The 501,146-nt window shown below is 37.0% G+C and overlaps 7 protein-coding genes and 4 long non-coding RNA genes across 18 annotated transcripts in view; 7 read left to right on the top strand and 4 right to left on the bottom strand.

Annotated features, from left to right (window-relative positions):
* Positions 1-91, bottom strand: part of ALDH7A1 (aldehyde dehydrogenase 7 family member A1) — a 22,545-nt gene extending 22,454 nt beyond the window's left edge. Inside the window, exon 1 of the mRNA XM_087923218.1 lies at positions 80-91. Within this exon, the coding sequence (XP_087779344.1) occupies positions 80-91 (12 nt within the window). The remainder of the gene's footprint in view (positions 1-79) is intronic.
* Positions 59-7,767, top strand: LMNB1 (lamin B1). Its single transcript, XM_087926888.1, has 7 exons — positions 59-266; positions 1,146-1,366; positions 3,101-3,326; positions 4,114-4,218; positions 4,548-4,667; positions 4,894-5,010; positions 7,099-7,767. Exons 1-7 carry the CDS (start codon positions 168-170, stop codon positions 7,138-7,140), a joined length of 930 nt encoding a protein of 309 aa, XP_087783014.1. The 5' UTR covers positions 59-167; the 3' UTR covers positions 7,141-7,767.
* A 13,766-nt stretch (positions 7,768-21,533) lies between these two features.
* Positions 21,534-142,343, bottom strand: MARCHF3 (membrane associated ring-CH-type finger 3). Its single transcript, XM_087926891.1, has 5 exons — positions 142,056-142,343; positions 56,609-56,852; positions 51,978-52,182; positions 34,999-35,208; positions 21,534-21,955 (listed from the first exon to the last, which is right to left on the bottom strand). Exons 2-5 carry the CDS (start codon positions 56,794-56,796, stop codon positions 21,797-21,799), a joined length of 762 nt encoding a protein of 253 aa, XP_087783017.1. The 5' UTR covers positions 56,797-56,852; positions 142,056-142,343; the 3' UTR covers positions 21,534-21,796.
* On the top strand, positions 124,471-337,143 carry LOC148127328 (uncharacterized). Its single transcript, XR_015742227.1, has 2 exons — positions 124,471-124,585; positions 335,652-337,143. It is a non-coding gene; the product is annotated as an uncharacterized LOC148127328 (long non-coding RNA).
* On the bottom strand, positions 145,364-170,451 carry C2H5orf63 (chromosome 2 C5orf63 homolog). Its single transcript, XM_026703959.2, has 4 exons — positions 170,199-170,451; positions 160,335-160,452; positions 151,480-151,536; positions 145,364-147,366 (listed from the first exon to the last, which is right to left on the bottom strand). The coding sequence occupies exons 2-4, from the start codon at positions 160,443-160,445 to the stop codon at positions 147,187-147,189; spliced, it is 348 nt and encodes a 115-aa protein (XP_026559744.1). The 5' UTR covers positions 160,446-160,452; positions 170,199-170,451; the 3' UTR covers positions 145,364-147,186.
* Positions 210,805-305,830, top strand: MEGF10 (multiple EGF like domains 10). Of its 4 annotated transcripts, none has more exons than XM_087926887.1 (25): positions 210,805-211,211; positions 232,509-232,640; positions 234,349-234,450; positions 235,494-235,594; positions 240,319-240,411; positions 263,640-263,886; positions 266,403-266,523; positions 266,829-266,965; positions 268,867-269,079; positions 274,695-274,869; positions 275,251-275,371; positions 277,603-277,766; positions 278,366-278,468; positions 286,135-286,281; positions 287,365-287,499; positions 288,446-288,574; positions 292,305-292,433; positions 293,378-293,506; positions 294,723-294,851; positions 296,472-296,708; positions 298,653-298,780; positions 298,939-299,062; positions 299,207-299,251; positions 300,813-301,019; positions 303,590-305,830. In XM_087926887.1, the coding sequence occupies exons 2-25, from the start codon at positions 232,525-232,527 to the stop codon at positions 303,742-303,744; spliced, it is 3,387 nt and encodes a 1,128-aa protein (XP_087783013.1). In that variant the 5' UTR covers positions 210,805-211,211; positions 232,509-232,524; the 3' UTR covers positions 303,745-305,830. The 4 variants fall into 4 exon arrangements, with proteins under 4 accessions (XP_087783013.1, XP_087783011.1, XP_087783012.1 ...); XM_087926885.1 differs by having other exon boundaries at positions 210,956-211,211; positions 296,475-296,708; XM_026703958.2 differs by lacking the exon at positions 210,805-211,211 and adding an exon at positions 229,691-229,818.
* On the top strand, positions 312,461-337,143 carry CTXN3 (cortexin 3). Its single transcript, XM_087926892.1, has 2 exons — positions 312,461-312,558; positions 334,734-337,143. The coding sequence occupies exon 2, from the start codon at positions 334,828-334,830 to the stop codon at positions 335,068-335,070; it is 243 nt and encodes an 80-aa protein (XP_087783018.1). The 5' UTR covers positions 312,461-312,558; positions 334,734-334,827; the 3' UTR covers positions 335,071-337,143.
* Positions 337,144-356,165: 19,022 nt separating this feature from the next.
* Positions 356,166-374,288, top strand: LOC148127327 (uncharacterized). 3 transcript variants are annotated; one of them, XR_015742220.1, is made up of 7 exons: positions 356,166-356,641; positions 358,619-358,735; positions 360,630-360,694; positions 364,410-364,524; positions 368,655-368,732; positions 370,891-371,036; positions 373,545-374,288. XR_015742220.1 is itself a non-coding variant. In XM_087926883.1 (3 exons), exons 1-3 carry the CDS (start codon positions 356,463-356,465, stop codon positions 360,685-360,687), a joined length of 354 nt encoding a protein of 117 aa, XP_087783009.1. In that variant the 5' UTR covers positions 356,166-356,462; the 3' UTR covers positions 360,688-361,075. The 3 variants fall into 3 exon arrangements, 1 of the variants encoding a protein (XP_087783009.1); XR_015742221.1 differs by lacking the exons at positions 356,166-356,641; positions 358,619-358,735; positions 360,630-360,694; positions 364,410-364,524 and adding an exon at positions 364,911-366,645; XM_087926883.1 differs by lacking the exons at positions 364,410-364,524; positions 368,655-368,732; positions 370,891-371,036; positions 373,545-374,288 and having other exon boundaries at positions 360,630-361,075.
* LOC148127326 (uncharacterized) lies at positions 361,134-415,572 on the bottom strand. 2 transcript variants are annotated; one of them, XR_015742225.1, is made up of 3 exons: positions 415,166-415,572; positions 364,884-364,921; positions 361,134-361,690 (listed from the first exon to the last, which is right to left on the bottom strand). It is a non-coding gene; the product is annotated as an uncharacterized LOC148127326 (long non-coding RNA). The 2 variants fall into 2 exon arrangements; XR_015742224.1 differs by lacking the exon at positions 415,166-415,572 and adding an exon at positions 368,633-369,168.
* Positions 375,811-388,109, top strand: LOC113438532 (uncharacterized). 2 transcript variants are annotated; one of them, XR_015742223.1, is made up of 5 exons: positions 375,811-376,257; positions 377,674-377,880; positions 382,550-382,659; positions 385,609-385,776; positions 386,079-388,109. It is a non-coding gene; the product is annotated as an uncharacterized LOC113438532 (long non-coding RNA). The 2 variants fall into 2 exon arrangements; XR_015742222.1 differs by having other exon boundaries at positions 382,521-382,659.
* Positions 415,573-491,806: 76,234 nt separating the features above from the next.
* Positions 491,807-495,879, top strand: LOC148127325 (uncharacterized). Its single transcript, XR_015742226.1, has 2 exons — positions 491,807-492,153; positions 493,385-495,879. It is a non-coding gene; the product is annotated as an uncharacterized LOC148127325 (long non-coding RNA).
* Positions 495,880-501,146: the final 5,267 nt, after the last annotated feature.

The following is a 501,146-nucleotide window of genomic DNA, read 5'->3' as shown; positions in this document are numbered from 1 at the left end:
TTTGTTGTCATCTTGCCAGCTGAGAGGTTTCCTGTATTAAGTAACTTAATTCTGTTACAGAGTTTTTAAGAGTAAGTACTTGTTCCTGCATTTGTTGGCAAAGTAACAGGAATGCTTCCTCTATCTATACTTTTCTATAGCTTGAAAACGCAAGACTCTCCTCTGAAATGTGTAGCTCAGCAGCTAACACCGTAAGAGAAGAACTTACAGAAAGTCGCATGCGCATTGACAGTCTCTCTTCCCAACTGTCTGCTTTACAGAAAGAGGTAAGGAATTTAAGATTCTATAGGTCCTAACTAGATTGGATTTGTATTTCTCTCTGACAATTAAAAACAGAAGATGGTATATCTCAACTGTATTACTTTTCAGGACGAGATTATTTTGCTTTTATTGCAAATACTAATGAGAGTTTCTCAGTCTTCCTTCTGCTTTTAAGAGAAGAAAGAGGGTGACAGAATAGAACTCTGTAAGCAGTCAATCCTCCTTAAACATTTTGGGGTGAATGTTAGACACATTTGAATTGGGGTGTTTTCCATTGAATAAATTGTACTGATTCTTTTGTAGTTAATTTAATTTTAATATATTTTTTATTTAAGGAAAATAATATGAAATTATGCTAGCAAAAAGTTGAATATTTCAAATTACATCCTTTGGTATAAATCACCTTGGTAAAATGTGTACACATTTTAAAATGTAATGCAGCATACAATATATTATATGGCCTTTATAGGAAGAGATACTTAATTTGCTTTAGGGTAAAGAACACTTAATCCTTATATTGTACTGTGTTGTATTTAGTATTTTCCCAATATGCTAATACATGGGGAAATAGCTGAATTCTGAATATTAAAAAAATTGTTCTGCAAATGAAATTGTTTTGTAATCATTCGGTGATATGCATGGCTTATTCTTGCCTCAAACAGGAAATATATATGCTTATTTCCTTTTGTGTTAGATTGCTTAATAATCAGTGGAAATATATTTTTGAAGGCATGGGGGAAGAAATTAATTCCTTCATGCTAATTTTATGTACAAAACATAAAATTATTTCATGTATTTTGGTTTCAGTTTTTAATAGCTTTCCGTATATATATATTCTGAGAAGTTAAGATTGCTGAGTTTTTTGTTTTGTTTGTAATTTTTAGTCTAGAGGATGGCTGGAGAGAATGCAAGAACTGGAGGACATCCTGGCTAAAGAAAGGGATACCTTCCGCAGGACACTCTCTGACAAAGAGAGAGAGATGGCAGAGATAAGAGATCAGATGCAACAGCAGTTGAATGATTATGAACAACTGCTAGATGTAAAATTGGCTTTGGATATGGAAATCAATGCCTATAGGAAGCTGCTGGAGGGTGAAGAAGAAAGGTAATGCAAAGATCATTTAATCTTTCGATTCACGAAATACTATCCACCTCTAAAGGTCAGGAGACATCTTCATGACGAGATATGTTGTATGGTTTTAACAAATGGAGGCCAAAATGGAAAGATCCTCTGCCAAATTTTCTCCTAGGATTTCTATATGATCACTCTTAACATTTGTTGGCTTACCAACGTATGATGTGTAAAACAGCTAAAATCCAACTAAAACTCTTTTGCTGTAAGGAAGTGTATAGTATAAACAACAATACTGAAATAATATTGATCTGGATATTTGTAAATATTCTAATCACTGGGAAAAATTGCTCTTGGTAGGGAATAGTTTTGCTATTGGGGAGCTACAGGTAGTCCTTGACTTAACAACCAAAATGGAGCCCAAAATGTATGTTGCTAAGTGAGTAATTTGGTAAATGAGTTTTGTCCCATTTTACAACTTTTCTTGCCACAGTTGATAAGTGACTCAGTGCAGTTGTTAAATTAATAACTTGGTTAAGTGAAACAGGTTTCCCCATTGAATTTGCTTGCCAGAAGGTTGCAGAAGGAGATCACATGATCCCAGACACAGCACAGGGCATAAATATGAGTCAGTTGTCAAGCATCCAAGTATAAATCACATCCACCATGGGGATGCTGCGGTGGTCATAGGTGTGAAAAATGGTCATAATTCACATTTTTCAAAGCTGTTGTAACTGAATGGTCACTAAATGAACTGTTGCAAGTCAAGGATTACCTGTTTCCATCACTCTGCTGGATATCAAATCCTTTCCACATGAATGCGTGCTTGTGATTGTAATCAGTTCAAAGAGGATTAAAGTGCAACTCGGGGTGCGTACACAATGGAAAGTGTGTTCTGGAAATTTTCCAGAGCCGTTCTAGTCAGGTTGTGGTTTGGCAGAACTGAAAATTAAAAACATTTTAGATAATCTCAGTTTTCATCTAAATGAATTCCAGACGAAACTAATTTGAAAAATTTAACAAGGCTTCAGCAGCGTCTCCCTTCCTCCTAAATGGCCTGCAGGTCCCCAGCCTGCCAATTTTACCTACGTCCTCTTAGTCACCACACCTGCCAATATTCTTGGATTTTTTTCCATGCAACTGCCAAACCACTGTTGCTTTTAATGCTCGTGTATTGGTGGTGTGAAAGTACTAAACAATTCACAGACATGCTTGGGCACAGAAGAACTTGCATAGATGTAAATATTGCCCTTTCCATACTTTTCAGTCTGCTTGTCATGAGCTAGAAGTCTTGAGGTTTAGAAGAAGATTCATGACTCCTTTTTCTTTCCTAGTTCAATTTTAGTTTGCTTTGGTCATGTTTTACATCTCTAACAGAAAATCCATGTATGGCATTTTTTCTCTCTACCACTCCTCATCTAAAATGTATGCTGCTGAATAAAGGACAATTTAATACATTATTCTTTGGCTAGCCTTTGTTTTAAAACCTCTTAAAAACTAGCCTCAGTTCATAATATTGGTTATGCGGGGAGGGGCAGAGACAATAACTGAACTGTACTTGAAAATGTAAGCCCGTATGTTAATTGTTAATTGTTAATATAGATTAATTGACTTATTTCATTCATGAGTTGGGTTCACAAACCTTACACTGAACTTATACCAGCTCATAACATAAGATGGATGGAGCCATGGGTGTGTGTGTGTGTGTGTGTGTGTGTGTGTGTGTGTGTGTGTGTGTAATCTATATTCATGAATTTCTCTCCTCAGGTTGAAACTTACTCCCAGCCCATCTTCTCGTGTAACTGTCTCTCGGGCATCATCAAGCCGTAGTGTTCGTACAACGAGGGGAAAGAGGAAGAGGGTTGATGTAGAAGAATCGGAGGCCAGTAGTAGTGTTAGTATCTCTCACTCAGCTTCTGCCACTGGAAATATCTGTATTGAGGAGATAGATGTAGATGGGAAATTTATCCGCTTGAAGAACACTTCTGATCAGGTAAGTTAATTATGTGCTAAGACATAGTATAATTCAATTGTTTTTTATTATATAGGATATATAAACTCAGCCAGTGAAACGTTGTTTTAAATCTCTTTACTGAAAAGTTTTAGTTCTAGAACCCCAGTGGTGACATATTTTATTAAACAATTCATTCTTCTCCAACCTATGTGTGCCAAATTTTCTAATTCTTAGCAATTACCATGCTGGCTAGGGACTTGGGAGTTGAAGTTTATATAACTTGAGGATGGATAAGGCTGACATAAGGTAGAGACAGGAACTTAATGCCTTTCAGAAACTACAAATGTAGCATTATTACATTGCCCATGCTAAGGGAACTGTTGGAAGATGAAGTTATGGGGTGCCTGGAAGACCAAAAGTCTAAAGCATTCTCTTAACATTTAGCTACATTGCATAGCATTGCATGATTCAACTTTCTATGAGTAAAATGCCAATCCAGAAAAACTATTGCACTTATAGTATGTTGATTGATAAAAGGGATAGGGTATATGCAAAATATATTGTATATAATGTTATTAGTCTGAATGGCATAATGGGTAGAAATACGCACTGTAATGTACTCATGGCTAAGTCAAGAATTTTAGGTTCCAAAATATACTCCAAAATTGGGTTTGATCTATCTGTAGACCAGAGATGTAGACCAAAAGTTAGATTTATCTGCAGATAATTCATTTTTGTGATGTTTTGGTTGAAATTTCAAGGGTTGGCTTATCTGTGTTCATGTATTGTAATTGCCTAATTGATATTTTTCTCTGATTTAATTTAGGATCAACCAATGGGAGGCTGGGAGATGATCAGAAAAATAGGAGATGCTTCTGTTAATTATAAGTATACCTCAAGATACGTGCTGAAGGCAGGCCAGACTGTCACAGTAAGTGAGATCAACTTTGTGGAACTCAAAATGTAGCTTGGTTATAAAATATAAATTTGGACAACAATGAGAGAGTCCAGGTGGAGTGGAATAATAATTAAAATATATGTAAATTAACCCTAATCAATATTATAAGTGCACTCTTTTCCCTAAGAAAATGAAGCCTACTATTGATTAGAGGTCAATGTCTTTAAATTGTTATTTTGCCTAGATTCCTAGCAATTTGTACCCAAAAACATGCAGTTTTGGTATATTTTGTCTTTTATACCGTATATGTAAATAGAGATAGTAATATATTAATTTTGTACAATCTGTTTTATTTTTCTCAGATATGGGCTGCTAATGCTGGAGTAACAGCCAGTCCTCCCTCTGACCTCATCTGGAAGAACCAGAATTCCTGGGGCACTGGCAAAGATGTGAAAGTTATTCTGAAAAACTCTCAGGGAGAGGTAACATAAATACATATGATTCCATTACCTTGATATAATTTATTTTGTTAAAAAAGGATGTGACCGAACAAAGAAGTAAGGCTGCAATTTCCCTTTTAATATATAGTATACTTCTCCAAGTGGGATTTATGTATTCAAGCAGCGGTACATGCTTACATTACATAATAATAAAAAGTCCTGAGATAGTTTGCGTGTTTGATAATAATCCAGCAATGTCTTATTATAGGAAGTTGCTCAGAGAAGCACTGTCTTCAAAACAACTTTACTTGAAGCTGAAGAGGGGGAAGAAGTAGAAGAAGAACCAGTTGAAGCTGTAGAAGAGGAAGATCTATTTCACCAGCAGGTATCCTATAATTTCAAATATCTAAAAAATTGTTATCTTCTGAATAATTAAGGGAGTTTGCAGAAACCAGGATAGGAATACCAGGATAGTTTAACAAACTGACAGAGATCTCTGCAGACTGAGATCCAGACAACTTTTCTGACAGTTGTAGCTATAATGTGATATTAATGTTTGCTAGGGTTGCTGATTTTTGGCTGTTGGTAATCTAGAGGGTAAAGAAGGAACTATTCACTATCCATTTGAAAGATCAGTAGGGGAAGAAAGACCAATCACTCCATCCTCATTAGTAAAGCCACAAGTGAAGAAACATCACTAAATTGATTGATAAGCACATGAAATACAGCAAATAGGACCATGTCTATCCAAATCTACATTAACCATCTTGAGCTCATGAGGTAGTAGAGAATGAACTGGGAAGAGGTGGTACATTTGTGCTTGCTTATGTTCAACATGCTTTTCAGTTATTCAGGTTTTCCTCAGTGTACCTTTAGTCTTCTGTTTAGGTTCCTCATTTGAAATGAGATGTCCCAGTTTTTCTCTAAACTTACTTTAGAGCAGTGTTTCCCAACTCTGGCAAGTTTAAGATGACTGGATTTCAACTTCCAGAATACTCTAGGCAGCATGCTGCCAGGGAAATTCTGAGAGTTCAAGGACATATTTCTTAAAGTTGCTGAGGTTGGGAAACATTGATCTAGATCAGGGATCCCCAACTCCTGGCCATGGCCTATTAGGAACCAGGCTCTGTGAGAGGCAGGCAAGCATGCACCCACAGCTCCACTCGCATGAGAGGCAGATCACCATTCAGATACACCACTCCCACAGTCCGCTTCCCCGACCCAGCCAGGCCGGGCCACTAAGCTGTAAAGATTGGGAATCACTGGTCTAAATCATAGCCTGCTCCACAATTTTAGTGTTTTAAGCACTGTTTACATAGGCCTGGACTTAAGGTACTAAATTATAGTTATTAAAATAGTTTTGAGAGCCATAAGCTAATTCAAAACTGAGCTCCCTTAGATCCAAATCATTATAAACAGCCATGGCACTAAGTGTAATATTTGTCTTGTGACCATCTTGTATTTTTTAGGGGTGTGCACAACATAGAAAATGTGTTTTGTTTTGAATTAAAAATAAATATTTATGACCAAGTGGTTCACAAACCTCTGGAAATAATCATATTTTAATAAACTGGAATATTTCGTTTGTTCCAGGGTTTGACTGAAAAATGTTGGAGGGACCTTAAAGGGCTAGTAGAAAAAAAAACTTATGCACTTCACCTATCTTCACATGAGCCATGAGCTGCATTGCTTCTCAATCTTCTCAGTGTCTTTCCCTATACTTGAATTCAAGTGGAGAATCTACAAGTGGCAAGCATATACTGAGCTGCAGCCAACACCCCCCCCTCCAAATCTCACCAATTTCTCTTCCATCCTCCTCTTAGCCATTGCACATTATGCCCATACATTAAAGAATAGCATGTCCAATCATTTCCCCCTTAACAGTACCTTCCATTTCCTTGTGTTTCCTTGGATATAATAAAGTGGCCCCGCTTGTTTTTCCCAGTCATTCCAACATTGTTATGCCTGGAGCACTCTACATTTCAGGCCCATGTCTGGACAAAATGTGTGCTTCATTCTAGACAAAGACACTCAAAACTGTTCCATCTATGGTGCAACTCCGCATTAAAAAAGTAGTTTCTAGCAACAATGTAGAGTTTAGTTGTAATTTCAGCTTTTGCATATGAAAACTTGCTCAAGATTTCGAAGGAAGTAGTAGTCCATATGTTTTTAATATTGTATATGCAACAGTGTTGTTCAACTATAGAGGAGATATGCCTCTTGCAATAAGAGCTGTCAAACAGAATTTATATTACGACTGCTTCATGCAAATAATTTTAATATACTTGAATTGTTCCATGTTTTGCTCCTATGACAACTTAAAATGCATTGGTAATAAGATTCAGATAATATGCTTATTATTTATACTATTATAATTTGGGAAAATAGACAGATTATTCATTATCTTTAATGTATACCAAACTTTAACAGTTTTATATATCACAGTCTTAACATTTTATAATATTTAAAATAGGGAGACCCACGAGGAGCCAACAGAAGCTGTGCAATCATGTAAACGCCAGTCATCTAGTCCTCAGTTATGTTTATCCCTACCTGCAGAGGAGAACCTTCTTGGAAGCACAACATATTTTTGTATTTCCTTTTGTGAATTTTAAAGCTGTGTCTGGCCTTAATTTCCTTTCTCCCAGAGATGGAGGTTTTTGTATGTCAAATCATATATATAGCTTTTTGAAATGTGAAATATTGACACTGAACTATGTACTGTTTTTTCAAAAAACAACCCTCATTTTTACGGTGGTCCCTTTTTAATATTCTTGTTAAAAAAATACTTGTGTGGGGTTTGGTTGTTAGTCTAGCCATCTACTCTTTATCTTTTTACATTCTTACATGCTTTTTGGAAGGGAGAGGAAACTGCTTTCAACAAATTTTTGTATGGAAAACTTTTGTATTTTAGCAATCAAGCTACACAAATTTTACTCAAAATATTTGTAAAGAATATTGTTGTCTATTAGTTACATCATAAATAGGATGAAGGACTCTATAAAACATTTTGACTAGTTTTACTTAGCAATTTAATCAGGAAATGGGCTTATGTTAATGTGTGAAGTGTGTTTTTAAATTCTAGTGTAACTTGCATACTTTTTCATGTCATATTAACAAAATAAAAACTATCTTAAGAAGGCTTGCATGTAATACTTTGGAAAAAAGTTGAATTTTTAGTAAAAAGAAAATATAGAATCATCAATGTTTGTTAGTGAAGAAATTGTTTGTTTAATACCTGGGTATCTTAAATGAATTGGTGGTTTTAGATTTATAAAGTATTTGTCATTTTACTCATGCAACCCATAAGAAAAAAAAGTTTTCTTTGGCTGGATGGGAGGATTTAATCAGGAGTAGTATTAATGGAAAGTTAAATAGGCTTGCTTACAAGGGAGAGAGTGATGCTTACAATGCAGATCAGTGAAAATGGCACCGCTCTGTCTTTCTCCAAGAGGGTAGAAAGATCATATGACCTTGTATCCTTATATAAGGCAGGCTCGCACAGTAGGTAATGTCCTCTTCTACTGGAAGCCTGTGAATGGTCACCCAAATTCTGACAACCTCTTACGCAGCTCTGTTCCCATATTAAGAATATTTAAAAATTACATCTCGTGTTTAGTATTTTTTTTTAAAAAAAAACCAGAATGTATTAATCTTACAGTTTTGTGATCATCATGCTTCAGGATTGCTACTGTACTATCAGAATTCTTTACATTCTGTACAGGATCTCCTTCCTAGTTGTTGGAAGTATTTCTATTAAATTCTACTAATGGTTATTTTTCTCAGACAGTTCATAAGAAATATGAAAAAATATAAAATATAGGCAGTTGTAGATTGTGGTTTTTCTTGATGAGTAGAAAACAACCCTATGGAGAGGTTTGAATCTTACATCCTTTGGTTGGGTTTTGAAACTGGGAAAATGATAGTGAATTCTCGATTTACTTGACTAGCCAGGGGTGTCAGACTCCTCAAACTCATGGGCCAAATGTGTCACGCACTGGCCATGCCCATTCCTGGTTTAGCAAGTCGCAATACGTCTTGTTGCGAGTTTGGCGCCCGTGCTGTAATGTCTGTGTGTTCGTGTATTTAACGTTCGTGAGAGAAAAAAAAAATCCAAATTAACATTTTTTAAAGAACCAACAAAACTATTATACGCGAAAGAAAGTGAAATCAAGTTGCAGATGCAACTTTTCTTATGCAGTGTTTTTCAGAAGTGGTCTAAGGATTCCTGGACATTCCCTAGGACCACCTCAGGGGTCTGCAAAATCCAAATTGCTACCTTAAGGTTAAAAATAATGCAATATTAAAAGCCCTTCAAAAAGTTGTGAGAAGTAGAAGCCGATGTATCAATTTTAATAATGTATAAAATATTGATAAATCATAACCCATGCAAACAAGCTCTTTGGGGGACTTTTGTAATTTTTAAAAGTGGGAAAGGGGCCTGAGGGAAAAAATGTGGGAAGGGATTCTAGAGATGTTTCTCTGTCAGAATTGAAGAATTACTTGTGTTTACCTCCAGAACTTGAAAAAGGATGTTCAGCTTTATAGCCTTTATTTTTTACAAACAGGACATTAGTATCATCCAGAGATAAAAAAAAAAAAAAAAACAGTTTTAAGCACAATTAAAGAGTTGCAAATGCCAAATATTCTGTTGTGGTTATCACGTTACAATACTATAATCAGCCACAAGATGGAAGTCTTGCTATTAGAGTATTCACTGAAGATTCAGAGGGGGGAGGGGGGAAACCAACATTTGAGTTTGCTCTTGCTTGGGGCTTATCAGTGCTATTTCAAATCCAAGGAAGTAGATAAAGGGCAAATTAGAAGAAATGCTCATTATGTAAGTAGTCACGTACAAGAAACATTTGGAAAGAATGCAAATAGTACATTTACCATTCAAAAAGCTGATCAGAAAACTAGTTTCTGATGTATTTTTAATGAATAAAATATTTAGTGGACATTTTACTTTTAACATTAGCTATTAAGCTGAATAGTTCTGGAAAAGACTAATTTACAATTCCAAAATTTTTCCTACTAAGCTCTGATAGCCTAATAGAATTAAGAATCCATTGCCAACTAGAATCTATGTTGAATTTAGCACACTTGACTTCTGAGGTGAAACATTTTGATTGCACTTCTAATCAAGCAAAATGCGGTGAATTTAGGTCTACAGAGTTTGGAAGAAGCAGAGTATTTTCATTTTATTAAATCCTTGGCTTATACAGAATGTTCAAAATGGGCTGGGAATTTATTGATTGCCTTACTAGCAGCCAGGGTCCTTCAAGGAATTAAGCCAGGAGTTCTCAAATAGTGTGATGCTATGGCCACCTAAAATAATAAGTGGATTATGTGTCAGGCTGTAACAGAATTAAGGATAAGCTGAAATGTAGCTTGTCTGCAGCAGGAACTTGCCAGAAATTTGCTAGGAATTATGTATATACAAAGGCTAAAGCTGGATTGCTGTCACTACTTGTGGGCTCTGAAAGCCTTTCTATGAGCTTCAAACACATGCATCAGTGAGATCGAGTGTAGCCCAAAGTATCTTGGCCAGAATCAATTGCCTTGTCTTGCTTTTTCCTCTCTTCCAAGGTTGGTTGTTTTCTTGACTTCCTCAGATCATTAGTCTGGGTCCTGGTGCTACAAATCCAGACCTTCTCCAGGCCTGGCTTATCAGCAAGAGATGTCTTGTGGGAACAAACAGGAGGAGGAAGCATATGCAACCTTTAGCTGAATGAAAGGCAGGATATAATTTGCAAGCAGAGGAAATACACTGCTCAAAAAAATAAAGGGAACACTTAAACAACACAATGTAACTCCAAGTCAGTCACACTTCTGTGAAATCAAACTGTCCACTTAGGTAGCAACACTGATTGACAATTTCACATGCTGTTGTGCAAATGGAATAGACAACAGGTGGAAAGCATAGGCAGTTAGCAAGACATCCCCAATAAAGGAGTAGTTCTGCAGGTGGTGACCGGAGACCACATCTCAGTTCCTATGCTTTCTGGCTGATGGTTTGGTCACTTTTGAATGTTGGCAGGGCTTTCACTCTAGTGGTAGCATGAGACGGAGTCTACACAAGTGGCTCAGGTAGTGCAGCTCATCCAGGATGGTACATCAATGCGAGCTGTGGCAAGAAGGTTTGCTGTGTGTGTGAGCATAGTGTCCAGAGCATGGAGGCGCTACCAGAAGACAGGCCAATACATCAGAGACATGGAGGAGGCCATAGGAGGGCAACATCCCAGCATCAGGACCGCTACCTCCGCCTTTGTGCAAGGAGTGACAGGAGAAACACTGCCAGAGCACTGCAAAATGACCTCCAGCGGACCACAAATGTGCATATAGCTGCTCAAACGGTCAGAAGCAGACTCCATGAGGGTGGTAGGGCCCAATGTCCACAGGTGGGGGTTGTGCTTACAGCCCAGCACCGTGCAGGACGTTTGGCATTTGCCAGAGAACATCAAGATTGGCAAATTCGCCACTGGTGCTCTGCTCTTCACAGATGAAAGCAGGTTCACACTGAGCACGGGACAGACGTGACAGGGACTGGAGACGCCCTGAAGAACGTTCTGCCTGCAACATCCTCCAGCATGACTGGTTTGGCAGTGGGTCAGTAATGGTGTTGGGTGGCATTTCTTTAGGGGGCCGCATAGCCCTCCATGTGCTCGCCAGAGGTAGCCTGACTGTCATTAGGTACCGAGATGAGATCCTCAGACCTCTTGTGAGATCATATGCTGGTGCGGTTGACCCTGGGTTCCTCCTAATGCAAGACAATGCTGGACCTCATGTGGCTGGAGTGTGTCAGCAGTTCCTGCAAGACAAAGGCATTGATGCTATGGACTGGCCCATCCGTTCCCCAGACCTGAATCCAATTGAGCACATCTGGGACATCATGTCTCGCTCTATCCACCAACGCCACGTTGCACCACAGACTGTCCAGGAGTTGGGGGGATCCTTTAGTCCAGGTGTGGGAGGAGATCCCTCAGGAGACCATCCGCCACCTCATCAGGAGCATGCCTAGGAGAGGTCATACAGGCACGTGGAGGCCACACACACTAGTGAGCCTCATTTTGACTTCTTTTAAGGACATTACATCAAAGTTGGATCAGCCTGTAGTGTTTTTTTCCACTTTAATTTTGAGTGTAACTCCAAATCCAGACCTCCATGGGTTGCTAAATTTGATTTCCATTAATAATTTTTGTGTGATTTTGTTGTCAACACATTCAGCTATGCAATGAACAAAGTATTTAATGAGAATATTTCATTCATTCAGATCTAGGATGACTTATTTTTGTGTTCCCTTTATTTTTTTGAGCAGTGTGCATTGCTTGGACTGCCTGCAGTGGACATGGAGGACCAGCTCCATGACACAGCACAATACCCTTTCCAGGAAGAAGCCCTGGAACAGCTAGCTGCCTTGGGAGAAGTAGAAGCAGAAGGTGGCATTAAGTAATAGAACTTAACCCTGACCAGGTTGTCCGGTAGCACTTGGGATAGATTAAAACTATTGTAGAGGTCATAGCAGCAAGCAAAATGGCTGTGGAAGGAGAGTCCCCAGTTTTTGGATGCTTTGCCTGATCCAATGTCTAACAAAGACTGTGCTTCCAGGCGGAAAGGAGTACAACATGGGGGAGTCATTTCCATAGCCTGAAAATATAAAGTTAAAGATTTGAGAGAGGATGCGATCCATAATGGGGAAAATCCATACAGGACTGGGACTCGAGTTAACAGCTATTCTGATGGGAGTGTTGAATTCAGGATGAAAAAATTAGAAAAGTATACATGACTACAGTATTGCGGATTTGATTTTGCAGCAGTTATGAAAATAAAACGAATACATTGTTCTGGGATAATTAGTTCATTTTTAAAATGCTAATGGATGTAATCATTTGTTTTAAACATTTTGTTTCTCCTCAACAGAATTATGGGGCACAGGTCAGGTCAGTTCATGAACACAGCATAGGTATTCTTACCAAAAATGTCAAGGTGGCACTCATAGTTGTAGGCTGTGAACAAAAGATCATTTGCTCACTCTGATAAACATGAAAGATGCTTTATAAGAGAATCATTTCCTAATATTTGGGCAATCAATCATCCTTGCCAGCAACCTGGATTCTCCTTGTTATATAGTGGAATCTCTAATTGTAGGTAGTCTTATTTAGATAATCTAAAAGATCTAAAACAAGTATTTGACTTTTTATACACAATATCGGAAATTTAGGATTTTAACAATGGAAATTTAGAGGCCTTCAAGAGTTTGAACTACAACTTCTAGCCTCTCTAGTTAATATGACTTGTTTTAATGGTATTTAAGATTACACTTTATGGGTGGACAGTCTCACCCACAAAAGGGAAAGGACAACTTTTGGAGGAAATAGGACTTACTTCTGTTTACATGTACCCTGACAATCTAACACAGAAAAACAATTTGGGGCAATTTGGTAATAAGCTATTCTGAAATGATACTGTAGAAATGTCCTTTTAAAAATTGAGTTATTAAACAGATTCTTCAGATATCACTTCTCAGAACAGCAATGGGTAGGATCAAATATTGTGTTTGATCTGTCTATCTCAGCCTTCGCAGGCCTCAGGACTAGCTGTTTTTGACATTGGATATTATGGAGGCAGAACTGGTGGCATGTTAGGATCTGGAGAGCTCTTAGTTTTTTTTTACTGTCAGCATATCTTTTCAACACAATAAGGAGGGCAAATGCCACTCCTTACTTTTCACTTTCTGTTGCTGATAAAATGCTAGATTTATGGTGTTCTGCATAAAGTTCATCGCTCAGACATTAAGAGATAGGACAATTTGAAGCATCTGAACCTCATACTGGCTTAGAGTATGAATTACTTCTTAATGCAATTTGAAATCGTTTCTAGATTGAAAGGTACACTGAAACAAAGGGACTTATTAGGCTTTTGTTTTTCTCTGATTTTATGAGAGAAAGGTTTAAATGTGGAATCCAGAGCAACAAATGAACACCTGCCAAGGTGAGTATCCAATAATCTGCTTTTTGCTGTACAGACATTAAATATTTGCATGGGTAACTCTTCACATCCTAAGCCTGCTGAAATGGAAGAAAAAATAGGAACTTTGTCGGTGCAGTGTGAAAGAAGCAGAAAAATGCATTAAATGTCTTGGCAGTCATGGATATGTGTGCATTAAAGTTTAAAATGCCAAATAGTTCAGTGAAAGCAGTATCGTGCTTTATTATAAAGAATTGGTATCTGTCCAGATTCAGGCAGGGCACACTTGTGTAAAAATTAATGTCTCAAACCTGTACTGTACTATACAAATTTAGCAGATTTTACATAAATTGTATGAGTCTATCTGGGTGTCATGAGAAGGCACTGCAGTGGTCCCTAGTTCTTTACTTAGGAAATGTCATTCATCTGCCTACTGCTAAAAAGTAAATGAGAAAAAGAGATCTGGCCCAAGGAATGCAAAAATTAGCACAGGGAGAATTTTAAAAAGCATACGGATGTCTTTAGGTTTCATTAGAGTAGTGTACAGGAACTAGGTCCGAATGTCTATCAAAAAGGAACTGAAAAGAAATCTGAATGTACGGTGGTGCTTAACTGCTGAAGATCAAAAATGTCGTATGAATCTCCTTGATTGCCCAGGGTAAAGTTAATAGTCCACTTGTCAATTTTTGCTCATGGTCACAATGCCTTTCAATCAAAGCTGCCAAATCTTCCCAGCCATCTTTAACAAATTCTCCCTTAATTTTTGCATTCACTCCTGCTATCTTTTTATTGGCAACAGGAAAAGCATCTGATCAGTAATCACTCAGCTTCATTCAGTTGCCCAGACTCCACCCCGCAAGGGATTATGGGGTCATTAAAAGATGACGACGACTCCTGCTACCTTTTTCTCAATACTGCGGAGCAATATTCTTCCAATTGTCAAATAGAGATGCAGTCTGCACAAATAGAGCTGCAGCCTAATCAAAGGACACAGCAATATTTCTCCAATTACACCATCCACACTTCCATCTTTCAACGTTCTCATTGTACACATGGCTTCCTTTCATCCATTTCTGTTCAATACTAACAGCTGTATTCGTTTCAGTACCACTATTCAATGTATCACTATCATTCCCATACGATTGTCTTACATGGTCCTTCTAGCATTCTCTTAGTTCAGTTTGAACCCAAATAATTTCACCAGTTTTATTTTTAATTACACTCTGTTGAAAACTTGTTTAGCTTTCTTCATCGATTTTCAAAATAATTATTTCTATCAAACTCATTTGCCTTCCTTTTAAATCTTAACCATTCTTTGCCTTTTTTATACTACATTCTTTATGCTGATTCTTTCCCCTTAAAGATGCTATGAGATATATTTCTCCATTCTTACTCTTTTTCAGTATTTTTTTTCATACCCACTTGTATGATATTTTGTTGCTTTTATTTTCTTATGTATTTCCAATTGTTTTATCTGGGAATATTAATAAACAGCATTTTTTTTTTCAAATCTAAATAACCCCATTTCTGCTTTAATACTCTTAGGCCATAAAGCCTGTTAGCCTTCCTGTTTCTTTTCTCATCAGAGTTAGCTTGGCCTGCATTTTAATAATGAATAGGAAAAGTTTGAAAGAAATACAGTCATTTTCTTTAATTGCTTTTAAGCTGTTTACTTCAGAAAAACACTTTAGAAGTGCAAGAAATGGATTTATCTTGACATTGTGCATCTCCTATTTAAAAATGATTTCTCAAATGATAACAGTAAAAATGATTTCTCAAATGATAACAAAAATGATTTATCAAGTGATAAATGAAAACTACTTTAGTTAAAAGGTGTGATACAATGAAACTCTTTAATATAAACTGCGGAAGAGGAGAGATACATATATTGGAAAGTAGAGCTTTTCTTTCCAAAACTAATAAGAAATACATTCTTTCAAAAAGCTAAACTTAAAGGGTTTTAATGCATTACAAATGATTATTCATACACATTGTAGTAAATATTGCTAAGGGATCTTCTTGAAACTAACTTTGTGTATCTCTAACTCCAATGCTATTTTGATATATAAGTAAATAATTTGCCCTTGTGATGTACTAATCCCTCCCTCTATCATAATGTTGAATCAAACATTGATTGGCATTGAAGTGACATTGAAGTCCAAATAACATTTGGGTGCTCATGAGTAACTACCATTTAACAAATGTTCCAGATGTTGTTTTTTGCTTCATAATTGTGAAGTGTAACCTATTTCTTGCCTAAGACTCATAATAGCACATTGGGAAATGCTTGGAATATGTAGGCTTAATTCTGGAGAGCAAGAATGTGGTATTTCACAGAGAATCAGTTCTCCAGGAAAATGTTTATTGCTATGTTGTTGATTTGAGCTCTAACCCGAGCTACTAATATTCAAAGACATTTCAAAGGCTTATTTGCTTTTTAAAAAGTATCTCTCTTCTTGCGATTCGGAGTTCTTTGGATAACAAATCAAAGCAACTGGGATTTTTTTTTTCACATGAGAAACTAAGGACAATAATGCCACATATATATTTATTTTACATTTTTTCCTCTTAGCTCCATTGATCATCAGAATTTCTTTTTTATATTTTTACTTTAGTATTTGAAGAGTTTTAAGTAGTGCTCAGTCTCAAATGCTACATTGTGCAGCTGTCATCCTGGCAAACCCGTTCTAACATGTCTCAAACAAAACTTATGGGTTGTAGTTGTTAAGAGCAGGACGAAGAATAGGCCTGTATTTTGAGATTGACACATATGCAAACACCACTGCATTCTGAGTTTAAATTTTCAAGACCAGATGAATTACTTCCCAGAGTTAAAGAAACAACATTGTGATGTGGCTGAACCTTCACAGTGTGCATTATATTTGAAAAATCTAAGAGAAATGTTGGTTGACCAGAAAGAAGCAAGCAACCCCTACATTCAAACAGGAGAGGAGGAAAATCCAGTAAACTAACACTGGGGGGAAATATGGAGCAAGTTTTACAGATTGATTTGTATGCATCTTGAAAACAATGGGATAATGATCTGCATGATCTATTCCCTCCTTGTTCCCACCCCTCCCCGAGTCCATGAGCAGAGGGGCAGAGGGCTGTATTTCTGTGGAAGAGCGATTTGGCACCTTGGTTTCAGAACAGAAGGGTGTGAGGAAATCATGGCAAGGGGGCAAGATGCCCTCTTGGCTTCTACAGAAAGGTGAGTAAAGCTGAGATGACTTGCAGATGGAAAACTGCCTGCTTGTAGCTCCAGTATTAATGGTCCAGATTTGCTTTTGCCACATTATCTCTGTGGATCTGGACATTAGCTGGTCCTGCTGGAGAAGAGCTGCAGAAGCCCAATGCTTATGCACCCAGGTCTGTAGGGGAAACCAATGATAAAAACTATGGTAGTAGCACAAGTTAAGTGCCATTCATCCCTTTTGCATGTGCATTCCTTAAAGTGGCACCACATAGTTTTTGTCATTCTGATGAACACTTCAGATCCTACAGTCTAGCCTTCTATGTCAGGGTCCTGAGTTCTGATCTAAAGGATGTTCTCTCTAGAAGAGAAAGGGGCAGAAAGCTGCTGCTGCTTCTCTGCTTGGCTGACTGCCTCTGAAACAAATACCACTTTAGGCAAAGGTACATCCTTCTAAGTTCTAAAGCAGAACATTTCAAACTTGGCATTCTAAAGATCTGTGTACCTCTATTTCCAGCATGCTGGTGTGATGACCCGGAGTGTAAAACAAACGTAACGAAATCCAAAACGTAAATAAATGTCCTTTAATGCCTCCAACTTGGCCCCACTGTTCTAATAATTCTCAGTTGGAGATAAAACTTACTTAAAAATAGTCTTTAAAAGAAAGCAATACAATCCGAACTTAAATGAGCAGATAGACGTGAAATAAAAAACCCAAAACAAACTACAGTGAAGGAAATTCCACAATGGACCAGGATAAGTAATTACCAACTTCAAGGAGATAACAAGGCACAGTCTGTTGGAAGGATGACAACCAAGATAACTTCAGCCCAAAATAAAACATGCTTTGCTTCTGGCAACACTGTGTTGTAACCGTCTTTCTTATATACTATTCTCCCCAGCTGCAACTAATGAGGGGGATCATGACCGCTTCCTCTCTCATAAGCCAAGTTGTTTCCTTCTCCGTTCCTCCCTGTGTGTCCTAGGATGAAGAGGGGATGGCCCTGGTTCTTCCTCTTACTGCCCAATTGGCCTCTGCCCTTCCCCAGCCTCCTCCACAACCTCTGGAGCCACACCTCCACTCCCTGTCCGCTGTTCCTCCTCTCCCTCAGAATCCGACTCTACCAAGGGCATGACAGCTGGTTGGGGAATTCTGGAAGCTGAAGTCCACACATCCTAAAGTTGCCAAGTTTGAAAAACACAGTTCTAAAGCATCCTTCTCCAACTTGGCTCTCCAGGTGTACAGCTAGTCCTCAATGTATGGCCACAATTGAGTCCAAAGTTGTTGTTGCTAAGTGAGAAATTTATTAAGTGAGTTTTCCCCCCATTTTACAACTTTTCTTGCTACATTTGTTAAGTGAATCACCGCAGTTGTTAGTTTAGTAACCCAGATGTTAAATGAATCTGGCTTCCCCGTTGACTTTGCTTGGCAGAAGGTCGCAAAAGGGGATTGCATGAACCTGGGACACTGTAAACGTGACGTGAGTAAGGTGTCATGCATCTGAATGTAGATCATGGGACCATGGGTATGCTGCAATGGTCTTAAGTGTGAAAAATGGTCGTAAGTCACTTTTTTCTGTGCCATTGTAATTTTGAATAGTCACTAACAAACTGTTTTAAGTTCAGGACTACCTGTATTGCAAACTGCATTGGATAGTTTCCCCAAACTTCAATCATCACTGGAACAATGAATAAAATAAAAATGTAAAGATATAATGTTATTTTTGCATCAACTTCCATAGCTCTGTTCAATGAACCCATATTGACTTACAATTTATGGGGGAGACATGAATTGGTCAGGTGGGACATTTTGATCATTTTGAGGAGCTTTGAGTTAAAGGGAGGTTATTCTAACAAGAAAGAAAAAAGTAGGTTTAGCTAAACGTGAGTTCTTTTTACAATTGATTTAATAGCTCTAGTCTAAAGGGTTATGTATTATACAGCAAAATGGAAATTAGAAACTAAATATTTACCTGTAATTTTTTTATAGCAGTTTTCTTTCCTAACCCTAACAATGATTACATCATTTAGCTGAGAGATTCAACTCTTTTCTTGTAATGTAAAAATTATATACTTTGTTTATAAGGCTATATTCTCATCATCAATATACCGAGCACTAACTCCACAATAATTGCTTTGTCTAACTATTATTTTATTTCTGAAACAATTCTTTCTTTTCTCCTTTTCTTGTTCATTCTTTCCTTTTTTTGTTTTACAAAAAATAAATACACATTTTTTAAAGAAATTAATACATGGCAGTCATGTATGCGGCTTAATATTCATGATTTGTATATATTCAAAAATCATTGAAATAGCTTGGATAAAAATCAAAGAGATGAAGAGATTTCTTGAATTAAGGAACTTTCGTTGGTTTTCTTTCTCCTGCACCCCATCCAATACATACCGTTAAGTCTGTTCCAGTGAGACCTCCAAGACTTGCAGTATGTGTTCACTGCTGGGCACTAAAGAGAAGAAATGCTGAAGAAAAAAGATGGACTAGTTGGCTCAGAAAGGCAGCTGGTCAGAGTTCTAAGGTCAATTGGTCAGTTGACATCCCCTCAGATTCTCTCTATTGTTCTCTGTATTGACAACACAATTTAACATCTACTTATATTTATGCCGTTTGTCCTGACCTCCTATGATCTCTATTTGATTGTCACTCACCAAGTTTTCAGTTTCTTGTGCTTTGTGAAGTAGATCTTTCATGCAAAACCACTCCTTTTTGCTCATTTAATTTTACCAAGCTATATGGTCTCTAAAAAATCAGATGCAACTGAACAGATGAAGACAGAGGCTGTTTTTTTGACATTACCAGCAACAGAAAGTTCTTCTTTTTCCATCTTCTTTTTCCATCACCAAGCCCTGCAAAACCATAAAAGTTATGCGTATGTGCCTTGGGTGTGTGGGTGTGCTTATTTTCCAAGGGTGAGGGGTGTGTGGAGTTTTTCATAGTTTGTAATGCATCCTGGTAGATTGCACCTGGTGTTGTGTGATGGCTGCGATCATATCCAGAAGTAGCTGTAGACTGGAATCTGCTTGTGGTGGGACTCAATACTGCTACTTAACAAAGAACAGTTGTTCAATCCATGTTAAGTCTTTGCAATTTGCTTTAATACACATCCTCTTCATTTCCCCCTGCCCCCATAACATAGGAAATAAGAGGCAAATGTTGAAATTTCCTCTACTGAAATATGATTCAGCAGTGTATTTTAATTAGTAAAAATTCTACATGCTAGGAACATTTGTTGATGTAAGGAAAGTCCATTTGATAGCCTAATTCTAAAAATAATGGATCGAAATGATGCTTTTGTCTCATGCTTTGGGAAAGGCAGTCATGCCAAGATGTGCCACCCAAGAAATGAAGAATTTAACATTCAGACTCCAAATTGGAATTGGCTACGATTATAAGGCGGTTGTAAACATTTTTAACAAAGAGGTCTTAGTCTGGTATGCACAAAGAAGTTAAGGCTTAGATGTTTCCATCCAAACTTATCTGTCAAGTTGCAAATCCAGCAAAGCTGTAGTTTTGCTCATTGTAATGCAAGGCAAGTCCAAGTTTCTTAGAACATGTCTAATGAGCCAGTCCTTTATTATCTGTGCAAAAGTCCCCCTTACAAAATAAATTTAGGAATTAAATTTAGAGAACACTGTTGTGATGCAACTTAATTCCTTGCCATTTCAATCAATCATTTCTCCATAATACACTGTTTCTTTTTCCTCTCTGCTTGAGAAAATTGCTTTCTGAAATGTTTTTTTTCAGACATCTTGTTTTGCAGCAGAGATACAGCAGCGCTAGTCTAGTTATGATTGCAAGTCTTCACCATTACAGATTGTTGCAAAACTGGTCCCTGGAAGGTGGAAATTCTGAAGGTAAAAAAACCCAGCTAAGAATATTTCAAATGGCTTCGGGAAGATTTTGGCAGATCCTGTTCATTTCCCCTCTGCAGTTTGGCAGAGGCATTGGGAACTTTCCTCCCCACTTCTCATTGCAAAGGTTAATATTGTGATGAAAATGTGAACAAGCAAACGTTTTTAATCTTGAAATAAATAAATAAATAAATAAATAAATAAATAAATAATATGTATAAAAATATCTGTAACTGGGCAAGAGAACATACTAATAGTAGCAGTCAAGATACTCTTACACATAAAAGGAGATCCACATGTGTATGGGCTGACCTATATTTACTAATACTAAAGAATCCTTGCCAGTCCAGATGTCAAGAGAAAAAAGTGACTCAAAAGCACAAAAATAAAATAAAAACAAACAAAAAAGAAATGTTACCACTATTGAGTCTGGGAGAGTATAGAATAGACCTTCCCAAATTGATTCATTCCAGATGTTATACATTCAGGATGTTAATCTGAGAGTAGCAGTTCCAATATACAGAAGGTATAGAGGTGAGGGCGAGGAAATATACTACATAAATATCAGAGCCCCATTTATTTTGGGATTGTGCTTAATAGGTAATTACAAAGCCTTCAAAAAATTTTCTCAAGACATTAAGCTATAAAACTTTTCATTAGCCTTACACTGAGAATTTTTCTTTCAGCTGTCTCTAGACCTAGTGTATGTGACAAATGGGTTTGGTATGCACGTGCTCTCTCTCTCTCTCTCTCACATACTCTTCATGTCATTATACTTCTTAAAGCAGCCTCCAATTCTCCTTAATTAGTCTAGATATAGGAAGGGAGAATGCAGCATAGAAGATGTCTGGACTTGACTCAGAAATAATACAATTCACATATTTTTCAGTGTTTGCCATCATAGTTTTTAATCACAATTAGAAAAGAGTTGCATCCCTAGTGATGCAGCTATCAACATGTGTTGGAAAATTCCATACAGTATCTGCTAAATTTTAGACATGTTTGGCAGCTTAGCAAATATCATATGATTGCAGCATCCATGATTTAAATTGCAACAGTCATGTCTTTTTATCTACAAAAAGTGTCTTTCCAACTATGATGCTACCCATATGCAGTTCGTGGCCCGTGGAAAAGATTATGACAATTAGACAATGGTCTCTTTTGAGTTCCTTTTGACTGAATGCAGGCCCAGCAAGGATTGCTGGGTAGAAGGGATGCTGACAGACTTTGGGATGAGAAGGATAACTCTTTGATTGGTCCGACGCCATTCATTGTATAATCTACAGTGATACCTAAAGGATACCTGCAGGAAAACAAAGAGAAGAATTTACGGTTAAGATGACCAGAAACAGAAGAAAACTCAAGGGTCTTTTAATACAAATTGCATTATTGTGCCTCAACCTGAATGATTCTCTTTTAACTCCAGTTCTTCTCAACTCAATAGACCACTTTCAGGAAAAAAAAAATCCAGTTTTCAATCTGCTTCTGTAATACTTAATCGAACTTTTCTTGTCTATAGCAACTAATAGAGCTAAAAGATATCTGGTAATAGGCGGGGTGGGCTGCTGGGGATTTGCAAGGGTTTGGGAGAGCCCCTAGCTAAGATTCTGTGCAATTTGGAAAACCCTCAAATCCCACTCCTGGCTGGCTCCACCCACCCCACCGTGCCCCTCCCAGGAGTCCCCACACAGCCTGTTTTGGATTGCAGCTTTAGTGCAGGGCACACGTGGAGGCTCGGGGAGGGCAAAAAACGGGCCTCTTGGAAGTTCAGGAAGGTTGGAAATGGGCCTGTTTCCGGCTTCCAGAGAGCCTCCAGAGCCCGGGAAGGCTATTTTCGCCCTCCCGGAGGCTCGAGGAAAATCTCTGGAGTCCGGGGAGGGCAAAAATGCAGGAGGCCGACTTAGCAACGCCTACGATGGCCACGCCCAGCCAGCAACTGGGTAGAGAACCTTCGCTAAAATTTTTGAAGCCCACCCCTAGTTATAGGTCAGTCCACTTGGGATCACTTTGTAAAAAAATTAAGTGAATTTAAAAACCTTTCTCTGAACTTGTTTAAAAAAAAAGAGAAAATGCTGATAGTTTGGAGTATCATCCCTTTTAAAAATATATCATCTTGCTATGCAACAAAGTAAAGCAACCTTCAGATTGGTGTTTAAATTATGCAGTAATATGTTTGGCAATGCCTTTCTTCAGAAATATCCAAATTTTATTTCAGACAGATCAATAGTGACAACATAGTTAGGAAGTGATATATCTAATAATCCATTTGTAATGAGATTTAAATAATCAGAGTTATTTCAAGCACTTGTAATAGCATTTTTGCAACAGCCACTGGATTTTCAAATTCTTTACCCTGATAGCGGTATGATAGCGGCGACAGAGAGATAGAAGGCAGATGCCATTTCCTGTCAGGTCTCTGTGCCTAGGACAGGAGGAGGGAAGAACTATTTATAAAACTCACTGTGAAGGAACTATTGTGTAACAGTTCCAGGACTGGTGAGACTAAGAACTCCCTTCAAGAGGAGACATTAGGAGCATAGAAAAAATACAGCTTTGCAGAACCTTAGCCACTGTGGAAGAGTCTATTTTCATTCCTCATGTTCACTAGTGGCACAATATCACCACATTCTGATCCCACCTAGTCAGTCAAGGAAGATAAATTGTGGATCTCGTCAGCCAAAGAATTCCAACTGCCAGGGTCCAGGAAAGAGAGCCTTCTCTGCCATTGTCCCTGCCCTGTGGAACACTTATCCTGGAGGTGAGGCAGGGCCGCCCTCTCCTGGCTTTCCAGAAAGGCATGAAAACATGGTTCTGGGGCTTTTCTTGGGGCACCCAGATGAGCATACAAATGTCACGCTAATTGGTGCTCTGAAAGCTCTCCCTGCACTTTTTAATCAATTTTTAACATTCTTTGCCTCTTTTAAATAATTTTACATACTGTTTTTTATGCTTTTGATATTTTATTGTATAGTGCTCGGAGTCCTTCTGTAAGGGAGATGGGCAATTCTTATGTACAACAAATACATCAATAAATAATCTGGGTAAGCCTAATAGGCTATTTACAATGAGTTCTTGCCTTCAGCCAATGCCTAAGCAATGTCAGCTACTGAAACTCAGAAGTTCAATTTTGCATTTTGTAAGGAAAGTCTTCTGTTAACAATTTGCAATGTTGTTAGTGGATAGCAAAATTGTGTAAATCCCACAACCATTTCTAAATCTCTGGAGTTTCCCCAAAAACATTTTGACTAAACATTTGTGTAAATTTATAAAATTAGTTATAAAACTCAAACTCAATGTGAAAGCAGGATCTGGTCTTCATCTTTTTTTTTTAAATCAGAAACTTGGTTCCAGGATCCTTCCTGCCCAGAACAGAGATGAGATTTGTTCATTGATCATGAAAACAATGCTTAGATTCATTTAAAGGGCTAATCAGCAGTCTTTGAGAGAGAGACAGGGTCTTATTTAGGAATGGCAGAAAATAGCTCCTTTGAAATGTATGGATCTCTGTTCTCAAAAGAATTGCTCCACTAAACTCTTACATTATTGAGATACAGCAGTGTTACTCACCCAGATGGCGGGGTTTGATTTAGTATGAAGGCCAATGTGAAGAAATGATAATAACTGCCCTGAGGTATATCTTATGATAGACAATGTGTCAATCAACAACATGTAACACCACAGCACTGTACATCACAATAATCAACACCTTTGGAGTACTGGACTATCTATGGTGAAGTCTCAAAGCCAAATTATGCCATAAGCAAAGATGTAAATATAGTTTAAGTAGGTGAGTGGATTTGGCCAAGCATTATGTATTATGAGATATAACAGGTTGTTAACCTGCTGCAGATTGCATATTTGATACGTTTTAGTTAGAATTAGTTAGAATTCTTTATTGGCCAAGTGTGATTGGACACACAAGGAATTTGTCTTGGTGCAAATGCTTTCAGTGTACATAAAAGAAAAGATACATTTGTCAAGAGTCAAGATACAACACTTAATAATAGTCATGGGGTACAATAAGCAATCAAATCATTTACTTGTGGTAACATAAACTGCAATAAAGCTACTAAGAAACTACAACTATTAGAATCATATTTGAATACCAGCAGCCTGAATCAATATCAAACTAAACGAACTTAAAATCTAATTGTTTTATATAATTATTTTGACAATATGCGTTTGAGCTTTTTCATCCAAGTACATGAAACTGAATAAGATTTATCTGAACTGTGCCAGCCTCCTGTCCTACAGTTGTTATTAGTGGATTGAAAATGGACAACAATAAAATGACTTCATTAAATGAAAGCAAATGTGTTCAAACAGTATGAACAGTCCAGTTTTTTTTTGTCTGGGAAAAATGCTAACAGATACAGTGTAGGGACTACTATACCAATTCAGTATCATACCCTGTACAATTTTGTACAGTCATATGCCACCGTGTTTAAAAAAAAATCATAATTGGGGGTCCTAGCATGAGGTAATGAAGTATAATTCAAGTATATTGCAAAACTGTTAGGTGGCAATTGGCTGACTAGAAACTGGATTGGGATTTAATTTCTCTCTTTCTCCCCCTCTATCCCCCTCTTCTCCCCACTCCTATTACACTGAAGCCCTGTTGTTAGACACTGAAACTTTGAAACGTCTTTTCTGAGAGCACATTTCCTCATTAATATAGTCCATTCCCACTGAAGTCATAACAGGATGAGAAAGGTTCTCTCATCTGGCAACATAAACCTACCATGCCCTGAAACTGTATATTCAATATAGTACAATGATGGGAGCCCATGTTTTGTTTAGGCTTATCATCTCCCCATGTGTGTGTAAAACAATACTCTTGGATTAAAGGCCCTTTTAATGATCAGAGATAATTTAAGTTATACACAATACTAAAGTTTTCAAATTAAGATCCTTATCATTAAATAAACCCTCAGGTGCCTCCCAAACTTCTCAACTTTCCTAGGGAGATTTGAGAAAGCTTTAGGAAGAGGACAGAAAAAGGAAACTCTCAAAGCTAGATGAAAAGGACAGTCATGGGATGTTGGATTCAGATCTCCAGCTGTAATTTAACATGCATGTTTATTTGGGTAGCAATTAAGAGGCAATAGAATATGGTCATGGCATACTTTCCAGAAAATATATGTCCTACTTCCTTCCTTATATGAAATATAATTTGGGATATATAACATTTAAAATCTGTCCTTTTCAATGTATCATAAATTGTTTATATGATAAACAATATATGATACACTTTATATGATTGGCATTTATGATGTACATTTGTTGACTGTAGCATCACATCAAGAGAACAGGAGAACAGCAGCACAACAGTACTGGATAATATAAATAATGAGAAAGATATCCATATAGGCTGCTAATTATTTTAGACAGTTGAATTTTTTCTGCCAATCTTTTTCTGGAAGACTGACTGTGCATATATGAAAATAACAGGAATTTTATTGAAGCTAAAGGAAATTTCCAGTCAAAAACCATTCCAGGCAAAAATTAGTTTGAGCAGTTTCCACTAGTACAAATAAATTGATTTAAATAGACATTTTATTAATTTATTAAATATTTGTTTCCTTTCCACCTAAAAACTTTCTGTATATACCATAGTAGATACCATATTTTTCAGACTATAAGACGCCCCAGACTATAAGATGCACCTTGGTTTAGAGGAGGAAAACAAGGGGGGGGTAATCATTTTTTGCCTCTGCGTTTTTGCCCTCCCTGGCATCCAGAAGCTCTCTGCAATCCAAAAAAAGCGCCCCTTTTTGGCCTCAGAAGGCCTCCACACGTCCCGTTTTCAGCTTCCCCGACACCGGCCTGAGTGCTGGGGAGGGCAAAAACGGGACCTGTAGAGGCTTTGGGAAGCCAAAATGGGCCCATATTCGCTATATATAAGATGCACAGAAATTTCCACCCACTTTTTTTTGGGGGGGGGGGAGGAAGAAGGGAGGGTAATTAATAATGCTCTTAAAACAGTTTCTAAAATATCCTAGATGACTGCCATAATTTCTGCTAAGGAGCAAAGAAAATGGTTTCTAGTGCCCTTCAAAATGTCAGAAGAGAAGGGACGAGGCACACATTTGTAACTAAACTGAGCCATCCTGTATGTTCATCAAAGATTGGAGAAGCCTCGGGGACTCTGTGTTTCCATTACAGGACTCACAGAACAGTATTCCTGACAATGTTATTCTTGTTCCTATGTGATGGCTTTCCAAAAAAGACTGATTTCCCCACCCCAAGAGTTTATGTTGGCTGATTTTAATCTTATTAATGATCTTTGACAACAAACTTGAGCTTTTCTTATATGAGTACTGTTGTGACTTAATAGTAGTATTTCTTTTCTTTGTGAACGTCTTAACACTATTGTCATAATGCCTTTTAACCTGCATGCTTTACTATAATATATTTATGCATGTTTTACTTTCATTTGTCTGCCTGAAGTTGGCAAGATATAAATTTAATAAACAAATACACAAATAATCTGGCAGCCATTACTGAGAAGAGCTGCCTTCTGATCTGCATTCCTTGGGCACAACCTCTCTAGATGTTTAGACTGCAGAAGGATTTATGGGGGGTAATTAGCATTATGCTCAGACCACTAGCAAACGGTGCAATGATCACAGAATAGGGGAGACTCTGCAATAATAAGATTCTCTGGTCAAGAGCCTGGCTGCTGCATTCTCTACTAGTTGCAGCTTACAACTGAAGGCCCTGAAAGGCAGACCCATATTAAGTGTGTTGCAATAACACCAAGATGCATGATCTCTCTTGCTGGATTATAGTGTGTGTGATGTGGACATATGGATACCATATATGTATAGGAATATACTTTGCACATACATATGTTGATAAACTGTAATTACACTTGAACTGTAGTTAGAACATTATTTTGAAACTAAAACCCTTCAAATGAAGTGGTGTTTCTTCAGGTATTGCCTCCAAAGCTCTTGAGTTTGAAAGCAATGGGGTTTTTTCCCCTTAAAATTCCATGCAATCAAATCAGAAGTGTTACTGGGTATTGAAATATGAACCCATAAGATTTTATTGTATTTGGAATAAAATTAAACATAGCGTTTATGGACTTGAATTGGAGAAGCTAAACCTTTTCATTTTAATTCCAAATGACTCTCTTAACTCTCATTTTCCCATATGGAGGAGAAAAAGACCATCCTGATGTTCATAAAAGGTAGGGCAGATAGATTTAACCAAAACCAATTTACCCGTTCAAACAATAAAATGAAAAAGCTGTTGGAAAGATGTTCCCAAAGTGCTGTATCAAAGCACATTAATAGAAAGTTATGTGGAAGGGAAAAGTGTGGGAGAAAAAGGTGCACCAGCAGCAGGGATGACCGCAGCCTGGAGAGGATTGTCAGGAAACAGCCATTCAAAAGTGTTGGGGACTTTCACAAGGAGCGGACTGAGGCTGGAGTCCATGCATCAAGAGCCACCACACACAGATGGATCCTGGACATGGGCTTCAAATGTCATATTCCTCTTGTCAAGCTCTTGAGCAACAAACATCAGAAGCGTCTTACCTGGGCTAAAGAAAAAAAGAACTGGTCTGTTGCTAAGTGGTCCAAAGTCCTCTTTTCTGATGAGAGCAACTTTTGCATCTCATTTCAAAACCAAGGACCCAGAGTTTGGAGGAAGAATGGAGAGGCGCACACTGCAAGATGCTTGAAGTCCAGTGTGAAGTTTCCACAGTCTGTGTGATTTGGGGAACTATGTCATCTACTGGTGTTGGTCCACTGTGCTTCATTAAGTCCAGGGTCAACAAAGCCGTCTACCAGGAGATTTTGGAGCACTTCATGCTTCCTTCCGCAGATGAGCTTTATGGGGATGCTGACTTCATTTTCCAGCAGGACTTGGCACCTGTCCACACTGCCAAAAGCACCAAAACCTGGTGCAATGACCGTGGGATTACTGTGCTTGATTGGCCAGCAAACTCGCCTGACCTGAACCCCATAGAGAATCTATGGGGCATTGCCAAGAGAAAGATGAGAGACATGAGACCGAACAATGCAGAAAAGCTGAAGGCCGCTATTGAAGCATCCTTGTCTTCCATAACACCTCAGCAGTGCCACAGGCTGATAACTTCCATGCCATGCTACATTGAGGCAGTATTTGCTGCAAAAGGGGCCCAAACCAAATACTGAGTACATATGCATGCTTATACTTTTCAGAGGTCCGATATTGTTCTATGTACAATCCTTGTTTTATTGATTGCATGTAATATTCTAATTTTCTGAGATTGTGGATTTGGGGTTTTCATGAGCTGTAAACCATAATCATCTCAATTATGACATATCATGGCTTGAACTATCTTGCTTTGCATGTAATGAGTCTATCTCATATATTAGATTCACCTTTTAAGTTGCATTACTGAAATAAATGAACTTTTGCACGATATTCTAATTTTTTGAGTTTCACCTGTGCTGTTTCATAGCTTCTTTCAATTTTCTCTAAATTCATTCCAAATGCAGGATCCTTTTCAAACAAATCATTTTCCCATATGATTTGAACAGAGTGTCAGAGCAAGATTTAATGTGCTTAAGGTTGTTTGGTATTTCTGGGGCCCTCCTTATAATTGTTCCCCAGTCACCTGATTTTTTTCTGTTTTCTATGAAGAATTAATCATAATCATGGATATAGCCGATGGTTTTTTCCTATATGTGGATGGCCTTCTTCTACAGTAGATTCACAATGACATGCAGATATCTTAGAATTTCTGGATGGGGGATATAACCTCTTTCTTTTCCTCTGCTCTGCAGCTTACTTCCCAAACCTGTATTCCTTGCAATTTGGGTACAGAAAGGCCTTTATGGATGTAAATAATGAAAGCAAATGATCAAGTGTGCAAAAATTCTGAGTCTCAGTTTGCTATGCCACTTATATTGGGCTGCAATTCCAAGAATTCCCAAATAGACAATGTGACCTTACAGCTCTTTTTCCCTAAGCATGGAAAAGCTACTTCCTCTCAAAGTTGGTTCTGTATCACAAAAATAAGATAGTAACTAATATAACTTCTGATCTAGAACTCCAGTGTTAAGTATGCAGATATGACAGCTGTAGCATCATCTGAATCAACTGGCTAAAGTTATTTTTGGTAATATTCTCAGTAACAGTTCATGAAGTAGATCAAAATGGAGATTCTAAATAGATCTGGAAAGCAAAAATCGATATGTCTACTGGGGATAGCAAAAGGTTAACAATTTTTGTTTATAATACTCTGTTGCTACCTGGGGACTGTGTGGATTTTTGTCATCCAAATTTCGTAGACTTATTATAAAGATTTTTCTCAGTGTCAAAAATTCATAGAAGGATATTGTAAGTTTCACATGCCTTTCAAGAGAAAGCAATAGAGTATCAAACATCATTATGATGCTGAATAAAACAAATGTGGCCCATCTAATATGAAATGCTTTAATTTATACAGCTGTGCTGACAATGAATTCCTTTTTCTAACAGGAATATTCATCTTATTCAAAAGTTCTTAAAATAAATGCTAAAATGGATGCAGTATTGATAAAGAAACCACAATAGGATTGAAAAGCAATGAAATGAAAACATAGAGCCAGACCAATCAAATATGTGCCCTATTTTTTTTTTCATTCCAGTTCTCTCAGTTAGAGACAGTACAAAGAATTACTAAGAGCAAAGCTAGAAATTAAAGATGGAACTTATTATTTGGGATTAAACTAACATATTTTCAATTTACTTTCTTTATATACAGCAAATGCCAAATATCAGAAAGGTGGTTTGCTTCCAAAGCTAGCATATATTAATAATAGTTCAGTCAAACAGAAATTGCAGAAAACGAAGGAATTAGGAGAAACAGAGGAAAATAATTAAGAATGAATAAAAAGTGCGGACGGGACGTGACACTTCTACTCAGATGTAAGTTTCTGTAAGCTTAATGAAGCTTAGTCCCAGCTAAGGATATTTAGAATGGCAACCAGAAATAAGGAAAGGAGAAAATAGATGAGCAGAAGTTGGTTTACATCAGGGGTCTCCAACCTTGGCAACGTGAAGATTTGTGGATTTCAATTCCCAGAGTTCCTCAGCCAGCTTTGCTGTTTTCTGGGAGTTGAAGTCCACAAGTCTTAATGTTGCCAAGGTCAGAGACCCCTGGTTTACATTATAACAAGACGAATATCAGGGAAGCAAGAGACAATATTTGACCACCATTCCTCGCTGTTGATGATTATGAAAGTGATTGTTTCAATAAGGACTTCCCATCCTATGTCAAGATAACCACACATTATTTTTTGTAGATTAGTAGCTGCACACTGCTGAAAACAATAATAAAAATAGGATATGTTACAGTGGAGAGATTGGGCAGAACATGTTTCCTTTTCTTATGGAGAGATTTCTGTTTACTATTTTTTAAGACTATTTTAAGTCTGACTTATGTCTAATGAGGTCTATGCAGTAAGGATACCTTCTCCCATGAATCTGTACACTGGCATCTCTTCTTGATAGCTGCTGGACCAGAGCAGACATATCTGGAGGGGAAGCACAAGTGGGTTGCATACTTGGGAGGAAAGGAAAGTCTTTCTGGCATGAGTGCGAGTCATGGCACTAGATGCAGTTCTTTTTCTTTTTTAATCTTTTCTATATGAGTACTCAGCTTGAAAGTGATATTGACTAAAACCTAGATAAAAATGCTTAACCTGTAATGGCATTTCATGATAGAATTTCATGATAGAAATTTTTAAAAAGTGGTTTTATTTTCTTTATGAAAGCATCTGTGGAGTTGATGCATCTCTATAGAAACCACTGCTTCTTTCCTGCAGATGTCTTTCAACTGGGAAGATTGTCTGCATTCTCTTCACACTTCTTTAGCAGTGAAAATCAATCAGCCCATTTTAAGTAATTCAACCATTCTAAAAGGATCACATTCTCAATTGTCCCTCCATATTTGAGACATCTGGATGTCTGGAGGAAGAAAGACAGCTTGTGTTTCAAAATATATTAGTGTACAAGGTTACATGGTAAAAACTGTTTGGGGATATCGAACATATAGCTTTCTCACTCAGGTTTAACTAAAAGCTCCAGACTTGTTATTCTGAAATCTACCGAGCCTTGAAAAATGCTTCTTATTACCAATACAGAAGGAAAAAGACAACTCAGATCTTTCATACTGTAGCTTGTTCAAAACACTATAGATTTTTTAGTCCTAAACAATGTCCACAAAAGCTTATTTAGGAACGATGAGCAATGTCTCAAGTTTCTGTTCTGGAGGTAAAGGCAGATGTCTCACACAATTCACATTAGAATTAGAAACAAGCTTGTATTAGATGAATCTCTCCCTAATGTTGCCCATCCCAAACAACTTAGAGAAAACAAAGCATTGTGGATAAGAGCTTTAGCTTCAAACTGCCCATTATTAGTGCCAAAAGGGAAGGGGAATCTGTTTATTTTTTTACTTGCTGTATAGATATGACGTTGATGATGTCTGCAAATATTTTGCTGCCTATTTTCCAAGCACTGACTTATTTCACCAGGATTTCCACCACCACTCTTTACTCATTGTAATTGGCTAAAGTCTCTTCATATTAGGCCATTCCAAATACTGGCTTGGATCTAAGGCCATCTGTCTACTGATTGGAAGAGCTTTTAATCTAAATAACACATGTTATACCACAGACCATTTCTGTGGTAGAAAGGAAAGAGATACTCTTTGTTAACTATATCCTCATTTTGATGTCTTTATCATTTTTAACATGTTGTGGAACACTGGAAAGATAGAGGAAGGGAGAGAATGTTACAAAATAATTCTCCTATTTCCATGCCAAGAACATTCTACAAGAAACTACTGAAATGCAAACCATTCTAGATCCAACCTAAAAGAACCAAATTTCGTGTGCGTGCTATTGATTTATATATTGATATATATTATATATTTATATTTATAATTTATATAATATATATATTTATATATTGTGCATGCTATTGATTTATATATCACAGACGAACACAATACAGAAGTTGTAGCTGATGATGGCAGATGAGATTCTGTCGAAACGTTGCTACAACTTTAAAAGCACAACTACAAAGACGTGGGAAAATACCCGAACAAAGCTGAATACCATATATGTAAGTACCCACAAAAACTTAAGAAAACACACACACACACACACACACACACACACACATATATATATATGGATCTTTGGTTGTTCGGGTTTTCTCCCGCGTAAGATTCGAAGTATCTAGGCAACGTTTCGATGAAGTCTCATTCATCATCTTCAGGCTTCTGTCTTCGGCTCTTGCTTCTCCGAGTGATGTGAGATTGCAGCTGCTTCTTCCTTTTAACTGCTAGTGGGGTGGGACTTGATTGGGTGGGGGCTTGGCTGTGTTCTGATTGGGTGGGGTGTGTTCTCATTGGTAGGGGTTTGGCTGTGTTCTGATTGGTTGGGGGTTGGCCGTGTTCTGATTGGTTGGAGGCGTGTTCTGTTCAGGTGGGGGCTTGGTTGTGCTCAGGTTAGTCTTAGTTGCTGGGGGATTTGAGTTGGTGAGCTGTGATCTTGCTGTTTGGCTTCGAACACGCCTCCAACCAATCAGAACACAGCCAAACCCCCTACCAATGAGAACACACCCCCACCCAATCAGAACACAGCCAAGCCCCCACCCAATCAAGTCACACCCCCACTAGCAGTTAAAAGGAAGAAGCAGCTGCAATCTCACATCACTCGGAGAAGCAAGAGCCGAACACAGAAGCCTGAAGATGATGAATGAGACTTCATCGAAACGTTGCCTAGATACTTCGAATCTTACGCGGGAGAAAACCCGAACAACCAAAGATCCACATACAAATACCATGAGAACCTCAGAATATATATATATATATATATATATATATATATATATATATATATATATATATATATAGAGAGAGAGAGAGAGAGAGAGAGAGAGAGAGAGAGAGAGATAGATAGATAGATAGATAGATAGATAGATAGATAGATAGATAGATAGATAGATCGATCTTTGGTTATTCGGGTTTTCTCCCACGTAAGATTGGAAGTATCTAGGCAACGTTTCAATGAAGTCTCATTCATCACCACACAAGATGCCACCACCACACTTCCACGTAGAAAACAGACTCACACCCACACAGAAGATGAGACACAACCACGGACCAGAAGCCGCACTGCAGCTGCATCACTATCCACTTCAAACCCCTCCGAGCCATACATGAAGCAAACCGACACCCACCATGAAGATGCGGCACGACCACGAACTCGAAGCCAAACAGCAAGATCACAGCTCACCAACTCAAATCCCCCAGCAACTAAGACTAACCTGAGCACAACCAAGCCCCCACCTGAACAGAACACGCCTCCAACCAATCAGAACACGGCCAACCCCCCAACCAATCAGAACACAGCCAAACCCCCTACCAATGAGAACACACCCCCACCCAATCAGAACACAGCCAAACCCCCACCCAATCAAGTCCCACCCCCACTAGCAGTTAAAAGGAAGAAGCAGCTGCAATCTCACATCACTCTGAGAAGCACAGAGCCGGAGACAGAAGCCTGAAGATGATGAATGAGACTTCATCGAAACGTTGCCTAGATACTTCGAATCTTACGCGGGAGAAAACCTGAACAACCAAAGATCCACATACAAATACCCGCGAGAACCTCAGAAAACAAATATATATAGATATATATATATATGGCATTCAGCTTTGTTCGAGTATTTTCCCATGTCATTGTAGTTGTGCTTTTAAAGTAAGTACCCGCAAAAACTTAACACACACACACACACACACACACACACACACACACATATATATATATATATAAAAATTGGGGTGAGGTCGGGGCAAGTGATTGGAGCTAAATGTTTACTGGCCAGATACCCTTCCTGAAGCCTATGTGAAGTTCACAGCAGACAATTACTCGTGTACAGAGAGAAAAATATTTGCTGCTATCTAGGATCCAGTGGTGGGATTCATTTTTTTTTTACTAGTGGTTCTATGGGTGTGGCTTGGTGGGCGTGGCAGGGGAAAATCTCCAGTCAGGGTAGTATTTGCTGGTTCTCTGAACTATTCAAAATTTCCACTACCAGTTCTCCAGAACTGGTCAGAACCTGCTGAATGCCACCTCGGATAGAACTCACAGCCTCCTGATTGTGCAGTGAGAGCTCCACCTCTAGGCCACCATGCCACTCATGATTTCAAGCTATATTATGAAGCTGTTATTCAAATAAAGAAGTTTGATCATTTCTCATATAACAATAACTGTCTCCAGATGGTCCCAGAATAACGTTATAAGATTTATCATACTCTAATGTAAATAGAAATCAAAACAAAAGACTACTTACTAGTGTCCAAAAGAGGTAAATTGTGAAGAGTGCGACAGTGAGTGCAATGAGCCCAACAGCTTCTAGCCTACTACTAAAGTGCAGATGATCCACTGCTCCGCGCAAACACAACCAGCCGGAGATAGTAGCCAATGGAGTTATAAACAAGAAGCACACCATGTCCCCAAACAAAGTCCGTTTCTCATGTTGGGGGCCAGGATTTTTTAGCCACTGCAAAAAGAATCAATGCATAGTCAGTTTCAACAAAAGGTATTCATTCAACAACAACAACAACAACAAAAAACATTTTCTATCTCATTTATACAATGTTATGTTTTAATAAACCAGAGGACTCCAATCTTGGCAACTTTAAGCTATGCTGGCTGGAGAATTCTGGGAGTTGAAGTCCACAAGTTTTAAACTTACCAAGTTTGGGGACCCCTGTAATAAACAGTAAGGTCACAAAAAAGTCAGAAATTTATTAAGCAGAGCTGCTTCTGTTTTTCAGCCAGTATAAGGTAGGATTCCACTTTGATCTTCTATTTATATTACAACAAAGTGTGCACATTTGCTCTTTCATATTTGGCATATAATACTTTCTAAAACTAAAATTATTTTAATATTGCTAAATAAATAATAGTATGCAGAGTGTTTAAGTATCCCAAGGTTAATCAATAAGTGCTTATTGATAGTTCTTCCAGTAAATATAATAAGTTGTAGGTCGTAAGATGTGGCTATATTTATATAATTATGAGTACGCATGGATTTAGATTCAAGAAAGAACAATCCAGATTTTGATAATTACATTTTGATAAACCCATGAGGAAAGAGAGAAGAAAAAAACATGTTTGTAAAAAAAATACTACTAAAATGTCTATTTGTTTAAAGCAAAATATAGTTATTGAAAAGCTACAGTGATAAAGCTTGATTTCATTGTGTAGGACATGATAACAATTTTTAAATCATGTTTGTATAGGCTACTTCTACTATCAAACACAAAAATCTGTTCTTTTATTTTTATAAAGAATCCTATATATGTTTAATCACAGATACATTTTATTGCTTTCAATTGGGTCTTATTCTCAGGTATATATGCATAAGATCTTATATTCTTTGATTCAGATTCATATTTGTATGACTACAGAAGAACTCCTACTGAGTAACTGCAAATTATTTATTAATTCTTGTAATTAATTCTAATAATATACTTCATTACTATCCTCTTCCACTCATGGTGCTGGCAACTCATGCAGATCTCAAATTCAAGAGGTTATCACTTTTGTGAACAAAAAACCCCCCAAAGTAGAAATAAATTAAAAAAGTAGAAAGAATTAAATTAGTGTGACATGGGTATGAATTTAGTGATTTTAAACTTGTTTACAAGCTATTTGAATCAGCATCCAATTATATAAACTGCTCAAAATAAAGGAGAACAAACAATGCTAAAAAAAATTCTGAAAAGTTTGGTGGATTAGCATAAAATGAAGGTATGTGTCTTAAAATATGCAAGAATAAAGTGAAGCAAAATAGTCTAACTTCATATGGCTCATATAAACTGATGGAGATTGAGTTGACATTGACTAAGAAAGCAATCACAAAGGATAAGTGAACAGCTCAATAAAAATATCAGTACAATGTAGAACTGTCTTGAAAAAGTTAAACCCAAGCTGAGATCAATAGAAAAAGAATCATAAGATTAAATTTCCAATATTGTAATGCCTTTTAAAAATGTGATGATGATGATGTTACATTTCAAATACTATGCACAATTCTGATCATCACACTTCGACTATAGGGAAAGTGGAAAAAATAATGAAAAGTCCCACACAGCTGTGGAAAGACTCCCGTATAAGCAAAGCGAATGGTTTGTGGCTCTATTTACAATAAAAAGGGATACAATAGAGATATATAAAATTATACTTGGGGTAATAAAATGCTGGATTAAATCAACCTAGATGACTCCAATCTCAGAGATGTATTTGTTGTGCTCATCTGAGAACTACTGAATGAAGAGTTGAAGTAGTCAGTCTCATATTTGACAATTTCTTGAAAATTAGGTAGTGACTGTTCTGAATTCACTAGTAGCTATTGTTTGCAAGCATATTATCTATTTCTTTTTGTACAGACATAAATAGAACTATATAACTTAAATAACTACAAATTCTCTGTATAGGTGGACATGGGAAAGGTTATGCATTGAAAAACTATGTATGGGAAAATGAACAGCGAAACACGTATTGAAAGGCAATGTTATCTTGAGATGGTATCAGGAAATAGGAATGTTCTTGCAGTGTTTCGGACCTTGATTCACTCTTTTGCAAAGTATGCCCACTAGGAAATGTTGTAGTCACTAAATAATGGTCAGCATGCATCTGGTGCATGAATTGTTTTAAGAGTTACTTCCCCAACGCTTCTAGGATTTTAAAAATAAATCAACTTTATAGAGTTTAAAAGAGCAAACACAATGACTACCCTTGAAAATATTATTGAACTTCACTTTGTACTATTATTTCAAGGTTAGTTAAAGAATTTAGCAAGGCAGTTGGGAAGTAGATATTTTAAAAGTAGAAACAAGAATATTATATTACAGACAAATAAAACTCTCACACAGATTTCAAGGCACTGTATAAAATGATTCCAGACTCTGTTTTAAGGATTTATCTTATTTCCTTAAAAAAATACTGCTGAGGATAGTAACTGGAGAGGGCTGCTGCAGCAATCCCAAGTACAACCAAGACACTTCAACACATGATTGACTTACAACTTACACCTTGTAATGAGAAACCAGAAGACAACCAAGAGGAAATAGTAATGCCCAGAAGAAAATAGGGAAGAATGCCAAAGGTGACATTCAGAGATTAGTGTAAGAGAAAATATTTGACATGCAGACATTCATTGATCACTGTATGAACTGTAGGTACAATGAAGTTTAATTCACTGGGAAGTCTACACTGTACTGAGTCAATCCCATTGAAAGACCTTTTATTCTCTGATCTCTTGCTTCCAAATCTCCTTTATTCAATCTATAAACCACACTTCTATGTACAAAAGATTGGGGTGAAAAGAACTGCATTTTGACTAATCAAAAGACCTACATTTTGACTATTATTTTCCCAGTTTGGATTGAAAGGCCACATGGTGTACCCTGAAATGAACCTCTAAAACTATAAGAATTGCGCTGCAGAAACCCATGAGTCAAGAGTTTTCTGTTTTTCTTTCCTCCCATCTCGTGGTCCTCTGGATTTTTGCAAGCCAGATTGGGTAGTCCTAGTCTCTCTGTTGCCACCAGACCAATTTCTCTTCAACTATAAAGTGTGCATCAAGTGTAATAATATATTATTAGGTATCATGCAGTGAGAAGATTATTTTTTCCCATGATCCCTGTTGATTTGACATACTTTGAGGTACCTCCACTTCCTGTAATGATGTATATTTTGTACATCAATAGAGTCCACTTCCCTGGTCCCCATCACTTGTCCTGCAATGACAATAGAAAACTCAAAATCCTAACACTATTTCCACTTCACAAATTTAGTCATTTTTCTAGGTATACAGCAGGGGTGTCCAACTCGTGGACTGCGGGCTGGATGTGTCATGTGCTGGCCATGGCCACCCCTGTTTTAGTCAAGGGGGAAAAAGTTGTGATACATCACGTGATAATAACATGTTGTTGTTAAGTTTGACACCCCTGATATAGAGGCTCAAGTTGCTCAAGTTCTGGCCTATTTAAGCATCATCTTCACTGAATCATTAGGTTCCAATTTCCAGGCTGGCCTCAAAACATTTTATGCCTTGAAAAAATAAGTCTGTATTTTCCTTCCAATTAGAATAAATGCAATGTTATATATCCATTATCCCGATGTGGCATGTTACTGTATTTTTCCTGCAAATTTCTATTTGACTTCTAGTTCAAAATGTATTCTCAATTGATTTTTGGAAAAGAAAAGTGTAGAACTGGCATTTGTAGGGATGGACACCTATAGAAATAATTAAAGATACACAGAAAATGTTAGAAAGCTTGGTGACCTGCTTAGCCTGAAATATCACATAAATGGATGCTGTTTTTTTCTTCCTTCTGAATACCTGCTTAAGAGGAAATGGTCTTCAGAAGGGAGAAAATTAGTGGAGCAGGCAAGGTAGGAACGAGTAGTTGCCAATCTTCATAACAAATTTTCAATAATGTTTCATCCATTCAACCAGTCAGCAGTTTGGGATAATATTTGTGTTTCTGCCATGCAATCATTCTACATTGGGGTAATCAATTGCACATTCCATATAGTTTATTTAGCAACTGTATTTCTGAATTGCATTTTGGAGCATAAACTCATTTAACTTGACTTCGTAGATACCTATGATCCAATATAATACAGCAAGCCCTTCTTTATTTACTGAGTGTCTGTCTATATACCCGGACTTCAATTTCTGCCATATGGTATGAAAGAAGATGTATAAAAGATGTAAATTAATTTATCTTCAAGTGTTTTAATTTTGGTATAGCCGATAGCAATAGCAATAGCACTTAGACATATATACTGCTTCACGGTGCTTTATAGCCCTCTCTAAGTGGTTTAGAGAGTCAGCATACTGCTCCCAACAATCTGGGTCTTCATTTTACTGGCCTCAGAAGGATAGAAGGCTGAATCAACCTTGAACCGATGAGAATTGAACTGCCAAACTTCTGGCAATCGACCGTCAGCAATACTGCATTCTAACCACTGCACCACCATAGCTCTAATATTAATACTATACATACATACACACATGCTGGTTTGGGCATGTTGTGAAGATGGCTGATGGTCGGATTCTGAAAGACCTCCTGTATGGAGAATTAGTGCAGGGAAAGCGCCCTAGAGGGAGACCACAGCTGTGATATAAGGATATCTGCAAGAGGGATCTAAAGGCCTTGGGAATAGACATCAACAGCTAGGAAACCTTGACCTCTGATCATTCAGCTTGGAGGCTAAAGACCCAGCATGGCCTTCTTCAATTCGAAGAGATACTTGTTCGGCGGGCTGAGGCAAAAAGGCCATCCTGGAACCAGCAAAATCTGGGGGCTGGTCAGGAGACAGACTGTATCTGTCCTCAGTGTGGAAGGGATTACCACTCTCGAATTGGCCTTTTTAGCCACACTAGATGCTGTTTTAGGACCTCTCTTCAGAGCACGATACCATAGTCTCTTGAGATTGAAGGATGCCAATTCACATACGCACACACACACTACATCACACTGTTAGCCTTCATTGAGTGAGCAGTTAGTTCATCATCAACCCATTATATGAAACTTTTCATCAGGGGTGTCAAACTTGCAGCCCACAGGTTGAATGTGTTACGCACTGGCTATGCCCACTCCATTTTAGTGAAGGGGGAAAATTGCAATATGTCATGTGACAACAATGTGACGACACAAGTTTTGACACCCGTGCTCTATGCATACCTGAACCAACCTGAAATTCAAAATGCAATTTTCAACACTTAATTTAATTCTCTAGGGATGTCAAGTTCATTAGCTATTAAACAGAAATGAGTGCAGTTTAAACCAAGAACCGGAATATTTCAGTTTAACCCACTACATTTTCCAATTCCTACTGTGTTGACTTAGAAATAAATTCCACTGATTTTAATGAGCTGTGCTTCAAGCTACAGATATTTTGGATTTACACATCTCAATCCCAAGTGTTTATTCTGAAATACTGCTATTGTATTCAATGTCTTAACTTCTTGTCTTGGTGTAAATAATGTCTTCAGTGTTACTGAATAGTTATTTCTCAGAGAACCAGAGGTGGTATTCAGCAGGTTCTGACCAGTTCTGGAGAACTGGTAGTGGAAATTTTGAGTAGTTTGGAGAACCGGCAAATACCACCTTTGACTGGCCCCATTCCCATCTATTCTCTGCCTCCTGAGTCCCAGCTGATCAACTGAGTCTTCTTCCGTTGCCCTGCACAGGAGAACAGAGCTGGAAAGCAGGTTAGGGAATGGGATTTTGCAGTAACCTCTCCCCAAGAGTGGGGAGGGAATGGGGATTTTGCAGTATCCTTCTCCCAGGAGTGGGGTCGGAATGGAGATGTTATAGTATCCTTCCCCTGCCACGCCCACCAAGCCACGCTCACAGAACCGGTAGTAAACTTTTTTGAATCCCACCACTGCAGAGACCATACACAAATTCTTTCTTTAAAATTTAATTTAAAGTAAAGCCATTAAAAAAAAAAGAGCCCCAAGATTCATCAACCAGAACTCTCAGGCAAAAGAAATATAATGAAAGAAAAAAAAAAGAAATAAAGGCAAGCATGTTTATTTCTTCCGCCCCCAGAACTAAATGAAAGAGACAATTCATTCACACAAAAATCTATTCTTGCTTACCCGTCTTTCTTATTTTAAAAGTATTATTTACAAGGTGTAATCATTTTTTGCAGCTGTTGCTAAATAATTGAAAGTCAGATTATTTTGTCAATCTACAATAAAACCTCCACAGACAATTATAAAATACAGATTTTTACACATCCGTAATCTTAGTATATAAGCAAGATTGAAGTGAAATATATCACTAGGCAACTTGAAGCATTGGCACTAAACAAAAATATACAAGAGTTCATGGGAAGTTTCTAGTAATTTTAATGCAGCCAATTAGTCCCAGCCAATTAGGTTGCTGTATGGAGAAAGGATTATCAGTAATAGTAACAGAAACCCACACTGCTACATTTTTATGTACAAATAGCTGGTATTAAGAAAAATCCATATTACAGAATCAAGCTATAATCTTTTATTGACTTATTCTATCACACTTAGGAAGACACTGAACAAAAAGGGGTTGTTGTTTTTTTTTTGCAATTATAGAATATGACTGAGGCTTAGTGGAATGGCTGTCAAGAAATATAGAACACAGAAGATAAAGATTTAGGATTACAGAACATAACATCAGACTAAATGGATAAATATACAGATAGGCCTCAATTTATAACCCAGTGGTGGGATTCTAATATTTTTACCACCCGTTTGGTGGGCGTGGCTTGGTGGGCGTGCTTTGCACGCATGCACACACTTTGCATGTGCGCATGCCAAACACTCATTTAGCTCAGGCGCAGAAGCATTCTAACTCACCTCCTGCAAGCCTGCATGATCCCGGTCGCTTCAATAGCTGCCACGCAGCACTCTTCCATGCCACGCAAAGCAGCTGCATTTCAAATTCAGAGGATAAAGGTGAGTGTGGGAGCCCGGGCGGGCGGGTGGGCCCAACAGCAGAGCGGCGGAGAGAACTGGTTCGGTCTCCACTGGTCATTGCTGCTACCGGCTCTGCAGAACCGGGCCAAACCGATAGAATACCACCACTGTTACAACCCATTCATTTAGTGACCTTTTGAAGTTACATCATCACTGAAAAAACGGGATTTGTGATCAGTTTTAATACTTATAACTGTAGCAACATCCTCATAGTCACATGAACAAAAGCCAGGCATTTGGCACTGAGTTCATACTTATGAAAGTTACAGCATCCCAGGGTCATGTGATCATCATCTGTGACCTTCCCAGCCAGCTTCCAGCAAGCAAAGTCAATGGGGGAAGCTGTATTCACTTAATTACCACTTGATTAACTTAACAACTGCAGTGGTTCATTTAACAGTCCTAGCAAAAAGGTCAGAAAATTGGACATGACTCACTTAACTATCTTGCTTAACAACAGAAATCCTGGACTTACTTGTGGTATATTCATATACAGTATAGGATAAGGTACTCAGGATATTAATATTTTGCGACAAGATCCCTGAATTCATAGAACTCATGTGAGTTTTAGGTAATTGTCAACTCTGAAGCTGGCCTAACTGAGGCCATCTTGGATGCTTCAGTGTTGCCACAATGGTGATGAGGAATAGGGAGTGAGGAATAGAGATAGCTGGGGTTTTGTAGCCAAAACAAAATACACTGCTCAAAAAAATAAAGGGAACACAAAAATAAGACATTCTAGATCTGAATGAAATATTCTTATTAAATACATTGTTCATTACATAGTTGAATGTGCTGACAACAAAATCACACAAAAATTGTCAATGGAAATCAAATTTAGCAACCCATGGAGGTCTGGATTTGGAATTACACTCAAAATTAAAGTGGAAAAAAACACTACAGGCTGATCCAACTTTGATGTAATATCTTTAAAACAAGTCAAAATGAGGCTCAGTAGTGTGTGTGGCCTCCACATGCCTGTATGGCCTCCCTACAACTCCTGGGCATGCTTCTGATGAGGTGGCGGATGGTTCCTGAGGGATCTCCTCCCACACCTGGACTAAAGCATCCCCCAACTCCTGGACAGTCTGTGGTGCAACATGGCATTCATGGATGGAGCGAGACATGATGTCCCAGATGTGCTCAATTGGATTCAGGTCTGGGGAACGGGCAGGCCAGTCCATAGCATCAATGTCTTCATCTTGCAGGAATTGCTGACACACTCCAGCCACATGAGGTCTAGCATTGTCTTGCATTAGGAGGAACCCAGGGCCAGCAGCACCAGCATATGGTCTCACAAGGGGTCTGAGGATCTCATCTCGGTACCTAATGGCAGTCAGGCTACCTCTGGCAAGTACATGGAGGGCTGTGCTGCCCCCTAAAGAAATGCCACCCAACACCATTATCAATCCACTGCCAAACTGGCATCTCCAGACCCTGTCACGCCTGTCACATGTGCTCAGTGTGAACCTGCTTTCATCTGTGAAGAGCACAGGGCGCCAGTGGTGAATTTGCCAATCTTGGTGTTCTCTGGCAAATGCCAAATGTCCTGCATGGTGTTGGGCTGTAAGCACAACCCCTACCTGTGGACGTCGGGCCCTCATACCACCCTCATGGAGTCTGTTTTTGACTGTTTGAGCAGCCACATGCACATTTGTGGCCTGCTGAAGGTCATTTTGTAGGGCTCTGGCAGTGCTTCTCCTGTCCCTCCTTGCACAAAGGTGGAGGTAGCGGTCCTGATGCTGGGTTGTTGCCCTCCTATGGCCTCCTCCATGTCTCCTCATGTACTGGCCTGTCTCCTGGTAGTGCCTCCATGCTCTGGACATTACGCTGATAGACACAGCAAACCTTCTTGCCACAGCTCGCATTGATGTGCCATCCTGGATGAGCTACACTACCTAAGCCACTTGTGTGGGTTGTAGACTCCATCTCATGCTACCACTAGAGTGAAAGCCCTGCCAGCATTCAAAAGTGACCAAACCATCAGCCAGAAAGCATAGGAACTGAGATGTGACCTCCGGTCACCACCTGCAGAACCACTCCTTTATTGGGGATGTCTTGCTAACTGCCTATGCTTTCCACCTGTTGTCTATTCCATTTGCACAACAGCATGTGAAATTGATTGTCAATCAGTGTTGCTATCTAAGTGGACAGTTTGATTTCACAGAAGTGTGATTGACTTGGAGTTACATTGTGTTGTTTAAGTGTTCCCTTTTTTTGAGCAGTGTAGTTTCCCCTGAGAAGCAAGGACATTCCCACAGGTGGCTGAAAAGAGGAGAAGTGAAGTTTCCAAGCCACCGGACAGCACGTTGATTGGACTATGTGACTGATTGTTTGGGAAAGGGGGAAAAAACTTTACTTTTAATTAGGTGAAAACCATGTGAACCTTTAGAGTCGGTTTTCACCACTTTGTGTCAATATGATATGTCCAATAAACCTGTTCTTTGAGGAACCTGCTTGCCTCGGAGTTCTGTTTGCTATGATTGTATTACTTGGAACCCTGGCATTAACTTTGTCAGAGAAGTTATCTGCAAGTTTTCAATTGTCTCTTTCTAGGACCGTTAGGTCTACAGACTTGTTAGTATACTGACTGCTAAGTTTCAGCATATTTCACTAACGATGTCTATAGCAAATGTGCAGCTTTCATGCAGACTCAGCAATAGCTACTTGGACTCTTTCTCTCATCTGTTTCTGATAATGCACGGAGTTCACAATTCAAAAGGATTACTTCTAAGCATGTGAAACAGGATACATTTTAATAGTATTGATGTATTTATCTGTTGACATGAGCATAAAATTTTGTTTTGCAATGTTGTACTGATGGCTGTTGATTATCTCTACTGATTCAGCCTTTTGATTTTACGGCTGAAAACCTTACTGGAAATGTTTAATGTTAGCAAGATTTTTTGGGGGAAAAACACACCCCACACTAAAGAGTCATCACATAGTGATGAAGAATACCTTCCATGCTACCGTTTGTGATAGCCAACAACAGTAGTCCATTCAACATTGTGCCATCACTTAGCAACATTATTAATAATAACTAATAAAGCCTTAGAATAGATCTTTCAGAGGAGTTTTCTATCTATTGGTCAATGCATACACTTAGCTGTCATTGAGCTGGATTTAGAGGTGGTAATGCTTGGAATTGGTCCCTTGAATCAAGAAGACCTAATCATGTTAAATTACATTTGACTGACTTCAATGAATATAATTTTGGATCCAGTACATTTGCACTGGACATTTTCATTTTACATATATGCTCTATCTCTAATAGATGTATTTTTAAAAGGATAATTTCTGTGTTCATAAAACATAGCATGCCAGAATAAATCACTTGTTAAATTAATGCGATGGCCTGGCTCACACAACACGCTAATGCAATGGCTGGGGTCCCACAATTTTTAGAATCCCAATGATCCAATCCTCCGTCAGTTTCATCTAGCATACTGTGAAAACCCAGCCACAACTTTCAGGCAGTTTGATTTGTAATGTTTATTTTGTTGTAATACCTCTCAGTGCTCTCGTTTCTTTTCTCTGGAATAAGTTTTTTAAATAAAATAATAAATCTTTCAGCCTAGGCTTCAACTACCTCAGGAGAGTATAATGAAGTTATTCCCTCTTTGGTTGCAACAGGCTCAATTGCCAATTCTAGTCCATTTTAGCTCTCAAAGCCAGTGGGCCATTTCATTTTGTTCATTACATGCCTAAAATGCTTTTCCTTCAGCCTTGACAGTGATCTCTTGGTGAACTGTGTAGAAGAGTGTCAAGCCTCCGGTTGCAGTAACAGGAGACTAACCACTAGCCTCGGTGAATGGCAGTAGGTTAAGGTGCACAAAACTAATCTCAAAGGAAGCAGGGAAAACAGTTCAAAGCTCATTGTGGGAAAACAGTCCAGTGATGTTCATATTTCAGTATAACCAACCACAGAAAATGTTCATATAGCAGGAAGGAGCTTCTTAATACTGCTGAAACTAGTAAAAGAATAATAAAGCCTTTCTGATACATTGTAAGAAGCTTGGTCAAAAAACAACGTAAGCCTTAGTTTTACATGAATATCGCCGTACTTCAAAGGATTATTCTATTGCATTGTTTAAAACATTATGCGGGTTTGTGATAGCATTCTCGTTTGTTTTAATATATTACATACCATTTAATGCTCCAGTAATACTGGAAGAAATTGTGCCTCCCCATTTCCTGCTAGGTTAGAACTCCTAGCATCTTTTTGTCATGCTAGTGACATCCTTTACTGGATCCCCATGGTCATATGATTTACATTCGGATGCTTGGCAACTTGCAGTGTCCTGGGGTCCAATGATCCCTTTTTGTGATCTCCTGACAAGCAAAGTCAATGGGGAAACTAGATTCACTTAATAAACATGTTACTAATGTAAGAACTGCATTGACTCACATAACCACTGTGGTAAAAAAAAAAAAGTCATAAAATGAGGCAAAACTCACTTAACAAATTTCTCACTTAGCATCCTAAATTCTGGGCTCAATTGTGGTTATACGTCAAAGACTACCTTTAAACAATTATGAAATAATGATCTAACATTTTTTTTTGAACTATTACCATCTTGGAGATGGTACAGGATAATAAAAACAAGGACCAATAGGCTGAAAAACAGCTTCTATCCCAAGGCAATAATTCTATTGAATTCTACTGTGTAGTGCAATATTAATGCAATATTGGGTTTTCAATTCAGTTGCATACAATGTGAAGGATGTGTGTTTGTGTTATAATGTATGCTGAAGATGGCATTTAATTTCATTGTACAAGATGCAATGACAATAAAATAAGCTAAACGCAAGAGGGCCATGGGCCGGTCATTCACTGTTTCCAGGTCGGTCCCACGGGCCAGATCTAAGCACCCCACAGGCCGAATCCAGCCCATGGGCCTTGAATTTGACACCCCTGTTCTAATCAATAAGAGTAGGGGTCATTTGGATATTGGGGAGGAGGATCTTATTCCAGAGATCAGGTGCTTTTATAGAGAAGTTATGCTTCTAGGGTCCTGAAAGAAAGCAGAGTTTCTGTTTAACTGAAAAAACCCAGAGCTGAATTAGCTAGGTAGATACTATATTTAGTTCAGGGGTCATTGGGATTATTTGGTTTGTGAATTTGCTGCAGATGGCTAATTTCTGCATCTTTTTCAGTTAAAAATAAGGCATGTTGTATATGTGTGTGTGTGTGTATGTGTATGTGTGTGTGTACGTGTATACATATATATATACATATACATACACACACACACACACGAAATCTGCTGCTGTTATTGGAATTAAAATAAAATCAGATAGTTTCTCAATATGACTTTACATTTTCATAACTAACATTATGAGGACAGAATGTACATTCTGCTTTTTGCTTAAAAGTTCCGCACCCTGATGAAAAGATATTCCTTTTATAATGCTCATGAATTCTTATCTATAGTATTATAGTCTTTTAATAAGAAAAAGAAATGAAAAAACTCTAATCTTTCCCAGTAGAACTAGAAAAAAAATGCATTTTGTTATCATAAGGAGACCAAAATATCATACCAAGTGTTACATTGGAATTCACATTTTCCTACATCCGATTTTACACAATTATATAATAAGCTGCTGAACTCATAACTTTATATTTGGATTATTAAAAAGCAAATAAAATCCTAGGCTAGGCTTTAAAATAATGAAGAACCTTTAATAACTGCCCGGTAGGTAAAAAGCCATGTTTTATGTTTGCTTCGACAAATGACACCGGTGTATTCTGTGATAAGATAAAACCCAGGGAAGAAGCAGCCATAAATTAAAGTCTGGCATCCCACCTGTTCTGCAAAGTGAATGAATAATGAAACCAACGCATGGTCAACATTGACAATGCCTCTAATCCATATTCTCTGCAAAAGGAAATTGTTATCGGAGAGAAACGATAGTGAAGTCAGAGGATCAGAAGGTAAATAGATTACAAAGATCCTCTTCTCTGAAAATGAAAGCTATGTTGGACAGAAATGACTACAGTCCCCATTTTTATCAATGGCTTATACTTACCACCATCTGAAATTTATCCTGATAGAATTATGCTGAGAATTATGCTACATAAGCAGCCAGCCATGCTGTTTCGGTTTCTACCCTATTAAGAATATGTCCAGTTTGAGGAAAAACTGTAGAACAATCCAGGGCCTTTTGGTTTCTATTCATTTTTATGAACCATAAGTTGGTATTTTATGGAGAGCTGCTGTATATACTTTTTACTTATATCCATGTCTTACTTTGTCGCCTGCCTCCATAGGAAATTTCCTGAGTTAGCCTATTCTGGAACATATCAGCAAATCTTTATTTTTGCAGATATTAAACTACTTCAAATTAATTCTCAAGTAAGCCTTTATTTTTTTTAAAAAAAAGTACAAATAGCATTGAGTATGTCGCTGAATTTGCTTGTTAACTCATTTTCACTTTTGCCTTATTTAAGCATATAAATTAAGCAATTTTAACAGGCTCCTTTTTTGCCTCTTGAGTTGAAAGAAAATTTCCTCTGTGATCACACAATACCTTTCCAGCTCTGGAAGCATTCACTTTCCATTTGAGCTCACCCAGTTACTATTAAGACTCAAGAAATGTCACATTCCATTTGTGCAGGAGAACATTTTCATGGACAGCCAATCAGAAGGTGAAGCTGAAATAAATTAAGCTGTACATCTACTCTCACTGCAACCTTGTGCAATTTATTTCTTGATAGGGTTTTCATGAAAAATCATATGCACTGATAATTAGAAATCTTTGTTTTTAACTTCTGATTTTAAAGGATTCCTTACAGTAAGGAAGCCTTGATGCATTTGCCACAGTTGTAATTCCAATGTAGCTGCTCACTTAATATTGAGAGTTCATACCATAATATAGACTTGGTTAAACACAGCTATAGCTACAGCTGAACAAACAGGTCTATGTGAAAAAGGAATAACTGCAGGCAATAAGATTATACCCAGCTTCACTATCCCTCATTTGCTACTGCTTTCATCAGTTACACTAGCCCTGCCCACTCCCATTGCAAGGACCATGGCAAACAAACTATTTGTGAGGGGAAAAAAATCCAGGGTTTTTTGTTCTAGAAATATTGATGCCATTGGCGCATTTTCTGCTATAGTGAGTTTGTTTGTTTGTTCTGCTGCCTGTCTCACTCTGAAAAATGCCTCTGGGTGGCTTACAATTAAATGACAAGCCATTAGCAAAATCCAGCAAACATCCAAAAGGGGATAGCCAACTTCCAACTGTGAATAACCAATTGTCTATGACAATTCACCATGGCCAACTCACCACGGCCCACTCACTGCAAGACAACTCGTGGGACAAGAGTTATACTAATATCAAAGAAATGGTGAAATAGAATCATTAAAGAAATGATGCAAAAGGAGGGACAGAATAAAACGTGAATGAAAAAAAGTTAAAATATTTTTTTATTTATTTTAAGTAATTAATTTGTTAAATTGTCCCACTGTGAGTTGGCCATAGCAAGTTGTCCCATGGCGAGTTGGCCATAGCGGGTTGTCTCATTTTGAATGACCATTCCTGGTTACCTGTAACAAGCTACAATACCTGTAACAAGCTACAGTAATGCTTAAATGATGCATGCGTATAATTTAAAAATGCCATTACTTGTCAAAAATGTCAGACAGCAGTATGTAAGTTGCAGCATTTTTCTGATTTACATCATCAGGCTTATGCTGTCATTTCCTTGCTTCTCTTTCCCCTCTGAATGCCTATGATTTCTAAAAAAATCTGGTATGTCATCAAGCTTTTTAAAAAATCTATCAAGTCCCGTTTTTGTGAGGAGCTTAGTGCATTATACTGTATTTATCTACTCACGAAATGGTGAAAACAGACAGACCTTCCTCTCATAATTCTTAAGCTACTGGGGGAACAAAGAGCTACCATTTTGAACATAGAAGGAGAGAATAATAAAGAACTACCTAATGTAAATGAATTTGTCTCCAGAGCCATATGGATTATATCCTGGGGTAGTTAAATAATTGGCAGAATTGATTGTAGAACTGTTCTTGGTAATCTTTGAAAACTTCATGTCTACACTGAGCAAAGTCCTTGAACAGATTATCAAGCAAACCTGTTTGTGAGAGCTTGAATTGGCATGCTACAATTAAACAGGAATCAATACAGTTTATCAAAATCGGTGTCTGACGAATATTACCCCCTTCAGTAGAGTTTCTAATTTAATAGTTCACAGGAAGGCCACAGACATAGTATATGTAGACCTCAATAGAACCTTCATCAGCTACTCATCAATGAGTAAAACATGAAGATGATATTAGTTAGATGAATTCATAATTACCTGAATGATTGAACCTAAGGAATTATCATTCATAGCATCCGTTTAGATGGTAAATATTGAGTTACATATCAGTTAGAAATATAAAAGTTCTGCATATGGTAACAAAAATGTAGGGCAGAATATAGGATGGATAGACACGCCTGGCTGGAGTACATGTGAAAGTGATCTGGGTATCCTGGTCAACCACAAATTAAATGTGAGAGAGCAGTGTAATTTAACTTCTAAAAAAGGCAAATGCTATATTAGGATATAATAACAGAAGCAAAGAGTCCAGCAGATAACTATTCCACAGGATGTAACTGTTCAACTCTGCCCTGGTCAGAATTTACTTGAAATGCTGCATGTGGATCTGGGCACCAGAGTCTAAAAAAATGGACAAAATGGAACAAGTTTGGAAGGGAATCACGACAGCAAAGAATCACGAAGAGCAGTTTAAAAAAATCTAGGTATGTTTATAACAGCAATTTTCAAACATCTGAAGGGCTGTCACATTGGAGTGAACATCCTTTTTTGCCCCAAATCAGTTAAAATATAAAGAAGGAAATCCAGGTCAGACATCAGGGGGACCCTTCTGAATGAATGATCTATCAGCCAGAGAACAGGCTGCCATATGGGGCAGTGAGTTTTCCTTCACTAAGCCCTGAAACAGATGGTGGATGTCAGAGATGATCTGATGGCCTGTGCTGAGTGAAAAGTTGACCTGGAGACTTCTAAAGTCCTTTCAGTTCTATGATTCTGAACAGTGGAATAATATTGGTTGAAGCAAAATAAAATACAAAGTTCTATGTTGTCAGCTTCACAACTAATTTTTATAACTTGTAGGAAAATAATGTATTATTCACAATTCTCACAATCCACTGCTTCATGTTGATTTTTAAGTGACCTGTAATATACTGTCTTTTAAATTGAAAACAAAAAGCTTTTAGTGCAGCAGTCAAGTGAGTATATTGTCATTTTATATACAGCCCAATTTATTTAAATCACTTATTTAAATTACTGCAGCTAGAATGAACAAACAGAATAAAACAACTGATGTATTTGTAATACACACTAATATTTCTCTTGATATGGTATAACCATTTCTTTTCAAAATGCCTACACTAAATCAAACAATATTACATGTATCCTAAATATTTTCTGCTATAGTTAAATAAAGGTACATAAAACCCACAGCATCAATTCTACTTTAATTACTTATGGGCTTAGCTAAAAACTGAAAGGATTCATAACTGAATTTTATTTGTATTTTTACCTAACTCAATTTTTTATTTGTTCAACTACTCTGAGTCACTTACAGTGAGGTGGGCAATGTGTAAATTTGATTAATAATAAATAAATATCTTCTTGCTGTCCTTCTGTTCCTCCTCTTTGACCCTAAACTTTTGAGATTACAGATTTTCCTTTGCTTGCGGTACACTATAAAAACATCCATAATTAAAAGCTTCTCTCAATTACTGACCTCGACCAATGGCCTTGGTTTGCGCTCTACTGTAAACTTGAAGTGGCAAAGTTCACAGTAATTGGTATTTGAAGATGAGAGCCAGTGTTCCAGGCAGCTGCGATGAATAGTCCCCAAGGTTCCAGTACATTCACAAGGAGAAAGCAGGTCTTCTTGACTGCTGCCCTCGTGGCAAATCCTGCACATTGGTCGGTCATTGAAAGGACTGCAAAAAAGGAGGATTAAGTTGGTGCAGGAGTCATAAATTGAAGGAACATCATGGTTGTTTGATTATTTCAAGATTGATTGTACTGTATACAGTTGAACCCAAGAACCTAAGTCATTGCTGTGCATAATCTCTTTCCAACTACCTACAATGTAATCTTACCATAGTAGAAGAATTAACAAGGCAGCCCCATTCTTTAAGAACATTCAGTCTAGTCATATAAAGAAGCAATCCTTAAATTGTATTAATGTGACCTGTGCAACATTCATTACTGCTTCCAAATAAGTCACCGTGTATGCAGTATATTGTGGAGTGAGTGAGAGAAAGGGGGGGAGAGAGGAGGGGGAGGAAGTGAGGGGTGGGGAGAGAGATGTTCCTTGATTCTCTAATACATCTGTGCCAATATCTTCTTTCCAATGACAATAACAGTACCTTGGAATCTAGCCAAAATTGCTACAACTGAGAAAGTCTCAGTTTTCTATAAAAAGTTCTACTTTGTCCCAGTTCCCCATCCCCAATTCTGAGTTTTCAGTATTGTCTACATTTTTTCTCTTTTGTAGCCTCTTTACAATTCCCGTCTGCCATTTCCTTTGGACTATATAACAGGACCAAATCATGGTTTGTAACTTTAGTTTGCATTCAGAGCTTAAACCAGAGTTTCTTGAATGAAATGTTACGGGAAACTGCTTTAAGGAATTCCAGAAGTATTATATTAAGATACAAAGGAGAAATGAAGGTGAAGAGTAAGACTATGGAAACACTCTGTTTCAAACTTTATTATGGCACATTACTCCCAGAAATCCAACATAATAAAGGAAACTTGACATATAAAACATTCAACAATCTACTTTATTAAACAAAAATTGTTAACATTTGGAATGAACCAACTTCGGACATAGTGGTTTGTAGAGTTGTAGTTGCAGGAATGTTCCAATCTCGGATGGCAAACCTCAGATAAAGAATGTTTCCAAGCAAATACAACTCAGGTAAACAAAGTCACTAATCTAAAGGAGGATTAGAGAGAGGAAGTAAACATATGTTAGACTTTAACTAGAGATAATTAATTGTATGGATTACTGTGCTAAACAGAAATGAAAGTTAAGCAGTAACCAAAGTTAACCAGTGATGGAGGATAACTAAAAATGTGTATAAATGCAAGACTAGACTCCAATAAAGATCATCATGATTCAGTTGTTCATGATCAAACAACTCGACTGCCTCGTCATTACAACAGTGGTTGTGTATCATACTGCTATTAATTACACAGCCCACTCAGAAATATAAGAAAATCAAAACTGTCTATATCTCTTAGGGAATCTCTTAGGGATGCAATTGCTTAAATTGAAATGATCACTTTCTACAAGAGACAATCCTACGTAAAGTTGTCTTGAAAATAAAGCATTTTTCTTCAATATTGCAACTCCTATTGCAGACTTTCACACAGCTTTTTCTTGGAAACCAACTTGATTTTAAAGCATAACAGTTAATTGATTAGCTGTAGCTATTCATTCTCATACTTATTTTTCACAATATCTTTTTTTCCCTCCCTAGTGTATATCTAAAGCATATTTATATGCATGCTCAAGATTTGTTTGCTTGAACGGATGAAGTATTTTCAATCTATTTTTTTTTATTACTTCACCCATTGTGATTGGTTTTATTTAAGAAAAATCTATTAGCATTACCAGAAATATCTAAAACAAACATTACAAGTAAAATCTACCGTAATTCTGACTCACTTCAAATAGTATTAAATATCCTCTCTGATGTACATGCAGCTTTACTGCTTTTTCAGGTTATCATGTGCAGAGTGTCCATGTGCATGCTCTAGGCAGAAGTCCTATGGATGTTAGGTTTAATTTGCTGCTCCACATAGTCAGCCTACTTTCTCCTCATGTTAGTTTCACACCATACTCATCACAATGTGCTGGCTCAACTACCGTACGTCCTCCCTCTTTTTCCAGTTAGGACATCTCTTTTTCCACATGGCATCATTCCCTTTGAGAATTGGAGCAATTTGTTTGCTGAGACAAGAGTATTCTCTCTAGAACTTGGTGATAATGAAGAGAGAACTAGATAGGCGGCGCAGAGCTGCCAACTAGAAGCAAAAAGCTGACACCAAATATTTGGTGCAGGTGCCCTTCACACCCAATGGTGAGAAATGAGCAGCACAAAATCTGCTACTATGTAACGACAGGTGAGATTTTAAGTCTTGAAGCTGCTATAAATAGCAGACTTTCTTGCAAGATTCTGTAACGGCCAATTGTCTCATTATTTCAGTTTTGTTTGTAAAAGTGACTCTTACAAAAACCTTTCTTCCGTAGCTAGCTGAGCAAGGAATGCTGAGTAAGTTTCTTCAGAGGGATGTACTACTGTCTCTTGCGTGAAGGTCTGACATTTCCTGCGTTTAAAGGAAACAGTGTTCTGCCCTTATTTTTGGAGGACCCCGAAGTATACTTTGTGGAAAGCCACCTACAGTTACCACTCCTAGGATTCTTCAGTGTTTTTATATATAATGTGATAGGCTATTTTTCCAGTAAGCCTCTCCAAAAAAAATAATAATGCACATACAATGCACATACAACATTAACTTACACAGAATAAATCTAAGGCTCATTATCATCTTCTTCCAATTTTTCTTCAGGAAAAGAAACTTAGGACCTTATTCCTTAGCCTATTTATTTAAGTTTAAAAATCTTTCTTCCAAGTTAAATTGTTAAAATTGATCTGAATAAACATCAGTAATTTGTAAGCGAGGACTGTCCTGTTGTGTTCCATTTGCTTTTCTTATAAAATAACTGAAGCATAAGATATTTGATTTGACTCTCCCTATAGCAAGGCAATCAAACTGGGATATTTCTGTTTCAACCTATTTATTCTTTCCTCAAACGTGATCGTAGGTACATCTCAATGACTGGTTTATTCATAATCTCAACATTATTCAAATTAATATTTACAATTTGATACTGCCTATATTAATATTTCCATTTTTAGGCAGTATAATACAGAATTGCTTTCCCTAATATATGAATCCAGGCATAGCATTATCCAAAATATCAGGAGACCAAGTTGGGAACTGCTGGTATTCTTGTTGGGACTTGAAGGTTAATATCCCTCTGAACTATGTTTCAAAGTGTCCTTCCTTTAAATCCCTCAGTGCTAATGTATCTCACAGAGCCGTCTGGCAGGACTGAACAAAATTCTATGTGTGCTCTTAACAAAAAGGAGAAACCAACACAAAAACATATGCACAAATTTTAGAAATTTACTGTTAGAAAAGATGTTCATTCTAAGACAGATCTATCATGGTGATCTGAATTGAAACTTTAGCTTTTTATATTAGTAACTTAAACTTTCTGCAGGAACTTCCAATAATCTGTTTTGTAAAGAAAAAGCACGTCAAAATGTTATGTGTATTTTGTTAACATAGTTCACATCATATGTATGTACACACCTGTGCTGAGTTAGGAAAAGGAATACCTTTTTCTAACAATCCAATATGGTTTGTTGCAATTCTGGTTGAATTGGCTAATGGTGTAACAGGCAATGTACATGCCATGGTGCATTTAACAATTTTGTTCGTGAGTGAATATCTATGTATTAAAGTTAACTTAAAGAATATTAATGACTTAAAATTATTAAGGAAGAATAACTATTCCAATTTAGAATCTTTCATATGTACTGTATTACAATGCCCATCAGTCCCAGCCAGCATGCATACACCCATTGGTTAACAGCAATAGGACTTCTAGCTGTCAGACCTATTCCTGAAGCACATTTGAGAAAAAGCATGTAGCCAGTGATTATTGGGTCAAAGAGTTAAGAGGCTTCCTGACTGTAGAAATATAAGGCAGACATAAAAGTGTGGAAAAAAAGAAGCTCCATACACTCCGATGTCGGATGAGAGACGACCTAAAGAATCTCCTTCTGTCAATCATTCATACAGAGGCACACAGTTTGCAATGAGCAGCATGCACAAGTCAGCAGGATGTCACTTCTAAAGTTTTCTTTTCCAAATCAGAAGGATTTATTGCATCTTATTCACTTTACAACCTGCCTCTCCCAGCTATTTCCCTACCTTTTCCTGCACCGAATGAGAACGAGCAAGTTTACGCATTAGATATATTCACAAAGTTAGCTTACAAAATTCATTCTGAATTCAAAAGAGGGACACTCTAAGAGTGCAAGTTGTGTGTGGAGTCTGCTCAGAGTTACGGAAACAGGAGCGTGCAAAACAGCAGCCTCTCATCTAAACAGGATAAAAACAGACAGTGCTTAGCCTGGCCTTAAAAATAAAGTCTCAAATAGGACTACAAGGGCTCAGATCTTGCAGTCACATCCCCTCTGTTCTTTGCCCTTACTCCTCCAGCACCGCTAAACGGGCATCCAGACACGTCTTGAGTTTGAAATGACTGACTGACCGTACCTCTGCGTGGCAAGAGTCCGTACTACAGTTGATAGCAGCTGTCCGTCCTTGGCCGAAACTTGCATGACATACTGCGGCTGTCCATTCACAAGACTGCTACAGTCCTCCACAGTCTTTACCACAGGAGTGGCTGGGCTGGTGCAGTCTGGTAAGACTTCGGGCAGGTGACTGCAGCGGCTGGTTGTCATGGTAACAGACAGCAATTACTCTGCTAATGGCTTCCACATTCATACAGGATTTCCATCTAGGAAAAAAGATTAGAAAACCATTTATTGAAGAGCAGGCTGCAAAGACTGAATATAGACCACCTGCATCTTTATTCATTAATATTCACAGAACTTAAAACAGCATCATTTCTTGTTATACCTTTTTTTGTGGTAAAACATAAAAGGGGAAAAGCAAAGACTGATAACAATGCAGAGAGCACCGCGATGTACAACGCTGTCTTATTGATTCTCTAGGAAAATGAGAGATTTTCTCTCTCTAGGAAAAAAATAGACCCATGTTCCTACTACTGGCGGGGGATGGGCAGCTTTGAAATGTGGGCTTGAGAAATTGCATCTCTATGAAGCAAGCGTGTTTGTTTCTTTATGTTTCTCCACAATCATCAGTGTCTTGATAAGAAATGGGAAGTCTCTTCATTGCTTCCCCTTCCTCTCCTCCACCTGTCTATCACCACAAAATACTTCTTGCTTATTGCACAGAGCAAAACAGATTTTCCTTTTGATCCCATCAATTAGATCCAAGCCTCTCCGCAAAAAGTTATGCCTTTCATGAGAAAGAGGACAAGAAACTTACAATCTCTCTCAGGGAATCATCCATTATTGCTAAGTGCATTACATCATCAAGCATGGAGCAAAACACTCAAATTAACGTTTAATGAGAAAAGGGCAGTTGAGCACCTCAAAATAGGAATAATATATGTTAGTTAAAAGGAGAGAGGGAGAAAACCAATAGTCCATGGGATTAGCTTTTATACATAAACGTGTTCCCGTTCATGACATGTAAATAACATGTAAATATGAGAACTAATTTATCAAGAAAATTCTATTCTCACTCTCAGTCAAGGTATTAGTGAGGGTGTTGCAGTTTCTTGAGATCTTAAGAATTGTGCTTATTACTATTTGCCAAATAGTGAAAGAGAAAACCCAGAGGTATTGTTATTTTTTATTATTCAATAATTTCATTTGTTTTAAAAATGGTACATGTCAGAGTCTGCCACAACTGGAAGTCAGCATAAAATGGAACAGTTTTTGGAATCCTCTTTCACAGATCAATGCAATATCTTACTGTAATATTTCCCAAAATATAAAAAAGAAAGTTGAATGAGGTGGGGGGAGTGTCACAAAAAGAGTCTTTTATTTTATGAAACTTTGGTAGAAGTATGACCTATGATCAAATATATATGCAGACTAACAATTCATCACTGTTCTGTACATAGTATATTCCAGTGCCTTTCATTACAGTGAATGCACACCTGATTTTTTAAGGAAAGATTACCTCACTCTGTTTGAAATAAAGTTTATTGGGCCTGACAGAGCACCAAAAAAGGAATTTTGGATTTGCTCACCCCTTTCCTTCTCTCAATTCTATGAAATTTGAACTGATCACATCTTGGTCATTTCACTTTATTAGCTTGATGTAATTGGCTGAATTATCAAATATAAATGCTCAAGGGGACTGGCGCACAACCAATGTACATTTAAAGCCATGATATAGCACCTTAAAAATTAATTACATTGGTTGTTTTTAATCTGTGTAACCTCAACGCATGGAAAGATTGAGGTCAACCTTGGATTAGCTTCATTTGATCACTGGGGTCACAGTCATATTATTGGGCACCCTAACTCTTGAAGAAACATTAGTGGAGGCAAGAAAATTATTCAGAATGTCTATATAACATGAATGATGGCTCAGGTGTTTTGCATGTTTACAAAATATTAAGGAATACATGTTTGAGGAAAAACTACCCTTATTTTAGTGGCTGTTTTAGCTTTGAAGAAAGTGGATATTCTCCAGGGAACCTGAATGCTACCAAGGAATTACTACTATGTGGTAGTGCCAATGCTCTGAGGACAAGGAAGAAAAAGAGTAGCCTCCTGATCCAGATTTCCAATAAAACAGAACAAATAACACATTCTGGTACCATCAATACTAAAGGGAATTCAGAAGAGTGCAGACTTAACAGAATGGTCTCATCTCCTACAGCATATGGACATGGATTATGAGCTACATTTTAGTTTTGAAATACATGCTGAGACTGTTCAGTGAGCGTATGCAGCAGCACAGTAGCTGCCTCATTAAACTTAAATAGCCTAGACAGTGCTGTGCTTACAGATCCATGCTATAGAATTCTACATTTTCTTCCTTGATGCTTCACTGACCTCATTATGTACAGCAGCAAGATTATAATTCTGCAGAAAGTGACCATCCGTAGTTTTACAAAGGTTTCCGTCAATCAGTGAGGAGTGTTTCTTAACTACCAAATGACGCAGCTAAGAGCAAAACATTAAATGCACCCAACTCTCTTACAATGGCTGCTAATTAAAAATAATAAAAGTTCTGAGCAGCCTGCCCAGCATGCTACATTTAAACATATTTGTTACATATTAAAAAATAGTTTTAAAAATTTAAAACTGTCATTTGTCCTATTATGGATGTAGAAGATTTGAGCGGCTAGAAAAGAGCACAGGGGAAGAGATTGGCTGCTGAAAAAATTTCATGGATGACATGACCTTTCAAACCAGATCAACGACAGAACTCTGACTGGGTTAACAATCCTTCTTTCCCTTCTTCTTTCCTATCCTGGGTCAACCAAGCGAGAATTGTAAAATGAACACCAATCTCAAACATTTTTTTTATAAAAAAGTCAGCGATGACAAATTCTATGATGTAATTCTCTGAAACCAAAAGAACTGCTTAGATTGTTTCTCACTATTGTCTCTAAACGCGATGCCTCATGCAGTATACATCTGACAACACTATAAATGATAAACTACACATGTTGAATTCTGAGGTAAATATCAAAAATTGTTCTGAGAAGACCTATGGACATCAACCTATGCCAAAAAATACCCCCCCCCCCCAAATCTTGCCACTTAATTAATTTCTATTGTCACATTTGTTGTAACTGTTTTAAAATTAAACATATGGAAATTGCTTATTGGGATCAAATACAGAATCAAATATGTGCTTTAATTCAGAATTCCCGAAACAAATAATTGGAAGTACAGTTAGTCCTCAAGTTACGAATGTAATGGAGCCTGCCAATTATATTCTTAACTCAAGGATTTGTAGGAATGAATCATGTAACTTGACTGAAATCACTCCCTGATTTCACCCACACATTCGCTAATCAAATATGTGGGTCATTAAGTACACATGATGGGGAAGGCCATTGTGTGGGGGTGGGGGCTAGTGATGGAACAGGGCATCTATTGTAAACTACAGAATACAGAATAACAGAGTTGGAAAGAAGCTCTTCTAGTCCAACCCCCTCCTCAGGCAGGAAATCTTATACTAGTTCAAGGTTGACTCAGCCTTCCATCCTTCCGAGATTGGTAAAATGAGGACCCAAATTGTTGGGAACAATATGCTGACTCTGTAAGCCACTTAGAGGGGGCTGTAAAGCACTGTGAAGTGGTATATAAATGCTATTGCTATTTCAAACAAATGGTTGTCCAATCTCTTAAAAACTTCTAGTGTTGGAGCACTCACAACTTCTGAAAGCAAGTTGTTCCACTAATTAATTGTCAGGAAATTTCTCCTTGGTTCTAGATTGCTTCTCTCCTTGATTAGTTTCCATTCAGGGGTGAAATTCATTTTTTCCCCTATTGGCTCTGTGGGCATGGTTTGGTGGTCATGTTACTGGGTGGGTGGGCGTGGCCAAGTCGACATCACTTGGCCTCTCATGTCTCCTGTCATTTCTCTCTCTCTCATCTCTGTCTCCCTTTCTCTCTCTCTCTCTCTCTCTGACACTTTTTTTTGGGGGGGGGGAAGCAAAGGTTTTGTGATAAGCGGCAAGCACCGCTTGACTAAGAGGGGAGGGGTGAGGAGGGTCTCTGGCAGGAGGAGGAGAATTGGTGCCTCCCCCATCTCTCCCCTGCTCCCTCCTCACTTGGTGGTCGCGGGGCTTGGTACCTTCTCCCTCACCCGAGCTCCTGGCAGTTGAGTCAGCCGGGCTGAGGGCCCAAGCAGTCCCAATGGGTTGGCTCTCTCTGTTTGCCATGGAAACCACCAGCCGGGCTCCCCTTGCAGGCCACAAAGTGCTTGCCACCCCTCTGGCACCCATCAAGCCTCCTCCTTCCCTCTGGGCATGCGAGCGCTTCCGTCAAAGAGAAGCACAGTGGGGAGGAGGTTGGGCAGATGGCAGCGTGTCAGTGAGTGCTTTGCAGCTCCTGAGGTGGGCACGGGAGATTGCACGCTCCCCTCAGATTGCACGCTCCCCTCAGACCAGGGAACTCCTGGGAAGGGCTGCGATGCCACAATCTCCCTGCGCTACTCTCCCTCCCCACACGCATCAGTCCACCCACCTGTAGCACCCATTGCCAACACGGGTGTGACTGGATGGGCATGGGTGGGGCCAGCCAGGGTGATTGTTTAGTTCAGCGAACCAAACCCAATCCTCCCTACCACTTCGTGCAAGGTGGTGCAAGGTGTTTAAATTTCACCCGTTTCCATACCTTGCCTCTTGTCCTGCCTTCAGGTTCTTTGGAGAATAGATTTACTTCCTCTTCTTTGTGGCAGCCCTTTAAATATTGGGAACACTGCTATCATGTCACCCCTAGTCCTTTTCATTAAATGATAGACGTATCCAATCCCAGCAACTTTATATGTTTTAGTCTCCAGTCCCCTAATCATCTTTGTGCTCTTCTCTACATTCTTTCAGGAGTCTTAACATCTTTTTTATATTGTAGTAACCAAAGCTGGATGCAGTGGTATTAACATTTCACGTGATCTTGATTCTGTCCCTGTTAATGCAGCTTTTTTGGCAGCTGTAGCACACTGCTGGCTCATATTTAACTAATTGTCCACTAGGACTCCAAGATCCCTTTCATAGTTACTGCTGTTGCACTAGATACCACATATACTATACATGTGTATTTGATTTTTCTTGCCTAAATGTAGAATCTTACTTTTCCCCCCATTGAATTTTGTTTTGTTAGATAGTGCTCAATGTTCATGTCTGTCAAGATCATTCTGTATCTTAAGCCTATCTTCTGAAGTGTTGGCTATTCCTGCCAGCTTGGTGTCATTTGCAAATTTGATGAGTTCCCCATCTATCCCTTCATCCAAATCATTGATGAAGATGTTGAAGAGTACTAGGTGTAAGACAGAATTTTGGGGTACCCCACGGCATACTTTCTTCCACATAGATATAGTCCTTGATTTACAACCATTTGTTTAGTGAACATTCAAAGTTACAACATACTGAAAAATATAACTTATGACTGATTCTCACACATTATTATTGATCAACATTTATATTATTCCAATAAAGAGCCATTTTTTAAAAGCAGAAACTGAATACATATCATGAATCCAAAATTGTAGTCCTGGGATCTCCATATTTTCCAACCTAAAAGAGTATTTTATTGTATTATTCACACCATGTAAAATCCATGGTTCTTCTTAAACTGGTAAATTCCAAATTTTGGATTATAGTTCAAAATTAGATTCATATTTTAAAACAATACTAATCTTTGCAACAACATATTAGTAATGTTTGGATGTTAAACCAAAAGAGTGTAATTGTGAGACAAATGCATATTATATGAGTGCTCGCTTGTGTGTTTTATAATTTCAGTTTAATGGGATTGATTCTTCTAATCCTTTAAAAATATTTTGAGGTATCCTAAAAACGTGATTTTTGTTGTTAACCAAAGATGTTCTTTAAATCATTAATATGTAATTTGTTAATAGGGAGTAATCCAATTCTTTATTACAACTTCTTGCAATATTTAATTAATAATTAACATCTCTAACTTATAAAAACAAAAATACCATGGCTTTAAAATAATCCCAAATGCATATAATAATACAGTAATTCAGGAATTTTAGATGATGTTGGGACAAACTACACCAAATTATGAAATCCTCTATTTGGTTTGGTTCTGTTTTAGAATGCTATATAAATGACTAACTACTGTATAATGTTCTCTTTTGAACAAAAAAAAAGTTAATATAATTTCTACACAAAATATGAATTTTCAGATATCCTGCAAGTATAGATATTTTACTTTGTATAATTCACATGTATAACCACAACAAAGGACAGGCAGCAATGTACAACAGATAATATATATTCAGCTCAGTCTCCTTTCAGAGATCTAAATTCATAGTACTTCCAAACCAGATTTCAAGACTCTCACCATTACCTGAGAGCAGAGATTGACAGAATACTAATAGATCTTTGAGTGATCTGCTATTGATAAGCAAGGTTGCCTAACACCAGTAACAACTAAAAAAAAGTTTTTTTTCACCCTTACCTTAAAACCCAGATATTTATTTTTATGAAAACTATTAAAATTGAATGTGGAACCTTCAGAAGATTTAAATCTTTGTAATAAACACTGCTTTTATTGCATCATAACAAGTTGCAACTGAACAGTAATACTTAGAAGTCTAGATGTATCCCGCAGAGTTTGCTTTTTTCAACTAGTGAGTGAACCGAGAGCACAAATGGGAGTTTATCAAGGGACTTGGGAGAAAAGAGAGAACATGAGCCAAGGAGGGGGAGAGACTGCTACTTTTCTGACTGCTAATAGTTTCCTGTGTGACTACCCATTGAATCTATTCTTCCTACGTTCAGGTAGTTAAAGGCATATATAAGGTGAGGAAGGGAGCTTCTAGTGAGTAAAGGAGTTCAGTTGAGAGGCATTCCCTTATTTTTTTTCTCTTGTTCACCATTTTCTTTTATTCCAGGCTAACGTTCATCCAAAACTGAAAGACAGTTTTTACATCTAGGAGCTCGTAACTAAATCAGACAACAAGGTTTGGGTGGAAGCCAGGCTAGAAGGGTGCAGAGGACAGTTCTGATCAACATGGGTGCCAAGCAGAGATGGTATTCAGCAGGTTCTGACCATTTCTGGAGAACTGGTAGCGGAAATTTTAAATAGTTTGGAGAACCAGCAAATACCATCTCTGACTGGCCCCACCCCCATCTATTTTCTGCCTCCTAGGTCCCAGTTGATCAGCTGGGTCTTCTTTTGTTGCCCTGCACAGAAGAACGGAGCTGGAAAGCAGGTTAGTGGGGTCGGGAGGGAATGGGGATTTTGCAGTATCCTTCCCCTGCCATGCCCACTAAGCCGCACCCACAGAACCGGTAGTAAAAAAAATTGAATCCCATCACTGATGCCAAGGCAGTGACCTTCAAATGTGTACAAAATTTATCTTTCTGTCCCAAATGTAAGGAAGGAACATTAACAATCTTCAATGTGCTGATGATATAACTGTCCCCTCAGAAACCAAAGAAGGCCTCCAACATTTGGTCAAAAGGAATAAAAATAGTGAGCAATTTGGCCTCTTCCTGAATGTCAAAAAGGCCAAACTCACAACCACTGCAAGGAATGGACATGTCAAAATAATAATTGATGGTAAAGAGATTGAACGTGTACAGAAATTCACTTTCCTAGGACTGATCAAAGCAGTGAATGCAGTCCAGAAATAAAATGTTGAATTGCACTGGGTCACACAGCATTGATAAACATGAATCTTGTATGGAAAAAGCAAGCCTGCAGTTAAATGCAGATTAGATTGCACTGTCATGTTGCCTATCCACCTATGTGAAAGTTGTACCATGAAAAAACTAGGCAGGAGAAACATTGACTTGTTTTGAGCCGTGGTGTTGGAGAAGAATCTTGTGTATTTCTAAGACAACGAAGATGACAAATAAGCAGGTACTGGATCACAGAAAACCAGACATATCTTTGGAAGGCCAACCACAACCTTCTGCCTTACTTATTTGGCCATATCAAACTTACTAGAAAAGCAGTTATGCTTGGATTGGCCAACAGTAAAAAAGAAACGAGGCCTCCTAAAGACTTGGTGCTAGATACCATCAAAGCTGACACAAGCCAGAGCATAAAACAACCCAAAGAAGATATACAAGACTGGAAAATGTGGAGAAAGAATTGCCATAGAATTGCCAAAAATCAAATTGAACAGATTGCTGCATCATCATCATCATTATCATTATCATCATCATCATCATCATCTTCATCATCATCATGTTTCTGGGCCACTTCTAGGATCTTTTTCTTGAAAAATGGAATTGAAGTCGCTAGATAGCTAAGAACTTGATATGACATCCAAATGCTGCACTGGGTATTTTCTAAGTCTCTCTAGATGTCCCATAACAATGAACATCTTATCCTTGATTGCGAGCTATTTCAATCTTAAATAAATTTTTGTATGTATGAATAAAAGTTTTTAGAAAGTATTTTTATTCTCTTCTAAGTCTTCAGCATTTTTAGATACAAATTGTTGAAGTTGCTTACTGACAAATACTGAAATGTCTTGATAGGAAAAGCATTTACAGCATTCCTGCCTCTGGTTTGCTGCTTTATATAAATGTCAAATGACTATGACATTATTCCTAACTCTTTAAAAAAAAAAATTATTTGGGTTTTCACAAAACATAATACAAATAAAATATCTTTTTTTGAGAATAGCATGATCCCGGGTTGTCACTTTTCCATACAGACACAAACTCAATTTCATATTCATCTTTGTATTCTATTCCATATCTTATTACTATTTTAGCATTTTCTCAGTGATTTTTCCCTTCCCTTAGTTTTCTCAACCTTGTTTTTAATTATCTCATTCCTTTCTAAGTTCAATTACATATCTTTTTTTAAGTTTCAATATTTTTCTAATCATTATGTTTATACTTTTGTCTGTCCTGTTTCAATTTCATATTTTCTTTTCTCATTAAACAAGTTTTCCCCTGTAGTTACTTGATTGGAGTATGACACCTTTGTATCTTTTAATTTTTGTGCATTCAGATCTTATTTAAACTTCAATTTATGCCTTTATTATAACATTCAATATCTAATTTCTATTTTATAACACATAACTTTTGCCAATCGAATTCTACTTGGTACATTCTTAATATACACAGTAAGTTCTTAGAGATAAAATATATATATAACACTAATACATAAAATACTCATTCTATTCCAATTCGGCTCAACCATTAATGTTAGTTACAATCTTCCATTAATATTAATTAACATATTTAACATTTCTTTTCTATTAAATATCATACATCCTTAGGAACACTTGTAATATTTCCATTTTTTTTCATATTTCTTTCATATTTCTCTTCACTTAAATTTTTATAAATCATTAACAATTAAAATGTTCCCATCCTTTCCTAATTTCATTCTCTCATTCTATTTCATTTATTTATTAACAAACATTCCGTTACATTAAAATAAGTATTTTATCTATCACTTTAACCATACTTGTTTCATATTTTCTAAATTCATTTCTATTTCTAATATAACAATGCTATCTTATGTACCCTTGCAGAATCCCTCTTTCAATTAATTTTTCATCCACTATCTCTGTCTTCTAAATAGGCTTATACCTTTAATTCTTGTACGTTTTCTCTGTTTCTCTATATCCTGTTTCTATCCTTTATAACTTATTTTCCTTTTCTTCTTCCCCTTCTTCTTCTCCCTCCCCTTTTTGACCCCTTATCTCTCTAATTCTAATTCTCTCTTCTGTAATCCTCTCTTCTGTTGCTTCCTAATATTGTAACTACTTTTCAAATTGTTCTTTTGGTTGTTCTTTCAAATCTTAATTTTTTTCACTCTTTTGCCCCTTTCCTTTTTTTCCCCACATAGAATTACTTGATCATTTTCTTTGTCCCGCCCTTCTTGTTCTTCAAGCATTTCTTGTTGTTTCTCATAGTTCAAGATCTCCATTTCTAAAAATTGAAATACGAAGCCAAAAAAACCTCTTCCTTCTTGTGCATCTTCTTTCTGTTTTTAAAGTTCCATTTTTAGTTCTTCCATGAGTGATGCCATTTTAAACACTTTTACACAACCACCCAATTAATTTTAGTCATTTAAACCCAATAACCAAAAGTTCAAAAATCACCAAGTGATCCAAATAGTCCAAAGCTGTTTCTTCTTGTTTCTTTTTTTACACTTTCTCTTCCTGGGGTTCTATTATCCTGTTACAAAGTTTCAGTTAGAATGTATTTTTTAGGAATCTTGTTAAGGTTTCACTGTTAATTCCTTTTATTTCCAGGTAGTCTCCTCCATTTTTCTAGATCCCACCCTTTTGTTTTTTCCTTTTCCCTTCTTTCCTTCTTTTAAAAGTTTTTAAATATCCAAGAAATCTTTATTATGCCTTTGACATTTTAATTTCAGCTTAAATGCCTATTAATGTCAAAGTGATTTTTTTTTCAATTTCTTACTTAAGTCTCTTAGCTGTCAGTATGGGGAAGAAAAGAAAAAAAACCCAAATCTTTCCCCTTCTCTCTCTCCTTTGCTGCTTCAGAAATCTTCTTTGGGAACAATGTTTTTATAGTTCAAATACCAGGGTACCTTATGTTGTTGCTTTTTCAGTTCAGCCTGGTCAAGTCAAAGCTTTCTCTTATCTTCCTCCTGCACATTCTTTTCCAGTCGGGTTCTTCTTTGAGGTGGCCATTTCTGACCACCACTGCAACTGCCTTCGGGAAAGGGATTAATGGCCAGCTGGGGAGGAGAGATGCAACTCTCCTCGACCCTGCTGGTGGTCTCTGGTCCCTGCTGATGGGGTGGCTTAGCCCCGAATCCAGCCAGCTCAGGGTGCTCCAGTGGCAAGCACGGATCAAAACCGTGCATGATCATGGATTTCGGTCCATCGCCGAAGAAGCCCAAACCGGAAGTCCCATTATTCTTAACTCTTAAAAAACATATTTGTCATCCCGTATTTCTATTGCTTCCAAAATATGGTAACAGAATCTGGAGAAGGTAGGTATGGGAAAGGATATTTTCCCTTTCCTAAGGATATAATCATTCAAATTATGTAGAGAATTTGATCTTCATGAAGCAGTACATTATTTCCCTAAGGGAGCATCAAGGTGCTGGTTAAGCATTTCCCTTTTGCATTTCTATTACTGATTTAAGTGACAGGTGGGAAAAGTGCAGAGAGTCAGAATATTCCTTAGTCCCTACTGACTACTCATGAGTGGAAGCTGAATGACAATAGCATTGCATCACATATTTCAGTTTCTCCATGGAGCTCTAAATATAAATCAGTTAATGAATAAACTCTCAAGTGAGACAATAAACAGTGCTGCACATACAAATATTGTGGTAGAAACCAGTGGAAAAATATTGGGCTAGTCTGGAAGGATTGGAAACAGGATTTGATCATCAGCTGTTCGAAAACCAGAAGCCACTCTTCTTTCCTTGCAAGGTCTGGGAAGAGACTTATACTTTTTGTAATTTGTGGCATAAATCAAATATGCTGTTTCATAAAGCCATAAATAATTTCTAGGATTTTATGTTGGAACACTGGACATAAGGAATAAAATCATGTGCTTTAATTTCTTCATAAGTCCCAATTCAAACTACAGTAGATAAAATTTAATCTTATCAAATATCCTATTCTGGCAAAAAAGAAACAAACATGCATCATAATATTGTTTATTTTTATTTTGTGACTGAGGAAAAGAAAAGGCAAATAAGTCTGCAGATCTTTAAATCTGAAGGTACTACAAAATTCATCTCATAAAAGACATTTATATATTGCAATTCATCAATATTTATTTCCAGGGACTGTTCAATATAAACTTATATTTTTTAAAAAAAACAATATGAACAATTATAATTAATAGATTACAATTAATTAAAATATTAATTATAATATATTGGCTTTAATTGATCATGTTTTTGAATATAATTTTACATTGCAAATATTATAAATTACAATGTTTTATTATATAATACAGAACATATTGCATATACTCATATGTACAGACTATAAAAGACTCGTCTCCAATATTTGAAATAAAATATAATATAAAGTGCCCAAGTGAACAGGAAAAAATATCAGTCCACTATACATATATATATATATATAAAAAAAGCATGTGCATTTATTTGTGATGCTAAAAATGAAAAAAGTAGTCTTTTGCTGTCTTTGTCTGGTTTCTTTGGGAGGTAGCATTATACTAGAAGGCATAATAATGATAGGTGGACATTGACTATTGCTACTGTTGCATATACACTATAAAGTTGAAGAACTACAAAAGAGCACTGGAAGAATATCTGAAGGATAGCAAAGAAGATGCCCTGAAGTTAAAAGCAAAAAGGCTTAGTGGAGACCAAATCTGTATACAAAGCCAGAATTGAGAAGATAGTTGTTTTATATAGCTTGAGTAATGAAATGTCTGCAAGAAAACCACCAAGCTCAGAGAGCACCAAGTAGAGGTGGTATTCAGCAGGTTTTGACTAGTTCTGGAGAACCGGTAGCGGAAATTTTTAGTAGTTTGAAGAACCAGCAAATATCACCTCTGACTGGAGATTTTACAGTATCCTTCCCAGGGGTGGGATTCAAATTTTTTAACAACCGGTTCTGTGGGCGTGGCTTAGGTGGTGGGCATGGCTTGGTGGTCATGTGACTGGGTGGACATGGTTTGGTGGTCATGTTATTGGCTGGGCGTGGCCAATTAAATATCACTCACATCAAGGCACGCATCTCCTCGCCTGGCCTCTCATAACTGTGGGGATGCTGCAACAGTCGTAAGTGTGAAAAATGGTCATAAGTCACTTTTTTCAGTGCCATTGTAACTTTGAATGGTCATTCCACACAAGCAAAGTACCAGCAAAGGAGGGGAAAAAAACTCCAGAGAAGTTCCAGAGACAGGAAGTCTAGTCCTGCCAAGAATGTAACAAGGGTTAACAGAGAAGCAGTTTCTGTAAGCAACACCAGAATGTTTCCTTCCTGCCTTCCTTACAGGATTAGGCCAGTAATTTCTTCTAACAACCAGTTCTCCGAACTGCTTAGAATGTTAACAACCGGTTCTAGTGAATAGGTGCGAACTGGTAGAACCCCACCCCTGATCCTTTCCCTACCATGCCCACCAAGCCATGCCCACAGAACTGGTAGGAAAAATTTTTGAATCCCATCACTGGCACCAAGGACTTCACATTTCAACCTGGAGATGTTCCTCTTTACTAAGACAGCAAAGAAGCAAAAGAGACAGACAACCACATAGTTAGCTGCTGAAAGAAGATCTCATAGACCAATGATGGCTAACCTTTTCCACGTCGCATGCCAAAAGTGCGTGTGCGTGTGCATGTTTGTGCTTGAGCACCTGCATTCATGATGCAATGCATGTGTGACTCCCCGTCCCCTGTGTATGTGCACATCATGCACATGTGCGCACGCCGCATGTCTCAGTGCATGCATGCGCATCTCCCATGTGCACATCTCCCCCCATGCATGCACGGCAGATACCCAACAATCAGCTGGCTGGCGGGGGTGTGCGCGCATGTGCAGTGGGACACTTCTGGGCGACCTCTTGCATGCCAGCACAAGTGCTCTGCATGTCACTTCCAGCATGTGTGCCATAGGTTCGCCATCAAGGGCATAGACTGTCTAAAAACACTGTTTGATAAAATAGCAAAACTACTAGAATATGGGCTACTCAATGAAGCTGGCACAATAGCATAGCTAACAGCCGCAGCAAAGACAGAAAACCATGGCAATGTTATAAATGAATCTGAAGTGGTGTAGGGTTTCCTGCCTAAGCAGGGGGTTGGACTAGAAGACCTCCAAGGTCCCTTCCAACTCTGTTATTCTATTCTATTCTAAATAGAGCTTGATTTTTTTCAAGATACAATTGAACTTCATTTTAAATATGTGAAACAGTATTATCATCAACAAATTATACTTTCAGTCACTACATGGTGAATGTAATGTGGAGAGCAAGAAGGAATGAAATAAAATTTAATAGCATGAGTATCAGCAGTTTCCTTTAAAAGCTGCCCTCTGACAGCAATTACTGGTATACAGATATACATAGAACCATTTTATCACAAACCATATAATTCTTAATTCACATAGCTAATCCAAAGAAGATACCATTGATAGTATGAAAGACAGAAAAGTCCAAAATAATAGACAGGACTTCATTGTTACTGTAGCTTTTTTTTAGGATCAGAGCAACTGAACATCGACTGAAATGATTACTAGCTAAAACTATGAAGATTGATAGGAGGATGTATTATTTTTAAGGTTCCTGTCTATGTAATCTTTATATTCCATGTAGTGTAATCCTTGTTTGGAAGAATGCAAATGACTAATGATTCTTCAAATGGCATTTCAGCTATCTTGACTGGCTAAGCTTTTATAACAGCTTGACCAGAAATTTCTAAAGGACTTACACTTTCATGCTGAAATAAATTACAATCTGTATAACCCATTAGGGAACACTTGCACTGCATTCCAATTCACCTCTGCACAATGAGAATCTCTTTGGCTGACCTACAATTATGTAATTAATTTTCCTTGGACAATTGCCAGTTAAAACTAAGCCCATTGCATCCAATGTATAGTTTTATACTGCATTATTTTGTTTTGTTTTTAAAAGCTTATTGGTTTTTTTCCCCTTCCAAATATTGTAATTTATTCTGAGCATCAGGCAAAGAATCTCAAAATATACACATTAAAATTAAATAATATTAGTTCAATAAAATATTCTTTTTTCATCGTTCTGTTCCATTGATCCATTTTAGGTCAGTATTGTGAATATCTAATTTTGTCTTAGTTTTATTCAGTGCATGCACATTTTAAATATATGCAAATACAATATGCAGATTTAGAATTGTTCTCTTTGACATCATATTAGCCAAATGAAAGATTGTTCCCGAATACTTGCAAAATATTTTTACTCAGCTTTAGAAATCCAAGGCAGGAATCCAATTTATAAAATTATCCATACTTAAACATTGTCCTATTGGCATAGTTTATGTCAATAAAATTCAATACCTATTCAGAACAGAGTAATAGAATAGCAGAGTTGGAAGAGAGGTCATCTAGTCCAAACCCCTGCTCAAGCAGGAGATTCTATATCATTTCAGATGGGATGTCAAACTCGCAATGGTGTCACGTGATGTATCATGACTTTTTCCCCCTTCGCTAAACCAGGCGTGGACATGGCCAACACATGATTGATCTGGCCTGCAGGCCACAAGTTTGACAGCCCTGATTTCAGACAAGAAGAAAGGGCTAGTTTCAGAAGAGTTTTAACAGTTTGGCAAAGAATAAAACTGTGACTCAAGGAAGATTGACGTATTCTACAAATGACTTCAAACAAGCATACTTAGTAAGTTGCCGTGAAACATACAGAGATGTCAAACTGCAGCCTTGCCAGACTGGAGATGAATTTAAGCAAGAACTCATTTGCATTTACAACAGGAACCCAAGTTGAAACATTCATTGCTCTTTTGACTACTTTGCATAAACTGAGCTCATTTCTCCAGTGCATCAAATGCTATTATGTCAATGAATTCAATTATCCAACTGGATATTTCTCATTTCAACCAAGTTTGTGAGGTAGTCTTCAGAAAACCCCAAGCACTTTTGAATCACAGGACACAAAGTGCTTTTGGAAAATAAGATGTGGGAGTTAAAGTTGAATAAATATTGAAGTAGTAACTTGTACAAGTTACCCATTTGTGCTTTTTCAGCACCTATTTTATAAAAAAAATGCATAATGCTTCAGTAGTGTTCAACACTTTCAAGCACTCTGAAACCTACAGCAACTTCCTATTTCATGTTATTCCCAAGTCTCCAACTAAGCTCTAAGTTTTTAGAATATGAAAAATGATTAATACATCCAATATTTTGTGCACCTGCAATATGTGTATTAGGTTACAGCAGCCTAATCAAAGAACCGCCAAGAACATTCCCACCAACACTGACAGGACAAACCACTAGTTTATAAAAATAATAGCAAACTCCATTCCCTTCTAGCACTGATGATGTTACCTAGTTTGGTAATGAAACGTCTGCAAGAAAAACACCAAGCTCAGAGAGCACCAAGGATCCTACAGTTCAACCCTGGAGCTACAAATATTCTATTTTATCAATATGTATATTAGTTGCTCAAATGTATATTATTACAAAGTCATTAATGATGGAATTACTACTATGCAACACTAGTCTCTATTTAGGAATCAATGTCTTTTTGAAAAATTATTACATAAATCTTCATACAGCTGTCAGTTTTTCCTAGGCAGCTCCACTATTAGCTCAGAGAGCACCAAACAGCCCTATCCTAAACCTTGTTGCATTGTGACATACAACTGCTTCAGTATAGTGAATTAACATTCACTATCCACAAGTCAAGCACAGCTTCCAAAACAAACATTAGTTTCTGGAATGCACAAAGACAAAATAAAGACCATAATTTTAGAGCAGTATGACCCATGACAAACCAGTCATTTGTACCCCAGGGTGCCTTTATATCTTAGCTTTAACAGATTTCTGCAGTTACTGTGGATTTTGGTTGCTTGAAATATCTATAAAATGTTCTTTTAGAAACCTGCATTAATTATTCCAGAATGCATTTTTGTATCACTGTTTGTCTCTCTTTAAAAAAAAAAAACCAAAGAAGTCACCTGGAGATTTACTCCTTTGGCAGTGATTGATAGGAATTAATATTACTATTCAGCAACCAGGAATCTGTTAAACCAGTGGAAACATTTGTAATTTAGGTTGTATATAATGGGCAATCTCATTATATCATGGTGGACTGCTAGAAGTGAAACTAGTAATTTAATTAGCTTTCCCAGAATGACTACTACCGTACCATACCAGTTATGAGGAGTAGGAGTGCCTTTTTTCCAGGGAAATGGCAAACAAGGCAACCCTTATCCACCATTTATTTAAATCATGCATGTGAAAGTCAGAAACACAGGAAAGTAAATTGCAGTCTCCTGAGTCAAGCTTGGCTCCTGGTAACTTCACAGGCATGCCCATGAACTTTTCTTTACAACAATACAGATCAGTGGGTTGCCATCAATTTCTCCTCAGATGTTTTTTAAACTTCCCAGTGTACTCTACAGGTCTTGTATTACTAGAGGTCTGCCACACAATTACCAACTAGGCCTGGCCCTAATTAGCATGGGAGTGCAGTCAAAGTCAGCTAAATCCTGCTACTTGCTGAAGTTCATTTGTTGTATATGTGTGTGTGTGTGTGTGTGTGTGTGTGTGTGTGTGTATAGACACACACACATACACACACTATAGGTTGTACACTAGTGAAATCACTAGAGACTTTTTTTTAAAGAATTGGGATATTTTTTCCTATTATGATGTATTTTCCCCACTCCATTCAAAACAGAAGTAAAAAGAACATACCAATTATTAGTATTATTAAGTTTCATATTGATGCTACATGTTCTCGGCTGTATCAATATGCTATCAATAGTACACTGAATCTACAGTATCTCTGAAAATGTTCAAGAGTCAGTCCTTAAGTATTCTATTAAAAAAGCAACAGTAATGCTTCCATTTCCAGCACTGCTTGGCATCTGATTTGCAATCTGAGTAGATATTACAATAATGTTTTACAATATATAGCTTTGCTGGATTTCACCAATATAAAGAAGCAATTCAGCCTAGTCGTTTTGCTTTGTTACCCCATGCTCTGATTTTTGAAGGGAAAAACATTTTAAGCTCAACTAGGTCTAAAAGGAACTGCACAAAGCTTCATGTCCCTTAAAAAAAACCCTTTATACAAAACTTGCCTCTACGGTACAACTAGAAAAAAAATCCCAGACTCCTAGAATGAAAAATTCATGAGTTTTAGATAAAGAGGTAAGCTTGTAATACTGTTTATCTATTTACATGCTATGTACATTAAAAGTTTCAGTACCACCTTCATGACTCACCATACTCTTCAACATATCTTAATTTCATTTTAAAGCTATCTTCTATGATAAACAGAGCATATGCTTTCTTCTGGAAAAGCAGTTATCTTTTATTCAATTGTAAAAAGAAATAGTTACGCAAATACCAATATATGTTATTAGCATAGTTTGCATAAGTATGATTTACTGAATAAACCAGTTAATTAGGATCCCATCTACTGAACCATAAATCATGTGTAGCGAAACTCAATATAGTTTGACTCACACAATGTGCCAAACCTAAATGAAAAATACCTCTGCATTATGACACAGCACAATGTGGGTATCCAGCCTATGTGTCGAGCTGCAACCGACCTACTCTGTAACTTTTAGGTTATTTGGCAGGGGAACTTTATTCTTGCCTATTTATTACAATAGGAAGTGGTAAGGTTTGGATAAACAGTTCTGGTTCCTTTGTATTTCACAGCAAGTCAATTCCACCTTGAAGTAAGTGGCTATCTCTTAACCTCAGCAGCTTCCACTGAATCATGAATCTTGGCAAGCCTCTGTTTTTGCTGGAGAAGCTGCAAAGCAATATAACAGCTGAGTAGCTGAACCTGAGAAAGGAATTGGAGTACATGTTCCTATTTCTTCAGTAAGCCAAAAACAAAAAACAAAAACCCCTTAAGAAGCTTTATTGAGTCTGTGACCTACTGTGTCCATACGCAGATGAAATATCCCTCATTTTCAGAGCATTTTGAAAAAAAGGTAGGCTTAATTTGATCCTACGTCACATTGATTTACCATAGCCATTTTTTTCTCTCAAACCTGACTTCAGTTTGACTTTCACATTTCCAGGCTAGAATTAAAGACTTGTCTGGCTGTTACATATTAGTATGGTTACAAAAGCCAAATGAGAAGGTGACAAGGGATTCACTGTGCAGCTCTTGGACTCTGGAGGAAACGGTCTTGCACCTGGGCATTTGGCCAATTTTACCACTTCGTCAGAGCCCTGCATGATAAGTTACATCTCTACATTGCTGAAATCAATCACAAGGGCCTTTTCTGCTTCCCTAAATACTACACAGAAACAGCTAATATGTTTGTCTTGTCTAGCCATGCATTGTTCACATCTTCCTCCCAAATCTCTATTCAAATATAATTTTTGATCCAATTAAATCTTGATTTTCATGTACATGCACTGCTAGCCTTCCAAAAATTACTTTTCAACAATAATTATGCAGCATATAGGAGAACCCAAGTACATTGTTCAAAGAGCCATTACTTTAAATCTACATAAAAGAAAACTTCTATTTCTGTGCATACTGAGATGTCAATTGCTTGTAAGATTAATAAAAGCTACAGTAAGTGCCATAAAGACTTTACAGAGTTGGGTGTATACATAAAAGGTTTTGCTTAACAATAAAGGTTGTTTGGTCATTAGGGACAGATCTTTATCTCATACTCCTATATTTCTTATTGTTGTGAGAATAAAAGATTGGGATATTATGTGCAGAAGATAGACCGGTAGGTGTTCTCACATTAGATGTGCAAAGAAATGTCTTCAGGTATTAGAACTGAGGTTGCTATTTTTTAGCTTGTGTAGATAATCTAACATTATAGTTTCTGAGAGGCTTCTTTTGGAAAATGGTAAAGACCAGCAACAAATAGATTGGTTTATCTTCCCTGTTGAGGGTGGATGTTTTAACTTGCTCACCCCCATCCAAGCTTTAATCATAAAAAAGAACAAAGTTACTTGTGTTCTATTTTACCACTTATTAAGCCTATGCTGCCTTATACTTTATTGCTGCTAACATCTTTGTCTATGCCCATGTACATCTTATTTCTAAGCAGTCTTTATTGCTTAAACTTCTATCAAAATCTCTAGCCACCATTTAACCACCCGCAAGTTGGTTTCTGTTGCTGTCACCCACTACACTAAATTGCTGAAGCATTGGCTTCGCAATTTTTCAGCTTGTGCCTTTTTTTTGGGGGGGGGGGGGAGATGGAGGAGACTTTACCAAAAGTGCTAGCTTACTTTAGCTTCTCAGTGCTGCTACTGGCCTCTGCTTCTCCTTTCAGCTTCTCTGCTATTAAACTGGTGAAATCCAAGCCTGCTCCTCTTTTACAATCAATTGCCTGTTGAGCTGATACAGCTGTTCTGCTCACTCAGCTGCAAATTCCTCCTTTTTTGCTTTCCCACACAACGCAACTCTTCCACCAAAGTCACCAGCACACTCCAGTACTCTCAGCTGTTTCTTTTTTCTTTTACCATTGTAAACCAGGTGTGTTGCTCTTTAGACTGCCTGAAAGTCCAAGAGGAGAAAACATGGGAAGGAAATCCTCATGCTGGGCACTAAAGGCTTTTTTTCTTAGTCCCACAGGTGACTAAGAAAATTTGCTGTGTTTGCTGATGATACCAAACTATTCAAGGAGGTAAAATTAAGAAGAATTATTAAGATTTCCAATGGGACCTTTTCAAATTGTGAGAACAGGCTTAAATAGCAAAAACAGTTCTAAAAACAAAAACTAGTATAATGCACATTGGCAGAAAAAATTCAAATCTCACCATTAATGGGATTTGAGCTGGCAGTGACTGTCCAGCAAAGGGGATGTGGATTCACTGTGGACACCTTTAAGGAACTGTTAACACAGTACATAGCAGCTGTGTTATGCACAAATAACCTCAATGCCTGAAGTCATTAAGAAAGGAATTGAAATGGAACTGGTGATTGTAATAATGTCCATATACAAATCTAAGGTAATACAACAGAGTACAATACAACTGGGAATACTGTATGAAGTTCTGATCCCCAGACCTTAAATCATTGTTTCTCAACCTTGCCACCTTTAAGATGCTTGAATTTCAACTTGCAGAATGCCTCGGCAAGCTTGAGTTGAAATCCAAACATCTTAAAGGTGCCAAACTTAAGAAACACCGATTTAAGTATGACACAGCTGAAAAGTTCAAAGAAGTTCATTGAAAGTGATCAGGGGAATGGAACAGCTCCCCTTCAGCAATTGGGGCTCATTAACTGAGAACAAAGGGAGATAATGAGAGATCTGCAGAAGTACATAAAATCATGCATAGTACAGATAATTTTTAAAGGTTTTTTTTTGCCTTTTCAGTTCTTTGTTTGAGGTTGCCTTTGCAAAGCAAAGAAGAAATAATCCACTGCGTCCTTCCTGCCTGAGGACTGAGTCAAAAGATGGGAACAGCCAACCACAGGGGCAGAGCTAAACTAATCAGCTTTGATAGACTCAGTCCAATCAGCTAAAACAATGAGCAACCCATTCCTGACCTATCGCAGCCTTACAAGGGAGAATGGCTTTTCTCTTACATATGTGTTGGAACTCAGGTCATCCTTTGACATTGAAATATTTTGGATTAATTTGTCTTTTTTATATAGCACAAAGATACAACTGAGGAATCTGTGCTAATATAATAAAAGCCAATTCAAATGGTTTTAGATGATACTGGATAAGTTCATGGAGCCTCAGGCTATCAATAACTATGATTGATGTCTGTTTACTATCTCCTGAATGGCAACATGTCTTACAATGCCAGCTGAAAAGTGACATTGGCAAAGACTGTCATCCTCTAGTCCAGACTTGTAAACTTCCAAAATAAACCCAGTTGCCTATTCTGTGACAGAGATTGCTGCACTAAATGAACCTGAGTTCTGCTTCTACTCTAACTACTGAGCAAGAGAAAAGAAATTTAATAATTAAAAATACACAATGCATATTTCTGTCTATATGTTTTACACACACAAATCTCTGTGTAATAAATTTCATTTTAATTTTGTTTCCTTTTTTCCCTTTATTCATAATCTCTATTTTTTATTTTTATTACACGTATTCTTTGACTTATGACCACAATTGAGCTCAACATTTCAGATGCTAAAGGAGATAGTTGTTAAGTGAATTTTGCCCCATTTTAGGACCTTACTTGCCACAGTTGTTAAGTGAATCACCGCAGTTAAGTGAATCTGGATTTCCTATTGTCTTTGCTTGTTGGAAGGTCACAAGAGATGATCACATTATCCCAATATACTGCAACCTTCATAATATGAGTCAGTTGCTTAGCATCTAAATTTTAATCACGTCATGGGGACGCTGCAACAGGTGTGAAAAACGATTATGTTACTTTTTTCAGCACTGTTATAACTGCAAATGGTCATTAAATCAACTGTTATAAGACGAGCCTGTACTGAGCGTTTTTAAGAGCATACACTTTTCTTACATATATTGCTGTATAGTCTGGACTTCTTGTCCACACAGCGCAAAGACAATAAAATGAACTTAATGTAAGTACATATTTCAGAGTCTTAAACTAAAATTCTTCAGTCCAAGAAAAAAAAGTATACATAGACTAGCAAAAATAATGTTCCTAGACACCACATTCATAAAATTTATGAGACTTAGAAAGCATTTTGCGTACTAGGTCCTTCTTTTTAGAATACCTTATTTCAATATGGGATATGGGAACGGAAACAGCTAGCATCTTTGCCTTTATTTCGATAATGCCCCATTGCTTTTCCCTACTTTCTTTTGCTATTCAGTAAAACGTGCTAAAAACCAATCATTTGATATCTATTCATTAGGGTATTAACAAGAAAACATTTTCTGTTCTATTTTTCCTACCATTGAAATTATACAAAGTTCATTGCTGTCATCGTGTTTAGAATTCATTGAAATGGGTAAAGTTAATTATTTGATAATATTTGCTAATTGCAGCTCACTTAAAAAAAATGAAAAAGAAATGGGTAAAAATCCTGTGCAGTACTTCTCCTAGTAGCATTGCTTCTATCTCCAGATTAGGAAGGAGGGGCGATTCCCCCCGCTTTGCCTCCAATGTTGTCTCCAGATTTGGAGGGTTTCTCAATTTTCACTAGGCAAAGGAAAATAAGGTTTTATCCAACCTTAAAAACACTGTACAATTTATGAGCAATCATAAGTCTTCATTTGACTTGGAGATTATTATTAAATCAAATCTTTATCTGAAGGACTACCCAGTTGAAGAGTTCTTTAAGTAGCTCATCTATACGCTATGATTGTAAACTGGCATTCATTTCTAATCTTCATCCCAAAAGCTTGGGTTCCCATAATTGGTTTGGACAGAATCCATAATCTGAATTTTATTAACCCTCCCCTCTTTCCTTCCTCTGCCTTCTTTTTTTGGCAAAGTATGAATAAGACTTTTATTAGACTGTTATTTTCTTTGTGGTAATTGATAAGATGCAAGCACAGCCCTAGACTGATTAGTGCGGTTGGGCAAATTGCTATTAAGGCTCTTTCATGTTCATAAGCCATTAAAATGAGCATTTCCTCTTTGGAGCTTCAACTCATTTTATTTATTTCTTTTCTGTTGAATTGGGGCTATGGGATTAGCAACAATTAATGTAAGTATTTTCTCCTTGAACAATTTAAATTATCTCAAATCCATTTTCTCCTCTTGTTGCTTCTTCTAAATTTATTATAATTAACACAATATTTATTCCCTCCCCTTTTATAAAGAAACTATTTATATTATAAATTTATAATAAATGCTACACTGCATTGCTTCATAATTCCTGAATCCAGCCACTGAACTCTCCACTTCTGCTATGTATAATCATCCATGACTTTGAAAAACCTCAATTATTTTTACTATGATGCTCTATAAATAGGGTCACATAATAGAGATTAATAAGGATATTATTTCTTCTTATAGTAGTGGGCTCAGCTCCTCCCCAATTAAAAAATAAAATGTGACTTCAGCTGTGTTGGAAGAAAAAAAAACCATGCACAAATGGAAATGGAAAGCATGTCAGTATTCAAACCAAAACTATTACCAATAGAACTAGAATAAATGCAACAAAATAATTAGCCTTGATGCAACTACTAAACAGCAACTACATTACAAAGGTATGCTTTTGCTACTTCCTTGTCTAGAGACACAATGCAACTACCACGAGCAATTAATATACTAGTGCTTTTGCATAAAAAAGCCTACATCCATCAACTGTCAAAGTTGAAAGAGGGCATTTCCTTCCATGGCTTAATGATTTGGGTGAGGAAAAGTACATGGCCAACTTTCCAAATGCTCCTGACTTGAAGTATATACTATTTTGATAATATAATTTTCTTGAAATGTTTAATGCGCTATACCCAGAAACTTAAAATAGTCACAAATACAACAAAAGTTGAACTCAATACACAATTGCCCTGACACATACAGCATAATGTGGTGTTAGAAATTCTGTTTTATAGCATAGAAATTGTAGCAGAGGTTTACTATATAGCCATACAGATTGGTAGCAGAGGATGGTTACACAGCCATACAGATCAAAGAGAGTATACAGTGGACTGTCACCACGAGCTTTGCTGCTTGAAGGTTTCAACTGTCACAGGAAACTCTCCTCAGAACAAAAACAATCATAGATTATAACCATAGATGCAAACTAAATACTGCCATCTACTGGCTGAATAATTCTGTAGTTGGTGTAATACAAAATGCATTCTAACCCAGGGGTGTCAAATTCAATCCCATTGCAGGCCGTATCAGGATTTTGTTTGGCCTTGGGGGGCTGGGGTGAGGGTGCCCTGGTTGTCGTGACTGACTGGATGGGTGTGGCCGGGGTGGACTGCTGGTCCCTTGCCATCTCTGGATCTATCGCAGGACAACACTGGACCTATTGCAGGCTGCATTCAGCCCACAGGCTGTGTATTTGACATGTCTGTTCTAACATATTCCAACATATAGCAATATTCTGAGTTAAAATATAAATCTGAAAGAAACTGGACAAATACCTGAACTTTTTTTATTTTTGAAAAATGAAGGATCAGTAGAGCTACATATACACATAATCTCAACACACATCTTTCTAACATTCTTGGAACTGTCAGTGACTACGGTATCAGCCAGAAATTAGAAAGTTGGCCCAGCTGCTAATCATCCATTTTGCAAGGAGACTTTTCAATAAGAGTGGGCAACTTGTGACCACCGACTACACACAGCTCCAACAATATGCAGCACATAAGTCTGTTACTCTTGGAGTTCTTTCTGGCCAAGACTGCTAAGAAAACACAGCAATTTCCTTTCACTTTGAATAGAAAACACATGTAAATATACTGTATCCCTAAATCAGACTGTCTTGACAGTACATCACAATCTCTCAGTTTATCCATCCACAATATACTGTAATACAAGTCTCCTTTGCTATTTTTGTAAAGATAACAACACTTCTTAGTGGAAAGTCCTTTGAAAAGCTGAGACTGATACACTTTTATTCTTCTCTCTATGCCAAACAGGAAAGAGAAAAAACAATGGCAACTGTTGATATCAATTGTCTTTATTTTGCTATGCAAGAAGAGAGAACTACAGAGAACTTACCCTTTTCATTTTTATGGAATGCCCTCCAGACTGAAATGTGTGAATTGAAATCTTTCATACATATTGTTTGTTGCTAGCCAACACTGTTCTGTTTCCCTGTGGCACTTGGAAAACCAAATGCCTACTATGTCATGGAGTTGGAACAGTGCTACTGCTGTGCCAGTTTTCAGCTTACTCAGATTTGCAAAGCATCTGTTGTGACCAAAGTTTCAATGAGAGAAATGCAGAGCATGTTTGCAATTATGTGTGTCTGCATGTTCCTACTGTCATGAAAAAGACAGCCAATGGGCATAAATACTTCTGTCAATCACAGTTACTATTACAGCACTGGGGACAAAGGAAATCCGAATATTCATTCCCACAGCAGTTAATGGACATTAACAACTTTACTCCCGTCGTAAATGGCTTAGGAATTTCAATGGAAAACTATAGAATTCTATTCAGTGGCTTAAATGTAAGTTATTAATTTACATCATAAAAGCAAACTACATGTTATAAAAGATTGTATTACATTCTTTTCTACTATTGCTATGTGGTATTTTTACAGCACATGTCAAAGAATTTCATATACACAATCGCAGTAATCCTGTAGTGATGGGGAATTAGCAGTTTGCCTAAGGCCACCCAGAGAGAATCTAACTTTCTACTGTTAAAAGAAAAAGTAATCGGTCAGCAACTAGTGAATGAGATATTACACATTGATTTATCCTCCCAAGATTGTCAAACGTTTGTGGTGTTGTAAAAGAGCCAGATGCCCCAAACTAACTTGTAATAATTCACCCATCTCTTTGTTCAGAGACTCTTTGGTTTCTGCTTTCCTTAGTTATAGGTAGTGGAAAGCATGAAGACATGTAAGAGAAATATGAGATACTAAAGGACTCTGGAGTTTTAATCCAGCACAGATAGAAAACTGATATTGATACGGACTAAGTCACATAGAATACACGTTTCTTCCTCTTCCCATAGAATAACAGACATACACTTTTAAAAGATTTATCTTCAGACTTAAGGCAGCTAGTTGAATAGCTGGTGTAATAGGATGCTGTAATGTTCTGCTGCACTGTGCACTGAAACACTTGTATTTTAATACTGTCAAACTTCCACATGTTAAGTGGAAGGCATATGATTAGAACTGATTTTCATATTCAGAGCTGGTAGATTCCTTGACCAATGCCCATTGGACAATCAAACAGCTTTTCATGGACATGCATTACTTTTATGACTACAATATTTTTCTCTACAGAGTATTTTAAGTAGTTTTCAGTCATTTAAATTCTCTTGCAATTTATATGAAATCCATCACTTTTCCTTGGAAGTCAAACAGTGTGATCTGACAGTATGTACACCTTCATTACGCTGAGCTAACATACAAGAATCTATCTATTCATTTCAACAACTGAAATATATAATATGTAGCATAATATATATAGTGCAAATATAACAAAAGCATATTTGTGGAGAATGACAGGCAAACTACATCTATTAAGACCAGTTGCATACATGATTTATACACAATCCTATCTTAGAGAAAATGGAACATAGCAGTAAATGTATGTGTTTTCTAATCCACAGTAACGTCATAGGCTGAAATAATTTGTGAATATATACTACAGTGACATTTATTTTTTATTATTGTATTGGTACTGCTATAAATATCAGGCTTAGACTAAACTGAAAATTCCATCTCTGTTCAGTTTCCTAAGGTCAAGAAGGTGAGTGAATGGCTCTATTGTCATAATTCCACAAGAGCCATAAATCACAACAATATTCTGAATGAGGCATAATTTTTTCCAGGTCCACTTCTTGTGACCAAGCTAGTGGCCTTTCTTTGTTGCCTTTGTACTCTGGCTTCCAGTGGCCATAACATTTTCCGCTAACCTTCATACTGACCTTGAAAACAAAGTGTCAACAACATGACTGAAATATAGCAGTAGATGTATTTGTAAATCTAACCAATTGGCCTTTTTTGTTTTTTAAATGGAATAGATTGCAGGACTATTTCTGTCAAACTTTAGAAGAAGTGCTTCTGCATGTGCAATTTATAACAAGAGAGGTATCCCTTAATATTATGTCTATCTCAGCTTCATTTTGTCTTCTTTCAGAAAAGGAAGAAGGTAGAGCTATAACTTTCTTACCAATAGCCAATTACTTCATATTCTCTCTCCCTCTCCCTCTCCCTCCCTCTCTCCCTCCCCCCCCCCTCTCAAAAAAAGGATTCGGAAATAAACATTTCTTGGCTGGTTTCTAGACCGGGATGGCAGAGATGCAAGAATAAAAATGGACCTGGCATCTGTGCATGTGTGCCAGTTCTCTCCAAATTCATTAATGAGTTACCATTGGAATTATTTCAAAAGATCAATTATGTCATACGTAAAAACTTATTTGGGGGGATTATACAAATTATTTTCTATGAAGTTTGCAGGAAACTTAATGAAACAAAATGCTGCAGACATCAGATCATTTAAAATCTTCTTAGAAGATTAGGGATGAAAATGGACCTACATTAGAAACTAAAAATTAAAACTACAGCATAAGAATTCTAATCCTAACACTCTTTTCTTGTTCAAAGGTTGGTCCTGACAGCCCCAGTCAGGGTATAAGTTGCTGACTGAAAAACTTTACAAGCATTTACTACTCTGCTTTTTAATCCCCCACATTTATCTGACAATAGGTTTTTTTTTTAAATATCAGAAACAAATATAGACTCATGAATCAACATAACACATTTTTTGAGATTAGACCAACATATCAAATGTGACCTGATCTCGATAGTTGTCTTTTTATAGTTATAGTCCCTGGAAACATTCAAGTGGATTATTACAAGGCCCCTGAAAACTTTACCTTATCCAAAATAAGATCAGCAACATTTTTATCTTGGCACTATAGGACTGTATCCATCCTTCTACATTAGTTTCTGTTTTGTTTCAGGACCAAACTTAAAGCACAGGTTTAAACCTTTTAAACATTATTGCAATATTAACGCAATATCAGGGGTTTTCAATTCAATGTATAGAATGTGAAGGATACGTATTTGTGTTTATTTTCATAGTCATAATGTACACTGAAGATGGTATTTAATTTTGTTGTACGAGGTGCAATGATGATAAAGTAAACTAAACTAATTAATACTCTCATAGATATATCTGAAACATCCCTGGAAACATTTTTGCCAACTGCACTTTGGGAAAGCACCAAAAACAAATGAACATGTCTTCATCTAAGCCACAAAACTGACATAAATGTCTCCTGGGGCATGGCTCTATCAGAAAGGCCCTGTTTCTTTCACCACATTCTACATTTCTGAAAACAAGGAGATGATAAAGGGTTTCTATGGAAGGTTAAAATACTTAAACAATGGAATGTAGGTAGATCTGTATGTGGCATAATACACTTGTGGCTTAAATGATAGCAAAATTCCCCTTTCTAAGCTATAGAATAACAAGAACAATCTATTGAGTCCTTCTGGATATGTTCTAATTTCAGAAATTTGTCAAAGGATATGAAGCAGGCTAGATTGGGGCAAAAAGAGAAACCTTAGAAATAGTTTCACTCAAGCAATATACATAGGTATAGGAAGTATACCTCTGAGCAATAAAAAAGTATATACAAACAAAACAAAGGTAAAATCAGTATAAGGGACCTTAATGAGCATAAGTATAAGGGACCTTAATGAGCCATGGTGGCACAGTGGCGAGAGTGCAGTACTGCAGGCTAGTTCTGCTGACTGCTGGCTGCCTGCAATTTGGCAATTCAAATCTCACCAGGCTCAAGGTTGACTCAGTCTTCCATCCTTCCGAGGTGAGTAAAATGGGGACCCAGATTATTGGAGGCAATATGTTGACTCTGTAAACTTCTTAGAGAGGGATGTAAAGCATTGTGAAGCAGTATTAAGTGCTATTGCTAATGCTAGAATTTAAAACGGAAGAAAATGTGTTAATGAGACATCTATAAGTTCTTCTAAGTGAAGCTTCAGGCATTTATCAGTAAGACAAGAATTCAGTCAAAATTAATAGAACCAAGCTTGCTGGGACAAGAATTACTTAATTAGAAATTGGAACAAAGAGTTTAAAAAAAATAACATCACTTCTGGACATACTTATTGAAGCAATGCCAAATGGTTAATTCAAGGAAGGAACATAGCCAGATAAGCCACTACTTCTGGAAAAGTCCTACTTATAATGTAAAGAGGCAATCAGACAACAGTAGAAAAATACTTTTTAAAAAAACAGTCTCATAAGGAAAAAGTTCTTAGATTGAATGCTGTGTCATTTTCGAAAAAGTTAGCAATGATTTTTATTAAAAACCATTTAGTGATTAAAACTGTGTTACCACTTACACGTCCACAATTAATCTAAGGCCTTTTTATTTGCTAGCTAGAGTTTCTCTATCAAAATAAATGCTTCAATGGTTGGAACTTTACAGCAGGATTGTCAAACTCAAGGCCCATGGGGTGCTTAGATCTGGCCTAAAAACAGCTAAAAAGGACCTTATTGGTATTTCATGGCAGACTGCCAGAAAATATCAGCACTGTATTTGAAAAAAAGAAAAGAAAAGACAGAAATTAAAAGCAAACACCATTTTTATTTTTGATTAAAAAAAAGCAACAGTTATGTCCATGAAGTCACCAGGAAGCTTGATTTAAAGGAATGTTCAGATCAATACTTTTTCATTAAACAAACATTTTTATAAAATTGTTTTTTTAACTTATTTTTTATCTTTACCAAATGCAGTATTGCAGCAACAACTGAGAAATTACAAGATTAAGATAACAGTTGCTTTTCCTTGGTGGTGAAGTGTATGAAATTAAATGGTAATGTCATATTGTCTCTTTTTTGTGTCTTAGTAATCAGACATTCAGTTTAGCAACCTGTAAATTATTATAAAACACGAAACACTACAATGGCTAAAAATCTTTAAATCTCTCACTTAGCACAAATATCTGACTTTTACAATGTTCCAGGAACTGATGAAAACTATGTAGAATGTTCATCTACTCAATCAATCTTGGATGATTCACAAGAAATTACCAAAAAAATGATCTTGTCCTCATTATATTTCTAATTCTGGTATTTTTTCCCCATCCATTTGCAATGAATCCCCATAAAGACATCAGCAGCATTTCCTCGTGTCCAAGTACTAAACTGCCACAAGCCAGACTACAAAACATGGAAACAACTGTAAAACAATTCCAATCAATGTCAGTTGAGTCAGAAACACACCTTAATGTTTTAAGGAAGACCATTTCATGCTCATCCAAATCTGAGTACCTTAGTAAATCCATGATAGTGGTCCTTTTATTCTGAGCTATTATGGGTTATCTTTAAGGTTATATTTTTTATCCTTCACCCTGTATTCGGAAAAGTTAAACGTTATTCTGTAAAAGTAAAAACTAAAAAGGAAATGCTCTTAAGGAAGTAGTTTTTTTCCCAGAATTTGTTTTAGAGCAGAGCTGGCTGGCCCGCGGACTGGATGTATCATACATTGGCCATACCCACGTCTGGTTTAGCGAAGGGGAAAAAAGTCCTGATACGTCATGTGATGCTGTTGTGACATGAGTTTGACACCTGTTTTAGAGGAAAGATGGGGCAATCAGAGATTACAAAAACCAGTGGAATCCTTTGAGAAAAGTGTCCCAGGATTCTTTTGGAGCTCTAAACCACCAAGTGTTGGTTGCTTTCCAGAAATGTCAGTATACTCCCTAATGAGTTGGATATGAGGAGGGAGAAAAGCTACTCAAAGGAAGGGGTGAAGAAGCTGAGAAATTTTACAGAGGACAAACACAGAGTCTTCCTAATAACCTTGGAGATGCATGGAAATGTGTACAGTAATTTTCTTAAAGAATTAACCAGTGATATTTCTGTGTGCTCATCTGAGAACTGATGAATAAAGGAAAGCGGACAAATTCTGTATTGGCTTAAGGTCATGAAGTATACCATGTCCACAATCTTCATGAAAGCCATAACTTTTTTTCAGAAACAAATAAAAATCAAATTAGATAAATAGATATTGATGTATCAGACACAAGCAACTAGATCCATGTGTAAAAGGTTGAAGTTGATTAATTTATTGTATTCTATCTATAAGACAAGATTCTCCCCAGAATGCTTACCTTTTCTTGGGAACGAACAGATAAAGTTTCATGGAACTTGCGAGGAGGGCTTTTACTCCTAGGTTTCTTGTGGTTGCATAATGACTCTAGGCTAATTCCCTGTTTGATCGCTCCTCCTTGCTTGGCTGGCAGTTTCCCAACATAATGGCTGTCTGACATATAATTGGCTTGGCCAAATGGTTTGAATAACTGTACATTTCATGATGAAAAATAAAATCCTTCACTTCAACAACATCACTTTTCTTCTTTTGAGAATTGGCAATGTTACAATGTCAGAGAAAAGAGGTGTATTTTATTTAATAAGAATATATCACTGCAAACTTATGCTGAGGAAAATGAGGCTTGACTCCAAATAAATGTGAATAGGACTGATTTGTACTATTGTTGAACCAGACAATGACTATTGCTCCAATGAACAGACAAATTTCAGCTGAAGCCCAGTATGGAGGTATCTTTAGTTTAAAAAGCTAAATATGCAATTCATACGCAGGAACATTGGGAACAAAGAAATATTTCTCTATCTATGGTCTTTTATCAAAAAGTAAAACTATCACAACTTTTTTCCCTCTTGATTTCAAATAACTAGAAGTTGACTGTAGAATAGTTTCTACAAGCCTATTCAATACTATATTGTGAGTCCAGTTCCTTTTCTTTATATTTTATATATTTACAGAAAGTGTGTTATGTGAATCTTATGAAGTTCTGCTTTTGAACAGCGAGGATCTATAATGTTATTCTGGAAAATAAAGTTTCATGACATACATTATTTTATGAAACTTATTTGTAATGTACAGTGCAGCTGCAAAAAGATCAAATAACCAATTGGACCATTGGACGGGTTGTTCTCTCTCTGAAATTAACCAACCAATTAACCAATTTTTGTGTGCTTCTATCTTCTCCAATAATGTTAGATTTTCTTTAGATACTACTTCTATGACACAACAAAGTTAAAAATGTCCCTCCTTTAACTGATGAACTTTCCTTCATTCATCAGTGCCCAGAATCACAGAAATATTCCTGATTAATTCCTTTAGGAAAGTTACTGTACACGTTTCCATGACCATTTTTTGTTTATTGATTGGTAATTCATCCAGAAAATGCCATATTGAACTTTTAATTATAATATGAATCTTAGAAGATTCTTGCAGAAGTATGAAATTGGAACATTGAAAAATCAAAATAAACATACTTACAATGAATTATTTACACAATTTTGAACAGGGAATTCTGAAAATTATAATCCCAATTTATAAGAGGGAGGGAATATCACCAAGAAAACTATATAGTATGACAATGCTACTCAGCTTTATGAGAGGGGTAAAATGCAAACATTAAAATGTTAATTTATGTTTATAAAATGTTTACAGAAGCAAATGAAATAACATAGGATTTATTCCAAAAAGAGTAATTGATATACGAAGGCAATATCAGCTATTAAGAATTTTGATAAAGTGAATAGTATACACTTTCAGTGTATTAATTTTCCTGTGATACCTATTGAACTCAAAGTGTGTTCCATCTTTATAATCCTGATTTTTAAAACATAATCATGATAAGCCTTACTGATTTTAATATAGATTTAGCTTCCAATTCAATCCTGAATGCATGAAGCAGGTAATTTCATTCATAATCTACAAATGTCTTGAGTTTCAGCTCCTTTCAACACCAGATAGCATAATTAAAGCATATCCTTTATGGTGAGTTATGGAAATTCACGGTATTTTCATGTGGGTGTTTATTCAAACTCTGCATTAGACCATCCCAATGATAACAGCATCAGGCTGCTTTACATTGAGATTTTATCTAGAGAAAAGTATTACGAAGTTCCTGCTTGGGTCCATGGCATGGTTTTAGCTCCCTAGTACAACTTTCAATTCTCTAATTCTCAACCTTATAGGTTGGTTATGACCACAGTCTGCCCAGATTATGTGCATTTTTCCCAAGAGGAAGAAAAATATGGTTGCAGTATTCAAAAACTGACAGAACAGAATCCACATATAGAATGGATTATTTAATTAATAAATCCCATTAGTGTTATTTAAATAGAGGAAATGAAATACTTTTAAACAGATTTCCTCGATCGGGGGTGTTAAAATCAAGGCCGTAGGCCGGATCTGGCCTGTGGGGTGCTTAGATCTGGCCTGCAGGGCCACTCTGGAAACACTGAAGGAACAGACCTCAGTGCTTCTGCCAGCAAAACCAGAGCTTGTGGGGGCCATGCACAGCCTTCCCAAGCTCCGTTTTAGCTGGCAGGGGTTTTTAGGAGGTCATCGCAGCTGAAAATGAAACTCACAAGCTTGTTTTTGCTGGCAGAATGCTCCGGCTACCACAGACAACCCCGGCACAAGTGACGTCAATCTGGCCATGCCCACTAGCCACACACCCCACCCCCGAGGTCAACACATCCTGAATCAGCCCCCAATGAAATTGAGTTTGATAGTCTTGTCCTAGATCTTCCAATCTAAAGCAACCCCAAAATTTTGGAGCAGTTCAGTTTTTTGTTTTTTTTAAAATATTGTTTAGGCCTTGGATAAAAACCACTATCTTCTCCAAGATAGACGATTCATATTTTTTGAACTAACTTAATAGATTTATCATATTCAAAATTTTAAAGCACTGGCAACAAATATACTTAAATCAGTATATGTGTTTACAGTATATGTTGGAATAGCCTACATTTTAGAAGATAGGCTCCAGATCCAGAAGGATCTTGACAGATTTGAACACTGGGTCCTACTCAACAAAATGCAATTCAACGATGAGAAAAGAAAGCTTTTATATTTAGGCACAGCTATTTTACATTTAGGCACAGGTCACACCTGACTCAATAGCAGTAACTGTGAGTGAGATCTAGGAATCCTAGTGGGCAACCACTTAAATATTAGCCAGCAATGTGCTGTAGCTGCCCAAAAAGCCAATGCAGTCCTAGGCTGCATCAGGAGAGTGATAGTATCAAGATCACATGAAATGTTTATATTGCTTTATATTGCTTTGGTATAAGATCACACTAGGAATACTGTGTCCAGTATTTGTCACCCAAAAAGATGTTGAGACACTAGAAAGAGTGGAGAGAAGAGCAACAAAAATGATTAGGGCGCTGGAGGATAAAACACATGATGAACAGTTGTAGGAATTAGATATTCTCTAGCCTAACAAAGAGAAGGACTAGCGGCGATATGATAGCAGTCTTGTAATATTTGAGGGGTTATCACAGAAAAGAGGGGCTCAATGTATTCTCCAAGCATCTGAGGGCAGGACAAGAAATAATGGATGGACATTTATCAAAGAGAGATCCAACCCAGAACTAAGGAGAAATTTCCTGCCAGAGAGACTAATTAATCAGTGGAACAGCTTGCCTTCAGAAGTTGTAGGTGCTCCATCACTGGTGTTTGTAAGAAGACATTGGACAGTCTTTTATTCTGTTCTATCTGTACATTATAAAATTATCAAATTACTTCAAGCATACAAATGATATCCTTTTCCTTCACTATTTTACTGTGTATTTATCTATCTATCTATAATTTTACAAGTATATTTGATCAACTATGTTCATTAACAATGAGAAACAATTGCTTATGGTTAGAACACATAAGTGCTTCCTTGCAATATAATTGGCATATTTCTGTACCGAGCAAAGAGTTTGTAACTATCCATTTATCCTTAAATATTTAATAGGTTATTCCAAATGTACAGAGTATAGTGCTAACAAATGTCAAGGCACTGTTGAGATAAGCTTTGTTGTAGATGGAATGCAAGCAAATGTTAAAGGTTTACAAATGGAGGACAATAGTGTCAGGATTTACATAACATTCACAAATGAGAACAATTGTTTAAGAAATGGCTAATCTAAAACCATTCATAAATTTTCTAAATTAATTGCCTTTGCCATGCTCAGCTGCCTTTCTGTGTCCTTTGGCAAGGAACTGGTGGTATTCAAGGCTACTAGATACAAGATCATGTTAATTCATATGGCTAACAGGCTGTTCTTCTAAAGCTAAATCACACTTGTCACACTAATAAATTCCCCAAATCAATATTAACATTTTTCTATATTTCAATATTTACTTATTCATATATTTTCCTCTCAAAAGAGCCTTGACAAAGATTTTTCTTCAAATATACTAAGACACATTTGTTAAAATATATCACCAACTGAGCACTTGGTAATATTAATTCTCCTCTAAACTTAAAAAAGACTTCATTGACCTTTTCATCAGTATAACTGCATTGGAATTTAGCACAAAAGTTCTACACAGTGTACAAGGACTTCAATGAGCATAGAAACTGAAGATATTGCAGATATCTTATACATATTTGTATGTATATACTTATTACACAAATTATGAGGCATTGTATATCATAAATATTATATATACCTGCTTATTTCAATAACTACGGGGCAAAAAAGTGAGGACCCTCTAGCTTGTATGAATACAATTAGTTGTAAAGCTGCCAAACTTTGCTCAGACACACATTCCTTCATATGCTGATAAAGAAAAGGAGGTATCATTACAGTCATAAATCTAGGGGCAATCAAATTACTGTAATAAAATGATGAGTTAAATCAATAATTACTCATGTCAGAAAAGAAACTTGCTCTTCTTGCCACTCTAGCACATACCGTGTTTCTCACAAAATAAGGCCAGGCCTTTTTTTTTTTTGACCCCAAAATGGCTAGGCCGTCTTTTCGGGGGTGATTTAAGTCCCCCCCCTTGCATCCTCGGACAGCCGGGCAGCGACGGCTTGGATGTTGACCTCAGTGTTGGTGGGGCACTTCATATTGGGAAATCTTCCACCACTGTTACTTTCCCTTCTCCCCGTGCTGCCGTGGCGTTTAGAGCAATGCCGTGGCATTTGGCGCAGCCATGCGCGGCCAGCCAGGGCTCCTCCCTTCAACTGGAGCCCGTCAGAGACACTTGGCTTCAGGCGCTTCTGTCGCCGCCTTCCCTTCGCCTTCGAAGGCAAAGCAAATTCTTTTAAAAACAATGCCCTACTACCAGTATGACAAAGACTCCCCTGCATGAGAGGGCAGCCCAACCCCACATGGAGAGGTGAATCTCCCGGGGCCGCAGTGCAGAATCAGCCCACCCTGGGAGAAGCGCCCAGCCACCATCCCTGCCTGGCGCTGGGCAGAGCGCGAAGAGCTTCGCTTGGGGCAACCAGCACAGCTGACAGGTGGGCCCTCCTGCTCAGCGGCAGAGCTCTCACCAAGGCAGCGAGTGCCTCCCCACCGGACCCTCCACTCATCCCGCCAGGGCCGCACCAGAGCCATGTGGGCTGGGCAGAGCCGGGAAAGCGAGCCGTGGGTGTGCGCCTGCCTGCCAACCAAAAGAGTTGGGCCAACTTGAGCTTGGCTTCCTTCCCAAGTCCCTCCAGCCCAAACCCAAAGGGGCCACCGGGAGAGGCTGCCTGAGGCAGTGATAGCGCCCACCTATCTGTGGACAGGGAGGCAAGGTGATGGACTGTGCCACATCCTCCTCCAATGCCCATGCCGCTGCAGTGTTTGGAGCTGCTGGCACGTTTGGAGATGCGTGGGGACGGGGACGGGCTGGGCGAAGGATGGAAAGGGTGGGCGGCTTTGTGCTCTCTCCGATGGACCCACCAGCCAGGGAAGCAGTGCTGCTGTCACCTCACCTCCCTGTCTGTGGACGGGTGGGCGCTATCATTGCCTCGGGCAGCTTCTCCTGGTGGCCCCTTCGGGTTCAGGCTGGAGGGACTTGGGAAGGAAGCCAAGCTCAGGTCAGCCCAGCTCTTTTGGTTGGCAGGTGGGCGCGCACCTGCAGCTCGCTTTCCCAGCTCTGCCCAGCCTGCCCAGCTCCGGCGCGGCCCTGGCAGGATGAGTGGAGGGTCCGGGGGGAAGCGCTTGCTGCCTTGGCAAGAGCTCTGCTGCCAGGCAGGAGGGCCCGCCTGTCAGCTGTGCTGGGCGCCCCAGACGAAGCTCTTCGTGCCCTGCCTGGCAGCAGGCAGGGATGGCGGCTGGGCACTTATCCCGGGTTGGGTGGATCCTGCGCTGTGGCCCCGGGAGATTCACCTCCCCACATGGGGTTGGGCTGCTCTCTTGGGCAGGGGAGTCTTTGTCGTACCGGAAGTAGGGCATCATTTTTAAAAGAATTGGCTTTGCCTTCGAAGGTGAAGGGAAGGCGGCAACAGGAGCGCCTGAAGCCGAATATCTCCTCCAGGCTCCAGTTGCAGAGAGGAGCCCTGGATGGCCGCACGTGGCTGTGTCAAATGCCATGGCATTGCTTTAAACACCGCGGCAGCATGGGGAGAAGGGAAAGCAACGGTGGTGGAAGTTTTTCCGATACGAAGTGCCCCACCAACGCCGAGGTCAACGCAGGCAGCACCATATCTGGGTATGCAACAAAAGTACTTCCTAACAGCCAGCCCCCCACCACCATTCCGCCCCATTTCGCATGTTTAATATAGGCCTTAATTTGGGGGGAGGGGCTTAATTTGATTTTATGCCTATAAAGCATGCTAAGACTTCCTATTGGGGGAGGCCATATTGTTGAAGAAACATGTTAAAAGAAATTGACAGACGTAAGGACCAATCAAGGAATGAATAGGAAGCAACTACTTAAAGTGATAAAAACAGCTTCAAAAAAACAAAAGACCCAGAGAGAAAAATTAAAAGTGACAGATGTGGAAATTCAACAGGCAGCCTGTACAAGGCAGACAGGAGCTGTGTGTCATTGCAAATATTCATCTTTAAATACAGGCCTATATTTTAAATTAGAAAAAGTTCCACAACTCAAATATGAGAAAAAAGTGAATATAGAGGAATCCAATAGGGGGTTTATAGTTCTAAAAAGCATGAAAACCAACTCTAATTATGGTGTGAATGGAAGTTCTGAAGAGAATCCACCTTACTGTAGTCTAAAATTGGAACAACCCCCAGGGGTGAGGAGTTATCTAAAAAATAACCTATTTTTAGTACTGAATAAAGGGAGAGGTAATTACATTTTTAAAAAGAGCTAACACCAGCAAATTTTTATTCTGAATGTCTGCTTGGATAAATATTCCTTTTTACTCTATTCTTCCTTCCCTCAATGTTGCCAACTGATAGATTGTGTTCCATAATTTTTGATTCCTGATGACTACATAGATTTTTTCCATGATGATCTAGGTCTTCCAATATTGCACTCAATACTACTGTAACAGATTTAACAGATAATCAGAGTTGGAAGGGACCTTGTAGGTCATCTAGTCCAACCCCCTGCCCACGGGAGACCCTACACCATTTCTGATAAATGGCAGCCCAATCTGTAAATGAGTCCATCTGCCTTGCTGTTAGCCATCCTCTTCTTCTCTTTCTTCCCAGCATTAGAGAGTAGTAGGTCTTTGCATAATGTGACCAACGTATGATAATTTGAGCCTGGCTGTTTGGGTCTTGAATGCAAACTCTGGGTTAATTTGTCTGATGATCCATCAATTTGTTTTCTTGGCTGTCCACGGTACTGTATTTTCTGGAGTCTTCTCCAAAAGCAAAGTTCAAAGGTGTCAATACTCTTCCTAGCCTGCTTCTTCAAAGCTGAATTTCTGCTTCCATAGAGTCAAGTCTCCAATTGCTACTTCTTAAAACATTCCAAACCTACCCCATATGACTTTTAACAATCAGTTGTCTTGATCATGGAATTTTAATAAGAGGATCAGTTGCTGCCCCAACAGTTTATTCACATATAAACCAACAGTTTATTCACATATAAACCAACAGTTTATTCACATATAAACCAACAGTTTATTCACATATTTTTAAACTTACGTGACAAATACCTTCCTTTTTGGTATCATACAATAGGGTCCTCCCACCAATTATCTAATAAACTGACAGGCCTGAACAAATTTCAGTTTTTATTTGCAGGGTCCAATCTTCTCTCGAGACTAGAGAGAAGTTCCCCCAAGGATGGGTTCCAGCACCAATCCAAAAGCTCAGAAGACAAAATATCTGGTCCCTGTGACTGACCCAGATTGGATCCTGCAACCTTATCCTGGGATGACGTATATTTGCCTTAATCTGTCAGCTTTTATTTCCCCAAATAAGTCTCCTGCTTGAGCAAGGGCTAAACTAGAAGATTCTCAAGCTTCCTTCCAGGTCTATTCTATTCTGATTATCCATTTTATTGTATAAGGCACTTCTTGGAACTGCAGTCGAAATTGGAAGCAGAATTTAGCTTGTAGTTATAAAGTGTGATGTAACTTGAACATACTGTTTAGCGATAATGGTAGTCCTGGTTCCTGTCATAACCCCTTATTAAACTCTATCTGCAAGACTGTAATATAGCTACTTTTTCTGTTTCAGGGCTAGATTTCTTACAGATGGAAGGGAATATCCAAAGCATTTTCCTTTCCATTTTGCCAGAGCTGGGCTAAAAAAAGAAGCATTCAGTAGAAGAAGTTTTTTAGCCAGACAGATTAGATTATATCAAGTATAGTCTTGAGTATATTTTACTGTGTGAGTGTTGGAAGAAGATTCTGCTAATGAGGATTTCAGTTATACTCTCCCATCTCATAATAATGTTTTACATAGATTAAAAAAAAGGTTTACTTTTTTGGATGAATTAGAATCATGCTGACATACTGCAATCATTTTTTTTCAATAAACAAGACACTAAGGAGTACAAACAATGAAATGGTTTGGTTGATGCTGAAACAATGCTTCCTTCCTTTCAAATTCATCACCACCAGATACCAGAAAACAAGCTGACATATAGGAAGTTAGCATTTATTACAGCAATAGTTCTTCATTCTGAAAACAGTAAAAAGGAACTTCCAATGTTTTTGAAAAATCACCCCCTTAAGTCAAAACAGGTTGTACGTATAATGCAATTGAGCTATCTCTATGTGGTATTCCTAAGACAGTCACTTTGGCAATTTGGGTTTAAGTTCATTACTTAACCACGATCAAGAAAAGAGCCATTGACGCTGTTGTTTATAATATAAACGCATTTTCATTCTCTTGGTACTGCTAATGAAACATTAAAAAAAAAACAGTTATTGTACCTGTATGTTAAGATATAAAATTTGCCTTGCCTATATAAATGCTTTGAAAACATTGAGTGTTTCTCTCTTTTCACGTTCCAAAGGTATTTCAGAAACCAATTAGGTGCTCAACGCTCTTTAAATTAGAGCTCTTTAAACCTCTAATACCCAAGTTATTTAACCAGGCAATCAACCTATCCATTTTCATTTTGACAGTCTATAGATTGGAACTGTGTTTGGAAGCATAACAGCAAATGAATTCTAAACAGTTGGGATTATTCACTACCCTTTTTTCTCATCAAGCTCAAAAATAAGTTTTTCAAGGTTTCTTTTTCTACCTCAGAAGGAAGCATTGAAAAATAGGGGGACGGGGTTGGGTGGGAGAGAACAGAAGTTGAGGCAAAAAATCCAGGAACACAACCATTATCCTTGGGCTGAATGTTTTAAATCAGTACATTATTAAATTATTAAATTTTGTTAAATGGAATATTTATAGTATGTACTACATTGACCCTTTTAAAATTAATCCATTATTTATAAAGGAACAGCAGGCCTCCAGTCCATCTTGTACTTTAGGCGTAGGTGCATACAACATGTAAACTGATTTTCAAGGAATACATGCAATAATACAAGCCAGACAGCTAAGAGGGTCATCCAGTCCATCTTACTGGTCACAATGCTTGATTGCTACCAGCAATGCTATAAAAATATCCTTGGAAATCCAATTAAATTTTCTATTGAGTAAATCTTGTAAAACAGGATGGTAGAAGCACAGCAGGAAAAATCAGCATACAGACTGGTCAATAGACTGCTGGACTAGAAGTCAAGGGATTCAGATTCAAATTCTCAATCAGTCATGAAATCCATTGGGCCCTTGGATCTACCATTTTCCTTTATTCTACATAACTTATAAGGATGTAATCAGGGCAGATCAGAAAATAGAGGACCCGGTGAACAGCTATTTTGAAAGTGATTTGAATTATCCCAACCATTTTGTTGACTGAGACAAAGGACACAGTGGCACCCAATCCAATTTTATGTATAAATGCTGACCAGATTGGAAGGAGGTTTTCTTCATGGTTAGGAAGAGGGCTGCAGGATGGGGGGTAGTAGTGTTCTTTTGTGCACGGTTAGTACAGGCTATCTAACATCTTCCTGTTTCTCCTTGCCTATAGCCCTGTCACTCTAGAAAAGGCAGCATTCACTCTATTTAATGGTCAAACTGTTCCTGGATGTTGCAATACAAGTCAGAAAGTTCCATATTGAAACACAAAGCGGAGAATTCAACAGCGCAAAATATTATTTGTCTACAGTACAGAAGGCAGTACAATCCTAAGACAATCCTCAGGATGTCAAAGAAAAGATGTAAATGGTATAGAATATTTGGAAGGCTTTGGAGAGAAACTGAAAAAAACTAGAATTGTCATGAGTTCAGGTAAAGTTTTGACAAAATCTTAGTGAAGGGATTTACCTCTAAAGGGCAGATTAAGTGAAGGCTTTGGGAGGATTTTTCAAAGTTGGCTGCAAAATCCATTTCCTTTCCTGTAAAAATAACTGTTGGTACTACTAGTACTATTGGGAAGATTACAAATATAACTAACAGGCTGATAAACCCATTCATCCTGCTTTCAAAATTTGCCTTCACATTCATTAAAGAATTAAAAATGTGTTTTTGGAAACCAACATATTTGGCTTTTTCCTAAAGTACAGTGAATAAGCAACTTCAGGACATCAGTAACAGATAACATGCTTTTTTATCTGGTTATTATTTTCTGCAATTGGTAAGTGCTGAACCTTTGCAATGAATGGTTGCAGCATTGCAATTATTGGGATCTGGGAGCTCAAATCTCATCTATATACTATTAAAACTTTTGTTCTCATGACCTTTAACTGGGAAAAATGGTGAATCATAGGACAACCATTTTTGAATCTCAAATGACCTAACTAACAGAATGTGTCTAAAATTCAGAGCACATGACTTCCAAGAGAATGAAAATGGAGAAATTATGGCTGCTTCAGTACTACTGGTGCCTGCTAAGCTGCTAGGCTGTTACTGCAGTCTTCATTTTCAATTTTCCATGACAATTTCCCAGCCACTCTTGAAATCCCTTGCTCCTTCTCTCATTTACCTGTCTGCTGGGAAGGGAGAAAGGAACTTTTGCAGAATCTTCCACTCATACCAACTGTGTACTGTCCTGAACTGTGCCACCTCCTGGGTCTTCTCTGACCTGTACTGCCCCCAGCATGTCTCCCTCGCCTTGACCCATGCATCACCTCTTGTGCATCCCATGTACCCTCCCTGACCCTGGCATGCCTTCCCTGATCTGCATGGCACCTCTTTGAAATCTTTAGAAATTGTAACAGGGCATTGTCAGAGTTGACTATTGCACAGTACTGCTTTTTATTTCTTGACTCTTGCAAATATGATGCTAGAGGTATTTTTTTTATCTCACCATTATTATTTTTGTAAGTAACTTCAGGCAGCAAACATTCACAATACTCCTTTTGCATCCTATTTTCCCTACAAAAACTATCCCTGTGAAGTGGGTTGGCTTGGAAGAGAGTGATTGGTCTAAAGTCACCCAGCCAGCTTTCATGCCTAACATGGGAGTAGAACTCACAGTCTCCCACTTTCTGGACTGGTGCCTTAACCACTAGCCCAAATTGACTCTTTTTCATGTTAATAGCACACAAATAGTTTTCTAAAATGGAAAATTTAAGGCACATAATTGTAGATATTTTCATAACTGAATCTTCCATTTTCTGTGTTGTCAGAGTGATACATTAATTTTTCACGCAGCAAATTTTTTGTATTATATTTACGACAAAATTGCAATCATAATATTTTCATCAAGGTAGGCAAAGAAATTAATTCTGACATTTCTAAGAAAGATAATATGATGCTGATGTGGAGAAGTCATGCATAAAAAAAATCATACTTCTGTAGAAACTTTGTTAGCTTTCTGTTGAACAGAAACATGAGACTGAAGGAGGGAGAAGAAAGATATTCTGGGTTCTTATTGCATGCTGGAGAAGGCAACATTCAGAAAAATCAAAATGATGAAATAGAATTATTTGTTCCTCATGTCTCTTTTGAGTGGCCACAGTTCCCCATACATGCTTTGCTCTCATCATGCATAAAGTAGGAAGACAAACCATGGAGATGCTGCAGAACCATGTATCTGCAGAAACTGACATTCCAATACAATTGCATAATGCTTTAAGCCATTCTAAAAAATGAGATATCAACCACAAATGGTGTCATCAAAAGTGTTCTTTGTTAAATGAAAAACATCCATATCAGTGGTGGGAGTCAAAAAATTTAATACCAGTTCTGTGGGCATGGCTTGGTGGGTGTGGCTTGGTGAGCATGACAGGGGAAGGATACTGTAAAATTTCCATTCCCACCCCACTCCTGGAGGAAGAATACTGCAAAATCCCATTCCCTAATCTGCTTTCCAGCTCTGTTCTCCTGTGTAGGGCAGCTGGGACTCAGGAGGCAGAGAATATATGGGGGCAGGGCCAGTCAGAGGTAATATTTGCTGGTTCTCTGAACTGCTCAAAATTTCCACTACCAGTTCTCCAGAACTGGTCAGAACCTGTTGAATACCACCTCTGATCCATATTTGTCTTGCTTGCTCTTTCTTCTTTAAAAAATGAAGTTGTCAAATGTTAAAACCAAAACAATAGCAATCCACCTATGATCACTGGGTTTCTCTGTAGAGAGAAGAAAATATCATTGAAAGTATGACCCAATGCATCAGCAGTTGTCTAGTACAGGGGTATCAAACTCAAGGCTCGCAGGCTGGATCTGACCCGTGGGGTACTTATATTTGACCCATGAGGCTGCCCTGGAAACAGCGAAGGACCAGCCTGCGGTGCCTCTACCAGCAAAAATGGAGCCTGGGAGGGTCCTCCTGAGCTCAGTTTTTGCTGGCAGAGTGCTGGAGGAGGCCATTGCAGTTGAAAATGGAACCCGGGAGGGCTGTGCTCTGTTTTCACTGGCTGTGCTGAGTTTTCACTGATAGAGGGCTGCAGGAGGATGCCCCCAACCCCATCCGGGCCACCACAGGTGCCCCTGACACAAGTGACATCAAACTAGGCATGCACACCTTGGCCACATCCCCCCTAGGCAGGGGTGGGATTCTACCAGTTCTCACCTATTCGCTAGAACCGGTTGTTAACATTCTAAGCAGTTCAGAGAACCGGTTGTTAGAAGAAATTACTGCCCTAATGCTGTAAGGAAGGCAGGAAGGAAACATTCTGGTGTTGCTTACAGAAACTGCCTCTCCGTTAACCCTTATTACATTCTTGGCAGGACTAGACTTCCTGTCTCTGGAACTTCTCTGGAGGTTTTTTTTCCTCTTTTGCTGGTACTTTGCTTGTGTTGAGTGAACATTCAAAGTTACAATGGCACTGAAAAAAATGACATGACAATTTTTCACACTTACAACTGTTGCAGCATCCCCAAAGTCATGAGAGGCCAGGCGAGGAGATGCGTGCCTTGATGTGAGTGATATTGAGTTGGCCACGCCCAGCCAATAACATGACCACCAAGCCATGCCCACCAACTGAGCCACGCCCACAGAACTGATTGTTAAATTTTTTTAATCCCACCCTTGCCCCTAGGTGAAACACAACCCTGATGCGGCCCTCAATGAAATCAAGTTTGACATCCCTGGTCTAGTATATTCTAACTAGCTGAACTTAAAGGTAACATTTAAAAAAAGTCTTATTTTTCCTGCAAACTTGGTTTTTTTAATTAAACATTCATTGTGTATTCCCAAATGGAACATTAAGTAATAACTTTAGAGACAGAGAATGGGGATGAATTTCTGGTTTTAAATGTTGATTTTAAAAAAAAATATTACCTAAACATAGATGAACTTATGCTTTAATCTGATCTAAAAATATACAGTTGTTTATGATAAGCTTGGTGCTATTAAGAGTCTAATGCTTTCTTCCACTACTTAATTTTTCAGATCTACTTTGAATGCAAAGCCTAATCTTGCATTGGCTATTAGCAAAACCATTTTTCTTCCAGCTGTTAAGGGTTAGATGTGCAACATCCATTAAAGAAACGGCTTGATAATATGGCTGGCCAAGAAAAGAAAAACATCATTACAGCCTCAGAAAATTAATGTAACCTTCACAAAAGAAGTACCACCACCCATTACTACCAAACACTGATTAAGTATCAGTATGATCAGCAAAACCAAATTGCTCATTGCTAATATAGAAGAAAGTCATTTCTTGCTTTGATGGGGCAAGGAGAAGAAAAGAAGAAAAGGGAAGGAGCAGAAACTTTACAGTAGTAAAACTGACAGCAGGGGTGTCAAACTGGCGGCTTGCGGGCCAGATGCATCACATGCTGGCCACGCCCATCCTAGCTCTGTGAAGAAGAAGAAATGTCTGATACATCATGTGACAGCAACGTGATGTGGTGAGTTTGACACCTGTGACATAAGGCATAATAGTGCAAGGCTATTATCTGTCAATGGAATCAAATTCCCACCAAGCATGTTTTCTTCAGCTTTCAACTTTCTCCATCAGCCACAGCCATCTAAAAAAGTGATGGCTTCTTTTTTGTTATTCTTATCTGTTTTCATATCATTTTCTTAAGTAATAGAGGGGAATTCCAGTTTGCAACAAGGAAACTGGCATTATATTTAAAAGCTTCATAATGCGTAAAAATCAAAAGAATTTCATCAACTTCCTTCCGATTCTACTTGTAGGGCATCTTTATCATCATCTGCATGACTTTCTATATTGAGAAGTTATTGCTTTTTTGAGAAAAAGAGAAATAAGCAAAAAGGAAAGTAACAGGATAAATTGAGATGTTCTTTCATCCTAATTGCCTTAATAGATTCTTATCATTGGATCCAAATTAATTAAATGTGTTTATTTGCTTAGGAAATTTGTTTTAAGTTTTGTCAGCAACTGAACTGATTATCATGGATACGGTCTATGCAAGTCTCCCTTCCAAAACAAGCAATTTTTAAACATGCTGCTTGCAAATCATGTTAGCAATAGAGGTACTATTTGTTGCAGCGTCTTTTCCATGTCTCCCTTCAAATTAAAAGTTCTGCCCTGAATTCAAGCTGTGCTTCCTCCAGACTTTATTAGTCATAAGAAGCTCAAGCTGGCCAAATTCCTCCTTGCCACCCTTGGTTATGTTTTTCTTTTCCTGCTGACATACAACATTTCACACTCCCACAATCTGCAGCACAAAGAGTCAGGCACATTATTTACTATGAGATGTTACTTTATAAAGCTCAAGTCTGAAAAACAACAGCACCCTCAAAGCAGTTGGATGTATTAGACAGAGCAAAGTAACAATGGGAAGATTACTCCAGCTCCACCTAATACAATAACAGCTTTAGATGAAACATGGAGGCTGTTTAGCAAAAATCCCAGAGCATTTTAGGAAGCAGGAATACCATGTTTAAACCATCAAGAAGAACTACAGGCTAGCTGAATTAAATTAGAAGTTGATTTAATTCCTTAAAGTGAGGCCATAGCGTGGCTATTTTTACAATGTCTGCCTACATTTAATTGGGGGAAATCACAAGATTTGGAGAAAGTCTAATTTCCAAGCATGCATTTTGGCGTTGCTAGGATAGGGCAAGGTGACCTACTCATTTGTGATTTCTTCCAAATTCTATTTTATGTAACAAAATGCGTTTACAACATGGAAACAGATGTGCTGCTGATTCTTCTAAGAAAGCCCTGAAAAAAAAATATGGTAACCTATTATAATCCAGCTGTATTTATAATTGTGCTTCTACAGGTCATGAAAAAAAAATCATTTTTCATTCCATAAAGAAGCAAAGTTCAAATATAAATCCAATAATAACCCTGAAAATCTGCAGAGTTAAAATATTCTAAGGACGTTATTTTGATAAAGAAAACCCTTGAGTCTATCTATTGTATTAAAAAAAAAACGTTCTCAGTATCTTATCAATATGTTAATCAATATGTTAATATGTATGCTGGCTGATATTAATATAGAAACCTATCTAAGAATTTGCAACAATATTGGACTGACATCCATATTAATAATTTATTCTTCTTCACAGGCATTTAGCCATTTATTAAAAGCAATATTATTCTCAAATAAACTTTTTGAAATCTGAAACATGTGAATATTCCTTGGGATAATTATTCTAAAAGAATTCAAGCAATATGAAAAGCTTCAATCTTTATATATCTCTCAAGAAACCTTCCATCCTGTTTGAAGTATATGAGATTGATTCTAATTAAGAAAATATCTGCTTTTATTTAGTGAACCATGCTTCCCTATGACACAAGTTAATTCACATAATGCATAAATGAAGGATCTCCAATTATGAAATGTCTTCATTGCCCCAAATATTTTCAAAGTTCTTTGGAACTCAAACAAGGAGGGGATGACCCAGGTATTGAAGTGGCCCTGGTCTTATGGGGCCCATTGTCTTACAGAAGCACAGCTATAATTGAAAAGGCCTGGTTATGGTGAAGGGACCCTTAGCAAATCGCTTCCAGTTCTTACGGGAGAGAGGTAGAATTAATCCATTAATCCTGCTAGGTAAGAATCTAGGCCTTGAACCATGTAGAGAAGGCCTGTCAAACTGGCAACTTGCACATGTCCCGCACAGGCCACACCCACCCTAACTCCGCAAAGGCAAAAAACATCACAATATGTCATGATCTGGCCCACGCCACAATTTAGTTTGACACCCGTGATTTAGAACTTTAAATGGAATGAGTGACATTTTGTATTTGTACCCTATAGCAAACTGGCAGCCAGTGCAGGTTACAAAGCAGTGGTGTCATATGCCCGTTGTTATTCTGGCTCCCAAGTATTGCATCAGCTGAAGCTTCCAAATATTCTTAAGGACAGCCCATATAGAATACATTGTACTAATCCAGTTACAAGATTACAAGGCTATGACTGATCATGAATGACTGATTGGTACATCAGAAGTAATTGTGCAAAGCTCCTCATGATCATGGTCTTCACCTGCTGTTCAAGGAATTCAGACAGATACCCAGATTGCAAGCATTGTAAACTCCACCTGGAAAATGATGACCTCATCCAGATGTACTACCTTCACATGCAATTGGCCTTTGAATCTACAGTTACTACCATACTTTGTCTAAACATTTTTTTCCTATTTATTCTTAACAACCTCTAGGTATTAGGTTAAGATCATCCTATCCTCATCCCATGCCAACAGATGACCTCACCCAGTAGTTTCATGTAACTGTTAAACAGCAGAGGTGAAGGGGGTCAGAGCTGTGACACTCCATAGCAGAAGGCCCTAGGGTCTTTAATTCTCCTTTCCCATCATCACCAACTGGAGCAGCCACTGATGAAAGAGGAGAGCCACTACATAACAATGTTCCTCATTCACAAGTCTTATAACTGGTCCAGAAGACTATTATGGTAGATGCTATCAAAGGCCATTGAAAGAATCAGTAAGACTAGGAAGTCTATACTACCTCTATCCTGGTCCCGACAATGGTTATCTAACAAATGATCATAGCAATTTTCATATAATATTTAGGCCCTCTTCCTGACTGATCAGGATTTGTATAATAAATTCCATCCATGATTGTTAACTACCTTCTAAAAAAATCTTCCATAAAAACTGTCAGACGGTCCTTGCCTAATTGCTACACATAAGAATTTACTCAACAAATACTTAACACAACCTTGACATTAGATAAGGGTCAGTGGAATTCAAGTGAGTCCATTTGGCTAGGCTGATTCCTCTTTAGACTCCTCCCCCAGGTTCTGCCACTCCTTCTCCTACAAAATCCAAGAGAGATTGTGGGGAGGCTGGGAAGGGAATGGAAAAAGACTAAGTTTTACAAGTCTTTGTCCTTGTTCCAGGGCTCCAGTTGCAGCAGTCCAGGTCATTGAGATTTCTTCCATTTGAGCTCAGATTTTTCGTTTTAAAAGATCTCCTGCCAAGACAATGCACTACAAGAATAGGTTTCAGCACAAGCTTTCTGCGCTGACAAGACGAACTACCACTGGCTCATTGCCAATCAGATGATCTTCCTCATGCAGTCCTCAGTTTGTTCTTTTCAACCTCAATGCATCCATCTGCTTTTGGGGAGGTATTTCTCACGCATCTTCCACTTTGTTCCAAACCAACCCACTCCACTCAATACAATAATCTTCTAATTATTACTGTCTGGAAAAATATCTTTCTACTTCTCAGTTATGTCATCAATACAATTTTATTCCCTCCACATATGCACCAGCCCTTTAAGGTAATCTAGACCAAGAAACCAAAGTTATGTGAATGCTAACACTATTTTTTATTATAAGAGTAAAGATAAAGGTTTCCCCTGACCAGTTGTGTTAGACTTTAGGGGGCAGTGCTCATCTCTGCTTCCTAGCCAAGGGAACCAGCATTGTCCAGCATTTTTTCTATGGTCATATGGCTGGCATGACTATAGGTCAAGGTGCACAAAACATTGCTACCTTCCCACCAAAGTGGTACCTACTTATTTACTTGCATTTGCATGCTTTGGAATTGCTAGGTTGACAGGACTTGGAGCAGGAATGGGAGCTCACCCTGTCACATGATACTTGGGTTTTGAACTGCCAACCTTTCAATTGGCATATCCAGCACCTTCATTACTAGCCACCGCATCCCTAGCAAATCTTGGAAGAGTAAATGCACTTTTTCCTTTCCTGCCTTTTACATTCAAGAGAATTAGAGAGGGTCATGGCTAAGATATTTTTTAAATTACATTCCAGCTTTGGACTCAGATTTCTCTTATCATTGTCTTGGCTGTAGCTCTTTTTCCTGTTCCTCAAGATTATTCTCACAGCCCCTTATAATATGTTTAAAAACAATCTGGGGTCAAATGTTGTTTTATATCCATAAACTCTGATAAAAAAAACCACAGGTAATTATTGATAATGTATAAAGCATTATTAGCATACAATAATAATTCCTACTCCACGCTGCCATCTTTATACCCCAACATTTTATCAACTGTTATAAAGTACATTAAGAGCTCAAAAATCAAATGATAGGAATATAAAGAAGTCATAATATGTTCTTCAAAGCATATTAATGGATAAAAATAGCTCATTTGTAATAATACTCATTATTATATTTATAATAATCACATTTATAATTAATATTATAAAATAATTCCCAAAGAATGGTTGGAATACATTTTGATCCAATTTATAAACATAAGAGAAAAATCCATATTTAGCTAAGACATCAATTAGAAATTTAAACTGAACCATATTTAGAGTCTTCTCTGTATCCAAATAAACTGTTGTCAAGTCAATTTAGCAGCTGCATCACAAAGTGTTAGTATGCAAACATGCAGCCTTGCAAGTTTGCAAGTTTTTCATTAGGAAAAAATGATTTGATATTGCTTGAATCTTATGGCTGAGGGAAAGAGACAGGCCCAAAGTCACCCATCTGGCTTTGCCCCTAAAGCAAGAACAGAATTCAAGATCTCCCAATTTTTAGCCTGATATCTTAACCACTACATCAAACTGACTTTTACATTGTTGGCTTCAAAATCCTGAGTTTCAATATATACAGAGATTAATATTTTGCCTTACTGTATTATTATATCTTGATTCTTTCCCTTTGAAACTGAAGTCAGACCTAAGACAGCCTCTTAAGAGATTATGGTTCTTTCTTTTCCTAGGGAATACAGTAAATCAAAATTGGTTAGCAGCTCCATCAACTTTCTCAATGACCCTAAACTTGAATGATATTTAACTAGAAGATAAAGAAGATTTATTCAGTTTCTATCAGGTTTCTGGTAGCAGCTTTGACTGGAAGTTGTTAATTCCAAGAAGAAATATCTCAAAATTCTGATTAGTAAGGGGATTAAACCAAACCCTAGTTCTCTACTTTGACAGTCTAAGTTAGTAAGATATAGGGTGGTGTTTTTTTTTCTTATTCCCTTTTCTGTGTAAAGGGGAAGAGGCTTTTCTCTTTTGGTGTTTTGGAAACAGTTACTAGACTGTTACTAGACCCATCCATTTTGCTCAGAGGAAATTCAATAGATAAATAATAGGTAATGTTTGTTCAACATGGATGATCCAGTTAACTGCCCCACTCAGTTATCAGGCTGTCCTCTTCAGAAAGCAAAATGATTTGTCTAGATTTCTTAGAACAGTGTGAGTGTGTATGGATGGTGGTGGTTGGATTTTAATATGATTTTAAAACAATGATGAATGGTATTCATCTCATGTACAAGTTTAGATTGGATATTTTGTATCATAGATAATACCTCCTTCCTAAATTTTAAAGGAAGCAAATTAATAAAGAATTAACTTGCTTAATTAAAGATATCCATTTTCTCTCTTGCCTTTAATGTCTCGCCTGCAATCTTGCTGCTGGCCCAGCATGCTTGGTAGTGACTTATATGAAGTACATCTAGCTGCATGACCCAAATGTCATGCTCTGAAGTGCATACTTGTGCACAGAATAAGTTTCTGTTAAGATGGTATTTTGCCTAATCCACTGTGACTGCCCAAAATCTGATACGTCTCGTTAATGATAAATTGTCTTAGCTCTGTAGACTTTGAATTGTAAAATTAATCTAAAATAACCATTGGTATGCAAAAGAGCAGAAAAGCAAATAATTCACAAAATATCTCATTTTTCCATATAAAAGGTACAAGTAGAAAGCAAGTAAAATATCTTCAGCAGGCATTTAAAAAAAAATCAAAACATCTGTTTTACCTAGAGGAAATTCAATAGATAAATAATTGGCAATGTTTATTCAACATGGGTGATCCAGTTAACTACCCACTCATTTAATAGGTACATAAAGGAGGCTTCTCATCCTGTAGCTCAAATGAAAATCCAGTGTATTCATCAGCCGTATGTTCTGTTCTTGCCTTATTTTCTCATGAACAATCAAGATTTCTAATCTTTGTTAAGCACAGATCTATAAGACAGCCGCTAAGAGAGTGATCCAAATTAAGGTAAATGCCATATTCAAGATTAACTTGCGACAAACCTGCATCGGGCATGGTTGAAGGACCATTTTGAGAGAATCTTGAAAGTTCAACCATTTGGAGAGAAGATGGGAAAATGGCGACTGTTCGATAAACTCTAATTGCAGGACCAGAACTTTAGAAGTTCTGGCCATCTGAAGCTTTTCTGCAGTGATTCTACCGTATCTTTCTTGGAAATAAAAGAAATAATGAAGGGAACATCTTAGGGTCATAATTTAAGTGGATCATCTTATTTGTCTTAATGTCAGAGCATCAGGAGAAAACTGGGATTCTAACAACAGTAGAGTTATTTCAGTATAGTTCTACTAATTCTGGCTTGGTGTCATAAGAGTATCAGGGAGATGGGGGAAATGATAATCACACTGGAAAGAAATATTAGTGTCCTAGTGGATAAGAAAAGATAGGATGAAAGGCTGTAATCTAGCTGTAGCAGAGAATAAGGATCGGCTGTTGGTTGGCCTGATTCCTTTCAGGCTGCAATAAAACCAGAGAAGTCAAGGTGACAATTAAGGTGGGGTATCACTAGATCTGGACATGTTCTGTATACCCTTGGTAAAACAGTGACACCTACTGGGCTATAGAAAGTGTGAGTTTTCTGGCATGGCACCTGCCCTATGGAATAGCATTCCCTACCAATTCTGGACAACCTCAACTCTATTGGGTTTTTTTGGAAGGTTGTGAAAACCTGGCTCTTTCCCTGGGTCAGAGGCTGGGATGTTAGCAATGGAAGCATGTGATTGATGACTATGGATAGTATATTGGACTTCAACTTGCTTTGTTTTTGTTTGCTTTTAATGCAACGTTTCACCATCCAAAGCTTTTTTATATAGATAAGTGGCTATATAAATTGGGAAGGTGCGTGGATGAGCATTGCAGGCACTGTCTGGCAGGTCCAGACATTGCAGGTCCTTTCTGTTGGGTTACATTCAGAAGGTGCCAATGCTTCTTGTTGGGATACATTTACAAGATGGTGCTGAGGGACATCTGTTCAATCTTATATATTTGGCTGATAGAATCCCATAGAGTTCTACCTTGTCCTTGTATGTTGATACCAACCAGTTCTATCATTCCTTATAATCTAATTCTGAAGTGGCAATTAGGACTACTGAATGTTCCTAATCTCAATAACATGTTGAATAAAAGAGAACACACTGAAATTAATTCCAAACAAGATAGAGATGCTGTTGATAGCAACCAATTGGACTTAGCCGTTGAGGTGAAACTCGTTTTATATGAATTTTTACTATCCACAAAGAGCTTTCAGTTCGATGGTGCCCTTTGCCCATAGTCACAGGTGGAGCCTGTGGAAAGGAATGTGTTTGTATAATGGCTATGATACCAGTTGTGACCTTCTTGAACTGGTCAGATTTTGACATAGATATAGATATATCTGCCTTGGAGACAATCAGTCTTGACTACTATAATATGCTTTATATGGAACATTTTTGAAAATTGTCCAGAAACTGCAAACTACAGACTGTTAGCTAATTAAAAGTATGGGGATCACATGATGCCTGCATGGAAATATCTGCAGAGGCTTCCAAATGCCCATCAAACATAATTTAAGTGTTGTTTATATGAAAAATTATAAAGTGTTTAGAATCTGATTATCTGAGAGATTGCCTGGTTGATTTTACAAATAGTTGTCATTTAGTGACCACAATTGGGACCAGCAATTCAGTCATTAAGTGAAGCAGTCATTACGTGAAAGTGAAACTATGCTTATCATAACTCAGCTTTTTTTTGCTTCACAGATTTGCAAAGGTCATAAATTTGAGGACTTTTTCATCACTATAACAATTGTGAATGGCTGCTAAATAAATTACTTGTTAAACTAGGATTAGTGTAATTGGAATTATTTTATTATTGTGATTTATCTTTTGCTCTATTACTGTGTGTCTTGAGTGCTTATTTAAGTCAAAATGTAAGGAACAGATAATTAAATCACAAAGGATTTAACTGTAGGGCCTGAATTTAAAAAATAAGATTTACTCTTGTATATGAAAAAGCACAGTCATAAGGCCAGTTGCCCTAAAGGTGACTTAAGGTGTACATTGGTCATAAAGTCTCACTTTGCTAATTTGATCTGAAAGCAATATTACATAATTATTTTTGGAAAATGAAACAAAGAATCTAAAACTCAGTTTGTAGGTATTGCTGAATGTGACAACATGCATAGTACAACTTATCCTATTAACCCAGTTTAGAATGGGTTTTCTGATGTATGTTTCAATCAAGTTAGATCATGAATATTCTATCTTGATTTTCTTCCTATGCTGATACAATTATTCAGTCTGTTTCTTTATTTTGCCAAGCCAAATAAGCCAATGTGCACCAATAAGTTGCTTTCTTCCAAATCTGGAACTTCTAGTCATTTCAAAAGTAGGATGTATTTTTGTTTGTAGGACCTCAAGCCAATCAAAAATGATCCAGGTTTTCTTTCCTTTGTTCCTAGTTATATAGTTTGTGGCCTCTGGGGTTCGACAATTTGACATACTATTATCATAGAAATGTTTCAGAGTTTGAGTTAATTTTGTGCAGCCTATCTGGCAACTGTCACTTCATTTTCTCAAACTTCATCCAGATGATAAAATAAGACAGAAGTTTAATCAAAAGAAGTAGCAATTCTAAAGCATTCGAATGGTTAGTAGAGTTCAGAGGATTGTTTCCAGGACAGATTATTGAATGTTAGGACAAAAATAAAATGCTAAGATTTTCCTGGTGATCAGCAGGGATCATCTGTGGAAACTTCATTTTTTATTGTTGTTTGTTTATTTATTTATTTATTTCCCTTCCTGTTCACTGAGTGGGATAGATGCTACTATTTTAAGCATCTATATTGTTGTTTTAAGGATCTATGCCCATTAACATTTTTAAGGATCTATACCCATTAAAAAATCGTACTTACATTACAAATTTCTCCATTCAAATGCCTCTCCCACTATTCTGACCATTCCACTTATCAGCCCTTTTTTAAAGGCCTTTTAATTAGGGTTGCTTGACCATCTCCATGGTATATTTGATATAACCTATCACTATAGTTCCTTCTCAACTATGTTGTTCAAAGCATACCTTAAAGCAATTCATCTACATTTTTTGGAAGGATTATATTTTCTTGGAGGGGTCAGAGTCTTGGTCAAAGCTCCAAGCTTTTCTTTAAAAATATGACTTTGAAGGGCAAGGTATTTACATTTTGATTATTGTCTGGCTTTTATATTTTAAAAGCCACATTTCGTAGTGGAAGAGATGTGTTATGTTTTCAATTTATTTGGCCTACATGCCAGATAAGTTCAATGAATTGTAAAAACAGTTGAAACACTGTTTTAAAATTGCTTTGGCAAGAATTTAGATTATCTCTTGCTTCTGGTTTATTCATGAACATTGGTTATGAAGTCAACAGCACTGACAAAGCAATTGAAACCAGAAAACAAGATATGACAAGGAAAAGCCTAGAGATGAAACAACCAGCCTAATTATAATAATTATATTAATGTAATAACACAGAATTTTGATCTGTACTTCTAATATAATTTGGTTAGATTTTCATATTCTGCATTAATAATAATGGCAACTTTCATTTATTATTTCCCTCATTTCTTCATATTCTGTCATTGTAACTTTATATATTTCTCCAACATAATTCAGGTCCTACATATATGTGAATAGATATTAGATCTGGGAAAAAGGGAGAGTTTTACTGAATTCCCATTCCTCAGCAACCCCTTGTATCCTCTGAAAATCTGTTCCAAGAGGTTGAAGGATCTTTGTGAGCATCTGCATAAATCCATACCAGGTCACATTCACTTTTGTAAAAGAAAAGAAGACTTGGGAAGTCTCAGTTCATGATTCCAGCCCATACACCTAGATGAACCAATTTTAGTACAATCCCTTCTTTTTCTTGATGCCAATAGTAGCTGTACACATGGATGGAGTAATTTTCTTCAGGAACATATAAGAAGGATAGAATTGCTTTTCTTTTTCATAAGTTATGCTACTATATAAAAGACAATACATCTCTTGTAAACTGAAATGTTGTCAGAATGGCATGTCCCCAAAGGAAACAGTCTGCTGTGCCTTTCTATGAGCTTCTGCTCTAGTCTTCCTCCAATAAAGAAGTTCAGACTCAGGAGAAGAGGAAGAAGTGAAAAGAAAACCTTCTCTTGAAGCCCCAGCCTTGGTATACCACTTGAACCCGAAACTCTTCCAACAGCCTCAGCAGAATTTAAGTCAAAATTATAATGGCTAAGATGGACTGTATGAGGGCACCACCATGTGGATGTTTGAGAGTGATGGGGGCCAGCTGTTATTTTTTTAAAAAATTAATTTATATCCTTCCTTTCCTTCAGGAGAACATAGAGGCAGCTCAAGCATTCTTTTCTCCCTCCCCACTACAACCATGCTGTGAGGATAAGTTGGGCTGGGTGACAGTGACCGGCCTAGTCACCCAGTGAATTTACATATCTGAAGACACAAAACTCCTTAATTACCACCCCGCACTGGATCTCATGTGCAGATTTAGTCTGACTGAGACTTCAGTCAGGGCATAAATGACATAGAGCTGTCTGAGCAGGCAGCTACAAATTATGTTTGCATCTAGTGATTCTGTTTGGAAATTCAAATTTATTTGATCTTTGACTCCTTGCCATCCACTGCCTGACTCTTTTTAACAGTAAATAATTGCTCTTGCACCAGAATTGGCCTCTTCTTCTGCTTCTTCATTTGTGACTAACTTGGGATGTTTGATTAGTCCTTCTAATATCCCTGGAACAAGAACATCCTGTTAGAAGAAAATAACTGCAATTGAGCCTAAATTACATTCTCAAATGAAATTTCCCGTCTGTCTCTCTGTAAGTCCCACTTTTAAACTCTTTGTTTAAAATCAGAACACAAATCCTGAAGAGTCACTTGTTCAGATAAAGAGAAAATAGGGATACTCTTTAAAAGTATTTTTAAAAAGATATATTTTCTAGATATAAAAAGAAAATGTGAGTTAATATTTTAAGTTGAACTTGGCATATATACAATAAACTATATCTATATTTCATTTTCTAATCAACATCAATAGTTTTAATCACATTTTAATCAATATTAATGACTTTTAATTAATATCCATAGATTTTTAGACTGCAGAATTTCCCTCCATACTTCTAGATTTGTTTTGGCATAGTTTTTTTTAAAAAAAATATTATATTATGATGATTTTTACTTTTCCAAGTTTCTATCTAGTTATTAAGTTAACAAAAATAAATGTTATACCACTTGGAATGTTCTTTTAAAACAGAAAGATAGCATGTAAATCAAGTGGGTAAGTAACTAAATACTTATTTCTGTTAAACTCTTATTATTTGTCCTTTTCTTTTTAGTAAATCGGGTCTTCAGCCCTCTATGGATGACAAAATACATGACAAAATAACAATTTATGTCACAATCCTCACCCTGATTTAGGATTAGCAGCCTGATAAATTAAACAAAGCAACAGTAAGTATAGATATGTCTGTAGAAAGGGGGAAATTCCATTTACTTTCTTTTTATAACTCTTAATTGCCCAGCCCTCCTGCTGTCCCTAAAAGTCAATGGTCTTGAGAGACCTACTGGCTGAAAATCAACCTGTAGCTGTGGCAAGCTATAATCATTTTTTTCAATATTTAATGACAATTAAATAGAGTAACATAGCAATTGCTAATAATAAAAAACAACAACAACCTAAACAGTAGGTACATCAAATTTCAAACTATGTTACCCACATTGTGGCACTACACCAAGCATGCACAGAAGAGAGGAAATAAGGAGGAGGGGCCTATCTGAGTCCATTTTATGGCTGAGTCCATTTTATGGCTAATCTCTATTTTCTTCTATTAGAAGCATCTTCTTAGATTTAAGAGTCTTTTGCTGTTCTTTTAGCATCCCAATGTTGCTCATTATGTTCAAATAGGTTTACTCAATGCATGGCACATCTAGCATGAAACGAACACGGAGAGTTTCTTTAATCAAATCTTTTCCAATCTCTTGTTTTTATATGTGCTAGATCGCAACTCAAATAATTCTCAACCGGCACAATATTCCTAGGACGTAGTATCTGTTTACATGCATGTTAACTTCAGAAACAGTAAATAAGATTTTTTTGGCCTAGATCTTTTCAGAAATCTTGCCATACTTTACTTATTGCATGTAGATAACAAAAAAGCAATAATAAGCAAGCATGCATTAGTACCAGTGATTCCAAAACACTGAGCAGAGTAAAGACTGGCATTCTAATCTTTCTATATAATTTACGGCATCAAGAAGAATGGCCAAGATTATAAAAGTTTTTGGTGCATGACATTTTGGAATGCTGCAGATATAAATAATCTAAGATCATTTATGAAGCATTGAGTTGATTTTATAGATGCATTATACCCTGAGACCGCTAATGGAAAACACAGTATTAGTGCTTATAGTAATCACAAAAAAGCCATGGGTGATGACAGACGATGCTAAAATAATAAGAAAAGCAAGTCTTCAAAAAAAAAAATCTGCATGAGGGTTATATTGATCGTTTGTTTTAGAAGTTTTTTCTACAAATTGTCAATTTTACTTTTAAATATTTTACTTAAACATTGAAAAGCTACAATGTACACTTCTCAGAGAATGGAACACAGGTATCTAAGATGTTTTCATTTCACATGTGGACTAATGGTGTGAAATTTACACAGAATTACAATTTGAAATAAAATGTTTATATGATATTTTTGTTGGTGTTTAACCAACAGATGTATAAAGGAGTTCCAAATGTATAGGGAGTCCTCAACCATTTCTTTAGTGACTATTTGAAGCTACAATCAGGGGTGGGGTGTGTTGAGGTAATTCCCCATTAGGAGAATGAGCGCATACAGGGAGACGTAGTGAGAGAAGTGTTTGAATAATACACACACAGAACACAGATACACTGTACAGTAAATGTAGGTTTTTACTTCCAGAAACATTAAGCAAAGTCCAAACAAGCAATCCAAAGTCATTCACGGGTAAATCAGTCAGTTTTTCAATCCAGGGGAAATCCAGTAACAAAGTCCAGTGTCAAAAACAGTTCAGTGTCAGACTTAACATCAAATCCAGGAATATCAGTCAATTAGAAGAAAATGGAGGAACAGCAATACTTTCTGACAGAAGGAAACAGAGATACACTCTCTTCTGAGACTCAGACTAAACAACCCAGGTCTCTGGCTCCATCTTACGGCCATTTGCAGAACCACACCCAATTGCAGTTTTTTCATTCTCTTAAAGAGACAGTATTAAAATGTCTATCCAACCCAAATTACTGTTAGGTGACTCATATTCCTAACAGGGTTCTACTGGTTCGGCCCAGTTCAGCCAAACAGGTAGCTCCGAAGAACATTTGGGAGCGAACCAGTTCGCTCTGACAATCAGCTGCTGGACCCCCCCACCTCCCAGCTCCATAATGACCTTTATTTCCTGCTTTTGATGCTCAGCTGCCACACGTCAGCTGTTGAAGAGACACGGAGAGTGCAGGAGTGCAGGAGAAAGTCAGTAGGAATGCAAAACATGCCCACCAAGCCACACCCTCCAAGTCACACCCACCAAACTGGTGGTAAACCAATTTGAATCCCACCCCTGGTTATAATAGTACTGAAAAAATGATTTAAGACCGGTTTTCACACTTACAACCGTTGCAACATCCCCATGGTCACATGATCAAAATCGGGGCGCTTAACAACTGGTATGTATTTGTGATAGTAGCATTGACCTGGGATCATGCGATCACCATTTACAACCTTCTCCACAGGCTCCCAACAAGCAAAGTTATTGTGGGAAGCCAAATTCATTTACAATAGTAATAGCAATTAGACTTGTATACAGCTCCATAGTACTTTACAACACTCTCTGAATATGTGATGACACCGAAGGCATGGCACAGAAGCAACACAGCCAGAGAAAAGGTCTCACTCTCCTTTATTACTCCAACTTTTCCCCCAAACACCCCCACATTTATTACAAGCCCTGGAGCCAAGCTCTCACATGCACCTTCAACAGCCTCTGGCTGCAAGCAGTCCAGTAAACAAGGTTAGCAAAGCACTAACCAAGGCCAGAAGTCCAGTAAGTAAGGTTAGCAAAGCAGTAACCAAGGCCAGCAGTCCAGTAAGCAAGGTTAACAAACAGTAACCAAGGCCAGCAGTCCAATGAGGTAGGCAAACACACAAGACAGAGCATAGTAATCTCCAGACATTGGCAAGTGCACATGAGGCTCCACAGATTCAACATTTCAGGAACTCAGCATTTGTTCCTGACAAATGCCCATCCCCACAGTGTCTCCTTAAGCCTCATTCCCCAGGTGTGCCTTGTGAAGATGCGAGGGGCATTCTTCTCCCGAGTAGCCTGCTCAGTCTGCAGTGTTCTCATCTTCTCTCCACTCTCCGTGCTCTCGGATCACAAGGGGGTGGTCCTTGCTCATCGCCTGAGCTCTGTCTCTCATGTTCATCCTGCCCATGTTGCTTCCTGTCTACAAACTGTTCCAAACCTGAAATGCCGTGGCTGACTGGCTCTGCCCTTCCCATTTTTCCTCCGCAGCCAATGAAGCCGCCCCCTCCATCTCTGTTGGCTCAGGTTCCAGCTCATCCTCCCCTGCAGATTCAGGCTCAGAACAGAATGGTTTACAAATGTCATCATACTGCCCCCAACAATCTGGGTCCTCATTTTACCAACCTCAGAAGCAGGGGTGCGATACGACAGGGTTAACTACCGGTTTGGGATTTACGAGCTTCCCTGCAGGCTGCAAGCTGCACGCCTGTAAATGGTCAGCAGCAGCTGCCTGCAGAGAAGCAGCCTTTGAAACAGCCCTCTTTTCCTGCTTTTTTAACTGCAGCTGTGCCTTGTTCGGCAGCTGAAGTTGAGGTAAGATCAGGTAAGAGCCCGGGTGGGTGGGTGGGCAAAAACATCAGCAGACATAAAACCGGTTCTATGCCTGCTGCTCTTCAGAGCTACCGGTTCTACAGAGGTGGACAGAACTGGTAGAAACCCACCCCTGCTCAGAACGATGGAAGTTTGAGACAACCTTGAGCCAGTGAGGATTGAACTTCTGGCAGTGGCCCTGCAATACTGCCTTCTAACCACTGCACATGTATTTATGAAGTTGCACTGTCCCACTATTAACTTTTGTGCTATGCAAATTTAAATCCTGAAAAAAATATCACAATTACTACAATTTTTTAAATTTATAACATTTATATAGTTGATCATCTTATATCAAACTGTGAGCAACTCCCAAGCAAAAAATAAACCCACATCAATAATGAACGAATTAAAACCATAAACATTAAAAATCTAGAACCAAGTTAAACGTCTACATGCAGCCCATCATTAAATCCTCTAAATGGCACTGAATAAAGTTCCAGTTATACTATATATAGTGGCATCTCCATAGAAAATTTTTAAAAAGTCCAAATGACTGTTGCAATCCTACTATACATATTGTACAGAGGACTTAAACCACAGTCAGAATTGCCATCCTGCTAGGGTTATAATATTTAACTTTCAGTATATATTCACTATATACATTGAATAAATAAGGATAAATTTTGCAGCCATGTCTCACTCCTTTGTCATCCCAGAGCAGTCAATTTCATCTGTGCTTTCTTTTCCTGTGCATAGATTTCTCATGGTACAGGAGATGTTTTAGGATTTCTATTCTCATAAGGACTTTCCCCAGCTTGACATGGTAAAAACATGTTCTTAATGAAGGACATATCAACATCTTTTTGGTATTCTTTGGTTTTTCCAATTACTCAGTGTTCATTAGCAATAATGTGTCTTGTTCTTTAGCCTCTTCTATACAAATTTGAATATTTGGTATCCATTTAGAGCTATAATTCGTTTTGGATGTTCCTAACCATTATTTTGATAGCAGGTGTTGTTCTCCAGATTTGCTGGTGGGGTTTGATTAGAAGCTTTACTGATTCTTCTTCTATTGCTTACTAGATGCCTTGTAAACAGAGAATATATATTCTAAGGTATCCTTAGATGTTACATCTCTACCAAATAGAATTTCAGCATACTCCTTCCATTTTTTATTTGACCTTCTTTGAAGTACTATCTGCCATAACAATTGCATATCAACTCAAAGTCGCAGCTTCCGAGTTCAGAGATCTTTTAGAAGACTTTCCCTTGTGTTTCTGTGTAAGTTTCCATCTTTGATATCTTTACAAATGCCATTTTTATATTGATTCCTGTTCCTTCCAACGGCTTTCTGAAATTCTTTGTTAAGCTCCTTTCAGAAATTTTTGTTTTTCATGCCTTTGGCTTCTCTTTTCCTCTTGGCTATTTCTACTGCCTGTTCTAATAACCAATTTGCTTTTTTTTCTTTTCTTTCCTGGTCTTTGACAGTTTCTCTTCACATTTGCATTCATCCTAAAATCTTTACCAAGAAAACCAATAACAATTGCATGTTTCAAAAACCCTTTCTGAAAAGTGCAGTCAAAACCTGTACGAACATATTCCAACGTTTGGAAATGGATTATTTGTCAGATGCACTACCCCAAAGAATTGCTTAATAATGTTATGAAGGCATGTTGGTTGAATGTCTTCTACTACCTTTTACAAAATAATGAGCCACAACACTCCGCTTCTCTCCAATCTCTCTGTGTGTACTATAATGAGAGCAGAGGGGCAAAATGCCAAGGAACAGGAGTAGTAGTAGAGCCAGCTGGATCCAATAAAAATACAAACAGCTCATTTAATGAGCCAACGCATATTTATGTGCTAAGTTATCACACAGCTGCATTTCTAAAGTTCTGCACAGGAATAGTGACTAGTAGTAAAGAACTTAAAAATATTTATAAAGTTAAATAATTTATTTTCTGAAAATATTTTTTCATTATGTATCTCATATTGAATAATGAAAATATTTTTTCATTACATATCTGATATTAATACAGTTGAGAAAGTCCAGCAATATTTCACAAGAAGAGTTCTCCACTCCTCTACTCGTTGCAGAATACCTTATGCCACCAGACTTGAAATTCTAGACCTAAGAGGTCTGTAGGAAGCGTGCATAAGGGCAACAATGTGCCTATCGTCCCTGTCCTTTTGTTTCTTTTTATTTTTCTTATATGTATCCATTTCATGTATTCATAACTAAGTTTATACATATACCTGTTATCCTATAATCGGCTTGACAAAATAAATAAATGAAGAATAAATAATAAACGAATGAATTGGAATTCCTCTCAAAATACAAATCTTAAATCTAAGAATAATTTCATTGAAGTTCTTTGATTCTGAGAATATTTTTTACAGAAAATAAAATTAATGAGGTAGGATTCAGTTCTCTGAATCTAAAGTTATATCATCATGCTTGCCTATTGTTAAATATTACACACTGGAAACTAACAGTTGGTGTTAATTTTCTAATTTGGGCAATTTTGGAATATACTGATATAACATCTTTGTTGGATGGACAGTATCAAATATACTAAAATATACTAATATACTAAAACCTAGCATCCCTGGAAACAACTGTTAAGATTAAAAAGTTGTGGAATGGAATGTCTAATAAAAAAAAATTGAGTTTTTTTCACCATACCAGGTGACTAACTTTAAAGACTGGGAAAAATATGGTGATATGAAAAAATAGGATGGAAGAAGGGATATTGACTTTGGACCAGCTGATTGATGAAGAAGATGAATGTTTAGTATATGCTATGTTAAGAAATAAATTTCATCTAGCAACCCAATGGCAATATTTACAACTACAACATAGGTTAATGGTAGCATTTTCAGTTTCTGAGAAATCTGAGATAGTAGAACACCTTGTTAAAGCCTTTAAAACTAAAAAAAAAGTGATACTATTAGTTTATATAGATTTCTACAGATATGGAAATGAATAGAATAAAAAAATAGAGATTCCTGTATTGTCTAGACCCGGACTGTCAAACTCACATTGTCACAGGGGCGTCACATGATGTATCGATACTTTTATCCCCTTCACTAAACCGGCATGGGTGTGGCCAGCACATGACACATCCACCCTGGGGGCCAGGAGTTTGACAGTCCTGATTTAGACAATGCTGTTGAAAATGGGCCAGAGTGGACATGAAGTTTATCTCTGTTTAACTGAGCTTTCAGTCCATAGCTAGCAAGACTGGGACCATGGCAGATGAAAAAAAGGGCAGCTCTATTGTCCTACTATTATCTGGTAATTACAATGTAAGAAAAGTCCCAATTTGTATCAGTGGGAGTTTTCTTCCCTTTGCAAGCAGCAAATAATATGCCAACATTTGATGCGGGGAGGGAGGAATCCTTGCCCTCAAGATATAATCTCAGAATGATTTCCCTTGTCTCCTGTAAACATTTATTTCTTATAGATAAAACTGCAAACTGAATGAAAATTACCACATCCAATTTGATTCTACCCATCAATTATCAAGGGCACATTCTTATTTAGAAAGTAGCTGTCTCTCTGAAAATAAGAGTTCTATTTTATTCTCAGGAAGACCCAGAAATAATGAGTAGGAAAACATCCAAATAAACTTCTTCATATTGTGACGTGTCTCATTCATTGTTTGCACCTACTTTTTATATGAGAACAGTCTTTCCAAACTTGGTGTCTCCCAAAGTCCCTCAGTGGGACTTGATTGGAGAAGGCTTTATTGGGGAATCCATAAGTTAGTACAAAGCCATCAAGCAACACAAAATAGTTGCCTGTATTTTATCCATGCCGAGATGAACAATGTATGCATCAGTTTTCTACCTTTTGCTATCCATGAGAGAGCAGAGGCTATTAAATAGATTGAACAGGGCTTTTTTTCTTCCCTGTCAACCTCATCTATTGTGACACAGAGTTTTCCTTTCAACAATACATGCCCCTTGTCAATGACCACAGCTGTCTATTTTTATGACCGAGAACAATAAGAAAATCTGAGAAAGGTCAAATCAACTAATTGGTTACAGAGTCAGTTCTCAGTACAGAAGTTGGAGATATTCTTGTTAAGTTAATCAGCTTGGATTAGTTGTTGCAGATATTACTGTCAATTTCAAGACTAAGCCTATAATTTGTCATCCGTATTTCAAAGGGATGAAATAAAATGTCATAGGGATTTTAAAGAAAATATTATATATTTCATTTCCCAGTGTAAATAAGTGGCTATGTATATTTTCAAGCAATGAGTTTTCGGTTATTGCCTATCTTATCCCCAAAGCTAAAAGAAAAGAAATTATTTGCATTTAATTTAACAGTTCCCAAAATATGGTGGGTACTGCTTACCCTAAAAGAAAAAGAAAAGTGGGGAGGGGGGGAGGGAGAGAGAAGGAGGGAGGGAGAGTGAGAGAGATTGAATAATGCCACTGCATGAAAACTTCTTCCTAAAAGATTCTAGACCATAATCTATAACTATGGTTCCATATAAGTTGGTAGGCTGAAGTTTTTCTCTCCCTAAGTCTAAGAAAAAAGTAATCAACCCAAAGTCAATGAGCTACTTTACCTAGCCTATCAAACTGGCAGCCTGTGAGCCAGTTATGTCACACATAGGCCAAGCCCACAACGGCTCCTCAAAGGCAAAAAAAGGTTGCAATACGTCATGATCTGGCCTGTGACACAATCGAGTTTGACATCCTAAGGGAAGACTAGAGCTCATAGGCTAACCTCTTTAATTACTACGTTAAACTAGCAGTCTCTCGTAATCATTCTTTTTCTTTCTGTCCGTACATATGAACATATATAAACATATCCACACAACGCAAACCTTAGAAGACTGACATGTGTTGTAGCATTTTGGTTTTTTTACTTGAAATCTAATGATATAATTTTATTTTCACCCACAATTTTGCAAAAAGAAATAAGGTCAGATTATTAAATGTTTATGAAATTTCTGCTATTTTACTTTTTTATTTTGTGGTTCTACGATATCCTTAGGGTTGTGTGCATTATAATACCTGCAACCAATGCATTATTAACCCCGGCTTATAAGATAGTCTTCAAAAACTACTAATAATGCAATGAACTACATAAATGAAAATATAGGGAATTCTATCACCACAAAGTCTTTGCTGTACTCTGCATTAGCTAAAGGAGGAGGAAGAGGAGGAGGAGGACAGCAAAGAAACTGGTATATTCCCAGGTGGGCAATCATACTGATCCATAATACTTTCATGCTCTCCATGATTCTAACATTATGTGGAGTTAGATACACTAAATAAAAGAAACAAAGAATTTATGGAATCGGAGAACAAGAATGCCACTGCATCAATTTGGTCCTTCCTAATTATAATCAGAAAATATTTTCCTTCAACACACGAGGTTTAATTTTTATTTATAGGAACTTACTTCCTTTTAACAAGGATATTCTAGATTATTTGTTCAGGTTTGGAAAAAAGCCTGTAGGTTTTACCAAAATAATAATAATAATAATCACCTGCCATGGAATCTTCCCTTGAACTAATCATATGCCCCAAAGGCATTTGGAACTGTATTTCATGTACATTACAAACTGTGACTATCAGTGAAAAAACAAAACACCTCTGAATAACTACAGCTAAATTGCCATCTGTGCAGACTATCTTACATTCCTAAGCTTAGGTAATTTTTGTTCTTTGGTAAATAAATGAACACTTGCTCTCATAACAAATTCAAATTCAATCATCACTGCATGTCTCCATCTACATGTCCAAATAACTCCGGGCATTTTGGTTACTGATTCAATTGCTTCATGTAGCATGACAGACTGATTTCTATCAGCATCCAAGGTTAAGATTTGAAACAGCACCAGTAAATATTTTATTAGAGACAAAACAGAATCCACCATTCTACCTCACACTATTTTTTGAATACTCAATTTTTTTTTAAAAAAAGTACTTTATGTCCATTGGCATATCTAGATTGAGTCCTCCCTTACTAGTTTTACTGATAGAAGACATATTTTGTTGTTAATCACTGATAAGGTCTTAATTTAACCATAACACAATTATATAAAATTTGTATCAGAGTAAATCCTTCATACCCAAGCAATTTAGACTTAATCAAGGGACTAACTTTAGAGCCTTGATTTGTGCACAGCAGTGAAAAACTAGAAAACTGAGAAATATGCAGTGGTGTTTGCAGACTCGCACTATAATTAACAAATACCCAATGAAGTTGTCTATTGTTTTTATATGGCATTGTGGTTTATTTACTAGTTAATGGAACTTCAAGATCATTTTAATCAAATTACTCTCTAGAATGGGAAATGTCTCAAGAAGACAGAAGATCTTCTCCATGAAACAGAATTCCTAGATTAGGGTTTTAAATTAATCTGAAATACAGTATTGATATTTCTACATATTGCTGAACAATAGTTTTCAAACAGTTTTCCATGGAATTCTAGGATGATTAATCAGGAACAGGAGAAGGCCTTCCTTAGAAAATTATCATGAAGTGGCAGCAGAAGTAATGATGGTATGTGTTCCAGAAAGTTTTTTAAATGTTACAGTCAGTGCTTGTATTCAATGTTTTTTACTGCCGGTTCTGTGGGTGTGGCTTGGTGGGCATGGCAGGGGAAGGATACTGCAAAATCTCCATTTCCTCCCCACCCCACTAACCTGCTTTCCAGCTCTGTTCTCCTGTGTAGGACAACAAAAGAAGACCCAGCCAATCAGCTGGGACTCAGAAGGCAGAGAATAGATGGGGGTGGGGCCAGTCAGAGGCGGTATTTGCCGGTTCTCCGAACTACTCGAAATTTCCACTACCACTTCTCTAGAACCAGTCAGAACCTGTTGAATGCCACCTCTGGTTACAGTTCAATATATTGTAGAATATACATAGAGTGTCCACTTAAAAATATTAATCCAGGATAAGCCATTCAAATGGAATATATGACTTAAATATATAGACTGCCTCTCCCTTGCCCCTGACCACTCCAACAAATCTCAGTTTGTATGGCATAATGAGTAAAAATCTGGAGATATTTTTAACTTAGGAAATATTTTGAAAGGAGATTAGGTTTGTGAACTTGCAACACAATCTCCTAGCAAAGTATAATCAAACATACGTACCCAGTAACAGCTGATCCCCAAGTAAAACCTTCTGTAATAGAAGAAGAGGCTTTGGGAATTCAGTGTAAGCATTCCAGTTCCAGTGAAAGAAAAATAAAAGTAATTGCAACTAGCTTCAAGGCTTTCTTTTAAGATTAAAATATTATATAATGCCTGCATATATCAAAAGGGACTTGTGGCCTTTTAAGTATTGTTTTCCATATCACACGTTCTCTACAATGTGTATTTAAAACTAAATTAGATGTATCATCCTGGTGCTCTTGAATAATCTGCAACTTGGTCTTTTTCTGTTTACATGAAGCAAGTTCATAGTCTATTGAGTGTAACTATTACATCTCTCTATGCTGAGGGAATTAATATTTGAGATTTTATTTTGAACAAATGAAATTCATTGTTATAGTGACACCGTAACAATCTGATCCCAGCAAGAATTGAAATATGTGAGAGGAAAACGCTATTTTTCAGTTGCAAATGCACCAATTGCTAAAGGTACATGCGTGCTGAGATTTAGAATTTGCAAGAAGAAAGTGATTTTAAAACTCTTTGATCTGGATTTCATTCATAGGAATCCATACCCTAAATTTCATTCACTTCTCCATACCCTAAATTTGACAAGAACATATTCAATAGCGTTGTCCTAATTCTTTGAAACAAACACTTTGGAACACACCGGAGTCATACAACGCATCCCATTTGAATGATTAAAATAGAGATTTAGAAACTGTTCCTGACTGTTTTCCATACGCACCTCTCAGCCAAGTGAAATGGCTGTACATGCACACGCATGCAGATAAAACCAGAGAAAGCAACTTATTAAATAGCCACTCCATCTGAAAAAGACAGGGGTGCTTTAACAATCAGAAAGAGGTACTTTATACTGTATATATTACCGTGCACTGCGAAAAACCTCTACTGAATGACCTGCAAAGTCTTAATGCACATAAGAGAAATTTAAAAGTGCAGTACTACTTTATATAATGGCAGCACATCTATGTATGCTCAATTCACTAGGTGAACAAAATAAAGGTGATCCTCAATTTACAACCATACATTTAATGACCATTTGAAGTTACAATAGTACTGAAAACAGTGATTTACAACTAGTCCCTGCACTTTCAACCATCACAGCATTGTCAAGTCACATGATTAAAATCCATGCACTTGGCAAACAGCAGGTATTTATTACAACTGCAGTGTCGTTGGATCATGTGATTGCCAACTATGACCTTCCCAGCTGGCTTCCAGCAAACAAAATCAAGTTCACTTGTAGTGAGTTAGCCATGGTGAGCTGGCTGTGGTGAGTTGTCCCATTCCGGCAAGCAGAACTATGCTCTTTGGCTGAGAAATTTATGCTAGCACACCCAAAATCTGTGTTTATACTAATCACTTTTCCTGTGAGTGTCCTACCAAACTTTCTAAGTATCATCTAAGTTTAATACTTATGGACATGAGGGAAATTTTTACAGGCAAATGCTCTAAATATTTCAGGTGAGACCTGTTTGGAAACTAGTCATCCCCAGACTCCAGAGGCTAAGTCACACAGACATTAAGTGGAGTAGAGAAATCTGGAGCTATACATTGATATTCACCTGTTTTAATTAATTAGATTATATGACAGTCCACTTACACACGCTCTGGGCAGCTTACAAATGTTTAAAAATAAATCAAAGCAGAATAAAAACAGCTCGCGTTAGGGAAAAACTCACAATTTTACAGAGTAGACACAACCGAAAGATGTTTGCATGTATTGTCTTGGCCCACTACCTAGGAAATAGGCAGGCTTTCAAGGCTGTTTTAAAGGCAGACAAGGTTAGGGCTACATGGATCTCTTGAGGAACTAACAGAGAGTAGGGTGCACTGACAGAGAAGACAGACTTTCTAGGTCCTGTCAGATGTCATTGTTTAAAAGGCAGGACCCAAAGCATGCCAACCCAGTCAGTTTATTTATTAATTGATTAATTCATTCATTCATTCATGACCACTCAGATAACAAAGAAACTTTAGCAGTGAATAAAATAAAGGCAACAATTTTATTAAAACAAGAAACTAATGAAACTGCATTGGAACTCAATAAATCAAATATCCAGAAATCTCTATTGTGCCTGTTACCCTATACATCCACACAGCCTTGGGAATACAACTGGGAATCTCTAGTAAAGTCAACTTTACTGAAGCCTGAAATTTTCATCAGGAACAATATGTTCTATCCACTCAGCTTATTCAATTCTCTGCTGTGAATGAGACTATGGACAGGCAGCTCTTACGGGCATGAATAATCTTCCTTGGATAGATCTGCATATGAAACTGGGTTTCAAAATTAAGGTTTTATTTCTTTACTGTCCCTGATTTTGAGCTTCAAAGCAGAAGGATGCAATGCTTTAATGTTATTTCAGGCAGTCCCCCCACCTGGGTAAAAGATTATTTCATGTTATTGCCACAGCATACCAACTGTTTCTGATACAAATGTCTTATATGGTTCAATCAATCAATCAATCAATCAATCAATCAGAATAGAGTTGAAGGTGATCTTGGGGGTCTTCTAACCCAATCCCCTGCTCAAGCAGGAGACCCTATACCATTCTAGGAATATACCTAGATCCTATACCATTCTAGGTTCTAGACTCACAATTTTATGAAAGCCTGAAGTGTCCGGTTACTAAATGAAAAAGAATGTTATCTGGATCTGTTGATTTTCCCTGACTGATTTGAATTCAATTCAGATCTTTAATATTGTGACAATGTACAAAGAAGAGTATTGGGGCAGAGAAAATGCATCAATTCAGTTTTTAATTTTAACCATAACACTTCCTGTCTCATGTTCTATTTGAAAGGTTTCCTTGTTCAGCTTTTTGAGTTGCCATGGGTTTATCACCCCAAATCTGAAATACTAAGTCTTTATTTCCATTGGTTCAAATGAATATTTTTCCATTAATAAACAAAGGTTTCTACAGGGGTAGCCATATTAGTCTGCTGTTGCAAAACTCAGCATATTTGAAAAGCAATAAACTTAATATAGTTTAAGCATTTGTAGGAAAATAGTACACTTTATCCAATGTATTAAGCATTACCTTGAACTGCAAATATACTCGTTGGAGAAATTAATTCATTGTGTATCTGATAAAGTACACAATACTCTGGTCTAGTTTATGGAAATTTGTACCATAATAAAACTTTGTGTCTTTCTGTATATGTATAGACATACATGCATACATAATTTACTATTTTCAATTACAATTCGCTTAACTTGCTGAAGATGATAGGAACTGAACTCCTAAAGTCTTCATTTGCAACATTTAATTCAGTATTTCAACTTTCCAGAATTGCCTCTGCCTTGTCATTCGTTTTATCAAATTTTACTTTATAAACTCTTTAGTGTAGATAGCTATCTTTTTTATGCTGCTCTGCAAAATGTCAAGTAATTCTGTGGCATGAAGCTTTCATGCAATATTAACATGCCATACAAAATTGCAAAATAAGCATGGCTAGTAAAATAGTACTGCTAGTCAATAAATTCCAGTTAAAACCAGTATATCCACTATAGGCATTTAAAAACGGAATTAACTTTATCTGCATAGAACATCTAACAAAAAAGAAGAAAGAAGAATGGGAATTGGGAGGATGCCAAGGAAAGGAGTTCAATCCTAGGATGTGAGAAGATATTTCTTTCCATACCCACTAAAAGTTTAAATGCTCGGTCAACTTCTTTGAATTTCACTGGAAACAAACATATGGCTAGAGAGGTCATCTACATTGGTATAATAATTAAAAACTTTTTTGCCATTACTTTAAAAGTAGTTTGATAAGATGCATTCTCGAATATTCTAGCTATGATATCAATATAGTACTAAAACTCTTGTTCTCATGACTGTTAACTGGGCAAAATGGTGCATCATAGGGCAACCATTTTTGAACCAAGTTACCTTAAATGGGATAATTTATGGAATATATCCCAAATCCAGGTTACAGAACTCTCAAGGAAATAATATTTGCAGTGTTATGGCTGCTTCAATGTGATGGGTTCCTTCGGTGCTGCTGCTGTGGTCATATGATTTTCATTATCAAGAGAAGGGGAGATTTCTGATAATCCCTGCCAAATTTCCACAAGGAAACTCAATGGGAAAGCCAACAGGAAATTGGAAGTTGCTTCAACTCCCACTGCTTTTTTGTCCACCATGATCATTCTGTTTCTCTGTTTATGTAAGGAAGTATCTCTGAAATGATGACCCAATGGGGACACATGTCTAATTACTACTGTATAACTTTTCTCCAAAAAGAGACTGACTTCCAGTTCTGCAACAGTTTTAGATTTAAAATACCCCTGCAACAGCCTGCCCAAAGCAGGCTGAATTCCATTTCCTTGGATAGATTAATCACTGGCCATCTTCACCTTGTATTGAAATTCTGCCTTCTAGCTTGTGTTTTCATCTCATTACTAGCTTCAAGAACTGGTATTCATACATTGAGAACATGTATTGTTCTGTCTTCCACACATGGATAGTTCCTAACTCCAACTAAGTATTCATTCTTCATTTGTGTCAAACAAGGAATAGAATGAAACAGATCCTGTGGAACATCAGAGAATAAGTATTTGGTACCCAATTACAGCAGACTTTCTGGAATCTGCCTATAAAGTACCAGGCCCAGCTATTCTTATTTTCATTCAGGTCAGGTAATCAGGAAAGGTGCCATGATTGATTGTACTTAATGCAACTAAAAGGTCTAGAAGAATCAATATAGATGTTATTCTTCTAGCCCAAAAATACAACCAAAATGTTTCCAATGCAGAAAAACCCCCAAAAATCAATGTTGCCCAAGACACCTTGAGATGAATAAACATTCCCACCAAACATCTTGCTATAAAGTGAGATTTGCTAAATGAGTTATTAGAAAAGGACTTAAAATACAAGAGCTAAGGATTAGTATTTGTTATTTGGATGTAACTTTATTTTAGTCTCAGGAGAATGACTCTTGGGCTTGTTAAGAGTCTTTTTTGTTTGTTTGCAATTTTCAACAGTTCTGAGCAAAAGCTTTCATTTCCAATTTAGCATTATATTAAAACCTGGACAAAACTTATTACTTAATTACAATTTAGTGAAATAAGTCAGAATACATAATAATAATAAATCTGTTGTTTAGATACAACACCAAACAGCTGTTAACTGAAAACAGAATCAGAGGATGATATAAGGGATCATATTACAATATTTTACTCCCACATAACATTAACAAGTAGTGTGCATCTTTTGTGGAGAGGATTAATGGGACATTTAACCTACAAGGGGTATGCTATAAGATAACTACTGTGATTAAAATGATTTATTTAAATCAGTCAGAGTGTGTCATATAAAAATTATAATTCAGTGGCAATATATGGAAGGGTTTTTGTCGCCTATAGTTGTGAGTTGTAATGGACAAATTGGCAATTCAAAAGTGTTTTCAATTTCAACAACAAGAAATGCCTGTAGAACAAGAAGGACGGGACAAAGAAGAAGCCATTTTTAATAGCCAAGTGACAACCTGAGACCATGCTATTCTCAAAAAAAAAAGATATTTTATTTGTATTATGCTTTGTGAAAACCCAAATAAAATTTTTACAAAAAAAAGTGCTTTCAATTTCTTCTGTCCTATTCCTTGTGGAGTTAGTCTTCATTGATTAGCAGAATAAACAATTGTAGTTTCTGATAAAAATAAACCAGGATATATAGCAAAGGTAAAGCAAGCTCCATGTACTGTTCTATAAGCATTGAGGTCTTAAACTCTCTGATGAAGGGAATTTCAGGTCAATAACCAACAGATACAGGATAGGTAGGAGAGGACTCAAAGTTCCCAAATCATCTGATTGTCTTCAAAAAGCCTGAAATAAATGATCGTCCCATTAGGTTCTACAGAATACCAATATGTATGATATCTTTTCAGAAACAAAGCTGTTTCCACTATCATCACAACCATTTACAACATATCAGAGCAGGTACATTTAGTCTGATTATTACTGTAATCTTTTTTGCAGATACTCCAGGAAAGAAAGGAAGGGAAGAAGAGAAACAACCAGCCAATGCTGTTTCTCCACCCGCATTATTGGAATGCAGCAGCTTATTTACTTCATTGAAGGGACAACTGGATATATACACGAAGGCTGGGAATAAGTATTAAGTAAGTTTTTGATGTTCCTTGCACAAACGTATCCATTGGCCATCCAAAAAGATTTACAAAACAGATGCATTGGAGGGCTTACCTTTGTAAGCTTTTGACATAACTATATTTATAAACTATATTTATATATTTAAATTAGTAGGATGGTAATGGGAAAAAGGGACTTTGCTTGCTTGAACAAAGAGAATCATAAACTGCAATGCAGCAAATGAAAAAAAGGAGACATTACATTCATTAGTTTTTTTTATCAAATAAGAAAACATAATGAATATTCTCTTCATTTTAAACTACCAGGAAATTTCTGATGCATTTTAATTAATTGTCATGCAATTTATTTATTGTTTATCTTAGCCCTATTCAGCTATAGCCAAGTGCTATAGCTGAACAGGGCTACTGATATTACTTTTGGTATTATACAGGGTCTTACCTGCATTTTAAGAAGAGAGTAAAGAATACAATTCTTGATCCTCAACTCAAAACACATATAGAAGCTATCTATTGAATTCCTAATTAAAATGTTTTTTAAAAGCTGGTGTCATTTCAGGTCCAGATTATGATTAAGTTTTTATGAATCATAAGAAAGTTTTCAAGTTACAATTTACAAATGAGAGGAAATGTAGAGAAGTATGTATGCAACATACAATTATGGTTTTACCAGAAGACTGTTGCTCTAGTTACTTGACAAATATTCCAACTATGCACATATATGTGCCTGTATTAAATAAATTATTTTGTTTTGAAAGGTAGGGACTTCTATGATAATTTTCTTCAAATGCATGCAACTCAATAATTTAGACAAATTAGCAAGTAAATTGCATGCATGTGTATGTGTAATAAACAAGCTAACTGAACTTACTTTACCAGTTAGATACCTTAGCTACCACATCATTTTATATATTAAATTGTAGCATTACATGTACACAGTTATTGATCTGAATAAATAATGTATGATTCTTCCAACAGAAAAATTCTTGAACTTGAGATTTTTCTACATGTAGCTACCTTGCTAGTTCCTGCAAAGTTTTGTTCTTTCCCATTAATGTATCATATCAATAAGCATAACTAGCAAACTTGGACAATTTTGTATATTCAATTGGGAACGTTGAATTTATTTTCAGAACAAACCAGAGGCCATGTTTATTGTTGTGCCAGAACAACAGCAAAATAGTTGTTCATACCATCCAGGTATGATAGTATGACAGAGGCATCTAGGTATATGTGCTACACTCAGTGGCAAGAGAAATTATAATGATTATTACTCTTTTGCAATACTCCTTTTGGGAGAGCCAGTTTTATGGAGTGGTTAAGACATCATGCTAGAAACCAGGAAACTGTAAGTTTTAGTCCCGCCTTAGCATAAACACAGTTCAGTCCTAATAAGGAAGCAACAATAAACCACTTCTGAAAAATCTTGTAAAAAACCTTGTCCAGGCAGTCTCTCAGATCAAGGCACAATTGAATGGGAGGGGGGAAAAAATCTCTCTTTCATTTCAGCATAACTAAAATCTTTTCAATAACTAGTGGTCAATATCATTTTGGTGATCTGTCTCAATTGCCAAAAAACCCACTGGTGGTGGATGGAGATTATCACCGTAGATTGGAGAGGGCAAGCAAGTTCTAATTAGATGTGCCAGTAATAGGATTGAAAAAGAAGTTGACTTGCTTTCTGCAATAAAGCATATGTCACGGCAGTCTTATTCATAGTGTGAGTCTTCATTTCTGCTCATGTTTTAATAAAACTTATCTTATAGGATTCTAGTGACCTTCTAAGGAAACTGAATCTTAAGTAATAATTTGTGATAATAATTTCTCTTAAAACTGAGGTTCTTGTCCAATATTGACATAATCAGTCTTACCAAGGCTGACTATAGCAGAGGTGGTATTCAGCAGGTTCCGACCAGTTCTGGAGAACTGGTAGCAGAAATTTTGAGTAGTTTGGAGAACTGGCAAATACCACCTCTGACTGCCCCCCCCATCTATTCTCTTGCTCCCGAGTCCCAGCTGTTCGGCTGGATCTTCTTTTGTTGCCCTGCACAGGAGAACGGAAAGCAGGTTAGTGGGGTGGGGAGGGAATGGTATTTTGCAGTAACCTTCCCCCAGGAGTGAGGAGGGAATGGGGATTTTGCAGTATCTTTCCCCTGCCAGGCCCACCAAGCTACGCCCACCAAGCCACGCCCACAGAACCAGTAGTAAACATTTTTGAATCCCACCACTGGACTATAGCCTTGTTCTAATTGATTTAAAAATATGATTGTCTCAATGTAGTAAATTAGAAATTTAAAAATATTCTTAGTTAACAAGAATGCAGAATCCCACAATAATCTTCATTTGGTATTTATTGCTGAACAAAGCTTTAAGTTTATGCCTTATAATTTTTATAGAGCTCCTTATAATTCAGTGATTACACTGAGGAGGACTATAAATAAAAATTCTCATTTTTTTTGTTCCATACTATTTTATGAGATATCCTGATAAAGGGTTAATTAATTATTGTTTATTTTTATAATATTTTAGGAGGTTAGGAAAGTTATAATGTAAGAAGTAATTCAGCATGGAAACTGCTCGGGATATGTATATAACATTGCTAACCTAGTATAATAATAGTGATCTTTGTAATTTATTTAATATAATAAGCAATATTATCCAACCTTTGTAGCTGCACTTCTAATACTCTTCATTGTACAAAAGGACATTAGCTGAGCAAAGTATATTTATGCATACTTGTATCAGAGGAAGGGAGAATAAAATCAATGGGACTATTTGCTTGACTAAAATAAAAACCGTAACTCCTGCCTCTTGCAGAAGACAAGATCTAAATCCTTTTGACATGAGATAAAAATGAAAGTTCAGCATCCCCATCATTCAGCATCAAGTTTCTCAGTCAGCCAAAACTGAGGTAGAGAAGGAATAAGTTTCTGCCTTATTATAAAACAAAGTCTAAATATTCAGATTGCAATATACTGTGAGCAGTCATTACACTACTGGTTCAGTTGAACAAGCAAGGATTGTATTAGATTTCTTTTTCTAAAAAAGCATTTTAGCATAATATGATGACACAAAATGTCTGCCAACAGATAACTCTTAAAGGTCAACAAACAAAACAAACAAAAAGTGTCCATCAATCTCCCACCTTTTAAAAATGGGTGGTGCTAACTGCAAAAATCTTAGTTATCTTGGGATCAGAAGTGTACCATTTTGTTTCTTACTAAGAATGAACCATTCTGGTTTCATAGAATGCAACTTTAAAAAATAAATTAGCACTGTCTCTTTTCAATTCTGCAGCTGGATGGACTCTTCTGTATTGTGGAACAAATGTCTTCTGTCTACTAATCCAAAGCCCATTTCTTTCGGCAGTTAAATAAACACGGTGATAAGAGCACTAGAAGACATGGAGTATTTAAACTATATATACTTCAAAATGCAAATCTGGGAAGTCAGAATCCAAATTTGGAAATACTTTAATTTCTCATTGCTTAAGAAATTCAACAACTAGTTTTCATTAAGGGATAATAAATACATCTGTTTTCAGATAAATATAGCAAATACATATTTTATCAAAATTATTTTAAGTTTGATGTGCAACAATGTTACTATATTGTTAATTTTTGTAATGGTTGGGATTCTGATTGTCAACAGCTTTGATTGTAGTCTTCCTCCTTCTTCCTTATTTTGATTGGTTATTTTTTTATTTTAGTTTTAATCCTTTGTAAGCCGTTCAGAGTTGTAATTTACAAACTGAGTGGGCATATAATTTTTTTTTCTTTTTACAACCCTTAATCCCTTGTTTTGGGATGAAGTCAGAGTGACAGACTGGAGCTGAGCATTTACTTCTGGATGCCCTTCCTGATGTCTATGTGGAGTTCGCAGCAGATATTTTCTCTTTGAGCCCTGATAGAAAAACATCTGCCGCTGCCTGGGATTGCACTCTCAAACTTCCAAGTGTAAGGCGAGCATCTTCAGCTCTAGGCCACCATGCCACTCATGGCCATATAAATTGATTAAATAAACAAAATAGATAATTATTACAGATTTTTTATTAAGTAATCAAATAAGACCAGGTTACAGTCTCTCAAACTACCTTTTTAATGTCAGGTTTTAGATATGGCAAGAATTAATTGATTACATGTCATCAAGTAATTATGAACTCCTTGCATCCACAAAAATAGATTTTTCTCCATAGCAATATACCCTAACACGTTCTTTCAAATCTCCTGACTGTGTATTCATCGCCACTGTAACTGAATCTATTCACCCTGGTGTTGGCACTCTCTCTGTCTCTTTCTCTCCCTCCCTCTCTCTCTATTTTTCTTTCTTTTTCTCTTTCTCTCTCTTTCCTTCTCTACTTTTCCCTGATTTTTCCTTATCCCAGTCTATGACCCTAATAAAGATATGAGTTAACTGGTTGTTCCTTTGTTGTTGATAGTTGGTCCTAAAAGGCAGGTGATCTCCACCCTTCAGAAACTTAATTGTCAGTTCTAAGGATAATTATAGTTTTTGTTTTACTTCCACCCTGAAGAAGATGAAACTTGATGACCTGCATGAACATTTAAGGATATGCTCAAAGCAAGTACTTGCTACTGAGCTGAACATAAAATTTCTTGTCTATACTGCCCAGGGTTCTTCAGAAGTTGCATATCTATCTTCCTAGTTCATATCAGATAGTTCTACAGTGAAGATTTACAGTCCTCTTTTTCATCATTATGAATTTAGTGCCTATGTCAAAGGCAATGGTGGCTATTTGTTCCTGTGCAACTACAATTCCCAACAATTTCAATCAATATAGCCAGTGCAAGGGATGACAGAAATTGCAGTTCAACAAGCCTTCAAGGACTACAAATGTCTTACCTTTGTTTTATAGAATAATATTGTTACAACAGTGAATATCTAACAGTTCATAATCGTCTACAACATTTCCCCTTATACAACTTCTGTGGTAAAAACAGATTTGATTGAAACAAGTTAAAGCCCTGCAGTCGTGGAATAACAAGTCAAATTTACAATAAATGAAGAAAAATTAAAAGGTACTTGAAACTCCTATGCTTAAGGACCTGATTACAAGGAATATTGGCTACTAAGGAGTTATATAAATAATGCATCCCAAATCTTATTAGCTATTTATATACCTCCCCTGCAAGTCTTGAAGCTGGTTTATTTGTACCATGGGCAGCATAGCCCTATTATGTGCTGAAGTAGCTGTTTTTAAAATAATTAGACAAGTGTATGTTTCAGTGTGTTTATGAAAGGTAACAAAGCTAAAGTATTTCAGTCTGATCAGACCCAAATAATTTTAGAGTTGTTAGAAAGCCACAGCCTGTCCTAAATCTATTTGGAGTCCAGTCCAGTGCTCAGACTTGTATATGCTTCATTTAGCATAAAATTATTCAAGGTCGGCATTACAGCCTCATCATTTCCCTGTTAGATGACAGATGAGGCTGATGGCTTATGCTTCAGCTGTCACCAGAGCACCCATGAAGAACTAGCAAGCAGCTAGTTCTATTTTAAAGACCAAATCTTACTGTCTTGCATGGTCTAACAGCACAGATGTTCCGCTACACTATCTTCAGATGCTTGTTCTACATTGACTAAGACAGGGATTGCTCACCTGTTCGGGTGAACGATATAATATTTTTGGCATGAAAGCCAATGGCTTTTTAAAAAAGTTTTAAAATCTCAATAATTGGAAATTTGCAAGATTGTATGATCCCTCTACTGAAATATGCTTTCTCATACGAAAACTCAAAAGTTCTCATGCAAGACCCGGAAAACTATACAAGGTTTGCCTTTTTTTTTTTTCAAATTAAACTTTGAAAAATGAGGGTTTGAAACATGCCTCTGTCCTCAACCAATGTCCTCAACCATATGTCTTCTTGGACAAACTATTCCTTCTCAGACCCATTCTATAATACAGAAAGGACAACACTAACTTATAATACAATGTCACTCTAAGGACATGGTCAGATGCAAAAAGAAGAAAAGACTGAAGAGGGCATTTTCAAAAGCATAAGATGTCATCCAGGAAAATTATGCATTTCAAAGGGCTTCAAGTTCTACATTCAGGGCTATAGAGGACATAAAATATTCTCATTTTGCATAAGTCACTTGCAATTTTGCATGCATCATTATAAGAAGTACTAAAAATCATAAGCTTCAAATCCAACTACACTTAAGAACCTAAATGTGGATGTGGAATAATTCCATCACATATTTAGTTTAATACAGGGATCAGTCTTGTCATCAAAACTCTGCACGGATTTCCAGGAATAAGTGAGAAATGGTTGCAGCAGAATGAAAGCCAACAAGAAGACCTGCTGTTCATAATTCTTCTCCAAACAAGGAGGGGACTTGAGACTGCCCACAATTGTTCCAGGCAGTTGTTTCTCCTCCTGCAAGAGAGTGGTCTCCATTGGGTTTAGAGCTCTGAGAGATGAGGAAATAGTCATGTTGCTCAAACCATGATTGGTGCCTTTAAAAGAACATTGAGCTCACATACTTCCTTTTTTAAGGAAGTGAAGGATATTTCTGACTCAGAAGTTAATTTTAAGAGTTTCCGCCATTATAGACTGACTATCTTTTTAAAAAAATATATTATGGAAGAGGATTTACAGACAAAACAGATTGATCTGGAAATGGATTTTAAAATGACAGTCTGAAAAAATGATATTCAAAATTTGCTTCAGTGGATATGCACGTGAAACCAGCTAAAATTTTAATAATAGAAATGGATATACAAATAACAAACCAAGAGTGACTTAGATAAGTTTCCTATATTGGACTTTCAAAAGAGATTTGTTTTGAAGAATTCTGTGGTAAGAGATAAAGAAAAAAGTAAATCAAATTCTAGATTTAGAATATTATCAAAATTGATAATATTGGAGAAATTAAAGCAGTGTTTCAACTTCCAGAATGCTGCAGCTTGATGCTCTCTGAATAATTCTGGGAGTTGAAGTTCATGCATCTTCAAGTTGTCAAGGTTGAGAAACACTAGATTAAAGATTAAGATTGTTAAAAAGAAAAGAAAAAAAATATAAAGTGTGTTTATTTGAGCAAGGTTAAAGTAGATCTGTTGCTATTTTTGTTAACTCTTAATTGATTTTTTTTTTTTTTGCTGAACAGGACTGAACAATAGAGGCTTTAAAGTCAGATGAGGAGACCTGAACGTATTGGTAGCATCACACTGCCAATCAACAAGGACATACATTCAATTTTGCAGCTACTAAGATTGTTAGCTGGGGTAAAGTAGCCAGGGAAATGACTGAAGCCTGGGAAACTGGCCCCTTGTCAATCAACAAAGTGCTGATTCACCACCAGCTTATCAGGTACCAAGGACCTGAGGACTTGGCAGCTAAAAGAAACAGCTAACGACTTAGTAAGTTGGCTATCAACACCCCAATCAACCATTTTTTTAAAAAAGCCACACGCAATCAGGCACCACATAAATACTACACAACGCATAGAATAGAAAGCATACATTCCATTAGAGAAAGTTCCCTCAGGATGGGCTCCACCACGAGTCTAAAAGCTCAGAAAACTAAACCTCTGGTCCTGGTGACTGACCCAGATTGGATCCTGCAACATTATCCTGGGACTTTTAGATTTGCCTTCATTCACTTTAAGAATCTGTTTATATGTAAGAGATGAGATACAGAAAGAAGAGATCATTAGCTGTATTTTAAGAAAGAATGATAAATTGCTAAAATTGTGTATACTTGGGATGAAGGGATAAGTCATTTCTTTATATATATATTTTCTTTCTTTTATATTTTTTCTCAATGGTTCCTTCTTTTTAATGTTTCTTTATATATTTCTCCTTTATGCACTTTCTACTCTTTCTTGCTATTCTTTTATTTTTAGCTTCTAATTAGTTATCTTTTTAATTGTAGTGTTTAATAAAATTACTATTAATATAAAAGAATTATGCAAATAGACTTATCAATTATAACTTTTTTTTCCTTCGATACTTTCCTACAATAGCTGTATCTAATTCTTAGGGACTGCTGGCACAAGTCTCTCTGGTTTTCTTAGCAAGGTTTCTCAGAAGTGGTTTGCCATTACCTTCTTCCTAGGGTTGAGGTAGGGAGAATGGCCAAAGATCACCCAGCTGGATTTGTGGGACAAGAATTCATGGTCTCCAGATTTCTAGCCTCATGCCTTAATCACTGCACCAAACTGGCTCTCATCCATTATAGTAGCAATTAATTAAACTAAGATCTTAACGATACTCAAAGTATGCATGTTATATTAATAAGGAAAATCTCAAACTGAGCATAAATGAACTTTCCCTTGTTGCTTCTCATACTTAAAAACCTGAAAAGAAAACCTTTTAATGCTGAAGCAATTATTCTGGAGGTGAGCATTCAAAAGCCAGAGTTCAGACTAAGGTATGTTATTTTTGAATTAATGACCATACTACACAGTCCTCTGAGTACTTACTCAAGACCTTTTCCAGATGTTGTAATTTTCCTCAAAAGGCTTTTCAGCTAAGGCTGAATTAACCAAATTCCATTATCGCAGCAGGCACTTCACCGGCTATTGTAGGGAATTACTATTCACTACAATAGCACTTAAAAACAATAGATGTATTTCCTGGAAAATTAATTATTAAATAATCATTCTTCCAAGAAATAACTCTGCTGCACCTGTTTTGCTATAAGCACACGACTGTGCTAGAAAGTGGCAAGTAGGAACAGTGTGAGGATGTCACAGGCATTTACCAAGTCCTTCTATTATGGCATTCTTTCTGTCCTTTAAAAAAGCTTTGAACTTGCCTTTGTCCCCATCTCTTGATGTTTTTACAATTCATGTGGGCAGCATACTTATTTTAAATACAAGTGTATTACATAATAAATTGCTGCTATGTACAATAACGTCCTCCTTATCGGGGACATCACTTCTAATGGCTGATGCAAACAAAAAGCCCGAAAACACAGGAAAAATTTTCCCCCACTGCAATGGGGGCAATTTAAAAAGTCACTGAGAATTTTTTGAAGGTTCTGATGGAGAAACAGTATTCTTAAAACAGAAAACCCCTTATCCCGTGTTTCTTTGATTCTAGAATGCTTGGCATCAACCAAGCGCCTGCATTCTTAATTCTCATGAACCCCCAAGTACAAGCAAGCTCTGTCTGATTCAGACTCAGCTCTATTTGGATTGCCAGTTTGGTAGGGATGCCCAAGCAGCAGCATTTCATTAATCAGTTAAAATTTCATGGAGAAATGCTGTGCAACATTTCCTTTAATTAGACAACACTTAATTGCCTCTCAGCCTCAAAACATTCCAGGCAAACCAACCCCTCACAGAAGCTTATCATTAAAATCAATTTGGCAGGAAACAATGGCAACAATGGAACTTGATTTGGCAGGATGTTAGCCTTCAGATTTGTATTAAAATAACACACACACACACAAACCCCCAAAACACTCTTCCCAAGGTGGTGTTCTAAGTGCCTTTACTTAGAATCAAGTTCGGTTGACAATGGGATTCTGTCCTTTACCATTTCCAATTATGAATGTTTACGATTAGGAAGCAGGCTCTTGCATTTTTTTGCTATATTTGCCTAGATTTGTCAGCAGTAGCTGAAGTGTGTTTTAACAGATGGGCCGCGTAGCAAACTGCAGGCTGTAAACCAGGGAGCTGGCTGGAATCCGCACTGAGCGACAATGAACGGAATGCTCGTAAAGTTCACGGACACAGGCAGACTCAGACTTGTACACAATTCCGGAGAAGAGAACACACACATAGTACACACACAGTAGCCAATCTCTCCCCACCCCCCACCCTTTACCAACCCAGGGGAAGTTCAAGACTTGGCATTCGGAACTGCATTCTTGTTACACACATTATGGCCCGTCATTTGGCATACACAAAGGAAAGCAAACAAGAATACTACATCTATATCATTCATCTCTTCAGAGGCATTTACATGCACTCATACAAAGAAGCAAGCAAGCGAATAGCAGAAATACTATCTGACAAGGGCTAGCACTGACATTTGCTGTCAACATTTAAAACATTTGCACATTGGGTGGGGGTGGGGGATTCAGATGCAACTCTCCAAAAGGGAAGAAAGAACAAAATAGCTGTAGAAATAAAGGGCAGTTCCTTTCTTCCTCCCCTCCTGCCTCCTCCCCCATTCCTGACAGTTGCTATTCTAGGACAGAAGGAAAAGACAGATCAAGGTGGGGTGACATTTTAGCTCAGGCTATTTAGCTTCTGTCAGCTTGTTTTTGCAACTAAATTGTTGCCATGGGAAGGGTTACATTTGTATACACAAGGGCATGCCCGCTTTTAATATATAGGTGGGTTCACTGTGTAATAAAAATGCAGACTTGCATTTAGAACACAAGATTTCCATCGCATCTGTCAGTTTCAGAAGCTTTCTATACATCCGCATTTTTCTTTAGGGAAGATAATTATCCAATTACCGTCAGAAGCCATTCACAGCGCTAGTTAAGCCCCCCTAACCTATTCCCCCTTGGAGTCACCGAATCGACACCTAAATTTTATTGGGATGATGATTATTGCAAAGTGGAAAGAGAAGTCACTTTTTTTGAGGAGGAGAAAGTTTTCCTCTTTTGGATCCGACCCACTTGTAACTAATTGTATTTATTTTCCCCACCGTCTACTATTTCGATACGATGCTACCAGAAAAACGAAACCACGCCGGGTTTTGTTTTTTTGTCTGTCAGATGACAGAATCAAGGGGACAGAAGGTAAACGGGGTTATCTCCCCTCCCCCGGATAGCAATCTTTCCCCATTAGTATTACTACACGGAGCTCACAGATAATATTGCAGATGGAGAGTAAGTTGTAAGAACAGTTAACAACCCCAAATCTGGCGGTGGCATCAGTGCAAACTCCGGTCTCTGAACAATTGAAGCCCGAGCCTTCCAGTCCAACCGAGAGAGACCAATCGCCTAAAGGCGAGAGAAACCCCGGGGCCTGATGCGGGGACTCACCCTCCTCCGGCGCTCGCACGCCCCCTGGTCATTCCTCGGGAAGGGTCCCGCTCTCAAGCCGCCGTCCTCCCGGCTTTGGGCAGCCGCATCTTTCGCCCAAGCCGGCTGGAGGGACAGGGATCCCAACACGCAGAGGCGTCCCTCTCGCCCAGCCCCTGCCAATTCATTGACCTCTTAGCGAGCGCGGCTAGCGGGAAGACCGGGGGACGGGGAAGGGGCGGGGGCGGGGCGGACTCTGCAGAGTGACAGCCGCCGATTTCTGCTCGCCCGGCTGGGAGCATCGGACTGGACAAGGGGCGGGCGGGAGCTAGAAGAGCGGGAGGACAGATGGCCTTTGGGAGGAAGGGGACCCCTAGTGGACAGAGGGCGGAAGCGCAGATGGCATAGGACAGAGGTCATCGGGCCAAGCGTCAGGTAGAAAAAGCATGGGGGGAGCGGTGGGGAGGCTTCGTCCGCTCGCTGCATTTGCTGGGAGGCTGCCGTTTCTCGCCGCGGCTTCCCAGGCTGCAAGGGCAAATATTCCTTTGGCGGAGCCCTGGGGGTGGCATCGCTATTCCACACTAAAGGAGAGTCGTTTCTTTCAGAACTGAACTTTTTGCATTTGCTGAAGTGTTGCTTTGTGCACCCGAGTTTGTTTGTTTTCCCCTTTCTTATATTATTTGAGTGCTTTAAAGTATTGATTGATTAGGAATTTTGTTGCGGTTTTTATTTTGTATCCCTATGGCTTACCTTTGGCTGTGAAGCCACTAAAGTAGCTGGACGCAGAAGGATCTGCTGTAGTTTAAAACAAAATACAAGTTGAACTCCATTTTAAGAAATGGTTTAAAATGCAAATAAAGACTTGAAGGAAACGAGAAGTTCCCATATCTTTCTGAAGAACTATGGTGTAATGGCTCCAGATTGCTTTGCTAAGGTCAAATGACTTCTTCCAGATCCTCATTGGTCTCAGTATCTTAATTATGGTTGGCTTTTAGCTGATTTTTTTAAAAGGGTAAGTTAAGTCAGATCTTGGATAAAACCAGTACAAAATCCCAAGGCTATAAATAAACTAAACTATAAGAGCCAAACACACACACCTTGGGACAGCAATGGCAACCTATTGCCATGTTGCTGCCAAAAATGCTACCTAGATTAAAGTATTTACTTTTTTCCTATTTACTCTGTTCATTAAGCACTTTTTGGTCCTTAAAATTAGCCTCCACCATAGGAGTCTTCATCAAAACTTTTTGCAAGTGCAAGAAAAATGTCACATATCTCAGAAAACCAAAAAGTTTATGAAACAGAACTTACCATTGCAGAATTCGTTTTGCTTTTTATTCAAATGGATTGTCCTTCGATAATGCTTATATCTTCACCCATTATGTAAAACAAGCTACTGATGTACTTTCTGGTTTCTCTCTTGTTCTATTTCTGTGTAATCACTGAAGCTACAGTAATTCTGCAGGTGATATGTCCAGCTACTGTATGTTCTGTTTCTGTGTATCAGTCTGCATTGATTTAAGGAAACTGACATTGAGGAAATACAGTTGCATGCAAAATTGGTCAAATTTATGTTGCAAAGAACCCTTAAGTGAATATAAGCTCACACAACCACATCCATGGCACAAAAGCTTCTTTCACATAGCTTCTTTCTGCACTTTCAGGACAGACAACACTGTGCAATTGTTTACAGATACAAAATTTAAAAAATAGTGAATATGGTAGATTTCAAGAATTCCATGTAACTTCCTAATAGTGTTTTTTGCTGTTGAAATTATTTGGAAGAATACCCATACATGTATTTTCCCTTCTTTGTAAAAAGGAACTATCTTTACTTTCAAATGTTGAGACAACTGTTTAGCGTAGTTGTTGAATGTTGATAGAATAAAAATCACAACCTGAGAACTCAGAAATGTCAGTGTTTTGTCATCTGTGGGATTGTCTTCCTCTGGCTAATTTTAAGCCTAATGAGTCAATCACACCTTGGAGATTAACATTCTATAGTAAAAATAAGTGTAATGAATCGCCTAGAAGGATGTTTGTATGTGTGCACCTGCCAAATTTACTATTTTATTTTGATTCTGCACACATCTACACATAAATACTAATTACACATTTAAATTGTATACCAATCTCATATTTGTAATTTTTACTCTGTAGAAGTTATATAGCTTCTATTCCCTTAAAGATTCATTGAAACCTTTAATCTGACCACCATTTCTGTTTGTAACTTTGTGTACATTTTATAGTTAGTTTGTATAACTGTTTATCACACCCAAAGTGATTCTGGGCAGCATACAATAAAGTGTGTTGATGATGACACAATAAAGTGTATGTTGTCATCATCATCATCATCATTTAAGCCATTGTCTATCCACTGCAGAATGAAGACCCCTTCCACATGTTTCCAACCAATAAGGCCTTGAGCTTTCTTTTGCCAATTGGGTCCGCATTGCTTGCTGACATTGTTGCTCCATCTTGTTTTAGATCTCTTTCATGTACGCTTTTTATCAAACGGGATCCATTCTATGACTGCCTTGGTTCGTCTGCCATCAGTTCTTCTTGCTATGTGACCAGCTAAATCATTTCCATTCTTTTACTCTCTTGATATCATATATTTTTGTTTGTTCTCTAATCCATGTGCAGGTTTTTCTACCTTGCTTTGTAAAGCCGATCATGTAACTTTTCATGGCTCTTTACACCACTTATAGCTTTTGAATTGATTGTGAGGTTAGTGTCCAGGTTTCACTAGTGTATGTTAGAACAGGTAACAACACACATGGATTGAAAACTTCTCTTCAGGCATAAAACGTTTGTGTATTCTTCTAAAAAAAATTGCAGGTTCGTTATGGAAATATCAATAAAATATGGGCATACTACAGGTTGGGTTCTCAGTATGTCCTTTGTGTACATGACAGAGTTACACATGGCTGATAATATTTCTTCTAGTATTCAGAACTCTCAATGAAATGGCATTTGAGAGGACAGGCACTACATGTATAGAAACAAACAAATCTTAAATTTTATGTTAAGATTGGGAAGACGGTTTCCTCTTCTGAAGATGTCATTCACCGATTGTATTGCAAGCACTCAAAGCTGATTAAAAGCTGCAGTAGTAGTTGATATGCTAGGCAATACATATTGTATATGCATAGACTACAGCTGTATACATAGAAAGGGTAGGCTCCATTAAACCAAAGCTGGATTCATTAAGGACATAGCTACTCTTTTCTTACACACTTTTTTGTGCTGAGCTCAGTCTTAAGTTTTCCATTCAGCTGCTGTAAAGAGAATATTTCACAATACAGACCACTTACGAAGATGAATGAGTTCACAACTTTACTACGCTTTACTAATTTAAACTGTTGTAATGAAATAACACAAATAATAATCAAAGCATTGGGATGAATAAGGGGAAGAAAAGATTTAAAGAGCACAGAATGGAAAGTAAAAGGGTTGTATTAATCTCCATTTACCAACATTTTGTCATTGCCAAATCTCTTTACCAAAAGGCAACAATTAAATTCCCTACTGAAATATTTAATTTTTAGTGTTAATATCCTTCTAAAGATACTCAAGGCTGTTGGGAAAACAAGGATTCTTTGAGTAGTTCTTTGGAACAAATTAGAAAAAGCCTTCAGTCAGTTTAAGCTAGCCAGGGACTCGGTTTGAGTACTGCTATGTACAGCATCAAGGCTTTATATAAAGTGCACTTATACTGATTATGATAACCTCTCTGCTTGTTGTGTCTATTAAATTTCCATGGGAGTAAAAGCAAATCACATCAGAGGCTATTGCACACTGCTGTAGGCTTTTACCTCTTGGATCCACTTCTATGTATATTTAATGAGGCATCATTAACTAATAAGCCTCTTAATGAAAGATCAATTATGAGAAAACAGAGATCAAAGAACTGGAAAAGACTCTGAAGATAATCTATTTCAACAATCCATCTATCTATCTTTTTTCCAATATAGCCAAAAGGACTTTGGTCCAAATGCTGTTACTACTAGGACAGCATTTGAAATTTTTGATTGGCTTCCAGGAGCCATCAGAAAGAACGCAAGCATTCTCACAAAGAGTGACCAGTTCTCACGGACACGTAGTCCTCAACTTATGATCACAACCGAGTCTAAAATTTCTGTTGCTAAGTAAGTCATTTGTTAAGTGAGCTTTGTCCCATTTTACGACCTCTCCTGTCACAATTGTTAAGTGAATCCCTGCCGTTCAATTAGTAACACTATGGTTAAGTGACTCTAGATTTCCCCGTTGACTTTGCTTGTTAGAAGATTGCAAAAGGGGATTGCATCACCCATCATAAATATGAGTCAGTTGCCAAGTTTCCGAATTTTGATCATGGGACCATAGGGATGCTGCAGTATTTAGTAAGTGTGAAAAACAGTTGTAAGTCAGGTTTTTTTACAACAGTTGCTGTTGTAACTTTGAACAGTCACTAAACAAATGGTTGTATATTGAGGATCAATATGCTGTCCTTAAAATATAGGCAAGCTCTCTCAATTTGAAACCTTCCGGATGCCCTGAATTCCAAGCCAAGAGAAGAATGGAAGTTTTGAAATCCAGCATATTTAAGAAGGAAAGGCTGCTATACAACTTTAGTCTAAGAATAAAATTATTATTGTTAGCTATGCAAACTGATAGCCAACGAAAGTTATACAATATTTAACAATAAATATAAGAACGAAGATGAAATCAACAGTAAGCTTGCTTGGTTTCAAGTTGTTTCAATTATTTAATTATGCATAAGTGCACCATCATGCCTACCGTCCCTGTCCTATTGTTCCCATTTATTGGTACCTATTTCCTGTATTCTTACTCATGTTTATACTTATATCTATTACCTTGTAAGTGATTGACAAATCAAATAAATAAATAAAATAAATTATTTTAGGGCCAAGCCTTATGCTGCTTCAATTTTATTAATACAATTATATTCTGTTGTATAGTAGTAGCATAAAGTCTAAATGTGTGTTTACTGTGAAGAACATAGTCAATATGAAATAAACATCAAACAAACATCAAACAAAACTCTGATAGTTGATTACAAAATTTGCAGGGTGATTTTTTACAGAAGGCAATACAAAAATGATCAGTGCAATCCTTATGGCTTGCAATTAAATATTTTCATTTTTCTTCATTTGTTTCTTTCATCTTGTAATTCTAAATTCAAAAGATGATTTTCTAGTTTTTGTATATCTACTTGATGCTTCATTAAAAATTTCCCATTCAGATGAAAGACAGGTATTTCGTACTTGTATTTTTCAAGCCAGACTGAATGATTAGGTAGAGTTATATCTATTTCCTCCAAAGTAAACTGTAAAAAAAACAACCCAGAAACAAATGAACAATAAAATAGCTAGCAGCCAAACATTAGAAAAGCATAGTAATAAATCATACTAAAACAATTGAAGTGATCTCACTGAAAATCTATGTAGGTTGTAAAGCAATACTTATGTTGGAAAAAAAAACTGATTAGGTTTATTTTTTTCAGCAAGAATTTTTGAATGATTTGAATAAGAGGATTTGGGGACCTCAGTAAGGAGCACTATTACAGATAAAAATGTCATGAGAAACAGTTTCCCAATTTGTCCACAGAGGCACTTACAAATGAACAAGTGGTTTTGAAATTTGCCAGCATTGTGATGAAAGTCTGCATATAGCCTATATTTGCACAATTTGCACTGCAATTCAGTCAATCATATTTTAGCCCAGCATGTTGGAAGAATGTAGCTCGTAGGATTAGTTTATGTTGGAGTCTACTATGTGAACTTAGGTTTGTGTTAATTCCCTGAATTATGGTTCATTACAGTGAACATAATCACTCTTGGTCTTTTTTTATCAAGCATCCTAGATAACCTTTGGCTATCTCCATGTGAATTATTCCTATTGGTTTTGTAAGTGGCAACTGTGAGTCACTTATAGAAGACATGCTTATTAGGCTGAGGAGATTTCAATCGCTTTCATTTGGGAGGACAAAAGACTCGTAAAATGGCAGTGGGGAATAAAATGCCCTAATTAGATCTGATTTCAGATTGTTTTCTGGATTGATCTCATCTCCATGTTCGAGCCCTATAGTGATTAGAGCTTTCTTGCTTCCCACCTCCCAATATTATTCTAGGGCAAATCAGCTCTGTGTGGTTGGTCCAATAATCTTCTGGACCCATTATACATAGAAGGTATTATTTCCTGGAGGCCTTGGAACAAATAAATAAAGAATAACGCAAATTCAGTGAGTTGAGTCTAGTAATTATTGGAAACATTCGTCTTGAAGTACATGTTGGCCAAATTTTCAGTGCAGTCAGATTTCTTCTCTTTTGCTGTCATTCCAGTTTCAGAAAATTGTTATATTGACTCATACCTGCTTAACAAAGCACCAGTTTAGCAAATTTCTAAATAGGAAAAAGAAACAATTGGACATTTTATAGGAAGGAAATCCCATTGATTGGGATTCTAACTATATTTCTAGAAAAGCAATTAATATAACTTCCAGGCTATTTAAGATAGCACGCCCAACTTTTGTTTCAGTAATAGCTTTATCTGTGTATTTGCTTTAGCTTAACCATTTAAATGGACAAAATCAAAGCCATGAAGATTTTGAGGCAATTATTTTAGTAGGAATTGTAATACATAACACTGAATTATTTTACTGTGAAATATTTCCAATTTTAGTACTTATGAAGCACTATTGATAACAATTAAAGTCTCTTGGTGATTTACAATAAGAAGTGCTATCACAATTAAAACCAAAGATACTAAGAACAGTTAGAAACAAACAAAATCAACAATAAAGCAATTTATTTAAAAGATACATGGCAGGGTCGGTGATATTCTACCGGTTCGGCCTGGTTCAGCCAAACTGGTAGCTCTGAGGATCATCTATGAGCGAACTGGTTTACTCCGACGATCAGCTGCTGGGCCCGCCTGCCCAGGCTCTATTCTGACCTTTATTTTCTAGTTTTCAAGCTCAGCTGCTTCACACGGCACAATGGATTGCCGCACGTCAGCTGTCTAACACCCAGGGAAATTGCAGGATTGCAGGATAAGATCAGTAGCAAACCCCCTGCGCATGTGTGCAAAGCGCGCACTCACTGAACCGGTTGTTACACCGGTTGAATCATACCCAAGCCACGCCCATCAAGCCACACCCACAGAACCAGTAATAAAAAAATTTGAATCCCACCACTGGGCACAGCCTTTTTAAAAGCCAACCAAGGAGCTATATCTCTTAAGCCAGCAATGGGTATATGCCAAAAAAAGAAGGAAGACGGCTCCAGAGAAGGTTTAATGGAGATACAGCCAGAATAGCTCATTGTATCATATAGAAATGTATATTTCTATTTCTATTTATAATTATATAAATATAATTTATATGTTAATATATAATTTATATTCTCCCAAGAAGCCTAAATTAAGGTATATGAGGCTTCCAAAATAATTTTTAAAACTTCAATGTAGGGTTTCCCAACCAAGACCATCATCATCATCATCTTTTTCAAAAAGGTCAGTTAAATCTAAAGAGAAAGTAGAGACAATGTTTGGGGGGGAAATTATATGAGTTCACTTTCCCAGAGTCTCCAATCTTTTTATTTGCAACTATAAATGGAATAAACTTGATTTATAAACCAGAACGTATAAAGAATTTGATGTATTTTACAGAAATCATGAAGTTTGCAACATATTATTAAAATAATGAGTGCTTGTAATAAATGTCTGTGTTAACCACTAGGTGAAAAGATTTATATCACACCATATTTATCCATCATTATTTGTCTGCTGGTAATTTTATTTATAGGGTTCAACAAGAATGATTTACCCATAAGAAGTGTTGGATTATACATTTATATTTATATTAACATTTTTTGAAGGCGGCAACAGAAAAATGATTTCACTGGAAAAGGCTGTTTTTGGAAAAAAGATATGGGAACTAATGCCCTAAAGTAAATTGGTAGCTGGCGCATAAATATAATATCCAGCAATAACATATTCGCTTTGAGCACTTCTGGAGACCAGCTTGACTTGACTTATGAACACGATAATTTCATTGCACAAAGTATAGCTATCTATTGGGAAAGACGTGACTTTTCCCACTGCCATAGTCATCACTGGATCTTCATAACTTCATCCTACCTTCATAACTTCAGAATTGAGCTCTTTGGTGGGTTAAACTTGAAAGCTACTATTTGATTCCATGGGAAGTATCAGAATCCCTGTGTAGGTTAAAAATTAATGCTCCTTTTCAGTGCCTACAACACTGGATTATTTTGACTGGTTTACCCATGGAAAGTTTATTATGGAATAATCTGTGTTGAAAAATACTTTTTTATTCTTTTAGTAAGAAGATACAGACTAGATTAGTAGACTTATTCAATCTGTGGCATTCCCTACTAAGACTAGATCATGAGTGGGTCAAGAGGAAGGGAAAGACCAGGAAACTTAATGAGATCCTCAAAAACAGGACAAAAATTGAAAGAACAAAAGGTAGTGTATGAAGTGGCATATGAATATGGCAGAAATAAGGATGATTTGCAGGGACAGAAAGCTTTGAAAAATTATGCAGAATAGTATTGGCATTAGTTTTTGCTATACTGCCTTTTCATCTCTTTCTCGGGCCTTTAACATCTTTGGCCTAGGCTAGGGGAAGGGAAACTTGGCTCTTTTATCACTTATGGACTTCAACTCCCAGAATTCCTGAGTGAGCCATAAAAGGTTCCCCATCCCTGGCCTACTGGTTTTTCAGTTGTGAAAAACCATTTGTATATTAAACATTGTATATTTGTATATTAAAAATTATATTATTATATTATGTATATTAAAAATTTGTATATTAAACAGTCCCATTCAAGTCAAAAATTGATTTCCCCCACAACTGAAAAACCAGTAGGCCAGGGATGGGGAACCTTTTATGGCTCACTCAGGAATTCTGGGAGTTGAAGTCCATAAGTGATAAAAGAGCCAAGTTTCCCTACCCCTGGCCTAGTACTTTTTTAGTCCCTTTCTATGTTTTGTATAACATTGTTTTACCCTGAAAAGGTAAGATAGGTAATCATATGAAAGCAAATAGAATAAACTGGGCTTCTCATAATATTATTACTTTGTATTAATCCAATTTTAAGAAAGCCATTTTAAAATGTTTGATGAATTAAAAAAACAAAACAAATTACATCAGATTATTTCTTGGCAGTTTATTCAATTCAAGCATTTCTAATTTACTGTGTTTTGTCCACATGCTATTGCTGCTTCTGATGTTCCATAGTGGTAACAGCAGTTTCTCAACTTTGGCCTCTTTCTATTGTGTGGATTTCAACTCCCAGAATTCCCCAGTCAAACACTGGGTTAGAAATTTAAAATGAGTTAAACATGTTCTGATTCCTTCTTTTAAACATTGTGTGTTGGTATTTTGCTTAAGCAAAGGACTGTATTAACCTACCTTGTGTTTATATGGTTCAAGCATCATTTTGGCTTCTTCACATAAAGGACAGGGATGCTTTAAAAGGGGAGAAAAAAGCAGACAGTAATGAAAAGTAGCACAGGCTACATAAAGCTTCTTAACATGCTAATCTCAATCCATTTTGACAATATTTTTCAGCATCAGTTGACACTGAATTCTGTATCCTCGATTAAAGGGGAAGAATGAGAGAGACAGCACTGACAGAATTATCTATCCTATTTCAGAAGGCAACCCTGAAATAGGATAGATAACCTAACCCTGAAATACATCCTGGCAATCTTTTTTCCCGTCATGTCCTTATAATGCTGGCTTCCAAGGTCATTCTGCTCTGAGCAATGGGAAAGTTATATTCTTTGAAAATGCCTTCTTCCCTATACCTGCCAGGCCTCTGAACCAATTCCTGGTTCAGACACCTGGATAATTTAAATAGCGGCTCTCAGTGATGGTAGTTGAAGGGCTGCATACTGAAGGAGGAAGGAGATACCCAGTTTTTTATTGGTTCATGGCACAGATTTTCCTACATCTCTCAGCTTTTTTTCAATACAGATTTGGTGATTCTCTGGAATTGTGATAAATCCATATGCAAAAGGAGCTTGATAATCTGTTTTGGCACAAGTGGTTTGTGCAGGTGTATTCAAAGATAGCCCAAATTTGGATGGTACCAAGCTTCTTTGGAACACAGGTTCAATTATTTTAATATAATGCCAAAACCTTGTCCAAAGGGGACCTAACTACCCAAAGTTATCAGCTGGCTGGTAATAATTGCTAAGAGAAGAGGAATGCATTGTTTTAATGCAGCATTTGTAAATAAAAACAGCATTATTTTCCAGCACCGTGCCTATGGCAGAATGGCAGAATACAGCTTGCCAGAATTATGTTGTCTAGTTTTCTGCCAATTCAAAGATCAGTGGGTAGAACTCACAAAGAGCCCACAAGTGATTCATCATTGCTCTACAGCAAGAATAAATGAAATGAGGCAATACCATTTTAAAATTAGCTAATTCATGCGGGAAAAGGGACCGATACTGACAGCCCTCAGTGTCCTTTCTCACACTGCAAGAGAAGAAGGTTGAAGTCAAATATTTAGTGCATTCACTTATAGCACCCTGTAACAGAAGGTGCATACAAACACATTTCATTGAGTTCAATGAAGTGTACAAATAGAGTTCAAGCTCTGAATTTAACTGCAGCTTCTTACTGTTTTTAAAGACAGATCTTATCCCGCATATATACAATGGAAAAAAGATGCATGCTAAATACATCTGCTTTTAGCTTGAAGCACATTGGTAGGGAACCTACAGTCCTATATGGGTGTTAAACTTCACCTTTCAGCAGCCCCATCCCACATGGCTAATGATGATGCTAGAAGCATCTAGAAAACCCTAGGTTCCTATCCATTGAGGCTTTCTCAGAATAAAAAAAAAATGGGAGGTAGTTCTGGAGGATGAGGTAAGGAAAGAGAGACTTTTTTTCTTTGCCTCACCTGCAGCCAACACTATTTTTTTTTTGATGATGTAAGTCCAAGATGAAGGAACATAATAGCCTTAATGGACTTGATTTCCTCTCATGGTGAGGTTAAAATTCAGCTTCCTGGATTATTCTCCTTCTGCAAGCAAATATAAGCCTGACAGGGTAGGAATTAAGTCCACAGATGGCAAAACTCATCTTGCCAAGGTTTATGTAAATCTTCAAAATCAACATGTTCAAACACTTTCCAGGTTAACACCACTATATGTTGCTCTTATCACTTCTTGGTTTCTATTCAGCCAGCTTCTAACTTTGAGCTGATGCAAGTAATTTAACTGCAAATAACTCTTCTAAGAACTCACAAGAGACTATTTATGTTAATAAGACTATTAATTAACCTATCTTTCCCTAAAAGAGTCTGGGTCCCTTTGAAAAAGGCCTTTGGATGGCCCTGTACATATGCAAAGGGAACAGAGGAGAAATTTCTGCTTCACTGCAATATTGTGTTTGGTTAGATTTACTCCTTACCATGTACCAGCATCACCCTAAGTATCTCCTCTGGCACTTTATCTCCAAGGGCTCTTCAGAGAATAAAGGGACTTCTGAGACTGGCATTCAGGGAGACAATCTTTAGAAGCAATCCTATCAAGAGCTTTTTTATCCCTGTATTCCAAAATTCAACTAGGTTCCACCCTGGCAAACCAACCTTTAGATTGTTGGTACACTTCCCCTACTGCCACCTGGAAACCATTTAGATTTATCAGAGGCACTTTCAATGCTGCATGTGTTTGGATCATTTTAACCTACTCTGAACCTTCCCTGTCCATGCAGTACATCAAAGCCAGCATGAAAAGAGCGTTGGTACTTACCTGATACTCCCGTTCTCTGTGAGCTGTGAACAGCATCCAGTGATGGAAACGTGCTTCAGTCTCTTCTAGGAAGGCTGGGCTTAAACTTGAGGATGCTCCACCTCCTCCACGAGACTCCTCCTTAGCGTCCCCAGTTTTGCGAAGCTGAGGTATTGATACCCTATATGCTTAAGCCTATGTAATAACCCTGGCCGGAATGAAAGGGTGGGACTGGATGCTCTTTACAGCTCACAGAGAACAGGCGTATCAGGTAAGTACCAACACCCTTTCTCCCATTAGCTGTTCAGAGCATCCAGTGATGGGACATACCAAAGCTTGGCACTGTCCTAAGGGAGGGACTCCGTCTGGGTTGCAGACCTAACAGTCTCTGAAATAACTTGCTGCAGAACTCGCCTACCAAATGAAGCCTAGCAGAAGCAAATACAACAACTTTATAATTTCTAATAAGTGGAGATGGAGAAGCCCAGGTTGCAGCTCGGCAAATCTCTTCTATTGTAGCTTGGGTTGCCCATGCTGCTGTGGTGGCTGAACTCCTGGTGGAGTGAACGGTAATGCCTTGGGGCACTGGTATCAAGTGAGAGTCATACGACTTAGCGATGGTGGCCCTTACCCATCTACCTATGGTAGAGGGTGAAACCTTACGCCCCAGGGTGTTAGCTGAAAGGACACGAAGAGGGCTTCTGTCTTTCTGGAGGGCACCGTGTGCTCTATGTAGATGTGTAAGGCCCTTCTTATGGTGCCATTGGTGTTCGAGCCTGTGCGATGGACGTGAGCAAAAATTTGGGAGCACCAGCTCTTGAGCTCTATAGAATGCTGAATTAACTTTTGGAATGAAGGAGGGATCTGGTCTGAGAACCACTCTATCTGAATGGAAAATGCAGAGGTCTTTGCACACCGATAATGCAGCTAGTTCGGAGATTCTTCAGGCAGATGTAATTGCTATCAGGAAAACTACTTTGTAGGTTAGAAATCAAAGCGTCGTGGTCCTTAGTGGCTCGAAGGGACCTGTAGTAAGGGCCAATAGTACCTTATTTAAATCCCAAGTTGGATATCGGTGCACTACGGGGGCCTCAAGTTCTTGGCACCGTGCAGAAAACTGCAAATGTGAGGGTGATGAGATATGGAGGTAAGATCATCCCAAGATATGACCAAAGCGAGGGCCGCCACCTGTCTCCGCAGAGTATTAGGTGATAACCCTTTATTTAGGTCCTCCTGTAAAAATTCTAATAACTGCATTACTGATGGGGAAGTGGGGTCGATCCGAACCCTCTGACACCAGTGGCAGAAGCTAGACCAGGTGGCCTGATAGATTCGGTTCGTCGAAGGACGTCAAGCCGACTGAATAGTGTGAATAACTTGAGTAGAAAGGTGTTCATCTCTCAGACGTCACCGTTCAACTTCCATACGGCTAAGTTTAGCCATTGGCGGTCTGGGTGTAGCACTGGGCCTTGAGACAGCGATATGACCGATGATAGGATCCCCCATGGTGGAACCATCGTGAGGTCCTTCAGGTCCGCGAACCATGCTCTCCTTGGCCAATAAGGAGCCACTAATAGTAGGTCCGCTTTTTCTTCCAGCAACTTCTGAATCAATTTGGGGATCACGGGGAGGGGAGGAAAGGCGTATAGCAGTCCGGTGGGCCAGTGACATCTGAGGGCGTTCACGTTCTCTGCTCCCTGCGATCGGTAACGAGAAATGAATTGGGGAAGCTGTGCATTGAGTGGGGGAGGCAAACAGGTCGACAATCGGTCGGCCCAACCTCTGAGTAGTCTCCAGAAAGATCTTGGGGTCCAGACTCCACTCTGATTGGTCTAACGTGGCTCTGCTGAGCCAATCTGCTTGTACATTTGCTATTCCAGATATATGCTCCACCTTTAGAGAGAGAAGATGGATTTCGGCCCACAGGAATAGTCTTTCTGCTTACCTCATTAGTAGATTGGAATGAGTGCCCCCTTGTTTGTTGATATGGGCCTTTGTAGTTATGTTGTCTGTTAAGATGAGCACGTGTTTGTAATGGAGATGCGGGAGGAATTTTCGGTGTGCCAAGTACACTCCTCTCAGTTCTAGCCAGTTGATATTGTGTGCCTTCCCTGAATCTGTCCAAAGGCCTTGCGCTGTATGTGATTGGAAGTGGGGCTCCCATCTCACTAGACTGGTATCTGTTGTAACAATTGACCTGTGTGGATCCTTGAAAGGGCATCCCTTGTTGATTTTGGGTCGTGTCCACCACCAGAGACCTGAGGACGATTGATGGAATTTTTACATGAGTCTTGGCGTCGTCTCTCCTAGCGCGTTGGTATGGCAACAGGAACCACTGCAGGGTTCTTGCATGGAACTGGGCCCAAGGGATAATAGAGATACAAGAAATTATTTTTCCAAGCAATTTAGAAAAGAGACATAGTTGTACTTTCCTACGAGTTCTGATCTGTTGAGCCAAATCTCTAATGTTTTCTTTTCTGTCAGGGGAGAGGAAAACTTTGCTTTCCAGGGTGTCAATGATGGCACCAAGGTGATTGAGTCTAGTAGAGGGTGTTAAATGACTTTTTGACCAATTGATTGAGAACCCATGTTGTTGTAGGGTTACAAGTATAGTTTGAATGTTCAAATTTGCTTGATTGATGGAAGATGCCAGAATAAGAATGTCACCCAAGTAGCATTGAAGTTGGATGGACCTATTTCTGAGCGATGCTGCCAACTGATAATTAGAACAATTTAGCTGCACTTATTGTCTGTGGAATCCAGCAGTTCAAGTCCTCTATCATCCAGTGGAGTGGTGGTAGGGACCCCCCTTCCCAGGTCCCCAAGGGAAACCTTGTTGAGTAACTTGCCTCGCAGACAGTAACAATTACTCAGCAAATTTAACCATGTGGCTTTTAAAATGGCGGCTGCCTCGTGGCAGAATGAAAATGAAAGCAGCTGTCACCACCTGGCCTGCTGAAAGCAAAACCACTCAGCGGGAAGGTGCAGGGGCTAATTCCCTGCCCTGAGGTGTTCTGCGGTTAAAGCCTCGTAATAAAAGGAAAAAAGGCTTTGAGCCTCGATAAAAGGAAAAAAAAGGATGCACTGTTTAAATTGAGGCTTCGAGCCTCAAAGAGACAGAGCATTTACTCAGCCGGCTGGGAGATCAGAGAAATAAGCTTCGTTGTTGAGAAGTTTAAGGCAGCGGCTCTGAAACGAGAGGCTTTTAGCCTCAGGGCAGATTGGAAAGATAAGCCTCCGCGTTTATGAGGCTTTAGCCTCAGGAGGCTGGAACACTCGTAAAACATGAGCGAAATGACTTTTGAAGGTTCCCAGGGGTGGTGGGGGTAGTTGGTGACAGGAACTATGGTACCTGACCTGAAAAATAAATCAGCTAAATCAGCTAAATCACCAATGTTTTGTTCCAACCAGGAAAACAATAACACAACCTGTCTGAAGAAAGGCTGAGTTAAAACTGGGGACGCTAAGGAGGAGTCTCGTGGAGGAGGAGGAGCATCCTCAAGTTTAAGCCCAGCCTTCCTAGAAGAGACTGAAGCACTTTCCCATCACTGGATGCTCTGAACAGCTCACGGGAGAATACATAGTACAAAGAAAAGTTGCTTTTCTCAAGTGAAATTATCAGTCCACCTATAATTTCACAAAGTCCATGTGCCAAAAGAATCTAGACTGATATTTTGTCAGGTTCATTATCTCCACTCTATTCACACAATTCTAAGTCAATGCAACATTTTGCATTCCAGGAACACTAGTATAGGCAGAAATATCTTCTCCAAGAATATTAATTTTAGAGATAAAATTCTCAGCCTCCTGCTTTAAAGCAATACCCCTTTAAAGAAATACTCTCCTACTGCAATTTTGCAAGAGAACAAACATACCTTCTGGGCATCCACAATTCTTTTTGTGCATTCTTTGTAGCATAATTTTTCTGTTTACTTAAAAGCATAATTGGAACTGGATAGAATGGATCCAAAATGTGAATATTACATTAAGCTAATAAAAGAAGTCTGTATTTTAGTCTGTCTAAGGAACTAAGCTTTTCTACTTTTTGGACAATGTATAACATTCTGTGCAGAACTGTTTATTTAACAAAACTAGCCTGCATAAAATGTAATCTGTCTTCCTTCCTTCCTTCCTTCCTTCCTTCCTTCCTTCCTTCCTTCCTTCCTTCCTTCCTTCCCCTCCCCACTCTCTTTCTCTATCACACATCTACTAGATAATGCTTCGTCATCTTATTTTTTCTTACAATATCAATTCTGCGAAGTAGATTGGGCTGAAAAACAGTGACTGGCTCTGATGAGTCACCTAAGCAAGCTTTGGTGCTGACTGAATTTCAGACTGTTGTGTTACAGCTAAGGCTTTGCAAAACATTATTTTTCATAGTTAATAATTACCCCTTCTCCCATCATGCTATTCTTCATCATTTCTTTTCTATTTAGAGTATAGGCCACACAGATAACTAGCACTGAAACAACTTTGTTATATTAGAATCACATGTAAAAATAAAAATTTAGTTTGACTTGTCTGAATCACATCAGCTAAATAAAAACAGACTGAAATCCAATTACATTTTGTATATTTCTTCCCCTTCTTACTTCTGAACAGAAACATTTGTCTCACAAATGAACTGAATTGAGATATTAATTCTGTTATCCATGGTGATTAACTAATACTATAAACAATCAATATATTTCTTCATTGTGGGAGGTGTAAATCCAATGGCACAAGGGGGCAGTGATGTCTAGATAATTAAATATTTACTTTGTGCCCTTCTTCAGCTTTGTCTCTGTTGGTAATCTATGATCACTTCCATTTCCCATTTCTTCCCAGGCAAACATACTGAGAACACATGCTGTTTGATGCTCTACTCAATTGGATGTAGCTAACTAGGTGCTAGACTTGGTGAGTATCTATTTGGTATTTCATGTAAAATCTGCCTTCTGTTGTAGCTGTTCAGCTAATACCCAGAATGCTTCAACCTCCAATCTTTATGCATTAGCAAAGTCTGCAATCTTTCAAATCAAACTTAAGCTATGAGTTATATGTAAATTTTGAGGGAGGTTGCTAAGATCAAGGGACCACAGTGGCTGAAGGGCAGGAACTATATGGTTTGCATCACTCCATTTCCAAGAAAGGAGAAGCACAGCCAACCGGAAGTGTGGTCTGCCCAGCGTTCTCTTGGAATTTTATTCATGATATGAAATGAACACACCAGCAAGATCAATCAACACTGAAAGTGCAACAAATCATCCACAATCAGGATTGCCTATTGGGAGAAAGCAGAGAAAGTATTCCTATACTCATACAGCTACATGCTCTAAAGTACAGTCCTAGTGCATAATCATTTGCAAACTTGACTTAATATTATGTGGGAGACATATTTGGCTACTGAGCCAGTTGTTATCATTAGGAAATGAGATAATTGTCTAAGAGAATAGATGAAGGATACAGTAGCACATTATTGTTGTTTCTTCTGACTAGCTACTCTCTGGTCTTGGACCTATACTTGGTGGTCCACAAGACCTATCCCACATCTTATAAATTAGCTGTTACTGCCAGATATAGTAAACCATTGCATCTCCTGGACAATGCTGATATTACATTAAGCTATCAGTCCATTGGCTTCAATAGGCAAATGAGGGAAACACAATATGATATCCTTTTCCTCAGGGAGAAATAAATTTATTTGTGGTAAATTATCTTGGGCTGGTCCAGTTCCTGAGAGGATAAATCTAATTTTTTAAAAAAGAAATCAAGAAATATAAGGGTAACACTATTACTAAATTTCCTAATAATCAACCTGAAGCACAACTTTGCCATTTCTTTAAGAACCATAACTCAGTACTAGAGCTTTGCCCCCTATACTGGACAGATTGACCTTATACTGAAGAATCCAGGCTCAGTCAAACTGGAAATATGGAGTAGTAATTGATTAAGATCCTTGAAATCTTGGAATGCTATAATCAATCAAACTTTTATATCATGTTTTGTATAATGGGCTATTTTACAGCAACTTCATATGACCACATAGGCATGAAATGGATATGAGGACCCTTTCAGGTATATTGCTCAATCTCAGCTCCCATTAGTTTTTGCAAGCATAGGCAAATCTGTAGTGATGGAAACTGATGTCCAAAAATATTTTGAGAACCCCAGTTTGGCTGCTTCTGATATAAGCCTAGTATTGTTGAAAGTACATGTAATAAATCATATTACTGCCAGGAAACAGCTACATTCTCCTATTTTTATTCTTCTAAGCTGTGGCTGCAGGATTCTCTCTAAGTGTTTCTCAACCTTAGTCATCTTAAGAATGTGGACTTTAACTCCCAGAAAGCCCTAGTCAGCATGCTGGTTAGGGAATTCTAAGAGTTAAAGCCTGCACATCTTAAAATGGTGAAGGTTAAGCTCTATGGTAAAACAATGAGCCAGAACTCCCAAGATTTGCATTCAATTTGAATATTATTGTTTTAAATTTCCATTTGAGGACATCCTATTTGGTTTACTTGACCAATTAGTATTTACCTTGGTGAACAACGTTAACACTGGTAGTTTAGCACTGGCTTCACATAACATCCTTTGAAGTGGTTTTGAATAACTTGTGAGATGTGAGGTCCAACTTTGAAGGCACAGCATCTTTGCTCTGTTTAAAGAATAAAATATTTCTCTGTAATTGCATAATACGTTTTAATTACCAATCATACATTATGTAGACAGCCCCATGCAAGAGTGATGCTCAAGCAACTGTGTAAAATAAAAATGCAAATGTATATTATTTTCACAACACTTGTGGGGGGGATGTTTATTATTGAACAAGCATAATTTAAATTTATGATTACATTTTTCTTGCTGTAGGGCTTGTTTTAAATTCACTAACAAACCACAGTGATATAAACATATTGCAAAGTTTCAAGCAAAGCAAAATAAGACTTAGCCATTATTAGCAGAATACAAAGAATTTTGGTAGTTCTTCAAAATGACTCCAATGGACAGCTGCTTTTTATATTTCCTGAAATACAGCTCATTTACAGCTAGTCCTTGACTTACAACCACAGTTGAGCCCAAAATTTCTGTTGCTAAGTGAAACATTTGAGTTTTGCCCTATTTTATGATCTTTCTTACCACAGCTGTTAAGTGAATCACTGCAGTTCAGTTGTTAGTAACATGATTGTTAAGTGAATCTGGCTTCCCCATTGAATTTGTTTATCAGCAGGTTGCACAAGATGATCACTTGACCCTGGCACACTCCAACCATCATAGATATGAGTCAGTTGCCAAGTGTCTGAATTTTGATCATGTGACTATAGGGATGCTGTGATGGTCATAAATATGAGAAACGGTCATAAGTCATTTTTTTCAGTGCCGCTGTTACATTGAATGATCACTAAATGAACTCTTGTACATCAAGAACTTCCTATATGGCACTGAGTACACAAAAAATAAAATAAAAAACTCAAAAAAACCAGACCAGATGAAATTACTCTGACATGTTACTTAAAAACTTGTAGATAACATTGCGGGTAAAGAAGCAAGAGTTACTTAATATGTGAAAATGTTTATTGTTGGCTTGTTTAAATGTCTGTCTTTTTTTAAAAACTGCGTATATGAAATCAAACATGAAACTACACTTTATAAAGATTATAATTATAGTCCAAAAGAATTATATTCATTTGTAGTGCAATTCCATAGATATCTGCCTTGAAATAAGTTCCAGTAAATAAGACTTTCCTCTAAAGAAATATATGTAAGATTTCAATCTTACAGGGCAATCTTATTTATTTCTTTGTTTATGTGCTGTTTCCCACATTTAGAAGAAATATCTTGAAACAATCTATTTTATGCCTCTCTGTTTGGATGTAAGTCACAGTTTGTCTATTCGGACATAAATCTTAACAGATACATTTAAGATTGCAACATTTTGCAGCCATTCATTTTAGCGGGCATAGTCTCTTACTTGAACTGAGATTTCTATCCTCCCCCTCTTTTATTTTGAAACTCACATTTAAAGCACATCTAATTCTGTGATGGATATATGGCCCATGTCTACCTATCTACAGTTTGATTACACTATTGATAATCACCACCAAACAATACAATCTGTAACGTGGATAAATCTAGTTACAGCTCTGGTTTGTATTGACACTGGAATCACAAACTTGAAATGGTTAGGATTAGTGAACAGATTATTAAAACTGTGGATCATGTTAAATTATAGTCCAATTACTCACTGCTCTTTCTCTTCTATCTTGTATGATATATTGTAATGTCTTTCTCTCACACACACATCATTTTCAAGGGTTTTTACTGAGAGGTCAGTTTCCTTAGAGGAGGTGACTAATGATTTATGCTATTTCTTTATATAACATTTACATACACATTCAGGTGACTATAAAATGAGTATTTGCATAATAAGAAAGAGTAAAAAAGATTAATTCTTCTTGAGATGGATGAGAACACCAGAATATATCATCAACTAAATCTGTTCTTTAATAGTATTACCACTACATAAGAACACTTGGAGTCGAGAATTACAGGGGTCCCATAATATATCTTGATCAGCCTCCATATGGATATTCTTAAATTACAAAGATCAATATTCTGTGCCCAGTTACACTGATACCTTTCTAATTGCACAAAAATTAAACATTTAGCCACATTTAATAATCAATTAAACATACGAACAGTCTTCCCTAAAAAAACGTTTGGTCCTCAAGGGTGAGGTAGGACAAATACAAGTGACGTTCAAGAAATTCAGATAGATTGGCTACATGGCATTACTAAAATAATATGAAGAACTAATTAATTTTAGTTTATTTAAGATGTTGGATAGAACTAAAATTATAACAAGACATCATTGTAAGGGTAAAAATTAAACTGCAGTATAATTTTTCTTTGTAGTAGACTAAATGTGACACTTTAACCATCTGTCATCTGACAAATTTTTAAAGTTGAAATCTTTTACTGCTTTGGTGGTGGCTTTAGATGCACAAAACCCAAATTTAGGCAGTTCCACAAATCCCAATACACAACCAAGCTACATAGAAATTCATATTAAACACAATGGCTACCACAATATGATGAGTTTGAAAAAAGGGCCCAGGAAAGCAAGCAAAAAAAGAAACTCCTAGGAAGAAAGATGAAAGCGAAAACAAAGAGACAAAAGGCAAAAGTAGAGGGGCAGAAAATGAACCTAGGAAGCAGGTGGCTTAAATAGAAACTAGACAGTAATAACACAGAAATAAATGGCTTTGCCACCATCGAGGTTTTTCACCTTGGGTTTGGCTTGTAACCAAAGGTGGATAGGAATGCTACTTGGAAACACAATTCTCTTTTTTTCCCACTGAGAATATCTTAGTCTTGGAATTTTTTCTTCAGAGATATATGCGGGAGAGTGATAGTATAAACTTCATAGTCAGGCAAAAGTAATTTTATTTATCTGGGTAAGTTAAATATATTGGAAGTTTATTATTATGGATTTTAGTCTTTGTTCGATATTCACTTTCAATATGATTTCTTTACTATTATTATTATGCACCACACTGAAATCCAAAAAGGATATAAGTGGGGGATATAGGAACATTCAAATAGGCAAAGAAAGCAGAATAAAATGCAGCTCATAAGTTGCTAGCAAGTAGAGCTTTTATAAAAGCATTGGATGATTGAAAGCAAAACCAGAACAACAATGATAGATTACAAGTAATTATAAATGAAAAGCAACAGTAGATTGTTTGACTCAGCCTTGAACTGCCTCTTATCACATGATCTTCAGGGGTCTGTTTTACACAAATGGTAGATACAATTATCTTCGACTTAAGTGTGATGAACCATGAACCACAGCACAGCATTGTCTCCAAGTTGCTCTAAGATGATTTGCAGCAATTTCATGCAGTTCATCATTTCATTGAAAAAGGGGAGGAGAGTGGCAGAGAAAACAAGAGGTTGTACTAACACTGGTGTATTTATAGATTCATAGGCTGCCTTTCAACTCACATTTAATACCGATAGCAACTAATAGAAACCAGTTTTGACAACTCATCTAAAGGGGGAGATCAACTGCAACACCATAGAATAAACTGGGCACCCTCTAGTAGTGTGGACATCAATTCTTACAATTCCTATACCATTATATGCAATCTGGGTAAGAATCCTGGGAGTTGAAATTCCAGACATCCGGATGTTTCCCAGGTTGGGAAAAATATCTTCCTGGCTGTCATCTGGATCTTGGGAACATAGTTGTGTTCTATATAAACATGGAGAGGTAATATAATTCTAGGAAAAACATGCAGATTGATCTGTCTGTCTATCTATCTATCTATCTATCTATCTATCTATCTATCTATCTATCTATCTATCTATCTATCTATCTATCTATCTCCTGCAGTGTATTAATTGTAAAAGAAACCAACTGTGAAGAAAGACTCTTAATACTTAGAGTACCAAGTAAGAATTACTTTACTAGTTTAACTAAGTATCATTTAACTTTGTTTTGTAAGGTACTTTCAATCATAATTCTGCATATATATGGATAAAGTGTGTTATAAATCTCAATTACTATAAAACAATACAGGGCTGCTGGCATCTTTCTCTCATTTATCATTTTGGAAAACAACCGTAACATTCAACATACAAACATAATATAGAATGGGAAAAAAACTTTTGGCCAGGGCTATATTCCAGCAAGAAGAGCAAAGCAATAAATCCCCTTTTATATTATTAAATAAGAACAACCAGGTACAATTTAGATGAATTTTTGTCTGTAATATTAAGAGCTAAATATGTCTAATTTTTCAGTTGCCCATTTTTAATTAGGATTTTTTAAAAAAAACAAAACATTTCCAGAGCTACAAATTAATGGCTGTAAGAGCTCTAAACACAAATGATAAAAATAAAGATGCCCTCAATTCAAGCTTGATCCTTGATGACAGCAGCTCTGCTGTTTTCTTGACAGCACAATAAATGCAGTTTGACACTGTCTTTTTCAAAGACGTTTCTTGACTTTTCTGTCTAGTCAGTAGCCCTGGAGAAGACCTACTTACTTCTGATATAAGCCAGGTATGTCTAGGACCTACCAGCTGCTGAAAAATTTACCAGCTGATAAATTGGCACATTACCAATACCTTATTAAATACAATGCCTGGGATTGGGCAAAAATTTATTTCTTATTATTACTTTTTTATTTTTATTTTTTTTATAAAATCTTATCTGTACTACTATGCTACAGCCCAAAACTTGACTGGTAGACCAACTATTTGAAATGTATATTAATAACAAAAGCTATCAGATATCATAACCGCAAGTTCAGTTAAGAGATTTCGTCAACTCAAGTCATTGCATGTTTCTTACCGAACTCATTCTCAAATTATCAATTCCATATTTTGAGGTAACATCAGGAACATGGAAACTAACCAGAAAAACTAAAAGGAATTATTCTACCATATATCACACATAATGGACACCAATAAAGTCATAGGCACATGGGAAGAATGTTACTTAAACAGAAACAGACCAAAGTCTATGGATTCTTTTTGTCCAAGTATATACATTAGACAAAACAAAAGCATAACTGTTAGAGCTTACAGAGTAGCAGTAATCATTCCAGAAAAAATATATAGTTTAAAATGTGATGTCTAAATGTGTTTTTCAGCATGTATGTGCTTAGTTTTATATATATTAAGATCAAATTGTGGTCTTATAAAGCAGTGTTTCCCAAATTTGAAGACTTTAAGATGTGGGGACTTTGCCAGAATTTTCTAGCAGCATATAAAACAACCTGCACTGAAAAAAATATACAAATGAGGGGCAGGCATCCTCAAAACTTAATTAGCTTACTGAAAGATAAAAACATGATCATGGTTCTAATCCTGATTTCAGTGGGATTCGTAAGATGAAATGACAAACTGTGATCAATTAAAATAAAATGAATGCTTAGAATGTGCTTGTCCAGGATATGCTTGAAAGAAGAGAGACATGATAGCAGTTTTCCAATATTCCGGTCAAGCTATTTTCTAAAGCACCTGTAGGTCAGACAAGGAATAATGGATGGAAACTGAACAAGGAGAGATTTAACCTGGAAATAAGGAGAAACTTTCTGACAGTGAGAACAATCAACCAATGGAACAGCTTGCCCTCGGAAGTTGTGGGAGTGCCATCACTTGAGAGTTTCAAGAAGAGATTGGACTGCCATTTGTCAAAAATGGTGTAGGGTTTCCCACTTGGGTGGGGGGTTGGACTAGATGACCTATAAGGTCCCTTCCAACTCTGATTATCTGTTATCTGTTAAATCTGTTAAGATGGGAGGAGTAGAGTGCAGACTTATGCAATTAATAGTAAAACATAGTTTAAAACCAGAAAAAGACAACTGAAACCACAACACTTAGATACAGGCAATCCTTGACTTATAATCATAACTGAGCCTGGCTATTATGGTTATAAGTCATGATGGACATAAAGTGAGTCATCACATGACTGGACCCAATTTTATTACCTTTATTGCAGTGGTCATTAAATGAACACTGCAGTCATTAAGTGAACCCATTGTTTGCAATGGGAGTTTTTTCTTCCCCTGAAAATAAAAGTAAATGCTGGTTCCCGGAAAAAAAAATCATTGTAAATTGCATCCATGTGACTATGGGGCATTGCAAAAAGCCATAAATGCAGGTCACCCAAAATGTATGTCATGATTGGGGGAAGGACATTGTAATTTCGGAACCAAGTCATAAGTAGCTATTGGGGAATCCATCATAACTTTAAAAAGTCACTAAACAAGTAGTTGTAAGTTCAGAAATACCTGTACAAGTTGTTCATTCCTAGTCTCATGTTATCTTTGAATTAAGTTCATAAACAGTATAACTGAACTAATGCTTTTTTGATACCCTGAAGAATTGTAATCTAAAACATGAGAATTAAAATCCTATTTACTGCCACTTCTGACCCTGAAGCAGCACCCTGTCTTCTTTTCCACTTACTATAGCTCTTTCCTCTTCAGAAAATGATATAAGAAAACTCAGTCAAATATTACATAGCAGAAATGACATTCCCTATATACCTAATCACTACTGATTGTGCATAGATGCTACTATATAAGCAGACATCATTTGATCAGGAACAATCATCCTTGGTTATGTGAACATTGTACAAAATACTATTGGGAAATGGAGATTATCCTACTACACTGATTATTGGTGTATTTGGCCTGTAAAAATATGGATGATCATTAGATGGAAACAAGTTTTTTATTTTCTAACCATATAGATGTCATAACATTGATAAATGAATTACAGAAATACAAACTCTCCTTTTCAGGACAAGCCTCTTAATGACTAAGTAAAAGACAAAAGTTTATACTAAATTGCTAAGACTGAAATAGAGAAGAGTATTGGAGCTGAATTAATTTGTGGCTCATCAAAATTTGGAGCATTAATGAAAGACACCATACTATATATTTCTACTATGCGGTACTTCAAGGTCATGATAGTTAGATATAATACAATCAAATATAAAATGTTAAAATAAAGAATTGAAAATTCTTCATTGGAGCAATTAAAAGAATCATTTATTGTACAATGATAAGTTGCTCCATTCATATTTCATAGCAAGAAAATAGTGATATAATATACAATATTTTATTATAATTGAAAGAATAAAAATTAAAATGTTCCATGAATTTAACCATAAAATTATTAATTTATTAAACAGATCCTCTATTTTACATGTTAGCTGCTCTTTTCCTGAATCAGAAGCACGTTGTTCTAAACTTCTCTACAATTATTTTAATCATTCCGTTCAGTCCTACTACAGCTCAGAACTTCCCCTACTTGGAAAGATTTACTTCTACTTTCCTTTAGCAGATCTGAACAGATTATAATTTTGCTGTGATATGTGACTTTCTTGGTTAATTGCCCTACACATAGACATATAGACACAGTTAGCAGATTCTGAAAGAACGGTGAATTGTTATTTGGTATCATTGTAATGTTACTATTAGTAGTTAGGATATGTGATTCAGGGGTTTCCATGCCCCTCTGCTAAAAAAAAATTGGTCAGATGGATTTGGGAGTAAAGCATGATTGGCTTCAGACGGCAAAAGGTCTTTGTTATTCGTCCCTAAGAAAAAGGAACTGCTTTTTGTTGTTGTTATGAAAAATTTACACTGCCAGAGCTGAATACATTAGTATGTGATGAACTAGTGAACCACAGCTTCCTCTACACTTTAGAAAATTGAGACAAATCTGCTGATTATTTCTGAATTCAAGATTTCTGTAACTACCATGTAACTATGTGCTGGTGACTCACTGTCATCATGGTCACTGGCAAGAACTATTCTAACTTAAAGAGGTTAACTTTTTTTAGAATTGAGTAGTTTGTGGTTCCACATCCTGTAAGAACCAGCCATTCTCTTATTTTATTCCATTGATCAGAAAGCCATAATACAATTTATTATATATCCAAACTATTGGATCGAATAGATTGTGAATATTCAAACTGCTTAAGAAAAACATTGGCATACATAAAGATATCTGGGTTACCAACTTTTCCGTTTCATTCTTGAACTCTAGTACAACAAGAATTGAGCATTGCTTTCTAATAGTAGTCTAATCAAAGAAAATGCACAGGTCAGGAGGAGAAATAATGTGCCATATCAATCCCTTGATTGCTCAATTCTTGTTTATTTTTGAGTTCCTCCTTCTCATTCAAAATATCCTTATATCTAACAATATTTTCTATGTTAACGACATTTGGATGAACCAGTACTTCCACTGAAAACCAAACTGGTATCCTCAAATAGTGTTGTTCTCTGACTTTCTCCCATACTAGCAATAATGCATTCCTAATATAATGCCTTTGAAAGTAACCGTGTATTTAATTTTCCCATACTACAAATAGGCCGACCCAATTGCAAATCATGTCCCTCCAAAGTCAATAACCTTTTGTTCCTCAATACAATCCATTCTTTCACCCAAATTCCACAATCTGATAATATAATTCCCAATTTGGTAACCTGAAGCCTCCTCTATTTCTCGAATCTTGCAACATTTTACAGTTATTCTTGCTTTTTTCCCTTGCCAGATATATCTTAATATTACTTTACTGAGTTTTTCAAAGTATTTTTTCCAGTTTTATCAGAATTGTTTGAAATAAATATAATAATCTTGGCAATATATTCATTTTATTGTAACTATCCTATCTATCAGTGATAGTTGCTTATCAACGGAGACAGAGTAGAGCAAGTGGCCAGTTTTAAGTTTCTGGGTATTACCGTAAAAGAGGACCTGACCTGGGGTGCTCACATTACAACACTAGTCAAAAGGCCCCAGCAGAGATTATACTACCTGAGACTTCTCAGAAAACAACTGAATGAAAAACTGCTGGTGACCTTCTACCACTGCACCATAGAGAGTATCTTAACATACTGCACCTTTGTATGGTTTGCCAATTGCACAGTGGCAGATAGGAAAGCACTCCAGAGGGTTAATGTCATTGCCCAGAAGATCATTGGTTGGCCTCTCCCCTCTTTGGAAGAGCTTTATAGCTCCCACTGCCTTAAGTTCAAAATATTCTCAAAGATCCCTCTCATCCTGGGCACCCTTTTTTTGAACTATTACCATCTGGCAGATGATACAGAATATTAAAAACAAGCACAAATAGGCTGAAAAACAGCTTCTATCCCAAGGCAGTAGCTCTGTTGAATTCTACTGTATGGTGCAGTGTTGGTGTGGTGTTGCGGGTTTTCGGTTCAATGTGTGAAGTGTGAAGGATGTGTGTTTGTGCTTATTTTCATGGTAATGATGTGCACTGAAGATGATGTTTGATTTCGTTGCACGAGGTGTAATGACAATAAAGTAAACTAAACTAGTCGCAGTTTTTCCATTTCTCCAGATATTTTAATTTGTTGAATCAATTTATAATAATTATCTTCCTTGATTGTTACACATCTTGATGTTAAATTAATCCCTAAGTATATTTTCTTGATCAGACTGGAACCTAGGGAAAATGCAGAGTACAGGAATAGAACTGGAAAAGTTGGCAGACCACGTATTTTTATATGCATCACTGCTTTTCCAAAGCAGTTATCCAAATATGAACCGTGGCCTATCTACGTTCTGTGCTGAGATCCAACTGTTTTTATTAATTTGTAAAAATAAGCGTGGGGTATAAATAAATGAAAATGTTATGCCCAAGCATGCAATACAGTAAGCCATATTATGCTGCTGGCTAGGGAATTCTGGGTGTTGAAATCACCCATCTAAATGTCGATGGGATTGAAAAACACTGGATTAAAACAAGAGAAACCTGCAAATTCACATATCGTCTAGAAACCAGCAATGAGACTCCGACCAGTTTTAGTTACATTATTAGAGAAGAACGAGTCCTTCCTTTCAAAAGACCAACCTTTGACTAGCTGAGCCCGTTCCAGACACAAGCAGCGACCGCTCTTTGTTCAACTTCCTGAAAAGTACGTAGAGATACTATTAGTGTAGAGCCACTCTCTTCCCTTTTCCTACTTCTATGGACTTATTTCTGTTCGGCTGTGATTTAAAGCAGCTGTTTGAAGGTTACTATACAACTTTGATTCGCATTGCAAATTTGCCCCGCGAAGACGCTGATCTGATTGTGGTTGCAATTGCGGCTGCTGTATTGTTATGACGCTGTGTTGTTAAGACGCATTTTAATGACGCCCTTTTAAAAAAAAACCTTTCAAGCTGACTTTCCAAAGCATCCCAAAAGCAGACGATGGCAAGGAAAGCCTGGGTTTGACTCAAGATAATTTATATTATATTCATATTTTCCCCAAGAATATGGGGCATTATTGTTGACTGGCGTACCAGATCCTACTTTCTCTAATCCCACATTGTGTGTCTACTCGTTTGTATTTTAAAACGCAGACTAAAACAAATAAAATATAACGCTGGGGGAAAAAAGCCCATCATATCCTTTGTTCCATATTGAAAAATGAGATTGGAAAGGGAATGTGCTAAGGAATGAAAAATTGGGATTCTTCAATTGCTTCCTATAAAAAGCTAGCATTTACACTCATTGAATAAAAATACATAATTACTGTTATTTTTGCAGTAAAGAAGGGATGGCTAGAAACAATGATATATATTTTAGTAAGATTTACTTTTAACAGCATGTAGTCAGGAAAGTCAGAAATAAAATTTTTCCATGTTCTTGTAAAGAATATTTCAGACCACAGTGATTTCAGGTGGACATTTCATAAACCCTTTGGATTCACAATCTAACATTTTATGTGCAGATTTACAGCAGAACTTGAATTCTGGTATTTAAAAATGTCCCATAGGAATTTTTAATCATAGAATAACAGAGTTGGAAGGGACCCTGGAGGTCATCTAGTCCAACCCCCTGCTCAAGCAGGAGCAAATATTAGCCTCTACCTGGGATTGAACTCACAGCCTCCTGATTGTCAAGAGAGAGCTCCACCTCTGGACCACCACACCTAGACAATGGGTCTTGTCCTAATGTTTCTGAAGGAAACAGACTAATGCATAAATATATTCAAAAATTTCCTTGCCTTCTTCCTAAAATGAGGAAAGGGGGGACTGACATTTACTCTTCTTTCCTCATATTTTTTTCCGCTCAATACTGCCTGAGCATTATTACAGAGAGAAGGCCCATTCAATGCTCCCACTCTCCATATTACGAGAAAGTTGCATAAACTATCTTAAACAGCAGTGATTGCTGCATTTTATTACAACAAATTCTGGCTGTTAAATATGGCTTGTTTGAAGGAACACTTCTCTTTTATCTGCTCTGGTAAAAGCTTTATCATGATCCTTGATAAAAAGCTTTTATAAGATTTGACACTACTTTGTAAATAAATGAGATTTGCCCCTTCAGGAATGTTATTATCTTGCAGCTGAGCTGCAATTTTGAAGTGTTCTTATAAGAAAGGAGCAGCAGCATTTTTTTGGTTGCTACAAAAAATACCTGACAACAACTGCTAAGTAAAATGAGGCACTACACTATGTTCAGACATTGTGTCAAGACAGTTCAATTTGAACTATGTCAAAAAACCCAAACCTTTATTTCTGTAGTGTTGCAAGTGTACATTCAGTGTTGTTGGGTCTTTACAAGCTCATAACCGCACAGGACAGCTACATGTAGTATAGATTTATTGATGCTCCCTTAGTAAATATATCTTTCTATTATAAAGCTTGCTTCATCAACTGTTGTTGAGGTCTTATTAATACCCTTAGGAACTCCATGTCTCCTCCCAATACAACCCCCTGCAGGTCTAATTTATCTAGTTCAGAAGTGTCAAACTCATGGCCCGTGGGCTGGATGCATTGCACGCTGGCCATGCCCGCGCCCAATTTAGCGAAGGGGGGAAAAGTCACAATACTTCACATGATACCACCATGACGATGTGCATTTTACACCCCTGGTATAGAGCTAACTCCTTATATTTAAGGTGCCTTTAATTATTAAACCTTTTCTTTACTGAATACACAACGGAATCTTAGATGAGATCTCTTGTCCCACTGCCAAATAGATGGCAGGTTTACTGTACACACATTATATAAATTGTTCTTCCTCTCTAATAAAAATGAGAGGTTGCTGCAGAGTCAAAACAGGTGCCATCTGGTGATCCATTTACTCTCACATTCATTGCTTTACTTGCTGCTTTTGCACTGGGCTGAGATAAATCATAGCCTTTGGAATGCAGAACATCTGGTAAGTTGATTCCATGCTGAAAGGTCTGCATAAATGGAATGCAGCGTTCAATTTTCCAAAAAGCCTTTTGCACTTAAACAATGACATAACCGCAGAAACCAAATTGCACTTTTATCATTCCACAAAGGTCATTCAGAAGGTGAGGGCAGCACTTCTGATTTGCTGATAAAATCCAAGATCTCAGAAACGTGTTATTCAAGGATTGAATAAAGCAGTAGTCATTTTCCTCAAATAAACTGTTAATTATTCTCCATATTCTATCAAACTAAGCACTAAAGGAAGAAAAGGCATATTCAATATTCAATATTCAAGCAAAAGGGTGGATGATTTCCCTTCCAATTATTCCCCCTGATGTAATTAATTTGGAACACATGCTAGACTTATTTAAGGAGATATAGTAATAGCTGACATGTTTTTTAGGAGGAAGGGGAATTGTAAGTTTCCCATTATAGCTTTCTTCTCTATCCATTCTTTTCCCCCCTTTTATAGAGAGTTCTTTGGCTTCATTGGTTTAATAAGGATTTTCGCATTTAAACCTTCCCTGGATTTCAAAGACACCATAGCTGTGCAGCTATCCTTATCATTTAGAAATTAGATTAACTCCAGAATTAACATCAGACCAACAATCAAGTAAACAATACCTCAGTCAAGAAATTGCCAAACAAGCTAACAGTAAACAGCCAACCAAAGAACCTCCAAAATCACTCCTACCAACACTGACAGGGCAAGCCATTAGCACAGGGCTGTCAAACTCGCGGCACCTTGGCCCAGATCTGTCACGTGCTGGCCATGCCCATGCCTGGTTTAGCAAAAAAGTCCCGATACATCATGTGATGCCGCTATGACAAGTTTTGAGACCCCTGCACTAGCATATAAACTGAGAGCAAACCTCACTTCTTACTAGCACTGATAATATTATCTAGTTTGAGTAATGAAATGTCTGCAAGAAAACAAACTCAAAGAGCACCAAGAACCCCACAGGAATTAGTACTGTACAAGGTTTATTAAGTTCAATAATTTTGTACTTTGGGTAGTAAGATTCAAGGCATCTGCCTTTATACATTTCTAAAGATAGGATATATAAAGCATCTTTTTCAGAAGAGCTAAATATTATATGGTTGGATGAACTAGGAAGTATAAAAAAATTCAATCTGATGACAATCATGATATTACCTTTTACTAGAAAACCCTTGGAAGAGTCTACTATTTCTTTTTAATTACCCTTTTGAAGTTAGAATATCATGTTTTGTTGACCAAGTCTTTGTGACATTGGCCATAAGAATAAGTCTATAATCTCATAAATTCATTTTGATTGGTCACACAGTCAGCAGATGTTTAGATGGATTTGGCTTTTTTATGCATCTGGTGAGTACTTCCCAAGGACCTTGGGGATACAGATGTTGTTTGATGGTGTTAAAGATATCATTCTATTTTTATCTTACCTTTTAAAAATGTAAGCCAAGGTGGTGAAACAAACAACAACAACAACCATCATGACAAACTAACAGAAACAATGTGTCTTAATACTATGTGGATCCAAACTATGTAACTTAATGTTGTGGGTAAATCCACCTATTGCAGGGGTGTCAAACTTGCGGCATCATGCGACATCACATCATATATTGTGACAGTTTCCCCCGTTGGTAAACCAGGCTTGTGGGTGACCACTATGTGACACATCTGACCCGCAGGCTGCCAGTTTGACAGCGCTGACCTATTGTGTAGTAGACAAAAAGCAAAGATTAAAACAATAAGCTTTTAAGTCCTCAGCAATATGATGGCATGACATCATATTGCTGAGGACTTACTATAGAAGAGAACTATTTTTAGTGCCACAATGAAATTGATACATAATCTTGGTTGCCCGGGGACAGTCGTAATAAATTATAGCCGATCTTTTCCTGATGTAAATGAGCTTGGTCTTGTTCCCAGACATAGGATGCTGCTTTCTTTTTGTAGTGCAAAATCCACTTTAGGGATGTGCAGGCATTCAGCTCCATAGTTGAAAATGTATTAGGGAGGCAGCATAGATATGCTCAGTGGACCTGTCTGAGCTTCATTCCTTTTTGTGGCCTTCATAGGAAATACATGTTTTGAGTGAAGGCATTAAGAAGCTACCACCTTCATAATCACATATTCCTGTTTTATATGATGCAGGAGAATGTATGGCTAGATATCTGGAGGACAACTAGAATGAGCTGAATAATGTATAAATCCTAGGAAAGAATATTAACTATTTTCCTTATTGATTTCCCAATATTTTATTTTATTTGAAGCATTTGTATAGCCAACTTGAGCACTGCGATGGCTTATACCAGGCGTGTCAAACTGGTGGCCCCTAGGCTGGATGTGTCATATGTGTAGGCCACGCCCATCCCAGCTCCATGAAATGAAAAAACCTTACAAATGTCATGTGATGTCAATGTTACAGCATGAATTTGACCCACGTGGCTTACATAAAAGCAAGAAAACAAAACAATTTCAAATTAAATTCCAATACAACACCCTTAATACAATCAAGACCTCCAACTAAACAGGACTCCAATCATTTGAGTCACGACACCAAAGGAAAAACTCATGCATGCTTCTCTATCAATATTTCTTCAAATATTCCTGGGATGGTAAGATCAATAGAAAGCAAAGGAGGGACCATTGGGTAGATTTCAAATTTTGAAGCTATGTTAAAGGTACTGTAACTGAATGGTTTCCATGGTTGGCAGAAGGACAGTCACTAAATATAAATTGGTAAGATTTCTTCCAAACATTCACTAGTCTTTCTGCAATGTATTAAACAGTTTTTGTCTAAGACTATTTTTTTTAAACAAACGATAGTCCAAAGCACAGTTCTCGACTTACAACAATTTGTTTAGTGACTGTTCAAGGTTGCAACGGCACTGGAAAATGTAACTTATGATTGTTTTTCATACTTATGACCATTGTGGCATCTCTGTGGACATATCAAAATTTCAGATGCTTAGCATCTGCCTCATATTTATGACTGTTGCAGTGTCCTTGGGTCATGGGATCACCTTTTGCGACCTTTTGACAAACAAAGTCAATGGGCAAATCAGATTCACTTAACAACCGTGTTACTAATGTAACAATGGTGGTGATTCTCTTAACAACTGTGGCAAGAAAGGTCATAAAATAGAGCAAAATTCAATTAACAAATGACTCACTTAAAAACAGAACTTTTGGGCTCAACTGTTATTGTAAGTCAAGGACTACCTTACCCCTTTTCAAAATAATGAAACAAATGCATTTCCCCCCAGTTTCTTGATCAGCAGGCCTTGGCTGTCTCTCTCAAAGCCACTTAATTTTGTTATCCAGCAAAGTGATGTAACTAGGCATGCATGTACATCCAGAAACACTTTAGGAAGTAGCTTCACAAAACACCAGGCAATTCAATGGACTGGGAAAGAGATGTTTTGGATGTGATCTCACATAGTTAAAAGTACTGTTTGAAAGGATATGGACATCCCTAATGTACAGTAGGCTCAAAATATCGCGAAGAAGCCATCAGGCCAATTAGAGATCCAGGAACCGTCATCAACTGAGCATGAAAATAATTTGATTATCTAATACTAACAATTGATGGCGTCTGTATGTTTTGGAACTTGAAAATCCATAGTGATACCATCAATGACTTCTGGTTTGTGAAGTTGCATGAAAAGTCGAGGAACTTTGACTAGATTTTCTATATCTTTCACATACTGATCCTTATAGATAGCTATATCTGGGCATCTCTGCTGCATGAAATATTTCAACCGGAATTAAACCAAGCATTAATAGTCCAGTTTGAAGCTAATTGTTGATGACATTCTGATTATAGGAGAAGACAAAGTAATATAGAAAGCTACTTATTGGTAAGTTACAGTCTTCTTTCCAATGGTGGAAAGAAAAGGATATCAAATTAAATCCAGGCAAAATTAGATTCAACCAAGGAAAAGTGTCATATGTACAGCATGATCTTTTAGGTCAAGGTCTAAAGGCTCATCTCAGAATGAAGAGGTAATTTGGAACAGACTATGACCAAGGATGTGACCAGAATTCACTGTTTCACAGAAACAATAAACTTCCTAGCTAAAATTTGTGCAGATTTTGCAATTCAATTGGTGCGATAGCGGTATTAAAAAAGAACGTAGAAGATACTAGTAGGTACTCCAGGAAAAAACATTTGAAAGATTAAAGCAATTAATCACCAAAGCACCTCCCATAAAATACTGCCAACTGAGGAACAGATGATTTTACAATGCGATTCTTCTGAAAAAGAATTGGGAAGATTTCACAGGAGCAACCAACTGACAATGCAAGCAGAGCCTTTCAGTAGCTCAACAGGGGTTTGCATAAATAGCAAAAGAACTACCATCTGTGATGTTTGAACAAATTCTTTCCAATATTTTGCTCATGGGCAACTGGTAATGGTAGTTTCTGATCACCAATGACTGGAAACGGTAACAAAGCTATTCTTTAGAACACCCAAATGATTAGAACATGCATTGAGAGGCTTAGAACCATGATAAGTTCAAATCAGGTACTGCCCAGGAAGTTTTCCTCCTGACAACAGAATAAGACTTGCCTGCCTATGTAATGTGGAAAAAGATGTCTAAGAAATGAAGTCATTAGGCAATCAACATAGTGTACTTCCTCTGAATTTAGATAACAAAGCTACAAGAAATGAATTTGCACAGCTCCAAATAATTAACCATGTCATTTTGGAAGGCTGGCTTGTAAATAAAAGCCATATATTTGTGGGAGTAGAAGTACTACTAAAGGAAGAAGGTTATGTCCAGCATGGCCTAATATACTTTGACCAGATAGTTCTTATTTTAGCCTTGCTGCATAACAGAGTTATGGAAACATGCCCTCTTTCAACAGTTGCTTTTGACAGGATCAAAAGCCATCCAAATTTTGCACAAGGTCATGGAAGAAGATTGACATATATTCACTTTAAATGTAGCTGCAGATATGATTACATTTTAAAGAAAAGCAATATTTTACCTTTGAAGATTACTATTCCAACTTTACTTATGGCCTTCAGGATATAGGAATCTGAGAGGCAATCCAGAAAGTGAAGCCAAATCTTTCCAAATATTGGAAAGGTTTTGACACAGTATTTGAATATTGTGATTCATGTGTATTGAATTCAGAGTATTTTCTTCAACGCAATCAGATTTCCTTCTCTACCCACAGCAATGGAACAAGAGTCAGCTGTCAAAGCAGTAAAGAAGTTGCTACATAAAACTGTGACCCCAGGGTCTGACTCTTATCTGCCTCTTTTGGCTTATTAAAATAACTCAGTGCAGGATTGCAGAATCAAAGCAACAGAAGGCCTGAGGGGCATAGGACCAAAACTGCTACCTGTTCATAACCTGGATCTGCTCATGAATTTGTAGTCAATCACACAGACAACCTTATTTATATTGATTTTACAACATTTTGAAACTGCCACAATCCCAACTGATTCTGTGTCAGCCAGCCTCACTAGATAGACCAGACCAGGAAATTGATTCCACAATTCCACAAAACTACTCATACTGAAATTAATTAAAATAACAGAATGCTATGAGTCTAATTGTGCTCCTCTTTCTTCTTATGATCCAGTGAATTAGGGAGGTATCTCCCTAAACTGCTTCCAAGTGGAATGCTTCAACTTGCCATGGCCAACTCACCCCAGCTGACTCCCCAGCAATCTCACTGCGGCCAACTCACCACAGCCAACTTGCCGCAGGACAATTCAACAGGAGATAAGTAAAACTAAAGGGACAAATAGAATTGCAGCTCATTCCAGCCTCGAGGACTTCTAACTTGAGAAAAGTCAAACCTAAAGCAAGATAAAGCTCACTGCAATTCACTTCTTCCTCTCTTGAGTTATCCTGGTTAAATTATCCCACAGGGAATTGTCCCCCAACAAGTTGGCTGAGATGGCTGAGGCAAATTGCCTGTAATGAGTTGGCTGTCCTAGGCCTGTTTCCAACTGCTATCTCACTCTGGCATTGAAAAATGCTTCAGTCCATTTTGCCTAGATAAGAGTTCCTGCATATCTCCATCAAGATTGTTGTGGACAATTGTTGTGTACTCTGCTACTTTGTACTGGTTGTGATCAGAGTGGCCTTTAAGCCATAAAATAAATAAATAGCAAAGGCTTGACTAAAGAAGAAAAATATTCATAATATATTTGTCTTGGGTGCAGAAGGTGGACTTGACTCCACTATCAATGAATGCTAGCAAACATTCATTGTGTTTATAAAAAAAAGAATGATAAATACATGAAGGTAAAAATGTAACTTCTATCTAAACTATACTTGAAAAGGCAGAAAAATAAGAAGTTTAACTCATTTAACAAAATAGTCCAGGTGAGAGACAGACATCAGGAAAACATAGGAAGACCAACTCCCTTTATTTCTCTCCATTTGTCATCAAAAGACTCCTAAGTCCAAAATAATGATGCAGTGTCTAACATATGACCATTCAGAGACCTCTAGTCTCAATTATACAGAGTTCTGGTATATAAGATACAATCTATAGATAAAACTACCCCAATAGGCATCACCTGGGCTTGTGACAGAGTTTTTATGAGATAACTATTCCTGAAGGCAATCTATGCCATCATAATTGCAGGCATCTGCATTCTTAGAAGCAGAAAGAAGAGAATGATGTATCACAGAGACTGCCAAAGCACGTACCACCAAAAGCCAAACTGCAAGCAATGAAAATGAGCCAGTGTTGTATCCTCATGAAAAATGGACAAGAATTAAAGACATTCCAATGTGGCCATTTTTCAAAGAAATTTTTCAACACAAGTCAAAGACATTTTAATTGAGTCCAAGATAAGATCAGGATCATGGATTTATAATCTTTGGCTTTAGCTAGGAGGATTGAAATATTTAATATAAACATTTCAGTTTCTAGAAATCTGTGGAAAACAATGCCACAGAAACAAATTAAGGTGGAATATTGTTTCTTGATTAACAGTCAGAGTCATATTTTGAAAGGAATGGAGGATTCTGGGATAGCAAGATTTATGGGAGGAATCTTACACCAGCTTGGAGCAGTTTAGGGTGAAGAATTTTTGAATTGCGTGAATTAAATAATTTTTAAAAAACATTAAAAAAAACAGTAAAGCAGGAATAGGAGTGACATGACATACAAAACTTTGCAAAAGCTTAGTGTTAACAAAACATCTAACAGAACTTACCTCTGTTTTTTTTCTCAAATTATCCATCTGTTAAAATACTGAAGTTTGCTGATGACACAACACTGAATTGGTCTCATATGAGACACCGATGAATCTGCATACAGACAGGAGGTTATACAACTTGCCTTGTGGTGTAACCGGAACGTTCTGGAACTGAACACACTCAAAACCATAGAAATGGTGGTAGACTTTAGAAGAAACCCTCTTATACTACCACCTCTTACAATACTAGACAACACAGTATCAACAGTAGAGATCTTCAAATTTCTAGGTTCTACTATATCACATGACCTAAAATGGACACCTAACATCAAAAATATCAAAAAAGCACAACAAAGAATGTTCTTTCTGCACCAACTCAGAAAGCTCAAACTGCCCAAGGAACTGCTGATACAGTTGCACAGAGGAATTATTGAGTCTATCATCTGCACCTCTATAACTGTCTGGTTTGGTTCTGCAACCCAACAGGACAGACACAGACTTCAGAGGATAATTAGGACTGCAGAAAAAACAATTACTACCCACCTGCCTTTAATTGAGGACCTGTATACTGCATGAGTCAAAAAGAGGGCTGTGAAAATATTTACAGACCCCTCACATCCCTGACATAAACTGTTTCAACTCCTTTGCTCAAAATAACGCTATAGAGCACTGCACACCAGAACAACTAGACACAAGAACAGTTTTTTCCTGAAAGCCATCACTCTGCTAAACAAATAATTCCCTCAACACTGTTCAACTAATTACAAAGTGTACACTACTATTACTGTTAATCTTCTCATCATTCCTTATCACCCATCCCCTCCCACTTGTGATTGTAGGACTGTAACTTTGTTGCTTGTATCCTTACAATTTATATTGACTGTTTCCCAGTATGATTTGATTGTTGATTGTACCCGATGACTATCATTAAGTGTACGTTATGATTCTTGATTCTTAATGAATGTACCTTTTCTTTATGTATACTGAGAGTATTTACACCAAGACAAATTCCTTGTGTGTCCAATCACACTTGGCCAATAAAGTATTCTACATTCTTGTGAGCAGTTGGATATTTTTCAAATCTAAGCACTAGTCTGCCGAACTAGAACATCCCTCTCTCTATTTGTAGCCATCATATCCAGATTAAGCAAATCAAATTAGTTAGGGTTTTCTGGAAACTCTTTAGAACATTTATCAAAAGTTCAGCCACTTAAGAAATTTGGAACATACATAATACATATACATATATGTATATACACTTGTGGAAGACATACCTATTCAGTTAAATATGGAACAAACCTTTACTTAGCCATGTTGATTCTTTTTGTTACTTCTGAGGAAGTCACCTATACATACAGAAGTAGTCGAAAAAAGACCTTACAGTGGCAGGACCGCAATTTTCACCAAGGCTGGAGATAAACACTATTGCAAAAAGCAGAACTTCCCAAAAGCTAAATCATTAACTATCATACCCACAAGGAAGAGGCTTCCTGTTATTGTCCAGGAATGAGCAAAATTGAGTAATTGCCTGTGACCCCTTCTTTGCACTTCTTTGTGCTCACATGTTTAATGTGTGTTTGGGTCATGCTCAAAAAAAATATTCTCAATGTACTCTGTGTCCTTGACCAGATTATGCAGAATCTTCATAAAGGTATTGAAGACATTGCAAACTGCACTCTTATGAAATGGCTCAGGTGACTGAGAAGGAAGAAAAGTGATGAGAATCTGGGCAATTTTTTCCAGCACAACCTATTTGAAGACTACAATTAAATTTTAAGAAACCTCACAAGGGACGTATAAAGAAAAGGTAAAGAAAAAGTAACCAAAGTAATAATGTCTCTTGGGCAACTTCTTTGCTATCTTTGCTGCTATTGCTTATTTATGCATTTAAACTATAACATCTATAGACAATCATAATAAATAAATCTTTTCCTACCCTTTCTCTTTTCTCTACTTTGTAAATATCCTACCCAGATGCATCCATTCTTTATTCAAGTTCCAGCTTGGCTCTTCATGACATAATCTCCAAGGAGGATCATAGCAAATCATGTAATTTTCTTTCCCCCCAAACATGTCTGCATCCTACTTCCATAGCAAGCAAAATTAATTAAAAAGCAAAGTGCTATATCTCTTGAGAAATGCTATGAAGGTTGAAATCAGCTGGGGCCTCTGACTCATTTGCAACTTCTATACCAAACTATTTTTTAAACAGAAGATCTAATGCAATTATTTAAAAGGGGTTGACAGAGAACGTGAAATATCAAGTTTCTGAACTCTGGATTTCACAAATATAGATAATTAAGTGTAAGAAGCTATTTTCTAGATAATTTTTATTAAAGATGTTTTTGAAAAGGAAGATAAAACTAATATAAAGTAAGAAAAAGAAAAGAAAAAGAAAAAAGATCAATGAGAAAACTAAAGTTCAAGAAAGTTAAAGAAAAAGAAACTTCAAAAAGAAACAAGCATGAAGTCTAGAAAGAGTTTCCAATCAAAAGTAAATGCTAATATTATTTTTTCTCTGATCAAAGAAGTCAAGTTAGCCATCTCAGCAAGTTCCATCATCTTCAAAATGTAAATAGTTTGTAAAAGTGAAAACACCTGTTATTGAAATGCTATAATTATTATCCATTATTTTTTAGCAAGTCCTGACTTGGGAAGTGTCTTTATTACAACAAATGAATTAAGTTGAAGAAATCTATTGCGCAACAACTATCAGATTCCCTGTTCCATTTATATCACTGGACAACATTTATTTTCAAAAATTTTGGCCCATTCAAATGGATTTCAGGATGACTGCATCATATAGGAATCTGGAGAAATATGAAATTAACTTTTAATGCAGTAGTGTATTTAATTGCATAATGTTTCCAACATATTGCATGATTTCAACAGGGCTAAAAGTGTTTTGCTGCTGATTTTCATTTGTACTCAGTATTCGATGCATCTTGTGGCAATGTCAGCTAGCATTAATGGATTCTGCTTGCCCTGTTACCATTTTTTGATTTCAGCAAAGTCCTAGTGAAATCTTTCACTGACTGCACCTAGATTTTTGGGAAAGGAGTCCAAATGTGAATGCAGAAAAGGAATCTTCAATGACGTGTTGCGCTTCATAGTCTTGCATGCTGTAAGAAGTTTGCCAACTATTTGGATGTAGTTTTTTGGTGTGTTGTAGCTAAGAAAATTCTCATCAACATCCTTGAATGTTTTCCAGACAATTTTCTCTGACCCGACTAACAGATTTTTGAATTGCTTGTCATTGATGATATATGTGAACTGGACCAACAAAAGTGCCTTCCTTAATCTTGGCATTGGTTATTTTTGGAAACATCTGTCTCAAATAATGGAAATTATTCACTCTCCTTCTTCATTGCTTTCATCAAAATTGTTCATTAATCTCCGTTTTATGTGAAACAAAGGCAAAAATAACTTCGTTAGGTCAATAAATGGTTTATGTGCCAGGTTATTCTGTTCTGGGACCAAATTATTTTGACATGGCCATTTCTTTCCAATTTAATGTGACACTATTGCACGACTCACCCATATGCATAACTACTATAACAATAGTACTTGGTATATCTGAGTTGCATTTTGAAGAGCAGAGCTACTTTTAGATCTCCACAAATATTCCAGTTGTACTTGGTGTACTCTATAAACAACAGTTCCATATTTTTGTATGTTTCTTTCATGTGTGCAGCATAATTGACAAGTACTGAAGGGTATAGATTGCCATTGTGTAAAAATAGAAGTTTTCTATAAATGATAGCTTAAATTACACGATAGATTAAATTCCAGCTTATTTTCATAATAAGTAGCAAAAAATCTATAAGATACACCTAACGGTGTTCAGGAAGCAAAATCTTTGTTGTCCAGTGTATTCATAACAGGAAAAAATAGCAAGCAAGAAAGCACAACTACATTGTATTGATTAAGCAATGATCTCTATACAAGGCTCTGAAGGAAACAAATTCTGGAGAAAAAAGAAAAATCAAGTTAAAGTAATACCTAAGTCTCATTCCCTTCATCCACAAGCTTCTTTGAAGGTAAATCCAGTACTTTCTACATTTCTGAAACAGTAATATCTACCTTCTGTAAACAATTTATCCCAAGCCATGCTGGCTGAGGATGATGGGGCTTGTTGCCAATCTCATTTGAAAAGAACCTAGTTAAGGAAGTTTGATGTGAAGAATAGTTGTGAATGTAAAGAAGAATAGATGTGAAAAAGAGTTAATTTGTCCTAGTGATGAAGGTGCTGGTTGAAAAATCAGGAGACTGGGATTTTACTCCTGCCTTAGACATGAAAGCCAGCTGGGTGACTTTGGGCCAGCCCCTTTCTCTCAGTCTAACTCATCTCACAGGGTTGGTGTTGTAGGGAAAATAGGAGGAAGAAGTATTATGTATATTTTATTCCTTGAGTTACTTATAAAGTAATAAGCACAGGATAGAAATCCAACAAGAATACTATTCATTCTCTCACTTTACATATGAATGGCAGAGCTGGATGCATGACAGTATGAGATACCCTAGGCAAGCAGAACATGCACGATCCCACTTATAAGTCTCCACATGTTCTAGGAGTCCTTGCTCATTTTGAGATTGAAAGACAGTCTGAAACACTGGGTAAATCAAAATTAAAAGAAGTGGAGCTAGAAATAGCACTCTAAGAACTTCTAGTTCCCAAGATATTTTTCTCAGCATATCACGTGTAGACAACCACAAAGATAACTGCTCTGCCTTTTCTAATTTTAGTCTTTGGGTACAAAATGGTTGGTTTCTAAATTGGTAAGATGTCCTTTGTGAGCTGGTTTCTATTATTTAACCGATTTTTTTTAAACAATACAACTAATTTCCTAAACAATTTTTAACAATACAACTGCAATTGTCCATGTGCATGAAAGTGGGGATAAGCAGAAGAATGGAAAAGGATCAGAAGCATGAGGCCTCCAGTTTCCCACAAAAGCTGCAGCTTCAGATGTCCAAACTATGATTCTGAATCAATTTGTATGTGTACTCAACAATTTACTTAAGAAATCCTTTCTGTTTCCTTCTCTTAATATTTTAAACATATAGCACTATTACTTTTAATTGCATCTCTCAAGAGGAGTCGCATTATTTAGTTAAAAATGTAATCAGACTATTGTATAATGAGCAGCTTAAAAAACAATAAAGCTTCAATTCTCCAGGATATTATAATGAAATTTTGTATTCATGTTGAGGCCACAATTCTTTGTTTCATACTGAAATATTCCCAAAGCTGTTCCACATGAAGGAAAAAGTTGTAGTGTAACTATAAAGCAAGAACTAACTCAGAAATTAAACTCTGGCCATGAAAGTCTATGTGCATATTCAGGTGCAAAATATTTCACCTTGAAACAAAATTGACTTCTACTCAGCATAATAATTGTTTTGTGCCTTTTGAAGTTCTAGCTATTCCTTTATTTGTTGGAGAGGAAAAAATAGGTAAAATATACTGAAATGTGCTATATGAAGACAGATTCTTCAAAACATAAATAAATATACAGTATGATTGAATGAATAGGAGAACATCCAGCAACACTATAGTAATAAATATAATTAATTCTATATGATGGCCATAACTCAGAATCTGGGTTTTGCTAAGTCATAATATAATTTATTTGGCATTGGTTTATTAACTTCATTATTTTTGTTTCTAAATTATGGTCTACGGTTTAATGAACTCTGTGATCCCAGCTTCTAGTGCTACTTACATCTTCATCAAGGGACCTTTGGAAAAGCTGTGATGACTTTATATTATCTTATTAAAGTATTTTTTGGAAGTTGAAAGATAGAATTTGCTTTTAAAAAAAGCAATATATGCTAAAAATATCCATATCTGTTCAAATATCAGTCCTCTAGATAACTGAAATAAGAAATAAGTGGAGCAACAAATAAAAAATGGGAGACCTATACATTTTTAAAATAAATACATAAAACCCAAACTATTACTGCTGTTACCCTCCAAAAGCAAAGGTGAAGATGTGGTTGATAAAGGGAATCTTTTCTTGATAAAGTTCAAATTTGAACAATGTTGAAAGTATCATACACATAATTATACTGGACTAATTCTCAGAAACTTATATTAAGATAGAAAAGTTTTCATAGTAGTGAATAGATTTCACTTCATGTCACTTTAGCCAAACCAACTATGTTTTTAATCATGCCAACCTGGTTATGGTTCCTTTTCATATTTTGTTTTTAGATCTTTCTTGAATAGTACCACATGGATGAAGAGGAGCCCAAGGTGGCGATGAGATAGCAACAACTATAATGAGTTGTTTTAGGTTGCTCTTAATTTTATGTCATCAGTATACTATTTATTCTAATTCATCTTCACCTCTTCTATTATTAATGTTGGAACATTTTAATAAATAGAATGTTTGCCCTATCACTATGGAGAAAAACAGCAGAGTCAGTGTGTACGCTATGAAACAACTGAAGGCTGACAAATATACCACAAGCAAGCAAGCCTTCCCTGTAAGGAACACCATCTGTCCTTGTCCACCTGACCGGTATGAGTCTTCAGAATGGGACTTACAAATGGAGATAGACAGCCAGCAATTTATAGATCTGTCATCCTCCATAAGAAAGAAAACCCTTGGCCTTCAGATTGCTGCTGTTTGTTCAGCAGCCATTGTTCAGGGTGGAGATAAGGGATGCAAATTTAAAATGCCTGGAAGAAGGAATAAGATATATCCAGATAAACTGTTCTTTCGAACTTTAAGTTACTGACCACAGTTAAAAACAAATAGATTCACTGGGAATCTAAAGTTTATTAAGAATTGAAAGTTTGTTGAGAGTCAACCAAAGAAAAGTTTTCAGACTGTGAAAACAAAAGACCTGTGCACAATACACCCTCCATATATAGATGGTAGAGGGGGAAAAATAAACTATTCTCAGTTTTAAATTGAGAAAAGAAATTAATGGAAAAGGTTAGCAATTTCATAAGGAAGAATGAAAGGCAGGTTATAAATAATCAAGTGCTGAAGGAGGAAAGGGTTGTAAAAAATAAATGCTATATACAACTAATCAGATCATCCTGCAAATTACAAATAATGAAGTAAACAAGTTGATTGAGATTTTAGAAAGCCATTGTTATGTCTTTCAGTTAGGTTTTAGGCTGCAAAAAGCAACCCAGAGATCTACAGACGGTTGAATATTTTCCTCCTAGAGGCAGTTACTGGCAAATCTTACTGTCACTTGGGCAATTTATAGTTCCCGGCATGCTAATTATAATGAAAACGTTCTAAAACCACTTTTTTTTTCATTTTTCCAATCCATGTTTTTTGCCTGCAGTAAACCAGCTCACTCATAATTCAACATAGCCAATTCAACATAGCCATTGGAACTTTAACATACAGTAAACTAACAACTCACACTCAGATAACCCCAAGGATGTTTTACCAACAGTGATCTTGAGAGGAAAAAGTCTAAGGAAATGATTGTTCATTCTGAAATAAGCAGCTCATTGAAGATTGTCTTCCAATATTTCAGGGGCTGTCACAATGAAGAAGAAGACAACCTATTCTCAAGGCAATAAGTAATGGATGGAAACTTATCAAAAGAGATCCAACCTAGAACTAAAAAGAACAATTAATCAGTTGAATGGCTTGCCTTCATATGTTGTGGGTGCATAGTAACTGGAGGTTTTTAAGTGGAGATTGGACAGCCATTTGTACAGAATGGTATAAGATCTCCTGCTTGAGCAGGGTGTTTGAATAGAAGACCTTCAAAGTCCCTTCTAACTCTGTTATTCTGTTATTATTCTCCATCAGTAATCTGTTGGACTTGGGACAGACTGATATTATCAAGACTAGATTATGATTATTTGAGATGAACATCAGTGGAAATCTACAAAACAGCTAAATTTCTAATAGGTCTAGTTCCTACCAACTGCCCAGGGTATTCTTTCTTTATTGGCCAAATGTGATTGGACAAACAAGGAATTTGTCATTGGTGCATATGTTTGGTAGAAACATTTATTCTGAGAAATATATTTCCTGTGCTACTGATGAGCAGCAATCTGGCTATATACCTGTTGTTGCCATGCTCCTTTATATATTCCGAATTCCAATGCAAAGACATTCTTCTCTATTTTACACCCACTCCCCCAGATCTTTCCACTCCCCAAACCCCCAGAGACTAAAATGATTGGTGCTGTTCCCTTACAGGAGGAAGTTCCTGATAGCCTCAAATTTGGGGACCTTCAGCTTGAAATAAAAGATGAACTACATCTGGACCATGTGTTGGACTCCAGCAGGCTAATTTTTCTAATAGCTAACAGAAACTCCTACTTGTCAGATAAGCTTTTGAATTGGCTGAAGGGAATTGACAACATGATCAAAAAAGAGAGGCAAGAAGTTTAAAGAACAAAAGACAAAGCACAAATCAGTGAATGGTAGTGGTAGAAATGTTTTCAGGAATGGAAAAGTAAAGAAAGATATAGTGAATGGTGTGATTTTAAACTAGATTTACTAATAGTGGATTTCATTTTTTAAAAATCTCCTGCTACTTCTCCAATTTCTTATTACTTCTTCCTCTTTTGTATGCTTTGCATAATGTTGCTTACTCTGAAAAGGAATACCCTGATGATATGTACAGAGGTACATGTACGTTTAAAGATGTACACTAAATAAATGACCATGGTTGCCTAGATCACCGGAAGACTCTGCTCATCAGGAATTACAATTAGATGTTGCCAAAGATTGGCTGATCCACAGCAGCTGCTGTTGCTCCTTTACATGTCCATTTTCTTGAGCCAAATGCAATTGTATCTTCAGTGCCTCACTGGTGTTTCGTACCAAGGAAGTGCATCAAGCATAGAAGAATTTAAGGAATGAGCAGCTGCCCATTCTCCTGGCAAAACAAGAAAGATATCTAGAAGTGGGAGCAAATTTGAGTTGAGGCAAACATGGTACACCTGTCCACTCAGAAAAATGGAAGAGAAATGTGCTGAATACACATACCAGAAAGGACATTGTTCCTCATCATATATGTAGATAAATGTGCTTCTTTATTGAAACAATTTACAAAGTTGTAGTTTTGAAACATGCTCCTCTGATATTTATCAATAACCAATACTAGATAAAGGACCATATGCAGTTTTTAAAAATCCAGGTCTTGCAGTCTGACAAGTCTATTCTTGTATTAATTTGAATACAGTACCAATCCAACCTGTAACACTGAGATTACCCCTAATCTTGTAGTGATCTTGCCTTCTCTTCTTCTGCATCGAAGGACTTTTCACGTGCTATACTGGAATTTTTCTTTCCTTCCTTCTCACAGCAGCATCTTTTACTAGTCTTCCCCTATTTGCCAACACCCAACCAACATTCACTGTAATGCTTGCCAAACAAAACTAAAGCAGTCATATCATAATTTTATCAATGAGAAAGAGCAGGCAGGGGAACTAATCAGATACTGCAGTATTTCTCAACCTTGGCAATTTTAAGATGGGTGGACGTCAACTCCTAGAATTCCCCAGCCAGCTATATTGATATATTGCCTTTGGGAACAAGCAGAAAACATTGTTAAACCTACTCACTCTCCACTCCAGTGTCCTTATTGGCAGCATATCCCAACCACAGCATCTGATTTGTTAAGTTTCCTACTATTAACCCTTAGGATATTTTTTCAAATATTGTGGGGCATAGCTGTTTTAGTTTGAAATATTGCAAAGTATTTTAATAGCTCATACTCCTTGTCCCTGATTCTAGGCTTGGACTAGTATCTTGTAATCCATCTTTGGTGACCATCCATTTATATTAATTGTAATCATTTTTTTCTCTTCCATGATTATATTTTGTAGTTAGGTTTAGCAGCTCTCATAGATCTTGGTTCACGTTGTTCTTTGGCTTCCACTTTTCCACCTACTGCACCTTCTTCTTTTTCAGTCACCATTCTTCCTCTATGTTTTGGAATCTGAGATAAAATTCTGATCTGTCCATCTCCCATCTCAGTATCCCACTTTTATCTTGTTCAACCACAGTTAATCTGCTATCAATGTCTCCAATCTTCTTATCTCTTTGTTTATCTTCTTCAATTTTTTGGAATCTCTCATCATACTTCATCATCATTTGTTGAATGTTCTCCACCTTTTCATCAGTTTTCCCTGTTCTTTGTTCAATGTTCTCTGTTCTCTTTTCAATATTCTCTGTTCTTATTTGAATATTTTGAATTCCTTGCATAATCATCTGCAGGGTCACTTTTTCCTGTTCCTTTTCTTGCTGTAACATTGTCTGTATTGAACGTTGTTCTCCAGATGGTGAAGAGGAAGAAGTAGAAGTTGAGGAACCAGGGGCTGTTAGTTTCCTACTCATTTTAAGCAATTCAAAATCTTCAGGTTCTTCTAGACCTTAATCCACTTGTGAAATAACCAATTGCAATTCCAAATAAAAATAGCAGGAAAAAAGAAACCAAATAGTAGTGATAATAATAATAATAAAAAATTCTTCAGGTTCTTGTATACCTTAATCCAATTGATGGCTAGATAGCAGTTAAAAACTCAAAAATGGAAGAAAAAAGCATAAACACACAGAAAAAAGAAAAAATTGTTAAATCCTGAAAAAGGCAGAAAAGTAAAAGGTAAAAAACTAAAAAGGAGAAAAAAAAGTTCTTCAGGTTCTTCAACACCTTAATCCAATTAAGAGGTCTCAGGTATAAAAGGATACACAAGAAAAAAAAGAAAGCCACAAAAATAAAAAATAAAACCCAATATGTAAGGTAAATAGAAAAAAAATAATACAGGGGAGGGAGGGAGAAAAAAGAAAAGAGACTACTCCCTTAAAAAAAGGAAAGAAATCATTAATACTAAAGCTTTTCCTTTAAAATAAAATGCAAACATAAAAATTTGACTTCAAAAGACAGAAAGAAACACAAAAATCAAGTTCCAAAAGGCCAAAAATCCAAATAGCTATTATGAAAAGTAAACTAGTAAGGAGGGGGTTTGTTAAAGTAGGAAATAGTGCAGCTTAAAAAAAAGAGCACAGTGCACCTTGTTTGATTGTCCAAGGTTTTTGTTAAAATTTATAACTCTCTTCTCCAAAGTCTTATCACCTTTTTCCCCCTATAAGCTTCAACACCAGACTCCAACTGTTGATAGAAACCAGAAGAGCACCTGCAATAATACTCTCCCATGCTCTTCCCTCTATCTTATCAAAAGGCAATGTCCTTGAAAAGAAGTCTCAGTTCTTTCTCAGCTTTGTCTGGTCAAGAAAAAAAAAATATTTCCAAGCCTCTAGTTGGCGGTGTTACAAAGTTTCTTTTGCATTCACTTTCCCCCTCCTTTTCCAAACAAAATATAATGAAAATTAATTAAAAAGGGAAAAAGATATTTAAAAAGATATTTAGTCTCTAGCCTAAAATATTATAAAGTCAAAAAGGAGAGAAAGAATAGGTGGAAGAAGAAAAAACCAGTCCAGTTTCAAAATATAAAATCATGTATAGAAAATCCAGCAATGAGGAAAAAAAAATAAAAATATTACTTTGACATTGCTGTTTAAAATCGTCACTTAATCACTTCTGTCAAAACTTTTACAGATTCTTTCTTTTCCTTAGGGTGTCCTTTCAAATCTTAAAATAAATAAAAAGTTCTCACCAAACCGGCACACTTTCTCTTTCCATTCTTTTTTGTTTCGGAGCTGTCCCAACTTCAGCAGCTTTAATGGCTGCCTCTTTGCCGCTGGCAGAAAGAGCTTCTCCTGGATCTACCAGGGACTTTGCGGTATCCCTGAGATTGACAGGATGCGCTCTTTACATTCACCACCTCTTCGGGACAATTTAGATCCGATTGGACCGTCCAGGAGCAAAGATATCGGCAGCGATCTCAGACCTCCAAGATCGCATGCCGTATCGTCGTGACACCAGCTCCGCCCTCCCATCTTTGCTGACTGTCACAACTGACAAAAAAGAAGAATGCATATCTTCCACGTTGTCTCTTCAATTTATCCTGGAGGTTTTTACTTTTCTTGCTATGTGATTTAAATGAAAAGAAAAGCAAAAAAAATTATAATGCAGCAATGTACTAAGATCCTTTACTAATTATACAAACACTGATTCTTTTGAAAGATAGCTCCTGGAGCTACCATCAGAAGACACCATGCTGCTATTTCGATTCTTCATAATGATATAATGATATGGAAAGAAAGAAAAATACTAAAAGAGTTGAAAAACACAGAAGGATGATCAGTGAAATCACTTCTTCTTCACTGAAATTATATTAATGAAGCAATAGAAATGGCATGATGCTATACCAGCCTAATCTGGAAGTTGCTTAAGGGAAAATGAGGGCATGAATTATTTGATTTTGAGCACATATGGATGTAAAAAGAATGTTTTTATGGCACTGTTTTCTTTGAGGTGTTTCTGCACAACTGTGAGCTTATAAATGAACAAAGAACAGTTGTGGATGGGAACATGCTGGCAGGCTGTGCTATAGGCAATAGCAACATTGGCAAATATTCGGTTCTTCAAATAATGTGAAGCACAGCTGGAATACAAGTACAAATTGCACAGCCTTCTAAATAATATAACAGCTATTTGGCCACATTTGAGTCTTCAGACAAGCACATAGGCATTTCTTTTTGCATATTAACACCATAATGTATGAACTCAGTTTGATTTTAGGAAGTGGGGGAGCAAAATGTTTCTGAGAAATAAATAGAAAGTGACAGATGATTAAACTAATAAATAAAAGCATGACTACAAAGAAGGATTCACTTGAAATTTTCCTGCAGTAATTACATCTGACTCCATAAAGTAGTGATAATTTCTGCATTAACTTACAGGATCCCCAGAAGGCTGCATTACAGAGCAGAGCAACAGAGGAAGCTGTTTATTTCCATATTGATTCAGGCAAGGAAGCATTTCCTTCAGGGTTGCATCTACCCAAATGTTTGCTTGATTATATTTCTGCCAACATGAGTGATCATATTTCTGCAGTTTTTTCCTTCTTGACACTTTTCATATTTAGCATAAGGTTCAGATACTAATTTGTGAATATATTCATCTTTGGATGAACTTATCTTTCATCTCAGATTTATTTTTATTGTTATTGCTGATACTGTAATGACCTTTTTGCTTCTTAAAGTCTATGATGTCTTAACACCATTTTTGCATATTCTTTTTTTCTTTGTTCCTCTGGATTTCCCCACCCCCCAGAAGAGACTCACTGAAGTTCCTGTTTGCCAACTTCTGGTGGAATCCATTTCCTAGCATGTAATCCTTACAGCATTTACTTCCCTTTGTCACTGGTGTCCTGAGTGTCAACTAAACCAGAAGATTTATCCACATAAGTACGAAACTGATATTGAGTGTAGCCACCCGTGAATTGTGCTTGATGATTTTTGACAGGTCGCCACACATGCATAGCATTCTTCAGTTGGTTTCATTCATGTGTAAACAGAAGTATGATGTAATCAATACAAAGCATCGCTATAAAATATCCCAAATCTCTGCCAAAGTAGTACTGCATATTGCTTCATCCTTTGGTTTAGTAGGAAACACTGCTTTTTTCCAAAACAGATAAAACATACATTATCAAAAAAACATTCCCTATCATCTTTTAAATCATAAAATGTTCTGGTCTTAGCCTTCAACTAAGCCTGACTGCAGCCTGACTCAAAAATATCCTAGAATTGCTGAAAGGCACATTTCTAGGGAATCCCTTACCAAATGTGATTGATAGGCATCAATAGCAGGTGAAAAGAGCAGCTGAATACCATTTTCATGTTTTATTTCCTTGTCATTTTCCCTACCATTTCTGACCATTTAATTCTTCTTTCTTTTCCAGAAATCAAGGCCTGTTCTGAACTGACAACATTTTCATTCACATTTCTATTATAATCCGAGTTAATTCCTTTTAGGTTTCCCTTGTATGAAAGAATACATTTATTTTAGATTGTAGCAAGCTTTGCAGTGGGTAATCTGACTATTAAACGGGACTGAGATTCTTTTTTCATGAAGACAGATTTTTTTATTTTATTTCTATGAATCCCATCAGACTAAAATTGCAGGCATTCTGAAGGCACATCTTTATAAGATACATATGTATGTTCTGGCTGATTTTTGCAGGCAGAACTCCCTCGTTTCCTTGCCTTAAGACACACAGAAGTTACCAGATGGTGGCTGGAAATGGATAAGATTTAATATCTACTTTTAGCTTCTGATGGAAGATGGAATTTGTAGGCAGAAGAATTTTCTAGATAACAAATTGGCACAGAATAACATCTATTCTGAGAGTTACATGTTTTCTAGAGCAGTAGAATAAAACTAAGAACAGGCTTTAGGTCTTCACCCCACCCCGCCCCAATATGTGCTTTTGAAGACATTAGAGCCAGTTTGGTGTAGTGGTAAAAGATGCTAAATTATTATCTGGGAGGGATGTGAGTTCTATTCCAACCTTAGACTGAATAAATAAAAAAATTAAAAGCATATCCACAATTTATGGAGAACAGGAATGAATGGCATCATTTTCTGCTCACCTCAGCCCACTGCAAATACAATTTCCTGCCCCCAATTAAACATATTGTGTTTTTGTAGCTTAAGCATTGCATTTCACTGCCTGCTATGCTTTAATTTATTTTAGGCCAATGTTTCTCAATCTTCACAACTTTAAGATTGTGGACTTCCAATGCCCAGAATGCCCCTAACCAGTCGCCACCTGGCCATTAAGTTTCTCTGGCTTTTGATTTCTTTCCTAAAGATGTTTCACAAACCAGTTGCTCCAAAATATTAAGATTTAAATATAATATGTGGATGGTGGTGTAGGTCAACAGGTCAGTAAAGACATTACATTATATTACATAATACATTATATTACAAAAGAGACTTTGTGGACTTACTTCAAGATAATACTTCAAGTTATTAGCATGGTTGCCAGAAATGATAAATCAAGATTGATATTCCTTGAGAAGAAAAGAATGAAAATTCAGCTTGATCATATGTATACTTGGAAACAAGCTCCTCTTACATAGTTGGATCTTTTCTTTCTCTTTTAAATATGTAAAAGATAAAAAGTTAGAAATGTTGTAACCAATGAAAGATACAAAAATATGGCCATCAAATTTTACAGACTTAATATTTCATTTTAATTAACAAAGGATGGAACTTAATGAGTCACAGAATATGTGCTGTTCATTTATATGCCTTCTCAGAGAGTTTTAACTTTCAAAGTGCACTGACTATAAATTATAATTAGACTTATTTATATAGATAAGACATTGCATCAGTTTCAGATAAAGTACCCTTGTCCTTATTTATTGACTATAAGGGTTTGAATAACAAAGCAGTAAGAAGTTTCATATTTTGAGAAAAGGAAGTTGTTATTTTATTGCTGAAATCCTTTGTCAGAGTTATGTTTAGAATTTCATGTCTACTTTATTGGGCTATCTCAAAAATTTTAGCCATGTGTGTATAACCAGTTACAGACTATCTATTATCAGAAGACAAAAGGATAAGAAAGTAGCAAACCAAAACTGTTTTATCTTTGTCTTTTTTTTTTCAGGATAGGTAGATATAATTTCCCCTTCCCACCATTTTTATTTTCTATAATGCATGGGACTTAAGACCTTCATGAAAATTAAGATGATACTGAAGGTGGGAATTTGAAATATGTCTATTATACTTTCTGGAAATTTGAATAGCGCAATGAGTATCCTTCCTATGAGATCCAGAGCAAGTGTATGGACCAAGTAATATCACTGGCCATAAAAAATCTCATGCCAGGTTAACTCTCTCATTTTGGCTTCACACATGCTCTCCTGAAGGCAACTAGCAGCACCTTTGTACCTGCTTGTAGAGGTTTGACCATGAGTAATCTCAGCACAACTGTTCAGTTTGAAAGACATTAACATTTAATTTAAGATATTGCAAATATGTATCACTGGGCTACAATGTTAAGAGTACTTCATGTCATCAAACGACTATACCCATAAACAAACAATGTGCAGTTCTTCTGGCACTTCAACTCAGGTGGACAGTTTTCTCTTCCACAGTTTGGTGGTGGCGCAGTGGTTAGAGTGCAGTACTGCTGGCTACGTCTGTTGACAGCCAGCTGCCTGTATTTTGGCAGTTCAAATCCCACCAGGCTAAAGGTTGACTCAGCCTTACATCCTTCTGAGGTGGGTAAAATGAGGACCCAAATTGTTGAGGGCAATATGCTGACTCTGTAAACTGCTTAGAGAGGGCTGTAAAGCACTATAAAGCTGTATATAAGTCTAAGTGCTGTTGCTATTGCTATTGGTGAAAGGATTTAGGCCTTATACTACTTACATATAACACTATAATATAGGTATGCTGTGGTTTGGTGCATTTGTCCACAACACCTACATATGATTTACAGGTCTTTCTTATGGTTGCTAGCAGCCCAACTCACAAAGTTTTCTCTCAGCATGTATAGGAGGGTCTAGCAGATCTCCTGACATTGCTCATAGCTGAGCCAATACTAAAGCTTTGGTTATGCAGTTAACCATAATCTGATTGATGAGATTGAAATTTTCAAGAAGTTTGTCTTTCTATCTGGTATCTGAAACACTGAACACAAATTAGTAACATGGGATCATACTTTCTGTGTCCCTAAATTCATAATTCCTGACTTTCTGCCTTAATTCTGTTACCAGTGGTGGGATTCAATTTTTTTTTACTACCGGTTCTGTGGGTGTGGCTTGGTGGGTGTGGCAGGGAAGGATACTATAAAATCTCCAGTCAGAGGTGGTATTTGCTGGTTCTCTGAACTACTCAAAATTTCCACTACCAGTTCTCCAGAACTGGTCAGAATCTGCTGAATATCACCTTTGTTACAAACCTATTTGTACTTGCAATTTTACCCACTTGTGGGACCTGAACTGGTACTTTTCAAATGTAGTAGTAATACTGTGTTTTCTGAATCCTGGTTGGGAGGTCCAACATATTTTTCCTAGGTGTGCCTATATAGCCATAACATTAGAGATTTCTAGATACGTCTTTCCCCCACATGATAGCAATCTCCCTACCTTCATATTCTTCATGTGCCTTGGTCACCATCAGGAAAATGAAATTTTCTACTTCCTACTGTGGCAGTTTTCCCCTTGGTTCTTAGCACAAGTTCTGAAGATTTAAAATGTGCAATTTCTCTGAAAACTCCTTGCTGAAGTGATGAATTGTCTTGAAGGCAATCCCTTAGTTCGGCTGAGTGTTCTCTCCTGTCTCTCATATCATGACTCATGAAATCTTAACTTCAGGCATGGTGTCAGTTTTTCTCTGACGCACCATTTTCTAGTCTTGTGGGGCCATAAGCTTCAAGTACAGCAAGTAACTGCAGATCGTTTCTTGAGTATATTTTGTAAAAAGCATTTTGAGGATCAGTTCAGTGTAATAATTAAGGAGCTGGACTGGAACTCTGAATTCTGAATTCTAGGCTCCTTAGGCATGAAAGCTGGCTGGGTAACTTTGGGTCAGTCATACTCTTTTAGTGCAATTCAACTCTAGGTTTATTGTTGTGGGAAAATGACAGGCAGGAGTATTATGCATGCCCTCTTGAGTTGAACAAAATAAAGTGGAATATAAATCTAATAATAAAAATAGAAATGTCACAACTTATTGTCATTAAGTAGCTGCCACACTTGTTGAATCAGAATTCAGATTGCATTGATACAAATATCTTGTCTTGAGGACATATTGTACTTTTATCTAGATATTTAGTATTTTATCAGTAGAGAAAGAGTGAAATAATAGATAAGAAAGTTACCAAGACAAACCATATGTTGAAAGTACATGTGGGCACCAAAGAAGCATGGATAGGTCAACTAATGATTGCATAGACAGGTCCCTCTGCATCAAGGGGGCTTTAAACAAAAGTAGTAGCTTCATGACATGGGTAATAAAAGCATCTGGCTTATGTTTGTTTTGCAGAAGAAAATCTGAACACAAGATTTAAATAACATCTTCAATGACCATGATGTACCATCTGGCTTTCAGTGTAAATAGCTTGGTGATGACAAATAATTTCACATAATTAGAGAGTTGCTGCCAGCTCGCACTAACAGGACTATTGTAGCACTTTACACTTTTTTTTTTACTACCAGCTAGAAATGTCCAGATTGTTAATACTAGAAGAACATGCAGTGGCATATCTAATGCACACTTCTTTTTTCTTCTTTGTGCAAGGGATTAATCACTGGGTTAATTTAACTTTATAGTTCAAATATAACAGTCCCTAGTCACTTTTTATTTTAAAATAACTAACAAAAAAGATACCAAATCTTTAAATGGGATTAATTAAATCCTCTTGACTATTGAAATAATAAAGTACCTGCTTCTATGTAATCCCTAGGTTGCACGTTGAAGGATTTATTGGTAATTCTCTTACTATTAGGTCAGCATTTTAACCTGTTCATCCCTAATACAATATTGTTGTATTCAGCAAATCTACCACAATGATAGATTTGGCTTCACAAAATGTGTGCTTTGGGGCACTGAATATAAAAGAAATTCCTATACCTTTCCTAATAACAATGAAACATTGACAATGCCTGGAGAGCCTAATATCTAGATTTCTAAAGCTACAATGCATGTTGTTTGTGTTGTGCTCCGATGCTGTCAAAATCAGCAAACAAGCCTGTGTTATATTTGGGTTGAGAATTATGTTTCATTGCATCCAAGCAAGTAAGACTGTAAACCATTTTTAATTCAATTTTGAGATCGGTTGCGAATCATAGTTCATTTGGATGCAAAGCATATTTCTGGATTTGTTCATCCTGGCTGTGTTTGCACCATACACTGAATACTAAGGTATCCAAACATAATACAATTTCAGGTTTTTGTTCTATCTGAAACCAGGAAATTGGGTTAATTGAGTAGATTACATTAACCATGGACATTGTATTACTACAGCTTCTGCTGTGTTAATTTACTTAATTGTTCAAGCAGAAAAAGCAAATAAAAAAATAAAACAAGACTTGATAAAAAAAGAAGTGGCTATATACAGCAATTCTTCTTGTGGTTTAATAAGCCAAAATTAGCTTATTGGTGCAGCATGCCAAGAAGTGCCAGGAGAAATATGACAGGATTCACTGGTGGAGTTTTGGGGGGTTATGGGTATAAACAAGCATTGTAAAACAGAATTTCATGATCTGCGTAGTTTTTCTATCCCTTGAACTAGGTTATTGCAAAGAGACATTCCAAATGGGCAGCAATTCCCCAGGGAGTGTTTTCTCAGGCTGCACGATTGTTCTACTGAGGTCATCTAATGATGAGTTTGTCCTCTGCACTATTTTCCCACACTGACCGCAGGTTACATGCTTGAGGGTGATACTGTTGTTAGAATTAATTATCCAAATTCTAAAACCCTATAATGGCCCCAAGACTGGACTTTATTACTGTAGAAAACCTAAAAATGAACTTGGAATGGAGGGCTCTTTTCTGGTTTTTCTTTTTGCAGTTATGACATGATTTCAACTTCCCCAAGACTGTGGCTTGACCATAATTATTCCAACCTTCAGGAGAGAGGTAACCAGCAAGACTCAGCAATGATCATGTACATTGCCTGTCACCCAATTCCACTTCATTAGTAAGTTGGGTGCCCAAATTGCAAGGAAAAATATTGATGTGTTAAGAAACCAATTGTACATTTCAGGGGTAGGATATTTTTGAGAGGTTAAGCAATGATATTATAATTCTCAGCTAAGAAAATGCCAAATTCTGCTGTTATGTACTATTGAATATAGAAATTTTAGTACTAGGTTCAGTTTCAAGAGAAAAGATGTGCAATGAACTTAAAAGTTCTGCTAATAACAAATTAATATTAAAGGAAAAATATTGAAGTGTTAAAAAACCAATTGTATATTTAAGAATGAGCCAGCAATATTCTGCAGTCAAAAAAACCAAAACTGTTTTGGACTGCTTCATTAGAGCTATGGCTCCAAGGATTTCATTCTTGCACCTACCCATGGCACCCTCTGCCTACATTTTACAGTGTTCAGCTTTCTGAAACCAGCTGCTCATTTGGATATGAAAGGTCCTTGGTGACGCAGTGGTTAGAATGTAGTATTGCAGGCTAATTCTGCTGACTGCTGACTGCTGGCAGTTTGAGTCTCACCAGCTCAAGGTTGACTCAGCTTTCCATCCTTCCGAGGTCAGTAAAATGAGGAGCCAGATTGATGGGGGCAATATCCTGCTTAAGAGAGGGTATAAAGTACTGTGAAGTGGTATATAAGTCTAAGTGCTATTGCTATTGCCATCATTAGTGGTGTAATGTCAAGGGAAATGATAATACCACTTTAGGCTGCACGACTCACACCACATCTAGAATACTGTGCCCAGTCCTAATCACCACAGTTCAAAAAGTTTCTGGAGAACTGAAAAGAACACAAAGAAGAGCAATAATGATGGTCAGGAGTTGGAGACTAAATCCTACAAAGAGCAATTAAAAGTACTTAGCCTGTTTAGCTTAAAGAAACAGCTAAAAAGAGACACAATAGCAGTCTTCCAATACCTAAAGTAATGTCATAGGAAGAGGTAGATTTATTCTCTTTAGCACTTGAGAATGAGGCAAGACTCAATGAGCAGGACCTTTACAGTAAGAAATCCAAATGTGAACTAAAGATTTTCCTGAGTGTGAGAGCTATCAAGCAAGAGCACGCCTCCTGAAGTTGCCCCATCACTGGATGTTTTCAGGAAAAGACTGGACAGACATTTGTTCAGGATGATATAGAGATTTCTGTGCTGGGGAGGAAGGCTAGATTTCTTCAGTCTCTTCCAAATCGATGATTGAAATATATTTCAGTTTTGCTTGCTTTGTTTCAAACATGGCATTCAGCAGTCAGAAGTCATCAAAATTAGAGGTGACTCCAGCTAAGCATATTGACTAAAATTATACCTGGATCAGGTTGGTTCAGTCTCTTTAATAGTGATATGTTTAATTCCAGCTGGAAAAAAAAAATAACTTGACACAACATGCGCTTAACTCCTGTGAGATAATATTGTTTCTGGGACCTGAGAAAATCAATCCTGAGTTCAGATGATGGTGCAAAAGCCAAAATGAACAGGCCTCTCTGCTAAGAGACATATTGTCAGTTGCCTTTTGAAAATTCAAACCAGCTGAATGCTAAAATCAAATCCAGTTCCTAAATTAACCTTGGCCCATTTTAATGTTCTTCTTACTTCAGTAACTGAAGAGAAATTCAAGAGAAGTTTGCAAGTGGAAAAATTATGCTTTTTATGGTGCCATTGCATTGTATGCATTCATCATGTCTTCCTTTACTGTCAATTCTATACAGGCATTCATCTCTGCCTTATATCTTTGATGTTAACAAAATACCCAGAGGGCTGAGATCTTTCTTTATTTAGAATACTCTGAGATACAACTCTCTCTTTCTCTTCAAATGATAACACACTAATATCTATCTGGGTATGTAAGTTCTTATGCTTCACAGTACACATTAAGATGACATTTATTACTTTGCTATTTTTTTCTTTTTATTGTTTTTGTTTTTTACAATGGTCTGTGGCCATTATAAAGTTATTTCATTTGAGCCATTCTCCATGCAAGCAATATAGACATGAGAATTGCTTTCCCCACATTTGATCCTTAGCCTGCATCTTTTTGTCGCTGTTCCCAGTTATAGTTTCATGTTGTCCTCAATTAATGACCAATTGTTAAGTGACTGTTGGAAGTTACAACATCACTGAACAAGTGGTATTTATGATCAGTCCATGAAGTTCTGGCTGTCACACGATCATGATTTGTGCACCTGGCAACCTAAAGCAGTTGTAGTGTCCCATGGCCATATAATTGCCGTTTGCAACCTTCTCTTCCAGCTTCTCCAGGCAAGCAAAGTCAAGGAAAGTCAGCAGACAAGGTCACAAATCACTCCTATAAGTTACTCCCACTCTCATTACATCACCCCCCAAAGAGCTCCAAGGATTTCATTCTTGCATCATGCACCTACCTATGGCACCCTCTGCCTGCATTTTACAGTGTTCAGCTTTCTGAAACCAGCTGCTCATTTGGACATAAAGGGTACCCTTGGTACCCTCTGAGCTTGGTTGTTTTCTTGCAGATGTTTTATTATTCAAACTATGTAGGTGTTGGAGTCTGAATTGAGGAGGCAGACAAACAGCTGACAGGGAGTGGGAGTGTGGCTCCGTTGGGGAAGGGCAAAGTCTGGCTGGACAGAGCAGGGGAGAGATAGAACAAGGGAGAGGGAGTTCAGAGGAAGACCCAGGGCCACCCCCTCTTCATTTAGGGCATGCAGGAAGGAACAGAGAAGAAAGCAATGTGGGTTGTGTGGCTTCTGGGGAGGAAAGAGCCCTGATTCCCTTCATTAGCTGGAAAGGGAGTTTAGAAGAGATGCATGCTGAGTGCGGCATCTGCTGGGAACAAATGTGAGTTTATTTTGTGTGTACTTTGGTTATCTGTGTTCTTGGCATCCTCCCAGCCGTGTTGAGTTATTGCCGTGCCTTCACATCTGGAATTCCTTCTCCTGCCCTGCCAGACTAATTACCTAATTTTGCCTTGTTTGGACTTATAGTTACCGTTTTTGTTGACCACATTTTGGACTTGATTCTCTGCAGCCAAAGGCTGTTCCTGGGAGAGTTTTGCTCCAGCCAGAAGGTAACCAAGACATTGGGGGCAATGTTGGAGCTAATAAAGGGACTGATTATCTGACTGTGTTGCCTTTGTGCCATGCCCCAGGTCATCACAGTAGGTAACATCATCAGTACTAGTAAGGAGTGGGGTTTTCCAAGAATACAACCAACTCAGAAAGCACCAAGGACCCTTCATAATCAACTCTGAGCTACAAGTATTCTTTTCTATTACATGGACAAATCTGTTAGAGACTGAAACATCCTCTACCTGAGACTCTTTTCCAATGGACGTATGCAACATTTCTGGATCAAGAAAGTACTTACTATTGTGATTGGAATCAGAAATTCTAGTATGCACATATACCACCCTGCTGCTAAGTGGGCTGGATCTACTTTAACCACTAGGCATATTACAAAATTTCTAAGTGACAGGTAATTTAGATCAAGAATTCAGTGAAGTGCTCTTTGATGAAGTTCCAAGAAGCCACATCATAATTAACTTGTTGCATCAAACTGGTTGCTTCATAACAACCTTCGATATACCCTTGCAGATATGCAGAAGGCATTTCCACCAAAATAAAGTAATCAGAATAAATGAAGCAACCCATCACAAGGATTTAACGTGGAGGTAATGTAGATAGACTTGTTTTTCTACATTGAGGCCCTGCCTCAAAACACTAAAGCAATACCATTTAACTCAAACCCATTAACCACTTGCTATGTTGAAACTGCTTTTGTTTTGTCTTCCCCCCCCCCTTTTTTTTCCAATTTCAGTTCCCAGACTGTAGAATATGCTGGTTTTTGGAAGCTTATGCAAATTGCTTATCATTTGTTTCACTAAGACATAAATTAAGACTTCGGATCTTCTAAGATGCTAGGCTAGATCTAATCAAATTTAGATAATTTGGTGATTTTGTAGCTCTTCTGTGGTGTGTTTATGTATGTGTTATCTTTCATTAAGAGAACTCTGTTACCTTCTTCAAAAGCAAGGAAATAATCACAAATGTACATTTTTATTCATCTGGAAGAAAGGTTGAGAAAATATTTCTAAAATGCAGATAACCTATCATCTTATTTTTTCTTCCCCAGTGTGATCCTCTTGTTCACTCGCATTGTACATGGAATGTCAAGCATTTTACCTCCCTAACCACAAATGTTGTTTTCCACTCAGGATTACTCTGATGAGTTCATTGAAAGCCATTTTCAAGGTAGAACACATTATGTCTCTTATGAAACAAATAACAAACAAACAAACAAACAGAAAACTAAAATGATGGAATGACCCTGAATTGGCAAAAATATTGTTGTTGATCTAAACATTAAAATCCCATTGCATTTGATAGAGATGATAAAAAGATGTCAAATTAGCTCATAATCTACATGGCAGGAAGATTTGTTGTATAAAAACTTATTTTTTCAAATAAGCTAAGCCACCTGAGTTTTTGCCATTAATTTTCTATTGCTATTAATTGTAAATTAATAAAGATATCCAGAAACATATATTCTAACTCTGTTTCTTTGTATAGGAATTCAGGAAGTGATTGTGTATGCTTTCTTTTTCACTGTTCACAAACCTGTGGCTTGTCTACTTATCTAGACTTCAATCTTTGCAAAATTCTCAGCATTCTGGAAATTTTGGGAGATAAAATATTAAGAAAAGGTTGGGGGAGGGCAGTTGGATAGGGATAAAGAAAGAGAGTGCCAACATCAAGCATGATCTAGTGTCAAATGGTTGGATCAGCAGTAGAGAATCTGAGTTCTGTCCTGTCTTAAGTATGAAAGACAGCTAGAAGACCTGAGGGCCAATCATTTCTTATCAGCCATAGGAACTTCATGGACTTGTCATGTAAGCAACAATATCAAGTCTCAAAGAATACCAGGAATCACATTCTAAAAAGTAGGCAGGTAATTAAGATATAAGGCTTGGTTGAGTCCCAACTGCATTATGGGGGTGAACTTGATGGAGCCCAACTACCAGCCACTCAACTCATAAGCCGCTGACATAACAGCAGTATTTACACTTTACTTACGCAGAGTTGCTATCTAGAATCACATGGATGATCTCAACATCTCTCTTCTGGGGCGATCTAGCTGGCCTAGATCCCAATGCTATTTTCTCACAAATGCAATCTTGCACTTCAACAAGTCTCACTATTGGAAGTCAGTTTCTGCCATCTTCTCCAGTATTCAACTGAGTATAACTTTCTTTCTTTCTTTCTTTCTTTCTTTCTTTCTTTCTTTCTTTCTTTCTTTCTTTCTTTCTTTCTTTCTTTCCTTCCTTCCTTCCTTCCTTCCTTCCTTCCTTCCTTCCTTCCTTCCTTCCTTCCTTTCTTTCTTTCTTTCTTTCTTTCTTTCATCTACTTATATAACCAGTTTGATTTTATCATTGTGTCTGGTGAACTTTTGCATGTAATGTCATGCCTCAGTCTTTATTTGGTTTTCTTGAATGATCATAATTTTTAAAATTATGTTACCTTTGAACTTGAAAAAAAATAGGCCTCAGTTAGGTGTGTCAGGTAATAAGGTGATGTTAATGAACTGTATGAGGCCAAATTTTTACAAAGTCCAATGTTTGGACTTTTCTGGATTCTGGATGGACAGAGATTCAGTGAAAAATGCTTTCATCCAAGCAAAAGCTTAACATCCTTATTTTAATTTATGATGTAGCAATAATAGTGAGAACCAATACTGAACACATATATCATTACACTTCCAGAAATTAGTGTTTTACTGCCAAATTTCAGCTTCCTCTATTGGGCAATTACAGGAACCCACAAAATAGGGTGGAAGTTACTGTATACGTCTGGGCCATAACTTGTTGAAACCAGATATGTGGCTAAATAGGAATTAGCTTGAGTGCCTTTTGCGTAGCAGGGTTACTTTATTCTAAGTATTTCCTTTTGGTAGTAACAAATGTTGATCATATTACCAAATGTCAAATGGTACCAAGGTTCCAAGATTTTTTGAGGGTGCATTTAGATTCAATCTCACTACAGGTATCCTCGATGTACAACAATTCATTTAGTGGCTATTCAAAGTTACAAGGGCATTGAAAAAAATGTGACCTTTTTTCACATGTACGACCATGGCAGTATCCTCATAGTCACATGATCAAAATTCAGCTGTTTGTCATCTGATTCATATTTATGATGGTTGCAGTGTCCCCGGCGTCATGTGATCACTTTTTGTGACCTTCTGACAAATAGTCAATGAGGAAGCCAGATTCACTTAACAACCATGTTACTAACTTAACAACTAGTGATTCACTTAACAACTGTGGCAAGCAAGGTCATAAAACGGGGCAAAATTCACTTAACAAATGTTTCATTTAGCAACAAATATTTGGGATTCAGTTGTGGTTGTACATCAAGGACTGCCTATACTTACACCACTATCCTAATCATGAATGGTAAGGAATTAATAGCAAATTTATTTCCTGACCTCAAAATAAAATACGCTGTTGTTGTTTTTTTTAAAGATCATCGCTAGAAGACTTTTGGAGGAAAGTTAAAATAGAATGTGAGCTTTTAAATGAAGAGTTACTGGTCCTATTATCTTTTTTTTAAACAACAACAGCAATAAAAACAACTCAAAGTTTTGTGAAGTGGATTTTCAGCACTCATTATAAGTAACACATGCAAACATACACAAACAAATACAGTCATAATCTGGGCTAGATATTAACTTTTCTTTTTAAACATTTCAGTTCTGACCCTGATCAAATATACTATTGTACACATGCTTCTTTATCTTACTGTTTAAAGTTGATATATTAAATCTAAGAGAAATGAATAATGTTTTAAAATAATCCCTTATTTTACTACTCTTAATAACTCAATGCTGTTACTATTGAAAAAAACGTATTTTGTGGATTTTGTTATTCTATGATTTTAACCTAACCATTCTTTATTTTAATATATAATTTGTTTGAAACTCTTGACATATGATATTTCAGTGAAAAAACTATAGCCTTAATTTTTTTTAATATTAAAAAAACTATTGCAAAGTTATATGAGGGTGCCCTCTGCTGGAAATATTTCAGTTTTGACACACAAATGATATCCACAGTTGAAAAAAGATCAACAAAATGTCACAAAGGCTGACTCTGTTTAAATTGAGATATGGAAAACTGGCATCATCTTCAAAACCAAATCCTATATGAGCTCATACAAAGAAGAAAGAAGGCTAGGTTGGATGCCAAAATTCTATTTTACTTTTTTTTAAGGCATCAACTTATAACTTTGAACAGTGGAGGACTATCTGTATATAATTACTCAACCATAGTTTGTTTGTTTATTTGTTTTACTCAGTTTGGACTCTAGGTGGCTCACAACTATAAAACAACATAAAAACAGTAAGATATCAAAAACCAACCCACTCTTCAAAAATAGTTCCAAAATAATCACAAGTTGGCAGTTCAATAAAAAAGCAAACCTAAGCCTTGATGTTTCATTATGAAAATAATCACTGAATTCTCTTTTGATTTGCATCGCTAAATGAATACTCAGCATTATATATCAGAAATGTCATTTTATTCCATGTACTCCTTATAATGTGGGCAAGGAGAAAGATTATTACTTTGGATCAGAATGATGCAGATGCTCCTTTGTTTCAGAATAGTTAATTTTTACACAACCGAATATGGGTTTTACTTCTTCTTCTTCTTCTTCTTTTTCTTCAGCGTTTGTCTCTTTACTGTGTTTTTTTAAAACAAAATTGTTTTAATTGATATTGTGAGCAATGTGAGTATTAAAGGGTGTCTTTTTTAAAAGAAAAAAGTAATGTATTGGACCGCTTTTGGGTTATTTAGATATAGTTTATATAAGCAAACGTTAAAGGCAACATTGCAAATGGAACTAAGTCTGACTGAACTCATATTTCAGACACTTATTCAGGGCCAATCTCACTTATGATCAATATTTTGCCAATATATATTTTGCCAAGGGACAAGTCAGCAATTTAGTGAGTGAGTATCTTCTGTGATCTGCAGCAAAGATACATGTTTCACATTTTGAGTTAAAAGAACATTCATTATACCTTGAGAACTTAAGAGGAAAGACAGGGTCTAAAAAAATAAACTCAAAACCACAACGTTGTGAGACTTAACAAATCATTCTATGATATGAAGCAGTATGTGAAGTTGAAATAGGTTGCATGTACCTCGTTAATTGTTAGGATTTTAAATTTGATCTGGAAAATATATTTAGCAGAAATAGTCATTGTACATAATCTCTAATGCTATAGTAGCATACCATGTTCTGTATAGAAAGAGTTATGTTGCTCCAGTAATGCTTTCATATGAATTTTTATGGAAAAAAACTGTTGGATTTATATATCAACTCTCCTTTAAGAATTTAAGGCATTTTACATATTAAGGCATTTTACAAGGGCATTTTACCCTTCATTTTATCTCCAGAAAAACAACATTTGTCAAACAAGTAAATTCCCGTTGCTTAAGAATGGATTAGAGTCTGAATCTTTTCAGTCATAACCATTGCCCTGTTGTATCTGCCTACAGACACAAATAACAATATTCCCTGAGCCCCCATAACATTTAATATTTTCATTCTCTCTTTCTCTCTGTCTCCTGTATTCTAGAAATTGCAGGTCATCCTAGAATAAGTGAGGTGATTATAAAGCATGACTACATCACTTAGCCACAACTTTCCCATTGGTCCTGGTTGCTTCCTCACCTGAATCCTAAGGTCATTAGGATTGGCAACTTTCTGCTGGCTTGACACAACCAATGTCAGTAGGATAAGCTAGCAGGAAATTACAAGTTACAGGCTTGCAGATAGGTGGCTGCTGCTGAGTGAGGAAGGATGTGAGTGCAAAGATGTGGAGAAGGGCTGGGGAGCATGCCCGAGGATGCAGAAGGATGAAGAGGTTCAGGGAGGCTGCACAAGCAGCATGACATGTCATGTCATGGCATGGCATGGCATGGGGAGGATTGCAAGGGTGTGAGATGGGTTGGGGTAGGTGTGTGAGACTGCAAGAATGTGTTCAGCACTTAGAACAGTTCCTGATCAAATGGTCATAGATTAAGGACTACGTAGCAAATATTCTAATTAGATTTAATAATTAAAATACTTAATTTTATAAAATAATCAATTTGTTCCATTCTTTGTTACTACAATGGGCAAGAAAATAAGGCTGCAACTGGCAGAAGACTATCATAAACAGCAGATGGCTCTGTTTTCCAATACATTTCTACATGTGCTCAGAACAGTAGAAGTTAAGTATACCTATTCAAGAAGAAATCTCAGTGAATTCCCATTGAATACATATTGTATCAGTTTCAATGTACAGACAGTTTACTATTTACAAATGGGTTGCATTCTAAGAGACCATTCCTAAGTCCATGTTGTTTGCAAGTCCAACAAGCATACAAAATATGCATGGTACAATGCAGTTCTTACTTTGCATGGATGGTCATCCAGAGGGCTTTGAGTGGTAGCAGGAGGTGGTTGGCATGTGGCATGCCAGGTAAGTGCACTGGAAACTGGCCCATTCCCATTTCTCCCACTACAGCCCAGGGTTTGCTGGATCAGTTGGATTTTGCTGCAATACTACTGTTTGTGTGCTGAATTGTGCTGTTCCTGCCTGCAACTCCAGCCCAGAGGGTCTTCTGGGGTGTGTGTGTCAGGAGAGGGTGGGAGGGAATTAGTTTCTGGCACACCACATATGCATATTTATTTGTATTGGCAAAATTTCACAACTTGAAAGTTCATTACTAATTGTATATATTCATGGTTGTATTTCTCTGTATTTATGACTGGGCTACTAAAATATTTTTGCAAAGCAACAAGCTTTCTTTTTTTGCAAACACATTGCCTTTTAGATGTACATTTAGACAGATGTTTGTGATACATATAATGTTTTCTTTTTAATATAGAATTACAGTCTCCATACAGAATGAAAGGGATACAAATTTTTGAGTATAGAAATACCCAAACCCATTCATGTTTATGGAAAACCAAGGTACACACTTTTTATTTGATATGGCAAATATGGGACAATCCTCACTGCTCACAGCTATGTGAGCAGTGAGGATTGTCCCCTATCCGTGAAGTTATGGGTTGGGGACTTCTGCTATGCACTGAAAATTTTGACATCTAGTGACTACATGATAGCACCTAACAGACCTTCTCCAGGATCATCTGACTCCAATCAGGCCTTTCACATCTCTTAACAAGATATCCATTGTCAACAGGGTTCCAGAGGGAACCTGTTGTTACTCTGGAGGATTGGATCACATACTCATTTGGTCTCATTTGGTCTCATTCCTCCAGTAGATCCCAGATCTCCCCTCAGTTTATGAAGATGCTTAGGGAGATGAAGATAAGAGATGCCAAAAGAGCCTTACAGCATCAGGAAACATTTTAGGGAAATAGATGATAACACTAAATAATTTAAGAAGACTGAAGCATTCCTTAGATCCTGGGAAACAAGAGTCAGAAGAGACTCAAGGTACTTGACTCAAGGTACTGCTACTTGACCCACTGGAGTGTAAAAAGAAAGTCAAAACACAAGCAGACTTGCAAGACTCCAATATTATAACATAGTTGCAGTCTTCCTTTGGAGTCTGTTTCCTGATCTTTTCTATTGGGAAGAGTTGACAACACAGGAGCAACATAGAATGAATCCATCATACAATAGAGCTGAACACAGTTTAGAATCCATATTAAGTCCCATCAAATTGATTAAGTGCATTTTAGCTTGGTTATCTGGGCTGTATCCAAAACTTATCATGTCATCTCCCAGGTAGTCAGCCAGAAGGGACATGGATCTAAAACCAAGGTAGCTGACAATATATCCTTAGACCTGATCATTTGGAGCATTCTTGGTGGTTGCCTCACAGTCTCCAGATGTTTAGACCTGCCCTTTAACCATTACACCAAATTGATTGTCATTTAAGTAGAACCCAATAGTGCCTTCCACAGCTGCTCTGGAACAAATGCCATAATTCTTGACCTTGTGTCTCTGAAAGAAGAATTATACCCTTTATTGTAAAAAGTAATAAATAACATTTATTTGTTTTGGGGGTATCCATTAATAATTGCAACCAACCAGTATGTATAAGTAGAAAGAAAGATGCTTGAATTGCTAATTTTTATACAGTTTTGAACTAGGGGTTTCCTTTCTTCCTCCCTCCCTCCCCCTCCCTCTCCCTCTCCCTCTTTCTTTCTTTCTTTCTTTCTTTCTTTCTTTCTTTCTTTCTTTCTTTCTTTCTTTCTTTCTTTCTTTCTTTCTTTCTTTCTTTTTCCATTGAGGTGAGACACGAAAGATTTCTTGCGATCCAAAGGATTTCTTGCAGAACGGAATCATGCCGCTCGGCTCGCGCGTCTCTGCTTGGACTGGGAGGAGAATGAAACGTCCCTTTGCTTCACGCTCTTGGGCGGGCGGGCACCTGTTTGCTAGCTCGGGTCGAGGAATCTGCAGGAGCCCACTCACTCCTCACGAACCATCTCTGGGCCGGAGCTTCGCCGCTCCAAGTTTGCCGAGAGCAGTTGCTGCCAAAACCACTTTTGCGCTTTACTGGCCGGCCCGGCTGAGTGGTTTGAAGAGCGTCTTACAAGCGAATCCCCGAGAAGAAGCGCTTCCGAGGCACAGAAGCAACAGCAGGAGGCGCCGCTTGGCGCTTCTGAGGCGATTCTCCCAGCCGCCCTCCCCGCCCTCCAAGTCCTCCGCGCCTTGTCCCACAGAGCGGGGGCAGAAGAACTACGTGGGACGGGAGCAGCTCAGCAGTCGCGTCTCCGGAGCTTCGCCGGCATTTCGACTCGGGCCAACTTGAGAGACTTCGCTGTCTTCAGCTCGGACGAACCAGAGCAAAAACGATGGCGTTTTCCAAGGAAGCGCGGTAGAAAAGGAGCAACCTTTAAGTCTGCGGGCACGGCGGCAGAACTTCCAGGAGAGACCCCGTCCGCCGCACCCACAGCTCAGCTCAGAAGGTGAGGGATGGAGGGAGCGGGGAAGGCAGGTGCCTTATTGCGGGGATGCTGTTTATCGAGGACTCTTTCGGGCGGCGGGGGGCGGGGGGAGAGGCTGAGGGCGCCGAGGAGTTCGCGGTGGGGAGGTGGGGATTTAGCTCGCCCCGTTCAGAGTTCGTAAAGTCATCGGGTGTAAAATAATATGAGGATAACCTAAGAACTCTAGCAGTTCAAAAATGAAGGGTTTCCCCCCACCATCTCCCGATGCGTGGCCAGCCGGGTTACGTGTGTGCGCGTTAGAAAACTTAAAACTGTTCAAGTGGTTGTGGAACGGGTAGGTGTGTGATGGTTAGGACGGCGGAGGGGTGGGGGTTGGTTGGTTGTACACGCGAAACCTCTGTTCGATGAACGTGCGGAGGGAAGGGTTCAGAAAAGGATCTGGACAACTAACACCCTCCCCCACCCCTCCCGTCGTGTGTTTCTGAGACTGGTTTGCTGCGTGTTACAGGGGATGATGGAGAGTCACACATACATGCACCTGTGCCGTTGGTGTGTAAAGTTGCGGCCTTCCAAGCGGGAAAATGAAATTGTTGCCTTTTGGCATTATGTTTTTGGAGATGGAGTAGGGAAGCATACCTTTGTAAGTTCAAAATGCCCATATGATTCTAGGACTTGTCAAATTTTTCAGCTTTCCACTTCCAAACATTAGGGGTGCTCAAAAGTTGGAGTGTAAAGATATTTTGGTTACTTTAATATTATTTAGATGTGCTTGGTAAGCAATTACATAAACATGGTAACTTTTTAACATTTTGTTTGTTTCATTTGACTCATCCAATGAAGCTGGTATTCCCCATAAAAGCTAGTCCCAAAAAGAACTCCAAACAATGGATGCGATTACTCTTTCAGCTATTCTAGGTTAATTTGCCCACATTTTACCAACTGATCTCTGGGTTTCCAATTTTCATTATCTTCTTAAGAGACTTTTTTTTCCCCTTAATATAACTTTGTTTTGAGGGGGGGGAAAAGAGAGGTACTGTAGTACCTTTCCTTTTATGCCGCATTTCAGAAGTTCATTCAGTTTTAAATTCAATTCATTAAGAATTTTACATTCCAAAAAGTTGGGTCAACACCCTTTGTTTCATTAATAATTTGTCATTTGATTTGTTTAATGCAGAGTTTTTTCATCATTCAACCATGAAATTTAAACTACACAATGTCCAATGTGTGTGGGGTTTTTTTGTTATTATATTACCAGTGTCACTGTCACTACTTTGAATATGTGAAGTGACTCTAAAGGACAATACAACATACAAAGTCTGTACAGTGGTTTTTTTTACTGAGTGACAGTACACTGTCTTATTTACAAAGCTACCCTTTTTGTGATCCATATAGACAACAAAAATAGCAAGGATAGACTGACTAACTGAATGTCTTGTTTTACAAATGAAAGACTAGCTGTCTGTAATTTGATTCTCTCCAACAACAGCTTGACAGACACACTAGTTTTCAAACACTTGATCAGTATCAATAAACCAGTTAATTAGATTTGATGGTTTGACATTGCATAGCACTTTCCCATCCTGCTGTAAAAGAGAATCTTTTGTAGGTCTCAGATTTTCACAGTTACAAAAGCTTCTGGTGTTGTTTATTTGTCTCAGACATGATTAAGTCCTATAGTATTTATTAGAGCTGTTAATGGCTTCTATGCTGCAATCTTCAGATACATGGAGTATTAACAGAAGTGCGCTGTAGCAACAAAATATTTAAAGAAATCTCTTGGGTGACTGAAATAGGCCAATAAAATATGAGCAAGCTCAAATGGTGACTATTATTTGGGTGGGAGAAATAGCAGAGATAGAATAGAAAAATGTCTGGCTAGAAGTTCAGTTCACAATATAATGTTTTATTGTAGCTCTGATAGATATAGCTAATAACACGAACGGGATAAATAAACAACAGTTCCCAAGAATTGTATTCGAAATAGATTTAATAGAATGTTCTCTGATTCACCTTTCTCCCTGGTGCCTGTACAAAAAGAGAGGGTGTATCTTGTTTTCTTAAATTGTGATGTGAGGATAACATCAGTAGTGAACTTCTAGAAATAGTTTCTTGGCTCTTTCTGAGAGAACCAGTAATCCCATCTACTGGGATACCAGAGTAACAACAAGGTTACTTTTTGCTCTAGCAAGTAAATGAGATGATAATGAGGTCTTTATGAACAAGGAAGAATTCACAGAAAGAAATAAAATGATAAAACAAAAGTAATCCTTTAATTTTCTTTGATATGGTAATTTGTACTAATGATAGGCAGCAGCATTTTTATATTTCATTGATTATACATTTCATTCATGAGCCTGAATGAAGTCTTTGAAACTGTCTTCAAAATAATTGGACAACAGACTTATCCATAAACTTAAGCTATGAGATTTTATTAGTGGTTGAACAGTTTGCGATGACTCTATCATGTAAGAACCACACACACACACACACACACACACACACACACACACACACACACACACACACAATTGATTATCTTGTCTGATCCTGATTGTCATTGTTATTCCTTTTTTCTGAAACCTTCAGGAAGTATTACTATGTGCTGGGATAGTCTTAATATAGGATTAGGGTTAGTAGGTATGTATACACAATATACTATATTTTGATTTTTTTAAATGATTGAACTTTTTGGGGATATTTTTTAATTTTTATAACACTTGTAGATGAACAAATAGGATTTAAATATTTCAAACTGTATCAATTGTGTTCAGATATATTATATTGCCTCTAGTGGGACATCCTTAAGCACACGTGATTTTTCAGTTTTCTAATTTACTTTTCTTCTTCTATGTTTGAATTGTATGGCTGCTGGTTTTGTTTGTTTCGTATCAGTCATTTTACCATCATTTACTTATTCCTTTGTGTTCTATATTTTTAACTTACATGAGAATCAAGGTTACCAAATATACGAAATAGATAAAATACAATTTCATCCCTTTTCTTTTTCAATTTCAGAACTACCAAGATTGCTTATTTCCTCAATATTGGTTATGTTAGATACAAGACCAAGGCAGACCTTTGAAAATAAATGTTTAGCAGTTGGGAAGCTTAATAACAGAGCTGTAAAAGTGGAAGTTTTCTAACCAGCTAAGCCACTGTTTTGTACTTCAAAAGAATGTGCCCATTGATTGAGCTCCATATGTGATGCAAGGCTGAAACTGAAAACTGGCTTCAGACTTCATTTTTCTCTGTAAACATTCCTGAATGCCCAGTAACACTATTCAAAATGAGAGCATACATAATTAACAATGTGTGTTCTTCATGATGTGCATGCAGTATGGGATGTAAGGAAATGGGCTTAGCGCAACAGTAAAGTGAGTAACTAGCATGCTGTTGAATACAATACAGAAGCCTGATGGTGGCAGATGAGATTCTGCTGAAACATCACAAAGCTGAATACTATATATATATATATATATATATATATATATATATATATATATATACACACACACACACACACATACACATACACATACATACATACATACACACACACACACACACACTGTGCAAGTTTAAAAATATGTGCACTTTTTTGGCATGTATTCCAGCTTGCTCATGCAAATTAATATTTGCTTTTGCATTTTGTTACATGCTAAACATTAATATTATTTGATCAAACACGCACACACACACTGATTGGAATTTTGGTATTGTTTGTTTCACCATGATAGATAAGAAAAAAGAAAACATCATCTCTTTGTACAGTGGAACAGGCAATGAAAATTATAGGAAAATAAATGTTTATTACATTTGTCTACTTCAATGTCTATGCTGTTGAGGGAAAAAAAAACTACTTTATACTGATCAATGTTAGAAATAACTTCAAACTGCTTAATCTGAAAAAGGTTGTTGTAAAATTATTTTATGGGTAGATGAGCATTTAATGTGCTAGCCATGTGACTTTTTTTAAAACCCAAACCAAACAATATATCTTGATTTTTAATAATATGTATTAACTGGTTTCAAATTGTAGTGGAAGAGTTTCAAGAAAAATGAAACAAATCTTCTGAGAACTCCAAAAGCCTATAAACCTTGACACCAAGTGTAAATGAACTGTTCTATCTTGAAATTATTCAAAGAAGGAATTATAGTCCATTAGACCAAGGTCAGTATAGTTATACCAAGAGAGTCAAAGTTTAATGCATGCATCAGATGCAGTATATACTGCATCAGATGCAGTATATATTCTACAGTATATAGAAAACAATGCCAGAAAAGGATTAGTCCAGGAGCAGATTCAAAGCAAAAGCAGAGATTCAAATTGTAAGTAAGCAAACCAGTCAGACTCTGAAACATTAGGACATGAGGTCAAGCAGATCTTGTTTTTAACAGCTTTTTCTTTTATGTAAAAAAAAAGACTTCACTCATCTTTATTAATTGATAAAGATGCTCAAGTCTCGTTGGTTATAGTTAAATATAGTTATATAACATGATTCCAAAGAAATCTGGTGCTCCTGCATAATACTGTTCTTTAGTTTTCAATGTGAGGGGAAAATCATTTATATGGGCTTTGCATCTATAAACTGGGTTGTAGGATAGGAAGGCTAGAAGGATTACTATGGTCTTCCAGACCAGTGGTTGCCAACCAGTGGGCCAGGGGCCACTGGTGGTCCATGAGAAAATTTTGGTGGTCCTCAGAGAAATGTCACCCCCCAAAGCAATTAATCCAGGCTGCGCGAGAACACAAGGCTGTGCCGCCTAACTGGCCTGCGGGAACACAGGGCTTGCGTTTCTTGCATTGAGAACAACATGAGGTAGTGAGGGGAGGGAGAAAAAGGCGGAGGGGGGAACTTACCCCACTCACCCCACTCATCTCACTTGGCCACCAGACTGCTTCTTTCCACTTCTTTCTTCTTCTGCTTTTGGCTGCATGCAAGGAAAGCAGCAAAAGTCTTTCTTTCTCTCCCCCATACTCCACCAGAAATGAGTCTTTGGGACCCTGCAAGGCATCCTGCTCCAAGGGGCTGCACCGGCATGACAAGTCTCACAAAGAGAAAGAAAGACTTCTGCTGATTTCCTTGCATGAAGCCAAAAGTCTCTCTCTCCCCCCCCTTCCCCCCGAGAATGGAGCTGGAGAAGGTATTCTGCGATCCCAAATAAAGAATAATCGATCGATAGAAAACAGGGTGGGAAATTTTCCCAGGGGTGGGATTCTACCAGTTCTGACTGGTTCTATAGAACCCCTTGTTAACTTTCTAAGCAGTTCGGAGAACCTGTAGTTAGAAGAAATCTTTTGTTTTTTCCACCCTTATTACATTCTTGGCAGTGTGCCTAGACTTACTGTCTCTGAAGGAGCTTTTTTTCTTGATACTTTCATAAAGGCGAATGGTTGTTTTAAGCTTTTTACACTGCTGTTGGGAGAAAATACTCCCTGGAAATACTTCTTGGCTAACTAGAAAGATTGACATTCAAACGTGAGTTTACATACCCTTTCTGAGTTTTGGTCTAAAACTGGTTTTTGGTGAAGTTTAATTCTGTGCTTGGTGATGTTTAATCCTGTGTTTATTGATGGGATAATTTCCCCATTCAGCTTTGTTTGGAAAGAAAAAGATTAATTTCTATTCCTGAAAAGAAACTGGTTTGAGAAATCTGGCTAGTTCCTGTGTCTATTTGTTCTGGTAATTGGTTTAACAAGTAGCAACAGCTACTGTTGTGATTTAATTATTTGTATTGTGTTTGGATTTTTTCCTGATTCATGGTTTCTTTTTCTATCTGGGGATGGGGTCTTCCTTCACGACTTTAGTGGTATCTGGCACTGTCCTTTGGGGGTATGTTTCCAAGAGGTGGGATGCAAGTTTGGCACTGATGTTTTACTGCCTTTTGGGTGGCATGTGACTTTCCTTAAACCTGGATGATCCTTAGGATATCTTATGGAATGAGTGAGACCAGCTGGTATCTTTAAATGGTGCAAAAGGTTTGTTTCTCCTGGGTGTGCTCTTTCTGCAGAGCTTAAATGTCCTCTCTGCTAAAGGCTTTCACTTTATGAGCAAGAGTTGGCTGCTGATAGTTATAATTGCATTTTAACTATTTTAATTCCTCAAGGTGCTCTGGCACTCTGCCTGATTTGTAACTCTGGTTTGCAGGTATTTTTAATCTAATGATTGGTATTTAGGGCAGCTTTTTGCAAGCAAAGAAGCTTTTTGTATTTTTGCAAGGTAATCCTTGACTTACAACAGTGCGTTTAGTGACCATTCAAAGTTACAATGGCACTGAAAAAAGTAACTTATGAACATTTTTTGCACTTACGACCATTGCAGCATCCCCACTGTCATGAGGCCAGAGGAGGAGAAGTGCCCCTTGATGTGAGTGATGTTGAGTTGGCCATGCCCACCCAGTCACATGATCACCAAGCCACATCCACCAACTAAGCCACACCCACAGACCCAGCTGTTAAAAAATTTGAATCCCACCCCTGAATTTTCCTACAGACTTTTGGGGGGATTTTCCCAAGATCTCTGGTCCAGGGGATTTAAAGTTATGAGTTTGGTGGTCCCTGAGGTCCCAAAGGTTGGCGACCTCCTGTCCCAATGTATTTTCTTCCAAACCTTCCCAGACACAATAAAAGATATTTATTACTTGCATGATACTAGAAGTTAATCCTGAGTTCTCTTCATTTGTAATTTTATCTTAATTGTTTTTATGAATTAGTACATTTGTAAGGAATTTAACTCTTCATTGAACTCAAGTATATGGGTTTTTTTTTATTTTGCACAAAATGAATATATTGAATGACCTAAGTCATTTCTAAAGGGAAGATCCCAAAATTCTTTTGACTGTGATTTATAGTTCCTGTAATTAAAATACCGACAGTACCAAGTGATGGTTTAATTAAGTGAAGTTCTAAAGGCAAATCTACTCCTGAATTTAAGTTGAATAATAAAATATTTTGATAGAGATATCATATGCCATGATGGCACAGTGGTTAGAATGTAGTATTGCAAGCTAACTCTATCCACAGTCTGGAGTTCAATGCTGACTGGCTCAAGGTTGACTCAGCTTTCCATCCTTCTGAGATTGGTAAAATGAGGACCCAGATTGTTGGGGGCAATGTGCTGATTCTGGAAACTGCCCAGAAAGTGCTGTAAAGCACTAAGGGGCTGTATATAAGTCTATGTGTTATTGCTATTTCTATATGCATACTACAACAAAAGTAGTAGACTGAGTTCATCAGAGCAAATAGTACTTAATAACTTCCTACATATTACCAACTTAATTTTAATATATCAATTAAATGTCAAGGTTAAAATTCCAGCCTTTTAGCTGTTATGAAAGATTTTGAACATTTTGGACAGAACCAGCCATACTATTAGGCAAAGTCTTACATAATAAATAAGTGCTCTTCCTATATCTCAATAGTGCCTTCAGACATGTGGAACCAAGTAAGGAAAAGACTTTCAACTAGCTTTTAGTACATGGAATTTGCTTTTTTTTATTCATCTCACTGTAATTAACCCTAATGACATTCCACATAACCAGTACAGGCTCTGGACAGTTCATCTTGTTATTCCCCCAAAGTGTGCATCTTTGTTTTGCTTCCAACAGCAAAATGTCATGGAATGTTTCTGTATGTGGCTATAAATATTCCACATTTAATCTATTAGAAGTATTTTATATACACGCCATGAACATGCAATGGACATACATCTTTAACAAGTTTTGTCTTTTCCTCCTTAAAATCCATAGCTTTACACAAAGAGATGCAAGCATATTGCAATATTTTCACAAGATATATACTCAGCTGCTAACACATCTTCATCTATTGGTTGAAAGGCAGTCAAAACATTTTAACTAAATAAAAATTCCCCTTTTTGTTTTGAATTTTTTCTACAACATCCTGTAAGGCAGATCACAGGATGAAGACAGTTCAATCTGCCTACTCATTTTTATTGTCATTTGGTCTTCTAACATGTTGGGGTTCACATATGTTGAGTTCTTTCATTCAGCAGTGAAGCAACTGGTGATTGTGAACCATGCTGAAGAATTCAGTGATCTTTGGGGACAACTGTTCTGTAGGAAACCCTTAGATATATCACACTGATATTAAATTATACTGTGATATTAATTCCTTGCAAATAGTCCTGACAACAGAAAATTGGTATGATAAGACTATTGTATAACTAAAGTAACTCATGCCTTAAAATTCAGATATAATAAATAGACAGTAGGAAAACTATTTACTACTTAATCAGTTTAACAATTCTGCAACTCTGAAAGTTTAAAGGAAAGCATCTTTTCCATTCTAAACCTTATGTAACAATAATGATAACAATGCTACTCATGTGACAGCTAGACAAAGGAACCATTATGCATGTTCAACTGCAGTTTCAATCTGCTTAAATTCAAGGAAAGCTTGGCACAATTAAGGTTAGGAAATATCTGGGATTATTCACTTTTGCTTGCAAACAGCTACAACTTTCAATTACTAGAATCTGCTTGGCTTTATTTCTTTTACAGTTCTTTTGCAGTAATTGCTATACTGTACAAATATAAAAGTAGAGCATTTTGGATTTTAGATTCGACGAATATTCTAAAATTGACAACACATGTACTTTTATAATCCCAGTTAATGATAGGTAAGAAATTACGATTTCTTTAATTTCCCCTTGTATTTCATACCACAAAATGACCCCCTCCAGGTCCAACCAACCACATTTTTTAATATTTTTCTTTACATTCAAGTTGCCCATTTAAGAGTCCATCTATGGCCATTAAAATGACATCAGTTGCCAATGAAACCAGGTAATTGTAGGTCAGCTTTAATTAAATTGCTAATTCTAATTAATTAAATTAATTATTCTAAGATCATGTCATAAGTAGACCAATAAATTATATTTAAATGTTATGATTTTCATTGAAATATTTTAATTTGATACCATGTTCACTGGCTGAATATTTTAAATTAGATAACAATGATTTTTTTTTTCAATCTGGAAGCAAAAACATTATATTACAAGATGTTATTGAATAGTACTTTCTTCATCCAATCAAAGCATCTAGTCTCAGAGTAATATAGTTAAATCAATAGAAGAGAATGCAAGGTTGAACTATGGAATCCTTGGTGCTCTCTGAGCTTGGTAATTTGCTTGCAGACATTTCATTACCTAATTTAGGGAACATCATCAGTGCTGGTGAGTGTAGGGTTTACTCCTTGTTTATATGCAGTAGCTTGCCCTGCCAGTATTGGAATGTCTATGGTTTTGTCCTTGGTAGGTCCTTGATTAGGTTATTGTTTTCTGCTTGCCTCATGTTAGTTTCTGCTTATCTGGTTGTTGACTGTTGGAAAGGATATATTCTGGTCTTTTTGTTTCTTCTGTAATCCCCACCCTGTAGCTTTTTTATTGTCTCTTATGAATGATGTGTAAATGTGGTTTATGTCTATGTGTCTATTGATGGCTGATTTATCTGAATGCCATGCTTCTAGCATCTCATAGCCTTTTCACTGTGTTAACCATTTGTCTGACATTTTTTAATTACAATTGTCATAACATATAATAATAAATGTCAAGCACCAGGAAAATCAGTAGATTCAGGCAGTTCAGATTAGTGTAAATATTTATTGCAGCTTAAGCTCCCTACAGTAATTTGACCAACTAACAGTCAAGGGAATTGAGTGGGAGATAAGATTCAGGGTGGGCTAGACTTAGATCTCTTGCAAGCGTGTAAGGGCCTTGTGACTTATGACACATTTGACCATTCCCTCATTTCTTCAGGCTCAGCCTAGTCATCTCCTACAATAAATTAACTATCATAATATGCAATTATACATATTTCAATTTTATTATTTCAATCTAGAACTAACATATCATCTAAATAACAAACTATTTTGCACTAAGAGCATACCTAAAACAATAATTAGAGAATACCTTTATTGTCATTGCATTCCACGAATACAATGAAATTTGAAAGCTACTCCAGCACACTAGTAGACAACTGCAATAATTCAATAGAATCCATAGGATATTTTTTTTTGTAAAACATAACTTTCTGATTATGTTTAGCACTAAGCAAGCAACAAGGTGAAGAAACAATTAACACATCTATGCCTAGTCCAGAAATGGAATTTGTCTATACTAACAGTATAGAGTAATATATTCTTTCTACCAACTATATCAAGCCTTCTAGGGAAAGTGACAACACAGCTGAATAGGTTAAGTTAATAAAGGCTAGACAGACTGTTACTATTTGTAGAAAGCAATTTTGACAAGAAGAACCTTTATTTAAATATAAAAATAATCCTTTGGGATTTTCAGCCATACCAGACATGGTGGGTGGAATAGACCATATGCTGTTCAAAAATACTTTGTAAATTATGCCTGGAAGGCTTGCATGAGCTCTCAGTGAAGAATATCTTAAACTGCAGTGCATCATTTTTCTCTGTCCAAAAAGTTACAATTTCTGTATTAAATAATCAATATTAATACATGGAGTTCTTGGTGCTTCTGAGTTTGGTGATTAGCTTGCAGGTGTTTTATTACCTGACTAAATGTTGTTATCTAGTTGGGTAATGAAACATTTGTAAGCAAACAACCAAGCTCAGTAGCGTGAAGGACTCTAAAGATCAGCCCGATGTTACATACATACATACATACATACATACATACATGCATACATATATATAGTGTGCTTACTCTGAGAAGCACAGAGCCAAAGACACAAGCCTGAAGATGATGAATGAGACTTCATCGAAACGTTGCCTAGATATTTCCAATCTTACGCGGGAGAAAACCCGAATAACCAAAGATCCACATACAAATACCCAAAGAACCTCAGAATATATATATATATATATATATATATATATATATATATATATATATATATATATATATATATATATATGTGTGTGTGTGTGTGTGTGTGTGTGTGTGTGTGTGTGTGTGTGTGTGTGTGTATGTGTATATGTATATGTATATGTATATGTATATGTATGTATGTATGGCATTCAGCTTTGTTCGGGTATTTTCCCATGTCATGGTAGTTGTGCTTTTAAAGTTGTAGCAACGTTTTGGCAGAATCTCATCTGCCATCATCAGGCTTCACCAGAAGTGTGGTGGTAGCATCTTGTGTGGCCCTCATGCATGTGGGTCTGGTGTCATTCTTCATGTTAGGTACTCGTTTGTTCATGAGGGCGGGTTTCCAAATGGCTGGTAGGCAGGAGGTATCATCTCGTTTATTCATGCTGTGTGGGCGTTTTTCTATCTCTATGGCTTCTCTGATTATTCTGTTGTTGAAGTGTTCAGTTTGGGCGATAGTTCTGGTATTTTTAAAGTCAATCTCATGTTCTGTGGCTTTGAGGTGTTGGACTAGGGAAGAGGTTGGTTCTTCTTTTTTGATTGAGTTCTTGTGTTCTTCAATGTGTGCACTTATTCTTCTGTTACTTTGTCCGATGTATGTGGTGGGACAGGCGGTGCAAGGGATTTTGTATACTCCTTGGTTTTCTAACTTGATTTTGTCTTTAGGGTTTCTTAGGATGGTGGATATTTTTCTGTTTGTGCAGAATGCTGTTTTAATGTTGTGTTTTTGGAGGATCTTGCTGATTTTGTCTGTAGTGCCTTTTATATATGGGAGGAGGGCTTTGCCGTTCTCTTGTTCTCTGTCTTGGATTTTGGTTGGGGTTTCTTTTTGGATCAGGTGGGTAATCTTCTTTCTTTGGAATCCATTGGTTGTTAGTACGTTAGTGAGAGTGTGTAGTTCAGTTTTTTGGTGTTGTTTGTCAGCTAAGCATTTTGTTCTGGAGATGAGTGTCTCGGCTACGGAATTGATCTGTGCTGGGTGGTGGTGAGAGTGCGTGTAGATAGTATGTGTTTTCTTCTGGTAGATGGTGTGTCCTAGGGAGCTATTGGATTTTTTGTATACTAAGACATCTAGGAAGGGAAGTTGATTGTTAGCTTCTGTTTCCATGGTGAATTTTATTTTGGGATGTAGGCTGTTGAGGTGTGTGAGGAAGTTGTTCAGTTTTTCTTTCCCATGTGGCCAGATTATGAAGGTGTCATCTATGTATCTGAGCCAGAGTTTGGGTTTGTGATCATATTTTTCTAGAGCTTGTGTTTCAAAGTGTTCCATGTAGAGGTTTGCAATGACAGGGGAGAGGGGTGACCCCATGGGTGCTCCTTCTATTTGTTTGTATTTTTGTCCATTGTAGGTGAAGTATGTATTGGATAGGCAATGGTTGGTCAGATCTAGGATGTGCTTGGGGGGTTGTATTTGTTTTGGATGGCTGACAAGGCTTCTTTTATTGGCACTTGGGTGAAGAGGGATATGACATCGAAGCTCACTAGAAGGTTGCTGGGTTGTAAGTTTTGTTTCTTTATGATCTCGATGAACTGGAATAAGTTTCTTACGTGTGAGTTGATGGATTCTGCATAGGGCTGTAGTTGTTTGGCAAGAAATTTGCAGAATCCATCAACTCACATGTAAGATCAGAATCAGAACACAGCCAAGCCCCAACCCTATCAAGTCACACCCCCACTGCAGTTAAAAAGAAGCAGCAGCTGCAAGCTCACATTACTCTGAGAAGCACTAGATACTTCCAATTTTACGTGGGAGAAAACCCGAATAACCAAAGATCCACATACAAATACCTGCGAAAACCTCAGAAAACAAATACAAATACCCGCGAAAACCTCAGAAAACAAATACAAATACCCACGAAAACCTCAGAAAACAAGTGTGTGTGTGTGTGCGTGTGTGTGTGTGTGTGTGTGTATATATATATATATATATATATATATATATATATATGTTTTCTGAGGTTCTCATGGTATTTTCTTTTACTATTCAGGTTTTCTCCCGCGTAAATTGGAGTATCTAGGCACGTTTCGATGAAGTCTCATTCATCATCTTCAGGCTTGTGTCTTCAGCTCTGTGCTTCTCAGAGTATTTACTCTGAGAAGCACAGAGCCGAAGACACAAAGACACAAGCCTGAAGATGATGAATGAGACTTCATCGAAACATTGCCTAGATACTTCCAATTTTATCGAGAAAACCCGAATAACCAAAGACATATATATATATATATATATATATATATATATATATATATATATATATATATATTTGTTTTCTTAAGTTTTGGGTACTTACATGTATGTTATTCAGCTTTGTTGGGTATTCTCCCACGTCATTATAGTTGTGCTTTTAAAGTTGTAGCAACGTTTCGGCAGATGAGAACTTTAAAAGCACAACTATAATGACGTGGGAAAATACCTGAACAAAGCTGAATACCATACATGTAAGTACCCACGAAAACTTAAGAAAACAAATATATATATATATAATCTTCTATTGCAATATTAATATGTTTTAAAATAAAATCAAAATTTATGATTTTTCTAATGCAGCACAGAGTAACTGAAGAATTGTAATTTAAAAGTAATCACAAGTTATTTTCTAGTTTTAATAATGTTGCTTCCATAATACATCACTTAAATATAGGACATTTATATCACACACACACACACACACATATACACATACACACACACACCCCACACCCCACAAACAGCAAACACACACCCCCTTAGGGCAAAGAATCCTGGCAAGATTATCATCAGGAATCAGAACCCCTGGTCAAGCATTCTGTTTGTTAGGATGCTTCTGATAACTTCACAAGTATCCCTAGTTAAATCTACCTAACCCACCAGACCAGGAAGGCAAGGTATGTTACTGATCCCGTCTGTTAGGAAAGTACATCTAGTGGGTAATCAAGTGCTGGTGTAATTGTGGTTGTTGCCAGGAAAATGGATGGTGGGTCAGTGGTGAAAGCTAAATCTGGTTCTAGATTCTGCCTCAGTTTACCTTCCCAATAAGTAACTGAGTCGGAAGATCATTTAAAAGCAGTTTATTAGGGTACCCTGTAAAGTGGGGTTTCTCTATGTACAAGGAAGTGAGAGAAACTTGAGCCCCATGTCTCTCTCCTTTTCATAGTTTCCCTCCTTTTTATAGTTTCCCTCCTTTTTATAGTTTCCCTCATTTTTATAGTTAACACAACAAAGAAAATGCAGGAGGAAAGATGACTGGATAGAATAAAAGTAACCTCCTCTTTGCATAGGAAACCAGTTACATGTAGTCAAACATGTTATATATTTGTATCCCATAGTATCACACAGGTTAATTAAAATGAGGTCTGACATCAGAAGGGGCGTAATTGTAAGGGAAAAGGTTGTTTACAGTTCACAAAAGAGATCAGTCAAACCCCAAGTTCTACTAACAAACTTGTCTTATCTGGAGCTAGTCTCCAGCTTGTTTATCAGTTTAGGAATGTTAAAAGCTGATAAATCTGAACATCATTTTGAAAGAGAGAAAATAAATCAAATTAAAATACGAAATAACTATGTTAGTTAACAAATAACAAAATCCATGTTATTTGCCCATCAGTGGGGTTTATGGGATTTTTATATTGTGGAATTTTAATGTTGTAAGCTTCCTGGAATCAGTATGTGAATTGAGTGGCAATAAATATACAGTAAATGTGTTTAATAAACAATTTAATAAATAAGTAGGACAAGATGGCAAGAGTCCTCAATTTAGCTTTAGGCTATGACTGCGAGGACTACTACGAAAAAGCAAATTTCGAATGAATTTAGGTATAGGAAGTTATTTCAGACTGTACATTTTGTATAATATATGTTTGAGGAAAAAGCTAGTGAATGACTGATGTCATAGGAGAAAAATGTAAGTAATTTCAAAAAATAAGGAGAAGAAAGAGTAATGACTGAGATTTAGATAGAAAAGGGTAAATAACTTGTTTTTAACTAGGTGTATAAATTTTCAAAGCTTGCAAAGCTTTTCAAAGCTTCCTAAGCGTTGCTTATTGCATCTGTATTTTATAATCTTGATGATTATTTGTTTCATTTAACATTATCATTCTAATGCTGTAATTATTCAAATAATTGTACACCAACTGAATTCCTGTTTTGGACGATAAGGACATTTAAAATAAATAAACTTCCTTTAATTTTTATTTGCTTTATTTAAAAGTGGAAGAAAGAAAGAAAGTGGAAAGGAATTTGGTTATTATAGTACTTAGCGAGGATATATTAAGTAAAAAAGTAAGGAATTATGTTATTAAAAACTTTACAAGAATACTTTATTGTCTGTGATTTCAATTTCAGATCTAAAGAATAATTCTGCATTAATGGTAATAAATACCTACGCAAGCACTTGGTTCAGCCTAGGGATTAGTGAACTTGATTATTTTCCTTATTTTGGTTAAATTGGAACTACCAAAGGGCTGCTGGCTGTATACACTCACATGTAGCAGCTCAGTTTCATTTGCGTCTTATTAATCAAATGTTTCAAGGACAGATTTATTTACAGGCAGTCTTCAACCACAATTGAGGCTAACATTTTCCTTGCTAAGCATGACAATTTTGCCATGGTTGTTAAATGAATCAGTAAAGTTGTTAAGTGAATCATGTGGTTGTTAAGCAAATCTGGGTTCCTCCTTTGACTTTGATTGCCTGAAGCTCCCTCGGGAGGTTGTAAACAACAATCCCAGGCCCCTGGAATGCTGCAACCCTTGTAAATGCATGCCAGTTGCCAAGCACCCGAAGTTTGATCACATGACTCTGGGGATGTTGCAACAGCCATGAAATGTGAGAACTGGTCATAAGTCACTTTTTTCAGTGCTGTTGTAATGATCATTAAATGAATGGTGGCAAGTTGAGGACTACCTACATTCTTAAATGGTAGATTTGGATTAAAATGAACCAGAATTGATTTTACAGTTCAGTGTGCTAAGACTGGTTCAGACTGGTTAATGTTCTGTCTAGGTATGCCCTGTGGTTGATATCTGAAATTGAAATACTTGGTGCCATTGGTTGAAAAGGTATAATATATAAATACACTTGAATTGTTTTCATCTCAACTGATTTCTATTACATCAAATATTTATATCAGCCCTAAACTCTGTCAGAGAAATCCTGTTCAATTTGTGAGGAAGTTATTTAAAACTCAATGCAACTAGCAAATATAATGTAAGCATTTTCTTAATCCTGCATATGCCCATGTACTCTATATCTGGAGAGGCCTGTTCAGGTCAAGTGAGAGAAGACATCAAATCTCTCTGGGAAGCAATGAATGCAGTCTTTGCTCTTAAATATATTCACATCTAGGTTCTTTGGAATTTATTCTGTAGTAAGCATATATAAGATGCTTTTCCAAAGTAGAATAATAATTGATAGTTCAGTTCTTTTTTACTAATAAGCTGCACTGATATAGCCACTACTGATTTCACTATCAGAAAATGCTTTATTTATATGATTAGGGATAGCTTACTTTGTGAAAATGAAAAAAAACATACTTTATTCACTCTAGTGTTTCTCTAACATAACTTAATGATTTTTTCCTATAATTCTGAAAGAGATTTTCATAATTTAGTATCATTAATTTGCATGTTTCTTTTACTTTATAAAAATAATTGAAAGATTATTTTTATTTATTTATTAGATTTATTTATTATTTAAAAATAATGAAATAGATTAGTTGATTTTTATCAGCAAAATTCTGATACCCAATTCTGAAGATAAAGAATAAATTGCATTAATAAGTGATGCTTTGTTAATTAGTTTTTTTTTATATAAGAAGATTTTTTTGGTGCAAGAAAGTGAATTATTCCTCTTGAAAACATATTTGCTTGATATTTTGAGAGAATTCCCTCCACATATTATTTTCTATTCCCTTTGCGTTTTTTTACATGCAGTTTAGTAATGTATGGGATAAATCACAACTTTTTCATTCTTCCAATATTGTTGCAAAAAACGTTCTTCATACAATTTTGCCATGTGAATTTAATCCCTCAAAACATATTATGTTAACATATTATAAGGCAAAGTTTACCAGTGTCAGAAGAGTTTGGTCTATAATCTCAAAGTTTAGCCTAGTTTTATATTTTTTAAAAAGCTTTATAACTACTTTAATCCATGCCACATGCAGATGACCTGAGCAAACCCAACAGTAAGACAGAAGCCTTGTTGTATATACATTGAACAGTTGCTCAAAATCTGATGCACCAGCTGTGGTTTGACCAGTTTGGAAGTTAAGGGAAACTTGATCTTTTAATCTTTATTTCAGCAGACAGATTACAACTGTTTCCAAAATGTACCTGTCAGTTAACCTTACTACAAAATTTGAACAGAGGGCTTTATTTATTTATGAATATATTTTTAAAAAGATAGGAAAAGTTTGTAAAGAAGACACAGGGGTTCCCCCCCATCATTTTATTTGTATTCTTTTTTTTTAAGTTTTATTGATTTTAACAACAAACAAAAACACATAAAACATCCCCCCCATCATTTTATTTGTATTCTTTATCAGCTTGCATACAATAACAAAAGAAAGTTAAAAATTAGTATGATTTGAGTGAAATTCTGTCATATTTCCCCATTGATTTCTCTCTATTCTGCTTGATGTAAGTGAGCAAAAAGGACTTACTTCAATGATAATTGATATTGGCTTTTGAAAATAAAAGATTAGGATAATTAGCAACAAAAAGTACCAAATAACCAGTGTACACAAGTATTTTATAACAGACTAATTTAAAAATCTAATAGAAGATATTGTATGAGACAAACTATTGATTCCAGTTGAATGTAGTCTACTTATGTATCATCTTATTTTTTTGGCACAAAGTAATGCACACTCCAATAAATTATTGTAAATTACTTCACAACTCATGTTGCAACTGAGTTGTAGAACATTCTCTCTTAATTTTTACTATGGAGAATACATAAGTTTAATAAAGTGGCTCATTAAGTTAATATATCACTGAAATTTTGTTTATTTAATGCAATATCTCAGTAGTTAATTAGGTTGTACTAGAAACAATAATAATTGTTGTAAAATATATGAAAACTCTTTGTGTAGAGTATCCTTTATCAATATTATCTACTTTCTAAAGGAGAATACAGTCAGATTTAATATATTCAAATATTTTGTAAGGATCTCTGTTTGAAAACTGAAATTCTTTTTTGCTTATGTTAATAAAAATATAGTCACATTATTGCTCACAGCAAGGATTTAACTTCTGAATTTCCTATCAAAAGATTAATGGAGAATATGCCAATCTGGGATCATTCAATGTAAAGTAGACTGTAGTTCCTAAACATTCTTCTTTTCTTGTTTCTCAATGCAAGCAAGTGCCTCCTCAGTTCAAACTTATGGTATCTTCATAAAGATTTTGATTTTTTTAAAAAAGTAATTATCTAAATCACCAGCTTCTTTTATATTCTTCCTATTATAATTAATGTCATTACAGATTTAACAACAGAATAACCACTCATTCAGCAACAGCTTGAAATTACAAGAGTACATAAGAACAAGACTTAAGACTGATCCTCACAGATGCAGCCACAACCAGTGTATCCAGATTCAGGCACTTGGCAATTGGCAAATGGTTGCAGAGGCCCACAGTCACATGATTGCCATTTGTGATCTTTACTGCCAGCTTCTGACAAACAAAAGTAATGAAGAATCTGGCAAGAGATTCTCCAAATAGTGCTCATGTAACATTACATTGAAGAACTATGCATGGTTTGCTTAATCACTGCCACAACTATCTTTGTAAGTTGATGTAGTCATGTGATATCCTTATTTTTGACTCTGTTGCTTAGTGATGATGTTGCCGGTTCTAATTATCATTGTTAAATAGGGAATAGCTTATTTATGCATTTCTTGATTACTCTGAAATGTTCTCATTACATAATTTAATATTGAGTTATTCTATCACTCAACAGTAAGCTGAGTACAGCCTGAATAGAGTGTTTCCCCCAAAATAAGACCCAACTGGAAAATAAGCTCTAGCATGGTTTTTTCAGGATGCTCATAATATAAGCCCTATCTCCAAACTAAGATTGTCAGCAGATGGATGCATTTAGTACCATAGTTGACCCAAAATAAGACCCAATGGAAAATAAGCCCTAATGTATCTTTTGGAGCAAAAATTAATATAAGACCTGGTCTTATTTTGGGGGAAACATGGTCGTAGTCATTAGATGTCTTTATTATATACATCACCAGCATTTTAAGTATAAATCTATTTAGAGGATACATTTTCAGTTTTTCAGGGTTGAAATATATAAAATATTTGATGCATTTATTAAATAATCTTTACTCTCAACATATTCTTTTTAGCATTTTAAAATGTATGCCTTAGCATTGGAAATAGCAAGAGTTAAATATACCTTCTGCATTTTATTGCTAATATACTGCTTTAGCAATGCTAATCAGCTGTACTGATTTTCTGTTTTGATTTTTCTTAATAATTAGGCAAAAGATCTAGGATGCAATCATGTTTTACACTAGGGAGTTCATGTAAATAGCTCAAAACTTTTTTACATTGATTTTTATGTTATTGTTAAATGTATTCAGAAGGAAAACTATTGACATTTTTAAAAAAGGAAATACAATTACCTTCTTAATAAGTGAAATACTGCATGTTTGAAATAAAAATGCACAAGCGGGTACAATTTTTAATTTATTTTTGATGTAACTGACTCACTATTGAAAAATTATATACTTTAAATTGTTGGTTGATCAGGGGATCTAGACATGCTTAACGATAGGAGCAGAGTGATTAACTGTAGTCCCTTCTCTTGTTACCTTTGTCCTATACCACTATGTTGTTGTTGTTGTTTATCAGATATGTTTTAATATTGAATGTGAGTCTTTTTCTGCAAGCAGGAATTAGTCCTTTTGCTCTTTAAATTTGTACTTCAACATCATGAATTCCTTGAAAGAATAGCAAGAGCCATGGTTGTTCATGCCATTATATTTCATTTGGCTTTCGGTTACTGCCACATTTCAATATAACTTTATACTACGGTTTGTCATTATACTTCAATTTACACAGTTAATAAGAAAATATTTTGTGAGAAACTGAAAAATCAAGTAATCAGTAATATCAGCATAATTTACATCTGAATTCACAAATTACAATTATCTTTGCTGCCCCCAATCTTTTGGGCACCAGGGACAGGTCCCTTGGTGAAAGGTTTCCCCATGGATCCAAGGTGTTGTTGGTTTGCAGGCTGCCTGCATCTCATGGAATGGACTTCACTTATTTGTGCAGCTCAGTTGCTCGCCTGCTATGGACTGGTGCCCAACGGACCAGGGATTAGGGACCACTGCTTTAAAATATTAATACACGTGAGGATACAAATAAATTCACAAATTTTAAGTATTGAGAAATTGAAAACAGAAGCAAACAACTATAATATGCCTGATGTACATTGTAGACACTGGAATATATTGATTTATCTACTACACTCAAAACTGATGTCTTGATAAGTTTCTAACTTAATACTCTTTTTATTTCCTCCCAAATTTACTGTCTTTCTCCCTTAACTCACCTCAGGGCTGGGTTATTTATCTATTGTTATATTAATTATAAATCTGAAGCCAACAGACATGGGATGAGCTGACTATCACTTCCCAAAATATCTTGAACTTAGCTGGAGGGTGAAATTTTGATTAGAAAAAGCTGATTAAGGACTGAGCAGTTGTTATAGTTTGTTGCTGTAAATAAACAAAGTTATAGTTCAACTTGAAACTGCTTGGACATTTCATAAAGTACAGACAGGCAATAAAGGATGTAATGTTAATTTCTGAACTCTTGCGTGTCACTAAAACAGGTGCCACGGTGGTGGGATTCAAAATGTTTTACTACTGTTTCTGTGAGCATGGCTTGGTGGATGTGGCTTGGTGGGCCACATCCCACCAAGGGATGTGTAAAATCTCCATTCCCACATCATTCCAGGGGACGGATACTGCAAAATCCCCATTCCCTCCCCACTTCAATAACCTGCTTTCCAGTTCCATTCTCCTGTGCAGGGCAACAAAATAAGACCCAGCCAATCAGCTGGGACTTGGGAGGCATAGATTAGATGGAGGCAGGACCAGTCAGAGGTGGTATTTGCTGGTTCTCCGAACTACTCAAAATTTCTATTATCAGTTCTCCAGAACTGATCAGAACCTGCTGAATACCACCTCTTAGCTGTCACTGCCAAACCAACATATAGTTTAAGCAGAAATATAAGTCTGAAATTTAATGCATTTGCACATGGGAAGTTGTGTTACACCATTCATAATCACTTTCTATTATTTCCTTAAGATTCTGCATGAAGCAGGTTTTCTCATTCTATTGTATAGCAGGACTGGCTTTAGTTGTTTACCCCAAAGTATATGACTTTATAACAGCTTGCATATTACCTGGCCATTAATATTATCAATCCATTTCTTTTCTCTTTTTACAGGCATTTTGTTGAAAAGATGGTTCTTTATTTGGATACTTTTGTTCATTTCATGCTCATGCTTTTGAACCATTGGATAGTCTCAACTCTATGTCTAAATCTTGAGGATCCAAATGTGTGTAGCCACTGGGAGAGGTAACATTACTTTTAATCAATAATTCTTCTAGCATGATTATTTTAATCAGTATCTATGTAAAATTTCCATTACATGAGAATAGCAAGACAAGGGTGACATTATGAAATGACTATGTTAAAAAATATAAAACCAAGCCACAAGTGTATGGATGTATTTTTATGAATGGCATAAAACTACTAAAACAGGGCATGAGTTTGAAACAAAAATAGAAGCAATCAATGATGCCCCTCATCTATGAAGTAGGCAGACTCTATTTACTGCCCAAGAAGATTGCAATATCTGCAAGAAATATCATTTGCCTGCAAACAAGAATTGCTGGACTGCAAAGTAGATGAAGTAATAGAAAATGAAGAAACTAAAGTACTGTGGGACAAATACTTGCCACAAATTACTCCAAACTTAACAATTGTTGATAAGAAGCAATAAAAAGTCTGAAGGTCCTGCAAATACAAGTAGAACAACTGTAGCAAATGAAAGCAAAGGTAGATCCAATAATAAATGGTGCCTTGGATGCAGTCTCAAAATATCTAGCGTGCCACTTGAACCCTATTGGCATTGACAGAATCACTATTGTGATCATCATCACTTAATTGCAAAAGTCAGCTTTACTTGGAACAGCTTACATTCTGTAATATCATCCTTGCATCCTTTAATATCATTGACTAATTACTGTACATCTACCTATCCCAGGTCTTTGGGAAAGACTCAATAGCTAGACAAAACTGCCCCAAACAGTCTAAACATCTGGAGAACTATGTACCCAAGCATAATATTCATCATTTCATTGTATGCTCATAAAATAATGCATTCTATTATTTTATAGTATTCAATAATATAAAAATTAAATCAAACATGTACCAATGCATACTGTAATTGTTGTTTGTAGTTTTGATGTGATCAATAATTCGCTTCTAAATTTTCTGAGGATGTCCTTGGGCTCATAAATGGAAAAAGCAGAATCAGCACAATGTGTCTTCTTTTTCTTTGATAAACTATTCTAACACAATCAGCTTGAAGGAAAAAAATTTAAAAAACTGTGAATCTGGATAGTGGTTTTTTTCTTCTTCTAAGTATAGCAACGTTTCATGTGACTTCTCATATTCAAGGGTGTTCAAGAGTAAATATATTAAGTATATAGAAATAATCTTGTATCTGAATTTAATAAGCAGAATTCCTAACTAAAGGCTGCAATCTGCATTCTACTCTAGTGTCTCGGAATTACATTGTCTAAGTTGACATAGAATGGGATGAACTTTCTTGGATTATCATAAACAGTTGGTATAAAAAATGGGTGGGTTCTCATTAGATTTGTAAGATATTGTATATTTGATTTTTTTTTAAAAATGAATTGTTTAGATAAACTTGAAAAGATAGGCTCACTTGAATTAAGCTTGTCTCATTTTAACAGTACAGATAATCCTTGGTTTATGATTGGTCACTTAATGGACATTCAAAGTTACAACAGATCCACTAAAAGATACTTACCACCCCCACTCAAAGTAAGGGCCGTTGCAATGCCCCCCATTGTTATTCACCTTTAAGTTTAACCTCAGGGCCATTGCAGTGTGGAATGTAAATGAAATTATTTTCACTATCAGCAATAATGTCTCCCGTCTAACTGTTTATTTCCATCCTATTGAAATTTCTTCACTTAATTACTCAAACAAAGTGCATGTTTAATAATTTTATTCCTTTTTTTCTGTCCAGTTATTCTGTTACAGTGCAAGAATCCTATCCCCATCCTTTTGATCAGATTTACTACACCAGCTGTACAGACATACTGAACTGGTTTAAGTGTACACGACACAGGTGATTTTTAGTAATTATATTTTGATTAACCTTTTAAAGGGATATTTTATAAGTACTTAATAGTTGATCTATGTTGAAAACAGTAGAAATGTGTTGAAGCATTTGCAAAATCAGATGATATGGATATTTACATGTATAAATTATCTATCTTTCAAGATAGCCTTGAAAATATTATCCTGAATTTTGAAATGAATTATTAGATTAAAGAGGAATGTATGACTTGCAAAGATCTCCTCTTTTTCTAAAAATATAATTATAGTAAAATGGATATAATATTATTATTTGAGAACAGAAAATTTCAATTATAATTACTCTGTATTTAATAGCCCTCCTTGTATTGGGCAGAAGTGAAATTATGGCTTTAACTACGCATAGTGGAGCCACTGTGTGTGAATTGGGCAGTTATTTAAATTCAGGGGTGGGATTCTACCAGTTCGGTCCACTTCTGTAGAACTGGTTGCTCTGAAAAGCAGTAAACGGAGAGCATACATAGAACCAGTTCTATGTCTGCTGCTGTTTTGGCCCACCCGCCGGTATAACAGTAGTTACGCTGGTTGGATCCCACCCCTGTATAAATTGCTTTAACAAATAAATGCATGTATTTATTTACTGATTTTTTTTGAATAATTCAGAATTTGTTTTTAACGTTGAATCATTTTGAGTTTTAAAAGTTCTGAATTTGTAAAATGGTGACACATGAGAAAAGTATAGTTTGTTTTTACTGTGCTCCCTTGTCTGACAATAGTTTTGTGTATTTAAAAATTAAATATTGGTCTGAATGTGTACTAATTCATTAGTTAAAATATTTAATAACAAATGTAAATTACAAATCCATATAACATCAGCTGCAATTCTGAAGTATTTGTCACAGACCTTGGAAAGGATCTCCATTTGCAAATAATGGAGTTTGCTGGTAATGTTGTTTATCTTTCTTTGTAAGGGATGTAGCTGATTTATAGAACAATCCAATTTATCCATAAATAGCCATAGCTGGATCTTTTGAAACAGTTGTTCACAAATTTTACATGTCCATATTTTAACAGAATCAGCTATCGAACCGCTTATAGGCATGGAGAAAAGACTATGTATAGACGGAAATCTCAGTGTTGCCCTGGATTTTATGAAAGCAGGGAAATGTGCATTCGTAAGTAAAGTTATTGTCATAAGAATATCCAACTCTTAATAATATGTTAATGAGAATGCTAATGAGAATTCCCCAAGAAACAAAATGTCTTTAGAAGAGCAGTGGGGCAAATATGGTGGTTTACAGTTATGGGATGCTTCTGTGACACTAATTGATGGGGGAGGGGGGAAGGTGTTAGCAGAATAACCCAGTTGGAAGGACCCTTGGAGGTCTTCTAGTCCAATCCCCTAATCAGGCAGGAAACCCATTCAGACAAGGTTGTCCAACCTCTTCTTAAAAACCTCCAGCACCCACAACTTCCAGAGGGAAATCGTTCCACTGATTAATTGTTATAAGAGTAAGGATATTTCTCCTTAGTTCTAGATTGCTTCTGCCCTTGATTAGTTTCCATTCATTGCTTCTTGTTCTACCTTCGGGTGCTTTGGAGAATAGGTTGTTCCACTCCTCCTTGTGGCAGCTCCTCACGTATTGGAACATAGTTATCATGTCACTCCCTAGTCCTTCTTTACATTAAACTAGACATACCCAATTCCTGCAACTGTTTTTCATATATTTCAGCCTTAGTCTCCTAATCATCTTTGTTGCTCTGCTCTGTACTCTTTCTAAGTGTCTAAAGCATCTTTTTTATGATGTGGCAACCAAAACCGTATGCAGTATTGTAGTTTAGTGCACTGAATGTGTTACAGTGTGCATTGAAGCAATCCTGCTGGTCAATAGAAACATATGTTTATATACAGTGTCCTTTGCTCCTGCCATTAATTTTCTTTTTAAAACAGTGGTTTTTCTTATTTTGTTATCCTGTACTTGCAGATGGTAATTCCAGTTGGAAAACTATCCAACCAGCCATTGTTAAAAAGAGCTTTAAAAAGTTTCAAATTAAGATTATTTGCATTACCATACAGCCTAGAGTCCTAGACATTGGGAAATGGCTTGTTCATAATTGTAGATTAACATATAAATAATTAAAATAATACTGATATAGGCATAAACACAACAGCAGCTCTTTCATTTGATTCTCAATGCACATAATTGAAGCGTATAGAACTTGGTGATTTGTGGCATGCAGAGAGTTTATCTTGAAGATACAAGCCTGATTTGCCTGGATAGACTTCTTATGAGGTACATTGAGAACTTGCATCCCATTTGTCAGCATTTTAGAGGTTTAATACACCTTTTTATGATTTAAATCACCTCCTGCATTCTTTTTCCTTCAAAGTGAAGTGCAATGTTAATGTGTATGTAATTTTGATTGACAGCTCCAGTTGGCAGTTTTGATTTCTTGTCTAGCATCTCTGGTGCCAGAATTAGCAGAGTTACTGATTATTTCTTCAGCTGTCAGTCAGTCAGGAGGATACTACTATAAGATTAAAAATGGATAGTGTTTTTCTTTAGCAAATTAAAACTAAATAAATGAAGGAATATCCTTTAGTCATAGAACAGCATAGCAACTAAAGACAAAACCATAGTCTCTTTTTATGCAAGAAAAGATACATTCCACAAACACTGATTGTGAGAAGGGCATGATAGCAAGCTATTATTCCTAAATACCAGTTTCCATAACGGTCCCATCTGTTTGTATTTTTTAAATAATTAACAAAAGATCACTTTAGTTCTTGGGCACACATGGGATTGCTGCCCCTTTTCTCTTCTACTGCTTCATATGGCCTGAAGTAATTCCACAGATCAACGCCTTTTTTTGAATATATTTAGATTATAATAGTAAAATATGATACTAATTAAACTTGAGGAAGAAAGTATAGAAATAAAGAATAAAAAGTGCAAGGAAAAAGAAAAGAACAAGAGAGAAAAAAGAGAAAAGTAAGAATATAATAAAGAGAAAATTGTATTTAGAAGTGATTTTCTTAATACAAGTATAAACAAACATAATGATTCTTCACCTCCACTAAAGTTACAAACATTTATCATTTCACATCTCTTATCTATAAACAACTCCCTGAAACTATTTTAAGTTATGATGTCAACAGAAAGTCCATAAAAGACTGCCAGAACTATGGTAACAATATATCTTGTTTTAACTTTGATTAAATAAACAATCCTTATATTCCTTCCTTTTACTTCTATCAGTCTAAGCCAGGGGTGTCAAACCCGACTGCATCATGAGCCATATCATGATGTATCAGGATGTGTTTTGCCCTTGCGGAGCCAGGGTGGCTGTGGCGTGCACGGACCATAACCAGCTCATGGGCCACCAGTTTGACATTTTAAGCTTTAAATAAATAATAAAGCTGGTCTAACCTTTATTTCATTCAAATATTGTTATAAGATTTGATTTCTCTTAATTTCTTCTTTGTCTTCTTTCACCGAATTCTTCTAGGCTTTAACAAGCCTCTTTTGTAAATCCTATAGAAAAAAATATTCACTTTACTCTTTGGGTTTGTCATTTGTATTCCCCCTTTCAATTTTAAAACCTCATCCAGTTTCTTTTGTAGATCTAATGAAACATCCTTTTCTAAGTGATATTTGTTTGTGAGACCAATTTTTGATATCTCTTTTGATACCATCTTATCTTGTCAGATAACTTTTGTTCTACAGAATGCTGCAATAGTGGAAAAAATCTTGAGACATTAGACAATGTCTTCTATCAGCTGTCTCCTACACAGCAGCCATTTTACAAATCCTTGCTTCTAAAATACAAATATACCACCCCCACCACTCCCAAAATTATGAATCTTGTTCTAGAAATCTTATGACAGAAAATAACAACATATGCTTACTTTTTACTCTACACATTATTAACTATTATTAATCTATAGAAATTAGGCATCTATCTGAAATAAGACAGATAATACTTATCTTATTACTTATTGGACGACAGTGGCTAGTTTAATGGATTTTTCCATAAATTCAAATGTAGCAGATTAGTGGTCTCATGTTATATTTTCTTAAGATCTTAGACATTGTTCTTTAAAGATGACTAACATCCTTCTAACATATTTTATATTTATTGTTAAATGTGTTGGAAAATTATGATAAAAACATCTTTTTATCTTCAAAAGTCTTTCAATGCAACCCCATCATAAATATCATTATATGGGTAGTTTTCCATTTGGGTCCAGAATCTCAATAATTGCATGAAGCAGCTGTTAAAGACATGTGACTGCTTTGTTCAATGACCACAATCCTGGTTTTCCCAGTTGTGGTTGTTAAGCAGAACCCCAGCTTCCCATGACACCCAGAAGGCAGGACCTTTTCTCTGCTCACTAGGGAGAATGATTGAAGAATGAGACTATTTGATAGTGATTTTGACAGAGTGGAAGTCGATTCCTTTGAAAGTTTCTTGGCATGCTAGAGGAATGGCCCTTCAATCTGGCAAAAACACTAGCAAATAGGATAGTTCTGGAAGTCTTAGAATGCTGGCCTTTTTGCCAGATTTGAGATCTAGTTTCTCCAGTGTATGGGAGGATTTCTGCTCCCTGCATGGAGGGAAGGAGAAATCCCTTGGATTCGTTAGGGCAACATATCTCAAATCCAACATCCTTCTGCTTGCAATCTTCCTTTTCTGGGGAAGAGGATAGACAAGATTGCAAAAGGTGATCACATGATTGCAGGGCATTTGGAAGCCAGTTGATAATGTGAACAGGTTTCCAAGTACCTGAAATGGAATCATGTGACCGGGGAACTGATAGCTCTTTTTACAATGGTGCTGGGAGTGCTTTATACTGTAAGGCAGAGGTGGGGAACTATGGCCCAATTAGGACTTGTGGACTTCAATTCCCAGAATTCCTGAGCCAGTCATGGTGGCCTAGGAATTCTGGGAGTTGAAGTCCACAAGTCCTAAAGGGGCCATCCTGTAGTTCCCCACCCCTGCTGTAAGGCATCTGTTCCAAGGCTGCTGTGACCTGGAACAGTTGTTAAGCAACCAGCCATAGTCTAATTGCTTCTAATCTATGATTTATCTCTTGGCAGCGGTGCTCTTTTTAAAAATTTCCTAGGGAAGGAAGACTAAATTATGCCACTGCAGTTTCATATTCATATAAGAAACATTAGTATTTGTATTATTTCAGATAAGTGATCAAAGAATAAAATAGGTAATGATAAAAATAGAAAAGTGAGGGGGCAGGAAGCTGTTTGCACTGACTGTTTGCAGACATTGACCTAATATTACCTAAAGCACGACAATTTTCAGAAGTTTCTGTTTTAATTACCAAGGTACTGTTTTATATTAATTTATCAAGAAATAAAATAAAGAAAAGATGGTAGGAGACCTTTCTTTGGATGCATTTTTATCTTAGAAATGGTAATCTTTAAAGGAATTTATGAGTTCAGTGCTTGATTAGAAAGCTCTGTATGAATGATATTTAATAAATATGAAATTTAGATTTTAGGAAACTTTCCTATATGAAATGCTAATATTACTTAATACCAGTGTTCCTTGTTTTTCAACACTGGAATATTTATTTACACGGTTAAAATATTAATTTCTTAATTTCTTTTTGTTTTGTCTTTTTGTTTTAATTGTAGCAAACTGGGACAATTAGTAAATAAATGCATATAGATGGATGATAGAATAATGATATATAGAGAACTAATTCAAACAAGAATTGAACAACTCTTAACAGCCTCTTAATTTTAAGAGGAAATTGGAAATGGCTAGGTTGCAGAAAAGCAACCTTCATTGTTGCTTTTATGCAACCTGCCCCTTCATTGTTTTTATTCTTTTTGATTTTTCATTATCTGTTTCACTCACCCTGTTTCTTTGACAGCTCACTGTACTGATAAATGCATTCATGGCCGTTGCATTGCTCCAAACACCTGTCAGTGTGAGCCTGGCTGGGGTGGACCCAACTGTTCAAGTGGTAAGTCTGCATCTGTTCCTGTCAGTCTTCAATTCTGTCTGTTTTGTTGCTCTTCTTTGCAGGGAGATTAAAACACTGTTGTGCTATAGTCCTTCTGCATTTGAGATATCACTTCCAAAGGGATAGAATGCTCCACATATGATTCAGTCTGTCTTGTTTTCAATCTATTAAATACCAACATTGCTTTATTATTATATAGCATGTCTTTAGCAAATTAAATGGGGAGAGCATCTGAATCACAGGGGTAAATGATTAAATAATTTGATCTCTTCCATTTTGGAAATATCTCCTGCCAAAATTTTAGCAGAATATCAGCAGGTAATAGATTTTAAACCCAATTCCCATGCAGATTTCAGGCTATCTGATAAAAGCTATTTTATTAATCGCCTAGTTGTTCAATATATTGTTTTAAGGAATTAGAGAACTCGAAGAGAAGAGGGATACCAGTCATTACATCAGGACTTTTCAAGCTATACCACTTGTTAAAATAATCCTTACTAAGGTGGAATTGATCTCATGACTAATTTGTTCTTGTCCTTAAAGGAAGACCAGAATGGTGAAATGTAAAACATATTGTTTAGAGTAGTGGTTAAAAGGACCAGGTTAAAAACGGGGGACTGTGAATTCTAGTCCTACCTATGGCACTTGGGTCAGTCACTTTCTTTCAGCCTTAGGAAGACAGCAATGGCAAGAAATCTCTGAAATCTTGCTAAGACGACTGCAGGGATTTGTCCAGGCAATTGCCAAAAGCTAGTACTGACTTGAAGCACATACACAAAAGGTGCTAAAGTAGGAACAGGAAGTTCAAGTTTTGTCTTAGGGAGAAAATATTTAGACCTTTGGGCCAGTCATTCTCACTCTCAGCCCTAGCAAGAAGAGAACCGCCAGCGTGGCTGAATCAAAGCCGGGAAGGCAGCTGGGACGGAAGTGAAAAAGAAAAGAAAGGAAATATCTTGTAACAGCGTGCTTAGTCTTGGTAAGAATCACTCCAATTTCTGCAGTGGAATTTTCCTTGGAAAGTGGGACTCAAAGGAAGAAATTAGCTGCGATTAAGATCGGGAGTGACTGTCAGATTTAGTAAAGAAAAAAAAAGATATTGCAGCTAGAAGTAACTTTAAAAGTAAAGGACAGATTGGATTGATTAACCCAAATTTCTGGATTGTTTTTTACTACTACTCAACTTGAAGAACTTTGGGAAACTATTGGAAAACAATCTTATTCAGAGACATATCGATTGTAGTTAAAGTGTTTTAATTCAGTGAGTTTTGCTCTCTTTCAATAATCCAGCATGCTTTTGAACATCCCATTACAGCCTATTGTCTACAGTGTAATAGCAGCAGCCATCGGAGCAATAAATTCCTCCAACCCAGTAAATAACAGCTTCTAGTAAAACAATTCGCCCTTTCCTTACAGACTCTCAATACTACCTCATTACTTTAATCAAACACTGATTAATCCATCACCTCAAAACTTACAACTTTTCTACCTCATTACCTATATCAATGATTAGATAATCAATTTCTATAAAATAATTTATTAATGGTTTAATTGATTTATTGTTTTAATTGAGTCCAGGCTCCCTGAACTCCGGAGGCTCTCTGGAAGCTGGACACGGGCTCATTTCCTGCCTTCCCAAACTTCCAGGAGGCCTGTTTTTCACCATCCCTGAGCCTCCGCGCGCGCTCTGCACTTACTTGCCATGTGGAGACTCCTGGGAGGGATGGGAGGCGGGGCCAACCAGTCAAACTATGCAGAATCTTAGCTAGGGGTTCTCCCGGTGAACCCCCAGCAGCCCACCCCTGAACTACTTGTTCTAAGAAATATAACCCAGTTTGAAATGAAATTATTTCCTTCCTTGTTATACTTTTTCATCAGAATTTGGTTTGTTCATAATTTCATATATACTCCTATCATTAAAAGGGTTCAAAATCAGCTAGTACCATAGCTTTTTTCAAATTGAATCTTTTACTTATCACAAATATCCCATTATTATTAATTATAAAATCATTACAATTAAATGGTATATCCATATATATTACTCTAGAGAGGAATCCACCCATGGAATTAAGTATCCATGTTGACCATATAGCAGTATCTGTATGTAGGAATTATATAGGCTGGTAGAAGGATACAGTATTCAAAACATGGTTTTGAAATAAACCTTTACAACTTGTTACTATTCAGCATAAGTCATCCATTTTTTGTCAGTAAGAATTTAGTACTGTCACTTTTGAACGGTTTGTAAGTCAGAGTCAAATTTAAGTAATCATGTCTGTTAATACATTCAATTTTACTAAAATGTCAACAGTGGTGTAGGATTCCTTTCCTTGAACCATTTTCTTGATCTAACATATTAATTCTGTGCAATTTATTCAGACAAGAGTGAATTTAGTAGGTCTTAATCAGAAGAATATTTTAGCCTACTCATTTTTTATTTGATAGTAACTGTATATGGATAAAAAATCTCTGAACAAAGTGGCAGATGTATTTAATTCATTGCAAGAATTTTGAAGACAGTGGAGTTACAGTAGCAACTGAAAGGAGAATTACAGTACTTTGTCCTCTTAAAAGTGTGTTCCAGTATAACAGAAAGAAGTTAGTAAAGGGCAGACAAGAGGGCAAGGGTTAGAGACTTGTGTCTGGTGTGTAATTGAATATGTAATGGGAGGATGACTTAACTTTGAACTTAGTTTTGAGAGACAGTGGTTAGGTTGGAACCAATCCCTTATTTGATTTTCAAACAGAAAAAAAACCAGCTGCATGAAAGTGCTGGTTTGTTGTAAATATCAGTAGTCTTTTATCCCTTGTAGGGCAAATGGCAACTGCTGGAGTTTGTTATTATTTAAGTCTGCTAAGTTTGAACTGATCCATTTGTTTATCAGTTTCCTATCCTATATTTCATTCAGGTTGCCATGTGCAGGACTTATTTCTTTTATTATCAAATACAAAAGTGTGAAAATGTGACATAGACAATATCAAATGTATATTTCAACATGATTTCTGAGGTGAATAGAAGAAATCATTTCATAAGTTTAGATTTGTATATATCCTCTATATCTCCATGTCTAAGTGATGTTTAAAAAATTGTCAACATCAAGCTAGATTTAGTGTTCCCATTAACTTGGGAAACATAAATACATTGTGGTTGACAAATTTTGGTCCCTTTCAGTGTTTTGATTATTAATGGGTAAATATAATGCAAGTTCAGAAAAAAGACTCAGGTGATCCCTTTACATGATATGCTAATAAGCGTACAATCGTGCCTACAGTCCCTATCCTATTGTTCCCAATTATTCGTACCTATTTCCTGTATTCATACTTATGTTTATTCTTATCTCTATTATCTTGTAAGTGATTGACAAATCAAATCAAATAAAAATAAATAAATAAAATTGCTAGTTGCTATTTTAATTTTACTGACTTGCTAAGGTTATACTAGATATTGATATTACTTAGATAGGGTAATATTACAAATTAACAAATAATGCTGTAGTAATTAAAACACAACCATTATATGACAGTTGCATAGGATGCCAAAGTAATATAATTCCTGGTTTTTGCATAAAATCTATTTCATTGCACATACTTTTGCTTGCTTTCTTACCACCTTGAGATTTCCCATCCCATGAAATTATTTCTGGAAAATGAAATGAATTGTTATATGATTATCATTATTGTTATAATGATAACAATAATTTTATGAAAAAAATATGTACCAAACATACTTTAAAATGTATTCAGTTATTAATAAATGCTTGTACTAAGACCCAAGAGAACTAATAATAATAATAAAAAATCAGATTGCATTGAAAATATTATGCCTTCTCCCAGATGCAACTTTTAACATTCAGAAGAGTTTTAGGTACTTTTGCCAGGAAGAACAATCTTTTTTACCTGGACTTACTTCCTAGGTCAGATTAGCAAACATTACATGAATAGGTCTTACAGATTTCACAACTAGGTTACTCCAGAGCTTGCTTCAATTCAGCCCCTTTCTATTGCATGTACATAAACAAATGATACTGAACACTGATTTTTTTTGTCAATGCTGCTGATGGGATGCCTTCAGGATGGCTAAAGGAACATAGTTTTTTTTTTTCTCCAAGCACCTTGCTGATGCTTCCCAGGATCTGCCATCAGAATGAACCATTTCACTCCACTGAATGGTTGAGATAGCACTGATAATGTCTTTTTTCCTTTCATAATGGCTTTGGACCTACTTTAATGAAATACTAAAGCTTTGTTTTTGTCTGTAAAAGAGCCAAGTGATGTGCCATAGTTTCTCAACTTCTCAAGTAACTTCTGATTCTCCCCCCCTTGCCCCTTCTTTTCTAGTTCTTTCTAAGATCAGCCACGATTTCCCTGCATTTTGCCTTTCATGTTGTTTCTAAACAGAGTTCTTTTATATCTTACCCTGAAGGTACACTCAAACCAGTCCCAAACATTGAATTTCTCACCATTGCTCTGCTTTGTAATAATTAGTCATAGAATCAATGAACATTTGTTTTAATGATTTAATAAGCACATATTACAAGTTTAAACATTATTTCAAACAAAAAATTAAGAAAAAGATCAGAATGTAATGTCCCCCAAAGTAGGTTGGTAAAAATATGTTATTTTATGCTTCTATATGCTTGTCTTTGGCCCATCAAAAGATATTTCTAGAGCCTGAAATGTGTTTTATGAAAACAGTTAAAAAAGAATGCTATGTTACTGAAAACACTGTGAAATAATATATCTCTACAAATATTTTCTGTTCAACAAAGCAGTTGATATTTATATTCTGACATAAAATCAAGTTATTAAAAGTTTATTCCCTGTATATAGTAGATCAATATCATTTCAGATTAAAAGAAAACAACAAGCCAGCCCTTAGAATTTGGATATCAGTTTACAGTTTTGTCAGAATTACATTAAGAGAAAGATTTCTAAAGCAGTTGGAACATTGATTGCTATTTCAATTTCAGAATTTATGGTGAAAAGAAGCCACAATAAAAGCAATTACATGATAATTATAATCTTAATAAATGTGATTAGAGACTATTCATCAACAGAAGTAATATAAGATTATTATTATTGTTTAGCGTATGATGAGAACATGACAGAAGAGAAGTAACATCTACACAGTCCACGTAAAACTTCTATGGAGGTATAGCAGTGGCCTCATAACTGGATGTCCAATTCCAGGTGATTGCCTGTGGCATTGCTTCATGCAGATCTTCTAGGGAACCAAAGAGCATATGTTGTGAGCAATCTTGCACATAGTATCGTAATTTGCATATCAGCAAGTTTGCATATCACCACACTCTCAAAAAGGGGAATTTCCATCCCTACTGAGAGGCACTTTTTCCAGTATCACACCTAATTCTATTCAATTTCAAACAGACAAAGTGAGGCAGATAAAAATCAGATGATTTGGTAGAGGGATCACTAATGGTCAGGCAAGAAGAAGATACCTTGGATCATTTCTCACTCCAGGTATTTTTGGGTTTAAGCTGGGTAGATGTTAAGGGAATATCTGTTTTCAAAGCTTGCCTACAGGATTTCAAACTTGTGATGGATTGTGCATTATCCTGGTAAATAGGGAGGACTTTGTTGTTCATATCCTTGGCCATAGCCGAATGAAAGCTTGTTGTCATCTAGGGTGGGGAAATATTACTGAGTAATGGTAACCACTGCAGAGGAATGAGAGAAATAATCACCCATGTCTGTAGCATTCCTTAAGCTACACATGTTCCCTGAGTAGTGCTAATTGGGTGACAACCACCAGATGCAGTTGTACTGCTCTTTTGGGCCATGACAAACAAAGTGCATAAAATCAAATACAAGATTATTACCTTTTATTTAAAGACAGGCAGTCCATCTAGATTTCAGGATGCTAAAACAAACTGCACCTTGAATTAGATGCAGAGGCAGACTGGCAATCAGTGCAGATTGTAGAACAGAAGTGTAAATATGTGCTCTTCTAACAGCTAGCAATCTGTATTGCTGCATTCTGCACCAGTTTGTTTATTTATTTAGGATATAGCAATGTTACAATAATCTGGAGACTACAATTAGGAGGCTAACACATAGTTCTGGTTGCTTGAGACTGCTAGCCCATTCTATTCACTGTCATGCACTATCCATGGTGCACCATAGGGGATGACCTAGCTTCACACCAGAAAGAAAGATGAGCAGCATCTTGTAGCATCATCTGGGGCCCTCTCCCTCCACTGAAGCCACCTTGCAAACAGGTATCACCTCTGAGAAGATCCAGCATTCTGACAGTCCACATGAAGCACCAGCTGGTCTTTCTACCAAAGTGGTACCTATTTATCTACTTGCATATAACATGCTTTCAAACTGTTAGGTGGGCAGAAGCTGAGGTGACTGATGCTAAGACAGTGCTAGGACTTGAACCAATGAAACAGAGACTATCTAGGCTTCCGGTGGCACTTCCTTCAAAGATGAACCAAAGACCGTGATCATGCGTGGCTTCGATCTGTGCTTATCCTGTTGGAGGGTCCCAACGGGACTGGATCCATCTCAGACCCCTCCGGAGGGGTGGGGGAAGAGGGGGAGACTGCCAGCCAGGTTGAGGGGAGCTGCATCTCCCCTCCCTGGCTAGGTATACTCCCCTTGAAGACAGGAGGTAGCGGCATTTTTAATGGCTGCCCAAGGACGGAAAGTTTCCGAGACTTAAGTGTGTGCTGGAGTGGTGAAGTGGTGAGTGGTATGTAACCAGGCAAAGGATTTTGGATTTTTCTTTTCACAACTCTGTGAACCAGAAGGAAAGAGCCCTCATTTAAGAATATGGCAGCAGCAAATGGAAGATAAGAGGAAATTATAAGGTAAATAAAAAACCGGACCATAAAAGGACTATAACAGAATTCGAGACCAAATTTAAAATAAAATACAGAAATTGCCATTAATTAGGCATTGGATAGAATGCTGGACTTTCCCAGAATTGACTATATTTAAAAGAGCTAATGATTGAAAATTAGCAGAATTAATACAATTGAAAAGAGAAAAAAGAACTTTGAAAAGTAGAACATGATATAGAATGCCATCTAATGGTTAAAGGCACTTTTTCTCTTATTATTTCATGGAAAATTACTCTTTACAAATGTATGAATGAGAAATGAAATGAAATAAAAGACTATATTATAACAATAACCCTGGAAGCACCAAAAAGGAAGATTGCAGCAAAGGGACAAGTGAAGATAATATCTTGGGACTGTTTGGTGTTGATTGTGACAAGGAGACAGAAGGATTAATAAGAGGAATTGAGATAAATGGATATTTTTGGCAAAGACTAAAATAAAAGACTCTGACTTTTAATAAAATAAAGAATAACTCAACTGATTAAAAAAATGGAAGAAATGGGCAAAGAATTCAAATTGGAACTGCAAACTGTGAGAGGAATGTTAAAAGAAAGAATGGAAATATTGGACATAGTGGCAGAAAAATTAATGGCAATGCAGTTCACAGAAGAACAAAGAAAGTTTAAGGAGGAGTTCAAAACTTATTGGGAATTACCTTCAGATTATTATATAATGATATGGTTATATGAACATCTCTGGAATAAATGTAAGATTTATTGTAGATTGGGAGATATACTGTGTGGATTCTGAATATATTAGTTATATTTTATTTTTACTCTTTTTTGTTTGTTTATTATATATCAGCTTTGAGAAAGTTAATGAAGATAGTAACGTAAAATAAAGTAGGTGGTAAGTTGAAAATGGAAATAATAGGGGATAAAGAGTGGAAAATATATGTGAGGATGGAATGTTTTTGATATTGAATTAATGAATTCAAATATGAAGTGAGAACTTATTTAACGATCAGTGGAATAGATAATGATTTGATATGAAATTAGATAAGAAAGTTGGAAATGTAATTATGACTATGCATGAATGTTGTAACCTGTTGCTCACTTAAAGAGATGTGTAAAAAATAAAAAAATAAAAAACTTTTTATAAAAAGAAGAAACAGAAACTATCTCCAGCATCATTAAGCCATTGTGCCTTCCCTCTGTACAAATGAAGCTTCTCAGGGCAGTCCCATTACAGTAGTCCAATATGGAGGTAACTAGGACATGTGTGACTGAGCAGAGAGTCCTGATCTACAATGCTGTGCAATGCAAAGGCCCTCCCAGTCACAATTGCCACCTATTCCCTGAGCAGGAATTGTGTGTCAAGGAGGATCCTCAATTAGCATACTAGGTCTGCTTGGTCAGTGCCACCCTATTCAGCATTAAATATGGCATAATCCTAAAACCAATAGGATCCAAAACTCAAAGCCATTCAGTCTTCCCAATGTTCAGTTGAAATCTGTTGGACAGATTGTGTGGAATGGTTTATGTTCAAATCATTCCTCAAACATTACCCCAATCATCTCGCCTGCATTTACTGTACAACAAGTCTGGCATCCAGCTGCTAGCAAATCCAAGTGATTTTCTCCAACAGATGTTGGGCAATTTCCTTGGAACATTCCTACATGAGGTTCTTGAAGTTCCCTTTACACAAGTGAGTTTGTGACATCAGATACAGAGCTCAATAGGCTCTATAACAGCAGAGAACTACTTTGATTCCCCTTACTGCCACAAGGTAATACCTGTCAATGCGATGTGTGAAATCATAAATGAGACACGTATTCTATTACACCAGAAATGCATATAACCTCTCCTCAGCCTGCCTTCTTCCTTCTTCTCAAATATAGAATATATACTATGGTATAGAATTCTTTATTGTCCAAGTGTGATTGGATACACAAGGAATTTGTTGTGGTGCATATGCTCCCAGTGTGCATAAAAGAAAAGAATATTTGTATATATCATAAAAAAAAGTTTAGTCGGGACACTTGTAAGTCTATTGCCACCAACAGTGCACTTAAATAATGCACTTAAATCTACTTTAAATGAGAATATCCTGTTTTTACTGAATTTAGGCAAATCAACAATTTAGGCCTACCAGATTTTAAAAATCTGGATAATAGCAGCAAAGAGTGAGCATTACCATGTGCCTGTTTGCTCCTATTTAATGAAAAAAATTTTTTTACAGCCTAGATCAGTTAGTTCTATGTTGTATTTTGAAATTTCAAGGAATTTCAAAAGATGTTTAAGGCTTCAGCTTCCTGATAACAGTATAATTGTAGTTTCCTGAAGCATAGTAATAGCAAAAGATAAAATATAAGAGATAGGAAACTGCTTTATGATAATAAATATCATAAAAAGCTGGAATCAGCCATCCATTTTTGGCATCCTGATACCATTATGCCATTTTACATTAAACACCTGAAAACTTGCAAGATCACAGTTGAAATCATGTAAGTTCTGATATAAAATGATTGAATCTCATGAGATTCTGTAAGATCTCAGTATATTTTCATGTGAAAATCTTGACTTTGGAGATTTAAAAAATCCTTCAGTTGGACCTCTCATTCCCATGTATATTGAATAGCCTATTTGTGATTTATATTGACTGATGGTAGCTTTCTAGGGTGTCAAATCCCCCTTTTCCTAACACTGTGCCCTGCATTGAATGTGTGATCTTCTGAATGCAAAGCATGTATTCAGAAACTGAGCTGATATTTCTTGTTAAGGCATGACAGATAACAAAACAGAAACAAAACTCCATGTCTTTTTGCTTTTGGAGCGCATGTTTATTATGGAAATTTTCAGACACAATCTTCATGCTTCCCTGCAGTGTCATTTACCATCAAGAATGTCTGTAAAGGTCTTGTAAAGTTCCATACTGTCAATTATTTTTCTCACAGGATCTGGCAGATGCAGAAGAGAGTAGAAACAGCAGTTTTTGGCACAATTTCTGTGGGATATTCACACGAAGTACAACCTCTGCCAGATTCTCAGAGAAGCATTTCATTTTTAATCAACTGCTGAAAGACTGAACTCAACCAAAGTAGGCAATTGCATTTTCTCAACCCAGAAGCAGAATAATCAAGGAATCAAAGAAAAAAACAACTAAACTACAATTTTTTAAAACTGAACCTGTATAGAAGTCGTATTAAAGCATCAGCTGAATATTAGGCCATTTTCTGGACTTATACAATAAGAATCAGACCTGGGTTTGAGATATATTCTCTCTGAATTCTGTTACTGGTGTTTCATGCCATCATTCAGTAGACTAATTCTGGCACAACCCTTGTCCTTTCTTAAGGACAGTAACACAATCTTTCATCTGGTTATTGTTCATTGGTCTCCCTCAGAGTTTAATCTTCATGCTATTTTATATTTACTTGGAATTAGAAAGATAAATTGTGTAATGAGTGAGAAATGCCTCTTGTGTGGGAATATTCAAAATACTTCTTGTGTGGGGATATTTGGGCGTAGAATTTGTCCTATGTCTTCAGAATTTGGCAACATTTTTGCACTCAACCATGGTCCAGGAAACTCAAATAATGGTTGGATTTCTTTAGTGCTTTATTCTGATGAGAATTTATATGCCAGTTAAAAAAACGCATAATTGTTTGTATATCTTAATTATATCTAGGTTGGATATGAAGCTATTTTTGAAAAATGAAAAATCCAAAGAGTTCAAAACACAGCAGGATTTCAAAGTTGCTTCAAGCTGAGCCAAATTTATAGAAACCAAGCTCAGTTCAATGTAATAATATATATTAATACATCCTTGATGGATATTTCCACTTGAATATATTCATTTAACCAAACTGAAATGAAAATTAGTCCATTCCTTTAACCTGAACATTTTGAATTTTCTTTTTGATTTCCAAAGTATGAGCTATCCATCCAATTTTAAATCAACTGCAAATATGACAGTCATTCCTCCCATATTCTTATTCAAGTGATTCATTAAAAAATACCAAAGTCTACATCACCTTTGTGGTACAATATTAGGTTTGCCCCACCAGTCTGATGAAGTTTTAATGAATACACTTTGAGTACAATTTGCTATCCAGCTGTGTTTTCACTTAGTTGTCATGCCAGCCAGCCAGCACTTAACTAGCTTGTTAATCAGAATGCCATGGCTAGTTTGTCAAATGCTTTACTGGAATTCCATCTACAGCATTCCCACAATCTGCTAAGAAAATTATCCAATCAAAAATTGAAATAAGATGGATCTGGGAAGACTTTTTTTTTGCCTAATCCATGCCTAATTATTGCATTGCTTTCATGGTGCTTATTACTCAGTCTGTTTATGAATTATTCTAGAAGCTGTTCTGATGTTTGTTTCATTGCTTCTCTATTCCTCTACTTTAGAACATAAGAGTAATATTTTTCTGCCTTCAATTATCTGCCCACCAAGCCACACAACACCACACCCATCAAGCCATGCCCACAGAACCAGTAGTAAAAAAAATTTGAATCCCACCACTGGTCCAAATCCATTTGGCATTGTTTCTTTAACATCTCATTATCTATGACCAGAAAATGACAAAAGGTATGCTTACTTTGTCCCCTCTTCGTTTAGCACTGAGCTTGATTTGTTGTCTGCAAGATTGCTAATCTGAGGTCTTTCTTCCCAGGTTTATAATGCATTTCCTATAAATATTTCCTGTTTTCTGCTATAATGGTAAAATCTGCTTCACTAATCCTTGCTTGGGTCAGACTTGTTCTCAAGAATGCTTAGACTTCCAGTTAGAATATTTCAATTCCAACAATTCTGTAACATGTTTTGGTTTACCTTGAATTTTAGTCCTATCCACTGCAGTCCTGTCACTTCATCCTATTGCTCACAGCTGACTGGCAGAATTTATTCTATCTAGAATCAAAATAGGAAATGACTATTCTGCCTTTTCTTTGTTTTCTTTCTTTAAAGAATGAATGTTACCTCCATTAAGAGACTGATATGGTAGATTCCTCTTCTTATAAGAAGCTCTTTTTAAGCACCTTTGCCAACCAGCCTCAACTCATTCTGAGCATTCACTTTTCTGATACCATGGAATTAACTCTGAAGTACCTGTAGGCTATGTCCTATACAGGTTCTTTTTTCTTCAGATTCTTGATAGGGGTTTTTTTTTGTACAACATATTGTTTTCTTCCATTCTCTTCTATTTTTACTCTTCTTTGGAACTTTTTGCAATTGTGCTTTTAGGATCTTCCTTTTAAAGAACTTCCAACATCTGTCTCCCTTCCCTCTCTGAAGGAGAAAAAAACTCAGGAATTTCCTGAAAGGACTATGCTTGGCAGAGTTTATATTCCAGCATATGTTGGGGTAATTAAAATCTGCTATTACTGTACTTCATGCTTCTTTCATAGACCTGGCTCTGAACATATTTTGAATAATGCAGATGACTATAAAATCATGAATAAAAACATCCTGGTATGTTTAGAAAGTGAAATGAATGAACTTGGCTACACATGATTATCACCTAAATTAGTAATCTTAATCTGCCAAGATTTTATATTGCATATAATGTTACTTTTCAATGGAACTGGCTGAGATCATTTTGTGGCAGCCAAAATTATGGTACCAATAATAGTACCAAAATTACATTAAAGTGCACAACTTTTGCTTGTGCATTAGATTCTGATAATATAACATGGTGGCTACCCCAATGGAAAGAAATAAGCGTTGTCTCAGCTATTGTTGGAAAATACCATAACTGCCCAAATGTCACTAAAATAATAAAATAATTTTCCAAATAATATTTGGAAAATAGTAACTAAAGTTCTGCATATTTTCAAGGGAGGATTTTTTAAAAATACATATTACTAAATAAATTCAATATTTACTATACTTTAAAGTAAACTATACTTTTATAACTTTCAGGAAAATAATTTTTGATATGACTATGTTGTAATCCCATTTCATTTATGGACATTTTTCTATTTCATTTACTTCATAAAGCAGAAAATAAACATGTTAATTAAAATATAAATGATAATAATTGACATCTTAGCTATTAATTAATTGAGGTAGACCAGGATTAGACATTTTCAGTAAGTAAATCACTTTTTTTACTACTCAGACATGAAAAACAAAAAAAGGAATGGAGTTACTTTTATAGTGACATCTGAAAAGACACTGAAGATGGAAACAGACATGAAAAGACAAGGAAAATCTTCCAAAAGGTCTCTATATTCAGAAGGAGGTTCCAATCTTGAACTATAATGCTAAAGGACACCAATGGACAGATAGTAACTGATTCAAAGAATTTAAAGGAAAGATAGAAAGAATGAAATATTGTACAATAGGGGTTTCAATATGAAAAATCTTCATCCTTAGGATTAGGTCCTGTGCACATTGGTCAGCAAATGTTTTCCAATAATTTCAATAATTTGCAGCATCTTTGGCATCATTCCAAGGGTCATTAATAAACTTAAGATCTTCCTGAAGTGTTTGGCACCATGTTTGGCATCAAATTTATGTCAGAAAATTGATCCAATGAAAATGGAGATAGATTACCATCTTATTCACTGATTTAAAGTGGTAGAGTTCAGAAGAGACTTCATGAATTTTCCTAGTATTGTTAGGAATGAACTAACAATGCTAGGGAAAATGACTAATTAAAATTACTAGGAATGAGGATAAAGATGGTATGGTTGATATTACACTTTTTAAATAGGATGACTTACATTGACTGGCATCCTATTTAGGCAGAAGAGTAGGATTGTTGGCATTTATGTAAGCAAGAAATAATCAGTAAAAAAATAAAACAAAAACCCTAACTGCCTTCAGGGATTTTGTATTTTTGCAAAGGGATGCTGAAAGGATATAGGAAGGTAGGAAATGAAGCTGCTATATGAGCATAGAAGAGTTTTTAAACACGGCAAGCCAACCAGAATTAGATTTTATCTCACTATTAAAAGACATCACTGATGCTAATAATACAATTCCATGCTCATGGTCAGTGGTATGGGAATCACAACAGATAACAATAACATCAAAGTCACCACTAAATGTAGCTCAGTGGTAAGCCACACTCATATTTGTGTTTTCTAAGTTTGCTGTCATCATGATTCTCTTCCCACACCATATTTCCTGTTTTCAGTACATGTTTAAACAAGCTTGCTATCTTCCTAAAAGTTCTTCAGTATTGCATGTTACAATTTATTTATGAATATTGTGAAAAAAATAAAAATACAGTTTTAAAAAAATTATATATGAATAATATTTGTTCATATATTTTTTTGCCTTCATGGCTCAAAAATAAATAAATTGAATGATGAATATGTTAAATGGGAAAAAAAACCCTACAATGTAATAAAATAAAATAGGAACAAAAGATTCTAGAGGAAACTAGATATGAAAGGAATTATACATACAGCAATGTGAATATATATTGCTTGAATACACATGAAACATAAATTGAGATCTTTTTTTTGTAACTAAAATAGCAACAATGATTGAAGAATATAACAGAATCCTAAAAAATACCCAATTTATTATGGCATAAGTTTCTGTCAATCATTCCAGTGTTATTTTACAAACAAATGTTGCCATAGTATAGATACAGTAATACATCCAAATTATCCAAATTATCAATCACCCATATCTTTCAATAATATGTCACATTCGGGACTTCCGGTTTGAGCTTCTTCGGCAACAGACCAAAACCTCATCTCTGCAAGGCTTCGATCCATGCTCGCCTCTGGAGCACCCCGAGCCGGCTGGTTTTGGGGCTAAGCCACCCCTTAGAGGTGGTGAAAAAGGGGGAGACTGCTTGCAGGGTTGAGGAGAGCCGCATCTCTCCTCCCCAGCTGGCCATTACTCCCTTTCCCGAAGGCGGTTGTAGCGGTGGTCAGAAATGGCCACCACAAAGAAGAACTCGACCAGAAAAGAATGTGCAGGAGGAAGATAAGAAAAGAAAGTTTTGGTTGACCGGGTCAAACAGCAAAAGCAACAAATAAGGTACCCTGGAATTGAAACTATTAAAAAAAACCAATAACATTGTTCCCTAAGAAGATTTTTAAGCTGCGAAGGAGAGAGAAAAGGGAAAAGATTTGATTTTTTTTTCTCCTTTTCCTATACTGACAGCTAAGAGACTTAACCAAGAAATTGGAAAAAAATCCACTTTGACATTAATAGGCATTTAATGCTGAAAATAAAAAGTCAAAGGGATAATAAAGATTTCTGGATAATCAAAAGAAAAGGGGGGAAAGAGAATGGAAAGTTTAAGATTGGGAAAAACAACTCCAAAAAATAATATATAGAGAGTGAAAAATAAGTATAAAATCAGAAAGCAACAGAAGAGGGAAATTCAGAAGAGAGAATTAGAAGTAGAGAGACAAGGAGGTAAAAGGGGGAGGGAAAAGATGAGAGGGAAGAAAGAAAGGAAAAGAAGTTATAAAGGACAGAAACAAAATATAGAGAAACAGGGCCTATTTAGAGATAATGGATGAAAATTTAATGGAAAAGGGGATTCTGCAAAGTTACATAAGATGGTATTGTTATATTAGAAACAGAAATAATTTTAGAAAATATGAAACAATGTATGATTAAAATGTTTGATAAAATAGCTATTGTAATTCAGTGGAATGCTTGTCAATAAACAAATGTAACAAAATGAATATTTAATGATTTACAAAACATATGTGAAGAGAAATAAGGGAAAAATTAATTATGGAGATTATATGTGTCTTTAAGGAAGTATGATATTTAATTGAAAAGAAATGTTAAAGATGTTAAGATTTTAATGATTATTAGTGATAGAACTGAATTGGAATGGAATGAGGGTTTCTATATATATATATATTTATAATCTATTTTTTTTAAGAATATAGTGTGTATTATAAGAATGTACCAAACAGAATTTGATTGGAAGTTATGTATTATGTATTATATTGAAGGTCATAACCTTAAGGTATATATTGAAGTTTAAATAAGAGTTGAATGGATGTAATTAAAAGATATAAAGATGTCATACTCCAATTAGTAACTACAGGAGAAAATTTGTTTAATGAGAAAAGATAATATGAAATTGAAACAGAACAGACAAAAGTATAAATATAATGATTTGAATTGAGATGAGATAATCAAAATAAAATTGAGAAAACTAAAAGAGGGGAAAAACCATATAGAAAATGTAGAATAGTATAAGATATAGAATAGAACACAAAAAGGAGCATGAAATTGAGTTTTGTGTCTGTATAAAGAAGTTCAACCCGGGACCATGCTATTTTCAAAAAAGATGTTTTACTTGTATTTTGTATGTGTGAAAACCCAAATAAAACTTTATTAAAAGAAATAATATGTCACATTCATTTTATTATATTCTTTCTATTATGGATAAAGAATGTGCAAGTATTTAGTTGAATAGTAAGGGTAATCCTGCTGCCAATGTGGTTTTTCAGCCCATCCATAGATTTCTTCCCATTATATTTAAAATTTGCATGCATTATGAGACTGAACAACAGCCAAATCCATAGCCACACACCCAAACAATCAAACCACTTGTCTCTTTCACAGAAAGAAAAAAATAGAGCAGTTTGCTTCTTCTACACAACCCACAATCCATGTATATTCCTTTTATAAACATAACAAATCCTTTGAAAACTATTAGAGGAAATCAGTAGAACTGAATTAAATGAAAATTTGGGGAACTAAGGAAAAACAAATTGATTTGATGGTCAAAAGAGAAAAGCATGATGCAGCCATTTGATCTTTTTCTTCTAAATGATTATTTCGTGAAGGAAAAGGATGCAAAAAAGGGAGATAAACTCATGATACCTACTTTGAAATGGATGCACAAGAACATAGAAAACTTGTTTCGTTACATATTTTAGGATGTATGTTTTATCCCTTTCTTTCAAAATTAATCAACACTTTCACTTTCTTCTATGTATTCATGCACACCACTAGCTTATGTCACCTTCATTCAAATTTATTACATTATTTCTCTTTGTCTTAATTTCATAGATCCACAACATACTGTAGTTCTTTCATGAACCATTGTTAATTTATGCTCATATATTTTCTTATCTTACATTCTAAGTAGCATGCTATGATCATCGTAGATGTTTTGCTTATCATCATTCTCATCAGTTAAGGCTTTCAAATAATATTTTTAATAAATAATATTTTTAGTCAGATTGAGAAATTATAGACTATATAGTCGTTGGAAATTAACCAGTTTGTTTGGGCAACCAGTTTGTTTGGGTAGATTTTGTCAATTATAACCAATCAAATTTGTTTACAGTATTCCATGCAATCTAGACAAGAATTATTGTTCTCCACATTCCCTCAATGTGGTTGTACTTGTAGTGTATTGATACACATTCAGAGTTATACACAATTTAATATTGAAAATGTGTTTTTAGATAAGGAATGTGGAGGCAGGTCAGTAGTTTTCTTGAACAATAGAATATAGTGGTAACCTCCTGAAAAATTGCTTCTGTAATCAAGATTTTAAATGCAGTTGATATGTACTAGTTAAAAAACTTAAAACATATGACTATATGATCCCAGTTATTGTTGCTGAGTTTAACCAGGGTTACCTCAGCCTGTATTAGTCATCCTTTTCCCACAGAAATTAATAGCTCAAGTTAGTCAGGACAAGTTTAACTTACATGTATTTCAAAGACTGACTCTGGAACAAGCCCAATAGCTGAATGAAAGTCACAAATGAGCTTTGTAATAGAGTAAGGATTTGAAGTCAGGTCACTCAATTTAAAGGAACACTAGGCATGTTGTTTTCGAGTTATTTAATCATTCCTGTCTCTTTGTGTCTTGCTGGATTGTGTATCAGTAACTGCTTCTTTGAATTCTTGTAAACTCTCATGCTTGTGACATCAGTAATAGTATCTAACCACATTGTCTTTGACATTTTTTCATTGCCTTCAATTTTTCCAGACATCAGGATCTTCTCCAAGAACTCTTACTTTTGAGTTATGTACCCAACAGTTGTAAGCTTCATTATTAGTAAATTCAGAGAACAATCTGTTTTATTTCATCAAACATGGAGTGATTTGTCCTACTTTGATTTGAAGTACTCTTAACAATTTTCCTCAGCACCTCAATTCAAAGGCCTCAAATTTGTCTTTGCCCAGCTTTTCAGATGGTACAGCTTTCAAAGCCATATGTTCCTATCGAGAAAGCCATTGGCTTTGTTAACAGTGTCCAATTGCTGCATTCAGGCATAAAACACTACTATTTGCTTTGTATATAGTCTGGACTGCAAGATGAAAAGAACACTCTAAAGGAAAAATAGAATTGCAAGTACATAAGCTCATATTCTGAATAATTTTCAAAATATCTGAAATAATTAATCACAAATAATAAGTTGATGGAAAATCATATGGTAGATCCAAATGTATAGTTTTGGCTGGTTATTTTGTTTGAATTGTTCTTTGCAACCATCAGGTATTCTATGATTATTTTTATGCTATTGTGTAGAAGAAAATAGAACTGCATGCAATTCTGTTATTATCAACAGGAATATTCTTGGATTCAAATATTACAAATGTTCTTATAAATATTAGCTTGGATTCATTGAAGTTTATTTTTTTCTCCTTTTTCAAAAGATATTAACAAAAGAAAAGTGTAGATGGGATGAAGAATCTAGAATAATCATTGCATAGATTAGATTGATAATTTATTTACTATAACTCAAAAATAGATCTTAAAACAATTATAAATCTATGTAGATGTCTTAAATTTTATATTGCAGTGTAAAAAAATCACAAAGTTGCTTTTCAGTTTCTCAAATTTATGAAAGCAATTTACAAATAGTGGATCTTAAACAGTCTAATAATATTTATTGAAGTTTAATTATATGAAATGATCTAATATGAATCTTTACATATATCAGAGTCCCAATAATAATTCTGATTTTCCAATTATATTTATACCTTTAAAAAGATTTGTTCCCAAAGCTTCTTTAGTAAAACAATTGTATTTATCACTGAAATACATAAAGTTTTATACTTTTCTGTTGTTGATAGTGAATACATATTTTGAGAACCCGATTAATTTTATTTATTTAATAAATATTATAACCCCTAGTGTGAAATTTCACTTGAGATATTGGTAAATGTTTGCTGTTACATATTTTTATGATCTTCCCAATATGTATTATAGAGTTCTAAAATAGTAATCATTTGAAATAAAATGAATGTTCAAGAAAAATGTGAATTATGAGGTTTTCATGCTATTTCTATTATTCATCATACAGACACAAAGAAGTATAATTAAGGGGAAAACCATCACAAGTTGTATTTTACAGTAATATGTTATTTTGTTTTTGTTAGCATTTAAAAAAACAAAAATAAGTGAATTTGTGGTTCTAAGATAATTAAGGTAATGAGGTTTTCCCCACCATTCACTCATATCTGATTCTTGGAGACTGCATGTTTTTTTTTAGTACAGTTTTTCAGAAGTGGTTTGCCATTGTCTCTTTTCTAGAACAGGGAGAAAGTGACTGACCCAGGGTTACCCAGCTGGCTTTGTGGCTAAAACAGATTAGAGCCACAGTCTGATGCCTTAATCATTATACCAAACTTATTATAGATGAACTATATAAATAGTTAATATATATGATGACAAATTAACAATCTGTTATTCTCAATTAACACTTCATTATGAAACATTGTCATGTTATTATTTTCTTCAGTCTTGTGATCTAAAATCCAATGTCTAGCTAGAACATTATCAAATATTTGCTTTCATAAATACCTGGATATTCAGCCACTATAATATCAATTAATGAATCAGAACAGAATTGGAAGGGACCTTGGAGGTCTTCTAGTCCAAACCCCTGCTCAAACTGGAAGCCTTATATCATTTCAGACAAGTGACTGTCAAGTCTCTTCTTACAAATCTCCAGAGATGAAGCACCTACAACTTGGGTGGCAAGCCATTGGTTATTAATGTCACTGTTAGAAGGTTTTTTCATAATTCCAGGTTGCTTCTGTTCCTTGATTAGTTTCTAATTCAGTTCCACTGTGTAGAATCCTAATGATCCTGAAGTGCTAGTCTACCCTGGTATTTATTCAAATCATTATTGTTTTATCTGTCATGATCTGGCTTTGAAAACCTGAAGAAATTGTCTCAGGGCTCTGACATTCAGGGAGCTATGTGCACAAGATTTGTGTCTTGAAAGGTTTACAACTCTACTACAATTTACTTCAAAACTTAATACTTTCATCAGTTTGTTAACTGATTTCTATTTGTGATCCTTTCAAATATTAAAATGGACTGAAAAAATGCTGTTTCAGCTCTTAATAAGTCATAATAATATGATTTATGACTGAAAAAGTGTAAATTCAAACTCACAGTGAGATGTAATATGCAACTTACTTTAACATAAAAGAAGTAGCATTTTAAGGATAATTGGTTGTTTCAATAATGGCATTTTTTTAATAGCTGTGCAATATTTTATACATACTGTAGTTTTTATTTCTACAAGTAAGCTATGCCCTATCAGGTCTATATTAACACCATAGCATGCATGTACACAGTAGGGATACATCACATCCGTTTTATTTTACATCATTGCTGCTTAATTGTTCTTTAAAATTCTTCAGTGATAAGTGATACTTTATTCAGATATTTCAGAACATTTAAATCAATTTCCAATGTTTTGGTTAGAACAATTTTTCTTTAAAGAAGACTAACCTGAATATTCTAAATGATACTAAACAAAATTAATCTTGTAATCTGATAAGTTTTTAGAAAAGCTCAATTTGTTCAATAAACCTAATGCAAGCATACATGTATTTTCAAAACATTGTTTTCCAAGATTAAAAAAGGCTAAATACCCTGGTGAATGATAAGCACAAAACACCACAGCCCAACATACTTGCAGTTCAATCTCAGACAAGAATTCACATCTCTTCATCTCAGTCCTTGTCAGCCCTTCAAGATAGTTCAGACAAGAAGGGCTATTAATTCTATCTTTAATGGAAGGTTACATTAACAGAGTATTGCAAGTCTGAAAGTGCTTCTCTCCTCTCTTGCATTTATAATCCAAGAAACTAGGGAAACTTTTGATATGTCTCCTACATCCCCAATTTTTCTGCAGATGGATATAAGGCTTTACTGGGAAGATTGGTGGGTGACAGCAGAAATTATTAAAGTTCTATCCCAGACTAGATCCAGGGCGTGAAAACTCAGAAGACTTCTGATAGGAGGTTTAACATCTCCAGGTTTCTGTCCTGTAGAGACTTATTTTTTAAATTATTATTAATTTTATACATACTGAAGACTTAGATGTTCCACTAGAATTACACACATGAACATATTTTTTTTCTAATTCACCAGAAGCGTTTAAATTATTTACATTATACAGATAGTCCTTGACTTACAACAGTTTGTTTAATGACTGTTCAAAGATATAACATTGAAAAAAGTGACTTATGACCATTTTTCAGAGTTATGACAGTTGCACCATCCCCATGATCATATGATCAAAATTCAGATGATTGGCAACTGGTTCATACTTGTAACCGTTGCTATGTCCCAAGATCGTGTGATCCCCTTTTGTGACCTTCTGATTACCAAAGACAATGGGAAGCCAGATTAACTTCATAACCAGGTTACTAATTTATCAACTGCAGTGATTCACTTAACAACTGAGGCAGGAAAGGTCATAAAATGGGGCAAAACTCAGTTAATGAATGCCTCATTTAACAACAGAAATGTTGGGTTCAATTGTGGTCATAAGTCGAGGACTACCACACACACACACACACACACACACACACACACACACACTAACACACACAAAATACAGTTTGTAACAACTGAGGCAGGAAAGGTCATAAAATGGGGCAAAACTCAGTTAATGAATGCCTCATTTAACAACAGAAATGTTGGGTTCAATTGTGGTCATAAGTCGAGGACTACCACACACACACACACACACACACACACACTAACACACACAAAATACAGTTTGTAAGAGCATATTGTGTACTATATACACAGGGTAATAGTTTAGCAGTAAACTTTACTAGAGTGGTAAAGAAGCATAGCAATGAATAAACAGTAATAAAAAAATTACATGTTGTGTTGAGTGGAGGGTTTTTTCCCTAGACCCAACCATGCTTTATTGTGTATTACAAATCACAACATCATTAGACAATTGTGTTCAAGACAAAGCTGTCACATCTAAGTAATGTACAAGACACATTAATGGGAAAAAAATCTTTGTTAAGAACCCACTATTGTTATTTGTGCAGTCTGAAGAATTTAGCTTTATGCTAGAGTAATGATCGGTCTGAGGAGACGCCATGAGTCTCCTCTAAGGTCTAAATAAATATGTCTATTTTGCCTCAGGAGAAAGCTATGGGAATAATAGTCACTAAAGTAGTCCAGTGACAATTATTAGCAAGGATATTTCCATTTTATTTTCAGTTCAGCAGGAAAATGAAAGCAGATGCTGTAAGCATATATATAGTAAATTCCTAGTGAACTTGATATGATCTTTTAGAGGTTATTTACAGTTTTAGCATTTAAAAAAAACTTCCATAGCATTTTTTTTCTTTGAAACTTGGAAAATAATGGCTTTACAAGGTTTTATCTTATTAAACTTTACAATAGGCAGCTCTTAAGCCTTTTTGGCAGCTCTTGAGCTCTTTTTCAAGGTCTATATATAATGAATGTCCATAACTGGTACTGTTTGGTCTGCTAATTCATAGTATGTAACTATTTTTATTTTTTTTAAAAGATTATTTTCTTAGATTCTGCATTTTCCATAAGCACTAGTGCAGGGGTGTCAAACTCATGTCATCATGGTGGCTTCATGTGACATATCATTACTTTCCTCCCCTCCGCTAAACCAGGTGTGGCCAACACGTAATGCATCCGGCCCATGGAGATAGATTAGAAAGAACAATTATCTCAAATTTTCAGAAAGTAATTGAGGCATTGCTGATCTACATCAGATAGCATAATAATAATAAAAAGCCCATAAAGAAAGTTCGGAAGGAAACAGATTTCAAGATGTGTCTGCATATTTCCTGCTTAAAACTTCATATTATATCTGCTTACAAATTATATTTTAACATTTCTCATCACATGGTTTGTTGTAATACAACTGGTAAGACTGCATTTGCTTTTTAAAATATGATTTATAATTCTATAAATATAATTCGTAAATACATTATGTGTAATAATATAATTATATCCAAGCAAATTATATTTAATACCATAATATATCATTATAATTATAAGTACAGTATAATGATATGTTTTTTCTCACTTGATTTTAAGATGAAAATTAAGCAATTCACTTTGGCACAATATCATAATTAATTAAATAGCAGGGAAAATAGGTTGACAAGGCAGTGCCTATAATCTTGCTTTCTGTTTTCTGTGCAGCATGTGATAGTTACCATTGGGGACCCCACTGCAGTAGTCGCTGCCAGTGTAAAAATGGAGCTTTGTGTAATCCCATCACTGGAGCTTGCCACTGCACTGCAGGATTCAAGGGATGGCGCTGTGAGGAACACTGTGACCAAGACACATATGGAAATAATTGCCACCAAAAATGCCAGTGTCAGCATGGAGCCACCTGTGATCACATCACTGGAGAATGCAGATGTCCCCCCGGATATACTGGAGCTTTGTATGCAATTGATATATTGGTTATGTGTTCAATATTAGTGAATTTCAGGAAGATGGCAATATCGTATTCATGCCATGATTATTCCTCTGGTGAAGATAGAAAAATAATTTGCACTCTGCTAATAGTTTTATTGGGATTTGAAATGGTCTCTCAGTTCCAAATCCAATATGCCAACTCGTGGATAACTAATAAGCAATAGAAATATGACAAGATGAACTATATTTTAATATTTTGAGGATGATTAAATGTATATAATGCATGGGGTTTTTTATGTTACTTTTATTAATGCTTGATTCCTTTTTTAATATGTTGGAAGGGTTTTTATCCTTAGGCAGGGTAAACAGTTTAAATAAATTCTAGTTGAACCAGAACTCATTGGATGAGATGTGGGAGCAGGGATGGGATGCTACTGGTTCTGCCCAGCTCTGTAGAACCGGTAGCTCTGAAGAGCAGCAGACACCGAACCGGTTCAGTGTCTGCTGCTGTTTGGCCCATGCACCCACCCGGGCTCTTACCTGACCTTTATTTCCTGCTTTTTCAACCTCAGCTGCTTTGTGCGGCACAGCTGAGGTTGAAAAAACAGTAAAATAGTGTCTTTTCAAATGCTGCGCACCTGCACGCAGTGCTTATCAGCTGCCCGGGTGGCACAGCTTAAGGTTTATTACACGCGCTCACAGCGCAAAATGTAATCACCAAACTGGTAGAAACACCAGTTGACTCCCACCCCTGTGTGGAAGGTTACCATTTCATAATCCGACACAGTGGACACTGATTTATAAAAGCCAAAATGAATGTTGTCAGGATATTTTTATAACAATAAATTATGACAGTAAATATGAAAAAGACTCTCAAGAAAGAAAACTCTGGTAACAGTTTGTATTTGAACCAAGGAAATGCTAGTTCAAATCCTTATTCTTTATGACTTAGAATCAATAGCAGTCACAATTATTTTCCTCTTACCATCCTATCACAACTAAATAGATCCAACTACAAAATTGCTTGGAGTTGATTTGGGAAAAGGGGAGATAAAACGGCAATGAATTCACCAGCAGCCTGTTTATACCAAAAGTTGCTTTGAAATTGTCTAGATCAAGGGTGTCAAACTCGATTTCATTGAAGGCTGCATCAGGGTTGTGTTTGACCTCAGGGTGGCGGGAGGGGTGGCCGGGGGGATGGCCAGGGGGGTGGCCAGGGGGGTTGCCAGTATGATGTCACTTGTGTTGGGGGGCGCCTGTGGTGGGCCAAGCACTCTGCCCGTGAAAACAGGTTCCTGAGCTCCATTTACGGTTGGAATGGCCTCCTGCAACCCTCTGCCAGTGAAAACGGAGCTCTCAAGGGCTGCATGGGGTTCCATTTTCACTGGCAGAGGGTATCCAGAGGCTGTCCCAGCTGAAAGTGGAGCCCAGGAGCCTGTTTTTATTGACAGAGGCACCATGGGCTGGTCCTTTGCTATTTTCAGGGCAGCCCTGCAGGCCAGATTTAAGCACCCTCCAGATCCAGCCCCCAGGTCTTGAGTTTGACACCTCTGCTCTAGATCATAGATCAGAATATAGAGAAGGCATCATCTTTTCCCAAAGCAATCCAAAGAATGGACATTTCAGCAACTCATCTGAATACAACATTCTGTAAAGGCAAAAACAGGGGTAGCAATCATTTTTGTTTTAAAGGGAATAGTTAATTGTGACTAGAGAATGCAGGCCTATAAGCTACTTTTGTATATAACTTATTTTAACTTTATACAATAAATATATTTGTTTGCTCAAGGCATAAGCTCATTATTTGCCATGAATGTAAGCAATATAAGAATATTGACTAGGTAATTGTATACCACACAACGAAGCCCCCACCTGAACAGAACACACCTCCAGCCAATCAGAACACGGCCAACCCCCCAACCAATCAGAACACAGCCAAACCCCCAACCAATGAGAACACCCCCCCACCCAATCAGAACACAGCCAAGCCCCCACCCAATCAAGTCACACCCCCACTAGCAGTTAAAAGGAAGAAGCAGCTGCAAGCTCACATTACTCTGAGAAGCACAGAGCCGAAGACACAAGCCTGAAGATGATGAATGAGACTTCATTGAAAGGTTGCCTAGATACTTCCAATTTTACGCGGGAGAAAACCCGAATAACCAAAGATCCACATATATATATAGTCTGACTCACAGATGAACACTATACAGAAGCCTGATGATGGCAGATGAGATTCTGCCAAAACGTTGCTACAACTTTAAAAGCACAACTACAATGATGTGGGAAAATACCCGAACAAAGCTGAATAACATACATACATACATACACATATATATTATTTATATATAAATATATTATTTATATATAAATAATATTATTTATATATAAATATATTATTTATATTTTCCTTAGTTTTACAGATTAACGCCCCTAACCCTATTAGAAACATAACTATCTCACTATTTCTCTTATAAGAGAAACACTTTAATTAAACACTTTCTCTCTGTGAATGTGTATTTGTGTTTGACTTATTTTTAGCTGTGAGGATCTTTGTCCACCTGACAAACATGGGCCACAGTGTGAAGAAAGATGCCCATGCCAGAATGGAGGAGTTTGTCATCATGTAACCGGAGAATGTGCCTGCCCTCCTGGATGGATGGTAGCTATAATTTCTATAAAATTTCATCACTTTTCACTTTGATATTTCATTGGTATATTTTATTTCTAGGTTATATGCAGGAAAAAAGAGAAATTATTCGTTTGAATCTATTACCATTTTGTAGGATTAAATTCTTGGATTAGCTTTCTTTTACAGCATAAACATTCCACCAAATTAACAATCTAAACATTCATGAGAAAACATATAGTATCTAGTATTGCAAAGCTGTTTCTTTTTCTTTTTACATTTCATGTAATCTCATACTACAATCCCATGAATAAATATGAAGTTCTGTTTTCAAACAGGGCACAGTCTGTGGTCAGCCTTGCCCAGAAGGACGTTATGGAAATAATTGTTCCCAAGAATGTCAGTGCCACAATGGAGGGACATGTGATTTAGCCACTGGACAATGTCATTGCAGTTCAGGGTATACAGGAGAATGGTAAGAAGACAATTCTTCAGCTCTCTCGATCGTCATGATTGTGGAAAAAAGAAATTTACAATATTATGCAAAATTGATTGCTGTCCAGTTAAAACTAAGCAAAACCCAAGCTCATTCAATTTTACTTAAGAAACTAATTCAAGTACTATATATAGCTAAGTCATTTTCTTTCATTTATCTTATATTCAAAAACCATTTGCAATTTTTTTGTCTTTTTTTGCTTTGTTTTGGTCATTTCACTCCAATTCATAATATGAAAAAATTAAAAAGCACTGCTCCATTTCATTTTTTTTACTTTTTTATTTTATTGTTCTTTAATCAATGACTGTTTTATGTGAGGACATAAGTCAGGGGTCCCCAAACGTGGTAACTTGAAGACTTGTGGACTTATGCATAGCTGGCTGGAGAATTCTGGGAGTTGAAGTGCACAAATCTTAAAGTTGCCACGTTTGGAGACTTCTGACATAAATCACGTGAAGACTCTCACGACTGTGAGCAAAGTTGTAAACCCATTTTCTTCCACCCATTATTTTTCCAAATATCATCACTGCCATTTTCCTCAGTTCCTATGGGGCACAACAATAGAGCTCTTTCACCCCTATAGATGTTAGGGGCTCGGTGTCTTATTTTTCCCCCATATTTAATCTTCTTGGTATGATAACAACAAATTTTCAGAAGGGAAGAGATGAAAATTTTGTCCCAGAAGTTTTTAAGTGAGCTTTATGCTAGTAAATTAACTTTCTATCCTACTATTTCTTATGTTTATGGGATTTGTGCAGAATAACTTTACATTGATTTTTAAGCTATTGAATTATAAGAACTTTTTGTATTTTATAAAATCTTGCATACTATGTTGTGTTGTTTGAAAGGAATGTGTAGCCAGCTGGCTATAACCCTGGCCTCTTTTTCTAACCTTCAATTATCTCTTCATAATTTATTTTATGTTATAAAGAGCAACATCTAATGGCACACAGATGTCTCGGGTGTTCCTCTTTTAGCTTTCACAGGAAATATCACGTTATCTAGTTTGTCCTACTGGATTTGATTTAGAGATGGACACTTAAGTGAATAAATCCTCACATAATAAATCAAATGGCACTTTGAGGAATAAGCATTTGCTTAAATATCATAGCAAATTTCTGTTTCATGCATCAACATTCTGTTAGATGCTTGGAAGTATAGTGTGTAGAAAATAGACAAAAGGAAAATGTCTTTCACTTGAGCAATCAGGAATTTCCTATTTTATATGAAATTTTAAAAAGCTGTTCTTATATATATTCAGACTATTTTTCTATGTAACTCAATACCTGCCTAGCTCAACGTTAGCAATAGCATTCACTTCATTTTATGTAGAAATGAGATGTTTAGAATTACCTCATTGGTGTCCTTCATAATGGTCAGTCAGGAGGAACAATTTTTGAAAGGAAAACAATAGCAATAGCTCTTAGAGTTATACCTCACTTCATAATGCTTTACAGCCCTCTCTAAGCAGTTTACAGTGTCAGCATATTGTACCCAACAATCTGGTTCCTCATTTTATCATCCTAAATGGATGGAAGACTGAGTCAACCTTGAACCGGTCAGAAACGAACTGCTGGCAATTGGCAGAATTAGCTTCAATACTATATTCTAACCATTTCTTCTTTTTTGTAATATATCTGTAATATTTCTGCTAAGAGGTCCATATGATCCTGCTTAAGACATAAGAGCATGGTTTGCTTTAATTGTTACCTAGAAAACCATAATTAAAAAGCTGACGTGTATTGCATGAAATTGTATGCATGGTTGTGTTTGCATCTGTTATGCAATAATGCTGTTACATGACAAGAATTAAATGGACATTTTAGAATATTTTTTTATAGAAAGTGAAAATATCTTTTTCTTCCTGGTCTTCTCACTAGGTGTCAGGATGAATGTCCAATTGGAACTTTTGGAATACAGTGTGCAGAGATCTGCCAATGCATGAATGGTGGAAAATGCTATCATATTAGCGGAGAATGTCTTTGTGAGCCAGGATATACAGGAGTACACTGTGAAACAAGACTATGTGCTGAAATAGTCTATGGTCTTAAATGCGACAAAAAGTGTCCCTGTCATTTGCCAAATACTCACAGGTACTTCAGATATTTTTGTTATATCTGTGTGAAATCAACTTTTGTTTGCCAATTAGTCTTGGGCAAATTTTTCAGTAGTTTTTATAATGTCACTCAACTTTTTTGGCAAAACACAAATGCAGGCAAATTTATATTGCCACAGCAATAACAATATATCACCATGAATGAGAATATGACAGGAAACATAAGAATGTGAGGAAGGATTTGTTTTTCCAGATATCCTGTTATAGTAGTAGTAATAGTAGCAGTAGTAGTAGTAGTAGTAGTAGTAGTAGTAGTAGTAGTAGTAGTTAAAGTTGTTCACAAGGATTAAAATCTTTGGATTTCTTTCTATAAATGCTAGTGACTAAATTTTTTTCTTGTGTCTTGGGGGAAAAAAATACAATGTTAAGAAAGTGGGTTTCATGTTGATGACCTGCTAATAAAAACAAAAGCCACTGATTATTTGCTTCTCCTGACAGAGCTTTGGAAGCTATTACAGATAGTCCTCCACCCACCACCATGTTGAGCCCAACATTTCCACTGCTAAGCAAGACAGTTGTTTAAGTGAGTTTGCCCCTTTCTTGCCACAGTTGTTGAGTCACTGCAGTTGTTAAGTTAGTAACATGATTGTTAAGTGAATCTTCATTGACTTTGCTTGTCAGAAGGTCGCCAAAGGTGATCATATAACCCTGCAACTGTCATAAATAGAGGACTGTTACCAAATATCTGAATTTTTAATATTTTTATTGGTTTATCAAAATATAGAATACAAAGAAAAATCCAAAAAAATAATAGAAACTAGGAAGGGGGGAAAAGAAAAAAAATGGTGTAAAGAAGGGAAGGGAAAGAAAAAGGCACTGACTTCCAGCTCTCTTAATGTTCTGACCCAAACCTTGTTCCAAGGAAAAAAAACGTGAAACAGAGGTAACAGCAAAATCCTCTAATGATTCTTTACTAATTCCGTTCCTCCAAAGGCTGTTTCAAACTAATTGTCTCTGATAAGAATGAGCCTTGCCAAGGTTGTGCAAGGTTGCCAAGAACACTAGATAAAGTTACTAAGAAATATTTCAAAGAGTCTTCAAACACCAACCAAGATATTCTGAATGTCTACAAGGCTTGAGTTCAAAGAAAAACTTCTTTGCTTCCTGCAAAGAACTCCGTTTTCTCAATTGGCTTTTATCTCTTAAGGAGGGGCCATTACCTTGCAGCCTTACTCCCAAGTTTGATTGTTATGACAACAGTTAAACTAAGTTATTTATTCCTACAGTAAACCATGCATGATTTGCTTAGTTAGAGATCTTTAGTGGTCCATTTAGCAGAGAAATTTCTAAAGAAATGCTTTCTTCATTCTCTGATATCATTGTTCATGAGGAATATATGCTTAAAAATTCCAAGCGCTTGTTATGTTTAGTACTGGAGTTGGAATCCAGCAACTTTTCCATTAACTTGTCTATTTGGTGGTGTGTTCACTCTTTTTCCATTCTTGTCCTTCAACAACATTGTTCAATTAGCAGGACCTGGGTTGAAATGTTTATCAAATGTCCTACAATTAATGTAGACATTAACTTGGAAAATAACTACATTTGTAGTAGACATTTTAAATTGACAAGAATGTATGGCAAACATTATATAGCATTTCTGATATTTCAAGGATTAAGTTGATTCATGTTCAACACAGCTGTTCATTTATACTACTGAAGGAAAGCTTGTGGGCAAGTCAAACTAAAAATGTTCTGATTCAAATAGAAGCACTTATTTTAGAATGTGTTTTTAAATATTTCTTCATTTCTGTAACAAATTGAATGGATTTAGCAGTAATATGAGTGTAGCAGCATTGTATTGTTCATTTTAGAATACAGTGTAAGTGAAAAATTATATATGTATATGCTGTGGGCACAAACAGCAAAAATGTCAGAGTCAATCCAAAAATTAATACTACAGATATATTAAACTTAAAGTTATGATACTCAAATTCTGATTTTTATAATCAAGAAGGCTTTTCTTATACATATCAACAAAGTAAACATATCAATATTAGGTATGAAAGTCTTTCAAAAATCTGGTCAGCATGAGTATATTGTACTTTATTGAACTGTAAACACTAATAGTTGGAATGCCCTGACAGTCTGTACATTTCACATTTCTCTATCAATTGTTGATTAAATATAGATTCACTTTGATCTTCATTTAATCTAATTTCCCAAGATTTATTTTAAAAAGAGTTCTGTATTTATATCATTCTTCAAACCCTATGCAACCTAAGCAGTGCCAGTTAAAGTGACTACACCAAGAACATTCTAGTATTTTAATTTCCTATTTTTAATCATGGATTGCTCGCTCTCTTGCTGTCCCTCTCTCCCGCCCCCCTCTCTCTTTCACGCACACAACAAGAAGAGAAAATGAGATAGAAAACAGTATTCTAAAATGATCTTTCTGTTTCTTTATTGGTTTTATGCTACGATGTTGCCCATGGTTACCAGAGTTAAAATAATTTCCTGAAGTACAATAATTAATTATTATTTATTTCCAAATTACTGTCAGGTGTTACCATGTAATGTCTCATTAATCTAACATAACACAGATGTTTTCCTTATTTTTAAAGCCAAAATTAAAAAAAAATGATTAAGAATAAAAAGCATGATTAGCCCATGTGATCTCTTAAAAGCACTTCCAAGCATAGCCTCCTCTTTTTTTTTTTTCTTACAGAGAGAGAAGATAAAGGGTGACTGAATCAAGCTCCTTAGGAGCCAATTCCCTGTTAAAAGCACCTTTAAGTGCTGGCTCCAGGAAAGAATCCTTCAGAGCACTTCTGCCTGGGAGCAACATAACATTTACCCAAGTGACACATAGGTTTTAGTCCTGGGTCAGTGACATCATCTCTTGTGTTGAAGTGGTGCTTGGGAAATATCTGGCCTTGACCCAGTTGAATTCTTCTGGGTTAGAAAATGACTAAAAAGAGAGAAGAAGCAAAATCCTATCAATGAAGCATTATTGTCTCAACTAGTAGTCAGAATTTGATTAAATTTCTGCCTGGAACCCAAAATACAGTTTGTCAATATGTACTAATTATTAGAGATATAACTTCTCTACAAAATATGAATGAGAGCAACATTCCCCAGCTGAGATTAGATGAAGATTTTGGGAACGGAATTGCTTCATTGGGTTTGCATAATGTATCTAATATTGTATCTAATGTGCCACAAGGCCACAATGACAGTTAAAACAAATGTATTTTGAATAATAACAATAGTAATAAACTATAATTTGCCCTTCTCTTCTAAACCATTTAAACACAGATGAATAAGAGAAACTATACCTTTTTGGTTTTCCATATATTTGTTTGAAAACATGTTTTACACACAAACAGATGTGTTTCTTTCATAAAAAAAAGTGATATCGTGGGGAGAGATTGACTGCAGTTTAATAATAGGGATAAAGAACAGCTCACTGTAAAGAATTACACTGGCCTAATGAGTAAGGGGCATTGAAAAAAGGCATTTAAAAAAACAGAAAAGACACTCTTCTGTCATCGTTCATTTAATATGTCTTGACTGGAGTACATTCCCCCCTTTTAGAATGCCTTAGGGAATATTACTTCAATCAGTGATCAGTCACTGACTTCAATCAGTCATCTTTAAACAGGCTGCCTATTGTAAATATAATTGATCTGGATATTAAGGCTTCCCTTTGGTGAGAGTTAAGCTAAGTGCTTTTCCTGCCAGAGGATCACAGAACTGTCCTTGTGTTTACTGTCTTGGCACGTATATTCTAGCACAGCTGATGGTTCCATTTGTTGCAAAATAACAGCTGTGTGGTTGTGCATTGAATAAAGCTGCTGTTTCAGGTAGGAACAGATGGCCTGACACCAGGTATGGAAGCTAAAATAGCAACATTCTTGAACGCTATAAGAGTGCCCTTGACTTTTCTCCTGTAAAGCAATTTGGCACTGCTTCTAAGTAAAAAAATATAAAACTTGCATACTAAACACCTACTGGAATTTAAATGAAAGCTCATAGGTTCATGCAAGGTCAAATTATGTATCTGTTAAATAAAATTTGGTTTAGATTTTTGACAAAATGAATAAATACTGGGGAATAGTTACAAGGTTGCAGCTAGCATAAAGGGGGTGATTAAACTTAGTTTATTGCAGTGCTGACAAGAATACATTCCTTGAAGCTACTATTTTTTCTTAAGAAATCTATTGTATGGTATAGCCTAACCCTAACCTTTTCATCGTTGCATGCCGAAAGTGTGTGCATGCACGCATGGCTGCACCCATAATGCAATGCACAAGTGACCCCCCCACCCCCTGCACATGCGCGCATAACCCCCCCATGCTGTGCGCCTCTGGGCATGTGTGTGCAACCCTTGCATGACCCCTATGCCTCTGCACATGCATGCATCCTGCCCCCGCACACTCCACCCCCACACATGCACAGCAGATACCCAACAATCAGCTGGCGGGCAGGAGGCGATGGGTCACATGCTGGCAGAAATGGCTCTGCATGCCACTTCCAGCACACGTGCCATAGGTTCACCGTCATGGATATAGTCAATAAAGGGTTGGTCCAGGGTCAGGAAACCAAGTTTGAAGTCCATCCTTAACTTTGGAATTGTCCTGAGAAACTTCAGGCTAATCACATGCCTCAGTCTAATCTATTTCATGGATTTTTGTTGGGAAAACATGGACAAGAGAGTTCTATAATCGTTGTTGCAAAGAAAGGTGGGATAGAAATACATATATACATTTAACTTAAACACTCATAAAGATAATATAACAATGTATTTCAATAGGGTTTCATTTTTATTATTATTTTAAACAATCAGAATACAAAAATATGCTCCTAATATTCATAGCCTGTTTGGTTTATTTCTACAGTTCTAAGGTAATGAATATTGAATCAGTGAATTTACATTTGATTTTATAGAATATAACTGCAGGTTATATCCTTGACTTACAACAGTTCATTTAGTGACGGTTCAAAGTTACAACGGCACTGAAAACTGTGACTTATGGCCATTTTTCACACTTAAAACTGTTGCAGCAGCCCATGGACACATGATCAAAATTCAGATCCTTGGCAATTGGTTCATATTTATGATGGTTGCAGTGTCCCAGGGTCATGTGATCAGCTTTTGCAATGGGGAAGCCAGATTCACCTAACAAACATATTACTAACTTAACAAATGCAATGATTCACTTAACAACTGTGGCAGGAAAAGTTGTAAAATGGGACAAACTCACTTAACAAATGTTTCACTTAGCTACATAAATTTTGGGCTCAATTTTTTGAGGACTACCTGTACATATTTGGCTAATACCTGTCATATTTCATCCAAAAACTTAATTATAAATGTATTTATAATTATATCTATCTGGTAGATTTTCTCAGCACTGATTTTGTTTTAAAACTTAAAATATGTAGATGCTATTATTATTAGTAGAGTATTAATACTGCAGTAAATTAATATTAGACCACATGGTCCTCTAATTCCACCCACTCCCTGTACCCAAGTGAGGGCATTTTTCTAAATAACTTCTTTGTGTGAAAATCCTTTGTCCATTTTTCTTCATTGGGCTCTTGGTATCATATTCTCTACAAATGCTTTATCCATCCATTCCTTTTTGGTAGCTGCCAACCAATGTCTGGAGAGTGCTTTTGCAAGCCTGGCTGGTCTGGTCTCTCTTGTAATGAAAGCTGTTCCCCAGGATTCTATGGCGAATCTTGTCAACAAATCTGCAGTTGCCGAAATGGTGCTGATTGTGACAGTGTGACTGGAAAATGCATTTGTGCTCCAGGATTTAAGGTAAATAGTTCTGATTGTTATTTCATTGGTTGTCTGCCTTTGAAGATAGAAGCAACTTCTATAGTCCCTATAGGGATTAAGACATTCCATCAGAAAAGGTGCTTCAAAACAGGAGTGCAGTTAAGACATATTTGTTTTAATAAAAGAGAATATATATGGAATTTAGGGTTGAACTGTGGAATTATTGATGTTCTTCGAGCTTTGGTGGTGGTTGCTTGCAGCCATTTCATTACCCAACTAAGTATTATCATTTTGCAGATGTTTCATTACCCAACTAGGGAGCATCATTACACTGATAAAGTTACCTTTTTATTTAAAGATCTAATTAAAACATTTTCCTTAACATTGCATTTTTCTTATCTTTTGTCAAATGCGTTCTAGGGTTCTGATTGTTCTATGCCTTGTCCTGTTGGAACATATGGAATTAACTGTTCATCTATATGTAACTGTAAAAATGAAGCTGTTTGTTCCCCAGTAGATGGTTCTTGTGTCTGCAAATCTGGTAAGTGATCTAATTTACATTTTTGTACTATGAAAGTCATATATATATTTTAAAAAATATATTAAAGACTTTTAAAGAACAAGAATCATAAACTACACTGTGCTGTTACTTCCAGGATTAACTTTCATTTTTTAATTCTGTTCACTCCACTACAGGTTCCTTCCTGTTGATAATTCCAAAACATTTTAAAAAAATGTTCGTCAAGATCCCTGTATGTTTTCCCTGCCTTTTAATCATCTTTATTCCTTATTCTCTTTGGCTACCTATTCTGCAATTAGCTTTCCCTCAATATGGTTTATAGTAGTATTTGTATCATCCTTGCATACATTTTTCTCATGCATAGCACTTATTCTATTTCCATTCTTCCTTTCACGCTTTTCTTTTTCTTTGATGTCCACTTTTTCCTTAACATCCATTCTTGCCAAAATAATCCCACATTTAGAACACCTCATCACTGCAATATACTTCACTAATTTTTTTCAGTCTTTCATAGTAAACATTCAAATCATTCATGTGGTTGATCCATTCCCTATTTTTGTAAATGTATGAATAGATGTAAGCTTAAAGTACATATTTGAAATAAGCAGGCTTTTTTCTAAGCAAATACTAACCAATCAACGCTGTCATTCATTTATGAATGATCCAAGCATTTTTTTCTGTATTCTGCCATTTTATTCCTTTTCATACTTTTACATTCAAGATGTCTAATATAATTTTATTTATTTATTGAATGTATACTGTACAGCCATCCATTCATGGTTCCAGGCATCTCACAAAAAAAGTATAAAAACAGCAATTCTACACTCCAGCCCCAGTGCTTCAGGGAAAAGTTTGATCTTTCTGGAAGACTAACACAGTCAGGACTATCTGGATCTTAAGGGAAACTGCTTGGCAAGCTGGGCAATAAAGAATGCACACTTCACAAAAGAAGAACCCAGAGTATGACCCTTTGATCACAAGCTACACAATTGTTCTCAAACTTATCTCTTTTTTTATTATTGTGAAGTATCACAATTATTACTTGCCTATAGATCCCTACCTACATAATACCAATCTTTACTTTCTGGCATATGTATTATCAAGTTTGTTCATAACTAAACCCATATCTTCACTTTGTGTATATATTAATCAGTGCTCAAGATCAGAATTTTATGCAGAATTATTACATTGTTCCTTTTTTTTTCAGTTGTACATGCACAGACAACATTTCCATTTATTCTTGTATCTTTCATTTTACTCATTATTTCACTCTTTTTACTGCTTACCAAGGTTGTCACCCAAATGGATGCATGGATACTGACCATCATATCTTTGGTCAGTTGAAGCCTTTATATAGTATAACTTTTCTGTTTAGTAAACTAGAGAAATGAAATAAGTTGCAGTTAGTTGCAATCTTATGCATGCCACCTGCAGAATTCTCTGTTAATTATTAGGATAATAGCATTCATTGTTGGTGTATTTTGACTGCACTGGTGCAATCCAAATAAAGACCAGTTTTACCTAAAAGACGTTGATACTACATTAGGTCAATATACGATTGCTGCATTCCACCAAGTAGGAGGAATATGCAGTATAGCACCATACACTCAGGATTCCTGGTGGACGCATTTAATTCAATTTGGCAATTCCTTTAGGTTTTCAGTTCAAGGTTCAGTTTGAAGATGTGATTCTGTTGATTGGAACTTCGTTCAGCTGTACAAATTATCAGAGCCCATTTCCAAAGAATTAAGAAAGAATGAAAAGAAAACAAATAATTCCTTCCATCATTTGTATTCTATCCACTTTCAAAAGTATAACTGCCTTTATTCTTCTAAAAACATTTGTATTTTTAGTTTTAGCTGTTTCTTTGACTTTGATTGCTCATCAACGACAATATTTTTACAACTCCTCACTTCAAATTGCTTAATGACATTTGTAGATCTAAATACTTTGTATCAGTAACTGCATCTTGTGAGGTCAGCTGCAATATATGTAGTGAGTTGCAGCTCACAAAAGCTTATGTCTTTTAATAACCATGGCTAGGTGGAAAAGATGCTGCTTGAGTCCTCATTTTTTTGCTGCCATAGACTAACACAGTCATCCTCCTATGATTCTGGCAAGTGAATGATGTATTTAAAAATAGCTTCCTATTCAAAACCTGAAAAAGGTGCTTATCAGCTCTCAGTTGTTCTTATCAAGTAAGATCTTAGAACTCTATACTGAACAGAGGCATTTTCTTTTTACTGTGTCAGGTTGGCACGGAGTGGACTGCTCTATAAATTGTCCTAGTGGGACATGGGGCCTTGGCTGTAATTTAACATGTCAGTGCCTTAATGGAGGAGCATGCAACATTCTGGATGGAACCTGCACCTGTGCTCCAGGTTGGAGAGGAGAAAAATGTGAATACCCCTGCCAGGTAATAAAGCTGACTCCATTGAAAGCTTGATTTGTCATTATAATATAATGCCTTGATAAATGTGTTGAATATTACAATATTATAAGCTGTATTTTTAAATAAAATATGTCCATATTATCAGAGGTATTGCAGCATGTAAACTAGCAGTTCACTGTATAACCCAGAGGTCTCCAAACTTGGCAACTTTAAGACTTGTGGATTTCAACTCCCAGAATTCTGGAAGTTGAAGTCAGAAGTCTTAAAGTTGCCAAATTTGGGGACTCCTGGTATAACCCATTAACTATGGCACAAGGATGTTATCCTTTTGGGGATAAATCTTCAGGACATGGCCTTTGATTCATCCTTAGTCTATCATCATATTGACACTTTAAATTTGTTCTTTGATGTTCCAGTTTGAAGTAATTTTTACACGTCTTCCTATACTCATCTTGAAGTATAAACAATGTAGAATACCTCATTCATGAGCTTGGGAATGAAGGAAGGAAAGGAAGAAATATGTTTCATTCACAAATCAACTCTCTTATTATGTCAATAATGTAAGGCTTCCATGTTGACTGCACTAAAATAAGTTTAACTTCATTTCATTTTCTTCCTGGCAGGATGGCATGTATGGCCTGGATTGTTCAGAGCGCTGTGACTGCAGTCATGCAGATGGATGTCATCCAGTAACAGGTTATTGTCGCTGCCTTCCAGGATGGTCAGGTAAATTTGAAATTGTAACAATACAAGCGTGCCATACAAATTTTGATTCTTCTTAGCACTCTTGGGTAAATTAATACATAGTATTTTGATCAATATATGAAAGTTTTAGAATAGATTCTATTTTAATCACGAGTCCAAATATATGTGGTACAATTTATATTAATTACATAAACCTTTCTCAGAAAATGAACATCTGGAGACAGAGTAATTCTCTGAAATGGAATAATATTATCTAGGTAATTGTAGGCCTTTAACCTATCATGACAGAATCCCATTGATTCTGTGCCATCAAGTTGCTTTCAACTCCTAGCTTTCAAAACCTAAATTCACACTGAACTTTATCACAACTACAACTCTGATGCTAGCAAAAAAAATAATAATATCAGCATTATATCTACAAAGTTAATCTTGGCAACTGTTCTGTAATCTGGCAGTAACCAATAGAGCTGTTTCTGAAAATATGCTTTCCATTTACTGGGTCTTTTAATTAATGTGAAAGTGACATTTCATTATTTTGTTCACATGAATAGATTTTTTTTTTGCTTTCTCTTTTCTAATTTTATAAAAAAAAATCTTCTTACTGTGTTCTAAATGTCTCACAAATGACAAATCTGGGATATAGCTATTTTAAAGCCCATCTTCATCTTTCATAGTTCACCTTCACACATGCCAGAATAACTGTTGTGTTTGACTATAGCGCTATTTGTCTTTGGGCAAAAGTGTTTTTGAAACACGCAATACCAGCAAAGCTATCTTGTTTGTATCATGTTATGTATCTAGATGTTACTGACATATTTCTTTTTTTCAATATTTCAGTCCAAGTAGGCTGAAATATATTTATTTACTTGGAACATATACTGTTCTTAAGAAATAAAATAAAAACACCACTAAAATCAACTGTTCACAATTAAAGATAGCAGAGGATAAAAATGTATAAAGATGTATTAGTAGGATATTTTACATTTTATTACAATACAATCTGTTAATTCAATAGTAGGCCAAAAACGATTTGTAATACTTGTTGTCCATGACAGATATATTTAGATTTTATTCAGTGTGCATAACTAAGCAAACTGACCTTGATTCCATTTTCTTAGGATAATGAGAAATTTTGATCAATCCTTTGGATTACAAGCGTCTTTGAATTTGGAATGCAACTCTAAGATTTAAAAAAAATATCAAGAGGCATTTAAAACTTATGCTGTATTACAATTGATTTATTGTCAATTTTTGTTCCTTTATGATTAGAGGTATTGAACCAAACCAGACACTTAAATTAACAAATTTAAAATTAATTCCTCAGTAAACTCTTAATTCATTCTTGCCAGCTATATTTTGGTAAACAGAACAATGAAAGCATTCTTACAATTGTCAGATTCAATCTTCATTAACATGTTAAGTTTTACTACCTACAAGCTTATCCTTGTTCAAACATGGATGACTTTCTTTTTCTTGAACACTAACATTTATAATATTTTTTAAATTCTGTTATTCAAGATGTTATTACTATTCTCTTATAAATATCTGAAATATTCCCCCCCAACCTTTGGTTTCTTCAGTTTAATCCCAACCTATTGTGTTTTCTTTCAATCCCATTCATTCTTGACTCTTGACGGATATATCTTTTCTTTTATGTACACTGAGAGCATATGCACCAAGACAAATTCCTTGTGTGTCCAATCACACTTGGCCAATAAAGAATTCTATTCTATGATTCTATTCTATTCTATTCTATTCTACTGAAGACTGTCTATTTTAAACTGTCTATTTAGCCTTCTTCATCCATTCCCCAATTTTTTTATTTCATTTCATTAATGAATTCATGATCTTTATTATTTATTCCTCTTATATTCCATTCAATATTCTATTATCACAGTTCTTAGTATTCTATTAATATTCTATTAAGAATGGTTTGTAGATATTGGCTTCTATCATCAACTATAGCTTTGTTCAATCAAGATATTTACATAATTCTTTTAGTGATATAGTTAAACTGATGGCTAGGTTTTCAGTCTTAGTCATACCATGCTAGATGTAGAAATCCCTGCTAAGAGTAGGGTCGATTTTGCCATAAATTCAATCAAAATCTAATTATAATATAGTATAGATGAATAGGACATGATGGAAGTTTCAATATTTCGATGTAACAGCTCCAATCCTAATCTTTAGTTTTTTTTTTTCTTTGCTGGGATCAAAAATCCTGGGTAGGGATGTGTCAATATGTCAGATTTTCTTTTTTCTAATTTTAAAATTACTACCATGTTTCTCCAATAATATGGTCTCCACCAATAGGAAGGCCCAGCATGATTTCTAGGCATGAGGTAAAATTAAGCCCCACCCCCAAAATTTAGGCCTATTTAAACCATGCGTTTCCCCGCCATTTCTCACATAGTTCGAACTATACGAGGTGAAGAGAAATGGGGGGAAGGGTGGGGGGGTGGGGAGAAAACTTGCCTTTAGGAGTGCCCTGCAAGTAGCCTAGGCTAGAATACTCTGATAGCTGATAGAAGCTCCCCGAAGACAGAGTCCCCAGCCATTTCATGGCATGGCGTGGCTGCCCGTGTCCCCTCACCTTTAGGCAGTCTCTTTCGGGCAATGGAAGCTCCCCAAGTGCAGTCACCAGCCACTTCAATTGGCCAGTACAAACGGCCTTGGGGCGAGCGCACACACACACACACTCCCCTCACCCTGAGGCCACTTCTATCGGTCGATGAAAGCTCCCCAAAGGCAGAGTCCCCAGCCGCTTCAGGGCTTGGCGTGGCTGCCTGTGTCCCCTCACCTTTAGGCAGTCTCTTTTGGGCGATGGAAGCTCCCCAAGTGCAGTCACCAGCCACATTGATCGGCCAGTAGAAGCGGCCTCAGGGCGAGCACACACACATACTCCCCTCACCGCGAGGCCGCTTCTATCGGCTGACGAAAGCTCCCTGAAAGCAGAGTCCCCAGCCTCTCCAGGGCGTGGCATGGACGATGAAAGCTCCCGGCCGATCGAAGTGGCTGGTGACTGCACTTGGGGAGCTTTCATCGCCCAAAAGACACTGCCTAATGGTGAGAGGACACGGGCAGCCATGCCTCACCCTGAAGCAGCTGGGGACTCTGCCTTCGGGGAGCTTTTGTCGGCCAATAGAAGCAGCCTTGCAGCGAGGGAAGTGTGTGTGTGCGCTCACCTCGAGGCTGCTTCTACCGGCCGATTGAAGTGGCTGGTGACTGCACTTGGGGAGCTTCCATTGCCCAAAAGAGACTGCCTAATGGTGAGGGGACACGAGCAGCCATGCCAAGCCCCAAAGCAGCTGGGGACTCTGCCTTCGGGGAGCTTTCGTTGGCTGATAGAAGCGACCTCATGGCAATTATGGGCCGCTCTAGGTGGGGGAGGAAATTAAGTCACCCCCAAAAAGACGGCCTAGCCGTTTTGGGGGGGGTGTCAAAAAAAAATAAGCCTTATTTTGTGAGAAACACGGTATTGCTTTTGACAGAGCAATTATTTCTACAGTTTGCTTTAGAAAAACAGATATTTGTCTATTGTTTTAGTGTAGAATATGTTTGGTCCAAGGAAGTGTAGACAGATGCCACATTTGCAATCCTGCATGCCGCAAAGCATATTTTTGGCTTTGAATCCAAAGTATTGCACAATCCCAGTATTTATTGCTTGTGAAGAGGGCCTTCCTTTGACTTGTTTGTATCTTTGAAACATGAGCAAATATATAAAATATCATTTAATATGCACTCCAGCAGCTGCCAGCATGGATCATTTACTAGATCCCAACTACATAGTATAGAAATTAGGTTTTCCACATGTCAATGTTACCACAGTGTTCCATAGTACTATTATTGTTAAAATATATGAAATATATAAAAAAGTTTTTTCTATATAGACTATATGTAGACTACAAATTTTATAGCAGAATAGATAATATTATCCAAGTAATCATTCCTTTCATTCACACCATTGTATGTGCTACAGGAATGCTAATTTAGAAGTGAAGCTTTTGGCATAGTTCTCCGAGTTTGAGGATTTCTTCAGAGTTCCTTAGCTGAAGTTTATCACGACCATTTTGCTATTGCCTAGCAACTTGCAAAGGCCATTAAAGAGGTCTTTGTCCATTCTCCTGGCAAAACATTTCCTGACTGATCTGTTCATCGAGAATGAAATTAATGGACTTATTTGCTAATAATTCTTTTGTTTTGGAAAATGCATTTTAAATATTCATTTAATATTACACTAAAAAAGCATCTGTGTAATTTTTAGTGTAAAAGCTTCCTATGCCAAGTATTCAGGTGGTCATCTAGGGGCTGAAATATCTAAATATTAAGGCAGAGTTGCTTGCTGACATGTGGCCTTCAAAACAAGAATGTGTACAAATATGTTCCTTTTCCTGTTTGTGTTCCTAATTGTTTTAGCAGTGTTTAGTTAAATACATGAATTAATAAAAACATATGTAAGAACATAATTCATCTGGGAAATAATGGCTCTGCATGTGGACAAAAATAATACATTTTCATTACCAGTCAGATATATAGTCGTATTATATTAAGAACAGCTTAACATGTAAGATTGCACTGAACGTCTTCTCTACTTGAACTATAAGGATGATCAGATAGGTTTTTATATCCATTTATGCAATCTTGTGATTTCTAGCCACATGAGATTTTTATTGAAAAGAAATCAAATTAAAAACAAACTGATTTGTTTATAACAATTCAGTGTTAATGTTAACACAGTTCAGATTTCAGGCAAAATAAAAATAGATGTTCCCAATGTCCTTCTTGCACAGAAGGAGAAAAGAAGAACATAAACATTTGAAGCTATCTGTAGATGATATTTATTTTGCTAAACAATAATTTGGGATTACAAACAAGTTGTAATCATAAATATTATTTCAATTTATATTCTCTATTTCCACAGATTATTAAACTAGCAAATAATATATTTATGATAGATTCATATCATATTATGTATTAAACAAAAATAAATTATTTAATTTATTTAAATAATAAATTTAATTTCTGTTAAATTATTTAACAAAGTCCTATCTGTCTACTCAAAAATAAATTTTGTTAAGTTTAATAGTCATTTTTGGGAGGAGATGGGTAAAAGAGAATATTTATATTGGATGAAATATATTGAATGAAAAAATAAAAAGCGAGAAAACAATTTCTAAAATAAATCTTTTTTTGTCCTTATTTGGTCTCAGTAGCAAAATATTCTCTTAAATTGCTTATTTCAAACTCATGTATATTAATTTCTACATTCAAGTTTAATATTTTTAAAATGTACCAGCATAGTCAAAATTTTAAGGTGTGATGTTTGCAGAGCTTTCAGTGGATCTAATGATACCCAGCATAGATGCAACAAGGAATTTAATTTGTTTGCAAATATAGGTGGCTGAATTTAAAATTCCAGTAAAAAATGTCTGTTCTAAGCTATTGAAAAATAAGTTGTGACTTGATTCTGAAAACTGAGCTATCTAGACAAGAATCAGCTTGCAAGAGGTTGATGGTACAACTTCTTTCATGTCTTGACAGTCAATTCAAAGTCCATTCAAATTTTCATTCAATCAGGAAAAATAGCCCCTTTATACTTGTTCAGTATCCTGTATAAAATTAGTTTCTGAGTTCTTGTCAAATTTCAATGTGATGCATTTTCCACTACAGTTATTTCTGTCATTATTTCTCTAGCAAATTTGATAAAAAGACCCAGGTCATAATCGGTTTAACCTACATTCCCCTTTATTCTAACCAAGAAAGATATTTTCCAAACAGGATTCTGTCCCCAACCCCCATAAGAATTAATATATGGATTACTATAAGGAGAATTTTTTTCCTTAATTTTACTCTACTAATAAAAAACGAAAGGAAAGAGAATAAAATAAAAAATATTTTTTTAAAAATACCTTTCAAGTACAGATGTAAATTAGCAAGATAGCAAGATAACTCCAGACATAATATACAATATATGATTTTTATAAAAAGAAAAAAAGTTTAGTTTTCCCAAACACATCAAATGATGTTATCAACTTATTAACTGTAAAAGAAAGAGAAACTATAGTTCCATTGACTTGTTTTGCATAATCAAATGAACTTTTATTTGTTTAGATATTATGTATCCCCGGTGTATATATTTTTAAATAAACAAACAACATTTAAAATTATTTCATATTTGCCCTTCTAATAGATTAAACTGGGATATTTAAGCTATTGAAAAGATAATATATTCACAATATATTGCAATTATATAATGCTTTAAGGCAGGGGTGTCAAACTGGATTTCTTTGAGAGCCAAATCAGCATTGTAGTTCTGTGCAGGCCTGCAGGGGGAGGCAGGATGGATGCTTCCTGCAGCACTCTGCCAGCCAAAATGGGGTGTGAGGGGGTCCATGCGTGGCCCCCCTGTACCCTGTTTTCACTCTCCATGGCCTCCTGCAGCACTGTGCCAGCTGTTTTAGGACCCGTTATTGCTCCATTTTTTGTTCATTTTCAGCACATTTTCAGCCTGTTTTTCAGCCAGCAGAGTGCTGCAGGAGGCCATGGAGGGTGAAAATGAGGTGAGGGGGCCGCACGTAGCCTGTTTTAGCTGCCAAGTGCACCATAGGTTGGTCCTTTGATAGTTCCAGGCCAGCCCTGTGGGCTGGATTTAAGCACCCCATGGGCCGGATCTAGCCTGCAAGCCTTGAGTTTGACACCCCTGCTTTAGGGCAACATATTCATAAATTGCATATACAAGCAATTTCACTTATTTTTGAAAGTAAGTTGTCTGGGTCTGAAACCCAATTGATTCCATCATTGGCATCAACTGAATAGTACATCACTATCTATTTTGGTCACCCAATAATTTTGGTTTCTTATTTCTTATCACAATTCTCCCGATTTTTCCCTACTTTGAGCTCATTCATTCCCTGTTTTAATAAGAAGCTTTGTTTAATCACAGGGACCCAAAAATTACTTCTTGTGGCTTCAAATATAGTAAATACTCAGATATATGTAAATAATCTCTGCATCAGTGCTCCTTTTGGGTCAGATGAGCAGACGTCTTCTTGGTAATATGTACTTGAGTTATACTTTGCTTTGCAATTTGCTAGCTTCCCCTTAGATAGAAAGAAATAGTCATATAGGGCATAGAGTCTAGCATAGTGGTGGCAAACCTTTTTGGCAGTGAGTGCTGAAACGGGAGCATGCATGCGCACACTGGAAACCAGAAGAGCAGCTACCTGGTGCGCTGCGCGGGAGTGCTGGAAACTGGAAGCTCTCAGCTTCCCGATCCACATATGCATGCCACCCACCTGATCTTCTGGTTTCTAACATGCATGCATGCACGCACAAAGACCAGCTGGCCAGCACGTGCATGCGCACTGGGGAGCTGCTCTTCCAGTTTGCAGCATTCCTGCACATGCGAAGACCAGCTAGCTGGCACACATGCGCGTGCCAGAACCCAGAAGAGCAACAGGCGACGGCTGGTGTGCCCAGAGATATGCATGTCACTTCCGGCACACTTGCCATAGGTTCGCCATCATGGGTATAGCAATCACTTGATATGTAAGTAGGTGTACAGAAGCCATGGAAATCATGCTGAAACTCCAGATTTATATTATGCTTCATTCACTATTTTATTTCTGATAGTTTTGTTGATCTTCTAGTATTATTATTGATAACTGTACATATTTATTGTTTGCAGGTATACATTGTGACAGTGTATGTGCTGAAGGACTTTGGGGTCCAAACTGTTCATTGTCCTGTTACTGTAAAAATGGAGCATCATGTTCTCCAGATGAAGGAATCTGTGAGTGTGCACCCGGATACAGGGGTGATACTTGTCAAAGAAGTAAGTTTCCTGTTCCCAGTTTATTAAGATTATAATACTAACATGTAAACAAATTATTTTCTGATAGAACAACATTTCTACAAAATTATATGCTGAGATAGTAATTTAACTACTTTTTCAAATGGAAATATATCATGTAAATAATCCAATCTTAAAAAGGACTATAGTTACGTATTTACGCGCACACACACACACACACACACACACACCTGGATGAAGTGCATTAATTGCCTTCTGTTCAATTAAATAATTTATTCAGAATGGTACAATACCCACATGAAAGCTGATGGAAAAATGTGTTTTATTTGGTAGCTTCTAGACAATTCTAAAAATGTAAAAACAAAAGTTAGCCTTGTAAATGTTAATTGCTGTTTAATAACTTGAAACATTTGTTAATATATTGATTGGTCCTTTAAAGGAATGCAAGAATATTAGAGTTATAAAGAAATAAATTCTACACAACAATTTATTTCTTCCTCAGTCAATCCAAATGGGGACACGTGTCTTTTTGAAGAAAGGACTGGTGTATTGGCATAAGAGTGAATAGGATTTTTTTTTCTTTAAATCATGAATTGGACAAAAGCAAACAGCAGTGTGCAGCTGTCTGCACTTGCTCTTGTACCGAGAAAAATATTTAAACTACCCAATTGTAATGACAATTATGACAAGGAAACATTTAATTATGAGCATAATGGTTTGATATACAGTGTCACTATAATAAAAATAACAGCAATTTTAGATAAAATTCATAATGTGTCAAGCTGTCTTTGAATCTCAAATAGTTACTATCTTGAAGGAAAATCACTGGAAGTTGAAAACAAATCCTGAAAGAAGCAATAATATATTATTTTCATAATGTTGCCAAGGAAACAAAACATTTGTCCATAAAGTCAGTGGTGACTCAACTGGATGAGGAGATCAGCTTGATTTGAAGATTTAATACTTGAAACTGTATGAAACAAATCTGCATACATTAGAACTTTTCCGGTGTTTCCAAATCTCTCCAAATGAATCCAGCTCAATTCTTTTGGATTAGATAAGTATGTGTGGATGGTGAATATGATAGCATCTTTCTTCTTTCAGTTTGTTCTCCTGGATTTTATGGTCATCGATGTAACCAGGCGTGCCCCCAGTGCGTTCACAGCAGTGGCCCATGCCATCATGTAACAGGGCTATGTGACTGTTTACCTGGTTTTACTGGAGCTCTCTGTAATGAAGGTAGGATCACCAAATGATGCCAACAACTGTTTGAGGTTTTGTCCTTATTTGCTAGGCTTGAACAAATCATTGTATGAGTTGTTGTACTAAGCAGCATAGCCTCTTTCAGTAAATGATACATATAGGCCTATTAGTGAACTGCACCTCATAAAAACTGATGCCTTTGTTAATCAGAAAAAATGCTCCCAGATCCTCTTACATTTTGGTTACCTTGGGCTAACAAAAAAAAACAAAACAAAAAGTCATGGAAATAGTTCCCTATATATGATATTTTTACTTACTGAAATAAGATTATTGAGTAGTAAATGAGAACAAGGACTAAAAAGAAGAGGCATGGTGAATACACTACACAGAAAACAGCAAGGAAAAAGGTATAAATGGAAGACAGATAAAATAGTGAGTCCTGGATAATGAGAGAATGTAAGAAGTCTCAAAAATAAAGGGAAAGAATGGGATGGGAAAAACAAAGGTTATAGAAAAAAAATGATAGTTACTGATATCTGACTATTAGTATAAAAGCATCTAAAAAATAAAAAGTAGCAATAGCAACAATGATAGCGCATAGACCAGGCTATTAAACTCTCAACCCACGGGGTGGATGTCACACGCTAGCCACGCCCACACCCAGTTTAGCGAAGGGGGAAAAAGTCATGATACATCATGTGCTGATGTGAGTTTGATACCCCTGACTTACATTTATATACCAGCCCATAGTGCTTTAGAGCACTCTCTGGGTGGTTTTTAATGTCAGCATTTTGCCCCAACAATCTGGCTTCTCATTTTACCAACCTCAGAAAGATGGGAGGCTGAGTGAACCTTGAGCCTGTCAGAATCAAAATCCGGGCTGTGGGCAAAGTTAGTCCACAATGCTCCATTCAGTGCTGCACCAGCAAGGCAGAAGTATAAAAATATAAGTATTCATGACCTGTGTAATTTATTTCTATAGTTTGTCCAAGTGGAAGATTTGGAAAGAACTGTGCAGGCGTTTGCACATGCACAAATAATGGAACTTGTAATCCAATTGACAAGTCTTGTCAATGTTATCCTGGCTGGATTGGTAGTGATTGCTCCCAGCGTAAGTACTAGCATTTCCTTCTTTGGGAAGTTCCTGCATTTTCATTAGAGTTTAGTTCATTGAAACATTTTTAACCAAATACAGTGATTAAAGCAGCATGGCTTATTTATCTCAATACATTTGCATTTCTAATAGTGCATGAAATATATGCCATATGCATTTTCCACGTTTGAAAAATTCAAACTTTACAACATAGCCACTGATATAAACTCTATAAATAATGCAATAGCTCTTAAATATTTGCTGTACAAATAAATAAAATCATTCCTGTATTTTATTATGGAACCATCCTTGATAAGTGTATAAAGACAAGCACAGCTGTAACAGACTAAAAGAGTGTGCCGCCTCCCCACATGCCTAGTGTTTTGGAGAGAAGTCAAGTTTCTCAAAGATACAAACTCTTTCCTATATGTAGACTCACATGTTTTCTGGAAAATTATGTACCTTTGTGTGTTCTCCACCTACTGCCAGCTGCTAACTAATAAGTAAAACTCAGATAAAGATCAGAACGGCCGGAGAACAAAATGGTTGCCCATTAGAGCAGGGGTCTCCAACGTTGGCAACTTGAAGACTTGTGGACTTCAATTCCCAGAATTCCTCAGCCAGCAAAGCTGACTGATCTTAAAGTTGCCAAGGTTAGAGACCCCTGCATTAGAGTACTGTACAGTTGACTGGCTGATGGTACTAGAGTTTGGGCTATAATGAAGAAGGAGCTAACATACTGAGCTTTGCACACATCATTTCATCTAAAGAAAATTTAAGGCTTAATCTAATGAAAGCACAGCATGGCATGGCTAAAAGGAGAACTGAGTCATCAGGGGCCAGTAAAAAGAAACTGTAAGTAGAGAGCAAAACTAGGGAGTCCACAATCTGAAATAAATGAAGCTTAGTTCTAAGTGACTGTCTCCCAAGTGACTGCCTCCTCAAGAGAGAAATAGATACAACTAGCAGGGTAAGAAAACACTGTGTAGAGACTGAAAATGAAAACAATTTAGAAAGGTGGGAAAACAGACAAATGTTTCAGAAGAATTTCCTCCCCAGTGTATACAGTAATTGCCATCATATTGTTGCCAATGTTTTTGACAACTAGAATCCCTTCATTTAAAGAGGTTTTTTTTGGGGGGGAGGGGGGGATCAGATACTTTTGGTGATGAAATGTTTCTGAGAGGAGTTGGCTGACAAAATTAGTGGCCATAGAAGAACTAGACTAGTATAGAAACCATATACTTAAGGCAAATACCCTGTTTTCCTGAAAATATGACCTACCCTGAAAGTAAGTCCTAGCTTGATTTTTACATGTGTGCCCAATATAAGCCCTACACCAAAATAATCCCTAATTAAGATCTCGCCCAATCCAGAGTGCACGGGTAAACATTAAGCTAGGGTGGGGATCGGTGGTAGTGGAGTTGCCCTACTACTTACCTTTGGTCAGTTGTAGCCGGGCCTCGCACACCCCGACACCTGCCTTGCCAGCCCATTTCTTCCGCAGCCGACAAGGTTGGCAAGGCTTTCCTGAAAGCCTCTATAGCTGATAACAAAGCTCCGGATAGATCCAGAGCTCTGTAATCTGCTGCAGAGACCTTTAGGAAAGTTTTGCCAGCCACAGAAGAAGTTCCTGAAGGCCTCTGACAGTGAAAAGGAGGCCAGGGGTGATGCACGCAAGTGAGATTAGTCAGTGGATGACATCCCCTGAAAATAAGACCTGGTGCCTTTTTGGTGGCAAAAAAATATAAGACAGGGTGTTATTTTCAGGAAATACTGTAGTACAGAAGTGGGGGAGAACTATTGTTCCCTTCCAACAATATCTTTCACCGATAATGGGTTTATTTAGTGATATTCTTTATACTCTTCTGTCCTCTATTAGCAAAAATAATTGGAAGGCTTAGAAGAAATGTTCACAGGTTACTTCCTATCTCATTGACTAATTGTAGACATTACCTCATTTCTTATGTATGCATATGAAGTTGGGGGAATTGGAGGACTTTTTAAGAGAATTGGGAAATTTTGGGAGAAGTGTTTGCTTGCTGGGCCACTGCTACTCTTCAAGGGCTGGACAGACCGAGGCAAAAAGAAATGTCACAATCTTTGCAACAGAAATGAGAGGGTGGCAGAGGCTCATGTTCAAAGTGTCCAGTGGTTAGTACAACTGAATGAATCTTCTAGACCTATCAGATATGTTCTGCACATGGTGCTCAGTGCTAATAGAATGGATGAATGGAAAGGGCTGAATGGGGTGGAGAGATTTGAAATTAGATTAGATTCCAGGAATATGGTAGTAGAGGCATTGGAAAAGTTAGTTAAAAGAACAGGACTTAATAGTGTTGCATCCCCTTTCTTCCAAGTCAGTTGTTTCTCACCTGGGTTCAGTTTCTGGACTGTTGCCAACTTGGTCTCCAGCTACTGTTGGTAAATGATAATGGTTCTTGTTTCCTTGCCAATGAGCAACTGATAAATTGGTGAAAAGAAATAAATGTGCCAATTGAAGGAAAGGAGATATATGTTAAGCCTGACTTTTAAATCAGAAAAATCCATTTTATGTTATTCCCATGAAAGGAATAATATTTAAAGGGAGAAGTATCCCCATTACTTTAAAAAGCCTTTGTAATTATCTTTATAAAATTCTGATTTTTTAAAAAATGTATGACTTGGCAATTCTCACTCATCTTAGACTTCTCCACAAGAAATTGTTCACTATAGAGCAGTGGTCACCAATGTTTTGGACCCCAGGGACCACCAAACTTATAATTTTAAATCCTGGGGACCACTAATATGAATTTTGACTGACGGTGGCTTGCTGATGTTGGTAGGAGAGAGAGAGAGAGAGAGATCTGATCTAAACTCTCTCTCTCCCTCTCTCTCCCTCTCTCTCCCTCCCTCTCTCTCTCTCTCATAAACACACACACACACACACACAAACACACAGAGGCAGGGGTGGGATTCAAATTTCTTAACAACCGGTTCTTGGGAGTGGCCTAATTTGTGGGTGTGGCTTGGTGGTCATGTGACTGGCTGGGCATGGCTTGTATGTAAATATTATAAATATTTATGTAAATATTGTATTTTTTATTTTAAAAGGAGCAACTTTTACCAAAATCAGGCAAAGCAGGCAGGCAGATTGAGTTGCTCACAGAATCACAGATTCACTTAGTGATCTGTGTTTCTGCCATTGGCTATTTGAGTTTGCACTGAATAATAGAACCTTCAGTCCTAAGGGAGGTTTGGCTCTAGTTAAAGGCAGAGCCAAAGATCTAAACATTAGCTACAAAGCAAGAAATCCAATGATTTCCTGCTTTCTAGCTGATCTCAATCTCCCAGCACAGCAGAACAGCTGATGGTCGGAGGGAAAAAAAAGGAAAAATAGCAACTTAGCAGGCAAGTTTACCAGGTAAGGAGTGAGTGGACAGGGAGGGTTCCCACAGGCCATGTGGGTGGGGCAGACTTGTGTTCCTACACAGCCTGGATTAATTGCTTTGGGGGGTGCTCTGGGGGTGACATTTCTCTATGGACCACCAAAATTTTCTCACGGTCCACCGGTGGGCCACAGCCCACCAGTTGGCAACCACTGTTATAGAGGGCATAAAAAAAACCAAGTAAACCCAAATTTTTATAGTCTCTTTGTGTTCTTGGATAAATTGGGTAATTTTGCTATGCCCATTCTCTCAGACAAAGCTCATATTTATTCTGCATATTTTTGTATTGTAATAAGGCTAATTGTTTTGTTTTGTTTCAGCTTGTCCTCCTTCTCATTGGGGCCCAAACTGTATTCATACATGCAATTGCCACAATGGCGCTCACTGTAGTGCTTACGATGGAGAGTGTAAATGTACATCAGGATGGACTGGTCTCTATTGCACACAAAGTGAGTTAAACATATTTATTTTGCATTTCAGAAACAGTAACACCAAAATTAAAAATTAGAGGAGCTCCTGCTGGTTGACAAAATAATCTATCTGCTTCCTGTTTTTTTTTTAGAAATGTTTAATGCCTTCAAGTAATATTATTCATAAGTCAGAAAGTGAGATATGGTATTGTATAGGATATAAACCAGAATGAGAAACTAGAATTTCAACAGTTTCTTGCCAACTCAAATGCTTTAAGAGTCACAATTGATTTGAATGAGTGGATTGCATAGAAGTATGAAGAAAGTGAGGTTGCTTTTAAGAATCACAGGAAGGTCTGCAGCCATACTTTTAGATGTTCACCTAACTTTTTTTTTCAGAATTATTTATAAACAAAGTGTGGCCCTCCTACTATTTTTACTAGTAGTGGCAATTAGTTCTGAAACAATTCTTGATTTGGAAGGATGGGGAGGGGGCATGGCTTCTGAATACTCATCTCCTACAGTTATAATAATGATACAACATTTACATCACACCAGAATTACATTATTTTTGGAAGAAATATATAGTGTTACTCTGGAATCATTACTATTCAAGCTTTTGTTCTTTTCTGTTCTGACGTTATATTGTTGTTTCATAACTCTGGATTCTCTGGAAAATATGCAAAATAGTTTTCTCTCTTGAAAATCTATTGGATTTCATTCAAAGTAATGAAGTAGTGAGATTTAGAACAAGCCTATAAACTTATTTAGAATTATACCTACTAAGATCCTTCCTAAGGAAGTTCAGGAATTGTTATTAGAGAAGTACTATTGCAATTATAAACACTTTTGAAAATTATAATGTTTTATCTTTTCTATGGGTTATGGATTGTGTATCTTTTTTGGACATAGATTATTTGCTTCAGAGTGGCAGTTATTGAGCATACACTGCTTGATTTTATTTTCTTACTTTCTTCTTCAAGGATGTCCTCTGGGCTTTTTTGGGAAAGATTGTGCTTCAATCTGCCAGTGTGAGAATGGAGCTGACTGTGATCACATCTCAGGCCAATGTACATGTCGCACAGGATTCATGGGAAAATATTGCGAACAGAGTGAGTTGGGAACTTTTCTTACACATTGTTAAGAGATGATGTATGTAGAATTAAAATTTACTAAGCTCTTTTTTTCTTATTCAGACTAGGTTGACTAAAATTTCACACAGATACCTAAATGGATAAGACAAAGACAATGATTCTTAATACATTATGAACTGTATTATACACATCGTGATTTCAGTCCAAAGTGAGGTTATTGAAAGTTTGATCTTAAGTCATGATTTTCATTGAATTTGGTGGGATTAAGAGTACATAGTTAGCTCCTGAAAATGCAATTTTAAGCAAAGTCACTGGCATCTACATTCCGTTGAAATCAATAGAATATAATGTAAATAGGGGGATTAAGATAAAGGTTTGCATTGTAGGTAAAGTTACTTTCAAAACCATCTACAATTTTCTTTTACTTTTCCTCTAAAAACTGGTATATGTTCTGAATATTATAGTTGGCTTTGGCATATTATGAGAAACAGTTTACTAGTATTTTTCCCTTAAACTTTATATTTTCTAAAGAAAATGTTTACCTAGATTAATACCCAGGAAATTACATTTCAACTTGCAATTACTCAACATACATATTTTTATAATATATGTAAAACATCACAATATATTTTATTCGAGAGTTTCATTTCTATTGCAACGAATGGTTTCCCAGCTATTTTAGCAACCTGATTTTCTTTTTAGAAAATTGGTGACAACATTATCTTTTATTGAGTGAATGCTATATTATACATGCATTTATTTTAAATTGTAGTTTATTGCATTTATAAGCATCTTTCAGCAGGCTATGGCTTAGATATAAAGTCTTCTTGTGAAACTTTGCCATCTGGTGGTGATTGATTACATCTGCAGGGATTCCAGGGAATGAAAACTTACTCATAGAGCTTCAAAAAAGCTTATAAGCTAATCTGGCTGCAGCACTGAAAACACATGTGACTTTGTTACATAGGAAGACTATCATGAAATAGAGCTTTCCTTCTTCCTGCATATACTCAATTCATTTAAGATCTGCTTTTCAAAAAAAGGTGCGGAGGCACTGCCCTGTTGATCAATGGATACTCATTAATGAAGCAAATCTTCACTCTCCATTACTAAGAATTTGGAACTCTCAGTTTTCCTCTAAGCTGCTCATAGTCACTTATGACTATGAATTTGACAGCAAACTTCAATAAAGTAAATCCTCTATGTGCTTTTTTTTTTTTTTTGCTTTCTAAAGAGTGTCCCCCAGGTACTTATGGTTATGGTTGTCGGCAAATATGCGATTGCCTGAACAACTCAACTTGCGACCATATCACTGGAACTTGTTACTGTAGCCCTGGCTGGAAAGGAGCAAGATGTGACCAAGGTAATATTTTCTAAAAATTGTTCATTAAAAAGGTGAGATGACTGCCTCCCAGAGTAAATTTGTGTGGGTACTTTTGCTATTTCAGTTTTCGGATTAGAATATTAGACAACAATGAAGAATGCTGAGATTTTAAATTCACAATTTGTAAAGCTTATTAAGATCCTATTCCCACTCTATATGCATAATGAGACACAATTCCTTGTGTTTTAGATGGCACTGACCTATTACCAAACATGATTAAGATCAGATGTAATGCACAATCTAATGTATGTTTAGTCAAAAGAAAACCGTTTTACATTCATGTTTTGCTTCTCATCCAAGAAGCTTCTTCAGCTCTTGAAGAAGCTTCTTGGATGGGAAGTGAAATGTCTTCAAACAAAAACCAGAAAGTCCAGTTGTCTCTTTAAAAAGCACCTTTGGGGACAACCATGACCTGATGTCTGAGAATCTCCATAGATGTTGTTTTATATTAAGAGGGTTTGATCTGAAGTAAATTGGTTCAGGATTAAAAATTAAACATCTACCTATTTGATCTAAGTACATTTCCATGTCTGCCAATCAGATTTTCCATTAGCCAAGATATAGTGTGACAAGTTTGATTGCAGATCCCCAACAGGAGATGAGCAGAGAAGAAGAGACAAAATTGTTGGGCAAGCACCTTCAAACTGTAGTCCATTCTGTTTTCCTTCACTCTTTTATGCTGCTTCCCTTTCCCTTCACAGACCCACTGCCTCCAGAATGGCTGAATTAAGCAGAGGAAGAAATGTTTTAGCCATAGTGGCAAAGATTCTGCAGACACTCTGGATAGTGCTGAGACCTGTTGGTGTAGAGATTAATCAGCAATACTTAGGTTGCCAAGTTCTAGCAGTTTATGGGCATGTTCCATTTCTGGCGGACTGATTTTTTTTTGGGGGGGGGGGGAGAACTAAAACTGGTTTGGATCAACCTCAAATAAAAACAGTTGGATAATAACACTGCTGGTAGTGGATTGTTCTAAAGTCTTTGACGGAGCTTTATTGCCCACTGGAAATTTGAGTCAGCAAATTCTACTCCATTGTTTTAACTACTACTATACTCCTCTGTGTGGAGTGACTTTTAAGAACCAAGCATCTTAAAGCAACTCTTTCAAATATATAATTCAATAATGTAATGTTATTGTTATGTGAAAGCATAGTTTCAAAAAATAATAATCTGGGACCTTATCCTTTAGTATGTTTTCAAACATACTTAAACCATTTATAAATTAATCATATTAGACATTTTCAAAACATTTTAAGATTGAAAGTGATGATCCACAAATGCCCTCTTTCAACCTTAGAACGGCCATTCTAAAATTTGTTCTAACCTTACAGGAACTGTACCCATTTCCGAATATTATGTTCTAGCTCAGAGAAGGGAAGGGGGGAGGTTGCAACAGTGTCAGAATGCTGCCAATAGGTAAGAAGAGAGTTCAGATGGAACAACATTTTTATTTCAAAATGTATCATACACTTTTAGTATACTGCATATTGTTCAGGGTTAGGCAGTCAGAATAAAAATATGCACCTAGTACTTCTTTTATATGTTTATGACTGTCTTTTCATTTGTTTTCTTTTTCTTTTCTTTTCTTGTTTTTTGCAGCAGGGGTGATCATTGTAGGAAACTTGAACAGTTTAAGCCGTACTAGTGCTGCCATCCCATCTGATTCTTACCAAATTGGAGCCATTGCTGGAATCATCATTCTTGTCCTTGTTGTCCTTTTCCTGCTTGCATTGTTCATTATTTATAGACAAAAGCAGAAAGGGAAAGAAACAAATATGCCAGCGGTTACCTATACACCTGCCATGAGAGTTATCAATGCAGATTACACCATTTCAGGTAGGAATATAATACTGCAAGCATTAATTCTATCCCTGTTAGACATATACACTTTCTGGTTTTTCTTCGCAAATGTTTCGCTTCTCATCCAAGAAGCTTCTTTAGCTCCAAGCTTCCGAGCTGAAAAAGTTTCTTCGATGAGAAATGAAACATCTTCAAAGAAAAAAAACCAGAAAGTCCAGTTGCCTCTTGAAAAAGCACTTTTGAGACAACCATGACTTGGATGACTGAGAATTGCTGTAGACATATGTCTGTTAGACATAATTTTAGCAAAGAGAATTTTTAAAGTTGTTTCAGTGGTTAAGGGCTTTGTACATCATTAGCAAATTCTATAGGAGCAGAAGATTTTGCTTTGATTGATTGGTTGATTATGTGCCATTAAAGTGTTTTCAACTCCTAATGACCACATAGATAGACCACAGTGCTATGAAGAAAAATGAAAATCTAGAATTCTTTCTTCCTCAGTATAGCATTTTATGGTTGAAATTATTTAGCATCTCTCTCTTACTTGTTAACCACTAACTTTCTGTACATTGCTTAGCTATAATGTATAACCCCAAAGTAATGTAATGTCTTTAATCCAGCAATATTTGATCTCCAGATGTTGTTGAATTACAGTTCTCATCTGCCAAAGCAAAGAGTGGCTACTATTAAACAATGATGGGAATCCAATAATATTTGGAAAAATTTACTTACCTGTCTTGCTTTATCAGGACAATTTATAGACAGTTATTTCAGTAATGTATGGGGAAACCAAATTAACATTCATTGCTCCTGCTAATGAATTTATTACCTATTATTTAAAAAGAAATTGATATATGGCGGAGGGAAAGGAACACATATATTACATTGCAAATGTATGGATATGGATAAGGCCAGGGGTGGGATTCTACCAGTTTGGACTGGTTCTATAGAACCAGTTGTTATGAGTCTGCGCAGTTCGGAGAACCAGCAAATTGTGCCCCTGGCTGGCCCCGCCCATCTCTGCCTAATCAGTCCTTATTGCAAAAGCACAACATTGCGTGCATGCCCGACATTGCTGATTGTGTTTTTCCCGCCCAGTCACTCCTTAAGGTATTTCTTTTTTTCCCCCCTCCTGATGATCAGCTGTTCCTATGATCACTCTGCCAGGATTGCCCTCACTTACTTATTGCTTCACCCAGGAGGCTTCCCTGAGGTGCAGGAAGGCAAAAAAATGGAGGGGGGCACAGCACCCCCACCACCTCCATTTTTTTACCTTCCTGGGGTCCAGGGAAGCCTTCTGGGAGCAAAAATGCCCCCCCAGGCAGCTCCCCTAAGGCCCAGGAGGCCCGAAAATGGAGTGCAAGTGGGGGTGCTGGATGCCCCCCATGTTCCAGTCCTTTCCTTTCTGAGCACCAGGGAAGTCTTCTAGGAGTAAAAACGCCCCAGGAGGCTCCTCTGAGGCCCAGGAGCCTCAAAACAGAGTGCCGGGGAGTGCTCCTTTTTTTATCCTTTCTGAGCCCCAGCTAAGCCTTCAGGGAGCAAAAACAGCCACCTAGCCACATCCATAGAACTGGTTGTTACAAAATTTGAATCCCACCCCTGGATAGAGCAGTATTATATCTGCTTTGACCTTTATATAGCCTGAAAAAAAATTATACCCCATTTTGGTAATAAACTGCATTTGAAACATCCACATAAAAACTGATGAAAGGCCAGCAATAATTTGAATCATTAAATAAATCTATGAAATATTAATTGACTGTTTAGTATATTTTTAAAAAAAGAATCATAATAATTGAGGAAGAGACTAAACTATGTTCAGAAGATGAATTTAGGAATTAAAAAGTATTGCAAAGCAATATATAAACCATTCTTAATCTGTGCTTTAATTCTAGGATAGCTGTTGGATGGTTCTTAAGAATTACGATATAAAGACAAGGCTGGGTAATGATAAAGAGCTACTTTTTTTTTTATTTTCAGAAACCATTTCTCATAATAATGGTGGAAGCACTAATAGTCGCTACTTCTCCAACCCCAGCTATCACACTCTAACACAAAGCCCAAATACAGCAAATGCCAACAACATGAATAGGATGACTCTGTCAAAGGTAAGAAAGTAAAAAGGCTGCATACTTTGTGCTAGATGGATGTATCAACTGCCTGTTTCAAAAAAGACTACACTTATAAAACGCCACACTTTTAGTTGCCTTCTATACAATGAAATATATCATTATTTATCTCCTTTACCTTATTTAATTTGAAACAGTCAAACAAGAACCAATTGTTTGTGAATCTTAAAAACATGGATCCTCAGAAGCGAGCCCCCGTCCTGGATTACACAGGGACATTGCCAGCTGATTGGAAGCATGGAGGCTACCACAATGAATTTGGTAGGAACATAAAAATGGACAGTTCTGAACATGATACTGTAGATTTTATAAATTAGGAACAATTAGTGCAATAAATAATGCAACTATTCCCAGCAGAAGAGACTGCTAATATGTTTAGATTTCCTTGTTGTCCATTATTTACAGGAGTTTTTGGAAGTGACAGAAGCTGTTTAGGGAAATCCTTGAAAGGTGAGTATGAAATTTCCCCAAAAGAAAACACATCAACGTGTAGTAGATTTCTTGAAGTTAGACAACCCTGGACCTGTTACTATTTTGGATAGAACCCATAAAAATATGTAGGAACTATAATTAATACTGAGCAAATATTAATTCATGAACCTCAGAAGCACAGGTAGCCCTCAACTTACAATGTTTCATTTAGTGATCATTCAAAGTTTACAACACTGAAAAAAGTAACTTATGACTCTGTTTCACACTTATGATGGTTGCAGCATCCCCATGGTCAAATGATCAAAATTTGGACACTTGGCAACTGACTCATATTTATGACTGTTGCAGTGTCTTGGTTCATGTGATCACGTTTTGCGATCTTCTGACAAGCAAAGTCAATAGGGAACCCAAATTCACTTAACACCTGTGTTACTAACTTAACAATTGCAGTGATTCACTTAACAGCTGTGGCAAGAAAGATCGTAAAATGGGGCAAAACTCATTATCTCAATTATCTCACTTAGCAATAGAAATTTTGGGCTCAATTTTGGCTGTAAGCCAAGGACTGCCTGTATCAGAGGTGGTATTCAGCAGGTTCTGACCAGTTCTGGAGAACTGGTAGCAGAAATTTTGAGTAGTTCAGAGAACCGGTGGTAACTTTCCCCCAGGAGTGTGGAGGGAATGGTGATTTTACAGTATCCTTCCCCTGCCCCGCCCACCAGCCATGCCCACCATGCCATGCCCCCAGAACGGGTAGTAAAAATTTTTGAATCCTATCACTGGCCTGTATGTTTTGATACTATGTAAAGTTTTTAAATATGTTGCATTACTCCTGAACTTAAAGAAAAAGAATACAAAAAATAGGTTTTTCCCTTTGGCCTTTTGAGCCTCTTTCAAGCTATCATTTTATTTAACAGAGTTAGAAACTTTTTGGTTATTAGGACTCCCCGTGCTCAGTCAAGAAATCCTTACTAAACTATTTCCATATATAGCTGCACCATTTCTGCTGCCAATGAACATTAACTCACCATCTCCTTGGTTAGACTTTTTGGTTTCACCAGCAAAAAATTATGACTCTTCATTACCCCATAACCTACACATTCTAAACATTCTGAGCTCCTTCAATCTCCCTTTATAAGATTTAGTTTTTCTTCCTTATTCTCTGAACCTCTTCAATTTTATCTGAATGTTATAAATGTGCCTAGAACTCATTGCAATACTGAAGTGGAAATACTAATCCCCATGATTCAGAAAGTATATTTCTGTAGATGCAGCCTAAAACAATGTTGGCTTTTTCTACAGCCTCATAATGATTCTGATTTATATCAAGTTTATAATCAGCTACTATTCCAAGGACTTTCATTTTCATTAAATTTACTGTGAATAGTTGAAACAATGCAGAAGAAATCATTGGCTTAGTATGAACTAATTTGCTTATTTGTTTCACTGTTACTGCTTTATAAGTTGCACTAAAAATAGAAACTTGACAAATAACTAAAACATTCCAAAGAATAATTCTAATTTGTTATTCATTGTCATTCTATAGTATTGTTAAATTATCATTTTTGTGTTTTCTTAGATCTAATAAAGAATTCTGAATATAATTTAAGTAACTGTTCCTTAAGTAGCTCTGAAAATCCATATGCTACTATTAAAGATCCACCAGCACTTATGCCAAAAAATTCAGAATGTGGATATGTTGAAATGAAATCGCCAGCACACAGGGATTCTGCCTATGCAGAAATTAATAACTCTGTTTCATCTAACAAAAATGTATATGAAGTTGGTAAGTTCCAATTTTAGAAATTTACCACTTTTGTGACAGTAACCTTTGTTCTGTTTTTCTCATTTTTTGCTTCCACATCAGCAGTCTGTCAGTTTCTACAACTCTACCATCTATTTAAACGTAGTCTATAAATAATGGTAATGAACAGCTTGATTTTTAAAAAAATCTTAAATTAGAAAACATTAGGATGTTCTCCTAGGAGGCTGTTCTCTATCTTATGTTGTCATGATAAAATACTATTTTGAAATATATGCAAATTGTTTATTGCCATTATCAAAAGAGCCTGGAAAAAGGGAAAAACATAATTTTAAGCAGAAATTATTTAAGTGCTACATGAGGACTAATTCATTAGTTGAAGAGCCACAACCTTAAAGCTTTTTCATATAACTTATTTAAAAATTGCTAGTGAGTCCAAAATGAAGAAAATGAAACTATTATGTCAATAAACACACATTTATTAAATAGAAATACTGTGAAAATGAAGAACCTTTTCATAATTTCATTTTGGTTTTTTGGTAACCCCCCCAAAAAAACAATATAAAATTGTTGAACGTTATCATCTGAAAACTTGGCAGGACTTATTTCTCACAAGAGGCAACTATGCCCGAAAATTATTTCCAATTTTGCAAAGAAATAAAAAAGATATTGGCAGCTCTTTAAAAAAAGAGTTTGTGTTCAATTTGGCATGTGTTATCCTGCTATATAATTCAGCTACAATTCCTGAAAATTCAGCTCAACTTCAAATTTCTTGTCATGGAAAGCAGGGTAAAATTAATTCAATAAACATATAAGCAACATGGGAAAACAGCAACTGATACATTGTGCTTTCCAGTTATAATTAATGGGAAAGCACTAAATTGGATTTTGAATTAACTTTAAGATTGGAGCCTAAGCTTCATCTATCTTGTTTGGCTGTTACAGACGGACATTAAACAGCTTGAGACAGAAAGGGGGACCAGTTAGTCTGAGAAGTCTGTGTTCATGGGGAATAACATAGGGCCAAGAAGGAGATAGGTTAGGGCAGTATTATCTTATCCATCTGGAAGCTCCAGTGTAATGAAAGACAAAAATGACCAGCAGAAAGAGTTTTTGTGGAGACAAATGCAGCAATTCCAGAATGTGCAAGTGTAAGACAAGATCCAACGGATGGCAGCTTTAGCAAAGGAAATCCAAATTCTAACAATTTCAGGACCATGAGAAAGAATAAGTAGTGAGAGTTGTTGTTGCTACATCATTGAGTGCTTTCATTCAAAGTTGGACTGTCAAGTATCCTAAATAATTCTAAAGTTTTGATATTGAATTGAACATCACATTAACATATTAAGATTTTCCCATAAAATTACTTTTATTTTATCTTTTATTTTATTATTATTTTTTATATTTTATTTTATTTCATTATTTTATTTTGTATCACATTGTATAGCCATTTTACATAATGACATGTACGTTAATGTACTTTTATGTATATTAAAATAGCTTTCTACTTTTTACATACATTAACATAATATTCCAAAAAGGTACCAGATGATCATATTACACTACAATATGAATCAATGATTCCTCAATTTTTTTATACCTCCAACAAAGAAAGTTGATTATCCTTTCAAAACATTATTTGGGGACTCCAATATGGTCATAATGTAAGTTTTTGATGAATCAATCTCAAATATATTGATACCTTTTAAAGTTTGTAAGCACATGAAGCCCTTGATAGATCATTGCATTAGCAAAGATTTTTATTCTGAAGTCCATATTTTGAATATCTCAGAAGTTCCATTTTAAAAATATACTTAAACTTTAAATAGAGATATGTTACAAATTTTACTTCTGCCATGGATTCTTTCAAATAATTGAGTATCTCAGATTCCAGAGCATCTGGTGTACATGGAACCATTAGGACATGTTTAAATTGAAATATACCACCACTGATGTGAACTGGAGGACCAAATTTAATTTAAAGTCAGGATAAATCCTTAAAATAACCATGATTAGTTTAAAGTCACAAAAGCTTCTACTCCAGATTTCCAATAGAACATTTTATCACCTATTTTTAAAGTAGATTTTCCCCAAAGATTTCAGTTTTATGAGTTTCATTACCGATATGACCCAAAGATTTTTTACCACACATACACCTGGAAATAAAACACGTTTTCTGTGATAGATTGGTTGATTAGATTTTTTTATCCCACTTTTATTGGAGGGGGGCAATGTAAGATAGTGTATATATATCCCCTCACACTTTCCTGAATTGTCTAATGTCTTGTACCCTAAGAACTTCCTGAAACACAAGAAATCTCTGGATGACATTGGCCTCATGTATATTTACTATTGGCTGAGGCAGTTAAGGGAAGTTACTTCAAAAGAGTTTAAAAGCTGTGGGTGGCAAACAAGTGGGGAATGTCTCCTTTTCTGGCAAAGCTATTTGCTACCAGCAGCTTCGTCCCTTTGAGAGCCCTATTTAAAGCATGGAAAGTCCTAAATGAATGAATTCATTAATTTTGATTAAATGTTATTATTCTTTCTCAATTACAATATCAAAGTAATAATGCATACTTTTTTTTCAATTGCAGAACCAACAGTTAGTATTGTCCAAGGCAATTTAAGTAATAATGGACCCATAAGCCAAGATCTTTATGATTTACCAAAAAACAGCCACATCCCTTGCCACTATGACTTGCTGCCTCCTCGGGATAGCCCTGCAGACAAAGATGAAAACAGTGAATAATCCTTGATGAGCATAATCAAGTTATCTTGAAAAGTGGAATCTGGTTATTCTTCTTCTGTTTTCCTACCTGCATCCAGTAAAGGTTTGCTGTACATAAAGGAGGAGAATCAAACTATAGTTTCTATACACTCACTGCTGATGAATAGATGTCAAGCTTGAAGTTCATGTCAGATTTTTCATCAAACTTTTCTTTAAAAAGCCAAACATTTACATTGTGATGCATTGGTTCAACACCCAAGCTTACAGAACAACGCTTGTGAGAACTCTACTATTCAGAAGAAGAAGCCACTTTTCACCATCTCAACTTATATATGTTGACATACATTTGTTTCTTTTTATGACTCTGTAATCCCTTTATTTTGGATAGGATTGGGTGACTGAATGGAGATGAATGTTTACTGGCTGGATGCCCTTCCTGATGCCCACATGGAGTTTGCAGTAGATATTTTCTCTTTGCGCCGTGAGATGGAAGCTTCTGCTGCTACCTAGGATTGAACTCTCAACCTTTTGAGTGAGAGGCAAATGTCTTCATTACTAGGCCCCCACGCCGCTCATATATGTTGACATACAATCAAGACAGCACAATCTGCCAAATATTCACTTAGCCAAGTAGTCAGGATTACTAGTTATGGGTAGGTGTTGTAAAAATAAACTGATATCACTTTTTCAATGGCAAAGATGGTATAAGGAGATACTCAAAGTATATTCACCACAATCCTGGACTTGTTGGACAAACCTCCAGGATATTTATCACATTGCTGGTAATGGAAATATAATACAGAACAGAAATATTTTTGAATAGAAAAAAATCAGTGAAAATTGAAGATTGAATGCCTAGAGACCTGAAGACCTGAATCATGAAATGGGATTTGTACCAAAATGTCTTCAAGGACTGGATGAGAGAACCCAGATATAACATATGTACACTCTGAATGAGAAAAGGTTTCAATTCATCAGCAAGGAGGAGTATTCTTCATCTGAAATTAATTGAACCAATCTTTGTATGCTTGTTGAAAAGGTACCTTTTATGATAGGAAAGGAATAGGAAAAAATGCTAAAGCTGGACTTTTGCATTGTTGAAAACTTGGCATGTGTAGCCCACATTTCATTAATTTGTATTTTAAAATAATGTAGCTGTGTTTTCTAGTGGTTTAGAACAACAGTGATGAAATATTATATTTTATAACCCTGTCAACTTCCCTTATTTCCAGCTTCATGAGATTTAGAGGTTCTGCTTTTATGAAGAAAAATATTATTTGAATCCATCAATTTCCCAACAGACTTAAAAGTTTCAATTTATCAATGTGTAAACTGTGGCAATATTCAGATTTTTAAAAGACAGATTTAATATTGGTGAAAGGGTTTATTTATAAAAATAATATTAAACTGGAGAGAACTTAGATATGATTAATTCTTTCATTAAAAATGTAACATCTCTGTTTCAAGGGCATTTTTCTATTTTTATGATTTAATGTGCCAATAACTAAATTTTCACATAAAAGGTAAAAAAAAAAAGGCAAATAATCAGTTCTCAATCTAGAATTGTTTTGTACAATGTAGCTACCCATTACTATATCATTTTTAGCCCTAACAGTAACAGGTTATTCCTTATATATGTATTAAATATAATTGTTGGATTTTTCAGTTTTCAGTTTTCTAGTTCTTACCATTCAATTCCTAAAATTGGTAAGTCATATGTCCTAGGGCTATTAATTTTTTTAAAAATATTAGTGGCTCAGATCTAACATAATTGAAAGAAGATAAGGGTAGGGTTGGAAAAGAAAAACTTTTCTAGATATTCCAGAAGATAAACCTGGATTGAAACTAAAATTTGTTTTACTTCAAAGGCATTCTCCATCCAAAAGTGCTGCCACAACTTGATTTAGACTTGGTAGGCAATGTCTTTGTATACTAAAACACATAATACACTTGGAAGATGCAAACCTGAAGGACAAAAGAACAGAATTTTGCAACTTAAACAGTTCAATATCTTGCTGAAGGATAAGGTTGGAATAGTGCCTGAGATAGCTCTATTGGCTTTTGTGTCATGGTATAAAAAGCTTACAAATAAAGACGATCGTTTTTTTGAAGCGGACTTCAGTCTTAATTTATCAGCAATTTAAGAGTGAAACAAATTGGCTTAGTACCTGAATTTCATTTTATCTCATATAAAGAAAAAATGTAATGGAAAATTCCAGTAAAAGAAAAAAAAACATAATGGAAATAAAACCTGGGTTCTCAAATGTAACGGGGCTCATCCATACACACATTGTCTCCATTGGTGCTGGCGAGGCTCCCTACTCCAAAATTCCTGTCTTTGTGTTAATTGTTAAATAATTGTAAACATTTATTTAAATAAAAGGACACTAGGAGATAGTCTAAAATTGTAAAATCATTTCTTTCCTTATCTCCATTTCAATTGGTGGGAATAATTTTCATACAGTTGAAAAGTAGTAAAAAATGAGCAGGTTATTGCGAGATTTCCAATTTCCAACTGATAGCATCTTGGCTTATAATACAACAGATTTAACTGTGGCTGAGAGGAAGAAAATGTGCAGTTCATAATTCAGCTCCTAGGATAGTTTGTTGTTGTACTGTTATCATAATTTTAATAGTTTTCAGTAATGTTATTGTGTAAAGGAGTATTTATTGTCTTTTTGTGTTTTAAATTAAAAAGAGGAGTAGTGATCTGTCATTGCTGGTTGGAGAACAACCTTTCTATAAAATGGACTTCACGTTTAGTGTTTGTCATTCTTCTTTGAAAGATATTAAGTGGAACAAAAATTCTCCTGATATCTAGCATGAGGATATTTACCTACAGAAATGTGAGACATTAACTATATGGTCTCAGAAGGGGTTGCAGATTCCCAAGTCCTACAGATGAATTCAGGAGAGGAAGGAGAAATAATAATACTTTAGACCTGACAGATGTGGTTAAAATAATTATGTAGCTTGTCTATTGTCTATTTCACTATCCTTTACCTCTATCAGGAAACTTAGCAGAGAACCAGAGAATGAAAACAGCAGTTATAACTGTGCAGGACCTCATCAAGAGAAGATTAACAAATAGATACTGTTTTTCAAGTTTCTTTCCTGTTATCTCTGGTAGCAGAAGAAGTCCTGAAATATATATAATGTGGAATTATGGTAAGTAGAAGAAATTCCTACTTTGGAAGGGCATCTGTTTTTTATTAAAATCTTATTGCAATAAACAATCGAGATTGAATATTATCAATGTTGGGTTCATACTCCAAGGGTTAATGAACAAATAGACTTATATATTACTAGTGATAAAGAAGGCAAGGAACTGTGGATTTAGAAATATGGATACAAAATAAACGTGTTGACTGATGAAAGATGAATTTCTGTTTGTCTATGTTTCCTACAAAGAAAGCAAATAAATCCAGATGCCCTATTAAGTAAAAATATTATCCATTCATTGTTACTCTACTCTTTATGTTCATGTTTACCAGTGGTGGTATTCAAATATTTTTACTACCAGTTCTGTGGGTGTGACTTGGTAGGCATGTTGCGGCTTGGTGGGTGTGGTGTGGCTTGTTGGGCGTGGCTTGTTGGGTGTCGCAGGGGAAGGATATTGTAAAATCCTCCTTCCCACTCCACTCCAGGGGAAGAATGTATTGCAAAATCTCCATTTCCACTCCAGGGGAAGGATACTGTAAAATCCACATTCCCACCCCATTCCAGGGGAAGGGTACTGTAAAATCTTCATTTCCACCCCACTCCAGGGGAAGAATGTATTGCAAAATCTCCATTTCCACTCCAGGGGAAGGATACTGTAAAATCCACATCCTCCCCACCCCACTAACCAGCTTTCCAGTTCTGTTCTCCTGTGCAAGGCAACAAACGAAGACCCAGCCGATCAGCTGGGACTCAGGAGGCAAAGAATAGATGGGGGCAGGGCCAGTCAGAGGTGGTATTTGCCAGTTCTCTGAACTACTCAAAATTTCCGCGATTGGTTCTCCAGAACCTGTCAGAACTGGCTGAATACCACCTCTGATGTTTACTTTTCACAAGAAGAAAATACATTATTTAGTCCATTAGAATTCCCAACATTATGTAGCCAGCAATTATCTTACGGCATTTACAGGTTAATTAAAATTAAATTGTAATTGCTTTATAATTAAAAGTAATGTAGGAACAGCTCTCTGAAACCCCAAAATTTTAAACACTAATATTTGCATGCAAACAAATGCAAGTGACTGAATAAAGCCCTTGCCACTATCTCGAAGGTCCAGGAGAGGGCAGTCTTACCACAAATTTTCCCTTTGAAGTGAACATGCCTTGAAATGAATCAGTCACCCAATTTTGTACATTTTCAATTAATTTAATATAAAAAAAACCTACCCAGTTACACCAGTACATTTTTATTTATTTGCTTTTCTGATTGCAAATCTGCCATATGAAATATAATACTAACCCAGAATATATACTGTAATCACTTTGGAAGCTCTAAATTAGAAGGAATGATAGCATTTGTTGGATTTAATTAAAAAGGCATTTACTTTTGTGAACTACAGTTCCAGTCATGAAATGGTTGAAATAGCTAAAAGGATGTAGGATTTTTGGTGACTATAGACTGTCCTCCCATAATGTCCACCTTTAAAGCCCACGTGCATAAGTTTGCTGTAACTTGTTTCCCAAATATGTGCATTCTTAGAGACATATATGAGAAATCTTTCCTATCTGTTCCCTTTTGTCATCTTTTTTTATGTAGCATATGAAAAAGAAATGCTACTGCCTGTCATTGCAGGAGAAACAATTTGGGAGGGGAAGAAAGTTTCATTTCTTTACCTCTGTTGTTTGTGAAATAATCTTTAGGGTGAGATTATCACAATGGATGCCAGCATTGTCCTGGAAAAAATATGTTGATAGGGGAATACTTTCAATAGATGTTGATGCCCATGAAAGGCATGTTGCTGCTATGTTTATCTTCCTTTAGACCGGCTCCTTCACGCCATCACAAAACAGACACATCACTAGTTATGCAGTGAAGTCTGACAACTGTGTCCTGACACTGTTGCCTGACTGTCTGGTAGGCAGTTTCTTGTGAACAAACCAAGAACTAAAACAACAATCAAACCCACAGTTTTCTATTTTAATGGTCCAGGAAGATAGCGGTTTGAGGAAGGCTGCTGGGATGAGTCTTCCCCTTCACCATATCTTTGGCTTTAATAGGGTTATCAGTTCTGGCCTGCAAAAATCCCCAGGATACCAACATAACTTGTTTGGCAGCTCAGATCTGGTAGCTGAAAAGTGTTAGCTTTAACCTTATTTATATATTTTTTCAAAGCTTAAGGGGTTTTTAACAGAGTGAATAAAAGCTATTTATATAATGTCTCAATATTCAATTTTTTCCCTTAGCCCCTTATTTTTAGATTTTGAATTATAGCCACATTTGCTTTCTGGCCTTGTTCTACCCTCACTACACACCCCACTTGGTGCAGAATTGTTCGTCCAAAGGTTTCTGGTCTAAAGAAGAAGTTCAAGGAGAGTCCTCTGCCTCTTTTTCAGCCACCCACTAATTTTTCTGATACCCTGTTCTTAATCGTTGTCATGGATCCTGATCTCCTAGGAGAAGCTTTGGCAAGGCATGGATGTCTTCTGAACATTCATGCAGGAAAACAAATTATCTGAAAGGCTTCTTGACGCAATTCATCCAATTGTGAAACATGACTTAAAGACAGCACTATCAGTGCTGTTTTTATCAGTGTGTTTCTGGGTTCAAATCAAGGTGCTGATGGTAACCTATATAAGACTTTATAGGTGACCACCAACACCTTGAATTGAACCAAGAAACATACCAATCATACATAAGCCTTACATGGCTTGGGACCAGAATACCCGAGGAATCACCTTTTTCCAACAGCCTCTACCCAGAGAAGAGAAGAGAAGAGAAGAGAAGAGAAGAGAAGAGAAGAGAAGAGAAGAGAAGAGAAGAGAAGAGAAGAGAAGAGAAGAGAATTCTTTATTGGCCAAGTGTGATTGGACACACAAGGAAATTGTCTTGGTGCAAATGCTCTCAATATACATAAAAGAAAAGATACATTCATCAAGAGTCAAGAATCATAAGGTACAATACTTAATGATAGTCGTAAGGTACAATAAGCAATCAAATCGTATTAGGAAACAGTCAAGATAAATCGTAAGGATACAAGCGACAAAGTTACAGTCATACACTCACAAGTGGGAGGGGATGGATGATAAGGAGTGATGAGAAGATTAATAGTAATAGTAGTGCAGACTTTGTAAATAGTTGAACAATGTTGAGGGAATTATTTGTTTAGCGGAGTGATGGCTTTCGGGGGAAAATTGTTCTTGTGTCTAGTTGTTCTGGTGTGCAGTGCTGTATAGCATCGTTTTGAGGGAAGGAGTTGAACCATTCAACTAAGTCAAGCTAAATGGGCCTGTTGCAGATCCCATCAGACAAAGAATTTTGACTGGTGGGGACCAGGAGACAAGCTTTTTCTGCAATGATCTCTGTTCTGTGGAACCCCTCTCTTTGGGAATCAGAATGGCCCCAATCCTATTAGCCTTTCATAAGACCTTAAAACCCTGGATATGATTCCGAGCTTGGGGTGTTGAATATTCCAAGGGCCTGGTTTTCTGATTATATTGCTAACGAGCCAAATATCTTGCTGTTGTGTAACTTGAGTTGGATGTTTTTTAATGTTTTCACTCATTCTATTGTTTTTATTATTTTAATTTTTGTAGATATTTAATTGTAATACATTTTATGAACTGTAAGCCACCCAGAGTCATTGACTGAGGTGGGCAGCCATAATATGGTTTTATGTATAGCATGATGTCATCCCACAATTTCAGCATGCCATTAAAGGTGTGATGTCATTGGTTTCTTTTTGCTCTCAGTGTTCCTGATATACTTCATGTAGCTCAGGGGTGTCAAATTTGCATCATCATGGCATCATCATGAGATGTTATTGTGACTTTTTCCCCCTTTGCTAAACCGGGTGTGTTCATGGCCAGCACATGATGTGTCCGGCCCGCAGCCCACAAGTTCCCACCCTGATATAGCTCATGAAGTGAAAAGTGATCCAAAAAAGGGTGTAAAATAAAACATTTATTTTATAAGATGCCACAATATTGTGCTGACTTTGATGCAAAATGCTCCGAAAGCAATATTAATGTATTCATTTCTCTCTGTTTTTCTTCCACTAACTCACACCAAATTCCTGGTCTCTCACAGTGGTACAAAGCAGACCCAGGTACTTATGCTTGAAATCAGCATCTGGATCTGACAATATCCAACCAAATTATCTGGCACTTTTGATGTTTAGAGGTACAGGCAAATGCCATGGACCTGAAATGATAAGTCTATTTCTAGATCCAGCCTGTGATCACCTGATCTAATCATAGCCTAGCACCATGTATAGCCATTCATTAGAGGCTTAGCAAGCCACCTATTTATTCTTCTTGCCTTGAATTGCATAAAAGAGAAGATTGTCATATGGGACATATATATACCTGATGATCTTCACTCGGCCTGGACCATTCAGTTTCAGGCAGCACGTTCATAAGCTTCCAAGGAAGCTGAAGTAGAAAGCCAGTCTGAAAACTGGGGAGAGAAAAAAATATATGGAGAAATGGTAAGGTGAGAACTCTGAGCAGCATCTACAACTCAATTCTTTTCAGCATTGTGACATAGGAGACACACAGCTATCTCTGAGAGTTGGCAGTCTTCACTGGAAATCCTCATTGGCTGTTAAAGGGACATCACTTTCTACATGGTTTAATAATTTAGCCTGACAAAAAAAGTCCCATTTTACTTCTCAGATTCATAAATGATCCTCTTCTATTCACCCTAGGGATTCTCTAAGTGCCCATAGACAGTTAGAGCTGTCATACTTCCCTAAACTAGGCCAAAACCAGTTAACTTATGTTGGAATCCCCTTTTCTATGCCATTCAAATATAATAATAATGATTATCATAACAATATAATTGCAACTTCGCTGTCCCTTCATAGTCCAAACAACTGTCTTACATTTTTTTAATGGTTATCTTTCACAACACCCAAATTTACATTTTTTTGTCCTTTACATGGCCGATCAATTCCAATTGACAGCTTGTTTTGCAAAGTACATTTCTGATTCCCTTTCAGCACATTGTGAACTTAACTGCTCTTCTTGAAGCTTTTATGCTTTTCCACAGGTCAGCAGTAGAATTTAACTTGGCTATTGGTTGCTTGTGATCATCAAAACATGTAGCACAAAAATTCAAAAGATTGTTCCAGACTACCATCTGGCAAAGTGAAGTGGGTGAAAACACCCAGCAGTGATTCGTTGTCTTTAAAATAAGATGATGACAACTAGACAGTCAGAAAGAATGAGAGAGATTTTTCTGACTTAGATGTAAGATCTTTTAGTTGACGCCAGATAGAATATGATTTGGCATAGATAGTAGTGAGCAGCTTACCATGCTTGAATATCTTGGATTAGCCTTGAATTAATGATGACAAATATGATGATGTTTTTCATCTTGAGGCTTTCCCCAAAGTATAATATTAGCCTGGCTAGGAAGATGACATGAAAAAGAGTTAAAGTGAGAGAGAATTAAAAGGATGGGGCCCAACCATGCTACCATAGTTGTCAAGAAGGATAAGATGCCAAGTTCCTGCAGTGGGTGGGAGTCCTGATATATAAACTGCCTGAACACGACATCAGATTCTAGTGGAAGAGGTGGCAGACAAGAGAAGATTGGGTTTCTGAATGGCTCTCTGCACCAACTCATATAAAAGGAAGCTTTGGGATCATGAATTTAATAACATTTTGTCTAAGGTAGGTGCTCTCCATATCTCATCTATAATGATATAATGTACTACAATGCAATGTAATACTTTGAATGGGGTTTTTTTTTCTTATTATTTTTTAAAGTATATGGAATTGCAAGCACTAGAGTAAATCTTCTTTTTCATGTTTGTCATTCTTTTGAACATTATTCAATACAGAATTCTGTATAAAGCATACCTTTCATTATAGTCTGTGCAGTCTAATGAATAACATAGCTAAATCAAAGATTTTGATGATGACCAGGGAAACTCAGAGGATGAGAGGGGGGAATGTCCATAAATATCCAGTTTTTCAGAGAACAAAGATATCAGAATTCATGAGGCTCAGCTATTATGAAAAAAAAGAAAATTGGCTCTATAGTACAGTGAGTACTATGATAGATTCAGAATCAATGGAAAGTATCTAAATTGATAGACAGGACTTAATGAAGATAAGTCAGAAGAATACTAAAGAAAAGAAGAGATATGCTAAAAGTAGACAATAAAGAACATTTAAAGTCAACAGAACATAAAAGCAGCCAGAAGAACTAGGCCAAAACTAATAAGTGAGCAAATCTGAATAAACATTGGATAGTGATGATATAAGCTAAGATAAAGATTTATCTTACTAAACAAATTTATATAGCTGCCGAATGCACACAAAATGATTCTGGGTGTCATATAACATTAAAAATCCACAGTTAAATATTTACAATTTAAATCTCCCCCTCCCCTCTCCCTCACCTTGTGGCAATGACAACAGAATCAAACAAACCACTTGATCAATTCTGATGAGGTCCCCAAACCTGATGACAAAAACATGTCTTCAAGATCTTGCAGAAATGCAAATAAGTGAGATATAATCTTATCTTTGGAAGGATGATATTCCAAAGGGAGGGACCCACCACAGAAAAGTTGTTGTTCCTAGATCCCACTAGTTGTTCTTCTTTGAGACTTGCAATATGCCCTGCCTTCCTACTCTGTGGGCTGGGTAGATGTAATCAGAGAATGGTGGGTTGCCCTGTAGGGCTTTAAAGGTGGTAACAAGCACCTTGAATTGTACCCAGAAGCAAATCAGCAACCAGTGTGGCTCTTGCAAAAGAGGTTGCATAGGCAAATTTGTTCTTGCACAAAACCATGTGGGCTGCTGTATTTTGAACCAACTGAAGCTTTTGGATGCTATTCAAGGGCAGCCCATGTAAACCACATCATAATAGTCCAAATGGGACCAGGGTGTGAGTGATTGTAACAAGGGGCTGTTGGTCTAGGGTGTAACTCGTGCAGAAAACAGGTGCGCAAAGGCCTTCCCGACCATGACTGCTGCTTCATCTGCAATCTGGAGTCACAAGTCCAGGAGAGCCCCCAGATTATGCAGTGGATTTGTCTGGAGTAGTGCAGTTCCTGGAGAACTCCCACAACCTCCACAACAATTCTGCAAAAACCAAGAATTCCCAGACCTAAAGCCACTCTGCCTTCTAGGGTTTAGTTTTAACCTGTTGCTCCCCATCAGGCAGCAGGTTCATAAGTTGTTGATTAGTTCACATCAACAACCTCCAGGCATCATGAAAGGGTGGTCGTGACATCACTTAACTCATCACAGGCAAAGATCTACATACAGATATCTCACCCTGTGGTGATGGATGATCTCACTCAATGCTTTCATGTAGATGTTAAAATAGGAGTGGGAAAAATGGAGTAACCACCTACCCAAAGCAGAGGCCGAGGGACAGATCTCTGGCTCCCAATCAACACCAAATGGAAATGGTTTCAAGAATGGAGAATGGAGACAAAGCAGAACAATAATAGGGATGGCTAATCTGTATTAGTGGTTTTTGGGAGGGAGCCATATTTGACTGAATTAGATGCTGGCTAGTGAGGTAGGGCTGCAATGGGTTTGGATGAACTCTCTTCTTCCCAATGGAGGGGGTCATTGGGGACATGCCAGAATGGGGAGCAGGGATTAAGTGTTTCTTGTGGTCTGCTGCTTCCTTTGTTCCTCTTCCCTCAAGCAAAGTGGCAGGCAGTTCTGTAGGTGAGCCAAAGAGAAGGAAGAGACTTCACCGAGACTCACATGAGGGTTGCGAGGGAACAAGAAATGGCACAGGCTTATAATAAATGTTGAAAGAAGAATGAGCCAAAGACTATGGATTGTCCAGTTTCCTTTTAAAATTTATGTACTTCACCAAAAGGAATATCTGCATAGGATGTCGTACTTCACTGCTATACTGTAAGAATTTTGCTTGTTTTGTTTACATTATTTAACTGTGGTTTTATCAAGTAATGCAAATTTTTGCATTACCCAACACATCAAGCCAAGAATTGGGTTTGCACAATGTTTGAGTTTAATATATACTTGGCTAGCTGTGATTCAGAGTCATACAAATGCACCCACAGTCTTGACCTTCTTTATAGGTTCCAGAAAAGGTTTCACAAGCCATTTTTACTGATCTACTAATTCAAACCAGGCCCAAGATTGGAAATTCAGAATGACTTGATTAGTAAGAGCTTAAAGAGGCCAAAGTAAACTGGTGATTAGCTTTCTCTGTGCTTATTTGGCCCACTGACTAGTTGGCCTTTGGCCCTCTTATATGTGCACTGTGTTTGAAAGCAACTTGAGAAAGCTGAGGTGAGGAGCAGGAAGCAACATAAACAAATAGAAGAAAGTGTTATTCTGGGATTACTGTTTAGAAAGAGGAAGTGTATCTGTTTCAGGAAGAGTTGTAAACCATGTGACAATGGTCTATCAATTAGTTCAAATGATAAACCTGATATCAAAGCATAACAAGATTAAAATGATCTTGCAAATAATCTTATATAGGATTTCACTGAGTAGGCATTCTGCAATTGACAAAGAAATAATTGGGTTCACTGCCATTGTCTGGACTAGAGGACGGCCAAGGTCCCTTCCAACTCTGTTATTCCACTTATCTTCTGTCCTACCTTTAGTGATGGCCAGCATCATATATACTTACTGATAGTACTTGTTTAACAATCACTGGTTCAATGAACATTTGGAGCTACAACAACATTTATCACCTCTCCTTGAAGTTCTAGCTCCTCTGAAGTTATGTGATTGTGATCTGGATGCTTGACAACCAGCTTGCAATATGAAAGTACCACAACATATAATTACCATTTGCAACTTTCCCTGTAAGCTCCCCACAAGTTGTCAATGGGAAAGCTGGCAGGGAATCCCACAAGTTGCTCCAGTAAGTTGCTCTCACTCTTCCCTACCTAGCAGCAACCAACCCTAGTCCTACGTGTTGGGGATGTGCCATGCATGCCCCTGTGCTCTCTTCCCCACCTAGCAGCAACCACTTACATACCTGCCAGCCTACTTGCAAGCCAACTAGTCTCATTTAATGAAACATATCCTCAATTAACAATGGCAACAATGAATCCCAGCAATGCCATTGCTAAGCAGTGTGGTCATGTGATGTTGTGTTTAGTGATAGAAATTCAATATTGTTAACCAAGGACTACCTGTATAAACTAATTGCTTTAGTCAGAATAACAGAATATCAGAGTTGAAAGGGATCTTGGAGGTCTTCTAGTCCAACCTCCTGCTCAAGCAGGAGACCATATACCATTTCAGACAGGTGTCTGTCCAGTCTCTTCTTAAAAGCCTCCAGTGATGGAGCACTCATAAATGCTCTGAAGGCAAGCTGTTCCACTGGTTAATTGTTCTCACTGTTCTCCTTGGTTCTAGATTGCTTCTCTCCTTGATTACTTTCCTTCAGTTGTTTTTTGTCTTGCCTTCTGGTGGTTTGGAGAATAGGTTGACCCCACTCTTCTTTGTGGCAGTCCTTCAAATATTAGAACACTGCTATCATGTTATCCCCTAGTCCTTCTTTTCACTAGACTAGACTTACCCAATTCCTGCAGCTGTTCTTCATAAGTTTTATGATATTCCCCCAATCCTCTAATCATCTTTGTTGCTCTTTTCTGCACTCTTTCCGGGATCTCAATATCTTCTACATAATATGGTGACCAAAACTGGATGCAGTATTCCAAGTGTGGTCTTACTAAGGCTTCATAAAGTGGTACTAGTACATTATGCTATCTTGATTCTATCCTTCTGTTAATGCAGCCTAAGATTGCATTGGCTTTTTTAGCTGCTACACTGCTAGCTCATATTTAAAGTGATTGTCCACTAGGATTCCAAGATCCCTTTCATAGTTACTGCTATTGATCCAAGTTTTACTTAATCTGTACCTGTACATTTGTTTTTTCTTGCTGAAGTGTAACACCTTACTTTTCTCTACACTGAATTTCATTTTGTTAGACAGAGCCCAGTGATCCAGGCTGTCCTGATCCATATGGATTTTGAGCCTATCTTCTGGGTGTTGGCTATTCCTACCAGTTTAGAAGTCTTCTCTTCTCTCCAAGTCCAGCCCTTGCCTCTATTCATTTATTTTCCTGTGGCTGTAATTCTGTGCTTGTGTAGGTTTTTTTTTTTTAGGCTTTTGAAAAGATTATTTATGATCATCACTAAGGAGAGAGAATGTTATACCTCTGCTCCCCATGCCTGCTTGGAAATCAGCCGAGTCTGGGGATAAGAATGCATATTTCCTGAGGTTGATTATGCAAATGTATTTTAAAACTCCTATACTACTACTCTTTAAAGAAAGAGAAGATGATTGGCAAGCCTTCCCTGGCACAGAAAGTTGTGAGGACACAGAAGCAGAGGAACTGTCCAATTGGAGAGAGCAGTATCTGGCAGTCTGGACTGAACACCTATCATGTTGCTCCATTTCCAGCCCAGAAATAATTTTCTTAAGCAGTGTAGAGTCCAACTGGCACCCATATGGGGCAGAGGCAGCAAAGGCACAATGTAGGCACACCCTAGAGGCTTCTGCCTTGTTAGTCTCCTCTAGCTTTTCTTTTCAAGCCTGATTCCTGGATTTAATTGTGGGGCAAGTATTGAGATCTTAGAGAGCATCTGCCTACCGGAATAGAGTTTCCTTGGTGTAAAATGGTTCCTTTTCTATTTTGCAGATTCCCCACTCCCCCATTTTCTTCTCTTAACAAAAACCATATTATAGTTTTCCACTATAAATTAGTGAAAGGCATTGCACAAGGACTTGGCATAAAATGTTTTGGGTGGAGGGGTGTCTGCCAAAACTTCCTTTAAAAAAAAAAACCCTAAATTTCTTTCTTTCTGAGTGATCTCTTATAATTACACCCAGATAAAATTGTTTTTACTAAAAATAGAGTTACTGTATATACAGAGAAAAAGGAATGAAAGATGTTACAAGACTAAAAAAGTCAGCAAATGGCATACTTCTGAATTTGCTGTTTAAAGAAATCTTTACGCACAGACAACCGGATATTATTACTTTTTTTTTAAAGGTGGTTGCAATTCCATCCACTGAACTGAACATTGTTTTCCAGATTTCTTTAGAATCCAGGCAAAGTTTCCTTATTTCCCCTGAATCTGAATGTAAAAGCATATAATTTATAACAACCACAAAAATGTGTTTCCCATAGAGGAACCAGTGCCTCAAGGTGAGTGAGGTTGGAACAAATCAACCTTGATTTGATTAGGACTGGAAAGGGTTTAACTGCGTTTGAGGTCTGCTTCAAGATTCAAGATTAGAATTGGGAGGGGGGAGTACAAAATTATCTCTGGTTGGGAGTTACACCTCTTGTGGGCAAGGCTGTGTTGACTTAGGGTTGTGGAAATGAGTTGATTTGCAGAAAGAACAGAAGCTGGCTCTCATAGATATACAGAACAATATCAGAAGTAGACAGTCACAGGGGAAATGGCAAGTACAAAGAAAGTGGCTGATACACTTCTACTTCCATGTTCAGTGATTTAAATGAACCCCAAATGAGCAGAATTTAACAAAGGGATCAGCCCTAAGCTTATATTTAGCATGCTGAGAGCTGAACTGAATTCCTGCTTGCATTGACAGGTTCAGCATGGAAGTATAGCATTCCACTAGGATAAAGAAGAACAAATTAAAGCTAAGAGCAGAAAGAAATGCAAGCAGTGTCAGCTATGCCACCCCAAAAGCTTTCCGCCTGGCAGAGAGTTTAATGATTAATCACTCCAATCCACACACACACACACACACACACACACACACACACACACACACACCTTTTCCTTATGTATGGTAATAAAAGCGATTGAATCTGCAGTGTTGAGAAGGGCTTTGCAGCTACTTGATTCAAATTGCAGTATTAATATGGGATTTGCCTTCAGTTCATTAATCTGGTTTTTTTTGGGGGGGGGGGGAATTTGATTGAATCTTTGTCAAATCAAAACCGACTTTCAGAACTTGGCCCCGGCATATTTTCTATCAAAATAGTGCAGCTGTTGCTTAGGAGGGTTTTGCAATACATTCAAGTGGCGCTTTTCACAAAGCATGTTAGGGTGAGCAAGCTGCTCACCACCAGGTCTCTTAGAAGTCTCAGCCAGCAGCTAAACTTTTCCAATTGTTTGCATTTATGAGCAGGCAAAGAAACCTTGCTTTGATGACATGTCTCTACAGTAATGCTGCCAGTGTATGTTTTATTACTTCAATTGAAGAATGCTTTAGTGTGCATTTTCAAGATACTGTGACCAATTACTCCAGTAAATCTGTAAAAGTATAGAGAGATTATTTTAAAAGAATGAAACATAGTGCAGCTTTTGTCTAAAAAAGTTTTTATTTTCGGAAAAGTATGTTGTGGTAGAATCCATCAATTTATACTTATTTTCTGTGGAGGTGCACAGTATAGTTGCCAAAGGATTCACTTCATTGATAATTCCCTGGAAGGTTTTGGTCCTTTGTGATTAGTACAATAATATATCTTGCCCAAATTGGCCTTGGATGAAAGCCAAATCAGTCAAATGTCTTCATATAATATTTCATCACAAATAATATATCATTGTTTCAGATTCTTGTGATAAAGGTAAGTTTATAATCAAATAATTCTAACTTTAATATGATAAACAATATGCATGCTTTGAAAATCTCCCTTCTAATTTTAATTTTTTAAAGGTTTAGTTGACCTTTAGTTTACAACAATTATGCAAACAAGAATGCCCTTTCTATGTGGGAAATGCTTCTATTGGGAAATCCTTTTGCAGTAGACATGATATCAACTGACCATGATATTAACTGAGGAAGGTCTGGTGCAGAATAGACAGTAATATTTAATCTCATGTGCAAATTGTAGTTATGTAAATAAAGTGTTGTCTCCTTATATTTATTCTTGCTTAACCAAATGTAATTTGGCATATTATCCAACATATGAAGCAAACCAGGATAAACCCATAAGGGATGTATTTATTCAAATCTTATAGGCTTTAAGAATAGTCAACATAATACCAATATACAATGGATAAATCCCTAACAGGGATTCTTCCTATTTTTTGAATACTTAAATGAAAGAGCTGTGTTAAAGCAATTTCTGTCTGTCGAATATTCCTCTATGAGATAAGAAAAATATGGACTTATGAAAACGTTAGAACTACTATCATTTCAGAGTCATTATGATATGCTCCAACTATTCAGTGATTTGCAGGATTGATTAATACAGATCAGCTATGTATAATCAAATGGCTTCAGTTTACTGATGTCTGTATGTCTGTAAATATATGTCCAGTATGTTATTGTTTCCTTTTGTTTCTGTTTTTTTCCTGCTTTTACCATTTTTTTATATTTAGTTTTTTTTTTTAAAAACCACCTAAATATAAAATTCACTTATTCCTACTAATTTCAAGGAATATTTTCAAGCAAGTTGTTGGGGGTTATAATAAGGACTGTAATTGGTAATAAGGCTTATTTTACATAATAACAAGAATGTTTTTACACAATTTGTCATTTGCATTGCATTTATGTGTTCTGTCTTTATGGATTTTCCAATAAAATGTAAAATGTATCAGCATTCTAGTATTGTTTTCTCACAGAAACAAATGCCTTTTATTTTATTTTCAAAGCTTTGAGTAAATGTGAAGCCTTGGAATACTGCTGTATTCCTTAAGGTAGTTTCACACAGAAAAAGAGCATGATGTTTCCTTACAAAACCAAACTGGATCAAAGAAATGGAACTTCACCATTTAAGTACAATGCACCACCACAACAGGAACATTAGAATTCCCTAGAATATGATTTTAGGCCTTATCATCACCATGTGGTACTTTAATAGTGTAATTAAGAATATATTATCAGAGACAAACCACCTTCCTTATGTACTTATTTAAACCTAAAGATTTTCAGGAGTCACTACAAAGTATGCCCGAGCTTGGCAGCCATTAGAAGGCTCCTTTTTCATGCTTATCCCTGAGGTAAAAGGTAAAAGAATCATGCAGATTTTACTTTGCTAGTCATTGCCAACTATACAGGGTTGCCGTTCTACTGTTGAGACTTCATCTGGTTTCTGGCTGTGATTATATGCCCTGTTAGGCTCAAGAAAACGTCTGATTTGCATTGGTTACCAATTTCATTTGCAGCTACTTTTACAATCATATGCCAGGATGATCTAAAACAATTAGTTTAAAAATTCAAAGTTTGTACAAAAGCAATACCGAGTAATTTGTCATAGATTCTTTTGTTTATATTGTCCAATACTTAAGAGTATTTTCAACAGTAGAAAAATACCCAAAATTTAGTAAAGAGGGACTTAAATGAAAGTTTCTCCTGGGTGAATTTTTAATGAGTTTCAAGAGTTTAATTATATCACCTCATCATTGCTTGCTTCAACCCTTGGACTGAAGCAAGCAATGATTTTTTATTTTAAAAAAACCAAAATTAACTTCTATGATTAATGACAAGACATTATCAAAATTTATTGCTAACTGAAAATCTCTTATGGGCTTTTTGAATTAAAAAAAATGAACTTGTGACTTCTGGTTTTGATTATTAGACAGGACAGATTATAGAAATGAATGAATAAATTCTTTATTGGCCAAGTGTGATTAGACACACAAGGAATTTGTCTTGGTGCATATGCTCTCAGTGTACATAAAAAGAAAAGATACATTCATCAAGAATCATAAGGTACAACACTTAATGATAGTCATAGGGTACAAACAATCAAATCATATTAGGAAACAGTAAATATAAATCATAACGATACAAGCAACAAAGTTACAGTCATACAGTCATAAGTGAGAGGAGATGGGTGATAGGAACGATGAGAAGATAGGAAAGAGGAGAAGATAGGAAAGATGAGAAGATAGTAATAGTAATAGTAATGTAGACTTAGTAAATAGTTGGACAGTGTTGAGGGAATTATTTGTTTAGCAGAGTGATGGCATTTGAGAAAAAACTGTTCTTGTGTCTAGTTGTTTTGGTGTGCAGTGCTCTATAGCGTTGTTGTTGGGTTTTTTTGAAAATTTTATTTGGGTTTTCACAGAAAAAAATCATAATACAAATAAAACATCTTTTTTTGAGAATAGCATGGTCCCGGGTTAGGGGACCACTTCTTCATATAGACACAAACTCAATTTCATGCCCATTTTTGTGTTCTATTCCATATCTTATTACTGTTTTACATTTTCTATGTAGTTTTTCCCCTGTTTTAATTTTCTCAACTTTATTTTGACTATCTCATCCCAATTCAAATTATTATATTTATACTTTTGTCTGTCCTGTTTCAATTTCATATTATTTTTTCTCATTAAACAAATTTTCTCCTGTAGTTACTAATTGGAGTATGACATGTTTATATCTTTTAATTTTATCCATTCAACTCTTATTTAAGCTTCAATGTATACGTTTAAGATTATAACATTCAATATAATACATAACTTTCAATCAAATTCTGCTTGGTACATTCTTAAAATACACACTATATTCTTTAAAAAAGATTATATATATATATATATATATATATATATATATATATATATATATATATATATATATATATATATGTAAATAAAACACTCATTCCATTCCAATTCAATTCTATCATTAATATTCATTAAAATCTTAACATCTTTAACATTTCTTTTCAATTAAATATCATACTTCCTTGGAAACACTTATAAACTTTCCATAATTAATTCTTTTTTTTCCCATTTGTCTTAACTTATATTTTATAAATCATTAATAATAATTAAAATGTTCCCATCCTTTCCTAATGTAATTCTCTCATTCACTTTATTTCATTTATTTATTAGCAAACATTCTGCTAGATTATGATAAATATTTTATCCATCATTTTAATCATATTTTCTAAAATTATTTCTATTTGTAATATAACAACACTATCTTATGTACCTTTGCAGAATCCCTTTAACAATTAAGTTTTCACTTTGACATCAATAGGCATTTAAGCTGAAAATAAAATGTCAAAGGGATAATAAAGAATTTTGGATACTTAAAAACCTTTAAAAGCAAGAAAGGAGAGAAAAGGAAAGAATAAAGGAGTGGGATCTGGAAAAATGGAGGAGACTGCCTGAAGCTAAAAGGAACTTACAGTGAAACCTTAACAAGATTCCTAAAAGATACATTCTAACTGAAACTTTGTAACAAAATAATAGAACCCCAGGAAGAGAAAGTGGAAAAAAGAAGCAAGAAAAACAGCTTTTGGATTATTTGGGTTACTTAGTGATTTTTGGATATTTGGCTATTGGATTTAAATGACTAAAATCAATTGGGTGGTTGTTTGAAAGTGTTTAAAATGGCATCACTTTTAGAAGAACTGAAAATGGAACTTAAAAAGAAGATGCACAAGAAGGGAGAGGTTCTTTTGGCTTCGTATTTCAATTTTTAGAAATGGAGATCTGGAACTATGAGAAACAACAATAAACACTTGTAGAACAAGAAGGTTGGGACAAAGAAGAAGCCATCTTTAATGATAAAGTAATTTTATGTGGGAGGGGGGAAGGAAAGGGGGGAAAGAGAATGAAAAGTTTAAGATTTGAAAAAACAACCCCAAAAAAGAATAGTTTGAAAAATAATTACAATATTAGGAAGCAACAGAAGAGAGGATCACAGAGGAGAGAATTAGAAATAGAGACAAGGGGGCAAAAGGGGGACAGAGAAGAAGAGGGGGAAGAAGGAAAGGAAAAGAAGTTATAAAAGACAGAAACAAGATATAGAGAAACAGGGAAAATGTATAAGGATTGAAAGTATAAGCCTATTTAGAGGTGAATAATGGGTGAAAAAGTGAAAAAGTGTTCACAAGGAAGTATGATATTCAATTGAAAAGAAATGTTAAAGATGCTAAGATTCTAACTAATATTAATGATAGAATTGAATTGGAATGGAATGAGTGTTTCATTTACTATTGTGATATACATATACATATATGTGTGTGTATGTGTGTGTGTGTATATTTGTTTTCTTAAGTTTTCGCGGGTACTTACATGTATGGTATTCAGCTTTGTTCGGGTATTTTCCCACGTCATTATAGTTGTGCTTTTAAAGTTGTAGCAACATTTCGGCAGAATCTGATCTGCCATCATCAGGCTTCTGTACTGTGTTCGTCTGTGAGTCAGACTTTTACAGTTGTTTCAGTTTTAAATTTGGTCCTAGCCTACAGCTGTGCCAGAATGGTTTTTTCTTCATCCTGGTTGGTTGGGAGTCTTGGTCTGTGTTTATTGGTCTTGGAGTTTGCTGTGTTCTGCTTTATTGGTGTTTCTAATATCTTCTGTCTGTTTTGTAGCATTTTTTTGTCTTGATTGGCTGGCAACATTGTGTTTCCTGTATTGGAGGCGTTTAGCGCAGCTTGGCTCCAAGTATGGCTCCAGATGGCTATCATTTATTAGGAAGCTAGGTTTCATCTGGGCACCTGGTTGGGATGTGTTTGAGCTGGAGGTATCTGGGGGAGTCTGTTTGTGCCCAGGTGTTTGCCTGGCTTGTGGTGTGGAGATTTTTTTGTTTGAGAGTTCAGGCTTCCAGATAATTGACAGTCTGGTGGAGTCATCTCTTCTAATCATGTTTTCAGGTCTTTTTTCAATCTCTATGGCTTCTCTGATAATTCTGTGGCTGGGGTTTTCTATAGTGGCTAGGGTTTTTGTGCCATTGAAGTTGATGCTATGATCTGTGGCTTTCATGTGTTGGACTAGTGAGGAGTGTGTTCCAGCTGTTTTACTGCATTTTTGTGTTCATCCAGGTGGGTACTTATTCTTCTGTCCAATGTATGTGGCAGAGCATGATGCACAGGGACTTCATATATTGGTTTTCCAGGTCAATTTTATCTTTGGGGTTTCCTAGGATGGCTGCTATTTTTCTGTCTGTTTTGAAGGCAGTCTTGATGTGATGCTGTGTAGTATCTTACTGATTTTGTCTGTAATACCTCTTATGTCGGGCAGGACAGCTGTTCCATAGGTCTGTTCATCTTCTAGATCTCCATTATGTCTCAGTATGTTTTTGTGGATCAAGCCAGTGATTTTGCTTTTGTGGAAGCCATTGGCTGTCAGTACTTTAGTCAGGGTGCATAGTTCAGTCTTTATGTGTGTCTTGTCTGCCAGGCGTTTGGTTCTAGCAATTAGTGTTTTAGCCACGGAGTTTATCTGTGCTGGGTGGTGATGGGATTGGGCATTGAGGTAGCGGTTGGTGTGTGTTTTCTTCTGGTATATGGTGTATCCTAGTGTGCCATCTTATTTTTTGTAGATTAGTACATCTAGGAATGGTAGTTGTTTGTTTCCATTTCCATGGTGAATTTGATTTTGGGGTATGTGCTGTTTAGGTGTGTTAGGAAATTGTTTAGTTTTTCTTTTCCATGGGGCCAAATCACAAATGTGTCATCGATGTATCTTAACCATAGTTTGGGTTTGTGGGTGGCATTGGCTAGGGCTCTGGATTCAAATTCTTCCATGAATTCTTCCAGGTTTGCAATGACAGGTGACAGTGTTGATCCCATAGGGGCTCCTTCAATTTGCTTGTATCTTTGTCCAAAAGGTTGGTGACCCCTGCTTTAAATGCTGCATTTTCTGGATTTATCCTGCAGTAAGGCATCTCAGACCACGCTTTCAGTGAAAGCTCTAATAAATACTCTTTATGGCATCTATAAGTTGGTCTAGTAGCCTGCTTTCTGCCTAAACTCTGGCAAATTTTAACTCTGTGTGGCCATGGCAAGTCATAATTGTGTATGGGTTATAATAGGACAGTCCTTTTTTTTGATGTGACTAAATGCTATTAATTTGCCTAAATGACAGACTGCTGAAAAAGAGGTCACCAGATGGCTCAACCCAAACTTTGAAAGTTTTCCAAGACATGCTGAATCAGAGACCAATACAGTTGACCAAACCGTTCCATTATGTCTAAATTCTGTGTAACATTTTGCCAAACCAAAAGGAAAATGTTGCTATACGGGAAGTAGAGGTGTGGTTCTACTATGACGTATAGCATTTAGAAATCCAAGTAAGCAGAAACATATTTGGTATGCAAGAATGACCTCAAGAGACGGGGGGAAGAATGTAGCAGCAGAAACGTGCATGTGGCAAATATTCAGTAATCACCTTTCTTAGTTTATTGGACAATAATGGTGATGGAAAGAAGTATACTTTCAGACTTGCAAGGGTTCTGTTAATGCAACCTTACAATAAAGTACTGCTAGTTCTTCTGGGTATGCTTCTTGTCTGGACTACCTTGCTAGGCTAACAGTAATACATAAATATTAGTGATCCAGATTTTTTTTATAGTTTCTTTTCTTTCCCACACCTTTTCATTATGTCCATGTCAAATCCATTCATAGTTCCACATAACATATGCGATTTAAATGATTTTGGATATAATTTAGCAAAAGTAATGAAAAGGCATGACTTTTTGTATGGGTTTTTTAATGCTGAAAATGCAGTAGCAACATTGAATCAAGCATTTTGACATTTGAATCTGTTTCCATCTTAGCCTAAAACATTAACAAAACATTATTTAATGTTCACACTCCACAATGCAGTTCATAACTTCCCATTGCAATTATTTTACCATATCAAGTATGAGAGCAAATAATGAACTATAAAAGAGAAACTGTTATCATTTCCAAAATCAACATTTGAGAACTTCTTAGGTATACTTTAATAACTTTATTGACTTCAAAACCATTGATTAGGAACTCGTGCATTATTTCTAGGTAACACATAAGGAAAGGTTACGCATGAAAGCAGCCATGAGACAGCATTGAACATGATGGTGCCCTCCCAGCTTTGTCTTTAAATTAGGAACAAGTCTAATTTCTCTGTTGGTCTCAAAAGCCTATAATTAGACACTTGCCAGAGCCTGCCAAAACAAAGACCATTGGACAAGATATATTCTCCTGGATTTTATGCAGAAAATGTCTATCCAAAGTTCCTTTCTGCCATTTCTTCAGGATCTTTTTGTAGTTAATTATCTCAGGTGTGCTTCTATTGCTGAGTTGTGTTGCAGGAACAAACACGATCAGTTTTAAAGATCTATTTGTGACACATCTAATATTAAATTGCAAATCCAAACTTTTAATTTAAAACAGTGTAGAAGTTACTGTACATTTTTACAATCATTGCAATATTACCAATGTCAATTTATTTCACCTGACATATTATCATGTTATACTTGTGTTTCCTATTGAGTTTCATATGCAATTACAAGTGCTGTACATTGCTTGGCACCAAGAAAATCACCAGGACTCCATACTATGTTTCAACCCAACTGATGTGGATCTTCTAGGACCGTCATGGTGAACCTATGGCACGCGTGCCACAGGTGGCACACAGAGCCATTTCTCTGGGCACGTGAGCCTCAGGCAAACTTATCTCACTTCGCATGTGCATACCTCCCAGCTGATTTTTCAGGCCATTTGAGGCCTTTTTCGGCCTCCTAGAGGCTTGAGGGAAGCCTCTGCAGCCTTTGGAGGCTGAAAAGGAAGGCCCATTTCATCACTTCTTGTATTTCCAGAAATACCGGAAGTGATGAAACAGGCCCATTTTTTGGCCTACAAAGGCTGCAGAGGCTTCCCTCAAACCTCTAGGAGGCCAAAAAAGGCCTCAAAACAGCCCAAAAAAATCAGCTGGGAGGCACAGTGCAGGTAAGAGGGTGGTGGGGGAAGGGGGATCATGCACGCATATGCAGGGAGCATGAGGGCCCCGCGCGCATTGCTTTCTAGGTACTGGCATGCAAGTGTGCCCATGAGTGCAAGCAAGTGCACAATTTTTGGCAGAGGAGCCCAAAAAGGTTAGTCACCACTGTTCTAGGAAAATCTATTCATGGCATAGAAGCAGTGAGTTGGTCACAGAGGAAAATACTTTGGGAAAAATGTTTATGAAAATACTTACCATCAGTCTGAAATGAGAGGAAAGAAAGTGTATCCAGAAATATGGGATAGATTTCTTCCTGCCTCTCCCTTAACTTTCTTATTGTATGTGGTTGCATTTCAAGAGGTTACTATACACTATTGACTGAATTACTGAGTTGCTACTTCCCCAACTGAATAACTGTCTGACTCTTTACTGTTTCCTGATCATGTTGTGCCTCTTCTCAACTCTTGTCTGGCACAGATAGACATAAACAAAAACTGAAATCCAGAATTGTTGAGGATTCTTGAAGATTAACAGAGCAGAAGCCTGAGCTGCACCAGGAAGAACCATCACAATCCTGAAAATTGAAATGTTTATGAAATAAAAATTTTCATGCTGGCAGTTCAGTGTTATGACAACTATAAATATTTAGATGTACTGTATTTGTGTTAATGATGGATTATTTCTACTATTAGATGAGTCACAGGAAACTTAGAGAGCAACATTCCTTCTGATTTTTGTTAGATTGTATATACAAGAGTTTTCTTTTCTCCTCAACTGGATTTCCAATGTCAACCTTGAGACAGTGATATTCAAGTGCATATCATATAATTAAACAGACTTTTAAACACCTTCCTTAATTTTGGTAAAATAATTATACAACTTAGTAATAAACATGACAAACTGCAATAAAGCTTTCAAGCTGCATAACCATGCAAAGCTTCTTGTGAAGGATTTTTTTTTCAATTTCTGAATTTTTGTACACCAATTATATGAGATTTACTCAACAAATGATTCTTCAAGAACTCAAATTTCCATATATCTTCCTATGTTTTCATTATAATTCTCCAAGACTTTTGGCATCTAGGGTCAAGCTAATGAAATTTGGCAGATACTGAAAAAAAATATTTTTCCAAAAATTACTTTTAATGCTCTAAGACAATTGCATGGATTCAATAAAAGATAGCTCTTTTGGTCCCGCCCACCCATGGGACCAAGTCTGATCTGTCTCTTCCCAGTTTGACCAGCAACATTGCAAGCCATTTAGCTTCTGCTGATATTCCCATTCTACCAGCCAGTCCCACTGAAGGTGCCAGGAGGGTCACAGACTGTTGGCGGGAATGCAAGGACAGGAAGAGAACACTGAGATAAAGGGGTAGGGGAACCAGAGGGAAGTTCTCATGTAATGCAAACAAGGTTCCTGGGAGTGTGAACTATTCAGTTTCTTAATTTACTTCTCAATAAAGAGGAAACAATTAACATTTCTTAGCAAGGTTTGTGTGGGCCTATTATGGTTTACGTGTGCACAGGGTTCATTCCCTATGCACATAAGTCTACAGCTCAGAAGTATTATTGTTGAGATTGAAGAAATATTGCTGAGTCCTCCTATTGTTTGGATGGTCATTTCACATCTGCTGAGAAGTTTCTGTATTTTTGCTGTTTCTAATCTTAACCCTATCCATTCAGCTTTCAAAGTGAAGGATTTGTGCAGTTGAGAGCCATTTGTGGTTACTCAGATAACAGACTCATCCCCTTCTATGACAGTTGCCTCCCTCCCTTACTAATTGTAAATCCAATGAATTCTTTGGGATAGGGTTTTCAGATAAATGTTCAAAGTTAAGGCATTGCAATATTCCAGCTTCCCTACTTTGGGATTCAATGACTTGTAGATTTTGTAACAATAAAATATATCACAGAGGAATGCACCATAAAAGTCATTCAGTAATTATTTATCTGACATATTTATATGCCACTGTTACTATTGCTTTTGAATTGAAACTAAACTTGCTGGAACCATAGTTTTATAGTTTGTAATATTATCCAGCTTTGCAAACGTTCATTAATGAATTATGTGTTTTTGGTTGCTGCTCACATGTTCCCTCTTGAAATTTTTGCTTTGTGGATTTATTTGAAGAAATGATTAACAAACAATACATCATTGTGTGTAGTGGGGCAGAGAAGGTTGCTAAACCTTCTCTAACATTTCACACAATTCTTCCTCAAAATTATCAATTGGGAAATTGTTTTCCTTATCGGTACCTTTTTTCACTGGTACCTTCAGGTCAAGATGGGGGTGAAGGGAATTGTAATCTAATAGATCAAGAAGTCATTTAATGGAGGAAGGTTATCTCTGGTTTATTTTGTTACAATAAATGGAAACATTTACAGCAGAAATTTGCCAACTGGTTATACTTAACAATTTCTGTGAAATAATATTAAAAAACATTTAAAAAAGTGATTGAGATGTTGTTAGCATTTGGTGAGTATGAACAATATAACCCCTAAGACTTGTTTTGGTATTAAATTAGGTTTCTTATCACTTCATCTCTTCTTAAGCATTATGGTGCTGGAGGAAATATAACTTTTTCCTCTGATTTGTATTGCAATTTAATCAATACGGCCCCAAGATTAAGCACTACTAATTTTGAGCAGAAGGACTGTCTTATTTGGAGATTAGAGGGCTGTTCCCCTTCATGGATTGTTATAGTGTACATTCCCTGAAGGACTATACATGATGAACAGCTCATAACTGAGATCAGAATGCAATTCATTGGAGAAGGAATTGGCAACCCATTGCAACATTCTTTCAAGAAAACCAAATGAACATTCATAAGTAAAACGTAACTATCAACATGATATTGGAAAATGAGTTTCTGAGATTGAAAGTATCCATTGAAGTAATGGGGAAGAGCCTGGGGCAAATGGGAACAAGTGCTTGATGTGGCTAGATTAAAGCAAAGAGGATGTTTTGCTACTGCATACTGACTGCAGGCAAAAGGAAAGTTGGATGCTGCAAAAATATGTATTTCATTGGTATAAGGAAAGTCAGAATCATAAATCAGGGCACACTAGAAGTTGTCAGAGCAGAAGCATCAAGACTGAGCTTTCACATTCTGGGAATCAGTGAACTAAAATGTACTGGAACATGTCACTTCAGTTCAGAGGAGCGTCAGATCTACTGTTGTCAGGAAAATCAGAGCAGAAATGGAGGAGTCATTATTATTAAATAGCATCGCAATCAGGCACAGATACAATCTGAAAAAGATAGAACAATCTCAATTCAAATCCAAGGCAAACTACTCTATAATTATAGTGATTCAAATCTATGCTCCTAGCACAGGTGCAAAAGAAGCATATGGACAATTCTATGATGATCTGCAATAACTGGATGACAACCTCACTCCCCCCCGCTCCCGAAGATGCCATACTAATTTTGAACACTGGTATGCTAAAGATAGAAACAAAGTAACATCTGGAATAACAGGAAAATTTGGCCCCTATGGGCAAAATAAAGCAGGAAACAGACTCATGGAATATTGCCAAGAAAACCCAATATTTGTGGCAAATACTTGGACAACGTTGGTTGGACAATATCCAAATCAAGTTAGCCATACACTCTTCAAACAAATTGAAAAGCTCCTCAAAGAAAGACAGAACAGGTTCTGCATCTAGCTGCAGCTCAGATCATAAACTCTTTGCAAAACTGATGATTTCAAAGACATCATTTTAAATAAATAGCCACTGATGGACAATCCTGATACCCACTGGGCCACAAAAATATGAAAAGCCACTGAATGATTGAATCCAAAACAAAAAGACTGCTGGCAGAAATAAGGACCCTGAACCAATTTTACTAAAAAAAAGAGAGAGAGAGAAGTTTGGGGTGGTAAACTGAACTCTCAAGGAGATGTCAAATAACCTGCTGTTGTTTCTCCTGTAGTAAAATGTAAGAACAAAGTGAGGAGTGCCCATTGTTTATTTTGGCTTTCTTGAAGTTAATTCTTCCAAGGACATGACAGAGTTCCTTGGCTGGCACTATTACAGAAAAAACAAACATTGCAAAAGAAGCTGGTCATAAGTTGGTTGAGAAGAACAATTTGTCTACAAACTTTTCAGCACAGTGAACTGTCTTTGCCAATCTCCTTGCATAGGTGTGGGGAAGTCATAATGCCAATATGTTATGTAATGTCACACAAAAAGTTAATTTATTACTCAAGTGTACTTGGAATTGTCCTGATTGTTCTCATCTAAGTTCTCATCTATTTATCTTTTGCTGTGTTGTGGGGATTTTGCCTTTGTTTTACTGGAATATATACAATGGAGAAAAGATTTCTGATATGTCTAGAAATATATTTTTACTTTTAAAAAAAATTAAATTAATTAACAAATACTTTTAATATCTTCTTTATCTAAAAAAAGGCTCTGGGCACCACAAACATGTTCTTAGACAGTACAAATGTTTGGTTGTAATTCAGTGTGTAGTCAGGAAACGTGATTATCTCCATTGAAAAAAAGAGATAGATGATAGATAGACAGATGATAGATAGATAGATAGATAGATAGATAATAGATAGATAGATAGATAGATAGACAGATGATAGATAGATGAGGAGAGAGAAGAGGGAGAGAGGAAGAGAAAAGTGATAGAACAGTGTAACCACTTTCCTCCTCTTTATTTAGTTGTTGGATTATGTTCAGTTTAAATTATTATTTCTTCTTCCAAAGCATTATTTGTTAGTTCACCTGAATTCTCTTGAGCACTTTTTAATAAGTGTCCAGTAATATTGATACCGTGTTTCTCATAAAATAAGGCCGGGTCTTTTTTTTTTTTTTTTTGAGCCCCGAAAAAACGGCTAGGACGTCTTTTCTGGGGTGACTTAATTTCTTCCCCCACACACACCTCCACCTAGAGTGCCCCATGTGCACTCACCTCTCCATGAGGCTGCCACTGGAAGTTCCCCCAAGGTAGAGTCACCAGCCGCTTCTATCGGCCGGTAGAAGTGGCCTCGGAGCAAGCACCCACGCGTACTCACCTCACCACAAAGCTGTTTCTATCAGCTGATGGAAGTTCCGCAAAGGCAGAGTCACCAGCCACTTTGGGGTGAGGTGTGGCTGCCTACAGGGCCCTCCTGAGAGGAGCACCCCACGCACACTCTCCTCGAGGCCGTTTCTATCGGCCGATGGAAGGTCCCAAAAGGCAGAGTCACCAGCTGCTTCCATCGGCTGTAGAAACGGCTTCGTGGCAAGGGGAGTGCACATGGGAGAGTGGCTGCAAACTTTTCTTAGCAGAAGGGAAGCAAGCTGAATTTCTCTCTCTCTCTCTCTCTCTCTCTCTCTCACACACACACACACACACACACACCACCCCTGCTAGCCCTCATCCCTGCACCGGGTCAGCCAAGCCCTTCTGGTGAGGGAAGGTCTCAGTATCTGTGGGGTTCCCACTGCCCCCCCCCCAGGCCAGACCTTTTCCGGGCACCCTGCCAAAGTCCCAGGGCAGCCGACCTCCATTTACCTGATGTTGCCACTGGTTTGGGGAGAGGGGAGGGGCCGCCAGGGAGGGAAGAGGAGGCAGCAGAGCTCAGCTACCCTTAGAAGGGAGATTGGGCAGGCTCCAGAAAGGAGACGCAGGAGCGGTCCTCATAGGAATGTGGCAGGGAAGCGGGGTCAGTGTGAAAGGGTTGCCGCCACGGCACAGGAGGGCAGCAGGGAGCTGGAGTGAAGAAGGGCAGGAGAGAAGCTAAACCGTCCTTTCTATTGCTCTGGTGAGGGCTGAATATTTACAGAGGCTGGTTGGAAAGGCCTAATTTTAGTATGAACCTTGAGTCGTGGGGGGGGGGAGCTGAACGGCGAAGGCACTCTGCACATGATCCAAGGCAATCCTGCCACAGATCATGGGTGGCATTGCTAACAGTTGGGGGGAGTCTGATAACTTCAGCGATGCCTTCTTTTCTCTCTCTCTCTCTCTCTCTCTCTCTCTGAGTGCCTGAAAGAGCGCCCATCATTAACCAATTAACCAACGCCAACCTCAGAATCCCTTATTTCTGCATAATTCAGGACAAGAGAGGAGCCGTAAAACCAGGGACTTGGCAACGAGGTGCAGGTTCTTTTTTTTTTTTAATTGAGTTCAATCACGAGACATTTCTTGATTTCATCAGACATCAGAGGCATTCAGAAGAACTTTTGAAAAACTTGTGGGTCTAACTTTGAGAAGCAATGAGTTTGGTCCTCTCAAATGGCGGAGGTTAGGGATGGTCTTTGGAACCTCCCGTCTCTTTTAGCTGAGGGAGACCTGAGCGATTTTAGGCTAAAAGCTGCCCTGGAGAAATTGATCAGAGAATGGGCAAGAAAGCAAAACAAGAATACATTTGGGCTAAGGCGTTTTCTCCCATTCCCTTTGTCACAGTTTCACAATTTTCATCCAGACACAGATACACATGTGCTTTCTCTCCTGCCCTGCTGGTAGATTCAAAGACAACTAGTGCAAGCTCCCCTCACGAGGCCGTTTCTATCGGCCGATGGAAGCTCCCCAAAGGCAGAGTCGGCAGCCTCTTCTACTGGCCGATAGAAGCAGCTGGTCACTCTGCCTTTGGGGAGCTTCTATCAGTCGATGTTCTATCGGTAGTAGATCAGGGTATTCTAGCCTAGGCTACCTGCATGGCGCTCCTAAAGGCAAGTTTTCTCCCCCCCTTCCCTTCCCATTTCTCTTCACCTTGTGTAGTTCTAACGAACGATGTGAGAAATGGTGGGGAAACGCATGGTTTAAATAGGCCTAAATTTTGGGGGCGGGGCTTAATTTCACCTCATGCCTAGAAATCATGCTGGGCCTTCCTATTGGTGGAGGCCGTATTGTTGGAGAAACACGGTATTAATAACCAGATAAATACACTGGTTGAATTCTGTTTTACTAAAAGAAGCTGAGGCACAGCTCTTTATACTCTTTATGCTCAACATAGATGGGTTATTTTAGAGAAAGACCAAAAAGTCAAAATGGCATCTACAAGGATGTGATTGAAGTCTCACAAATAAGTAATACTTTAATGGTATAAAAACTTACTGACTAGGGTGAGTTCCCCACCAAACAGGAACTTGATAAGAGCTGGAAACACTCACCAGTCATGAAATATGGATGGACTACTGTGGGAGGAAAGCTGAGTGCTTGGAATCCCAAACTAGAAGCCCTTCACACTGTAGTATTTTGAAACAATCCCAATTGTAACATCTTTTTCTCATCATTTTGTTTGCAGAGGACAATGGACTTCAAGGTGACTCCAGTTCTGGCCTTTGTGCATCAAGAATGAAAGAAAACTTGCAGAACTCCTGTTTTAAGATTTCTGAAGAATGGATGGAGAGCCTTTTACTTCCAATTTCTTTTCCTCTGGAAACTTCCCTTCTGAAATTGGCATTACCTTGGAACAAAAAACTACCTTTGCCTTTGTGCTTTTATTGCTTATTTTCCTTGGTGTTCTCATTGTCCGATGTTTTCGAATCCTCTTAGACCCTTACAGGACTACGCCAACTGCCATCTGGACAGATGGGCTGGAGGGGCTAGAAAAAGGACAATTTGATTATGTTTTAGCTTAGAGCCAGAAATGTACGCTACTTAGAAACATTTATTTTCGCATACAGGCAAAATAAGCTAAAACTGGATGAATAGATGGGAAACATGGTGAGCATTTGATGAAAAAAAAAAAAAAAAGCCTGAGTTTATCATGGCTAGATATTGCCCAGTTGGAAAAGGATGACGGACGTAATTCCGGTTTTGTTTTTGAGTCAAACTATTTGATTTATAAGAACTTCAATTCATATCAGTGCCATGTAAGACTTCAATCCTGTTCACAAAATAAGCAACTTATCTGTTGACATGATTTACTTTGAAATGAATGCTGATCAGTGGTGGGATTCAAAAATGTTTCCTACCATTTCTGTGGGCATGGCTTGGTGGGCATGGCATGGCTTGCTAGGCGTGGCTTGATGAGCGTGGCAGGAGAAGGATGCTGTAAAATCTCTATTCCCTCCCCACTCCTGGGGGAAGATTACTGCAAAGTCCCATTTCTTACCCACCCCACTAACCTGCTTTCCAGCTCTGTTCTCCTGTGCAAGGCAACAAAAGAAGACCCAGCCAATCAGCTGGGATTCAGAAGGCAGAGAAAAGATGGGGGCAGGGGCAGTCAGAGGTGGTATTTGCCAGTTCTCCAAACTACTCAAAATTTCCACTACCGGTTCTCCAGAACTGGTCAGAACCTGCTGAATACCACCTCTGATTCTGATCTGATCTGCAATCTATCTTTTGGCAGATTTCAGAATCTAGTCAACCTTGGCTGATCATACAAATGAAGGAGGGTTAGCTTCCAGAACCCCATGAAAGTCAAAGCTCCATTGCTAGACTGGATAATTGGGGGAAAAAATATCCCAGAAGAAACCAAGATTAACTATAGGTAGTCCTCAAGTTACGGCCACAACTGAGCCCAAAATTTATGTTGTTAAGTGAAAGGTTTGTTAAATGAGTTTTCACAATTTTTCTTGCCACAGTTGTTAGGTGAATCATTGCATTTGTTATGTTAGTAACATGGTTGTTTAGTGAATCTGACTTTCCCATTGACTTTGCTTGTCAGACTGTTGAAAAAGATGAGGATGTGACTCGGTGTCAGTTTTCCGGTGACACCGGGGACACTGCAACTGTCATAAATATGAACCCAGTTGCCAAGCATCTGAATTTTGATCACGTGATCAATGGGAATGCTGCAATGGTAGGAAGTGTGAAAAACGGTCATAAATCACTTTTTTCAGTGCCGTTGTAACTTTGAATGGTCACTAAATTAACTGCTGTAAGTCAAGGACTACCTGTACTTTTGCAATGGTGCCAAGAGAACTTAGAGACCCAGCAGAAGTCAGCTTGAGGGGCTCAGGGTCTACGAAGGCTTCGCTCCAACCTTCTCACCTTCAGAACTGCTTCCTGACTTCTTCAGGAAGGATAAAACATCAGCAGCAGAAAAGAGCAATAGAAGTACTATGAGGCTCCAAGGGATAGCAGAAAGCCCTAGCAGGAAGTAGGCCTGGGCTGAGCATGCGCCTGTTTCTGGCAAGCTTTGATGCCAGCCTTGGCAACCCTTTCAGCTTGATGGGACAACAATGCATCACCTGTTTTGCAACAAAAGGCTCACTTTGAAAGCTGCAGGTAAACAGATGCAAATATGGCATAAGCTTACAGTAAGCTGAAATTTATCTACCCACACTTGGAAACTGCAGATAATCAGATGCAAATACGACATAATCAACACACACTTGACAGAAAGCCAAGTTTTATTTTATTTTGGTTACCAAAAGGAATTGGGTCTCAGCTCCTTTTTATATAAACTTTTTGTACAGCTGCTCTTAAATAAATGCTCACATTGCCTGCATCTGTTCCAACTCCTTGCGCTGTACTAACAGAAGACGTTACTTGCACTGACATAGTAATGTGTGTAAATAATTATTGTTTTATGACCTATTTACATTAATGGTCATGTCAAGCCATCATGGAAAGTTAAATATTTTCTCTCCTTTCCCTGTTCTTTTCTTGTTATATAAAGATTTTTGAGTGTAAAAGAAACCAACAATGGAACCTGCTTTGATTTCTACTACAAACATGTTAGTCATTAAAAATCTGGACTCCTACTTTGTGGAGGCATTCAGAAATTTTGGGAGGTGGGAGGGAGATGGGGTCTGATTCTAAAGCAAGGAAATGATAACATTCAGAGTTCCAGCTATTGGGGTTTAGGGTACAAAATGGAAAATAATTCACATCTAGTGTTTCCCAGCCTGAACATGTACAGTACTCAATACTATTTTGGGAGCCTCAAAACTAGCAGCAGACAGTTGCAAATGAAACTGTCGTTCTTTGAGGAAAACCTGATAGAATTCAGCACTGATATTTGTATTGGCCTCTCCATCATACTTTCAATCTTTCAGAACAAGAATAATACTCATTTCATATGCTATAACAACCTTGGTTTGTTTTCAGAAAAGGGTGCATAGGTGTTGATTAGGAGCTGCCCAGAGTTCTATACAAGGGGAGTGGCTGTATAAATGATTTCAATAATTATATAAATAAATAAATATGTAACCATTCAGAGCTTCTTCGAAAAGGGCCTGACATAATAGCCCCAGGTGAACTCTATGATGGGGATAGGCAAGTGTGCCTGGAAATTCACTGAGCCTATGAGAGTTACTCTTGATGGCAGTGGTGGGATTCAATTTTTTTTACTCTCGGTTCTGTGGGCATGGCTTCATGGACATGGCTTCCTGGGCATGGCAGGGGAAGGATACTGTAAAACCTTCATTCCCTCCTCACTCCTGGGGAAAGGTTACTGCAAAATCCCATTCCCTCCCCACCCCACTGACCTGCTTTCCAGCTCCATTCTCCTGTGCAGGGCAACAAAAGAAGACCCAGCCAATCAGCTGGAACTTGGGAGGCAGGGAATAGATGGGGGTGGGGCCAGTCAGAGGTGGTATTTGCTGGTTCTCCAAACTACTCAAAATTTCTGCTACTGGTTCTCCAGAACTGGTCAGAACCTGCTGAATACCACCTCTGCTTGATGGTGTTCTTGACTCACCAGAATGTGTAATGGTACATAGAAAAAAAGAGGAGCTGGAATCTATAAAGCAAGTGCCAGTCTCCTTGTCTGCAAGAATACCCTGTATGTTTTTTATTTCTCTTAGAAGATATAAATGGTGGGTATCTACAGACCAATGCTTTCTTTGGACATACTGTATGCCACATTTGTTCAAAAAAGAAAGACATTCTGTGAGCTTAAAGGGAACACCCTTGCTACTTCAGTTTCTGGTAAACAAGTGCTCTACACGTGGCTATCTCCAAATAAGACTGCATGCCACACCCATTCTGGCAACCATGAGGGTGTCCGGTACAACCTTCAAAAGTCTAGATATATTCCTTGACTCAAAAAATGCTGCCTATGTCTGCCCTTCCATACCAACTGCATAGACAATGTACACAATATAATTTTGATAGATGGCACTTTTGGCTGGATGAGACATATCAGCTGAGGACACTGCCAATCTTTTTGGAGTCACATGTCCCCTGGGAATTTTTTGTAGTCAGAAATGTTTAATGATTCAGATGAGTTATAAGTTCCACAGTGCAGTGATGCCAGCCTTGTCATCTCATGTCCTGGATTATTTATCCTTCCGAGAGATAAATAATAGGAGTCCCAGCCTTCCATCTGAATCTATTTGTTATTAGAAAATTTTAACAGCTCATTATGTTGGCTTTATATCCTTCTTCTAACTACTTTGATCCACCATCAAGAATAAACACTGTAGAGAATACCAAGCAGCCGAACTTAATAAAAAATTAAGTAAGGGTAGAAATAACTGGAGTAAAGCTTGCTGTCTTCATCCCTGTTCTTTGCAGCACAGATAGAATTATTAAAAGCTGACAATGTCAACAGCAGATTAGAGTTATTTACAACTGGACATAACACAACCGCAAAAGGCATGGTTTTTTGGCTTTCAGAAATAAGGCAAACAGAAAAATTATCTTGTATTGCTTTATTTTCAAATCAGGTCTCATCCAATTTGAACTATGATAATTCATTTTAGTTTTTTATAAAAAAGATTTCCAAAAGAAGAGAATTTCAGATAAATTATTTGGGTGAAGTTGGATATTCTCCAACTTAGTTCAGAGACAGTCTGGAGATATGGGTGAAAATTCTCTCTTTTGCTGCACAATTATCTTTGAAAGCTCATGACTTCTATATGTTAAAATTAAAACCCAAGAAAAAACAGTATAGGGAAAATCTTCCTATTAATTTTCATCAGCAGTAGTGTTACCACTAATGTTAATATTAATGTAAAATTGTGCCCTTGGGAAATGATTCAAGAATATATCTCCCTTCCTTTGAGAAATTTGCACAAATTATCTACCTAATATTTCTCTTATAAATTGTTTTCAGTGATGCTTAGTAACAAATAAATTTATTGTTTATGACAATATACTCATGGTGATACAGGTAGTCCTCAACGTACAACCATAATGGAACCTGTCCATCATGGTTGAAAGTCGCCATAGCAATTAAATGAGATGCCAACACAATCATTTTGCTTAATGACTCCAATCTCTGCTTTCCCCATTGTAGTCACTAAGCTTCCAAGATAGTTGGCACATGGCCTCCACTATGTAAGGAGGTTAAGGGGCAGATTGGCTAGACTTCCTTCTCAAATGTAATCTCCAGAGATTGCACTGAAGAAGGAGAGCTGTCTGTTCCATCCTTTCACCTCCCTAGAGGCCACATGACACCATCACCAAAGTAGGTGCCATTTTGGAGCCACCGCAATTCATTGCAACTGCTCCCAAAGTGGCACATGCTTTTGAGATGGCACCATGTGGCCTCTGCTGCATAGAAAGATTGCATGGTACTTTGCTTCCCAAAGGTCTAACAAAAATGGTAAGTGACCAATCGGTGATGGCAGATGAAGAGGAGGATGTAGGACCCAGAGGGCTGGGAAGCCAGCACAAGACCCGAAAGAACCTAGCATGGAGGTAATAGGTAGCGGTAAGGACACTGTTGCATCTCTGCAGTTGGTTGTAAAGGTGGATGGATTGCTAAGCACACATATTTTATTCACATGACTACGGAGGCCTTGCACTGACTATAACTTCAGGCAGGCTCATAAGTTCCTACATTTAACACCATTGTAATTTTAATTGCAGAAGTCAAGGACTACCTGTAATTGTGCAAATGCAAATAACATACACATTTTGGGGTTATGTAAATAACCACTGAGAACCAGTTTGGTGCAATAGTTAAAGGTATTAAGCTAGAAATCAGGAGATTATGATTTCAGCCCCCCCCCCCCCTTAGGCACAAAGCCAGCTGGGTGGTCTTGGGCCAGTCACTCACTCTCTGCCCTAGGAAATGGGGAATGAAAAACCACTTCTGAAATCTTGCCAAGAAAACTGCAGGGACTTGTCCTTTTTTGTTTTTTGTTTTGTTTTTTTACATTTTTATTGGTTTTTAAGACAAACATAGACAAACAAAACATAAAAACATCAAGGCATCTTCCACATATATACATGCAGTGTGTCAGTTGGTTTACAAATTGTTTTGTGCTTCCATTTCCTAGTCTTCAGTTACAATTAGATTGTATATATTCTCATATTTTCAATCAAATATTAAATACATTAATATCATTGTTAATCAATCATTTGGCTATACTTTTATTCATTCATGTTTTACAAAATAATCCATATTTTACTTAATTTGTTTTATGACAGTTCATATTATCATCTCAAATCTATCCTACAATCAAAACTGCAGGGACTCGTCCAGGCGTCAATACTGACTCAATGCGATACACACAGAGACACCTCCACCCCCATCACCCCGCCATGCCCAATCACTGTTATTTTTAGCAGTTTCAGGATTCTGGAAGACGCAGGAACAAAAGGGTAACTGATGCCGTACAGACTTGCCTCTCAAAAGTTATGTACCAGTGGATTTTTATAACCGATTTTTAAACAAGGCAAACAATAAACAATGACTATGTGCACAGAAGATTGTTACTATGAGCAACTGTACAAATTGAAAAGACAAATTGATACTTCTCTTTTCTGTATGTTGCAGTGCTTCACATTCAGTGCTTTAAATGTGCTTCAAGAACAAAGATGGAATTGTAGCCTCTGCCTGCAACTCTTTAAAGCTATTGTATCTGAACGGGCTGTACCTTATGGCATATAAACCTTTCAAATATATGATTCTATGTACTACTTTCTATGTAATAATCCTGTGTAGCAATCTTGCAGAATACAGGATTGGAAATTGCCTACAACTGAATAATTATGAATAGAACAGCGTTCATTGATCTGTATATTACAATCATTCATGGATAGCTACTATACCATAAGCATTAAAACAGTAAACAGGGCTATAAAATCATGATATCCTCCTACTTATGTGATAGCTAATTACTCAATGTATGCTTATTCTGACATTATGGAAATACAATGCAATTAAATGTTCTTCTCTAGCTTCCTGTTCCCTTGTGGCATATGCTGATGCCACCTTTCACAGATGAGTCAGTATCATATTTCAAAGAAAAGGAAGACCTTTGCCAAGACCCAAAGCCTAATTTGGGCTCCTAGCATTTTCCTTTCGAGAAGACACATGAACCGTAGGTGGCCAGGCTGTTTCTCACAGTACAACTAAAGGTTTGCAGATTGATATCACAGCTGAAATTTCTCTTACAATGTTCTTCAAGGAAACCCCCACATCCCCTGCCCCCCATAATTTTTGTATCAGGTTGCAAAGCTTCCAACCAGGGAACAACAGAAAAACAAAGAACCTTTCTGGCATGATAAAGATCAGCCAGCGTCATGGGAGGATTCAAGTAATCTGCTTGTTGAGTGATACTGTTGCAATAGGTTTGGCATGATGGAAATGTTTGGCAGTTATTATTTTCTGTATGGTAATCCTCAGAGGTGGGAATAAGCTTCTTTTGATATCTCCTACTTGATTTATTAGATAGCAAATCCATTGTCTGATTGCGTCTTTAAAAATATATATATTTGTAGCTCGGGGTTGAAATGAGGGGTCCTTGATGCTCTCTGAGCTTGTTGTTTCATTACCCTAATTAGGTAAAAGGTTATGAGGCCTTTCTGTCAAATGCTGTGTTCTGCAGTGGATAGTGGATGGTTGGACATATTGAAGCTCTGGTGTTCTTTGATTCTGGGGCTGAGGTTGAGGAGTTTGGTTTACGTTTGGTTTTCCTTTTTCCAGCATGTTTCTAGGAAGTACTCATGATGGTGGTAGCTATACTCAAGAATTTCTTCTCAAAATTATTTTCTTTTCAGTGGGATTACTAAGGAATTTTTCTTTCTTAAAATGAATAATTGACAGGAATACATGCAGTAGATTTTCTCTATGTGCCACTTTAGAAAAGGCCTTTTAAAGAGATGGAAATCTTAATTAATATTTATAAACCCTGGCTCATATCAATTTGAAAAACAAATATCCAAAGGCATCTCATTTTCAGTTCCAAATAGTTGTAAAATTTGAGTCAACTCTCTTAATAAATCCTTAACATTTTAAAAATAGCATCCGGGATCTTTTTTCCCCTCTCTTTCAAAATGCAGTAAAAATGAACATTCCAGGTATGCCATTGCTGGTTAAGCCAGTAGAATTATATGCTATTAATTCTTATTGTTTTAAGCTGTTGAAATTTAAGCTTATTTTCTTCATTTTCTTCTGTTTTCTTTGAATTATACTTGGACTAAGAATGCAGGATGAAATGCAGTTTTAACTGTGGAACTCACTGGGCGATTGTCAGTCAATTACAATCTCTCAGTCATCTGACTGATTGACTGACTGGCTAATAGACAAGTAAATATTCTTGCTGTTTTGTTGTTATGAGGTGTTACAACAAATGAAATTTTCTTACTCTGTTAGACTTATTTTGTTTTGTTGTCCTGCTATGACTGAAGATTTCTGGATCTCATAACCTCACAAAATTTAAATTTTGATTTGAAAGATTTATAGATAGATAGATAGAGAGGGGGGAGGGGGAGAGGGAGAGAGAGAGAGAGAGAGCAGAGCTGATGAGTATGTTAAAAAACAAGGAATTGGTGTGGTCTTGTTCATTGGGACCTCTCCTGATAAGGAGAAGAAAGGAGATTGCCCACATATGATTTGGACAGCTGCTCCTCACAAGGAAATAACATGGCTAGGAATTTTCTCTGGGTTTCAGCATTGGGGTTCGATGAGGTTAGTCACCTTGCTCCAACTGCAATGGAGACTTTTAAAGGATACTAATTTCCCAAATCACACTTTTTAATCCTTTGTTCCTTGTAGAATTGTTCAGTAACTACTTCTAAGTTATTGGAAACGTGAACAACTTAAACAAGTTTGAAAGCATCAGATAATAGTCTTCAATCCTGAATGAAAGAAATATTTAATTATAAATTTAAAAAATTAAAGAATCTGAAAAAACCAGCAAAAATTAAATAAGATTTTGATCTTAGAAAGTTATAAATGGACTAAGGCTCCACATAAAATTAGAATATTGAAACTTTTACAATAATATTTTGCAATTACCGGTAATTATAAAGTAGAAAGAGCTTCTCATGAGAAAGAAATATTATTTTGTTTTTTACAAAGCACAACATAGATAAGCAATTTCATAATTTCTAAAACTAGACACTAAGAAGACTAAATATTTTAGGTAGAGAAAAGATATACAGGCATATAAGATGATGATTATGATAATAAAAACACTGAAGGAAATTTTTGAAGAATGGAATCAGAAAGTGGTAGTCACAATGTCAAAAATGTCAGGAATGATGTCTACTCCTATGGATAGATTATGCCCATTGTAGAAATGAGAGCTGTGAAACAAAATTTATCTGTCAAGATAGAGATGAAAGTAGATTTACAATTGACAGCCCAAGAGAATGACCTGGATATTTTTTTTCCTATAGAATATACAAAAAAAATCTTGGGACTCTCCCCCCCCCCGACACACACACAAATTAAAAGAAATAAAATAGTACAATATTTGGATGTATTAAAAATTAAGCCTTTTAAAGGTAAAAGGAAAGAATATAAAGTTGGTTTACTTGATAAAGGTTAAAACCAGATTTGTTACTTCTGGCAACTCTTTATGGACTTTCTGCTGACATCATGACTGAAAATATGTCTCACTTAAACAAGATGGGATATGGTATGAAGAAATAAATTTAATTTTATAGAGGGTGAGGAGTTACTAAATTTGTTTATACTTGTTGAAATGGGGGTTGAAAGCAACTAATTTTTTTTTCTTTATTATAATCTCTCTTTTTTCTTTTCTATAATCTCTCTTTCTTTCCTTGCACTTTGGCTTCTTCTCTGTATTCTCTTTTCTTTATGTAAATTTAGTTTGTAGTGGATTTTACAATCATAATCAATATTCTTAATGAAGTTTAGGTTGACAATTGATCGCCTGAAATTCTTTTCATTAACTGCATGAGTGCATTAAAATAAAAACACACTGGGGAAAATTAAAATATACACCAAAATAAACTAATCTAGAGAAAAAACAATAATGGTTTTCTTTTTTAAAAAATCACACATGAATCTAGTCTAGCATTTCATTTTCTCTAGCACATAAAATAACTACGTTTTAATAGGTCCATGATCGATTTCTGGTAAATCTGTGTCTTTCTCTCTCTTCCTATTTTCATTTAAAAAGTGTAAAAGCATGTTTTCGTCCTGAGTTATGGTATCTGAGCCAACTGTGGCATTCAAATTTTAGAGGCAGCCCAGAGGTGGAAAGTCTCTGGACCAATCAGTGCCTTCTGCCCTTGTACTCCCACTGGCAGCCAAACTGCAAAGACAGATGAGTCCACTCATAGATAGCCAAAACATTAAAATGATGCTTTACCAAGAGAATTATAATTGCAATCCTTGTGCATAACCTCAGTGCCCCTGACCTCTGATTCCTTATGCAAATAGTTTATATTTTATTTGAGAATATCTTTTTTTAAATATGAAAGCAACATCACTCTTTAACTTTTCAGAGCTGTTGTTTCCTGAAAATGTTAATTCATTGCAAAGTACATCTTATTTCTTCAAATGCCAGAATATGATCAGCATGAAATCAAGCTTCTCTTTGATTGGTAGAGCGTCTTCCATTAATGGAAATGAGAGAATTTACTTCCCTCCTTCCCCTCACATCCCCCTATGACTTCCAAACGTGATCTCAAGAGATCAGTAACTATTACACAAGAGTGGTTTTTCTATAAAGAATGTCAACAAAACCATTTATAATTGGAATTACATTACATCAATCATTGAAATTCTAAAAGCTATAATATGAATCTTGGGATTAAGTGGCAATTTGAAATTTTTAGTAGTCTCTTGACATTCAGCTAATTCTTCAGCAGTAAATAGATTCTAGAATGTTTAGGTCATGACCACAAAGATGTGTACAAAATAGGTTGATTACGAGAATAATCTAGGATTAATAGCAATAGGGATCTATTGTGTTTGTTTGCCTAACAAAGATTCCTCAGGTCACTTCAAAGCTTTTTTTTTCTACAGCTGGCAGCAAGCAGCAAAAGTGCAAATATATTTTTCCAAAATTTGCTTTGTGAATAATCAACATCCACATTATGATTAGGACACATTACTTCATAGGCTGACAAAGGCATGGTGGAGATTAGGAAACTATGTAAAATAACACCATTCTTTAATAAGAAAACTATTTCCCTACTTACACTGGATCCTATTTCCAGCAACCCAGATTGTCATATGATTGCATTAAAAAAAATAATTAGCATTCTAGATCCCTTTAAGAATGTCTGCATTAATATAGTTTTGTTGCAGAAACATATTGATTTGATGATAGAATTCAACATAATTTGGCTCTCAGTATTTAGTCTCAGGTTTAATTTAGCTAACTTAAAAAAAGCTAAGCAGGTTTTGATTTGACTAGTACCTGGACAGGATACTATCATCAGTTATTTAGACCAGCAGCCCCCAACCCTTTGAGCATCAGAGATCAGTTCCATGGAGAAAGGTTTTTCCATGGACCAAAAGGGATGTGGTTTCGCATGTTGCCTGCATCATGGGAATGGGGCTTTGCTTGCTTGCACAGCCTGGTTTCTGGCATGTGCCAGTCCCTGGACCAGGGAGTCCCTGGGCTGGGGACCCCTGATTTATACCAATGGAAAGGTTTTTAAAAACATGCTGGAAAAAGCAACCACACCATTTTATTACCAATATAATTGCCTGGAAGTCACCAGAAATCAAGTTCAATGTGAAAGAGATTTGACTGTAGTTTATCCAAGCTAGCAGAATTACTTCATCTGGTTTAATCTTTTCAGCAATGCCCAGGAAACTTTTTCTTTATTAATGTTTTTCAAGCTGGTTTATTAGACACCATTTCCAATTTAGTAGAGGACATTTTAAAAACAACCGTAGCTATTTAAAAAGAATTGCAAAGATTCAGGTCTGCATTTGTGATTTTTTTAAAAATCTGAATATGAATAGGCAGTCTATGCAAAGCAGTCTTTATTCTGAACTAGAAAAGATATTTTGGAAAAAATAGTTAAGAATATGCTTTCACAATAGCTAATCAAGAGTGAATTAAATCAGCACATACTGAATTAATGAAACTGCCTGCAATATAATGATAATAGAATCACTGACTACAAAGACAGACCAGTCAGTCGCTGTTCAGTTGCCAGTGGTTTTCTTAGCTTCAGTTTTCTTTCTTCACTTTGCCACTGAAGATTGTCAAAATATTCATGAACTGGCAGAGACATGGGTAACAAGGTCAGCCAATGGGAGCTGAACTGGGGGCTGAGATTGGGAAGAAATCTGGGCATGGCTTAGCTCCATGTTCAGCTTTGAAGAAACAAAACTTACCTGTGCTGTTTAAAATGAAACTACTCTCTGCTCTGAGCTCTGAAGCTGCTGCTTGTGGTTTTTTTTGTGTTATGTTGGAAGAACCTACTTTGGAATTGTTCATTTACTTTTATGTTGTTATGCATATAGAGAAGTTAATAAATCCTGCTGAATCAGTCATCTGTGTATGCTTTCTGGATTTAAACTTCTGCTACAAAATCTAACAAAAATGCCAGCCACAGTTGACAATAAAACATGAAGAAATCTGTTCTCTACACAATGATTACTAAGCCGTGAGCCCAACACTACCAAGTAATCGCCTAGATCCACCTTGGCTGGGTGGGTAGTCCACATTGAGCCATAAACAGGCACACCATATTTAAGCTTATGAGCCATGGTGGCACAGTGGTTAACATGCAGTACTGCAGGCTATTTCTGTTGACTGTTGGCTTCCAGCAGTTCAGCAGTTTGATTCTCACTCGCTCAAGCCTTCCATCCTTCCAGGATCATTAAAATGAGGACCCAGATTCTTGGGGGCAATATGCTGATTCTGTAAACTGCTTAGAGAGAGCTGTAAAGCACTGTGAAGCAGTATATAAGTCTAAGTGCTATTGCTAAGTGCTAAGCATAACACATTTTGTGAATTTAATCAATGAGGTTAGTCTAAAGTTTAGAATTCTTAGCTCTATTGGGCAAAGTAGTATTTATAGATGTATCTCCTCTTCCCACATTTTAACACACAAACCAGAAATTGAAAAAAAAGTACATTTAGTTTTCTTATAATACATTATTTAGTCTTTAGAGGGTACAACTATATGTACCCTCTACCCATCATTTATGATAACCAGCACTGGTGGGATTCAAAATTCTTTACTACAGGTTCTGTGGGTGTGGCTTGGTGGGTGTGGTGTGGCTTGGTGGGTGTGGTGTGGCTTGGTGGGTGTGGTGTGGTTTGGTGGGTGTGGCGTGGCTTGGTGGGTGTGGCGTGGCTTGGTGGGTGTGGTGTGGCTTGGTGAGTATGGTGTGGCTTGGTGGGTGTGGCGTGGCTTGGTGGATGTGGCAGGGGAGGGTTACTGCAAAATCCCATTCCCTCCCCACCCCACTAACTTGCTTTCCAGCTCTGTTCTCCTGTGCAAGGCACCAAAAGAAGACCCAGCTGATCAGCTGGGACTCGGGAAGCAGAGAATAGATGGGGGCAGGGCCAGTCAGAGGTGGTATTTGCCGGTTCTCCAAACTACTCAAACTTTCTGCTACCGTTTCTCCAGAACTGGTCAGAACCTGCTGAATACCAGGTCAGAGGATTCTTTTGGTAGCCTAACTCTTTATAATGGCCTAGTATATACTCCCTCCCATCTTAAAACAAGCACATGGTGTCTGCTTCCAGTTCTGGTTTAACTTCAAAGAATTTTCTCCAGTAGCAGCTGGGGCAACTGATCCAAATGCAATGGAGATGCTGCAGCAAAAACAATTCCAGTTTGAGGTGCTTCTGTGTATCCCTCTGCTGTTTGGAATGGATAACAGCTATTTCATTCCTTAGTCGACATTTGGAGCTCTGGGTGAGACATTTCTGTAAGTCCTGATTCTGTATACTAACAGTTTTACCAGTTTTAACATGTTGATCAATTGTTATTGATCAAGATAATCATTCTGGGAGTACAGAGTTACCAGATCTGGGCTAGAAAAGTCTGTATGGTTATTTCATGGCAACAAAGAATTCATTCTTTTGTGTTTAATATATCTGGAAAAACTTTTTTGAAAATGCTGTATCTGGAGCAAATGTCTGTCATTCCTGAATATACTGAAACTACTTCATTTAGAATACCTAGCCAAGCTGGGAATTCTGCAACGCTGGGCAGAAATTCAATTGAATACAGATTAGAATAACAGGGTGAGAAGGGATCGGAAGTCTTCTAATCCAATCCCCTGTTCAAGGAGAGTCCCTATACCATTCTGTACAAAGGATATGACGCCTGGTTGTGCAAGAAGGATCTATGTTGTACTGTCTATTTTAGATGTGATTTACTACTACTATAGTAAAATATAGCTCCCAATTTAAATATAACTCTTATTATTGTATGCACTTTGACAAAATGGGCCCCCTAAAGTGCTCTTACAGGAACAAAGAAATCTGCCCGTTCTCTCAAAATAAGCTCTTATGAATCTCGGGTTTTTTCAATCCCACTGAATGAATTTCTCATCTATCATTTGCTAAATAGTAAGAAGAGACAATTATATTGCCAGCCACGAGGTTGTTAAAGAATACTAGTCGAAGCCCAATCACACCCTTCCCGCCTTCCATTCAACCCTAGTGTACCATCACAAATATAGGTTTAATATTCAAGGATTCAAATGCAGACTTTTAAAATCTGAGTTCTTTTGTATGTATGGATGAATCTAGTCATTTGGAAAATAATCGTATTTGCTAAGATTGTGAACTTTAAAAAAACCCAAAACCTGTTCCTGTGTTTTGAATAATCATCTGATATGCTACAAGTTAACACATGAAAACTTTTTGTGGGGAAAGACTAGCATGGCAATAAATACTGTGAAAAGCATCCTTTTCCTAAATATTTGTGCCTCAAAATGTTTGTGTTTAAAGCAGAGAGGCATTTGCGGTTTCCAAATGTGTATAATCTAATTACGAACAATGTTCAGTGCCTCCAATTGTCCAAGCACTTCCTACGTGAATGGAAGGCTTATTTCCCCCCCTGTGACTTCATGCTGTGAGAGAAGCACAAATGGTAATGGATTTACTGTGAAAAACAGCATGCAAAATAAATAATTAATTAATTAAAAGGGAACAGAAAGGTGTTTTCATAGAAGTCAAAAGGGGGAAACTATAAAACTAAGAGGAAAAATTCAATTATGGTTAAGCGATGAAAAAAAAACCATTAAAATGATCCCCTTTTATCTAAAAGATGAAGGATGTGATACATTTCATTCATAACTGCCTGACATCACATAATAAATACTATCAGTACTTCTGGCACACAAATGCTAAGAACCCATTAATTGCTTTTTCATTAATTTAATGAAATACATACTCTCTCCTTTCTGCTCCCCCAATATAAAACCAAGCATACACATCATCTAGTCTCCCTGGACTGTTAAATCTAATTTGCAAATTTATGTTGAAACAGAGGGAGAATTTAGATCAAATCCATATGAATTCAGATTGCAGAAATTTGGTAAAAACTATATTTAGGGGTAGCCTTATTAAATGTTTTCAGCAGAATCATAAGCAATTTCCTGAGCAACAAAAGCAATAAAACATTGCAAAGGGATTTTGTCTCCCCTCTTCGATGTAATAAACTTTTATAGTATGATGTTTAAATTTTATTTCCTCTTTCAGTAAGATACATTGCATCTTGGTTCCTCATCTACAGTAGTGCTTTGTTTTCAGGCATTTGTCAGACATGAGCCCCAAAATTCCATGTCTAAGCAAAATAGGCATTAAATGAATTTTGCTCCATTTTATCACCCTTCTTGCCACAGCTGTTAAGTGAATCACTGGAGTTGTTAAATTAGTAACACCATTGTCACCATTGTGAATCTGGTTTCCCCATTGATTTTGCTGGCCAGAAGTTCACAAAAAGTGATCACATGACCCCAGGACCCTGCAACCATCATACTTACATGCTAGTTGTCTGAGTTTTGATCATGTGAACCATAGGGATGCTGCAACAGTTGTTAAGTGAGAAAAATAGTCGTAAGTCACTTATTGCAGAGCTATTTTAACTTTGAATGTTCACTAAACGAACGGTTGTAAGTGGAGACTACCTGTATCGCAAAGCCATGCTCTGGCAGCTCCTTTTTGTAAGCTATGTCCTCACCACATTACTCCCACTTGATCTATAACCCATGGATCTGCGTTAAAGGCTGGGACTGCCTTAAATTGTTCTTAACGGTACCCATGTTATACTTTCCTTCTTATTCCAGCACAGATTTCGCCATCGGTATGGTTTGATACATTTCACCAACCCTCCTCCTAATGACAGGTGATCCCTATGGAATTTGGTCATTTTGGTATCTGTTAGCCACTTTAGAATGGGTAAAATTCTTGGGTATTATCTCATAGAACTATTTTGCTTTGGACATCAGCAATCCTTCAAACAGGGACTCCTTGATTTGCAACTGTAATGGAGATAAGTGACCAGTCAGAAGTCAAGGATTACCTGTAATAGGCTGTCACCTTGCATCTTCTAAGTATCCTGAATAATCCCCAGCTAAGAGACATGGCTCAACCTAAACAACAATGACAGGGGATCTGCATAGTAAAGCAGGAGAAATAAAGTCTGCCTCTCTTGTGCTGTTTAACTCTTCCTGTCCCTTTTAGTTGTTGTTTGGGCTACTCTGGACTTTGTGTTAAGTGCTCTTCTGGAATAGTGCTAAACCTGTATTCAAAAAAAGCCCACCTGTCAGCTGATTTCTGAATGCATTCATACATTTGTGCCAAACAGAGAAGCTCTTGACAGGTGTATAGATCTAGCATTTACCATCACTCTATCTCCACCCCAGAGCAGCAGCATTTTTTTTCCTTATATGTATCCATGTATTCATAACTATGTTTTTACTTATGCCTATTATCTTGTAAGCAATTGACAAAAAAGAAATAAATAAAAATAAAATAAAAAACAAATAAAATAAATAAATAGAACTCTTCTTAGGCTTTACAGCACTCTCTAAGTGCTTTGCAGAGTCAGCATATTGCTTCCAATTATCTGGGTCCTCTTTTTACCTTGTTAACAAGAATGGGTGGTATATATTGGAGGCAGATTAAAGGCAAGGAAGAAAAGAATTCTCAGTCTTGTTTGAATGTTTCTCAGAGATCACCTACAAGACTCCTATCATTTGGATAACATTCACTTACTGGGTCTGAGAATTTGTGCAGAGACCTTGGCTGAATTACTTATGAACTCAGCCTTTGCTTTCACTGCTCATTGAAGGTGGGATTTCATCCTGGGCCAGGAAGCTGTAAATACATTGTCCAGAAAAGGAGTGGTTCTGGCCAATTTAAGAGAAACTTAACCACTTGTAAAGATAGCTAGTGAGGATGTGGGCATTAATAACAATGAGCCAAATTGCTGTTCTTGGTAATTGGGAAAGTAATGCTAAATTAACTCTAATCCCTACTCGATTAAATAAATAAACTAGATTTATTTCAACCAAGTTTAGATATTGCCAAATGGCAGATTATAGTACTGATGTCTTGTCCTTGAAATTAATTTTTGAACCCAAAACTCATAAACCTCTCTCAATAGTACTGATATCTTATAGATATGTTTCCTGAATAAAATAATATTTGTCTCCTTTGCATTTCTGCTTTGGAAATCATGGCATTCTTTTAAATCTTGCAGCTGTTTAATATTTTCAATACCTGAGAGAGGTCATCTGGAGATTTGACCTCAGCTTGGCGTAGAGATGACAACAGAGGAGATGAGGTGGTGACTATCCCCACCCATTGCTTTGGTTTGGCAATGGACAGATATGGATGATTAATTGAGGCTTAATCCAGATAAAAGACAGGTAAGGTTAGTCAGTTAGTCATGTATTTATTTCTATGGAATCTCACTCCTTTAGAGGGTTGGATTTATAATCTAAGGGCACTTGTTGATTCAACACTGTCATTAAAGGCTTTAATAAGCTTGAGGTTTAACTGCAATCTTATCTGGATAAAGTTGGCTTGGCTGATGACATCATTACCCTCACTTGGATCCTTCCATTTAGACAATAGAACACACTGACTTTATAGATAATACAGACTTTCCCAATAGGCCAGAATAAGGCCATTCATTTATTGTGTGTGTTTGCGTAATGCTATCTGCTAGTTCCATAGGAAGTTTGCAAAACACTTCCTCCCATATCCTTCAGATCCTATTCAGAGGTCTCAACTCAAGAACTCATGTCAATCAATGTGCTCCCAATCACAACATAGCACCACTAATGGTTCAGCTATTCGACGGGTAGGTAGAAACAGATAATAGGCACTGCTGATGTATGATGGCACTTTCTAATATCATATTGTCCATAGATCATAGAGTTATGTAAAATTGGGCCTCTTTGCTCATAAAGTGCTGATCATGGGACAGATCTTCAAGGCAGGGAGAAGTGAGGAGTGATGCTGCCACATCTCCGGTCAAAATCCATAGCATGCTCTGTGGGTGGCTAAGTTTCCATTAAAATCTTTTCTGGAAGAGCACAAAAGAAAGTGAAGGCCACCTCCAACACAGTACTTAGAAGCAGCATATGCCTTTTTCTTCTGAAGCCCCCAGGAGGGCATTCATTGAAATCTTGATCAGAGCAAAGTTCCCCTTTGAGGCTTTGTGCAGGAATAATCTCTAGGGCACATAAAAAGAAGGATAAAACTTTGGAATGGAGACAAATAAAGCAGTCTGCCCAAAATAGGTAGAACTGATGAACCATTTATTTTCCTTCTGCCTAGGAACCCAGCAGTTCTCTTGCTACAAATACACGCCAGAATTTTCATTCCTTGATGGAAGGGAAGGAGTTTTTGCAAGCAGATATGAGAATGTCTAACAGCATAAGTCTGGTATGAGTAATGATTAGTGAAGCAAGTTTTACAGCTCTGTAAAAAAATGAGATTTATTTAAAGAAATAAATGAGAGATAAAGCTTGACCCCTAATAACCATACCCTACCAGGAGGAAAGCCGAAGAACAAATATTCCATTCATAAGTCCCTGGAAAGAAGACAGAAGGAATTACTTGACACCAGCAATCTCTTTGAGTAGTAGCAGATAGAATCACAGACGAAGAGGGGCACTGTCCCTTATGAATGTAGGCTGGGTGATGCTAAGGAATACGTTCCATCTGAATCACACTTCCACTCAATCCAATTCAGGGTGTCTCCACACTGAATGGAGACATTCGCTTTCACACAGAGGTCAGTTCTCTGTGGGTAAAAAACAGATGATCCACCCAACCCATTGCTGTGTTGGTCACTCTATTTTTACCCCACAAGGAGCATAGTCTGGAAAATATGCATCCAGAGATGGGATGCACTTTCGTTGACAAGACGTTCGCTGGTTGTGAGCGTGCATGTGCCACTTTGGGGCTGCAATGCAGCTTCAAAGAGGCAGCTAATCAACTCAGGCAGCTTCAGTGAATACAGCAGACAACGTGGAACTCACCAAGGCAGCCTGGGCGGGGGAAAAGTTAGTTATTCAGGGAAAGCATAACACAAGGGCAGGTGGGCGTGCCCAGCCATAGATCACAGCAAGGGGTTCCCCCGAACCTCGCCGACCATCCAGCAGCCCACCACTGCATGCATCCAACTTAGCCATCCCAACCCAATAGGCATGTCAAACTTTTCAATTTTCAATTTCCAAACATTTAGGGATGCTCAAAAGTTGTGACATGCCTTGGGGTTTGTAAAGATATTTTGGTTACTTTAATATAATTTAGATGCGCTTGGTCAGTAACTACATAAATATAACTTTTTAAACATTTTGTTTGTTTCCATACAAAGTTCCATTATAATCCCCAAAGGGGGATAAAGTCACCACCACAATCTTTCCCTCCTACCTCACAAATATGAATGGAGAGGGGGGAGATCAGATGGCATCACTTCCCTGTTCTCACTTAGCCATTTATGAGCTCCTGCTGTGTAATATCCTGGAAAACTGGGCAACAGTGAATGTAGTATTGTTGTATTTCTTTCGATTTAAGCTACAGGTGTGGTGGAAAATAAAGATGGAAAACAAATCACTGGCCTACAAACAACCCCCCACCAACACACACACACATACACACACACAAAAATTAGGTAATGTATCCAGCAGAAAGGATATTAGGGCCACTTACTACCTTTGATTTTTCAGGAACTTTGGGTGCAGGGAAGAGTCTTTTCCTATTTGAGAATACGTTGAAAAATAATATCTTCCCTACTGTCAAAGAAATATACACTTAGAAGAATTCCTCCACTATGTGAATAATAATTTTTAAAAACCTTCCAATATAATTAACAGTTCAGTCTGTAAATTTAGGAAAGTCTGGCAGAAGAAGGTGAATATTGCAAATGCTTTAAGCAGGTTTATTAAAACCACCAGCTACCCTAGATGTTTCTTCATTGATTAGCAGTGGAAGGCTTCTTGGAAAAGGGAAATGACAAAATTGTAATGCAAACTCTGCCATTTTGAATTTACATTGTGATGTTACTCATAAGGAGTAACATAAGAGGCTCAGCTGCATTGTAAAATGAAGTATATTTCAGCTTGTTGCAAACATCCCTAAGCATAGATTGTGTGTTTCTAATGGAATTATATGCTCAAGATTAACAGATTAACAGAATTGGAAGGGACCTTGTAGGTCATCTAGTACAACTCCCCCCGGCTCAAGCAGGAGACCCTACACCATTTCTGATAGATGGCAGTCCAGTCTCTTCTTGAAAGCTTCCAGTGATGAAGCTCCCACAACTTTTGATGATGGGGTAGTAGTAGAATTTGTCCAGAGAAGAGGCAGGCCCAGTTACAACTGACTTTTTCATGTAGCTTGGCCATAGGGCAATGATTATATTTTAATCCAACTGTTCTTTACATTAAACCATGACTCCTTAATTATAAGGAAAGTTCAAGAAACAAGGCAGAGAATGATACCCCCACCCACCCAAAAAATGTTTCTCAATTAAATATTGGCAGCAAAATAGCTAAAGTGTGGTGGCATCAGTTTGCACATTTTTGGAAACAGAGAAATGATGAAGGATGAAAATGGGGTCACTTTGCTTCTTGGGCCTATTGTTCTCATTTCTATCCTGGCCTTTTGGAATTGAGCAGCTGGAAATGGGATGTTGTGGGTTGCCATGATTTCTTTTCAGGTACAAGAAATCAAATAATGACACAGAACAGTAAACAATAGTACACAGCATTGGCTTTTTAAAAATATTTCATTTAAATGTTCTATATTATTTTAATGTAGCTGTTTTAAGGCATCAGTTAAATATTATGAAAAAAAAGAATGTTTTAAATTCTTGGTATAACTGTGTTTTCTTTACTGAATGATATTGACTTCATTGAGAATAAGACACACATTATAGTCATAAATGTCTTTGGCCACTGGGTGCCACTCTTCTTCCTTGCCAATCATTCCTTTACAGTAGTAAAAGACCAGCAGGAACATGGAAGGATCCCACTCCAAGAATCATTCAGAAGCTGGTTCATGTGGAACTGTCCTTTTGATTTATGTCTAAAGTTGTTAGCACAATGGTACATTTAGTGTTTTCCTCCAGTATTTGTTCAGTATCACTGTGTGATGCAAATACAACATCAGAGTAACATCTGAATTCTTCAGCATACAAAGCAGTGAAGTCTGATATGATTTTTCCTAAACGCAGGGCAGCTGCCTTACTGCAACAATTCCTTCTGAAAGAAAGTTAGCACCCACTTAGAAGAATGAAATATTCTAGGAAATATTAAAAAGGTGGAATATTACACTTCCCTGGATGAGAAAAGGAGAAACATGCTCTTGGAAAGCGGCCCCCATCTTTGTTAATAGACAAAAGGCTGGGCCAGCTTATCTACAAAACAAAAGACCTTCACCCTCAGGACATAATAGGATTAACTCTCTACCTATCTCGCCCCATGGCACCTGGGAAGATTGCATCACTCAGCAAGATTCAACCAAGCCTGGGACTCAAGACAGCCTACAAAGTTACTTCTGCATGGCCCCATGGGAGTCTTACAAGCCCTTGCCACGGGATCAGGAGGAAAGTTCAAAGTCCAAGAGAGGGTATAAATCTCTCTCTGAAAAAAGAAATCAGGTATAAAAGACTTGCAAGTACAAATAATTATAATAAGGTTACTGAAATGTATTCAACAAAACTTTCACCAGTATATTGTGAAACTAACTTTTAAAAGCTAATGCTGAATCTTAATTTCTACTTCAACTTTATGATAGGGAGCTTGTTTCTCTCTGCAGACCAAGTCTAAGTCTTTCAGTTGTATAATGCTCTCTCTCTCTCTCTCTCTCTCTGTGTGTGTGTGTGTGTGTCCCTCCCCCCCCCCCAGTTAGAACTGAACTCAGATGGACATTTCCTCCATCATTTCCAAACAATAATGCTTATAGTTAGTGGTTTAGCTTTGCTTTTATCTTCTAGCATCCCTGCCTCCCAATTTGGTTCATCCATTTCAGGTCTAACTTGAAATTGCAATCCCTCTGATACTCCCTAGTATTGATCTAAATGCCTGATACATAATGCTAAGCGTGGCCTGTTTTACACATAATGCTAAGTGATATACCATGGTAAATAAACTTTTGCTTTGTTTTGTTTGCACATCCCACAAAATCAAAAATAAACCACGTTATGGTTTAGTACAATAAGTAAGCCAAATATATCTGGCTGGACTTGTGCTTAATTGTGGAGAAATGTAACATAATTTTTACCCCATAATTTTATTAAACCTAAATCCAATCTAATACTTGTTTCCCTTAGGAATGTTTTTCTATATGTGTTTCATAACTCTCAAATTCCATTCCAGTGCCAGTGATGGGATTCTACTGCTTCGGCCCAGTTCAAACGAATCGGTAGTAAAAAAAAACACCCAGCTATTTCTTTCTTTTTCCTCCTGACCATCAGCTGTTCTGATGATCAGTTGTGCTGGGATCCCCCTCACTGTCTTACTGCTTCACCCAGGAGGCTTCCCTGAGGCTCAGGAAGCAAAAAAAGGGGGGGATGTATGTGTGTGGGTGCTGCACAGCCCCCCCCCTTGCACTCCGTTTTTTGCCTTCCTGGGCCTCAGCGCAGCCTCCTGGAAGCAAAAACACACCCCAGGAGGCTTCCCTGAGGCCCAGGAGGTCAAAAATGGGGTGCGAGTGGGCAGGGAAGCCATGCCACCCAGTCACATGGCCATGCCTATCTATCCACTCCCACCTAGCCACGCCCACAGAACTGGTAGTAAAAATATTTGCATCCCACCCCTGTCCAGTGCCATTGTGAATCGCTCTGTAACTGGGATGGTCTCTAAATACTGCATCTAAAACATGCTTTTAAAAAAATGAGACATGCTACAGTACCAAGGCAATACATTTGCAGGCAACCTTTGTAGCTCTGCATGGAATTTTTCCAGAGTGCTATTTGTGACAGTATTTCATATTGTAAGCTTTTCATGCTGAGGAGTGGTTCCTGTAATAAGGTGTGATGAGCCTCCCACTAATCACATGATGCTGTAACGAGGGCTTGCAATGATGAGCAATTTGATGAGTATATTCCAAGGCCATATTCAGAAATGGCAACATATCACTGCTCTGTGACTGAAGGGACAATCTGTGCTCTCGTTCTGCTTCCCAGTCCCTCACTTCCCCTCCTAGCAGCATGCCTGAATGATTAGGAAAAGAATTTATTGTGCAGCGTTAGATATTTGGATGCCCATGTAAGTTTGCCAACAGGGACTGCTGGATGTATTTTAATGCATTCGTTGATATTTTTAACTGGTTTATGTCCTCCTTTTAAAGTACTATTGCATTTTTAATACAAAACATAGTAAACATAGTAAAATATTCGCAAATGTATGCGCAGAAAGAGTACAAGACAGGCAGAATGCTCATGATTTCTATGGGGAACATAAGCAGGTGTTTCTTTTCTTGTCCTCCTTCCCTCCCTCCCCCCTCTCTTTTTCTCTCTTTAAGACATAAACCTGATAAAAACTGAGAAGTGGGATGAAATGCTCTTTCGTTGACTGGTTTGATAGGATAGCAAATAAGCACCAACTGACTGACAATTCTCTGTGCCCTGCCTTAGTAGAGAAATGAAGCAACGATTGGCGGATGCTTTTCTGCAAGATCAAGACTTGCAGATAACATGGATTCAAGGCATCTTAATGCTTGAAGAGATCTACAGTTATGCACAACGATTCAGGTCAGTCAGTGCATTTTAAGCTAGTTTTAAATGGATCATGAAATAACCCAAAAAAACCTAATAATCAGAAAGAATCTTTACTTCTCATTCAGTACCCAGTTCCCAACCAAGAAATGCAGAAATATCCTTATTGTAGTGTAAAAGGGCAATGCCTTTATTAAACTCTTGAAAACACCCTAGCTTTCAAGATGAGAAAGTAACAATATTAAAAACATTTATTGTATTTAATTATTTTATGTTTTCATATTTGTTCCTAAAGGGTTAAATTAATGGAAGGATGGCAGACAATGTTTCTAGAATCTACACTAATAAAACAGATGGTGGCACTTATCATTGATGATGTCACAGAGAACCTCACATACATGTCACAGACACGGTCACCTCATGGATCATGTTCCATAAAACAAACACAAGAATATGATCATGCCTTGCACCACAGTAAGAACTGTGTATTCATTATATGACAAGAATAATCCTTCAAAGGTATAGAGAATGGGGTAATGATTTTCCATAAATTATTTTTTAAAAAAAAACAGTTTGGTGTAGTAGTGAAGGCACCAGTCTAGAAACTGGGAGACTGTGAGTTCCAGTCCCACTTTAGGCATGAAAATTGGCAGTATAAATTTGGGCCAGTTATTTTTTTCTTGGTCCAACCTATTTCACAGGGTTGTTGTAAGGAAACTAGGAAGACATATTAGGTATATTTGTCACCTTATTTATAAAAAATAATATAGGCAGGATAAAAATAAATAAATATAAATAAATACACAGTCATCTATCTAGCAATCAACAATATATCTAACAATTATCAAGCCATAAGGAATGACTCTTGCACAAGTTTTCAGCATTCAGAAATTCAGATAATCTGATTAGGCACTTCACTGCCTTTTGTGCCACGTGAGATGTTGCTCCCACAACTTCATACATTAATCATTCTTTTTGGGCAGCTTGTGAGAGAAAAACATGTTTGTGCTGGCTTTATTGTTTGGTGCTTCCCTGTAACCGAAAACTTTAAAAATGTACGTGGGTGACTGGCTCTGAAAAGAGACATTTGTCAGGCATGCAGAGTGTTAATGAATTATAACATTTCAAGCTGGAGCCACAGGGCCACTTGGCTTTGCCTCACAAGCATTTTGGTGTCACTCAAATTGCTCATGTGACAGCATTCGACATGAAAGGAGACAATAGGCATTGTGGAATGCACATATTATAAAATAAAAGAGACACAGTGTGGGCAAACAAAGGCTGCTTCCTGGAACACTGTGTCACAAGATTCCCAGGGCTATAGCCTTCTTGTCTCGGTCACATGGCAGGTGCACGGAACTCAGTGTACGGCTCTCTGTAGGGGATGTACCATATCAGACTAATTCCTTGGTTCGACCTGGTTGGTTCTTGCCAGGCTGGGACTGATAGACATCAGAGCTCAGCTGAAAAGTTCCATTGTGTAGTTTTCCCCTGTTTATAAACCGGTAGGGAATGAGCTCCCTAGAAGAGCTCATCCCAACGTAATGTATGCAAAACACCAAAATATATAGACACACCAGGATGTTTTCTCATGCCTAGTGATCACCCTACAAAGGTAAAAGGACTGCCAGAAGAGATATACTTTGGAGGCAGAATCAGCACATAGCATGGAAGGAAGAAAGGAGCTGAATGTTTATGCACATATGTATATAAGAAGGGAATGGTGTTTTCTCTTTAGTTTTGCTGATAGGAAGCTCAGGAAAAAGGCGACATGATGCATGTATAAAAGGAAGAGGGCCTGCATATGGATAGTTAGACACACCCTATTTAAAAGAGTACATGGTAAAATTCCCTCTTCTTTGTACCAATTAAAGGGATGATGGAGCTCTATCCTCTTTTGCATACAGCCCTGTCTCTCTTGTCTTTTTAGGTCTTCTCTGTTTGTGGATGCAGAAAAAGTGTTTGGATTCCTCATCTGGAATAAGTAGTTTGATGGTGGGTTTCTCTTTTCACATTTGAGCTTTTAAGTACTACATTTTATATTAGAGCTATTTCTTTAAAGTTGGCTAAATATGAAGAAAAAATCAAGTCATTGTTTTCTTTCAAACATTGTGACATTATATATATTCATCCCCTTCACAGAAAGAAAGAGAGCATAATTTTTACTTTCCTTTCTGCCAGATCTCCAATGAGTTGAGCACAAAAAGACAAGATGTATTTAACCTTTCTTTTCAGCCACTTGAATCTAGGACTGTGCTTTGCTACATAGTGGGAGTAATCAATGCAATTTAAGATTTTGGAATATCAAGAATAACATTGTTTTTAAAGGATTTGATTACATTCAGTGTTACAGTATTATTGTTTACATGTTGTTTTTGATTGGAGCTGCCCAGAGTTGGTTATAAGATGACTATATAAATATTTTAAATAAATAAAATAAATAAAAACTATACATAATGTTGATAATTTTTGATCTATATGCCACATTTCTGTCCCACAACCAGTTACATAAGATTATGGGACAGCACAGTTAGCAATGTGTACAACTTGAAGCAATGGGAAAACTTTAGATTTTTTTTTAGCTAAAATAAGAAATGCATATCTAAAATATTTCTGGCATTAGGTTGTTTTGGCTATTCCAACATAAATTGTTGTTCAGTTTATAAAAGGTCCTTATGATACCCATTTCTAAGACTATTAAATCACCAGTTGTAATTTTAATCTTTTCTTACTTTTTATTCATTTTAAAACCTTTACATTTGCTTTTATGTTTTATTGTAAATCACTCTGACATCTCAGAGTCTGCAAATGAATACATGGATGAATGAGTCTCTCTAATTGGCAGATTTTCCTGTGCATAAATCTTCTCAGCTCTGCACTGGGCCAGTCTCAGCTGTAGATGACTGCAATCTTGCTCAGCTGAGATGTGACTGACTGTCACTGGTTTGGTGAGCTTTCATTTACACAGCCCTTGAATTTGAACAGGCCATTCTGTTCATAGAATGAGAAAAGGAACCATTCAGACCAGGGGTGGGATTCTACTGGTTCTGACCGGTTCGGGTGAACTGGATGTTAAATTTGCATCTGGTTTGCCAAACCAGTATTTGAACCGACTAGCTGGCCCAGTCCATCCCTCCCCTCCCAGGAGTCTCCTCGTGGCCCATTTTTGATACAGGTAAGTGCAGGGTCTGTGCAGAGGCTCTGGGAGAGGGAAAAAATGACCTTCTGGAACTCTAGAAATGGGCCTGTTTCCAGCTTCTGGAGGGCCTCCAGAGCCTGGGGGAGGCCATTTTAGCCCTCCCAGAGGCCTAAGAGAAGCCTCTGAACCCTTGGGAAGGAGAAAAACGGTCCTCCCGGAAGTTCCAATAGGCCACACCCACCGTGGCCATGCCCACCCAGCAACTGGGCAGAGAACTGGTTGCTGAGATTTTTGATTCCCACCTCTGATTCAGACTTAAGTCTTGTATTTTAATGTTACTAAAATCTAAGGCATTGCTCCTAATTAGATCACTTTCTACCATGATTTAGTCTGCTTTGGGTGGTTCTTAATAGAAAAAAAGGAAAAGGAAAGTGGGTAACTCAGAGAAAGATACAAAAAGCAGAATAACAGAGTCGGAAGAGACTTTGGAGATCTTTACCCACCCACCCCTGCTCAAGCAGGAGACCCTATCCCATTTCAAACAAATGGTGGTGCAGTTTCTTTTTAAAAGCCTCTAGTGATGAAGCACCCATAACTTCTGAAGGCAAACCTTTCCACTGGTTAATTATTTCACTGTTAGGAATTTTCTCCTTCGTCCTAGGTATTCTTGATTAGTTTCCATCCATTGCTTCTTGCCCTGCCTTGCCCTGATTTCAGGCACTTTGGAGAATAGATTGACCCCCTCTTCTTTGTGGCAGCCTCTCAAATATTGGAACATGACTATCATGTTGCCCGGAGTCCTCTTTTTCACTAGATTAGATATACTCAATTCCAGCAACCGTTCTTCATGTTTTAGCCTCCAGCTCCATAATCATCTTTGTTGCTCCACTGTGCACTCTTTCCAGAGTCTCAGCATCTTTTTATATTGTGGTGACCAAAACAGTATTCCAAGTATGGTTTTACCAAGGCCTTAAAAAGTGTACTAACAGTTCATGTGATCTTGATTCTATCTCTATGTTAATGCAATCTAGGACTGCATTGTCGTTTTTGGTGGCTGCAGCACAGTGCCGGCTCATATGTAAGTGACTGTCCATTTACAATTTCAAGATCCTTCTCCCAGTTACTGCTATTGAGCTAAGTTTCAAAATTGTCAACTAGGTTAGTTAGAAACCTGTTCAATATCCCACTTGTCCAGAGTTTTTGTCCCAGTTGATGTCAGGGTAGTTAAAGTCCCTCATTACTACTGTGGTGTGTTTTCTACATATTTGAAGTAATTAACAAAAATCCATTACTTGGTTGGATGGTCTGTAGTATACATATATGGCAATGCCATTCTTTTTTTCCTTTTATATTATCTATATGTGTTGTAAGAGGCTTTTGTCCTTAGTTTTATGCATTTCTTAATAAAAGTGTAGTGATCTCTTACTTATAATGCAACTCCACCTTCTATTTTGTTCGGTCTGTTACTTTTGAACAGTTTGAATTTTTCCATCAGTACGTTCCAAATATTAGGTACATTCCAAATATTACAAGGTTTTAAATTGCTCACATTCTGCATCCATTGTCAAGCAAATGTGATAACCACTACAAGGCTAAAATATTCATGGAGCAGTATTTGCAGCATAAACTATTGGGTCAAAACTGGGGAAATGCAAGAGGGAGTTTTTTAAAAAAAATATTTTAAATCTGTTTGTTGTACCTACATATATATGCTTTTTGATATATTAAATACACACATGCATACTTTGTATACACCTTTGTGTACCTATAAACAATTGGCAATTCTTTCCTCATTCAGAGACTTATGCAGGTATGTTATCAGGGCAATTGTCTGTCAGGGCACCAACAATGCAGCCCGGGGTGAAATTCAAAATTTTCCCCTACCGGCTCTGTGGATGTGGCTGTGGACATAGCTTGGTATACTTGGTATAATAGTAATAGCAACCGGGGCTATTTTTTACCAATTCATATTGTCCCTACCACCTCTCCCGAGTTGGGCTAAGGTGGTTGAATTTCACCCCTGATTTGCAGCCTATCAGCTTTACAACTTAGACCAGGCAAGGAACTTGACTAGACGAGCTAATTCTACTTTATTGCATTAACAGAAACTTGCAAGTCTGAATGTACTTCTTCCCACCACCTCTTTAGAGAGGGGATTTTTTTTCCACTGAGCGTCTTGCTCCAGCCACATTCTTGCTTTGTGCTAAGCTGCCTTTTATCTCACCATTCCCTCATTGCCCTGTCTTTCAAGGTCATTTCTCTACTTTTGACAGGTTCTTGCTAAAAAATTCCAATCCAGACAGATTTTTCTTAAACCGGCTTAGAATTTTACCACCATCAGCATGGGACAGGAGAATCTTAAGAATGCAGCGTGGAATGGGCCCTGTGTCTATCCATCTTTCTATTTCTGCAAGAAAAAGTAGCTGTAGTACATTTTTCATATTCTGGAAGATCAAGCCTATCATAGACACTTTCTCATGTCTCTTTCAATGACTTCATTTTATTGGCAGCAGTATGGAAATGGTTCACTGTTGCTTTTTTAATGGGATGTGTTTTGATTTATTATTTTAGCCTACAGGCCTGATACTCCCTGAAGGTTTCTCATGCAAAGACTAACCAGGTCTGACCATGCTTAGTTTCTGAGCGTGGACAAGGTGAACCAGTTGCTTCTACCTCGGACTGAAAGGTAGGGGAGACTTTTTAAAAAAAATATCTGAGAAAAACAAATTGCTTTGAAATTAGGTTTCCAGGTTCAAATATTAGTATGAAAAAGAAGAGAACCAGTATGTCATAGCCATCATTTTATCTTTAAACAAAAACAAAAAACAAAAAATAGGCCTTGCCTAGAGATAAGAATTTTGGAACATGCTGTATTTATAGCCTCTTTAAAAGGCTGCTAACATACTCCTTTTTATGTCAAATATATGATGGAGCTCCTTTGAATAAAGAGTGCAATTGAAGCAAAAAAGCAGATTGGACTTTTCTTTAAGAAAATGGGAATGTAGAAATTTGATAAGTACAGAGAAATAATGTGATTGTAGTTACCTTTTCCTTCTTAACATGGAATGAAAATCACCTAATACCTAAAGAGATAAAAAGAATGTTATATTCTTCATCTATAGGTAAAGTTGTAATTGCTGATATACACTTTTTCGTATCTACTATTATAATCACCACCATCATTATTATTATTCTGTCAGTTGGAAATCTTAACCCGACAGCACTGAATTTTACCCTGCACAATTTCAGTGACAACTGCTGGTGCTATTTATAGCTAAACAGTATATTTATATGTAAGTATACTGTTTGTGTGACAAATCAGTACTAAATGAACTGGATTAGAGAAGCCTGGGCTTCTAACAGGCAGGAAAGTGAGTGTGCTCATGGCACAAACCTATTCATATAAGCTACCTATTTAGCATCTTGGCATAATTCTAAGATCCTATGATCTGCATAGGAGTAGCCAAGAATGCTGGCAAATGCCATCAGAGTGGGGAGATGTTAATGATAATGAAGACAAGGCAGGAAGAAGGCAACAACAGCTTTGCTTAAAGCACTCAAAATAGGTTTCCAGAGAGACAGAACGGTGGGAGGAGGTTACTATAGCTTATTGCCCTTCTGGCACAATGTGAGCGTATCAAAATAGAACCAGATTTCTGAAACATGGATTTTCTTCATTCAAACATGGCCCTTTGTTCAACTTGCTGTTTCATTTAATGTCTTGAAGCAAAATCTACTATCATTTTAATTAGGTAGATTTTTTTTAAAAAAAACTGACAAACATAAAGCTGAAAAGAATGGTCAGGAGAGGGTGGAAGAATGCTCTTGGAAAGGTTAGATGTAGAACCTTTTGCTACCATATTAAAGTAAAACTTTTCACTGTCATCTCTGAAAATTTATGTTTTCCCATTAAGGATGTAGCCCCTTCTATCAATGAGGAATTGTATGGAGATTCTGTATATGACTTTGACAAACAGAGAGGGTTTCAAGACTACCCTTACAATTAAATAAAATGAGACAGTCACCTCTGGTAGATTTGAATTATCATGAGAATTGTTAAGCCATTTCTTTGTTATCATTTTCAGGGAGAATAATAATGGCTTATTATTAGGTAATTGAGCAACAGTTCAGTTATTTCAGGTAGCAAAATGTCTTTATTCATGGATACAGAATTTCCATTACCTTAAGGACAAAAACAAACTTTGTGTACAATATCAAGGCCGCAATCGGAAAGTATCTGGGGCTAGACCCATTTCTATTTGATTGGTTGATTATGTGCCAGCAAGTTGTTGTCAACTTGTAGGGACACATAGATAGCCTTTTGTCCATGATAATCTCTCCCTAACCTGTTCTATCAGGTCTTCCAATGCCACTAAACTGAGTCTTGCTGCTCATCTTCCTCTTCTCTTTCCTTCCACCTTTCCCAGAATTAGAGTCTTCTCCATAAAGCTTGGTCATTGCATAATGTAACTGGTTTGAATGGGTATAAGTTCTATACCATATTTCCTACCTGATCACAGTCAATATGTGATGTAATTCCATCTGATATAATTCCTGTATTCATAAGATAAAATTTTGCCTCTTTATATTCAGAGAAACTCTGATAGAAGGTCAGAAATTTTAAGAGGTGAAATGAAGGCTTCAACCTTCTGCAAGACTTCATTTTGTCTCTTGTACACCCTATCAGAATTAAAATGCAATCTAGAAAAAGAAGAAATCAAATGCAGCCCTATGCAGTCCCATTTTTGGACCCAAAGATTCTAGGGATCTTGGATGTACAGAGGCAAATTGAAGTCTTTTTGGACAGGTGAGATAAATTATTTTTTTGTTTTAACATTTAAAATTGGGCTAGGTAAAATATTTCTGAGCTATAAGCAGTATTACAGAGGTAATGAGTTGCCCATTGTCTAGATCAGCAGGTTTGGAAAACTAGTTTGAATGCATTTTAAAGAAACTATAAGGCTTGGGAACATTTCTAGAAAGTCATTTTTTTCCTTGCAATCTTGATAAAAATTTGCCTTTTACCTTTGACATTCTTCCAAGAACAATGCAGGCAATGCCTGGACCTCACACATGAAAACAACAAACACTTGCTATAGTAAGATACAACCAAAATGTTAAGTTAAACCTCAGACCGACAAAGGACTGGTTCCTACACGAGTTCTACAAACACCAAAAAGAGTTTTGGCAATTTAAGAACTAATGGAGACTTCTTTCACCTCATGCTCTCCAGATATTTCAGAATTCACTTGCATCACAGGTATGATAAATGAGAACATAGCAGGGCATGATTGTGTATCAATCTAAGATTTGGTCTGCTGTTTCTTATTGATACATATATCACCATTAACTGGGTTCAGTAGTGGGATTCAAAAAAATTTACTACCAGTTCTGTGGGCATAGCTTGGTGAGCGTGGCTTGGTGGGCGTGGCAGGGGAAGGATACTGTAAAATCTCCATTCTGCCCCCTCCCCACTCCTGGGGGAAGGTTACTGCAAAATCCTATTCCCTCCCGACCCCACTAACCTCCTCCCAGCTCCATTCTCCTGTGCAGGGCAAAAAAAGAAGACCCAGCCAATCAGCTGGGACTTGGGAGGCAGAGAATAGATGGGGCAGGGCCAGTCAGAGGTGGTATTTGCCAGTTCTCCAAACTACTCAAAATTTCCGCTACCAATTCTCCAGAACTGGTCAGAACCTGATGAATACCACCTCTGACTGGGTTCCCATCTAATGTTAGGCCACTCACAAGCTTAAATAACCATAACACCTGCTTATAAAAGCACAAGTTGAAACTCACAGAGACTGCCGTCATACAGCATGCTGATTGAAAAACAAATAATCCTTGTATTTGAGTGCAATCTTCTATGAATGTATCATTACCATCACACCCACATGCAATGCCTGGCTGCTCTAAAGAGAAGGATCAGTTGCTTGAATCAGAAAGGAGAGCAGGGAATTTCGAATCAGAGAACTAGCAGAGCCTGGAAGTTCCTCCGTAGCCAAGGCTATCCCATGACAGATGGAAAATTGCTCATAAAATTGAGCCTGCTACCTGTTCCTGAGGCCTTTATACTGCCAGTTGGTTTCCACTAACAGGAAAACTTTCCGAAAATTTAGACAAAGATTTCTAAGCTAAAGCTTGTTTTGTTTTCTGTGAAATCGAGTGTAGGGTTTTTTTGGTTTGTTTTTTGCTGGGGTTTAGTTTTTTTAGGGACAGCTTTTCAAATATAACTCCTTAATATTGTTTCCTCCAGAAGTAAAATACTGAATTCCTTCTTCCACATTATCCTAGATTTTTGTGTGATAATAGGCTGTGATCCTATTTGTATTGGAGGCTTCTGACCTGCAATAGATTAAGTAACCCGATCGCAGGGGATTTTTTTTTTTTTTTTGCTGTGAGGGGGTTAATAAAATATTTATTGTAGTGACCTGCAGTTTGGAATGAAAACCTGTAGGCAACATCCCACCAGAAAATATTTATTTACCCCCAAAAGTGTATAAGGTAGCTCCCTGCCACAAGAAGCTTAAAATAACATTTAAAAAAAACTTCTATTACACTTTGCAGGCTAAGTTTATTTTAAGCTTGAGGTATTCTAAGCAAATGTATTTTTTCTAAGCAATTTGTCACCATAAATAACAGAGGTGCAAAAAAAAATGTACAGTAGCTTAACTATGGTGTGTGAATTTGCTTACTGTTCCTGGCACTTATGAAACAGGGCACTTCTCTGTTTCTCAGCTCACTTTTGCAAAATTGAGGGTGTTTTCACACTCTTATGATTAAGTTTCACAACTTACCTTACATGTATATTATTTGTAGAAATAGAAACAGCCATGCAGACAAACATTTTTCTCCTGCAACTGTTGTTAACCTGGATGATCAATGCGACCTTAAAAAGTAAGTAGCAGTGCTCTGGTTTAGTCACAAATATTCCCTTTCTTTTTATTTAAAGAATTCAAGGTCTACTTTCCCCATATGGTCTTCCTGTAGATTTCTGGACTGCCATAAGTTGATGGTGGCTGGAATTTCTGAGGAAAGCAGTCTTGAGACATAGGAAGCTGCCTACTTACTGTATTTTTGAAAAACTGTTGTTGAGTTCTAAAATGACTCCAGAAATATATTATTTCAGGATGTGTAAATATAAGATTCCACTTCAGTGTAGGTTTTCAAAATTTCAATTAAGAGTTGATCTATAAATTTAGTCTGAATAGCTGAATCCCCTTTGAATTATAGCATTAAATTGTCCTAGAAAGCACCAGAATCTCATCAAATTTCTGAACTGCTTTTGAATCTCTATGAAGGCATATGATGAGACACAAATTATTCAGTGCCCTGAATCAATTCACAGAATTAATTTATGGAGGTGATTCAACACAATCTCCTTCAAACTGAATTATCTGTTCAAAGTTTTGAGCATCCCAATTCCATATTCTGAAATTCTAGTCCAGCCTCATCTGTTATATGCTGAGTATAAGAACATTATTTTTCATGCAAGAACATTCAGTTGCATGTATTCCAAATTGTACCATAATCTGCAGAAAAAGAAGACAATTCCAAGGGTAAAACGTGTTTAGCATTGGAGTGGGTAGTAATGAGAAATTCACATCACACTTTAAGTAAGTACTAGATGGCACCACTCAAATCATCTCGTTAATCTTAAGAACCTTATAAAACACATTAAAATGTGATTGTAGCACAGTGGATTTTTTTTTATAACATGGTCTTCCCAACACTCTCATAATTTATTCCAAATGCCTTTGTTAAAATGGAGTGATTCATCTATTAACATTCCTAGGTTGAGCCAAAGATGGCCCTTATGTCTGTTTTTTAAAAGATATCCAATAAAGATAAAGTTTTGCACAGAATTTCCCCTTTGTGTATTATCATTTCTCAACTGGACAAAAATTATGCTGCTTTCATTCTCTATGCTAAGATTTCATTCCTTAGCATCTGGCAGGCACATGGAATTTGGTAGCTTTTTAGGTTTAAATATTTCATTATAAAATCATCTACTTTAGCTTTAGATTATTTCCATGAAATAGTAACGAAATTCTTTTTTTCTCCAGTTTCTAATTATTGGAAAATGAAAATGTATTAATATACTGGTAAATATATCACGTTATATTGCATTGTGCATCTGACAGAACTCATAGTGCAATGCATTGTCTGTTTGCTGTATTTATTTAAAACTATTTTACATATTCAATTTCTATAGCAGCCCATCTCAGTCAATGACTTTTTCACTGTTAGCAAGTTTTTGTTACTTGCTTTTAAGAATGTTACATGAAATGTGAACATTCAGACCTTAGTATGTACAGGAAAGGTTTCAATGATGAACGGATAGTGAGTTCCTTATTTATTCTTTTTATCAAGGGCATAGAGTCTCTTTTCATGTAACAATTTCCAGAGGGGAAACCTGTTATTTGTTAGAGCAGAAATAGCCATTGTGAAGTAAGTGAAAGAGTGTCTTGTGGGGCTGAAGTAACCTGTTAGTAATTTGGGGAGAGCGCCATATTTTTTCACAGATATGTGCCCAGGTATTTTTGGACAAAGAACTTGTGGTTTCTTCTTTTTCCTGTAACCATAATGAATCTCTTGGCAGAATTTCAAGGGCAGGACAACAGAGAGAAACTGATTCTTTTGGGGGGGGAACTAAAACAAACGATTAGAGTTTGTCATTGTTAAGGATAAGGTTCTTTGGGGTAAAAAACAACAACAGTTTCTTCAGGAAATTCATTTTCAAGGCATTTCAATCCTGTTCTGAATAATGAAAGTAACTTCCATCATCTTAATGGAATTTCTCTGCCTATTAATCAATAGTTCTCTGCCCACCTTTTGTTGGATTTAAACTAAATCAATCTTCAATCAAAACCAGAGCATTTATTCCCTCCCCGCACTTCTCCTTTAAATTTTTGTCCCTATTATTAACCCTGTGAGGTAGTCCAGACAAGAAACACAACCGGAAGCCCTAGCTGTAACTTTATTGTAAGATTACATTTACAGATTCTTGCAAGATTGAAAAGATCTCACCCCCTCCTCTCTTTTTACTCTATAGGAAACTAGAGTCCCTTCTGAAATGTTTCCCACATCATCTTCTTTCTAACCACTCAGTGAGCTAAGATACTTTTTGCACACTGGCTTTCCTGACTATGGTTTGCCCTCCTGTCTCTCAAGGTGATTCCCATTATTTCACCCAGATCAGTAAGTTTTTTTTTTTCACATTCTTACAGTTCAATTGTTGTTTTTGTCAGATATCCATTTATGTGGCATACCTTTTAGAACATTTTGTATGATTATAACTTCTGAATTTTGAATGACTTTAGGATTGGACTTTGGAACTAAATGTTTTAGTTGAATATTAAAAATTGAATAAATGAGCGGCATGGTGGCCGTGTGGTGAAGATCCTCACCTCCCACTCGAAAGGCTGAGAATTCAATCCTAGCCAGTGGCAGATGTTACTCTCCTAGGGCACAGAGAAAAAAAATTACTGTGCACTCCACATGGAATCAAGGACGGCATACGGCCAGTAAGCGCTTAGTCACTACAACTCTTGCCTGAATTAAGAGATTATAGAATCATAAAAAAGTTATTAAAAATTAAATAAATGTCATAATTCTCTCAAATAAGCAAAAGCAAGCCCCGCTTTCCCCTTATATCTTATTTTCACAGAATCCAGAATGATTTGGACTACCAGTTACTAGAGTAGAAAGATTTGCTATATTTTGTACATCCAAAAAAATCCATGCAAAGAGCTTCTTGATAGCAACTCCATACACTTCTACCTATATGGTCACATTAATATAAAGCACTGTAGCAATACAATCTCCACATACTTCATTCAGAGTTTAATATCCACTGTTGCTTCTAATGCAGCCTCCAGACAAAATAGGCCCTTCAGGATGGGTTTAATGTTTTGGAGTAAATGTACATGCTAAGCTGTGAGATGTTTAAAAGTAACATGCATCATGCTTCATATTTCAAAATGTGATTCATCAACTCTGTTTGCTCATGTTGCTGAATGATACTCAGGTTGTATGCCCCCAAATTCTACCCTCACAACTTCATTGGATTCAGAAGAGTCCAAGCTGGGAAATATTGCTTTTGATACACCTGACAAATTGCAGGAATTGCTGGGAGGCAGTGCTGTAAACAGCCAAGAGGGAAGTTAGTCTCAAGAAAAACCTAGCAGACATCTGAGGCTGATGAAGCTGGTGAATGTGCAAAGCAGCTGGCAGCATCAGGCAATGAAAAGATAGCTCCAGAACCTTCTTCCAGCCTTAGAGCACATTACAGAACACCAAGCAGTGCAAAGCATTCCCACCCTTGATTGCCTAAACCTGCAATAGGTACTGTTACTATTCAAGAGCAACCCTCCATTGGAAACAACCATTCTGCTTGCCAGATCTCTGTGCATTTGTCTCCTGAACTCATCGCCTAAGAAAACTCTATTCTTTGGAACCCAAATTGGCTGACAACCTACATTTGGGCTCTTTGAATTGTGATCCAATTATCTTTGTGAGTTCCCAACTTGGATTCTTACTTTTGGGACCTTTGAGGCATGTTCCCTAGGAAATGGTGGTACTTGAACACACAGCTTGTTTATTTTTGCTTGTAATTGCACCGACCTGAAGTAAAGTCTTGCAGATAAATTCTTTTATGTGCAAACAGGGAAACTGAAGTGTCTCTTCAATTCCCTTTGATATATCCATACCGTCCAATGGGAAGGGTTCACAATCACAATGGGATGGAAACCACATCATTCATATGGCTGGGGTTACTTTTGTTTTTTAGTCTTGGTACTGTATTCCTATTTTAGATTATTCCATTGCAGCTTTCATTTGTTTCTCATCATTCTTTTTTTTTTTTGAAATCAAACTTTTAATCTTTTTTATTTTTCCCTCATTGCAGGGTAATCACACAGAGAGGAAATATAATATTAAATTATTCACAGTTTCATTTGACTCTCCTTTTTTCCCCCTTGGACATGGAAGTGACTGCCCATTCATTGATGGAAGACTGTTTCAGGGGAATCAAAAAGGGGGTTTCAAGGAATATAAAAAGAGGGCATGAGGTCCACATGTAGTTTTGGGCACAAGTTACCTGTTCATAACCTTAGATTATAGCCATCTGAAACATATGTTGTGTGAGTTGGTTTTCCATTAAGAACAATGCAAAAGAGCAATACAAACCCCTCCTCTGTATCACTGAGATCCTGAGTGATCCTCATATTTGGTTCTGCCTCCCCCTCTTCTCCCCATATTTATGGAATGGACGAATCATGTATAAAGCTAATCTTAAACTATTAACCAAGACTTATTATGGTTTTTGTGCTTCTTGTGAATTCTACTGCATCTTGTAAATGCCAAGTTGGCCACTGTTCTTCATTAGTCCATCAACTTGTGGCAGCCATTCCAAGCAAACTTTATAATAAATGGAATGACTATCTGCTAGATAAATTAAATTCTTTGTTTGAACTTGCTGTAATATTTGCATTCAATGTATTTATCTAGAAATGATTGAGGAGTGGTGGTTTTTTTTTTTTTTTTGGCATCAGATTGGATCCTATTGGCATCAATTTCCTTAAAATTACATTACTATTTACAAAGCATTACTTTATACCTTTCATTTCATTCTGATATTTGTTTATCTCTTGCGTGAACCTCCTATTTTTTTATGTATTGAAAAACTGTTTTTCTGGTTCTTCCCAGGCACTGTTTATTTTGTAAGGACAAAGGGGCATTGAACAAACGCTGGCACACAGGAGTGAATAATGTTGAACTACAGTTTATGAAACTCCTGGTTTCAGACTTACAACACAAAACTTAGACAATTTTCTTTGATTCTACCTTTCCCAACTCTTGCATTGGTAATATGCCCCCTCATGAAATCTTCTGAAGAACTTGAAAACTTACCATTTCTTGTCATTTTGCTTGAGCTCAATAAAAATATTATCCAGGTTGGGGGTTTTCTGCTGACAGAACAGCATGGCTACTATTTTTTTAAACATCTTCAATTGTTATATATAATGGGAAAAACTATGTTTTTCTGATCTCACAATCAAGTGTATATTTTGACTGTTAAAAAATATGGAGAATTCCTAGGTACTTCTTGAGTTTTGTTTGTTACTATTAGATACAGTTAATACAGCACTTATCCTATGCTTTGAAGAGCACACTTATAAAATGTAATAGCAAAACAATATTGTTGATAGTGCCTTGCTGAGTTTTCTTTCTCTATTTTGACACCATAAAAATATTTTGGATTTCAGTTCCAACAATCCAGGATCAAAAATATTTCATGTCTTCTTATACATTTCATTAAAGGTGTGAATAATTTCTGTAATATTGTGTCTTGGATATTTGATTTAATGTACTGACATTTATCATTTGACAGTATTTATAAATTTTGCAATGGAAGCACATAAACAAAGTGTAATCAAAGAGGTGCATGAAATTAAGGCTGCTCAGAATAACAGGTTGGATGACTTTGGACCAGTCATTCTCTCTCTCTCTCAGCCCAACCCACCTCAGAGGGTTGTTGTGGGAAAAATAGTAAGAGAAGATGTGTGGGGCATGTTTGCCACCTTGGGTTCATATTTCTAGATAATTCCATTGATTTCCCCATGTTTCTCATATTTATTTATATCCCGCTTTTATTATTTTTTTATAAACTTGTCAAGGCAGCAAACATATATTTTTCTTCACAAATAGGAAGATTTCACTAAATCTTACCTGAAATTCAGCAAGTTTATAGAATCTGCTAGAGCAGGAGTGTCAAATTTGTGGCCCACGGGCCAGATTCGTCACGTGCTGGCCACACCCATGTCCAGTTTAACGAAGGGGGAAAAAGTCATGATATATCATGTGATGGTGCTGTGATGACGTGAGTTTGATACCCCTGTGCTAGTGGTATCAAGAATTTTTGGGAGATTAGTTTGCTAGAGGACGTAGAGATCCCAGGTACTTTTTGGTACTCATTTGAAAGGAAGACAGTGCCTATAATTCTATAAAGTGCAAATGAGGAACCTATGGTCTTTCAGTTATGTATCATTTTAACTGTAATTTCAGTTAATTTGGCTAATGCTGGGGGATAGTGGAGCCCTCCAATATAGAATTTAGAAATATTTAAAAGACTAAAGATTCGCTACTATGCTGTATACATTTAGGATTCAACAGGACATATTTCTTAGAATAAGAAATTCTAAGTGGACTTCTGAAGCCACAAAGCCAGAGGTGGTGTTCAGTAGGTTCTGACCAGTTCTGGAGACCCGATAGTGGAAATTTTGAGTAGTTTGGAGAACCAGCAAATACCACCTCTGACTGGAGATTTTACAGTATCTTTCCCCTGCCACGCCCACCAAACCACACCCACAGAACCAGTAGTAAAAAATAAATAAATCCTACCACTGCACAAAGCCCATATTAATTGATATATTGCATAATATGAAAGGGAAATAACTAAAATCAACGATTTGCTTAGCACACTAAGAAAACTGCCACTTCAAACAATCACCAGTCTTGCTCTGAAAAAAGATCGTCGATTTTTCTGTCTTTAAACAAGCATTGCTAACAGATGCGTCTTGTTCTGACCCAGGCTTTGTCAAACTTAATACAACAAAAACTGAATTTTAAAGTAAAACCTTTTTAAATGCAATGCTGGGAATTACTTGCATTCCCAATCAAAACTCATTATACACAATTCCTTCAAATAAGAGCGTGCTTTTCAGTGCTGTAGAATGCTGCCAAGAAATAGAAGTCCAATAAAAGCTAGCAATAACCAACCCCAAAACCTAGAAAAAAAACAACCAGGGTACAGAACTTCACGAAGGACTCAGAGATTACTGAACTGCTTTGCTTCCTGCAAAGCTCTTCATCATTGAGGACTGATTTTTGTCCCTTATGGGAGGGGCAATCACCTCCCAGCCTTACTCCCGAGTCACCCCTTCTGCTTCAACTGCTCTCGCCTTCTAGCAGCTCTGTGTACACACGCACTGGGAACAGGCTCCCCAGGGTCCTCTGCTTCACTGCTGCCAGACTCCAAAAGCTCCAAAGGCAGCACCCCACTCTCAGATGGTCCTGGCCCCATCCCTGCATTGGATGTAGGATCCTCATCCAAGTCCTCGCCAAATTCCCTGACTGGTTCCCTTTCGTCTTCACTGTCTGATACCTCCGCCATCCACACCAGCTGCTGGTGAACCACCACACTTCTGTCACACATTATTTGACTCTGGATAATACAGTCAGAATCTTGGCCTCTCTCATAAATCTGTTTTGAAAAATATCAAGCCACCCATGCAGCTTGTATTTATCTAATCAAACACCATTCAAGCCTATGATCCTGCTGAGATTTAACAGAGAGACTGTAATCTCTGTGTACCTCATCTCAGATGAAAACTACCAAATTCAGTTGGCCTTTTTCCAGGTAAGTCTGTTTCACACTGCAGCCTTAGGCATGTGAGAGCAATCTGAAAAGCTTTTGATAAATTTCTGGGTATGCTATTCAGCTCTTCTATTCTTCAGGCAGTCTCTATGCTCAGAGCACCGGGACAATCTAATTTACAGCTATAGTTCACCTGAGAGTAGAGTATTGAGGTATTGATGTAGTTATATTTGATTATGTGCCACAAAGTGCATGTCAACATCCACCCATCATGCTATAGGTCATCCTTCTTCCCCTCTTGACTTCCATTCTTCTCAGCATTGCTATAATAATGTGTCCTAAATATGATAATGTGAACCCAATAATTTGTGCCTTAACTGAAATCTTTGGACTGATTTATTATGTTTATTTGTTTGTTTTCTTGTTAGAAATAGGGAGTTGCCATTGCTAAACCAGGCAGACAAACAATCAGGATTAAGTGTCTGCAAATCAGGGGTGAAATCAGGAGAGGTGATAGGGATGATTTCAATCAGTAAAAAGTCACCCCTGGTTGCTATTACTATTATACCAAATATCCCAAGCCACGCCCACAGAGCCAGTAGGGGAAAAAATTGAATTTCACCCCTGCTGCAAACACCAAATCACCACAACCATATGCCCTGTGCATTAGCAGCCACACTGCACTCCAACAGAAATGTTTTGAGAAAAGTACATACTTTAGTTTTATTAATACTGGGATTGCATTATTACTTATGAAAATGTATGGAATTTTTTCTCCCCCCCAAAGTGTTTTATCATTATGGCTATCTGCTTAAATTAATTGGTTCTAGCATTTATTGTTCAACAAGAGTAAAAAAATATTTTAACTAAAAATCAAGCATGTGTATTTTTGAATCAACACTTTTACTAATAATACATGGATTTTAAAAACTCAATTTTAGCCAAGGCAACACAAGAAATTTTAAAAATTTGGTGGTTGCAAAATTTAATTCTTATGAGTTTATTTTATCCACAGTCCCTCTAAATAAAGGTAAGCATCCCTGCATTTTCAGGTCTCAAACTTGTTTCTCTATTTTGAGTAAATTACCTCAGAGAAAACAAAATGTCCTTTGTGGATTAATAAAAGATGGTTCTGTGTTAAAAGTTGGATTATTACTTGAGTGATCTCCAAACCCAACATTTAAGAGATTTCCACTAGTTTCTTTAAAGCATAATCAAAAAGTAATTTCTTGAACAGACTTGCCTTTGCTCTGCACTTTATTGTGTAGGACTTGAAACTGTGCAGTTCTGTATAATTTAAGATTCATCACAGATACTATTCTTATTCATGCAAGGTCCAAAGCATGTTTTCCAGATCATTTTTGGAATGTACACAGTCTTAATAATTTTGTGATGATACTTTGGCATGAACAGAGACAAAGCATGCAAAAAAATAATCATCATGTTGGTTTCTTGCAGGCAAAAGTAAATGAAGTTTGCTAAATATGTGCCTTGCCAAGAAATAAGGCACAACACTAATGTTCTTAATGAAGTGCAAAGGAACAGCACAATATCTAACAGAACAGTCTGAAATTGCACATAATTCTTTCCTTCACCTCCCAAAGAATAATAAACGCTTTTGGAAGAAGACTGAAAATTCCAGGAAAGCAGGAAATCAAACAGACAGTTGGTATCATATATTTATTTGTTATTATTTGTTAAATAATGAATGCTTTTAAAGAAAAATTTAACTGTTCTAAAATTTGGGGGGGGGGAGTGTTTTCTCCCAATAGGGTTAAACAAATTTGAAATAATATAGGAAATCCTTTTAATATAAATTATAACAGTTATGGAGATTAGGGAAAAACAAAAGCATGACAACTGCAGAGAACACACAAGTTAGAGTGCAAATGGACAATAAGATTATTATAACAGTAAAGGAATTCACTTTCCTAGGCTTTAGGAACATGAAGTCCTTTACTCCATTGACCAAAGTGGTGACTACAGCCCAGAGGTGTTATTCAGCAGGTTCTGACCAGTTCTGGAGAACCGGTAGCGGACATTTTGAGTAGTTCGGAGAACCGGCAAATACCACCTCTGGCTGGAGATTTTACAGTATCCTTCCTCTGCCACATCCACCAAGCCGTGCCCACAGAACCGGTAATAAAAATTTTTGAATCCCACTACTGATACAGCCCTGAGAACAGAAAGTGTATAGCACTTGGAACAATTGCAGTGTCTGGCATAAATAACATCTGGAAGAGTAAAGACATCAGCCTCATAACCAAATGCAACTTAGTTAATGCAGCATTTTTTTCCAATTGTTACTTATGGATGCAAAACTTGGACTCTGAAAAAGGCAAATAGCAGAAAGATGGATGCAAACTGGGGTGCTAGAGGTGACTATTATGCATCCCATGGACCGCAAAAATAACAAACAAACATATTCTAGACCAAAACTCACCAAACACATCACCTGAAGCCAAGATCACCAACAGAGACTGTCATACTTTGGTCATGTTTTGAGAGCTGACTCACTCAAAAAATCAATCATGCTGGGAGTGATTAGAGGACAAAGGAGAAGGGCCACTCCACTGGCTGGACACTATAAAATATGACATTGAGATGACCATGGCAAATCTGAAGGAGACAGTGTAAGACAGAGGGGCATGGAGAGTCCTGTTCCATAGAGTGGCCGAGGGTCAAATAGGACTGAATGGCTGATGACGGTGACAATATGGTAGCTGATGTACAGCAAACTCTCACTGACCTAGCAAAAGTGTGAACTATGCTTTGAAACATCCTTAAATACTTCAGTGAAAACTGAAACTGATTATCCAAGGGTACAATGGAATTAAGATCTGAGGAAGATTTGATATGAAAAACGCATCCATGAGAAAACATTGAGTGAACAAAACTGAGCAGGACTGTGTACTACAGTCCACTACATGGCTCCCAACCTATGAGGGGGATTGGAATGTGACCCTCTCCCAGTCTTGGCCTACCTTACAAGGCTGTAACAATAACATAAGCAAATCTTTGTGTCATCTTAAGTTCCTCACATGGAAGACAGATACAACTGTAATAAGCTGAGAGAATAGAATGTACACATTTTTATTCTAAATGTTTTCTTTTTCCAGTTCTCTTTTCCACTACCTTTTACAAATAGGTGAGGAAGATACAGAGATTTTACTCCACACAAGCAAGACGGAAATTCTAGACAGTAACACTGGTTTTTGTTTGTTTGATATGTCAGTCAGTCAGCCAAGCAGCCAGCCTGTCACCAGCCAAGCCAACAGTCCAGGACATTTGTTTTATTTATTGCTTAGCAAGACAGGGTGCCAGGCTGATACCAGTGGCTGACTGAGTCAGCAACTGCCACAAATTACAGAATAGCTATGAGAGGGAACAAAGAAAAGTTCAGGATTTTGGCAACAGGAAAGCTGTCTCTCTATTTCCAATTTGGAAGGTGAAGCTAAACAGATGCAAAATTGTTCCTTTCTCTGCCTTCTCTTTTCAAGAGAGTATTCATATGGCACGAGCAAAATGCATTCAAGGCTCCTAAGGAAAGTAGTTAGTTATTCTGGTTACTTTATTTAGAACCTCCTCACATTTCTATGGAAATAGAGGAATTACTAGAAAGTGAAGAACTGAGCTTCTTGTTGGGTTAATCTATTTAACATGACCAAATGATGTGGACTGATAGATTGGCTGAAGTTTTGCTAAATGAAGAGATCAAAATTTTCGGAGATTCCAAAATTCAAATTGATAAGTCCTTGAAACCTACTAGATCAGACTACTTCTAAAGGTATAGGGAAAAAAGGAAATCTGTTCATTGATGTGGCAATACCTGAAGTTAGTCAGATTAATGAAATGTTTTTCAAGAGAGAAAATAACAAAATATTGAGATTTACAAATTATGGGGGGAAATCAGTACTAATACCTACTGAAATTTGAATTTTGGTGTACTGTCATATTTTAAACTATGTATCAAACTCCCTTAATTTTGGGAAAAAACTCCTATTTAGAACAGCTTACATTATATGGCATTACCGTCATAACTCGTAGGTCCTTGGCTGTGACCTGAATCATGTAGACAACACTGTAGTTAACACTAATGGACCCAGCCCATTAGATTGTGATATTCATTTAAGCATTTATAATAAGATGCATTTATACTCCCTTTTAATGCATTACATACATATCAATTAGCAGTTACATATACTGTAAAAATGGTTCAGATATTTTATAGGAGAATGTTTTCGACATGGATGTAACTAAGTGAAAGATGTGGAAGTGTAAAACCTCCAATTTATTCCTAGACACCATTCTTGTCTCTGTTTATTCTTTCTTAGCCCTCTCAATGCATTTCAGTCATCATCATGATTTCCATCCTTTTTCTACTCAGCAATTCTATTCATTCCATTGTAGAATCATATCCCAATGGCCAGCTGAGCATCTTAATGTAACATTTGCTCTCTGTGTTCATCCATAATTCACTCGTGCAATGGAAAATATATGCTGAAATTCATTCTGATGATCTACCCTTACATTATGCTAAAATGCCTCTTAGTCCCATTGCAATTGCATGACAATGTGCCTGAGTCTTGTCTGTTCCCCCTAGTAATTTTATGACTAACATTGAAAGAGGTAATGATAAGGGTTTAAATAAGCAGATGGAATTTTTTACTCAAAGGAGTCCTACAGGATGGTAAGCACAGGAAGCCAACCTGAATCCAAGGCAAGCATTGGGAGCCAGTATGAATCCAAGAAAGTTATCTATTCTTTCCCAGCACAAGACACAACTGATACAACTAAACAATGCTTTCTTTAAGGAAAGCAAGAATTAGACAGCATCTAAAGCACAAAACCTCAATGTTCTTATTCAAAGGTTTTTCACATGGAGAAGTCATTGTCCTCCTTTGATTCCCAAACAATGTGAAAAAGAAGCGAGGAAGGAAGGAAGGAAGGAAGGAAGGAAGGAAGGAAGGAAGGAAGGAAGAAAGAAAGAAAGAAAGAAAGAAAGAAAGAAAGAAAGATTCTTCATTTTTAGACAACCCATTCAGGCTTATGCTGCAGTACTATTTATGCTTATGTAAGTAAGACACTTACTTCCCAGAGGGCACGTCTATGGTTTCATAGTTTAGGAGTTTCAGATCTGAGCTGCAATCCAGATAATCAGTAGACAGTAGCAAAGAGAGGCAGAAAAAGTATATCACTGATATTTAATGATTGTCTGGACTTTATGGTTCAGATCTGATAGCATTATTGCAGTTAGTGGAATTTCTTCTTCCTGCTATCAGAGAAGTGAATGCATTAAATTAAATGGTAATTCAATTGCATCAGTAGTTTGACAAGGACTGATGAAAACAATCCATTCTCTCACACAGAAATCTGGCAGAAAGCAAACATTTCTTCTAAAGAATTTATGAGACATATAAAATGATGTAAAACCATTTGAAAACAGGTGGGGAGGGACAAAGCCTGAGGCTTTTAGTTGATGAATGACAAGCACTTATCTAGAAAGATTTATGAAATTAGTAAACTCGTCATAAAACAGGGCTTACAATGGATTTTATTTTTATTTTTTGCCCTGGAATATAGAGTTTTCTCAGTGAAGTTGACTATTGCTTAAAGATCCATTGTAGTTGATTTATATCTCATTACATAAGACAATTTCTTTCGTTCTCACTTTTCTGATTTTTCTCCATTCCCACATGCAACAGAGATAGTGAGAGGATTCCACGCAAAAGAGACTAACCATTTGGCTGTGGGGAAATGTAGGAGTATTTCTTGAAGACATAGGTGCCCTAAGTCCAGTTCAAAGGCAGTTAGTGCTTCATAGTCAAGGAGGACCTCCCAAACAATCCCAAAAGCTTTAACATCTGTACCAGTGGTGTGCGAAAGGGAGGGCAGCATTTCAACTTTTTCTGAAACAAGTGAAAGATTATGGATATAACACTGCCAAACACACTTTTGATCTTCACAAGAACTCTATGCAGTGGATTTGACTGAGCATCGTTAACTCATAAAATGTCACCATATGATGAATGAGGATTTGCATTGGGTCCCTCTGATTAAAGTGGCTGCAACTAACAAATAAGCAACAAAAGCCCACTTCGCTAACTTTTGTTATTTTCTGGATATTGCAATATAAAATAGGCCTGTTAACTCTGATGGTTTTTTTAAAAAAAAAACAGTAAATAAGCAAGTAAATATTAAATTTACTTAATATTTCTCTAATGTTATTAATATTTATTTAAATCTATCTACTGGGATCTTTGGATTAAAACAAACAGTGACCTTTCTTCTTTCACACATTGGAGGTCTGCTCTATTTTCCTTTCCCTTAAAAGAAACTTGGAGCGAAATTGGACTCAAAAATAGGAAAAAATTGGGAAACCAAATTAAATGCTGAGAGAGGAATGGCTGCTGCAGCAGAGAAGTGGCTGGTGATCAGAGAAGAGTGAGTATGTTTACAACTCCCATCACTGAAACAGAGCTGGCCACACCCAGCAGGTCATCTACAGTAACTGTCTCTAAAGTGTTAGATGAGAATTGTTGCAAATTTTATACATCCTGAACCAAGGATGGGATAGAATTGACTCAAAGACAGAAAGACTACTTTTATGTCAGAACATTTAAGGCCTTTCCTTAACTTAGCTCCAGGACTTTCACATTTAAGTTGGCAACTAATGGCAACATTTTCATAGTGAGTCAAGATGTTGTGCTTCGTCAACAATTTGGTCAACATTCTTGTCAGGTGATTCCAGTAGTGGGATTCAAATAATTTAACAACTGGTTCTCTGCCCTAATGATTTCTTCCAACAACCAGTTCACTAAACTGCTCAGAAAGTTAACAACTGGTTCTCTTGAAATGGTGCAAACTGGCTGAATCCCACCACTGGGTGATTCCTGGGGCTGGATTCAACCTGGCACATTTTAAACATTTTAGACTAGCATACCCCTTGATCTCAAATCCCAGAGCATTGTCTCTAAGGGTAATTCTGTTTTGGGGTAGTAGAGTCTAGTTTTCAATCCAGTTCTCCCATTGTCTCTATGAACTAAACCTTCATTTGGGAAACTGACTCACTCTGAATTGCAACTGACCTGTGCAGAAGGGAGGAGAGTTCATGGTAAAGTGGGAGAAAGAACTCTTTCATAGCGCAACTCTGCTACTATCCACCTATCTGTTTGGTTGTACTTCAATTGATGTGATAAAGGAGATATCCCTCTTCTAAAATACTATACTATTAAATCTCTGTCCAAGAGGAGGCTGATCACCAGCTGATGTCAGCTGATCATTCTGAACATACCAACTCAAAATATTTGATAAATGAAAGTGAATATATATTTCTCAGGATAATGTTGCAGGATCCAATCTGGCTCAGTCATCAGAACCAGAAGTTTAGTCTTCTGAGCTTTCAGACTAGTGCTGGAGCCCATCCTCAGGGAACTTCTCTCTAGCAGAGTGTGTGCTTTGGGCTATTCTGGATTTATATGCAGTCTATTATATATTTATATGTTCTGATTTATATGCAGTCTGTTGTAGCTTTTTAGATGTTGATTGGGGTGTTGATGGCTGCTGATTAAGTCATTTGCTGTTGTTTCCCTTTTCAAAATATTTGCTCCAAACTACAGTGAATTTTGAAAGATGGCTAAACCCTCTGGGGTAGACATCTACTAAAACTTGCCTTCTTCCTCAACCCCAGCCCTAGAGCACATTAAGGAGAATTATTGATAGTTCTTGTCAATTAGTGATGTTTGATGGGAAGGAAGAGAAACAGGAGAAATTCAACAATCCTGGTAATCAACATACACATTCTTTTGGCAGAATTGAGTTTTCCACTGGATATCTACTTATATCAGTAGAGTTTTCTGTCAGTTCAAGAATTCATGGATAGCTATGTTGAGAAGAGCTTTTAATGATGACTTTGTTTTATTCATGTATTAGGAATTGAAATGAAGCTATTGTCAGGAACCAAATAGATAGTTTATCATTGTTAGGGCACAATTCATGGTATCAGCCCTTTGAGATAAACCAAGTGGAGACTAATGGAACTCTATTATTGCTGGACATATTAGCAGAATCTTGGAAGTAAAGATTCTCCACTATTTTTTATATATCAAAGAGTATCAAGGAGGGTAATCTTGAGGTTCTTTCTCACTCCCTCATATAACAGCTGTTGAATACATTCTTCAAAGCCATACCACTCTTCAAAGCCATACCACTTGTACATTTCAAGTAATCTCTTTTGATTCTCTTCAAATCCCACAGTTACTACATTAATCACATTGTTGGCACTGAAGATGCCAACTGACCGAGTATCTCACTGGCATAGAAACTAAACCCTCCATAGCAAGCCCAGTTATATAATCTCAGACTTTTGGGGTCTAATTAGTTGAAATTAAAATATAGAAACACAGTAGAATTGATTTTTTAAAAATCCATTTGTGTTGGGAAATTCTTGCCCAGTATCAAGTTTATTCTATTTTAAAGGTGACCATTACATTTTATAGTTTCTTTGATGGTGTGCTTGTCAGGCAAAAGGAAATAAGTTGGATATAATAAAAAGAGATTAAGCTACTATGGAAAAGATTGCCCTCCACTTGATTTGTTTGTTTTGGCTACAATTGCACAGAATATTTCAACAGCTAAGACAAAGGTTAAGCACAAGTAGCAGTAATTGATAATGGTAAACCACTTCTAACCATAGGAATAAAAGTACTTTATTGTCTGCTTGCGACAGCTGATCACAGGGAAGTGGAGTGTTTCATAATAACATTTATCACGTTATTTTGTAAAGATAACCAGATCTGAAAAGCAGCTTTAAATGTTTGGAAATCCTGTTCAATTAATGTTTAAAGCAGCTAAGGAAACTAAACAGAGAATATCCCACAACTGAAACATTTTTTTCTACAATATATTCTCTAAAGTGCAATTGTGCCTATGTGAGGCAGCTTAAATTCATCACGGGGAAGACCTTTTCATTGGGAAAATGATGTAGTCCTTTTTATCAAGACAAAGAGATGTGATTTGCCTTAATGAAACTTTGCACTGCCTTCTAGGCATGCCATCATCTTCTACCGAATGTCCTCTGGGTTCTTTCCTTCATTTGCAAAAGTTGGACAAGGAAAGCTTTCCAAGGAAAGCCCCAAAACACGGCACGATGGAAGCTTTTTTAAGTGTTTGCAGTCATCTATAGCATCTTCAATACTTGGAAAGTGGAAAGGATTTCCAGAGAATTCTAAAATGAGTGTTGCTCTCCTCCAAGCATCCTACAGCATTGACAAAAGGCAAAATGGTGACTTTTTTCACCCTTAGAATTGCCAAAGGAAAATGAGCAGGGTTTGGGGAAGCAGCGCAAAGAGAAGCACTGTAAAGCATCAAGACTATTTCTCTTTATTCTTAAAGGTCAGCAAGCTGTCTTGCTTCCTGAAGAAGCTTTGAGGGATGATTCACACAAACTTTGCGACCTCCTTCAGGTGTTATTATTATTTCAGGCCTAATGAAACCACAGTCTATGCTATTTTGAACGAAGTAAAGAGAAAAGAAGAATAATTAAAGAAATATGCAGAGAAGGTAAGTATTTCTCAACAAATTAAGCTTTTATAACAACCTTTAAAAGTAAGAGAAATGGAAATGATGAAACAAAAAAAATGAGTTTGAAAGAAGCGGCTAGCATGTGCATTTCAGAAAGAGAAAGAAAAGAATATTGAAATTTATATTGGAAATGTGAACAACAAGAAGGGACATTTTTATCATGCTTGAGGGTCATGGGAAAAAAATCTAGAAGATTATTGTCTCAAACACACACAATAATTCATAAGATTTTTAAGATTAATATAAAATTGAGACTAATTAATATAATTTTTTTCTTTTAGGTCTGAAGGACAAATATTTAAAAAAATCATATGTGCATGATAACTGCAGCAAGATTAGTATTCTTTCCATCTATGCACACAGATGGAAAAATTCGACCTTGCTCACAATGGAGAAACAATTGGTGAAGATGATGGAACTTGCTGAGATGGCTAAATTGACTTCTTTGATCAGAGAAAAGTCAATAGTTGCATACATTGCTGACTGGAAATTCCTTATGGACTTTTTGTGTAATACAGAAAAAATGAATTTAAGATTTATGGTTTTGATGATTCCACAGGATAGGTTATAGAAAAGAGAGAGTTATGTTGTAACCATAGAATAAAAAGTAAAGTTGTGATTGTACATATGACTGCTGTAAAGAAGATTGGAAACTACTTCTTTGCAGTTTTTTTCTTTTCTATTTTTCTTCCAGGCTGCTACATCGAGTCTGCTGCATTCAGCCAACTCTTCTATGCTACAGGGCAGTATTAAAGCAGATATAAACAATGGGTTTCAGTTCAGAAGAAGACATTCATTCTCTATCATATCCCAAGAGGGAAATGAGAGAAATAATGAGATGCAATTTGATGTGATGAGATTGGTGACACTGCTTAGCCTGCTTGTGAAAGGCAGTTGGACATTAAACCAAAGGAGACCAAAAGCCTAGATTATTTCAGTCCTGCTAAATAATTTATGTGATGATAGCCCACTTCATTATAAATTATAACTCATCATCATCATCAATATCATCAACATCCTAATGTTTTTCCTGCGGGTGCTGGGTCTACTTTTCAGATCAACAACTGCTATCTTGTGCAATCAAACACACCATCTGGATCCAACTGGGCATTTTTCATGTCCACATTTATTGTAGCTTGCCATCTTTGCCTTGACTTCCACATGGGCACTCGCTATCTATATTAAAATGGAAGGCAATGTAGGCAACGATGTGGGTTCTGCTCATAGAACATGGCCATACCACTGTAGGTATTTCTCCCACATTTTTTCTGATATTGACATGGTGCCCATTTGCTTATGAAGAGTGTCATAGCTGACATGGTCAAGGAGGCAATCCCTAACAATCAACAAAGTATGTGCATCTCTGTGGCATGTAAAATGGCTAGCACAATGTAGAGTTTCTGGGTGCACCATTATAAAATATAATATGTATCATTATAAAATATAAATGATGTAATAAAAAAAAGGATTGTTAAAGATTGATTTGACTTCCTTCAAGTCAAGCTTGACTTCTGGTGACATGATATTCTTTCACTAGTATGGATGAAGTTTGCCTTTGTCCAGACTTTTTTAAACTTTATTGTCCAGCTTATCCACTTCTGACCCTGCCTAACTTAGATATAAGATAAGATAGGACTTACCAATTCCAAGATCAGTTGCATTAATTGCTGCAACTGCATAAAACTGCCTGATAGTTCTCCAAAATTCCAGAGTTGAAATCTGTAATAACAAAACTATAGCAATAAAACAGGTTTGTCTACTGAGAATAGAAACTATTACAATTGATGCAGATGTTTTACACTGGTAAAAGGATCAAGTAGTAGCAGTAATAAATAAGAGTCTTGACAGAAAGCAATAATACACAAGATAACATTGGACTGTGTGAGTCATTGGCTTTATCTGAAATAAGACAGCTTCATAGGATTATATGGCCTTAAGAGCCACTTCTTATTGTGGTTGAATATGTGTTTCCCAGGCTTCATTAAAGAAAAGTGGCTGATATTTGCCTCTGAGGTTACATGTTTTTAAAAGCCTTTTTACTATCTCAGCAAAGTTTAGAGAGAAGTTATGTTCACTTGGGAGTCTGAAGAGTAAATCTCACTGTTCAGAATATTTTTAATTGCTCAAAATAGAATTTTTATAATACTTCTCTCCAGCAAGGCTACAAGCTCACCATCATTAGAAAATAATTAAGCTGTGAATATAAAGTTAGATGGTACCATGTCTTCCATAGGAAAAAAAATGAAAATTCAAAGTCTGTTTTTCATTACTGCGGTGTATAACTTAAGTGAATAAATAAATGCATGAAAATTGCTGGTCCCCCTTTGTCCTATTGCTCTACCCACTGCAACTATTCCCCAAACTTAAGTTCTTTTGACCTCAGTAGGGTATCTTCCCCTGGGATAGAGGGATCATAATCCAGAATAAAAGGGGAAATTCAACAATCAGTAATAAAAAGAATGATGTCCTTGGAATAAATCAATATTAAAACAATATCCAGAGTAGTGGGTCATTATAATGGCAAAGATTAGACTCACATATACCAAGTATCTGCTCCAGAAATGGCTTTGGCAATCACGCTTTCGATTAGAAAAGGCCATTTTAAACTCGTATTCTGACTTCAGTGGTTGTTGATTGGATTTAAACCCAAAGATCTAATTTTGCCAATTCTAGCTACTTTTAGGGAGATGCTGTATGTCCAATTCTTCATTACATTGGGTGAGAAAGGAAAAGTGAACTTCTTTGAACTTGCTTCAATAGTTGACCCTTTAAGGAAAGATGATGTTGTGGAAGTAGGCATCATCTTTTGGTAAGGAATGTCTTATAGGTAGCAGCTATGATGGCTCTATTCTGTGCATGATAAAATATGTTTTTGCATTTCAAAATAAAAGATACTGACAGTATTCTTTTCTCTTCTAACCAAAAAGAAGATATGGATTTGGGGACCAAGGGCATACAGGGTGCATGATAAGCCAATAGCTGCTATTTATTCCAGTTTTTTAAAGATTTATTAGACAGACCAGCTGCTTTGGCTTTCAGTAGGTAGCGCTTAGTATTTTGCCCTACTTTCAGTACATTATTTCATGGAATTTGGTGCAGGTGTGGGTTAAAAAATCAGTGAAAATCTAAAACATGACAACATTTAGAAGGCAGCATTTGAGGCAATTTATGGTGTAATTGGGGTTAAGTCTGTGCAATAATAAACTTCCTAACAGTGAGGATAATCAAAAACGTCATCAAAAAAGCACAATAAAGAATGTTCTTTCTGCACCAACTCAGAAAGCTCAAATTGCCCAAGGAACTGCTGATACAGGTCTACAGAGGAATTATTGAGTCTATCATCTGCACCTCTATCACTGTCTGGTTTGGTTCTACAGCCTAACAGGACAAAGACTTCAGAGAATAATTTGGACTGCAGAAAAAAACAATTATTACCAACCTGCCTTCAATCAAGGACTTGTATACTGCATGAGTCAAAAAGAGGGCTGTGAAAATAGTTACAGACCCCTCACATCCCAGACATCAACTGTTTCAACTCCTTCCCCCAAAACGACACAATAGAACGTTGCACACCAGAACAACTAGACGCAAGAAGTTTTTTCCTGAAAGCCATCACTCTGCTAAACAAATAATTCCCTCAACACTGTTCACCTATTACAAAGTCTGCACTACTATTACTGTTAATCTTCTCATCACTCCTTATCACCCATCCCCTCCAACTTGTGACTGTATAACTGTAACTTTGTTGCTTGTATCCTTATGATTTATATTGACTGTTTCCTAGTATGATTTGATTGCTTATTGTACCCTATGACTATCATTAAGTGTGGTACCTTATGATTCTTGACTCTTGACGAATATATCTTTTCTTTTATGTATACTGAGACCATTTTCACCAAGACAAACTCCTTGTGTGTTCAACCACACTATTCTATTCTATTCTATTCTATTCTATTCTATTCTATTCTATTCTATTCTATTCTATTCTATTCTATTCTATTCTATTCTATTCTATTTCTATTTCTATTTCTATTCTATTCTATTTCTATTCTATTCTATTCTATTCTATTCTATTCTATTTGTATGTAAATTAACCAGTGGAACAGCTTGCCATCAGAAGTTGTAGGTGCGGGAGGTTTTTAAGAAGAGAGTGGACAGTCACTTGTCTGAAATGGCATAGGGTCTCCTCCTTGAGCCGGGGGGTTGGACTAGAAGACCTCCAAGGTCCCTTCCAGCACTATTCCGATTGATTGATCTCAACTAACTATAGCTCAAGACATGAATTACTGAAAAAATATTGTTTGCAGAGATGTCAGATGATATAAAATTCCTCTTTGTGTCACTTAATTTGAGTGGATTGTTTCCATTCATATATGGTGATTATCACTCACTGTAATCACTGTAATCTTTGGCCATGCATCAAAGAAAAGTACAATAAGAATATTATGCTATGCTTCATAACTCAGACATACCAAGATAAAAGTCAGATTATCTTAAAGTGCTTTGAACCAAAACATTTGTTATTCTACAATGTTGCCACTCAAGAATTGCAAACCACAAGATCCTTTTTTTAAAAAAACTGGTAAAAATTAGCTGAGTTAAGTGGACATCAATTGATTTTGGGATATAGCAGTACAGTTTTAGTTCAGTCTCATCAAAATGCTGCAAAGCAATTCTATTAAATAGCAATCCCCATTTTATTAAAGTTTGTAGTTTATTCACAATGACAAGAAGAACTCTTGGGTATTATATTATTTCTTACAGGACTCTTAAGAAAGATTCCAGATTTAAGTTGTATCTAACAACTTTTTAATTGCATAACTTTTATAAACATAGTATCTCATTGCTGTTGGTTTTTTTGCTGCCTCCTCCCCACCTCCTACGTCTTTTCTTTCTTTTCTGTTTCAGTGTAGTACTATACTGAGTATCTTGGGAATATCATAAATGTCATTTATGAGGATCTTTTGTATTTTATACTGCTCAGTCTTAAGTAGATCAAAATGATAACCACGATTACTCGTACTACTTTATTGTAGGAGATATTTGATAAATACTTATTATCTTATCCTACTATTCCATACTTTGCTCCACTTCTACTGATATTTATTTCATTATTGCATGTGCATGTTTGAAAGACTTCAAGCATAGTGGTAAATTATGAGCAATCACTATTTTGGGGGAAAGAAAAAAATGGGTCTGCTTATAGCAGCAATAATTGCTGTAGAACAATAATTGTTAATATTAAAATGTAAATAAGCATCTTTCTGAAGGGAGAGAAAGTTGTATTTTTAGAAATGTAGATGGAAATGTCAGGGGGAAAATCCCCACAGGACACAAATTATATCAAACAGCAACAATAGAAGCTTTCCAAAAATGCAATATCCATTTCAACTTAGCATGTGGCCTTTTTTGAAATTCACAGTTGACACTAATGTTCCACAATGGAATTCCTTACTAAATTAATTCAGAACAATAGGATTTCCCATTCCCCACCTAAGGATTTCCTGATTGTCTGGTAATTCTATTGTAGCCAGAAATGCAGAAATAGGGATAGCTGCGTTTTGGAGTTAAATACTATATGCAGCTTTTAGACATCTTGACTCCAATGTTTACTGTGTATGTAAATAGACTTAGACAAAAGGTGGTGACCTTTGTTTTGTTCAGGTGGGATCCAAAGGAAATGAAGCATAGTGCTATCTTTCCCCACTATGTGTTATTAAATCTTCAAAGCTATGAGTTTTTCTCTTTCTCTCACCACCACCCCATACATTTTCTTCTTTGAAAAGTCATTTTTCCAGAGCTGCCAATATTTTAACTCCAGCATGCGAAGGTGGATTTCAACCAGGAAGGCTTCTCTTGATAAAGGGAGGCAGGAAAAAAATCCATGTGGTTAACATTTTAAGTGCTGAATGTATCTGCTCACTCTGAGATTAGTTGCTCCAGTATAGAAGAAAGTAGCCAATGGAACAGTCTACTATCAATAGGTTATAATTGAAACTAGTTAGTAAAAGTAACAGGGTTGCTTGATCATTTCTAATTGAAAATTAACCAAGAACTCCCACTCCTCCATTTGAATGCATTCTGTTTTATTTTCTGCACTACATTACACATGCAGGTAGTTCTTGCTTAATAATAGTAATTTGGTTTGGAATTTTCATCACTAACTGATGTGATCGTAAAGCCTGACGCCACATTAGTGCATTAGTGACTGTGGGGACACCACAACCATTGTGAGTACAAGGACTGGTGATAACTGCCACTTGTTTAGCTCTGTTTTAAGTCTGAACAATCGCTAAACAATGGATTAATGGTTATTAAGCATGGACTACCAGCATAGGAGATAAGTTAAGTTGCAGAAGGCCTGCTTTTAAGGGGTCAGTACTACCAAATATTTGTCTTTCATCTTTTTGTCAGGTTTACATGGCCATGTAATAAATGTTTTTTAATATGCAACCTTTGGAGGGCAATTGTGAAGAACCATTAGAGAAAGGAGCAACTTCCCCACTCAGATAAGCCTATGTTTCTATGAAGAGACATTGCATTTGGGACACAAACTAAGGCAGACAAAGAGATTATATGTTTTAAGTTGACAGAAGGACAGGCCCTGCATGGAAAAAAAAATCCTTGTTCAACTGGTTGCATTGCTGAACAAAGAAATATGTAGGAAAGACCTTAAGGAGCTTCTCCAAGTCAGATCGTGTTAAATTAGATGGATCAATCTTGATAAAGCTGTTTCTTTTCATTTCTAAACATCATGTGGACTGTGTAACTTCAGAAATTGAATGAAATTAGATTACATATTACAGAACTACTGGCTTTATCACTTCATAGATATATTAACTCTTCTTCCTTTGGGAAGGAAACTATTCTGCAGATATATAGGATCCCCTTTGCTCTTTCACACAAAGAAAATCTTTCAGAAATGAGAAAGGACATATTTTGTTTGGTTTTAGCCAGACACAGGCTATATACATTCAGGATCCCCAAAAGATCCACTGATCAGCTAAGCCCCTAGGGGTCAGTATAGCTATATATGTCAGAGCTTGGCCATCTAGTCTTAGGCTGTGGGGCGAATTCTACAATGCATCTAGATATCAAAGCTTTTCTTTCACCAGTTAGCCTTGAAGTTTGAGAGGCTTCTTGGATGAACAAAGCTCTCATTAAATCATGACCTTGAAGCAAGGCAGCTCAGAAGTTGCTGCGGTTCAGATGAGGCCTTCTGGGCTAATGAGGCCCATTGCTCTTAGAGAGAGCTATGCCCAAGGGCAAACTGGGAAGAACAATCATCCAATAGCAATGTTGTCTGGCAGGTATGTTGACATGAAGGCAAAACAGACAAACAGGTGCCAATAGCCAGAAAACCAGTCAGGATTAACTGAATCAACAAAGAAAAGAGTCTCTGATGCCAAGTTATGTGTCTATCACTGTAGGAAGAAAACAGAAAATAATCTCTGTTTAGACTGGGTCTGTTTCCTTTTTCTCTTATGTAAATTAGTGGCTTTTCCCTGTATTTTGGCTTCCAGTTGCCCCTAAGAGCAATCACTGCTACTCAGATATTAGACCATCAGAGGTATTAATAAATTATGAGCAAAGAAAGTAAAGTCCCCATCTTCCAGAAAAGCATGGAGGTTAATAGTAGTGGATCTCTCTTGATTTGTATCCCCAACTAAGGAAAGAGAAGGTTCTGGATATAATTGCTTGCAGCAGCTGTTAAGTGCAGGTCAGGGATTCTGGCATCATTGGACACTGTCCTTCATTATGAAAGCAAACCTGTTAGATTCAACCCAGTCACTAATGTTGCTTTATGTGAATTACATGAACTACAGTATGTTGTCCCAATATGGTAACTCATGTTTTTTAACCATTATTTATCAAATTAACTCAATTGTCTGGGTTCATGAAGTACACTGAACCACAAGGTAGTCATCATACTGAGTTACAAACCAACTAACCTCATTTTGAAACAGTGTATTGTATAAACTCAGCCATATTAGGCCACCATCTGAATTGTAAGGGAAGCTGTAGGTGGGGCCTCTTATGACAGATCTGTCTCTTAGGAAAAGTGTTTGCATGCTGAAGAATAAATATTAAGTAGAAACATCATATTTTGTTTAATTACATAGAAAATTGAAAAAAATGGAATTTGATCTCCTGATGTTAGAATTCACTATGGACAAAGCTATGATCTCAGAGAGAACTATGGACCTTTCTGTCTAAGGATTCTGAGCTACTTTGAAATGCCTTCCAAATCGTTGCATTTTCGTGATAACGCTGTTGAAGAGTTGGACTGATTTATAGCTCTCTTGTTTTCAGGATAATTGAAACTACTGCCAAACAAAAATTTCACCAAAGGAGAGGGATGATGCTTGAAGTTTTAATTGGAAGGAACTGAACCTGTTGTTATACCAGTAGGATCCCACCCATGATTGGGTCCCTCCCTCCCTGCTCTTTATGCAGGACCTTTAGCAGTTCAGGGTAGAACAATAATTTTCACCTCTTTTTTTCAGCATTACAAGTGAAGAAAAAGATTGCCTTCAAATTGTTTCTGAGAATGAGAGATGAAAATGGTAGCAGGGTGACAGTGCCCGCAAAAGAAATTTAATGTCCTTGTAACAACAAGCAGTATGAATAGCTTGTGGATCAAAAACAGTCTTCTATAAGTAGAATGCAAACGGGGTCTATATAATTTTCAGGCAGTAAACAAAATAGTTTAATCATCAAGTGTTCCTTCACTTCTTTCCTCTGTCTTTAAAAGATCTGCCAGGTGAGTCCTTTAATGATATTCCACCTTATTTAGTCTTTTCTACTAGGTCAGTTTACTGAAGTAAATAATTATATTATAAACCTGTAGCATTGCACTACAATTCCTAATTAGCACTATAACTCCAACGCAGCTGAATTATTGGATTCAACACATCAACATCAAGGATTGGGCAGATGGCAATAATGATCTCTTATCACTTCTGTGTTACCTTTTCCCTGATTTAAGAGCTTCCAAACTCCCAAATGACTCTGGGAAACTTGCAATATAATCACAAACTTCAGAACATCACTATGCGACTCTTATCATATATATGGAAGCACTGTGCCACACTTTCATATATATGAAAGTACTCTGATGAAATGTATTTACCCTTCATATTACTCTAAGTCAATTCTGTGTAGTGGTTAAGTTGGTACTGGCCTACAAAGTGGGAGATTGTGAATTCTAGTCTCACTTAGACACCGGAGATGGTTGGTTGATTTTGAGAAAGTCATTCTCTTCAGCTTAAGCATGTCAAATAGAAGAGGAATGTATCTGCCTTAACTTGTTAAAATAAATGAGATATAAATCTAAGAAAGAAAAGCACATCACAGGTAATTTTCCTGTTAGGCCAGCACAATTTGGTCAAGCTCAAGAAGAAATCACATTACTGTTCCATGATGAGCTGTTTTCATTAATGATGTTTCATGCTTTTCAAATTTCATGCTTTTTTCTTTGATGACTCAAATACAGTAACCCCCAAAAGAATTCGTATATCATATTAAAACTGGGGCACATTTCTTTCATCTCTTTAGAATAAAAGCATGAAATTTGCAAACATTTTTCATGAACAAACTGTGCTTTTTGAATTGCAGCAAAGGATTGGTAGAATGTCCAGATGATAAAAAGGCACTAGACAGCTCAATCTCTGTTCAATTCTGTGTTTGTCCTGAGATGTACTAATCTTGACTAGAATGTCTACTCAGAAAAATGTTCCTTTTCATCCATTATTTATGCTCTTTTGCCCCCTTAAAGGAAAGAGAAGCCAACACTTAAATGGTGATATAGGCTGCACTTGGAAGTCTTTGTACAAACAATCATAGAAGTCTAAAATATGTATATATATATTTCTGTTAATGAGAATCTACCCCTCCCTTCCCACCTCCACCCATCTAATAAAAGAAATTTATATTCATGCTCAGAATTGTTTTACAGCTTTGGATTATCATCAGAGACATAAATGTTTAAGCTTTTTAAAAAGTGTCTTGATTACATAAGTTAAAGAATGCACAGGTTCCAAAAACTGCCATATTTAAACTTCTCTTCGTAAAGCCCTATGGAATTAGATCCAATACTGAAGTTAATGTTCCTTATTTCAATACTGTTTATGGAAGCTTATGATTCCAGATCCCACAGTTTTGTTTTCAAATATTATTTCAAATGTTTAGCTACAAGGGTACATTATACAGTATTTATTGCAAGTCACTCATATGTTGTGCTGGAAATGGGTAAAAAGCAAACCAAGGATCCTTCATTTCATTTTTTAATCATAAACATGCCTTAAACATAAAGCAGTCCTTAACCTAGCACCTATTTAACTATATGCAGAGCACATCATGAGAAAGGTGGGACTAGATGAATTACATGCTGGAATTAAGATTGCTGGGAGAAATATCAACAACCTCAGATATGCAGATGATACCACTCTAATGGCAGAAAGTGAAGAGGAACTAAAGAGCCTCTTGATGCGGGTGAAGGAGGAGAGTACAAAGTTGGCTTGAAACTCAACATTAAGAAAACTAAGATCATGGCATCCAGCCCTCTCAATTCCTGGCAAATAGATGGGGAAGAAATGGAGGTAATGACAGATTTTATTTTCCTGGGCTCCAAGATCACTGCAGATGGGGACTACAGCCAAGAAATTAAAAGATGCTTGCTCCTGGGGAGGAATGCTATGGCAAATATAGACAGCATACTAAAAAGCAGAGACATCACCCTGCCAACAAAAGTGCGTATAGTCAAGGCTATGGTTTTCCCAGTTGCACTGTATGGCTGTAAAAGTTAGACCATAAAGAAGGCTGAGCCTCAAAGAACGGAGGCCTTTGAGCTATGGTGCTGGAGAAGACTCCTGCAAGTCCCTTGGACTGCAAGGCAATCAAACCGGTCAGTCCTAGAGGAGATCAACCCTGACTGCTCTTTAGAAGGCCAGATCCTGTAGATGAAACTCAAATACTTTGGCCACCTAATGAAAAGGAAAGACTCACTGGAGAAGAGCCTAATGCTGGGAATGATTGAGGGTAAAAGAAGAATGGGACGACAGAGAATACGGTGGCTGGATGGAGTCACTGAAGCAGTTGGCATGAGTTTAAATGGATTCTGGGGGGTGGTAGAGGACAGGAAGGCCTTGAGGAATGTTGTCCATGGGGTTGCAATGGGTCAGACCCAACTTCACAGCTGACCGCAACAACCTAGCACCCTCCAGATTTTTTTACTTCAATTTTCATATACCTCCATCTTTGTTCATACTGCGAACTCTGGAAGTTGTAGTCAATATGTCTGAAAGATTTAGGGTCAGAGAGACTGATTTAAGATTAAATGAAGAAATATGTCCTTTTCAGTGTCATATTTCAAGAGGACTAAAGAAAAGGGGTCTTATTCTTCTTACACCCATCACTCATGTCTGAAAAGACTTTGTCCTTTGGTAAATAAATACACAAAATACTAATCAACAATTCAGTTACATGAATATTGCACATGCTATCATCTAAAATGCATTCAAATATATCTTTGTGATTACAGTCAGCCTAACCTTTTTGGTGGGCAAAAAAGGAACAAGTGCCAAGAAAAAGGGTCAAAACAAATGAACGGAATGGAATGGAATGGAATGGAACAGAATGGAATTTTATAGAATTTAAACTTAAAATCAGAAGAAAGGATTATACCAAATATGTAACTTAATTAAAGCACTTTTCATGGCAATCATATGTATTCCCACCCCACCCCAAACAGTTTTATGCTAATTTGAAAGAGTAAAAAGTGGAGAGCTGTTGCGGAATGAAACTCTCAAAATAGGCAGGAAACTCTCCACAACTGAAAATATTTTTGTCATCTTCCTCCTCCTTCTCATCTTATAGTTGTTTTTGCAAAGTGGTTTCTGTCAGATACTCTGTCAAGTTTTCCTTTTCCCAGCTTCTGGTTGCCTTGGTTAACAGAACATAAAGATTAATAAAGTGTATTTTGTGTTCTGAATCCTTAAGCTGGGATTTTTCTCCTTTATTGACATTGACTCCTGACCCTCAGTTAGGTTTGGATATGTTTGTATCTGTGTAGGAAAATAATAGGAATTGTTGTCATTAGTTTGTTGATTATTTATAAAAGGCACAAATTAATACATGATCTGGATTCTTCTCCACTACCATTCCAGTGTCAACCAAAGTACCAGTAAGACACTTCTGAATTGGTAGTGACTAGTGAGCCATAATCACCAGTCCCTCTTGTATCTCAGTAGGCCAGCGAATAACATTCCTTTCTTTTTCCTTGTTCATTGGAACAAGTTAAGGACAATAATTGGTAGATTCACTTAGCTTCTTTTCAGGCTAGGGTTAAGGTAACATGCCATAAAAATCATTATCAGGGCATGTTTGTGCCATAATTGGGGATGTAAATTGTAAGTCTTCCACACACACATAAAAAAACCACAGGAAAATATACTGCAGGAAACAGTAGGCAAAATGGAGCATTTGTTTTATCTGAAGGTTGGAATAATTGTACAGAACTTATATCTGATTGGCTTTCAACGATCTTGGGCCTTGTTAAACTGTTGCCTTTTTTGAAGAAGCAATTTGGATATATCTTATCGCTTACCTCATGGTATCCATTGATGATGGAATGTGTTTTACTGGTACCAATGTCTTACTGGTGCTTTGGCTGACACTGGAATGGTAGTGGAGAAGAATCCAGACCATGTATTAAATGTTCTCTTCATTCCTGCTCTTTTATTCAGATAAATCCCCAATTAACCTAGAATTTCTCAATTCAAAATTAAGACCTGACATTTGCAATAACACCATCACTGTGCGGATTAGCTTACAGCTTTGTATCTACTTCTAAAGTTCAAAGTTTTTCCTGGAAATCAGATCGGTTCTTTTGATCTTCATCACCTGGCATCCAAACTCAATCCAAATATTTTAGCCAAGTCTATACAGATTTCTTGACAATCCCATAATAGTTTGCTGTCGTCTTCTTGGATTTGGATTCTTTTCCTAGGTGGGTTGATTTTTCTCATGTCCAAGGAGCCCAACTTATCCTTGTTGTCCACTATGCATTATCTCCTTCCTCTTTCATTCAGGCTGGCATGAGCTTATCAAAAGTTCATGTCAACATCAATCTCAAATTCATGGAAACCGTTGAGCTCTTACATCATGTCAGGGTAGCCATACTCTGGGAGGGGTCTGTTACTGAATTTGGATAATGATTTACTTTTGCCCCCAATTGGACAGGATCACAGTTCAAAGTGGGGTAATTCATGAGTACCTGGTATTTATCTCTGACTTCATAACTAAGTAAATGATCTCTACACTATCCTGGAAAAAAATGTTTGCGAGGAATTGAAGTTTTATGATATGAATCATCAGCTTGATGCTGGCACCATCAGATAATATTATTGTGTTAAACCCTGAAAAGAAATCCTGAAAATTGCACAGACCAGCTAGGGAAAGCTTCACAGTATGAATTAAGAAAAAAAATGCAGTGGTGTTGCTAAACATAACGTATCCTTAGTAAAATGTGTTGCAGCTGCACATGGCTTAGAATTCAAATGGACTCACGAAAGCGCCAGTGAGATTCCTTAAAATAATATTTATGCTAGTGTGTCTCCTATGACTCTTTCTCTGAAATCACTGCCAGTTGACCTCAAATCTTGTACCCAATTGGATGCTAGTTTTGCATCTCAGCTTCTAAATTATTTTGTGAACTAATCAGCCAAAATGTTAAAATAGATCTGTGTATAAAATACATCTATTTAATTTTTCAGTGGTGCTATGTAGTAGATTGCCTGGCCTAATTTTTAAGGCATTATTTGTTCAAGGCAGTTACTTACAATATTTCAGGCCAAGCATAATATATTTGTTCTGAATGAAAATAAATTATGTTTTAGAAACATGGTGAGCTTGTTTTGTGCTCTTGTGGAAGAGCATTACTTTTGGCAAATGGCATTACTTTTTTTATAAAATAATGGTTCACAGTAATAAAGGAAAATTAATAATATCAAATATTCTTATATTTCTTTCAAATGTTCTTTATTATGGTAATTTTATTAGGGCTTACAAGCATGAAGAGTAATACAATTTAAAACAAATATAAAAGAAAAAGAGAAGTGCAGAAAGATAGAAAAAAATAAGAAAACATTATGTAAAAGATGATACCCCCGAACAAACATTTACAAACTTCAGTAACTTAACATCTTCTCTAGTACTTCAATTAAAAAAACTTCTTTCCATATCCCATTCCCAATTAATAATTAAGTTGTAAAAAAACATCATTCAGCAGAAGTGTATTACCAGAAATAGTTCCTGATTTACAACAGTTCATTTAATTTATGACAGTTTTTCACACTTACCATTGCAGCATGCCCTTGGTCAACATTTGAATGATTGGCAACTGGTTCATATATATGATGGTTGCAGTGTCTTGAGGTCATGTGATCACTTTTGGCAACTTTTTGACAAGCAAAATCAAAGGGGAAGCTAGATTCACTTAACAACTATGTTAGCAACTTAAAAACTGCAATTATCCACTTAACAGCTATGACAACAAAGGTCGTAAAATGGGACAAAATTCAATTAACAAATGTTTCCTTTAGTAGTATACATTTTTGGGCTCAACTGTGGTCACAAGTCAAGGATATCTTTATTCCAACTATTCAAATATCTATTCTATTCAAACTTCAAATAAACATTCTTATCCCATGTTTATTTTCTAATCAGTCAAACTTTTCCACATACTGTATAATTTCTTACAATAAATTTCAATACTTCAATACTTTAAATACTTCCTTGATATCAGGGGTGGGCTTCAAAAAAATTAACTGGTTCTCTGCCCAGTTGCTGGGTGGGCGTGGACATGGTGGGTGTGGCCTCGTCAGCCTCCTGCACCATAGTGGCAGGGGATGTTTTCACCCTCCCCGAACTCTGGAGGCTTTCTTTGAGCCTCTGGGAGGGCGAAAATGACCTCCCTGGGCTCCGGAGACTCTAGGAGTCCTATTTTTCACTTTCCCTGAGCCTCTGTGCAGGCCCTGCACTTACTTGGAATCCAAAATGGGACACATGGGGACTCCTGAAAGGGGAGGGGAGGGTGGGCAGGGCCAGCCAGGGGTGGGATTTGCCAGTTCACTGCACCAGCCATAAAATTAAGAACCAGTTCAACCAAACTGGGGCAAACCAGCAGCAACTTACCCCTGCTTGATATCATCATGATATACCAACCATGATAGTTCCAAAATATAATTTTGGTACCATTTCTAGTTGAGATCAGTGAAATGCAGTTAACCAATCTCTTATTTTGTCTTTAATGAGTAAGGTGCATCCTTTATTTTTTATATTCATGTAAAAATAAATCAATGTGTATCTTGAGTAAAGAGTTTTTATCTCATTTAAGTGTAATGAACTCTTCCCTTAGGATGAACTCTCCTTTTAAAAAAATATTAAAATACAGCTCTAGAGGAATGCCTAATTGCTCATAGCAAGGAGAAATGAAATGGAAGATTAAGTCTAAAGCGAGGGAGGAGAACATATAAAGAAAATACCCCTCCTGTCTCTGCTGTGAGGAATTTGGCAACTCAGGGAAGAAAAAAGTATACCCAAGTATAGACATTCCACATGTGTCCCAAAAGGTACTGTTGGTTTATTTAATTTAATTACACACTCTTCCTAATCTAAAATAATAAAACCATAGATTTTTATTTGCTGTACAATCAACTTTTCTCCAAGTAAATAGATGGCTGGAAAGCAAATGAAGCATTCAGTTGAAAAGCAAACATTTTAAGAGTAAAACCAGCAAAACAGGAAATTGCCTGACAATTTCAAGTTTTGCTGTCAGTTTTTCTGTATATAAAATAGCAGGAAGAAAGGGTGTTGCAACTATATAAACTTTTCCACAGAATCCATTTAGAGAAAAGTGAACATAAACCAAGCCAAGGTATAATGGAATATACACTGCTTAAAAAAAATAAAGGGAACACTTAAACAACACAATGTAACTCCAAGTCAATCACACTTCTGTGAAATCAAACTGTCCACTTAGGTAGCAACACTGATTGACAATCAATTTCACATGCTGTTGTGCAAATGGAATAGACAACAGGTAGAAAGCATAGGCAGTTTGCAAGACATCCCCAATAAAGGAGTGGTTCTTCAGGTGGGGACCACAGACCACTTCTCAGTTCCTATGCTTTCTGAATGATGGTTTGGTCACTTTTGAATGCTGGCGGTGCTTTCACTCTAGTGGTAGCATGAGACAGAGTCTACAACCCACACAAGTGGCTCAGGTAGTGCAGCTCATCCAGGATGGCACATCAATGTGAGCTGTGGCAAGGTTTGCTGTGTCTGTCAGCGTAGTCTCCAGAGCATGGAGGAGGTACTAGGAGACAGGCCAGTACATCAGGAGACGTGGAGGAGGCCGTAGGAGGATAACAGCCCAGCATCAGGACCTCTACCTCCGCCTTTGTGCAAGGAGGGACAGGAGGAGCACTGCCAGAGCCCTGCAAAATGACCTCCAGTGGGCCACAAATGTGCATGTGGCGGCTCAAATGGTCAGAAACAGACTCCATGAGGGTGGTATGAGGGCCCGATGTCCACAGGTGGGGGTTGTGCTTACAGCCCAACACTGTGCAGACATTTGGCATTTGCCAGAGAACACCAAGATTGGCAAATTCGCCACTGGCACCCTGTGCTCTTCACAGATGAAAGCAGGTTGACACTGAGCACATGTGACAGGCGTGAGAGATCTGGACACGCCGTGGAGAACGTTCTGCTGCCTGCAACATCCTCCAGCATGACCGGTTTGGCAGTGGGTCAGTAATAGTGTAGGGTGGCATTTCTTTAGGGGGCTGCACAGCCCTCCATGTGCTCGCCAGAGGTAGCCTGACTGCCATTAGGTACTGAGATGAGATCCTCAGACCCCCTGTGAGACCATATGCTGGTGCGGTTGGCCCTGGGTTCCTCCTGATGCACAACAATGCTAGAGCTTATGTGGCTGGAGTGTGTCAGCAGTTCCTGCAAGACAAAGACATTGATGCTATGGACTGGCCCGCCCGTTCCCCAGACCTGAATCCAATTGAGCACATCCGGGACACCATGTCTCGCTCCATCCACCAACGCCACTTTACACCACAGACTGTCCAGGAGTTGGGGGATGCTTTAGTCCAAGTGTGGGAGGAGATCCCTCAAGAGGCCATCTGCCACTCATCAGGAGCATGCCCATGTTGTAGGGAGGTCATACAGGCACGTGGAGGACACACTACTGAGCCTCATTTTGACTTGTTTTAAGGACATTACATCAAAGTTGGATCGGCCTGTAGTGTTTTTTTCCACTTTCATTTTGAGTGTAACTCCAAATCCAGACCTCCATGGGTTGCTAAATTTGATTTCCATTGATAATTTTTGTGTGATTTTGTTGTCAGCACATTCAACTATGTAATCAATAAAGTATTTAATAAGAATATTTCATTCATTCTGATCTAGGATGTCTTATTTTTGTGTTCCCTTTATTTATTTATTTTGAGCAGTGTATTATTACTTTCATACTTCACATTATATTTTATAAAGATCTGTGGTTCTTTTTAAAAATGCACATCTCCCAGATTTTATTTTTATATTGCTCTATAGTTCTCTGGTATTGTGGGTTCACTGTGCACACTGCATGAGCTTTGCTTATTTACTCCCAATATTTGGTGCCAATAAGTCACAAAATTCAATTTCATAGCTTTTGTTTCTATATTCTAATTGCATCTTGTCCTTTCTAAGTCATTGGGCATGACATATTGGCATCACAGTGACCTCTGAACTCAGCAACACTGAGAAATTATGATTTGCTCAAGGCGTATCTTCATAAGAAAACAGTTATATAAACCTCAGCCTCCCAAGTCCAAGTGCAATATTCACAGCTACTGTTAGGATGGTTGGCCAGAGGCATAACACTAAACTGTGTGCTAATTAAAATAGGCTTTACTCTGATAAATATAGCTATGTATACCTGGCAGCAATTGTTAATTGCATTTCCTAGAGGCTGAACAAAAATGAGAACACAAGCACTGAGTAATTAAAGATGACATACTGGTTATTTATTTCTTATCAAATATTTATTATGAGTCATTTTCTAATTAAAAATATCTCAAGTGATATAAAATAACCAAAGGAACAGTTCCTGAAAAGACAGGGAAAATGAGAGTGATTTTATTGGGTACCTACGTATGATGAACAAAAAATGATTCTATAAGATCAATCCAAAGTTCATGTGTTAACACTAATGGTAGTTTGTATCTCCCTCACTTCAAAAGACTGTAGTATTTAGTAAGTAAACATAAAAAAACTTACATGGGTAGATCTCAATTTATAACCACAACTGAGCCCAACATTTCTGTTGTTAAGTGAGACTTTTGTTGAGTTTTGCCCTATTTTACCATCTTTCTTGCACAATTATTAAATGAATCACTGCAGTTGATAAATTAGTAACTCAGTTGTTAAGTGAATCTGGCTTCCCCATTGACTTTGCTTGTCAGAAGATTGCAAAAGTGATCACATGACCTGGGACATAGCAATGGTCATAAGTATGAACCAGTTGCCAAGTGCCTGGATTTTGATCACGTGGTCATGGGGATGCTGCTTAGGGTGTGTCAAATTTTTCCACTTTCAATTTTCTCAATTTTCTCAGTGCTCAAAAGTTGTGACATACCTTGAGGATCGTAAAGATATTTTGGTTACTTTAATATAATTTAGATGTGATTACATAAATATCATAACTTTTTAACATTCTGATTGTTTCATTTGCTGAAAAGGTTATGTGTGAAAAATGGTCATAAGTCACTTTTTTCAGTGCCGTTGTGACTTGGAATGATTACTAAGCAAACTGTTATAAATCAAAGATTCCCTGTACTCGTAGAAACTATACATTCAATTCTTTACAGCATAATTCTATCTATTCTATAGCAAATGTGCTTAATTTCTAGAGAAATGCTTTACAGTTTTGTAGAGTTTTATAGTCTTCTTACATTAAAAAAGAAAGAAATGACTGCATACAAAGGCAATAATTTTGGTCATCAAACTTAGACACTAAAATGTTAAATTTGTATTGGTAGAGCAATCAGGGTTTATAATTGGCTATATATCTTCCAAAGATTTTATACTTACACTGAATGTAAGACTAAAGCCATATTAGAACACTCTTCTGTGTATGTAATTTAAAACAAGATGAAGGAAATTCAAGAGCATACATGCTGGCCCATTCCTCTGACCAGACTCTTGATGCAATCAAGGTTCCTGCTCATAAAGATAATCCACAAGTCCTCAAGTTTCAACATTTGTTCAGCATCTGTTCAATGTTACAATGGCACTGAATGAAGAAACTTACAAGTAGTCCTTGAAATTCTTGTTGTTGAAGCACTCCTGGGGTCATGTGAACAAAATTTGGGTGCCTATCAATGAGCTCACATGACCAGTAACAGAAGCAAGGGGCGCAGTGGTTAGAATGTAGTAATGCAGGCTAATTCTGCCAACTGCCAGCAGTTCGATCCTGCTAGCTCAAGGTTGACTCAGCCTCCCATCCTTACAAAGTTGGTAAAATGATGATCCAGATTGTTGGAGGCAATATGCTGATTCGGTAAACTTCTTAGAGAGGACTGTAAAGCACTGTGAAATGGTATATAAGTCTAAGTGCTGAGGGCTATTGCTATCTCATGATCACATGTTCACTGTTGCCAAACTTCTCTGCCAGCTAGCCATAAGCAAAGCCAATGAAGAACCCAGCAGGAAAGGTCATAAGCCACTCAAGTCTTCCCTGCTCCCTTTCTTTGCTTGCCTCCACTTGTGTCCTCCTTCCCCCTTCCATCATTTCCACCCACCAGCATCCTCCTTCCTTTGCCTGCCCCCTGTGCTCATATATATGCACACACACATACACACATCCCATGCCCTCTTTCCCCAGCCTCCCTGCACTCATACGCACCCTTGGGGGTATCCTGCCCCCTCTTTCTCTAGCCAACCTGTGTTTGCATATGTACACTCTGCACCCTCTTTTTTTTGGCCTCCCTGAATTTGTGCCATACTGTAACACTCACTCACTTACACACACACACACACACATACACACACATGCAACTTGCACATGCCCTACCCCGGGGTCTCCCCCACTTTCCTGCAGCATCTCCCTTCTTTTTACCTGGACTCCCTTTGCTTCTCACTTAGCAACCTGCATGTCTTGGGATTATGATGACAACTGGGACTGCCTGGATTGCCATTGCTAGGTGATGCAGTCACAGTGACTTGGCACTTTATGACCACATTGCTTAGCTGTCAGAGTGTTTGCAGCATGACTACTATTGTGAGACAACCCAGGAGCACAACACAGCACACAGAGGCATTGTCTTTTAACAGTGGTTAATATACAAGACTGCTATATAAATAAATATACATGTTAGGCACATATTAGGCAAGCAATAATTCTTCATTACTCTGCACAGAGAACTACAATGGAAATAGAACACAAGGAGAGTGAGACACCCTCACATGGCCTGGCTTATATAGACAGCTTCTTAAAGCGACAGTACCCTGCTGACTCAGCCTCAGTTCATCATCTTGGCTTACAGATGTTCAGCTATTAAGTCTTCATTACCTCAACATTAGCAATGACAATCCTGATCCCAATTGCTATTGTAACTTAGCATCTACCTGTACATAGAACTAGCAGGCTTCCTATTGACAGAACCGGATCCAACATGTGCACTGCGTGGGAGAGGGGGAAGATGTACTGAAACCAATGAACACGGCACTGACTTCTTCATAGAGCATCAACTTTATATAGAGAAAAAAGATTCTAGATAAGGTTTAGATAAGGTATATTTGAGGGATGGAGATATCCTCATTCTTTAAAAGTCTACTTCTTAAATATTTTCTGTAACACAGGTAGTCTTCAATTTACAACAGTTCATTTAGTGATCATTTGAAGTTACAACAGCACTGAAAAAAGGGACATGACAGTTTTGCACATTTACGACCATTGAATGGTCACATGATCAAAATTCAGATGCTTGGCAACTGACTCATATTTGTGATGGTTGCAGGATCATTTGATCACTTTTTTGCAACCTTCTGACAAGCAAAGTCAATGGGGAAGCCAGATTCATTTAACAACCATGTTACCAACTTAATAACTGCAGTGATTCACTTAATTGTGTTGAGAAAGGTCGTAAAATGGGGCAAAACTCATTTAACAACATAAATTTTGGGGTCCATTGTGGTTATAAGTCACCATGGTATGAATGTGAAATAAAGAGCCAGTCTGGTGTAGTGATTAAGGCATCAGGCTAGAAATGGAGGCTGTGAGTTCTTGGACACAAAGCCTGCTGGGTGCTATTACTCTCAACCTTACGAAGGAGACGACGATAAACTACTTCTGAAGGAAAAGAAATGCCAGGAATATAGAAACAGAGATTGAAGATTCTGAAGATTTCCATGAAGTTTCCCAGTTCTGTGCTACAAAGCCAAATGACTGAAACCGTACCAATCATTTTATTACACTTGCAAAAATAAATTTTGTAAAAATGTTGTGAAATAAACAGTAGCGCTTTGTTTCAGAGATGAGAGAACCTTATTGTTGCCTTCCAAAGACTATTCCTGTCACTAAATCAAAAAGTAAGTTAACAAGAAACCACTTACTTTCATTTGGCCAAACCCTGAAATGCTTTCTAATCTTTTAGTAGCTTTAATTTATTTTGAAACACATGCTAGGCATGTGCCTGGGTCCTTTCTTGAATTAGTCTCTACAAAGCTTGAAAATAAAGAATGAAAAACTTATAACTCCATGGCATGTTTTCCCAGACCCTAAAAATAAGGAAGTGAGGAAATTTAAAAAAAAAAAACATTTGGGACTGGGTGAAAGATCCAATCTCTTAATGAAATTAAATTAACAGTTGTGGATCTTAATGGGAGGCATAGGAAGATTGCTTTGGTCTTAAGAAACTGCTGGAATTATGTGTGGAGTGTTGCTTTAACTCACCAGCATCTGGGGAAGAAGCAGTTCAACAGGTCTGCCGTAGCATTATAGAAGGCAGGATAGCAGTCAGTGGAAATGTTTATAGACAAAGAAGAATTCTCATGTGGCATGTTGGTATGGGGAATAAGAGATATTTTGCTGTATTAAAAAAGGACATAAACAAGAAGGATCACCACTGATCCTTAGTAACAAAAACATTTTTTAATGATCTGTTGATGAAACTGTTCTCTTTTATACATTTGATATCTATTTTCTTTGTTTGTCTCCTTCTCTTTTCCATAAAAAGAATAGAAATATTCATCAGGCCAAGGAATAGTTAACAGCAGAATGTTACTCTGCCAGCATATGAAATAGATAATAGCATTGGAATAAGAGCACAAAGACAATTATGAACCTCCCAATACAATTCAGTAAAGTAGTTTCTGAGCTGGATTTTATAGCATGATTGCTGTATAAATGGGTATGAAATTTGTTAGGAATCGGTATGCATTTTTTTTCCAAAGTAGAATGGAAAACACTATAGAGATTGTAAATGAATTGGAGAGCGGGGAGATGTAACTGACAAATTAAACTATCCAGTTTGATTCAGTCTTGAATGCTTCTGGAAAAAAAGACTCAAGAATCACTGGTTGTGCTGATAACTGTATGATTATTATTGAATAATCCCAGTTATTCACACATAAGAACAGTTTTCAGATGTTTGAATTAAAATAACAGTTTAGAAGAAAGATAGATGTACATTTCAAAAACTAGCTGGGTTTATTTTTTATTGGGATGTGTGATGTGCAGAATGGGATTAACTTGTTGAGGGATACATGCATTCTTAGAACACCCTTGACCATATGAAAAGCAAATATTCCAATTATCTGTAAGAGGCCTCTGTTACATATCAAGCAGGATCATCTCTCTGGCTTCTTATTTCTGATTATGCAGTGAAGCAGCTGACAATCTGAAGTGACAAAGAAGATAATGATTGGAACTTGGAAAAGTGTTGGCAGGCCTGTTCTCTAACAAGCTCTAGATGGGCATCTCTCTTAAGTTTGCTATTTAAAAACAAAAAACAAAAGCCTACAGCCAGGAATTCGTCTCTCGAATAGCTACAACCTTTGATCTCACCTCCCTTCCCCCAGCATCTCTGAAAAGCACATTTATGATAAGGGTAGCAAAGGAAAAGTTTTGAAATTAATCGAAGCATCTGTTTTTGTTCCTTCAGGGACTTAGAGGTGTATGATAGCTGACATAAATCATCATAAAGATTGGCTGTGTTGACGCAGTACACAAAGAGACTGCATTATTTCCCACTTTAAATATTGTAAAACAATAGTTGCAGGACAGGTAACCCAGGTACATTTTTGTCAAGCTTCAGAATTACAGCACAAATTATCACCAGATTACTAACGTACTTCCTGCCACTGGAGTCCCACTATCTAAATGATTACTACAAGCAATATAAGATAATGGTAATGCCCCTGGTTCTTTCTTAAGTTACACACCCATTAAGGGTTGATTGTTGTGCAATTATTTGAATAAGCCTGGTTAATGCTTTCAGGATGGGCAATGCCCCTATTCTGTCCAAAGCCTGAGCAAAAATGGCAGCTTTCAATGAAATCTTACTTTTTAATCCTTAAAAAAAAACATGCCTTCATGCAGCTATTTTGAGTAACAAAACAAAAAAAGAACAACACTGGTGCTAGTACTATATCTCTGCCATGATGCCTTGCAATCCTCAAAGGCCCATGACTAAATAAGAACCCACAGTGTGGTCTTCTTTTACCCCTTTCCCCAACTAAAGAACTTTTTACATTCTTGATTTATATAAACAAGTGGTATGCAATATGAATTGACCGGAGCATTATAACAACGCTTGCCTTCACCTTTTTAAAAACTAGTTTGTTTTAAAAGGTTTGAGTACAGCCTAAGAGGTTGCATCAGGTCTTCAGTGGTTGGTCTACTAAAATATGTTATTGCATAATTATGTGTTTATCTTAAATGTGATGGGAGAATTACCTTGTGTTAGAAGAGTTGCATTTTAAGTAAATGAAAAAGAGCAAGGCAAACTTATGTTGAATCCATCTTGTGGCCACAGTCAGCTTTATTTAGACAAGAAAAATAAACAAACAAGGTCTTAAGACACATTTTGTTCACAGCAGACGAAGATTGTTTAGAGAGGAAGAAGTATTACCCAGGTCTAAACCTTTATGAAGAGAGCACATGAGCTAGCCAAGAATGGTCAAATCAATTTAATTACTGACTTCTCAAGTGCATAGCAGGTTCAGGGAGAAGCCAGTAACTGCTGTATATGTTAGTTCATTCTCTGTTGGGGATCTAACTCATTATGAGACTTCAGCAAAGTGAGATCATGTATGGTATTATATTTGCTACTGCATAGATTATAAAATCAAAGAGACAAGGGCAAACTGTTTTAGCAATTAGCACTTAGACTTATATATCACTTCACAGTGCTTTACAGCCCATTCTAAGTAGTTTACAGAGGCAGCATATTGCCTCCAAACATCTGGGTCCTGATTTCATTGACCTTGGAAGGATGAAAGGCTGACTCAATCTTATGAGGTCCATACATATGATGAATTGGGCTTTAGTTCATAGTTTTAGTATAAACATTAATGTTTCTTTCAGTATAAAAAGTTGCCACCAAATTCCTCCTGATTTTCATCAGAGCTTACTTGTTTCAAAAGGTAAAGACCCAATACTAGCAATAGCACTTATATACTGTTCCATAGTGAACTCTCTGTGTGGTTTACTGTATCAACCTATTGCCCCCATCAATCTGGGTCATCATTTTGCTGACCTTGGAAGGATGGAAGACTAAGTCAACCTTGAGCCAGTCAGGATCGAACTGCTGGCAGTCAGCAGAATTAGTTTGCAATACTATATTTTAACCACTGCACCAAGAAAACATCAGGAATTAGTCTAAGCAGTTGCTTGAAGGCCAAAAGAACCATACTATTGAAGTTTGTATAACCTGGGTTGTGGCTTATGATTTATGTGCAGCCCTTCAGATTCAAAGGCAAAAAAGTTGTTTGGTTTACTAATGCTGCAGCAAATACTGAGAAACTTAACTGAATTTGAAAATCAGTTCAAAACATTTATTGGGCCTGATTTATAAGCTAATGGTGAAATATGATTCAGAATCTGAACAATCAGAGACTGATTAAATTGATGCAGAATTTGAATACAGGTAGCCTTTGACTTATAACAGTTCATTTAGTGACTGTTCAAAGTTATGACACTGAAAAACATGATTTATGACTGTTTTTCACACTTACAACAAAAGCAGCATCCCCATGGTCACTGGATCAAAATTCAGCTGTTTGGCAACTGGCTCAAATTTATGACAGTTGCACTGTCCCAAGGTTGCATGATCTCCTTTTGTGACATTTTGGCAAGCAAAGTCAATGGGGAAGCCTGATCCATTTAACAACCATGCTACTAACTGAATAACTGCAGTGATTCACTTAACAACTGGGAAAAATAAGGTCATAAAATGAGGCAAAATTCACTTAACAAATGTCTCATTTTACAACAGAAACTTTGGGCTCAATTGTGGTCATAAGCCGAGAACTACTTCTACAGTGATAGAGATGCAACAATGAACATTTCAATGGAAGAATAATGTGAAATTAATTGTGAATATAATTGTTGAAAAAATGGTAAATCTTATTGTTGATGCAGAAGAACCTCTGGTCATGTTCCATAACTTTGGTGATGTTTTCTAATGTTTCATCTTCAGGAATTTCTGGGTCAGGGTCATGTTTGATCGCCACCATGTTCATGACCAGATTGAAAAATGTTATGAATTTTTTGGTTGGAATCCGATTTGGTCATGGTCAGAAGTATTCATGACCAAAGGTTCTACTGTGTATCATTTCAATCTTGAATGCTAAAATGGATAAATCTTTCTCTAAAAATGGCTGGAAATGTAACAACTGCAAGATCACTTTTTTCATATTTGATGGCAATGTTGTAATGTCAACAGTTCTGGAAAATAGTTCATACTAGAATAAAATACATTTTAAAAGTTGAATTTCATTTCAATCTGTCACATTTATCCAGCCATATATTCCCTCTAAGTACTGTATATGGAACTAGCTTTGCATACGCTGACTTCTGCAGGATATATGCTTCTTACTAAAAAGGTAAGTAAATCTGACATAGAACTTAATACCAAGTGGAAACCAATCACGAACTATAGCTTAATACATGAATTTATACCTCATTGAGATTTTAAGTTTTTGAGGTATAGAATTTATACCTAAATTCTATTTTATGGAACATTTAAAGAAGAACAGAGTATCAGTTTTGACCCAATCCACTGTATGTGGTTTTATACACATACACACACACACACACACACACACAGAGCAGGGATTTTTAGTCATATACAGAGATGTTTTACATTTAATCCATAATTTACTAATATTATACTAGAAATCTACAATCTTGACATTATTTAGATCCCTTGTTTTTCCTGTTTTATAGTCTCTCTTTCTGTTCCATACAACAGAACAAAATAAAAGTAATGTTAGAAGTTTAGTATGGTACTTTTGAATCATTTGCCACTAATAATGGACTTGAGCAATGTCCAGTATTTTTATTATGTACATATATTTGGAATGATAATATTCCAATGCCTGGCTTGGTGGAACTCAAAGAATTTTGACTATTAAATGTAGTCACAAAATGACACAACCATCCATCCCAACAGCAACAAATCAGCTATCTTGAGGAGTATTCTATAGGACCTGAATTTGAATGTATAAAAAAAATGTATTATGTTGTGGAAGGTAGGTATGATTTGCACAGAGAGAAATTGTGAAGATCCATAAACGTTACTTCCAGTGATGGGATTCAAAAATTTTTACTACCGGTTCTGTGAGCATGGCTTGGTGGGCGTGGCAGGGGATGGAGACTGTAAAATCTCCATTCCCACCCCACTCCAGGGGAAGGATACTGCAAAATCCCATTCCCTCCCCACCCCACTAACCTGCTTTCCAGCTCCGTTCTCCTGTGCAGGGCAACAAAAGAAGACCCAGCCGATCAGCTGAGACTTGGGAGGCAGAGAATAGATGGAGGCAGGGTCAGTCAGAGGTGGTTTTCCGAACTACTCAAAATTTCCACTACTGGTTTTTCCAGAACTAGTCAGAACCTGCTGAATACCATCTCTGGTTACTTCATCCCAAAGTGCAGTGCTTTGCATCTATAAAAACTGATTTTTTAAAGCTTGATTGATAGCTGTTGCTAGCATATTTGTTTTGTAACTGAATGTGCTACATTATTTATATTAGTGCTTTCAGATCATTTGAATTTGCATTATCTTTGAACAGTCTCAAGGAGCAGTTTATTTGAAGCAGTTTCTACCATAGTAATATATATTATTCTTTTTTGTGGAATAAAGGGGTTCAGTTTGCTGTGAATTTCTTCATTTTAAGGATTAGTAGGGTCTATAGAAAAATGAAGACTATCCTATAACAGGAGTTTTGGAGATATATCATTATGTTTTCCCATGAACAACTTTTCTCTTTGCTGTTCTTATTCTATCAAAAATAGCAGGTGCACAATAAACAAATAGCTCACCTGAAATAACCTTCCTTGTTTATACTTAGAAATAGAAATCTGTATTCCCAACTGAAAGGCAGGGCATCATTTGTTGTTAGCCCTGAAGTTACTCTGTTCTACGACACCACTATATTTAATTTCTGAATCTCAGCTGCAGAGTTTATGAGATTTTGATACATTCCTGTAAATGTGTTATTGCTGAATATCAAGGGACTATTTTGACTTCTTTTGTTAAAAAAGTAGTACTATCATATTTCTATGAACAGAAGTCTCATTGACTTCACTCTTCAAAGAATACTTTTGCCCCATTTAATGACTTTTCTTGCCACAGTTGTTAAGTGAAACACTGCAGTTGTAAGCTGAGGACTACTTGTATTACCTTGGCTAAGTTCTCCATGTCTAAAGCAGCTAATCAGTGCTAAATCACAGTACTGTACTGTAAGCCAATTTCCAAAGGAAATGCAGGATGAGAAACGTAATTTAATAAAGGAAGGTATGTACTTGTCCTTATCTTATATAAACTGCAATATAAACAGATATCAGTAGTACCAAACAGATAAAAAATGAAAAAGAAATTTAAAGAGGTGAAAGGGATATCTAGTAGCCCAAGTAGCTCCCATGTTAAAGACAATTAGGACTAAGAAAAATGTGTTTTTTCAAGGGTGACCCGAAGAATGGGAGACAGATAATAACAGATACAAAAATCTGACCTTGTTAGTGTTAATTATCAAAGCTACCAGTAAATCTCTTTCCAGCCTCTTACTCTTTACTCACCAGCAGGACAATCCATAAAATTAAGAGAGTAAATAGTGTATAAACAAATACATCTTCAAGGACACCTGATAGCCAGAGGTCATTTTCATAGTACTGCTCTGCAAGGACTAAGCTGAATGTATTGTTCTAAGGCACTTTTCATTTTGACATTGCAAAGCATCTTGAGTTCATGCTGAGTTGTTTTGACCATCCCCAGCACGGGCCACCAGAGGATCAACAAAATGTCACCATGGGTGTAATGCATCTGGTGAGGATTAGAGTAGATTGAGTGAAAGTTCTAAAAGACAGCAAGAGTAATTTTGTAGGTTCCTGAGGTCAATGTAGATATTGGGCAGGAAATCTGAGAGTGGTGTTAACATATGTTTCGGCTTGCCACTTTCTGTAAAAATAAAATAGTAGAGCCTTTTATAATTTTGTAAGTTACCAACTTATATAGATGTTATATAAAAACCCACTTGCTCATTTCCTGCTTGTTATGTTACTGAGATGGAGGGAGAGAGAGAGGGAGGGGTGGAGGGATGATAGTAGATAGAGATAGATGAGAGAGAGAGAGAGAGAGAGAGAGAGAGAGAGAGAGATGTATACATACATATCTATATACCTACATACCTACATACCAGTGGTAGGATTCAAAAAATTTTACTACTGGTTCTGTGGGCGTGGCTTGGTGGATGTGGCTTGGTGAGCATGACATTACTTGGTGGGGTGTGGCTTGGTGGGCATGGCAAGGGAAAAATACTGTAAAATCTCCATTCCCTCACCACTCCTGGGGGAAGGTTACCTACCACCGGTTCTCCAAACTACTCAAAATTTCCGCTACCGGTTCTCCAGAATTGGTCAGAACCTGCTGAATACCATCTCTGCTACCTACCTACCTACCGACAAACATACATACGTACATAATAGATGCAGACCACATTATATTCTTGTAGACTTTCATAGGGCTAATTAAATTAAAACAATAAAAATAACTAAAAGCATATGCTTTTAAAATGTTTTCCCACAGGGTACCTTTGCATTTCAGTTTTCCAAAATTCTTCTTAAAAAGTTCCAGCTGTACCTCTGGAAATTGTCCTGCATTTTCTGTCCTTCCTTTAGCTCACTCTTGATGAGTGAAATTGTTTAGATTTTAAAAGGATCTTCTGTTTCTCAAGAGAGAATCTGCTCCTTCTGTTTATCCTCTACCTGTAGTCCTAGTTCTCTGTTTTTGGCAAAGACATTCAGTAAATCCACAGTGACGTTACAAGCAAAGAATTAGAGTTTTGGTGGTGTAATTAAGTGGAAGGGGCAGACGAATCCTTAAACAAATATCATGTTTTGATACAAATGTCTTCAGTAAAAACTGAAAAGAAAAAGAAATGTTAAAAAATACAGAAGCAGAATTGTTACAGAACAGAAGAGCTTTTTCAGACTTTTCTAAGCTGTATCAGCTGCAAGGAAAGAATGTCATTGTGTGTTCTTGATTGTCTATTATTCTCCCGGGACACAGTTTGACTGAACCACCTCCTAAAGACAGAAACACACTTTGTGCATTGACAGAGTAAAGAGAATAAAAATAAGTCTCCTAAAGGTATAATTCAAGGCTCATCAGTAAAAGTAGAGATGGTTTATTTATTATTTTTATAGTATTTTAAAAATTCTGTAGATTTATTTGCTTTAGGTGCCTGAAAATCTATCAGAGATAGATTTTTTTATCATATTCTGGTCACAAAAATCTGAACCACCACAAGAGGACAGCAAATAGAATTTTCTGTATGTGTTTTGCTACAATCCAATGAAAATTCAATTTTGTGTGTTCCAGATTCTTAATGCAGATAATGGTAGTAAAAACATTCTGCATTCTTAGCCATTCCCCCTCCCTGTCTTCACAAAAAAAACAGCAAAAATCAGCACTTCTTTGTCATTCTCATGACAGTGAAGGAGGGGCTCTTTTGTAGGGCATCCTCCAACCTTTATGGAAAATCTAAAATCTATCTAGAATGCAGAAACCCTGACCCAGATCTAAGCCTCTATCCTTTGCTGAAGTTAAAATTTCCACTTGTACATTACATTAAAGCCTTGATAGAATTTAGTAATTTACAGTATGTTTATAAGGATAATTCCTGGTAATATACAAGTGACTTCAGGTAAGCTAACTTTTATAGCCTGCTTATTTCCTTCATTTATTTCCTACATTTTTATCCTCTCTTTTCTCAAAGATGTGAATAGGACTGCAGAAGGTGATTCTGCAGCTTATCCCACGATTAACAAGGTAAAAGTTAGTAGCTGTGTCAAACTCATTTCCTACACTACTGTGATTATTACACAGATATATACCAAAACATGGAAACAGTCATATACTGCTTCTTTCAAAACTGTACTGGAAAAAAAAAATCCAGTATCCAGCTGCAGCACTAAAAGAATTATCCAGGTCTACATAATTTGTTCTCTTTCCTAAAACTGATATAGAGGCATTTCACTATACCTTCAAATTTGTTGTAGACTCCTCAAATAAAGTAAGGTTAAAATTATGTTGAGCACAACATCAATTTCTTGTTTGAAATCGACCAGGGGTGGGATTCAAATTTTTTAGCAACCGGTTCTGTGGGTATGGCTTAGTTGGTGGGCGTAGCTAGGTGGTCATGTGACTGGCTGGGTGTGGCCAACTCAACATCACTCACATTGAGGCACACATCTCCTCGCCTGGCCTCTCATGACTGTGGGGATGCTACAAACAGTCGTAAGTGTGAAAAATGGTCATAAGTCACTTTTTTCAATGCCATTGTAACTTTGGTCACTAGACACAAACAAAATACCAGCAAAGGAGGAAAAAAAACCTCCAGAGAAGTTCCTGAGACAGGAAGTCTAGTCCTGCCAAGAATGTAATAAGGGTTAACGGAGAGGCAGTTTCCGTAAGCAACACCAGAATGTTTTCTTCCTGCCTTCCTTACAGGATTAGGCCAGTAATTTCTTCTAACAACCAGTTCTCTGAACTGCCTAGAATGTTTACAACCAGTTCTAGCGAATAGGTACGAACCTGTAGAATCCCACCCCTGAATTCGATCCTTTCAATTCTACCCTGTATTCAGTTATCATTAACTGGGTAAAGAGATGATGCCTCCAGTGGTCAAATAAATGTATTTTCAAGAAGGTATTTCAGGAAAACCTTCTGAATAGAGCAGTGATGAGGTTTTTAAGTATGATATATGTTTTCTGACCCAAATATTGCATTACGTATACAAAGTAGACTTTTCACATGACCCCATGGATATGGCTATCTAATGTTCTGCCAAACTCTAAGCCTCTGGGAACATATTTTTATGGTTTCCTTAATTATGTCTTTCTTGGGAGCATAACATCCTTGGCTAAATTAGACTGTACAGAATTAAGTAAAGACTAAATACTAATGAAAGAATGCTTAATTATTTCCATTAAACAAGAAAAGTCACTTTTCTGAGGCCTGAATGAGAAACAAATGTTGACTTACAAGCTTATAAGAATATATAAGGCTTATATTTGCACAGGTATATAATTATACAGCAATTTTGTACAATAATTTTCAAACAGGAAGCAAAGCCTATCACTGAGATTTTATATCACCGTGTTGTCGAAGGTTTCTGAGTCAGTAGACAAGCAATAGATACTGTGGTATAGGAAAATTTCAGATTTATTTATATATCTACTTCATATATGAAGCTCACAGATACTGTAACATCATATGTCGGCTTCTGAGAAGACTTATGTGTACCAACAAGGAACCTGCAAATATATAGTAACAATAAACTTTGGTTCACAACTAAACTTAAGCAGCTATGTCATTCCAAAGAGGAAGCCTACAGAAAAGGTGACAGAATGCTATACAACCAGGCCAGAAACATATTAACAAGAGAGATCAGAACAGCAAAAAGAAGCTACTCTGAAAAGTTCTGAACAAATGAACCAGCAACATGTGGAAAACTCTTAAAAACATCACTGACTTCAGCAAACCTCCTTCCCAGGCAGAAGGAAATCAACAACTGGTAGATGACTTGAATGTGTTTTACTGCAGGTTTGAAAGCCACCTAATTCCACAGCCACCTAACTCCACAACCCACATCTCAACACACCAACTACAGCCAAGCCTCCTACAACTGGCCCCAATCCATTGGGTTCACAACCTCTGGTGATCACAGAAAAAGAAGTGCAAGATCTATTACACAGACAAAAGCCAGGAAAAGCACCAAGGCCAGACACAATAACTCCTTCTTGCTTAAAAGTCTGCGCTGACCAATTGGCCCCCATCTTCACCTGAATCTTCAATAGATCACTAGAGATGTGCTATGTTCCTTCCTGCTTCAAAGGTTCTACCATCATCCCAGTGCCAAAGAAGCCCTCCATCAAGGAACTGAATGACTACAGACCAGTTGCTCTAACATTTGTAGTTATAAAAATCTTTGAAAGGCTTGTGCTGTCCCACCTGAAAACCATCACGGATCTGCTGTTAGATCTCATGCAGTTTGCATACCGAGCAAATAGACTGACAGATGATGCTGTTAACATGGCTCTGCATTACATCCTACAACACCTTGAATCTCCAAATGCCTACGCAAGGGTCCTCCTTGTAGACTTCAGCATTCAATACTATCATTCCAAACACTCTTCTAAGTAAATTAAACCAACTAGCAATACCTGAACACACTTGTAAGTGGATCATAAGCTTCCTAACAGAAAGGAAGCAGCAGATGAAGCTAGGCAGAATCACATCCTATGCCTGTACAATCAGCATAGGGGCCCCCAAAGGCTGTGTGCTTTCTCCACTTCTCTTCTCCCTATATACCAATGATTGCATCTCAAATGATCCATTAAAAGACTGAAGTTTGCTGATGACACAACAATGATTGGTCTCATTCGAGACAATGATGAATCCGCATACAGACAGAAGGTTATACAACTTGTCTCGTGGTGTAACTGGAACAATCTGGAACTGAACACACTCAAAACTGTAGAAATGGTGGTGGACTTTAGGTGAAACCCTCCCATACTACCACCTCTTACAATACTAGACAACACTGTATCAACAGTAGAGACCTTCAAATTTCTAGGTTCTACTATATCACATGACCTAAAATGGACACCTAACATCAAAAATGTTATCAAAAAAGCACAACAAAGAATGTTCTTTCTGCTCAGAAAGCTCAAACTGCCCAAGGAACTGCTGATACACTTCTACAGTGGAATTATTGAGTCTATAACTGTCTGTCTATAACAGTCTATAACTGTCTATTGAGTCTACACCTCTATAACTGTCTGGTTTGGTTCTGCAACGCAACAGGACAGACACAGACTTCAGAGAGTAATTAGGACTGCAGAAAAAACAATTACTACCCACCTGCCTTCAATCAAGGACCTATATTCTGCACAAGTCAAAAAGAGGGCTGTGAAAATATTTACAGACCCCTCACATCCCGGACATAAACTGTTTCAGCTCCTTCCCTCAAAACGATGCTATAGAGCATTGCACACTAGAACAATTTTTTTCCTGAAAGCCATCACTCTGCTAAACAAATAATTCCCTCAACCCTGTTCAACTATTACAAAGTATGCATTACTATTACTGTTAATCTTGTCATCACTCCTTATCCCCCATCCCCTCCCACTTGTGACTGTATGACTGTAACTTTGTCACTTGTATACTTACAATTTATATTGACTGTTTCCTAGTGTGATTTGATTGCTTATTGTACTCTATGATTATCAGTAAGTGTCATACCTTATGATTCTCGACTCTTGATGAATGCATCTTTTCTTTTATGTATACTGAGAGTATTTACACCAAGACAAATTCTTTGTCTTGAATCCAATCACACTTGGCCAATAAAGTATTCTATTCTATTCTATTCTATTCTATTCTATTCTATTCTATTCTATTCAGCAACCCATCTCACCCAAAAAGCAGCTCTGGGAAGCATACAACAAAGCTAAAATAATAAATATCTGAAACACTATTCTTTATGAATTATTAAAAAGATTAAAACTATAAAAACAGAGCTAAAACAAAGAAAGACTTGTTTCTTCTTTGGCTGGGATGTCAGAAAGGAAAGGCTACATGAAACATATTTATTTAAATATAAATGAGATAAGTTCAAACGGCTACTCCAGTGAGGTTAATAGTAGATGTATTTATATATGTTTCTCTGTTCTCTCTCCTGACCTTTCCCGTTTTTGAAAAAAAGAAGTATTGGCATCTCATATGAAGATTAAAAACTGAACCTTTCCCAAGATCTGGATTCTATTTCACAGAAAATACTTTAAAGTGGAAGCACAAATGCTACCGTGTAAAAGGCTAACACCACCAATATGATTTACATGCTTATATTTACAGAGTAAGGATGATTAATTTCATTCATATTAATCACATCACATTCAGTGGTGGGATTCAAAAAATTTTACTACTGATTCTGTGGGTGTGGCTTGGTGGACGTGGCAGGGGAAGGATACTGTAAAATCTCCAATCAGAGTTGGTATTGCCAGTTCTCCAAACTACTCAAAATTTCTGCTACTGGTTCCCCAGAACTGGTCAGAACCTGCTGAATACATCTGATCACATTTCAGAGCTATTTCTATTTTCATGGGAAGTGGATGGAAGTTTTGGGTGAAAATTAGACTTCTTCACATACTTCATTTCTGTGTGAAAATATGGACAAATTTGTTCTGTTCATAGAACAATGAAAAGCCAGGATCCAAATGTATTAGTGAGGCACTGTTATTTCTTTCACAACTAGTAGGAATGACATGGTTAAGCCTATTGGTTACCTGTATGCATTTTATTTCCTTGAGAAAGAGAAAGAGGAGGAGGGAGGGGAAAAGAGAGAAGATAAATAGCAATTGAAACACTTTGGCTTGGTCTACTCTGCAGAGAGAAACAAGCTCTCTATAGTAAAGTTGAAGTAGAAATTAAGATTCAGCATTAGCTTTTAAAAGATAGTTTTACAATATCACTGGTGAAAGTTTTGTCTGAATACATTTCAGTAAGGTTATGGTTATTTGCAAGTCTTTTATACCTGATTTTTGTTGTTATTGATGATCTTTAAAATAAGAATATCAGGCATATTTTGTGCTGTACAGTTATGGCAGTAGATTGTGGAGAGTTTTTATTTATTTGTTTTAAATTAATGTTTGTTTTTCAGTTTGGCACAAGAGAATATGGAATGGCACAATTAAGAGATTCAGTAAGACATTTTAATCAATTTAGCAATTTGATTCAGAGTTCTGTGTATAGCTGAACTGAATGCTTCCCAAGTTGACTGAACAATTTATTTATTTTTCAAAAATGATAATAAAATACTAATATGTACATTTTTTCAATTGATTTCAATAGCTAAATATAAACAGTTTAATTTTCTGAATTACTGAACAAGCCAGATAGAAACTGTTTAATTTTTAAAAAACATTTTAGAAATTCACATCCAGTTAAGGCTGATTTGTATATCGCTAAAATCAAAGCCTCACTCCTGATGATAAAGAAAAAAAATGGAAGGATTAATTACATCTGAGGGTTTTTTATTATTAATTTTCTGTCTCTCCAGCAAGTTCTTCACAACTCTCCACCAAATCTTAGGAACAGACAGGATGAAGGATTTTCTCCCATAAAGCTTTCTAAGATCACAAAGTGTGGTAGCCAGGGAGGTTGCAGAGAGCTGGATAGATGTTCAATGGAAAAAGCAATAACCATTTCCTCCATAACCTCAGAATGGTAACACACTGCCAGGGGAAAAAAATCAGAACTTTTTTGAAGTGGAAAAAGTTGCCTTTTATGGACCAGTCAAGAAGGACAGTACTTAGTAGCATCTTTCCATTCAGTCAAAGAGGCTAGGCCGATGTATGCTTTTGTATGGGGTTCAAGTTCGAACAATCAAGTAAAAAACAAAAGCCTTTGGAATCAACTGTTTTATGCTCCAAATACAGGATTTGAGTCTTCAGATTGTTAGTCTCCATTCCATTGTACAGCTGGCCAACAGAATCCTCAGATCATACATAATCTAATGTTCACCATATTTGGTTGCTTAAGGCAAGTATTCTACTTACTTGACTTTCCTGCTTATGTAGGCATACTTCTTTCTATAGAAGGGTTATAGGAGGAAATAAAAATGACTATCCCATCAAACTATTTGGAGGTGTGCTTGATTTTGTTGGGGTTTAGTATTGGGAGACCTACCACATAGACTGAGTTTCAATTCAGTGTACTTGAGACACATAAATGCACAGCTCCTGCAAATTGGAAGGGTCCTGTTTTTCTTCTAGCACAGCTATATTTTGAATGAAAAAATACTAAATTGTGTTAAGTCTCACAAACCATATTTTGCAGAATGGTTTCCTTTTAAAATTATGACTTCATAACATATTTAATGTTTTCCTTTATTATGCTTTAATCATTATCCTATTATTTATTATGGCCTTAAGCATTTTTAATGTTAAAAATAAGAAAACAATTTTAATAACTAATGAATGAATAATAATTTCTTCTGGCAACCTTCATATCATTTTTCTATTGGCAGCTCTTCTATTCATACCCCAGAGTCAATATTCTACAATGTTTTCTAAATTGCAGGATCTCTTTGCCTGTGCTCTTTGCCCTCATAAACCTAAGTGAAGGCTATAACAATAAGTTGCCAAATTTTGAAGAAATGGGAGGGTTGGTATCAGGTGGAGTCATGATTTCTTGTGGCAGTCTTCAAAGGCCACAAGTTCACAAATCAGTTATTATCTTTTCATTTTCTGAAAACTGTTTTGAAAAAGTATTGATCAATACCCCAAAAAATGTATTGATTTTTGCCTCATTCTTCTAAAAAAAATTGAAAGTCTTGTTTGGGAAAACAACCATGGGTTTTTAAGCAATCATCTTTCGCAGAAAACAACAAAATATCATTTTCTATATGGATTTTTCCCCCAGGAAGGAAGTTGGGTCAACTGCATAGTCTCCTGGTTCTACAACATTGTTTCAACAGCTGAGCCTGTTGATTCTCAGCTCAGTTGCAGTTAAACAAGAACTTCTTCGGCATTGCTAAAACTCTGTTTGGAATACTGTACCTATTTTTATATACTTCACTTAAACAGGGACAGAGGAAAACTACTAGTTGATAAGAAATATGGAAATTATGACAATAGTTTAGATGAACTGGACATGTTTAGCTAATAAAAGAGAAAGTATAATGGCAGTATACAAAGATATTAAAGACTGTCTCCCTCAGCTTGTCAAAATCAAGGATAGGAGCCAACAGGTTGAAATTAAAATTGAATGCATGGCATGCATAAAAAGGCAGGATTTTTACTGGACAATGATGGCTGCCAAGTGGTATTCTTTCACTTCTCCCATGGACACCTTTGCTGCAGCGTCATCTTTCTTTTTAAGAATTAAGGAACCAGAAGACTCTAACTTGTAGTCCCACCTCAGCCATGAAAGCCAGCTGGGTGACTTTGGATGAGTCACTCTTCTGTCAGCCCAATTCACCTCACAGGGTTGTTGTTGCAGGGAAAATTGGAGAAGCAAGGAATATTAGATATGCTCGCTGCCTTGAGTTATTTATACAAATAATAAAGGCAGGGTAAAAAAAAAAACCTAAGGGGTGGATATAATATGGAAATGGGTGCAAAAAAAGGCCAAAACAAGATTAATAGGCAATGACTTGTGGGAAGGAACATAAAGGGAGTTGCAGGTCACATTCTCATAGATAGGTTCTCTGCTGGATACCATCCAGTTTTGACTTTAATAGATCTTCATGGTGGCAGTCTCAGTTTAAAATGTACTGTAATTTTTTAAATGTCATTATAAGGCCAGCATATCTTCACTCTGTTTAAAGGAAGATAAGGAATAAGTCAAGCTATTGAAACTGGAAGGCCTAGCTAAACAGTGAGCATCTGCGGGTTACTAAAAGAGTTGATTTGTATTATGATACTAAAAGACCAATGTGTCCCACTTGAACCAATGCACACTATATTTCGCTATTTTGGTTACTTATAGTTAGTTATTAAAGTCAAAAAATCACACTCTCTGAAAGCTCTCAGAGCAAACAAGTGGGTGGATGGACAGGGGAGAAATTCAACAAAAGAAAAGCAATGCTTCTTGATGAAATCTAAGGCTGCGTCCCGTGTCTCTGGAGAACTTCTTGACTCAGGATGTTTACAGTTGACAAAACTCTCACACTCTTTCTTCCTGTGACTCTTATTTCCTACTGAACAAAAAAATGGAAATACAACTATTCTTCTCTCTTTCTCTCCATTGCCCTTAAGTTGACAGTTGTTTTGGTCTGCTTTTTGTGTATAAGTAGTCGTACACTTACAACAGTTCATTTGAAGTTACAACGGCACTGAAAAAAGTGACTTATGACCATTTTTCACACTTGCGACTGTTTCAGCAACCCCATGGTCACATGATCAAAATTCAGGAGCTTGGCAACTGATTCAGAGTTATGTGATCATCTTTAGTAACCTTCTGACAAGCAAAGTCAATGTGGAAGTAGATGCACTTAACAACTGTGTTACCAACTTAACAACAAGAACGGTTGTAAAATGAGGTAAAATTCACTTAACAAATATCCTGCTTAGCAACATGGGCTCAAGCATAGTCGTCACTTGAGGACTACCTGTATGAAGAAAATAGGGAAGGCCAAGTCAAAGGATTTTCCCTTTATTTCCTATTGTTTGGAAACAATAGGAAATTGGCTTTATTTTCGGTAGGCTGTTAGGGATCCAGCAACAATGGAAGCGATTAGCTTTCCTCAGAGAATGGGGAGATTTACATGCACTAGTAGGGACGTATATTTGCCCCTCACAGAAATTGATCCTATTCCACTGTGTTTTGTGGAGTAGGCTTCCTAATAAGTATCAAAATTGCAAAAGCTGGGTTTTTGTATGTTTATAATGCAATCCTATGTAATGTGCACATAGGTAAGCCTGCATGGAATTGTTTAAATTATGAATTAACTGTAGCAAATTTATCTGTTTTAGGAGTACATATTCCGAGCCTCTGCAGAAAGAGGCAAGTTGTTTTCATTATCATGCATTCACTGACTTTTTCCAATCATATTATAATTATAAACCTATTTACCTTCTTGTATTTGAGAAGACATGGCCATGCTTTAATTTATAAGACTGAATATTTGGGTATGAACCAAAAGGCAATAGATCAGAATAATAAAGATATTTTCCAGTGATGGGATTCAAAAAATTTTACTACCGGTTCTGTGGATGTGATTTGGCAGGCATGGCGTGGCTTGGTGGGCATGGCAGGGGAAGGATACTATAAAATCTCCATTCCCACCAGGGGAAGGATCCTGTAAAATCTCCATTCCCTCTCCACTCCTGGGGGAAGGTTACTGAAAAATCCTACTCCCTTCACACCCCACTAACCTGCTTTCCAGTTCCGTTCTCCTGTGCAGGGCAACAAAAGAAGACCAAGCTGATCAGCTGGGACTCGGGAGGCAGAGAATAGATGGAGGCAGGCACGGGTGGGATTCAAATTTTTAACAACCGGTTCTGTGGGTGTGGCTTAGGTGGTGGGCATGGCTTGGTGGTCATGTGACTGGGTGGCTTGGTGGTCATGTTATTGGCTGGGTGTGGCCAACTCAATATCACTCACATCAAGGCAGGCATCTCCTCACCTGGCCTCTCATGACTGTGGGGATGCTGTAACAGTCCTAAGTGTGAAAAATGTTATAAGTCACTTTTTTCAGTGCCATTGTAACTTTGAATGGTCACTCCACACAAGCAAAGTACCAGCAAAGAAAGGGGAAAAAATTCCAGAGACATTCCTGAGACAGGAAGTCTAGTCCTGCCAAGAATGTAATTAGGATTAACGGAGAGGCAATTTCTATAAGCAACACCAAAATGTTTCTTTCCTTCCTTCCCTTACAGAATTAGTCCAGTAATTTCTTCAAACAACAGGTTCTCTGAATTGCTTAGAATGTTAACAACCGGTTCTAGCGAATAGGTGCGAACTAGTAGAATCCCACCCCTGGGGGCAGGGCCAGTCAAAGGTGATATTGGCTGGTTCTCCAAACTACTCAAAATTTCCACTACCGGTTCTCCAGAACTGGTCAGAATATGCTGAATACCACCTCTGGTATTGTCTGTTTTAAAGATCATTTCATTCATAAATCATATATGTCTGTATACAAATAACAGGTCCTGAAGGCAATGAATTACTGGGAAATTGCAAACTTTTCAGACCCTACCAAGCAATGTGAAATATGGCATGATTGTGTGGAATTCAAAATATAAAAAATGCTGCTTTTCCTTTTTTTAAAATCTGCCTCTGATTTTTTTTTTTTTTGAGAAAATGAATTTGTAAGTGCATCACTATAACTATGTTTTAATTTTTTAAAAAAATTTGCTAATAGACTAGATCACAAGTAAAACAAATTCTGTAGAAGTTATTATTTCTGCAGTTCAAGTCAGATGTAATTACAAACAGCTTCTTATGTATGTAGTGCAAGGGGTACAGGAAACTCAAATGACCAGTACTTCCTATTGTATGCAATACCTTTCATGTTGCATCTTGCAGTATTTTTGTTCCTGTTATTAGGAGAAGTGGGCATACACAGATCTTGGTGACAAATGAAAAAGCTTCTACTTAATCCCAACAGCAGCAGCAACAATAAAATGGCTGAAACTTAACTCATTTATTCTGTTTGCCCAGATATATAAAGTTTAAACCTCCTTTTAGAATTGTTTTTAACTTAATTTGCATCACAATTTTGCTCTTCCTCTTTTGGCATATATATAAACAGTAAAGGGAGTTTTGCTGAATAACTATATGACATCTTGCAATAATTGCAGCTAAGTGATCATATTTAAAATAATTCCAAAGAAGAAATGCTTGCATATCAGAGATTTGTGCTAAAGATTAAACCTGGAATGATACAGGACAATAATAATATGCACTAAGGCTTTCGTCCAAATTATGAGTTTTACATAGTATAAATTCTTTGCTGGCATTTCTTATGGATTCTATAACATACCATGGAGGCAATTTTTCAAAGGCACTTAGTAATCTGTGAGAATACAAAACCTGATCTGATCATGACATAAATAAGTCTCTTGTCTCTTGTCTATCTGCACATAAAAAATGTATATGTGAAGACGAGCAGACAGAAAGAAGCAAAGGCTCAAGAGAATACTTTAAAACTGTGAATCAGAATGTTTGCTTTTAAATGCATTTGGGAGTTTGCTGTTTGTTTAAGGCATGATGAATTCACCAGCTCATCAACATGGATTCCTAGGCACCTTAAGTAGTATGTGGCAACAGTCTTCATGGTATGAATAGCAGAAAACACTTAACGCCCCAAAATGCTGCTGATTTTGTGCCATGGAACTGAATAATTTTTGCAAAGAGCCCAGAAACTGAACCTTTTAAAACTAATCTAAGAAGATAATAGCATTTCTTTATCCAAAACTTAATATTACCTTCATCTCTCATATGTTTAATAAAAAATAAATCTGATCCTGAAATAAGGAAAGGGAATTCAAGTAAAATTAGTAATAACCATTACTTTAGCAGGTCTTGCTATTTCTCTTAACGAGCAGACTATGATGAAAGATTAAACAGGAAATGTTTGCAAAATTTCCTCAAAATACACAACAATCTGACCAAAGAAATTGTGCAAGGGACTTGTGTAAGGTATTCTACTATAGAACCACCAATGCACCTGCACGAAAAAAAGTTGTACTAATGTACAGTAGAGATGCATAAATGACAGATATCATGATTACTTGAGAAAATTGTATTTTTTTATTGTTCATCAGAAATTTGAATGAAGGAGTTGAAAAAAATATAACCTTTTAAAAAATACAGTTTCTAGTCTTATTTGAGGAAAGATGTATTAAATTATGGGATGGAACAAAAAATGTGCTAAAGATAGCTGAATTTAAAAGTACGAGATCAGGGGAGTCAAACTTGATTTCATTGAGGGCCGCATCAGAGTTTGACCTCTGGGGGCTGGAGTGGGCATGGCTAGAGTAGGCATGGTCAGCTTGACGTCACTTATGTTGGAGGCTCCTATGGTGGCCTGAGCACTCTGCCAGTGAAAACGGGCTCCTGAGCTCTGTTTTCAGCTGTGCGTCCTCTTGCAGCCCTCTGCCAGTGAAAATGGAGCCAGGGGGGCTGTGTGAAGCCCCCTGAGCTCCATTTTTGCTGGCAGAAGGCTGCACAAGGCCGTTGTGGCTGAAAATTGAGCCTGGGAGGGCTACATGTGACCCTCCCTAGCTCTGTTTTTGCTGGCAGAGACACCATGGGCTGGTCCTTCACTGTTTCCAGGTTAGCCCTCCGGGCCAGATCAAAGCACCCCTGTTCTAGATAATTTTGCATATGTACAATATCAATTGATTTCATTCTCATCCTATTTGTGTTCTCCATTTACATAGACATGTGTGCACACACAAATGAAAAGTTATTTTCATATTGATATGCAAATCTTAATAATGCTCCAGATTTTTAACAATTGTAGCGAATGATCAAGTGCAAAGACGATGGTAACCTTGAATATGAATAGTTATGAAGAAAAAGAGAAAAAAATTAGAATTTAACCTGCTGAGATTCCCTGCCCTGTAGGATAATTTTTTTGCATTTATGGTTAGGCCTAAATTCTGAATCGTTTGCAAATCTAGGTCTAGCTAACAGAAGGGAAGATATTTTGTTCCTTGCTAAAGGTGTGTTGGATGGAAAAGAAGATCCTATCTAATGTTTAATGTTCCATAACAACCTCCACTTAGCAATATATTTTTCAGTTTGTTACATCCTGCTGGGTGGAAGCATATTGTACCTGAAAAATCAGTGGATCTGAAATAACTTCCTGGCTTGTTGTTTCCTGGAATGTAATTAATCCACAGATTTTCCTAGTATTATTGGGGCTTATTTTTACTTTCAGATATCTACAATATCAACATTGTGTCCCCAAAGCAATTTTGCATGTACCGTCTTCAAATGGGAACATGGGAAAAACAAATGTGGTTCTTGAAAGATCACCTTTGAATTCATTTAATGAGATGCATGTGTTTCCGTTGCATGGGTTTAACAACTGGAATCATTTTGCAACATCTTCATTGGAACCTGATAGTGATTATACTGGGGAGATCATTTACAAGACCAACTTCATATCCAGGAGTTGTTTTCTATGGCACTAGCATTTTGAGAACAAAAAAGGGAAAGTGATTCTCTTGATAATTACAGAAATAAGTATTCACTTGAAAATTAAAAATTATTCCCAAAAAGACTTTTCTGACTTGAAATGTATTATGCCAAACTATTGTTTTAAGGCCCTTTTAAGGATTGTTTTCTAGTTTTCTATTGGCCTCCATTTTACTTCTCAAGTAAATTTAAATTAAATCAATAGCTAAATGCCCCTTGCAGTCTTTTTGAACAATTTCCTGAATGTAAAATATATGAAATGAAAGCGATAATGGACTGCTATAAAGAAATCTGTACAGCTATGCCAAATCAAATTCAAATTTATCAGACTCCTTTTTCTCTTTATTTGCTTATTTTGGAGGACTGCTGAGTAGTGGAGACCTACTAAGGTCTCAAACCAGTAGGAAACAGAGACTGATGTTTAGTTTGATCAGAGAATCAGAGGTTCAAGTTTCACTCCAGCAAGAGGGGGCAGAGGAGCTGGAAAATGCTTTAAGGCTACATGAAATGGAGAAGACACAGCTGGTGGGAGCTCTTCCGGTTTATTCTTACTCTTCTGGAATAATAAATGTGCTTAAAATAACAGAATTAAAAATAATATGGAATTTAAAAATTCAGACAAGCGTTGAAGGAGATCTGTAGGGGGGGGGGGGGAGACAGTCATTGCTTTGAGTCATTGTCCTACAAGGAAAAAAAAAAAACTCATAGAGCAGGGGTGTCAAACTGGTGGCCTGCAGGCTGGATGCATCATGTGCAGGCCATGGTGTTGCAATATCATGACACATCAGTAGGAAGTCACGTACTCAGAAAACCCAATACACATATAGGGCGACACTATAGGAACAGCAACGTGTAAAACCTGAGTTGGCCATAGCATAAGGATTAGCCATATATGGCAATATTCCCTATTCCTGTCTAACCTCATGTGTAACCTAACCCCCCCTTGCTGCACAATAAAAGAGAGGTGCGTAGTACTATCTGGGCTTCCTCTCACCAAAAGAAACCTTTGTGTCGCTGTCATCTTTGCCATCAAGAGGAGCCCGCCCAGACAGTCTGCCTGGGTGCAGGTCGTCAGCTGATTCATCCCGGTACTGGGACCCGCAACGCATCAACTGGTGACCCCGACGTGATCGTCTCAACGATACGTCCCCGACAAAGCATGATTCTTGTCTAGGAATACGCTTCCTTCACTCCTGTACTACGCACCTGGAATAGGCTCGCGCATCGTAAGTATGGGCTCCTCACTTTCTCAAGTTCAGCTTAAGCATAGGGATGAACTTCTCTCTTTAGTGAAGAAGGCAAATTATTTGCAAAAGGCTAACGGCACAAATGTATATCCTCTGTCAAAAAGGTATTTGGATGATTTTTTGAGTTATGTTCAACAACACTGCCCCGCGTATCCCGCGGAAAGCACTCTTAAACTTTCCTCTTGGGAACGGATGGGGAAATGGATGCATGAACCACCTAGGGCTCCGCCTTAGATTATTTGTTCTTGGCGTGCCATTATGGCTGCCCTTAATATTCTCTTTCCTGATGATTCTATCCAGTCTTCCTCAGACCCACCTTCTGCTGAACTCTGTCCTGTTGCTGCCTCGGCACCTCCCCCCTACTCCCCCCCACCCCTTGACTCTTCTCTGTTGCCTCCTTCCTCCACGGTGACAGATCCTCCTGTCCGTAATGCCTTTCAATCGGCTTTGGCAGAAGGAAAGCTATCTGCAGATGATCTTTCTTGTTTCCCTATGATTCTTCAAACCCCCGCAGCTGGGGGTAATCCTGTCCCTCATTATACTCCATTGGAGTGTGCTTTGTTAAAGGAATTAAAAACTGCTGCTTCTAAGTATGGCATTCCTGTCGTACAACTCTTCAGACCTCAGCCCAAAAAGCAGAATTAGCAGCCGTCATCTTAGCCTTGGAAAAATTTCCTCACATCCCAATCAATCTTATCTCTGACAGCTTGTATGTCACTCAAGTAGTATTTCACATATATGGCTCTTATCTTTCCCCCTCCGTGGAGACTTCCCTTTTAGCACCTCCCAGGTTACCTCTCTGAGGGAAATGTCAGAGCTGATACTGCTTGTCAGCAGGTTTTTGCTGCTCAAACACTACCTGCCCCCTTAACGGCAGGAGAAAGTCATGCTTATTTTCACCAAAATAAAAAGGCTCTGGTCAAACAATTTGGCATTACCATGGCCGAAGCAATTGCTATCATCCAACAATGCCCCACATGCAGTCTCCAAGTGAAAGCTATCCCTCAAGGGGTTAACCCCAGGGGACTTCAGGCATGTTACTCAATACCCTCCTTTTGCCCCATGGAAATATCTTCATGTTACCATTGATACTTATTCAGGATTCATATTGGCCACGCCCCAAAGGGGCGAAAATGCAAAACAGGTAATCAACCACTGTATTCGAACCTTTTCAGTGTTGGGATGTCCAAAAATACTAAAAACAGATAATGGACCTGCCTACACAAGCTCTGCTTTTTCGGAGTTTTGCCATCATTGGTCCATTAACCACAAATTTGGAATCCCTTTCAATAGCCAAGGGCAAGCTATTGTAGAAAGGGCAAACCAAACGCTTAAACAAGCCCTTGATCGGTACACGGGGTCAAAAGGGATTAGCCCCCCCAACCTCCCGACACTGCAAAATCTGTTAAATGTCTGTTTGTATACTCTTAATTTCCTTAACCTCACTGGAAACCCTCCCTCGTCTGCTGTGTCTCATCATTTCACTAAACCCTCTCTCCCCACTGCAAGACCACTTGTCTATTACAGGCAACTCCCAGATCTAGCTTGGAAGGGTCCTGCTGAACTTATCACCTGGGGGTGAGGCTACGCTGCAATTCAGTTACCTGAAAAATTTCTCTGGATTCCTGGTCGCTGTGTGCGCCCTTGCCACACCTCTCCACCTGATCAGCCACAACCCAACGCAGACCCTCTGGATCTCCACTGGCTGAAGCTCCATGATGAATAACTGCTTCCTCTTCTTCACTGCATTATTTTCTTCCTTTTTCCTACAAACATTGCCTGCAAACCCCCTCAATCTACACCAGCCAGTGAAACAAACTTGGACAATATATGATGCCTACGATCGTGTCTTATTTTCCATCAGCAACACCACTCACCCATACACCTGGTGGCCTACCCTCAAAGCTGACATCGGACAGATATTGGTAGGCCTCACCGCCTACACCAGCACGACCGAGACACCCACACCTTCTCCGGGATTCATCCATCGCTATCGATTTTATATTTGCCCTGGACATAAGCAGACTCGCGAGAATATTCGCGTTTGCGGAGGCCCCGCAGACACCTTCTGTGCTGCTTGGTCATGTCTCTCCACCGGTTCTATCTCCTGGTCACCACCGATCAAAGACGATTATATCTTTGCCTTCCAAAATGGTTCTTGGCATCAAGCTGATTGCCCCTCAGGGGGCATATGGACTCCATGTAATCCCATGTATATTCTGTTTTCAGCGGGAGGGAAAAGGCTGACTACACGGTGGGAGGCGGGTCTTACCTGGGGAATCCAGATTTATGCTGATGGGTACTACTATGGCAATACCTTTACTATAAAACTCATCATTGAGCGGCCCGCTATCCAAGTAGGTCCCAATAGAAACATATCCCTGGTAGAATATCATCCAGGCCATACAGTTCCCCAACCTTTGCTACGGTTAATAAACTCTAGTTACCTCTTCCTCAATGCCAGCAACCCTGCAATTACCAATGATTGTTGGCTGTGTCTTAAGATTCATTAGATAAATTAAAAGAGCGGTTGGAAATACGCAAAAAGGAAAGGGAAGCAGGTAACACTTGGTATCATAATATGTTTAATTTCTCCCCATGGCTCACAACACTTCTTTCCTCAATTGCCGGACCATTAATATTGCTCCTATTGCTGTGTGCCATGGGCCCTTGTGTATTTGGGAAAATAATGCAATTCCTCAAAAAACGACTGGCCATTATTGATACTGAGATTACCAACATAAACATGCTTGTAAGAATAAGGTCCGAGATCAACACTCCAGCAGAAAAAAGGTCTCTACTGGCATTCACTTCGGACTCGGAGGAGAACGAAGATGAATACCCAGAAAAAGGAGACGGACCTCGCATTCTAATATGCCGGCAGGACTTGGACTCGGAAGAGGACTAGATCCTGCAGCATAAAGAACAGAGTGGCCTCAAAATAATAAAAAACAGAGGAGATGTTGCAATATCATGACACATCAGTAGGAAGTCACGTACTCAGAAAACCCAATACACATATAGGGCGACACTATAGGAACAGCAACGTGTAAAACCTGAGTTGGCCATAGCATAAGGATTAGCCATATATGGCAATATTCCCTATTCCTGTCTAACCTCATGTGTAACCTAACCCCCCTGCTTGCTGCACAATAAAAGAAAGGTGCGTAGTACTATCTGGGCTTCCTCTCACCAAAAGAAACCTTTGTGTCGCTGTCATCTTTGCCATCAAGAGGAGCCCACCCAGACAGTCTGCCTGGGTGCAGGTCGTCAGCTGATTCATCCCGGTACTGGGACCCGCAACGCATCACATGGCCACCCCAGCTCCATGACAGCAACATGATGCCGCAAGTTGACACCCGTGCCATAGAGATTCAGCCAATCTTTAGAGTCATGATATATCATCCATTTAGAAATAGGTTCATAGTCAGCAACCTAAGACTTAACAAGTTCCTCTAAAACTGATCCAGGAAGGACCAAGATTGCCTGCAGGGTCTGGCATGCCCATTGTTTCCAGAGGCTGGTAACACGTTTAGTGGCTGCTTTGCCTTGGATTGCAAGCATTTATTTTCTCTACTGGTCAGCAGCTTCTAGCTCCTTGTCATTTATCCAGCAATGGCTATTGAAGTCAATGAGCTATTCTTGACCCTAGAAACTCATAGTCCAATCAACTCCTACATTTCTCAACAGGCATCAATTTGGTGTTGCTCATACTCCTCTTATTTTCCCACTTGCTACCCACAGTACTGCAAAGTGTCCATCCTTATTTTTAAAAAACATATTTAAATTCCACTGTTTGTTGTTTCTGCATTTGTTTCTGCAAAACTAAACTGTTGTTTCTTCCCTGTTATAAAGTTTCTGTTGACGTACAAAGGAATATAAGATCAGAATAACAACTTTTTTCTTGTTTCTTTAATTATTTTAACATCAGAACAATTCTGGTACCATAACAGGGGGGAAGAAGAAGACCTACTTTAGTGACAATGTGAATGTATATGTTTATTTATTTTATTTATTTATTTTTGTCAATTGTTTACAAGATAATAGGTATAAGTAAAAACATAGTTATGAATACATGGATACATGTAAGAAAAATTAAAAAAAATACAAAAGAAACAATAGGACAGGGATGATAGGCACGTTGGTGCACTTATGTACACCCCTACAGACCTCTTAGGAAAGGGGTGAGGTCAATAGTAGACAGTCTAAGGTTAAACTTTTGGGGTTTGGGGAAGAAACCACAGAGTCGGGTAGAGTATTCCAGACATTGACCATTCTGTTCCTGAAGTCATATTTCTTGCAATCAAGTTCGGTGCAATTAACCTTGAGTTTGTATCTATTGTTTGCTCTTGTGTTGTTATGGTTAAAGCTGAAGTATTCATTGACAGGTAGGACATTGCAATGTATGATTTTATATACTATACTTAGATCGGACCAAAGGCAGCGTAGTTCTAGGTTTTCTAGGTCTAGAATTTTGAGTCTGGTAGCATAAGGTATTCTGCAATGAGTAGAGGAGTGGAGAACTCTTCTTGTGAAATATTTCTGGACTTTCTCAACTGTGTTAATATCAGATACGTAATGGGGGTTCCAAACTGATGAGCTGTATTCGAGTATTGGTCTAGCAAATGTTTTGTATGCTCTAGTTAGTAGTGTAATATTACCAGAGAAAAAGCTACGTAAGATTAGGTTAACTACTCTTAGCGCCTTTTTGGCTATGTAGTTACAGTGGGCTCTAGCATTTAAATCATTAGAGATGAGTACTCCAAGATCCTTGACAGAGTTTGGATCATCAACAATGTCTATGTGAAGTGATCCATGTGTGCAAACATCTGAAAAATAATAGAAAGGAAGGGGGAAAAAGAGATGGGCACAATCTCTGAAAAGAAAAGACAGGCACTGACAGAGTAGTCCACTAGGATCCAGCCAGCAAAGCTTGTTTTCCGTGCTGGGATAGGAAGGGCAAGGAGCAATCAGGTCTTAAGGTAGCTCTAGCATGAGCTCAGCTTTCTGATCAACTCCCTGAAATCCGGACTGAATTTCTGGACTTGTCTTAAGAAAAGGCAGAAGCAGCATAGGAGACAAGCAGCATAGTCTGGAGTACAGCACTGCCCTAAGTTTAGCATTAGACAGAGTCAACAGGGAAATTAATAACCTTGAATGAGAAAACACAGAACAGAACCAAGCTGACAGACAGGCACATTATATAAAGTGCTATGAACACAAAAGGAGGGGGGAGAGGAAAATATTACATTCTCTGTTACTAGGCAGCTGTCTTCTGAAGGCAGAAATGTCAGGCCCTGAGGGAATATTAACAGGAAGTTCTCGTAGCTAGTATAAAAGCTTACTGAGCTATTGCTGATCAATAAGATGATAATGTGGCATTCTTTCTTAATTTCTATCCAATGTTCTTCATTAACTACACATATTATATTCAGTAAATATATGCACGCTAAATACAATCATGATAACCCTTTGTGACAATATTAAGGGTAAAGGAGAAAAAATTACTTTTGCAATACAATTTCGTCCCCAGCTAAAAATATTCTATTCTATTCTATTCTATTCTACTCTACTCTACTCTACTCTACTCTACTCTACTCTACTCTACTCTACTCTACTCTACTCTACTCTACTCTATCCCATCCCATCCCTTCAATGAAATAATTAAACAAAAGTAATGAATGAAACGAAGTTTGTTGACCACAAATGGATCTTTTAAAAACAGGCTTTGAATAGTTGGTGCAAATGTGGGTGTATCTTTGCAGCAATTTTGTAACCTTTATCCACTGAACTGATCTTTCATATAAAAGCACATCCCCACCCAAAGTGAGCAGCTACAGTATTCAATTTCATTTACAACAGAATAATATGCATTCCTCATTCATAAGCAAAAACCTTCTGCACATTTTTATAAAAATATTATGGCAATGACCTTAAAAAGGTACATCCACACTTGTAAAAAATTAACCTTGCTTAACTTTTGATCAACTTCTTTTTGACATTTACTTTCATATAAAATTTACTGCAATTACCTCATTATATTATAGTAAAATATTGGTTTATGAATCATGAAGCCAAGCTATTTCTCAAGGTTTTAAAACATTTTAAGTACATAGTTCAGATAATCTAGGGATGTCCAGATCTCTGGGGGTATATTCTTGAAAACAGAGCCAGTATTTTTCATTTGTGCAGCTTCTTACCATTAAGGAGAAAGAGTTATTTATACCTACCAGACAGATGCCCTCACACAAACCTTTATGCAACAAACAATGAGAGTGTTTGGGGGATGGTGGAAAGGAACATTAATTTTTAAAATATAAATAAAACTCCCTGGACGTAGCAGTTCTAAGACTATAGCAATAAACCTGCATACAGAAGTACTTCAGCTTGGCGGCCTGCCAACATGGCATTGAATAGCACAGAAACCCTGTAGCTTTGAACTTGATGGAGTAGTGCAAAAGCCCTTCTCCTTCAGGTGGGATGAAGATGGGAAGAAATATTAGTTGTAAACAGTTAATATACAACTATTCAGAAATTGGAAGCTCTGAGAACCTGTGAGATGGGCAAAGAAATAAGTGATGACTGATTCTCTAATGTTCAGAAATGGCATGGAAGTGAAATGCTGAACAAGGACCTAAATAGCAAAGGATTTCAATGTACATATTAAATATATATATTTATGATTCCCTGGATGGATTTTAGATGAATAATGCGAAAGCAGATTTTAAAAGCCAAGGACAACTTCGGGCTTTTCTACACACACCACCCCTAGTGATTTTAAATCTTCATAGGCTGAGCCAGTTTTGACTCAGTGGCTGTTCCAGAGGAAACACTGCAAGAAGAGTTTTGTGGTGTTTTTCCAGGAGTGGCTCAGAAAACAGTTTTCTGTTAATATGAACTCCCGACTTGTCCTGCCTCCCATTTTTCCTAGGGAGGAAATTGTGAGAATAGGAGGGGGTGGAGCACTAGCTGGAGCATCAGTTATTCCACTCCCCAATATCCGTTTACGGCATTTCTGTCATCCCTATTCTTCCAAAGACTGGAGAAGTAGCAATGAGACTACATCAGTATGTAGCTGATGCAGATGTTAAGGGTATTGGCTATCCGCAAATGTACATAGGTTTATGCCACTTGCCTTTCATACATTACTTTACAGAAGAAGCTTAATTACATATATTCAGGATTCACTTTCAGGGAAGGTTACTTCCACAGGATTCCACTTGCAGTTTTTGTCTACATGAAATGCTGTTTTACATATTAAAATAACTGGTCCACAATATGGACAAGTCCATATCATGTGTAGTAATGTTCAGTATTTCATTTTTAAGAGAGAGTAGATGTTATTGGAAAAAGGGGAGGCCACACCAGAGCATTCCAATAACACACTTTATTCAGGGGAATAAAGGGGGCTGTCGCGTCTGCTTCTAACCAGGCAGACTACCAGCGAACAGCGGCTGGCTCGACCTCGCAGCCGGCTTTTATAACCGGCTGTCGAAGGGAGCCAGCCAATGGGGGCTGCTAACGCCCCCCGCGGAAGTAACGGACCTGATGGGGAACTTGTGTCAGTCCCGGGGACATAACACCCCTTCCCCCCAGATACGAACACGAATAGTCTTTTAAGTAAACGGGTGGCCTGTGTGAGCGCCCTGACCGGCGCAATTCTAGTGAGCCATAAACTGGCACAGAGTTCGGTGAGCCAGGAACAGGGCTTGCTGGAGCACAGGATCGTTCCGGAACTCGGCCTGGAGTCTGGGAATGACCACAGTCTTCGGGTTGGATTGTTGAACTGTCATTGTCACGCAACCCGGTAGTGTCATTGGACGGTAAGGCTGGCGACTCTGGCGGACGGTCCCGGTCTACCGTCCGTTCCCTCGGTTCGGCCGGTGGGGGCTGGTCACTCTGGTGGTCCCAACTCGGATTCGGGAGGGGCGACTGGAGTGTCCCTGGAGTCCCTGGGTCGGAGTTGGCAAATTCGCTCTGGCGACTTCTTATCTGGTCCAGATGTCTCCGCCAGACGCGCCCATCCTCCAGCTGGATGCGGTATGATCTCGGACCGGTGATGGCCATGATCCTTCCGGGTACCCACAATGGATCGCCCGCGTAGTTCCGGACAAACACTCGGTCCTGTAATACAAAACTCCTGATCCTACTGTTAGACCCAATTGGTGTGTCAGGGCAATAGTGGGGATGCAGTCTATCTAACACCGTCCTTAGACGTCTGCCCATCAGTAGTTCGGCTGGAGACTTATTTGTGACAGTGCATGGGGTCGAGTGTTGGCTTAAAAGAAAACGAGAGAGTCTGGAGTGCCAGTCGTCTTGAGTGAATCTTGCCAACGCCTCTTTTGCTGTCCTAACGGCTCTCTCCGCCAACCCATTGCTAGCGGGGTGAAAGGGAGCCGTCAGGATATGTCGGATGCCCAGATTGGTGACATACCGACTGAATTCTGTGGACGTAAATTGGGGCCCATTGTCTGAGACTATGGTGTCAGGCAGACAGTGTGTAACAAATAGGCGGGTCAGAGCCTGGGCAATTGCTCGAGTGGTGGTTGCTAGCAGGAGGGCCACATCGATCCATTTTGAGAATGAATCAATGACCACCAGGAAAGTCTTGCCATGGAATGGCCCGGCCAAGTCAATGTGCAAACGTGACCACGGTGCGTTGGCACTTTCCCATTTGGTTGGGGTGGTGATTGGCGGTGCTGGCCTGGATTCCTGACAGGGACGGCAGGAGCTTACCCATTTTGCTATTTCGTCGTCCATGCCCGGCCACCAGACGTAACTCCGAGCCAACGCTTTCATCCGGAAGATGCCGGGATGTCCCTCGTGCAACGCCTTCAGGACGGGTGTGCGCAGTGGTTCTGGAATGACAACTCTGGTCCCCCATAATAGGCAGCCCTGTAAACTAGAAAGTTCTTGCTGTCGGGTTTTAAACGGTGAGAATTCAGTTGAGAGATCGTTGCCCGGCCACCCCCTCCGTACCCAGTCCAGAACCTGGGCGATGAGTTTGTCTTTTTTGGAGTGGAGGGCGATGTTGCCAGCAGTGACTGGAATGTTGAACTCACTGGCATCGAAAATGGCATGTACCGGGGCCGGGTCCTCCACAGGTGCTGGCAACGGGCAGCGGCTGAGAGCGTCGGCGTGGCTAAGGTGTTTTCCTGGACGATGAACTAGTTTGTATGAGTAAGCCGCCAGGAATAAGGTCCACCTAGTCATCCTAGGTGAAAAGACTTGCGGTGTCTGCTTTTCACCTGAGAGAAGCCCCAACAGTGGTTTGTGGTCTGTGACAAGTTCGAAATTGTGACCAAAAAGGAATTCATGGAATTTTTTGACCGCAGCTACGGCGGCTAGGGCCTCTTTGTCAATTTGGCTGTAGTTACGCTCAGTTGGTGAAAATGTTCTCGAAAAGAATGCGATTGGAGCTTCAGAGCCATTGGGCAGTCTGTGACTCAAAACAGCCCCAATCCCGAAAGGTGAGGCGTCTGCTGCTAAGACTAGAGGAAGGTGTTGGTCAAATTGTATTAGGACAGCGTCCGAGGTGAGCAGCGATTTAACTGCCTTAAAGGCGTAATCCTCTTTGGGTCCCCAATACCATGGAGTGTTTTTGTCTAGAAGTCTATGCAGTGGTTCTGCTACTGACGCTTTGTGGGGTAAGAACGATGCATAGAAATTTAGCAAACCCAGGAAAGCCTGTAACTCTGACTTGGAAGAAGGAGTGGGTGCCTCGTGAATGGCTTTGACTTTAGATTCCACCGGGTGGATGCCTGACGCGTCTATTTTATACCCAAGAAAGTCCACCTGCTTAGTGGCGATGGCACACTTCTCCCTTTTTAGTTTGAGGCCATGCTGCCTGAACCTATCCAATACCTCTCTGACTCTGAGGAGAAGTTGAGATCTGTCCCTGGCTGACACCAATATGTCATCAAAATACGGAACCACGCCAGGGAGGCCTTGCAGTATCCGTTCCATTAATGACTGAAATATCCCTGGGGCGACGCTAACGCCAAATTGGAGACGTTTGCATCGGAATGCCCCTCTGTGGGTGACAATTGTTTGTAATTCGGCCGTTTGGTTGTCTACAGGAAACTGTTGATAAGCCTGTGACATATCCAATTTGGCGAATATGGTTCCTGGTTCAAATGTGTGTAGTAAGTGTTGGATTACCGAAACTGGATATGCGCTAGTCTGCAGATAGCGGTTAATTGTGGTCTTGTAGTCAGAACACATTCTTATACTGCCATCTTTTTTTAGGGGTGTGACAATTGGGGTCTCCCACTTAGCAAAATCCGTGGGCTCGATCACCCCTTGTTTGAGCAATTTGTCCAGTTCCGCATCCAGTTTAGAGCGCAGAGCAAATGGTACTCTGCGTGGCTTTAAACGGACGGGAACTGCTTGGGGGTCCACTGAAAAGGAGATGGGCGTGCCCTTATAACAACCCAATTTATCGCTGAACACATCAGCATAGTCTGAAAAGAGCGAGTCGATATCGGAAGGTGAGACAGCATGAACTCCCGTTAAGCTAAGGCCGAGATAGGGGAACCAATCCAACCCCAAAAGGCTAGGGAGGGCACCATCTACCACCACTAAAGGCAGATGGCCTTTAAAGGATTTGAATTTAACGAGGAACTTGCCTGTTCCGAGTACTGGGATGTTCTTCCCCTGGTAGTCCCTCAAGGTGAGACGACTCTTCTGGAGTTGGTTTCTGGACAGGTTGGGTCATAGTTTCTTGAGCGTGCTCCAAGAGATGATAGAGAGTGCCGACCCGGTATCGACTTCCATAAGACAGGGTTTACCTTCTAAATGGATAGAAAGCGTGATTTTGTTAGGTGTCAGAAAAGTGTGGTTAGCTTGGTAGCACGTGTAACAATTTTCTACTTGCCTGGGTGGCCCCGGAAGGGAGTAAAAAGATGCTGCCTTTTGTGGAGCCACGTGTGTTGCCTGGCAGGCCCTGGCGATGTGCCTTTCTTGCCGCAATTGTTGCAGGTGGCGTTTCTAAACCTGCAAGTCGTTCTGGCATGGGAACCCCCGCAGGCGAGGCACAACAGGATGTGTTTGGACGTGTTGCTGTTCCCAGGCCTAGTTCCTACCTGTGGCTGCTTGGATGGCTTGAGTCGATGAACTTCTAAGTGCTCGACGGGGTCCTCTTCACTCACCACCTCCTCTGAGTGGATGGTGACTGGACTGGATTTGGCCGCGCTCCCTTGTATTTTGGCGGCTGATTGGGTCGCTAGCTCTGCTGCCAAGGCTTCCTTGATCGCTTGAGTGAGGTTGAGGTCTTTTCTAGCCAGCAAACGCCTCTGCAATCTTAAGTCTTTGACTCCACAGACGAGTTGGTCAAGGAGCATGTCGTCTAGGTAATTTTTGAATTCGCAGTGGAGAGCTGCGGTTCTCAGGGCGGCCAAATACTGATTGATAGATTCCCCGTCTGCTTGCTTCCACATGCGAAAGGCGAAACGTCTCGCGATCTGCGATGGTTTTGGGGAATAGTGGTTAGAGAGTGTCTCTAACAGCTCGGACCAGGGGCGCTCTTTAACTCTCTGGGTGCAAATAGCGCTGTGGCGGTGCCGAACACTGCGGCCCGCAGTAACTCAGGAAGTACGATTTCTTCCTGTTCTCTGTAGCATCGGCCAGACCAATGGCATCAATGTAGTGATTGAAGCGGTTTCTGTAAGTGTCCCACTTGTCTTCATCTGGCTTAAATGGCGGGAACACCGGATTTGAATTCATATTGGGTTTTCAGTCTGTGGGTAGACTGACCAATCTCACTGGGAATACAATGGCCCTGATAAGTGTGGCTTTCAGTCTGTTGGTAGACTGGCCAATCTCACTGGGAATACAATGGCCCTGATAAGTGTGGCAGCAGTAGCTTGCAGCTCTGCCCCAGCTTAGTGTTTCAGTTCTTAGAGGTTCTCTCTGTGCTTCACGCTCTATGTGACTCTGTCGGCTATGGCTGTAGCCCGTAACTGACTTCCGTTTGAATTTCGCGCCTTCCCAAAGGCGTAGGCGGCTATAGCTGTAGCGTCGTGCTGACAGCTATTCAAATCGCGCGCCCAATGCGTTCCGGCGGCAGCGAGTACAGCGCCAAGCTTGCTAACAGCAGAATTCGAACACAGCGGTTGAATTCTGCGTTTCAGTATCGGCGGCTGAGGCTCTCAGCGCCCTGCTTCTCACGTAGCTTTTTTTTTTTTTTTTACACGGAGCGGCTACACGCTCCGCTTTCACTTCTGCAATCCACAACTGACCGAGCTCTCACGGCGCGGCTACGGTTCAGCGTTCGGGGTGTGACTTTCAGCTCTTTGCTCTTGCTGCTGCTTGGCCAGATCCCATCCTCGTCGCCAATGTTATAGATCGGAAAAAGGGGAGGCCACACCAGAGCATTCCAATAACACACTTTATTCAGGGGAATAAAGGGGGCTGTCGCGTCTGCTTCTAACCAGGCAGACTACCAGCGAACAGCGGCTGGCTCGACCTCGCAGCCGGCTTTTATAACCGGCTGTCGAAGGGAGCCAGCCAATGGGGGCTGCTAACGCCCCCCACGGAAGTAACGGACCTGATGGGGAACTTGTGTCAGTCCCGGGGACATAACAGTAGACATCTTTGTGCAATTAATTGAGATGTGGACTTATCATACGGCCCAATTATAGGCATGTGGAAAAATCAATCAATCAAATCATTATTCATTATTACATATTTTTTAATCTTACAGCTGCAGTTCCCTTCCACTTTTTGCTCTTTTATGAAACAAATGTGACTTCACAAGAAATCAGATGTTTTCACATAGTCCAGCACATTAGTTTATTCATTATTTCGCATGTGTTCCAGTCCAAAGGACCTTGAGCAGCTAACAAGAATGAAACAATCAAGAATATAAAATTATTAAAACTTTTAAAATACGGCTTTTGAAATTTCACATAGAATTTTGGGAGAAGAGGAATATTCAAATGGAAAACTGCAAAGATGCTTTAAGCTTGTGTTCCCATTGTCCAACCATTGACAAACCTTGCTGTGGCTGACAAAAGATTAGAAGCACTTGGAAATCACAGGTTTCCACCAATTTGACCTATGTCATTGGTATTAGCTAATTGAATATAAAATTAGCAAACCAACAATAGCAAAAATAAGACTCATGGGATAATTCTTCATCAGTGTTTACATATTATACAAGTTTATGTACAAAACCAAACCATGACAAATGTATGCTATGTAGAAGTCTTGCTTAATTTCAATGTAATGATAGATCACCATGGTACAGGCTATTAAAACACTTAAGATTTAAGCATAATAAACCTCTTTAAAAAGTACATGACTTCTCTTTATCAACAGACTTTGAATCAGGTTCTTTTAGGTTTTACTTTTATGCTGTATAAAATTCACCGCAGGGACTAAGTACCTGTACATGTACTGGACATTGCCCTTTTATATTTTCTTATGTCATATTTATGTGTCCTAAATTCTCTCTGGTGACTTATGTTAATCAATTATACTGTACATACAGTGCTCCAAACTGTGAGATGACAAAGCAGTTTCTAGGCAGTTTTTCACCATCTCCAATTTTATTCCCCAGATCCTCTGAAGAAAATTTTGATTACAAGACACATTCTTAAAATTGTGTCATCATAGCATACAAGCTGTTCCTAAGCCAACAAGTTTTCTTTCCAGATGAGTATATAAAAATCAGTAGTGAATCACTAACCAGTTTTTGGTAGAACTTCACTCAGCTTGATGTTCACTGGTTATTTTGGGCCAGCGACTCTCAGCCTAACCTTCCTCCCAGAATTGTTGTTATGGGGATAAAGCGAGGAAAGGCCATGCTGTCTGCCATTCTGATCTCTCAAAGGAAAAGTGAGATCTTATATGTAATTCTCTTTAAATGTTGTAGCATTCAAATGATGAAAATGTCTCTGTGAATAGATTCTAATTAATTCATCAGTGTATATCCCTATTCCCATAACCCAAGCAAACAAGATAGTTTGTTTTGCTATTTTCAATTCTGTGAATTCTTTGGCTTGTATTTTTAAAACGTAAGTGTTGCAGTGGTGGGATTCAAATTTTTTTACTACCGATTCTGTTGGCATGGCTTGGTGGACGTGGCAGGGGAAGGATACTGCAAAATCTCCAGTCAGGGGTAGTATTTGCCGGTTCTCCGGACTACTCAAAATTTCCCCTACCAGTTCTCTAAAATTGGTCAGAACCTACTGAATACCATCTCTGAAGTGTTCTTGGCTGGGGAATTCTAGGAGTTGAGGTCCACACACCTCAAAGTTGCCAAGGTTGAGAAACACTGACGTACTGTATCATTCTAACCCTCTCCTAGCATGCAACATTTATGTCCTCTTTCAGGCAATGCCACTGTCTGCAGAACCTCACAATTGAGAAATGGAATTGGGAAGAGAATTTCTGCCATATATCAAATGACAGGAAGACGAGTAAAGAGGCTTCTCAAAAGATCTTAAATCTCTAGGGGAACATCTGAAGAAGACAGACATTTAGTTTAGCTAACAAAGACCCAAGATCACCCTCTATGTCATAAATAGCTCTTGGAATTGTACCAAGGTAATTAACTGGTATTCAGTCCACTTCCTAAAAGATAACAATGGGGAGTACCTATTGTCAAAGCCTGGCCATTGCTTTTTAAACAATCTTGAAAATATTGTACCAATAAAGTAGACATAATCTAAAAGACAGAACAGTAGAGAATAGTGATTAGGCTGTGTAATTTTTCAGGTTGAAAGGGAAAATGTGCTTCATAGCATGTTTCTGAAAAATGGGGTTTAAAGAGCTTGACAAAGGCAGAGCATGCCACTGGGCCCTCCAAAACAGCTTTCTTCTTCTTTCCTTTACATTCAAATGATTCACAAGCCAAATAGTAATGGCTAAGGAGTGGTTCCCACAGATAAATAGTTGCAACCTGGGTTGAAGAGATTCCAGGATACCAAATTAAAATGATAAAACCGAGAGTAGGAAAAAAAGTTAAGCATCATTTATTGTCATAGTCTAGTAGGAAAGCCAAATTGTTCTTAACTTTAAATTAACCTCTTACTTTTTTTTTTTTTGAAAATTTTATTTGGGTTTTCACAAAAACAAAATACAAATAAAACATATTTTTTGAAAATAGCATTGTCCCAGGTTATCACTTCTTCATACAGACACAAAACTCAATTTCATGCTCATTTTTATATTCTATTCCAAAGGTTATTATCATTTTACATTTTCTACACAGTTTTTCCCCTCTTCTAATTTTCTCAAACTTTGTTTTAATTATCTCAATTCAAATCATTATATTTATACTTTTGTCTGTCCTGTTACAATTTCACATTATCTTTTCTTATTAAGCAAATTTTTCTCTGTAGTTACCAATTAGAGTATGACACCTTTATATCCTTTAATTTTATCCATTCAAGCTCTTATTTAAGCTTCAATGTATAGCTTTAAGATTATAGCATTCAATATAATACATAACTTCCAATCAAATTCTGCTCGGTACATTCTTAAAATAGACACTATATTCTTAAAAAGAAAAAATTATATATATATATGTAAATAAAACACATTCCATTCCAATTCAATTCTATCATTAATATGCATTAAAATCTTAACATCTTTAACATTTCTTTTCAATTGAATACCATACTTCCTTGGGAACACTTATAAACTTTCCATAGTTAATTCTTTTTTTCCCCATATTTCTCACTTATATTTTTATAAATCATTACTAATAATTAAAAATGTTCCCTTTTAATTCTCTCAATCATTTTAATTCATTTATTTATTAACAAACATCCCACTGCATTACAATAAATATTTTATCCATCATCATATTTTCTAAAGTTATTTCTATTTGTAATATAACAAAGCTATCTTATGTACCTTTGCAGAATCCCTTTTACAATTAAATTTTCACCCATTATCTCTAAACAAACTTATAGTTAAATCCTTATATCTTTTCCCTGTTTCTCCATTTCTTGTTTCTGTCTTTTACAACTTCTTTTCCTTGCCTTCTTCCCCCTCTTCTTCTCCCTCCCCTTTTTACCCCCTTGTCTCTCTACTTCTAACTCTCTCATCTGTAATCCCCTCTTCTGTTGCTTTCTAATATTATACTTATCTTTCAAATTGTTCTTCTTCTTTTTGGTTGTTTTTTCTAATCTTAAACCTTTCACTCTCTTTCCCCCCTTTTCTTTTTTCACCCCACTTAAAATTATTTGATCATTAAAAATGGCTTCTTCTTTGTCCCAATCTCCTTGTTCTGCAAGCGTTTCTTGTTGCTTCTCATAGTTCCAGATCTCCATTTCTAAGAATTGAAACACGAAGCCAAAAGAACTTCTCCCTTCTTGTGCATCTTCTTTCCATTTTTTAAGTTCTGTTTTCAGTTCTTCTAAGAGTGATACCATTTTAAAAACTTTTAAACAACCACCCAGTTAATTTTAGTCATTTAGATGCAAAAACCAAAAATCACCAAGTAATCCAAATAATCCAAGGCTGTTTCTACTTGCTTCTTTTTTCCACTTTCTCTTCCTGGGGTTCTATTATTTTGTTACCAAGTTTACATTAAAATGTATCTTTGAGGAATCTTGTTTAAATTTCACTGTAAGTTCCTTTTAATTATAGTTCCATTCCTTAATTCCAGGCAGTCTCCTCCATTTTTCCAAATCCTGCCCTTCTTTTTTTTTCTCCTTTCCAGCTTTGAAAAACTTTTAAATGTCCAGAAATCTTTATTATCCCTTTGACTTTTATTTTCAGCTTAAATGCCTATTAATGTCAAAGTGGATTTTTTTTCAGTTTCTTGCTTAAGTCTCTTAGCTGTCAGTATAAGGAAGGGAAGAAGAAAAAAACCTAATCCTTTCCCTTCTCTCTCTCCTTCGCAGCTTCAAAATCTTCTTTGGGAACAATGTTGTTAAGTTTAAATTCCAGGGTACCTTATTTGTTGCTTTTGCTGTCTGACCCAGTCAACCAAAGCTTTCTCTTCTTATCTTCCTCCTGCACATTCTTTTCTGGTTGAGTTCTTCTTTGTGGTGACCATTTCTGACCACCGCTACAACCGCCTTCAGGAAAGTGAGTAATGGCCAGCTGGGGAGGAGAGATGCGGCTCTCCTCAACCCTGCAGGCAGTCTCCCCTCTCTTCACCACCTCTACCGGGTGGCTTAGCCCCAAAACCAGCCGGCTCGGGGCACTCCAGTGGCTAGCACGGATTGAGGCCTTGGAGAGATGAGGTTTCGGTCTGTTGCTGAAGAAGCTCAAACCCTAAATTAACCTCATGCTTTGAACAGCCTTTCCCAGTAAGATACCTCTTCTAGATGCTGAAATACCATTTGTTATCCATAATCATGGGCCACTGTTTGTGTGAATGGAGATCTATGAAAGCTAAATTTCAACATATTTGAGATTACAGAGTTGGACAAGTTTGGCTTACAAGTAAGTCAGTCAAACCTTCATAGCAGTAGGACAATATTTCTACTCTTCAGGTAGATAGCTACCATTTAGGTGAAATGAAGTACTATATTTATTTCATTTTAGGAAAAAAGCAATCTAACAGAAACAGAGCATGGAAAATACTATATATTCATTTTAAGGGGAAAATGCAATTATATACATAAATATAAAACATGTTCTTGATGGAATGTTTAGTCATGCCCTTCTAACAGGCCAGTCCGCTACATCTTTTTCTGCGATCAAAAGTGCATTTGTCATGAGGTGCAAATACATCTCTTAACTTCAGTCCCATCAGGCATAAATGATATTACTAGAGAAATATGGCCAGCATCCTACAGTGTTGTCATTTGAAAAGCTCAACTCATAACTGACACAGCACTGGATTACCACTTCAAACACAATCAAGTGGGCACAGCTGTCCAAGAATGAAAGTGGTGGGATAATAGCAACAAAGCAGTAGCCTCCATGTGTCCTCCACTCGATGGATTTGGTTCAGATGAAAATGGCACATGAAAAGGCAATCATGTGAGTTAATGTTAAGAGGAAGATAAATCTACCCAGGCATGGCTGCCAACTGAGCTCATTGTGCATAGGATACTTTGTCTTGGTCCACAGTTATTTTCTTGTTTTCCTTTTGTGTAAAACAAAGTCCACTTGTACTTTTATAGGATTTCCTGAACATCTTCCAATCATCCAAGTACTAACTAGGACTGGTCTTGTTTAGCTTAACTGAAATCAGCTAAAGTCACCTAAATGCTACTATATTAGTTTGCAAGTTGTTTTTAAACTGTTCTTCTTAGCTTATCCTGATTTGAAGGGGAGTAAAATGACAATCCTGTTGTTTCTAAATAGAAAAAACTACAGAGATGCAGAATAGATGATAGGAACAAAAATCCTGATCATATTCTTTCATTCCTCCAGCACTGGTTTAATCCTGAAGTTATGACTGTTCAGGTCACTGCGGTCAGCCTTTTATTTATAGATGTAAGCTATGGTCAGGAGACCTACACTTAAGTGATGCTCACATGCTTTTCCCAAAATGCCAACACTTACCATTTTAGTTCACGTATATAAACTATTCTATATGTAATGATTGTTAATTCTAACTTTACTCTCAGATAAGCAAAGGCTCTGATTCCAATTCAGCATTTTATCAGTAATTTACTTTTTCAGAAACATCTCATTGCCTTGGAAATATATGTTGAAAGTGAGTCATTCAACATGGGCAGACTTGTTAATAAGTGGTTTCTCGGATGGAGGAAGGCTAATCATAGGTGAACCCTAAGCCCAAACATAGAAGAGTTATCTCAGCTCTTTCTAACATGTATTCATTTGATGTTTAATTACTGTAATGGAAGTAGAATGAAATCTGTGAAATATTTGACTTGAATTCAAAATTTGAAGCCAGACTTTCTTTTCTTTTCTTTTTTCTTTCCTACAAAGACTTGGACTTTTATTTTTTATGCAGGGTTAGATATATATAAATAAAAGAAAATAAAGTATTCCAAACCTTTCTGGTCATTTGAAATTATAGAGCCATAGTGGCTCAGTGGTTAGAATTCAGTATTGCAGGCTAATTCTGCTGACTGCTGACTGCCAGCAATTTCGCCGTTCGATACACACTGGCTCAAGGTTGACTCAGACATCCTTCGGAGGTCAGTAAAATGAGGACCCAGATTATTGAGGACAATATGCTGACTCGGTAAACTGCTTAGAGAGAAATGTAAAGCACTGTGAAGCAGTATACAAGTGTAAGTGCTATTGCTATTATAGTCAGCCCTATTTAGAACACACTCACTTAGGAATGTTAATATATACTGTATTTTTTGGGACTGTAAAATGCACTGGACAATAAGACTTATCTAGGTTTAAAGGAGGAAAACAATTTAAAGTTTTTTGTTTCCATGCATCCCGTTTTTGCCCTCCCTGGCATCCAGAAGCACTCTGCAGGCACAAAAACAGGCCTGTTTTGGGCCTCCAGAGCCCTCAGTGGGTCCTGTTTTTGCCTTCTCTAGCATAAGGGAGGCTGAAAATGGGATGCATGGAGGGTTTGGTTGGGCAAAAATGGGCCTGTTTTGGGCTTGCAGAGTACTTCTAGATGCTGGGGAGGGCAAAAATGGGATGCATGGAGGGTTTGGGAGGCCAAAATCAGGCCCATATTTGCTCTATAAGACATACAGACATTTCCACCCACTATTTTTTTTGGTGGGGGGGGAGTGCATCTTATAGTCTGAAAAATGTAGTACTTAAAAATTAGGACAGGGAAAGCACAGTCCATGGGAACATAGTTTGCAAATCCTTTTTGCAGTCCCCAGTAGCACCCCACACACATTTGCATCATGAAATTTAGCCGTACACTATGGAATAACAGTGATTGCCCATGTATTCTTAATGTGAAATTAAAAAAATATAGGAGGGTAAAAACTACGATAGACTTAATGGGCCAATAAAATGCTAAAATGCCTGTCCAACAAAAATATAAAAATGCAAGGACAGGCTGAACATTTTGTTTTTGCCTTTTAGAATCTTCTGCCTTATGACATCACCACTCCACCCACTGCGCTCCTGATAAAACGTAAATTAATGAAAATATTATTCAATCTTATATAAATAAATCACTTTTGCAAAAGAAAAATAAGAAATGAAATCATAAGAGGGTATTTCGTTATCTACTTTCTTGTTGTTTGCATAGAAGAAAGCAATAGAACAGTGGTGGGCAACTTTTTCCCTGTTCAGACAAGCATAAGCTTATTTGACATGTGGGCGTGGTCAAATCCACAAGTATGATCACAGCCACACAAAGGTAAGCAAAGGTAAGGTAAGGGTTTTGCTTGTTTGTTATGGTAGGACAGGAAGCCGAGTACTGTCAAACTGTTTTGAAGCACCCTTCTATTAGCTCAGCAATTTGAGGAAGTTGTGGAACAGATGAAAAGCAATATGTTGAATCCCTTCCTTTACAATAGTGAAAAAGGGACTTATCATCTTGTCAATTTTTTTGTCCCTCTTTCCCTCACCCTCCCTATTTTTTGTAGTTCCTTTCCATTAGCTATGTAGATATGAAACAGAGCAGGAGTGTCAAACTCAAGGCCCAGGGGCCAGATATGGCCTGCAGGGTGCCTAGATCTGGCCCATGGGGTCGCCCTGGAAACAGTGAAGGACCGGCCCATGGTGTCTCTGCCAGCAAAAACAGAGCTCGGGAGGGCTCAGTTTTTGCTGGCAGAGGATTGCAGGAGGCCGTCTCAGCCAGGTGCGGCTTTCCCAAGCTCTTTTTTCACTGGTGGAGGGTTGCAGGCTGAAAACAGAGCTTGGGCGCCCGTTTTTGCTGGCAGAGCGCTTGGGCCACCACAGGTGCCCCCAACATGAGTGACCTCAAACTGGTCAGGCCCACCCTGTCCAGGCCCACCCTGGCCTCCAGAGGTTGAACACAACCCTTCATGCAGCCCTAAATGTAATCTAGTTTGACACCTCTGGTGTAAATGGTTTTTTAAAATGTGGGGAAGGAATGGTTCAGACTATGCTCAGATGAAATAATTATCACTTGGAAGCGAGTTTGGAGATCTGGTCTTGAGATTATGGAGGTCTAAACATGACCTGCAATATAGATATTTCCCCAATGTGCTAAATGAAAATCATCTCTTCAACAAGATAGGGATTCTGATACTCTGATTTTTGAATGAGATGAAATTTCCTTTTTATTGGTGTCTTCAAATATTTTTCAAGTACCAACTTAGATTTTTTTAAAAATTAAAATCAACATATTGGACCTTTTGTGAGATTCCAATGCTAATGAACTTGGATTCATAGACACAAGAGACTGGAAATATTAAAGAACCCAAGAAGGCTGATGGTTCATAAAGTGCAATGTATTTTCCACCCACAATGACTAATCAAAAGAATCTAAGAAGCCCACAAGTAGCCCACCCTGTTATTCCCAGTTAGTATTTCTTAATTATATATTTCCTATAAAGTCACCATGGTAGCCTGCCCAAGCCTGGCACAATTTGAATGTGGTATTTATGCTGACTAGAAAATATGGGAGTGACCATCCCCACATATCTGGAGGCTGTCCTTTGCAAAAGACTTCTCTTTTGTATTACCTATGTTTCCTATACACTTTCCAATGGGTATACATCACAATAAGCAAGGAAGCATCATGCCTCAGCAACAATTTTATTTATCTTTCTTCAGTAGGTTTATCCAGAGTACTTCTACTGATTGATGTGTTCAGTCATCAATATTTTTTCCCTGAGTAATTCTTTGATGATTATTATTTCCGTTATTGTATTTACTTATCTCATCATTTAATTACTCTTATTGGAACTAAAGTAAAAAATACTATAGATGATTATGCATATGCATATAGTTTTAGAAGCAATTTTCATCCATTCCAAAGACCATTTTATTGTAAAATTATTAATTTGTATATAGATTCCATTAATTTACTAATATAGTCTTTATATATTTAACACATACGCAGACATATTAACATAAATGATATATTTGCCACTGATCATCTAGCAAAATGATCTATAATTCAACATAACTGCATGCATTCATTCATTCTTTCTTATTAGGGAACAATGATTATTTTAACCATATTATGTGAAACCAAACATTTTCCCAAAAGTTCAATCAAAGGTTATAGTTTCTTTCTGAAACATGTATCTCCATCACAATCATTCCCAAAGTTTACCCACATCAGTGGTGGGATTCAAATTTCTTTATTACCAGTTCTGTGGGCATGGCTTGGTGGACATGGCAGGGGAAGGATAAGGTATTTGCCGGTTCTCCGAGCTACTCAAAATTTCTGCTACCGGTTCTCCAGATCTGGTCAGAACCAGCTGAATACCACCTCTGCCCCAGATACAATCAAAATATTTCTGTTATGCAAAGAGAAACCAGCTACATAGCAGATGCCTGGAAACTGAGGTGGGATCTAAGAGGAATGTAAACTGAAAATTCACTTGAGTGGAATGCAAGAAATGTTGAAATACGATATTTTTTCATCAAATGTGTACATTTCAAAACTGTGGCTTAATAACACGTGTGGCTATAACATGCTACTCTTTTTCTCTGAATATGTGTGTTTGTACTTTCATACAGCAGTGTAACATTCACAGAACTGGGAGTATGGAAGCATTGTAAGAGAGTGCTACATTCATTTACCTTTCACATTTGAGGCATAAATATGTTCCAAAGTTACTTTTTAATCTTCAGTCACTAAATGGGGAATACGTTATACACTGTATTCTAAAATAAGAAAGAACTCTGACAGAAATGAAATGAAATATTGTCAGTGCATCCCATTTTATGACAACTGCACCCACTAGTGAAACTGATTTCTGTTTACTGTTTCTGTAATTGCCAAATCTCCTCCTTATTAACACTGCTAAACTTTCAGAAAAGAGAGCAAGTGAAAATTCATGTGGGTAATGTTAGATAGAGCTCAAAACTTGTAAAAATTGTTCCAAAGTGGAAATACATCCTAAACACCGTTGAATTCTCATTGATTATTCCTTGGAAATATGCAAATTATTCTAGACTGATATAAATGGGAAATTCAGTTCAAAGAAGGAACTCAGTTTGTTTTAAAGTTGAAACTTGTTTCAAATTTGCAATATGAATCAGCAGGTATATGTCTGCACATGTGAGGTCAACGGAATCTTCAAATTGACTTGAAAACTGATTCAGTTTGATACATTTAATTCAGCTGATGGTTAAGCTGAAGATTCAGCCCAAAATGAGTCCAGACCTATCCAAAATGTTATAGAAAATTTCTTTTTATAATGAATAAAACACCGCATGAACCGAGTAATGTTTCAAACAAAAACTCAACTACAGTCTTCAAAATCAGTCAGGAGAATATACTTGGCTTTTCAATGATTCCTTCTCTCCCATCTTCAGGAATTCCTTCTCAAGAAAGAAAAGTCCTTTATTTGCCCAAAGAAGGTTTTTCTTCTGCTACTCTCCTCCTGACCTGTACTATAAGTCAGCACCCAGCAGCTTCTCTTCAAGTGCCACTGAAATGCCAAAATTCCCTTTACTTTCGTGACCTCCCTGCAACAAAGGTCACACTGAAAAACCTGGAAGGTGTAGTCCATTTAGGCATAATAAAGTGAAGTATTGAAGGTGAGTGTTCTAATCACTTTTACTTGGGACACATTTTTAAATAGATTTTTGTCAAATTTTGTAAAATTCTAAAACTGTTAAATTTAGATCAGTTATATGGCATATACTTACTGACTTTAAAACACAATGTTACCTATATAGTTTGGAGGAATGTTGCCTTCAGAAAAATCTTATAAGCCTAAAAAAAATATCTTATTTTACACTCTTAGATGAGTCATACACTCTGTTTAGAGTACACACCCAATTGGCCAGGCCCTTAAGGAGGCACTCAGCCTATCCCTTTCCTTTCTCTCTTTGTCTTAAAAGATAGGATTTCCCATGTAGCTCTCACAAAGAATGACATTTAGTACTCTATTATTCTAAGCTTTCCTATAGGACAACCATTTCCAACAAGAAATAGTTATTTTGAAATTTGGCTTCATGTCACCAAGTTCAACTGAGTTTTTCTTAGCAACATTTGCTTCATGGGGTAACAATCCCTGAATATTTGTACTAACAAATGGTTACCCATTAAGGAAAGGATTGCCAGCAGAAATCTTCAAGCTACAAAACCACTGGAATGGCCATTCCTCTGTTTCTATATTATTTGTTTGATTATTAATCAACTTTTTTATAAAAAAATATCCCACTTAATAATTGAATTATGGTGAAAATTTCTAAATTTAGAAACATTTCAATTATATGAAAAACTTATAGAGACTGGTGCAGATTTGAGTGAATCTGAAACTCTTCTGATATTATTAATGAGCTAAGTCCAACATTGTGTGAGTGTTCTATAGAACCATTATACTTTTATTTCCTCTTCTTCTGTACAAAACTTGTGCATGTGCTCAGTTTCATCTAATCTTCCAAAGAGAAGAGAGTTTACATTGCTGGCAAATGCATTTCCATGAACGGGCAGAAACAAACTGAACATTTTTAGAAGTGCCTTCTGAGACAATTGTCTATAGAAATTATTATGCTTGTTTGCTTTTTGGTACCCCTTAATACAGTTCCTTCTTCAAATGAACTTGGTCTGAAATTTATCATATGACTTAAGAACTTTATTCTCTTGAAGCCTTGTTTCCAGTTAATTGGAGTTTATGTATATGTATATACTAGCTCTATACCCATGCTTTGCTATGAAAATATGTGATTGGGCTTAGTTTTGGGGGAGGAAAATGGGGGAGGGGATTCTGCCTCTGCCTACCAGCATCTATTGGTATTCATCTAGCTAGCATCCTGTCAGTGTGAGTGAGTTGAGGACTGTTTGGAAACTGAAACATGGAAACTAAAACAATATTTGCTATGTGAGCAAGAAAGAGACAGCAAGGAGTCTGGGCGTGGCTTAGCTGAACTGTTTTGTACTAAAGCTGTGTGAAAGTAAAACTGAAATTGAAACTCCCCTCCTCTGCTTGTGTTTTGCATTTGGAACAGATTTCTTTTCAGCTGGGGAGGAGGAGTAGAACTTCTTAGCATCAGAGTGTGTTAATAATAATATACGAAATACTAATGCTCTGATGGTCATTTCAAAAAAACCTTTTTTAGTGAGCACCTAGAAGCCAAGAGGAATATACGAGCCAAATTTCAAGTTTATAGGCTTTATGGTTCTGGAGATTTTGTGATGATGCGTGAGTAGTATTTCACTTCTCTCTCTCTCTCTCTATATATATATAGATAGATATGCTGGTAGGCACATTAGTGCAGGGTGCACATTAGTGTCAAACTCCCAACTCATGGGCCGGATGCACTGGCCACACCCACACCCATTTTAGTGAAATGGGAGAAAGTCCCAATACATCATGTGACACCGCTGTGACAATGTGAGTTTGACACCCATGTATTAGTATATACTTAATACAAATATCCACATAGCATGGATAAAGAAAATAAACAAATCTGTTACTTCCATTCTCAGGGGATGAATATTAGAATATGTGTTTGGAACTTCTAAAAATAATGATACTGTATCATTTACAATGATTGTTATGAACACAGTTCTTAACAATATTGTATAGATTTATGTACAAATTATGCAGTTAATAAATGGACTGATATTGATTTGTTTGACAGCTCAGCTAATACCGCATTTCTCACAAAATAAGGCTGGACCTTTTTTTTTTTTTTTGACCCCTGAAAAAACGGCTAGGCCGTCTTTTCAGGGGTGACTGGCCCATACGCACTCCCCTCGCCGCGAGGCTGCTTCTATCGGCCGATGAAAGCTCACGAAAGGCAGAGTCCCCAGCCGCTTCTGGGTGAGGCATGGCTGCCTGTGTCCCCTCACCTTTAGGCAGTCTCTTTCGGGTGATGGAAGCTCCCCAAGTGCAGTCACCAGCCACTTTGAGCAGCCTGTAGAAGCAGCCTTGGGGTGAGCACACACACATACTCCCCTCGCTGCAAGGCTGTTTCTATCGGCTGACGAAAGCTCCTTTGAAGGCAGAGTCCCCAGCCGCTTCGGGGCGTAGCATGGCTGCCTGTGTCCCCTCGCCATTAGGCAGTCTCTTTCGAGCAATGGAAGCTCCCCAAGTGCAGTCACCAGCCACTTCGATCGGCTGGTAGAAGCGACCTCGGGGTGAGCGCACACACAAACTCCCCTCACCGCAAGGCCACTTCTATCAGCCGACGAAAGCTCCCCGAAGGCAGAATCCCCAGCTGCTTCGGGGCGAGGAGAGTATGTGTGTGTGTGTGTGCTCGCCCCGAGGCTGCTTTTACCGGCCAATCGAAGTGGCTGGTAACTGCACTTGGGGAGCTTCCATCGCCCGAAAGAGGCTGCCTAATGGTGAGGGGAAACGGGCAGCCATGCCACGCCCCGAAGCGGCTGGGGACTCTGCCTTCGGAGAACTTCTATTGGCTATCGGGGTATTCTAACCTAGGCTACCTGCAGGGCACTCCTAAAGGCAAGTTTTCTCCCCCCCCACCCTTCCCCCCCCATTTCTCTTCACCACATGTAGTTCTAACGAACGATGTGAGAAATGGCGGGGAAAAGCATGTTTTAAATAGGCCTAAATTTTGGGGGCATGGCTTAATTTCACCTCATGCCTAGAAATCATGCTGGGCCTTCCTATTGGTGGAGGCCGTATTGTTGGAGAAACGCAATATCTGTTTTACTATGCAGTCTTTATATGCATGCCACTGTATACTTTGTATTTTCCACGTTAAAAAGAAAACAATACCTCAGTCTCTCTTTAAAAGAAGTGTGACCCTGAAACTTCTGAACATTTTAAAAAGCCAGAGATGGTTAGAGATCACATATTTACAAACAGAAATGTCTAGTTTTATTCCCTAGGATTTAAAGTTAAATGAATCAAATAGTTGATGATGCAATAGACATTTAAGATTTTCCGCAAATCAGCATAGACTCAAGAAGATTTTAGGGATAACAACCTTAATATGGACATATTAAACTTGTCACCACGGAAGTTTCTATGTTCTACTCTGAGGTGGACATTCCAGGTAGAAAACTTTAAATTTCAACACAAGGTGACAAATTCTCAGTTATTTATTACTATTTTATTGAAAAGTAGGTGAAACCATATGTGAAATTTCCAAGCAGAAGTGTCCAGTTGACCAAACTTAAGAAATAATACAAATACAGGTAGTCCTTGACTTACAACAGTTCATTTAGTGACCATTCAAAGTTACAATGGCATTTTCCAGAATTATGACCTTTGTAGGATCCCCATGATCATGTGATCAAAATAAAGATGCTTGGCAACTGGTTCATATTTATGACCACTGTGGTGTCCTGGGGTCATATGATCACATTTTGCAACCTTCTGACAAGCAAACTCAATGGGGTAGCAAGATTCACTTAACAATCAGATTACTAACTTATTAACTGCAGTGATTCACTTAATAACTGTGGGAAGAAAGGTCCTAAAATGGGGCAAAATTTATTTAACAAATGTCTCACCTAAAAACAGAAATTTGGGGTCAATTGTGGTTGTAAGTCGAGAACTACCTATAATGTATTCAAAGGACATATGGATCTTCCTGATCAGCGACTAAGTGTGTGCAAATGCTATGCTAAAAATAAAAAATAAAACATTTTATTTCCTTCATATTACCAGCATTAATTCTGATGGCAAAAGAGAAAAGAGGACAGGTAAAGCTTACGTTTTCCCAAACCACCAGGAATATATAATTATCCATTTACCAGGTGATTTAAAAATATTATTAAAGATCAACCTAAGAAACATGGAGCAGTTTGCACCCTCCATGACAACATTTAAAATGGCATTGAGAATCCTAAAAGAGGAAAGTAGGTTTTAATAGGCTAAAAGTCTATGAAGATTAAAAGGCATAAATGTCTATGGAGATTCTTAATATTTTTGAGATACTCTCAATACTTTTAATAATCATGTTTTTCTGGATGCATTCCCATTTCACCAAGCTTTTATTTTTATAGTTTTTGAAATAGCATATTTTTTGGGTTTGACTTGTAATATAGGTATTGCTGGGCTTTTTAGTTTTTAAGCAGTACAATTCATAAGAGGAAAAATAATTTGTTTGCTGGTCATCTCAAAGAACCCATGATCACTCATATGACATCACTCTTTTAAACACAAACAAAGGTATTGCATCACCAGAGTCACAGAAAACAGAATTGTTTCCTTATGCCTAAAGTAATTGTAGCATCCAATCGGAGGAAAGTAAGGCTGTGGTTTACCATGACTTAACACTACGTATCATGTTCAGAAGTACTAGATCTAACACAATATCATTTCTGTCATAATATTATTCATAAAGCCTGGCCTTTGGTGTTGTTTCGTTTTGAACTGATAGCTGTTTTCCAATTTCTGTTATATTAGGGTGCAAAATCATCATGTGAATTCTTCTGCCTTGGCATTACTGAGAAAGGGAGATGGAAAAATTATGATACTGCCCTGCCATTTGTCTTTGAACATTCCTGACAGTCTGTTACAGATGAATGTTGCTAATTTGGAACAGGCTGACAGATACAGGATTAGCATGCTAGCGCAACTGCTAATTCAATAGCTGAATGAGGCCTGCCTATTTCGTTGTGAAGTAGCATTATTGAAGAAATATGTAGATTTTTAATTTATGTAATTAGAAATCAGCTATGAACCAGGCAAGTTCAGTATTATTGTGTAAGTCTTACACCACGAAACATTTAAAGTAATTTTCAAAGCACACGGACATAATTAGCTTTCTTCAGCTCCTTGTGAAATGAATTTGAAAATATTTATGCTCTTTGCTTAAAGAGAAATTCTAACTGAGCAAAAACTGCACAACTGATATGATTTGGAATACATTAAAACATATTTTAAATATGTCTTTTAAATTCAAGCTTTGTACAAAGATGAACAATTGACAGGGACATAGCCTTTCTCTGTTTTTTGAAATGATAAATGGGGAATGTTGACAGCACAGGTAGCAGAATGCCTGAAGGTAGACCACTGAAAAAAATAGTACAATACGTTCAATTCTAGATTTGATGACTCACACCAGAATGTTTGGAATTCACTGCATGAAATGTCTACCAATATGCCTAAGCAAGGAACATGTCTTCACAGGACCTTTACAGTTTCATTAATAGCAATCTGGCTATTAGAAGTAAGACTTTGAAAAGAAAGTACAGTGCCATACAGAAGAGTTTCATTGTAGTGCAATCACACCTTAGAATAGATAGCAAAAACAAATCCACAGTTGACACTGTGTTTAATTAGATCAAATAAAAAGACATCTTCATTTAACAAAACTAAACAATTATCCCCAATAGCAAATTTGCCAGTCTGTGTTCCTTTTTCTTTTACCTTCTTTTGTTGCTTCTGCAATTGGTAGGACATAAATTCTACAGCTGAAGCATGAAGTAAGCAACAGAAAAAAACAACATTCATATTATATAATCAAATATAACACTAATGAAAACAAACAAATCATCATCACCATGAATTCTGAGAGTAAACAGAATGTCAACTATTTATGTACAGAAATTGGGAACAAAACCTCAATTTTCTTTTTTCCTCTCTTTTCCCCCCAGAAAAGCTGCTTTAAAAAGGTGAAAACAAAGTATTGGAAAGTGAACAATTGATTAAAGATGTATGTATCTGTATGCATACTAAAAGCAAGAGGATGAATTCCTTCTCTTCCTGATCCTTAGAATTGCCCTTTTCCAAAGCCCATTTCCCAACAGAATGAAAAAAAGCTTGAATACACACATCTGCACTTCAATAGGCAACAAAATCTTTTCATTACCTAATTTTGCACATAGATAAGAGCCGTAAAGAACTTTTATACAGAAACATTTAACATTTTTTTACAGGAACATAAACATAATTTAGCTCATCAAAACTCCTCATAATACACCCTGTTAAGAAAAGTTTTTGAATCCCAGCTTCTGACATAAGAGTGCTTAGACTCATGAAGTCTCACGGAAGCACACTCAGCTGAAAACTGAAAAGTCTTAAAGAATATGCTTAACTAGCTCAAACCACGCTTCGCTACGAAACTATGTGTTGGGCTTAGTTTCTGGGAGGAAAATAAGGGGAAAAAATTCTGCCTCTGCCTACCAGCATCTATCGGTATTCATCTGGCTAGCATCCTGTCAGTGTGTGTGAGAGTTGAAGGCTGTTTGGAAATTGAAACAGTATTTGCTGTGTGAGCAAGAAAGAGAGAGCAAGGAGCCTGGGCGTGGCTTAGCTCAACTGTTTTGTACTAAAGCTGGCTGCTGCTGTGAAACTAAAACTGAAACTGAAACTCCTCTCCTCTGCTTGTGTTTTGTATTTGGAACAGATTTTTTTTCAGGTGGGGAGGGGGAATAGAACTCCTTAGCATCAGAGAGTGTTAACAATAATGTACGAAATATTAATGCTCTGATGATCATTTTGAAAAATCCTTTCTTAGTGAATACCTAGAAGTCAGAAGAAACATATGTGCCAAATTTCAAGTTTGTAGGCTTTACAGTTCTGGAGATTTTGTGATGATGTGCGAGTGGTATTTGCCTTTATATATATAGATAAGAGAGCTCATTAATTCAGACAGAGGGGTCTGTAGATCTCGTATAATATGTGGATATTGTGGGACATCAAATGAGTTCAAACAAAGCCAGCTCCTGTTTAATGTCCTGTTATTTGGAGAATCGTATATCTATTATTATAATGTATGTAAAGTGGGGTACATTTATGTAAAATGTGTAGATTTTAGAGTGTTGTGAAGCTTTTGAAGAATATTTGAAACAGGGTGATCTAAAATGTTATGCATTTTTTAATATTACTAAGTATGGGATCTCTAGATAAGGACACATCTGCCAAACAGCATGGAAAATCACTTGATATGTGTTCTCAGATGAAACTATGACCTCACTTAAACCTCAGAAAGAAAACCTCTTTTCACTCCCCATTCCCTCCCATCTGCATACCTTTATTTTTTTCTTCTATTTTATTGTTGAAAAGTAAAGCAAATAGAGAGCAAAGAAAACCCAACCATGTTGCACAGCTATAATAATAAGTGCGTTAATTGTTACAGAACTATTTTTAACCTGTACATTTCTGCAAAGAACGAGCTGTTGAATATTAAATGACATCTGGGCATGAGTCAAGGGCTGAAGGGATCTGGAGTTTCTGCACGTTGCTTATTTTGCGTTAGCAACATTGATCCGTTATTTGTTTGAGGCTGTATGACAAATCACATTCTTTGGAAGAATGTTAGCACAGGAAATTAGGCATGAGTCAGAAAATCTCAGGCAACCTTTTTCTTGACATGAAAGGTATTGTCCCAGATTATTACTATTATCATCATCATTATTATTACCATTTTACAATTGTAGACAGACAAAGAAACAGGAAATATGTTAGTGGGAGGTGCAAGAATTCTTTCTTCATAGTGTACTTTTTTTTCTGGTATTCTCTAGTTTTCCTGTATTAATTACAAAGAAAGTCCTTGAAATGGAGTGACCTAGGAGGAGTTTAGTGACTCTATTTTCCTTTAGTGTACTAAAGTTTCCATAGCAGATACAGACAATTCTAGTGGTGAGTTTAAGGTATTTTAAATATCATTTGAGAAAATATAAATTAAGAATTCTGCAACAAAGAGGGTGAGGTTAATAAGAACGTGAAGGTGTGCTGAATACTTTTGGAACACTTTTTTTTCTTAGGAAAAAAAAGATAAAATTATCCTTTCCCTAGCTCCAGGTTTCTTTTTTTAAAGAGGACCACTTTTCAAAATTATCTCTGGATACTTTTCAATCTGTTTTTTTTACATTGTTGGACACTCTTTCATCGCACCCAGTGGAATAATATTAGGATTGGATCATTGTAAGTGATGTGATAGAAAAAAGGAGTGAATTTCAGCCATTTAGAAACCTTTGGAGAATTTCTATTTCTCCTCCAGAAATTTGATAAATGATCTTTCCACTTTCATTGCTCAAATGAGATGAGGAATGTTCCTGGGTCATTTATACACAAGAAAAGCTTCTATCTAGAAAGAAAATTAAGGGCAATTACAGGACAATGAGTTTTAAAAGCAAATCTAAAAGAACAAAACACCTCTACTTCCCTTATATTTGAATTACATGAGAACTTAAAATTCAGAACAAAAGACTATTCCAAAGGATAGTTTGTAAAAGGTGTGTGTGTCTGTGTAAAAAGAGAGAGAGAAGGTGTGTCACAGAAGGGTCAATTCAAACCCCACATTTCTTGTTTTTCAAGCTTTTTTGTTTAAAACTTGAAAGGTGCAGAGACACCTATTTGAACTTAAGCCCTTCCTTGGCACAGCATGCTCTCTGAAATATTAATTATTCTTGTGAAATGCAATACAGCAAGACAGATCCAGACAAAGGTATTTTGATTACCAGAATATGGATTTAGACACCTACTATGGATGAGAATTGGAGAAAAGCAACAAACAGCTTTTCATACTAGGAGCCCTTTCTACTTTCTGCTCTGCTCACTCCCATTTTCTACTGTTTTGCTATGCATACATGTCAGCAACCAAAGGACCAGAACAAAAGGGACTCCTGAACACAGAGGACAATGGAACCCTCGATACTAAAATAATACTGCTGTGAGCGTGCCTAAATAAGGCAGTTGGTGTCATGAATAACTATGTACTTTAATCTTTGGGGCTAAAGTTTTATTGAATACTATTCTGAAGAGACAAAAAGCAGCAGCAAAACAGTTCCCATACATAAGTAAATGTCTCCTACTTAGATATGCATTACTAATGAGTTGATTTTTTTTTCCATTACAGCCAAACACACACACACACCCCTTTCAATGATGTCACAGGCTTTGTGGAAAAGGCAAACAGAATTAGCTCAGACACTAATGGATTTTCCTGCAGTTTCTATTGATTCTTTCATTTGTATGCTTTTATCTCATCCAAGGAAGCTGCTAAGGATTTTTGCTGCAGGGTTAGAGTCCATGAGGCCAGTCCTGGTTTAGGCATGGCTTTGACAGATTGCAGCCAGAAGAGCACTTGGCATCTCCTTTTGTGGAAAATAACATTTATTGAGCATTTTTTCCAGTTTAATAGTTTTTAAATTAGTGCAGGAATTGGCTTGTTTTGATAATTGATGTTGGCTATGTTGTTGCTTATGTATTTATGATAGTTATATTTGCTTTTTCTTAATGAGCTCAACATAGATCATATAGGTGTGTGTGTGTGTCTGTGTGTGTGTGTGAGAGAGAGAGAGAGAGAATGTTGATTGCTGGTGATTGCCTGGATGAATCCTTGCAACTTTCTTAGTAAGATTTAAGAAATGGTTTGCCATTGCTCCTTCCTCAGGCTAAGAGAGAGTGATTAGTCTTAAGGTTATCCAGCTGGCTTCATGCCTAAGGTAGGACCAGAACTCCCAGTTTCTAGCCTGGATCCTCCTCAAACTGGGTCTCAAGCATACAGGTAGTTCTCAAATTACAACAGTTCATTTAGTGACTGTTCAAAATTATGACACTGAAAACAATGACTTAAGACCATTTTTCACACTTATGACCATTGCACATGATCAAAATTCAAACATTTGGCAACTGACTCATATGTATGATGACTGCAGTGGCCTGGGGTCATGTTTTCATGTTTTGCAACCTGCTGACAAGCAAGTCAAGGGAGAGGCTAGATTCACTTAACAACCATGTTACCAATTTAATAACTGCAGTGTTATTAACAACTGTGGCAAGAAAGATCATAAATTGGGCAAAATTCACTTAACAAATGTCTCACTTAGCAACAGTGAGCTCACTTTGGGCTCAATTGCAGTCATACGTTGAAGACTACCTGTAGTATACTGTTGTAATGACGAGGCAGTCGAGGTGTTTTATCATGATCAAATGAATCATGATGACTTTATTGGAGTCTAGTCTTGCAATTACAACTCTACAGTATACCTTCAGTGACATTCCTTGTCATTGGATCATTTGGTCTGAGAGTTTATAAGAGACACAGAGACACAAAGTCAAACTGTGGATTTGCAGGCTATGAACTTGTCTCCCCAGATCCTGTTGGCTCTAAAAATCAATCTGATCTTGATAAAAACAGTAACATACAGCACTGCAAAAACATGAGGTAGATGAGAACAAGTTAAAAGTTCAAGTAAAATTCAGAACAAGTCATGCTATGGTATCACACTGATAGACAGATTACATGCTTTCATAAAAACTATTCTGGAAACATTGGCCATATCAAACAATGAGCAGCAGCAAACGAATGAAGACATTTTTATGGCCATTTTCCCATCTAAACAAGCCACAATGCCAGAACAATGCTGCTGATAGGGGGAAAAAAGAATTTTCTATTTATTGCACCAGCAAATATTTTCAAAGTGGCTTGCAGATCAATGAAGTAAACCAAATAAAAGTATAATAGTGGCAATGTGTTTGGAAACAGCCAGCTTTGCCTCTATGCACCACCTATTCAGCTATAACCTCAAGTGCTTAAAAGCCTGGACACGTGCCAGGCTAAGCTTTCCTGTTGGTGAACCATTCAATCTATATTTATGTACTAAAAATGAATATGCTTTTTACAGGAAGAAGCTCTTTTTTTACCCAGTGTCTCCTTGATCTATCATCAGCCTTTTTAAACAGTTCATCTCTGACTTTTTAAAATACTTTTGACAACATTGTCTTCCCTCCGTTTTATTCTTGTTAGAAAAGCCTTTAGTAACTACAGTCAAGCTAGGGCTGAGAAAGAAAAGAAAGAAATTGGACATGTTGAGAAGTCACTATTAGCCTCTCTAAAGAATTGCAACTTCATGGAATTTGGTCCTGTTTAAAGAAAGAAGCCATACAGCAGGCCATGGAATTAATTACCTCATAGCAATATCTGTGTGTCTTTGTATGACAGTACCGGTAGTTTTTGACTTACAACTGTTCACATAATGACAGTTTGAATAACAACAGCCTCTGAAAAAGTCAGTCATAACCTAATTCAGACACATCATTTTCCCCTCCCACGGCCATGTGATCACAGTTTGGTCATTTTGCAATGACTGGCATTTCCAACCAGCTACAGCATCTCACATTCATATGGTTGCAATCTGTGGGGTTTTTTTTTGCCAGTTTCCAGAAAAAAAACAGCATTAATTATGTTGGATTTGAATTTATGACCACTTGCCTCAACTTACAACCATTGTAAAAATGGTTGTAAAATCAGTTCTGTTCATGTAATAACTCAATATATGACTGCAACCATTTATTCAAAAATTCTTATCCCAATTGTGGTTTCAAATTGAGGATTGCCTGTGTAGTCAAGATGGCAGTTGCAGTATTGTGATTAAAATTCTGCCCTTTTATACATGTGTGTTACACCAAATCTGATTCCAAAGGGGTGGGGACAGGGATTAGAATGCTATAATTACCATCTTGATGCCCCTTTGCAGGCAGTGCTGTAAGTTAACATTACTGCTAAATATTTGGACAGAACTGCCATTTAAATGTCTCTTTCTGCCAGTCCTAGGAAGAAGGCAATGGCAAACTGCTTTTGGCAAAAACCTTGGCAAAAAAAAACAAACCTGCAGGGAGTGTGCAGGTAGTCTCCAAGAATCAGATGTGATCGAATGGAAAAAGGGAAAAGGCCATATAAATGCAGGATTTCAGAGATTAAATTTTACCGCTATATGTCTGAATACAGATTGTAATATGGATGTCAGGGGATTAAATATTTCCCCCTTTGTGCCCCCAGTGGTTATTATAATATGGAAATAAGTAAAATAGCTATTTGTTGGCAGTGAAATGAACTTTGGGAAGTGTTATTTTGCTGCACTTTTTAAGGAGAGAAGTAAAATTCGCCAATAATCTAAATAGGGCTGTTAAAACAAACTGCAAAATTCTAGTTTACTTAATGTAAGTTATAATTACTATTGGTAGATGGAGTCAATTAGCAATAAGCAACTTGGAGGCCTCTACTTCATCTCTACCAGCTCCAGGCAGACTATGGGAATTGATGGTGAGAACAACAGTCTTAATTTTTCTGAAAAACACAAGTTGTCTTTCAATGGTGGGAAAAAATAGCAAGAAATCAGCTGTTTGCTTCAACGTTATTAGCATATATATTATTGTATATTATCTATAACAATATTAAAGCTGGACCTATAACTTAATTATTTCCAAGTTCTCTATATAATTTATGAAAAAAAAAAATGAAGAAGGCCCATTTGGCCAAAAACTTGTCCAATAGTTCCCATAGAATTTGAAAATTTACTTCGGTCCTATGATGTCTAACAAAGCACTATTAAACCAATACATGAACATTTTTTTGAATTAATATGAGAGTTTAGTAACTTACAAAGTTCACTCTAATAGTAAACTTTGTTACAGTTAGGCATGGGTCCCATAGCTTCTTTGTGAAGACAGGGAAAGAGCATAGCCCCACCTAAACCATTACACAAATTTCTCACAGTTCAACCCAAGACATTATGGACCATGATTTATTGCTGGCAATCTCCTTTATGCTTTGTCAGGACAGCATCTCATCCTGTGAACATAGAAACTTTGCAGGGAAAAGACATTGTTCTTTTGAAATTAAGATGTTCTCTATTTAAAAACAAGATACTTCCTTCCTTTTGATCCTCTACAAAACAACTGATGAGAAATGAGCTTATTCCAGGGCTTAAGTTTAATTTGCCTTTATAAAGTACACCAAGTAATCTCCCTAGTTTAAAAGATGCTTACGTATAGCTAAAAAATAACAAAATGTGTTTCTGCCTCTAAAGGTTCTTGAGCTGCATTAATTAATTCATGAAATGTTTGAAAAAAATGTGTCCTGTTAATTTACTTCTTGGATGAGAATCAATGGCCTTACTGTTCTGCCATATCAGCTTTCCAAATATCAGCACTGTGCTTTTATTACCCAGGACACAATGGATTGTATGTTGTGGAATGAAACACAGTCTGGCAACAATTCCGTTAAATTAAATATACATATTACTTGGGGAAAGAGGCTTTTATCTCTTCTATGACAAATAAAATGCAATACCTGACTATATAGCTGATGTCTGAGTTTTAACTAACATTTAAGTCAAGAGCCTTAATTGCAACTCTAGTAGTACTGTAAATCATTTTTCCCAACTTGGCACTTTCCAGAGATCTTGGTTGCTTGGTCACAAAATTAGTAAGAATGAAGAATCATTCAGTCTATAAATAAAAAGACAGGATGTAATTGCTATTCCAACATTTTTTCCTTCAATCTCATTTCAAGTAATCCAGTTAAAAGGGCTACTTTCCAATAAACAAACCACTAATTTTGCATGAAAAACTGAATATGACTATCAACTATGCAAATGCTAAACTGAACTAGTCCAAATTTGGATGACCGAGTATAATAAAAACAGAGCTTGTAAGTTTTTTTTCTAGCTGATAATAATCAAGGAGAAAAAAATGGGCAGCATGGGACTTGATGAGTCACATTATGGAAAATATTTTGGTATTCTTACATCACATTCTCCCTAATGAAAGAGCTAGCTCTGATGTAATTAGTAAAATACAATAATATTAGTGTGAAAAACTAATGAAATCGGAAGGCTTGCACACCTCCTGAAGTATCTAAACATAGCAGCAAAAATGTCTTATTAGATCTCACTTAGATCTCACTTATTAGATCTCAAAGAAAGAGAGAGATCTTGGAGAAGGAGCTTGCATATTAATCAAAATGAAAAACAAATGAGAAATGTTTTCACAGCAAGAGCTGAATTCAATCAGTGAGTGAACCATCTCGAGCAAATTCTGACAAATGGGTGGAGTGATGGAGAAAAGTGCAAAATGAAAGTAATTAAATACACTTTATGATAACTCTTCATTTATATCTAATAATTTTCCTCTTGTCATATAATTACAGGGAAGTGAAGTAGTGGAGCTGCGCAGGTCCTTTTACAATTTGAGTGCATGCGTGAATCCATGTGTGAGCCCCTGAATCTAGGAATGAGTCAAACTGGCAAACAACATAAAGCTGTGCAAAAGTCCTCTTAGGCACATTTGCCACCTGTTCTTTGAGCAGGAGTCATGAGTCCAGATGACTCCCACAGATTATGCACTGGGTCCATTTGGAGTAGTGCAACCCTATCCAGTGCTAAAGATGATACAGAACTGGCAAGTCCCAAAATCCAAAGCCTCTCAGTCTTGCCAGGGTTCAATGAAGCCTGTTGTTCCCCATCCAGACTGTCACAGTCTCCAAGATAAAATGTTCTGGGCATTGCTTAATTTGCCAGGAGCAGAACTCCTCTATGTATGGCCCCATTATAGACATTGAATAGAAGACAAGAGAGCATTAAACCCTGTGGCATCCCACCTAGTATGGGCTGAGGCAGGATCTCACCTCCCTAGTCACCACTGACTGGACTTAATCCTGGAAAAAGGAAGACAATCAGCCCGAGACTGTGCCATCCTGTCTCCAATCCTCTGACCCAATCCTAATATTGAAAGCCTCAGAGAAGTCAAGTAGAGTAAGGACCAACGTCCAATTCCACTCTTGTCACAGTTGATCCTAAAGTGTGACCAGTGTTGTTTCCATCCCGTATCAAGGTCTGAATCCCAACTGAAAGGTATACTGATAATTTGTTTCTTCTTGCCTTCTAGTTAAGGTACTTCTATTATGTGCTCATGCTGGCTTTACTCTAAATTGCCTTAAGTGATCCCTGTCCACGCTGAGATTCACTGGTAGCACTTTGTAAACTATTTAGTTCAGTCTACAGGCTGCCTCCTTTTCCCATTTACTTGCTGCCATGATTTCCTTTCTGTGGGTAGGCCTTCGTGGATATGCATACTTGTGTGTGGGGGTATGTGCACATGTCTACTTTGTGGTGAGTATATATTGAAGGAGGGAGTTGGATAAAAATAATGGGATCAGCATCCACCCACTAATTAAATAGCAATAGTTCAGATGCCTCCTAGTTAGTGATCACTCTCATTTTATTCTTGGAGCTCTGACTCTTGAGTCTGCACAGCCATATAGTCAAACAAAGCATATCACCATATTTTTTGGATAATTTTTGCTTACATTTCTGCCTTTGTGAAGCAGCATGAGAAAAGCACATTCAGTTAAATTATTATTAAACCAATTATTTTCTAGTTGAAACTTAGATTACAAAAACGTGCCTCTTTCTATGCCTGACATTTTCCTTTTATGCAGAACTGAGGGGGAATCTATAATTTTTAATTATCTGTATCCAGAAAACCCACACATACCCTTCTGTATCTATCCCCAAAATTGTGGAACTAGACCATGCACATCAGATAATTTTGGAAGAATCTTGATGTCCTTCCAATAAAGCACAGATTCCTCCAGGGCAGCATGTTTTTTTTTTCTTTTTTGTATGTTCAATCCTGATATTTTTATTAGGATACAACTGGTATGGACTGTGCTGAGTTTGTAAACAAATAATTTTATTCTGTATATGATAGCTTCCTATTTTTGTAAAATGCAATGATTAAACCTTAAATATTACATAATTTTGACAGAGAGATAGATACAGATATAGATATAGGCATGAAAAATGGTTTTGACTCAGCATGAACCTGGGAACAAGCCAGCAATATAGATTGTACTATCTCCTTCTGGAATGTTCTTTTTAAAATTGGAAAGCCTTTAAAACTTATTATGAACCATTTTTGTATAGTGATTAAAGTGTCAGGCTAGATATTAGGGGACTGGGGTTCTAGTCTCACCTTGAGCACAAAGCCAGCTGGGTGACCATGAGCTAGTCACTTTCTCATAGCCCTAGGAAGGAAGCAATGGCAAACTACTTGTAAAAAAAAAACAAAAAACACCTTGCTAAGAATACTGCAGGAACTTGTCCAAGATAGTGTCCAAGAACAGAAAACCATTGAAAGGAAGAAAACAAAACACTTTTCCTAATGATCTAAAAAGAAATTGGACAAGTTTCACAACTTACCAGCTTCAAACCTAGATCCAACTTGATCTAACTACTTGACAAGGAAGCATAATATTAGGAACTACATTCTTGAAGTGATTATAGCAACAGGTGTTTAAGTGTGGGAAGTGTTCCTTTTCATTAACAAGTTGGCCAGCAAGTTTCTTAGTTCTCATGATCTTTTTTAATTACTGTATATTTTTCTAGTATTGCAAATAGCTTCCTGTATTACTTTTAAATCCTCCAAGCGTCAAATTCAAAAGCATTTTTTAAAAACAATCAATGTACTTATTTTTTTAAGGAAGGGGAATGAAGGCTTAATTCCCTTAACGTCCCTATCTGAACTTGTAATCTTTGTGTGCAGGTTTTGTGAGGCACTCATTCTATTATACTTCTCAATCAAACCTGTATTGTCTGACATTTTTCCAACCAAACATCATCCATGCTAGTTGAAAATTCTTTGAGTTGCAGTCCCTGTATACAGCAAAAATACGAAGGTGGAGAAGGCTGCCATATTTTAATGGGATTGAAATACCTTTTTCACAGGTTTTTAGTTTATCTTAAAATAAATACAGCAGTGGAACAGTAGAAAAACAAATTGTAACCATCATTTGGAGATGAAGTTGTTAAAGAAGAATATTCTTACTATATGTTAAAATTGCATTTAACAAGCTTTGAAAATATTTTCATTTATGAACACATGGAGTGGCAGGTAAAGATGAAGGTCTTTAACAGCCAGTAGGGAGTTAGAAAATAATAAAAGAAATGTTTTAGGAATTTTGAAACAAAGAAATTTTCAGAATTCAGAATTAAAAGTGGATGAGAGAAAAATGGGATTTTATTTCATTCATTCATTCAAATAACTTTGGGATATATGTATTCATGCTCCCTCCTTAACTTTCAGGCAAATTTTACTGGGGGGAAATCATAGCTATATGTTGCCAGAATATAGGAAATTTATAATACTAGTCTTTTAACTCAGGATAAAAGTTCCCCTGTAATGATAAACATGTGAACTCCAGACATGATTTAAACTGCTAATCTTCTTAAATTCAAACTGATAAGCTAAGAGAGCATGTCACTTACATGTTTCTCACAAAATAAGGCCAGGCCTTTTTTTTTTTATTGACTTCCCAAAAATGGCTAGGCTGTCTTTTTGGGGGTGACTTAATTCCCCCCCCTTTCATCCTTGGGCGGGCGGGCGTGCGGCAGTGATGGCTTGGATGTTGACTTCAGCATTAGTGGGGCACTTCAATTGGGAAACCTTCCGCCACCGTTGCTTTCCCTTCTCCCCGTGCTGCCGTGGCATTTAAGGCAATGCCGCGGCATTTGGCGCAGCCATGCGCAGCCAGCCAGGGCTCCTCCCTGCAACCGGAGCCCGGCGGAAACACTCGGCTTCAGGTGCTCCTGTCGCCGCCTTCCCTTCGCCTTCGAAGGCAAAACCAATTCTTTTAAAAATGACACCCTACTACCGGTATGACAAAGACTCTCCTGCCCGAAAGGGCAGCCCAACACCATGTGGGGAGGCAAATCTCCCAGGGCCGCAGCACAGGATCGGCCCACCCCAGGAGAAGCGCCCAGCCACCATCCCTGCCTGGTGCCAGGCAGAGCGCAAAAAGCTTTGCCTGGGGCTCCCAGCACAGCTGACAGGTGGGCCCTCCTGCCCAGCAGCAGAGATCTTGCCAAGGCAGCGAGCACCTCCCCGCCGGACCCTCCGCTCATCCCGCCAGAGCTGTACAGGCTGGGCAGAGCCGGGAAAGCTAGCTGCGGGTGCGTGCCCACCTGCCAAGCAAAAGAGCCGGGCCGACCCAAGCTTGGCTTCCTTCCCAAGTCCCTCCAGCCCGAACCTGAAGGGGCCACTGGGAGAGGCCACCTGAGGCAGTTATAGTGCCCACCCATCCGTGGACAGGGAGGCAAGGTGACGGCCTGCGCCACGTGCTCCTCCAAGCTGAGCCCCACCAAGTGAGCGCCTCTGCCTGATGCCCATGCCGCTGCAGCGTTTGGAGCTGCCGGTGCATTTGGAGATGCATGGGGACTGGGAGAGGCTGGGCAAGGGGTGGAAAGGATGGGCAGCTTCGGGCTGTCTCCGCCGGACCCGCCAGCCAGGGAAGCAGTGCTGCTGTCACCTCACCTCCTTGTCCACAGACGGGTGGGCCCTATCATTGCCTCAGGCAGCCTCTCCCAGTGGCCCCTTCGGGTTCAGGCTTTGAGGGACTTGGGAAGGAAACCAAGCTCAGGTCGGCCCAGCTCTTTCGGTTGGCAGGCGGGCGTGCACCCGTGGCTCACTTTCCCAGCTCTGCCCAGCCCGCACAGCTCTGGCGGGATGAGTGGAGGGTCCGGCGGGGAGGCGCTCACTGCCTTGGTGAGAATTCACCACTGGGCAGGAGGGCCTGCCTGTCAGCTGCGCTGGGCGCCCCAGGCAAAGCTCTTTGTGCTCTGCCTGGCACCAGGCAGGGATAGTGGCTGGGCACTTCTCCTGGGGTGGGCCAGTCCTGCACTGCAGCCCCAGGAGATTCGCCTCCCCACATGGGGTTGGGCTGCCCTCTTGGGTAGGGGAGTCTTTGTAGTACCGGTAGTGGGACGTCGTTTTTAAAAGAATTGGCTTTGCCTTTGAAGGCAAAGGGAAGGCAGAGACAGGAGCGCCTGAAGCCGAGTGTCTCCGCCAGGCTCCGGCTGCAGGGAGGAGCCCTGGCTGGCCACGCGTGGCTGCGCCAAATGCCGTGGCATTTTTTTAAATGCCATGGCAGCACGGGGAGAAGGGAAAGCAATGGCGGAAGGTATTCCGATACAAAGTGCCCCACCAACACCGAGGTCAATGCAGGCAACACCATATCTGGGTATGCAACAAAAGTACTTCCTAACAGCCAGCCCGCTGCTATTCCCCCCCCCCATTTTGCATGTTTAATATAGGCCTTAATTTGGGGGGAGGAGCTTAATTTGATTTTATGCCTATAAAGCATGCTGGGACTTTCTATTGGGGGAGGCCGTATTGTTGGACAAACACGGTACCTTCAGATAATACTTTATTAAAGTAAAAATCTAATTCATTATTTATATAGATATTGACAATTAGAAATTATAAAATGAACTTTGCATTGTAAATGTATTAATACCATTCAAGATTCATAATTAAGTATTATGAAACAAAACAGGAGGAGGATGTGTTGAATATGTTCAATTCCTTGAGTTATTTGTTAAAGGTGGGGCATACTGTAAATAAATAAATAAGTCATAAATGTAAAAAAGTTGTAGTGTTGCAAATACAAGTTCTTTCAAACTGTACAACTGGGTAGAATAACCGGAATGAACATTTAGAATTGGACTGTAATAGTTAAAAATGTCCATGAGGATTTATGTTCCATGAAAAGTCTCCAGGGAGAATATTAGACTGTCCTATGATACAACACTTACAAGCTACCCCATCAGTGAATGACATTATTGGAAAAATATTAATACTGGATCAGAAAGGAATAGTAAACAATAAATCCATTGCTATATTTGGAGTAATTTGTTTTCTGGCATTCATTCATTCCATCTTAAACATCTAAATAAAATGTAACCCTTTATATTCTTATTTGGTTAAATATTTTACACATTCTATTTCTGCTTGATTGACGAGAGTTTAGGACGAGTTATTTATTTTTTATTATCTATAGTATATACTTCATGGTTGTAGAGATAAGGGCAGTTATTACAATTCTTTTCTTAAGGCAGTCTTTCTCTAAAAAAATCTAGGTCAAGGCCCAAGCCATTAAAATTAAACACTATTTACATCACACAGGTTAACATTAGCTGGAGAACAGGACTGCTTAAAAAAGCTACTGGTGTAGCTTGAATCAGAGTAGTTCAAAATTTTAAAAAAAACATTTTAAGCCAAAAGAAAGTTAGTGAAAACAAATGTATGCTGTTTCTTATTAGCTTTATGTGTACTGGCAAATATTATCTAGGGCAGGAAGAGAATAAAATACACACAAACTTGTCAGATTGATGGCTGGAGGACTGGCACTTGGAAGGTATTGTACAGCTTCCTTATCGGACATATACATTCAGTAAGGGTCAACACAACCTTGACTGTGAACTACACATTGTTTTCCTTTGTGTAGAACTTCTCAAGAAGAGAAGCAGCCTTATCTTGCCAAGCCTAAGAACAGAGAAAAATGAGAGGGCAAAAATGTACAATATTACTCAAAGAAAGGGCCACAATAACTTCCCCCAACTTAACTTTCCAAAACATCATAGTACATCAGTCATGTAGTAATTCAATCTGGGCTTGGTTGGGTCTACGAATGAGATCTCATTTTCATGTTCCAGTGGTCCAGTGGATCAAATGCTGCAGATGCAAAAAATAATTGTTAACTTTAACTTTAAAACTTAATGTGTAACTTGTGACAAAAATGCTTATAGATTAGAAGTAATTAGAAATATTATTATCCTCAGTTGGTAGATACACATAGAGACATAACACTTTTCTTCCCCTTTTTTAGAAATTTAGAGACTATGTGGACAGGACAAAGCATATCAGGGAAACAGGCATGATGTCTGCAAACACAACATCACCCAACATACCATCCCCTTATCCAGACCTTCAATCTGATTCTAGGAAGGTTTGAAAGTCAGAAATGGACAATCAGTAGAGATCTAAATGTGGGATGACAGAATAAAATGTATTTGACATTTCACTAAACCAGGGGTCCTCAAACTTTAAGACTTGTGGACTTAAAGCTGGCTGGAGAATTTTGGGAGTTGAAGTCCACAAGTCTTAAAGTTGACAAGTTTTGAGACCTCTGCTCTAAATCATCCCTCTGCCCCATCAATTCCTGAAAGGCAGAACATTCAGATAAAAGAAAATGTAAACAAATGTATAACAATATGAGATACAGGGGTGAGGGTATTTATCACAATAAAATCAGAAAGTAACAGTAAAATAAACTGTACAGTAATAAACAGGACTCTAAGTTCCATAATTTGGATCGTATTATAGGAAACGCCTTTCTTCTATGCCCACCAACCTAACTTCTAGGATTCTATGGCACATAATAAAGCCTTTAGTAAAAAATATGGCAGAAAGACACAATATTTCTCATTATCAGTCCCAAATTTTAGATGTATAAGTAAGAACTGGGTATTGCATTGGACCTGGAAGCCAATGGGAAGCCAATGTATTTGTCCCCATTGACCAGCGTTATATGATTCACAAAACACATTTTAGACAAGAGGATGGTTGCCATATTTATACTAGCTAATTTTATGAACATTTATCAAGAGAAGTCTCAGGGTGTGTTATCTTAATACGAAAAAGTAATTACATAACATCAATTTGCAGTATTAATGTGTGTGCCACCCAATGCCCAATAAGACTGAATGGCTCACAATAATCGAAGAGATTACAATAAAACCAATAATAAGTGAAAGATGACAAGTGTGACAGACCACATGGAATGAAGTGAAGGGTTTCACTCTCCCTTGCCAAAGGCCTAGATGAAGAGCCACAGCTTTTCTCAACAACGGCGGGATGGGTGCGGGGGAAGAGTATCCATATCCCAGGAAATACAGTTTATACAATATATAAAACAGACTATTATATATCAAAGAAAAGCTGGTATACTATACAAATGCACTACTAACCATAGCAGTTGGCCTTAAAAATTGCAACATGTACAATCGACCTTGCTCTTGGGGGGCGGGGGGGACTTTACCTTTTATGAATAACAGAATATTTGAGTTGGAAGAGACCTCTAAGGAGATTCAGGGTATTAAGAACAAGGACGACTAGATTTAAGAACAGTTTTTATCCAAGTGCAGTTTTGAGTTTGAATGCAGGGTCATAAGATTTTTGTGGAATTTAATGGCTGAGAGTAATGGGGTATTTACATTTTTAAATTGTATAGAGATTATTGTATGGTCTGTTGTGTTTAATTTTATTTTTCTTTCAAATGGTGTTGTCCAGTTTTACTTGTGGAAGAGCACCTCATTTCATTGCACCCGCTTGCGAGTGTAATGACAAATAAATTCTTATATATCTTATATGTCTTAGAAATCTTCTAATCCAAGCCCTTGCTCAAGCAGGAGACTCTATACCATTTCAGATAAATGGTTGTCCAATCTCTTATTAAAAACCTCCAATGAGTTATATTACCAACTGGGGTTGGATTGTTCTCCTGCCCAAAAAAGTTTTGAGACTCAAATCCTCATTTATTCTATTTAAGTAATGGTTCAAGGCTAATGCAGCCTTATGGATACCAACGATACAAGTTAGAAGAGGCTTAGCAATCTTTGTGGTACAAATTTGATGTACCAAAGATCAAAAGGCTAAGCAAAAGGCCTTTTAGTATTCCCCCTTTGAGAATATATGACCAAATATAATTAGAAACATGATAAGATAGCATCTTTAATTCCCAAGAATGGGTGGAAATAGTATTTCTAAGAGAAATAGCTGATTTGGGGAAAGATTATTTTTTGCATGTGTTGAATGAGGTTACGTGCCTACTAAATGAGCTTGAGATTAATTTAGATAATCAGAACTGTGGCAACTAATGTCTTTCCTGACACTGCACCAGGTGTGGCATCCTGGAAAAAGCTGACCTGCCCAATCCTGCTTATGCATATTAAACTTTATAGTGTAGTCTGTGTAAGACTGTCTTCAAAAATGGGAAAACTGCTGACAGATCTGCATCAGTTACAACAGATTCCTTTTTTATGGCTCAAAGATAGCAATAAGATATGAAAGACAAGGCTATTGCAAGATTGTGAGAAGTCTAGCATCCTAAATGGTAGATTTCAGGAATAATTGGGGATTGTCAACAGGATGAATAATTTAAAAAAAAACCAGACTCTAGATCAAGGTTCTTCAAACTTGGCAAGATTAAGACTGATGGACTTCAATTCCCATAATTCTGAGCTAACAGGAGGAAGAATTCTGGGAGTTGAAGTCCACAAGTCTTAAAGCTGCCAAGTTTGAAGACCCTTACTCTAGATCCTTGGGTAACCAGTAAGACAGAAGCTGAACAACCAACAGAAGCTTCAGATTTATTTACAGAAGGAAAATGCCTCCAACATCCCTTTATATTGGGGTGGGCAATTATGGCAACTTTACAACCCATGGACTTCAATTCCCAGAATAGCTGGCTCAGGAATTCTGGGAGTTGAAGTTCCCAGGTCATAAAGTTGCCATAGTTTCCCACTTTTGCTTTGATCATTCACTGATGCAATTGCATGTGCTTATGCACCAATCAAATGAACACAGGTTCTGCCAGATGTCTCTTTTAAGTATAGACCAGGGCTGCCAAACTCACAGCCTGGGGGCCAGATGCACCATGTGCTGGCCACACCCATGCCTGGTTTAGCAAAGGGGAAAAAAGTCATGATACGTCACATGACACCGCCATGACAATGTGACCCCGACACCCCTGTATAGACTATTCTTACAGACTTCATGTTGAAGAGCTCTCAGTTTCTTCTACTTGAAGGGAAACCGCCATGAAATCATCTTCTGCTGTATTGTCCACATACATTTATGGACTTTCTGAACCTAAGATTTATCCTCTGTACTCCCTTCTGATGAGAAATCCTCTAAGGAGGCATGACACTTAATTTATATTATGCTTTTATTTCTCCTCCCCTCCCCTTTTATTTATTTCCCCACTTTTTCATTCTTTTAAAAAGCTTTTTTATATAGGTTTTTAAAGAGTGTGTTTGCATTATAAATATTTTAGTACTTTGTTCTTTTCCCCTTTCTTTTTCTGGTATTATTTTAAAAGCCATCAAAATAAATAAATAAAAATGAAGCGTAGCTCTCTATAAATTTTGGGTGTAGAATTTTATGCTGGATGCCCTTTTTTAAAACCAGCTGAGCTGAGTTATCAGAAGGACTATTTCTTTTCACAATGAAATACCACACGTGGTGACAATTTATCTTATATGCTGTATAGAATAGGGCAAGACTTTTCAGCAATAGTGCCTAGGCTATGGAACTTTTTTCTATCTATATAGAGGTATTTTGGCAGAAGCTCAAAGCATTCTCTTCAGAAAAGCTTTCAGTGAATGGCAATTCTGATCTAAGCTCTTTTTTAAAAAAAATTGCTGTTGATTTCTAATATATTTTTTCATTCTTATTCATGCTTTATCTTTCCATGCAATTAGGGATTATATGTGTTAGCACAAATCTTTAAAAAGTTCCTAGGACATACTTCTTGGAAATTAATGGGAAAAATATATTCTAGTCACTTTTCCAAGCACTGTAGGAGACTGTGACACAGCAATTGAAACAAAACTCTGAGTAGACATGGTAGTTAAAACAAGAACAAAGAGCTGTCAGCTGTTTTACAATGTCATAAAGGAACAGAATAACAGTTTCTGCCAAATATATTTTAAAAATTATGAAAATATACTATGAAAATGTCACACCTCCTCCTACACCTCATCGGGCAAGGGGGAACCTGATGGGTCAATTTCTCATTGTCTCTCTCTCTCTCTCTTAGGGAAAAGCCTGACAAAATTATCAGCCTGGTCATAATTTAAATTTGGATTCTGTAGAATCCATTCAACTCTCTGATATTTATTTCAAGCTGCCTCCCACCCTCTAGAAGATTTCAGTTCATCTGTCCCTGCAGTTTTTCAGAAATGTTGTTCTAATACATTCATGCTGCAAACATTTATGTTTGTAATTTCTCAGAAACATGTGTATGCTTTAATAATTAATCAGCTTCAGATACTGAAAACTCAGAGTACACCATGAACTTCACTTTCTTCTTTTGCAAATACTGAAGAAAAAACAAGCACAGGACAGCCCTGTATATAATATAGATATTGCCCAAGCTACATAAAATGCTGCTGCTTTCCAGTAGAAACAGACACTTTTCTACCCCTCCCCACAAAATATTCTGCTAAAAGTCTTGATAAGGACAAGTCTTTTCATAAAACAGTTTTCTTCTGTAACTCAAGTTTGCTTCATGCAGCTTTGCTACTGTAAACAAAATAAACGTCCCAAATTCTCAAGCAAGACCAATATTCCTAACTGGCACATTGAACCAAAACTCAACAGGGTTTGGAAGAAAAATGGAATTACTGGGAAAGGGCCAAAAGCCATTACAAGTTCTTGAAGCAGGCAGCTTGGCTTTCATAGCAGCACCAACCTGTAAGTGTTCTAACAATAGCTGGCTTCTGGAAAGGGACTTCTTCGAACATTCCAGTCAGGTCCTTTTCTCAGGAGGATTAAAAAAAAATGATAGAGGGCGCTTCAACTCAGCTTTGCCTGTTCTTACTGGAAATAAAAATATGTTTGATTAAAAGTTCATATTGCATTTCCTTAATCTAACAAATTGGTACTTAGAGCCCATATTCCTTCAAGCACTCAGAGTGGAGATATATACAGGTATTACATTATGTCATGTCCTCCTATATAGGGTTTTTCACACACACATCCTTTGGGGAGGGGAGAATTTTTCTTTTTGTATACAGTGAATATCTTGCATGGTGTTTTCAATTACACTAACCATCAGCAGGCTCAATTGTGTCCTATTTGGGACTCCAGTTGGCAGCCAGGCATTATTCCACAGAATAGAGATGTTATTTTATAACATACTAATTTTTGGAGTAGTTCAGGGTGTGTTTATTTTTTGTTTTTGTTTTGGTATACAAATTAATCTTGTATGAGTAGTTATTGAAAATTATTTTATTATTTTTGGATGGATAAATTGCTATGATAAATAATCATAATTCTTTCTCAGTACTCCACTTTATTTTCCTAGGTTTGTTGAAGGATTGTACAAATCCTTTACTACCATGAAGGACAAGCAAATCGGGTAAGTAATGGAGACTGTTCCCTGTTATCTGTCTTTCATTTTCCAGAATTTTATCTCTTCCTGATAAACAGCTCTTTATTTTTCTACTCTTTCTTAGTGCTTTATTTTTACTGTGGCCTTCTACTTAGTGTACTTAATTTCTGTGAAGTGTTTTGGCAATGAGACTGTGTCTTTTATTTCTCTGAACCCTCTTTAAATGCCTATACATTCACACACATCATTTAGTCATTTCACAGCTAAGGCAGGTGCAAAACTCTATACCTCTCCCATAGTAATGTTATTTAAAGATTAAGCTTCTTTGGAAAAAGAAAAAAGTTGCTTTTCCATTTCACTGGAGAAAAATGGTTCCCAAAATACCACACTCCAAAAACTTGATCATTTTAGCATAGCACTAGAACTAGTTTAAAAACATTTAAAAGAACTTTAGTCATAAAATCCAGCATCAATATCTATGGAGAGTCTCAGTCTTCTAGGTCATTGTTGTCCCAAAGGTGTTTTGCATGAATTTAATTGAATAAAGCAGTTTGTTATGTTAATGTAGCTAAAAGTATAAATCATATTATATTACATAATTGAGATTATTTAGTAAATAGTTTGGTTTTTTTTAAATTAGAAGCTTACCTGTGATCAATCAAAATTTACTATTTAAAAAGTATACCCTTTCCTAATGGCATAACATTCAGTTAGTATTAAGTTAAGAAGACTGTAAGTGCCATTTATTTTAAATGTTAATCTTCCTGAAACACTCCGTTAGCAATGAGGCATTTTATTTATTGTTGTTTTAGGCACAAAGTTCCATTGTTAAAATGTTCCAATGAAACTGAAGCTAAAAAGCAAGCGGGTATATAATGTGGTTTGAAACTGGGGTCTTTTTTCTGCTAGTGGCAAGAAATTCTTATAGAAATAAATTCAGCTCTCCTGAAGTGTTAAAAATCTTTGAACATTCTTCCCAAATTATTATTATGTTGCATTTCAAAATAAACTTTCTCTTGCTCCGAAAGCCTGATTCAATTGCTTGAAAATAATTCCGCTGATGTAAAATTAGTGGGCATAACTGATAATTGTTATATACAGCTTCATCCATTACCTAGCAAAACCTGTTATGGAAGCAAGGGAGTCTATTCAAAGACAGTGTCAATCATAATGAAAGCATTGTGGTTGCACATTTTCTTTTTCACTACTTTTTTTCTTTTATTTCACCTAAGTCTCTTAATCATCTCACAAAGGCTTATGACATTATCTGCCTTTATGAATCAGAGAGTCCAGCTTAGATTTTTTTTTAACCTTATGCCTTCCATTTTGTGGTTTCCCACCAAATCCTGAATAATCTGAGGAATCATACAGTTTCTACCATGGGTGTTCACAGTAAATAGAGCTTTCATCACTACATGTGCTTTGTGATGGCACAACAGAAGTGCTGCCTCCTGTGTACTTGTGTGCAGTGTCATGTAATAATAAAAGGGGCAGAATTTGCATTGCAAAGTTGTGGTGCCCATTTTTATCATTTGCTTTCCTTCCATTCAACCTCAGGACACACCTGTGGTCATTATCTTTGTTTAAGAATATAAAACCACATAAGGTTTGATCATATAATTCAACAAATGGAGCTCCATTTACTGTAATTCCCAGTTGCCTTAGTGACATAGTATTCTGAACCAAATAATTTCATGCATTGTCATGATTAGCAGCCCTACTGCTAGATCCTCATATTAATCAACTTAACTTCCTTTTAAAATTGATTAAAGTGGTGGCTGTTCTTACAGTATTAACTTTTGCTGGATGTTGTCAATGGACTAAATGCCATTACAGGCCAGAGAAAGAAGATATTTCTGCAAAAATTTGGACAACTGAACAACTGCCCTTTTTTTTCCTGTTAAAGAATTTTAACATAAAGTATCTTCTGAAGCCTAATATGGCCTTATAAAAGTACTGTTTTGTTTTGCAGTACCATATAGAAAAATACTTCTTTTTCTGTATTGGGAACAATTATTTTTAGTATTTTTTTCTATTATCATTCAGACCTTTGAAAACTACTACAGTACAACATGAATAATCATTCTGTGTGTGTTGCTATACCATCAGAGATTATACTAAAAATTCCTTGTCTTTGCTTTCTGGGATGTGATATGTCATTTGAAGACAGTGCCACAAGGCATAGAATAATATTGTCTGGATTTTCAAATCTGAACATCTTTGATAGCAGGGCTGAATAAGATTTTTGTCTGATGAATTGTTAGTTTCTCATCAGCTAAAGAAGACAATACTGGATAGAAGAGCACATGTTTTAAATTTTGATGGTGAGGATAAGGTATGGGAAAAATTATTTTGCTTCATGTTTTAAAATGAATATGTTTAGCTGATACTCAGTATAACTATATTTAAAACAAGATAAATTATCATTAGAATTTTTTTTCAAATAGTTGTATTTCAAATCTTTGCAATACTTTGAAAATGCTTGAATAGCCAGACAAATGATTTTATGTAATAAAGTTCAGTTTTCCAGTTTTAAAAATACTTTGTTGTACTGACAAAATTGTCAAGTGATTTTGATCTTTATACCATAAAACCTAAATGTCTATAGCCATTCTCAGTCATCCAGGTCCTGGTTGTCCCAAAGGTGCTTTTTCAAGAGGCAACTAGACTTTCTGGTTTTTCTTTGAAGACATTTCACTTCTCATCCAAGAAGTTTCTTCAGCTCTGACTGGATGGTGGGGAATGAAAGGATTTATACTCCTTGCAGACAGCTGGACATTTGCATTCTATAACAGTCCTTTCAACAGTTCCAAGAAAGCTCCACACCCATTTCACCACTCAGGTGACCCTGATGGCACAGATAAACCTCCAGGTGACCTTAATAACTCTCACTAAAAGAATCCAAATGACCAGCTGTCTGCAAGCAGTATAAATCCTTCCATTGCTCACCATCTAGTCAGAGCTGAAGAAGCTTCTTGGATAAGAAGCAAAACATCTTCAAAAGAAAAACCAGAAAGTCCAGTTGCCTCTTGAAAAAGCACCTTTGGAACATAAAACCTAAACAAATCAAAGTTGCTGATCCAAAGCCAATATATACTCAACTTAAGCTTAGTTATTAAATTCATGTGGCATATCATGCAAAAATTTGTTTTAACCATGTTGAAGAAGCCATAATATAGGATCTGACTTTGTATCTAATATAAACTGCAAATCACATTTTGGTTTAGTGCAACGTGAGAACTCAATGTGTGTATCTTATTTCCAAGGAAACATTTAAGTTTATTCTCTCTAGATTTCCTACTAAAATATCTAGTTTCTATTCAGTTATGTTCGGTCCAAATTCAACAATAGAATCTGCTAATTAAAACTGCATTTAACATCTGGTTTCATGTCCATGTGAAAGCTCTAAGGAGGCAACAACATATCATGCCGGCAAAAGGTTATCCAAGACCAACAAACTCTCATCCCTTTCTCTCATGTTATGGAATTGGCAGCACAGTTACAACTAATGAATCATGCATGCATTAAATCTTCTCCTTGAAACAAAACCTAAGTAGAAAAATGCCCAGGGTAGCACAAAGCATATCTACTGCTTTATATATAAGGTTTTTCATAGTTTCTTGCGTAAAATGTCAGGATTTTGTTTTTCTTCTGGGGAAAGGCAAACCTGTCAATCTCTGCTATACTTGCCAGTTCCTAAACTTGCTCTGCTTGTTTCTCTGAACAATGGAACTGTAACTTGGTTTCCTACTTAGCAGTGACCTTAATATGAAAATTTGGAGATATCAAAATTCATTTTTCTTTTACTTTACCAAGTTTCTATTCTCTTCTGTTTGGGCTCTCAGAGCAGTTCACACTACCTCCATTTATACATGTGAGAATATACTTAAAAATAAGCTGAGCCTTAGTTTCATTATATCCGTAGCACACTATGCTGCAATGGTGAAACTATAAATAGTTCCCACTAGTTCCACAATTCTGTACTTTCACATGGGCAACTCTAAGCTAAAACAGTGGCTAGTAAAACATGAGTGTTGTTCTCCACTTCAAATGTTGCCAAAAGTACTTATCTATAACCTGAAACAAATGGTTCAAAGGAGACAATAAATGGAAGAAAGTAGTATGAAAATGTATCTTTATATCAGAACTGGGCAAAACGTCTTTCTATGTTTTGAACAAAACTCTCTTTCTCCTTCCCCCTCCCCTCTGAATTAACACAGTAATTAATGATAAGTATTTTTGTATCAATCATAAATGAACTAAATAAACTGTAAACAACTTTTGTTAAACTACTCATTTGAAAGTGATCATTAGCTAGATTGTTCATCAAGAGTATATGCGGTAGTGTATTGATGACAGCATGGAACAAAATGTATAGAAGTGTAATTCAAAGTTTTTAATACGTGCTGATACCAATCAACATTATATGCTTCAGAAGAAAGCAGTTTTCTGTTTAGTAGCTTCATCTTTTGGACAACTAAGGGCATTTCTAAATTTTAAAAAAATTAACACTGTACCTCTGAAAACAAGTTATTAAATTTCCGCATAAATTTTTATGCTTATCATTATGAGTCCATATATCTTCCATTGTCTTGGACTGCAATCATCAGCAGCAGCCAAAAAACCAACCTATTATTAATTTATTTAGAAATGATATTTCTCTACTGCTTCTTATTGCAAATATTTGAACTCTACAAACATACAGATATGTTTTATTATAGCTGAACCAATGTTCTGATCTCCCTTAAGCAGCTACATGAAACCACAATGCTGGCTTTCCCCACTTGCTACATTTCCAGATTCAATTGAAAATGATGCCTGGGAATTTGATGTTCCCAGTCAGTCACATTGAGGAAAGTTCTGCAGTGTGTGTAGCAAGGGCCAACTTGTATTTGTAATAGTAAATGTTTGGTTTTAGAAAGCAGAAAACATTTTTAAAATGAGATTCTGTTCCAGTACAACTGCCTCATCTGGTTAGATTGGATCCATCCAACACCTTTATCCAGCCAGAAATTATCAAGCAGCTTACCCATTTTCTGTCAGATTAAAAACTGCAATGAGAAAGCAGGATGTTTTAAATAAATCTTATTTCTTGTCTTTGTTGTTAATTAAACCAAATTAAACAATTAAAAGCTCTTTTTTATACCAAACAAACGGGCACTGAATGAAATAACTGTTTATGAAACCAACAATTGTGGTTTAAAAAAAAAGAGAGAGAGAAAACTAAAAACTCAGCAGCTGGTTTACTCAGTTCATTTTTATAGTACAACATATTTAATCAATAAAGCATAAACTACAACTTTGTTTGAACAAGTGGTTTAATCCATGTGTGAAACCAGTTACTGTGGAAATGGGAAACAGAACTCTCCTTAATAGCTTTTGCTTATGTAGAGCCTTTATACATGATGGGAAGCTAGCAGTGGAATATTGATTAGCATAATTTGCTAAATAAAGATTTGTTTAGTAAGCCACAATTGATAAAGATTATGCAACAACCAGGGCTTATAAACACCATGAACCAGGTTCATAAATCATGATCAGATATCTTGACTTAGCATAATCTATGAAGCCAAGATGATATGAATATTATTGTTGAATAACAATATTCATAATAGTAAGGAAAGATAATCAAAGTTTACATCCTCCAACTATATCTGTAACACCAAATACCCACATCTGCCAATCCCAGGTCCTTGGGAAAGACTCGATAGGCAGACAAGAGTGCCAAATCCAGTCTGAACATCTGTGTGATGAACAAACAATAAGGAAAAATAATGTCTATAGCCCTAAAATACAAGCTATTGGCCCCATTTTTATTTTTTATTTCTTTGAAGAACATATCTAGTTTTATATGCAATTGTATTTTTATTTGAACAACTATAGACACTGCCCATACAAAGCAATTGTACCAATAACTGATACATATTTTACATACTGGGAGAAGAATAAGAAATAAGATTAAAGACCAATTTGTTGGAGTGCCAAGTGATCTTGTCTTATCCTGAAAAATTAATCAAAGTCAAACATGATTAGCATTTGATGGGGAGAGACAATCACAAGATTTCATAATGGGACTGTGGGCTAGTTAGGGAAGTTTGAAAAAAAGTGCTAGAATATTATAGTGGGAAATTGCTTCCAAACTGTTGCTGAAAAACTAAGTGAACATATCCATGAAGATACCACAGAATAAAATACAGCCTAGATATCAGCTGATCACGCACATTAGACAACAGTAGCTGTCACAGAACAATAGTAAGAATGTATCAGTCAGGAAGAAATAATACTTTATTTCTCTTGGAAAGGATTAGCTGACAAGCAAGTGACTTATTTGGAGGCCCTTCTAAAAACAGTAGGGTACTGTACTGTGCTGTACTGTTCATCACTACTGTAGTGCATTTTTGATGCAGCTCACTCAGGCTGTTTACAACAAGGCTACAATCATAAGCACCCATTAAAAGCTAAGACATTGAAATTATATTATACTGTATGTAATGATAGTATACTACAGGTAGTACTCCACTTACAACATTCATTTTAGTGACCATTGGAAGTTACACTGGCACTGAAAAAAGTAACTTGTCTGCTTTTCATACATATGACCAGTGGTGGGATTCGAATTTTTTTACTACTGGTTCTGTGGGTGTGGCTTGGTGGGCATGGCAGGGGAAGGATACTGTAAAATATCCAGTCAGAGGTGGTATTTGCTGGCTCTCCAAACTACTCAAAATTTCTGCTACTGGTTCTCCAGAACTGGTCAGAACCTGCTGAATATCACCTCTGCATATGACCATTTCAGCATCCCCAAGATCATGTGATCAAAATTAAGATGCTTGGCAACTGACCCATATTTATGATGGTTTCAATGTCCTGAGGTCATGGGATCATCTTTTGCCACCTTCTGATAAGCAAAATGAATGGGGACGCAAAATTCACTTAGCAACCGCATTAGTAACTTAACAACTGCAGTGATTCACTTAACAAATATGGGAAGGGAGGTCGTAAAATGAGGAAAAATTCATTTAACAACTGTCTCACTTAACAACAGAAATTTTGGGCTTCATTGTGGTTGTTAGTCAAGGACTACTTGTATATGTAATATCACTTACTTTTATCCTTTCCGCCCCCTCCCTGTGGACATCTATTGCTAGAGTATATATTTGTGGATATAATTGTTTAATACATGTGTTATCTGCCAGAAATAAAAAAAAATAAACATAAAAGGAACAGATCAAGACAATGGGTCATTTAGTTCAGTATTTGTGTCACAGAGTGCCCAGCGAAGATGTGTTCATGGAGCTCACATGAAGCATTAGAACAATAAATCACTTCCATTGTTCCTTTGAAATAGATGCTATGTGAAGTAACCTGTTTTGACTTTGGACACAGTAAGTATCCCTCTGGGCTAGTACTAGGCCAGGTCCTTATTAATCTGTGGACTCTCCTTTTTAAACTATTGACATGGTGACTCCCCATTCCAAAATTAAAACAAATCTCTAAAAGTTGGAGGTAACTGAACCACTAATTGACTCACTTCTATCAAAAGTGAAAAGTTCCTATATTTCAGTGATTGACTGTAAGCTAGAACTTGGATTGTAGTTTCTGACATTATGTTAAAATCCCTGACTTCAAATGAGATCATCTGAAGACGTTTGCTTAGAGTTGCCATAGTCTTCTCTTATGATTATTCAGTGCCTGGTTTTCTGAAATTTGCTCCGATGAATGGAAAGCCCTCCCTTTAACTTTTTAAAAGATCCTTCAAATAATTTTTTAGAACAAGCTTGTAAGATTAGATTTTACTTTTTATCTTACTTTTTATTGCAAACTGCTGAAAGATGTTAATAATCCACAGTGTAACAGGCTTCGTAAATAAATAAATAAATACTAAGGAAAGTTGAAAACAGGATATTGTGATGATTGCCATCTACTTGAAACCCGGATTATGAAGGTCACCTGTTATTGTACATATTTCATCTGGAGCCAAGCCAAACCACATAGGCAATTGAATAGAAGATGTGGGAATTCTTTCATCACCCATTTGTTGAGAGAGACATCATTTGCAGTGGCTATCACATACACAAAACCAAACAATCCAGATATGTAAAAAAAAAAATGAAGAGGGTGGGAGTTACTGGATCCTGCTCAGTACATCTCAGGTGTAGAAGGAAGTATTTTAAAATCACCAAGTAATGTCTTTGCAGTTGCAGAAATTCAAATGATGGTTGATGTATAAATAAATGCAGAAGATTTTTCAGTAAAGATATTTGCTTCAACATTAAAACTAGTAGATCATAGATTTGCTTCTTGATAATCACGTGATTAATGCATTCTTCTTGTAATCCTTGCATGAAAAAGGCTAAGGAAGCTGGTGGATTAATCTCTAAAATCAGTAATCAACATTTTCTGAACATGACCTCACTGATCAGGTATAGAGAGTTACAGAAATGACCTTGGAAAAACTATTTAGAGACAGTTACAACAGAATATGCAAAAACGTAAGCCTGTGAAACAGGGACAAGGTTAGGAAGAGGTTCAGACAGACTTCTCCCTGATTTGTTGAGTGGAAGAGGCAGGGATGGAAAAATGCAATAAGTTTTGCAAGTTTCTGTTACAATAGTTTATCTCAATAAAATGTAGTTGCAGACTTTCTGAGGAGTTTTTCTGTTTCTCATCTGATTAACCTTGAACGGTTGGAAGAAGGTGGGTAAAAATGCTTAGATACTTCTATAACAGACAAAATATTTCCAACCACTGGGATATGGCACTGGCTGACTACAAGAGTTATAATGGTAATCCATCTTTGGCTATGATTCCATCATAGGGATAGACAAGTGTAATCCCAGAGTTTATGTGGTCTTGGGCAACTGTATACAATCTGGTCTACAAATATCTCCAGATAATCTTGGAGAACACAAGTGATAAAGAATTTTATTACTCTGCTGCCTTCTTGTAGTCAGCCAGATTTTTGCAGGCCTTAAAAAGCAGCATTTTCCAAGCCCTTCAACCATGCAGCATTTGTAATTTCAATGCAAAAAACTAACAAAATCTACCCTATATTCAATGCTTAAACATAGTTTCAAAAATTAGACAAGGCTATAAACTCAAAACATAATTTATTTTGAAAACCCTAAAGAACAAATCCTAAAGAAAATTCTTAGCTCCATTCACAAATGTGATCCTGATCGACTATTATTCTTTTCTCCAAATTAAGCCCAAGCTTTGCTCCTCATAATCACAGAAGAGTTTTTATAATTGATCTACCTTGTGCCTTCCAGATATATTGAGGGCAACAATTTCTTATAATAATGTTATCTTGGAATGCAAGGACATGTAGTCCTCAAAGCATAAGATTGAGGAAAACAGTTGTTTCTTGGATGCTCCATGTTTAAGTTGCCAAAGAGTTCAAACCCTGATTTAGGGGGATCTTGGAACTTGAGGATGTAATCCAGGAAACTTCAAAAAGGCAACTGCTGTCATATATTCCTAAAATTGTGTCGTGGCTCTCCAGATGTTGCTGCATCATACTTTTCCATCATTAAAGAGTTGCATCCAAAAACTGAGCCACTGATCACTAAAAGCCATTGAAATGAAAACTGAATATTTAAAGAACCATGGATTAGATTACGAGCATGATACCAGGAAAAATACTATTAAGAGCGAATGCTAAGGGAAAATAGGCTAAAATTGAACCTGTGTGTCTTAGATACAAGTGAAGATGGATCCAGTTGGTCCCAAGTTCCAAGGAGGTTAAAAAAACTTATTTCTGACAGTTGTGAAGGAGAGACTATATGTAATATTCTGGTGTAGGAAAAAATTCTATTGAGACTACTAAGTACTATCCAATTCCACCACCACCCTTAGGAAAATAACAACAGTCATGAAAAGTGTTCTCCTCAGAGACATGTTGAGAACAAGAGGATCTTTCATTCCCTCTTCTATTTATTACAATATGGATGGCAGCCTTATCACCCTCCCCCTCACACTTATCATAGTAACAAACCACAATTAAAAACAGAAATGAACACCTTTAATAGGTTTGTTAGTTTGTTTGTTTTGCAGTCATAAGGGCAGGAAAGAGAAGATAGATGAGTTTGAACCTATAATACTAAACTATGATTTAGCATTATGTCTGAATCTGACAGCCAGTTAATTCTTGCTTCTGAACTGAGCCAGTCTGATGTAAAATGGAACCCTGAAGGCAGCAAGCATGAAAAAAATCCTATTTGGGTTCTCTGTTTAACTAGGAAAGGCCCTCTTGAGGTGGCTTATCCTGTTTCTCAAGAACACCCTTGAAAATATGTACTGAGTACAGAAGTAAACATTTACATTAAATAACTCGTGTTTATTAGTACCATTAAAACCTGTTCCATTAAAATATATTATACATAGCTACAAGCTTGATAAAAATGGTATTCCTTAATTTTGACACAAAAAATTCAGGATCAGGATGTAAATGGTAGCTGCTGTAAGAAAATAGTAAATATTACTATACATTTTGGTTCAAGGATATGAAATGTTTCTGATGTCTAACCTGATTTCTTCCTCAAGGGGAGCTTGCATTACATTTAGAGGATATAAAACAAAGGGTAGCAAATACTGTAAGGATGTAATAAATATATCCCCAGCTCTGGACCTTAATTTTATCAAGATGCCATTCAACTAAGAGACTGTTTCCTTTCAAAATAAACACAAAAGAATCTTATTTTTTCCCAAACCAGTCTAAACATATTAGCCTTCTCAGGGGACCAAGCCAATGGTTACTCTAGTTGTAAGGTTAGTTTTAGTAATTGTGCCATTTGTATCTTAGCATTCTTTTCAGGCATATATGATTCTATAAGCAAATGGATGTAGATTCTTGTATTACTAACACATTTGTCTCTCAATTTTTTCCTTATTTTATCGTTTTGTTCACTTTGTTTACTTATATAAACTGATTTTGTTCTTTAATTTTTAATTTTACATAAAAGTTTTTTACTGTGTAGCAGAAAGCACAAGTACTTATGAGACAATTGAATTTCATGCACATTAGAAATAATCAGGTCTTCTGTTGAAATCATTAGAAAAAAAATGATATTTCTAGTTCCCTGGTTGGCGTATTAAAAGTTCAGCGAACTGATTCAGATATTACACTGAGATATATTTTGGTTTAGTTTTGGCTGAGCTTGGTGTGAATTTTATTACTGTGACTTGGTAAACCACAGTTTATGGCTGGCTTCAATCTAGAATCTCACATATGAATTCAACCAATTGCAGCCAGAGAAACAAAGCAATAAAATCTTGCTTTATTGGAATATATGAATTCAGCTACAGGCAGTGGTGGGATTCAGCCCATTCACACCAGTTGTTAACTTTCTGAGCAGTTTGGTGAACTGGCTGTTGGAAGAAATCATTAGGGCAGAGAACCAGTTGTTAAATTATTTGAATCCCACCACTGGCTACAGGGTTTATTTTCTATTTGCAGATTTGCAATATCAAATGGCAAAAATGACTTCTTTAATGAACAAAAACCAAAACAGCAGCATTTTTTTAAAAAAAACAGAAAATATTTAAGCAAATATACAGTAGTACAACTCTCTGCTTTGTTTTTTTCCATGAGTGCTTTCTTTTCAGCACTAGTTAACCCATTTCACTTAGACATTGGGAAAAGAAATGATCCTTCTTAAGGAAAACAACAACAAGAAATATCTCAACATCTATGCCTTGTACACAACTAAAATACCAAACTGAAAGCAGTTCCTTGGTGCTGTTTTAACAAGCATTCTCACATCTGTAATTTGGCAGAAAGGACTGTTGACATGGCCCTGCTTCCAATCTAAGCTTTTATGTGCCTCAGTGGCAAGGCTGGTGAATAGTGCTGTTCTTGCAAATTTAATGTGAGACTATTTCAGGTCAGCAATTGGGGAATTCCATGGATTCTTTTTCCCTTCTACTATCATCATCTGCCCGAGGGAAAAAGATAGCTACCAACTGCTTTCCATAACAGATGGGATGAGGTGAGAGACTCTAGGCATTATATGCAGTCATTGAACTTTGAATCACTAGTGGTGACTGAATTGCGTTCAGAAAAAGCCTTTTATGTATTTGCATGAGCTCACAGGTGCAATGACAGAGTTGCTTTTAGATTTATTCTGATTTCTCATTTGTCACTGACTTGTCAGATAGAACTTTCTTTTTTGAGGCAGACATTCTGGTTTTCCAGAGAACATATATTCCTATGTTTAAAAATATCCTATATAACAGGTTATGGATGGAGAAGAATGTGAAATCAAGGAAAGCAAGCTCATATATACTTGCTTCCACCTTCTTTATCCTGTAATTTCCTATGTCCCACTGACATGTCAACTGAGAGATATAGCATGAGATGAAAGGGAAAGGAAGGATGTCAGATTTTCAGGACATACTGATAACCAGGAAAGTCTAAAAGGAAAAGGGAAAATCTGAATCTTGTTAATTTCAATATGTTCCCATATATCCCAAATTGATAAATACCATACAGAATTTGTAAGTAATCAGCAGCTGCTGGAAGTATCCTGTGCACCATAGTATGAAACATGGAGTTGGAGTAGGCAAAATGACGCACCTACCTCCAAAATAATAAAAACAATAGAAACTATGGCTATGTGAAACCTCTTATCAGCAGAAGCAGTTAAAACCTGTATTATTAGATATAAAAATAGCAAGAAATGACTGGTAGAACCTAATTTCTTCCCTAAGTTAAATTGATCAGAATGCCATAATTTTTTTAAGGACAGGTCTGTCTGTGTACTATTTAACTGCAGGTCCAGACTACTACCTCTAAACAAGCAAAATGGTGATAAACAAGCAAATCTGCTGGTGACCATGCTAGACAGAATCTCATTATGAAAAAGAAAGTTCGAGAGGCAAATGAATAGAAACATGAAACCTGTTACCTCAACTATTTTACCTGGTTGGAATAAGCCATATTGAAATCAAGTGTTTAAACATGGCAATGCAGGCTGATGGGTTTTTTTTAATGAAACTTCTGAATACTTTTTTGCATATGCAATTCTAGCCAAAGTCTCCTAATAATCTATGTGTATATATAAGATTCCTTTTACTCTTACATGTATGATTATCTTAATATGATAGCAAAAAAAAATCTTACCAACTCAGGATATATACTTCATTTCAGATTAGTGCTAAGGATAAAGGAATAACTTTGTTTAATTTGGTTCAAGATCCATCTTATTATTCTCTTTTCAGCAGTGTTCAGAACAATACTTTTGGAAGTATGAAGACAATAGTGCTATGTTGCTGTTTGCCTGCAATGTTCGCTCATATGAAAAATTTTGGAACTATAATTGTAATACTTGGAAATGAACAAGATAAATGATAAAAAAAGCTGTTTATCCTCAAAGGCTTAATCCAAGTCATGTTATTTTTTCTGCAAAACAACAACAACAACAACCAGTCAGCAACATGCTGAACTGAACATTTTGCAGTTTTAATCAGAAATATTTAAAAACCAGGAGTTCCGGTTTGCAAGGCTGCGGTAGCGGCAGGAATCCGTGATTGTGCACAGTTCCTGCTGTGCTCGCTGCTGGAGTGCCCCCGATCCAGTTAGATTTGGAGGCTATAGTTATCCCATAGAGATAACTGAAGACAGGGGAGATCCGGGCAGGAGTCTGGGGGAATCACAACCCCCCTCCTCAGCCAGCTGAACTCCCTTTTCCAAAGGCGGTGGAGTGGTGGTCAGCAATGGCCACCACAAAGAGGCTTACAGCCGGACAAGAATGTGCAGGAGGAAGCTGAGAAAGTGAAAGTGTTTGGCTGAACCGGGACAACAAGTAACATCTAAATACCCTGGAAATTCAACTTTCTTAAAGATACATTGTTCCCTAAGAAGATTGTAAAGAGCGGCGGATGAAAGTGAAAAGGGAAAGTTTGTTTTTTCTCACTCTCCTTCCCTACGGAGATAGCAGATGGAAATTGGAAGAACCCGTTTTGGCAACAGAAGGTAATTAAATTTGAAAACTAAAGCCAAGGGGACATTAAAGATTTCTGAACATTGGAATTAAAAAAATTAAAAATTCTTTTTTTGCTACAAGTGGGAAGGGAGAGGTAAAGAATTTATATTAAGACTTTGCTGGAGGAGACTGCTTGGAGCTTATAAGATTAGAGATAAACTGTAATAAGACTTCTAAAAAAATACATTTTGGAACTTTGCAATTGAATTCTACCCCAGGAAGAGAAAGTATAAAAAGAAGAAAGTGCTAAATGAAACAGCTTGTGTTGATTTGGATTGCTTGGTTACTTTGGGACTTTTGGAAACTATTTTTTGAAAGACTAAAAACATTTGGGTTGTTTTAAAAAAATCTCACAATGGCATTATCTGTTGAAGAATTGAAAATGGAATTCAAAAAGTTAAAACAAGAGGAACAAGAAGGGAAGGGCTCTTCTGGATCTGTTTTTCACTTTTTAGAAATGGCGATTTCTAACTACCAGGAATTACAACAACAAGAAGGCTGGGATGAAGAAGAAGAAGCCATCTTTAATGAGCAAACAACTTTAGCTGAGGAAGAAAAGGGAAAGAGGGGAAAGAGAATGGAGAATTTAAGATTTAAAAGAACAACCAAAAAAGGGGAAAATAAGGTGAAAAACTGATACAATGTCAGAAAGCAACAGAAAAAAGGAATACAACAGAGAGGGGAGAGTAAGAGGGCGGAGACTAAGAGATGGGGGGTAAAAAAGCTAGATTCGACAAGAAAGGAAGGGAAAAAGGGAAGAGAAGTTATAAAGGCTTGAAACAAGATGTAAAAAGGGTTTTTTCAGACAAAAAGGGTAAAATACAATTAAAAAAGAGATTTTGCAAAAGTACATAAGACTGTATTGTAGTATTTGTATTGGAAATAGAGTTAGAAAATTGGAATATTATATGATTTAATAAAATATTAAAGGGAATGTGTAAAATGTTTAAGATTTAATGATAGAGTTTAATTTGCTATGGATCATTGTTTTAACTATATTATAAACTTATTATTTTCTTATTTTAAAATGTAGTACGTAGAATGTACTATGCAGAATCAGAATGGAAATTATATATTATTTTAAGTGTTAAATTTAGGGGAAAGATAGAAAGGTGTCACACTTCAATCAGTGATTACAGGAGAAATTTTGTGTTAAAGAGAAAAGATAAATAGATAATTGAAAAAGAACGGACAAAAGATACAAGTATAATGATTTAAATTGAGATGAAATAAATAAAATAGAATTAAGAGAGTGAAAAGAGGGGAGAAGCCATATAGAAAATATAGAATGGTAAATAAGATATGAAATGGTATATAAGGTGAGCACGAATTTGATTTATATCTGTACAAAAAGATGTAACCTGGGATTAAGCCGCTTTCCAAAAAGAAGTTTTATGTTTTCATGTTTTGTGTTTTGTCTATGTTTGTTTATTGAAAATTAATAAAAAAAATTATTTTAAAAAAAGAAATATTTAAAAACCAGAAGACTGAGACAGTTCTCAATATCTAAGAACATATCTAAATTAATGAACATAATCTACAGTATACATAACAAATCATCAGCCCTCCCCTAAAAATTAGTGACATAATCAAAACAAATAATATTGGAGCTTTCTCCTTCTGCCGTGCTTCATCAACAACTAGACAGTTGACAAGTAAAATGCAAATATATGTACACATGAAAGTTACTAACAATAAATTTTACCAGTAATAAAATTGGAATGATTTTAAGATTGTTTATCTTTGTTATTCTCACTGTCTGTAACTCAAACCTTTAGGATTGGCCCTAATTGTGAAAAGTAAAGCATAGATAATTCTTTTGAAGAAACAGCATATTTATGTGAGGACCGATTGCCCTAATAGATAAACATTAGATTACAGTGTTCAGGATCCACAAATCTAATTATTAAATCTTTAGCTCCTCAGCATAAGAATGAATTAGTAAAGGTCTTCGTGGTGGCCTTTTCCAATATGTTGTCTAGAACATATGTTGGAATAATCTGGGCTACTACTCAGAGTCTCTCTGTTTTCTTTTCCTCTAAAATGCCATAGATAATAAGGGAAGACGGTCAAAAAAGTTGCCAGCCACAACTGAACACTATTGCCTCAGTGAAACTTGTTTCTTGCTGTAACAAGTTCCCTCTTTTTTCAAGATGATTGGACCATATTTATGACATTGTCTCATTCAGCATAAAACTTGTGAATTTCGTACATGCCCTAAGCTCTCCTATTTGATGATTCTAGGAATGTTAAATAAGATACACAGCAGAATCAAAAGCTTTTTAATCTATAAAGATCAGCAAAATTTTCTGATTCCTATGTTATACAGTTGCAGTTTTGTACAACAGTTGTACAGTTGTGCAGTTATTCATGCTATTCCATTCTGAAATGAGGAAAGTTCAGGCGGAAAATCAAGGGAGTGTTTTTGTATGGAAGATTGAATTCTGTTCAGTAATAATATTTCTGAGCTCAGAATTCTTCACTTCCAAGTGTACTTTTGTATATACCAGTTTTTCACAGGACAAATGTATGGGTTATTTTTTAAAAAAGAAAAGCAGATCGCATAAGCTTAAAATCTGCTATTCCTGGCTGAAGCTATATCTCCTGTGAGTTCACCAAAACTTACTTTAGACATATCTCATGCACCATTTTGTCCATGAGTGCTGACCCTAATCAAACTGCCAAACTTTATATTATGAATTTATATGTGTTGTTGTTGAGAAAGGAGAAAGGAAATTTTTTGTTTCTGAGAATCCTCAGAATCAAAAATAGCATGAATCTCAGTTCAGTAGTAAGGAAATGTGCAAGACTTTGGTTTATAAAACTTAGGGAAATTAATCAGTACAGGTTATAAGATATATGTCCTCATTCATTCCAATTCTGAAGTTCTTGTTTTCAGAAAACAGTTGTGTTTACTAAATTTGATTACCAGAATCTTGTGCTACCTATTCAGCAACTGGTGTCAGGGCTCCAACAATCCACTTCTCAGATAGGTGTATGACATTTTGTCAAATCCTTACAACAGAAGTGTGTAACCTGTGGCTTTCAGGGCAGCACTGAGAAACAACTTCCAGCAATCCTGATGACTGGCAATGCTAAATGGGTCTATTGGAAGGCTAAGTAATACCTGAAGGTTATAACATTTATATTCTTGTAGACATGAGTTGATAAAACTTTTTTATTTTACAAAATAAGAGTTTTGAACTAACCACTAACTCTCACAGCACTGTGACTGCTATTGAATAAGAATCACATGTCTCCTAGTTCTGACAGTTCATACATGAAATATGTTTACAATGCTATTAAAGGATCTTTTGTCAACTGAAAGTTACTAAGTATTTTTGCTGTTATTAAATTATCTTAAATGCCAAACAAAGCAACTTGATTTCAAATCCAAACTGACCTTATAGGAAAACAGATGTCATCTTATACCTGAAAGAGGGACCAGAGAAAATCTTACCAAAGGGAGAAGTAAGAAAGAGACCCAGTGTTGGTGACTTAAAACTAAGAACATGCTGTTCCTGCTCCCTAGCCAAGCAATTTAGGGAAAATTACTGTGAGGTGATTTATGTGAGAAGTACAGAAGTAAATATTTGAGGTTTATTTAAAAGACAGGTTATATTTCAAGGAAAATGCAGGAAGTATACTGTGGAGATACAGAACTGTTTTCATCTCACAGAATAACAAATAACGTTTGTTTGGCACTTTAGTATTTTTGCATAGAAATCAGAACTTTAGTAAGAAAAGCTGAAGGTATTAGATGTCAGGTGGATAGCTCCAAAATTCAATCTAATTTGTTGAAATTATAGGATTTCCTTCTGATACCAGTGTTTTACAGCATTACAATCTGGAAATGACATTGTTTTGAGTGGAAGCCAATTTGCATTCATTAAAACAGAAGCATCCATAACTTTATTATAGGAAGGATCTATAAATAGAAGATAAGATGTTGAAAAGTAATGTGAGACAGTACATTTGAATCAGGAAGGCCTGCATTTAAATTTCCCTGAGTGCTTATGTAATAGTCACTTCATTTTTCAGAATAGACAGTTTTAAAAGAAACGAAGAAATGAAGGAGGAAGGGCAAAGTTTGGACTGCACTGGGCATTAGCTTCATAGAGCCATTACATAAAAGAAACAAATGTGTATACTATCTATCCTCACCCATTTAAAACACACAAACACACACAGAGAGGATACTGACGATGCAATGGCATCACAGAAGAGCAGAGAATACCTACAAAATGCCTGCTTTTCTCCATGTTCTGAGGAATCAGCAATATCCAATCAGACTCCTTATTCCTAATATTTTCATGTTTCTGTTTCTGTGCTACTGAATATATGAATCAGTTATAATGATAACAGTTAATAAGCCCTAATTATAGTTACTTATTGCTAGATTTATACATTTTTACCATGTTTTATTTAATTGCTTTTGTATTTTTACAGCAATTGCTATAATGATTTCTATGAAACTCCACTATAGAATATAATAGATATTTTGATGTAGTATCTTTTGCAACTATCAAATAGTTACACGTAATGTCATTATTATTTATAAGAATGGGAACTCTATGGTCCAAAAGTAATGACTGCCAGTGAACCAAAATATACAATGGGTTATTAGCTGCTTTCAAGAAAGGAGCAATGATAATCATTGCAATCATCATCCATCTTTTACAATACTGTTACTCATGATATTTGACTTAAGCATGCATGGAAATCAGATGTCAATATTAAGCATTCTATGTTCCATCCAAAGAATCCACTTGCTGCCCTTATCATCTTATCTAACATAGCTAAACCCATAGTGGGAAACCAGAGACAGATAACTCATATTTTTAACTTCAAGTGGACTTGAGAGACATTCAGTAGGAAATACTCAGTAGATAAGATGCTACAATTTCAACTCCATCTATGCACTTTTAACAAAAGAACAATATGAATGTTTATTTATATACCCATGATTGTTTGCTTCAACCCTCAAATAAATGGAAACAGTCAACCCCTGCATTGACTTTTATGAACCCCATTTCCATGCAAGCATGGGTTTCACCATCCCCGTGTGATATTCTATAACAAAAGGTATGAGATTGAGATAGCAGTATTTCTATGGAGACAATTTCTGAGAAAGCATAGGATTCCACTCACGCACCGCAATTCCCTTGCAGTAGTTAATTTTACTCCTTGCACTACTGGTTTCTGTTATTCAGAGGCCAAGTTGCCTATTACTGGTGTTATTACAAGATTTATTCAGACTTTACCAACATAATAGAATCCTGTCCACACCCAGCAGGTTTAACTCAAGGATATGATTAATAAAAGCTGTGTTAATGCTTATGAAAAATGTCAGTACAAAGCACAATATTTAGCATTGTTCAAGGTTATTATAATTCTTATCTGCCACCACTTATTCAGAAGTTATGCAAAAGATAAAGACATTAACACCAGTTATATGAGTATGTGAGATAAGGATTAAAAGTAGTAAGAAACCTTTTTCCCAACATACCTTCAGGTTCACCTTCCGTTGCAGGCAGCCAGAGATTTACAGAATCTGACACAGCTAGAACCCAGTAATAGACTACCAGGCCTCTGACCTTCTCCAATAAAATTCACATATTTCCTTGTCTTTTTGGAATCAGGCAGTAATATTCTGTCAGTGTTCTCCAGCATTTGGGGATACAGTCTAAGGTGTGCCGAGTTGAGGAACTTTATGGTCGTTGGGATTTTGAAGCACCCCTAGGATGGGGGTCCATTTTATCTGTGGCGGGTCTCCATCTGAAGGATTTTTGAGTGGTTGGGCTTCTAACACCCAGAAAATTGCTGGTTTGGGGAATTCTGGGAGTGGAAGGCTGGGGATTGGACTAGATGACCTTCAAGGTCCCTTCCAACTTTATTAAATTGTTATGTTTGGTAGATAATAGATTATTATGTGTTGTGTAATTCTGTAACCCAGTAGTTCTCAACCTTTTCTTCACCATGGACCCCCTTTAAATAACCTTTTGTAGTCATTGACTATGGCCAGAGACTACCAAGACTTAACTCGAGATTTAAATCATAACATTTCTTAAAGCTTTTATGGACCCCCTGTGATGATATGAGGACCACAGGTTGAGAACCATTGCTGTATCCTGTTTGATTCTGGATTATTATCTACCCATGGAAAAACTTAATTAACTAATTTTGATATTTATTCAGATTTTTCCCTTGTATTTCCAGGGGAGAAGTGAATAACCTGGTTTCATGAGTACCAGTTTGAAATAATCACTGGAGTTTAAAGCATGGAAACAAGAATACACTCAGACACTGAAGATGCCATTGTTCTCAACTCAGTAGTGGTTGAAAAGCAATCCCATTTATTTGTTGAGTCAATAATAACTTGAGGCAGGAGATAAATGAATTTGGTAGGACTAATTCTGCAATTGAAAAATAAGCAGTTCAGTATTGAAGAGAAAGAGGAAGAATATAAATACCGAGGTGGAAAATTCTGGTGTATTCTCTGAAATATTTTCAGAGACAAACCACAGAATGGGAACGTCTAATAATACTTATGTGGCATACCTTGGATTCTTGGCAGATGATATCCATTCAACTTATATTCTAGACTTCTGCTTTACATTTTGTAAAAATGTAGTTTATATTGATCAAACCTTCATAACATAAAACAACCTGTCTCCAATTCAATGCCCTCCAGATGTGGTGTTATTAAATTCCCAGAATCTAAGGTGGTTAATAGTAAGTTTTATGTAAATACTTGGAAAGCTATCATGAATGTATTCAGGACTATCTTCATGGCTGGATTTACATTATAATTCCTTTATTAACCTCAACAAATAGGCTTATGGCTATAGTTTTATCAAATATTCCAGCCAGTTTTGACATGTACTTTGTATGCAAGCAAGGAGACAACAGACTCATAACTTTCTTAGAAGCAAATTTCCTCCAGAAGACTGAGTCAGCGCAGTAAGTTTGCAGATTTTATATCATTTAGTAGCATA

This window comes from Pseudonaja textilis, chromosome 2, assembly GCF_049901715.1.
Source record: "Pseudonaja textilis isolate UNSWEBS1 chromosome 2, rPseTex1.2, whole genome shotgun sequence".
Lineage (NCBI taxonomy): Eukaryota > Metazoa > Chordata > Lepidosauria > Squamata > Elapidae > Pseudonaja > Pseudonaja textilis.
The sequence above is the reverse complement of the archived record's forward strand: the minus strand, read 5'-3'. Positions and strand labels throughout refer to the sequence as shown.

Bases quoted from the DNA above. Each gene is read 5' to 3' on its own strand.
- MARCHF3 (XM_087926891.1), bottom strand. From the start codon at position 56,796: ATGACAACCAGCCGCTGCAGTCACCTGCCCGAAGTCTTACCAGACTGC. The intron at 52,183-56,608 runs GTACGGTCAGTC...CCTTTTTTGCAG, and splicing joins CGGACTCTTGCCACGCAGAG to TCCTTTCAATGACCGACCAA. The intron at 35,209-51,977 runs GTCAGTAATTGA...TTCTTTTTGCAG, and splicing joins AACCAAGGCCATTGGTCGAG to TGGCTAAAAAATCCTGGCCC.
- LOC148127327 (XM_087926883.1), top strand. From the start codon at position 356,463: ATGGCACCTGGGAAGATTGCATCACTCAGCAAGATTCAACCAAGCCTG. The intron at 356,642-358,618 runs GTATAAAAGACT...GCCCTGCCTTAG, and splicing joins TCTCTGAAAAAAGAAATCAG to TAGAGAAATGAAGCAACGAT. The intron at 358,736-360,629 runs GTCAGTCAGTGC...TTGTCTTTTTAG, and splicing joins AGTTATGCACAACGATTCAG to GTCTTCTCTGTTTGTGGATG.
- CTXN3 (XM_087926892.1), top strand. From the start codon at position 334,828: ATGGATGGAGAGCCTTTTACTTCCAATTTCTTTTCCTCTGGAAACTTC.
- MEGF10 (XM_087926887.1), top strand. From the start codon at position 232,525: ATGGTTCTTTATTTGGATACTTTTGTTCATTTCATGCTCATGCTTTTG. The intron at 278,469-286,134 runs GTAAATTTGAAA...TATTGTTTGCAG, and splicing joins CTGCCTTCCAGGATGGTCAG to GTATACATTGTGACAGTGTA. The intron at 299,252-300,812 runs GTGAGTATGAAA...GTGTTTTCTTAG, and splicing joins TTTAGGGAAATCCTTGAAAG to ATCTAATAAAGAATTCTGAA.
- LMNB1 (XM_087926888.1), top strand. From the start codon at position 168: ATGTGTAGCTCAGCAGCTAACACCGTAAGAGAAGAACTTACAGAAAGT. The intron at 1,367-3,100 runs GTAATGCAAAGA...TTCTCTCCTCAG, and splicing joins CTGGAGGGTGAAGAAGAAAG to GTTGAAACTTACTCCCAGCC. The intron at 3,327-4,113 runs GTAAGTTAATTA...GATTTAATTTAG, and splicing joins TGAAGAACACTTCTGATCAG to GATCAACCAATGGGAGGCTG.
- C2H5orf63 (XM_026703959.2), bottom strand. From the start codon at position 160,445: ATGCTGTGCCTTCAAAGTTGGACCTCACATCTCACAAGTTATTCAAAA. The intron at 151,537-160,334 runs GTAAATACTAAT...CCCCTTTTAAAG, and splicing joins TGTTAACGTTGTTCACCAAG to CATCCCTGTCCTTTATGTGA. The intron at 147,367-151,479 runs GTAGGTTAATAC...TTTTTTTTACAG, and splicing joins TTGAACCATATAAACACAAG to TTTACTTTGGAGGAAATAGA.